The sequence below is a fragment of the Podarcis melisellensis genome (assembly GCF_964234715.1).
Source record: "Podarcis melisellensis genome assembly, chromosome: W".
Classification (NCBI taxonomy): Eukaryota; Metazoa; Chordata; class Lepidosauria; order Squamata; family Lacertidae; genus Podarcis; species Podarcis melisellensis.
In genome coordinates this window covers 38,119,878-38,691,902 of record NC_138535.1, presented here as the reverse complement: position 1 = coordinate 38,691,902, position 572,025 = coordinate 38,119,878, and the positions used below count along the sequence as shown (strand labels likewise).

The window sequence follows — 572,025 nt, the reverse complement described above, 5'->3', positions numbered from 1 at the left end:
TTTGCTAACACATCTGTTGCATGTATAGCTGTGGCTAGCAGCTCAAACCAGGTTTCAGACACTGAGGTCTTGCGTGAGATACATGGTTTGTCCACAGGAAAGACAAAGCCACACCTGAAGGTTGCAAGAGTCAACACTGTTTCCTCAGACCAAGGTAGAGCAAAAACTCTAGTCCCATGGAAGACAGGTAACCAGAGGTTTGAACTGGTCAATCCAGTTGCAGGTAGTTCCAAGAGTGGAACTGGTACAACAGGGGTATACTAAGTGTATGACAACTGTTTGTTTATGTCACTTGATGCTGCACTACCTTACGTAGCTACGGTTACCTAAAAATGGGGGAGTGATGTTAGGATTTTTATCTATCCGAGCTGCTCCAGCGAGTGGTACTATTGTACTATGTTTTGTGTACATCATATGAGTGTCTGAGTGGCCCAAAAACGTGACCCAAAAATGTGGTTGCGAAGCACGGAACCTCATGGATCCTCACGCTTCTTACATTGGGCCACCCCAAATGCACCGTCAAATCACACATCTTAGCCAGGGGCACAGCCTGCACTACAAGAATCATGAGTTGCACTACAAAAATCACAAGAATGCCCTCACCAGCACTGTTAATGTCACTACAGTGGTACCTCTGGTTACGTACTTAATTTGTTCCGGAGGTCCATTCTTAACCTGAAACTTTTTAACCTGAAGCACCACTTTAGCTAATGGGGCCTCCTGCTGTCGCGTTGCCGCCGCACAATTTCTGTTCTCATCCTGAAGCAAAGTTCTTAACCCAAGGTTTTATTTCTGGGTTAGTGGAGTCTGTAACCTGAAGTGTATGTAACCTGAAGCGTATGTAACCCGAGGTACCACTGTACTGGAACATTACTATTAGAGCCAAGAGGAGAATGTATAGAGGAGAAACTATATATTGTACCAAGATATGGTTCATCTTCAAGAAGAGATCAAAAACATGCCGAAGTATTAAAGAGGAGAAAAAATATGAAACTGCTTACATAATGTCAACTAATATCCAGATTCAACAAAGACTGTATGGCAAACAGTTAAATCAGAGAAAAGACAGAATTTGAGTCCATCATAACAGAGGTCTACCTTTTGGGTAAAATTTATAAACTATTACTCAAATATGACACCGAGCCTGAATGAGCAAAACCTTGTATGAGAAAATGGATGCAAAAATTTTAAGAGCAGATTGCAGTGGAACAATGAGAACAATTATGACTAAAGGAATAAAATTCACTGCTAGTTAAACCCTAAAACAAAATTGGTACAAAAATGTTCTTTCGATGGTATATAACTTTGAAAGATATAGAGATGAATAATGAAATGAATGGAAATTGCTGGAAATATGATAGACCTCAAGGCACCTTCTTCCATTTATGATGGATCTGTGAAAAGACCAAAAGGTTTTGGAGGAAAGATCATTTAGCAATGCAAAAAATGTAAAAAAACCCAAAACCCTAAATTTGCCTTGGACCCCCAAACTATGCTGTTGGGAATGACTCCTTCAGCTATTGTGAAATCGTCAGTGGAACTATTTAGTTATATGACCACAGTAGTCAGAGTGTGTTGGCTAACATATGGAAATCTGACATATGTCCTGAAATAGATGCATGGAAAGAGAAACTATCAGAATATGCAGTAATGGCAAAACTCGCCAATTTAGTAAATAATAGACCCATGGAGGAACATCAAAAAAAAATTGAATCTTTATAATTTCTATACAACTTAACAATATGTAACAAAATGAACATCTGTATGGATTTGTATAATAGACCTTAGGTTACAAAAATATTTCCTGTTTAAAAATAGAAGCTTTGTGTGTATATGATAAAGAAATATATAGTAGAAGAAATCTTGTCTGTCTGATCTAGAAATGTAATCATATTTTTAAATAATTTTGCTTTAGATTTTTACAATCATATATGGTATTTCTCCAATAGCAAACTACCTAGAATGGGAAATAATATTTAGTACACTAACCTTCGTTTAACTCTTGATAAATGTCAGCTTGCTGAGTTATTTTGTACCATTGTGATTCAATGTTATATTTGCGCTCAGTACTTTGTAGGATTTGATAATCTGCGAACTGTCATATTTCACAGGTTGGTATAATACAGCAAAATCCAAACACATAGTTTTCATCATCATGGCAGGGATGGTCCTTTTCCATAGAATTCTTATTCATGGAGTTGGTTTTTATATCCTGCTTTTCTCTACTTTAAGGAGTCTCAAAGCGGCTAAAAATCTCCTTTCCCTTCCACCCCCACAACAGACACATTGTAAGGTAGATCAAGCTGAGAGAGTTCAGAGAGAACTGTGATTAGCCCAAGGTCACCCAGCAGCTACATGTGGAGGAGCGGGGAAGTGAACCCGGCTCACCAGATTATGAGTCCACCACTCATAACCACCACACCACACCTGAAGTGCCTTTTCCAGTTGTCAGTAATGCCCTGTTGTTATCATTTTTGAAACATTAGTGTTATGATGGCACCTAAAGCCTGAAATATCTTCCTAAAAGATAGGATGAATGTTTAGGAAAAGTTGTTATGAAAGAAGGAATGATGAATGCAAGTTCAGCATATAATTCTCTGCATTATGCTTTCAGGTCTCCATATGATGAGCATGTGGACAGACAGGAGAAGGCTGCATGAGGCTGATAGTTAATTGCAGAGTGACCTCTGCAAAAGAAAGTTGTGCATATTTGATCTTTGTGACTGTTAAATAAATGTTTAAATTATAGTTTTTTAATATCCAACCCAAGCTCTGACTTTCTCACGTCTCCCTTCACCTGTGTGTATCCTGCTAGTTCTATCCATTTCGCCTTTCTCTAGACACAAATGTATATAAAATTATACAGGAAAATGTTAAATGATCGATTTTAATGCAGTGTCTCTGTCTCTACCTTTCTGTGCAATTGCTCAATAATGTCACTAAGAAAGCTCTATATATTGGAATGGTCTCTTTTATTGGAATAATTTCTCAAAGTTAATTCTAAAGGGGTGCATAATGACCAGTGGGCCAGAATTTTTGTCCCAATAATATTTTTATTTTTTTCCTGTGGCCATCATTAAGTCTTCATGCAGTTAACTCCACAGTTTAATCTCTCATGGAGTAAAGTGGTACTTCCTTTTACTGGGTGCCCCTGAGGTCAGTATTATGGGAGAGGGACAAAAAGTTGCGTGGCTATTCCCTCCCCCCCCCACAGGTGTAAAGAATAAAGACACAGGAGACAAGAATTTAAGTTAATGGGCTAAAATGGCCACAACTTTATTGATTACAGGTAAGAGTGGTATTGGCTTTAGGCATTGGCCCCTAACCGACTATCCGGTCTAACCGGGAAGGGTTAAACACCAACAGGGGGAGCTACCTGAGATGCGTATCCCTAGGCGCTCCCCGAGGGGTTACCGCTCGGGGGCGCGCTTTAGGCCCTAGCCTCCGTAGGTTTCGGACGAGGCGTCGCCCCTCGGAGTCCTTTAACGAACTACCCTTCAATCATTGGGGGAGGTGATGGCGCTCCTCCCCCCCGACCCCATTTGCATGACAATACCTCGGCCAATGCCTACCGCTAAAACCGGGAAAGTTGTGACGAATTTGCTACGAGGTAGGCGAAAAACCAAGTGGCTCACGAACCAGCCAATTAGCCAAATGGGAAAAATTCCTACCTGGCCCCGAACGGCAACCGGCCGAAGCCCATAGCAAGGTCGATGGCAGAACCTAAAGGGTGGGTGGGTGGGAATTCGCGCTCGCTGCCAGGGAGAAAAGGGGCGAGCCGGCGGCTGCCCCGACCTTATGTGGCCTCTAGGAAGCCCGCCCCTGCCGCCAGCCGATTGGCTGGCGCGCGGGGGTGTGACTGGGGAATCCCTGACTCGCGCGAGGCTGACCACAGCCTCGCCGGAAAGTGGGGGATGACTGGGGAAACCCTGAAATCCCGCGAGGCTGACCTCAGCCCCGCGGGAGTGTGGGAGGGGTCGTGAGCCCGCAACTCCACCCCCTCCTGAGGATCGGTAGTGGCATTGCGTGGCTATTCCCTCCCCCCCCCCCACAGGTGTAAAGAATAAAGACACAGGAGACAAGAATTTAAGTTAATGGGCGAAAATGGCCACAACTTTATTGATTACAGGTAAGAGTGGTATTGGCTTTAGGCATTGGCCCCTAACCGACTATCCGGTCTAACCGGGAAGGGTTAAACACCAACAGGGGGAGCTACCTGAGATGCGTATCCCTAGGCGCTCCCCGAGGGGTTACCGCTCGGGGGGGCGCTTTAGGCCCTAGCCTCCGTAGGTTTCGGACGAGGCGTCGCCCCTCGGAGTCCTTTAACGAACTACCCTTCAATCATTGGGGGAGGTGATGGCGCTCCTCCCCCCCGACCCCATTTGCATGACAATACCTCGGCCAATGCCTACCGCCACACGAGCCGCATTGAGCAGGCTCGCCGCCAATACCCTCAGACCTGTAACCAGTCCCTAATTCCCCTAAAAATGTCCGCAAGCCAGATATCGTTGCCGGCATCAGATAAATGCACGCCATCCCAGCGATAAAGCGTATCTTTGCAATATTGAATATCGGGGTGTTTGATAACTCGTCCGCCCAACGCGGCCACCCTGCGCCCGACGTTGCGCTCCACGATTCGCCTGGCTTTATCCACCGCAGCGGGTTTCACCGCATCCCGCCAATGCCGCCTTTCCAGCAAGGAAGACCAAATTAATGTAGTGTTAGCGTGAGACGCCTGTAACCGTTCCAAATCATTTATAATGTTCCACATTAAGTTCACCCCTTTCCTATATGCCAGGTCGTTCTCACCCAGCTGTATGACCAAGGCATCCGGGGCACCTACATCCGCGATTTTTTGGGATATGACTGGGAAGAATTCTTCCCAACGCATACCCCGCCTAGAGATCCATGAAACTTTAACATAGTTAGGAAGCTTGAGGTCAGCGTCCCAACGCCTAAATTCCGCTCGGCGTTTCGCCCAATGAACGATACTGTGACCGATAATCCACAGTTGCACCAAGGCAGCACCTGGAAGAATAGAATAAGAGAGCCGGGTAAGGGGAGAGTAAAGACTAGTGGGGAATTACAAGGGCTTACGAATGTAGCCCTTATATGCGTTGGATTTCCAGCGCCCCATTTCCATAATCCTCTCAGCAGGGAAGCCCATATGCACGGCGGTAGTCGCTGCCCCGATGCGAAAGGAGTGCGCGGCGTACTCCTCTTGTGGAAGACCAATGGCTGCCACTGCCTTACGCATGACTCTCGTGAACTGATGTTTGGACAGAAAGGAGCCATCAGCATGAACGAAGAAAGGGCCATTAAAATTCGGTCTCACGCACAGATATTTTCTAGCATCTTTTACTGGGCAAGGGCCAGCCCTTTGGGTTGCCTGGAGGCGGATCAAGGTTCCCCTACCAAGCTGATCGGTTTTGGAACTGCGGATTTTTAGCAACACGTGCGAGCTGGCAACTGTTACGTCCCCCAACAACAGGCCCCTATTGGCTGCAAGGTGTTCGCAGACCACCTCGCCAATGCGTAACGCCCCGAAAAATGCGAAGGAAAATGCTGCAGAGAATAATCTGGCCTCATACCTAGACCAACAAAGGACCCTAAGCTTCCTGCGTATTTGGGTAAGTATGTCAAGCGTTATGGGCCTTCTACCATCTTGGCCCTGCGGTCTGGCCCTGCGCCAGCCCTCCAGCATTTTGCGAACTACAAAATGCGAACAGGGGTCAACAGAGAATAAAGCTTTAGAAAAGAAAGATATCGCTGCCGAATGGATGTTGAGGGTTTTGGGGGCCCGACCCAGATCGCGAAGCTTAACCATATACTCAATGACTTCTGACTTAGATGGCGGCCTGCCAGGCCTAAACGTCTCCTTCTTCCTGCGGAAAGATGTAAAGTCTAGCCATGCCTTATTGTAAGATTTAAGGGTGGAAGGCGCCAGCGCAGACAATACTCCCTTTATTGCTTCTCGTTTCCAATACTCCAGAGGTGCTCTGGAAACGGTTGCGGCTGCTGCTGCGCATCCGGCGCCAATGAGCGAAAGCGTTCCATCTGGAAACGAGATAGAGCATCCGCAATGTTATTGTCTATACCAGGAACGAATTTGGCGGAAGCGTGGAGGTTCAACCGCAGGCATGAAAGAACGAAATACCGCAAAAGCGAAGCAACTCTTGGGGAATGCGCGGATTGCCTATTTAAGACCGAGACCACCGCCTGGTTGTCCGTCCAGAAACAAACTCTATGGTTTCTAAAATGCTCTTCCCAGATGTGGATTGCGACAACTATTGGGAAGAATTCCAGGAATGTCAAATCGCGCAGTATTGGTTTACCTTGCCACGAGGGAGGCCAGCGCTGGGCGCACCACTGACCCCTGAAGTAAACGCCAAAACCTAGGGACCCGGCTGCATCCGAATGTACCTGAAAGTCCGATTGCAGCACCAAAGTATCCTGCCATAAAGATATGCCATTAAAACCACCTAGGAACTGCAACCAGACTTGCAGGTCAGACTTCACAGCCTTAGAAAGGCGAACCCTATGATGCGGAGACCGTAAACCCGCTGACAGCTTAGCTAGACGGCCGCAAAAGGGGCGGCCAGGGGAAACCACGCGGCAGGCAAAGTTGAGGTGCCCCAAAAGGGATTGAATTTGCCTCAAGGTGACCTTCTTTAAGGGGAGCATTTGGCCAATAAGTTCTTTTAAGGCAGCCAACTTCTCGGATGGTAGCCGCGAAGTTTGGGCCAATGTATCCAGTTCGATCCCCAAATAAGTCATGGTCGTGACTGGGCCCTCTGTTTTTTCGTTCGCTAGGGGGACACCCAATTCGCTGGCTAGGGCTTCAAAAGCATGGAGCAGGGTCCCGCACTCACCGGCGCTCCTTGCCACCAGAATAAAATCATCGAGGTAGTGCCCTACCCCTTCGGAGCCAGTCCTGAACTTCAAAGCCCATTCCAAAAATGAACTAAAGGTCTCAAATGAAGCACAGGCAATAGAACAACCCATAGGCATGGCTTTGTCGATGAAGAAATCACCCTGGAACTTGAATCCCAACCAGCGGTAGTCATCTGGGTGAACTGGGAGAAGGCGAAATGCCGACTCAATGTCGCATTTTGCCATAAAGGCGCCCGTACCAAAACTCCTCACCAACCGCACAGCTTGATCGAAAGATGCATACTTCACCGTGCACATTTCTTGGGGGATGGCGTCATTGACTGAGGCACCCTTAGGATAAGACAAGTTATGTATCATTCAAAATTCGCCGGGAGCCTTCTTAGGGACAATACCGAGGGGAGAAATATGCAAGCCTTCAATGGGAGGGGAAGAAAAGGGACCGGCCACCCTTCCAGCCGCGATCTCTTTTTGGATCTTTTTTGCGGCAATGTCGGGTCGTTCAAGCACAGACTTCTGGTTAGGAGGACAACTAGCGTTAGGGGTGAAGGTAACTGGGATTCTAAACCCCTTAGAGAACCCTTCATCTAACAAGCAGGCCGCTTGTCTATCAGGGTAAAGCTTTAACAGTGCTCTCAGGGGCTGTAGTTTTATCGGGGAGTATGCCAGGCCGAGGGCAACGCTAGTACCGGGCCCCCGATGATCCTTGGGCGGTACCAGCAGGTCCGGCGGGGGCACCTCGATTACCCTGTGTGAGGTGACCCCTGCCTCCACGAAAGGGCTGCTGCCTCCCTTTGTAGCAGTTGATTGCAGGGTGGCTGCCCAAGCACTTGTCACATTCATGTATGTACTTACAAGCTGTGCGCAGGCAGGTACCCTTGTTGAAGTCCCAACACTGTCTACGGCGTTGCGACTCAACCTTACCGGACTTCGGCTGCTCAGAGGATTTCTTTTCGATGTTCGGTCCCACATGCTCCAACCAGCAATTGTTGTCCTTTTGGTCCCAGCGCGTCGAGGAGAGCGTTGAGGCGTTCCTCCGGAATTCCTCATCATACGCCAAGGCGGCCTCATCGCCTGCCAACTCCCGAGCCCGCCTGACGTGCGCGAGATAAGCCGCGAGGTGCATTCCTCGCTTCGGATAACAACCAGCCACTACTGCCATAAAAACTTGATACCCGTTAAGCCAATTCTCGAACGTTCGTTCAACCCGAGGAGCCCTGTACCTCTTTTTACCGTAATACCTTCTTTTCTCACCCTTACCCTTAACTTGAGCTGGGGGTACCAATGAAAACATGTCAACGTAATCGCCATTCAATATCTTATTCCTCTTCCTCTTAGAGAGGAGATTCCCCAGAATAAAGTCGGTTGCTGCATGGGTTGAGACTTTAACGTCCTGGACTAGAGCGCCATCCTTCCAGTCAAGGGTGCCGTTAAAGGCTTTCCTGTGAGAATTGGCCCTCCTTTCATGCATCCACCGTGGAAGACCTGTGTCTTCGCCCTCCCCCCAATATGTCTCCAAGGGAGCATCACTATCCCCTCCCGAAGAAGAAGTACCTGTCTCATCGTCAGAATCTGAAGTATCTTCCTTCCTGCTCTTCTTCGGCCGATGCTTCCTCTTCGACTTCCGTTTACGGTTCCGTGAGACCCCATCACTATCCCCGTCCGGAGAAGAAGTGCCAGTCTCATCGTCAGAATCTGAAGTCTCTCCCTTCCTGCTCTTCTTCGACCGATGCTTCCTCTTCGACTTCCTTTTACGATTCCGTGAGACCCCATCGCTCGGGGCGGGGTCATGGGTGACCTGGGTCGCCTGCTGTGGCAGTATCTCCTCGTCCGATGACAAACCCTCCGAGGAGCTCTGCCGCACTTGGTTGTCCTGGAAAACACTAGGCACATCCATTATCTCCTGACTTGGACCTGCAGAGGTGGCAGCCGGGGGTCTCGGCTTAGCCCTAGGCCTGTGAGCAGGTGCCTTGCCTTTTTGCGGGCCAGACTTAGGCTTTTGAGTACGCGCAGTTTGTTGACGTGTACGAGGCCTGCTGGGGGCCTGCTGGGCCGTGGAAGCTGCGCTGGTAGATGGCCCATCCTGATCCTGCTGACTGGGGAGAGTATCCGGGATAATATCCTGAGTCACCTCAACAATGTTAGGAGAGGGAGTAATGGGTGTCCTACACTGGGCATAAAAGGATTGCAGAGCGGAAAGTAGCTGAGCCATGGCCTGCGGATTACAAGGGCCAGATGGCACCAAAACATTACCAGGCTGAGGTGCTTGGGAGTTACCGCAGCCCTCCATAGTAAAGAACGAAGCCAAAATAGTAACCTGCGCGGGGCACTGGGTTAAATGAATGTAGCTAAAAAGAAAATTAAAAAAGATTTTTTTTTATTTTTTTTTTGTTGTTGTTTTTTTTTTTTTTAATTCTTATTTTATTTTATTTTTCAATTTAATATTTTTATTTTTATTTTTTTATTTTTTTATTATTTTTATTTATTTATTTATTTATTATTATTATTATTATTATTTATTTAGTTTATTTATTTATAAGGGAACTAAAGAAAGAAAGGCTGCAAAATTATTTTACTGCCGCTAGATGGCAGTGTTCCCCAAGGCTCCAGTAAAGCACACTGCAGAAGACAGGAGACTAGAAAAGAGAGGCTGCCAAAATATTTTCAACCGCTAGATGGCAGTGTCCCCAAAGTTCCAGTAAAACACACTGCCGGAGACAGGAGCCTAAGACTGAAATACGCAACAGAAAATATTATTTAAAACGCACCCAACACAATTACAGGCTGCTGGCAAATGCACAAGCGATGTAATATAATTTGTGCACTGGATTGACGTCAGCTAACGCTTAGGAATGAATAAATTAATAAGGCCGCCCAATCCCAAGCAGCCTCGCTGGCAGGGGGCTCCCGGCCGGGGCTATGGGGCGTGCGGCCAAGCAATCACAGTAAATAAACTACAAGTAGCACCAAGAGGAATGTGGTGAAGACCTAAAAACGAAAGGCACGACTATGCAAACACTTAAATGCAGTTGCCAGGCCCCTCTCCCTTATCCAAAATGGCTGCCGCAGCCTCAGCTGTGACCTCCCAAAATGGCGGCTGGCAGAGAAAACCAAGGCAGTGCCCTGCCCTCACTTAAAATGGCCTCCCTGCCTTCAACCACGTGGTTCCACAAGGAGACGCTTCCCTGGAAACCGGCAATGGACGGTAGCCTTCCCCTGAAGCGCGACACCCCCCCCGAAGCACCCGCCAACGCTCCCCCACGCCCGGTTGGAAAAACCTCTCAGAAGATCCTCGGTGAAGTTCCAGTGGGCAGCGGGACGCGGTGAAGGGGTGCCCGTTTGCCGGCCCTAGAGATGTGCGGCCGCGCGTGCCTCCGTCCTCAGGGGACCCAATCCGGTTGCGCCGGCAAAGAAAAGTGGGAGAAGCGCCTGTTAGCGATCCTTGTACCGCGCGCGCAGCCGACGTTCAGGCGCCGCAATTTGGGTGATTCGGGTGGGCTAACAGCCGTGAAGGAGCAGATTACAGCGAAGCAAGGCAGCAGAAGACGCAAGTCCAAAGAAAAAGGCAGCTCCGAGGGCAAGACCAATTCGCGCTCGCTGCCAGGGAGAAAAGGGGCGAGCCGGCGGCTGCCCCGACCTTATGTGGCCTCTAGGAAGCCCGCCCCTGCCGCCAGCCGATTGGCTGGCGCGCGGGGGTGTGACTGGGGAATCCCTGACTCGCGCGAGGCTGACCACAGCCTCGCCGGAAAGTGGGGGATGACTGGGGAAACCCTGAAATCCCGCGAGGCTGACCTCAGCCCCGCGGGAGTGTGGGAGGGGTCGTGAGCCCGCAACTCCACCCCCTCCTGAGGATCGGTAGTGGCATTCTCTCTATCCACTTTATCTTCTTAAATTTTTAAACCTCTATCATGTCTGCTCCCCACTTAGTCACCTTTTATAGACTGAACATTTCCAGGCTCTTCAGCCTTTTCTCAAAGGGTAAGCACTGTTACCCCTTAATCGTTTGGTTGCCCAATTCTAGATGTAAGAGCAATCTGCTTGCCACATCTATCACCCTGTTGATCACCAGGGTTGATTTGGCTGATCAGACTGGCAAGGAATGTGTCTGCCATCTCCATCAGTGTGCATCCCTCCCTATGCCACACACTCCATGGAAGAGAACGACCATCCCACACAGAGCGAGAACACCCTCTTCTGCACTTTTCCCAGCTATGCCAAAACTGTACACGGTATTCCAGATGGGACCACACTATAGAACTGTACAGAGACATTACAATAATGACCATTTCATTTTTAGTTCCTTTGTCAATAGTCTCCAGCACGGAATTTGGTTTGCCAACATAACCACTATACTGCTCAGCACTAATTCCAGATCATGCATGAATAAATGAAATAATAGCGGTTCTGACCCAACTGCTCACTTTCTTTCACTGGGAGAACTGTCCATTTCTTCCAACTTCATGTCGCTTTACCAATTTGTAATCCCCCAGTGGGCCCAATCTTTGGTCCCATGGCTGGTAAGATTACTCTCAGTAGTCTGGTGAGGTTTCTAATCAAAAACTCCTTTGGAAGTCCAAGCATATCATGTCTAACAGCTTGCCCTCATACAGGTGCTTGTAACCCTTCTCAAGGAACTCCAAAATGCTGGTGAGCAAGACTTCCTTTTGGAGGGAAGCTATGGAATGCACATGATATTTCAAACAGTGGCCCACTACGCACTCATCCTTGTGGCGCATGAGTGCGCGTCCTCTGCACCCTCCCAGTGCAGACTGTTAGTTTCTGTTTCCTCACTGAGCAGCTGCTTGCAGTCACAGGACTGTTTACATTCCACAGTCCAGATGCTGTTGGATTCTCACGGGAAAGGGAGACGGGATGTGACGTTACTGGTTTCCTGTTTCCTTTGTTCTTTCATTTTCTTTGTTCAGTTGCTCTCTGCTCTCATACAGAGAACATGTATATTTCTTTGCTCTCTGCATAGCTTAGTAATAAAGTATAGCAATGTAGCCCATACCTGCCTCATCCTTCCGTTGTGGACTTTTTTTTTAAAAAAAAAAATATTTTTTATTAAGGATTTTCTTGTTTTACAGAAGTGTAGTGCCTCGTATTTTTTTTCTTCTTCTTCCACGTAGCGTTTTTACAAATCTGTTTCATTTGTTGAGGCATTAGGGGGAGAAGAAAAAAGAAAGAAAAAAGAAAGGGGGTGGAGAGAGGGAAGATGGATGGGGGTGGGGTCGGGTGGCGGTGTTTCTATTATGTTTAATGTATGTAGAGTTTGGTGTCAGCGTTGCCTGTGTTGTTCACTTGTGTTCCTTTGGTGGTGAGAGAGGTTGGGGTTGGCCTAGGGTGTGATTGTTTGCTTGTGATTGGCTGTGGTGATCTTTGTTTTCGTGTGTGAGTGAGGTGGGTGGGTGTTTTGGATCAGGTTAGCCATATTGATTTGTATGCTGTTGGTGGATTATTGTCATTGTCCTGTTGGGCTGTGTATGTGATAAAGGGGAGCCATACCGGGGTGAAGGCGTCTTCTTCTGTTTGTCCCCGTGTCAGTTTCAGTTTATTAGTTAATTTTTCTAGTAGGGCTGTTTCCCATACTATTTGGAACCATTGGTCCATGCTTACTCCTGACAGGTCTTTCCAGTGTCTGGTTATGATGTTTCTGGCTGCTGAGAGCAGGTGCTTTGCTGGGCTCAAAGGAAGATGAGCCATATCAGCTCGGACGACCGGAGCTGAAATTTTAATATTTTTGGTTATGGACTCCAGAAGAACGGAATCCAGAATGACGGATGGCAGAGGAACAGAGCTTATCTTCTCTGCATGTCAATAAGATTGATGAGAGGTATGTGCTCTTGCCCCGGGAAGGCTGCCAGTCCCTAATTAATGGCATTAACGGGTGGACATTGAACTCTTTACCAAAGCACTAACCGGCAGCGGCAGAAAGAGAAAGCCTTAAGAACTGTGCTCTTTGGAATGCAGCTGGTGGTTGAGAGACGCAGCTTGCTTTAAAGACACAAGGTGCAAGAGTATCAGAGGCTCTTGAAAACACTTTCGGAATTCCAAAGCTCAGTAAAGGGAATTATCAAAACTGGGTGCAGTATGCAGAGGCTCTGCTAAGAAAAGAGGGTCTGTTTAATGTGATATCTTTTTATTATTATTATTTTTATAAGATATTTATTAAGATTTTATAAACAGAAAAGATTACAGAATAAAAAAGAGAGAAAATAAAAAAGAAAGAAAAAATGCAAAAATACAGATTAACAAATACAAAATACATAGAAAAATATATAGATGAAAAATAAAAAACATTAAAAACAAATCAATCTTGTCATATCTTATATCTCATTTACTTATTTTCCTGACCTCCTCACGCCTCCCTTTTTTGTATTCCAATTCACATGGTTAATTCAGCAAATCCTTACCCTCTTTGTTTTTATCTTAATTTTGTATCTTAACATATTAAGCTTCATATTGTCATCTAATTATCAATCCATTTTTACATATTGTGATGGGATAATGAGCTGCTTGTGCGTAAAAGCTTGATCCCTCTGGGGTTTGGCTGGTCAACCAAACCGAGGCACTAACGGAGCCCCCAAAGCATGACTCCGTCAGTCACTGGTAGAATCTGACAGTGGGCGTCTACGGAATTTACTCCAACATAAAAGCTGTTTGACGGACATGCGCCTTCGTGACTCTCTGCGTGACAGTTTCCGGCGAAGGGTGGGAGTTCCTAACGGGGGTCTTGTTACCTCTTCACTATTCTCACTAGAAGTATCCCAGAGCCTCCCCTCCGACTCCCCTTCCGCTGGAACTCCTGCTCTCCCCCTGCTGGTTCCTTCTTCTGCTGCAGAGTCTCTCCTATTCTCCTGGAGCCTTTCCACCACCTGTCCCTCCGATGGCATTTCCTGACATCCACCTCCCCCCCAGGGCCCCCTTCACCCCCCCGCCTCCTCTCCCACTGGCGGTGAGGGCGGAAAGCCCCTGAAGGAACTCTCCTCGTCGTCCGAGGATTCAAACACTTCTAGCCACGGCGTACCGTCTCTCTCCCCGTCTTCCTCTTCTTCATTGGAGTCGGCTTCCTCACCCACCCTGGACTCTGGGAACCCTTCAAACTCTCCTTCCTCATCGGTGGTCCCAAAGTGTTCCCTTCTAAATCGTGCCACGGGTTGCGGTCTTTTTGGGAAACGCTGATGAAATGTTTCTATTAAAACCTCGTCATTGACTACCTCTGCTGGTACCCAAGTGTTTTCCGACTCTACTTCCCCCTCCCATTCTACCAGATATTCCACCTGATTCCCCTTCCACCTGGAATCAATGATTCCTGCCACGTTCATGTCGCGTTCTCTCTCTTCTATCACGGGCGTTTCGGTGACCTCTCTCTCACTCTCCCCCCACTCACGTCCCTCTCGGTACGGCGACAGTAATGACCTGTGAAATACTGGGTGCAATTTCATGTGACTGGGCAGTCTGAGTTTGAATGCTACTGGGTTGACCTGCTGTATGACCTCAAAGGGTCCCAATCTTTTGGGTCTCAATTTCTTACTCCCTCCCTTGAACGGTAGTCCTTGGGTGGATAGCCACACCCGGTTTCCCACCCTTATAGTTTCACCTTCCCTCCTATTTCTGTCTGCTTGCTTCTTATATTCTTCCTTGGCTTTCTCTAAGTTAAGTTGAAGCTGACGGTGGATCGCTTCCATCTCTTCAACAAAATGTTCCGCCGCCGGCACGCTCCACCTCTCCCCTCCTTCTCCTGGGAATGCCCGGGGATGACACCCATAATTTGCCAGAAAAGGACTCATCCCTGTGGACACGTTCTCCGCGTTGTTGTAGGCAAATTCTGCTAGAGGTAACTTATCTACCCAATCATTTTCTCTGTCTTTTACATAACACCTCAGGTATTGTTGTAAAATCCCGTTTGCCCTTTCCGCTTGCCCATTTGTTTCTGGGTGCCGGGCAGTGGAGAAATTGAGTTCCACGTGCAGTAAGCTCATAAGTTTCCTCCAGAACCTGGAAGTAAACTGTTTCCCTCTGTCGCTGACCACCCTCAAGGGGGCGCCATGCAACCTGAAAATATGCTCTACAAACAACTTGGCGGTTTCCTCCGCTGTGACCGCATGTGAACAGGCTATAAAATGACACATCTTAGTTAATAGATCTACCACCACCATGACAGCTGTTTTGCCTTTGGATTTTGGCAGGTCCATCATAAAATCTATGGATACTGCCTCCCATGGCCTTTCTGGTGTGGGTAAGGGTTGTAATAGCCCCGCTGGCACCACCCTCTCCCCTTTCGCTCGCTGGCACCTGTCGCAACCCCTGACATATTCCCGTACGTCCTCCCTCACCTTGGGCCACCAAAACTCCCTGGTAACCAACCACATGGTTTTGTGCTGTCCAAAATGTCCCGCTGTGGGGCTGTCATGCAACTGCTTGAGTACTCTGCCCCTCAGTTCCCCATCGGGTATGTACAGTGCCCCTTTGTAATACAACGCCCCATTCTTTTCTTCAACCCCCCCTGTGTTCTCCTCTGTCCTCCTGAGTTCTCTGAGTTTCTCTTGGGCGTATTCATCGTTCTCAGTACCCTCTATCAGCTCCCTCTGCCCCACCAATGCCGCCCCACACACCCAGCGGTCTTCAGGGATTACATGCCTTGCCTCAGGCGCTCCCTCCCCCTCTAAGTACTCAGGTTTCCTGGAAAGAGCGTCCGCCCTCACGTTCTCGGAGCCTGGCACGTAACGAATCTCAAAGTGGAATTTGGAGAACTCCTGGGCCCATCTCACTTGTCTCTGGTTCAGCACTCGGGCTGTTCTCCAGTATTCCAGATTTTTGTGGTCAGTTCGGACTTGAACCTTGTGCTGCGCCCCAATCAGCAAGTGCTGCCATCTTCGGAATGCTTCATGAATGGCGAGCAGTTCTCGGTCGTATACTGTGTAGTTCCTCTCGGATTTGTTCAACTTCCGCGAGAAGAATGCACACGGTCTCCATTCAGACGTATCTTTTCCCGGCTGGAGAAGCACGGCCCCCACCGCTCGGTCTGACGCGTCAGTCTCCACTCTCATTGGTTGTTGTAAATCTACGTGCAAAAGTTGCTCTTCCGACGCAAACGCCTGCTTTAAGTGTTCGAACGCCCGCTGCGCTTCTTCCGTCCAAACAAATTTTTTCTTGCTGCTAAGACAATCCGTGATGGGCGCTGTTAAATGGGCAAAGTTTTTGATGAACTTCCTATAGAAGTTTCCGAAGCCCAGGAATCTTTGCACGTCCTTCTTGGTCTTTGGTGTTTTCCATTCCAGTACCGCTTGAACCTTGCTGGGATCCATAGCCAATCCCTTGTCAGACAACCGGTACCCCAGGAATTCCACCTCCCTGGTATGAAACTGACACTTCTCCAGTTTCACCCACAGCCGATTTTCTCACAGTTTGCTCAGTACTTCTCTTACATCTCGCACATGCTGCTCCTCATTCTCTGAGTACACCAGGACGTCATCTAAGAACGCTACGCAGTTCTTGTAGAGCAATGGCCCCAGGACGTGATTCATGAATGATTGAAAGCAGGCCGAACCCCCTTGTAATCCGAAAGGCATAACCAAGTACTCAAAGGCCCCCAAGGGGGTGAACATAGTGGTCTTCCACTCATCCCCCTTTCTCACACGTATTAGGTTATATGCCCCTCTAAGGTCCAGCTTGGTAAAAAATTTCCCTTTTCTCACCCGTGTCAGAATGTCATCAATTCTAGGCATAGGGAAAGTCACTGGTTCTGACACTGCATTTAGGGCCCTAAAATCACATACAAGCCTGGGTTTACCCGTGTTTTTTTTGTCCACAAAGAACACTGGGCTGCCCCCCACCGCTCGTGACTCTCTGATGAAACCTCGCTTGAGGTTTTTGTCAATGAACTCCCTTAACTCCTGCATCTCACTGTCTGACATTGCATACAGCTTGCCCACTGGCAATTGTGCTCCTGGGAGTAAGGTAATTTGACAGTCAAAGGGTCTGTGCGGGGGCAGTTTATCTGCTTCTTTTTCGCTAAAGACGTCAATCAAGTCAGCGTATTGCGGTGGCACCTTCCCCTTGTTCATCACTTCCATCCCTGCTAGAGTGGCCCTGGCGCCTGCCTGAGCCTCTCCCTCCTTGCAGTGTTCTAGGCAATGTGCTGATCCAAAGGAAACTACTCTCTGATGCCAGCCTACTAGCGGATCGTGTAGTGCCAACCAGCTCATTCCCAAGATAATAGGAGCTCCTCCCAAGGTGGCTACGTTAAACGCTATCAGTTCTGTGTGTCGTGCCACCCTCATTATCATTGGTACAGTCTGTTGGCTCACTTCTCCTCCCAACAGCTCCCTCCCATCAATCGTGGTAACCTGCAAAGGCTTACTTAATGGGATAGTCTGTATCTGGTGTTCAGCTGCAAACTCCTTACTCATGAAATTACAGGAGCTACCTGAATCCAATAGCGCTTTTATCTTTAGTGGGTGTCCGTTTGACAGTTCCAGCAACACCTCTATCACAAGCGCTGGTCTTGGAGGTTCCGGTGTGGGCACATTCACTACTCCCTGGCCTGGCTGCTGTGCCCTGATGTTGGCAGCCAGGCGTTGGCTTTTACTTGCTCCTTGATTTCTTCTTCCTCCTTCCCACCAACAGTTCCCGCCATCCCTTGCCATTCCTTCCTTTGCGGACAGACTCTGGCAAAGTGACCTGGCTGTTGGCAGAGATAGCATCTCTTGCCGCTCTTTCCCTCCTTCTTCCGCCCTTCACTGGTGTTTGAAACTGCGCGCACGCTGTTCCAAGTTCCATCGGCTCTGCTGGCGGGAAAGGCTGCTCCGGAATCTCTGGAATGCGGAAGTCCTTCCAACGTTCCCCCTTTCCTTCCCGCTTTTCCAAAGCTCTAGCTTCCTGGCGCGCTCCTATGGACAGCGCAGATTTAGTCAGCTGATCCATAGACTCCGCCCTAGGCGCCCGGGAAAGTTCATCTTTCACTGCCGGAGAGAGCCCTTCTTCAAACAGCATTTGAATAGGTTCACTCGCAAGTTCCCACCCCAATCTGTGAATCAGCATGGTGAACTCAGTCCATTACTCACGTACAGATCGGCTCCCCTGTTTACACGCCATTAACTGCCTGCGCACCACCCCCTGCTCGATCTCGCTGGAAAACATCAAGTCCATGGCGCGAAAAAACTTCATTGTGTCCTTTAAGATTTCATTATTGGCTGCCATCAGGGGCCGAACCCAGTCCTTCGCCCCTCCCTCTAGATGGCCAATCACGTACGCCACTCTAGAGTTCTCATCGGGGAAGTCATCAAACAGTAGATTGAGAGCATATTGCATCTCTGTCCTAAAGGCTTGATAGTTCCTGGGATCCCCCCCAAATTTCTGCACCAATCCAGGCACCTTTCTGGCAAGTGGGGTGGTTTTCCCCTTATCCGCATCTTGAGCCCTCCTCTCCTCGAGCCTCGCCCTCCAACGCCCTGTACCTTTCTTCCAGGCTTGGACCTGCTCCAGCTCCAGCTCCTGCTCCTCCGGTTCCGGCTGGTTCGCTCATGCTGGTTCTGCTTGCACAAGCTGCTTTCAAAGACTGTCAGATTGCTGTGATGGGATAATGAGCTGCTTGTGCGTAAAAGCTTGATCCCTCTGGGGTTTGGCTGGTCAACCAAACCGAGGCACTAACGGAGCCCCCAAAGCATGACTCCGTCAGTCGCTGGTAGAATCTGACAGTGGGCGTCTACGGAATTTACTCCAACATAAAAGCTGTTTGACGGACATGCGCCTTCGTGACTCTCTGCGTGACTGTTTCCGGCGAAGGGTGGGAGTTCCTAACGGGGGTCTTGTTACCTCTTCACTATTCTCACTAGAAGTATCCCAGAGCCTCCCCTCCGACTCCCCTTCCGCTGGAACTCCTGCTCTCCCCCTGCTGGTTCCTTCTTCTGCTGCAGAGTCTCTCCTATTCTCCTGGAGCCTTTCCACCACCTGTCCCTCCGATGGCATTTCCCTGACACATATTATTTTAACTTTGTTGCTAAAGCCGTCTCATTTCTTTTTTTATATAATAATTTTTATTAAAGATTTTACATTACAAAAAAAAAACAGAAAAAAGAAAAAATATCCAACAAAAATTGTTAAAAACAATCCTTCTTTCCATCTCCTTAATTTTCATTTACTTGTTTATCGGACCTCCTCATACCCCCCCTTTTTTGTATTCCAAATCAAATTAATAATTCAACAATTTCTTTCCCTCTTTTTGTTACCCAAATCTTATTCTTAAATTATTACAATTTTAGATTTTTACTTATATAAACCCATATTTTCGTATTCTTTTAACCCATCACAGCTAGAAACCACTTAGTTCCAATCCAACATTACTCTAAAATTCCTTAATTTTACAATATCTCTGTAAATAGTCTTTAAATTTCTTCCAATCTTCCTCCACTGACTCTTCTCCCTGGTCTCGAATCCTGCCGGTCATTTCCGCCAATTCCATATAGTCCATTACTTTCATCAGCCATTCTTCCAAAGTGGGTAGATCTTGTGCCTTCCAATATTTTGCGATAAGTATTCTTGCTGCTGTTGTGGCATACATAAAGTTCTATCCTTCTTTAACGCCGATTGGTCAACTATGCCCAGGAGAAAGGCCTCTGGTTTCTTCAAAAGGGTATATTTAAATACCTTCTTCAGTTCATTATATATCATCTCCCAGAAAGCCTTAATCCTTGGGCACGTCCACCAAAGGTGAAAGAATGTGTCTTCATTTTCCTTACATTTCCAACATTTATTATCGGGCAAATGATAGATTTTTGCAAGCTTGACTGGGGTCATGTACCACCTGTAAATCATTTTCATAATATTCTCTCTTAGGGCATTACATGCCGTAAATTTCATACCGGTGTTCCACAACTGTTCCCAGTCTGCGAACATGATATTATGTCCAACGTCTTGTGCCCATTTTATCATAGCAGATTTAACCGTTTCATCCTGAGTGTTCCATTTCAACAGCAAGTTATACATTCTTGACAAATTCTTTGTTTTGGGTTCTAACAATTCTGTTTCTAATTTTGATTTTTCCACCTGGAAGCCAATTTTCTTGTCCAAATTATATGCCTCCATTATCTGATAGTAATGGAGCCAATCTCGCACTTTATTCTTTAATTTCTCAAAACTCTGCAATTTAAGTCTATCTCCATCTTGTTCTAGAATTTCCCAATATTTCGGCCATTTAGCCTCCATATTGAGCTTTTTCTGAGCTTTCGCTTCCATCGGTGACAGCCACCTTGGGGTTTTATTTTCCAGTAAGTCCTTGTATCTTATCCAAACATTAAACAATGCTTTCCTAACAATATGGTTTTTAAATGCTTTGTGCGCTTTGATCTTATCATACCACAAATATGCATGCCATCCAAATACATTGTTAAAGCCTTCCAAATCCAAAATGTCTGTGTTTTCAAGAAGTAGCCAGTCCTTTAGCCAGCAGGAAGCTGCTGATTCATAATAAAGTTTAAAGTCTGGCAAGGCAAGCCCACCTCTTTCCTTTGCATCTGTTAATATTTTTAATTTTTTTCTAGGCTTCTTGCCCTGCCAGACAAATCTTGAAATATCTCTCTGCCACTTCTTGAAACAATCCATCTTGTCCACAATTTGCAATGTCTGGAATAAAAACAACATTCTAGGCAATACATTCATCTTTATAGCAGCAATACGACCCAACAAAGAAAGTTTCAAATTTGACCATATTTCTAGATCTTTTTTCACTTCACCCCAGCATTTTTCATAATTATCTTTAAATAAGTTCCCATTTTTTGCTGTCATATTGATCCCCAAGTATTTAACTTTCTTAACCACTGTTAAACCTGTCATATTCTGAAACCTCTCTCTCAGTTTGTGTCATATTCTGAAACCTCTCTCTCAGTTTGTGTTAAGTTTTTCTCTAAAACCTTGGTTTTGGATTTGTTCAGTTTAAACCCAGCAACCTGACCAAATTCTTGAATCAGTTCTAAAACCCTTTTGGTACTAGATTCTGGCTCCTGTAACGTCAAAACTAAATCATCTGCAAATGCTCTCAATTTGTACTGTCTAGCTCCGACCTGTATGCCTTTAACCAACTGGTCCCTTCTGATCATATTCAGCAAGACCTCCAGAACTGATATAAAAAGCAATGGGGAAATTGGACAACCTTGTCGTGTCCCTTTTTCTATTTTAAATTCTTCCGTCACCACATTATTCACAATTAATTTTGCCTTTTGTTCTGAATATATTGCACTTATACCATTTTCAAAACCTTGGCCTACCCCCATACCCTGTAAATTCTTTTTCATAAAAGTCCAAGAAATGTTGTCAAAGGCTTTCTCCGCATCCACAAATATTAAAACTGCCTTAGTGTTTATATTCTCTTGCAATTTCTCCATAATGTTAATTATGTTTCTCACATTATCAGAAAGGTGTCTTCCTGGGAGAAAACCCGCTTGGTCTTTATGTATCTCTTCCATTAAAACTCTTTTTAGTCTTTTAGCTAAAATGTCTGCAAAAATTTTGTAACCCACATTAAGCAATGATATGGGACGGTAGTTCTTGAGCTGAGTCTTTTCAGTCTCTGTTTTCGGTACAAGTATGATATATGCTTCCTTCCACAACTCTGGTGCCAATTTCCCCTCCATTATCTCGTTACAAACTTCTTTCAAAGGTTGCACTAGCCATTCCTTCAAAGATCTGTAGTATTTGGAAGTCAATCCATCCGGTCCTGGAGATTTACCCAATTGCGTATTCTGGATGGCACCTTCTATCTCCTGTTCAGTTATTTTATCACTCAACATTAATTTGTTTTCTTGAGAGATTTTTTGTAGTCCATTTTTCTTCAAAAATTGGTCTAAATCAATTTCTCTCTGTGGCCCTTGTGTATATAGTTGTTTAAAATACCTCTGGAAACAATTTCTGATCTCAGCTGGGTTCTGTATATTCCTTCCTTCCACTTCTAAGTTTGTGATTGTATTTTGTTTTTGTCTTTTTTTCATTTGCCAAGCCAAGAGTTTCCCACACTTGTTAGCTGACTCAAATGTATTTTGTCTCATTTGTTTGATTTTCCATTCAATCTCTTGATTCATCATTTTCATGAGTTCCACTTGGTATAACTTTATTTCTCTTAGAATCTCCTGCGACTTGGGTTTTGCTCTCAAATTTTTTTCACCTTCCTTTATTTTCTCCAAAAAAATTTCCCTCTTCTCATTCTGGATTCTCTTTTTTAATGCATTCTGTTGTATCAAGAACCCTCTCATAACCGCCTTACTAGCATCCCAGATTACTCTTTTTTCCACATCAGTATTCATATTTATCTCAAAATAGTCTCTCAAGGTTTTTTGGGCCTTCTTTAAAACTTCTTCATCTCTAAACAAGGTGCCATTCATCCTCCATCTGAAGGAGCCAGTTGATATTAATTTCATCTCATCTTGACAGCATTATGGTCGGAACAGGTTTTAGGGCAGATTTCCACTTTTCTAGTCTTTGGTGCCATTCCTCTAGTTACCCATATTTGGTCAATTCTAGTCCATGTCATTTTGGCTTCAGAAAAGAAGGTTCCCTCTTTAGCCAAGGGGTTCTTTATTCTCCAAATGTCCACTAAAACCAAGTTGTCTGTCATCTCAAAAAAAGTTTTCGGTAGTCTACCATGCTTGGTGACTACCTGTTTTTTTGCCTTATCCATATGTGTAGATACTACTCCATTCATGTCTCCCAGCAAAACTACATTGTAATCCATATAGTCCATCAGGGTCTCACACAACTTTTTTAAAAATTCAAACTTCCCCTCATTTGGAGCATAAACACCTACTATCAAGAATTTCTCTCCCTGTATTTGAACTTCAACTGCCACAATTCTTCCTTGGTCATCTTTGAATATAAATTTCGGTTGCAATCTTTCTTTTGCATAAATAACAACTCCTCTTTCTTTCACTTTATCCGATGAAATAAAATCCTGACCAAGTCTTTTGTTAACCAATAATTTCCTGTGTAATCTTGTTATATGAGTTTCTTGTAGACAAATCAAGTCCAATTGCTCCTTTTTTAATAAATGAAACACAGATCTCCTCTTCTTAGGGGAGTTCAGACCATTACAATTCCAACTTAATAGTTGCAGAGCCATGATGTAGGTACTATGCTTCTCCTCCAACTGCACCCAGTGCCTGTTCCTGTTCTGTTGGTGGTATCACCTTCTTCAAACGCTCTTTTAATCCAGGAGGGAGATCTGGTATGTCCAAGGTTTCACTTACAAGTGTTCTTAACTCTCCTTCAGCTTTCTTCTGCAGGTCTTCTCCGTGGTCTCTCCAAAATTTGGTTTTGTCGTCCTCTGATTTTATTCTTAACTTCTTGCCTTTATAGCTGAAAGACAGGCCTTGAGGTAATTCCCACCTAAAGAGAATTCCGTTGCTTCTCAGCAGTGCGGTCAAATCTTTATAATTGGACCTAAGGTCCAAAAGATGTTTCGGAATGTCCTTGAATATTTCCACTCCTGACTGATGTATTACCAGGGTTTTCTGAAAGTGTAGACTCAAAATTTTATCTCTCTCCTTTTTTGTTCGAAGGGTGATCAGACAGTCTCTTACTTTGTTCTTTCTCCCTCCTTTCCCAAGTCTGAAAGCACTCACTATCTTGAAGCTGTCCTTTTTTAAATCTGGATTCCAAAAGTCTGCAAATTCCTTTGTAAGGAATTCAGTCAAATTATCTTTCTCCAATTCAGGGACCGCCCTGATCCTTAGATTTGTCTGTTTCTCTCTCTCAGTTCAATCATAGAAAGAGTTGATTTGTGATCCTGTAGTTGTCTACATATTGGTGGTATCTTCTCTTCTACCACCGTGGCTGTATAGGTTGCAGTTTCTTTTGCCTCATCAGCTGTCTTTCGTATTGAAGATGATTCCTGAACTAATCTCTGGATAGTCTCAGTATTAGTGTTTACTTTCTGACCCAAACTATTGATGCTTGTGGTGTTTTGATTAATACTTATGGTGTTCTGGTCGATTTTATTTGATGCCTCGGCAAGTTGTCTACTTATTTTATCCAAAGACTCATTTATTTTACTCAGAGCCTGAGCCAAGGCATCAGCAGCAGCCATACCTTTAGGCTTAGATTGTGCCAATGGGGTTGTTGTTGGCAAGCCAGAGGAGCTGGGTACCGAACCTCTCCTTTGCAGCCCAATATCTGTACGCAATACTTTCCCAGATCTGGTAGCTTGTTGAGACTCTAATTTGTCTTTCCCATCAGCCATAACCTCCCAAAAAAAACCAAAAAAAAAAAACAAGGTCAGTCACACATCCAAAGTCAGAGTCAGAGTCTGTCAAGGTCAGTCACACTCTCAGAGACTAAATTTGTTTTGAAATGGAAAATTCCCTTAATCCAGCTGCAGTTGCAGCAAATTCAAAGTTCCTCTAGGGGGACACAATGTTAACAACAGTCAATAATGTTTTTAAAGTCACTAACTTTCCATTTCACATCCCCCAGTCTCTAAAGGACAGCGTTTTTTGTTTCAATTTGTTTGTTAAATGATACTTTAAAATCAGGAGAAACCAGTCAGTAAAATTGTATCTTAATTGTATCTTCAAATGCAGAGTTAACTGTTGCAAGGAAGAAGTACTTTCAGCGACAACACACGTCCCAAAGCAATATTATTTACAGTTCACAGCAACCGGTCTCAGGGGTTTGAGCAGTGGATTTAGCTGCTTTTTCTCTCTCTTTTTACAGGAAAAAACTGTTCAAATCTTTCCCCCCTCCTCCCCCTGCATCAGAGGGGGGCTGATACTTGTTTGATGTTCGGATTGTAAACTTTAAGACGTCCTTTAGAATTCCTGCTTACAGATTCATTGCTTTACTTTACAAAAACGGGAGGCAGACTTCCTTTTTATACCTCTCCGCCTTCGGTGCCAAATTCTTCTAATCAGTTCCTTTAATTGCCGAATTAACCTACTCACGGATCGTTGATCTTGGTATCAATTTTCAAGGAAGAAGGCAGTGCTCTCCGGCAACAGCTTAGCGGCTTCGCTCCACGGAACAAGCAGACGACTCACAGCACAGCGCCACTTCCCCGCTCGGCTCCGGGACCCAAAACTGGGCTCCTTTGTCGATGGGGGGGGGGCGCAAAAAGGTGCCCGCCGAGTCCCACGGCCACAGGCTTCACCCGCCTGTGGTTTTTAAGGGTCCCCGCTGCGCCGTAGTGGTAAGAACCCCAGTTTCCGTGGAGCCAGTCCCCTCCGTTTAAGGGGAATCAGCCATTTTCCGATGGCGCCACCCCGGAAGTCCCTAAAGCCGTCTCATTTCAATCCTACATCATTTTAACATTCATTAATTTTACAATGTTTCTGCAAAAAGTCTTTGAATTTCTTCCAATCTTCTTCCACCAACTCTTCTCCCTGGTCTCGGATTCTGCCGGTCATTTCCGCCAGTTCCATATAGTCTATCACTTTCATCTGCGATTCTTCCAAGGTGGGTAGATCTTGTGTCTTCCAATACTTTGCGATGGGTATTCTTGCTGCTGTTGTTGCATACATAAAGAAAGTTCTATCCTTCTTTGGCACCAATTGGCCGACCATGCCCAGGAGAAAGGCCTCTGGTTTCTTCAGGAAGGTATATTTAAATACCTTTTTCATTTCATTATAGATCATCTGCCAGAAAGCCTTAATCCTTGGGCACGTCCACCAAAGGTGAAAGAATGTGTCTTCATTTTCTTTACATTTCCAACACTTATTATTGGGCAAATGATATATTTTTGCAAGCTTGACTGGTGTCATGTACCACCTGTATATCATTTTCATAATATTCTCTCTTAGGGCATTACATGCCGTGAATTTCATACCTGTGGCCCACAACTGTTCCCAGTTATGTTCTCACTTAATGCAAATGCAGAATCTCAGGCATGAGTTGCAACAGTGCGGAATCACCTTTCCAGATGCTGTGTATTTCTTCATGATTCCACATTCTTTGGGTTCAAGTTGGGAAGCGATTGCCAGTCAGCTTGCTGTTTTGCCTACTGCTCAGCTAACGGTAGCGCATGTTACTGCTGTGGTGTTGAATGAAGCGGATCGCCGTAGTGCTAGCTGCATCACTAAGGGGGAGTCCTCACAGACGTCCTCACTGACGTCATGCCAGAATGCAGTGGAACCACTAGATGGCGCCAAAGCTTTGAAGGCAGTGAAATGCTACTCGTGTGGACATCTAGGCCACGTGAAAAGGGAATGTAAATGTGTTGGTCCCGGGGGGGTTACCGTGAGGCATGGTCAAAGTCCAGTCCTGGGCTGAGGGTCTGGAGACTGTCCACCAAGGGGGAAGCTGGGTTCAAAGCAAAAAGCCAGGCGTGGTCGGGAACTCCGGAAAGACAGGTCTGGGTGCTGGCAGAAACAGGTTTCCAATGTCGTTGCTCCCGCAACCTGGGACCGGGCTGACTGGCCTTTATCTTCTCTGAGGCCAGGGGCGGTCCCGGCCCACAGGTGACCCGCCTCTCCTGACCTTAAGGTGAGCACTCCTCCTGAGAGAAACCAGTTCCCTCCGCCTCTCTGCCCTGAGCCTCTGCAGCTCAGGAGAGGCTGGAGGGTTACTGGACCCAGGGGGAGGCTCACCTTCCACTTACAGGGCTGGGAGAGGAGCACCTGTAGGCAACGGGTCCTCAATCACCTCCGGAGCCAGAGTGGATTCTTCTGGTGTCTGCTCCTGAGGATCTGGCACAGGTGCAGGCACTTCAGATTCAAGGCCCTGACCCAGCTCAGCCAGCCCTGGAGGCGGGGATTCCTGTGCAGGCTGGGATTCCTCCGGTTCAGCCTCTGAAACAGATTCCCAGGCCATCACACCATCCCCCCTCCCAGCCCCCCCCCTCAATTGAGGGTCTGGACCCGGCTTGCTGGGGTACGCCGCATGGAAATCACGGAGGCAGGCAGGTGCATGGACATTGGCTGCTGGTTCCCAAGAACAGTCCTCAGATCCATACCCCTTCCAGTCTATGTGATACTGCAGCTTTCCACTGCGGTATCGGGAGTCTAGAATGCGTTCCACCTCGTATTCAGGCTCCCCGGAACCAAAACTGGCTGCGGTCGGGGGCGGTTCGGGTGGAACTCGTCGGGCAGGGCCACCGGACTCAGAAGGGACCTGTGGAATACCGGGTGAACCTTCACGGTTGTGGGCAACCGGAGACGGAAAGCCACAGGCGAGACCTGGTCCACGATGGGAAACGGGCCAGTGAAACGGGCGTCCAGCTTCCGCGAAGGTCGAGAGGGGTGGAGGTGAGGAGTGGAGAGCCATACCAGGTCACCGACGTGGAGTTCCGGCCCCACCTGGCGGTGGCGGTCGGCCTGGGCCTTGTACGCCTCCTTGGCCTGGCGCAGTTGCTCCATCAATAGTTGTTGCTGAGACTGGAGCTCCTGAAGCCACTCCGTCACCGCAGGGACCGCGGATGCCTGCAGCACATCTGGGAACAGCCGCGGGTGATAACCGTAACTGGACTGGAACGGGGTCTGCTGGGTGGACGCGTTCACCACGTTGTTGTAGGCGAACTCCGCCAATGCTAGGTGGTCGACCCAGTCATCCTGCTGGTAGCTGCAGCAACACCGGAGGTACTGCTCCAGCACCGCATTCGCCCATTCCGTCTGGCCATCGGTCTGTGGGTGGTAGGCTGATGATAGACAGACCTCTGTCCCGAGGGTCTGGTGCAATACTCGCCAGAAACGGGATGTGAACTGAACGCCCCGGTTGGACACCACACGCTCAGGTAGGCCATGCAGGCGGAAGACATGCTGAAGGTATAGCTGAGCGGTTTCCTTACCTGTGGGCACAGTGCACCATCTTAGTGAAATGGTCGGAGAAAACTAGGAGGCTGGTACAGCCACGAGACAGGGGTAAGTCCACCAAAAAGTCCAGCGAAACCATGTGCCAAGGACGTGGTGGGACTGGCAATGGCTGAAGTAGGCCGGGGGGTCACCCAGTAGGGCCCTTGGCCCGCCGGTAGCGAGCCACGTCAGCCTTCAAGCGGGACCACCAAAACTCGCAGCTTACCAGATGGGTGGTCTGATACCGCCCAAAGTGTCCTGCTGCTGGGGCATCATGGGTCACCCAGAGAACCTCAGCCTGCAGTGGCCCTGGCGGGATGTACAGGCGACCGTGGTGCAGCAGAAGGCCCTGGTGCAAGACCAGCCCCGGATACTGAGGGCATGACCCTTCGGCCAGTTCGCGGAGTCATTCCTGGGCCCAAGCGTTGACCCGCTGCTGTTCCCGCAGTGGCTCAGCCTCCTGAGTGGCCAGAAACGCGGCCAGTGGAAAAATTGTTGCTGGTACTGCTTGCTGTACCGTGTATGCGATGTCTTCGGGTTTCCGGGACAGGGCATCAGCCTTCTGATTTTGGGAGCTGGGGATGTAGCGGATCCAGAACTGGAACCGGGAGAAGAACAACGCCCACCGAATCTGCCTTTGGTTTAACTTGCAGGTGATCTGGAGGTACTCCAGGTTCCGGTGGTCGGTTCTCACTTCCACTGGGTGTCGTGCCCCCTCAAGATGGTGGCGCCAGACCTCAAAGGCCACCTTGATGGCCAGTAGTTCCCGCTCCCACACGGTATAGTTATGCTCCGCCGGAAGGAGCTGGCGGGAATAGAAGGCGCAGGGTAACAGTGGCGCATCAGGTCCGTGCTGCTGAGACAAGACGGCACCAAGAGCTGTGCTGGAGGCGTCGGTCTCTACCACAAAGGGTCGAAAGGGATCAGGATGTTGCAAGATCGGCGCCCTCTTGAAACAGGCTTTCAACCCCTGAAACGCCTCCTCTGCCTCCTTGTCCCAGGAAAATGGTGTCTTGGGGCACAGCAGCCGGGTCAACGGGGTGGTGCACTGAGCATAATCAGCAATAAAAGTCCAGTAATAGTTGGCGAACCCCAGGAATCGCTGTAGGTCCTTGCGGTTCCGAGGTGCCGCCCATTCCCGAACCGCTGCCACCTTCCCAGGATCCATCTGCACCCCATCTGGAGAGAGTCGGTGACCAAGGAAGTCCACTGACTGCTGATGGAACTCGCACTTGCTGAGCTTCGCATACAGGCGGTGCTCTCGTAAGCGCTGCCGCACGGTCCGGACATGACCCTCGTGGCGAGCCGGGTCACGGGAGAAAATCAGAATGTCATCTAAGTACACCACCACGTACTTGTCTAGTAAGTCCTGGAACACGTGATTGATGTACCGTTGGAACACAGCGGGCGCTGTACAATCCGAAGGGCTGTGATGGCCTGGGATTCCGATTCAGAGGCTGAACCAGAGGAATCCCAGCCTGCACAGGAATCCCTGCCTCCAGGGCCGGCTGAACTGGGGCAAGGCCTAGATTCTGAGGAGCCTGCACCTGTGTCAGATCCTCAGGAGCAGGCACCAAGTGAAACCATTCTGGCCCCAGAGGTGCTTGAGGACTCAGTGCCTACAGGTGAGCCTCCCCCGGGACCCAGTAACCCTTCAGCCTCTCCTGAACTGCAGAGGCTTAGGGCAGAGAGGCGAAGGGAACTGGTTTCTCCCAGGAGGAGTGCTCGCCTTAAGGCCAGGAGAGGCGGGGCTCCTGGGGGTCGGGACCGCCCCTGGCCTTAGAGAAGATAAAGGTCAGTCAGCCCGGTCCCAGGTTGCGGGAGCAACGTCGTCATTGAAGAGCTGTTTCGGCCAGCATCCAGTCCTGTTCCTCCAGTGTTCCTGTTGCCTGCCCGGCTTCCTGCTTCTGATCTTCGAGAGTTCCTGTCCCCGCCCGGCTCCCTGTTTCGGACCTCGCCTCACATCTTGTGAACTCTGACTACGGTAACAGTACCTTCCCCCCGGGACCAGCACAAGGGCATTACCAGGTATTCGAACTGTCCATACCGCGTCCCAAATGCTGTCTTCCACTCATCCCCGGCTCGGATCCGAATTAAATTATAGGCCCCCCGGAGGTCTAGCTTGGTGAACACCTGCGCCCCTTGCACCCGCTCCAGCAACTCCGAAATAAGGGGCAAGGGGTACCGGTCTGGGATAGTAATCTTGTTCAGGGCCCGATAATCATGGCAAAGACGAATCACCCGATTGGCTTGGCTCCCCTTCAGAGGGTTGCCAAACCCAGTCTCCAAGTGGTTACATTACCCCACATAGTCTGTTAGCAAAGGAGAGTCTTGCCAGAGCAGTGGCAAAGCCCACTTGGCCGCCTGGTCCTTTAACAAACTGATCAAGAAGTGCACCTTGGTGCGATCGTCAGGAAAATTCCGGGCTCGCCCCTGAATATACAGCTTGGCCTGGGTGAGGAACATGGGAAAGCTGGCTGGGGACCCATCAAATTTCTCTGGCAGGGCCACTGGGTACTTGCCAGAAGCTGGGGCGACGGCCCCAGGAGCCGGTAAGGCGTCCAACCGCTGCTGAAGTGCCATAACCGCATTGTTAAGCTGCTGCACGGTGTGAGTCAAGGCCTGGTTCTCCTGGGCCAATGCCACCAACGCAGCTGCCTGGTCAGCCATGGCTTCTGGCTCTTCCCGAACACACCCCAACGATGGGGGAGTGTGGGTGTGCCGGGAGAAAACTGTGCTGGTCCCAGGGGGGGGTTACCGTGAGGCGTGGTCAAAGTCCGGTCCTGGGCTGAGGGTCTGGAGACTGTCCACCAAGGGGGCTCAGGAGAGGCTGGAGGGTTACTGGACCCAGGGGGAGGCTCACCTTCCCCTGACAGGGCTGGGAGAGGCGCACCTGTAGGCAATGGGTCCTCAATCACCTCCGGAGCCAGAGTGCATTCATCTGGTGTCTGCTCCTGAGGATCCGGCACAGGTACAAGCGCTTCAGATTCAAGGCCCTGCCCCAGCTCAGCCAGCCCTGGAGGCGGGGATTCCTGTGCAGGCTGGGATTCCTCCGGTTCAGCCTCTGAAACAGATTCCCAGGCCATCACAGGAAATATCCCAAGGCCAAGGCAACAGAGCAGCGCGCGGAAAAGGCAAAGGCAAAGGTCCAAAGTCCAGGACAACGCAACACAGGGCAATGGTCGCACACTACACTCCAAAGGTCCAGAAGATGTCTAGATCTTTCTTCATTGTCAACTCAGGAGCCACCAGGCACGTTTGTCGGGACAAATATCTCTTTGTGTCCTTTACTCCGCAGGAAGGTGCGATTCACCAAGCGGATGACCGCACGATCTCCAGTCAAGGCTATGGAACGGTTGTTCTTCACAGTTTGGATGCATCTATAAACAACATTCTTTTTGTTCCAGATGCTGCACACAATCTACTGAGTGTCTCGCAGCTGACTGAACAGGACATAGACGTTTCCTTCAAGAAAAGGAAGTGCACCATCACCAAGAAAGATGACTTTGTATTGCATGCTGATTATATTGATCGTTTGTTTGTATTGCATTATGATGATTCTGTTGATGTTGTGCAGGATGAAACTTCTTGTATTGCAGATACTAACAAGGTTTTGCATGCAGGATGTATTCATGATTATCACCCGAAATTTGGTCATTCGATCTTCGAGGCAGTTTCCAAAATGCCTGCCTTAGTTGAAGGTATGACGATTAAACCCTGCAGGTACCACATGAAGTGTAAGGCATGCGCAGCAAACAAGGTCAAAATGGCTGCAAAAGGTAAGGTGTCTAGTAGACAAGCTACAGAACCATACCAGGTAGTGCATGCTGATCTCGTTGGTCCACTATCAGCCTCTTTGGGTGGAGCCAGGTACTTCATGGTCCTCATTGATTAATTTTCCAGGTATATTTATGTGTTCAATCTCAAGCAGAAATCAGAAGCATTTCCTAGGTTCAAGGAATTCTGTGCTTGGTTGAAAATGTGCATGGTAAACAGGTGAAGTGTCTATTTACAGATCAAGGGGGAGAATTCACTTCTCAGCAATTTGAAGCTTTTCTGACTGAGAAAGGAATTCAACATGATTTGTCAAGTCCACGATCTCCATGGATGAATGGACTTTGTGAAAGGGCAAGCCAAACATTAATTCAAGGCTTGAAAACCTTGCTGCATGATGCCAATCTTCCAGAGAGTTATTGGGCAGAATCGCTCAGCTGTTTTGTTTACACTTATAATCGCAGATTATCATCTCCGATTGGTTGTACCCCCCATGAAAAGATGTTTGGCAAGAAACCATACATCAAGCACATGAGAATTTTTGGTTCTGACATGTGGGTTCACACACCACAAAGGTCCAAGTTAGGCAAACGTGGTTTTCATGGTATCTTTCTAGGGTATCAGAAATGTTCTTACAGAGTGATGGTGACTGACTCTAAGACAATTAGGCTCACTAGAAGTGTTGAGTACAATGCCAAGTGGGGGGGAGAATGTGGGAATTTTCCAGTGTTATCCTGAGGACAGTGAAGAGTCTGAGGATAATCAGCAGCTACACCCCACATCCACTGACGAAGGTTCTGATTCTGAAACTAAATCGGATGATTCAGAGGATTTCAAGAGTGCTACGGCCTCTATGCGACCCTCTGAAGGCTCTGATCGAGAATTGGAGGAACCATTATTCACTATAGGCCACTTTTCTCCTAAGAAAATTACGGCTAATTTGCAGGTCTGAAAGAGCCACTAAAGGTAAACCTCCAAAGAGATTTGCTGATGAATTTGCTAAGGCAGCAAAAGCTGTAACTGCTGTTAAAAGCTCCAAGAAGGTATTTGAACCTTCAAGTTTCCAAGAGATCCAGGCTTTGGATTCAAAGGATGCTGAGCCATGGTTAACTGACATGAAGGCTGAGCTTGATTCCTTAGAGAGGAACAAAACATGAGAGCTAGATCCAGTAGTTCCAGGAATGAGGCTGGTTAGCAGCAAATGGGTATTCAAAGCAAAGACAGATCAAAATGGTAAGATAGTCAGACACAAAGCCAGATTGGTAGCCAGAGGTTTTTCACAGGTAACAGGAGAAGACTATCACGAAACCTACTCACCCACCATGAGATATGAGAGCATTAGGCTTATGCTCAAATTTGCTGCAGAAGAGAATCTACATGTTTCTCATCATGATGTGAATAAAGCATTTTTGTACGGAACCTTAGGTGAATCACTTTATATGCTTCCACCTGATGGCATACAGGTAAAACAGGGATTTGTTTGTTCTCTTTATTTAAAAATGATTATTTATTAGCATTTTCAAAAAAAGAACAACACATATAACAAAGACAAAAATAAACAAAAAAATACAAAAATACAAAACTTAATAATAAAAACAATTAAAAACACCTGAAAGTTCAAATACTTATTTTCTTTTAACTTGTTTCTCAGACCTCCTCACACCTCCCCTTCTTGTATTCCAATTTAAATTATTGGCTCAGCAAATCCTTAATTTACTTCTCCATTTTAACTTAATTTAATTTATTCTAACATATTATTATTTTATTTTTCTTCTTTCTTCCATTTCCTCAATTTATATTTACAAACCTTATTTTCATTTAATTTAGCCATTTAAAAAAAAGATCAATTTTAACTTAACCAAATTTACACATCAATATTTATACCTCATTATTTTTTCTTAAACATTTAAAACACTTTAAACATTTTTCCTAAAGTCGACCAAAATTTCCCTTCCACGTCTTTCCCAATTTCCATACCAATAGCAAAGCAAAGTAAAAATAAAACAAACTATATTTAAATACCCTTTGGATTCCCAAACTCCACCCACCCTTTTCCCGGTTTCAGTCCTCAACAAAAATCCATCAGTCTCAATATACTGTTTAGCCTGGAGATCTCACGTCCGAGGCTCTCAATTCTCTCTCAGTTCCTCTCTGCCGGTCTTTTTGGTAGTCTTTAATGTTAAACTCCAAATCTCGAAGAAGCTCCAGCCCAACAGGATCCAAATCTCGAAGAAGCTCCGGCCCAACAGGATCCATATTTCTACCAGCCAGACCTCCATTTTTAGGGATAAAGCTTATGGGGTACTTCAAATCTTGTTTTATACTCCTTTCAAGTCCAAATGTCCCCCAGGCTCCAGCTTCCACCTCCAATTCAGGCCAGGCTCTCCACATCAGATTTTTATTTTCCTTTTTTGTCATCATGTCAGGCTTCAAAATGTTGCGCTCCTTTAACTTCTGCAAAGTTTCAGCTCCTCCTTCCTTTTCTTCAGGGACAACATATGTCACCTGCTCCATATTGTCAAAGCTCTCCGTTTTCTCTATTTGTTCAATTGGATAGGCTCCTTGTTTCAAGTCCTTATCAGGTTCAACAATGTTCTTTACTGCTAAGTCCAGAGCTGTAACATTCGTAGCCAAAACATCAGATTGGCCTTGTAACTTCCCCAAGAGAACAAATGCTCTGTCCAATTCAGCCTGGATTTTCCTTCCTCCAGCCATTCCTGTAATGTCACTAAACCCCTCTAGGGGGACTTTAGTTCCTTAATATTCCTTTCAGCTCAAGTCCAAAAGTCAGGTTATTTTGTACCAGCCCTTCCTTATTTTCAACAAATTATTACAAATTAACCAACAGAAGCAACAAAAACTAGGTTCTCCTTTTCCGTCTCGACAGCCAACTTGACAGCTGTCAAACTTTCCAGTCTTTCATCAACAGGCTCTCTCATGCGTGGGACACTCCCGGGTCCGGGAGGCGGGATGTGACGTTACTGGTTTCCTGTTTCCTTTGTTCTTTCATTTTCTTTGTTCAGTTGCTCTCTGCTCTCATACAGAGAACATGTATATTTCTTTGCTCTCTGCATAGCTTAGTAATAAAGTATAGCAATGTAGCCCATACCTGCCTCATCCTTCCGTTGTGGACTTCGTTGTTTTAATGCTCTGCTGGGCTCAAAGGAAGATGAGCCATATCAGCTCGGATGACCAGAGCTGAAATTTTAATACAGACAATCAAAAAGGGACAAGAGCAAGTGCAAGGATTGTTGATGGAAGGGGATCTCTTCTGATTAAGTATATCTCATGGCCTGTGGGAATGGGAATTATCAGATGTTTCTGAGGCATATGACATCACATTAAAAATCAGGTGCAACCACCACTTAATCCTGTTATAAGGCAATTGAGGAAAAGCAATATTCTAGCATTGTATGCCATCAGTTCTAGGGGCAAAACAACACTGCGAAACACAAGATTGCCACAGGGACTTGCAGCAGGGCAGCAGTTGTGACTGTTAGAATTCTGCCCGGTCAGAGGGATGTGCCAGTCTTCCAGGCACCGGCAGATATTCCTTGTGACCTCCCGGCTGCGCCACTCTGCTGATAAGCAGCCGAGGTCTCGGCGATTCTTCTCAGACTGTGAGAAAAACACACCGTTCTTCCTCTCTCCCCTTTGGTGTCCCCAGGGAGGGGAAAGAAGCAGACAGAAATCTATTTACATCTTTTATTCCTGTCTTTTACTTCAGTACAGAGAAAACATGTCTGCACTCATCAGCAGTTAGAATAAACTCCACCCATGTACTTCCAGCACAGGTCATATGACAAACCCACTGAGCTAACATCCGGTGCTCAGTACAGAATGGACTGCCCCTTTGTTCCCATGGCAACAGTCACAAACTTCCTGTTTGGCTTTCCAGCCACAAGCAGCAGACTTGGCTGCTATAGCCTTTGCTTGCTGCAGCATTGCTGCTTTAGAATAACATACTCCCCCTAAAGTATCAATGCGTGCTGCGAGCAAAGCGTCATCCAGAGAAGAAAACAAACAGTTGTTATACTTATAACATTCCCCTGTTGTTTCAGTTCCACCCTTGGAACTACCCGCCACTGGTTTTACCAATGTACCTCTCTGGTTGTGTGACTTCCAAGGAATGAGTGCTTCTGCATTACCTTGGTTAACAACTCTCTGTTGTGCCTTTGTCTCTGACTCAGACACAGCTTCAATCTGACCTTGGTCGTTTACAACAGCAACAGCTAAGTTAGCAAACTCTTGTGAATACCTCTTGGGTGGTACACCCTTCGTTGCTCTCTCAGACCTACGTAAGAGGTGCTGCTCTTCTTTGCTTTCTGGTTCAGCCTTTGAACTCTCTGGAGAACCAGTACTTAGCTTAATCAGTGGTTCATCCTCCTCTTCTGAGGGTCTAGTCATTATGTGAGATTTCCTCTCAATGACTGTGACAACTGAGCTGTCTGAGCTATCGCTGTCATCATCAGTACTACTGAACTCAATAAGATCAAACTCATCATCATCATCATCATCATTAGAATCATCATCACCTGTGGGAAATGTGTGAACAATCACTCTCTCCTGTTCAGGAGCACTCTCTAGAAATTTTGTGAGAATCACCTGACCAGATTCAGACAAAATTACTCTGTAGAGACCTTTTTCATAACCCACAAAAATGCCTCTGGCATTCTTTACTCCACCTGGAGCTTCTGTTCTCACATGAGACCCAAAAACCTTGAAATGGGCAACAGAAGGTTTTCTGTGGAACAGTTTCTCAAAAGGAGAAATTCCCAACTCTGTTGAAAACTTTCTCAACCATGTGTAACAAAATGACATTAGCGACTCAGCCCAGTACTCATGTGGCAGATGTGAACTAAGCAATTGCGCTTCCATTCCCTTTTGCAATTCTTTGTTCACCCTAACACAAACACATTTGTTCCAAGCTTCTTCGGAACTAGCAATTTTGTGTCTTATCCCTTTCTTCTTCAGGAACCTCTGGAAAACCTGTAAAAGAAAAATTGGCTTCTCATCTGTGCAAAGACAATCTATGTCAGCATCATGCATATTTTTAACTTTGTCACAAAACTCTTTAAACCTTTCTAAGGCTTCTTTCGGTCTCTCCAAAAGATAAATCCAGACAAAACCTGTAAAAGAATCAACACATATTAGGTAATACTTTGCATTGCCTCTAGACGGTGCTAAAGGACCAATCACATCAGCATACACCCGCTGAAATGCCTTGTCGACCCTCGAGGTCACCTGCTTGGTGTTCTTCTTGGCTACACCTGTAAAAGAGATCATGTTAGAATCACAAGAATTACATTCCATGTAATCACTTTGATCAAAAGTCAACAAATACAGTCCATCTTTCTCTTTGGCAGAAAGATACAACTCTCCATCTTTGTAGATCTCACAGTTCTCATCATCATAGGACAGTTTTAGTCCCTTCTTGGCAATCTGCAAAACGCTGAGCAGATTAAACTTCAACTCTGGAACCAAGTAAACATTGCTTATAGTCAAGTTCAGACTTTTAAGATACACAGTTCCAATTCCAGTGGCTTCCAGCTCTTGACCGTTGGCTAGTTGCACAGCGAAGCTTTGCTTCTTAAACGTAGAAAATAGTCCTCTGTGTCCTGTCATGTGAACCGTCGCACCCGTGTCTAGGACAAAGAAGTTTCCCACCTCTGGTGTGGCTTTTAGCGACATCAAAGCCTTTGCAGTCTTTGCCTTTGGCTTGGTGTGACCTTTGTCTGACGCCTCAGACTTTGTGGAGCTCGCCTTGGCTCCTCTGTTCTGACGTGGCTTCTTGCAGTTCCGCTGAAGATGCCCAGTTTGTTTACAATTGTAGCATCGGACAACGTTTAAAGCTACAGCGTCTTCTCCAGTAGCTACAGCAGTGGGGGTGTCAGAACTCTGTCCTTGTCTCCCCCTGTCCTTGACTTCGAGTGCGGCAAGTCTGTCATGTTCACAAAGAACCACGGCAAAAACCCTCTCCGACGTGAGATCAGCTGCTGGGAGAGACCCCAGCTGACTGGCAACCGTTTTGTAAGTCTGATTCAGACTGTTGATCACCATGAAGCAAAACACTTCCTCCTGCAGACGGAAGTTACGTTCCACCATCTGTTGACGCAGAAATTTCATTTCCGTCAGGTGCGCTTGAACATCTCCATCAGGCGCAAGCCTCAGGTTGGTCAGCTTCTCAAAATACAGCAACGCTGAAGAACCTGCATCTCTCTGATGTGTCCTTCTCAGCGTGTCCCAAACATCTTTCGCGTGGACTAAAGCCTGTATATGTATCAGCTGCGAATCTGACACGCACAGAATTATAGCCGTTCTGGCCTTCACATCCTGTGACTCCCAAGCACGCGTTGGTGCTGCTGGAATGGGGTTCTCTATCACTGCAAACAGTCTCTGATTCTGCAGCAAGGCCTTCATCTTAATAGACCAAGATGCATAATTGTCACTGGTCAAAAGGGGCGGAGAAGGCAAACCTCCCCCCTTCTTGGCATCCATCTTGAGTCCTTGCATTGACTCTCAAACACAAGCCTCTAAAATCCAATAGCTGGCTTGTTTACACTCTGTGCCACCTGGCAGCTCTCAACGCTGGCTGCGTTGGAAATTTCCAAGAGCTCCTCAGACTCTGTAGTCAAAACATTCCATTTTGACTTTCACTTCTCCTCTCTGAGGCATGGCCTTCACTGAAGGGCGTCGCTTAGCAACAGTGCATTCCATCCCCTTGGACAGGATTAACCACAGGAATGTCTGGAATGCAGTTTCTCTTCTAACCAATCAATCAATCAATTTCTTTATTCGACCGGTAGTCAGAAATAAAAACACAGAAATAAAACACAATACAGAATTATGAACTAAAACATCATAGGGGTACATGAATAAGGTAGGGCCACAGCACTAAACCTCTCACAGATAACCCACATCAAGGCATTCAATTGTACGTTTCCGACGCTTGAGTGCCAGGAAAAGGAATTTAGCCACTGACAAAGATGTTTTCCTAGAAGGCTTATTTAGCAGATATGCTGTCTGCTTTCCTCTTTGTCGGGGACTAAGCTGGGGTAAGTATGGGGTTATAAGATACTGTCTTAAATCATTGTAGAAGGGACAGCTCATTAAAATGTGCTCTGTGGATTCTACCTCACCCAACACACAATGGCATAACCTCTGGTCATATGGGACTCCTCCATATCTTCCCTTCAGAACCGCCGAGTCGAGAACATTCAGCCTTGCCGCGGTAAATAGTCTGCGGTATTCCACGTAGTGGATATCCGCCAGGTAGCGAGCCGGAGCAGCTCGGGACATCTGCTCCCCCAGAAACAGCCCAGGTTTTACACGGGCTATGTCCTCCTGTCTCGCAATATCCCTTAATCTTTGGGCAATCATCGCCTTTGCGTGGCTATACGTCATGGACTCTATATAAAGGGAGGACAACCCGCACTTCTGCACTTCCTCCACTATCTCCCCTTCCCATGGAGATTTAAAGTTATCCCTCAGAATCAAGGGGGCCAAACCCACCGGTCTGAAGCAAAGCTTAAGCCAAAGCCATAACTTCGCTTTCAGGGCCACATACCTAAAGGCTTGGCAACCGGTTTCCAGTCTCATGATCGCACCTGCCACGGAGGGAGGGATCCTGAGTATGGCCCTGAGGAATTGGGTTTGGATAGATTCCAATTTTTCAAAGTCCCTACGTGAGCCCAAGGCAATGCCCACCAGTAGAAGAGGGAGGACTTTCATTTTAAAGAGTCGCAGGGCAACTTTGACAGTTTGTGCCTGTTTCTTAGAGTACAGGGTTCTAATCACCAAGGCTGCTTTCGATGCGTTCGAGGCTATGTATTCTCTGTGCGCCAAGAAGGACCTATTTGATCTAACAACCTGACCCAGGTATTTGAAGCAGCTGACCTGCTCTAAAGGAATACCATTAATTGACCATAAATTAGGTTTCGGTCGAGCGGCAAAGACCATTATTTTGGTCTTGGCATAATTTAGTTGGAGCTCATGTTGGGTAGCATATTCATGAAGAGCTCGAAGCATCCTCCTTAATCCGATGGGGGACGTAGCTAATAGGGCGGCATCGTCCGCATACAGCAGGACATTCAAGGCTCGTCCTGCCAATTTTGGTGGATGGAAATCAGTATTTGCCATATGCACCACTAGCGAATTAATATAGAAATTAAACAGGGCAGGGGCAAGCAAACAGCCCTGTCTTACCCCCCTAGTGGTGGCAACCGGATTGGAGACTAGCCCCTTGCTATCTAGCCTAATCCTCAGGAAGGTATTTGTATGCAAATTAATAATCAGCAGGAGAAGGCGGCGGTCGATAGATGTCGCTGCCAATTTTGCCCATAGCTGGTTCCTGGGAATTAGATCAAAGGCCTGCTTAAAGTCTATAAAGGCGACGTGGAGGGCTTTTAGGCCATTGTCAGCATACTTGGTGGCCAAGTGATTTAGGATCAAGATTTGGTCTGTTGTTGATCTTCCAGGGCGGAAACCCGCCTGTTCCTCTGCGATGATGTTGTTGCTTTCCATCCAGGTCGTTAATTTGTTAAGTAAAAATCTTGAATAGATCTTCCCAATAACATTTAGCAGGCTAATTGGTCTAAAATTGGCCGGGTCTGTGCGTGGCCCTTTCTTGTGGATTAACACAATCAGTGCAGAGTTCCAGCTTGGAGGAAATTGTGCTGTTTTGTTTATATAAGTAAAAAGAGCTGCTAAGGGTGGACACCACCAATCCTTATTGGCTTTAATAACATCTATGGAGATAAGATAGTCTCCGGGTGCCTTGCCCGCCTCAAATTGGCCTATAAGTGTTTCCACTTCAGAGCAGGTAACAGGATCCCACTCAGGCAAGGGGGCCAATTCTATCCTTTCTCCGCTGGCAGCGTGAGCTGCATATAAATCGGAGAAGAAGCTTTCCCAGGTGTCAGCTGAAATTTGGGGTTCTATCCTTGACCACGGTCTACCCAGGTATTGAGAAATTTGGTGCCAAAAGGAGAAGGGATTTCTATTTTCTGCAGCTTTTAGAAGGTTGTTCCAATCATTTCTTTCTGCCGCAAGCTTCTTTTCCTTTAATAGTGCTTTATACCTTCTCTTGAGGTTCATAAGGTGACTGCTAGGTGCGGGGTCATTTGATGCCCTATATGCCAAGAATTCATTATATAGGTTGTTCTTGAAGAGTCTACATTCCTCGTCAAACCACTTTTTATGAGAGAAATGGTTACTATTCATTACCGAGGCCTTAGTCAACGAAGGTTTTAGCAGATCTACTAATTTGTCATACATTGGCAGTGGCTCAACTGCCTGGACAAGGGAGTCCCTTGTCTCTTGCAGTTGGTCAGACCGAAGGAGTTCATTTATCCGTTGAGCCAAATTGTCGGTCCATTTTAAGGCAGTGGGCCTCATCTGAAGCTGGTTATTTGTAATAGGCACACAGGAATAGGTAGCCAATTCTCCATCCAGGGTCAGAGAGAGTTCTAATGGAAAATGGTCACTTTCCAGCCTCGTTACCACCCTAAAGTTAGAAATTTTGGGAATTAGGTCTACTGATGTCCAAATAAAATCTATGGTAGAAGCTCGGGAGCCTGACCAGAAAGTAAATTCGGCAGGGTAGTCAGAACTGAGAGCTCCGTTTAAAAGGTGAAAATTAAGAGACATCAAAGTTTGTCTACATTTAAAACCTGCGTATGTAGCAACACTGTCTTTAAAATTCCTGGGTAAAGGGTCTGAGGTTAAAATGGGTAGTGGGGGATATTTGTTATATTTAGCAAATAATGATTTATCAGAGTGAGACAATCGGCCATTGAAATCTCCTGCAACTAGGAAGGAGGCTTCAGGATATTTCTCTAGGAGAGTTTCAAGAGTCAGTTGAATTCCCCTCCATCTTTGGTCCACCAGGTTTTTCTTGTAGGTTGGGTGCAAATAAACATTAATCACCACGAACACTTCCTCCGCTGTTTGTAGCTTTACACCCAGCATGGATGACGACTGGATGTCGATTTGTTCCACCTGCAGATTTAAGGCCAAAGAAACAAAGGTAGCCAGTCCACCTTGTGGTCTACCAGGTGATAGTGAATTCTGGTGTGCATTCAGGTAAAAGCCCTTATACCCTGATAGGGAGAAGCCCTCACAAGCCCAGGTCTCTTGCAGTAAAAGAATACGACTGCCTTTTATGTAGGCGACAAAGGATGGGTCCATCAGCTTAGGTTTAATGCCAGCTACATTCCAGGATAAGAAAGTAAGTGATCTCCTGGTCACCCCTTCGAGTCATGCCGGGCCTTGCGGAGCCGACGCGGCAGAATCCACCTGGAAATGCGTGCGGCGAGGGGGGGCAGTAGGCTGGAAGAAGGAAGTAATTGTAGCTTGCTTACCCGGCAATTTCCAAACACCACTTACCGCAGCAGCAGCAGCCATGGATTGAGGCTTAATTTTTGGTGGCTGCGGGGATGGGTTCTGGTGCACGGGGGTATCACTTAGCGACAGGTCCATAGACTCTGCATTTAAGGTATGCTCTAAAATTGAGAGGGGTGGGCCTTTTGGGTCAACGGTTGCTGTAGGGAACATGCAGTGTAAGGCAGGTGGAAGACATCCTTTTCGGTTTGCCTCCAAAAGAGCATTCAGTCTTGCCACAGCTTCCGAATTTGACCAGAGGGTTGTTGAATCTTTCACTATATCCTGCCCAGGCTTGACATCCCGAGGCCGTGTACAGCCAGGTTGCCGATCAAAGGTCGTTAAAACGGGTTCCACTTGGGCTTGTGTAGACTGCTCTTCAATTGGTGAGGAAGTCATCTTATTTGCCTGAACATGATCTTCTGAATTACGGAGACAGAGTAGCAATTCATCCAATCTGTCCATTATCTCCGTTCGCTCCAGTTTTGGCAGTTGGGAGAAGGATAGAAGTAACTCACGCTCCGTAGAATTCTCCAGATGTGTAGCCTTTGTCAGTGGAGGCAGGAGGGGGTCAGTCCAGCTAATTAGATCTGCGGCCAGGGGAGTTGGAGTCGTGGCAATTAGCGGACCCTCAGACTTGTCTGCTTCCTTTTTGAGCAGGCAGTTTGGTAAGAGGGGGCAGATCTTGGTATTGGAAAAGACTCTTGTAGCAAAGATTCCATAGTTAATTAGAAGGCTTCTTGAGGACATAATAAGTACAGGGAGCTTTTTAGTTTTAAAGGAGAGCAGCACTCTCTGCCTCTGAGGTCTGCTGCTAATATGGACAGAATGCTTCAGGTCAATAGAGCTAGGGATTACCCCCAGGAGCTCCGCTAGGTGTCTCCTTATATCACTCTTATAATGCCAGTTTATAACCTTGCCTCTAAAGGGGCAAACCGTTAAGCAAATTTTAGTAGCTTGGAGCAGCAGTTTGTAAGGAGGTGCATAGTGTTGTTCCTTCATATTTTGCTCACTTTGCTCACTTTTCTGATTGCCAACAACTTGAGAAATTGTACAGGAGGTGTGAGGTAAAACGGGTGCTCTGGACAATTGTATGGATTTCATCTCAGGTGATACATCAGGGGAACTGTCTTTACCTGTTCGGGATAGAAGCGAGATAATCTTCTCCAAGGATCCTCGGATGTCTTTTATGTATTTGAAGATATAGTCCACCGTTTTTGCAACTAGCTCTAAAGTAGACGAGTGTTCAAATAGTATCTCATCAATGCAGCTTTCACGGGCTCTAGCGCAGTCATTCGAGTGGATACCAGCATTATCCTTGCTTGAAGGTTTAGTAGGCAGGTTATCAAAAGGCTCTCTCACAATGGTCTCCTCGCCATTCATCTCTGCTAGCAGTGTGAAAGAGTTCGAAACTGGAACATTAAAAATATCCTTTGTACCTTCAGATTCACTAATTTTCGTTTGCTTAGCAAGAGGCAGGCATCTCAGTTCCTCTGTGTCGTCTAAATCTCTGGTACGTTTCCCAGTTCCTCTCCCACAAGCAGGGCTGTATAATTGCTTAGTCATTTCTCTCTTCATGCAGCCGCCGCAGTTTCAAGGTCAATGGTTGTCTCCCCGATAGAAAGAGGCGTCCTCCTACTTACTAATTTAAAACTAAAACTAAAAACTAAAAACTAAAGTTAAAAGTTAATAGGTTTCTATACTCATTAAAACTCATTAAAACAGTCTTAAAAGATAAATCAGGGAGCTCACACTCACGCTGACTAAGTGCCGTTCGCCATCTTGGAATTTCTCTTCTAACAGGAGCTGTTTTCCCATACACTGCTCCCCGTGAAGCAGAGAATAACTCAATCTGCTTTCAGTCTTTTAAGCCCAAAATCTCATACCTTGGCTCCGTTGCTTTGGCTGTCAGCTTCTTCTGTTCAGCTTCTGGCTGCAGAGAATCAGCTTTCTCACCTCAGGGCTCCATGGAGCAATGAAAACAGCAGTTCTGCCACTCTTTGATGCAGAGTCCCATGGATCGATGAAACCAGCAAGTCTGCTACCACTGTTAGAATTTTGCCCGGTCAGAGGGATGTGCCAGTCTTCCAGGCACCGGCAGATATTCCTTGTGACCTCCCGGCTGCGCCACTCTGCTGATAAGCAGCCGAGGTCTCGGCGATTCTTCTCAGACTGTGAGAAAAACACACCGTTCTTCCTCTCTCCCCTTTGGTGTCCCCAGGGAGGGGAAAGAAGCAGACAGAAATCTATTTACATCTTTTATTCCTGTCTTTTACTTCAGTACAGAGAAAACATGTCTGCATTCATCAGCAGTTAGAATAAACTCCACCCATGTACTTCCAGCACAGGTCATATGACAAACCCACTGAGCTAACATCCGGTGCTCAGTACAGAATGGACTGCCCCTTTGTTCCCATGGCAACAGTCACAAACTTCCTGTTTGGCTTTCCAGCCACAAGCAGCAGACTTGGCTGCTATAGCCTTTGCTTGCTGCAGCATTGCTGCTTTAGAATAACAGTGACCTCCTTGTGGGAAAAGCACCACGGGGGCCAAATTTGGATTGGCACCACAGTGAAAAGGGAGAATGGGCTTCAGCCTTCATCCTGGCCCTTTTTAAATATAATAATAATAATAATAATAATAATAATAATAATAATAATAATAATAATTTATTATATTTTTCAGTTGCTCTCCTCACCAAAGTGGGCTCAGAGCAGTGTACAACATCAGAAATTCAATAAAACAGATAGATTAAAAGACAATTTGACTCCAATAACTGAGGCACCGTGACTACCAGAAAGGGTAAGGATAAGAGGGGAAGAGGGAAAGGACCAACAGGAAGAGGGAAAGAGTGAGAAGAAAATAAAAAGGGGAGGGGAAGGGAAAGGTAAAAATAAAACCATTGCTGCCCTCAACCTTAGGACTGGTGAAACAACTCGGTCTTACAAGCTCTACAGAACTGAGATCTTCTTCTTCTTCTTCTTTGATCACTCGTAGCCGAGTAAGATTGCCTTCCATAAACATGGTTTTAACAGTAAGTCTGTAAGTGACTGTGGAGGCCAATTCTGGAGCCACATGTCCTTCCACAGTGGGGACATTGGTTCCTGGGCAGTAGTTGATCACGGTGTGGATTTGCCAAGCATGCCTTCCTCTTAGCACGTTTCTCCCTTGTGTCCTGAGTTCGAGTGTCTTCAAAGTCCATGGCACCTTTGATAAAGGCTGTTCTCTAACTGGAGCGCTCGTAGGCCAATGTTTCCCAGTTGTTGGTGTTTATACTACATTTTTTAAGATTCGCCTTGAGACAGTCTTTAAACCTCTTTCGTTGACCACCAGCATTACACTTTCCATTTTTAAGGTTGAAATAGAGTAGTTGCTTTGGAAGATGATCATCAGGCATCTGCACAACATGACCAGTCCAACGAAGTTGATGTTGAAGAATCATTGCTTCAACACTGGTGATCTTTGCTTCATCCAGTACACTGATATTAGTTTGCCTGTATCCCCAAGTGATGTGTAAGATTTTTCAGAGACACCATTGATGGAATCTTTCGAGAAGTTGGAGATGGCATTTGTAAGTGGTCCATGTTTCACAAGCATACAGTAAGGTTGGTAGTACAATAGCTTTGTAAACAAGCATTTTGGTTTCCCTCTGCACTTCAATCAGGAGAAAGCTGCAGTCACAGAGCTCAGGCGATGCTGGATTTCAGCATCAATGTTGACCCTTGTGGAAAGATAACTGCCTAGGTAGGAGAAGTGATTGACATTTTCCAATGTTACACCATTGAGTTGGACTTGTGGCGCTGCAGAGGGGTTATTTTGTACTCATTGGTGACAGAAGCTGATTGATGGCTGGATGGTGTACGCGGATAGAAAATTCTCCGGTTCACTGAGAATCTGCCGTGTTTTTGGATTAGAACAGGCAGAGAGAGAGCCACATTCTTTGCATTCCAGGGGAGAAGATAACTGCCGTTGCTAAGCGACAAGACGTGAGTACTTTTTGAGAATGTTTATGAGCTAGTAAGCTTCCAAGGAGTGAGACAAAAGCAAGCCAAAGCTGAAAGGCTGAAAGGCTGGAAATTGCTGTTGGAATTTCAGCATTTGCTTGCTATCTCACAGACTGAGAAAGGGACTTTCCAAGCTGGGCTAACTACCAGGTGCAAGCAGCTTGTAAACAGCCCAATAGACTTTTGGGTTTTTCAGCTCACTGCTGAAGGCTGAGGCTTGGAATTAAGATGGCTCTGTTCTCTCAGAAACTCCGGAAAGCTTGTGAAGCTGGAGTGAGAAGCAAGAGCCGAAGGTTAACTACCCCAGAAGGGGAGAGCCAAGATGGCGCTGGCCAAATTCTTGAGAGCTCATCGAAAGCTAGGAGGAGCTTTGAGCCCCAAAGGGGGAGTGAAGGAACTGTTGCTGTTCCTGTTCTTGCTGCAATGTATGTTGCTGACAGGGGGCGTGAAGCTCGGAGTTATAGCGCCCCCACTGCTATTGCAAGGGAAGAGCAAGCTGAAGCTCTGAACGTTGTTCGTTGTTACAATTGTGGACAGCCTGGGCATATTCAAAGGAACTGTAAGAAGCCACGTCAACAAAAAGGAGCTAGAGGGAGCTCTGAAAAGCCTGAGGCTTCAAGCAAAGGTCAAGCCAAGTTCCAGGCAAAACCAGCTATGGCTTTGATGTCGCTAAAAGCCACATCATCCGTGGAAAACGCATTTGTTTTGGACACAGGTTGCACCCAGCACATGGCATCACGCCGGGAATTGTTTTCTACGTTTAAGAAGCAACGCTTCACTGTGAAACAGGCCAATGGCCAGGAGTTGGAAGCGACAGGGAGCGGAACTGTGTATCTGGAGAGCCTGAACTTGACTATAAGTAATGTGTATTTTGTTCCTGATTTAAAATTCAATCTGCTGAGTGTTTCGCAGATAACCAAGAAAAGACTGGTGTTGTCCTATGATAAGGAAAGCTGCAAAATCTTCAAAGATGGAGAGCTGTATCTTTCTGCCAGAGAGAAAGATGGACTGTATCTGTTGACATTTGAGGAATCTGATTACAATATGTCTATTGCATGTGATTCTAAAATGATTTCTCTTGCAGGTGTGACGAAAGACGTCAAGGATCAGAAGACAAAGAAGGTTAACAGATACAGATAGGTAGCCATGTTGGTCTGCCATAGTCAAAACAAAAAAATTCCTTCCAGTAGCACCTTAAAGACCAACTAAGTTAGTTCTTGGTATGAGCTTTCGTGTGCATGCACACGAAAGCTCATACCAAGAACTAACTTAGTTGGTCTTTAAGGTGCTACTGGAAGGAATTTTTTTTTGTTAAGGTTAACAGAGTTTTTCAGCGAGTGTATGCTGATGTAATTGGTCCTCTAGCACCATCTAGAGGCAATGCAAAATACTATCTTGTATGTGTTGATCATTTCTCTCATTATGTATGGATTTACATTTTGCAGAGGCCTAAAGAAGCCTTAACAAGGTTTCAGGAGTTTTGTGATAAGGTTAAGAATGTTCGTGATGCTAATGTTGATTGTCTTTTCACAGATGAAAAGCCAGTTTTTCTTTTACAGGATTTTCAGGATTTCCTGGAGAAACAAGGGATAAAGCACAAGGTTGCTGTTTCTCAAGCTGCATGGCACAAAAGTATTTGTGTACAAGTGACTTAGTTGGTCTTTAAGGTGCTACTGGAAGGAATTTTTTTTTTGAAGTGAACAAAGAGTTGCAAAATGGCATGAAGGCACAGTTGCTAAGTTCACATTTGCCAAATGAGTTTTGGGCTGAATCTTTATCTTGTTTTTGTTACACTTGGGTGAGAAAGGTTTCAAAAGGTATGGAAAGTTCTCCTTTTGAGAAGCTGTTCCATAGAAAACCTTCTGTAGCACATTTTAAGGTTTTTGGATCTCATGTGCAAACAGAAGCTCCAGGTGGAGTTAAGAATGCAAAAGGCATTTTTGTGGGTTATGAAAAGGGTCTCTACAGAGTAATTTTGTCTGAATCTGGTCAGGTGATTCTCACAAAGTTTATAGAGAACGCTCCTGGACAAGAGAGAGGGGTTTTTCACACATTTCCCACTGATTACAATTCAGATGATGATTCTGATTTTTCTGATTATTCTGGTACAGACAGTGACACAGACAGCTCAGAGAGTTCTGTTGACACAGTCATTGAGAGACGTTCTCACACAATGTCTAGACCTACACAGGTTAAAGCTGAACTAGAAGTGATTGAACCATTGTTTACTGTTGGGCGTGGTTCTCCAAAAGGTCCTGAGGATGAGCCAGTCAGCAAAGAGGATCAGCACCTCATATGCAGGTCTGAGAGGGTTACAAAGGGCATACCACCCAAGAGGTATTCTCTGTTACGATAATGAAGCAATGCAGCTGCAAAGTCCTAGCTTGAAGTATAAACATGATGGGAATGTTGGGACTGCTGTGGGAACAGAGGGGCAGTCATTTCACAGTGCGCAGCACCGGAATTACCTCACAGGGTAATATGAGCTGTACAGGATGTACAGGAAGCTTTTGTCACAACACTGCTGGAATTTGAAGAGAGCAGTCCTGTTTTTTGTAACGCTGCAAAGACAGAAATAAAAGCACGTAAATACGTTTCTGTCTATCTCTTTCCCCTGCCTGGGGGAGGCAGGAAAGAGGGGTGTGTTCTTCTCACGTTTGAGAAGAATCGCCGATCGAGACCTTGCCTGCGTCTGCTGGGGAATGCAGCCAGGGAGGTCAAAAGGAAATCAAGCCGGGTGCCTGGACTGCTGCCAGCTTCTCATGAGAAGGGCTTGAATTTCCAACATTCTCAAGAGTTTGCTAACTCAGCTGTTGCATGTGTTACTATTGTTGACAACTCTAGACAAGTTAAAGCTATGTCTAAGTCAGAGACAAAGACACAACTGGGAGTTGCTAAGCGTAACACTACATTCCCTAGCCAAGGTAATGCAGATGCACTCATTCCTTGGAAAACAGACAACCAGAGAGTTACATTGGGGAAACCAGAGGCGGGTAGTTCCAAGGGTGGAACTGAAACAACAGGGGATTGTTATATGTATAACAACTGTTTGCTTTCTTCTCTGGACCAAGCTTTGTTCGCAGCTAACGATGATTCATATGGGGGAGGATGTTACAATATGAGAACATCGCAGCTGCAAACAGCCAGCTTGTTGACATCATGTGATATGGCTAGCTGTGGGCAAGTAAATTCCCGGAGGTTCACAGGCTTTGGGAGTCTGTGTCCAGTGTGTAATTTGAAACCTTCCTGTTGCGTGTGTAAAGGAAGTCTTTGTCACTTGCTGGATGGAAACTGAAGTAATCGGACACGTTTTCTGTAGAGCTGAAATGTCAGAAATAAACAATATGTAAATAGATTTCTGACTACTCTTCGTTCCCCTGCGGAGGGGGAGAAGTGGGTGTGCATTTCCCATGCTGGGGAATGTCGCCTATATCAAGATCTCCCTGGTCTGTCTGGGAACGCAGGCAGAGGCAGATCACCGGTAAACCAGCTCCGGGAGCAGGGAGAGGGGACAGCCTCTCCAGATGGGGCTAGTTTTCCAACAATATTATCATGGAGGAGCCGAAAGATGTTTACAAATTTATCTGGGCACCAATTTTCAGAAGGACAGTCCACAGTGCATTACGATTTACAGCGTTGAAAGCCTTATTCAGGTCAAGAAACGCCATATACAGGGGTTGGTTTTGCTCTCTGCATTTTTCCTGAAGTTGTCTAGTGGTGAAAATCATGTCCACTGTCACCCTAGAAGGCCGAAAACCATTTTGGGATTCAGTAAGGGTCACCGCGGATAGTGTTAAGAGATGGTTTGCTAAGATCCTTGCAAGAATTTTGCCGGCCACAGCTAATAGAGAGATGCCTTGATAGTTTCCGCAATCAGTTCTGTCACCTTTTTTAAAGAGATTGATAATTTTGGCATCCCTGAAGTCTTCTGGGATTGCTTCTCTTTCCCATATTTTTTTGATCAGCTTGTGAAGTTGTGTAAGTTCAATTTCACCCACTTTGAAGATTTCAGCAGGTATCTCATCAGGTCCACTGGCTTTGTTGCTTTTCACTTGGTTAATAGCTGTACACAACTCTCCCAGTTTGTGTTCGGTTTCTGTTAATTGATTCTCATGAAAACTTACAGATTCTGGCTTCACACAATTAACTCAAGGCAGTGTCAATTTCTCTTGGCAGAAAGCCAAGGTCTGCTTGACCTAGAAACTACTTACTCTGATTGGTTAATGACCAGCACTCAACTCTGTTATCTAGGAATGCTAGCACAGTTTGTATGGTGTGTTAGGAGTGCTGTGTATGGTTAAGAGAGAGAGAAAGAAAGAAAGGATTTATTTTGCTTTGCTTTGTATGCAGAAACTCTGCTGTTTTATTTTTCCTTTTAATAAATCCTGTAAATAGTTATTCTGAGTCTAGCTGACTAGGCATTTCCACCTCAACTAGCTTCTTCGCTGTGCAGGAAAACTCTGCTACGCTTGGGCTAAAGCCATTAGAGCTATGCCTGGCACTTCAAAGTTCCAAGAGGTTATGGGTATTGTGCTGCCAGCCTGAGTTGTGGTGGTGTCAGCATCAACGGTGTTGGTTCCAGTAGTTCCAGAAGTTGGTGCAGCAGATGGACACTGGCTGGTTCCTGACTGCTGTGAGCTGGTGACGCAGTGGACACAAGGACAACAGTTGCAGCGTGCTAGTGCTGGCTGCTGTGGTTCCTGTTTTCTCTCTCAGTAGTCGTGAGTAGCTGGTTCTGGGTTCCAGGGACATCGCTCTCAAGATGGCCTCACAACCAGTTCAGATGGCTTTTGAACGTCTGAATGACTCCAATTACTTGCTGTGGTCGGAACGCATGCAGGCAATGCTGCAGAGGGATCGTCTCTGGCAAGTGGTGAGTAAGTTTCCTGCGAAGCCTGATGATGAAGACCTCGATAAAGACCAAAAGAAAGAAGGGAGATCCTAAGACCAAACAGTTAGTGTTTGTGGGCTACCAGGAGCTGGGAAAAGGTTTTCGCTTTGCTGAAGGGACAAATGGCATTGTGATCTCCAGGAATGCCAGTTTTTGTGAACATAGTGGCTGGGAGAGACTACATGCCAATACTGAGGTTTGGTTTGAACCTTCCCAGGAGCTTCATGACTCTGAAGGTAAACATAGAGAATCAGAGTCTGAGGGGGAGGAAAGTTCAGATAAGAGGTCTCAAGAAAGTGGAATTAGCCAGAGACCAGTTGCTAAGCAACAAAAGAGAGGTCGTAGTTCTGAGGAGGAAAGTGGGTCAGAAGAAAAATTTTCTCCCAGAAGATCTAAAAGACAAAACAAAGGAGTGCCTCCAGTGCGTTTTTCTCCAGATACTGCAAATGTGTTTAGTGTAATTGCAGAGCCCAAGAGTTTTCAGGAGGTGTTAAAGTTAGCAAAAGAGGAGGCAGAGCTCTGGAAACAGGCAATGGAGGAAGAGATGTCCTCTCTGAATGAGCACAAGGTCTTTACACCAGTAGCAGCGCCTGAGGGGGCAAAGATTGTAGGCTGCAGGTGGGTGTACAAACTTAAACCTCTGGTGACAGGAAAGTACAAATACAAAGCTCGTTTAGTGGCTCAAGGATACTCTCAGAGGCCTGGAAAAGATTATGATGAGACTTTTCCCCCTACTGCTAAGGGGGACAGTGTAAGGCTGATTCTAACGCTTGGAGCAAAGAGAAAACTCCTGTTAAACCATTTTGATATCCAGACTGCATATTTACATGCATCAATATCAGAAGACCTGTATCTAGCCGAACCGCCTGGTTATGAGACAGGTTCCAGTAGAGTGTTGAAATTAAACAAAGCTCTATATGGTCTCAAACAGGCTGCAAGATCTTGGAACAAATGTTTCCATGAGGCCTTAGTGTCATTTGGTTTCAAGCAGAGTACAGCTGACAATTGTGTTTATGTACGTGGTACAGGCAGTGATCAAGAGTTTTGTCTGATTTATGTAGATGATGTATTGTATGCTTGCAAAACAGATAAACAAACTAAAAGGTTTGCCAAGCAATTGTCCAGTAAGTTCAAAATGAAAGACTTAGGCCCGGTGAGGACATATCTAGGGTTGGAAGTGTGCTGGGCCCAAGATGGCAGCTGCCTAATTAGTCAGCAGAACAAAGTTATAATAATAATAATAATAATAATAATAATAATAATAATAATAATAATAATAATAATAAATTTATTTATATCCCGCCCTCCCCAGCCGAAGCCGGGCTCAGGGCGGCTAACAACACCAAAATAGTGCGACATTATAAAAACATTATAAAAATTAATTAAAATCAAGATTGATGGCAGCCATAAAGTTTTGTAAAGGTTGCCAAAGGAGGGAGTCAGGCTGCGCCCTAACCAAAGGCCTGGCGGAACAGCTCTGTCTTGCAGGCCCTACGGAAAGATGTCAAGTCCTGCAGGGCCCTTGTCTCTTGTGACAGAGCATTCCACCAGGTTGGAGCCGCAGCCGAAAAGGCCCTGGCTCTAGTTGAGGCCAGCCTAACCTCTCTGTAGCCTGGGACCTTCAAGGTGTTTTTGTTTGAAGACCGTAGGTTCCTCTGTGGGGCATACCAGGAGAGGCGGTCCCGTAGGTACGAGGGTCCTAAGCCGTATAGGGCTTTGAAGGTTAAAACCAGCACCTTAAACCTGATCCTGTACTCCACCGGGAGCCAGTGCAGCTGGTATAGCACCGGATGAATGTGATCTCGCAGCGAAGACCCCATAAGGAGTCTCGCCGCGGCATTCTGCACCCGCTGGAGTTTTTGGGTCAGTCTCAAGGGCAGCCCCACGTAGAGCGAGTTACAATAATCCAGTCTGGAGGTGACCGTCGCGTGGATCACAGTAGCTAGGTCAGGGCGAGAGAGGTAAGGAGCCAACTGCTTAGCTTGGCGGAGATGAAAAAATGCCGCCTTTGTAATAGCTGCAATCTGCGCCTCCATGGAGAGGGAGGTATCGAAGATTACACCCAAACTCTTAACGGACGGTGCTGGCACTAATTGCACCCCCGCAAGAGATGGGAGCTGCCCCCTCAGTCCCATATCATCCCGTCCCAGCCAGAGGACCTCTGTCTTCGAAGGATTTAACTTCAACCGGCTCCCACGTAACCATCCAGCCACAGCTTCCAAGCATCTGATCAGTGTGTCTGGGGCCGAGTCAGGATGGCCATCCATCAACAGATAGAGTTGGGTGTCATCAGCATACTGATGGCAGCCCAGCCCAAAACTCCGGACAAGCTGGGCGAGGGGGCGCATAAAGATGCTAAAAAGCATCGGGGAGAGAATCGTACCCTGAGGCACTCCACACACCAAGGAGCGGCGCGATGACAATTCCCCCCCAAGCGCCACCCTCTGTCCCCGACCAGAGAGAAACGAGTGCAGCCATTGAAGGACTGTGCCCTGGATCCCCACGTCGGCAAGGCGGTGGTCCAGAAGTTCGTGATCGACCATGTCAAAAGCTGCTGACAAATCTAGAAGAATCAGCAGCCCCGACCCGCCTCAATCCAGCTGTCTACGAAGATCATCTGTTAGGGCAACCAGAGCCGTCTCGGTCCCATGACCAGCGCGGAAGCCGGACTGGAATGGATCCAAAGCCGATGTTTCATCCAGAAACCCACCAAGCTGTTCAGCAACCGCTCTCTCAATCACCTTACCCAGGAACGGAAGATTCGAAACCGGGCGGTAATTGGATAGATCTAAAGGATCTAATGATGTTTTCTTTAAGAGCGGGCGCACCACTGCCTCCTTCAGTTCCCCTGGGAATGTCCCCGTGCCAAGGGACAAATTGATGATATCCCCCAGGAGGACCCGCACCTCGTCTGGACACGCTCTAATCAGCCAAGACGGGCACGGGTCAAGAGGACAGGTGGTGGGCTTTCCAGCTCGGAGGAGTCTGTCCACATCGGCTGGGGATATCCGGTCGAAGTGGTCCAATACTGGACCCGAGGACAGTCGAGGGGCCTCCAGTTCCTTTATTGTATCCAAATTGGCAGGGAGGTCATTGCGGAGCAACAAGACCTTCTCCGCAAAAAAGCTCGCAAATGCCTCACAGCTGTGTGTCAAATTGTTATTTAAATTTGGCTGTCCTTCGAGGGACGTTAAAGACCGAATTATACTAAATAATTGCGCCGGGCGAGAGCTAGCGGATGCAATGGAGGCCGAGAAGTAGGACTTCTTAGCGGCCTTCACAGCCATCTCGTAGGTTTTCATAAAAACCCTATAAGATGTTCTTGAAGCTCCGTCACGGGCACGCCGCCATACTCGCTCTAGCCGTCTGAGGTCCCGCTTCTGCGGGCGAGCCCAAATCGGCTCGCCACCTAAGCAGGGTGGGGGTGGAACGTCAATCCTGGCTTTCAGAGCATAGTGATCAGACCATGGCACCTTCATTGAAGGAAACATGATCACATCTATACCAGCGCCAAAGATCAAATCCAGCGTGTGGCCTGCTTGATGTGTGGGGCCCGAAACAAACTGGGAGAGCCCTAGTGTCGCCATGGAAGACACCAGGTCCAGAGCCTGTGAGGAGGGAGTGGCATCAGCATGGATGTTGAAGTCCCCCAATACCAATAGGTTAGGGAACTCCAAGGCCCAGCCGGCCACCGCCTCCAGCAGGCCTGACAGGGTGGCTGCTGGTGCGCTAGGTGGCCGGTACACCAGCCAGACAGCCAAGCTCACCTCGGAGCCCCACACTAGGCCAACACATTCAATGCCGGGGATCGATGGCGATGGTAGAGCCCTGAAAGAACAATCTTCCCGGATTAATAATGCCACCCCTCCCCCCCGGCCCACAGTCCGCGACTGGTGGAGGACGGAGAAACCTGGGGGCGCCATCTCTCGTAAAGTAACAGTATCCCCTTCGCGCACCCATGTCTCCGTCACACAAGCCAGGTCGACCCCCTGCGAGATGAAGAAATCTCGCAGGGTGGCGGTTTTGTTGCCTATAGACCTGGCCAGTGACGGAGGTGAGTAATCTTTGCTCACCCTACCCTCGTCTCTCGGGATGGGGCGCAGATTGGAAGGGGTACGAGCATATCCGTATCTCGATCCCCTTCGCCTATGACATCTGCCCCCACCGCCATACCTCCCTCGCCCCTCCACAGTAGGAATCCCAAGCCTCATATTCGCCTCCATTTACAGAATATAAAAGCAAAAAATAAAAAATAAAAAAATACACTGAAACAAACCAATCCCCACCCCACTCCACAATCACCCCACCCCAACCCAAGATAAACCAAAACAAAATAAAAATACATAGATAAAAACCACAGCTTATGGTGGTACAACAAATCAAAAAATAAAAACAGTTTAAAACATAAAAACACTTCAAACAACCGCTGCAGCAGCACTAGTGTCCTCAAAAGCTGCGGCAGTGGTGAGCGTGGGCCCCGCCCCCTGGCCTGATGGAGAGTGGGCCTGCAGGGGGAGGAGCCCTCCCCCCAAACGCACGGCAAAGCGGCAGCAGCAATGTTCCGAGGCCTCCTGAGGTGGAGTCTGGGGCCCACCCCCAGGCCCAAGATGGAAAATGGGCTTGCAGGGGGAGCGGTCCTCCCCAAGACTCACCAGCAGAGCGGCAGCAGCAGCAGTGTCCCAGGCCTCCTTGGAGTCTTTTATGGATGCAGCAGCAGCGATGTCCCTGGCCTCAATGAGGCCTCTTAAAGCCGTGGCAAAGGTGAGCCTGGGCCCCGCCCCCTAGGCCAGATGGAATTGGCCTGAGGAGGGAGAGGCCTTACACTCCAGACACTCACGGTGCAGCAGCAGCGATGTCCCTGGCCTCAATGAGGCCTCTTAAAGCCGTGGCGAAGGTGAGCCTGGGCCCCGCCCCCTAGGCCAGATGGAATTGGCCTGAGGAGGGAGAGGCCTTACACTCCAAACACTCACGGTGCAGCAGCAGCGATGTCCCTGGCCTCAATGAGGCCTCTTAAAGCCGTGGCGAAGGTGAGCCTGGGCCCCACCCCCTAGGCCAGATGGAATTGGCCTGAGGAGGGAGAGGCCTTACACTCCAAACACTCACGGTGCAGCAGCAGCGATGTCCCTGGCCTCAATGAGGCCTCTTAAAGCCGTGGCGAAGGTGAGCCTGGGCCCCGCCCCCTAGGCCAGATGGAATTGGCCTGAGGAGGGAGAGGCCTTACACTCCAAACACTCACGGTGCAGCAGCAGCGATGTCCCTGGCCTCAATGAGGCCTCTTAAAGCCGTGGTGAAGGTGAGCCTGGGCCCCGCCCCCTAGGCCGGATGGAATTGGCCTGAGGAGGGAGAGGCCTTAAACAACTACTGACTACATACAGGATGCAGGATTGCAAAGGGGCAGTGGTGCCTATGGATCCAGGTTTCATACAAACACTTCATATAGATGAGAGTCCTGAATTTGAACATCCTGATATATATCATTCTGTAATTGGAAGTTTATTGTATCTAGCACAGTGGTCCAGACCTGATATTAGCTATGCAGTAGGCATATTAAGTAGATTGGTCTCAAAACCCACACTAAATGCCTGGAAAGGGGTAAAACAAGTTCTGAGATACCTCAAACAGACAATTGGCTATATGTTACAATTAAATTCTTCAGAGGATGAAATGTTGAGTTGCTACTGTGATAGTGACTGGGGAAATTAGCCAGATAGAAAATCTGTCACAGGACTAGTCATAATGGTCGGTGGAGCTTTAATCAGCTGGCGGTCACGCAAGCAAGACGTTGTAAGTGTGTCATCAACGGAATCCGAGTATGCCGCATTGAGTGAATTGTGCAAAGAGGTGATTTATTTCAAGCATTTGTTAGCAGATTTAAATGTAAATTGTGGAGAACCAGTACGAGTTTACATTGATAATCAGGCTTGTATAACCTTAAGTAAAACAGAGGGTTTCAAATCACGTTCCAAACATATCTCTGTAAAATACCAAAATGTACGTTGCTGTGTACAAGACAATATAATCACATGTACTTATGTATCAAGTGAAGAAAATGTAGCAGATGTATTAACTAAACCATTGGCAAAGATAAAGAACAAGCAAATGTGCAAGGGTTTAGGTTTGCTGGAAAAATAATCTCCTACATAGGTGTTATTTGATGTTAATTGTCCAGCAGAATCTGTGAGGGGGTGTTCGGTTTCTGTTAATTGATTCTCATGAAAACTTACAGATTCTGGCTTCACACAATTAACTCAAGGCAGTGTCAATTTCTATTGGCAGAAAGCCAAGGTCTGCTTGACCTAGAAACTACTTACTCTGATTGGTTAACGACCAGCACTCAACTCTGTTATCTAGGAATGCTAGCACAGTTTGTATGGTGTGTTAGGAGTGCTGTGTATGGTTAAGAGAGAGAGAGAGAGAGAGAGAAAGAAAGGATTTATTTTGCTTTGCTTTGTATGCAGAAACTCTGCTGTTTTATTTTTCCTTTTAATAAATCCTGTAAATAGTTATTCTGAGTCTAGCTGACTAGGCATTTCCACCTCAACTAGCTTCTTCGCTGTGCAGGAAAACTCTGCTACGCTTGGGCTAAAGCCATTAGAGCTATGCCTGGAACTTCAAAGTTCCAAGAGTTTGGGAGATACTGCAAGCTCATCTCTAATTTGTTTTTGTGGGATTTGTGAGAAGACCTCAGCAGCTATGGGGGAGTTGCGGTTAAGGAGATGTTGGTAGTGTCCTTTGCAGCACAGTACAATAGCTTCTTTATCTTTTAGAAGTGTGGTACCATCTGCTGAGCATAGGGGGCATATGCCATGATTTATTGGTCCATAGATAGTCTTTGTGGCTTTAAAGAAATTCTGTGCATCATGAGTGTCGGCTAAGTACTGGATCTCTTGAGTGTTTTTTTATCCACCAGGTGTTTTTTAGTTCTCTGGTTCTTAGAATGGGGTGGGATGGATGTTTGGTTGGGCTTGGAAATTTGTTTGATTTTTATGTTTTTGTAATTTTTATAGTTTATTGTTTGCATTGTTTTATTGGTTTGTTTTTTAAAAAAAGGTTTTATTTTGTTCTTAAGGGGAGGGGTCAGGGCTGCCGGGGAGTGGGTCCCAGCCAACAAAATGGCTGGGGCATGTTCCACGGGGGGGGTGCACTGGGACAACCGATCTCAGTGATCACGGGTAGGAGGAGGAGTTACGCTAAGACCAGACCATGTCATTACCGAGGAGGCAGGTTTAGTCGTTGTCTGAGGACTATCCCTGCCTCCGGGTCTGGTCCTGACCGGATGGATACTAGAATCAGCAAGGGATACCCACATGACCTGAAGGTGCTGCTGTGCAATACCAGGTCAATGATTCATAAGACCACTGCCATCCATGACTTGATCATGGATGGAGGACTTGACCTGGCATGTGTAACAGAGACTTGGTTGGATGAAGCAGATGGGCCTGTCCTTGCCGCTTCTTGTCCACCAGGTTTCTCTTACGCACAGCAACCCAGGTCATGTGGGCGGGGAGGGGGGGCTGCAGTGATTTTTAGGAAGTCATTAGTTTGCACCAGGCGTCCTATTGGGAAGACCCAGTTTTCTGAGTGCATGTTCTGGAAGTTGGGCAATAGGGGCAGTACAGGATTCCTTTTGGTGTACCGACCTCCCCGCTGCACCAAGGATTCCCTGCCCGAGCTGCTTCAGGTCGTGGCGGATGTTCTCCTGGAGACACCTAGTTTGGTTGTCCTAGGGGATTTTAACATCCATGCTGACAAGGGGCCGCTCGGGACTTCGTGGAAAGCATGGACTCCATGGGGCTGTCCCTGAATAAGTCTGGCTCAACCCATAGCCGCGGACATGCTTTGGACCTGGTGTTTACCTCTATGGATGTTGGTGATCTGACACTAAGTAAAAGCGAAACGAAAGAAGTCCCATGGCCAGATCACTTCCTGGTGCAACTGGACTTCTCTTCTCTGCGACCCATCCCCTCTGCAGGGAGGTGGGACCGATTCGGATGGTCCGCCCCCGCCACTTAATGGATCCAAATGGTTTCCAGAGAGAGGTAGGGGATGCTTTATCCCATGTTGATGGCCTTTCAGCTGATTCCCTGGTGGCCCGCTGGAATGTGGAGTTAACAGGCAGCCCTGTTCAGGGAAGTTTTTAATATGTGACATTTTAGTGTATTTTTCATCTTTGTTGGAAGCCGCCCAGAGTGACTGGTGAAACCCAGCCAGATGGGCGGGGTACAAATAATAAATTATTATTATTATTATTTATTATTTATTATTACCAGGGCTATTGACTCTTTGGCTCCGAAGCGCCCTCTCCGATTGCATGGAGCCCGAAAAGCCCCGTGGTTTTCCATGGATCTGAGGGCAATGAAACAATCGTTGAGACGGCTAGAGCGCCGGTGGTGGATAACTCATTCCAAATCTGACCGGACACAGGTTAGAGCTCAACGTCGAGCCTACCAAGTGGCGATAGCGACGGCGAGGAAGACTTTCTTCACTGCCTCTATTGCATCTGCAGAAAACAGCAGCAGGAGACTTTTTCAGGTGGTTCACAATTTAGCAGAACCACCTGCTACATCAGGGCCCAGTACGGGCCACATGATCTCCTGCAATGATTTTGCAAAGTTTTTTGCAGATAAAATCACTCAGATTCGGGAAGAAGTAGACTCCACCGTGGGAGCAGGGCCGGGGTGGGAGAGTGCTAGAGTCCTGTCTAGTCACGTTGCGTGGGATCAATTCCAATCTGTTACCTCCGAGGATGTGGACAGCCTGCTTGAACAAGTGAAACCAACCACCTGTCTCCTGGATCCTTGCCCATCCTGGCTTATAAAAGCTAGCCGGGAAGGACTGGACGATGGGCTTCGTGGGGTGGTGAATGTTTCCCTCTGGAGGGAGCCTTCCCAGACCCGCTGAAAGAGGTGGTTATTAAACCGCTTCTTAAAAAACTATCTTTAGATGCGGCCACGATGGCCAACTATCGCCCAGTCTCAAATCTTGGGCAAGGTGATTGAGGGAGTGGTTGCTGAACAACTCCAGGCACGCCTGGAAGAAGCGGACCATTTGGATCCCTTCCGGTCGGGATTCAGGCCTCATCATGGGACTGAAACTGCCTTGGTCGCACTGGTTGATGATCTCCGGCGGGCTAGGGACAAAGGTGAGAGCTGTTTCCTAGTTCTGCTGGATCTCTCAGCAGCGTTTGATACCATCGACCATAACATTCTTCTGGACCGTCTTGAGAGGCTGGGAGCTGGGGGCACTGTTATACAGTGGTTCCGCTCCTTCCTCCTGGGTCGTGTTCAGAAAGTGGTGGTGGGGGATGAGTGTTCAGACCCCTGGGCTCTCACTTCTGGGGTGCCTCAGGGTTCTGTCCTCTCCCCCATGCTTTTCAACATTTACATGCAGCCGCTGGGAGAGATCATCAGGAGGTTTGGGCTGGGTGTTCATCAGTATGCGGATGATACCTAGCTCTACCTCTCTTTTAAATCGGAACCAGTGAGGGCAGTGAAGGCCCTGTGTGAGTGTCTGGATGCGGTTGGAGGATGGATGGCGGCTAAGAGATTGAGGTTGAATCCTGACAAGACAGAAGTATTGTTTTGGGGGGACAGGAGGCAGGTGTGGAGGATTCCCTGGTCCTAAATGGGGTAACTGTGCCCCTGAAGGACCAGGTGCACAGCCTGGGAGTCATTTTGGACTCACAGCTGTCCATGGAGGCACAGGTCAAATCTGTGTCCAGGGCAGCTGTTTACCAGCTCCATCTGATACGTAGGCTGAGACCCTATCTGCCTGCGGACTGTCTCGCCAGAGTGGTGCATGCTCTAGTTATCTCCCGCTTGGACTACTGCAATGCTCTCAATGTGGGGCTACCTTTGAAGGTGACCTGGAAACTACAACTAATCCAGAATGCGGCAGCTAGACTGGTGACTGGGAGCGGCCGCTGAGACCATATAACACTGGCCTTGAAAGACCTATATTGGCTCCCAGTACGTTTCCGAGCACAATTCAAAGTGTTGGTGCTGACCTTTAAAACCCTAAATGACCTCGGTCCAGTATAGCTGAAGGAGCGTCTCCACCCCCATCGTTCTACCCAGACACTGAGGTCCAGCGCCAAGGGCCTTCTGGCAGTTCCCTCATTGCGAGAAGTGAGGTTACAGGGAACCAGACAGAGGGCCTTCTCGGTAGTGGCGCCCGCCCTGTGGAATGCCCTCCCTTCAGATGTGAAAGAAAGAAGCAGCTATCTTCTCTTTAAAAGACATCTGAAGGCAGCCCTGTTTAGGGAAGTTTTTAATATTTAATCCTGTATTGTTTTTAACACTCAATTGGAAGCCGCCCAGAGTGGATGGGAAACTCAGCCCTGTTTAGGGAAGCTTTTAATGTTTGATGTATTACAGTATTTTAATTTTTTTGGGGGGAAGCCGCCCAGAGTGGCTGGGGAAGCCCAGCCAGATGGGCGGGTGTAATGGTTATATGGGGTTGCTCGTGCGTAAGTTGCCGCCACTCCTGGCTAGGTAGCCTGGTTAAATCTTTCCTGGCTGGACAGCCCTTCACTTCGTGGCTGTTCAGTCGCTAGCAGAATCCGTCAGTGGGCGTTTCTTGAACTTCTTCCAGCAAAGAAGTTCTTTGACGCCAAGTCTACGCCTACTTTCCCTGTGCGGAAGTCTCCTGCGCAGGGTGGGTGTGGGTAGCGGAGGACCTGTGCTCTCCCCGCTGGTCTCCAGCGAAGAGTCCTGGAGCCCCCTCTCCGATTCCCCCATCCGCCCCCCTTTATCCCTGGTGTTACGCTGATTTCCTTCCCCAGCCGATGAGTCCCCTCTCTCCCTGTTTCGCCCTTCTCCGGCATCGCTTGGGAGCCCTGCCTCCACTTCTGGCTCCGATGTCAGTTCCCTAACATCCACCTCCCCCCCCCCAGGACCCCCTCCACCCCCGGCCCGACCTTTTGACCCAACTTCGTCCCTTTCCTCGGCCGACGATGCGGCGAATCCCCGGAAGGAGCTGTCGCCATCCCCTGAGGATTTTTTTTTTAAAGATATTAACATTTCAAAAATTATACAGAAAAAATAATACACACACAAAAAAAGACATATCAAATATAAAAAATACAAAACTAAAAACAGTTTAAAAACAAGTAAAATTTCATTCCCTTATTTTCTTATAACTTACTTCCCAGACCTCCTCATACCTCCCCTTTTTGTATTCCAATTTCTAAGTATTAATTCAGCAAATCCTCACCCTTAGTTTTCATTTAATTTTCAACCTTCCTTTTCTTTTTACTTAATCATTACAGCTGAAAACCACTTAATTTCTAAACCAACATCATTCTAGCATTCATTAATTTTGCAATATTTCCCAAGATAGTCCTTAAATTTCTTCCAATCTTCTTCCGCCGTCTCTCTTCCCTGGTCTCGGATTCTGCTAGTCATTTCTGCCAGTCCCATATAGTCTATCACCTTCATCTGCCATTCTTCCAAGGTGGGTAGATTTTTTTATATATATATAAATATTTATTAAGATTTTTTAGATACAAATGCACAGATAATAAACAGTATAACTTGTATCATAACACAGTTTCATAGCTTCTTTGGACTCCCTCACATCTCCCGCTCCCACTTTCATCATTGTAAATTTTTACCAGCAATTTATCATCTTGTTTACGTTCTTGTGTCCCGCACATTTAAATGTAGTCTAATAATTCTCCAAAAGGTTTATATTTTCCTCAATCTCACTTATCATCCTGATTCCATCTAGTTTAGTGGTGCTCAATTACTTATGATCTAGCATCCTTCTTAACATTCAACCAAATTACAGTATTTTTGTAAATAAGTCTTAAATTTCTTCCAGTCTTCTTCAACCCTCTCCTCTCCCAGGTCTCGGATTCTGCCGGTCATCTCAGCCAGTTCCATATAGTCTATCAGTTGCATCTGCCATTCTTCCAGTGTGGGTAGATCTTGGGTTTTCCAATGCTTAGCGATGAGTATCCTTGCTGCCGTTGTTGCATACAGGAAAAAAGTTCTGTCCTTCATTATCACCCTCTGGCCGACAATACCCAGGAGGAAGGCCTCTGGTTTCTTAGGGAAGGTATACTTAAATACCTTTTTCAGCTCATTATATATCATTTCCCAGAAAGCCTTCACTCTAGGGCAGGTCCACCAGAGGTGAGAGAGTGTTCCTTCATTTCCTTTACATTTCCAGCATTTGTTATCAGACAAATGGTATATTTTGGCAAGTTTAACTGGAGTCATGTACCATCTATATATCATTTTCATTACATTTTCCTTCAACGCATTACATGCAGTGAAGTTCAACCCAGTGGTCCACAACCTTTCCCAGTCCTCAAACATGATATTATACCCAATATCCTGTGCCCACTTTATCATAGCCGATTTAACCATTTCATCTTGTGTGTTCCATTTTAACAGCAAGTTATACATTCTTGAAAGTACCTTAGTCTTAGGTTCTAGCAGTTCTGTTTCCAATTTCGATTTCTCCACCTGGAACCCTAACTTTTTGTCATTTTTAAAAACTTCTTTAATCTGAGCGTAGTGTAACCAGTCTCGCACTTTATCCTTCATTTTCTCCAAACTCTGCAATTTCCAATTGTCTCCATCTTTTTCTAATATTTCCCAATATTTTGGCCATTTGGCCTCCATATTGGGTTTTTTTCGGACCTTAGCTTCCAGAGGTGAAAGCCACCTTGGAGTTTGGTTTTCCAATAAGTCTTTATATTTTGTCCAGACATTAAACACTGCTTTTCTGACAATATGGTTCTTAAAGGCCTTATTGATCTTAACCTTGTCATACCATAAGTATGCATGCCATCCAAAAGCATTGTTAAAACCTTCCAAATCCAATACGTCAGTGTCTTCGAGAAATAGCCAATCTTTTAGCCAGCAGAAAGCTGCGGCCTCATAGTACAACTTTAGGTCTGGCAGGGCAAAGCCCCCTCTTTCTTTCGCATCAGTTAATATCTTAAACTTAATTCTGGGCTTTTTGCCCTGCCAGACAAACTTAGAGATGTCTCTCTGCCACTTCCTGAAGCACTCCGTCTTGTCCACAATCTGTAGTGTTTGAAACAAGAACAACATTTTTGGCAATACATTCATCTTGATAGCAGCAATTCGGCCTAACAAAGAAAGTTTCAATTTTGTCCAACTATCTAAGTCTCTCTTAATTTCTGACCAACATTTTTCATAGTTATCCTTAAATAGACTCAGATTTTTTGCTGTTATGTTTACCCCTAGGTACTTTACTTTTTTAACCACATTTAGTTCTGTCTCTCTCTGAAACCGTTCTGACTCTGTATCTGTCAAATTTTTTTCCAATACCTTGGTTTTCTGTTTATTTAGTTTAAATCCCGCCACCCGACCAAAGTCTTGAATCAGTTGTAGTACTCTTTTCGTACTAGATTCTGGCTCCTGCAGGGTCAAAACTAGGTCATCTGCAAAAGCTTTAAGTTTATATTGTTTCGCTCCGACCTGAATTCCTTCCACCAACCGGTCCCCTCTAATCATATTCAAGAGCACCTCCAGAACCGAAATAAATAGCAAAGGGGAAATAGGGCAGCCTTGTCGTGTTCCTTTTTCAATTTTAAACTCTTCTGTAACCACATTGTTAACTATCAATTTAGCCTTTTGTTCTGAATATATTGCGTCAATCCCATTCTCAAAACCCCGTCCCACTCCCATTTCTTTTAAATTTCCCTTCATAAATTTCCAGGAGATATTGTCAAAGGCCTTCTCCGCGTCTATAAAGATTAACACTGCTTTTGTGTTTATATCTGTTTGCAAATGTTCCAAGATGTCAATAATGTTCCTTGTGTTAGCAAACAAATGTCTACCTGGGAGAAAGCCTGCCTGGTCCTTGTGAATTACTTCATTTAAAACTTTTTTAAGTCTACTTGCCAAAATGTCTGCAAATATTTTGTAATCCACATTTAAGAGAGAGATGGGACGATAGTTCTTAAGTTGTGTCTTTTCAGCATCCGATTTTGGTATCAATGTGATAAAGGCTTCCTTCCACGATTCCGGCGCCCTCTTCCCCTCCATAATTTCGTTGCTAACCTCCATCAGTGGTTGTATCAAGTAGTCTTTTAATGTCTTATAATACTTGGAGGTCAGCCCATCTGGCCCTGGAGATTTGCCCAATTGCATGTTCTGAATGGCTTGTTCAATCTCTTGTCGTGTTATTTTGCAATTCAAGATTGTTCTATTTTCTTGTGACAATTTTGGTAGTCCATTTTTCCCCAAAAATTGTTTAATCTCAGCCTCGTCTTGCGGCCCTTGAGTGTATAATTTTTTAAAATATCTCTGGAAACACTTTCTAATGTCCACAGGGTTCTGAATATTTCTTCCTTCAATCTCTAAATTTGTAACTGTATTTAGTTTTTGTCTTCTCTTCAACTGCCAAGCTAGCAGTTTTCCACATTTATTCGCCGATTCAAACGTTTTTTGTTTCATTAATTTAACCTTCCACTCTATTTCCTGGTTTATCAATTTAGAATATTGTGCTTGATAGAGTTTGATTTCTCTCAGAGTCGGCTGTGACTTCGGATTTGATCTTAACTTCTTCTCTAATTCTTTAATTTTATCCAAAATCTTGTCTTTTCTCTCATTTTGTGTCCTTTTCTTTACAGCATTCTGTTGTATCAAGAACCCCCTCATCACGGCCTTGCTTACGTCCCAGATGATTCTTTTTTCCACCGTAGTGTTCATGTTTATCTCAAAGTAGTCCTTCAAAGCTTTTTGGGCCTTCTTAATAATCTCCTGATCTCTAAACAAATTGTCATTCATCTTCCATCTAAAGGAGCCGGTTGGTAGTAGTGTCATATCCATCTTTACTGCATTATGGTCGGAGCAGGTCTTTGGGCAGATTTCCACCTTTCTGGCCTTAGGTGCCAGACCTCTAGATATCCATATTTGGTCAATTCTTGTCCAGGTCAGTTGGGCTTCAGAGAAAAATGTTCCCTCTCTTCCCAAGGGGTTCTTTGTCCTCCAGATGTCAATCAGGTCCATATTGTCTGTCATTTCAAAAAAAGTTTTTGGTAGTCTGCCGTCTTTTGTGACATTTTGGCTTTGTGACTTATCCATGTTGGTTGATACGACCCCATTCATATCTCCCATCATAATGATGTTGTTGTAGTCCAGATAATCCAGCATGGTCTCATGCAACTTCTTGTAAAATTCTGATTCCCCCTCATTTGGTGCATAGATTCCTAATATCAAAAGCTTCTCTCCTTGATGTTGTATCTCAATTGCCAAAATTCTTCCATGTTCGTCTTTAAATAAGAATTTAGGTGACAGGCTCTCTTTTGCATATATCACCACACCTCTCTTCTTTACTCTGTCCGAAGATATAAATTCCTGGCCAAGTCTTTTGTTTATTAACACTTTTCTGTGGAGCCTAGTCACATGTGTTTCTTGCAGGCAAATAATGTCCAATTGTTCTTTTTTTAATATGTGGAATATCTTCCTCCTTTTTTCCGGGATGTTGCAGCCATTAATATTCCAACTCAAAAGTTGCAGAGACATCCTGAATAGATCTGGTTATTTTTCTGGGGGTGGTATCTTATCCGCTGGGTCTTCAGGTTCCAAGGGTGCAGGTACCGCCGGTGCTCCAGGCCCAAAGGGTGATTCAGTTCCTTTTTGAAGGTCCTCTCCGTATGTAGTCAGAAATTTGTCTCTATCTTCCAATGTTCTAATTTTAACCTTCTTCCCTCTGAAGGTAAAGGATAGTCCTTGGGGAAATTCCCACCTAAAAATAATTGAGTTGCTCCTCAGCAATCTAACCAATTCAAGATAGGCGGATCTAAGGTCCAACAGTTGTTTAGGAATATCTTTGTAAATTTCAATTCTTCTGTCCAAAATGTCCAGTGACTTTTCGTAGTGTAGGCCCAAAATCTTGTCCCTTTCCTCCTTTGATCTCAATGTTATCAAACAGTCCCTGGGCTTCTCTTTCTTTGCAAGTCTTCCAAGCCTGAAAGCTGACACAATTTTAAAGTCCTTTTCCTCTATATTCCAAAACTTGGAAAATTCTTTAGTCAAAAACTCAGCTAGGTTGCCTTCTTCCGCTTCTGGTATCGACCTTATCCTTAAGTTACTCTCCCGGTTCCGCAGTTCTATCATAGAAAGATAGGTCTGGTGTTCACCTACTTGTTTGCAGAGTGGTCTTACCTCTTGTTCTAAATTTTCAAGTTTTTGGCTAGTATCCTCAGCCAATTTCCGATTTTCTACTGTGGCCTCCGTCAACTGCCCAATTGCTTGTACATTCTGTGATACTTGTCCAGTTAATCTATTTAAGCATTCTGTATTTTGATCAATTTTAGCTGTTTGTTCATCGGCTTTCTTGTCCAGAGATTCCACTCTCTTATCCAAAGATTCCAATTTTTCATAAATTTTCTCTAAAATAGAAGCAGTTGCTCCTGAGGCCATATCTTCCAATTGTAACTGCTCAGTTTCTCCCTCCCCTTCCGGTGGCAGAGTAGAAGCAGCTTCTTCCTCTGAAGGCAGAGTAGGTACAGATGATCTACGTGTCTGCAAGGCTGAGGTTAAAGTTGTTAAAGTTGTTTGCCTAGTTCTCGGTCCCCTTTTTCTTGTGCCACTCATTCCAGAGTTATCTAAAAGTCAAGGTCAAGCTGAGTTGTTCCCATGAGAAAGCAGCGGCCCAGAGGAAAACAGTCAAACAGGAGGTCGGGAAAAGGAAAGTAAAATAATGTCACTGCTGTAAATCCCAAATCCTCTAGGGGGAGCTTAAAATGTCTTTGGGGAAGAATCCGGTTCTAATAAAATTAAAATCAAATTTAATGTCCAAGAACCTTCAATAGCAGGTATTAAGCAGAGTTAGTGTTGACAGCCACATTGTTTCTGCCAGTGCATACTGGTATTTCAAATGATGTTTCAAAGTAACAAGTCCAAACACCCTCAGATTGTTGCAAGTTCTGATACACAATAGCCAAATCTGCAAAACTGACAGCTCAGTCGCTCAGGCAGCTCCAGCACCTGGGTTTCTCATTCAAATTGTAATTCCAATAAAAGAAAGGTAGCACAGTGCAAATAAGAGGCAGGAAATCATATGCTTAAAGTCCTTACTTTGTTTAAAGGAAAGTTCAGTGGGTGCTCAGATCAATTGGGTTAAAAGTTCTTTCTACGCCTCCACTCCTCCAGCTCCTTGCTTTGAAGTTCAGTAGCAGCGGAAGACGGACTTCCTGTTTCACGTCTCTCCGCTTTCAGCCAAATTCAGTATTTTAGTCTCAGATTTTAAATAGTCAGTCTTTACTCACGGGTTGTTGCTTTCTTCCAAATCAGAAATTTACAGGAAAACAGGTCAGCGCTCACCAGCAACAGCAGCGCGGCTTCACTCCGCAGATTGCGAAACGACTCACAGCGCCGCTACCCCCTCCACGTTCCGGAGCCCCTTACGGGGTTCCTTCAGCGTTTTGGGGGTCGCTTCTGGCGCCCACCGAGTCTCAAGACCACAGGCTCTTGCTGCCTGTGGGTTTCCAAAGTGGGTCTCCGCTTCGCCGTAGCGGATGACCCAGTTTCCGCGGAGCTTCCTCCTCACTAGTGGAAGAGGACCGCCATTACCGTTCGCGTCGCCTCGGGAAGTCCCCCCAAGGTGGGTAGATCTTGTGTCTTCCAATACTTTGCGATGAGTATTCTTGCTGCTGTTGTAGCATACATAAAGAATGTTCTGTCCTTCTTTGGCACCAATTGGCCGACCATGCCCAGGAGAAAGGCCTCTGGTTTCTTCAGGAAGGTATATTTATTTATTTATTTTTATAAATATTTATTAAGATTTTTACAGGGGAAAAAAAATCCAATAATAATAAACAGTATTGCTTTGTTTTAACAAAATTTCATATCATCCTTGAGCTTCCTCACGCCTCCCGCTCCCATTTACATCATTAATAAATTTTTGTCAGGCAAATTATCATCTTATTTCCAAATTTTGTGACCGCTTATTTAATTACAATAAAATAGTTCTCCTGCAAATTTGTTTCTCTTAATCTCTCTTATCATCAATTCCTGATCTATTTTAGTGATGGCCAATTATTTATAACCAAGCATCCTTCTTAACATTCCATTAAATCACAATATTTTTGTAAGTAAGTCTTAAATTTCTTCCAATCTTCTTCCATCCTTTCTTCTCCCAGGTCTCGGATTCTGCCAGTCATCTCCGCCAGTTGCATATAGTCCATCAGTTGCATCTGCCATTCTTCCAGTGTAGGTAGATCTTGAGTTTTCCAATTCTTAGCAAGTAATATCCTTGCTGCTGCTGTCGCATACATGAAAAATGTTCTATCTTTCTTTAGCACCTTCTGGTCGACAATGCCCAGGAGGAAGGCCTCTGGTTTCTTGGTGAAGGTATACTTAAATACCTTTTTCAACTCATTATATATCATTTCCCAGAAGGCCTTCACCTTAGGGCAAGTCCACCAGAGGTGGTAGAATGTTCCTTCATTTTCCTTACATTTCCAGCATTTGTTATCTGACGAATGGTATATTTTGGCAAGTTTAACTGGGGTCATGTACCATCTGTATATCATTTTCATTACATTTTCTTTCAAAGCATTACATGCAGTAAAATTCAGCCCAGTGGTCCACAACCTTTCCCAGTCCTCAAACATAATATTATGCCCAATGTCCTGTGCCCATTTTATCATAGCCGACTTAACCATTTCGTCTTGTGTATTCCATTTCAACAGCAAGTTATACATTCTTGAAAGTACCTTAGTCTTAGGTTCTAGCAGTTCTGTTTCCAACTTCGATTTCTCCACCTGGAATCCTAACTTCAGGAAGGTATATTTAAATACCTTTTTCATTTCATTATATATCATTTCCCAGAAAGCCTTAATCCTTGGGCACGTCCAACAAAGGTGAAAGAATGTACCTTCATTTTCTTTACATTTCCAACATTTATTATCAGGCAAATGGTAGATTTTTGCGAGCTTGACTGGGGTCATGTACCACCTGTAAATCATTTTCATAATATTCTCTCTTAGGGCATTACATGCCGTAAATTTCATGCCAGTGGTCCATAACTGTTCCCAGTCAGCAAACACAATGTTATGACCAATATCTTGTGCCCACTTAATCATAGCTGATTTAACCGTTTCATCCTGCATATTCCATTTCAACAGCAAGTTATACATCTTTGACAAGTTCTTAATTTTTGGTTCTAACAATTCTGTTTCCAATTTTGATTTTTCCACCTGGAAGCCAATTTTCCTGTCCAACTTGTAAGCCTCCATTATTTGATAATAATGAAGCCAGTCTCGCACTTTATCTTTTAGTTTCTCAAAACTCTGCAATTTCAGTTTGTCCCCTTCTTGTTCCAAGATTTCCCAATATTTCGGCCATTTGGACTCCATATTGAGTCTTTTCACAGCCTTTGCCTCCATTGGCGACAGCCACCTTGGGGTTTTATTTTCCAACAAGTCTTTATATTTAATCCAGACATTATACAATGCTTTCCTGACAATATGATTTTTAAATGCTTTGTGAGCTTTAACCTTGTCATACCACAAATATGCATGCCACCCAAAAATATTGTTAAAACCTTCTAAATCCAAAATGTCTGTGTTCTCAAGAAGCAGCCAGTCTTTCAACCAGCAGAATGCTGCTGATTCATAGTAAAGTTTAAAGTCTGGCAGGGCAAATCCCCCCCTTTCCTTTGCATCAGTTAAAATCTTAAATTTTATTCTGGGCTTCTTGCCCTGCCAGACAAATCTAGAAATATCTTTCTGCCACTTCTTGAAACAGTCCATCTTGTCCACAATTTGCAATGTTTGAAACAAAAACAACATTCTAGGCAATACATTCATCTTTATAGCCGCAATTCGACCAGACAAGGAAAGCTTCAAATTTGACCAGATTTCTAAATCTTTTTTCACTTCTGTCCAACATTTCTCATAATTATCTTTAAATAAATTCACATTTTTGGCTGTCATGTTAATCCCCAAATATTTCACTTTCTTAACCACAGTCAAACATGTCTCATTCTGAAACCTCTCTTTTTCAATAGCTGTTAAGTTTTTCTCTAAAACCTTAGTTTTTGACTTATTCAGTTTGAATCCTGCTACTTGACCAAACTCTTGGATTAATTCTAAAACCCTTTTAGTACTAGATTCAGGCTCTTGTAATGTTAGTACTAGATCATCTGCAAATGCTCTCAATTTGTACTGTTTAGCTCCGATCTGTATACCTTTAACCAACCGGTCCCTTCTAATCATGTTCAACAAAACCTCCAGGACTGATATAAAAAGTAGTGGGGAAATTGGGCACCCCTGACGTGTCCCTTTTTCTATCTTAAATTCTTCCGTAACCACATTATTTACAATTAGTTTAGCTTTTTGCTCAGAATATATTGCACCTATACCGTTTTGAAACCCTTGGCCTACCCCCATCCCCTGAAGATTCTTCTTCATAAAGCTCCAAGAAATATTGTCAAAGGCTTTCTCCGCGTCCACAAATATCAAAACTGCTTTAGTGTTTATATTCGCTTCTAGTTTTTCCAAAATGTCAATTATATTCCTCACGTTATCTGACAAGTGTCTTCCTGGGCGAAAGCCTGCTTGGTCTCCATGAATCTCCTCCATCAACACTTTTTTCAATCTCTTAGCCAAAATGTCGGCAAAAATTTTGTAATCTACATTTAGTAACGAAATAGGGAGGTAGTTCTTAAGTTGAGTCTTTTCAGTCTCTGTTTTCGGTATAAGTGTAATATAAGCCTCTTTCCACGATTCTGGTGCCCTTTTCCCCTCCAAAATTTCATTGCAGACTTCCTTCAAAGGTTGTAATAACCACTCCTTCAAAGCTTTATAGTATCTGGAAGTCAGCCCATCCGGTCCCGGAGACTTGCCCAATTGCATGTTTTGAATGGCACCTTCTATTTCCTGTTCAGTTATTTTATGATTCAACACTATTTTGCTTTCTTGGGAAATTTTTTGTAATCCATTTATCTCAAGAAATCGGTCTATGTCCATTCCTTTCTGTGGCCCTTGTGAGTATAATTGTTTGAAATACCTCTGGAAGCAATTTCTGATCTCAATTGGGTTATAGATGTTCTTTCCTTCCACTTCTAAATTTGTAACCGTATTTAATTTTTGTCTTTTCCTCATTTGCCAAGCCAATAGTTTACCACATTTATCTGCTGATTCGAATGTCTTTTGTCTCATTTGTTTAATTTTCCATTCTATTTCTTGGTTCATCAGTTCCATATATTGTGTTTGATGTAACTTAATTTCTCTCAAAATCTCTTGAGACTTTGGTTTCGTTCTTAATTTCTTTTCCCCCTCCTTTATCTTCTCCAAGATTTTATCTTTTTTCTCATTTTGGCTTCTCTTCTTTATTGCATTTTGTTGTATCAGAAACCCTCTCATAACAGCTTTGCTTGCGTCCCAGATTACTCTTTTTTCAACATTGGTCTTCATGTTTATTTCAAAGTAATCTCTCAGAGTTTTTTGGGCCTTTTTATACACTTCTTCATCTCTAAATAAGGTGCCATTCATCCTCCATCTGAAGGAACCAGTTGTTTGCTTCTTCTCCATCCTTACAGCATTATGGTCGGAGCAAGTTTTTGAGCAGATTTCCACTTTCTTTATCTTTGGTGCCATTCCTCTAGTAATCCATATTTGGTCAATTCTAGTCCATGTCATCTTGGCTTCAGAGAAAAAGGTTCCCTCTCTCCCAAGGGGATTCTTTGTTCTCCAGATATCAATCAAGTCCATATTGTCAGTCAGTTCAAAGAAAGTTTTTGGTAGTCTTCCATCTTTAGTGACTACCTGTCTTTGTGCCTTGTCCATATTTGTAGATACTACTCCATTCATATCTCCCATCAAAATTAAGTTATAGTCCAAATAGTCCAATAAAGTCTCATGCAACTTCTTAAAGAATTCAGATTTCCCCTCATTCGGTGCATAAATTCCTACAAACAAAAATTTCTCTCCTTGAACTTGAATTTCAATTGCCAAAAATCTTCCTTGTTCGTCTTTAAAAATTAATTTCGGTAGCAATCTCTCCTTTGCATATATCACAACTCCTCTTTTTTTAACCTTGTCAGATGAAATAAATTCTTGTCCCAATCTCTTATTAATAAGTATTTTTCTATGTAACCTCATCACATGTGTTTCTTGTAAGCAAATCAAGTCCAATTGTTCTTTTTTTAATATGTGAAAAACACTTTTTCTCTTCCGGGGTGAGTTCAAACCATTACAATTCTAGCTTAGAAGTTGCAGAGCCATGGTGGAGTTACTTAATTTCCCCTCCTACTGCTCCGAGTAGTTGTTCTTCTTCTGTCGGTGGTTTGTCTTTCCCTGGTCCAGGGAGTCCAAATGATAAGTTTGCTATGTCTAGTATTCCTTTTCCTGGTGGAATTGGCTCCTCTCCAGATTCCGCTTCTTTCTGAAGATCCTCTTCGTGGTCTCTCAAAAACTTGTCTTTATCATTCACTGTCCTTATTCTTATTTTCCTTCCTTTATATTTGAAAGATAGGCCTTGGGGGAATTCCCACCTGAAGAGTATGCTATTTCTTCTCAATAAAACAACCAGATCTCTATAGTAGGTCCTTACATCCAAAATATGTTTCGGTATATCCTTAAAGATCTCCACAAATGAGTCTTCAATTTCCAAAGTTTTTTGGTAGTGCAAATTCAAAATTTTATCTCTTTCTTCTTTTGTTCTTAAAGTAATCAAACAGTCTCTTGCCTTATTCTTTCTTTGTCTTCTACCAAGTCTAAATGCACTCACTATCTTGAATTCTTCCTTTTCCAGGCCCTGTTGCCAAAAATCCAAAAATTCCTTTGTAAGGAAGTCCGCCAGATTATTCTTCTCACTTTCAGGTACTGCTCCAATTCTTAAATTTCTCTCCTTTCCTTGTAGTTTAAACATAGACAGTGTCAAATCGTGGTCCTCTAATTTCTTGTAGACGGGTGGTATCTTCTCCTGGGTAGCAGTTGCAATTTCCTTTGCTTCCTCTGCAATCTTTCGAGTTGTGGCCGATTCCTCTAGGAGTTTTTCGATGGACTGTGTATTAGAATTCACCTTCTTTCCCAGTTCATTAACGCTTGTAGTATTCAAATCAATTTTTGCTGAGGCCTCAGCTACTTGTTTGTTGGTTTCTGCAACTTGTTTATTTTTCTCTGCTACCTGTTTCATTCAGTTTTCCAAAGATTCATTGATTTTGCCAAGTGCCTGTGCCAGAGCATCTTCAGATAACATAGCTTTTGATTTTATTTGCAAGGCGGCAGCTGCTCCTGTGCCTCCAGATGTTGAAGCCCTTCGCTGGTGTGAAACATCAATCTTGTATTGTCTGCCAGACCTGGTAGTTTTTTCCTGTACCAGCTCTATTTTCCCTTTACCATTTGCCATAACACTCTCATGCAAAGCCAAGGTCAGTCTCATGCCTGTAGATTTGTTTTGAAAAGAAATTTTCCAGTGGCTTAGCTGCTTAGTGGCTTAGTTGTTGTTGCAACAAAGTCTCCTCTATTGTTTTTAACACTCAATTGGAAGCCGCCCAGAGTGGATGGGAAACTCAGCCAGATGGGCGGGTGTAATGGTTATATGGGGTTGCTCGTGCGTAAGTTGCCGCCACTCCTGGCTAGGTAGCCTGGTTAAACCTTTCCTGGCTGGACAGCCCTTCACTTCGTGGCTGTTCAGTCGCTAGCAGAATCCGTCAGTGGGTGTTTCTTGAACTTCTTCCAGCAAAGAAGTTCTTTGACGCCAAGTCTACGCCTACTTTCCCTGCGCGGAAGTCTTCTGCGCAGGGTGGGTGTGGGTAGCGGAGGACCTGTGCTCTCCCCGCTGGTCTCCAGCGAAGAGTCCTGGAGCCCCCTCTCCGATTCCCCCATCCGCCCCCCTTTATCCCTGGTGTTACGCTGATTTCCTTCCCCAGCCGATGAGTCCCCTCTCTCCCTGTTTCGCCCTTCTCCGGCATCGCTTGGGAGCCCTGCCTCCACTTCTGGCTCCGATGTCAGTTCCCTAACATCCACCTCCCCCCCAGGACCCCCTCCACCCCCGGCCCGACCTTTTGACCCAACTTCGTCCCTTTCCTCGGCCGACGATGCGGGGAATCCCTGGAAGGAGCTGTCGCCATTCCCTGAGGATTCAAACTCCGCTTCCCACCCGCTCCGATCTCTTCCCGCTGGGTGGGCCTCCCAGTCCGATTCCTCTTCCACCGACGCCTCTCCTCCCTCCTCTTCGGAGGCAGGAAAACCCACAAAATCCTCTTCATCATCTGTGGTACCAAATTGCTCCTCCCAGAATCTCGCTAGTGGTTTAGGTTTATCTGGGAACAGGCTGTGGAACTCCTCCGCAAGATACTCATCATTGATAGCCTCAGCTGGGACCCACGTGTTTTCTGACTCGGGTTCTTTCTCCCTCCCAAGCTACCAAGTACTCCACCTGGCGCCCTCGCCACCTTGAATCGAGTATTTCCGTAGCTTGGTTGTGGTGTTCCCTCTCCTCTACCTGCGGGTGTGTGGTGACTTCTCCCTCTCACCCCGGGAATTCCCACCCCTCCCTGTACGGTGAGAGTAGGGACCTATGGAACACCGGGTGTATTTTCATGCTGTCAGGCAACTTGAGCTTGAATGCCACGGGGTTCACCTGCTGTGTTACCTCAAAAGGTCCCAGCCGCCTTGGCCGCAACTTCTTACACCCTCCCTTAAAAGGTAACCCTTGGGTTGACAACCACACCTGGTCTCCCACCAGTATGGTCTCCCCTTCCCGACGGTGCTTGTCTGCCTGCCTCTTGTAAATTTCCTTGGCCCGTTCCAAGTTCATCTTAAGTTGTTGGTGCAAGGCCTCCATTTCTTCCACAAACTGCTCTGCCGCAGGTACGCTCTACCCTTCCTCCCCCCTCCCCGGGAAGGCCCTGGGGTGACACCCATAATTGGCCATGAACGGGCTCATTCCCGTGGACACATGTTCAGCGTTATTGTACGCAAATTCAGCCAGCGCTAGTTTCTCTACCCAATCGTTCTGTCTTTCGCTGACGTATCAGCGTAGGTATTGCTGGAGTATACTGTTCGCTCTTTCTGCTTGCCCGTTGGTTTCCGGGTGTCTCGCCGTTGAGAAGCCCACCTCGACCTGTAGCAAGCCCATGAGCTTCCTCCAGAACCGGGAAGTAAATTGTTTCCCGCGATCCGAGATGACCCTCGAGGGAGCCCCATGCAGACTGAAGATGTGATCTACAAACAACCTGGCTGTTTCCTCTGCCGTTACCGCATGCGAGCAAGCTATGAAATGGCACATTTTTGTTAGCAGATCGACTACTACCATGACTGCTGTCTTCCCCCTTGATTTGGGCAAATCTGTCATAAAATCCACCTCCCAGGGTCTTCCCGGCATGGGTAAGGCTTCCAGTAACCCTGCGGGTGCAGCCCTCTCCCCCTTTGCCCTCTGGCAGCGGTCGCACCCCCGTACATCTTCCCTTACCCTTGGCCACCAGAACTGCCTGGTGACAAGCAACATGGTTTTGTGTTGACCAAAATGCCCCGCTGTTGGGTTGTCGTGGAGTTGTTTGAGTACCCTTCCCCTCAAGGTCTCCCCCGGTACGTACAGCGCTCCCTTGTAGTACAGTACCCCTTCCTTTTCCTCAAACCCTCCCTGGTTTTCCCTTCCGTTCCGGAGTTCCCTGATTTTTGTTTGAGCGAATTCATCGTTTCTAGTAAGCCCGGCTAGTTCTCGTTTCCCAACCAACACTCCCCCACACACCCATCGGTTCTTGGGGAACACGTGTCTGACTTCCGGCGGTCCCTCTCCTTCCATGTACTCCGGCTTCCGGGAGAGAGCATCTGCTCTTACGTTCTCCTCCCCCGGCACGTACCGGATCTCGAAGAAAAACTTGGAGAACTCCTGTGCCCATCGAATCTGTCTCTGGTTGAGTACTCGGGCTGTCGTCCAGTATTCCAAGTTCTTGTGATCCGTACACAGCTGGATCTTGTGCTGCACCCCTATTAGCAGATGTCTCCATCGTCGAAATGCTGCATAAATTGCAAGCAGTTCGCGGTCATACACTGTGTAGTTTTGCTCCAACTTGCTCAGCTTCCTCGAGAAAAAGGCGGGGTCTTCCATTCCAGCACCACCTGCACCTTGCTGGGGTCCATAGCTAGGCCCTTGTCTGACAACTTGTACCCCAGAAACTCGACTTCTCTGGCGTGAAATTGGCATTTTTCCAGCTTGACCCACAACTGGTGCTTCTGCAGTCTCTTTAGCACTTCCCTGACGTCTCTGACATGTTGCTTCTCATTGTCCGAAAAGATTATGACGTCGTCCAAAAAGGCTACGCAGTTCTTGTACAGTAGGGACCCCAACACATGGTGCATGAAAGCTTGAAAACAGGCGGAGCCCGACTGTAATCCAAATGGCATAACTAAGTACTCAAAGGCCCCCAGGGGGGTGAACATGGTGGTTTTCCATTCGTCCCCCTCCCTCATCCTAATCGGATTGTACGCTCCCCTGAGGTCCAGCTTGGTAAAAAATTTCCCCTGCCTCACCCGTGTTAAAATGTCGCCAATCCTGGGCATTGGGAAGGTCACGGGTTGTGCTTGTCCCGGGGGGAAGGTTACCGTTGGCGTAGTCAAATTCCGGTCCTGGGTCACTAGCCTGGAAACAGTTCACAAGGTCCAAAGTCGGAAACCGGGCGGGGACAGGAACACTGGAGGGTCAGGTCTGGGTCTGGGTCTGGGTCCGGGCAGGAACAGGTACTCAACAACGATGTTGCTCCCGCAACCTGGGACCGGGCTGACGGGCCTTTATCTTCTCTGAGGCCAGGGGCGGTCCCGGCCCCCAGGAGACCCGCCTCTCCTGGCCTTAAGGCGAGCACTCCTCCTTGGAGAAACCAGTTCCCTTCGCCTCTCTGCCCTGAGCCTCTGCAGTTCAGGAGAGGCTGAAGGGTTTCTGGGCCCAGGGGGAGACTCACCTGTAGGCATTGAGTCCTCAACCACCTCTGGAGCCAGAGTGGATTCACCTGGTGCCTGCTCCTGAGGATCCGGCACAGGTGCAGGCACTTCAGAATCAAGGCCCTGCCCCAGTTCAGCCGGCCCTGGAGGCGGGGACTCCTGTGCAGGCTGGGATTCCTCCGGTTCAGCCTCTGAATCGGATTCCCAGGCCATCACACGGGTTCTGATACAAGGTTCAAGGCCCTGAAATCTACGACTAATCTAGGCTGATTAGTATCCTTTTTGTCCACAAAGAACACCGGACTGCCCCCCACCGCCTTTGATTCTCTTATGAAACCTCTTTTCAGGTTCTTGTCAATAAATTCCCGCAACTCCTGCATTTCCCGGTCCGACATGGCATACAGTTTACCCACCGGCAGCTGAGCCCCTGGGAGTAAGTTGATTTGGCAGTTAAAGGGCCTATGGGGGGGTAGTCTATCCTCCTCCTTCTCGCTGAAGACCTCCTTCAGGTCAGCATATTGTGGTGGCACCTCCCCTTTTGGCTCCACAGCCATCCCAGCCACCCTGGCCACTGTCATCCTTGGGTTCTCCCCCCCCCCCCCAGACAGTGTTCCAAGCAGTAAGCTGACCCAAAGGTGACCGACCGCTGATGCCATGACACTACTGGATCATGCAATGCCAGCCAGCTCATCCCCAGTATTATTGGGGGTCCTGCCAGTGTGGCTACGTGAAAGGCAATGGTCTCCGTGTGCCTGGAAACCCTCATCCTCACTGGCGGGGTCTGGTGCGTCACTTCCCCTCCCAGAAGTTCTCTGCCATCGATGGTGGTCACTTGCAAGGGGAAATCTAGGGGCAGCAGGTGGAGTTGGTGCTCCAGAGCGAAGTCCTTGCTGAAGAAATTGCAGGAGCTGCCTGAATCCAGCAGCCCCTTCACCTTGACTGGGTGCCCATTCGGGAGTTCTAGCACCACTTCTATGGCTATAGCTGCCTTGGGGGGGGGGTCTGGCTGGGGCACTTCTATTGGTTGCTGGCCTGGCTGCTGTGCCCGCTGAGTGGCAGCCAAGCGTTGGCGTTTCCCTGCGCCTGCCCCTTTTCCCCCTCCTCCTCACAGCCAGCAGCTCCCACCCTCCCTTGCCATGCCTTTCTTTGAGGGCAGACCCTGGCAAAATGTCCTGGCCGTTGGCAGAGGAAACACTTCTTGGTGGTTTTCCAATCCTTTCCCTCCTTCTTGCGACCTTCACTGGAGTTTGAAACCTTGCACGCGCGCCATCTATTTCCATTGGCTCAGCCGGCTGGGAAGGCTGCCTCGGCATTTCAGGAATGCGGTAGTCATGGCAACGTCCCCCTCTCCCTTCACGCTTCTCCTGAGCCCGCGCTTCCTGTCGTACTCCAAGCGCAAGCACAGCCTTGGTCAGCTGATCCATCGACTGCGGGCGGGGCGCGCGGGAAAGCTCCTCCTTCACCGTTGGGGACAACCCCTCCTCAAACAACATTTGAATGGGCTCAGAGTCCAGATCCCACCCGAGCCGGTGGATCAGCATCGCAAAACGCGACCAGCAGTCTCTAACTGATTGGCTCCCCTGCTTGCACCCCATCAATTCCCGGCGAGTCACATTTTGCTCCACTTCACTGGAATACATTGCATCCATCGCACCAAAAAATTTCCTAAGGTCCTTCAAGGCAGCATTTTGCGTCGCCATTAGGGGCCTGATCCATTCCCGGGCCCCATCCTGTAGATGCCTGACAATATAGGCTACCCTTTCCCCATCATCAGCAAAGTCATTATGCTGCAGTTCCAAAGCGTACTCTATTTCTGTTCGGAACGCGTTATAGTCCTGGGGCTTCCCCCCAAACATGTGTACCAGTACCTTCCTTGCGACGGGGGTGGGTCTGACCTGTGCATCCTGAGTCTGCCTTTCGTCTAGCCGTGCCGTCAGCAGAGCCACATGCTGTTCTAAATCTCGGTTCCTCTCCACCAGATTTTGCACTCCAGCTGCTTGCTCTGTGGCGCCTGCTCCTCCGGTTTGGCTCATGGTGCTGCCTGCCTGTCGCTGTGCACAAGCAACGTCAGGGACTGACAAATTCCTGTAATGGTTATATGGGGTTGCTCGTGCGTAAGTTGCCGCCACTCCTGGCTAGGTAGCCTGGTTAAACCTTTCCTGGCTGGACAGCCCTTCACTTCGTGGCTGTTCAGTCGCTAGCAGAATCTGTCAGTGGGTGTTTCTTGAACTTCTTCCAGCAAATAAGTTCTTTGACGCCAAGTCTACGCCTACTTTCCCTGCGCGGACGTCTTCTGTGCAGGGTGGGTGTGGGTAGCGGAGGACCTGTGCTCTCCCCGCTGGTCTCCAGCGAAGAGTCCTGGAGCCCCCTCTCTGATTCCCCCATCCGCCCCCCTTTATCTCTGGTGTTACGCTGATTTCCTTCCCCAGCCGATGAGTCCCCTCTCTCCCTGCTTGGCCCTTCTCCGGCATCGCTTGGGAGCCCTGCCTCCACTTCTGGCTCCGATGTCAGTTCCCTGACAGCGGGGTATAAATAATAAATTATTATTATTATTATTAGAATTAGAATTAGAATTGGCATAGGTTTTTTTCTTAGTGGCACAGTTTCTATCTCTTTGCCAGATCTGAAATGCCTTCCCTTTCTTGTCAATCATGCGTTCAATCTCACTGTCATTCTCATCAAACCAGTCCTGGTGTTTCTTGGCTTGGTATTCAATAGTTTGTTCACAGGGTGCAATAATGGATGTTTTTAGCTTGGTCCAGTGTTCCTTGGTGTTATCAGGGAATTCTGAAAGCAGATGATCCTTAAGAGTCGTTTGGATGCAATCCAGCTTAATGGGATCTTGAAGGGCTTGAGTGTTCATTTTGCGCCTTGGTTTCCTTCCTTGAAGCCTGAGTTTAGGTATAATCTTGATAGCCATCGTGGAGTGTATTAGTTGGTGATCTGTCCAGCAGTCGTCGGTGCTCGTCAAAGCTCTGGTAAGGAGCACATCACGTCGATCTTTAGCATGGACAATAACATAGTTTAGGAGATGTCAGTGGTTTGACCAAGGATGCCTCCATGAAGTTTTAAATTTATTTTTCTGTCAAAAGAGTGTGTTGGTAATAACAAGGTTGTGCGCTGCACATATCGTCAAAAGTAAGATTCCGTTCTGGTTGCTGTTGCCAACTCCTTCTTTCCCAATAGTCCCAGGTCACAGATCGAAATCTCGTCCAACTCTTGCATTAAAATCACCCAGGAGGGTAATTTTATCTTCCTTAGGCATCTCTGATAGGACGGTATCCAGCTGAGAGTAAAAATTTTCTTTAATGTCTTCATCGGCATCCAGTGTTGGTGCATAAGCACTTAGAATAGTGGCCTGTTGGTTTTTGGCGAGTTTATTCGAAGGGTTGAGAGTCGCTCATTAATGCGGGTAGGGACTTCTGACAGGAGCTTCACAAGATCATTTTTTATAGCGGAGCCTACCCCATGTATTTGATGTTCTTGTTCAGATAGACCTTTCCAGAAGAATGTGAAGCCTCCTTTTTCTTCCTTCAGTTGTCCCTCGCCTGCTCTTCGAGAGTCTTGAAGCGCTGCAATATCAATGTTAAAACGTCACAGCTGTCTTGCAATGATGGCAGTTCTGTGTTTAGGACGTTCACTGTCTGTGTTATCTGACAAAGTCCATATATTCCATGTTCCAAAATTCAATTGTCTTTTACAACCCCTGGGTGGTGACCCCACTGGGCATGGTAATCCAGTCAGGGGAAAAGGGAGGCATACTATGTTTAGTGCACCTTTTCTAGCCCCTCCCCCTTTTTGGGGTGAGCAGATTGGATCTTAAAAAGGGCTGCTCAGTCATGGATACAGCTGCCAAGCTGCTCAACTGCCTTGTTCCTTGAGTCAGAACGACTGAATCTATATCCACCGCCCATGTGCCGGTTCATGACTAGGGGCTTCCAGATTTCATGATCCTGCCCCTGTAACCATTTGCCGATTGCCATGGGTTGGGTTTTTGGAAGACGCCTGTGCATGAATTTGTTTTATGTGTGTAGATCAGTGCACACTGACCAACGCACAGTCTTCGCAGTAGGGCCCTGTTCCAATGGCATGAGTAGTCACAACGAACTGGTAGATCCTATCTGCTGCAGCCTTCATCCGCTTTCACAGCCGTTGTAACATACCGCTTGTTATCATCCGCCTATTCTGCCGTTGAGGACTTCTTGGAGCATTTTTTGTCTAGCTCCTTCCCTGTTATGTACTAAGCTTCAATCCTAGAACAATAGGCAAGTAGGATCCTAGAATGCAACAACTGATTGGCTTGCAGGAAAAGACCAATCAGGCTCCAGGAGGGAAGCAGAATCAGACAGACGGGACTCATTGTGTAAATAATGTATATAGAAGCCAGAGGTTTGAGGGGCAATTCAATCACTGTTTTGCAAGCATCAATAAAGAGCATGAAATCACTACAGGACTCCAAGTATATTTCATTCCCTTTGACGCTACCGCCTTGGGTGACCCTGCTGGGAGTACAAGATTCCCAAAGGCTTCGCTCACAAGGTTCATAGGAATGTGCAAGCCCACTCACCACAACAAGGTGATGATCCAGCGAGTGAAAGAACTGAGATAGATTGCACTGAGCCCTGGTCTCATTAGACCAAGTGTTCCACCAAAAAGGCTTTGGCTCTGGTTGAGGACAGCTGGATATGTTTTGGGCCAGGGACCACCAGTAGGTTGCTGTTAGATGAGCGCCACGCTCTTTGGGGGGTGTATTGGAAGATAATTCCCACAGATAAGAAAGGTCACAGACTGTTTAGAGTTTTAAAGGTTAGCACCAAAACCTTGAACCTGATTCGATACTCCACCTGGAGCCAATCCAGCTGATGAACAACCAACTGAATGTGGGCTCTCCACAAAGTCCCAGTAAGAACTCATGCACCTGCATTTTAGACCATTTGGAGTTTCTGGAGCAGTCTCAAGGGTAGTCCTGCGTATCTATCTACCTACCTACCTACCTACCTACCTATTTATCGCATTTATACCCTGCCCTCACCAGATCAGGTGTAGAGCAAGTTAAAGTAGTCTAGTCTGCAGGTGACTGCTGCATGGATCACCATGGCTAGGTTGGAAAGTGACAGGTATGGTACCAATCGCCTAACCTGGCATAGATTAAAAAATGCCATTTTGGCTACATTTGTGACCAGTGCCTCCATAGAGACAAAAGTGTCCAGGATCACACCGGGACTCCTGATGGCGGTTACAGGTGACTTTTGCGCCCCATCAAGAGCTGAGAGCTGGCAAACCAACTGAAATCATTCCAGCCCAGCCATTGGACCCCCATCTTTAATGGATAGAGATTCAGCCGACTCTGTTTCCTCCATCCCAGCACACCCACCTAAAAATTGGCCAATATATCCAGGGTAGCATCTGGCCAGGGCCATGTAGCAGTAGATCCATGATGTGGTAAGATCTGTGGTTATGTATAAGATATTTGAATAAAGGGTGAATTTGGGGTTCCCCAATGCAAAAACTCTTGAGGATTCATGAGGATCCGTGCTTCGGAACAACGTTTTTGGGCCATGGAGTTTCCAGGAAGCCGTGAATCCTAGATTTTTGTGGTGCAGGCTGTGACGCTGGCTATGATGTGTGATTTGACGGTGAGTTTGGCTTGGCCCAATGCAAAAAGTGTGAGGATCCATGAGGATCTGTGCTTCCAAACCATGTTTTTGGGCCATGGAGTTGCTAGGAAGCCGTGGATCTGAGTTTTTTGTGGTGCAGGCTGTGCCCATGGCCAGGATGTTTGATCTGATGGTGACTTCGGGTTGATCTAGTGCAAAAATTATGAGGATCCGTGTTTTTTAACCATGTTTTTACGCCACTATGGCCCCAGGAAACAGTGGATGCATGATTTTTTTGAATATGCCAGCAAGTTTGGAAAACTCAGCAGTGGCCAGAGGATTGGAGAAGATCAGTATACATCCCAATCCCAAAGAAGGCAGTGCCAAAGAATGCTCCAACTACCGCACAATTGCACTCATTTCACACGCTAGCAAGGTTATGCTTATAATTCTACAAGGCAGGCTCAAGCAGTATGTGGACCGAGAACTCCCAGAAGTGCAAGCTGGATTTAGAAGAGGCAGAGGAACCAGAGATCAAATTCCAAACATGCGCTGGATTATGGAGAAAGCTAGAGAGTTCCAGAAAGACATCTACTTCTGATTCATTGACTATGCAAAAGCCTTTGACTGTGTCGACCACAGCAAACTATGGCAAGTTTTTAAAGAAATGGGAGTGCCTGATCACCTCATCTGTCTCCTGATAAATCTCTATGTGGGACAAGAAGCTACAGTTAGAACTGGATATGGAACAACTGATTGGTTCAAAATTGGGAAAGGAGCATGACAAGGCTGTATATTGTCTCCCTGCTTATTTAGCTTATATGCAGAATTCATCATGCGAAAGGCTGGGCTGGATGAATCCCTAGCCGGAATTAAGATTGCCGGAATAAATATCAACAACCTCAGATATGCAGATGACACAACCTTGATGGCAGAAAGTGAGGAGGAATTAAAGAACCTTTTAATGAGGGTGAAAGAGGAGAGAGCAAAATATGGTCTGAAGCTCAACATCAAAAAAACGAAGATCATGGCCACTGGTCCCATCACCTCCTGGCAAATAGAAGGGGAAGAAATGGAGGCAGTGAGAGATTTTACTTTCTTGGGCTCCATGATCACTGCAGATGGTGACAGCTGTCATGAAATTAAGAGACGCCAAAAGCAATGACAAACCTAGACAGCATCTTAAAAAGCAGAGACATCACCTTGCCAACAAAGGTCTGTATAGTTAAAGCTATGGTTTTCCCAGTAGTGATGTATGGAAGTGAGAGTTGGACCATAAAGAAGGCTCATCGCCAAAGAATTGATGCTTTTGAATTATGGTGCTGGAGGAGACTCTTGAGAGTCCCATGGACTGCAAGATCAAACCTATCCATTCTTAAGGAAATTAGCCCTGAGTGCTCACTGGAAGGACAGATCGTGAAGCTGAGGCTCCAATATTTTGGCCACCTCATAAGAAGAGAAGACTCCCTGGAAAAGACCCTGATGTTGGGAAAGATTGAGGGCACAAGGAGAAGGCGACAACAGAGGACGTGATGGTTGGATAGTGTTCTCGAAGCTACAAACATGAGTCTGACCAAACTGCGGGAGGCAGTGGAAGACAGGAGTGCCTGGCATGCTCTGGTCCATGGAGTCATGAAGAGTCGGACACGACTAAACGACTAAACAACAAGCAAATCCAAGCACCTGTTGTTGTTTTTTAAAAAACTACTACAACAACAAACAGAGTAAGACGTGGTCTACAGTATCATGGTGGTTTAATTTGAATGAAAAAAATCATATGAATTTATGAGGATCCGTTTAATATCAGCTGGATCCGCCTTTTACCCTTTTCCACTTATTCCAAGAAAGCATGCAGTCTCTCTCTCTCTCTCTCTCTGTGTGACACACTCTGTGACACACACAGAAGGGGGTGGGTCAGTCGGGGGTGGGTTCTTCTCCCGGAAGTGGGAGGGGGAGGCTGCTTAGTTTGGCGATCGGATCTCGCTTTTGCAACCTTGTAGGGGCGCCTCCGGAGCCAATAAACGGGGAAATGGGTGGGAGGATTGTTCACTTTTGGCCTTCCAAGTTTTCCTGCTTCCCACTGCAATTAAGCATCCCTCTCCATGCACGAAAGACTATACCGAGATTAGAGCTGGCTAGATAGGAAGCTCCCTGCCGAATGACGCTTTTAGACTCCGAAGAGGCAAGGAGCGGCTGCCTTCGGAGGGAGTCTAGGCAGGATTGGACCCTCAATGGCGCCCTTCTGGAGGCTTCACCCAGGGCAAAAAAACAGGCTTGCTCCCCCCCCCCAATAGCTAAGGTCCTGAAACGCTATAAAAAGCTTTATTCTGAAGCTGGTCCAAATCAAACAAACAAAAACGTGACGTCAACAGATTTAAAATCAGAGTAAAAACAAACCCGACAGGTGTGCTTGCGAGCATGCCACTACTACATACAGTAATGAAATTTACAGGAGGAATACGATCCCTCCACCCCTTCCTTCCGGGCTCCTTTCACTCTGGGCATTCTTGGCGAGCCACGTGGAGCTCGCCCGGCCACGTGACCCTGGCTCCGGAAGGAAGATCCCGCTAGGAGGACTTCTGACGCCTTCCCTTCCCAGGCCTAGTGCTGCTTTGTCTCTCAACCCGCCCCTCCCTCGTTCTACTTCCTATTTCTGGCGGAAACGAATGGTATTTCCTTTTCCGGTACGGGGAGAGAGAGAGAGAGAGAGAGAGAGAGAGAGAGAGAGAGAGAAGCAAAGAAAGAAAGAAAGCCAGCCAGCAAAGCTAACTTGAGTCCCTGGGCGCTGGACGGAGAGGCTGAGGCAGGAGCAAGCCGGGCGGTGAGAGGTCGAGGCGGAAGAGGCCTACACCGTGGCCGAGGCAGTGGCAGCGTGCGCGTGTCATGGCGGAGCTGACTCCGGGGCCGAATGCGGCACCCGCGGGGGCGGGTAAGAGCGAATGCTTCGTAGACGCGTTGCATCGCGTCCGCCAGGTAAGGGGCTCGGGGTGGGTCCCCCACCTCATCAAAGCGACCCGCGCCTCGGTCTTTACAGGAGAGGGGCTGAACCTGGAGGAGGCGTTATGTGAAGAGGTGAGGAACGGTCGCCCCTCACGCCTCCTCCTGGGAGAAGGGAGGGACGCGCCTCAGTTGCGGGGAAGCAGTTTTGGCACCTGACAGGTGTGCGGCCCAAACTATACCACTTAGTAACATGACTTGATATTTGACACAGCTTGCTGAGTTCAGAGTATTGGTTACTGTCTAGCTTAGTTGTCTGCACAGGTAGGCAGTGGCTCTCCAGAGTTTCAGGAAGGGAGCATTCCCCAGTCCTATCCTTAAATGCCACTGGGGATTGAACCTGGAACCTTTTGTGTGCAACTGAGCTGTACCCCTTCCCCATAATATAAGATCATAGGACGTTAACTTATAAGTCAGGTCATTGAGGGGTCTCTCTAGTTCAGTGTTGTCTGCACCGACAGGCGGGGGATAATTCCCAGCCCTACCTGGTGATGCCAAGGATTGAATCTGGGATCTTTGAATCATATGCTAAAAATGAACTTAGATTCTAGTTGTCATGGTTCTAAATTAAAAGCAGATTTCAATAGAGACATAGCCTTATAACGTGGCAGACCATTAGCCCATCTAGCTCAGAAGGCTGGGCTTGACCAGACCTGGAGGAAAAGGCATATGGAAGGTGGGGAAAGCTGTTCACCACACCTCCTGCTGGGAGAAGGGACCAGCATGGATAAAGGTTATTGCTATGAATGCTGTGTCTCAGGTGTGGGGAAGTCTTTTGGCCCTGTTCAGGTGTGTGGCCAAACTACATAGCAATAGGACCATTGTTTTAAAACTAGGAACGTAGGCATATATGCTTTATATTGAGTCAGAGCACTGGAGTCCTTATTGTCTAGCTCAATATTGTCTACACTGACTGGCAGTGGTTCTCTAGGTTTTCCGACAGGGCGTCTCTCCCAACCCTACTTGGAGATACTACTGTGGATTGAACCTGGGACCTTCTGCACGCCAGGCAGATGCTGCGCTATGTAGCTATACCCCCTCACCTTAAATATCTTTCCAATATATCTCTAGGGGCAAGGTATAAATAATAAATTATTATTAAGAAAGACATGAAGGCAATAGCATCATTGATCTTGATTCCTAGCATCAGGGACAGTGTCCTCCTGAAACTGGAGGTCACATACAGTAGAAGTTTTCCTCCTCTAAAAACTAGGTGCGTCTTTTTGTCAGGTTTGCCTTTTTGTCAGGTGCGCCTTATGGAGCGAAAAATACAGTACTTTTATAAACCAAAGAATCTCAAGCATTGTAGCCTTTATGTACTTACAGAAGAGTTGCTTTAACCCAGCAGTAATTTTGGTTTCCCTCAGGGGTTGAAATTAGCATAAGTCACTAAGCTGGTGCTGAGGGGCAGGGAAAAGTGCCTCACATGCTTTTCTGTCTCTTACTGTTGCATGAAGGGGAGTGCGAAATGGGCTGCTTCCGGGTTCGTTCTGTGGCACTTAAGGGGGGCGTCTTGTGATAGGAGAGGGCCGGGCAAAAAAAGAGGGCAAGAGAGGTGGCAGAACATTGTGGGCTGCTGAAGAAAAAGGGGTGTGTGAGCATGTCTCTGTGGCTCAGCTTCGGTTCTCTAGCAGCTATATTAGCGTGAGGTTTTCCCCTTTCACCTCTGCGGAGCTCAGCTGCAGTCTGTAGCTCTTTTCTCTGTGTGTATATACTACCGCACGTGAGTGTGTATCCTGGAAGGAAGAAAACCAAAAGAGGCTTGGACAAACGGGTCAACCTCTTTTCTTTGGCCTTTGCCCCACCCCTGGCCGGCCATCCACTGTCCTCCCTGGCCGAGGGCGGGTAAAAGGCTGGCCCAAGCAGGTGGGAGGCACCCGCCCAGGTTAACCCCCGCTCAGTGCCGCAAACCCTGCCCACCTGTGGGGAAGGGAGGGCGGAAATTCTGGGAGCTGCGATGGGCTGGCTGGAGGCTGCTCTCCCTTGTCTCTGTTCTGTCTGATGAAGGGGCAGCTGTGATTTGTGAGGAGGACAGGCACCTGGCCATTGCCCTTTCAAATGTGCTCCCTCTCTGTCTCCCCCATCTGTCTTGGGGTGTGTGTAGGGAAGCACACTCATTTCAGTGACTGTTCAGTCTGACTACTTTAGATAGATATCCCCCCACCCCTTCCCCTTGCTCTTTGGTCCTAATAATCTTTGCCTATTGATGTAAGTGTACTTATGCAGAAAGCATATTGTTGTTACATTAAGGAATGCAGCAGAGCCCATAAAGACCTGAGAAAAAAAGAAAAAAGTAGTTCACAGGGAAGGTGAGTTCCTTTGCTATCATGCTACTAACTTGGAGGTATGTTTTTTGTGTTGTTATTTATGTAGCACTTTACAGGGTATGAAATGCCTTTAGACACATTCTTAAGGTAATTGAATTTAACTGTTAGGTGTTGCATTCTTAAAAGGCAGTTTTAAGGATATATATGTATAGTTAGGTGATTGAGACCTCTCCCGCAGCTGAAAGTTACGTCATTAAGCACACGTTGCAATCACCAGCTTGAGTAGCAACTTTCACTGACTGGTTTCTATCTTACTGGGAAACAGAGGAAGTGTTGCTTCCAGCCTCCCATGGATCATTAATGAGCAGCTTTCTGGGAGATTGTACATATGCAGTTAGCATGCCCAAAGTGAATGCTTATGAATGTCGAAAGTACCGTATTTTTCCCTCTATAACACGGAGATTTTTTTTCTCCAAAAAAGTAAGGGGAAATGTCTGTGCGTGTTATTGAGCGAATGTGTGGAGCCGTTTGTCCCAAGTGCATGGCAAAAATCAGGCAAAAATCATATTGCGCCGTCATGGAGGAGAGGAGGCTGCTGCTTTCCTGCATTCTGCCTCAGGGTCTTATTGCCCACCCTGTTCTGTTTCGGTTGCTGTTTGCTCAAACGGAACAAAGAGCAGTGAAATCCCCTCCCCTCCAGGCAAGCAGAGAGGAAAGCAGAGGTCCTTCCTTCTAATTCCTCTCTGTGCTCCGTGCTCCGGTGCTGCTGCTGCTGCGTCTGGGGACTCGGCAGACAGCGGAAAACATGCAGATGAGAGAGAGAGAGAGAGAGAGAGAGAGAGAGAGAGAGAGAGAGAGAGAGAGAGGGGGCTGGCTTGGGTGGGTGGGTGGACTTTTGCCTTCCTTCCCCCCCCTTTAAACCCCTCTCCTGCATTCTTAGCCAGCTGCTTCTCCGCACACCCCTCTCGTGCTCCTTGTCCCTTCTATATTTTTCCTTCCCTCCCCACTTAAAACGTGGTTACAAAGCACGGATCCACATGGATCCTCAGGATCTTTGCATTGGGTCACCCCAAATTCACCATCAGATCACATAGCAATGATCTGATGCAAAAACAGGGCTGCAATGGTGCAAAAATGTGGTTACAAAGCACGGATCCACATGGATCCTCAGGATCTTTGCATTGGGTCACCCCAAATTCACCATCAGATCACATAGCAATGATCTGATGCAAAAACAGGGCTGCAATGGTGCAAAAATGTGGTTACAAAGCATGGATCCACATGGATCCTCAGGATCTTTGCATTGGGTCACCTCAAATTCACCATCAGATCACATAGCATGTCCATGGCTACAGCCTGCCCCCCAAAAATCACGTACCCACTGTTGCCTGGGGCTGCAATGGTCAAAAACGTTGTTACAAAGCATGGATCCACATGGATCCTCAGGATCTTTGCATTGGGTCACCCCAAATTCACCACCAGATCACATGTCTGTGGCCACAGCATGAAGCACAAAAATGATACATCCACTGTTTCATTCAGAATGTTTTTTCCCTTGTTTTCCTCCTCTAAAAACGATGTGCGTGTTATGGTCAGGTGCGTGTTATAGAGCGAAAAATACGGTACTTTTATTTATAGCACCTCTCTTAACATTGCAAATTACTTTAAGTGTCCAAAACTGGTGTGAAACTGCTCGTAGTAACACATATATGCCAGCATCTGTAAATATTAATTATTAAAATGTTTTATGCTTTTGACCAATTAAGAATTGCTATTAAAATGTGATATTAACAATGCGTCAGTGATGTGAATTGTATTAATTCATGCATTTTGAAAAATAAAAAGAAAGTGTTGCTGAACTGGGGGGGGGGGTGATTAGCCATTCTGTTTTTGTGCCTGTAACCTAGGTTCCAGGGGTCATGTGGCGAATAGCTTTTCTATCTCAATTTCTAACACTGGTAGCCCTTTACAACACCATCTCCAGCTGTACAATATCCTCCTAGAGATAGAGCAGCTAGAGCTGTAAACAGTACAGTCATCTCCTCACTTATGCAGGGGTTACGCTCTGGGTCCCCACGTGCATAAGTGAAATCACGTAAAGTAGGGTGCACCTTCTAAAAAGCCTCCAAACACCCTCTCTGCCACTCTCTTCAATCCATACTAAAAATACTGTATCCCAAAATATCCTCAACTAGAATTAAAGTTCTGGGACAGGTTGGAGGATGTGTTGGAAAGTTGCTGCTACTGCGCTACCCTACACAGCAGCTGTTAGGCGGAGAGACTGAGCAGCATAAACAAAGTTTACAAGCACGCCCTGGGATCCCTTGTCTGGCACAGTTCTGTAAACTGAAAACTATGGAGAGGCCTGCTCTGAATAGAGATATTGGATTCTTGTCTCATTACACATGCTAAAGCTATTTTTGGTCATCTGCATACTATCCCTTGCTTTTTCCTGTAGGACTAATTGAAGTCGTTAACCGTTGTTAACAGTCATCAACAGGTTTACCATACCCATTAAGCCAATCACCCATCTCCCACTACCCTTCTAAGAAATACCCCACCCCACCCTCCCAGTATATATAAGGGTCTGGTGATTTCTGCTTCAGTGTATCTGAAGAAGTGTGTATGCACACAAAAGCTTATACCAGAACAGACTTAGTTGGTCTATAAGGTGCTACTGGACAATTTTTTATTTAATTTTTATTTTGACTGCGTCAGACCAACAGGGTTACTTACCTGAATCTGGAATCACTGGGGAGCAAGTCATTGTCTTCTTCTTTGGCAATTACTCATAGCTGAGTAAGATTGCCTTACATAAACATGGTTTTAACAGTGAGTCCTGGATCAACTGGCTTTTCCAGCTCCCCTTGATCATACAGAGGCCAAAAGCGGTTGTATGTTTCAACAGCAGAAACAATTACTTGCTCTGTTTGTCTGTTACTGTTAGTAGGTGGTGAGGGAGATTCAAGCTTTGACTGCTTTACTCTTGGAGGTGAACAACCATTCTCAGCAGATCTTGGTCGCTTGCCATGACCCATTTGTCGCTGTCTCACTGACTACGGAGGTTAAAAGTAGAGATAAACGGAGATAAAAAGAGAACTTATCTTTTGTGGACACAACTCCTCTGCTACTCCTCCGCTGCTCAGCATAACCCGGTCTTCAAGGCGGCGTTTCTAATCAGCAGCAGGCTTTCTCAGCAGAAGGTTTGAGTATCCTTGTTAATACGTATATTGGCCACGACTGGCCAGCAGTAGAGATAAAACGGTTAAAAACTTCTAACGGAGGTAAAATAATTAAAAGTCTAATAAAAACAGCTATAAAAACGGCTATAAAAGGCTGTAAAAGGCTATAAAAGGTTTGTAATCCAGGAGGGTTCACGGAGGAGAAGATGTTACAGCCGCCATCTTGGTCATCTTCAACTGTGGAGGCCAATTCTGGACCCACATGTCCTTCCACAGTGGGGACATTGGTTCCTGGGCAGTAGTTGATCACGGTGTGGATTTGCCAAGCATGCCTTCCTCTTAGCACGTTTCTCCCTTGTGTCCTGAGTTCGAGTGTCTTCAAAGCCCCTGACACCTTCGGTAAAGGCTGTTCTTGAATTGGACACTCACAGGCCATTGTTTCCCAGTTGTTGGTGTTTATACTACATTTTTTAAGATTTGCCTTGAGAGAGTCTTTAAACCTCTTTTGTTGACCACTAGCATTACACTTTCCATTTTTAAGTTTGTAATAGAGTATTTGCTTTGGAAGGTGATAGTCAGGCATCCGAACAAAATGGCCAGTCCAACCAAGTCGATGTTGAAGAATCATTGCTCTGACACTGGGGATCTTTGCTTCTTCTAGTACACTGGCATTAGTTTGCCTGTCTTCGCAAGTGATGAGTAATTTTTTTGGGAGATGCCATTGCTGGAATCTTTTGAGGAGCTGGAGATGGCGTTTATAAGTGGTCCATGTTTCACAAGCATACAGTAAGGTTGGTAGTACAATAGCTTTGTAAACAAGCATTTTGGTTTCCCTGAGAATGTCCTCAAACACTCTGCACTTCAATCAGGAGAAAGCTGCACTCACAGAGCTCAGGCGATGCTGGATTTTGGCATCAGTGTCAGCCCTTGTGGAAAGATAACTGCCCAGGTAGGAGAAATGATCAAAATTTTCCAACGTTACACCATTGAGTTGTATTTGTGGTGCTGCAGAGGGGTTGTTTTTTGCTTGTTGGTGGAGCACTTTGGTGGTTTGGATGTCGAGCGATAGGCCAAGCTTTTTGTAAGCTTCTGCAAAGATATTTAGGATGGTTTGAAGGTCATCCTCTGATTGTGCACACACTATGCTGTCATCAGCATACTGAAGCTCAGGAAGTTACGGTAATCTTACTCTTTGCTTTCAGTCTACTCAGATTAAAGAGCTTTCCATCTGTTCGATAAATGATTTCTACCCTGGTGGGGAGTTTCCCTTCGACAGTGTGTAGGATCATGGTGATGATAAATAGAGTTGGGGCAATAACACAACCCTGTTTAACAACTGATTCCACTGTGAATGGTTCACTTTGAGAGCTGTTGTTATCCACGATTGCTCCCGTCATATTATCGTGGAGGAGCTGAATGATGTTCTCAAATTTATCTGGGCAGCCAATTTTCAGGACAGTCAGCGGGGCATTGTGATTTACAGTGTCGAAGGCAGGGTGGATTTGATTTAAATAAAATCAATTTAAATCACTAGCCAGTAAGACTTGATTTAAATCTTTTTTTTTTTTTTACAGAAAGACCCATTCGTGCTGGTATAATCCTAATATTCACAATCAGATGAAAGTTTCATTTTTGGAATAATAAAATTTCAGAGTAGTTTTTACAGTTATATCAAAAATTACTGTTTTGGTTATACCAGGCATAGGCAAATTCGGCCCTCCAGATGTTTTGGGACTACAACTCATCCCTAGCTAACAGGACCAGTGGTCAGGGATGATGGGAACTGTAGTCTCAAAACATCTGGAGGCCGAGTTTGACTATGCCTGGGTTATACTATTAGAAATACATAGACAGTTAACTTAATAAACCTCACAATAATTTCATAATTAACTGTTTATAGGGGCTATTTCTCCCAGCAGCCCTGGCTTGGGAGAGGCTGGTCTTCCTTTTCTAGAGGGGAGGGGGGAGGAGGAGAAATACAGTTGGTAGGCCTAGGCTGGAACAGGCTTGCAGAAAGAACAGGCCGAGGAGAAGCAGGCTGGTGGAAAGCTGGAAAAGGGGAACCAAGAACTGGAGCAGAGAACTTCAGGGATTCCTGATGCAGGACTGAAGTTCCAGGTAGAGACTTTATAGTTTGGACAATGTCAGGCGAGCCCTGGGAAGTAGTGCCTGGAACCAGTGAACTCTTTTATTAGTTGACTGGCAAGCACTTCAAGGTCTCGCCAGGGACTTACAGATCCCAGTTACTGTTTCCACTCGCCCCCCCCCCCTTTGGATTTGCTTCTACACTCAGGTGCACAGTTCTGTACAGTTAAGTTAGCGCAGTTGTTTGAACCCAGTGGGATTGGGAAGATGTTGCCAGACCTGAAGTGCCTTCAGCATTTGCCTCAAGGCTGAGTTGCACAGACACGCAACTGACTTGCACAATTATTATGCAAATATTTCAAACTTGTGGATTATTCTGCTCACAAGGTTGCATTTTCATTTTTTACTGCTTCATGCTTAGCTACTTGTGCAGATCTATTCTACTCCAAACAATCTATTCATTGAACCTCTTGGAACTTAGCATTTGGTAAGGGGTTGATTCTGTGTATATAAATTAGCAAAGGAACAATGGGATTAAGGTTTTTTCCTCAACTCTGTGTGTTTATTTTATAACATTTTTCCTGTGAAGAAAAGGCATGTTCTCTCTGTAGACACAAATTCACACTTTTGAGAACTGCAAAAGCAAGCATCTGTGTTTATATCTTCTCATTAGAAAAACTGTCCCAAATAATCTTACAGAAACTTCTGGAAGATCATGACATTGTGAATGGATTAATGGAATTCATTTACCAAAAAAATTAAACATTGCATATAAAACCTCATGCTACATAATTAAAAACAAATCCTTATTTCCTGATGAATAGCTTTTGAACTATAACGTAACTTAAATAGAAAACTATCTTTAGAAAGATTTTTCCTCCAAAAACATTTTTTTTAAAAATCCAATTTAAATAAAAAAAACCAATTTTAAAAAATAAATCTGATTTTATATTTTTTAAAAAATATCATTGATTTTTATCCACCCTGGTCGAAGGCCTTAGTCAGGTCATGGCATATACAGGGGTTGGTTTTGCTCTCTGCATTTGGAGCTGTCAAGCAGTGAAAATCATGTCCACTGTCCCCCTAGAAGGCCGAAAACCATTTTGGGATTCAGGAAGGTTCACCTCGGATATTGTTAAGAGATTGTTTGCTAAGATCCTTGCAAGAATTTTGCCAACTGCATATAAAAAAGGATGCCTTGATAGGTTCTGCAATCGTGTCTATCACCTTTTTAAAAGAGGTTGATAACTTTGGCATCCCTAAAGTCTGCTGGGATCTCCTCTCTCCCAGATTTTTCCGATGAGCTTGTGAAGTTGTTCTGCAAGTTCAGTTCCACCCACTTTGAAGACCTTGGTAGGTATCCCATCAGGTCGGCTGGCTTTGTTGTTTTTCATTTGGTTAATAGCTGTACACAACTCACCCAAATTTGGAGATACTGCAAGCTCATCTCTAATTGTTTTTTGCAAAATTTGTGAAAGGACCTCAGCAGCTGCGGGTGAGTTGTGGTTAAGGAGATGCTGGTAATGTTCTTTCCAGCATAATGCAATAGCTTCTTTATCTTTTAGAAGTGTGGTACCGTCAGTTGAGCATAGGGGGCATATGCCCATAGATGGTCTTTGTGGCTTTAAAGAAACTGTGCATCATGAGTGTCGGCTAAGTGCTCGATCTCTTGAGCTTTATTTTATCCACCACGTGTTCTTGGGTTCTCTGGTTCTTCTTTGAACCTCAGCCTTAACATTGGCATAGGTTTTTTTCTTAGTGGCACAGTTTCTATCTCTTTGCCAGATCTGAAAGACCTTCCTATTCTTGTCAATAATGCCTTCAAATCTCACTGTATTCTCATCAAACCAGTCCTGGTGTTTCTTGGTTTGGTATCCAATAGTTCGTTCACAGGCTGCAATAATGGATGTTTTTGTTGGCTATTTGCAGTTTAGTAGTGCTGCAGAGTTCAAAATTGGGAAAGGAGTACGGCAAGGCTGTATATTGTCTCCCTGCTTATTTAACTTATATGCAGAATTCATCGTACGAAAGGCTGGGCTGGATGAATCCCAAGCCAGAATTAAGATCGCCGGAATAAATATCAACAACCTCAGATATGCAGATGACACAACCTTGATGGCAGAAAGTGAGGAGGAATTAAAGAACCTTTTAATGAGGGTGAAAGAGGAGAGAGGAAAATATGGTCTGAAGCTCAACATCAAAAAAACGAAGATCATGGCCACTGGGCCCATCACCTCCTGGCAAATAGAAGGGGAAGAAATGGAGGCAGTGAGAGATTTTAATTTCTTGGGCTCCATGATCACTGTAGATGGTGACAACAGTCACGAAATTAAAAGACGCCTGCTTCTTGGGAGAAAGGCGATGGCAAACCTAGACAGCGTCTTAAAAAGCAGAGACATCACCTTGCCAACAAAGGTCTGTATAGTTAAAGCCATGGTTTTCCTAGTAGTGATGTATGGAAGTGAGAGCTGGACCATAAAGAAGGCCGATCGCCGAAGAATTTGCTTTTGAATTATGGTGCTGGAGGAGACTCTTGAAAGTCCCATGGACTACAAGAAGATCAAACCTATCCATTCTTAAGGAAATTAGCCCTGAGTGCTCACTGGAAGGACAGATCGTGAAGCTGAGGCTCCAATACTTTGGCCACCTCATAAGAAGAGAAGACTCCCTGGAAAAGACCCTGATGTTGGGAAAGATTGAGGGCACAAGGAGAAGGAGACAACAGAGGACGTGATGGTTGGATAGTGTTCTCGAAGCTACAAACATGAGTCTGACCAAACTGCGGGAGGCAGTGGAAGACAGGAGTGCCTGGCATGCTCTGGTCCATGGAGTCATGAAGAGTCGGACACGACTAAACGACTAAACAACAAGCAAATCCAAGCACCTGTTGTTGTTTTTTAAAAAACTACTACAACAACAAACAGAGTAAGACGTGGTCTACAGTATCATGGTGGTTTAATTTGAATGAAAAAAATCATATGAATTTATGAGGATCCGTTTAAAATCAGCTGGATCCGCCTTTTACCCTTATTCCACTTATTCCAAGAAAGCATGCAGTCTCTCTCTCTCTCTCGCGCTCTCTCTCTCTCTCTCTCTCTCTCTCTCTCTCTCTGTGTGTGTGTGTGTGCGCCTTCCCCTCTGTTCCCGTACCTGTCCTGAAGGCTTGCGGTGCGGAGAAAAGCCCTTCTCCGCACCGCCAGCCTGGCAAGCGGTCTCCATAGGAACGCATTAATTGATTTTCAATGCATTCCTATGGGAAACCGTGCTTCGCAAGACAAAAAACTTGCAAGAAGAAAAAACTTGCGGAACGAATTAATTTCGTCTTGCGAGGCACCACTGTAGTCCTTAAGAGTTGTTCGGAGGCAATCTTGCTTAATGGGCTCTTGAAGCGCTTGAGTGTTCATTTTGCGGCTTGATTTCCTTCCTTGAAGCCTGTGTTGAGGTATAATCTTCATAGCCATCGTGGAGCATATTAATTGATGATTTGCCCAGCAATCATCAGCACTCGTCATAGCTCTAGTAAGGAGCGATTTTCAGCTCGGACAATTACATAGTCTAAGAGGTGCCAGTGGTTTGACCGAAGGTGCCTCCCAAGATATTTTAAATTTATTTTTCTATTGAGTGTGTTGGTAATAACAACATATCAACAAAAGTAAGATTTTGTTCTGGTTGCTGTTGCCAATTCCTTCTTTCCCAATAGTCCCAGGCCACAGTTCAAAATCTTGTCCAACTCTTGCATTAAAGTCACCCAGGAGGATAATTTTATGCTCCTTAGGTATCTCTGATAGGATGGTATCCAGCTGAGAGTAAATTTTTTCTTTCATGTCTTCATCGGCATCCAGTGTTGGTGCATAAGCACTTAGAATAGTGGCCTGTTGGTTTTTGGCGAGTTTATTCGAAGGGTTGATAGTTGCTCATTAATGCCAGTAGGGACTTCTGACAGGAGCGTCACAATATCATTTTTGATAGCAAAGCCTGCTCCAAGTACTGGAGGTTCTTCTTCAGGTAGAGCTTTCCAGAACAATGTGTAGCCCCCTTTTTCTTCCTTCATTTGTCCCTCTCCTGCTGCAATATCGATGTTAAAATGTCACAACTCTGTTGCAATGATGAGAATTCTGTGTTCAGGACGCTCATTATCTGTGTTATCCAACAAAGTCTGTATGTTCCATTGTCTTTTACGACCACTGTATGTTGACCCCACTGGGCATGGTAATCCAGTCAGGGAAAAAGGGAGGCAGACTATGTTTAGGGCAGCCTTTCTAGCCCCTCCCCCTTTTTCAGGGTGAGCAGAGTGGATCCTAAATAGGGCTGTTCAGTCATGGATTTAGCTGCTGAACTGCTCAACTGCCTCATTCCTTGAGTCAGAGTGACTGAATCTGTATCCACCGCCCATGTGCCTGTTCATGACTAGGGGATTCCAGATTTCATGATCCTGCCCCTGTTACCGTTTGCCTATCGCCATGGGACTTTGAGGGTTTGGGATGGGGATGGGTTTTTGGAAGACGCCTGTGCATGAATTTGTTTTATGTGTGTATATCAGTGCATGCCGATCAACACACAGTCTTCGCAGTAAGGCCCTGTTCCTTTTTTTTGTAATAATTTTTTATTGATTTTCCATTAAACACATATAACCAAATCAAACATTTTCACAAATTTCAACTTTTGGACTTCCGCCAGCTTCTCTGCCAATCGTCCATATTAATATTTTTTATTACGCATTCCCTAAATTTAATATTGCCTTTTAATATGCCCTTCCTATCTTGTTCTCTTTTTTACAATACTCCTCAAACTTTCACAGAGCTTCTTTAAACCCCGCTAGCGTTATTTGATCACCACATATATCTTTCAGATTTCCCCAGTCCTCGATGAACTTGTGATCTCGTTGATATCTAATCTTCCCAGTTAGCTTGTCCAATTCTGCATACTCCATAAGTTTCATTCTCCATTCTTCAAGGGTCGGTAGTTCCTCCTGTTTCCATTTTTGGGCCATTAATATTGTAATGGCTTTAAGGGTTGCTTGTGCGTAAGTTACCGCCTCTCCTGGTTAAGCCGTTTCCCTCTGGACAGCCCTCCACTCCGTGGCTGTTCAGTCGCAGGCAGAATCCGTCAGTGGGCGTTTCTTGAACCTCTTCCAGCAAAGAAGCTCTTTGACGCCAAGTCTCCGCCTACTCTCCCTGCGCGGAAGTCTCCTGCGCAGGGTTGGTGTAGGCAGCGGAGGACTTGTGCTCTCCTCGCTGGTCTCCTGCGAAGAGTCTTGGAGCCTCCTCTCCGCTTCCCCCATCAGCCCCCCTCTATCCCTGGTGTAGCGCTGATTATCTTCCCCAGCCGGGGACCTCCCTCTCTCCCTGCTTGGCCCCTCTCCAGCATCGCTGCTGAGTCTCGCCTCCTCTGCTAGCTGCGATGGCAGTTCCCTGACAAATATTCTCGCCGCTGTTACAGCATATTGGGAAAGTTTACAGTCCCTTCTGTTTATCTCAGTTCCTGTTATTCCTAAAAGAAAGGCTTCTGGTTTCTTTACAAATGTATATTTCAACATCTTTTTCAGCTCATTATATATCATTTCCCATAAACCCTTCACTTTCTTACATTCCCACCACATATGGTAAAATGTCCCTTCTTTTTCTTTACATTTCCAACACTTATTACATGTTTTATACATTTTCGCTAGTTTAGCCGGTGTAATATACCATCTATATACCATTTTCATAACATTTTCTTTTAACACAGTACATGCTGTAAATTTTATATTTTCCTTCCATATCTTTTCCCAATCCTCCAATTGTATATTATATCCAAAGTCCCTGGCTCTGTTCCAATGGCATGAGTATCACGACGACCAGTAGATTCCTATCTGCTGCAGCCTTCATCCGCCTTCACAGCCATTGTAACATACCGCTTGTTATCATCCGCCTGTTATGCCGTTGAGGATTTCTTGGGTCATTCTTTGTCTAGCTCCTCCCCTTTGACCTTAGTGCCTTGGGTGACCCTGCTGGGAGTACAAGACTCTTGATGGCTCCACACACAAGGGTCATAGGAATGTGCAAGCCCACTCAGCACAACAAGGTGATGATCCAGCAAGTGAGCAAGTACAGTCGACTATTGCCTGGTAACTAGAAAGGCTCTTATATCAATTAATTTGTTTAATATTGATAATAGGACAGAAAGTGACCATTTGCCCTTGGTTCTTTCTATTGTACCCCAGGACATAAACTTGCACCCCCCACTCCGGATGCCAAACCATGAACTAGATGGAGGCTTGCCGATCAGAAAGTCGGCAGTTTGAATCCCTGCAATTGGGTGAGCTCCTGTTGCTTGGTCCCTGCTCCTGCCAACCTAGCAGTTCAAAAGCACGCAGCAGAAGTAGATAAATAGGTACCGTTCTGGCGGGAAGGTCATGCCTCGAACAGACCAAAAGCTTTCGGTATTTAGGATTTATCTTTCACCACACAAAGTCTTGGAACACCCATTGGTTGATTACATCCCAAGTAGCAGAGGTAAGCAAACTGGCAATTCTCTGTTTCTTTCATACACAGGGAGGTCAGTATACCTTAAAAGTATTTAATGTGAAATCTGCATCACAACTCTTATATGCTGCCAACATTTTGTACAAGGGCTCTTTTCTCAAGCTTGATACATTTCAGTTAAAGTTTCTGAGGTCCTTTCCTTACTGCAGGTATTAAATTGTGTACCAAATTTGATACTTCTGTTGGAAACAGAAGGTCCATTTTCAATTAAGGCCTGGTGGAGTGCTATGAAATATTGGCTAAGAATCCGTGTGTATGGCCTTGGGAACGGTCTACTCCTTCATTTGATACATCAGCTCCTGATCAAAAACCATGGTGCGTAAGGCCTCCTTGATAGGTCTTTCACCATCTTTTCTTACACACCTGGGGTATGATACTGCTGTCAAAACTGAAACAGAGGTTATGGGAATACTGTCTTTAGTGATTTACAATCTTGCTCACAGGACCTGTGGCCCTGCATGGTTTTTTATTTGACCGTCTCTTAACTATCACCTTCTGTTTTCTAAAGCCAGATTTTTCCCTTCTGAAGTGCTGAAGTGAAGATTGACTGGTGTCCCATGCCAAGATAGGCTGTGCCCATGTTCCCAGGAAGTTGAATGTATAGAACACATTTTATTGTATTGTAGTCTGTATAAACAGGTTAGACAGCATCTAATCGATCCAATACCAACAGAACAACCTGGAATTGCTGAATCCTTTTATGTTAAGCTTCTCCTTGAGGATAAGTTTGATACTATTACATTGGCTGTGGCAAAATTACTCTTGGAGGCAGTAAAAATCAGAAATCAGTATGTACAGGCTAATGCTCCTCTGTTGGCTAGCAAGGCTGATTTTACACCTTAATAACTGTTGATATTTACTATTGTTGTACTGTGTATTTGGGGTCTATGGACTACAATAAAGTTCTGTGTGTGTATGTGCATGCCCGTGCTTTTATGAGCCAGGATGGACAAGGGTCAAGAAGACAGGTGGTTGTTTTTACTCGTCCAAGCAGCCTGTCCACATCCTCTGAGATAACAGGTTAAAACTGATCCCATACAACTTGACTAGAAAGAGCACGGGCACTCTCCCGCCCCAGCCCTGCTACCACAGTGTGTTGATGTGTGCGCAGAATATATTCTTGAGTTTTCTTCTCATAAACTTACAGCAGTTTCTTTTCTATTGAGCTTCTTTATTGTTGACAAAGATTTACATTTTGTCAAATTCAAATAAAATAACATTATCCTTTCCTTCTTCCAGCCATCTGGCTCTGAGACTCAGTGCTGAGTCATGTACAATTCACACACTGACACTTTACATATTCTCTCTCTCTCTCTCTCTCTCTCTCTCTCTCTCTCTCTCTTTTTAATAAAATTTTATTGTTTTCCAAAAATATCAAAATGGAAAAAACAGAAAAGAAAATAATAATAACCAAATTAAACCATAATTTTTTGGTTGACTTCCTTCCACTCCCCCTCTTGGTTCTATTATAATATACTTGTTCATGCACGTCCATAATATCTTATATACTTAACAGTCTAATTTTAAAACCTCCTTCATCTTAGTACAAGTGACTTTTAAAAGTTATACTATATACGCAAAGCTTTAAAAATATGCATTTAACAGTTGCCCTTTTTATAATAATTTGTTCTGCATAGTCCAGTAATTTATTTTACCAGTCTTTTTCTTAATCTTCTTTGGCTGAGTCTTCTTCCTTCCATAGGGGCTGGCTGGTCTTGGCCTGGCATCCAGTCTCGTATATCGGAACAAAGATTTTCCCTCAAACAATCCATCAAGTCCTGTACATCTCAAGATCATAACTTCAATTTTTTAAACAATCATTTCCCACATTTTCTTCAAATTTTTATATGTCTTTCCCCAGGCCTTTTTGATAATTTTACATTGCCACCACATAAGGTAGCCTCTTAAACCTTTTGCCCTCCCTTCTTGTTTCTTCTCTAACATAGTCAATTAGGCGGCCATTTTTGTCACATCTGGGCTGTGTTTTAAGGGCTTCTCTGGGGTTTCTGTAGTTGCCTCAGCGGTGTTGGTGAAGCAGGGGGGCAGACAAGCAGACAAATAGACCAACAGACAAACAGTTGACATAAAAGGGTTAATAGGCAGAGATTCAAGAGACCAATAGGGTGGGGCCAGAGGGAGAGGGAGGGTAATTTGTGGATATCCCTGTGGGCACATACCTACATGCTCATGCACACAATGGGGGGGGGGGTGAGTGGGATCCAGTTAAGGGTGGGAAAAGAGGTTAGGGATTTGTAGTAGAGAGTTAAGAATTTACGACTGGCAAGGTTGTGTTCAGGAGCAGAACAACACAAAACACAACAAAGACAAGGGAGAGAGGAAAAGGAAGAAGAAGGGAAGGAAGGGAAAATGGAGTAAAATATAAAGAAGAAATAGAGGAGAGAGAAATAGATGAGGGGGAAAAATAGTAATAGTAATGATAAATAATTGCAGTGATAGTCCAAGTTATAGTATGAAGTGAGTGGCCACAAAGAGGGTTGGTGGGTTACTATTGAAAGTGGGTGGGGAGATACAGTATATGTGTGTAGGTCTGTGATTTTTATTATTATTTGTTGAGGGGGAAGAAGAGAAAAGAGGGGAGGGAGGGGGTAGGAGATTTAAGAGTTAAGAGGGAAGGAAAGAGAAAGCAAAAAACAAACAAAACCAGAAAGGAAAAAGGAAAAGAAACAACTGAAGATGTTGAAGTGGTAGTACCTGGAAGTAGTATATATCAGGTATGTCCAACTCTGAAGAGACTGTGATCTACTCCCAGTATAAAAAAATCTGGCAGTGATCTACCCATTGTCATTGGAGAGAGGAGGAGTGTGCATGGGGTGTGTGGGTGGGTGGATTGCCAAGAGTTGTTGAGCTCTCCCCCCCCCTGTAACTTTTTGTACACGATAAAGATCCCACAATCTACCAAGATCAGCCAGGGATCTACCAGTAGATCACGATCTACTTGTTGGAAATCCCTGGTATATGTACCAAGTGATAAAAGTATAAAATAAAATATATGTAGAAAACCCCTTTGAGAGGGAAAGAATAAAATAAAATATGTGTGTGTGTGTGTGTGTATTCTCTTTAAAGAGAAAAAGGGGGGGAAGGAGAGAAAAAGGAGGAAAGAAAAAAAGGGAGAGGAAGGGGAAAATAACAGTTGCAATAACAATAGTAGAAAGTTTTGTTTTAAAAGAGGATGGTGATCGTAATGGGGGAGCAGGGGGAGGAAGGACCCCCCCCCCAAAAAAACCACTGACAAACAAAAAGGGGACTCAGATTTTTGTTTTACTCTTTTTTCCCTATTTAATTTTTTAAAAATGAGAAAATTAAAAAATTAAAGAGAATAATAAAATTAAAAAAGAACAGTCAGGGGTGAAGCGGCAATCCCAGGAAGTGGCTGTGAGGAGAATCGGAGCTTACAGGGTTAATAGCTCTGTAGTCCTGTCCTCTGGGGGCGTGTTCACATAATGGAATGTTCTTTGTGTGTGAGCCAAGTTACTTCTGGGTTTTTGCTCTGAGGAGGAGGCAGCCATGCTGGCTCACTCCTGGAATGAGTTATTTTGCTCTGCTGTAAATAAAGCTTCTAGTCCGTACACAGCTTCTTCCTAAATCTGTTATTTCTGCACCCACACAGAGCACACACCGCTATTCGCGATGCTCTGCTGGCAGTTGGGAGAAGTCCAGAGGCGTAGCGGAAGCATGCTGGACATCCAGTTTATTTCACAGTGGCCTATGTTGGCTTAGGGCTCTCTTCTGGGCACCGTCATTTTAATTATTAACGATCAGAAAAAAATGGGGGGAGGGAAAAACCTATTGAGAAATATTTTAAAAAATAAGGAAAGGGAATTAAAAATAAAAATGCAAATACAAAAATAATAGATGGCTGTAGCAGTGGTGGCTCCCCACAAGAAGGAAAAAAGGTTGAGGCCGGCCTAATCTCCCTGAGGCCTAGGATCTCCAAGACGTTATTTTTTGCAGACAGTAAGGTCCTCCGTGGGACATACCAGGAGAGGCGGTCCCGAAACACTCATAAATCTTAGCAGGTTGAGCAGCAAAGCAAAATACCTTCTAAGGTTCAAACAGTGTTCAAAATTAGCCAGGCACATTATGCACCTTGTTATCAATCAAAGAAACACTTAAACATTTCAGTGTAGTATAGGAAAGTACCAAAATATATTTTTTGTTAGCAGAATATGGATACAGATGTTTTCAAAATGAGAGCAAGATCATCAAGTGATTCTGAGGGCAATCCTAGTTGTGATCCAGAATCACCGTTCGAACAGCGTACTGGAGAAAACTGGTTTAATTTGGCACCAGTAGCAGGCCCAAGCAAACCTCCAAAAAAGTTGCTTTGGGGCCAGTCTATGTCATTACCAAGGAGGCTGGGTTAATCATTGTCTGAAGAATATACCTGCCTCCAGATCTAGTCATGGTCAAAAGGATGCAGGTATCAACAAGGGTGCCCCACATTGCCTTTAAGTGGCTCTGTGCAATGCCAGGTCAATGATTTATAAAACCACTGCCATCCATGATTTGATCATAGATGAAGGGATTGACCTGGCATCTATAACAGAGATTTGGTTGGACATGGCAGCTGCAACTGTTGCAGTGATTTTTAGGAAGTCATTAGCTTACATCAGGCATCCTATTGGGAAGACCCACTTTTCGGAATGCATGTTCTGGAAGTACCGGAGTCCTATTGTCATCTTAAAAGAGATTTGTTTTGGTGTAAGGTTTTGTGAACTGGAATTCTTTTAATCAGGCTGCGTACATACCATACATTTGAAACACACCTCGCTCCAAGAATCCTGGTAGCTGTGTAAAGGTAAAGGAACCCCTGACCATTAGGTCCAGTCGCAGACGACTCTGGGGTTGCGGCACTCATCTCGCTTTAATGGCCAAGGGAGCCGGCGTACAGCTTCTGGGTCGTGGCCAGCATGACTAAGCTGCTTCTGGCGAACCAGAGCAGCACACGGAAATGCCATTTACCTTCCTGCTAGAGCGGTACCTATTTATCTACTTGCACTGTGTGCTTTCGAACTACTAGGTTGGCAGGAGCTGGGACCGAGAAATGGGAGCTCACCCCGTTGCAGGGATTCGAACCACCGACCTTCTGATTGGCAAGCCCTAGGCTCTGTGGTTTAACCCACAGCACCACCCGCGTAACTGTTTACCCGTCACATATCTATTAACTTTAACAAGCTACAGTTCTCTGAATTATTTGGGGGAAGCCATATGACTGAATGTGCTCTAAATTAATGATGTGGATTTGACCACATTCTCAATAGGCATATTATCTTCTCAGGCAAATTGCAGCTTTTTTGGTGGGGGAGGCAGATTTTTTTTTGCAACTGTAGCAGGGCAAGGAAGGTTTAAACCTCCCTTTACCCCATGTACTGCCATTTTGATGACTCCATGCCAAATTATTAAGCCCCTCACCTCACATGATGTGGCCAATACTGTATTTAACACGTCTTTGACTTTTGCCACTCCAGACTTCTGAAAGAGCATGAGACACTTCTCTCCCATAGTGTGGATTTCTAAAGCCTTGATGAAACCACAAAGACTCTGCTCTGTATCACCATCCTCTGTGTCTGTTTCATCGAATATTTGTTTGAGATTGGTAGAGCTTTCTTCTACCTGCACAGTCCCAGTGTTAATTGTTTATAATGCTTCACACACCCAAGGAAATAGACTCTAAGGCTGGGGTATCTGTAGCCCTCCAGACATAGTTGGGCTCCAACTCACATTAGTCTCCGCCAACATGACCAATAAGGGAAGGAGGATGGTAGTTTTAGTACTTGACATCTGGGAAGCAAGGACTTCCGGGTTCCCGTGACATAGCGGGTGGACCATGAATCGGACGGCTCCGTTAGATTCAGCTTTGCGGAGCCTTGGGGAAGAGCACCTTCCCCAGAAAACCCCAAAAGGAGTGTATCGGGCACCTTCGGCTCACAGACGGCGCCACGACATTGCCGGTCCCTGCCTCCATCCTGAAAGGCACGGGGGGAGCCGAGAGCGCCGGTGAGCTAGGCACCAACGCAGCTCCGCAAAAGCAAAGCCTCTGATCCAGCCACAAGCTGTTACCTTTCCAGCATATTGTGCCAATTGGAAGGTGAGGAGACAATTAATTGAAATTTGGCTAATCTGGCAAGAGAAATGGGAGCGATAAAAGGAAGTCCACTCCCGTTCTTGGTGCTAAAAGCACAAAATACTTACAAGTGAAGTGTGGATGAAATTCACTTTGGGAAATAAGTTAATTAATGAATAACCAGGATTAAAATATTTCACATAGCTTTTGTCTATACTAATCTCAAGACTTTTTAAAGCAATGACCTTGACTCGAACTTAATTTGAACTTGAACTTACTTTATGACGAGATTGAACTTGACCCAAAATGGAGGATAAATCTGAGGAGGATTACAATGTTATTTAATGGAAGAATACGATAATTTTCTTTTCTGGAAGAAAGACAGGACTGACTCTGGAAATTACTTTACCTCTGGGAAAAAGCTTCTGGATTAATTAAAGTGTCAAAGGTTTATTAAAAGGCACTAGCTGGTTAAAATCAAGATTGTAAAAAGAGGACTAGAATACTCATTGCTAATATTGGACTAAACCAGATTCAAAATAAAACTCAATAATATAGATTTATTGTACTGGATATTAAAATTATTTTGATATGAATGGATGTAAAGATTTGAATATATAATTGCTAAAATTTGTATTTGTCAGTAATGGGGGAGAGGGGGTGGGATTAGGTTGGAAGTACTGGCTTCCTCTACGAGCCTAGTGAAATGTTCTTGACAAAGTACTGATAAAGCTAAAAATAACATTCTTTGTGGTGGGAAAGGACTCTTCGTTTTGAAATCTAATTCTATAGAGGAAGCTGGGGAATGGGGGAACTGACCCCGCCTTACCCTAGATTAGAAATGGCAGAAGAAAAAATCTCAATGTTAAAACAAACCAGCCAGGCCGTAATGCAAGAGAATACAGTGGTACCTCGGGTTACAGACTCCTCAGGTTACAGACTCCGCTAACCCAGAAATAGTACCTCGGGTTAAGAACTTTGCTTCAGGATGAGAACAGAAATCACGCAGCAGCAGTTTAGCGGCAGCAGGAGGCCCCATTAGCTAAAGTGGTGCTTCAGGTTAAGTACAGTTTCAGGTTAAGAACGGACCTCCAGAACAAACTACGGTAAGTTCTTAACCCGAGGTACCACTGTATAAGATTTGAATTGTATGATTTGCTTTTAGATTTTAAAACAGAACTGTTTTAAAGAAAGAAAGGACATTTTTTTAAAAAAAGAAAAAGGAGTGGAAAGGTTTAATGCATGTTTTGTGAGCTTTGTGTATAGGTTTCTACATTAGGTGAACTTCAAACTGCCACTTGTAATAAGATGAATAAGGTTGCAAAATTGGATGTTAAGAATATAAGAGTTTAAGGGTGTGCATACATAAGTATAAAATAATGGAACCAGGAGGGGGAGTGGAGGGAAGTCAATCTAGATTTATGGTTTAAATTTTTGAATGTGATGAATGTTTTTTCTTATTGTAAAATTAATACATTGTGTGTATATATATATATATATTGGGAAGCAAGATACTCTCCATCTCTGTTCTGTAGGAATGAAACCACGACAGACGAGTAGTAGGTGTCATGTGAGAGGCGTCTGCCGGGGGAAGCCCCGGGAACTCTCTTTTATTGATTATTACAAACATTGCCACAGGTGTGCTTGTGGCTGATTGGTTGATACAAACACAAAGCAACTTGTAATTGTTGCTGATTGGTTAACATAAGTACAAGGCGGGAATTACATATGAACATTAATCACCAATAGATTAAAGGCTGGGAAACGGGGCTGGAACTTAGACAGGCATGAAACCTCCTAATTAAATTATAACTAAAGATTGATATAGCATGACTAAAACAATTACTAATGATTGATCATAACATGAAAGAATATAATAATCGAGTTCCGTAGATGTGGTCAGCTATGCATTGAGAACAGGTCATCATGAACTTAAGATGAACTGAGCGATGAGGGAATGTCTTGGTGTTTGGAACAGGTTCGTACAGTGTGTGCAGAAGCAGAGAAAAGATTATAAGTGAGACTTCCCAGAATGCCAGAGAAAAGAAGCAAGAAGCGAGACTTCCCATAATGCCCCAGTTATGTGCAGGAACAGAATTTCCCTTCACCTCCCCCTTTTTTCTTGTTTGCGAGGCATTCTGAGTGAATAAGACAAAAATATTTCGGGATACGTGGTTTGCCAGCGCATGCCCAAAATAAGTTCGCCAGGGAGGATGGGACAAAAAATACTACGAGATACGTGGTTTGCCAACGCATGCTCGAAATAAATCTGCCCATATCTCCCCTTTGGTTTACTGTTGGTGTTGCCATTTCGCAAAGTAGGCAGCAAGGATTTTATTGGGTGGCTGAGGGGGAGAGAGAAGCCGAGAGAAAAGACTTATGAGGCCAGGAATGCATTGGAGGAAGCAACATAGTAAAATTAATATACATATTATGACAATGGCATATTGAAAGAGATTACGAAGCCAAGTAAGATTTGGCAGCCAAGCGGTAAGCCACTGGGTGAAAGAATCCCAGAGGCCAGGAAATCCAACGTCCTGTTTGATGTGATGCGTGATATTTTCCAAATGAGAAATCTGTTTTTGAATAGCCTTAGAATTATCAGTAATATTAAAACAGCTTGTCATCCACTTGTTCGCATCCATAGTGATGAAGCATCAGTAGATAATCGATAGCAGCACGGTTCTGCAGAAGACCATGCTGGAGTTCACTCTGCTCTTTATTCAAAAGGTGAAGGGCTTGTGAGGTAAAGTTCAGAGCTTTTGCTGCAGAGCAAGCTAAAGTATTAATATTCCTGCTATTCCGTACAGCCAGTCCAGGGACTCCTAAGAGAGAGACAGCTAGAGAAATATATTCAGATCTGCTAGGGAGAGAGACAGAATCGTCACAATCATTACTTAATTCTACAGAGCGTCGATATCGAGAGCGGGATAAATGATGCTTCTTGGGTAAAATGATGGACAAACGGCTTAAACAGCAAGGTGTGCCATGGCTGATATTTGCCGGAATATAATTGAATGTATAGCCTGGGCACGACCAGAACCAGCCTTCAGGCAGTTCTGTATATTTATATATATATGAAATATTTACATAATTAGAGCAATTAAAATTGTTATCCTCGCCCATTTTCACACAGTTGGTCTTTGTGCAATTGACCATACGGGCACAAGTGGCATTAGAGGAGGCCACGTATGGGGTTAACAAATCAATTGCCAGAGACGGGCATCGACGCAATTGGTTACCCCAGTGATGGTAACCGGAATAACTAAGGGTGCGAAGAGAATCATTTTGGGGTAGGGATGAATAAAACCAGGTATCATTTTCCATATCAAAAGGGTCATGGCAAACAGGGATAAGGCAAGAGCCAAGGATCTCACCTATAGATACCTGCTGGGTGAGGCAAAAGGAAGAAACATTAAGGGTTTTTGCAAAAGATTCCCACACATTTGTTGGTGTGGAATCACCGCTGTTAGGAGCGGAAGCAGAGAGGGGCAAAAACAGAACACTGAAAATGAGCACTATCATGGAATTTATATTAAGGCATGAAATGAGACACAGAAGCAAATTATCAGGGCTTGCTTCCAACTGCTGTTCCCTTCGGAACTGTTCAGCTTGAAGTGAGAGTGATTTTATTTGGCCCCACGTCACTGGTCCATTACGATTTCCCCGCTTGTGAGTCCTGGGGGGACCGGGCGTCGCATCCTGGGTGATCTGCAGTTGACCGTCGAACTGTGGTATCGGATTCTGCAGAGCCTGTTGCCAAGCCATGATAGAGGCGGACGCAGCGTGCGGGAACCCAGCGAGCACCCTGTGGAGTAGAAACTGCAGCATAACCCTTTCCCCACGTAATCAATTTCACTGGTTCACTCCATTCGTTGGAGGGTAATATTTTATAGCGGACCAGTGGGGCTGGGAGTATCTCTGTCTGCTGAAAATGCTTCTGGAGGCGAGTATAAGATTGATGATCCTGTATGGAAATATTCAAATGGTTGAGAGTAAAGAGAACGCTGGCCAACCAGCCTTCCTTTTCGGAAAGCGAGGCTGGGACTCCGGCCTTCTTTTCCTGCCGGATTAAAGCAGTTTTTAAAGTGCGGTTAGCACGTTCAACAATAGCTTGGCCTTGAGAATTATAAGGGATTCCAAATAAATGGTGAATATTCCAAGTTTCACAAAATTGAGCAAAACTTTTTGCACAATACGCTGGGGCATTGTCAGTTTTTAAAGAATGGGGCTTGCCCATGACTGACATGGTACGAACTAGATGGTTGCAAACATGCTTAACCTGCTCACCCCTTTGAGGGGTGGCCCAAATTAAACCTGAGAATGTATCAATGCAAACATGTATAAACTTCCAAGGTGAAAAGGGGGCAAAGTGAGTTACATCCATTTGCCACAACTGGTTGGCCTCCAGCCCACGGGGATTAACACCAGGGCTGGGGTGGCCAATCTGATTAGAACATTGAGGGCATTGCTGGATAATTGCACGAGCCGCTTCCAACGGAATTTGGAATTGGTGGCTTAGAGCTTTCGCATTTTGATGATGGAAAGCATGACTTTCAATGGGGGAGACAGGCAAAACCCTGAGTAAAGAGTCTGCTTTTGCATTACCATCAGTGAGAAAGCCTGGGAAAGGTTGGCGAGAGCGAATGTGCACCACAAATAGTGGATGGGAGCGATTGGAAAGAAGCAATTGCAAAGACAAAAAAAGGCTCAATAAGTTGTCATCCAATAAAGGACTTACATAACTGCCTTGTAGGCGAGTTATGACATTTGCAACATACAGACTGTCCACAATCAAATTAAAGGGCTGTTTGGAGAAGTGGTGCAAAGCTTTGACAGCAGCTGCTAACTCAGAATGCTGGGCAGACTTTTGTGGAAGAGTGTAGAGGCTGTGCCATTCCCCATTCTGTTGCCATGCAACTACCCCCCTGGAGGGGGCTCCGTCAGTGAAGACAGTAGGGGCATCCAAAGGGACAGGAGATAATATGGAAGAAAAGGACAGGGAAATTTGTTTGCTCATTTGCAGGCGAGGGTCGGCTGGGATATGGCAACCCACTTGGTCGACAAAATCGGCTAAAGCACACTGCAAATCCATACTATTGGAGAGAGCAGTTTCCCATTGTTCTAGGGGCATGGGCACAATAATTTGGTTGCAATCAACGCCAAAGAGGCTTTTGCAGCGACGGCCTCCCTTGCTGATGAGCTGAGCAAGGAGATCCACTAAAGGAGTTACCGTGTTCTAAGGCATATGATGTAAATACAGCCATTCAATTATATGAACTTTCAATGGGCCTAACTGAATAATGGCTGCAAAGGGTTGGACAGAATCTGTCATTATGACTACATCGGGCAAAACATTAAGGATTGCTTGATCAACCCAGTGGAGACGCATAATTTCCTTTAACTGGGCAACAGTCTGCTGTTGAGAAGAGGTCAAGGTGATTTTTGTACCAGGAGAGTGATGGCCTTTTAAGGCTGAAAAAAGCGGCCGTAAAACTTCAAGAGGGATTTTAAAATAGGGTCTTATCCAATTGATATTGCCCAGCAATTGCTGCAGCTGGACATATTTCATTGTTTTTGGGACATGGAGTTCGGGGACTATAGGAATAGAATAGCTAGCTATCATTTTGTGTCCCAAATAATGAAAGGGAGAAGATTCCTGGACTTTCTCTGGAGCAATTTTCAAACCATAAAGTGACAAGCAAGTTATCAAATCATGTTTCCATTGAGGGGGGAGGCTTGGCCCACTAATAAGCACGTCATCCGTATAATGACAAATCAGAAGGTGTGGATACTGAAGACGAAAGGGCTGAAGGGCTTGATTCACATAATATTGGCACATGGTAGGGGAATTCAACATTCCTTGTGGGAGGACCTTCCATTGGAATCTTTCTGTTGGCTGACTATTATTTAATACAGAAACAGTAAAAGCAAAAAATTTACAATCTTTCTCCTGTAGGGGAATGGAGAAGAAGCAATCTTGCAAATCTATTATAGCCAATTGATAAGAATGTGGAATCACATTTGGATTAGGCAGACCACACTGCAAAGGCCCCATGGGTTCAAGGATTTGGTTTATTTTCCTTAAAAATTGGAGAAATCTCCATTTCCCACTCTTCTTTTTAATGACGAAGACAGGGGTATTATAGGGGCTAACTGAAGGCTCTATATGGTCTGCCAATAATTGCTCATTCACCAATTGTTTTAAAGCAAGTAGCTTTCCCCCCGTTATGGGCCAGCTAAGGGGAAGCGCAAGCTTACTCATTAAATTGAATGGTAGCTTGTAATTGTTGCAGCAGGTCTCTGCCCCACAGATTGAGGTGGATTTTCAGCACACAGGGCTGGATATATGCAATGGTTTCAGAGCTATCAGGTAGAGAAACAGGCAGCCACTGTACGCTTTTAGAAGAGGTTTGGGGCCCACCCACACCCCAAACTGCAGAGGCAGACTCAAGGGGCCGTGTGGGGTCCCAGCAACTACTGGAAATTACAGAAACGTCTGCGCCTATGTCAATCAAGCCTTCCAGAACTCTGCCATTAATTTTATACTTACGAAGAATTTTCTGTTCACCGATCCTCTGGATTACAGCTAATAGCTGTGGAGAGAGAGGAGAGAGCTGGTGCAAATTACTATCCATAATAGAAGCAGTAGGAGGAGTAGGAAGCACTACCAAATGTGCCCAAGACTCACCCTTTTTTAACTGCATGGGCATATAGCTCCAAAGTTGAAGCATTATTGTGCCCACATAGTCAGGATCTAAGACTCCTGGAATAACCAGGATTCCTTCTTTGGCTGCAGAGAATTTGGGTAAAATCAAGCCTGCGACCTTAGGAGGTAGTGGGCCTGCCAGTTGGGTGGGCATGAGCACGATTTCACCAGGTAAAACAGCATCTTTGGTTTCCTGATTAATTAAATCAATGGTGAAATCTGAAGGTGTTTCCTTAGGAAAAGCGTCAATGGTGGAAGCTGACGGCAAGGGACTCTCTATTTCTCCTGGCCCGAGAGCGGGGCCAACATGGAGTTTCCCGAACTCCTGCACTGATTTGCCCAATGATAGCCTTTACCGCATTTTGGGCATTTTTTGGAAGGTTTAGCCTTATTGGCATCACCATTCCTGTGCGCCCCACCGCCAGGTGCTCTGCATTCTTTTGCAAAATGTCCTGGGCGCTTGCAATTAAAACAGTTACCAGTTGGCTTATTGCCAGCCTGGATGGCGCCGGCAAGCAAGGACATCGCATGGCTCTGGCTTCCAATTTCTGCACAGGCTTGAATCATATCTGCCAGATCGAATTTAGGACGATTAATGATTGACTGCAAAGCCTTCTTACAGTCGGTGTTTGCATTTTCAAAAGCCAAATTTTTCAACAATTCATTCTGGGCTGTAGTGTTATCAACCTGCCTAGTGACTGATTCTTTCAATCTATCTATAAATTGATGGTAGGGCTCCGAATGTTGTTGCTTAATATTAACAAAGGAGCTCAGCGGTTGCCCTGAGATAGGGACTTTCCAAAAGGCGCGCTGTACACAGGTCACGGTGCGACTAAAATGTACAGGTGTCAGCGTCGCCTGGGCTGTTATATTATCAAACGGACCAGCACCATAAAGTTCATTGGCTGTATGCTGCGGATCAGACAGGGCTACAGCACTATGCTTAAATTCACTTTCAGAAACTACATACTGCACAGGAGATAGAAGCATGCGCATCAAATCTTTCCAATCTTGGGGTAGCATTGTGTAACCAGTTGCTATCCCCTCCAGCATCCCTGTCACATAGGAGGATTTTAGGCCAGAATCAGCAATGGCTCTCCTTAGTTCCCTCATAACAGAATAAGGGAGCATCTCGTACAATACCTGTTGTCGAGCAGTTCCTGGGTTTGTATAAGAGATAGGGAAAGCAGATGGCAATTCCCCAGCCCACTCAGACTCATCCTCTAAGGACAGGAGCCCTTTCTGCCTTGCCTGAGAAAGTGTGGCACGCACAGCTCCTGTAGGAGCAGGCAAAGGAGGGAGGGAAGGGGGGATGGGGGGTGGATGTGGGCTGAGGCACAGCTCCTGTAGGAGCAGACGCAGGAGCTGTGGCAGGCGAAGGAGGGATGGGGGGGGGGGAATGCAGGCTGAGACGGTTGAGATGCAGGGAGGGGTTGGCCGGGCTGCGAAGGAGAAGGAGGCAAAAGCTTTGGATAAGGTGGGGGATTGTCTGCTACAGCTAGAAGAGCAGGGGCCGAAGGAGACGCCTGGGGTCCTAATTTAGCAACGGCGTCTGTACATTTCTGCCAGGTGAGCAGACAACAAATTGGAGCCCTCGGTTCCGCGAAGAGGGTCTTTCCGATCTTTTGCCAAGTCTCAACCTCCAAAGAACCAGTCTCTGGATAGGAAGGGCACTGGCAAGCGATCTCACAAAGCAATTGTTCAGTTTCTTTTAAGGAAATATGAACACCCACCACCCGCTGTCTAACTAGATAAAGCAATTCTTTGGCATGCTCTTTCTGGAATTTAGTCAATTCCCCCCCCCCCCATACTCACGAATTAGCGCGCTGAGACTCTTCCAGTCGAGTGAAGTACAGGGGTTCGGCTGCGTAAGGGATCTGGCACGTCGGGGGTCACCAGCTGTAGGAATGAAACCACGACAGACGAGTAGTAGGTGTCATGTGAGAGGCGTCTGCCGGGGGAAGCCCCGGGAACTCTCTTTTATTGATTATTACAAACATTGCCACAGGTGTGCTTGTGGCTGATTGGTTGATACAAACACAAAGCAACTTGTTGCTGATTGGTTAACATAAGTACAAGGCGGGAATTACATATGAACATTAATCACCAATAGATTAAAGGCTGGGAAACGGGGCTGGAACTTAGACAGGCATGAAACCTCCTAATTAAATTATAACTAAAGATTGATATAGCATGACTAAAACAATTACTAATGATTGATCATAACATGAAAGAATATAATAATCGAGTTCCGTAGATGTGGTCAGCTATGCATTGAGAACAGGTCATCATGAACTTAAGATGAACTGAGCGATGAGGGAATGTCTTGGTGTTTGTAACAGGTTCGTACAGTGTGTGCAGAAGCAGAGAAAAGATTATAAGCGAGACTTCCCAGAATGCCAGAGAAAAGAAGCAAGAAGCGAGACTTCCCGTAATGCCGCAGTTATGTGCAGGAACAGAATTTCCCTTCACTGTTCTAGCCTTTAAAAGGTTATGTCACCATACATCTGTTAGATGTCTGAAGATGTTTCTGCTGTCTGGTTTTATATTGGTTATTGCTTGTGGGGCACAAAACAGCTTGGAAATCTTTGTCAAAACATTCCTATTTTTGGTCTTTGGGAAAGGAAAGTGAAAGCCAGGAAGGCAAAAAGTGGAGGTGGGCAAGGATTGAAGTTCTGGTAAATTATCCTCCCCCTCTTTCTTTGAGCTCCCTGTGTTTTAAATGCTTTATCCTCTGGGGAGGGAGAAGCGATCTGGGAACTGTTTGAGCTCTTGGTCTTCTGGAATGTAAAGGTAAAGGTAAAGGGACCTCAGACCATTAGGTCTAGTCGTGACCGACTCTGGGGTTGAGGCACTCATCTTGCTTTATTGGCCGAGGGAGCCGGCGTACAGCTTCCGGATCATGTGGCCAGCATGACTTAGCCGCTTCTGGCAAACCAGAGCAGCGCACGAAAACGCTGTTTACCTTCCCACTGGAGCGGTACCTATTTATCTACTTGCACTTTGACGTGCTTTGGAACTGCTAGGTTGGCAGGAGCAGGGACCGAGCAACGGGAGCTCACCCCATCGCGGGGATTCAAACCGCCGACCTTCTGATCAGCAAGTCCTAGGCTCTGTGGTTTAACCCACAGTGCCACCCGCGTCCCTCTTCTGGACTATAGGGAGTGTGAAATAAAGGGATTTGGGAAAGTTCACTGCCCACAGTGCTAAATGTTGGAAGGTGAGCCTTGTTCACTTACTGCAAATATTTGCAAAGAACCCCAAGTCTCTCTTTTATATTTTTTATTATTATTTTCCTTATACATACTTTTACAATACATTACAATAAATCACTTAAATACTTTTAGCTCTGCCGAGCTTGCGACTTCCCTCCATCTCTTCAGTGAGTATCCCTTATTTTCTTGTGTCGCGTATTCTATTTTTTTTTAACCCTTATATCTGTCATACATTGTAAGAGCTATTCCAGTCCTGCCAGTGTTTTTAAATTTTTACAATTATCGTTTATATACACCATAAATTTACTCCAACTTTCTTGAAACCTCTGTTCGTCCTGATCCCGAATTCTTCCCATCAGTTTGGCTAACTCCGCGTAGCTCATCATTTTCGTCTGCCACTCTGCAATAGTAGGAATTTCTTGCAGTTTCCAATTTTGGGCAAGCCTATATCCTGCCGCTGCTGAGTCTTTGGTCCACTTTCTTAATTTTCTTCCCCATCAAAACCAACAAGAAGGCTTCTGGTTTTTTGGGAAAGGTGTATTTAAATATTTTCTTAATTTCATTATAAATTAGTTCCCAAAAGTTCTTAATTTGTCACAAGTCCACCACATGTGATAAAAGTCCCCGTCGGCCTCTTTGCATTTCCAACATTTTGTATCCTTTATCTTTTACCGGCGTTAAATGCCACCTATAGATCATTTTCATTAGGTCTTCTTTTAAAGCTGTACAAGCCGTGAATTTCATATTTACATTCCACAACTGATACCATGCATCCATTTCAATATTATGCCCAAAATCTATAGCCCATTTTATCATTGCTTCTTTCACTTCTTCATCTTTTGTAAACCACTCTAATAACAAATCGTACACTTTAAATAATATTTTACATCTGCCTTCTATTAAGTCTATTTGGAATCTTGATTTTTTATTTTCAAACCTAACTTTCCTTTTGTCCTCATTCAAAATATCATTAACCTGATGATATTGCAACCAACCTGTAAGCACACCTTCTATTTGATCATATGGCTTAAGTTTTATCCCTTGTTCCGTTCTTCTAGTGATTTCCTCATAGGTGGCCCTCTTTCCGTCAATATTCATTTTCTTGATGGTCAACACTTCTATTGGTGATATCCACCATGCGGATTTCCTTTCCAATAAATTTTTATTTCTTTCCCACACCTCATAAATGGACCTTCTTATCACATGATTTAAAAAAACCTTTATGGACCTTTACCTTATCATACCACAGGTACGAGTGCCACCTGTCGGGGAACTGCCATCAGAGAGAGAGATGGGGGAAAGGCTCCAGGAGAATAGGAGAGACCCTACAGCAGAAGCAGGAACCAGCAGGGGGAGCGCAGGAGTTCCAGCGGAAGGGGAATCGGAGGGAAGGCTCTGGGATACTTCTAGTGAGAATAGTGCAGAGGTATCAAGACCCCCGTTAGCAACTCCCACCCCTCGCCGGAAACTGTCACGCAGAGAGTCACGAAGGCGCATGTCCGTCAAACAGCTTTTATGTTGGAGTAAATTCCGTAGACGCCCACTGTCAGATTCTACCAGCGACTGACGGAGTCATGCTTTGGGGACTCCGTTAGTGCCTGGGTTTGGTTGACCAGCCAAACCAGAGAGGGATTAAGCTTTTACGCACAAGCAGCTCATTATCCCATCACACCACCCATACCTGTTATCATGCCCTTCTAGATACAAAAGACCTGTGTTTTCCAGTGTTATCCATTCTCTTTACCATACAAGACAGGATACTTCATAATAGGGATTCATGTCTGGCAGATCAAATCCGCCTCTTTCTTTTTTCTCTATCAAAATGTTCATATTAATCCTCGGCTTCTTTCCCTTCCAGACAAATCTCAACAATATTTTTTGCCACTCTCTACATTGTCCTGTCCCCTTAATCACTGGAATTGTTTGAAACAAGAATAGCATTCTAGGTAAAATGTTCCTCTTAATCGCTTTTATTTTAAACTCCTTTACTCCCACCTTAATACCTCTAATTTCTGACCTTTCTCTCAAATTCTTATTTAAAACTTCCAAAACCATAATAAACAGCAAAGGTGACAGGGGACACCCCTATCTGGTCCCCTTGGAAATTTCAAAAGTGTCCGACAATTATTGTTTATAATAAGTTTAGCTTTTTGTTCTGAATATATAGCTTCAATACCTTTCAAAAACCCTTCGCCTTTTCCCATTATTTTTACATTTTCTTTCATAAACCTCCATGAAACATTATCGAATGCTTTCTCGGAGTCGATGAATACCATAGCCGCTTGTTTATCATTTTTAATTTCCAAATACTCAATGATGTCTACTATATTCCTAACTGTCAGGGAACTGCAGGCAGCGAGGGAGGAAAGAATTAGAGGATACAGGGAACGATCTCCACTGCTCAGTACTGAGTCCTCCTCAGAAGACAGAGAAGAGGATAGTGAGTCTGGGGAGGAAGGGGTGCTTCAGAGAGAGGGGGATCCACGTCACAGGGGAAAACGGAAGGGGCTGAGCCATTGGCTCTGTTGGTCTCGAGGGAGACGGAAAAGAGAAAGTAGTTAGAGCAACGCGTCATGAGAGACGGGTCGCTTTGTTTATTCTGCATGTAATCTTGTCAGAAGGAAATAAAGAAAGGAATTTATGGCTGGCTGCCGGGAGTGTTTCTCTGCTAAGTGCAGCAACGCATGCAGCTGGCTAGCTGACACTAACATTATCCTTCAATTGTTGCCCTGGTAGAAAGCCAGCTTGGTCCTTATGAATTTTTTCATTTAAAAGTCTTTTTAGATTTTCCACCGACACATCCGCAAATAATTTATAGTCATTATTCAATAAGGAAATAGGCCTATAAATTTTAACATCCAAACCATCTGTATCCTTCTTTGGGATTAAGGTAATGTATGCCTCTTTCCAGGTGTTAGGAATTTTCCCTTCCTTTAAAATATTACTCATAACCTCACACAGCACCGATGTTACCGTATTTTTCGCACCATAGGACGCACTTTTTCCCTCGTAAAAAGCAAGGGAAAATGTGTGTGCGTCCTATGGAGCGAATGCAGGCTTTCGCTGAAGCCTGGAGAGTGAGAGGGGTCGGTGCGCACCAACCCCTCTCGCTCTCCAGGCTTCAGGCAGCGCTCCGCTAGCCGTGGAAGACCCAGCTCTCCCACGGCTAGCGGAGCGCTGCATTAATCCCGAAGCTTGGGGCGTGCGGAGCTCAGCGCGCCCCAAGCTTCTGGGTGCCGGCAAGGTCTCCGCTAGCCGTCTAGACCTTGCCGGCACCCAGAAGCTTGGGGCGCGCTGAGCTCCGCACGCCCCAAGCTTTGGGATTAGCGCTCCGCTAGCTGTGTCTAGGCTGAGGATATCAGCCTGCTTCCCGGAGCGTCAGGCGCCCTGAAAGCAGAGCGCCCGGCGCTTCAGGAACACATCCGCAGCGTGGGGAGCCTTGCAGGAGTTCCCCGCAGGGCTCCCCACGCTGCGGATAGCAGCCTGCTGCCCGGCGGGTGGGGCGCCCTGAAGCAGAGCGCCCCGCGCGCCAGGCACACATCCGCAGCGTGCGGAGCCCTGCAGGAGTTCCCTGCAGGGCTCCCCACGCTGCGGATAGCAGCCAGCTTCCCTGAGCGTCGGGCGCCCTGAAAGCAGAGCGCCCAGTGCTTCGGGAATACATCCGCAGCGTGGGGAGCCTTGCAGGAGTTTCCCGCAGGGCTCCCCACGCTGCGGATAGCAGCCTGCTTCCCGGAGCGTCGGGCGCCCTGAAAGCAGAGCGCCCGGCGCTTCGGGAACACATCCGCAGCGTGGGGAGTCTTGCAGGAGTTCCCTGCAGGGCTCCCCACGCTGCGGATAGCAGCCTGCTGCCCGGCGGGTGGGGCGCCCTGAAGCAGAGCGCCCCTCGCGCCCGGCACACATCCGCAGCGTGCGGAGCCCTGCAGGAGTTCCCTGCAGGGCTCCCCACGCTGCGGATAGCAGCCTGCTGCCCGGCGGGTGGGGCGCCCTGAAGCAGAGCACCCCTCGCGCCTGGCACACACCCGCAGCGTGGGGAGCCTTGCAGGAGTTCCCCGCAGGGCTCCCCATGCTGCGGATAGCAGCCTGCTTCCTGGAGCGTCGGGCACCCTGAAAGCAGAGCGCCCGGCGCTTCGGGAACACATCCGCAGCGTGCGGAGCCTTGCAGGAGTTCCCTGCAGGGCTCCCCACGCTGCGGATAGCAGCCTGCCGCCCGGCGGGTGGGGCGCGCTGAAGCAGTGCGCCCCTCGCACCGGGCACACATCCGCAGCGTGCGGAGCCTTGCAGGAGTTCCCTGCAGGGCTCCCCACGCTGCGGATAGCAGCCTGCTGCCCGGTGGGTGGGGTGCCCTGAAGCAGAGCGCCCCTCGCGCCCGGCACACATCCGCAGCGTGCGGAGCCCTGCAGGAGTTCCCTGCAGGGCTCCCCACGCTGCGGATAGCAGCCTGCTTCTCGGAGCGTCAGGCGCCCTGAAAGCAGAGCGCCCGGCGCTTCGGGAACACATCCGCAGCGTGGGGAGTCTTGCAGGAGTTCCCTGCAGGGCTCCCCACACTGCGGATAGCAACCTGCCGCCCGGCGTGTGGGGCGCCCTGAAGCAGAGCGCCCCACACGCCAGGCAGACATCCAGAGAGTGGGGAGCCCTGCAGGAGTTCCCCACAGGGCTCCCCACGCTGCGGATAGCAGCCTGCTTCCCGGAGCATCGGGCGCCCTGAAAGCAGAGCGCCCCGCGCTTCGGGAACACATCCGCAGAGTGGGGAGCCTTGCAGGAGTTCCCCGCAGGGATCCCCACGCTGCGGATAGCAGCCTGCTGCCTGGCGGGTGGGGCCCGCTGAAGCAGAGCGCCCCGCGCGCCAGGCAGACATCAGCCAGCCCCACAAGCTCGGGGGACAGCAGGGAGGCGCAGCGCCACTATCCCTCTGTTCCTCGACCTGGTTTGGTTTCCCTGACCTGCTTTTGGGGGGGAAATAAAGGGAAAATTTTTTTCCTTTATTTCCCCCCAAAAAAACTAGCTGCGTCCAATGGTCCGGTGCGTCCAATCGTGCGAAAAATACGGTATTTGACCACTTAATGTCTTATAATATTTATTTATTTATTTTCCAATTTTTTTGTATTGATTTTCCAGAATTTTAAACAAACAAACAAACATAAATCTTAGCTGTAGTTACTCCAATCTTAGTAACATTGCTAAGTGACTTCCTCGCATCCCCCTGGCTGAGTTTCAGTGTATATCAATGTAACAGTTTTCCAAAACCAAATTTCTCATAAAGGTTAACTTAATCACTTAACATCTTTCTTTTCATTTTAACTTTAAACATATTATTTTCTAACATTACATATTTAAATCCTAACCCTATCTGGTATTTGCAGGGTTTTCCAATTAAGTTATCTTAACATATTTAACTAAATAGTCTTTAAATTTTATCCATTACTTTTGGTACTCCTCCTCCTTCTGGTCGCGGACTCTTCCAGTCAGGTCGGCTAGCTCCGAAAAGTCCATCATCTTCATCTGCCATTCCTCCACTGTTGGGACTTCTTGTGTTTTCCAATTCTTAGCTAACAAAATTCTAGTTGCAATTGTGGCATACAAAAACAATCTAACATCTTTTTTGGGCAATTCCAGACCTATTATTCCAAGAAGAAAGGCCTCTGATTTCTTAGTAAATGTATATTTCAACATTTTATTCAATTCATTATAAATCTTCTCCCAGATGTTTTTCACCTTGGGGTAGCTCCACCACATATGATAAAAGGTACCCTCTTTTTCTTTACATTTCCAACATAGATTACACTGGGCAACAATTTTTTATTGATTGAATGTTGTCTAGATTTCTACAACTGATTTAGGGTATTTTTGCACTGCTGAATCAGGAAATGGCATCCGTCTCTCTCCATCAGGTCAGGTTTACTGTAAACTGAATGGTGGGCATTGATAAAGGTAAGTACACGTAAATTGCATGTTGCTTCACCATTTTTCAAACTTCAGGGCTTGAACTTCCGTTTCTTGGAACTCCTGGAATGCTCAGCGGCAGGGAGGTCTCTCTTCAGAGTCCAACAGTAGTCAGCCATCATGACTGCGTCCCAGCGACCCTGAGACCTGGTCTCCATCTCTTTCATGTCCTGATGGAATCTCTCCCCCTGCTCGTCACTCATTGAGCCCAGGTTCTCAGGAAACCGGTCCATATGTGAAAATAGGTAGTGCATCTTGACACTCATGTTGCAGCCCAGGTTTCTGAAAGCAGTCAGCATGTTGTTGACAAGTTCTGCGTAGTTTCTGGCCTTATTGTTGCCAAGAAAGTTCTTCACTACCAGAACAAATGCCTTCCACGCTTCCGGTTCCACTTTGTTCATTGAGTTTCCGAACTCTGGATCTCTGATGAGCTGACGGATCTGAGGACCGTCAAAGATGCCAGCTTTCAACTTCTCCATGGTCAGTCCTGGAAAGGCCTGGCACAAGTAAGTGAAGCAGTCACCATCCTTGTCCAGAGCCTTGGTGAACTGCTTGATTAAGCCGAGCTTGATGTGCAGCGGTGGGAAGAGTATTCTGTCTCTGTCCACCAGAGGGTAGTTGATGACGTTCCTTTTTCTGCAAGGCACCAATTCCTCCCGCACAGGCCAGTCCTTCTTTGTGTAATGCTGAGCATGGTCCCAACCATCCCACATGCACAGAAAACATGGGTACTTGGTGAAGCCAGACTGTTGTCCCAACAAAAAGTTCACCATCTTCAGGTCAACACAAATAAACCACTTATGCTGATCATAACCAATTTTCTCCAGCACATACTTCACCGCTTCATAGTTCTCCTTCAGTGTACTCGAGTGAGCCAAGGGTATAGAGGCAAACTGGTTGTCGTTGTGTAGCAGAATACATTTCAGTGATTGCTTGCTGCTATCAATGAACAGTCTCCAATCTTTGGGTTCGTACTGTAGCACTCCAAACTTGAGCAGAAGCTGCGCAATATCTGCACAGTACACCAAGTCCTTCTCTTCCGAGAAAAAACGGAGGTACTCTTGATGCCTGTTGCGGAAGAAACTGATGCGAGCACTGTCAGAGAGGAGGGTTTTTTCCTTCAATCTGGATGCCAACAGTTCGGCAGAGTCCTTTGACAAGCTGAGGCCGCGAACTAGATCATTCAACTCCTTTTGGGAAAATGGATGTGGAGCATCATCTTCAAGAACCACCACTTCTTCATGTCCTTCAACACTGGAGGCAGCTTCGTCACTAATGTCAGGAAGTTCTCCGAAGATAGGCACTGGAATTTCATCACAATGAGCTACAGGACGATGTGCTGATTGAAGACCAGGATACTTGAGGCTGCTCCGGTTCTTTCTGTTGATCCCAGTCACATCAACAGCGCAGAAGTAGCAGTGAGTGACATGGTTTGTCGGCTCCCTCCAAACCGTGGGAATTCCAAAGTTCAGACTCCTCTTGCCATTGGTCCACCCACATAGAGTCTCGGTGCATGCCTTGCACACCATGTGTGGCGCCCAAGCTATATCCTGGTCACCAGGTTTAATACCAAAATAAGCATGGTAAGCACGCCTTATGAAACTTATGCACCAATTTATGGAAGATTTTGAGGTTTTATGACTTCAAACTGATCCCTTTTCGACATAATCACCCAGAACTATTGGACCTGAATACTTCTTGTCATTAAAATAATCATTTACAATCAAAACAATTATTCGACATGGCATTTTACCCCCCCCCACCTTCTAAAATGCTCCACACAAGCGTACATGTGAACAAAAATGTAAAAAACCCGGCATGTGGCCATAGCTCAAAAACCTGACCTGATTGAGCAAAACCCATGTGATTTTTGGATTCAGCGCATCAGATTCGTCCTAAATCATCTGAAAAAACGCTGTGATTACTGAGACCCAGCATGGGTTCCTCAAAAATAAGTCATGCCAGACCAATCTGATTTCTTTTTTTGATGGAATTGCAAACTTGGTGGATCAGGGAAATGCTGTGGACATTGTGTATCTTGATTTCAGTAAGACTTTTGACCAAGTCCCCCATGATATTCTCGTGAGGAAGCTGGTAAAATGTGGGTTGTACGAGGTTACTGTTAGGTGGAATTGTTAGGTGGTTGACTGACCGAACCCAAAGAGTACTCCTTAATGGTTCCTCGTCATCCTGAAAAGTGATAACTGTGGTGCCACAGGGTTCTTTCCTGGGCCCATTGTTGTTCAATTTCTTTATAAAGGACTTGGACGAGGGAATTGAGGGGATGCTCATCAAATTTGCAGATGACACCAAACTGGGAGGGATAGCTAATGCCGCAGAAGGCAGAATCAGAATTCAAAATGACCTCAACAGATTGGAGAACTGGGCCCAGGCCAACAAAATGAATTTCAATAGGGACAGATGTAAGGTTCTGCATTTAGACAGGAAGAACCAGGTGAACAAATATAGGATGGGAGACACCTGGCTTACTAGCAGTACATGTGAAAAGGATCTAGGGGACTTGGTGGACCACAAGCTTAACATGCGTCAACAGTGTGATGCACCAGCAAAGAAAGCTAATGCTGGTCGGACTTCCGGGTTGGCGCCTACAGGCAATGGCGGAGTTCCTTCGATCGGGAGGAATTTGCTCCGTGGAAATCAGGGTCTGACTGCCACGGCGAAGGCGGAGACCCACTGAAATCACAGGCGGGAGAAGCTTGTGAACCTGGGATTCGGCTGGCACCTTTTGCGCCTCCCCTACTCGCGGGGAAACCCTGATTTGGGGATCCGGAGCGAAGTGGGGTGAGCGGCGCAGTGTTGCCGGAGAGCGCTGACTTTTTCCTGTGGACAATTTGACTTTCAACAACTACCCGTGAGTAGAACGGAAAATTGGATCTTTAAATCCATTAATTTGGCATTGAAACGGGAAGGTTTTAAACAGGAAGTCCGCCTTCCTCTTTTGTAAATAGATTGAAGCAAAGACGTTGCAAGTTAAAGCCTTGGAAAGTCTTTTGTAAAGGATTAAATCTCTATCGGTTAAAACTATTAAACCCCCCTTGGAAGCAGAAGAGGGGGAAAATTTTGGACCTAGCGAGCCTGCAGGAGAGAGTGAAAAATTAAATTACCACTGCTCTGAACCTGGAAACGGGCTGCCAGCAGAATTGACGTTTCGGGAGAGTTCATTGACTGTGAACAGAAAGCATGTTGACAGATGGCTAAATAAGAGAAATATATTGTTTCCATTGTCCTCTTCTGCGTTTAAAAAGGAGGAAAAGTAACTGAAAATTGAAACTAACTTTATAGTTTAAATTGTGCTTGAAAGGATTGATACAAGTGGAGACTGTTTCCCTCTAGAGGGAGCTTTTGAAACTGTTACAAGAGTGGAGCTGGGGTTTTTCCAGCTGCAAGATAAGAGCTGTGAGAATCAGAGATTGACCTTGGATTTTAAGAATGTTGACAGAAGGAGCCTTAGTGACTGTTTTATGTAAGATAAGCTATTCGTTGGAACAGCTTCACAAGAAGACAGATGTTATGAATACCAAACCTGAGAACTTGGAACAAAAAGTGATAAATTTGGGACAAAAAGTGACCATCAATACAGAAATTGTTCAGGATTTGACACAGGAACCTACTTCGACAGGACAAACTGGGGAGAAGACAAAGGAGAAAGTTGTTGTTGTTGAACATAAAGTAATACAAGTGTAAGCCCCAGCCTTACAGAGGCAAATCGAGGACTATAAGTGGAGGCCTTTTATGAATGAATATAGAAAAAGTCAGAATTTGAAGATTGGAGTCCTGCTTGGACTGGAGAAGGAAGGTTGGATAGACTCTTTCATGCAGGGATTTACTGACCTTTGGGTCCTGAATCTGGGTCAGGAGGTGATTGGAGTTGTGGGGGCCTTTGGATCTGGAGGAACCTTGAAACATGATTTGAGATATTGTATGGACCTTAGTTCTAGCTGTGGAGAGTTGGCTGGCCTGTCGAGAGGGAATGGGGGCATGGTTGGGTCCCCCCCCCCGAGACTTGCTCTTCAGCATCTTCAGCATCAAAGAATATGAAGAAGAATTGCAGAAGGGACTTGGAAAAGATTTAAGAGCCTCGGACAGAAGATCTCCAGGTTGACGAACTATATGGAATGGACGGAAATGACTGGCAGAATCCGAGACCAGGGAGAAGAGATTGTGGTAGAAGATTGGGAAAGTTTAAAGTTTGTATATAGAAATATTGTAAAATTAATGAGTGTTTGAAAATTGTTGGAATGAAACTTCATGGCTTTAGCAGAAATGTTATAAGGAGTTAAGTATAAATAAGTACTTTAGTATTAATGGAAAATAAGGTTAAAAATATGTTAAGATATTCATAATGATAAAAATAGAGAAAGATGGAAAGGAATTGCTGAAACAAGTAACAGAAGTGGAATACAGTGGTGCCCCGCAAGACGAACGCCTCGCAAGACGAAAAACCCGCTAGACGAAAGGGTTTTCCGTTTTGGAGGCGCTTCGCAAAACGAATTTCCCTATGGGCTTGCTTCGCAAGAAGCAAGCCCATAGGGAAATCTCCGGGGACCTCTTTTAAATGCTAGCGGTGGGGAGCAAAGCCTTCCCCCCCCCTCCGGCCTTCAGAAGAGGTCCAGGAAGGCCGGCGGGGGCCGAAAGGCTTTGCTCCCCACTGCCAGCATTTTAAAAGCAGTCCGGGATAGCAGGGAAGCGCTTCCCGCTATCCCGGATGGCTTTTGAAGGCAGGCGGGGGGGGGGGGGGGAGCAAAGACTTTTGCCCCCCGCCCGCCTTCAGAAAAGGTCCTGGACCTCTTCTGAAGGCTGGCGGAGGGCAAAAGTCTTTGTCCCCCCTGCCTGCCTTCCCGGGGGCTTTTAAATCGCGCCGGGACAGCGGAGAAATCGCCCGCCAGCATTTTAAGATCGCCCCGGACAGCGGAGAAGTCCTCCGCTGTCCCGGGGGCTTTTAAAATGCTGGGGGACGGCAGCGAAGCTTTCGCTGCCGCCCGCCAGCATTTTAAGATCGCCCTGGACAGCGGAGAAGTCTCCGCTGTCCCAGGAAGGCAGGCGGGGGGGGGGGAAGCAAAGACTTTCGCCCCCCGCCGGCCTTCAGAAGAGGTCGGGGGACAGACTGTCCCCGGACCTGGTCTGAAGGCGGTTTCCATAGGAACGCATTGATTGATTTTCAGTGCATTCCTATGGGAAACCGTGCTTCGCAAGACGAAAAACTCGCAAGACGAAAAGACTTGCGGAACGAATTAATTTCGTCTTGCGAGGCACCACTGTACAAAAAGGGAGGTGAGAGGAGGTCGATGAAATAAGGGAATGAAAGATAGAGTAATGAAATGGCATGCTATATGTTTTTAAATTGTTGTTGTTTTGTTTTGTTCAGTTTAGTGTTAAGGTTGTGTTTTGTATTGTTTATTGTATGTTTTTTTCTTTTTTTTGTCTGCTCTATTTTGTCTTTTTCTCCTGCCTTTTCTTTTCTTTTTTCTTTTCTTTTAAGTTTGAAAAGTAATAAAGATTATTTTTAAAAAGGGGGGGGGGGAAAGCGAATGCTGGTCTAGGCTGCATCAACAGAAGAGTGTCCAGATCAAGGGAAGTAATAGTACCACTCTATTCTGCTTTGGTCAGACCACACCTGGAATACTGTGTCCAATTCTGGGCACCACATTTTAAGAAGCTTGTTGAAAAGCTGGAATATGTGCAGATGCTCTAGCTGAGATTCCTGCATTGCAGGGGGTTGGACTAGATGATCCTTGGGTCGCTTCCAGCTCTAAGATTCTATGATTCTCAGTTCAATTTTACCAGATCTTGTATTTTCACTGTCACTATGCTTTATGTTCTTAACCCACCCAGGGATCACGAACAGATGAAAGGTGGGATAGAAATGGAATAAATAGTTATTTCAATACATTAAAAGGAATATTTTAAAAGTGAAACAAACTTAAAGCACCCTTGGAGGCAGCCCTACCCACACTGCAGGCAGAGAAACTTGGTAGGGATTAGGAGCTTGTGCAGCCTTCATTAATACCACACTGTGATGTGCAGTGAAGGGTGGGCAAGAAAGGTCATTCAGAGGCTGGTAGGAACACAGGAAGCTGCTTGGGCTGAGTGATATCTGGTTTTCAACATTGTGTTACATCAGCAGCTAAACACTGCGATATACTGATATATCACGATGTCTGAAATAAGGATGGAGCTGTGTTGGGGCATTGGTTGGCTTCACAGTTTTCCCCACATCATGTTTTTTGCATAGAACACACACCCCTACACCACGGTTTGCAATATATTGCCAGGTCAAAAAGTATGGAATTGTTATCACAATATGGACTTCAAACCTGTTTGGGGTGAGATATCACCCAGATCTAGAAGCTGCCTGATACTTACTGAATCCATCTAGTTAAGTATTGTCTGCAGTGACTGACAGCAGCTCTCTGGGGTTTTAGACAGAAGGCTTTTCCAAGCCACACTGTGAGATGCCAGCAAGGATTGAAACTGGGACCTTCTGCATACAAAGCTGATCTACAACTGAGCCACAGACCTTCCCCAAAGGATCCATGGTGCAGTGCTAAAGCATTCACCTTCCATGCAGAAAATCCCAAGTTCAATCCCTAGTGTCTCCAGGTCGGGCTGGGAGAGAGTCCCTGCCTGAAACCCTGGAGAGCTGCTGCCAGTCAGAGTACGCAATACTGAGCTAGATGGACCAATGTTCTGATTCAATATAAGGCAGCTTCCTAACACTCCTTTGTACTAATTTTCATGAATCATAGAATTGTAGAGTTGGAAGGTATTAGGGGTTAATTTCATTCCTTCTCAGAACACAGGTGTTCAAGGCAAGATAGTGAGATCACCGGACATACAGACGCCTAGGAAATGAGTGTCGGGTCTATAAAAGCAGCTTTGATTTTGCTGTGCATTGACTCTCCAGGATGGACTCATGACTGTCTGCTGGGATTCAAGTGTATGGACCACAGCCAGGGCTCTGACTGCTGCTAATGGACTCCTGTATATACCGTACTTTTCGGACCATAACACGCAGTCCCCCCCCCCCTAAAAGATAAAGGGAAATGTGTGTGCGTGTTATGGAGCGAATGCAGGCGGGAGGAGCCGCTCTTGCTGGCTTTTCTGCAGCCTCTCCTCTCCTCCTCCGTCGCTGGGAGGGAAGCCGGCAACAGCTGAGCGCAGCCTCTGCCTGCTTGCTGGCTTTTCTGCAGCCTCTCCTCTCCTCCTCCGTCGCTGGGAGGGAAGCCGGCAACAGCTGAGCGCAGCCTCTGCCTGCTTGCTGGCTTTTCTGCAGCCTCTCCTCTCCTCCTACTCTATGGCTTTTCTGCAGCCTCTCCTCTCCTCCTACTCTATGGCTTTTCTGCAGCCTCTCCTCTCTCCTCTCCTCAGTCGCTGGGAGGGAAGCCGGCAACAGCTGAGCGCATTCAGATTCTCAGTGTCTGCCTGCTCTATGGCTCTCCCTTACACACATGTAAGCAGCTCTGCTTTCTTTACAATGAACCGGAAGGAGGGACAAAGAGGGCATCCCTTTCCGTCCATCCCCCAGCACCTCACCGGTAAATTCAAACAAAGCGGCTTACAAGGCTCGTGTCCCTGTATCTCCTCCTCTTTTTGCGTTCGAGGCAAGGCAGCTGCACAAATGTGAGTTCCCCCTCTCTCTTCCTTCCCTCCCTCCCTTCCTCTTCCAACTTCAAACAATATTGGGGGGCAGCCAGGTAAGCCCCACCTCACATACCACAATGGGGGGTGGGGGATGACTCCCTCAAATATTTAATGGGGGGGGTGAAGGCACCTAGGCCCATAGGAGTTGTCTGCTTTGCCTAGGATAAATGTGAGCTCTCCCTCCATCTTCCAACTTCAATAAAATATGGGGGGGCAGGTACAGGTAAGCCCCATCTCACAGACTGCAATGATCTCAAGACAAAGTGCATGCACACTGGTACCTTATATGAATGGCAATGCCCATTGGCATGGGGGGAGGATGACTCCCTCAAATATTAATGGGGGGGAGGCACCTAGGCCCATAGGAGTTGGCTGCTTTGCCTAGGAGAAATGTGAGCTCCCCCCCCTTCCTTCATCACTGTATTGGAGATACCATACATTACTGACAGTTCCTTCATCATTTTCTTGCAGAAAACTGTACCGGTATTTTCTTGCAGAAAACCTCCCCTGTTCTGATAAGGATGATAAAGCAGAGAATATAAGATTCCTTTTAAACTAGAGGTAGTAAAATATGCTAAGGAGCATGGAAACAGAGCAGCAGAGAGACATTTTGGGCCACCTCCAACAGAAAGAATGATAAGAGATTGGAGGAAACAGGAGGGTCAGCTGCAAAAAGCAGATAAAAATAAGCACACTTTTCGTGGACATGTTGCAAAGTGGCCACAGTTGGACATTTGATTCAGAATTTTTTTTTCTTGTTTTCCTCCTCTAAAAACTACGTGCGTGTTATGGTCAGGTGCGTGTTATAGAGTGAAAAATACGGTAACTATAACAGTTTAACATCTTAATTTGCCTGACGGTAGGTCTGTCTGAAGATCAGTTGTCCTGTGATTTATCACTACTCCAACCTGGGTCTCCACATGCTGGAAGCTGTGTGCCGGGCCTGATCAATCAAGTAGCTGTTGTTTTTATGGAAATTGACACACCATAACAATTCCAGCAGAAGGAACCTCAAGGGTCATGTAGTCCAACCCCCTGCAATGTAGGAATCACAACTAAAGCATCCATGACAGATAGCCATCAAAGCTCTGCTTTTAAAAATCTCCAATGAAGAGGAGACCACCTTCTGAGGGCACCAGTTCCACTGCTGAACTGCCCCTACTGTCAGAAAATTCTTCCTTTTAAAAAAAAAATAATAATTAATATTTTTATTAAATACAAATTAGAAAACATACATATTCACAAAATACAAAAGAAAAGGAAAATACATCTAACCAAGGAAAATAAATTAAGAGAATATTTTGTCTCTTTTCATATTTACAGTTATTTATACCTCTATAAAATGCTATTCACAATAAAGCAGTGAAAGATAAAATATCAGAAAAAAGAAAAAAAGAACAAAGAATAAAGAAGTAAGAGAAAAAGATCATAAGTGAAAATTTTTAAAAGTAGATAAGTACTCACAATACATAGCTGTTTCCCATCTATATTTATATTCAATTGTATAATTTCATCTTGTCCTTATCTACCTTAAAAAAAAGAGAGAGACTTCCACCGTTTACCTCACGCGTTTTTAATAATCTGTTCGTCAGAACCTCTGTTCTTCATATTTTTCCTTTGGATTTCCTTAATGTCTCACTTTCTATTTTTTATATTACGCACAAGATTATTCTAAACACAACCAGATTTTTGTAGTTGAGCCCTGGTTTTGTAAATAATCATTTAAGAACTCCCATTGCTTCATAACCATAGTTTTGGATTTTCTCCTTATTATATCTGTCAATTTTGCTAATTCCAGGTACTCGCAAAGTTTCCCCAACCATTCTCTTTTTGTTGGGATGCTGTCTTCTTTCCAGTAGCCAGCAATCAAAATTCTTGCCGCTGTTGTCGCATATAGAAATAAATTAGTTTTATCTTTTGGGATATCTTTATCTAGAATTCCTAATAGATATGCCTCTGCCTTTTTTCTGTGTGATGTCTTTATCATTTTTTTTATTTCATTGTGGATCATGTCCCCAAAGGTTTTAATCTTTGAGCAAGCCCACCACGTGGTATAACTGTTGGGATACTGCCAGGGAGATAAAGCCCATCATGGCCCCCACGCCGCCTCCCAACGATCCATCGATCTCCCGTAGATAAAGTATCAGCAATTAGCGACACGAGCTCCAGAAAATAGCTTGTGACATCCCAGAGCTGATGCACGCTCTATCAGCAGAATTCGCATAGCGAAAGAGGCACACAGGAGAGCATTATTTAGAAGTTTATTCAGCGTTGGTCAGAACAAAGGAAAAAACATGACTGCCTGTTTGCGTGTTCAGGCACAGAGAGAGAGAGAAACGAAAGCAATAGCAAACATAAACATCCTGTGAACAGGAAATACGCAGACTCTGTGACTCACACAGCCTGCTCCCTCTTAAGGTGGAACGGAAATATTCTAACATCCTCCCCCTTTCCGTGTAACCTGTAGTACCTGTGGTTCAACCCAATTGCAACCTCTGTACGTAAACCATAAGTTGTTCTCTGTTAACAATCTTAGACAACAGATCAGCAGGGATTTCATTTCCTGCCATGTAGGACACCTGAATGAGTCCTTTCTGAATACACTCTCTTGCACGATGTAGCTTAATCTGCAAGTACTTGGTTCTTTGCTTGCAACTCACTGAGTTCAGCAAAGCCAAACAGGATCTGTTGTCTTGATACACTTGTATAGGACATTTCACAGAAACTCTTGATGTCCTTAAACAGTTGCATCAACCATTCACAATCCATGAGTGAAAATGACAGAGCATTGAGTTCTATTCCACAGGAACTTAGGCTTACTGTCGTCTGCTTCTTGCACAGCCAGTCAAACAGACAGTGGTTGTACATGTAGCATACTCCAGAAGTGCTTGTACCATCCGTGGTGTCACTTCCAAAACTAGCATCTGCAAAGATTTCAAGACCTCCAGTCTTCTGACTGGTGAACCTCAGCCTGTAGTGCAATTGAATCAAAGCTGGGCAGCAATTGAATCAAAGCTCGCTTCCAAACTATTGATAATCATGAAACAGAAAATATCTTAAGAGTTTCACTCCACTTTTATTAAGTTCTTCCTGGAGAAATTTAAGCTGCATCACATGGGCCTCTATATCACCACCTGGCTGAAGCTGCATCCAGCAAAGCTTCTTAAAATACACTACAGAGGACCCGGCAACAATTCTCAAATGAATGTCTCTGAGAGCATCCCACATCTGTCTTGCACTCTGCTTACCTTGCAGATTAATTAATTGAGCACCAGAAACTGCCAGTGCGATTGTGCCTCTGTCCTTTTGGTCTGCTTCACGGCAAGCATCTGTGACGGGCTGTGGTGTGTTCTCCATAATGACATGCCAAATTTTCTCATGCATTAGTGTCAGGGAACTGACATCGGAGCCGAGTGGAGAGGCAAGGCTCCCTAATTATGCTGGAGAGGGAACCAGCAAGGAGAGAGAGAGCTTCCGCTGGGGAAAGAAACCAAGGTGACACCAGGAAGAAAGGAGAGGCTGAGAGTACTTTGGAGGGGAGGCTCCGAGACTCTTCCAGTAAGGTCAGTGAGGAAAGTGCAGGACCACCCCTTGGCACACCCACTCTGCGCAGAAGGCTTCCGCGCAGAGAAGCGAGGAGGAGATTATCTGTTAAGGAATTCTTATGCTGGAGGAAGTTTAGGAAACGCCCACTGACGGATTCTGCCAGTGATTGAGACAGTCGCGTTTTTAGGGCTGTCAAACCGGGAAAAGGTCCAGCTACGTAGCCAGCCCGGAGCAGTTTGGAATTTACGCACAAGCAACCCCAATTCCCATTACAATTAGTAAACTTTCCATACGAAAGCTCCACATTGCATAATTTGTGGAATCCAGGCGAGGGAATGTAAAAGCGTTGTTTCAGCTCTGCACTCCAGCTATTTCTAGCTCTCACTTTTAGCTAGCAAATGAAGCACATGGTAGCAGAGACTGATGACCTGCAATTCACCCCTCTTCGTGTAATCAGCGAACCACCCGAGAAAGCTTAGCAGCCAAACAGACAGATGCCTCATTAGCAGCTGGACTTGAGCCACATTCCTTTTTTCTCGCCATAAATCACAATTCTGGGCCCATAACCGATGATGGGAGGTGCCTCTTGCCACAGTCTCGTAGAAAGCATCAGCACACATCCAAGAGACATGTGCATGATATGAAGCATATTCGCAGAGTCATCAAAAGCAAAATTATGTAGGAATTGTGGCATCAAGTATTTTATTATTTACAGCAAAAGAAACATGGCATTTTGTGTGAGCTCCTCACACATCCTCTCTAGCTTTCTAGCTGAACAGAGAGCAAAGAGTGGAAATGAAATCATCCGATCACGTGACCCTCTGCAATAGTGGCAGTGGAAAATATTGACACTGTTTGCAAGGTAACAAAATCAACTGGCTATGAAAATGGATTAAAACTAGTAGAAGGTTGAGAAGGGGATCAAAGAAGAAGAATGAAGCGTTAACATTAGGAATTCAATGGACATATTGTTTGCAACAGGAGTGGGAAGCCTAATTATTTTGGAAAAAATGTATTAACTTTAAATAATTTAGATCAATTTGTTAAAATTTTAAAATTAATAAAATTTAATATTAAAAAGAAAGGAGTGGCAGGAGGTGGATTGAACACAGACGAAAGGCATAATCGTAGCTCAGCGACGAGAAGCCTCAATCTCTACACATCAAGCGGTAAAACTTTCCAAATTGTTATAGCAAAATTTAAATAGCGGAACAGCATAAACGTATGGATTAAAATTGGCAATGCAACGGGGTGAAAAAAGGAGATCCACCTTGACGTGGTTTGATTGACTCTGCATGGGAATATTCTGCAAGAGTAAAAATTAAGGAAAAAAGATTTGAATTTTTACATGCTAAAGAAATCGTGTGGGAGAAGGATTGTGTGAGAGGTGAGTGCTGCCAAAGCCAGCATAGATAAAACTCCAGGCTTGCCGCCAGTTTCTGTCTTTTAGATTTATTTACAAAGTTCAAAAAGGTTTCTAGAGCTTCAAAGCATGTCCGTCTCTGTCTGATTAGATGCCTCGAATGGCTTTTTCTTACTCCTCCTTCCCCAGCAGGCTAATCAGCGGAAACCCCGCCTCTTATTTCCTCTGTTCAAAGGATAGCTAGTTCCGGGCTGAGCATCCCCCCTTCCTGCCTCTTCTTCACTGTCAGATGAGAGGCTGCTAATTAGCTCTTTCGGCTCTCTATAAGTGCTGGTCTCCCCCTTGGCTCTTTTGCTGTTTGCACTTCCCTGACAGATCGTATTTTGGATTTGACTTAGTAATCAAGAGGACTTTAAATACAGTGGTTTTATGAGCCCCCCCCTCACTTTGAGTTGGGGACTGAGATCTTCCTGATACTGACTTCGAGTGGAATGTCTCTTTTTAATTCATATTGTTATATGCTGTGATCAGCTAGCTAGTTACAGACTCTGCTGACTTTTATTCATTTTTGCACTCTGAAAAGAGGACACTAAAAAACAAATTTAACCTATTCAAAAAACAAAACAAAAACAATGTTAAGAGCAAGGTGAAACCTGCGTGCTTGGACTTGACATTTTATTTTTGGCGAGTGTGCTATATCCTCTGTCATGAACGCATCTGCCCCAAGTAGAGAAACACAGCATGAGTTAGGAAGCAGTCAGACAGCTAGGAGCAGTCTCCCTTCCCCTCATCTGCACCAGAACGGAATCTAGATAAGGAGTTAGCAGGGAGTGGGAGGGAGAGAAGTCGGGTATCATTCATCACGAAACAGGAAAAAGGTGAAGATAAGGACGTTTTCTATGAGTTCTGGGTGTGGTTTTCCAGGCTAATTAGGCACAGCTGGTGATGTGTATAAAGAGAGAAGTTGGATATTCTGCAGAACCAGGAAGCACTCATCAGAAGGGTCAACTGACTCCTAAGGCATGGACGCTTCGTTAGATATCGAAGGCTAATTGTATTGCAATAAATCTTTTTTTTAAAAAAAGATTTTTATTGAGTTTTTCAAAAGTTATATAAAAACAAAACAGTAATAAAAAAAACACAAAGAAAACAAGACGAAAGAAAAAACAAGTATAATTTCATTCCCTTTTTTTCTTATAACTTACTTTCCCGACTTCCCCATGCCTCCCCTCTCTGTATTCCAATTTCTATTTTATTAATTCAGCAAATCCTTTCCCTTAATTTCGTTTAGTTTTTAACCCTTCTTTTCTTACTACTTATCCAATCCGGCTGGAAACCACACAGTTTCTAAACCAACGTCATTCTAACATTCATTAATTTTGCAATATTTCTTGAGATAGTCCTTAAATTTCTTCCAATCTTCTTCCGCTGTCTCTCTCCCCTGGTCTCGGATTCTGCCAGTCATTTCTGCCAGTCCCATATAGTCTATCACCTTCATCTGCCATTCTTCCAAGGTGGGTAGATCTTGTGTCTTCCAATACTTTGCAATGAGTATTCTTGCTGCTGTTGTAGCATACATAAAGAATGTTCTACCCTTCTTTGGCACCGTTTGGCCGACAATACCCAAGAGAAAGGCCTCTGGTTTCTTCAGAAAGGTATATTTAAATACCTTTTTCAATTCATTATATATCATTTCCCAGAACGCCTTAATCTTAGGGCACGTCCACCAAAGGTGGAAAAAAGTACCTTCATTTTCTTTGCATTTCCAACATTTATTATCAGACAAGTGGTAAATTTTTGCAAGCTTGACTGGGGTCATGTACCACCTGTAAATCATTTTCATAATATTTTCTCTTAGGGCATTACATGCCGTAAATTTCATACTGGTGGTCCACAACTTTTCCCAGTCAGCAAACACAATGTTATGACCAATGTCTTGTGCCCACTTAATCATAGCTGATCTCACTGTTTCATCCTGCGTATTCCATTTCAACAGCAAGTTATACATTTTTGACAAATTTTTAGTATTGGATTCTAACAATTCTGTTTCCAATTTTGATTTTTCCACCTGGAAGCCAATTTTCCTGTCCATCTTATAAACCTCCATTATTTGATAATAATGAAGCCAGTCTCGCACTTTATCTTTTAATTTCTCAAAACTCTGCAATTTCAATTTGTCTCCTTCTTGTTCCAAAATTTCCCAATATTTCGGCCATTTGGACTCCATATTAAGCTTTTTCACAGCTTTTGCCTCCATTGGCGACAACCACCTTGGGGTTTTACTTTCCAACAAATCTTTATATCTAATCCAGACATTATACAATGCTTTCCTAACAATATGATTTTTAAAAGCTTTGTGTGCTTTAACCTTGTCATACCACAAATATGCATGCCACCCAAAAGTATTATTAAAACCTTCTAAATCCAAAATGTCTGTGTTTTCAAGAAGTAGCCAGTCCTTCAACCAGCAAAAAGCTGCCGATTCATAGTATAGTTTAAGGTCTGGCAGGGCAAATCCCCCCCCTTTCCTTTGCATCAGTTAAAATCTTGAATTTAATTCTGGGTTTCTTGCCCTGCCAGACGAATTTCGAAATGTCTTTCTGCCACTTCTTGAAACAGTCCATCTTGTCCACAATTTGCAATGTTTGAAACAAAAACAACATTCTAGGCAATACATTCATCTTTATAACCGCAATTCGACCAGACAAGGAAAGCTTCAAATTTGACCAGATTTCTAAGTCTTTTTTCACTTCTGTTCAAGTTTTCTCATAATTATCTTTAAATAAATTCACATTTTTAGCTGTCATATTGATCCCCAAATATTTCACATTCTTAACCATGGTTAATCCTGTCTCATTCTGAAACCTCTCTTTTTCAAAAGCTGTTAAGTTTTTCTCCAATACCTTAGTTTTTAACTTATTCAATTTAAAACCTGCTACTTGACCAAACTCTTGAATTATTTCTAAGACCCTTTTTGTACTAGATTCAGGCTCTTGTAATGTAAGTACCAAGTCATCAGCAAATGCTCTCAATTTGTACTGTTTGGCTCCGACCTGTACCCCTTTAACCAGCTGATCCCTTCTAATCATGTTCAACAAAACCTCCAGGACTGATATAAAAAGTAATGGAGAGATTGGGCACCCCTGACGTGCCCCTTTCTCTATCTTGAATTCTTCCGTAACCACATTGTTTACAATTAACTTTGCTTTTTGTTCAGAGTATATTGCACCTATACAATTTTCAAACTCTTGGCCTACCCCCATCCCCCGGAGATTCTTCCTCATAAAGCTCCAAGAAATATTGTCAAAGGCTTTCTCCGCATCCACAAATATCCAAACTGCTTTAGTGTTTATATTCACTTCCAGCTTTTCCAAAATGTCAATTCTATTCCTTACGTTATCTGACAAATGTCTTCTTGGGAGAAAGCCCGCTTGGTCTCTGTGAATCTCCTCCATCAAAACTTTTTTCAATCTCTTAGCCAAAATGTCAGCAAAGATTTTGTAATCCACATTTAGTAAAGAAATAGGGCGGTAGTTCTTAAGTTGAGTTTTTTCAGTCTCTGTCTTCGGTATAAGTGTAATAAAAGCTTCTTTCCACGATTCTGGTGCCCCTTTCCCTCCCAAAATTTCATTGCAGACTTCCTTCAAAAGTTGTAATAACCACTCCTTCAAGGCTTTGTAGTATCTGGAAGTCAGCCCATCCGGTCCCGGAGATTTACCCAATTGCATGTTTTGAATGGCACCTTCTATTTCCTGTTCAGTTATTTTCTGGTTCAGTACTAATTTACTTTCATTAGAGATTTTTTGTAATCCATTTATTTCAAGAAATCGGGCTATGTCCGTTTCTTTCTGCGGCCCTTGTGAATATAGTTGTTTGAAATATCTCTGGAAGCATCTTCTGATTTCAGTTTGGTTGTAAATATTCTTTCCTTCCACTTCTAAGTTTGTCACCGTATTCAATTTTTGCCTTTTCCTCATTTGCCAAGCCAAAAGTTTCCCACATTTATCTGCAGATTCAAAAGTCTTTTGTCTCATTTGTTTAATTTTCCATTCTATTTCTTGATTCATCAATTCCATATATTGTATTTGATACAACTTAATTTCTTTCAGAATCTCATGAGACTTTGGTTTTGATCTTAATTTCCTTTCCCCTTCTTTTATCTTTTCCAAAATCTTATTTTTCTTCTCATTTTGGCTTCTCTTCTTTATTGCATTTTGTTGTATCAAGAATCCTCGCATAACGGCTTTACTTGCGTCCCAGATTACTCTTTTTTCAACATTGGTCTTCATATTTATTTCAAAGTAATCTCTCAAAGTCTTTGGGGCCTTTTTGTATACTTCCTCATCTTGAAATAAGGTGTCATTCATCCTCCATCTGAAGGAACCAGCTGTCATTAGCTTCATCTCCATCTTTACGGCGTTATGGTCGGAGCAAGTTTTTGGGCAAATTTCAACTTTCTTTATCTTTGGAGCCATTCCTCTAGTAACCCATATTTGGTCAATTCTAGTCCATGTCATTTTGGCTTCAGAAAAGAAGGTTCCCTCTCTCTCAAGAGGGGTTTTTGTTCTCCAAATGTCAACCAAATCCATATTGTCAGTCATTTCAAAAAAAGTTTTTGGTAGTCTTCCATCTTTAGTAATTACCTGTCTCTGTGCTTTGTCCATATTTGTAGATACTACTCCATTCATGTCTCTGTATTGCAATAAATCTTCAAGCTAATTACGACTTGCGTGCTGTGTTATCAAGACTGCAGCCTGGGCTCCTGTTACCCTCCATCTCATCTGATTTTTTGTTTATTGTATTGGGAACTGATTAAGGGGGGGGGGGACGATCAATCTTGGAAAGTGAAGGGAGCTGCTTGGAAAGATTCTAGGATTAGACTTTGGAAGTAGTCGGAGGATAATCTTTCTTTTGTTTATGGTACTTTTCTTCTTCCAATTTGCGCTCCTCCATTCTCTCCCCCCCCCCACCGCCTTCATGAAACTTCATAAGGAAGCCAAAAGTTACATTATTTATTTCGTATTTTTATTTCCTTTTTTTACTTATGATTGGAATACCCACTGTGAGGGATTAAAAAAGGCTTCAAATTGACAACAAAAATATTATATTGAAGGAAATACTGACGTGACTACTTAAAGAAGTATCTAAGTTCTTGGTCCATATACAGTGGTACCTCGGGTTAAGAACTTAATTCGTTCTGGAGGTCCATTCTTAACCTGAAACTGTTCTTAACCTGAGGTACCACTTTAGCAGAAAGGACTGTAAGCTGTTTTTATATGCAATGATGGCAGCAAGAATATTATTGGCACAAAAATGGAAGCAAGAAGAATTACCGACGAAAGAAGACTGGAGGATGAAATTGATGGGCTATGCAGAATTAGACAAACTAACAGGAAGAATTCAAAACTGGTGGGACCAGAGATTCACAGAAGATTGGTGTAAATTTACGGACTATTTGAAAAGTAGTTGTGATGACCAGATTACATTTGTAGGTTTGCAAGAAGTTTTGTGAGGTGAATAATTTGAATTATTGCATAATTGGATAAAAAGGGAGACATTAGTTAAGATAATTAAAGGCAATATGAATTTAAGAAATGCAGAAGAAATGATAAAAATGGGGGATCATCAGAGCTGTTGATGGAAGTCCAAAAAGATTGTATAAGATGTGAAATTTTGTGGTATGTATGGTAATTAATATGTTTAAAAAATGCCGTGCCACCACCACACAATTTCTGTTCTCATCCTGAAGCAAAGTTCTTAACCCGAGGTACTATTTCTGGGTTAGCGGAGTCTGTAACCGGAAGCGTCTGTAACCCGAGGTACCACTATATATGGGAATTTCCGGAAGGTATTTCACAAAGAAAGGGAAGAAGCACGGATGTAGAGATATAGGTGAGGCAGAAAAATTCTGGAGAAAGTACAAAAAGCAACTAGGAGGGAAAATGCCTATGATAGCAGGAGAAGAGAGCGAGGTGGTGGTAGAGAATAAAGAAGAAAAGCAAGAAAAGGTAAAAGAACAAGACTCGTAAATAGACTTAGCAGAATATTAATGACATTTGAAAAGAATTTCAGGATAGATTTGAAAATTATAACATGGAATGTAAATGGACTAAACAACAAAGTAAAAAGAAAGGAGATAGAACATGTTTTAACATAGAAGAGTCTTGATAAACAAAAGATTGGGAATGGACTTCATTGCATCATATAAAACAAAAAAGGGTAGTAATTTATGCAAAAGCCAAGTATGATCTGAAATTATTATTCCACAATGAGAATGATAGCAATCCAGATAATGTCACAAGGTGAGAAATTAGTAGTAGTTGGAATTTATGTACCAAATGAGAGAAAGTTGGAATTTTATAAAACATTAGAAGCAAAAATGTTTGAACTCATGGACAAGAAGATAATATTACTTGGATATATTAATGGGATAGTCTCCCTAGAAATGGACAGGACAATAAGGAAAACTGAAACTAAGGAAGGGAGACTACCTGTAACTTTTGCTTAAATGGTGGAAATCTTTAACTTGATTGACATTTGGAGATTTAAACACCCACTGGACAAAGAATTCACTTTTTTTCTCAGAACCAAATCAGTCTGCTAGATGAATTGACTCAACATGGATATCCAGTTATTTGTCATTGAGGACGAAGAAAGCAGACATACAGCTTAGGACACTTTCGGACCACAATCCAGTCTTTCTGGAATTGAGGGGAAAAGGGAAGACTCCACAAAGGTGGAAGTTAAATGAAGGAATTTGGGATAATACAAGCACCTCGCAGAAAGCTCAAAAAACTTTAAGAGATTTCTTTGAATTAAATCTAAATCAGGGAACGGATTTGAATGTGGTATGAGATACAAGTAAGGCAGTAATGTGAGGGTTTTTTTTATATATACAACAGAATGCCCTTCAGAAAAAGATTAGAGAAGGGGGGGCAGGAGCTGCTGGATGAATTGATTAAAAATGAAAAAGTACTGTTTAAAAAACCCAGAATCCATAAAAACAAAATATTAAAATGTTACAAACACCATTCTCAATGTTGGTGAATCAAGAAATTGAATGGGAAATAAAGTTGTTAAGATAGAAAATTTTTGAATTTGCTAATATGCTGGGGAAATTTTTGGCATGGCAGCTAAAGAAAAAACAGAGCACAAATTTAATAAATAAACTGAAAGTAGAAGGAAAAGTAGTAGACAATCCAAACGACATAATACTTGTTGGAAATGTAAAGAAAAGGAAGGCACCTTTTACCATATGTGGTGGAATTGTAAAGTAATAAAGGAATTCTGGGAAATAATATACAATGAACTGAAACAAGCTTTAAAATAACGTATGCACACCTTTTTTGGCCAAATTACGTTGCAAAAATTAGGGTGCACAGTAGATTTGATGACTCATTTATATTTGCCAGCAAATACTTTTTTGGTTTCAAGGTTCTGAAAATTGAGGTGTGCATTAGATTCAAAGGTGCAATAGAATCACGTAAATACAGTATATTAAATATATTAATGTTGAAAATATACAAAATGATGACTAGACATTCCATTATGCCTGTAACCTAGGTTTAAGGGGTCATTTGGTGAATAGCTTACATATCTGAGTTTCTAACTGATTTTAACACTGCATTTGTAAAAATGTGTTTAGCTCCTGTTACTTTTTTTTGAGAGAGAGAACGATCTTAATCCCCCACCCCCATGTGTTCTGGTATTAGGAGATGGTCAGGGTTTGTCATCTATTAGCTTGATATTGGGATGGAGCAGTTATGTAATGTGTGATGTAGGCCTGGGCGATGTATTGATACATCGCCCAAGACTGGTATGAGGGCCAGAGCGCGCTGGCAGCTTCACCTGGCGTTAATCAACCAAGTGGCAGAGGGACTGAGGAGCGGTGGCTGCTTCACCGGGTGAAGCTGCCAGCATGCTCTGGCCCTCATACCGCAGAGGAACCGCACAGGCAGGCAGTTTCTTTAAACTGCTCTGCTGAGGGGCATGTAGCTGCTGCACCCCAGCAGTTTAACAAAGGCCCTACTCTGACTTGTGCGAGTTGGAGGCTGGGGATTTGATCAGCTGAGAAACGGGCTTCGTTAAATCCCAGCTTCTCAGATGATCAATCTCTCCCCTTCGGGGTGGGCTACCTCCTTTTCCTGGGTGGTGGCTGCTGAGACGTTTGCGCAAATGGAGTGTTTGTGGGCCTGCCTCCATTGCCTTGATATGGGCAGGCACTGGAGGAGGCGGTGGCTGTGGAAGAGGCAGAAGCTGCTCATGGAACACTAATTGTCTCCGTGGCTGGCAACTGCCTTCTTCCTCCCCGCCTCCTTTCCGACATCGTAATATACCACCATATTGCAATGTTTAGCTGGTGGTGTATTATGATATTGGAAAGCAGATATCACCCAGCCCTAGTGTCATGCCTGTTTTGGTCAGCAGAGACTTCCAGAATGGCGGAAAGCTAGGATTTTACATAAAGTTCATATGGTGTGTGTGGTGGGGTGTTTCCCTACATGGACAAAAAACTGTGACAGGGTTATTAAACAAACAGGAATGTGGTCACTTGCCCTTCTGTGCACCAATCCGGAATCAGCCTTGATAGAAACATATCTGATACAGGGCTCAGGGCCATACTACTCCCATAGCTCCTCCTTTGGACCTTCCCTGCTGCGACACATCCTCTGGGTGGAACCCTGCAGCCCCCACAGCTGCTGTGGCTCGTACACCTGCCATGTGGAGGAGACCTTCAGCTGTCCAAGACTGAGCTGTGTGCTGGACCGTGGTCCTGTGTGCTCCTGAGGCATTTCTGGGACATGGGCCTGGGAAGTTCTCTCAGTCTAATGCTCAACTGTTAACAGAATCCAGTAATGGGCCCCCTCTAAATAAATTGGCCCACAAAATGGGTGTGAGCAGTGGGAGGGTGTGTATGGTGCAAGGACCCCGAAAGGGTGCAACTTGTTGTGTTGTCCTTTTGTAAATATTTTTTATTAATTTTTCATTAATAACACTCAGAATATCAAATCTTGCCACATCATAATCCAAATAAAGCCAATTATACATTCCAAATTTTATATTTTAAAAAGACTTCCCATGTTCTGGCTGGTCAGGAGAAAATGTTTTATTTCTTCTTCCTGCTTTTTCTCTCTTGTTTATTCCCAATATCATAGCTCTGATCATAATCCTTTATCTTAACAGCCACTGGTGTGAGACTTTCAATCGTATTTAGCAAATCTATGTGAAAGAGGAATTTAGTTCTACCTGTTGTTGTCCGTCAATTATTTTTGGCACAGTCCCCCTCAGAGGCCCCTTTTTCATTCCACAGCATAAAACACAGCAATCCTTCAAGTCTTGTAACAAACTGAAGTTTTCCCAATCTGAATAGGGGTCTTCCGTAGGAGGCAGTACCATAAGGTATATTTCACAGTTAGTAATTGTTTGGTTCCTCTACAATCCAAGCTTGGGCCTTGGGGAAAGCTTACAGAGATCAAAGATTCACCTTCACTTTTATATTAATCCATATACGACGAGAGTCCATGCAAGCAGATATAGTTTCCTGTGTGAAATATTCCCTGGTTGTAATCCATTGGTTGTCTTCAGCCCCCATAGAGGGGCCCCTTTTTTCTAATGTGCCATCATTTATGCCATTTTACCATCCCAAGCCAAAAACATATCTAATCATGTCTTTGGACAAAGTCCCTTCATATCTTCTAACAAGCTGATACCTTGTCAGTTCTAAATAGAGCCCTCCACAAAGGACTGTGCCATAAAGCACCAAATTCTCAAAATTTTTGTAAAATTCCTCTTGCATTCTGTTTAATTAATTAAATCTTTCTTAGTGAGGTTTGCCAGATCATGAAATAGCAAGTATAAAAGAGAAACGGACTCTCACCTCACATATACCATAGCAAGACGACGAAAGTCCTTTCCAGATCAAAACCTTGGCACTCAGTGACTGATTTGTTTAACAGGTCGTTTTTTGTCTCCTTTCCAGAACATGCCTGTTTTCAAGTCGGAATTAAAATATTTGATGAAAAACAGGAATACTCCCGCTCATGGCGATGGCATTGGAGAGTTTCCAATTCGTGCAATGCTAAGCACCCAGCGTCCCTGCCCCCTCATTCCATTGCAGCGAGCGGCAGTTATTGGACAACCTCTGGGTGACAGCAAGTCCCGTTCCCCCCCAGCCCTGGGGGTGTTGGCAGGGATAATTACCCCCAAACTACCTGATTAATTGCACAACTGGGGCTCGGTGCCATGGGAAAGCTGCTAAACGCCATGGTGGTCACACCGGAAGTCAACTTGTTGTGTTGGCCTAGTTGGCAAGAGCTGGACTGTCCACTCCCATGGGTTTTCCTCACAGAAATTAGTGGCATCTGCATAATGATGTGGTGGGAAGCAAGCCCACAGAGGTGGGTGCTAAATCTGTACTGTGCCTCCTGGATTCTGTCTCTTGGTTGTGCTGCATAGTGTGTCTCTTGGTCATGCTCTAGTTTGATAAAATATTGACAACTTTTTTGGGGGGGAAATTAGTGCTAGAAAAGCTGTTTCTTGCTATCCAGTTACATAAGCAGTACTAGTTTTGCTAATACTGTTCCAAAATTATTTTATTTTAAATTTTATTTTATTGTCTCTACAGCAAATGGCTGCTAAAATTGCAGAGATTCCTCACTTGAATAATTCCACACCACTTGTGGACCCTTCAGTGTACGGTTATGGAGTAAAACGGCCACTGGATGAGAGAAGTAAGTCCCCTCAGTTTTCTTCTGTTTCCCCACCCCTTTTGTTCCTTATTTGTCAGGTGGGCAGCATGATGTCTGCCATCTTACCAGACCACTGACTGCAAAGAAATAGTGTAGTATTGGAATGCCAAATGTGGTTATGAAAATATTCTCTTACCTAGTGACTGTGTCGGGGCACTCCCTTGTTCTTTTCCTCAGTTTAACTCTACAATTCTATGATTCAAAAATCAAAACCATGGTGGTTGAATAGCACTGATAAAAACTTTGTGCCCCACTGTTTTTGGGGGACGGGGCGGGCAGGTGTGGAGGACTCCCTGGTCCTGAATGGGGTAACTGTGCCCCTGAAGGACCAGGTGTGCAGCCTGGGAGTCATTTTGGGCTCACAGCTGTCCATGGAGGCGTAGGTCAATTCTGTGTCCAGGGCAGCTGTCTACCAGCTCCTTCTGGTATGCTGCGTGAGACCCTATCTGCCCGCAGACTGTCTCGCCAGAGTGGTGCATGCTCTGGTTATCTCTCGCTTGGACTATTGCAATGCTCTCTATGTGGGGCTACCTTTGAAGGTGACCTGGAAACTGCAGTTAATCTAGAATGCGGCAGCTAGACTGGTGACTGGGAGTGCCTGCCGAGACCATATAACACTGGTCCTGAAAGGCCTACATTGGTTCCCAGTATGTTTCCAAGCACAATTCAAAGTGTTGGTGCTGACCTTTAAAGCCCTAAATGGCCTCAGCCCAGTATACCTGAAGGAGCGTCTCCACCCCCATCATTCAGCCCGGACACTGAGGTCCTCCTCTGAGAGTCTTCTGCTGGTTCCATCACTGTGAGAAGCAAAGTTACAGGGAACCAGGCAAAAGGCCTTCTCGGTAGTGGCACCCTCCCTTTGGAACACCATCCCTTCAGATGTCAAGGAGGTAAAGAACTACATAGCTTTTAGAAGACACCTGAAGGTAGCCCTGTATTGGGAAGTTTTTAATGTTTGATATTTTACTATGCTTTATATATGCTGTTATCTGCTCAGAGTGGCTGGGAAAACCCAGCCAGATGGGCGGGGTATAAATAAAATAATAAGAATAATTCTGAATGTCTGTCAGAAAACAAGTAGGTTTTTGTGACACTGATAAGGCCAGATTAAATGGTCCCTTTATTAGAGGAAAGTGAGGGTCAGTTGAAGCCTATCTTTGTCTGGGAAACGAGGGGAGGGGAGAGTCTGCAGGGGCCTGTTGGGCCAAACTTAATGGCTGTAGAGTTAGGTGTGTCTTATTGGCCTATTGGTTTCCATTGGCTGAAGTGCCCCTAACTCAGTGTGGCAGTGACTGCTTTGTGGGACCATGGCTGCTGAACCCATTGAACTGGCTCATGTTAAGCCAAGGGGAGAGAACATAGGAGCCCTGGCCCATCTAGTGCAGCCTCCTGTTCTCACAGTGGCAAACTAGATGCCTCTGGGAAGCCCACAAGCAGAATCTGTGTGCAACAGCAACTAGTATTAGGAAGCCCACCTAGAACTAAATGTGTTTTTTTAAAGATTGTCTACAGTTTTACACTTTTTTTCCCCAAGTAGAGAATCCCATTGGCTGGGTTGTGAAGAGCTGGGTGCGCTGAGATTCTTTTGCATCCTGTGTTTCCCAGAAAGCCCCTCCTGGAGACGAGGGGGCTGCCTGGAGTGGTATCCACTGCAGCCACTTGAGGGGCTGCATCCAGAAACAAGTTGGCAAATAGGGCTGGGCAATATCTGATTTTCAAAATCACAATATACCACCAGCTAAATATCACGATATATATCTACAGCGGTGGGGGGCCTTCCTGGGCCTCTCCACGGCGGCAGAAGTCCCACCATACCTCCCCGTGGTGGTGGAGAGTGCACTTTGGCTCCCCGCAGCAGCAGAGGGCCTTGCCACCTCCCTGCGGTGGCAGAGGAGCCTGCTGTATTCCCCCACGGTGGCAGAGGGTGAACCATGCTTCCCTACAGCAGCAAAGGGCCTTGTCATACCTTCCTGCGGTGGCAGAACATTCACAAGGCTTCCCCGCAGCCGCACAACCTTGTTATTACCAACACACTCTTTTGACAGGAAAATAAATTTAAAACTTCATGGAGGTACCCTTGGTCGAACCATTGGCACCTCTTAAGATCGCCGTGATGTGCTCCTTACCAGAACTATGACAAGTGCCGACGACTGCTGGACAGATCACCGACTAATACACTCCATGATGGCTATCAAGATTATACCTCAACGCAGGCTTCAAGGAAGGAAACCAAGGCGCAAAATGAACACTCAAGCCCTTCAAGATCCCATTAAGCGGGATTGCTTCCAAACGACTCTTAAGGACCACCTGCTTTTGGAATGCCCTGATAACATCAAGGAACACTGGATCAAGCTAAAAACATCCATTATAGCAGCCTGTGAACAAACTATTGGATACCAAACCAAGAAACACCAGGACTGGTTTGATGAGACTACAGTGAGCTTTGAAGGCATTATTGACAAGAAAAGGAAGGCCTTTCAGATTTGGCAAAGAGATAGAAACTGTGCCACTAAGAAAAAAAACCTATGCCGACTTCCGGTTGGCTGCAGGGGCCATTTTGGGCACAGATTTAGCCTCTAGGGGAAAATCAGAGCTCAGCAAGAGATTGGAGCTTCACAAAGGCGCTGTGAGCTCTGGAAAAAAACCTAAAAGGGAGTTTGGGGTACTGGGGACCCAGCGGCACCCCTGGCATATCTCCCCATACAAATGACCCCGTAAAAAGGTTCGGAAGCCCGAGGGGATGGAGGCGTGGGTGCAAAGGGGGTCTACTTGCTACTTCTGCTGAGCGAAACCTCTGGTTCCAATGGCAAAAGGCAGCTGATTTCCCGACACAAAAAAATCAGCTACAAACAGATATAAGTGGATACAAACTGCTAATTTTCCCTAGCCCTTCAGGGAAGGGAGAAAATAGTCACTTAAAGATACTTAAAGACTTGATGTTTGCTTCAGTGTTGCAACTTTTAAAGTTACGAATTGAGAAGCAGCTCAGGAACGCTGGGGAGGAGGACCCTGCTGGCTCTGCTGAAAGCAACTTTGTAACTGGAAAGGGAAAAAGAGATTAACGAGTCAGCAAGTAGTCTCTATAGTTCTATAAGGAGTTTGAACCAGCGACTTGCCCGTGGAGTTTTGCAGCTTTGAACCTTTAATTTTCCTTGTGTTTTATTTTGACTCTAAACTGAGATTTCACTGTGTCATCTTCCTGTATCTATCTATCTATCTATCTATCTATCTATCTATCTATCTATCTATGGGGGGGGGTTATAATCGTTACTGAGGATTAGGTCATTGAAGAGGCCGAAGAGGAGAGTTGTTTAATATTTTTGAAGTTGAGACGTATGAAGATTCGGTGGCTGGGGTTTCCAGAATTGGATTAGGCTGTACAGTGGTACCTCGCAAGATGAATGCCTCGCAAGACGAAAAACGCGCAAGATGAAAGAGTTTTCCGTTTTTTGAGTCGTTCCGCAAGACGAATTTCCCTATGGGCTTGCTTCGCAAGACGAAACGTCTTGCGAGTTCTTGTGAGTTTGTTTCCTTTTTCTTAAAGCCACTAAGTCGTTAATAGCCGCTAAGCCACTAAGCCGTTAATAGCCGCTAAGCCGCTAATAGCCGCTAAGCCGCTATTAGCCGTGCTTCGCAAGAGGAAAAAAACCGCAAGACGAAGAGACTCGCGGAACGGATTAATTTCGTCTTGCGAGGCACCACTGTATTGGCAGCCGAAGAAAGCCTTTGTTTCCCGAGAAGGAACCTGTGCCATTTGCTTTTGTTCTTCCTCTTATTTTGTTTTCCGGGTTTCAGTTCATCTTAGATACATGACACCAAGTGGTTAAAGGAGTTAATTGCAATGAAATTTTTGAAGTTACTCTGGGGGACACCAAGTGGCCAACTATAATATTGCAATTTGAAATTTGATTTGAATAAGTGCCACCTGGAGGTCAAATAAAGAATTGCAGGGAATTTGAAAAAGGGAGAAAATTAGATTAGAAAGGGAAGATGGTGGGGAAGAAAGGACCAACAGCTACACCAACGGATGGGAGAAATTCAAAACAGGAGGAACCTAAAATGGACATTGCAGAGATTTTAGCAGAAATTAGGAAGGATATAAAAGATACTGAAAATTTTTTAGATTGTAAATTTGATAAAATGGAGGAAATAATTGACCAATCAGTGGCAGAGTTAAAAGGCCAATTAGAAGAGGTTAATAGCCCTGGAGGAGACAGTGAAGAAGACACAAAAAGAGGTCAGAGAAAACAAAAGAGAGGAAGAGAAAATAAAATCAGAAGTTGCGGAATTAACAAAAATGCATGAAGAAACTGTGGATGCTCTGGCATTTATGGAGATCAAGCAGAAGGAGTTGAATCTCCGCTTCAGAGGTGTAATAGAACAGGAAGGAGAGAATATAAAGGAAGATTAATTATGGAAATAGCAAATTGGCTTGGATTGGATGAAGAAGTTGGAAAGACAATTGATAAGGCTTCCAGGATTAAATATAAGACAGAAAGAGTTTTAAAAAAAAACTTCCAGGTGACTGCCTTGTCTTTTTAAATTCAAGAGAAATGAAAGATTTGATTCTAAGAACAAACCGGGAAAGGAAGCTGTGTATTAATGAAAAATTTATTATAATTTACAAGGAAACACCCAAAAGATTTCTGAAACGTAGAGAAGAATATAAAGATATTACCCAGATCCTGAGAAAGAATGAAATTCGGTACAAGTGGGAATTCCCGGAAGGGATTTCTTTTTTTTTTTATAAGGACAAGAAATTTAAGATTAAATCTACTCAGGAGATAGTGAAATTTATGAGAAGATATGGTAAAGAGCTGGGGAAGAAGGAAGATGACACACCACTGGAAGAAGAAGAAGAGAAAGAGATTTAAGGAATAAAGACTGTATTTAATTGCTGACAATTATGGGTTTGAAAACAATATCATGGAATGTGAATGGTTTAAATAATAAAGTTAAGCAGAATAAAATTGAACATATATTATTAAAACAGAATTCGGAGATAATTTGTATACAGTGGTACCTCGGGTTACATACGCTTCAGGTTACAGACGCTTCAGGTTACAGACTCCGCTAACCCAGAAATAGTACCTCAGGTTAAGAACTTTGCTTCAGGATGAGAACAGAAATCGCGTGGCGGCGGTGCGGCAGCAGCGGGAGGCCCCATTAGCTAAAGTGGTGCTTCAAGTTAAGAACAGTTTCAGGTTAAGAACAGACCTCCAGAACAAATTAAGTTCTTAACCCGAGGTACCACTGTACAAGACACACATGTTGTGAAAAAGCACAAAAGAATTCTTAAAAATAAAAGATTGGGGTAAGAGTATATCTCTGCAGATGATAGTAAGTAAATAGGTGTGGCTTTGTATATAAAGGAAAAATATGAATTGCGTCAGATTTTCAAAGATGAAAAAGGAAGGATAATAGGAGTTGAAATGGTAGCACAAGGCGAAAATTTTATTATAGTTGGAATTTACACACCAAATGATAAAAAAATGGATTTCTATAAAGAATTAGAGGAGAAATTGTTTGAATTTATGGACCAAAGAATAATATTAATGGGAGACTTCAATGGGGTAGTTTCCTTAGAGATGGATAGAACGGAAAGGGAAAAAAGTAACAAATCAAGGGAAACTGCCCAAAATGTTTTTTACACTGGTGAAAAATAATGATTTGATACACATCTGGAGATTAAAACATCCACTAGAGAAACAATTTAGTTACTTCTCAGAACCAAACCAGAGTGCTGGGTGGATTGATTATATCTGGATTTCTAGAGTTGGCAACGAGAGTAACAAAAACAGAAATTCTTCCTAAAACTATTTCAGATCACAATGCGTTAACAATGGAACTGAAAGGAAAAGAAGAGATTTTATTTAGGTGGAGAATGAATGATGGATTATTGGACAATCAAGTAATATTGGAAAAGGCGCAAAAGGCATTGAAGGACTATTTGGAGCTTAATTTAAATAAAGGCGTGGACATAAATATAGTATGGGATGCCTCTAAGGCAGTAATAAGAGGATTTTGGATACAGCAGAACTCAATTCAAAAAAGACTAAGAGAGAGAAAAAAGGAAGAGATATTAAAGCAAATAACATGTAATGAAAAGAAATTAGCACTCAACCCTAAAGATAGTCAAGCCTAAATATAATATAAAAATGCTACAGACACAATTTTCAATACTGATAAACCAAGAGATTGAATGGAAAATTTAATTCTTAAATCAAAGAAGCTTTGAGTTTGCAAATAAACCAGGCAAATTGTTAGCCTGGCAGTTAAGGAAGAGACCAAAGCAGAATACGATAACAAAACTTATGGTGGAAGGAAAAAACAGTAGACAATCCGGGTGAAATAAGGAAGAACTTTCAAAGATTCTATAAAAAATTATATAAAAAAGAAAAAGAAGGTGAGGAAAAAATAGAAGAATTCCTGGAAATGAACAGGTTGCAGAAAATCCCCAACGATAAAAAGAGCCAGCTCAATACCAATATAACAGTGGAGGAAGTAAAAGCAGTAATAAAACAAACAATAATTGGAAAGGCACCAGGACCAGATGGCTTGACAGCCAAATATTATAAGAAATGTTTGGAGCAACTGTCAGTCCCTTTAATGGAAGTAATGAACAACATCTTACTGGGAAATAAAATTCTGGAGACTTTGAGAGAGGCCCATATCACATTAATTCCTAAATAAGGCACAGACTTAACGCAAGTTAAAAATTATAGACCAATCTCGCTCCTGAGTAATGGCTACAAATTATTTGCTAGTATTTTAGCCAATAGGCTTAAAGAAGTATTGGGAGATTGGAAAGAACCAAACTGGATTTCTACCTGGTAGACAGTTGAAAGACAATGTTAGAAATATAGTCGACATAATTGAATACCTTGATTCCAGGAGGGATAAACAAGCGGTCTTAATGTTTTTGGATGCCGAAAAGGCATTTGACAATGTGTCTTGGTAGTTTATGAAAAGAAATTTAGAAATTATGGATATGGGAATGAAGTTTTTAAATAGCATTAGGGCCATATATTCAGAACATGCTAAATTGAAAATAATAATTTTATGGAAAAAATAGAGATAACAAAAGGGACCAGACAGGGGTGTCCGCTATCACCATTATTATTTATAATAATATTGGAGGTCCTGTTGAAGAAAATAGAAGCAGCAAAAGAAATAAAAGATATTGGGATTGGCTCAAAAGAGTACAAGTTTAAGGCTTTTGCTGATGATGTGGTATTGACATTAGAACAACCAATGTCCAGTGCAGTGGAAGCACTGGACAAGATAGAAGAATATGAGCAACTAGCAGGTTTTAAACTCAATAAAACCATGACAAAATTGCTAACTAAAAATATGGATAGTAAAGAAGTAGGCGAACTACAACAAAAAACAGGAATGATGATAGCAAGAAAAGTAAAATATTTGGGTGTATGGCTCACGTTGAAGAACATAAACCTCTTTAAGGACAATTATGAAAAGGTGTGGAACGAACTGAAGAGAGATCTAGAGATTTGGACCAGAATGAAATTATCATTGATGGGTAGAATCTCAGCTATTAAAATGAATGTGCTTCCAAGACTGTTGGGATACAATATCTAATGAGTTGAAAAAAGGTTTTTAAATATAATTTCAACAACAAGCCAGAGGCATTTCTGTTAGGTTTAATTGGAGAGGATTTTTTTTTAAAAAATGTAAATTTGTTTATGTACGCCACAACGGCTGCAAGGATACTTCTGGCCCAGAAATGGAAGTAGCAGGATCTTCCTACATTGGAAAAATGGCAGATAAAAATGGTGGAATACGTAGAGCTGGCAAAGCTGATGGGGAAGATCCAGAATCGGTGCGGTGAACTGTTTCAAAAGGACTGGAGCAAATTTATATTTTATATGAAAGAAAAATGTAAACATTTGAAAACGTTTGTAGGTTTGAGTTGAAATGTTTTGTAATGCGAAAATAAGGAGCTGATTTACATATAACGAGGTGAAACATTGAGAGAAGATCGAAGGTAAAAAAGTGGGTATAGAAATGCTAAGAATTTACTAAAAGACATTTGGAAGTTAGAGGGAGGGAAGGAGGTCGATGCTCTGTTTGAGCAATGTTTTAGGTTATAGAGTTATGTAATAAAATGTGATTTAATATGGAAAACTCAATAAAATTATTATTAAAAAAAGAAGAAAAAACCTATGCCAGCTCTAAGGCTAAGGTTCAAAGAAGACCAGAGAACTAAAAAACACCTGGTGGATAAAAAAAGCTCAAGAGATCCAGCACTTAGCCAACACTCATGATGCACAGAGTTTCTTTAAAGCCACAAAGACCACCTATGGGCCAATAAATCATGGCATATGCCCCCTATGCTCAACAGACGGCACCACACTTCTGAAAAGAAAGAAAAAACTATTGCACTGAGCTGGGAAGAACATTACCAACATCTCCTCAACTGCAACTCCCCAGTAGCTGCTGAGGTCCTCTCACAAATTCTGCAAAACCAAGTTAAAGATGAGCTTTCAGTATCTCCAAATTTGGGAGAGTTGTGTACAGTGGTACCTCTGGTTACGTACTTAATTCGTTCCGGAGGTCCGTTCTTAACCTGAAGCACCACTTTAGCTAATGGGGCCTCCTGCTGCTGCCGCGCCACCGCCGTGCAATTTCTGTTCTCATCCTGAAGCAAGTTCTTAACCCGAGGTATTATTTCTGGGTTAGCGGAGTCTGTAACCTGAAGCATATGTAACCCGAGATACCACTGTACAGCTATTAACCAAATGAAAAACAACAAAGCCAGCAGACCTGATGGTATACCTGCTGAAGTCTTCAAAGTGGATGGAATTGAACTTACACAACAACTTAAGAAGCTCATCGGAAAAATCTGGGAGAGAGAAGAGATCCCTACAGACTTTAGGGATGCCAAAATTATCAATCTCTTTTAAAAAGGTGACAGAACTGATTGCGGAAACTATCGAGGCATCTCTCTATTTGCAGCTGGCAATTTTTTTGAAGGATCTTAGCAAACCGTCTTTTAACAATATCCGAGGTGACCGTTCCTGAATCCCAAAATGGTTTTTGGCCTTCTAGGGGGACATTGGACATGATTTTCACTGCTCGACATCTTCAAGAAAAATGCAGAGAGCAAAACCAACCCCTGTATATGGCATTTATTGATCTGACTAAGGCTTTTGACACTGTAAATTGCAACACTCTGTGGACTGTGGACTGATCAGGTGTTAAACAGGGTTGTGTTATTATCCCAACTCTATTCATTAGTTTCATTTCCATGATCCTACACTTTGTTAAAGGGAAACTCCCCACCAGAGTAGAAATCATATATTGAGCAGATGGAAAGCTCTTCAATCTGAGTAGGTTGAAAGCAAAGAGTAAAGTTACCGTAACTTCTGTCATAGAGCTTCAGTATGCTGATGACAATGTAGTGTGTGCACGCTCAGAGGATGCCCTCCAAACCATCCTAAATATCTTCGCAGAAGATTACGAAAAGCTTGGCCTATCGCTCAATGCCTGTCGTTAATTCACAGGGAGACGTAAGGCAGGGAGAACAGACACAGCTTTTTGATATGCTCTCAGGGGAAGAGGGAGAAGCTGGACAGTCTGTGCTGGAATCCCATCGCTCTCGTAGATGGGGCAGACTGCAGGCTTGGCATCAAGCCCACAAGAAGAGGAGTCATTGGTGTATTTCCTGCTTACGCAGAGCCCGCTCTTTAGTTGGCTCAACTGGAATCTCAAGTGATGATGATTGAACTGTGTGCTCCGACCGGGCTTCTGTGTAAATACTAATAAATTTGAAAAACCATAAAATTGTCAGCCTGTTGTCTATTGGTGTGCAAGGGAGACCGTAAATCCTGACACTCTGCACCTAAATCATTTTTTAAAAATAGGCAGGCTTCCTCTGCACCTTTCCTATCTCTAGAGTAGAAGAGCGTCTCCACCCCCATCACTCAGCCAGGAGACTGAGGTCCTCCAAAGGTCTTCTGCTGGTTCATTTACTACGAGAAGTGAAGTTAAAGGGAACCAGGCAGAGGGCCTACTCGGTAGTGCGCCCTCCCTGTGGAACACCCTACCTTCAGATGTCAAGGAGATCAAGAACTACACAAATTTTAGAAGACATTCCCTGTATTGGGAAGTTTTTTTATATTTTACGTTTTATGATGTTTTTATATGTCTGGAAGCCACCCAGAGTGGCTGGGGTAGAAAATAATAATAATAATAATAATAATAATAATAATAATAATAATAATAATAATAATAATGGCAACGAGCTCTACATGGGGCTGCCCTTGAAGATGACTTGGAAGCTTCAGTTGGTCCAAAAATTCTGTGGCCAGATTATTGACTGGACTTTCATTTAGAACTTCTATAACCCCTCTTTAAAACAGGTGTATTAGTTGCTAGTTTCTTTCTGTGTCCAATTCAGTGTGTTCGTGTTAGTGTTTAAAGCAGTAAACAATTTGGCCCCCAAATATCTGAAACACATCCTCCTTCCCTATAGACTTTCTCAGATGCTAAGATTGTCACAGGGAGTCCTCTTTGTAGTTTCTTCACCCTCAGAAACTTGCGAGGGTGGCAGCCACAAAGAGGGCCTTCTCTTTGGCAGGCCTTAAGCTGTGGAACTCCCTCCCCCCAGAGGCGTGTCTGGCACCTTCACAGCCTTTCGGAAATGCTTGAAGGTGCACCTCTTTACCCTGACTTTTGACACATAGAATAATAGAAATATAGAATTGGAAGGGACCCTGAGGGTCATCTACACCAACTCACTGCAGTGCAGGAATAAGATGCATATACTTGAGAAATATATTTTATTTTTAGGACCCACATATTGTAATTTTAATAGTTTCTAATATCCTGTAATATTGTGTTTTTATTTTATTTATGATTTTCAGGTTTATACATTTCAATAATTTTACAGTCATTTTAACATTTCAAAACTTGACTTCCTTCCCCCTCTTTCTGCAGTTCCTTAAATTTATTTTTAATATCTTCATATCCAAATTAACTTAATTTGTTCATTTATTCATCTACTTTAAATATATAGGTAGTCTTATGAAACTGCAGGTTATTACAATAATCCTGCCAATGTTCTTATCTGTTTACAATTTATCTGCAAATATATGCCGACTCCCAATAAATAATAATAATAATAATAATAATAATAATAATAATAATAATAATAATAATAATAATAATTTATTATTTATACCCCGCCCATCTGGCTGGGCCTCCCCAGCCACTCTGGGCGGCTTCCATAAAAACCAAAAATACAGTAAAATCACACGTTAAAAACTTCCCTGAACAGGGCTGCCTTAAGATGTCTTCTGAATGTCAGGTCGTTGTTTATTGCTTTGACATCTGCTGGAAGGGCGTTCCACAGGGTGGGCGCCACTACCGAGAAGGCCCTCTGCCTGGTTCCCTGTAGCTTTGCTTCTCGCAATGAGGGAACCGCCAGAAGGCCCTCAGCGCTGGACCTCAGCGTCCGGGCAGAATGATGGGGGTGGAGACGCTCCTTCAGGTATACTGGACCGAGGCCGTTTAGGGCTTTAAAGGTCAGCACCAACACTTTGAATTGTGCTCGGAAACATACTGGGAGCCAATGTAGGTCTTTCAAGACCGGTGTTATATGGTCTCGGCGGCCGCTCCCAGTCACCAGTCTAGCTGCCGCATTCTGGATTAGTTGTAGTTTCCGAGTCACCTTCAAAGGTAGCCCCACGTAGAGTGCATTGCAGTAGTCCAAGCGGGAGATAACCAGAGCATGCACCACTCTGGCGAGACAGTCCGCAGGCAGATAGGGTCTCAGCCTACGTACCAGATGGAGCTGGTAAACAGCTGCCCTGGACACAGATTTGACCTGTGCCTCCATGGACAGCTGTGAGTCCAAAATGACTCCCAGGCTGTGCACCTGGTCCTTCAGGGGCACAGTTACCCCATTCAGGACCAGGGAATCCTCCACACCTGCCCGCCTCCTGTCCCCCAGAAACAGTACTTCTGTCTTGTCAGGATTCAACCTCAATCTGTTAGCCGCCATCCATCCTCCAACCGCCTCCAGACACTCACACAGGACCTTCACTGCCCTCACTGGTTCTGATTTAAAAGAGAGGTAGAGCTGGGTATCATCTGCATACTGATGAACACCCAGCCCAAACCTCCTGATGATCTCTCCCAGTGGCTGCATGTAGATGTTGAAAAGCATGGGGGAGAGGACAGAACCCTGAGGCACCCCACAAGTGAGAGCCCAACCCTAGAGTCGGCCACAACTGGACCTAATGGTCAGGGGTCCCTTTACCTTTACGTTTTTCAATAAACCATTTCCATTCTTTTATAGAAAGTTTGTTATTTTTCTGGTAAGTTTTGCCATTTCTGCATATTCCATAAGTTTTTGTATCCATTCTTTCTTTGCTGGGGCTTATACTTCTTTCCATTTGGGGACAAGTAACATTCTTGCCGCTGTCGTAGCCTACATAAATAAGTTTTTGTACAGTTTGGGTAGTTCTGTCCCTATAATTCCCAAAAGGAAAGCTTCTGGTTTATTTTACAAACGTTGTTTTAAACATCCTTTTCAATTCATTATCTATCGTTTCCCAGTAAGCTTTAACCACCACATATGATAAAAAGAACCTTCATTCTCTTTACATTTCCAACACTTATTTGATTTAGATTTATACATTTTTGCCAATTTACTTGGTGTTAGATACCATTGATATAACATTTTCATATAACTTTCAGCAGCAACAACAAATTTATACTCTGCCCTTCTGGCTGGGTTTCCCCAGCCACTCTGGGCAGCTCCCAACAGAATATTAAAAACACGATAAAACATAAAACATAAAACATTAAAAACTTCCCTAAACAGAGCTGCCTTCAGATATCTTCTAAGCTGCCTTCAGATGTCTTAGACCATAACATGCTGTAAATTTTACATCCATATTCCACAATCGTTCCCATGCTTCCATATCTATATTATGAACAATATCTATTGCCCAATGTATCATTAAGGATTTTACTTGCTCATCCTTTGTCTCCCATTCCAATAAAATTTTATACATTTTAGACGGCACTTTTACATTACATTTCAACAGGTCTCTCTCCAGTTGTGGTATTTGTTCCCCAAACCCTCGTATCCTATCTTTCTTGAATACTTCATTCAAATGATGATATTGTATCCATGTTGTTAATTTTCCTGATAATTCCTTAAATTCTTTTAATTTATACTCTCCTCCCTCTTGTTTTAATAAATTTCTATAAGTTGTCCACCCTTCTATCATACTATTTTTCTTTACCACTATAGCTTCCAACGGCGAGAGCCAAAGTGGTGTTTTAACCTCTAATAGATTTTTGTATTTATCCCATACTATATGCAATTTTTTCCTAATTATATGATTTGTAAATCCTTTATGTACTTTCACCTTTTCATACCATAAATAAATGTGCCAATCAAAAATATTATCATGTGTCAGGGAGGATTCGGAGGAGCAATGGAAAGAAGATGCAGAACAGGGGCTCAGGGATGCTGAAGATCCCTGCAACCACCCAGAGGCTCGGGAAGGAAGCTCAGACTCAGGAAGGGAGGGGGCTTTCAAATCAGCACAGACAAGGAGTGAAATGAAACGTAAAGATCTAAGTCTCGCTCGATTCCCATGCCTACTTTGTTGGTGCGGGAGTCGTAGGAAGCCACTCCCTGAATCTGACTCAACGGGTTCGAACGTGTCATTCTGAACTGTAGTTGTTTCTTGTATATATGTAATAAAGACTGTAAATATCACGTTGCGTGTGCCGGAGTGTTACTTCGAAGGGGAAACACCACCCTTACAGCATGACCTTCAGAGTCTAGAATATGTGGATTCTCTAATGTTGTCCATTCCTCCATCCAACAAAGACAGGATGCTTCATAGTATAGTCTCATATACGGCAGGGGAATCCTCTTTCTTTTGCATCTATCAATATTTTATATTTTATTCTCGGGTTTTCCCCATGCCAAATATATTTAGAAATATCTTTTTGCCATACATTGAAACAATCTGTCTTGCCAATCACTGGGATCAATTGAAACAGAAATAACATTCTAGGTAATACATTCATTTTTTATAGTTGACACTCTATCTAATAGTGAAAGATTCATTCTGTTCCGAATTTGCTAATTTTTAAAATCTCTTACCAGGTTTTTAAATAATTATCTTTATACAAATTTATATTGTTTGCTGTTACCCATACACCTAAATACTTAACCTTCCTTTCAATCTTTAATCCAGACACATCTTGTAATTTATTTTTAGTCTCATCATTCATATTCTTAACCAAGAGTTTGGTTTTATCTTAATCTTAAAACTTGCTACCTCACCTTTTTTTTTTTAATCCCTTGTAATACTTTCAGAATTGACTCTATTGGTTCCTCTACCGATATCACCACGTCGTCTGCAAATGCTTTTAATTTATATTGTCTCTGTCCCACTCTTATTCCTTTAATATCTTGATTACATCTTCTTCTTTGCGCCAATACTTCTAAAACTATTATAAACAACCAAGGTGACAATGGGTAGCCTTGTCTTGTTCCGTTAGTTGTTTTACAATTCTCAGTCAAGACATTATTTACTATCAGTTTAGCTGACTGGATCTGTTCAAGAAAATTGGAGATATGAAAGGAACATTTCGTACAAAGATTACCATAATAAAGGACAAAAGTGGTAAGGACCTAACAGAAGCAGAAGACATCAAGAAGAGGCGGCAAGAATACACAGAGGAATTATACCAGAAAGATATGGATGGCGCATACACCCCAGGTAGTGTGGTTGCTGACCTTGAGCCAGACATCCTGAAGAGTGAAGTCAAATCGGCCTTAGAAAGCACTGCAAATAACAAGGCCAGTGGAAGTGATGGTATTCCAGCTGAACTATTAAAAATTTTAAAAGATGATGCTGTTAAGGTGCTACACTCAATATGCCAGCAAGTTTGGAAAACTCAGCAGTGGCCAGAGGATTGGAGAAGATCAGTCTACATCCCAATCCCAAAGAAGGGCAGTGCCAAAGAATGCTCCAACTACCGCACAATTGCACTCATTTCACACGCTAGCAAGGTTATGCTTAAAATTCTACAAGGCAGGCTCAAGCAGTATGTGGACCGAGAACTCCCAGAAGTGCAAGCTGGATTTAGAAGAGGCAGAGGAACCAGAGGTCAAATTGTAAACATGCGCTGGATTATGGAGAAAGCTAGAGAGTTCCAGAAAGACATCTACTTCTCCTTCATTGCCTATGCAAAAGCCTTTGACTGTGTCAACCACAGCAAACTATGGCAAGTTCTTAAAGAAATGGGAGTGCCTGATCACCTCATCTGTCTCCTGAGAAATCTCTATGTGGGACAAGAAGCTACAGTTAGAACTGGATATGGAACAACTGATTGGTTCAAAATTGGGAAAGGAGTACAACAAGGCTGTATATTGTCTCCCTGCTTATTTAGCTTATATGCAGAATTCATCATGTGAAAGGCTGGGCTGGATGAATCCCTAGCTGGAATTAAGATTGCCGGAATAAATATCAACAACCTCAGATATGCAGATGACACAACCTTGATGGCAGAAAGTGAGGAGGAATTAAAGAACCTTTTATTGAGGGTGAAAGAGGAGAGCGCAAAATATGGCCTGAAGCTCAACATAAAAACCCCCCGAAGATCATGGCCACTGGTCCCATCACCTCCTGGCAAATAGAAGGGGAAGAAATGGAGGCAGTTAGAGATTTTACTGTCTTGGGCTCCATAATCTCTGCAGATGGTGACAGCAGCCACAAAATTAAGAGACGCCTGCTTCTTGGGAGAAAAGCAATGACAAACCTAGGCAGCATCTTTAAAAGCAGAGACATCACCTTGCCAACAAAGGTCCGTATAGTTAAAGCTATGGTTTTCCCAGTAGTGATGTATGGAAGTGAGAGCTGGACCACAAAGAAGGCTGATCGCTGAAGAATTGATGCTTTTGAATTATGGTGCTGGAAGAGACTGAACTGAAACTAGAAATTAGAAGAAACTAGAAGAGTAAACTACTGGAGGACTTTATAATGGAATAAAAACTGTAGCGAAAATAAATGACTAAAAAACAGACCCGCTGAGGAAAAATAACTTGAGAAAACTGACATACCTGTGTGAGAGAGGAGATAGAGAGGTGTGGAGGGCGATTGTTGAGTCACGGGGGCCCTCCACCATTGACGGAGATTACTGAGAACAAAGATAGGAAGAGGAGATAAAGAGGAGATACTAAAGACCTCAGAGAAAGAAACACAGGAAAGGAAGGAAACTGAAGGAGGAAACAGTGACTGCCCCTGGCCTTTTCTTCAGGTCTCTTATAAATTCAGTTTTTTTTCTCATTTGGTGCATATACACCTATTAACATTATTTTTTTCTCCTTGTGACGTTGTCTGCATTATCAATATTCTTCCTTGCTCATCTTTAAATAATTGCTTTGGATCTAATTTGGGTTTTATATGCATTACTGCGCCTTCTTTGCTACATCAGCGGCCGCAAAGTCCTTTCCCAATCTTTTATTGATCAGGATTCTTTTGTGTTTCTTCACAATGTGTTTCCTGAAAGCAGATCACATCCAAATTTTTACCTCATCATATTCCTTTTTGTTTTATTATTGAGTCCATTTACGTTCCAAGTTAAGATTTTCAACTCCATCTTGTCCTTTATTTATTTATCTCTCTTCTCCACCTCTGTTGGTCCTGTCTCCAAACCAAATGTCCTTTCTCCTGCTAATTCTTTTCCATATTTTCTTCAAAATTTATCTGCTTCTGTAGGATCCCTACACCTGTTTCCTCTCTTTAAATGTAAAGGTTTACTCCCTCAGGGTATTCCCAACGAAATGTGATTTTGTTGTATCGCAAAGCATCTGTCAGATATTTATAATTTGCTCTTTTCTTTAACAGTCTCATCGGTATTTTTTTCAGGATTATTACTCTTTGGAGATTTTTAACTCAAAGAGAATTAAAGACAGCCGCCCAGCAGTTTTTGTGCTTTAGCATATCTTAATTTTACACAATTTTTTTGTCCACTGCTGCACTAACCATTTCTTCCTCCATTTCAATCAGATTAGCAAGTTCTATTATTATTTTCTAACCTACCGTATTTTTTGCTCTATAAGGCACGCCCGACCATAAGACGCACCAAGTTTTTAGAGGAAATAAAGAAAAAAAATCTGAATCAAATGTTGTACTAAACTACCGTATTTAATAAACAACCGGTATATCAGAATCATATTACAGCCATGTAAAGTGAACAGCAATCAACAGTGGCATTAAGAACCATCATCACTGTCATTAACAAATGAAGAGAGACTTTAAGGTTTGAGTACTCTTCTAGTCTTCTGTGAACCCCAAGAACTCATCACTGCTAGAGTCAGAATTTATGAAGCTCAGTTGACACAATCACTGACATCACTTTATTCGCTATCTTCATGTAAAATACCATCTTCGTTTCCACCCAAAGCATTGCTAATGCCACATTTTTTGAATGACCAGACAACGATTTCCTCCTTCACTGAGTGCCATGATGTTTTCACCCATTCACAAACTTGAGTGATAGTGGGCCTCTTCATTCGTCCAGTAGATGTCAGATCATGATTATAAACAGCCATCCATTTGTTCCACTCTTCTCGTATAAAGACCTTAAATGGCTTGTTGATGGAAACGTCAAGAGGTTGCAACTGGTTGGTAAGACCTCCAGGAATTACAGCTAGATGAGTCTTCACTTCTTTAAAGCACTTTTTTGTAGTTTTGCTAATATGTCCTTGTAATGGTTCTAGGGGTTGCTCTGGCTAGGTTACCTGGTTGAACCCTTTCTGTCTGGACAGCCTTTCATTTCGTGGCTGTCTCAGTCGCTGGCAGAATCTGTCAGTGGACGTTTCTTGAACTTCCAGCAAAGAAGTTCTTTGACGCCAAGTCTCCTCCTACTCTTCCTGCGCGGAAGTCTTCTGCGCAGGGAGGGTGTGGGCAGCGGAGTACCCATGCTCTCCCCGCTGGTCTCCGGTGAAGAGTCCTGGAGCCTCCTCTCCGATTCCCCCATCTGCCCCCTTCTCCACTGGTGTTACGCTGATTTCCTTCCCCAGCAGATGGGCTGCCTCTCTCCCTACTGGGACCCTCTCCGACATCCCTCTGGAGCCTTCCCTCTGCCTCTAGCTCTGATGGCAGTTCCCTGACATCCACCTCCCCCCCAGGACCCCCTCCACCCCCGGCCAGACCTTCTGATCCAACCTCGTCCCTTTTCTCGGCCAACGATGCGGGGAATCCCCTGAAGGAGCTGTCGCCCTCCTCTGAGGATTCAAAACCTGCTTCCCACCCGCTCCAATCTCTTCCCGCGGGGTGGGCCTCCCAGTCTGATTCTTCTCCCTCTGACACCTCCCCTCCCTCCTCTTTGGAGGCAGGAAAACCCACAAAGTCCTCTTCGTCGTCTGTGGTTCCAAATTCTTCCTCCCAGAATCTCGCTGGTGGTTTTGGTTTATCTGGGAACAGACTGTGGAATTCTTCCACCAGATACCCGTCATTGATCGCCTCAGCGGGGACCCACGTGTTTTCTGACCTGGGTTCTCCCTACCAAGCTACCAAGTACTCCACCTGGCGCCCTCGCCACCTTGAATCGAGTATTTCCGTGGCTTGCTTGTGGTGTTCCCTCTCCTCTACCCACTGGTGGGTTTTGACTCCTCCCTCCTGCCCCGGAAATTCCCGCCCCTCCCTGTACGGTGAGAGTAGGGACCTATGGAACACCGGATGTATCTTCATGCTGTCAGGCAACTTGAGCTTGAATGCCACAGGGTTCACCTGCTGTGTTACCTCAAAAGGTCCCAGCCGCCTTGGCTGCAACTTCTTGCACCCTCCCTTTAGGGGCAACCCTTGGGTTGACAACCACACTCGGTCTCCCACCCGTATGGCCTCCCCCTCCCGACGGTGCTTGTCTGCCTGCCTCTTGTAAACTTCCTTGGCCCGCTCCAAGTTCATCTTGAGTTGCTGGTGCAAGGCCTCCATTTCTTCCACAAACTGCTCTGCCGCAGGTACACTCCACCCTTCCTCCCCCCTCCCCGGGAAGGCCCTGGGGTGACACCCATAATTGGCCATGAACGGGCTCATTCCCGTGGACACATGTTCAGCGTTATTGTACGCAAATTCAGCCAGCGCTAGTTTCTCTACCCAATCGTTCTGTCTCTCGCTGACGTAGCAGCGTAGGTATTACTGGAGTATACTGTTCGCTCTTTCTGCTTGCCCGTTGGTTTCCGGGTGTCTCGCCGTCGAGAAGCCCACCTCGACCTGCAGCAAGCCCAGGAGCTTCCTCCAGAACCGGGAAGTAAATTGTTTCCCGCGATCCGAGATGACCCTCGAGGGAGCCCCATGCAGCCTGAAGATGTGATCCACAAACAACCTGGCTGTCTCCTCTGCCGTCACTGCATGTGAGCAAGCTATGAAATGGCACATCTTCGTCAGTAGATCGACTACTACCATGACTGCTGTCTTCCCCCTTGACTTGGGCAAATCTGTCATAAAATCAATGGACACCACCTCCCAGGGTCTTCCCGGCATGGGTAAGGGTTCCAGTAACCCTGCGGGTGCAGCCCTCTCCCCCTTTGCCCTCTGGCAGCAGTCGCACCCCCGTACATATTCCCGTACATCTTCCCTCACCCTTGGCCACCAGAACTGCCTGGTGACAAGCAGCATGGTTTTGTGCTGTTCAAAGTGCCCAGCTGTTGGGTTGTCGTGGAGTTGTTTGAGTACCTTCCCCCTCAAGGTCTTCATACAGCGCTACCTTATAGTACAGTAGCCCTTCCTTTTCCTCAAACCCTCCATGGTTTTCCCTTCCGTCCCGGAGTTCCCTGACTTTAGTTTGAGCGAACACGTCGTTTCTAGTAAGCCCGGCCAGTTCTCGTTTCCGAACCAAAGCTCCCCCACACACCCATCGGTTCTCGGGGAACACGTGTCGGATCTCCGGCGGTCCCTCTCCTTCCATGTACTCCGGCTTCCGGGAGAGAGCATCTGCTCTTACGTTTTCCTCTCCTGGCATGTATCGGATCTCGAAGGAAAACTTGGAGAACACCTGTGCCCATCGAATCTGTCTCTGGTTGAGTACTCGCGCAGTCCTCCAGTATTCCAAGTTCTTGTGATCCGTACAAACCTGTATCTTGTGCTGCGCCCCTATTAACAGATGTCTCCATCGGCGAAACGCCGCATAGATCGCAAGCAGTTCGCGGTCATACACCGTATAGTTTTGCTCCGACTTGCTCAGCTTCCTCGAGAAAAAGGCACACGGTCTCCAGCCCTGCTTGGCCCCTGGCTGCAAAAGTACCGCTCCAGTGGCTCAATCGGACGCGTGGGTCTCCAGCCTCATGGGCTTCTCCAGATCCACATGCAGGAGCTGCTCTTACGAAGCGAACGCCTTCTTCAGTCTTTCAAAGGATTGCTGGGCCCTTTCTGTCCAGATGAACTTCTTTTTGCTACTGAGACAATCTGTGATGGGCGCTGTCAAGTGGGCGAAGTTCTTGATGAACTTCCTGTAGAAGTTGCTGAACCCTAGGAACCTCTGCACATCCTTCCGGGTTTGGGGGGCCTTCCATTCCAGCACTGCCTGCACCTTGCTTGGGTCCATAGCTAGGCCCTTGTCTGACAACTTGTACCCCAGAAACTCAACCTCTCTGGCGTGAAATTGGCATTTTTCTGGCTTGATCCACAACTGGTGCTTCTGCAGACTCTTTAGCACTTCCCTGACGTCTCTGACATGTTGCTTCTCATTGTCCGAATAGATTAAGACGTCGTCCAAAAAGGCTACGCAGTTCTTGCACAGCGGGGACCCCAACACGTGGTGCATGAATGCTTGAAAGCAGGCGGAGCCTGACTGTAATCCAAATGGCATGACTAAGTACTCAAAAGCCCCCAGGGGGGTGAACATGGTGGTTTTTCATTCGTCCCCCTCCCTTATCCTTTTTTTAAATGAATATTTATTAGCATTTTCTATAATAAAACAAAAACAAAAGTAAACAAAAAAATAAACATACAAAAATACAAAACTTAAAAACAATTAAAAACACATAAAATTTCAATTGCTTATTTTCTTTTAACTTATTTCTCAGACCTCCTCATGCCTTCCTGTCAGGGAACTGACATCAGAGCGAGAAGCGGAGGCAGGGCTCCCGAGCGATGCCGGAGAGGGGACCAGCAGGGGGGAAGGAATTCAGGGTAACACCAATAGAGAAGAGAGGGAGATGGAGGAATTGGAGACAGGGCTCCAAGACCCTTCACCCGAAACTAGTGGAGAGAGCGCTGGCACGCCCCTGCCTTCCCCACAGGGAACATAGGAGGAGACTCGGGGTCAAACAGCATTTATGCTGGAAGAGGTTCAAGAAACGCCCGCTGACGGATACTGCAAGTGACTAACAGGTCACGGAGGGCGAGCTCTGACCCTAAGCATGGTTGGGCAAGCAAACTAACTAAACCGAAGGCAATTTACGCACAAGTAACCCCTCACAACCATTACACTTCCCTTCTTGTATTCCAATTCAAATTATTAACTCAGCAAATCCTTATTACTTATTTCTCAATTTTAACTTAATAATTTATTTTAAACATATTGTTATTTTGCTTTTTCTCTTTCATCCATTTCCTCAATTTATTTTTGCTAACCTTATTTTCATTTAATTTAGTTCATTTTAAAAAACCAATTTTGCCTTATCCAAACTTAAACATCAATACTTATACATCAATACTCATTCTTAAAACATTTTTTCTAAAATCGACCAAAATTCCCTTCCACGAATTTCCCAATTTTCATACAAATAACAAAGCAAAATAAAAACAGAACAAATTATAATTATGTACCCTTTGGATTCCCAAACTCCACCCCCCTTCCCGGTTTCAGTCCCCAACAAATGTCCATCAGTCTTAATCTACTATCAGCCTGGAGATCTCACATCCGAGGTTCTTAATTCTCTCAATTCCTCTCTGCCGGTTTTTTTGATAGTCCTTAATATTGAACACCAAATCTCGGAGAAGCTCCGGCCCAATGGGATCCATGTTTCTTCCAGCCAGACCTCCATACTTAAAAGTGGAGCTTATGGGGCATTCCGAATCTTGTTTCTTACTCCTTTCAAGTCCAAATGTCCCCAAAGCACCAACTTCCACCTTAAGCAAGTTTGTAATCCTTAGGTCTTCAGGTCTCCACATAAGGAGATCTCTCCATTTTTCAATCTCCAATTCAGGCCAGATTTCCCACATCAAGTTTTTATTTTCCTTTGTTGCCATCATGTCAGGCCTCAAGCTCTCCTTTGTCATCTGCAAAATTACAGCTCCTCCTTCCTTTTCTTCAGGGACAACATATATCTCCTTCTCCAAATTCTCAAAGCTCTCAAGTTTCTCTTTCTGTCCAGTTGAATAGACTTCCTGATTCAAATCCTTATCAAATTCAATGATGTTGTTTACTGTTAAGTCCAGAGTTGTAACATTTGTAGCCAAAACATCAATTTGGCCTTGTAACTTTCCCAAGAGAACAAATGCTCTGTCCAATTCCGCCTGGATTTTCCCTCCTCCAGCCATTCTTGTAATGTCCCAGAACCCCCTCTAGAGGGATTTTGGTTCCTTGATATTCCTTCCAGTTCAAATCCAAAAATCAAGTTAGTTTGTATCAGCTCTTCCTTGTTTTCAACAAATTGTAACAAAATTATAACAAATATAACCAGCAGAAGCAACAGAAACAAAGTTCTCTTTTTCCGTCTTGACAGCTAATTTGACAGCTTTCAAACTCTTCAGTACCTCATCAACGGGCTCTCTCGCGGAGCACTCCCGGGTCCGGGGGGGGTGGCACTTCAGCTCCCAAAATTAGCTCTTTATCCTCCAGTAAGATTTCTTATACTGCCAAACCGTGAAATTAAAGTCTTTTACCAAAAAAGGGAAAAAAGGGTTCTCTCGACCTTAGTTAGCAGGTCCTTGCTTTAAATTATTTACAAGGAGGGGAGGCGGACTTCCTGTTTACGCCTTCCCCGATCGTGCCTAATTCATAGAAATTTTCTTTAAAATTCCAATTTCCGTACTACTCACGGGTTGTTACTTTAAAGTCCAATTGCTCACAAGAAGAAGTCAGCGCTCTCCGACAACGGCAGTGCGGCTTCACTCCGCAGGCGAAGCAGTCGACTCTCAGCACCGTGCCGCTCACCCCGTCCCCGATCCGAAGCCTTTAAAAAGGCTCCTTCGCAGCTCGGGGGGGGGGGTTGCAAATGGTGCCCGCCGAGTCACCACGCTCACAGGCTTCACCGCCTGTGATTTTTGAGGATCCCCGCGTCGCCGCAGCGGCAAGACCCGATCCTGTGGAGCCGATTCCCTCCGGAGCTCAGAAGGAATCCGCCATTAGTCGATCGAGCTAACCCGGAAGTCCGTCCCCCTCCCTTATCCTAATCAAATTGTACGCTCCCCTGAGGTCCAGCTTGGTAAAAATTTCCCCCTGCCTCACCCGTGTTAAAATGTCGTCAATCCTGGGCATTGGGAAGGTCACGGGTTCTGACATCAGGTTGACGGCCCGGTAATCCACAACTAGCCTGGGCTGATTCCCCCATCTGCCCCCCTTCTCCACTGGTGTTACGCTGATTTCCTTCCCCAGCAGATGGGCTGCCTCTCTCCCTACTGCGACCCTCTCCGGCATCCCTCTGGAGCCTTCCTTCTGCCTCTGGCTCCGATGGCAGTTCCCTGACAGTGCTCTAAACTGGTCAAGTACTAATAATCTAGTTTAAAAGGAATCTTATATGCTAGCCTTCTCTCCATCCTCTTCCTCCCCTCTCTCGGCGAACAGCCTGCCCGCTGCTCACAAACCTTAAGGACAGATTCTGTTTACAACAAGGGGAAAGCGGAGGCTGCCGGCAGAGCAATGTGGCTCCCCACCCCCAAAGAGCAGCCCAGGAGCGCGGGGCATCTGCGTGCAGCCTGCTCACTGCTCCCAGAGCTTCCCGGGGCTTCCCCCTCCAGCCCCAGTTGCTGGCAGAGCAGCGCGGCTCCCCCCACCACCCCCAAAGAGCAGCTCAGGAGCGTGCCGCACTCCGGCAATTTGGCTCCAGGGACCACACATTCGCTCCATAAGACGCACAGACATTTCCCCTTACTTTTTAAGAGGAAAAAGGTGTGTCTTATGGAGCGAAAAATATGGTAATTCCACTGTTGTGTCATCTGCCATGCCTCTCAGATGAAGAATCCGATCTTTTTGATGTACTTCCAGAACTGCAATCTCATCTAGAACCTGTTCATAAAGAAATTTCATCGCTTCAGTATCCTCCTTCATCCTTTCTTGCTCCCTCTTTGTTTCTCTTACCTGCACTTGCTTTTTCTTAGAAGTTTCCTCTAAGTTGGAGGTTTTAAGCTTTAAGTCCTGTACTGTTTTCTCCAATTCTGAAGTTTTATGTGACAATTCTTTAATTTCTGTTGTTAAGTTTGTGACTGCCACGGTATTGAAATCCACTTTTTGTTCCAGTCTCTGTATTCCTTTCTTCATCTTGTTCTTCATTTCTAATAAAATTGTTGTTAAATCAGACTTTGTGTCTCCTTCTGCAATTGATTCTTTTCTCCGACTTGATGTTGTAGTTGGGCCTGGAGGTGTTTTTTGCCTGTATTAGCCATAGTTTTGTCCACGACAATGGAAACGGACACAAAAAAGCAAAAAAACCCACACACATATATATCTATATGTATATGGAAACCCTCTTCCTTCCTCCCCTCCCCTCCCCCGCCCTTCTCTCCCTTCCCTTGCCTACTTCCTTTCAAATATTCAGAATACAAAGGAACAAATAACTGGAACATGATTTTATTTTATTTTTTATTATTTAAAATATTAACTCAGAATAACTAAACAATTTCCAACAATTAAGTTTCAATTTTTAATTTCTGTATAGAGAAGAAATAAAAAATTAAAGCAAAAGGGAGGAAGGTGAGAAAAGAAATAAAATGTGTGTATTATATATGTATATATATATACACACACACACACACACACACACACAATGTTTGTAATTATATACAAATGTCACTAGATGGGACTCTCTCCTTTATTATAGGGAAATACTTAAAAGATAAATAGAAAAATGGCAATTATTTTTTTCAGCCACACTGTGTCACTATATCACTGTAATTCCGTCCTTAATCTTTCACTCTATTTCCTCAATCTGTACTTTTCCTTTTAATCTCATTTTGATATTTGATTTCCTGTTTTCCCTCTTTCACTAGAACTTACTTGCAAAGCTTGTCAGGCTACAAAAGGAAAGAGTAGGAAAAGAGTAGAAAAATAAAATAAGAAAGCCTTTAAACCCAACTTGTCCCCTTTTTTAAACTCAAACAGAGGTTTTGCAAGTCGCCTTTTTCATTCACAAAAACCATGTCTCTCAGCAGTGTGATTCTTCCTTCAGCCACTTCAAAGGGCCCTGCAATTACCCATTTATTCATGTTAATTCTGGGGTTTTTAAAACCAAATCTCCCTTCCCCTTTCTTCAGCTTTCTTCCAAAAAGCCCACCTCTTAATCCATATATAAATGAAAGTAAAGTAAATTACACCAACTCCAGTTTGTATCTAGCCCCTGTCAGTTCCAAATAAAAAATAAAGAGAAAATCCATTTTAATGACCAAAAAAAGAAAAAAACAAGAAGCAGAAAATAGACCAAGTTAGATTCAACCCCACTATGTTAGTCTCTTTTAAATCATAAAAAGGAACAAAGGCAATAAAAAATAGTCCTTAGGTTATATTTTTTTAAAAGAAACAAAAATCAGATAAATTTATTCAAAATAAATTCAGCCCCACAGTGTCAGTCTCTTTTGAATCATAAAAAGGAAAAATAGTCCTTAGAGTATATATTAAACACACACACACACACACACACACACACACACAGTGTCAATGTCCTGCTTTCATCTCTTTCCCTCCACAATTATTAGGGTTCTTTGCAGTTTGAAAATATTTATAACGTCTAAAAGATTCTGCATCCAGAGCTTTAGGCAAATCACAGGTTAAACACAGTTCATCGCCTGGAATGCTTGTAAAAATTAGCCACTATTATTCTCATTCTTAATTCAGTCCCTGCAGAGTTTTTCCAGCCAGATCAATTCCTGCACCGGAGGGGGGCAGGCTCCTCTTTAACACCCTGTGTTATGGAATTGCTGACACGCTAGCTGAGATAAAACTCCGGGCAGCCAGCCATAGCTGTACAAAGATTTATTGCTTAGCTTCAAAGTCCTTACAAGAGTTCAAAAAGCACACTCCATCACGATGAGTCAGTTGGATCATCTGACATTTTCTTTCGCCGCGCCCAGCAGACCCATTTCTGCAGATCAGCCCTCCTCTTTCCTCTGCTCCGTCAGTGGCTGATACCCGGAACTGGCTCACCCCTCCCCGTTTCACTGTCTCCAAACGTTTATTTCTCTTCCTCCTCTGACGAGGAAGAATAGCTGCTGATTAAAGACTTAGGCTCTCTGTAAGTGCCTCTCTTCTCCCCCCTCATCTCCTTCTCAGCCTCCAATTCCCTGACACCCTGGTGTGGATCTAATTGTTTTATTGCTGCTAATTTAGGTTGTTTTTTATTACCTTGTCAAATTAGTCTGAATTCCTTTGCTTCAATGGAGGCACTAGAGGCAGTTTGCTGAGTCTCGATTGCACCTTGTGTCTGAGCTCAATCTCAGATCTCCCTCAGCTCCCTCCGGAGCTTTGGGAGATCCTAGAGAGTGTCCTTTGACACCGCCAGACCCTTGGGGACCAGAACTTTTCCTTCAGGCTTTTTTGAGAAGCTGATTTGCCTGAGCACACTTCCCAGACCCTCACAGCAATCAGGCTGCGCAGAGCAAGCAGTCTCTGTCGTCCTCCATTATCCGCTCGCAGACCAATATTGTGTTTTAACATTAATGTGTATTATAAGTGTTGTCAGCTGCCCTGGGACCTTAGGGTGAAGAGCAGGTAATAAATTGTACTCAGTGTTAGAATCTCAATTTATAAGCTACCGTATTTTTCGCCCCATAGGACGCACTTTTTCCCCTCCCAAAATGAAGGGGAAATGTGTGTGCGTCCTATGGGGTGAATGCAGGCTTTCGCTGAAGCCTGGAGAGCGAGAGGGGTCGGTGCACACCAACCCCTCTCGCTCTCCAGGCTTCAGGAAGCTATCCGCAAGCCTGCGGAGCCCAGCGGGAACTCCCACAGGCTCCGAAGGCTTGCGGATAGCTGCCTGCAGCCCGAAGCCCAGATATTTTGTGTATTGTGACTTCTTTCCTCCCCCCTTTTAAATGTTGTACCAATCTGCTTCATCTCCTTTATTTTACATCAGTTTTAATTTGGGGAGGTTGGCAGTGGGACAGGCTGTACTTTACTAAGGATTTTGGGATCCCGAGACAGAAACACTCCCCCACCCCGCCTTGCCATTCACAGCATGATGGCAAAACAGATCATTTTCCTATCCTGCATTCAGCTAGACACTTCACTTCTCAGCTTCTGTTGATCAATAAATCACCTGCTTTTCCTCCCATGTAACCCATTCATTTCAGCTATTGAACCCAAGCTGCTGTTCTTTAGTGCTGTTTCTCCTTTATTCCCCCTCCCTCCTGATGAAAATGGTAAGAACGTATCTCTTTTCCTGCTATAAAGATGAAGTTATTTTACCTGTGCTGATGCTTTGATTTTGTTTTTTTCTCTCTCTCTTCTCTGACACAGTAGGTAACCAGTTAGGGGCCCTGGAACATCAAAGGTAAGCAGTGGGCTATGTTTTATCTTTTATTGATCACTTCTAATCATTTATTCATCTGCCATCTATACTGACAGAGTCAGAGGTTGAGAATGTGGCAGAACTGCATAGACTCAATTTCTCATCTTCCCACATGTGTACCCCGCAAACCCCTTCCATGCTGAACTTATTTGCTTGCATTTCTAGATATTGCATGTCTTGGGAAAGGAATGAGGGGCATGTATGGCATGTGTAGCACATAAATGAAGGTCTGCATTTAATTAAACATTGTGTCTTGAGCTAAGATCCACAGAGCTGCTTAGGGTAGCCAAATGGAATTTGGGAAACTCCCACGAAAAACTTGGAATGACAAAATCCTTGTGCCAGCTGAGCACAGTAACAGAAGCGTCTGAATACTTGATAGTGTTTATTGAAAAATAGACTATGTACAAATACAGAATCCTTAACTTTGTTCTTCCCACCACCTTGCTGTTCTCTCACTGCTGATTGCAAGCTCCTGCAATCACCTCCTTGCAAAACGCCTGAATCCCAAATGCCTGAAAACCACACAAAATCTGAGTGCAAATTTCTTTTATAGTAACTCACCTCCAATGTCCTAGACATAAGAACAGGTGCATTGGCCCTGAAGCAAATACTCTAATTAACTGTTGCTGAATGTGCAAATTAATGACAGCTTAGTCTATCTAGCTCAGTATTGCCTTCTGTAACTGGCAGCAGCTTTTGCAGGTTTGAGGCCAAGAGACATCACCTGTCCTCCCTGGAGATGCTTTCAAAGATTAAGCTTGAGGCTCTGCTGTTGGTTTTTGGCATTTTGGTTAAAGGGGAAAATAGAACAAGGTAAAATAAAAGATTTCCTGGATGTCTAGATTGGTGAGAGAGCCCCTGCAGAGATTTAAAATCACGTTGAAATAAAGGCTGTTATACTGTTAAAATATCTCCTTCTAAGTCACTTCCTAAGCTACCCACTTCCCTTAGGCTAGAAAGAGGCCACACGTTTGGTAATTTGAAAATAGTTTACTTATATTCTCCTCAAAGGTCAGATTCATGTGCTTTTAAACACAGCAGCAAGAAAAGACAGACAGTACAACTTAGTTTCAAAAAGTTTCTAAATTATTTGTATAGAAACACAAAAATGGCTTCCTGAAGCCACAGTCTAAGCTTGGAGCATCCAGTACAGACATCCTTACTGTTCAGGTTCACATGGTAAAAAGATAAAAGTGAGAAGAGAACAATGATCAATTCACTCTGTGTTTGAGGGAAAATCTGCAGCTCTCAAGCATTCATTTATATATGTTATTAGTAATTAGGGAATTCCCTCCACACAGAGGCCTGTCTAGTGTTATGATGAAAGAATTGGGAGGGGGTTCGGGGAGCCACTTGATACCCATTTATTAGATTTCCTCTACTCTCAGTCAGCGGTGGACCGTTCCCCACCTGCGTCTGAGGCATATGTGTGCAGGGCACACCGTGGGGGCAAGGCCATGGGTTGGGCTCACAACCGGAGCAACCCCTGCCCACTGCTGCAAAGTGGGAAACACGCATGGCACCCTGCAAGCGCAGCAACACTTTCCAAGACTCATATAAACGAGGCTGGGCTCGCGGGGCATCGCAAGCAGGTGTGTGCCCTGGCTCCTGCGAGCCCAGCACTGCGTTTGCGAGTGGTGCTGGCTTGCAGTGAGGGCGCTGTGAGTTGCTGTGACATTCTTACAGCTGACAAGGATGCAACAGGCATGCTATGGCACTGCTCGCAGGGGTCAGGGCACATGTCTGTTGCATCCTTCTCAGCCACTCCCCCAGTTGGAGGGCATTGTGAGAAGGATTCAACAGTTCACAGCACGCTCACAAAAGCAGTCCTGGGCTTGCAGGGGCCAGGGCGCACAACTGTTGCATCCTTCTTAACTGTCCTCCAACTGGAGGGCACTGAGAAGGAAGCAACAGCTCATGACTGGTTAGGGTGCCATGCTGCATGTCCCCCCCTGTCTTTCATCACTGTGTTTACTGTATCAGTAAGGGTGAAAAAACACACCCAAAATCTCACAAAAGCTGAAACTAAACTGTAGGAAGAACTTTCTGGAGGACTTCCAGAGCAGCACACCAGAGAGACGGGTGGAGATCCGCGCTCCTGCAATCTCAAGGCGGACCTGGTGCCAGAGAGAGAGAAACGAGGGACTAGGCGTAAGTCACCTCGACCTCAGGGGGGGAACCTAAGGACGGAAGCCTAAGCTCAAAAGAAGAGGTTTCCCGATATTATAGAACAAAGAAAATTGATATAGAAAGACGTGGGGAAGACCTTTGCGCAAAGAAGCAAAAACCACTCTCTGGTACAAACGCCCCAATTCCCCGGCACAGCAGCGCTGAACTCTCCTATAAAAAGGAGACTGTTAAAAGCAAATGCCTCCCCGTAAAATAAAATTGAAAGAAAACAATTGAAAAACCTCTGCCTGTTCAGTGGAGGGGGAGGCAGGAAGAAACAGTTTGTGAAAGGAACTACAGAACTGAACAGACAACAGAGAAGGGGCCGTACTCCTCACGTGAAAACCCTCTGTTAATAATTGCACAAGGTGTTTTAAGAAAAGCGTGCCTAGATACACCAGACTGAGCAAAAATAAACGAACTGAAACTAGAAATTAGAAGAAACTAGAAGAGTAAACTACTGGAGGACTTTATAATGGACTAAAAACTGTAGCGAAAATAAATGACTAAAAAACAGACCCGCTGAGGAAAAATAACTTGAGAAAACTGACATACCTGTGTGAGAGAGGAGATAGAGAGGTGTGGAGGGCGATTGCTGAGTCACGGGGGCCCTCCACCATTGACGGAGATTACTGAGAACAAAGATAGGAAGAGGAGATAAAGAGGAGATACTAAAGACCTCAGAGAAAGAAACACAGGAAAGGAAGGAAACTGAAGGAGGAAACAGTGACTGCCCCTGGCCTCAGAGGAAATAAAGGCCAGTTAGCCCAGTCCCAGGTTGCGGGAGCAACGTCGTTGGAAACCTGTTTCTGCCAGCACCCAGACCTGTTCTTCCAAAGTTCCTGACCACACCCGGCTTCTTGCTTTGGACCCCGCTTCGCCCTTGGTGGACAGTCTCCAGACCCTCGACCCAGGACCGGACTCTGACCACGCCTCACGGTAACCTCCCCCCAGGACCAGCACAGTTTGCTCCCGCCACACCCGCACTCCCCCTTCATTGGAGTGCGTTCGTGAAGAGCCAGAAGCCATGGCCGATCAGGCAGCTGCGTTGGTGGCATTGGCCCAGGAGAACCAGGCCTTGACTCACACCGTTCAGCAGCTACGCAATGCGCTTCAACAGCAGTTGGATGCCTTACCGGCTCCTGGGGCTGACGCCCCAGTTTCTGGCAAGTACCCAGTGGCCCTGCCAGAGAAATTTGATGGATCCCCAGCCAGCTTTTCCATGTTCCTCGCCCAGGCCAAGTTGTATATTCAGGGGCGAGCCCAGAATTTTCCTGACGATCGCACCAAGGTGCAATTCTTGATCAGTTTGTTAAAGGACCAGGTGGCCAAGTGGGCCTTGCCACTGCTCCGGCAGACTATGAGGGGTTTTGTAACCACTTGGAGACTGCCTTTGGCAACCCTCTGAAGGGGAGCCAAGCCAATCGGGCGATTCGTCGGTTGAGACAGGGCAAGTCCACAGCCGCCGCCTATGCCACAGAATTTCGGCTGTTGGTGCAGGACTTGTCTTGGAATGACTCTGCACTTCGGGACCAGTATCTTGAGGGACTGTCGGATGAGATACTGGACCAGCTGGCCCCGATGGATCGCCCCACCACTCTGGACACCCTCATTCAGCGGAGCCTGCAGATAGACAATTGGCTGGAGGACAGCCAGCACTCCCGGCTCCTGGCTCCAGGCCTGCCCAGCAGGTCCACGGCCACAGCCAGGTTGCCGGATGAGCCAACGCAGCTCGGGGCAGCACGACCTCGCCTCTCCCCCTCGGAGAAGACGCGGCGTCGGGAGGGGAACCTGTGTCTCTACTGTGGTGGGAGTGGACATTATGCCCGATCCTGTCCCGAGAAGATGCCGGCCGCAGGGAAACCACCAACCCCGGTAGCCGAAGGCCCTGGATACCTGGGGTCCCAAACCATGCAAGAGGGGCCCTCACCGGTGGAATTGTGACACCTCATGGTTCCAGTGCGCCTACACCCCCTGGCGGGCCCTGGATTCTCACCCATACTCTGGTGGATTCAGGGGCAACCCGCTCGTATATGGACTCTGCCTTTGCCGCCCATCATCAGGTGCCACTCCAGGATAAGTCGGAACCGGTACAGGTGGAGGCAATTGACGGGCGGCTCCTGCGCTCGGGCGCCGTTACTCAGGAGACACAGCCCTTGGTTCTGTGTCACCAGCAGCACCGGGAGGTGCAAACTTTGGACATTGCCTCCATGCCCCGGTTCCCCCTGGTGCTCGGGATGGACTGGCTGGAGGCTCACAATGTTCAGATTGACTGGGTCAATCGGACTGTGCACTTCCCAGACCCGTGTCTCCATGCTCGGTCCGATATGCTAGCAGCCGCAACCACTGAGGAGGCTGCGTCAACGCTCCCTGCGGTTTACCGGGACTACCAAGACGTGTTCGAGGAACGGGGGGCAAACCAGCTGCCACCCCATTGGTCTTTTGACTGCGGCATAGACCTCCAGCCCGGGGTGCCCCTGCCTGTGAGTCGCCTATACTCTCTTACGGAGCCGGGGCGCAAAGCTTTACAGTACTTCCTTTGCAAGAACCTGGAGCATGGGTTCATTTGGCCTTCCACCTCGCCCACCACTGCTCCAGTGCTCTTCGTTAAGAAGTGTGGGGCGCTTTGTCTTTGCCATGACTACCGGGCCCTGAACAAGATTACTATCCCAGACCGGTACCCCTTGCCCCTTATCTTGGAGTTGCTGGAGCGGGTGCAAGGGGCACAGGTGTTCACCAAGCTAGACCTCCGGGGGGCCTACAATTTAATTCGGATCCGAGCCAGGGATGAGTGGAAGACAGCATTCGGGACCTGGTATGGGCAGTTCGAATACCTGGTCATGCCTTTTGGATTGTGCAACGCGCCTGCTGTGTTCCAACGGTACATCAACCACGTGTTCCACGACTTGCTAGACAAGTACGTGGTGGTGTACTTAGATGACATTCTGATTTTCTCCCGTGACCTGGCTCGCCACGAGGGTCATGTCCGGACCGTGCTGCAGCGCTTGCGGGAGCACCGCCTGTATGCGAAGCTCAGCAAGTGCTAGTTCCATCAGCGGTCAGTGGACTTCCTTGGTTACCGACTCTCTCCAGACTCTCTCCTGGGAAGGTGGCAGCGGTTTGGGAATGGGCGGCACCTCGGAACTGCAAGGACCTACAGCGATTCCTAGGATTCGCCAAGTATTACCGGACCTTCATTGCAGATTATGCTCATCCCGTTGACCCGGCTGCTGCGCCCCAAGATGCCATTTTCCTGGGACAAGGAGGCAGAGGAGGCGTTTCAGGGGTTGAAAGCCTGTTTCCAGAGGGCGCCGATCTTGCAACATCCTGATCCCTCTCGACACTTTGTGGTAGAGACCGACGCCTCCAGCACGGCTCTCGGTGCCGTCTTGTCCCAGCAGCACAGACCTGATGCGCCACTGTTACCCTGCACCTTCTATTCCTGCCAGCTCCTTCCAGTGGAGCGTAACTACCGTGGGAGCGGGAACTACTGGCCATCAAGGTGGCCTTTGAGGTCTGGCGCCACCAACTTGAGGGGGCACGACACCCGCTGGAGCTGAGAACCGACCACCGGAACCTGGAGTACCTCCAGACCACCCGCAAGTTGAACCAAAGGCAGATCCGCTGGGCGTTGTTCTTTTCCCGTTTCCAGTTCCGGATCCGCTACATCCCTAGCTCCCAAAACCAGAAGGCGGATGCCCTGTCCTGGAAACCCGAAGACATCGCAGACACGGCACAGCAAGCAGTACCAACAACAATTTTACCACCGGCCGCATTTCTGGTCACTCAGGAGGCTGAGCCACTGCTGGCTCGGGTGTGGGAACAGCAGCGGGTCGACGCTTGGGCTCAGGAATGACTCCGGGAACTGGCCGAAGGGTCATGCCCTCAGTATCTGGGGCTGGTCTTGCACCAGGGCCTTCTGCTGCACCACGGTCGCCTGTACATCCTGCCAGGGCCACTGCGGGCTGAAGTTCTCGGGATGACCCATGATGCCCCAGCAGCGGGACGCTTCGGGCGGTATCGGACCACCCATCTGGTAAGCCGTGAGTTTTGGTGGCCCCGCCTGAAGGCTGACGTGGCTCGCTACGTCGCTGGTTGTGATGTCTGCCGGCGGACCAAGGGTCCTGCCGGATGACCCCGCAGCCTACTTCAGCCGTTGCCAGTCCCACCACGTCCTTGGCACACGGTTTTGCTGGACTTTGTGGTGGACTTACCCCCGTCTCGTGGCTGTGCATGCCTCCTAGTTTTCTCCATTTCACTAAGATGGTGCACTGTGCCCCCTGCCCATCTGTACCCACAGCTAAGGAAACCGCTCAGCTGTACCTTCAGCATGTCTTCCGCCTGCATGGCCTACCTGAGCGTGTGGTGTCCGACCGGGGCGTTCAGTTCACATCCCGGTTCTGGCGAGCATTGCCCCAGACCTTCGGGACAGAGGTCTGTCTCTCATCAGCCTACCACCCACAGACCGATGGCCAGACGGAACGGGCGAACGCGGTGCTGGAGCAGTACCTCCGGTGTTGCTGCAGCTACCAGCAGGATGACTGGGTTGACCACCTAGCATTGACGGAGTTCGCCTACAACAACGCGGTGAACGCGTCCACCCAGCAGACCCCATTCCAGGCCAGTTACGGTTACCATCCGTGGTTGTTCCCGGATGTGCTGCCGGCATCCGCAGTCCTTGCGGTGACAGAGTGGCTTCAGGAGCTCCAGTCTCAGCAACAACTATTGATGGAGCAACTGCGCCAGGCCAAGGAGGCGTACAAGACTCAGGCCGACCGCCACCGCCAGGTGGGGCTGGAACTCCACGTCGGTGACCTGGTATGGCTCTCCACTCCTCACATCCACCCCTCTCGGCCTTCACGGAAGCTAGACGCCCGCTTTACCAACCCGCTTCCCATCGTGGACCAGGTCTCGCCTGTGGCAGTCCGTCTCCGGTTGCCCGCAACCCCGAAGGTTCACCCGGTATTCCACAGGTCCCTTCTGAGTCCGGTGGCCCCGCCCGACGAGTTCTACCTGAACAGACCACAACCGCAGCCAGTTTGGGTTCAGGGGGAGCCCGAGTACGAGGTGGAACGCATTCTGCACTCCCGATACCGCAGGGGGAAGCTACAGTATCTCAGACTGGAAGGGGTATGGACCTGAGGACCGTTCCTGGGAACCAGCGGCCAACGTCCACGCGCCTGCCTGCCTCCGTGATTTCCATGCGGCGTACCCCAGCAAGCCGGGTCCAGACCCTCAGTTGAGGGGGGGGGCCTGGGAGGGGGGTTGGTGTGATGGCCTGGGAATCTGATTCAGAATCTGAACCTCCAGGGCCGACTGAGCTGGGGCAGGGGCATGAATCTGAAGGGCCTGCACCTGTGCCCGATCCTCAGTAGCAGACACCAGATGAATCCACTCTGGCTCCGGAGGTGATTGAGGGCCCATTGCCTGCAGGTGCGCCTCTCCCAGCCATGTCAGATGAAGGTGAAGCTGCCTCTGGGTGCAATAATCCTCCAGCCTCTCCTGAGCTGCAGAGGCTCAGGGCAGAAAGGCGGAGGGAACTGGGTTCTCTCAGGAGGTGTGCTCGCCTTAAGGCCAGGAGAGGCGGGTCATCTGTGGCCCGGGACCGCCCGTGGCCTCAGAGGAAATAAAGGCCAGTCAGCCCAGTCCCAGGTTGCAGGAGCAACATCGTTGGAAACCTGTTCTTCCAAAGAACACCCAGACCTGTTCTTCCACAGTTCCCGACCACGGCCGGCTTCTTGCTTTGGACCCCGCTTCGCCCTTGGTGGACAGTCTCTAGCCCCTCGACCCAGGACCACGCCTCACAGTAACCTCCCCCCAGGACCAGCACAAGCAGAAAGTGAAAATAACATGGACATGAAAGAAATATTAGCAGCAATGGAAAGAATGGAGAAAAATCTAGGAGAAAAAAATAACAGCTCTGGACAGAAATATAAGAATGCTTGACGGAAAGAAGTAAAGTAATGGGGCGAAAATAGAAAAGAATTCCAAAGTGATAATGGACCTCTCAACCCAAGTGAACCAACTGACAGTAAAACACCAAAATTTAGATCAAACAGTCCAGGAGAGCAAAATAAAAGTACAGAAGCAGGACAAAAGTATGAAAAAAAGCTTGCAAGAACAAAGAGAAATGAAAAGACACCAAGAAAAAAATAAAGAAGAAATAGATGAACTGAAGAAGATACAGGAAGACACTTGGTATTCCTTGGCCATCTTACAGATGAAACAAAAAGAAATGATTCTTCGCGTGCGCGGTGTCAAGGAAAATCAAGATGAAGACATATTGACAAAATTGACAAAGGCAATAGCAGAATGGCTGGGGGTTCAAGAACAAGAGATGATATTGGACATTGAAAAAATATTTAGAATAAAGGTGGACAAGACCAAAACAAGGAAAGGACCTGGAGACTGTTTGATGTTTTTAAATTCAAGACTGCTTAGAGATAAACTACTATTGAAAGGCAGGACAGACCCACTCTGCATAGAAGGGAGCTATGTAGAATTTATGAGAGAGATCCCAACAGGCTTGTTGAGGAGGAGGAACAATTATAGATTCATGACATCAGCGCTAAAGAAAAACAAAATAAGGTTTAAATGGGAATTCCCAGAGGGACTGTCATTTACATATAAAGACAGGAGGAGGAATGTAGACTATTATTGAATATAGACTATAAAATATTTACTGGAGTTCTTGCAAATAGAATGAAAACTCTGCTAAAAAGGGTAATTAAAAAAGATCAGGCAGGATTTTTGCCAGCCAGAGAAATAAAGGACAACACTAGAATAATTATAGACTTAATAGAATATGCCGAATTGAGAAAATGGATAAAAAGATAGATGAAACAGTTAATGAACTGAAGGGTCAACTAAAAGAGGTATTCAGAAGGACACAGGCAGTGGAGGAGGGTTTGAAAAAGACAAGATCAGAAATGAAAGAAGTGAGACGGGAGGAAGATAAGATAAAAGCTGAGATACTAGAACTGAATAAAAGTCAAGAGGATATGAAAGATCTAATTGCTATGAATGAACTTAGGCAAAGAGAAGTTAATCTTAGGATGAGAGCTATACCTGAAGTTCAAGGAGAAAATATAAAAGAGAAACTAATAACTGAGTTAGCTCTCTGGCTGGAAATCCCAACAGAAGAGATGGAAAAGGCAATACAATCTGCATTCAGATTGAAAGCCAAACCATCCAGAAACAAAAAATTCTTAGGAGACTGTCTAGTCACATTCAAAGAAAGGGAAATGAGGAATATGATTCTACAAAAAAATAGAGGGAAAAGGTTGAACATAGGGGGAAATTACATAATAATTTTCAAAGACCTTCCTATCAGGCTTCTAAAACGTAGGGAACCATATAAAGAATTGGTGCAGACATTGAAAAGGAATAATATTGAGTTTAAGTGGGAGTTCCCTGAAGGAATCTCCTTCACTTATAGGAGTAAGAGGCAAAAATTGACAAACCCAGAAGAAACCAGCAAATTCCTAAGGAAATATAAAGAACTAAAAATACAAAAAGAAGAAAACAAACACGAGGAGGCAGAAGAAGAAAAAGACTCAGAGGGCGAAGTAGAGAGAGCAGAGGGAGAGGTAGAGGAAGAGGAGGAGGAGGCAGCGGGAAGAGCTTAAGGGAAGACAGTAGGTCCACACAAAAGTAAATAATCATGGCGTTAAAAGTCTGGAGCTGGAATGTGAATGGGATGAACGACAAAAGTAAGAGGAATAAAATTGAACATATTCTAAAGAAAGAATGCCTAGATATCATCTGTCTACAGGAAACCCACATAGCAAGGAAGCACAAAAGAGTCCTGATTAGTAAAGGACTAGGGAACGAATTTGTATCGTCTGACCAAAGCAAAAAAAGGGGGGTGGTCATTTACACTAACAAACAAATCGAAGCGCAACAAATCTTTAAAGACGAAGAAGGGAGGGTAGTGGGAGTTCAGATCAATTGGCAAGGAGAAAAGATAATAATAGTGGGGATATACGCACCTAATGACAATAAATCGGAGTTTTATAAGGAGTTGGAAAGAATGTTATCTGACCACTCCGATCAGAAAATCATTTTATTAGGAGATATGAACGGGGTGGTGTCGTTAGAGATGGATAGGTTAAGGGACAGGATAGGCAAAGAAGGAAAGCTACCCAGAACCTTCTTCTCAATGGTACAAAACTGTAACCTGGTAGATATCTGGAGATTTAAACACCCCCTGGAAAAGCAATTTACTTTCCATTCGGAACCTAATGACTCATCTTCGAGACTAGATCAGATCTGGATCTCGGCAGAACTAATCCCAAGATCGGCATGGGTGGGGATTCAGGCAAAAACGATTTCGGACCATAATCCAATAAAAATGGTACTGAAAGGGTTGGAAAGCAGAATATACAGATGGAGAATGAAAGATTACTTGTTAGATGACCAAGAGGTAGTAGAGAAAGCTCAAATAAGGTTTAAGGAATACTTTGAAGACAATTTAGGCAATGACACAAAGCCGAAAGTGGTGTGGGACGCAGGAAAGGCGGTGATGCGGGGTTTTTTTATTCAACAGAGTGCAATTAAGAATAAAAAAAGAGAAAAAGGGAAAAAAGAAATCTTACAGCAAATATGGGAAAATGAACAAAAATTAATTAAAAACCCCAAAAATAAGAGAATAAAAGAGAATATTAAAGTTTTACAATCCCAGTTTGCGATGTTGATAAATAGGGAAATAGAATGGAAAATCAAAAAAATAAGACAGAGAAGCTTTGAATACGCCAACAAATCAGGGAAGCTACTAGCCTGGCAACTCAAAAAAAGGAAAGAACAGAATACAATAAATAAAATAGAGGTGGAAGGTGAAGAAATAACCAAGCCTAAAGAAATAAGGAAGGCATTTCTGGATTTCTACAGAAGACTCTTCAGTAGCACCGAAAGGAATAATCTGAGGAAAATAGAAAGGTTTCTAAAAGGTAAGAACATAAAAAAGATCCCCACAGAGGCAAAAGGGAAACTCAGCGCCCCAATAGAAGAAGAAGAAATCAAAGCAATAATAAGGGACTTAAAAAAAGGGAAAGCCCCAGGCCCAGATGGGTTCACTGGTAGATTCTATAAAGAAATGGAGTCAGTGGTACTGAACCCACTGCAAGAGGTAATGAATAATATTCTCAAAGAGAGAGAAATTCCAGAAACATGGAAGGAGGCATTAATCACACTAATTCCCAAACAAGACTCGGATTTACAACAGATTAAGAACTATAGACCAATTTCCCTATTAAATATAGATTATAAGATCTTTGCGGGAATTCTGGCAAGGAGACTAAAAGAGGTTCTGGTAGAAAGACTAAATAAAGATCAAGCAGGCTTTCTGCCGGGTAGGCAAATAAAAGATAACATAAGAAACATTGTAAACATTATAGAGTACCTAACGGATAGGTGTGACAAACAAGGTCTGCTGTTATTTGTGGACGCTGAAAAAGCGTTCGATAACATAATCTGGGGCTTCTTACTGAAACAATTGGAATACATGGAAGTGGGCACAGAATTCTATAATGGGATAAAGGCAATCTATACAGACCAAAAGGCAAGACTAATCATAAATAATGTGGAGACCGTAGAAATAACAATAACAAAGGGAACAAGACAGGGATGTCCGCTGTCCCCACTGCTATTTATAATGGTGCTAGAAGTGTTATTAAACTCAATAAGAGAAAACAAAGGAATAAAAGGTGTAACAGTCGGGCGGAACGATAAAATCAAGGCATTCGCAGACGACTTGGTCGTAACAATGGAAGATCCAACTGTCTCACTAAAAGAGGTACTTGCAGAATTTGACCAATTTGGAAAGGTGGCCGGCTTCAAACTAAATAAAAGGAAAACAAAAATGATAGTTAAGAATATGAACACGGACAAAGTCGAAGAACTACAAAGAGAAACAGAAATAGAGGTGACTAGAAAGGTGAAATATCTAGGAATATGGGTAACACCAAAAAATATAGATCTATTTAAAAACAACTACGAAACAGTATGGAAGGGAGTCAAGAAAGATATAGAATCATGGGGTAGGCTTAAACTGTCATTTTGGGGCAGAATAGCCACAATTAAGACGTCGGTGCTACCAAGAGTACTGTTTCTATTCCAGAATATCCCCGTGATTAAAGGCATGAAGATATTTAAGGATTGGCAGAGGGTAATTTCAAAATTTGTCTGGCAGGGCAAAAAACCTAGAATAAAATACAAATTGTTAACAGATGTAAAGGAAAGAGGGGGCTTTGCCCTGCCAGACCTGAAATTGTACTACGAGGCGTCATGCCTATGCTGGGTAAAAACATGGATAAAACTGGAAGATAGGGAAATGTTAGATCTAGAGGGACACGACAACCGGTTTGGTTGGCATGCCTACCTATGGCATGGGCGCAGGAAAGTACATAAAGACTTTGGAAATCATATCTTTAAGGGTCCACTGATTGAGGTATGGGAGAGGTACAGAGACATGCTAGAGCCCAAAACACCGCACTGGCTGTCGCCACTAGAAGTTATGGGTGTCAAAAAGATAAATATGAGGGCCAATTGGGCCACCTACGAACAATTGCTAAGAAAAGAAGAAGGAAAGTGGACAATGAAGCCGTATGAGCAGGTTAAAGAACAAGTCTATGACTGGCTGCATTACTTTCAGTTAAATGACATGTTTAGAAAAGACATTAAAGATAAAGGATATATGGATAAAGCCTCCAGATTTCAGACTGAGATACTAAACAATAATTACAAAACCCTATCCAAAATGTACAGTATGTTACTAGATTGGAATTTAATAGACGAAGAAGTTAAGCCGGCAATGATACACTGGGCTAGGGACTTCGGTCATAATATATACTTTGAAGAGTGGGAAAAGATTTGGAAACAACATATTAAATTTACGGCTTGCGTGATACTGAAGGAGAACCTAATGAAAATGTTCTACCGCTGGTACCTAACTCCCGTAAAATTAGCCAAAATGTATGGTTCCTGTAAAAAGTGCTGGAAGTGTAAGAAAGGGGAGGGGTCTTTCTACCATATGTGGTGGGAATGCCAAAAGGTTAAAGGATTCTGGGAGAGCGTCTATAACGAAATGAAGAAAATTTTAAGATATACCTTTGTTAAAAAACCCGAGGCCTTCTTGCTGGGTATGTTAGGAAGGGAGATAAAAAGGAAAGACCATAAGCTGTTCCAGTACGCAACAACGGCGGCAAGAGTATTATTAGCCCAAAGCTGGAAATCAGAGGGTATACCAACAATTGAGGAATGGAGAGCGAAGCTGTTAGAATATGTGGAGATGGACAAAATGACAGGGAAAATCAGATACTTAAGGGATCAGAGGTTTATTAAGGACTGGGAAAGCTTTACGAACTACCTGGAAAATTTAAGTGAGGGACAAATAACATTGGTGGGTTTTAAGGGAGCTGTGTAAAAAAAGCAAAGGGTATTGTCTAAAGAGGAATGGAAGGATCAGATAGATCAACGACATTACAAAATAACAAACGCGAAATTGTATAAAAAAGATTAGTACGGATGATTTGTGGAAAGGTTGAAGGAAGTCACATTCTAGATTGGTGAAAATGAGCATTTAACTTTGTGTATTATGTTCTTGTATTTTTCTTTTATTATGGAAATCAATAAAAAGCATGTTGGAATATGCCGAAATGAACCCAAGTAAAGAAATTTCAATGCTTTTGGTAGACGCTGAAAAGGTATTTGACAGTATCTCTTGGAAATTTATGATCAAAAACTGTGAAAGTTTAAATTTAGGTAAAAGATTTATGAATGGAATTCAAGCTATCTACAAAAAAAAGAGCCAAATTAATCCTAAACAACGAAATTACAGAAGAATTCGACATCGAGAGAGGGACACGACAGGGATTTCCTTTATCCCCACTCCTATTTATAACAATATTAGAAACCCTATTAATAGCTCTGAGAAGGACAAAGAAATAAAGGGCATATGTCTTTGTACACAGTGGTACAAAGTAAGAGCATTTGCAGACGATGTGATCATTACAACCGAAACACCAAAAGAAAGCATTAAAAAAGCATTCGAAAGAATGAAAGAATTTGGCGAAGTAGCAGGATTCAAATTGAACAAAGATAAATCGAAATTGATAACTAAAAATATAGGCGAGAAAGGGAAAAAGAAATTAGAGGAAACAACAGGACTAAAAATAGAAAATAAAGTGAACTACTTAGGGATATGGATTACAAATAAAAATACAAATTTATTTAAGGATAATTATATCAAAAAATGGAAAGAAATTAAAGGAAGTATGGATAAATGGGGGAAACTAAAACTATCATTAGGAGGAAGAATATCTATGATTAAAATGACGATACTCCCCAAAATTCTATTTTTAATCCAAATGATTCCAATTGTAATAGGAACTAAATATTTTATAAGCTGGCAAAGAGATCTTGCAAATTTTATATGGCAGGGGGGAAAGGCAAGGATGAAATTAGAAGTAATGACGGGCCCAATGGAAAGTGGAGGATTCGTAGTGCCAGATTTAAGAAAGTATTTTGAGGCAGCGTGTTGGTGTTGGATAAAAAAATGGATATTATTAAAAGATAATGAAGTCCTAACACTAGAGGGCTGGGACAAAATATACGGCTGGCACGGCTATTTATTCTATTTTTTAAAAATATTTTATTACAGTTTTCCAATTTAATACAAAAAGAAAAAAACAACAACAAACAAACACACAATTAAAACAGGACACAACAAATATAATTCCCATTTCTTATTTCCATTACCTTATGTCCCGGACCTCCTCTCACCTCCCCCTTTTGTATTCCAGTTCAAGTTCTTAATTCAGCAAATCCTTGGTGCGACTTAGTATAACTTATTTTAAATTATTATTCCACCTTTACATTACAGCTGGTAACCATTTAATTTCCATCCAACATCATTCTAGCATTCATTAATTTTACAATATTTCTGTAAGTAATCTTTAAATTTCTTCCAATCTTCCGCCGACTTTTTTCCCTGGTCTCGGATTCTGCCGGTCATTTCTGCCAATCCCATGTACTCGATCATCCTCATGTGCCATTCCTCCAGAGTGGGTAAATCTTGTGTCTTCCAGTATTTTGCGATAAGAATTCTTGCTGCTGTTGTCGCATACATAAAGAAAGTTCTATCCTTCTTTAGTACCAATTGGCCAACCATGCCCAGGAGAAAGGCCTCTGGTTTTTCAAGAAAGTGTACTTAAGTATCTTTTTCAATTCATTATAAATCATTTCCCAGAAGGCCTTAATCCTTGGGCACGTCCACCAAAGGTGAAAGAATGTACCTTCAGTCTCTTTACATTTCCAGCATTTGTTGTCGGGCAAATGATAAATTTTTGCAAGCTTGACTGGAGTCATGTACCACCTATAAATCATTTTCATAATATTCTCTCTTAGGGCATTACATGCTGTGAACTTCAAACCGGTGGTCCACAACTGTTCCCAGTCTACGAACATAATATTATGTCCAACATCTTGTGCCCATTTTATCATAGCAGATTTAACAGTTTCATCCTGAGTATTCCATTTCAACAGCAAGTTATACATTCTTGACAAAATCTTTGTTTTGGGCTCTAACAATTCTGTTTCTAATTTTGATTTTTCCACCTGGAATCCGATTTTTTTATCCGATTTATAAACCTCCATTATCTGATAGTAATGAAGCCAATCTCGTACTTTACTCTTAAATTGAAATTGCAGAGCTTTGAGAAATTAGTCTCCCTCTTGTTCCAAAATCTCACAGTATTTTGGCCATTTGGACTCCATTACGGCTATTTATTCTATGACAAAAAAGAACATCATAAAAAATTTACAAATCACATAGTAAGAAAGGCTCTATTGGATGTCTGGGAAAGAACAAAAGGAAAAATTATTGAGAAAACTCCCCAATGGGTTTCGCCAGTGGAAGCAACCACAACATTAAAGAGTAATGTAAAAGAGACTTGGCCAACATATAGGGAAATATTAGAGGATGCAGGCGGAAATATTAAATTAAAAACTTACGAACAATTACAAACAACTGGAATAAATTGGTTACAATATTATCAATTAAAAGCAACATATGAAAAAGACATAAAAGGGGGGGGTGAAAATAAAACCTCAAAATTAGAAAAGGAAATATTGCAAAGCGATCAAAAAATGCTTGCAAAAATGTATAGATTACATTTTTATATAACTGTTATAGTTATATACAGGAGTCCATTAGCAGCAGTCAGAGCCCTGGCTGTGGTCCATACACTTGAATCCCAGCAGACAGTCATGAGTCCATCCTGGAGAGTCAATGCACAGCAAAATCAAAGCTGCTTTTATAGACCCGACACTCATTTCCTAGGCGTCTGTATGTCCGGTGATCTCACTATCTTGCCTTGAACACCTGTGTTCTGAGAAGGAATAAAATTAACCCCTAATACCTTCCAACTCTACAATTCTATGATTCATGAAAATTAGTACAAAGGAGTGTTAGGAAGCTGCCTTATATTGAATCAGAACATTGGTCCATCTAGCTCAGTATTGCGTACTCTGACTGGCAGCAGCTCTCCAGGGTTTCAGGCAGGGACTCTCTCCCAGCCCGACCTGGAGACACTAGGGATTGAACTTGGGATTTTCTGCATGGAAGGTGAATGCTTTAGCACTGCACCATGGATCCTTTGGGGAAGGTCTGTGGCTCAGTTGTAGATCAGCTTTGTATGCAGAAGGTCCCAGTTTCAATCCTTGCTGGCATCTCACAGTGTGGCTTGGAAAAGCCTTCTGTCTAAAACCCCAGAGAGCTGCTGTCAGTCACTGCAGACAATACTTAACTAGATGGATTCAGTAAGTATCAGGCAGCTTCTAGATCTGGGTGATATCTCACCCCAAACAGGTTTGAAGTCCATATTGTGATAACAATTCCATACTTTTTGACCTGGCAATATATTGCAAACCGTGGTGTAGGGGTGTGTGTTCTATGCAAAAAACATGATGTGGGGAAAACTGTGAAGCCAACCAATGCCCCAACACAGCTCCATCCTTATTTCAGACATCGTGATATATCAGTATATCGCAGTGTTTAGCTGCTGATGTAACACAATGTTGAAAACCAGATATCACTCAGCCCAAGCAGCTTCCTGTGTTCCTACCAGCCTCTGAATGACCTTTCTTGCCCACCCTTCACTGCACATCACAGTGTGGTATTAATGAAGGCTGCACAAGCTCCTAATCCCTACCAAGTTTCTCTGCCTGCAGTGTGGGTAGGGCTGCCTCCAAGGGTGCTTTAAGTTTGTTTCACTTTTAAAATATTCCTTTTAATGTATTGAAATAACTATTTATTCCATTTCTATCCCACCTTTCATCTGTTCGTGATCCCTGGGTGGGTTAAGAACATAAAGCATAGTGACAGTGAAAAATACAAGATCTGGTAAAATTGAACTGAGAATCATAGAATCTTAGAGCTGGAAGCGACCCAAGGATCATCTAGTCCAACCCCCTGCAATGCAGGAATCTCAGCTAGAGCATCTGCACATATTCCAGCTTTTCAACAAGCTTCTTAAAATGTGGTGCCCAGAATTGGACACAGTATTCCAGGTGTGGTCTGACCAAAGCAGAATAGAGTGGTACTATTACTTCCCTTGATCTGGACACTCTTCTGTTGATGCAGCCTAGACCAGCATTCGCTTTCCCCCCCCCCCCTTTTTAAAAATAATCTTTATTACTTTTCAAACTTAAAAGAAAAGAAAAAAGAAAAGAAAAGGCAGGAGAAAAAGACAAAATAGAGCAGACAAAAAAAAGAAAAAAACATACAATAAACAATACAAAACACAACCTTAACACTAAACTGAACAAAACAAAACAACAACAATTTAAAAACATATAGCATGCCATTTCATTACTCTATCTTTCATTCCCTTATTTCATCGACCTCCTCTCACCTCCCTTTTTGTACAGTGGTGCCTCGCAAGACGAAATTAATTCGTTCCGCAAGTCTTTTCGTCTTGCGAGTTTTTCGTCTTGCGAAGCACGGTTTCCCATAGGAATGCACTGAAAATCAATCAATGCGTTCCTATGGAAACCGTCTTCAGACCAGGTCCGGGGACAGTCTGTCCCCCGACCTCTTCTGAAGGCCGGCGGGGGGCGAAAGTCTTTGCTTCCCCCCCCGCCTGCCTTCCTGGGACAGCGGAGACTTCTCCGCTGTCCAGGGCGATCTTAAAATGCTGGCGGGCGGCAGCGAAAGCTTCGCTGCCGTCCCCCAGCATTTTAAAAGCCCCCGGGACAGCGGAGGACTTCTCCGCTGTCCGGGGCGATCTTAAAATGCTGGCGGGCGATTTCTCCGCTGTCCCGGCGCGATTTAAAAGCCCCCGGGAAGGCAGGCAGGGGGGACAAAGACTTTTGCCCTCCGCCAGCCTTCAGAAGAGGTCCAGGACCTTTTCTGAAGGCGGGCGGGGGGCAAAAGTCTTTGCTCCCCCCCCCGCCTGCCTTCAAAAGCCATCCAGGATAGCGGGAAGCGCTTCCCTGCTATCCCGGACTGCTTTTAAAATGCTGGCAGTGGGGAGCAAAGCCTTTCGGCCCCCGCCGGCCTTCCTGGACCTCTTCTGAAGGCCGGAGGGGAGGGGGAAGGCTTTGCTCCCCACCGCTAGCATTTAAAAGAGGTCCCCGGAGATTTCCCTATGGGCTTGCTTCTTGCGAAGCAAGCCCATAGGGAAATTCGTTTTGCGAAGCGCCTCCAAAACGGAAAACCCTTTCGTCTAGCGGGTTTTTCGTCTTGCGAGGCGTTCGTCTTGCGGGGCACCACTGTATTCCACTTCTGTTACTTGTTTCAGCAATTCCTTTCCATCTTTCTCTATTTTTATCATTATGAATATCTTAACATATTTTTAACCTTATTTTCCATTAATACTAAAGTACTTATTTATACTTAACTCCTTATAACATTTCTGCTAAAGCCATGAAGTTTCATTCCAACAATTTTCAAACACTCATTAATTTTACAATATTTCTATATACAAACTTTAAACTTTCCCAATCTTCTACCACAATCTCTTCTCCCTGGTCTCGGATTCTGCCAGTCATTTCCGTCCATTCCATATAGTTCGTCAACCTGGAGATCTTCTGTCCGAGGCTCTTAAATCTTTTCCAAGTCCCTTCTGCAATTCTTCTTCATATTCTTTGATGCTGAAGATGCTGAAGAGCAAGTCTCGGGGGGGGGGGACCCAACCATGCCCCCATTCCCTCTCGACAGGCCAGCCAACTCTCCACAGCTAGAACTAAGGTCCATACAATATCTCAAATCATGTTTCAAGGTTCCTCCAGATCCAAAGGCCCCCACAACTCCAATCACCTCCTGACCCAGATTCAGGACCCAAAGGTCAGTAAATCCCTGCATGAAAGAGTCTATCCAACCTTCCTTCTCCAGTCCAAGCAGGACTCCAATCTTCAAATTCTGACTTTTTCTATATTCATTCATAAAAGGCCTCCACTTATAGTCCTCGATTTGCCTCTGTAAGGCTGGGGCTTACACTTGTATTACTTTATGTTCAACAACAACAACTTTCTCCTTTGTCTTCTCCCCAGTTTGTCCTGTCGAAGTAGGTTCCTGTGTCAAATCCTGAACAATTTCTGTATTGATGGTCACTTTTTGTCCCAAATTTATCACTTTTTGTTCCAAGTTCTCAGGTTTGGTATTCATAACATCTGTCTTCTTGTGAAGCTGTTCCAACGAATAGCTTATCTTACATAAAACAGTCACTAAGGCTCCTTCTGTCAACATTCTTAAAATCCAAGGTCAATCTCTGATTCTCACAGCTCTTATCTTGCAGCTGGAAAAACCCCAGCTCCACTCTTGTAACAGTTTCAAAAACTCCCTCTAGAGGGAAACAGTCTCCACTTGTATCAATCCTTTCAAGCACAATTTAAACTATAAAGTTAGTTTCAATTTTCAGTTACTTTTCCTCCTTTTTAAACGCAGAAGAGGACAATGGAAACAATATATTTCTCTTATTTAGCCATCTGTCAACATGCTTTCTGTTCACAGTCAATGAACTCTCCCGAAACGTCAATTCTGCTGGCAGCCCGTTTCCAGGTTCAGAGCAGTGGTAATTTAATTTTTCACTCTCTCCTGCAGGCTCGCTAGGTCCAAAATTTCCCCCCTCTTCTGCTTCCAAGGGGGGTTTAATAGTTTTAACCGATAGAGATTTAATCCTTTACAAGATCTCCTGCAATGCTTTTGCAAAGTTTTTTGCAGATAAAATCGCTCAGATTCAGAAGGAGGTAGACTCCACCGTGGGAGCAGGGCCAGGGCGGGAGAGTGCTAGAGTTCTGTCTGGTCCTGTTATATGGGATCAATTCCAATCTGTTACCTCCGAGGATGTGGACAGGCTGCTTGGACGAGTGAAACCGACCACCTGTCTCCTTGATCCTTGCCCATCCTGGCTGATAAAAGCGAGCCGGGAAGCGCTGGGCGATGGGCTCTGCGGGGTGGTGAATGCTTCCCTCTGTGAGGGAGCCTTCCCAGACCCGCTGAAAGAGGCGGTCATTAAACCGCTTCTTAAAAAAACATCTTTAGACCCGGCCAATTTGGCCAACTATCGCCCAGTCTCAAATCTGCCATTCTTGGGCAAGGTGATTGAGCGGGTGGTTGCTGAACAACTCCAAGCACGCCTGGAGGAAACGGACCATTTGGATCCCTTCCAATCGGGATTCAGGCCTCACCATGGGACTGAAACTGCCTTGGTCGCGCTGGTTGATGATCTCCGGCGGGCTAGGGACAAAGGTGAGAGCTGTTTCCTAGTTCTGCTGGATCTCTCAGCGGCCTTTGACACCATTGACCATAACATCCTTCTGGACCGTCTAGAGGGGCTGGGAGCTGGGGGCACTGTCATACAGTGGTTCCGCTCCTTCCTCCTGGGCCGTGTCCAGAAAGTGGTGGTGGGGGGTGAGTGTTCAGACCCCTGGGCTCTCACTTGTGGGGTGCCTCAGGGTTCTGTCCTCTCCCCCATGCTTTTTAATATCTATATGAAGCCGCTGGGAGAGATCATCAGGGGGTTTGGACTGGGTGTTCATCAATATGCAGATGACACCCAGCTCTACCTCTCCTTTAAATCAGAACCAGTGAAGGCGGTGAAGGTCCTGTGTGAGTGCCTGGAGGCGGTTGGAGGTTGGATGGCGGCTAACAGATTGAGGTTGAATCCTGACAAGAGAGAAGTACTGTTTTTGGGGGACAGGAGGCGGGCAGGTGTGGAGGATTCCCTGGTCCTGAATGGGGTAACTGTGCCCCTGAAGGACCAGGTGCACAGCCTGGGAGTCATTTTGGACTCACAGCTGTCCATGGAGGCGCAGGTTAACTCTGTGTCCAGGGCAGCTGTCTACCAGCTCCACCTGGTACGCAGGCTAAGACCCTACCTCCCCGCGGACTGTCTCGCCAGAGTGGTGCATGCTCTAGTTATCTCACGCTTGGACTACTGCAATGCGCTCTACGTGGGGCTACCTTTGAAGGTGACCCGGAAACTGCAATTAATCCAGAATGCGGCAGCTAGACTGGTGACTGGGAGTGGCCGCCGGGACCACATAACACCGGTTCTGAGAGATCTGCACTGGCTCCCAGTACGTTTCCGAGCACGATTCAAAGTGTTGGTGCTGACCTTTAAAGCCCTAAACGGCCTCGGTCCTGTATACCTGAAGGAGCATCTCCACCCCCATCGTTCAGCCCGGACACTGAGATCCAGTGCCGAGGGCCTTCTGGCGGTTCCGTCATTGCGAGAAGTGAGGCTACAGGGAACCAGACAGAGGGCCTTCTCGGTAGTGGCGCCCGCCCTGTGGAACGCCCTCCCATCAGATGTCAAAGAGATAAAGAATTACCTGACATTCAGAAAACATCTTAAGGCAGCCCTGCTCAGGGAAGTTTTTAATATGTAATTCTGTACTGTTTTTAACACTGATTGGGAGCCGCCCAGAGTGGCTGGGGAAACTCAGCCAGATGGGCGGGGTATAAATAATAAATTATTATTATTATTATTATTAAAAGACTTTCCAAGGCTTTAACTTGCAACGTCTTTGCTTCAATCTATTTACAAAAGAGGAAGGCGGACTTCCTGTTTAAAACCTTCCCGTTTCAATGCCAAATTAATGAATTTAAAGATCCAATTTTCCGTTCTACTCACGGGTAGTTGTTGAAAGTCAAATTGTCCACAGGAAAAAGTCAGCGCTCTCCGGCAACAGCGATGCGGCTTCACTCCATGAAAGAAGCAGTCAATTCGAAGCACTGCGCCGCTCACCCCACTTCGCTCCGGATCCCCAAATCAGGGTTTCCCCGCGAGTAGGGGAGGCGCAAAAGGTGCCAGCCGAATCCCAGGTTCACAAGCTTCTCCCGCCTGTGATTTCAGTGGGTCTCCGCCTTCGCCGTGGCGGTCAGACCCTGATTTCCACGGAGCAAATTCCTCCCGATCGAAGGAACTCCGCCATTGCCTGTAGGCGCCAACCCGGAAGTCCGACCAGCATTAGCTTTCTTTGCTGGTGCATCACACTGTTGACGCATGTTAAGCTTGTGGTCCACCAAGTCCCCTAGATCCTTTTCACATGTACTGCTAGTAAGCCAGGTGTCTCCCATCCTATATTTGTTCACCTGGTTCTTCCTGTCTAAATGCAGAACCTTACATCTGTCCCTATTGAAATTCATTTTGTTGGCCTGGGCCCAGTTCTCCAATCTGTTGAGGTCATTTTGAATTCTGATTCTGCCTTCTGCGGCATTAGCTACCCCTCCCAGTTTGGTGTCATCTGCAAATTTGATGAGCATCCCCTCAATTCCCTCGTCCAAGTCCTTTATAAAGAAATTGAACAACAATGGGCCCAGGAAAGAACCCTGTGGCACCACAGTTATCACTTTTCAGGATGACGAGGAACCATTAAGGAGTACTCTTTGGGTTCTGTGATGGGACGATGAGCTGCTTGTGCGTAAAATGCAAGTCCCTCAGAGTTTGATCAGGTTTTCAAACCTCTGCCTGTGACGGAGCCCCTCCAGCATGGCTGCGTCAATCACTAGTAGAATCCGAAAGTGGCTGCTTTCGGAAACGTTTCCAACATAAAAGCTCCTTAACGGAAACACGTCGTCTGGCCTCTCGGCGTGACAGTTTCCGTCGAGGTGTGGGTGTCCCTATAGGAGGTCCTGAGACCTCCCCACTGGTTTCGCTTGAAGCGTCTCTGAGCCATCCCTCCGACTCACTTTCCCTTGGAGTTCTTGCTCGCCCTCTACTGGTTCCCTCTTCCGCTGCTACTGCTCTCTCAACCTCAGGGAGCCTTTGCACCTGCGGCGCTTTAGATGTCAGTTCCCTGACATCCACCTCCCCTCCAGGGCCCCCTTCACCCCCTCCCGTCTCCTCTCCTACTGGCGGTGAGGAGGTAAAACCCCTGAAAGAACCTCCCTCATCTTCCGACGTCGCGAACACTTCCTTCCACTTGTTGCTGTTCCTACTCTCTAGGTACTCTTCGTCATCAGAGTCCACTCCATCTTCCAACTCCGACTCCGCGAACCCTTCCATTTCCTCTTCCTCATCGGTGGTGCCGAAATACTCCCTCCTAAACCTTGCTATAGGCTGAGGTTTCCTCGGGAACCTTTGGTGGAACGTTTCTGTTAAAACCTCGTCATTGACTTCCTCTGCACTTACCCAGGTGTTTTCTGACTCCGGTTCCCCTTCCCACGCCACCAAATACTCCACCTGATTACCCTTCCACCTGGAATCGAGGATTTCCGCTACATGGTTGCGGCGTTCCCTCTCTTCCAAGGCTGGTCCCCTGACGTGCTCCCCTTCACGTCCCCCCCTGTATGGTGACAGTAACGACCTGTGGAACACTGGGTGCAATTTCATGTGGTTGGGTAATCGGAGTTTGAAAGCTACCGGGTTGACCTGCTGAATCACCTCAAAGGGTCCCAATCTTCTGGGCCTCAGTTTCTTATAACCCCCTTTGAACGGCAACCCTTGGGTTGACAACCACACTTGATCCCCCACCCTTATGGTTTCACCTTCCCTTCTGTTCTTGTCTGCCTGCTTCTTATATTGTGCCTTGGCCCTTTCTAAGTTGAGCTGGAGCTGCTGATGGATGGCTTCCATCTCTTCTACAAAATGTTCAGCCGCTGGAACGCTCCATCTCTCCCCTCCTTCCCCTGGAAATGCCCTGGGGTGACACCCGTAATTAGCCAAAAAGGGACTCATCCCTGTGGACACATTCTCCGCATTATTGTAGGCAAATTCTGCCAACGCCAACTTTTCGACCCAATCGTTCTCTCTGTCATTGACATAACACCTAAGATATTGTTGAAGAATGCCATTTGCCCTTTCCGCCTGCCCGTTGGTTTCAGGGTGCCGGGCAGTTGAAAAATTAACTTCCACGTGTAGCAAGCTCATGAGCTTCCTCCAGAACCTGGAAGTAAATTGTTTGCCTCGATCTGAGATCACCCTCGAGGGAGCCCCGTGCAACCTAAAGATATGTTCCACAAACAACTTCGCCGTTTCTTCCGCTGTGACTGCATGTGAGCATGCTACAAAATGGCACATCTTAGTTAACAGGTCTACTACTACCATGATGGCTGTTTTCCCCTTGGACCTTGGCAGATCCGTCATAAAATCTATTGATATCGCTTCCCAAGGCCGTTCTGGTGTGGGTAAAGGTTCTAATAACCCTGCCGGCGCCCTTCTTTCCCCTTTGGCTCGCTGACATTGGTCACACCCTCTTACATACTCCCTTACATCTTCCCTCACCTTAGGCCACCAAAATTCCCTGGTAACCAACCACATGGTTTTGTGTTGCCCAAAATGTCCCGCCGTGGGGCTATCATGCAACTGCTTGAGTACTCTCCCCCTCAATTCACCTTCGGGTATATACAGTGCCCCTTTGTAATACAATGCCCCATTTCTTTCCTCAAAACCTCCGGGGCTCTCGCCCTCCCCCCTGAGACCTCTGAGCTTATCCTGGGCATATTCATCATTTTCCGTTTCCTCCACCAGTTCCCGTTGCCCCACCAGCGCCGCCCCACACACCCAGCGGTCCTCCGGGATGACATGTCTCTCTTCGATCACCTCCTCCCCTTCCCAATATTCTGGTTTGCGTGAGAGCGCATCCGCCCTGACGTTTTCTGGGCCTGGCACATAACAAATCTCAAAGTTAAATTTGGAGAATTCCTGTGCCCATCTCACTTGTCGTTGGTTGAGCACTCGAGCTGTTCTCCAATACTCTAAATTTTTGTGGTCGGTGCACACTTGCACCTTGTGTTGTGCCCCAATTAATAAATGTCTCCACCTCCGGAATGCTTCGTGAATGGCAAGTAGTTCCCTGTCATACACCGTGTAATTCCTCTCGGACTTATTCAGTTTCCGCGAGAAGAATGCACACGGTCTCCACTCCGACGCACTCCTCCCCGGTTGAAGAAGGACCGCCCCTATAGCCCGGTCGGATGCATCTGTTTCCACTCTCATGGGTTTTTGTAAATCCACATGCAGAAGTTGTTCTTCCGAGGCGAAAGCCCTTTTCAGTTCTTCAAAGGCTCGATCCGCCTCCACCGTCCAAACAAATTTCTTCTTGCTGCTGAGGCAGTCGGTGATGGGCGCCGTCAAGTGGGCAAAGTTCTTGATGAACTTCCGATAAAAGTTCCCAAACCCCAAGAATCTTTGCACGTCCTTCTTGGTCTTCGGTGTCTTCCATTCCAGTACCGCTTGAACCTTGCCTGGATCCATGGCCAATCCCTTGTCTGACAAGCGGTACCCCAGGAATTCCACCTCCTTGGTATGAAACTGGCACTTCTCCAGTTTCACCCACAGCTGGTTGGCTTGCAGCCTGCCCAACACTTCTCTAACGTCCCTCACATGCTGTTCCTCATCTTCCGAATACACCAACACGTCGTCTAAAAAGGCCACACAGTTCTTGTAGAGCAAAGGTCCCAGAACGTGGTTTATAAAAGCTTGAAAACAGGCGGAGCCCCCTTGTAGACCGAAGGGCATAACGAGGTATTCAAAGGCTCCCAAAGGGGTAAACATGGTGGTCTTCCATTCATCTCCCTTCCTTATGCGTATCAGATTGTACGCCCCCCGCAGGTCCAGTTTTGTAAAAATCTTTCCCTTCCTTACTCTGGTCAAAATGTCGTCAATTCGGGGCATAGGGAAAGCCAGGGGCTCCGACACTGCATTGAGGGCCCTGAAGTCACACACCAGTCTCGGTTTGTCTGTGTTCTTTTTGTCCACAAAAAACACTGGGCTGCCCCCCACCGCTCGGGACTCTCTGATGAAACCTCGCTTCAAGTTTTTGTCAATGAACTCCCTCAGCTCCTGCATCTCCCTGTCTGACATGGCGTACAGCTTGCCTACTGGGAGTTGGGCCCCTGGGAGTAGGTTGATTTGACAGTCAAAGGGTCTATGCGGTGGCAGTTTGTCTGCTTCCCTTTCGCTGAATACGTTGCTCAGATCTGCGTATTGCGGGGGCACCTTCCCTTTGCCCATCACTTCCATCCCCGCTAGGGTGACTCTGTCTCCTCCCGAGACCTTCCCCTCCTTGCAGTGTTCTAGGCAATGCGCTGACCCAAAGGAGACCACCCTCTGATGCCAGCCCACTAGCGGATCGTGTAGCGCCAGCCAGCTCATCCCCAAAATGATGGGCGCTCCTCCCAGGATGGCCACATTAAACGCTATCTGTTCGGTGTGCCTTGCCACTCTCATTATCATCGGGACAGTCTGTTGGCTAACTTCTCCCCCCAACAGCTCTCTGCCGTCAATCGTAGTCACCTGCAAGGGGTTACTTAAAGGGATGGTCTGTATCTGGTGCTCAGCTGCAAACTCATGAAATTACAGGAGCTGCCTGAATCCAAAAGCGCCTTGACCTTTAGTGGGTGTCCGTTTGGCAGTTCTAGTAACACCTCTATCACTAAAGCAGGTCTGGGAGGTTCTGGCATGGGCACTTTCATTGCTCTTTGGCCTGGCTGCTGTGCCCCGACGGTGGCAGCCAGGCGTTGGCTTTTACTTGCTCCTTGCTTTCCTCTTCCTTTCCCCCAACAGCTCCTGCCATCCCTTGCCATTCCTTTCTTTGTGGGCAGACTCTGGCAAAGTGCCCTGGCTGTTGGCAGAGATAACATCTCTTGGCGCTCTTTCCCTCCTTCTTCCGCCCTTCACTGGGATTTGAAACTGCGCGCGCCCGCGCTGTTCCAACTTCCATCGGCTCTGCCGGCGGGAAAGATGGCTCTGGAATGTCTGGAATGCGGAACTCCCTCCAACGGTCTCCTTTCCCTTCCCGCCTTTCCAAAGCCCTCGCCTCCTGGCGCGCTCCTATGGCCAGCGCAGATTTGGTTAATTGGTCCATAGACTCCGCCCTGGGCCCCCGGGAAAGCTCATCTTTGACGGTTGAAGAAAGCCCCTCTTCGAAAAGCATTTGGATGGGCTCCGCCGATAGGTCCCACCCCAATTTATGAATCAGCATAGTAAATTCAGTCCAGTACTCACGGACAGATCTGCTTCCTTGCTGGCAAGCCATTAACTGCCTTCGCACCACCCCCTGCTCAATATCGCTGGAAAACATCAGGTCCATGGCACGAAAAAACTTCCTCGTGTCCTTTAAGATCTCATTATTCGCTGCCATCAGGGGTCTAACCCAATCTTTCGCCCCGGATTCGAGATGGCCAATCACATACGCCACTCGCGATTCCTCGTCGGGGAAGTCATCAAACTGCAAGTTTAGAGCGTATTGCATCTCTGTTCTAAAGGCATGATAGTTCCTGGGATCCCCCCCGAATTTCTGCACCAATCCTGGTACCTTTCTGGCGAGCGGGGTGGTTTTCTCCTTTCCCTTTTCTGCATCCTGAGCCCTCCTCTCCTCAAGCCTCGCCGTTTGCAGCGCCAACTGGATCTCCAACGCTCTGTACCTTTCTTCCAGGCTTGGACCCCCTCCAGCTGCTCCTGCACCCCCGGTTCCGGCTGGGTTGCTCATGATGCTTCTCTCTGCACAAGCTGGCTTTCGGTGACTTTCGGATTGCTGTGATGGGACGATGAGCTGCTTGTGCGTAAAATGCAAGTCCCTCAGAGTTTGATCAGGTTTTCAAACCTCTGCCTGTGACGGAGCCCCTCCAGCATGGCTGCGTCAATCACTAGTAGAATCCGAAAGTGGCTGCTTTCGGAAACGTTTCCAACATAAAAGCTCCTTAACGGAAACACGTCGTCTGGCCTCTCGGCGTGACAGTTTCCGTCGAGGTGTGGGTGTCCCTATAGGAGGTCCTGAGACCTCCCCACTGGTTTCGCTTGAAGCGTCTCTGAGCCATCCCTCCGACTCACTTTCCCTTGGAGTTCTTGCTCGCCCTCTACTGGTTCCCTCTTCCGCTGCTACTGCTCTCTCAACCTCAGGGAGCCTTTGCACCTGCGGCGCTTTAGATGTCAGTTCCCTGACAGGTTCGGTCAGTCAACCACCTAACAATTCCACCTAACAGTAACCTCGTACAACCCACATTTTACCAGCTTCCTCACGAGAATATCATGGGGGACTTGGTCAAAAGTCTTACTGAAATCAAGATACACAATGTCCACAGCATTTCCCTGATCCACCAAGTTTGCAATTCCATCAAAAAAAGAAATCAGATTGGTCTGGCATGACTTATTTTTGAGGAACCCATGCTGGGTCTCAGTAATCACAGCGTTTTTTCAGATGATTTAGGACGAATCTGATGCGCTGAATCCAAAAATCACATTGGTGATCCGAGATTTGGGAGAAGAAACGATGGAAGAGGACTGGAAAAAGTTTAAAGACTATTTACAAAAACAGTTTAAGTTGTATGAATCCTAGGAAATTGTGCGATTTAGAAAAGTATGGTTCCAGTAAATTCATGGTAAAATTAAGTTATAATTAATGGATAATAACTATTATAGGTTAAGAAACTTAACATGTGAGAAGTATAAAATAAGGTATGACACAAGGTAACAATTTGCTGATAACTTTTATTGCTGAGAACGCAGGGTAGGGGAGATGTGAGGAAGTCTAATAAGTTATAAAAAAGTTATGAAAGATTTTTCCCCCCTCTCTTTTATATTTTTTCTTTTATGTATAATCTTGATGTATTTCTGTGCTTAAGGTGTGTTCTATGCTTGAAAATTTAATAAAATATTAAAAAAAAAACAAAACAAAAATCACATTGGTTTTGCTCAATCAGGTCAGGTTTTTGAGCTATGGCCACATGTCGGGTCTTTTACGTTTTTGTTCACATGTACGCTTGTGTGGAGCATTTTAGAAGAAGGTGGGGGGGTGGTAAAATGCCATGTCGAATAACTGTTTTGATTGTAAATGATTATTTTAATGACAAGAAGTATTCAGGTCCAATAGTTCTGGGTGATTATGTCAAAAAGGGATCAGTTTGAAGTCATAAAACCTCAAAATCTTCCATAAATTGGTGCATAAGTTTCATAAGGCGTGCTTACCATGCTTATTTTGGTATTAAACTTGGTGTTTATTTGGTATTAAACTTTGGTATTATTTGGTATTAAACTTGGTGACCAGGATATAGCTTGGGCGCCACACATGGTGTGCAAGGCATGCACCGAGACTCTACGTGGGTGGACCAATGGCAAGAGGAGTCTGAACTTTGGAATTCCCACGGTTTGGAGGGAGCCGACAAACCATGTCACTCACTGCTATTTCTGCGCTGTTGATGTGACTGGGATCAACTTCCTGACATTAGTGACGAAGCTGCCTCCAGTGTTGAAGGACATGAAGAAGAAGTGGTTCTTGAAGATGATGCTCCACATCCATTTTCCCAAAAGGAGTTGAATGATCTAGTTCGCGGCCTCAGCTTGTCAAAGGACTCTGCCGAACTGTTGGCATCCAGATTGAAGGGAAAAAACCTCCTCTCTGACAGTGCTCGCATCAGTTTCTTCCGCAACAGGCATCAAGAGTACCTCCGTTTTTTCTCGGAAGAGAAGGACTTGGTGTACTGTGCAGATATTGCGCAGCTTCTGCTAAAGTTTGGAGTGCCACAATACGAACCCAAAGATTGGAGACTGTTCATTGATAGCAGCAAGCAATCACTGAAATGTGTTCTGCTACACAACGACAACCAGTTTGCCTCTATACCCTTGGCTCACTCGAGTACACTGAAGGAGAACTATGAAGCGGTGAAGTATGTGCTGGAGAAAATTGGTTATGATCAGCATAAGTGGTTTATTTGTGTTGACCTGAAGATGGTGAACTTTTTGTTGGGACAACAGTTTGGCTTCACCAAGTACCCATGTTTTCTGTGCATGTGGGATGGTAGGGACCATGCTCAGCATTACACAAAGAAGGACTGGCCTGTGCGGGAGGAATTGGTGCCTTGCAGAAAAAGGAACGTCATCAACGACCCTCTGGTGGACAGAGACAGAATACTCTTCCCACCGCTGCACATCAAGCTCGGCTTAATCAAGCAGTTCACCAAGGCTCTGGACAAGGATGGTGACTGCTTCACTTACTTGTGCCAGGCCTTTCCAGGACTGACCATGGAGAAGTTGAAAGCTGGCATCTTTGACGGTCCTCAGATCCGTCAGCTCATCAGAGATCCAGAGTTCGGAAACTCAACGAACAAAGTGGAACCGGAAGCGTGGAAGGCATTTGTTCTGGTAGTGAAGAACTTTCTTGGCAGCAATAAGGCCAGAAACTACGCAGAACTTGTCAACAACATGCTGACTGCTTTCAGAAACCTGGGCTGCAACATGAGCGTCAAGATGCACTACCTATTTTCACATAAGGACCGGTTTCCTGAGAACCTGGGCTCAATGAGTGACGAGCAGGGGGAGAGATTCCATCCGGACATGAAAGAGATGGAGACCAGGTCTCAGGGTCGCTGGGACGCAGTCATGATGGCTGACTACTGTTGGACTCTGAAGAGAGACCTCCCTGCCGCTGAGCATTCCAGGAGTTCCAAGAAACGGAAGTTCAAGCCCTGAAGTTTGAAAAATGGTGAAGCAACATGCAATTTACGTGTACTTACCTTTATCAATGCCCACCATTCAGTTTACAGTAATTGATGTTTCTATTAGGTAATCAATATATGTTGTTGGAAAAACATTTTTTCCTCTTAAAAACATATTTAGGATGATATGTGTTGACAAAAATCAGCTGATAATGCCACAAAAATGTAATCAATTTTGTCACAAGATCTGATTTTTTTCAAATCAACATAGCACAAAAACCTGACCTGATGGAGAGAAACGGATGCCATTTCCTGATTCAGCAGTGCAAAAATACCCTAAATCAATTGTAGAAATCTAGACAACGTACAAAAAGTAAAAAATTGTTGCCCAGTGTTATCTGTTCTAGGATGTCAAGCTCACTGGTTGGTAGTTACCTGGGTCTTCCTTTTTGAAGATGGAGATAACATTAGCCCTTTAGTTTGTAGGGACCTCGCCTGTTCTCCAAGACTTCTCAAAGATCATAGACAAAGGCTCTGAAATTACATCCACAAGCCCCTTTAGTATCCTTGGATGCAGTTCATCAGGCCCTGGAGAATTAATTTAAAGTAGCTAGGTGTTTCATTACTACCTCTTTTCCTATCTTGGGCTGCAGCTCCCTCCTTACGTCATTTATTCTGTTATCCACAGGCTGGGCACCGCTTTCCTCTTGGCTGAAGACAGGCAAAGTAGGTGTCGAGCAGTTCCACCTTTTTTCTGTCGCCCAATAGCATTTCTCCATCTTCCCCACACAGAGGACCTACCACTTGCTTGTTCTTCCTCTTACTTCGGACATAGCCAAAGAAACCTTTATTATTTTTAACCTCTCTTGCAAGCCTGAGCTCATCCTGAGCTTTAGCCAGCCTGATTTTCCTCCTGCAACTGTTGGCTACTCATGTATACTCCTCCTTTGTGATTTACCCTTCCATTTCTTATACATGCCCTTTTTAACTCTCAGCTCATCCCTAAGCTCCTTATCACTTTACTTAGATGCCTCCCCACTTTTCTTTCTTAATGGTATTGTCTGCATTTGGGCCTTCAATATTTGTCCTTTTAAATATCAGTATCCTTTATTAGGCATAGCAAACCACACATTATCAAACAGATACCATATGCAAAATGTGCCAAATATGAGCTCAACATAACAAGGTTTGTCCCAGTCAGATCTTTAACTCCAGAGGAAATCAATTTGCATAAATAATACAATACAACACTACCACATACCGATCAATTAAGAACCACTAAATCTCTTTATAATGGCCCAGTCTTTCTACATGGACAGCACTAAAAAATCCAGCCACTATTAAAGTAATTTGATCATTCCTGTCAGAGAGCAGGTCCTGAACCGTTGGTAGCATAGAATTGAGCCTGTTGAGTTGCAAGTCCTCTAGTAATTGTCTTCTGGCATAAATGCCAAAATCACAGGAAAAGAAAATATGCTCCAAAGTATCAGGTTCCTGTTTACTACATTTGCAGAGGCGCTCTGATTCTGGGAGAGCTAAATATCTTCCTCTTACTATCATCGAGGGAAACATATTAAATCTGGCTGACATAAACAGCCTGCACAATTCATGATTCTTCAGATTTGTCATGTATCCCTTTTGAAAATCTCTACACAAAGGGAGATATAAATAGAGAGGAGAGCAAGTGCTGTGCTTTGCAACCTTAAGAGTGGAAACAACACTTTTTTCTGTAAAATTCTTCCTGATAATTTCCCAAGTATATTTGGGGTCAGAATTTTCAAAGTCAGTTAGATTAAGCTCTATCAAGTTCAGTTTTCTCCTACAAATTTTATCCTAGCGCACCAGCAGCCACCCTGTCAGGACTCCTGGAGGCAGTGGCTGGCTGGGCCTTGGAGTTCCCTAACTTATTGGTATTGGGGGACTTCAACATCCATGCTGATGCCACTCCCTCCTCACAGGCTCTGGACCTGGTGTCCTCCATGGCAACACTAGGGCTCTCCCAGTTTGTTTCGGGCCCCACACATCAAGCAGGCCACATGCTGGATTTGATCTTTGGAGTCGGTATAGATGTGATCATGTCTCCTTCGATGAAGGTGCCATGGTCTGATCACTACGCTCTGAAAGCCAGGATTGACTTTCCATCCCCACCCTGCTTAGGTGGCGAGCTGATTTGGGCTCGCCCGCAGAGGCTGATGGACGCTGATAGATTCCGTCAAGCCTTGCGGGACCTTGCTCCCCCTGGCGACTCATTGACTGAGCTTGTTGAGGGCTGGAATATCCAGCTCCTGGCAGCCATCAATGAGATCACACCTAAGCGCCCTCTGCGACCCCGCAGAAACCGTGCTCCCTGGTTTACCGAGGAGCTCCGGAAAATGAAGCGGGACCTCAGACGGCTAGAGCGAGTATGGCGGGGTGCCCGTGACGGAGCTTCAAGAACATCTTACAGGGTTTTTATGAAAACCTACGAGATGACAGTGAAGGCCGCTAAGAAGTCTTACTTCTCGGCCTCCATTGCATCCGCTAGCTCTTGCCTGGTGCAATTATTTAGTATAATTAGGTCTTTAACGTCCCTGGAGGAACAGCCAAATTTAAAGAACAATTTGACATACAGCTGTGAGGCATTTGCGAGCTTTTTTTGCGGAGAACGTCCTGTTGCTCTGCCGTGACCTCCCTGCCAATTTGGATACAATAACGGAACTGGAGGCCCCTCGACTGTCCTCGGGTCCAGTATTGGACCACTTTGACCAGATATCCCCAGCCGATGTGGACAGACTCGTCCGAGCTGGAAAGCCCACCACCTGTACACTTGACCCATGCCCGTCCTGGCTGATTAGAGCATGTCCAGACGAGGTGCGGGTCCCCCTAGTGGATATCATCAATTTGTCCCTTGGCACTGAGACATTCCCAGGGGAAGTGAAGGAGGCAGTGGTGTGCCCGCTCTTAAAGAAAACATCATTAGATCCTTTAGATCTATCCAATTACTGCCTGGTTTCGAATCTTCCGTTCCTGGGTAAGGTGATTGAGAGAGCGGTTGCTGAACAACTTGGTGGGTTTCTGGATGAAACATCGGCTCTGGATCCATTCCAATCCAGCTTTCGCTCTGGTCATGGGACCGAGACGGCTCTGGTCGCCCTAACAGTTGATCTCCGTAGGCAGCTGGATCAAGGCGGGGCGGGGCTGCTGATTCTTTTAGACCTGTCAGCAGCCTTTGACATGGTTGATCAAGAACTCCTGGACCACCACCTCATTGACGTGGGGATCCAAGGCACAGTACTTCAATGGCTGCACTCGTTTCTCTCTGGTCGGGGACAGAGGATGGCACTTGGGGGGGAACTGTCGCACCACTCCTTGGTGTGTGGAGTGCTGCAGGGTGCGATAATCTCCCCGATGCTTTTCAACATCTTTATGCGCCCCCTCGCCCAGCTTGTCCGGAGTTTTTTTTTTTTAAAAAAAATAAATATATTTATTACTTTTAAGGTTTACAAAAAAGGAAAAGAAGAAAAAAAGAAAAGAAAAAGGAAGAAAAGAGAGAAGGGTTTGCAGAGATCTATGATTTACGGATACTAATGGGCAATCCGATAAAGGGTGCTTTTATAAATAAATTGGGACATTTCCGGGTTGGCGCCATCGATTAATGGCGGATTCCCTCCAAGCTCCGGAGGGAATCGGCTCTGTCGAGACTGGGTCTTGCCGCTGCGGCGACGCGGGGACCCGTAAAATCACAGGCGCAGAAGCCTGTGAGCATAGAGACTTGACGGGCACCATTTGTGCCCCCCCAATCCGTAAAGGAGCCTCTTTAGAGGCTTCGGAACGGGGACGGGGGTGCGGCGCGGTGCTGAGAGTACTTCCTTTTTCTACGGAGTGAAGCCGCGAGCCATGATCGGAGAGCGCTGACTTTTTCCTTGGAAAGATTGGACTTTAAAACATCAACCCGTGAGTAATACGGAAATTGGAACTTTAAAGAAAATTTTTTAAGATCAGGAACGAGCGGGGAAGGGTTAAAAAGGAAGTCCACCCCCCTCTTAGTAAACAACCTAAAGCAAAGGACCTGTTAGCTAAGGTCGAGAGAATTTGTTCTTTTTTCAGTAAAAGATTTTAACTTCACGGTTCTGTCATTACAAGAAGTCTTACTGGAGGATAAAAGATTAATTTTTGGGAGTTGAAATCTCACCCCCCTGGACCCGGGAGCGTCCCGTGAGAAAGCCTGCTGATGAAATATTGAAGAGCTTGACAGCTGTCAAGTGAACTGTCAAGAGGGAAAAAGAGACCTTTGTTTCTGTCGCTTCTGCTGGCTATATTTGTTATATACTGTTGAAAATAAGGAAGGTTTGATACAAAATAACTTGACTTTTGGACTTGAGCTGAAAGGTTTATTAAGGAAATAAAATCCCCCTAGAGGGGTTTAGGGACATTACAGGAATGGCTGTAGGAGGGAAAATCCAAGCTGAGCTGGATAGAACATTTGTTCTCTTGGGAAAGTTACAAGGTCAATTCAATGTTTTGGCTATGAATGTTACAGCTTTAGTCTTGACAGTAAATAACAGTGTTGAATCAGAGAAAGATTTGAAACAAGAAGCCCATTCAACTGAACAAATAGAGGTAACTGAAAGTTTTGACAATATGGAGCAGGGGACATATGTTGTTCCTGAAGAAAAGGAAGGAGGAACTGAAATTTTGCAGACGCTAAAGAAGAGCTACAATTTGAGGCCTGACATGATGACAAAAAAGGAAAATAAAAATCTGATATGGAAAGCCTGGCCTAAACTGGAGACTGAAAAATGGAGAGATCTCCTTATGTGGAGATCTGAAGACCTGAGGATTACAAATTTGCTTAAGGTGAAAGTTGGAACTTTGGGGGCATTTGGATCTGAAAGGAGTATGAAACAAGAGATGGAGCACCCCACAGGCTTTGTTTTTAAATATGGAGGTCTGGCTGGAAGAAACATGGATCCTGTTGGGCCGGAGCCTCTTCGAGCTTTGGGGTTTAATATTAAGGACTATCAAAAAGACCAGTAGAGAGGAACTGAAAGAGACTTAAAAGCCTCGGACGTGAGATCTCCAGGCTAAATAGTATAAGATTGATGGATATTCGTTGGGGACTGAAACCGGGAAAAGGGTGGGTGGAGTTTGGGAATCCAAAGGGTATATAAATATAATTTGCTTTGTATTGATTTTGTTTTGCTACTTGTATGGAAATTGGGAAAATCGTGGAAGGGAAATTTTGGTCGACTTTAGGAAAAAGGTTTAAGAATAAGTAATGAAGTATAAGTATTGATATGTAAAATTGGATAAGTTAAAATTGGTTGTCAAATTAAATAAAAATAAGGTTTGCAAAAATAAATTGAGGAAAGGGAAGAAAGAAGGAAAGTAAAATAACAGCATGTTAGAATAAATCATTAAGTTAAAGTGGAGAAATAAGTTAAGGACTTGCTGAACTGATAATCTAAGGTGGAATACAAGAAGGGGAGGTGTGAGGAGGTCTGAGAAATAAGTTAAAAGAAAACAAGTAACTGAAATTTTATGTGTTTTTAATTGTTTTGTCTTAATTTTTAAGTTTTGGATTTTTGTATTTTTTGTTATTTTTTCTGTTGTTTATTTTTGTTTTTGTTCTTATATTTTTTTGAAAATGCCAATAAATATTCATTAAAAAATATATAAATAAACAATTGATATCCTGGGCTCAAAACTGAAAAAAAGTATTTAATAATATCTTAGAAGGGGGGAAAGCCCCAGACACTTGGAAACTAGCGGAAATAGTAGTGATTGAAAAACCACAAAGGACCCTACAGAGGTGGGGTCATACAGACCAATTAGCCTATTAAATCAAGACTATAAGATATTTACAAAGATCCTGGAAAAGGTACTACCTAATATAATTAAGGAAGATCAATATGGATTTGTTAAGGGAAGATACATAGGCCATCCTATAAGAAATGTGTTAAACATATTAACAAGCAGGGTAAAAGGAAAATTGGTGGTCTTAAAATTGGATGTGTATAAGGCCTTCGACACGATTAGACATAAGTTCTTATGGAATATTATGCGGGACGTAGGATTAGGAGAGAACTTTGTGGAAGCAATCCAGGAATTGTATAGAGAAGGGAAGGCTGTGGTCAGAGTGAATGAGGGGGTTTCAGATCAATTCAATATACAAAGAGGAGTTAAACAAGGATGTTCACTCTCACCATTACTATTTGTTTTTGTTTTTTAAAAAAATAATTTTTACTAACAGAACAATGAAATCAAATCACATTAATTCCAAATTACAGAGCCAAATTTTAAATTTTTATTCGGGGCACCCATATTTCAAGTTCCAAAAGGGATCCAATCATCTTGTTGCTGCTGCTTTAATATCCACAATTCTGTCCAAATGATGTTCATGATTCTGTCCAATCCTTTCTTCTTGTTTTCCACATCTCTTCATGTTATTTTCATATATTTTTCCTTTTTCTTTGTGGCCTCTGATAGTCTCTGCAAGCGAGTTGAAGACAAATGTTTTTGTAGTCCTGTGTGGGTTTTTCCATTCATCCAAGAGTCATATTCAGACGGCTGCCGCCTTTCATCACTTCTATAGAGAAAACAATTTTACCGTCCGTTCGTTAATCTTCGCAGGCCTGTCACTCCCTTTCGCGATCTTCCGAGGAGGTTCTGCCAGGAGTCCAATATGATAACAGCCATAGCTTCCTCCTCCTCGATCATCAATCTTTCGACAAAACCTGCCAACATGGTGACTCTCTTTTTATAGCTGTGTCATTCCAAAAGCCCTTATTCTTTTCCAAGTCTCCATAAGCCAAACCTTTGGTTAATAATTCATTTCCACACAGTTTTTTAATCATCCCACTTATAGTCAATTGTGCAACGGTTCTTTCTTGGGGAGGGGTTGTTAGGTAATCACATAGAGAGAAAAAAAGAAAAGTCCCCCCCCTTCCAGTCCCGTTCCGACATACCGACCCTTTGATATATCTTCTTCTTGATTTATTGTCCTGTTGAATCCAACCCGTCACTCTACTTCACAGAGGTCACTTCAGTTAGCAGTCTTAACTCCCGTTCTTCACTTGAAATATGTGCATTTGCTTCTCTAATTGTTTATTTTTAGCTCCTGCAACCAGTTTGCGCGATCAGAGACAGCGTCAGGGAGAGCCGTCTCCCATGGGTGCTGTGCACCTAGTGCCTTCACCCCCTTCTTTCGAACTCGGGGGTGATTTATGGCAACAGCAGGCGAGGCAGTGTTTCCCTGTTCCCTGGGGTAACAAGGGAGGTTGCATACTCCCATATCAGCCTCTTAATTATCCCGTGTGAGACGGAGAGATGGTATTGTCGGCCATCTTCCAATGCGCCCCTGGCGGCCCCCCCCCCACTACTATTTGTATTGGGTATGGAGTACTTGGCAGACAGAATACGAAACTCAGTAAAGGATAAAAGGATGTAAGAAAGGAAAGGAAGAAATCAAGTTAAACATGTATGCAGATGGTATCCTATTATTATTTACAAACCCCTTAGAGGGTGTAAGAGAATTTATGATAATCCTGAAGGACTTTAAAGAGGAGTCGGGATTGGGAGTAAATTTGGAGAAGTCTGAAATTTTATTTTGGGATGTAAATAAAGAGGAGAAGAAGGAATTAGCAAAAATGACAAAGATGGATATCAATTGGAAAAAAATTAAATACTTGGGGGTAAATATTATTAAAAATATTGCTAGGATTCCAGATGTAAATTACAAAGAAGGGTGGAGGAAGATCAAGAAGGATATAAAATCATGGAAAAATAATAATTTATATATTCTAGGTAGGGTTAGAGCAGTTTATAATAATTTTGGTACCAAAATTATTATATTTATTTCAAGTAATTACACTACCCATTAGGAAAATATGGTTTAAAACATGGAATAAGGTATTTAAAAATTGGATTTTTGGAAGGAAAAGAGTTAGAACCCCAGACATAGTAAACTATTCACCTCGAAGAAGAGATGGGATGGGGAATACCGAACTTAGAATTTTACTATGAAACGTTCCAATTGAAAAATCTAATAGATATTGGATATAAGGAAGGGATTAAATGTATAAGGCTGGAGAATGAAATAAATGAAGGAATAGGAAGTTAACGGATATTTAATAGAGATATGAACACGGCTTTTAAGAAGACAATAGGACCAAGGAAAACTGCGTTAGGAATCTGAAAGAACTGGAATATGAAATGGATGCCAACATACTCAAGGTGGATGCCGTTAAAATATATGCAGGAGGGTCAAAGGGAACCTGGTTGGTGGAAGAAATTAGAAGATCAGGGATTTTATAAATTAAAAGATATGTTTGATGAAGAAGGAAATTTAATTACAAAAAAAGGTTTTTTAGAAAAAATAGGAAAACAATATTGGCTGAAAGTGCAAGGACTTTATGATTTAATAAAAACGGAAAGAGCAGAGGAAACGATGAGGACAGAAATGAAAATAGAAATGGTGCTGAACAAAAGACAAATGACTGAGAAAGGGATAGCAGGGATGTTATATAAACTGATGATAAGCGACAAAGAAAGAATGATAAGGATAATCCAGATTAAATGGGAGCAGGAAGGTATGATCCATCCAAACACGGCTCAAGAACTGATGAAGAATATAAACAATATTAAAATAGAAAAATATAAAGAATTAAGTAGAAATTTTTTATTAAAATGGTATAGAACTCCGGCACAAATGGCGTATATAGTGAAAGGGTTTAGTCCCAAATGCTGGCATTGTGTTCAGGAAAAAGTACTATATTCACACATGTGGTGGGAATGTAATCTGGTTAAGGAATATTGGCAAAATATTATAAAGGTAATTTCTGGATTATTTCAAATAAACATAGAAGTTAATAGGGATTTGTTATTTTCGGGAATACTGGGAAATAACAAAGTAGAAAGTAATAAGCAAGAGTTGTACAAGATTATGATTTTAGCTGGAATGGCAGTTATTGCTCTGGGATGGAAAGAAAAGGCCAAATAGAATATGGAAAAATTGAACGATTATGTTTTTGAATACGTACAATCAGAAATATTTGCACAGATAGTGGCAGAGGATAGATGGGAAAATAAATGCCAAAGAATCACAAATAAATGGGCATTTTACAGGAACTGGATAGAAAGAGGGGAAGCCAACCCTAACATACAAGCTCGAATGAACAGACTGTGTACATGGATAAAGATATGAAGAAGGAAGGCCTGACTGGGGGGGGGAGGGTTGGAGTGGGGAGGGAGGGGAAGGAAAAAAAAAGGTAAACCAGATGGTATTTTGAATGGATTTTGTTATGTAAGCCCTTTTTCAAAAACCAGATATATTAATGTTACGTAGTTATGCATTGTAGTATGAATGAATGTTGTTTTGTAGTCTTTGTTTTATAGAATATATATAGTAATGTTATGTTACTAAGCAAATAAAAAAAAATGTGCCAAAAAAAACCACAGTTCAAACAGTCCCCCAGACATTTGCGTAGTTTCTTATCTTGCTTGCTCCTCCTCCATAACTGTGGGCAAAGTCTGTTCTATGGATAGAGGTGAGGATGGATTATCTATAGTGTCATACATGTTGATTCGGCGTATAGTTGGATCCAGTGCCTTGGTCTGCAAACGCCTTTCTTGGTTGGGTGAGTCTCTTACGGGGGATTCCTCCTGTAGAAAGGCCAGTATCTCCTCTTTTCCAGACCTATCATTGTTCGTATTCCTGCTGCCCACGTTAGCAGGTTCATGGGGGTTTGTCCTAGGCTTGTTGAGGTCACACATCGAATCTTGAATACTGTTTGTTATTTCTTCAATTTCCTCTAGTATGGAGTTAACTGGGGTTGTATTTATCATTACTCTTTGCTCAACATTCCTAAGGAGCAGAGATGTCTTTAAAGTCACTCTTTGAGGTCCTCCTGTATTAACTGCAGCTGTGTTAGTGTCAATCAGAGGAACTGGAAATTTTCCACATTGGCTTCATCTTTTTTTTTTTTTTTTTTTTTTTAAAAAGCACATTTACAAGCAGTTTATTCAGCATAGTTCAGGACAAAGAAAACATGTCTGCTCTCTTTCATGTCCAAGAGCAGGAAGCTTAAGGCAAAAGCTATACACAAACGGAAGTTCCCAGCAAACTGTGCTGGAACGTAAACAGACATGTGACATACAGCAATCATGTCTGTTCCTTTTAAGGTGGAATGGAACATCAATATCCAGTGGGTATTTGGCCCACTGTGGACTAGAGGGGCTAGCAGGTTTGTCTTATGTGTGTGAGGACTGTGAGCTCAGTTCAGCTCTAGGGCTCCCACAAACTGCTGGGCTCTCCAAATCCCTTAATTGCAAGTCCGCATCTTGACCGCCTGGCTACATGCAGTGGATCTCGGGATTTTCATACAAAACAAAATAGTTCCTTCCAGCCTGACGTCTGCTGCCCTCCCTGTTTTAGGGGGCATTATCCCTCCCTCCTTCTTGCTCCTCCACAAGAGAGGCCCCCCAACCCATGCTGTGCTCTTTGCCTGCCTTCCTGCCTCACCCCACCCCACCCCACCTCTTGCAGGCTCTGCCACGGTTCTACTTGCCGGTGGCTGCGCCGGGACGGTTTCCTGGGCTTTGGCGACCCCGATGGATGTGGTGAAGGCCTGTTTGCAAATGGACGGGGTGAAGCGAGTGGCGTATCGGGGCGTCCTGGACTGCATCCTCACCAGTGCCCGGCAGGAGGGTCTGCGGGTGTTCCTAAAAGGGCTGGCCCTGAACAGCCTCCGCGCTTTCCCAGTCAATGCCATCACCTTCCTGAGCTATGAGACTCTCCTGAAGGTTCTCTGCTGAACTCCAGTTGCATCCTCAGGAGGGGCTGGCGTTGCCGCCCTTCCTCATCTTATTCAGGGCTTTCGCACCAGCATCCTGCAGCCTAGAGACTCGGGGCAGAGGTGGCGCCTAGCAGGCTGGGTGGGTCCTGGTCCCAAAGAAAGCTCAAAGACACTGACCACCTCTGGGCAAACCATGCAGCAGTTTAGACTCCTGGGGACATCTGGCACATTTTATCAAGTGCTGTGGGCACCGCTCCATCTGTTCACTGCTATTCCCCCTCCTCTGGAAAAACAGAGAGAGAGGAAGTGGGTGCACTTAGAGTCATAGAATTGTAGAGTTGGAAGGGACCCCTGAGGGGCATCTAGTCGCAGCTAAAGAAGGCCATCCCACCTCTGTTTAAAAAACCTCCAGCGAAGGAGAGTCCACCACCTTCTGAGGGAGTCTTTCCCGTTTTCGGGCGGCTCTTCCAGTCAGAAAGTTCTTCGCAATGTTTAGATGGAATCTCCCTTCTTGTTGTTTTGAATCCATTGGTTTGGACCTTACCCTCTGGAGCAGCATAAAACAGTCTTGCTCCATCTTCCATGGGACAGCCCTTTAGATAGTCGAGATGGTTCTCATACCATCTCCCAGTCTCCTTCTGGCTTAGCATCCTCAACTCCCTCAATGTAGGATCCGGTAGCACCACTTTTGAACCTTGAAAAGCACATAGAGCTGAAAGGGGAAGTGGGAAGGAGAGCCACTCTTCCCCACTTCCTCCTTCAACTCCATGTACATTTCAGGGGGGGAAACACCACTTCCAACCCACTTCCCCCTCAAATCTGTCACACTAGGTTATTAATGGGCGGTCTACCTACCTGGATTTTTTTTAAAAGATCACAGCAATCATGTAGCCAGCAGCCTTATCCAGTATGGTGTAGAGGTTCAGACTAAAACCTGGGAGACAAGGGTTTAAATCTCCACTCGGCCACAAAGCTCACTGGGTGGTGACCTTGGGCCAGTCACTGCCTCTTGGCCTAACCTACCTCGCAGGGTGGTGGTTGTTGTTGTTGTTGTTGAGGAGAAGAACCATGTATGTCACCTTGAGCTCCTTGGAGAAACCGGAAGGATATAAATGCAATGAAATAAACAAATAAAATATCCCAGAGTGGCTCGTTCTGCCTTGCTAAAACACAGGAATTCCTTCATCACCGGAAAAGAGGACACAGCTTTGCCATAACATTTGGATAGATGTGAATGAATGAATGAATAAATGAACAAACAAACAAACAAACAAACAAATAACCACTCTAAATTAAGATGGAAAGACAACCCATCTCACCAATAGTGGGCAACAAGACTTGGGGGTCAGGTAACCTGGGGTTGCCTCTGTTTGGTCTGTTTATATTGACTGGCAGTGGCTCTGTAGGATTTTGGACAGCATTTCATAGGAAACAACAGGATGATTAAAGGTTTGGGCTGACGCCACGCGTGCCCCACTTCCCAAACCTGGATGTGGAGAGGGAAGGAGGGTGTGGATGCAGCTAGTGATTATCTGCCACCAGCCGGCTTCCTTTTTTTTTTTTTGGTGGGAAAATGGGTAATTTAATTTTATTTTTTTTAAATATTTTTTATTAAGGATTTTCTTGTTTTACAGAAGTGTAGTGCCTCGTATTTTTTTCCCCCCTTCTTCTTCCACGTAGCGTTTTTACAAATCTGTTTCATTTGTTGAGGCATTAGGGGGAGAAGAAAAAAGAAAGAAAAAAGAAAGGGGGTGGAGAGAGGGAAGATGGATGGGGGTGGGGTCGGGTGGCGGTGTTTCTATTATGTTTAATGTATGTAGAGTTTGGTGTCAGCGTTGCTTGTGTTGTTCACTTGTGTTCCTTTGGTGGTGAGAGAGGTTGGGGTTGGCCTAGGGTGTGATTGTTTGCTTGTGATTGGCTGTGGTGATCTTTGTTTTCGTGTGTGAGTGAGGTGGGTGGGTGTTTTGGATCAGGTTAGCCATATTGATTTGTATGCTGTTGGTGGATTATTGTCATTGTCCTGTTGGGCTGTGTATGTGATAAAGGGGAGCCATACCGGGGTGAAGGCGTCTTCTTCTGTTTGTCCCCGTGTCAGTTTCAGTTTATTAGTTAATTTTTCTAGTAGGGCTGTTTCCCATACTATTTGGAACCATTGGTCCATGCTTACTCCTGACAGGTCTCTCCAGTGTCTGGTTATGGTATTTCTGGCTGCTGAGAGCAGGTGGGTTATGAGTTCTTTGTGGTGTAAATGGGCATTGTTGTCTTGGAAGATGTTTAGTAGGGCCAATTCTGGGGTGATGTCTATTACTTGCTTAGTTATTTTACATATTTCTTGTATGGCTGTTGTCCAGAATAGTTGAATTTTGGGACACTCCCACCACATGTGGAGGTATGTGCCTGTAGAGGTGCACCCTCTCCAGCATTTTGGTGAGGTTCCTGGGTGTATTAGCGCTAGTTTCCTTGGTGTTAGGTACCACCTGTAGGTGAGTTTCAGTGTGAGTTCTTTTCTTTTCGTTGATATGGATTTAAAGGGGGGTTTAGACCACATTCTGGTCCATTGAGTGGGGTTAATCTCATAGCCTATGTCATTCTCCCATTGTTTTTTGATTGCGTCTAGGGGATTTGCGGGATTTTGGAGTAGTATTTTGTATATTGCGGATACCGTCCCTTTACCGTTTCCCTTTGTTGTTAGGAGGAGGTTTTCGAAGGTTGTCAGGGGCCTAGTTGCTGCTGATTTTACTGTTGGGTTGTTTAAGAGGGCATGTAGTTGGTGTTGTGTTAACCAGGTCATTTGGGTGTCTTCTAGTTTGTCTTGTATTTCTTGTGTTGACAAGGGTTTGTTATTTTTGTAAAAGTCTATTAGGCGATATAAGCCTTTGGTTCGCCAGGTTTTTGTCTGGAGGTTTTGTGCTGCATGGTAGAATAATGGGTGGTGCGCCAGGGGGATTAGTGGGGATGGGCTTGGGGATAGTTTGCCTATTTGTGTTTTCCATGCTTTGAGCATGGTCTGTGTGTACCTGTTAAGTGTTGTGGGAATTTTCTTTAGTTTGTTTGGGAGGAGTGGGTATGTTGTGGTGCAGGTGTTTTCAATTGTATCCCTCTCTAGGTGTACCCATTGTTTTGTCTCATCTTCTAGTATATATGGGATTATATGGCGTATTTGGTTGGCATTGTAATATGCTTCTATGTTGGGGATTCCCCATCCTCCTTCTGAGGTGGGGAGGTGCAGGTATTTGGAGCTTATTCTTGGTTTTTTATGTGAGAAGATGAAAGAGTGTAGTTTTCTCTGCCAACTGCGAAGTTGGGTTGAGGGGATCCAGATTGGGAGGGTTTGGAATAGGTAGGTTAGTTTTGGGAGTGTGATCATTTTGATCATGGCTATTTTGTCTGAGAGAGTGAAATTCATGTTATTCCATCTCTTTAGGTCTTTGTTAATTTGTCGCCACAGGGGCTTGTAGTTGTGGAGGTACAATTTATTGAGGTTTCTGGTTATTTGTACCCCTAGGTATCTGAACTTGGTGTGGCAAAGTTTTATTTTGGTGACCTTCGTGAGTTCTTTTTGGGTGTGAGGAGGGGTGTTAAAGCACATAGCTTCTGACTTTGTAAAATTTACCTGTAGGCCCGACACCATTGCAAATGTGTTGAGTTCTCTGATTAGGGAGGTTGCTGTGCTTATGGGGTCTGGTGTTGTGACCATTAGGTCATCTGCAAAGAGCCCTAATTTATAGGTTCTGCCTTTTATTTCCACTCCCTTGATGTCTGTGGCTGCTCGGATGCGGATTGCTAAGGGTTCCAGAGCCAGGATAAATAAGAAGGGAGACAGTGGGCATCCTTGTTTCGTGCCTCTTTGGATAGCTATAGTATTAGAATCCATATTGTTAGTTCTGCATTTTGCTGAGGCTTGGGAGTATATTTGTTTGAGGATTTGTAGGAAGTTGGGGCCAAATTTCATGTTAGTTAGTACTGCTAATATGTATTTCCACTCCAAGCAGTCAAAGGCTTTGAGGATGTCTAGGGAAATAATTGTCAATGGGAGTTTGGTTGCCTTGCTGTGTTCAATCAGGTTCAGTAGTTTCCTGATGGGGTCTGTTATATTGCGGCCAGGGACAAAGCCAGTCTGGTCTGGGGCTATTACCGTATTTTTCGCTCTATAACACGCACCTGACCATAACACGCACGTAGTTTTTAGAGGAGGAAAACAAGAAAAAAATATTCTAAACGAAACAGTGGATGTATGATTTTTGTGGTTCATGCTGTGGCCACAGACATGTGATCTGACGGTGAGTTTGGGGTAGCCCAATGCAAAAATCCTGAGGATCCATGTGGATCCATGCTTTGTAACCACGTTTTTGCACCATTGCGGCCCCATGAAACAGTGGGTGTGGGTGTTTTTTGGTGCAGGCTGTAGCCATGGATATGCTATGTGATCTGATGGTGAATTTGGGGTGACCTAGTGCAAAAATCCTGAGGATCCATGTGGATCCGTGCTTTGTAAACACATTTTAAGTGGGGAGGGAAGGAAAAGAACTCAAGGGACAAGGAGCACGCGTGGGGGGTGTGGAGAAGGATGCTGCTGATAATGCAGGAGAGGCTCCTCTCTGGCGTTGCTCCATTAGAACAAGCAGGCTCTGCGTCTCTCCCTCCTCCCCGGCAAGGAAACCATGATAGTAACCACTCTGAGAGAAATCAAGAAAAATTACGACCAACACTCCCCCCCAACAAGCGCAGTGAGGTCAAAACACACACACACACACACACACAGAGAGAGAGAGAGAGAGAGAGAGAGAGAGAGAGAGAGAGAGAGAACTGGCCCTAAAGTCGCAGGGCGCTGGAAGTCGCAGGGACGCTGAGGGAGTGAACGGGAAGCAAGAGAAGGAGAAGGAGCCCTCTCTCACACACACAGACACACAGAGTGTCAATTCTAAAGTCGGAGGGAGAGCGCAGGGAGAGTGAACGGGAAGCAGGAGGAGGAGAAGGAGCCCCCCCCCCTCTCTCTCTCTCTCTCACACACACACACACACACACACAGAGTGTCAATTCTAAAGTCGGAGGGAGAGCGCAGGGAGAGTGAAAGGGAAGCAGGAGGAGGAGAAGGAGCCCTCTCTCTCTCTCTCTCTCTCTCTCTCTCTCTCTCTCTCTCTCACACACACACACACACACACACACACACACACACACAGAGTGTCAATTCTAAAGTCGGAGGGAGAGCGCAGGGAGAGTGAAAGGGAAGCAGGAGGAGGAGAACGATAGCTCAAGCACACACACACAGCCCCTATAGTGGCTAATCCAACATCGGACAGCAAAAAACTGCAGGCAGGGACAGAGAGCACGGGGTTGTTTTAAAGAAGCTAACCCCGCTCTGCTTCTCTCCCTCCTCCCGGCTAGGCTGGCTGAAAAGCTTTGCAGCTACTTAGCAGCTCAGTGGGGAGGAGAGAGGTTGTTTTAAAGAGGACGGGGTAAAGCAGCCAAGCCCGCTCTGCTTCTCTCCCTCCTCCCCAGCTCAGCTCGCTGACAGGAGCCGCTTACACCCGCTTTGCTGTTTCAAAGCGAGCCACCGACAGCTCACAACTGCAGCAGATTCCCCCGCCATCTCTAGGCATTCGCTCCATAACACGCACAGACATTTCCCCTTACTTTCTAGGAGGAAAAATCTGCGTGTTATGGAGCGAAATTTACGGTAATTTGTGTAGGAAGGTTTTTAGGCGGTTGGCCAAGATTGATGTGAATATCTTGTAGTCTTGGTTTATTAATGAGATTGGGCGGTATGATTCTACTTTGAGGCTATCTTTTAGTGGTTTTGGGATGGAGACTATTTTGGAGTGGGTCCAGGTTTTGGGGATGGGGCCCCCTTTTATGATGTCGTTGAATAGGCGGGTCATGTAGGGCATCAAGGGTTCTTTGAATTTCCTATAGAATTCTGCTGTGAAGCCATCTGGGCCTGGGGCTTTGTGTGGTTTCAGGTTTTTGAGGACCGCATCTATTTCCCTCTGGGGTGATAGGGCTGTCCATGAATTCCTGTTCCTCATCAGTTAGGGTAGGCATGGTCAGTCCTGCTAGAAATGTTCTGATTTCCTTCTCTGGTGGGTTATGGGAGGTGTATAGGTTGGAGTAGAATTCTGCAAATTCTGAGGTTATTTCTTCGGGGGAGAATGTTATGTTGCCATCTTTTTTGGTGATGCAGTGTATTCTTGTTTTGAGTGCTTTTTTCCTACATCTATTTACTAGTAATCTGGAGTTTTTCCCTCCATATTCGTAGAAACGTTGTTTAGCGTATAGAATGTTGATCATTGTTTTGTTAATTTCTAGGGAGTCTAGTTCTCTCCTTTTTTGTTCTATAAGTTTGAGGAGTTTTTTAGATCCTGTTTGTTTATAGCGTGATGAGAGGGCTGTGATGTCTTGTTCTATTTTGCTAATTTTTGAGGATGTTTGTTTTTTAAGGAATGTTTTCTCTTTTATGCAAGCTCCTCTGGTGACCGCTTTCATTGCGTCCCATAGGAGGGGGGTTGTTATATTGTTTACATCGTTTTCCTTGAAGTAGTTTTGGAGGGTTTTTGTGAGACTCTCTCTAATTTGTTTGTTTGTAGTTAGGATGGGACTGAAGGACCATGAAGGGGTGGTTTGTGTTCCTTCTCCTATTTTAACAATGACTTCTACTGGGGCGTGATCTGTGATTTTAATGTTACCTATGTTTGTTGATTCTACTGAGGGGATCAGACCCTGTGTGAGTAGAATGCTGTCCAGTCTGGACACTGTATCATGGCGTCCCGATTGGAATGTATGGCTGATGTCTCCCGGGTTTTGCTCACCCCAAATGTCGTAGAGACCCCTGTTTTTTAGCATTTTTAGTAACTTGTAAGAGTTCCTAGTTGTTGGGGGTTTCCTTCGGAGGAAGGTTGCCCATGGGGTTGTGGGGTGGATATCTTTCAGGGATAAACCTTTCATATTTAGATTGAGGTCCCCTCCTAGGATTGCTTCCCCTTCAGAGAAGGAGAGGAATTTGTTTAGTATCTTCTGGAAGAATTCTAATTGTTTCGTGTTTGGGGCATATATGGAGCCGATTGTCAGTTTGATTTTGCCATCTAGTGTCCCTTTAGCGAAAATGAATCTGCCTTTTTTGTCCTTGAGGACTGTTGTGGCAGTGAAGTTCAGGTCTCTACTGAGTATTATGGCTACACCACGAGCTTTCCCTGAGCCTTGTGCGACCCACTGTTGATTGAAGCGGGGGTCGCTCAGGAGTTTGCTGCCTTTGGGTGGGTTGTGTATTTCTTGTAGGAAGGTGATGTGTGGTTTCATGGTGTTTATGTATGAGGTGATGCGTTTTCTTTTGATGGGGTTTCCCAGCCCCCTCACATTTAATGTAATTGCTTTTAGGTTAGCCATCTTGCTTATCTATTATGTGGGGCGATTCCCTGCCAACCCGTTCGGGTTGTCTTGTGTCTCTCTCTTCGTGTTGTTTAAAGAACCAGTGGGGTTGCGCTGACCTAGGGTGTGGAGGGTGGGGGGCTAGTGGGATTAGAGTGAGATTTGGGTTAAAGAGTAGGGGGTAAGTTGTAGGGAGTTTCCTATATGTAGTCATATAGGCGTTTGTTTGGGGTATTTTGGGCCATCTGGCATTTAGCCGGTTGGTCCTAGGTCTCAGCTGGTGTGGAAGGCCATGTTCAAGGACAGGCCATCCCCCCTGTTGTTTGCGATGGGGGGTGATCAGTGAGACAGTGTGAAGTGACTTTGTAACGTCGCTATCAGGTATAAGGTTCGTAAGCAATGTTGCCAATGTTATGAGCAACATTGTTGGTGTGTTGGGGTGGGGATGTGGGTGTTGGTACGCTCTGGTGCCACCATATTGCTGGTTGGGTATCAGATTTTAGCCTGATTGTGGGTTGTGTTATTAAGGTTGGAGTTGTTTTTCCTTAGTATGGAGTATGAGGATGTTGAAGGTGTGGGTGATGGGGAATGTGGTTGAGGTCATCTGGACTGGTGTTGGGGTGGGGGTTTCTGTGGGGGTGCGGGGCTGGGGGGGATGTTGATGGTGTTAACTAAATCTATGTTTGGGGGGGGAGAGAGGGGGAAAGGGGGGGAGAAATCACCAGTCCTTCGGTTTGTGGTTTTTTCCTGGTTGCTTCATTCAGCTGCGGTTGTTGTTGTTGTAGGGTTGTCCATCTGCGATGAATTGGTTTGGTTAATCTTGGTCTGGTTTCTTGTGTCGTATGGCCGGCGGGATGGTTCTGAGCATGATGCTTGCCTGTATTGGTTTGCGTTGTTCTGCCGCTTCTGTTGTTTCTTTTTCCTCTGTACCGTCGTCCAGTTGTTTGCTGTTGTTTCCTCGTGGTTGGGGCTGTCACTTGGTGGGTTTGTCGGTTGCCATTCTGGTGGGAGGTCGAGTTCAAGGTTCTTTAGTAGTTGCAGGGCCTCAGGTATGTTGGTAGCCATGTGTTGTGTTGTATTGGTTGTTGCAATGAGGCGGAAGGGGAAGCCCCATCGGTATTTGATCCCTGCTTGTTGGAGACGCTGGGTGCATGGGCGCAGGCTTTTCCTCCGGTTTAGGGTATCCTGAGATAGGTCTTGTAGGGCCAGAATGGGGGTTTCTCCATATCGAAGGTTGCTTGAGTTTCTGAGGTGGTGCCATATCTCTTCCTTCTTTTTGTAGCGTGTGAAGCATACAATGATGTCTCTTGGGGGGGCGCTGGGTTTTGGCATAGGTTTTAGGGCTCTGTGTGCCCTCTCCAAGTCATCCGCCTCGAGTTTCAGGCTTGGGATTGTGTTTTTCAGCCAGCGTATAATTAGGTCTGCTGGGCTTTTCTCCTCTGTTTTTTCAGGAAAGTTGCGGAAGCGGATGTTACAACGTCTATTGCGGTCTTCAAGGTCAGCTTGTTTAATTTTCACCTCTCTGTGTTCTGCTTCCATTTGGTTTACCAGTTCGTCCAGTTTCTTGTTCACACGTGCGTTCTCCTCCCGGTATTGCTCTATTATTTTTTCCTGCATTTGGTTTTTGTTCTCTAGAGCTTCCACTTTGGAGGTTAGATTGTTGATTAGTACCTGCATGGGAGCCATTGTGGCCTTCAGTGTTTCTTCTAATCTTGCTTCCATTTCCCTCAGATCTCGTTTCGTTATTGGGTGGTCATCATCTTGAAGGGGAGTTGCCATCTTAGCATTGTTTGCCATCTCCCTGGTTGGTGTCATCTCAGTCTCCCTGATAGTTTTGGTTTGAGGTTGGCTTGGCGTCCACTTGGGGTAGGGCGTGTGGTGGTTAGGAGTTGTGGCAGTGGTGATTCCTGGGTATTGTTGGGTTGTTGAGCTGATCAGGCTTTGTTGGCTGGTGGCTTTTACAGAGCGTTTGGATTAGGTGGTCATTTGTGTCACTTCTAGCCTGTGTTTTAAGAACTTCTCTTGGGTTTTCTGTAGTTGCCTCAGCGATGCCGCCGAGGCTGGGGGGGAGGGCAGGTAAGCAGAGATGGGTAGACTAACGGACAGACAGTTCATATAAAGGGAGGGGGGTTAGCAGGTAGAGATGCAAGAGATTAGAGGGGTGGGGCCAGGGGAAATATGTGTTTAGGAGGGGGTTGTATATATCCAAAAGGGGTACTGGGGTCCAGTTAAGGTGGAAATTGGGGTTGGGAGTGCGCTTAGAAACAGAGACAAATAGGCTATATGTAAAGGGTGGAGGGGGGGACGCGGGTGGCGCTGTGGGTTAAAGCCTCAGCGCCTAGGGCTTGCCGATCAAAAGGTCGGCGGTTTGAATCCCCGCAGCGGGGTGCGCTCCCGTTGTTCGGTCCCAGCGCCTGCCAACCTAGCAGTTCGAAAGCACCCTCAGGTGCAAGTAGATAAATAGGGACCGTTTTCTAGCGGGAAGGTAAACGGCGTTTCCGTGTGCAGCTCTGGCTCGCCAGAGCAGCGATGTCACGCTGGCCACGTGACCCGGAAGTGTCTTCGGACAGCGCTGGCCCCTGGCCTCTTGAGTGAGATGGGCGCACAACCCCAGAGTCTGGCAAGACTGGCCCGTACGGGCAGGGGTACCTTTACCTTTACCTTTAAAGGGTGGAGGGAAGGAAGGGAGGGAGGGAGGGAGGGAGGGAGGGAGGAAGGGAGGAAGGAAGGAAGGAAGGAAGGAAGGAAGGAAGGAAGGAAGGAAGGAAGGAAGGAAGGAAGGAAGGAAGAGTTGAGAGAGAGAGGAGAGATAGTACAGTAATATCAGCGGTATTAGATTGCAGCAGTAGTTTTAGCTATAGAATGAGGGGGCAAATTATGATAGGGTGATATGAATGTGTGTATGTGCTTCCTTTAGGGGAAGGGGGGGATGGAGAGAGGGAGGAGGGAGAGAAAAGGAGAGGAGGAGGGGGAAGGGTGGGAGAGGGAAGGAGAAGAAAAAGAGAGGGGGAGAGGGGAGGAGGGAGGGTGAGCTGCAATGGTATGGGGGAAAGTCTTATTTTAAAAGAGGGGGTGGGGGGAAGGGCTCCCCTCTCTAAAACAGACTGACAGACAGGCTAAAACGGGGGGTTGATTTTTTAAAAAATAAAAGGGATAGAAAACAAAATTGGGGATGGAAAATGAAAGGTGGGATAAAGGGAAAAAATGAGTGGTGAAGAGAGAGAGGGGAGAGAAAAAAGGGAGAGAAAAATAAAAGGGGGAGTTGAGGGGGGGAGTATCAATAACAATAACAGTGATGTAGAGGAAATTTTTGTTTTAAAAGAGAGTGGTGGTTGTAGCTGGGGGCGAAAGATTCCCCCCCTCAAGAACAAGCCAACAAATAGAAAAGAAAGGGCTTTAAAAAGAGAGGGGGGAAAATGTGTGTGTGTGTGTGTGTGTGTGTTAAAAAAAATAAATAATAATATTTCCCCCTAATTAATGTTATTATTTTTTGTTTGTAAAAAAGTAATTAAAGATGTACGGGTAAAAGATAAAAATGAGAATTAAAGGTAAAAAAGAAAGAAAGGGGGGTTGTCTTTAAATAGATAGATAGATAGATAGATAGATAGATAGATAGATAGATAGAGCTTTTTATTTAAAAATAAAAATAAAAATGAGTAAGGTATAGGTAAAAGAGAGTGGAAAGTCTGGGGCGAAGTGGCAGTCCCAGGAAATGGCCTGTGATGGTTCAGGGCTGTTTTCTGGGTACTGCCATTTTAATTCTTAAGAGGGGAGTTTGAGGTGAAAATAAAATGAGGTTTAAATTGAGGGTGTGTGTGTGTGGAAAAGTGTGTCTTTAAATAGTGTGTAGAAAAGATGGAAATGAAAATAAAGATTCAATTAAAGGGTGGCTGCAGCAGCAGTGGCCCCTCTTTTAAAAAGAAAAATGATAAAAGTAGGTATATGGGGGGGAATAAAAAAGTATTTCTTTTTTTTAAAAAAGGGGGGAAGGGGGAGGGGTAGGAAGGGGTAAAAAAAAAAGGATTTTGTTTGTTTGTTTTAGAAAAAAGGAGAGAAAAAAAGGGGGTAGTTTCTTCCTTTCTGCGATCTCCTTTGTCATGCGGCTTTGCATGGAGAGGTAGGCTCCGGTCGGCTCAGCCACGTGTTTTCGCAGCGTCTTTTGCCTTCCCGTGTTCACCTACCTCCCCTCTTCTTTGTCGGCAGAGATGGGGGCATCAGCGGTAAATTTAGGGCTCCTTTTTCTTTCTTTCTTTCTTCTTCTTTCCCTCTTTTCTTTTTCTCCCTCTCTGCGTTAGCTCCACTGTCTTCCTGGGTTTGGAGCTCCTCTCGGCTGTTGGGGGGGTGGTCGGGTGCCTTTCCGGCTCAATCAAGGTCGTGGGGGGGGGGTGTTTTGGCTCCTTTGAAAGACACCCCCGATTCCTCTCCGTTGGCAGTGTGGCAGCAGCAGACCTGGGAGCCCGGGAATCGGCCAAACAGAGCCTTTTACTCTGGCTGGCTTCAGGAGCTCTTTTCTGCTGCTGCAGCCGCCATGCTGCCTAGGCGGAAGTCCACATTGGCTTCATCTTGAAGGTGGGGCAGAGCTTGAGTCGGGGGGGGGGGTAGCTTGGGAGATAACCGACTTGTAGGCCTCTGTATAGCTGGAAGTTAGAGGTACAGCATCCAAGTCTGCAAACACCTTTTTAACTGTAATGTGGAAATAACTCAGGAAGCCACCCATTTTGGGGAGAAGCAGGGGGATGGCATGACTTTGAAATTTGAGAAGTAACTTTGTTACTCTTGAGTGGCTCAGCAGTTTTTCCAGTGTTTTTAAGTCCAGAGAGCCTATATCCAATCTCAGAAGTTCAGATAAGGAGAGGCAGACTCTCGGTCTGGAGATCCAACGCCCTTTGTTCTCCCAGTTGTTTTGGATAATCAGAACTATCTGATCCAGCTGCAAACACCTCTTAGTATGTGGGGGGGACCCTTGGGCTCCTTCCTGGGATTATATATGGACTGTGCAGCTTGGGGGCTCTCCCTGGAAGGATTAGGGATCTCCAGCCTGCCTGGCGGTACCCACTCAGCATTCCTCTCCCAGGGCCCAGGGGACCGCACTGGGCTCTCCGCCCCCCGACCACCAACCGCAAGGTTCTCAATGCTCTCCAACTTTCGAAGAATCAGTACCAATGACCTTCTGGTAAGTAAGCTTTGTTCTCCTAACAAACTTAGCCATTTCCCAGCTCCATACTGTGAAGGTAGCTTTTGAGGAGTTGTCTGGGCAACGGCGTGGGACGATTGGGTTGCTTTAATCTCTGAACTCTTTCCTGTGGTCCCATTGTACTTGGAATTTTTCGGCCTTGGGCCTTTTGGCTGCTTTGGGGGGGGGGGGTCTTCACAACAGCTAGTTGGCTGCTGTTTAGGACTGTGGGGAGACTGTGAGTCGGCATCATGCCCATTGCCCCCCTCCTCCACCTGCTCCCCTGTCCTTGTTTCTAGCCCATCAGGCACCTCTTGTTCAATTTCAGCAATTGCCCAGTCCAAGAGGTCTGTCAGGCTTAATTGTTTAGTTTCTCCTTTTAGAAGCTCCCATCCATCTTGGACTCCCTTCTCTTGGAGTATTCCTGACCATGGGATCTCACCCAGTAGCTCTTTAAGCTTTTTGAAATTGGCCTTCTTAAAGTCCAGAGTGCATGTCTGACTACGCTCAGCTTTCCCTTGCCTCTGTATCCTGAAACCCAGGAGAGCATTATCACTTTCTCCCAAGTTTGCAAGTACTTCCACTTTGTCAACCAGTTCTTCCCTATAGGCGAGGATCAGGTCCAAAATAGATGATCCCCTTGTTGGTTCTTGCACCTTCTGCAAAATGAAATTGCCAGTGAGGCAATGGAGAAATTTGTCAGACCTTATATTCTTGGCAGAGTTTGAGTTCCAACAGATATTGGGGAAGTTGAAGCCCCTCCCCCCCCATTACTATATCTCTTCTTTTTGAATGTTTGGTAATCTGCTCTAGGAATGCATCATCCAAGTCTTCAGTCTGGCTTGGTGGTCTATAGCAGATCCCCATAGTAAGGTCACTGTTGTTTCTCTCTCCTACAATTTCTATGCATATACTCTCAATCTGCTCCCCATGCTCCAGGTCATGGATTTCTGCACAAGTGTATGCATACTTTACATATAATGCTGCTACATCTCCCTTCCCGTTTAGTCTACAGTGGTACTTCAGGTTAAGTACTTAATTCGTTCTGGAGGTCTGTACTTAACCTGAAACTGTTCTTAACCTGAAGCACCACTTTAGCTAATGGGGCCTCCTGCTGCCGCCGGAGCACGATTTCTGTTCTCACCCTGAAGCAAAGTTCTTAACCTGAAGCACTATTTCTGGGTTAGCGGAGTCTGTAACCTGAAGCGTATGTAACCTGAGGTACCACTGTATTCCTTTTGAACAGGTTATACCCCTCATTTCCTATATTCCAGTCATGAGTCTCATCCCACCAGGTTTGAGTAATGCCAACCAGGTCGTATTTGCCATCCTGAACTAAAAGCTCCAGTTCGTCTTGCTTGTTTCCCATACTCTGTGTAGAGACAACAGAAACCAGGATTCGTTCCCTCCAGCTGCTTATTTTCTGTAGTTTCTTGCCCTTTAGCAGGTTTCTGGAGCACCACCTCAGTTTCCTGTGCATCAGTGAAGCTATTATCCTCAGTGCCAGGTGCTCTTCTGTCGTTTGTAATGTTGTCTCCCTCCCCCTTAACATCTACTTTAAAGCTCTCTTGATCAGGTTCTTGATACTCTTATCAAACACATTATTGCCAACCGCTGTGAGTTGCAGCCCATTTCTCACCAGAAGTCCTTTTTCAAGGAAGCCGAGACCATGATCCAAGAAGCCAAATCGTTCCTGATGACACCACCTGCACAGCCAGTGGTTTACCTCACGTATTTTCCTCTCCCTGGGCCACAACCTTCAACAAGAAGGAGTGATGAAAAGACTGTGAAGATAAGATGGCGTCCGGCACGCTTCTGCTGCACCGATCAGACGTCTGTGCCAATAGAAAAACTTGAGCTCCCCTCAGCTCTCTTTGCAAAGTCGTTAGCAGAGTTTGCAGTGGCAGAAACTGTTGCCTTTGTGTGTGGGTAATAAATCAGACTGAATGCAGCTTCTTGCTAATCTCCCACAGTCTTTAATGAGAAGAAAAACATCATAAATCAGCCCGGCGAGAGAGCAGACATCCTTTCCGTCTCTCAGCCAAAAACGAAAGGAATCTCACACAAAGAAAGATTCCCGTATGTGAACATAACCACGCCTCAGAATGTGAGACGTCACACAGAACTGTTTAACCCTGTAAGTTCTGATTCTCCTCACACCCCCTCTCGTCTCGCATCCTGAGGGGAACTGTGAGTACAACTCACCCCAAACAGTTATGGGCTAGTAACAATCCCCACAAATCTCTTTGATCAAACACTGGTAGAACTCCAACTCCCTGCACAAATCTGACAACACACTGAACTCAGCTTCAGTGGAAGAAAGTCCAATAAGACTTTGCTTCCGGGATTCCACCCAACCAGGGATTCCCCAAACTTTACCACCAGCCCAGACACAGACTTCCTGTCTCCAAGAGATGCCCAACCGCTGTCACTCCAGCACGTAAGCCGTGCGTCACCTTCAGCTGACAACGTGAGGCAAACCTCTTTGGTATCCTGCAAATACCTCAACACTCTCTTGATGCCTTGCCAGGCATTCACAATGGGCTTTGTAGCCTCCCTGCTGAGCAGATTCACAGCAAACGCTATGTCTGGCCTGCTCCACTGAGAGAGATACAACAGACTCCCTAGCGCTGACTGAAACACCTCAGGGTTTTGGAACTCAGAACGCTCCCCAAGCTGACTGTCCTTCACGAAGTTGGTCTCCATGGGCGTTCTGACCCCTGCACAGTCAGACATCCAGAACTTCTCAAGCAACTGCTCAATCTTGCCTTTCTGACTGAGCAAGACAGTACCGTTCTCAGACCTGTCTATCCTACCGCCTAGATAAACCTGAACGGGACCAAGGTTTTTGAGCTTAAACTTCTTACCAAGCTCTTTGGCAAAACCTTGCACCTGTCTATCTGTCTGTGCCACGGCCTGCTTGCCCTCTGGCAGCTTCGTGGTCGAGCACACATCTAAAGACCTCATTGAGTCCAACTCCTTTCCCATTGTCTCTTGCCACTTCCTGGATTCTGCTTCAGGCAACTGTTGAACCTCCTCTAAACTCTCAGGTTCGCACTGCGCTAAACCAACCCACACACTGGTGACCTCAAACCTCTCAGGTGGTACCCCCTTTGTGGTGCGTGCGGAACGTCTGAGCACTGTCTCAGGTGCTCCCTCTGACCCACTGGGACCAGCAAGTGTGTCTCTGGCATCAAAAAACTCCCCCTCTGACTTACTGCGTCTTCGGGCCTTTTGCACTTTACTAACGGGAGACGAAGGCTCACTCTTGGGCTCTTTTAACTGTTGGGTTTCAGAACTTACAGGGTTAAGATGTTCTGAGTGACGCCTCACGTTCTGACGTCAAGTTTCGAAGGTGGGAGGAGTTTACCCTGTTCCTTTGTTCCTTTCGAGAGAGAAGGAGGTAGCAGTTATGGCTGCGAGAAGCCCGGGAGTGTTTCTCTGAGATATGTCGCAATAAAGGACTGTTTAATAGACAAACAAGGACTCTTGCGTTTGTCTGGATCTGGGGAGCAGTAGCAGCAACAGTTTTTCCCGCTGTGTTTTACTCTGCAAGGTGTGACGAAAGGAGCAGATGTACACGCAGCTTGAGGAAGCGTGCCGGACCGCTGTAGAGAGCTAATTGGGATCGTAAAGTAATTAGAGACGTCGCGCCTAATTACCCCACATTAACAACCTGTGGAGATGCCCCTCCCTGTTCTTGACCCTGGTCAGAGACCTGGTCCTCATCAACAGGTTCAGCTTCTAACTCTCCCTCCTCATCAGAGTCAAACAGACACTGAGAGAACGTCAGGATTCGCATGGATCCTTGACCAACCACTCTGTTCACAGAACTCAGCACTTCTGCTGACTAGAATCCTGGACTGATCACCTTCTGGATAGGCAAACCTCCACCCCTTTGTCGCAGGCTCATACCCACAAAATATCATTTTCCGGAACCTCGGGTCACCTTTCTTTTGTTGAGCCTTTGCCACAAGCACCCAAGCTTCGCAACCAAACACATGGAAGAAATGCACCTTAGGCTCCTTCCGGTGCTGTAGAAAATACGGTGTGTCTCCTACAACAGAGCTATAGGACCTGTTCAAAGTGAAGTTGGCCGCCTTCCAAGCTTCGGCCCAAAAGCTCTGAGGCAAACCAGAGTCAAACAGTAGAGCATCAGCTGCCTCAGCTACCGTTCTGTTCCTGCGCTTTGCTACGCCATTCTCCTGAGGAGAAGAAGCAACCGTCAACCTGTGACGTATTCCCTTCTGGCGGAAGAAATTCTGCAGAGCAGACCCTGTGAACTCTCCGCCTCAGTCACTCTGAAAACTCTGCACCATGGTGGAAAACTGTAGTTCCACCTCCGCAACCCAGTCTTTGATCAGTTGTGCTGCCTCGCTTTTCCGTTTCAGCGAGAAAACCCAGCCGGTCCTAGAAAAATCACCTGTCAGTGTAAGCACAAACCTAGCCTCGCCCAGACTCGGCACTGGCATGGGACCACAAAGGTCTGTATGCACAAGCTCAAAAGGCCTTGTTGTTACCCTTTCCGATCTGGGATAACTGCACCTTTTTACCTTTGCTCTTTTGCATGCCCTACAATCCAGGAATTTATCACATGCTTTCATCTTACAACCTTCAGTGCATTCGGGCAACTTCTGGATATATTTCCAACAGCTATGCGACATTCTCCTGTGCCACAAGTGAGCACACGAATCATGTGTGGGAATGTTAGCACACTTCGCCTGTGCTGTCTCAGCATCCCCCTTACCCTCCAGAGGTGTCTCCAGAACAAAGAGGTTGTTCTGACATGCAACATTGACCAGTTGTTTCCCACCCCTGGAAATAGAACAAACATCATTAGCAAAGCAAACCTTATAACCCTCCTTTACAAGAGCAGATACAGATAAAAGACAACAATTCATTCCTGGCACAATGTAGACCTCCAGCTCTGCCTGTAAAAAAGAAACAAACACATTGCCAACAGTGGTTAATTGTCTCTGTGAGCCATCAGCAAGAGTGACTGTTTTCCCAGTTGAAACAGCCCTGCAGTTCCACATTTCACCACTAGGTGGCGCTGGCATCAGGTGATGGCTGGCTCCTGAGTCGATGACCCAACGCAGCATGCTGCCCTCACTGGAGTTGTCCCTCAGCGTTGCCATGGAGGCAGCTAGGTGATAAGAACCGTCCTCACTTCCTCTGTCACGTCCTCCCTTCGCATTCCCACGCTGGCCTCCTCTCCTAGACTGGCTGCCATGGGAAGCGACCTTGGAGACATCCTGCCCGGCCTCTCTGGCTCTCCGCGGACAAGATCGACGTAAATGGTCAACAGACCCACAGACAAAACACCGACGAGTGGAAAAAGCCTGAACTGTGCCTTCTGCTGGCCTGCCCCCCCCCCTCTGCAACCGGCAGGGCTCTCTGCGCCAGCTTGGCCCTCTCTGAGACGGCGTTCCTGTTCGTCACAGAAGTGACCAGTCACATACTGGAGCGTAAGATCTGCTGGATTCATCGACTCCAAAGTTAGACCCAAATTGTCATAACTCTTGTCCAAAGAGCTGAGCAAAATATAAACTTTCAGTTCCTCAGAAAAGTTGACTTGCAACAGTCTCAGCTTGTTGAAAACAGAGAGCATCTCAGTCACATGCTGTCTGATGCTATCACCAGGATGCAGCTTCATCTCAAACAAGTGTCTGGTGGTGTGGATCTTTGCCCCAGCTGTGGTCCTGTGGTGCACTCTCTCTAGTGCCTGGTAGGCCTCAAAAGCACTCTCAAGACCCTCCACCAACGTTTGCTGTGAGCCCTCCAAACTGAGTGTGAAGAGAATCAGAACTTACAGGGTTAAACAGTTCTGAGTGACGTCTCACACTCTGAGGCGTGGCTAGGTTTCACAGAGGGGAGTGTTTTCTCTGTGTCTTTGTTCCTTTCGCTTTTGCGGTGAGGCAGCAAGATGAGTGCTCTCTCGCCGGGTGATATATGAGTTGTTTCTACACGATTAAAGACTGGAAAGAGATAAGCAAGAACGCGTGAGTGTGTTTGATTTATTACACACACGCACAGCAACAGTTTCTACGCTGCGGAAACTCTGCTACAGGGAGTCCACGGAGAGCTATCCCTGGGTGCGCAGTGGTGAGCAGAGCCGCAAGGGAAGCGTCTGGACTCCATCCAACAGCCATAGGTTATGGAGAGGTCAGCAAAGCTTTGAAGCTGTTGCCAAGTTGTGCCGGTGTGTGTGGAAGCCAGCTGAGAGGAGACACTGGAGCCAACTGGAGTCCTGCCTAACGTCTAAGGCAGAGGACGCTCGCTGGGAGGAATTGCATCTCCAAGGACCGGGAGCCGGAGGAGCTGTTTATGTGAGTACGCTCAGCCCCGGGGGAGAGATGGCTCAGTCCCAAGAATATGGCTTTGGGCTTAAGCTGCCATGTGAGAAGCTGAGTTGCCAAAGTTGGTTGGAGTGGAGTTTTCAAGTAGAACTTCTCCTGGTCGGGGCACAGCTGTGGGACGTAGTCCAGCCCCCACAGAAGGCAGCTGGGAAAGCAGAGGCTGAAATGGCTGCAGAGCTAAGTGCAGCTGAGAAGCGTGTGCTTGCTTTTTTGGCTGAAAATGTGAATGCTCATCTGAAGCCATTTGTCCTGGATGCTAAAAGGCCTGAGGCTGCTTGGCTGGCACTCCATGAGGCTTGTGAAGCTGGGGTGGGAAGCAAGGGCCAAGATGTGGCTGCATCCGAAGGGGAGAGGCAAGATGGCGCTGGGCACATTCTTGAGAGTCGACACACAGCTGGGAGGAGCTGTGAGCCCCCACGGGGGGACGAAGGGACTGTTGCTGCTGGTGAGCCTGGCAGCTGTATGAATGCTGCAACGTGCCTGTGTGAGGAGCCAGGAGAGAGGCCAAGAGTTGGGGGCCCTCTACCCACCAGAGGGGGTGCAGGAAAACGTCCTGGGAGCCCTGGGAGCAGTGGGGGGGCAGTGAGCGGTGAAAGCTCAGAGAAGCCTCATTTTCCAAAGGCAGCCAAGAGTTGTTTTCGTCGTGAGTCGGAGCCTGGGAAGCTGAAAGGAGCTAGAAGCTTCAAGGCCAGCCACCTGCGAAAAGTACAGATAAGAGCTACAGAGCTGTGTGGGAACGCGGAGACAAGTCCGGTCTCCAAGGCAACTGAGACAGTTGCATCTACGGAAGCTGTGAAGGTCGTGGGCAAGTCTTCCTGCCGGGGGGGGGGGAGTCTGTTGCCATGACAACCAGAGAGGACATCTGCAGAGGCCCCAAGGACGGGGGCAGCGAGACGTTTGTTGCTATGGCAATGCTGAAGGACAACTCCAGTGAGGAGAGAGTGATGCGCTGGGTAATCGACTCTGGAGCCAGCCATCACCTGATAACAGCGACACCTGCTGTCGAGATGTGGAACTGCAGAGCTGTTCCAGCTGGGAATACAGTTGTATTTGCTGATGGGTCACAAAAGCCTCTATCTAACGTGGCAAATGTTTATGTGTCTTTCTTGCAGGCGGAGTTGGAAGTTTACGTTGTGCCTGAGATGAAACAATGCCTTTTGTCTGTTCCTTGTCTCTTAAAGCAGGGGTACAAGGTTTGCTTTGAAAATAATGTCTGTTCTATTTCCAGAGGGGGAAGACAACTTGTCAGTGTTGAATGCCAGAACAATCTCTTCGTTTTAGAGGCACCTCTGGAGGGTGAGGGGAATGCTGAGGGAGCACAAGCAAAGTGTGCAAACGTTCCCACTCATGATTCATGTGCTTGTTTGTGGCACAGGAGAATGTCACATGGCTCTTGGCGAGATATCCAAAGGTTGCCACAGTACACAGTAGGGTGCAGAATAAGACCATGTGGCCAATCCCTAGATTGTAGGGCATGTAGAAAGGCAAAGGTAAAAGGGTGCAGTTATCCCAGGGTGGAGAGGGTAACCACAAAACCCTTTGAGCTTGTGCACACAGACCTTTTTGGGCCCATGCCAAAGCCGAGTCTGGGCGGGGCCAGGTATGTGCTGACACTGACAGATGATTTTAGCCAGAATGGCTGGTCCTTCTCGCTGAGAACGGAAAGCGAGGCAGCACAACTGATCAAAGATTGGGCTGTGGCAGTGGAACTACGGTTCTCCACCAAAGTGCAGGGGTTCAAGAGCGACCGAGGTGCAGGGTTTACTGGGTCTGCTCTGCACAGTTTCTTCCGTCAGAAGGGGATACGTCACAAGGTGACGGCTCCTCAGGAGAGGGGCGTGGCAGAGCTCAGAAGTGAAGCTCTGGCTCAAGCAACAGAGGTTTTACTGTGTGACTCCGGTTTGCCTCAGAGTTTTTGGAGTGAAGCTTGGAGAACGGCCAATTTTACGATGAACAGGTCCTACAATTCAGTGGTAGGTGACACCCCATTTTCCATGCTCCACGGAGAGAAGCCGAAGCTGCATTTTTTCCGTGTGTTCGGGTCACAGGCCTGGGTGCCGGTGCCAAAGGCTCAACGAAAGCAAGGTGGCCCTAGGTTCCAGAAAATGATCTTCTGTGGGTATGAACCTACGACAAAGGGGTGGAGGTTTGCATATCCAGAAGGTGATCAGACCAAGCTTCTGATCAGTAAACGTGCAGAATGGTGTGAGCAGAATGGTTGGTCAAGGATCCATGCTAGTCCTGACGTTCTCTCAGAATGTCTGTGCCGCAAGGGAAGCGTCTGGACTCCATCCAACAGCCATACTGAGCACTATAGCTCCCAGGGCTTTCTGGTTTCTCCTCTGTGAGGCTTGGGCAGCTCCAACAGCTGCTGCTGCAGCTCCGGCTGCAGCTTGCTGTGGGAGCCCTTGGACTGCCTCCCACAGACCCTTGGCTACCAGCCAGGCCTTCAGCTTCCTGGACCACTCCTCCCAATTTTTTCCATTTAATTGTTTGAAAGGGACGGAGTATGACTCCTGGCCGTCTGCCATCTTCTCCCCCGGGGCTGAGCCTACTCACGTAACAGCAGCTCCTTTTGGCACCCAGTCCTGAAGATGAGATCCTCCCCAGCAAGCTTCGCTGCCTCAAACATTAGGCAGGAGCTCCAACTGGTTTCTCCCCCACACACAGGCACAGCGTGGCAACAGCTTCCAAAGCTTGGCTAGCTTCCATAACCTGTGGAGATAAGATGGCGTCCAGCACGCTTCTGCTGCGCCGATCGGACGTCTGTGCCGATAGAAAAACTTGAGCTCCCCTCAGCTCTCTTTGCAAAGTCGTTAGCAGAGTTTGCAGCGGCAGAAACTGTTGCCTTTGTGTGTGGGTAATAAATCAGACTGAACGCAGCTTCTTGCTAATCTCCAACAGTCTTTAATGAGAAGAAAAACATAATAAATCAGCCCGGCGAGAGAGCAGACATCCTTTCCGTCTCTCAGCCAAAAACGAAAGGAAACTCACACAAAGGAAGATTCCCGTATGTGAACATAACCACGCCCTGTAAGTTCTGATTCTCCTCACAAAGACTACCTGTGCCCCAAGTCTCTTCAGCTCCCTCCTCAGGGTCTCACAGTCCCTTGTTATGCATTACAAGCTGTGTGTGGCAGTAATATTAGTACCCACATGAATCAGAAGGAAGGGATAGTGGTCAGTGGGCTTTATAAGACTTGGCAACTTCTCTGTCACATCGTGAATCTTTGGCACACTACTGCCTTGGTTCCCCTCAGTAGGGAGTCACCTATCACCACCACACATCTCTGCTGTTCTTCCACCTGCTGTTCTTGAGTTTTCTCCACTTGTCTATTGGAGCTTATTTTGATATTCTTGAGAAGTTACAAAGGCAGGAACCTTGTGGTTTGAATACTTCCTATTCCTTCCTCTCGCCTTGTCATGTCTCGACTGCAGTTTCTTTTCTCCAGTATCGTCTCCATGGAAGGTAGTAAATGGGTTATCTGCATACTCACCCTCAGTCAGGAACTCTGGATCCAAAGGGGTTGGATCAAGAATGGAGAGAGACACCTTGGTGTCAGTAATTTGCTCATTCAGCAACAGTTAATTGGAGTACTTGGCTCAGGACCAATGCATCTGCTTTTATGTCCAAGGCTCAAGGTCACTGGAGCTGGTTTACAGTAAGTACAATTTACTCAGTTTGGAGCAGGCAGTTGCCTTTGCACTCCAACAGGAGACTTTCAGGCTTTTAGGATACAGCCGTTTTGCAAGGATGTGATTGCAGGAGCTTGCAGTCAGCAGTGAACAGAACAGAGCAGCAAGGTGGTGGGAAGAACAAAGCAACATAATTATGTATTTGTATGTAGTGTTTATTGAAAGATAGACTATCAAGTATTCAACTGCAGACATTTTTGCTACTGTGTGCGACTTGCTCACGGCAACTGCTGTTGTAGCTTCTCTGGCACAGAATTGGTGTCAATGGTCAGAGCATGGAAGCGATTTTGCAACTCCAATGACAAAGCATGGCTCATGAATGTCTTACTTCTGTGCATCACATTCCTCCAAGGGTTCATCTCTTGCAATGGGCAATCTTTCACCTCCCTAGGGGCACCCCATCTGTCTTGCTGCTCCATCACAGTCGATTCAGCTCTATCAAGCAACTCTGCATGTTGTCCTGTTGCTTGAGGTGTGGCTAGGCGGGCCTCAAGTTGCTGGAGCTTCTCTTCCAGCAAGACAACCAGCTTGCACTTGCTACAAGTGTACTGTTGCTTGTTCCCTGGCAGTAAGATAAACATAGCACAGATGTTGCAGGTCACTGCAGCAGCTCCCTCACCCTCCATGTCTCTTGGTCCTATACACACCAAGGGACAGAGTTCTGGGCCTCCCCTTTAAAGTCCCCTTCTAAACGCTCTTGCAAACACCTGTGTGCACTGAGCTAAGTTTGACTGCTGCTGGCTTCTAGCTCCTCCCTCAGCCTGGCTTCCTCTCAACTGTAACTCTTCCCCCTCAAATCCTGTGTTTCCGCAGAATGATCAGGCTCTAAAAGACACAAGCTCACTCTCATCAGTCTACTCCAGCAATCATTGCTCCTGATTGCAAGGTCTCCCTGAAGCTGCAATGAGAATTCAAACCGTTAGAATTCAGGAACTGCCAATATTACAGGTGCCACATGTTCCTTGTTTCGCATCTGTAAGAAATCAATCTTTTAATGTGGCAACACCTACAATTTATAACTCCCTGCCTATTGACATCAGGGAGGCACCTTTACTATATTCTTTTAAGCACATGCTGAAAACATTTTTGTTTAGGCAAGCATATCCAGACATGTAGAATGTTGACATGCATTTTAATCTGGTTTTTAACATATTGCCAATTTAAATTATTCTTTGAATGTTTTAAATAACTTTTTTGCAGTTTTTGCTGATATTTTATTGTTTTATTCTTTTTTGTAAACCACTTACTTAATTGGCAGCCAGCCAAGCTGAATCAAAATTTATTGGTCAACCTAATACAGGTTATAGCCTAAAAACAAATAAGCAAACAGATTTTAACAAGCATAGTTAATAACATAAAACACATACATACACACGTTTCAGGTCACAAGGCGAGACTCATAGGCTTTTCTGAGTTGGGAAGCTTTTATCAAACTTAACTGGATTGAACATAACAGGTTTAGCCCTGCTAGTCAGCATATGTTTCATTTTGTCAATGCCACTATGTTAATGAATATTTTAATTATCCTTAAATCCCCACAATGCACCTGCATAGATCTTATGACTCTTATCTGTGTTACTGGGCAGATTTGGGAAGTAACTCTGTGTATAAAGGGCTCAGGTTACAGCATATCTATTGGACCTGTGGATTTGAGTAAAGACTTTTTGATGAGATCATCTGAGGAAGAAGTTGGAAAATTGCCAGACTTTAGAACCCAATCTTTGCAAGCAACTACTGTAAACTAGGGACTTGTCTGTGGACTTTAACACAGCAAGAACTTTGAAGCAAAGAACCCCCTCTGGACTTAGTGAGAGAAGACTACTTGTACATCTGTTTTTTTAAAAAAGTGTGTGTGTGTGTGTGTGTGTGTGTGTGTGTGTGTGTGTGAGAGAGAGAGAGAGAGAGAGAGAGAGAGAGAGAGAGAGAGAGAGTAGTAGTAGTAGTAGTAGTAGTGTATGTTGGTGGTGGCCTAGTAAAGACAGCTTTGCTAAATGGTCCCAACACTAAGGGTGGTGTTTCACCCTGAGAACGTATTAAAATATTTTGACCCTAGAATTTCATATAACATTATGTATCCTTTATGGGGCCAAGATGGCGTCCGGCACTCTTCTTAGCTGCGCCACTGCTGCTTGTGCCGGTAAAAACCTCCTCCAGCCTCTTTGGCCCTCTTAGCAGAGTTTACACAGCGGTGAAAAACTTGCTTGTGTGGGAATAACTCAGACTGCAAAGCAGGCTTTTCTCTTATCTCCAATAGCCTTTAATCAGTAGAATAACATCGTACATTCAGCCCGGCGAATTGGCTGGCATTCTCTCCGCTTCTCCACAAAAGCGAAAGGAAAAAAAGACACACAGAGAAACACTCCCCTCTGTGAATATAGCCACGCCTCAGAATGTGAGACGTCACTCAGAACTGTTTAACCCTGTCAGTTCTGATTCCCCTCACATCCTTTACTATCTGGCATTCACAGATACAAATCAAATCCCTGCAAGAAACTGGACAACAAAGTGTCTTTTCAGCTGGTACTGTAAACTCAGCATTGGTACCAGGACATTTTTAGAGTTGGTGCCCCACCAAATTGAAAAGCCCTATCCCGTGTTTGTAATGTGCTTCATGTTTAGGGATGGGGCAAGAGCAGACAGGGCCTTCTGCACAGTGCTCAGGACACAGGCTAGCTGGTTTGGGGTCACTCCTCCATATATCCTCTTAGGAAGCTGATGGAGGCCACCAGCTGAAAACTCCATTCTTCATTGCCCAGTTTTCCAGAATGTTTTAACTAGTTACTGACGGACAGTGGTGTCTTGCAATAAAGAAGAATCAAAGAATGACGCAGAGTCAAAAGATTCACAGTAGAGGCAAAAACTTTACTGAGGCAACACATTTCATTACAAGCACTGTACAAGTGAAAGAAAGAGGGAGAGAGCAGCTCGCTGAGCATAGGAATTTATCCTGGCTCAGCGTGACCTTTATGTTGTCAAAACAATATTTGCTTCAGAAGTGAACCTGCTAGAATATTCCAGCACTTTCCTGTTTCTGCTCTCAAAAACTTTAGTCATGACAGTTCCTACTTCACTTTCTGGGAAGTAAAACATAATTTCTGAAATGTTTTGAGCCTGTTGATGCTATTGGAAAAGGCATTAATTTCTCCCTGTCATTTTAAGTCTTCCCCTTTTCTTTTCTCTTCAGGGTAATAACCGAAGAATTCAAAGTGCCTGACAAAATGGTTGGATTCAGTAAGTATTCTAGTTTGAGGCAATTTTTCTCTTGGCTGCATAGGGGGCCTCTATGAACACTCCTTCCATCAGAAGACTAACTTGTATTATGATAGGTAGTGCTCGGCATAGCATTGCAGATTTCTGTTAATCCTTCTGAGAACATGGCAGTTTCAGGGGAAATGCTTGTCATATGAACTTTAAAATAAATTGAGGATGATTTAGTTACTTCCTGACTGCTACATCAGCTTGTAGTTAAAGATCTTGATGACAAACTTTGCTAGTAATGTGCTGTGGGGATAAGCGAAGGGGAAATTGTGTGGGGCATATGTGCGTGGGGAGAGGATATACCACTGAAGAGCCATTTCACAGGGAGAATGCGCAGCTTGATAATGGAGCATGTGCTTTGCCTGCTCAGGGTCCCAGCTTCATAACTGAAGCCCTGCTGGATCTGACTAAAGGGAGCTCATCTAGTCCAGCATTCTGTTCTCACACTGACCAACCCGATGCTTCTGGGAAGCCATCAGGCTTAGTATACTGTCCCTGCTTGTGATTCCCAGCAGCTGATATTCAGAGGCATCCTGCTTCCAACCATGGAAGTAGAACCGAAGGGGAGGCTTATCTAGTTCTCACAGTGGCCAACTAGACACACATTATGAGAAGCCTGCAAGCAGAACATGTGTACAATAGCACTATCCCTACTTGCAAGTCCCAGTAACTGGTAGCCACTGCCTCTGACAGTGGCAGTAGAACATAAGAGCTTGCTGGATGATTGAGTGGGTGGTTGCTGAACAACTCCAAGCACGCCTGGAGGATGCGGACCTTTTGGATCCCTTCCAATCGGGATTCAGGCCTCACCATGGGACTGAAACCGCCTTGGTCACGCTGGTTGATGATCTCCGGCGGGCTAGGGACAAAGGTGAGAGTTGTTTCCTAGTTCTGCTGGATCTCAGTGGCCTTTGATACCATTGACCATAACATCATTCTGGACCGTTGTGGGGGGGGGCTGGGAGTTGGGGGCACTTATACAGTGGTTCTGCTCCTTTCTCCTGGGCCAAAAAGTGGTGTTGGGGGATGAGTGTTTAGACCCCTCGGCACTCACTTGTGGGGTGCCCCAGGGTTCCGTCCTCTCCCCTATGCTTTTTAAAATGAAGCCATTGGGAGAGATCATCAGGGGGTTTGGGCTGGGTGTTCATCAGTATGCGGATGATACCCAGCTCTACCTCTTTCAAATCAGAACCAGTGAGGGCAGTGAAGGCCCTGTGTGAGTGCCTGGAGGCGGTTGGAGGATGGATAGCAGCTAACAGATTGAGGTTGAATCCCGACAAGACAGAAGTACTGTTCTTGGGGGACAGGGGGCAGGCTGGTGTGGAGGACTCCCAGGTCCTGAACAGGATAACTGTGCCCCTGAAGGACCACAGCCTGGGAGTCATTTTGGACTCACAGCTGTACATGGAGGCGCAGGTCAATTCTGGGTCCAGGGCAACTGTCTACCAACTCCATCTAATACGCAGGCTGAGACCCTACCTGCCCATGGACTGTGTCTCCAGAGTGGTGCATGCTCTAGTTATCTCCTGCTTGGACTACTGCAATGTGCTCTATATGAGGCTACCTTTGAAGATGACTGGGAAACAGCAGTTAATCCAGAATGCGGCAGCTAGGCTGGTGACTGGGAATAGCCACTGGAACCATATAACACTGGTCCTGAGAGACCTGCATTGGCTCCCAGTACGTTTCCAAGCACAATTCAAAGTGTTGGTGCTGACCTTTAAAGCCCTAAACGGCCTTGGTCCTGTATACCTGAAGGAGCCTCTCCACCCCCATCATTCAGCCCAGACACTGAGATCCAGCGCCGTGGGCCTTCTGCCTGTTCCCTCACTGCAAGAAGTGAGGTTACAGGGAACCAGGCAGATGGCCTTCTCAGTAGTGGCGCCCACCCTGTGGAACACGCTCCCATCAGATGTTAAGGAAATACACAACCATCTTACTTTTAAAAGACATCTGAAGGCCGCCCTGTTTAGGAAAGTTTTTAATGATTAATGCTGTATTGTGTTTTTAATATTCAGGTTGGGAGCATCCCAGAGTGACTGGAGAAACCCAGCCAGATGGGCGGGGTATAAATAATAACCATCATCATCATCACCACCTAGTCCAGCATCCTGTTCTCACAGTAGTCAACCAGGTGCTGCAATAGGACGCCCACAAGCAGGATAACCTTCCAGCAGAATATGAGAATTAGCAGTGCTGGATGGAAGTGGTCAGCTCTTTGTTGACCCCTCTTCCTCAACTTTTAGGACTGAAGGTGTGTCAACTCAGTTACGCTTAATAACCAAAGCAGGTGGGGGACAGTGAAGAACTTAAACTAAAGATTTGGGAGTGCTGGCATCTCCACCTCCTGTTCTTCAAGACACTTAAGTTTTCAGTTGCTCCCGACACAGATGTGTGCAAAACTTCAGTCCAGGTATTTGCTTGGGTCTTACTCTTGATAAAAAAACAAAACTTCTAGTCTGTGAGCAACAGTTAAATTCTGATCAATTGAAATTTTTGTTTTAGTTATAGGCCGGGGCGGTGAGCAGATTTCCCGGATTCAGGCAGAGTCAGGCTGCAAAATTCAGATTGCACCAGGTAAGACTATTTCTGCCTCACTCTCCACTTTCTAGAAGAACCAAGGCATCATCAAAATAACACAGTTGCTAGTCTTTGAGTGGTATACTAATATAAAACCATCAGACCAACTTAAAAGCTGAGAGAAATGTTCTGTAAAACATCCTCTTAGAGTCCCAAAGTGTTCCTCCACAAGGCTTCTTGCTTGGGTCCATCTCTATACCCTTATTTGTCCCTCTCCTTTAACAAGAGGGATAAGTCCTTACAAAAAACATGCCCCACGTTCCTGTCCCAAAATCAGAACCCTTTTTCTGCCCAGGAAGGGGCTGCATAGAGCCCACTTTAAAAGACTTATGCTGATAGATCAAGCCCTGAACAATTTTGGGGATACAGTGTTGTATCCAGTGTTATCCCTACTCAGAATAGACCCATAGAAAATAGAACATGACTGTTTTAGGTCAAGTCATTTTCAAGATGTCTGCTCTTGAGAAGGGCTAACAGTGGATCCAGCGACTTTGGTCCCAACTTGTTCAGTGCCAGACAAATTTTTTGTGTGGGGGGGGGGGAGTTGCTGCTCAGAATAGCTTCAGGATGAGGCTGGCATCACTCCTTTCCCCAAAACAATATCAAGACTGAAACTTGCAAGCTTAAGGAAATATGTGTGGAATTAGTTCGCTATGGCTAATTTATGCAGGAGATAGAATTCAAAATTCTCTGCCTCCAAAAGCCATTCTCTGTTTTACAGGTAGTCTTGGTTCTAGAACCAGGCATGGTGTATGTCCATGTGCATGCTTAAAAAAAATTATATATTGTTATTCATTAAAAATATCCAAGGTTTACACCAATTGAACATAAAACTAGACAATAAAAGCCATATAAAAGTGTTAAAATCAGAAATAGGGTAACTTGTGGAAAGAGGTATTTCTTAATTGCTTGCATAAACCTGACAGAAAAGTTTTCAGCAGGCATTTATGTCACAGTCTCATGCTGCCAAGCCATGGCAGAGCTCAGTGGAGTACTTGCCTAGAGGCAGAGTTCATATACAAGGTCCAGTCTAGTCCAGTCCTAAGATCAGGAGCATCTCAGTTCACATATAGTCAGGAGGTTCCAGGAGTCAAGAAAGACAAGGGTCCAAGGTCACAAGAAGCAGCAAGATCTGATCAGGAACGACGAATGTTGTTTCCAGCAACTGACTGAGGCTGGAAACCCTGCTTAAGAAAGTTGGAGCCAGGTGGTTCTCATTAGGAGCAAGAAGGCTGATCAGCAGCAGGTGGAGTCACTTTGCCTTCTGCTCCTTCAGAAGCTGACTCCTGGCCCATGAATCTCTATTGGCAAAGCATTCCATGAAACTGAGCCAATGATACTAAAAGCTCGGTTTTCTGTTGTTTTCTGCCTCACCAATCTGGGGAATGACCAACAACACTCCTGCAGCTGCAACACTCCAGGTGGTTCCTGAGGTACTCAGGGCCTAAGTTTTTCAGGGCTTCACAAATTAATGCAAGGACTTTAAACCTGGTTTCGTACAAGGGTATCACATGCTGCCAGCCAGATTTCCCGATCAGCAGTCTGGCTGCTCCATTCTGTACCAGCTGTAGCTTCTGAACCCAGGCCCAAGGGCAGCTACACATAGAGTGCATTACAGTATAATTATAATTAATAATTTATTATTTATACCCCGCCCATCTGGCTGAGTTTCCCCAGCCACTCTGGGCGGCTCCCAATCAATTAAAAAACAACACAGCATTAAATATTAAAAACTTCCCTGAACAGAGCTGCCTTCAGATGTCTTTTAAAGATAGGATAGCTACTTATTTCCTTCACATCTGAAGGGAGGGTGTTCCACAGGGTGGGTGCCACTACTGAGAAGACCCTCTGTCTGGTTCCCTGTAACCTTATTTCTCGCAATGAGGGAACTGCCAGAAGGCCCTCGGCGCTGGATCTCAGTGTCCAGGCTGAACGATGGGGGTGGAGACGCTCCTTCACCAGTATCACCAGTAACCAACCAGCTGGAAGCTGCTAGGCGGTTGAGAATTATGGGACGCTCAGTATGTGTTGATCTTTTATTTATTTATTGCTTTGTCTTTTGTAGACTGTGGTGGGTTGGTGGAGAGACCCTGCGTGCTCACCGGAACTCCAGAGAGCATTGAGTGAGTTGTTTTTTTTAAAAAAATCCACACATACATTTATATAATACTGGTTGCTTCTACCCCTTCCCTTCTGTCCTCTTTCCTCTTTCCTTTTTCCATTACACTTTTTTCTTCTGTTTGTTTGCTTGCTATCATTTTTATAGCTGCCACAGATGATCAAACGGCCAGCCGTAGACTCATCATGCACTAGATCCACCCCCACCTGCCGTCTCTTGGTTAACAGCTCAGCAGTTTGACCTGTTGAAGGCTTCCTTCATATATACACATTTAGCTCCCTTTCCCAATGTAGACAAATCTTCATAGTCCTCTTTTTTTAAAAAAACAACCCTCAAGTGGGTTTGTTTGAACATGGGCACCATTATCGTTCTTCCAGTTGACTGATAATCTTAATTTATTCGATACCTGGAGATTGAAGCATCCCACTGAGAAGGATATTACCTATTTTTCCGAAGATAAAAAATTGGGAGGAAGAATAGACGCAATTTGGGCCTCAAAAAAATTGACATTGAGCTTGGTAAAAGCAGAGATTCTGAATAAATCTCTCTCAGACCATAATCCAGTTACTATACACATAAGATTTAAAAAACATATGAGAGGGAGGTGGAAGATGGATGATGAACTTTGGAGAGATGAGCAAAAGGTGAATAAAATGAGGGAATTGTTGAAGGAATTTTTCGAAATTAATGAGAGACATGGGACAGACAGGAAAATCATTTGGGATACCAGTAAAGCCTATATGAGAGGAATTGGAATACAACAAATGGCAAGAATAAGGAAGGATAAAGCAAAGGATACTACGGAAATAAATAAACACATAAGGGAGAAGGAAAAGAACTGTTGAAAAATCCAAAACAAGAGAGTATAATCCAGAATATTAAAATTTTACAATCCCAATTAAATAATTTAATAAACAAAGAGGTAGAAAATAAGATTAAATGGACAAAACAAAGGTGTTTTGAATCGGCAAATAAACCCGGTAGGATGTTGTCCTGGCTAACAAAGGAGAAACAAGTGGATAGGGTTATAAATGAGATTATTGTACAAGGAAAAGAAATTATAGACTTGGACCAAATAAAAATGATGTTTAGGAATTTTTATAAAAAATTATTTGAGTTGGAAGACAAAGATGATAATAAAATTAAAGAGTATGTAAGAGAAAACAAATTCCCTGAACTAGATGGCAAGGAATTTAGTAATTTAAACTCGTGCATAAGCTCAGAAGAAATAAGAGAGGTGATAAGGAAAATGGAAACTGGGAAATCACCAGGCCCAGACGGAATACCGATTACATATTACAAGAAACTATAAGAAGTAATAATCCCTAGATTTAAAAAGATCATGAATGAGATAATGGAAGAAGGGAAAATTCCTGACTCTTGGCGCGAAGCGTGGATAACCTTATTACCAAAACAAGGAATGGACCCAAATATTATAAAGAACTACAGGCCAATTTCACTATTGAATATTGATTACAAAATTTTCGCAGGTGTGTTAGCAAATAGATTGAAAAAGTGCTTGAACAGAGTAATAGGCAGGGACCAGAATGGCTTCTTACCGGGGAGACAGATAAAAAATAATACAAGAATAGTGATTGATCTTCTAGAATATATTGATATGAAACCTAGCAAGAAGGTGGCAATGCTACTGGTAGATGTGGAGAAAGCCTTCAACAGTGTGGCCTGGAATTTTCTGGTCCACACTGTGGAAAGTTTGAAACTTGGGAACAAAATTTTGAATGGTATTAAAGCGATATATGAAAACCAGAAAGCTAAGCTAATAATTAACAATGAAATAACTGAAGAATTCCAAATTGAAAGAGGCACCAGACAAGGATGCCCTCTATCCCCACTTTTGTTTATTATGACGCTGGAAACACTCCTAATAGCGATAAGAAAGGACCCAAAAATCAAGGGGATTAGTCTAGGTAACAGACAATATAAAGTTAAAGCGTTTGTGGATGATGTAATCATTACTACAGAAAACCCAGAAGAAAGTATACCAGAAGCACTAAAGAAATTGTTTGAATATGGAGGAGTATCAGGCTTTAAGTTAAATAAAGAAAAATCTAAATTACTAACGAAAAATATGGGGGTAAAGGAACAGGAAGAACTGGAAAGAGTAACAGGCCTTAAAATTACCATGAAAGTTAAGTATTTGGGGATCTGGATGACAAATAAAAATACCAATTTGTACAAGGATAACTATGTGAAGAAGTGGAAGGTAATAAAAGGACATCTTAATAAATGGAATAAATTGAACTTGTCCTTATGCGAAAGGATATCCTTGATAAAAATGTCAGTTCTACCAAAAATGCTCTTCCTTTTCCAGACGATGCCAATAATTATCGGGACAAAATGTTTTAAAGGTTGGCAAAGGGATCTTTCTAATTTTATCTGGCAAGGTAAGAAACCAAGAGTAAGGTTCAAAGTTCTGATGGAGCCTAGAGAAAGGGGCGGGTTCGCTGTCCCAAACCTCAAGCTGTATTTTGAGGCTGCATGCATGACATTGCTGAAAGATTTGATGTTACTGACAGATACCAAAATCTTGGACCTGGAGGACTGGGACAAAGTTTTCGGGTGGCATGGCTACCTGGGTCACGATAAAATAAAATCCCATAGAGGATTCACTAACCATTTGGTGAGAAAGGCCCTATTCGAAGTCTGGGAAAGAAATAAAACAATAGTAACAGCCCAAACTCCCTGGTGGCTATCACCTATAGAGTCATCAGCCTTGCATAGAAGCAATATGAAAGATAGCTGGCTAACATATAGGGAACTCGTAGAAGAGATAAAAGATTGCCCAACAGTAAAGAAATTTGAAGAATTAAAAGAGAGGGGAGTGAATTGGTTAGAATATTTCCAATTAAAAACAATATTTGAGAAGGATAGTAAGCTTAAGGGGTTTGATAAAAAAATCTTGGTATGGGAAAAAGAAATTTTATATAACAACCAACAAACTCTCTCAATAATATATAAACTGTTACAAAATGGGAAAGTAGAAAAGGAGGGAAAAGGAGACGCTATTAAAAAATGGGAATAAGATCTGGGCCACCCAATTGAATATAATGAATGGGAAAGACTATGGACAAAAAATATAAATTTTACAGCATGTTACCTAATAAGAGAGAACTATATGAAAATGTATCACAGGTGGTACCTGGCACCAGAAAGGCTTGCAAAAATGAATAAAGCATATAATAATAAGTGCTGGAGATGCAAGATACGAAAAGGAACCTTCTACCATATGTGGTGGACATGCCCCAAAATTGGGAAATTTTGGAGCATGATCCACAAAGAAATAAAGAAAATATTAAGAATATCATATAGTAAAAGGCCAGAGGCATTCCTTTTAGGAATTTTAAATGACGAGGGGGGCCGCTAGGGGCGCCTTGGAAGATGGCGGATATTAACATCTATCCAGCCCGCACGAGGTAATTAGAGGCTGATTATGGGGAGTAAATCAGTCTCCCTTCATCTCTCCAGGGGGGAGAGATGCAGTTTTCACCCGCTGTTGACATAAATCACCCCCAAGTTCGGAAGAAGGCGGGGGTGAGGCACTGGGTGCACAACCCTCGGTGGGCCTCGGAACTCCTCCGAAGCTGCTTCCACGTGCGAAACTAGTTGCGTTACTTAAAAGGAAAAAATTGGTGAAAGATAACGCACATGCTTCAAGAGAGGCAGGAGGTTCTTATCTGCTAATAATTTTACCACTGAAATGAAGAAGACTGAGACGGAAGATTACATCAAAGTACTATAGACATGGTATGTGGAATGGAATGCGACAGAACTGAAAGGGGGGGGGATGACTTTTTATTTTTTTGCTCTATGTGATTAACTAAAAACCCTCCCTCTTTGAAGATCCATCATAGCAACTAATTGCAAATGGGACTAAAAATGAATTGTGTGGGAATAATTTGAACTTAAAGGTTTTACTCTGTGAAGGATTTGGAAAGAAGAAGGGCTCTCTTGTGATGCAGTAAGAATGGAGATTTGATACGAGACCTGTGTTGCAGAGGTTTGGTCTTGGGGAGGGCGAGCCAAAGATTTATTACTTTCAAGGAGATTGCGATCTGGAAGGGGCAGCCCTCCTGGAAAAAGACTAATTTATGATGCAACAGGTCGGGTAAGCTAAAGAGCGAGCTTTTAGACTGTATTTCATCAGAACGACAAAATGGTGATTGCTTGCTCGAGCGGAAACACCTGGATTTAGACTGTTTTTTTCAACCCACTTGCGGAGCAATTCGGAGGTGAATGAAAAGGAAAATGAGTAACGACAAGGATTGAGAAGAGGGGACTGGAAATATCATTCTTAAGATGAAAGCAGCACGGATATTCGAGGATTGGACTCCTGCTGACCGAGAAGCATGGGTACCCCCCACAAAAAAAATTAATTTGGAAAACAATTGGACTACATGATATGTATTGTTATAATTTGGATTAATTGATTTGATGTGTTTAATTTGGTAATATGAAACTTAATAAAAATTATTTTGACGATATTCTAAAATGACAAATGACGATATTCCAAAAGACAAAATTATTTTTTTCTTATACGCAACGTCTGCAGCAAGAATCCTGGTGGCTAAGTACTGGAAAGGGAATCAGTTACCCACTAGGGGAGAGTGGCTATGTAAGCTCTCAGAATACTTAGAATTAGCCAAATTGACAGACATAATAAGACAAAAACCAAAAAGTGAAGTAAAAAAAGAATGGGAGTGCCTAAATGAATACCTCAAAAGTCAAGGTTCGAGGGCAGAAATCTGGCTGAGTCTGGAATAACCTTGTGAAGTGAAAGGATATGAAAGAAGGATTTATATCTAGATGTTAGGATAGAGATGATAAAGAAAACAGGAAAACAGGAAGACACAATGAGAGATAAAGGAGGTGCTGTGGGATTGGTGGAAGTCAATGTCTGGTTGTTGTTTTAGTGTTTATAATATTAACTTGTAACTTGTTTTTGTTTTTTGTTTTCGAATGTTGATTTTTGTGTGTTGTGTATTATTATTTTTTTATATCTTTTGTGGTGTTGTTGTTGTGTGGAAAATACTAATAACATTCATTAAAAAAGAACATAGGCACTTTTTAAGAGCTGAAAAGTTACCCTGCAGTTGTAGATAAGACCCCAAATAAGCATTTGACTGGCCTTCTGACATACAGCTCTTGTTATTCATGGCAGGTGGTGAGCCAAGTCACTTGGAGGAGATAATAATAATAATAATAATAATAAATTTTATTTATATCCCGCCCTCCCCAGCCAAAGCCGGGCTCAGGGCAGCTAACAACAATAAAATAATGCAACATTCTAAAAACATTTCATTATAAAAATTAATTAAAATCAAATTGATGGCAACCATTAAGCAAAGATTCTGTGCAGATTGCCAAAGGAGGGAGTCAGACTGCGCCCTGACCAAAGGCCTGGTGGAACAGCTCTGTCTTGCAGGCCCTGCGGAAAGATGTCAAATCCCGCAGGGTCCTAGTCTCTTGTGACAGAGCGTTCCACCAGATTGGAGCTGCAGCCGAGAAAGCCCTGGCTCTGGTTGAGGCCAGCCTAACCTCTGTGGCCTGGGACCTTCAGGATGTTTTTATTTGAAGACCGTAAGTTCCTCTGTGGGACATACCAGGAGAGGCGGTCCCGTAGGTGCGAGGGTCCTAAGCCGTATAGGGCTTTAAAGGTTAAAACCAGCACCTTAAACCTGATCCTGTACTCGACCGGGAGCCAGTGCAGCTGGTATAGCACCGGGTGAATGTGATCTCGCAGCGAAGACCCTGTAAGGAGTCTCGCCGCGGCATTCTGCACCCGCTGGAGTTTCTGGGTCAGTCTCAAGGGCAGCCCCACGTAGAGCGAGTTACAATAATCCAGTCTAGAGGTGACCGTCGCGTGGATCACAGTGGCTAGGTCAGGGCGAGAGAGATAAGAAGCCAACTGCTTAGCTTGGCGGAGATGAAAAAATGCCGCCTTTGTTATAGCTGTAATCTGCGCCTCCATAGAGAGGGAGATATCGAAGATTACACCCAAACTCTTAACGGATGATGCTGGCACTAATTTCACCTCCGCAAGAGATGGGAGTTGCCCCCTCAATCGTCCTGTCCCATGTTAAAAAGCATCGGGGAGAGTATTGCACCCTGAGGCACTCCACACACCAAGGAGTGGCGCGATGACAATTCCCCCCCAAGTACCACCCTCTGTCCCCGACCAGAGAGAAACGAGCGCAGCCATTGAAGGACTGTGCCCTGGATCCCCACGTCGGCAAGGCAGTGGTCCAGGAGTTCGTGATCGACGATGTCGAAGGTTGCTGATAGGTCTAGAAGAATCAGCAGCCCTGACCCGCCTCGATCCAGCTGTCTGCGGAGATCATCTGTTAGGGCGACCAGAGCCATCTCAGTCCCATGACCAGCGCGGAAGCCGGACTGGAATGGATCCAGAGCCGATGTTTCATTCAGAAACCCGCCAAGCTGTTCAGCAACCGCTCTCTCAATCACCTTACCCAGGAATGGAAGATTCGAAACCGGGCGGTAATTGGATAGATCTAAGGGATCTAATGATGTTTTCTTTAAGAGCGGGCGCACCACTGCCTCCTTCACTTCCCCTGGGAATATCCCGGTGCCAAGGGACAAATTGATGATATCCCCCAGGGGGGCTCGCACCTCGTCTGGAAACGCTCCAGTCAGCCAAGACGGGCACGGGTCGAGAGTACAGGTGCTGGGCTTTCCAGCTCGGAGGAGTCTGTCCACATCGGCTGGGGATATCCAGTCAAAGTGGTCCAATACTGGACCCGAGGACAGTCAAGGGGCCTCCAGTTCCTTTATTGTATCAAAATTGGCAGGGAGGTCATGGCAGAGCAACAGGACGTTCTCCGCAAAAAAGCTCGCAAATGCCTCACAGCTGTGTGTCAAATTGTTATTTAAATTTGGCTGTCCTTCGAGGGATGTTAAAGACCTAATTATACTAAATAATTGCACCGGGCGAGAGCTAACGGATGCAATGGAGGCCGAGAAGTAAGACTTCTTAGCGGCCTTCACTGCCATCTCGTAGGATTTCTTAAAAACCCTGTAAGATGTTCTTGAAGCTCCATCACGGGCACCCCGCCATACTCGCTCTAGCCGTCTGAGGTCCCGCTTCATTTTCCGGAGCTCCTCGGTAAACCAGGGAGCACGGTTTCTGCGGCGTCGCAGAGGGCGCTTAGGTGCGATCTCATTGATGGCTGCCAGGAGCTGGATATTCCAGCCCTCAACAAGCTCAGTCAATGAGTCGCCAGGGGGAGCAAGGTCCCGCAAGGCTTGATGGAATCTATCAGAGTCCATCAGCCTCTGCGGGCAAGCCCAAATAGGCTCGCCACCTAAGCAGGGTGAGGATGGAAAGTCAATCCTGGCTTTCAGAGCGTAGTGATCAGACCATGGCACCTTCATCGAAGGAGACATGATCACATCTATACCGACGCCAAAGATCAAATCCAGCGTGTGGCCTGCTTGATGTGTGGGGCCCAAAACAAACTGGGAAAGCCCTAGTGTCGCCATGGAAGACATCAGGTCCAGAGCCTGTGAGGAGGGAGTGGCATCAGCATGGATGTTGAAGTCCCCTAATACCAATAGGTTAGGGAACTCCAAGGCCCAGCCGGCCACCGCCTCCAGCAGGCCTGACAGGGTGGCTGCTGTTGCGCTAGGTGGCCGGTACACCACCCAGACAGCCAATCTCACCTCGGAGCCCCACACTAGGCCAACACATTCAATGCTGGGTATCAATGGCGATGGTAGAGCCCTGAAAGAACAATCTTCCCGGATTAATAATGCCACCCCTTTCCCCCCGACCCACAGTCTGTGACTGGTGGAGGACGGAGAAACCCGGGGGTGCCATCTCTCGTAAGGTAACAGTTTCCCCTTCGCGCACCCAGGTCTCCGTCACACAAGGCAGGTCAACCCCCTGCGGTTTTGTTGCCTATAGACCTGGCATTGCACAACACCAGTGACGGAGGTGAGTAATCCTTGCTCACCCTACCCTCGTCCCTCGGGATGGGGCGCAGAATGGAAGGGGTACGAGCATATCCGTATCTCGAATCCCGTTCGCCTGTGACATCTGCCCCCACCGCCATACCTCCCTCGCCCCTCCACGGTAGCTATCCCAACCCTCATACTAGCCTCCATTTACGAAATAGAAAAACAAAACAAACCAGAAACAATTATACCAAAACAAAACCAATCCCCACCCCACTCAACATCCAACCCCAAACCAGAACAAAATAAAAATACATGAATAAAAACCACCGTTCACGATGGTACAACAAAGTAAAAAGTAAAAACACCTTTAAAACACTTTAATATATATATATACATACATACATATATATATATATATATATATATATATATATATATATATATATATAAATATATAAATTTAACATTTGCTGCAGCAGCACCAGTGTCCTTAAGCTGTGGTGGTGGTGAGTGTGGGCCCCGCCCCCTAGGCTTGATGGAGTTGGCCTGCAGGAGGGAGCGGCCTTCCCCAACACTCACAGTGGCAGCAGCAGCAGCAGTGTCCCAGGGCCTGAATGAGGCCTCTTAAAGCTGTGGCGGTGGTGAGTTTGGGCCCCGCCCCCTAGGCCTGGTGGAATTAGCCTGAGGCGGGAGCGGCCTTCACCAACACTCACAGTGGCAGCAGCAGCAGCAGTCATAGATAGATGTCAGGGAACTGCCATCTAAAGCGCCGGGGGCGCAAAGGCTCACTGAGGTTGAGAGAGGAGTAGCAGCGGAAGAGGGAACCAGTAGAGGGCGAGCAAGAACTCCAAGGGAAAGTGAGTCGGAGGGATGGCTCAGAGACGCTTCCAGCGAAAACAGTGGGGAGGTCTCAGGACCTCCTATAGGGACACCCACACCTCGCCGGAAACTGTCACGCCGAGAGGCCAGACGACGTGTTTCCGTTAAAGAGCTTTTATGTTGGAAACGATTCCGAAAGCAGCCACTTTCGGATTCTACTAGTGATTGACGCAGCCATGCTGGAGGGGCTCCGTCACAGGCAGAGGTTTGAAAACCTGATCAAACTCTGAGGGACTTGCATTTTACGCACAAGCAGCTCATCGTCCCATCACAGCAATCCGAAAGTCACCGAAAGCCAGCTTGTGCAGGGAGAAGCATCATGAGCAACCCAGCCGGAACCGGAGGAGCAGGAGCAGCTGGAGGGGGTCCAAGCCTGGAAGAAAGGTACAGGGCGTTGGAGATCCAGTTGGCGCTGCAAACGGCGAGGCTTGAGGAGAGGAGGGCTCAGGATGCAGAAAAGGGAAAGGAGAAAACCACCCCGCTCGCCAGAAAGGTGCCAGGATTGGTGCAGAAATTCGGGGGGGATCCCAGGAATTATCATGCCTTTAGAACAGAGATGCAATACGCTCTAAACTTGCAGTTTGAGGACTTCCCCGACGAGGAATCGCGAGTGGCTTTTGTGATTGGCCATCTCGAATCCGGGGCGAAAGATTGGGTTAGACCCCTGATGGCAGCGAATAATGAGATCCTAAAGGACACGAGGAAGTTTTTTCGTGCCATGGACCTGATGTTTTCCAGCGATATTGAGCAGGGGGTGGTGCGAAGGCAGTTAATGGCTTGCCAGCAAGGAAGCAGATCTGTCCGTGAGTACTGGACTGAGTTTACTATGCTGATTCATAAATTGGGGTGGGACCTATCGGCGGAGCCCATCCAAATGCTTTTCGAAGAGGGGCTTTCTTCAACCGTCAAAGATGAGCTTTCCCGGGGGCCCAGGGCAGAGTCTATGGATCAGTTAACCAAATCTGCGCTGTGCATAGGAGCGCGCCAGGAGGCGAGGGCTTTGGAAAAGCGGGAAGGAAAAGGAGACCGTTGGAGGGAGTTCCGCATTCCAGACATTCCAGAGCCACCTTTCCCGCCGGCAGAGCCGATGGAAGTTGGAACAGCGCGGGCGCGCGCAGTTTCAAATCCCAGTGAAGGGCGGAAGAAGGAGGGAAGGAGCGCCAAGAGATGTTATCTCTGCCAACAGCCAGGGCACTTTGCCAGAGTCTGCCCACAAAGAAAGGAATGGCAAGGGATGGCAGGAGCTGTTGGGGGAAAGGAAGAGGAAGGCAAGGAGCAAGTAAAAGCCAACGCCTGGCTGCCACCGTCGGGGCACAGCAGCCAGGCCAAAGAGCAGTGAAAGTGCCCATGCCGGAACCTCCCAGACCCGCTTTAGTGATAGAGGTGTTACTAGAACTGCCAAACGGACACCCACTAAAGATCAAGGCGCTTTTGGATTCAGGCAGCTCCTGTAATTTCATGAGTAAGGAGTTTGCAGCTGAGCACCAGATACAGACCATCCCTTTAAGTAACCCCTTGCAGGTGACTACGATTGACGACAGAGAGCTGTTGGGGGGAGAAGTTAGCCAACAGACTGTCCCGATGATAATGAGGGTGGCAAGGCACACCGAACAGATAGCGTTTAATGTGGCCATCCTGGGAGGAGCGCCCATCATTTTGGGGATGAGCTGGCTGGCGCTACACGATCCGCTAGTGGGCTGGCATCAGAGGGTGGTCTCCTTTGGGTCAGCGCATTGCCTAGAACACTGCAAGGAGGGGAAGGTTTCGGGAGGAGACAGAGTCACCCTAGCCGGGATGGAAGTAATGGACAAAGGGAAGGTGCCCCCGCAATACGCAGATCTGAGCAACGTATTCAGCGAAAGGGAAGCAGACAAACTGCCACCGCATAGACCCTTTGACTGTCAAATCAACCTACTCCCTGGGGCCCAACTCCCAGTAGGCAAGCTGTACGCCATGTCAGACAGGGAGATGCAGGAGCTGAGGGAGTTCATTGACAAAAACCTGAAGCGAGGTTTCATCAGAGAGTCCCGAGCGGTGGGGGGCAGCCCAGTGTTTTTTGTGGACAAAAAGAACACAGACAAACCGAGACTGGTGTGTGACTTTAGGGCACTCAATGCAGTGTCGGAGCCCCTGGCTTTCCCTATGCCCCGAATTGATGACATTTTGACCAGAGTAAGGAAGGGAAAGATTTTTACAAAGCTGGACCTGCGGGGGGCGTACAATCTGATACGCATAAGGAAGGGAGATGAATGGAAGACCACCATGTTTACCCCTTTGGGAGCCTTTGAATACCTCGTTATGCCCTTCGGTCTACAAGGGGGCTCCGCGTGTTTTCAAGCTTTTATAAACCACGTTCTGGGACCTTTGCTCTACAAGAATTGTGTGGCCTTTTTAGACGACGTGTTGGTGTATTCGGAAGATGAGGAACAGCATGTGAGGGACGTTCGAGAAGTGTTGGGCAGGCTGCAAGCCAACCAGCTGTGGGTGAAACTGGAGAAGTGCCAGTTTCATACCAAGGAGGTGGAATTCCTGGGGTACCGCTTGTCAGACAAGGGATTGGCCATGGATCCAGGCAAGGTCCAAGCGGTACTGGAATGGAAGACACCGAAGACCAAGAAGGACGTGCAAAGATTCTTGGGGTTTGGGAACTTTTATCGGAAGTTCATCAAGAACTTTGCCCACTTGACGGCGCCCATCACCGACTGCCTCAGCAGCAAGAAGAAATTTGTTTGGACGGTAGAGGCGGATCGAGCCTTTGAAGAACTAAAAAGGGCTTTCGCCTCGGAAGAACAACTTCTGCATGTGGATTTACGAAAACCCATGAGAGTGGAAACCGATGCATCCGACCGGGCGGTAGGGGCGGTCCTTCTTCAACCGGGGAGGAGTGCGTCGGAGTGGAGACCGTGTGCCTTCTTCTCGCGGAAGCTGAATAAATCCGAGAGGAATTACACGGTGTATGACAGGGAACTACTTGCCATTCACGAAGCATTCCGGAGGTGGAGACATTTATTAATTGGGGCACAACACAAGGTGCAAGTGTGCACCGACCACAAGAATTTAGAGTATTGGAGAACAGCTCGAGTGCTCAACCAACGACAAGTGAGATGGGCACAGGAATTCTCCAAATTCAACTTTGAAATTTGTTATGTGCCAGGCCCAGAAAACGTCAGGGCGGACGCGCTCTCACGCAAACCAGAGTATTGGGAAGGGGAGGGGGTGATCGAAGAGAGACATGTCATCCCTGAGGACCGCTGGGTGTGTGGGGCGGCGCTGGTGGGGCAACGAGAACTGGTAGAGGAAACGGAAAATGATGAATATGCCCAGGATAAGCTCAGAGGTCTCAGGGGGGAGGGCGAGAGCCCCGGAGGTTTTGAGGAAAGAAATGGGGCATTGTATTACAAAGGGGCACTGTATATACCCGAAGGTGAATTGAGGGGGAGAGTACTCAAGCAGTTGCATGATAGCCCCACGGCGGGACATTTTGGACAACACAAGACCATGTGGTTGGTTACCAGGGAATTTTGGTGGCCTAAGGTGAGGGAAGATGTAAGGGAGTATGTAAGAGGGTGTGACCAATGTCAGCGAGCCAAAGGGGAAAGAAGGGCGCCGGCAGGGTTATTAGAACCATTACCCACACCAGAACGGCCTTGGGAAGCGATATCAATAGATTTTATGACGGATCTGCCAAAGTCCAAGGGGAAAACAGCCATCATGGTAGTAGTAGACCTGTTAACTAAGATGTGCCACTTTGTAGCATGCTCACATGCAGTCACAGCGGAAGAAACAGCGAAGTTGTTTGTAGAACACATCTTTAGGTTGCACGGGGCTCCCTTGAGGGTGATCTCAGATCGCGGCAAACAATTTACTTCCAGGTTCTGGAGGAAGCTCATGAGCTTGCTGCACGTGGAAGTCAATTTTTCAACTGCCCGGCACCCTGAAACCAACGGGCAGGCGGAAAGAGCAAATGGCATTCTTCAACAATATCTGAGGTGTTATGTCAATGACAGAGAGAACGATTGGGTCGAAAAGTTGGCGTTGGCAGAATTTGCCTACAATAATGCGGAGAATGTGTCCACAGGGATGAGTCCCTTTTTGGCAAATTACGGGTGTCACCCCAGGGCATTTCCAGGGGAAGGAGGGGAGAGATGGAGCGTCCCAGCGGCTGAACATTTTGTAGAAGAGATGGAAGCGATCCATCATCAGCTCCAGCTCAACTTAGAAAGGGCTAAGGCACAATATAAGAAGCAGGCAGACAAGAACAGAAGGGAAGGTGAAACCATAAGGGTGGGGGATCAAGTGTGGTTGTCAACCCAAGGGTTGCCGTTCAAAGGGGGTTGTAAGAAATTGAGGCCCAGAAGATTGGGACCCTTTGAGGTCATTCAGCAGGTCAACCCGGTAGCTTTCAAACTCCGATTACCCAACCACATGAAATTGCACCCAGTGTTCCACAGGTCGTTACTGTCACCATACAGGGGGGGACGTGAAGGGGAGCACGTCAGGGGACCAGCCTTGGAAGAGAGGGAACGCCGCAACCATGTAGCGGAAATCCTCGATTCCAGGTGGAAGGGAAATCAGGTGGAGTATTTGGTGGCGTGGGAAGGGGAACCGGAGTCAGAAAACACCTGGGTGAATGCAGAGGAAGTCAATGACGAGGTTTTAACAGAAACGTTCCACCAAAGGTTCCCGAGGAAACCTCAGCCGATAGAAAGGTTTAGGAGGGAGTATTTCGGCACCACCGATGAGGAAGAGGAAATGGAAGGGTTCGCGGAGTCGGAGTTGGAAGAGGGAGTGGACTCCGATGACGAAGATTACCGAGAGAGTAGGAACAGCAACAAGTGGAGGGAAGTGTTCGCGACGTCGGAAGACGAAGGAGGTTCTTTCAGGGGTTTTACCTCCTCACCGCCAGTAGGGGAGGAGACGGGAGGGGGTGAAGGGAGCCCTGGAGGGGAGGTGGATGTCAGGGAACTGCCATCTAAAGCGCCGGGGGCGCAAAGGCTCACTGAGGTTGAGAGAGGAGTAGCAGCGGAAGAGGGAACCAGTAGAGGGCGAGCAAGAACTCCAAGGGAAAGTGAGTCGGAGGGATGGCTCAGAGACGCTTCCAGCGAAAACAGTGGGGAGGTCTCAGGACCTCCTATAGGGACACCCACACCTCGCCGGAAACTGTCACGCCGAGAGGCCAGACGACGTGTTTCCGTTAAAGAGCTTTTATGTTGGAAACGATTCCGAAAGCAGCCACTTTCGGATTCTACTAGTGATTGACGCAGCCATGCTGGAGGGGCTCCGTCACAGGCAGAGGTTTGAAAACCTGATCAAACTCTGAGGGACTTGCATTTTACGCACAAGCAGCTCATCGTCCCATCACAATAGATGATAGATGATGATAGATAGATAGATAGATAGATAGATAGATAGATAGATAGATAGATAGATAGAAACTTTTTCCGTGTTAGCCGATGGCCATAGCAACAATAAAACATTACAATATACACAGAAGGAAGGAAATTTAGTATAAAAGCACAGTTTAGGGTCTTGAATCAATGGTCAGATAGTGGCCCTTATTCTAATTGCCCCTGCTAAGAACCTAGCAACCTTTGCTGTTATCTGCTCTGTTTGGTCTGACAGGAGAAAGGACACTGTGGCAGTAGTTGTGCATCCTGGGATGGTCAGTACGATTGGGGTGATGATCTCGTTCCTCAGGTCTTTGTAGAGAGTGCAAGACAGGAGGATGTGTGCCACTGTTTCGGTGCTACCGTCTCCACAGGGGCAAAGGCGTTTCTCATGCGGGATCTTTTGGAATCGGCCCTCAAGTACAGCAGATGGCAAAACATTCAGTCTTGCGAGTGTGAAAGCACATCTGTATTTTGGGATAACTAGTTTGTACAGGTATGGAGCCAGAGAATCAAAATGGGTAGATGGAAATTGACAATACCATGGGCAGAATTTCCTTATAGGGGCCAGGTTGTTCTGATGCTCGATATCTTTTAGATGTTGACAAATTAGAATGTTTGCTTTGGTTAGGCCCATAGTGAGTAGGTGTTGTGGGGATAGGCCGCAAGAGTGGAGTTTTTGGTAGATGGTTTTAAGCCAGACACTTTTGTGGTAGTCTTGAAGTACTAAGGATAATAAACCAGGGGAATTTGAGTTTAGGTGGAGCCAGAAGTTAAAAGTTCTTTGCCAAGTCCGTACTTCTACTGTGGGGAAACTTGCCTCTATTCGCAGTGATGGAGAAAAAATCTGCCTTAAGAACTTTGATTGAACAGCTTCCAAAGTACCAAGGTGGTTACCAGTCCAAATCTGACTCCTGTATAATAGTTGTGCTAGGGGTTTAGCCTGGAAGACTTCTAGGACTGAGAGTATGTGTTTGCCACCCTTTTTATGGAAAAACCGTGTCAGAGTTTTGGCACTTTGGGATGCTTTTTCTTTTGCAAATTTTTGGTGTGCCCCCCATGACCCCATGGACTGGAAGATAAGGCCCAAATGTTTGAAAGCTTTGTCCTGTTCGATTGGCTGATTTTCCATACGCCAGCTGTGGGGCCTATAGCTTCTTGAGAAAACCATAACTTTGGTTTTCTGATAATTCATGGCCAGGTGTTCTCTCTGGCAATACACTGAAAATTCTCTTATCAGTTTTTTAGGCCTACTTTTGTTTGGGATAAGAGGACCGCATCTTCAGCATGTAATAGTATAGAGATTGGTTTTGAGGCCAGCTTAGGGACATGGAACTCTGGAGATGTTAGACACTGAACCATGTTGTTTATGTATAGGTTGAACAGTGCTGGGGCTAGAATGCATCCTTTCTTAACTCCCTTTGTAGCTAGTACAGATCCTGTAAGTTGACTGTTGTAGAGCAGCGTACTTTCAGCACAGTGTCTTTATAAAGGCAGTTGACCAGGTATAATAATCTTTTGTCTGTGCTTGAGGTGTTCCACTTAGCCCATAGTCTTGCTCTTGAAATTGAGTCAAAAGCAGCTTTCAAACCAATGAAATCTGCATACAGCACACCCCGTGATTGCTTGGCATACTTATCTATGAGATGGGCTAGGACAAAGCAATGGTCTATAGTAGATCTGCCTTGCCTGAATCCTGCTTGCTCTTCAGCAAGGACAGCCTCAGCATCAATCCAGTAGGTTAGTTTGTTATGGAGATGCTTTGCATATTGTTGTTGTTTAGTCATTTAGTCGTGTTCGACTCTTCGTGATCCCATGGACCAGAGCACGCCAGGCACTTCTGATAGATCTATAGCTAGTCGGATCTGATGTAGTGCCCTTTTTGAATATTGGGATGATTACCGCAATGGCCCAGATGTCGGGGAGTAGACCAGATGTGTTGGGTTGAAATAAACGACAGACGAATGACAAGTGTCATATGGGAGGCATCTCTTGAGCATGTCTCGGGGAGTCCCTTTTATTGAATATTACAGCATTGCCACATATGTGCTTGTTGCTGATTGGTTAACACAAATACAATGCAAAGATGTGCTGGTCCAGCGGGGAGGTTACCGTGGGGCGAGGTCCAGGACCTGAGATGAGGGTCGGCAGACAGTCCTCCTCGGGTGAAGCGGGGTCCACAGCGGGAAGCCGGGCAAGGACAGGAACTCTGGGGGAAACAGGACTGGATGCTGGCTGAAACAGCTCATCGACGACGTTGCTCCCGCAACCTGGCTGACTGGCCTTTATCTTGTCTGAGGCCAGGGGCGGTCCCGGCCCCCAGGAGACCCGCCTCTCCTGGCCTTAAGGCGAGCACTCCTCCTGGGAGAAACCAGTTCCTTTCGCCTCTGCAGTTCAGGAGAGGCTGAAGGGTTACTGGGCCCAGGGGGAGACTCACCTGTAGGCACTGAGTCCTCAACCACCTCTGGAGCCAGAGTGGATTCACCTGGTGCCTGCTCCTGAGGATCCGGCACAGGTGCAGGCGCTTCAGAATCAAGGCCCTGCCCCAGTTCAGCCGGCCCTGGAGGCGGGGACTCCTGTGCAGGCTGGGATTCCTCCGGTTCAGCCTCTGAATCGGATTCCCAGGCCATCACACCATCCCCCCTGGACTCCCCTAATAGAGGCCCAAGAAAGGATTCACGCACCCCGCCTAGCACTTTATCGCTGCCCCTTGTTACTATATGCGGATGACGCAGTCATTCTTTCTTTTTCTAGAGTAGGTCTCAGGAGGGCCCTAAAATTTTTGGATCATACTGTAACGCAAATTCCCTTACAATTAATTATGGAAAATCCAAGATCCTGATTTTCTCAAAGAGCCGGAAACTCCATAATTGGAGAATTGATGGGAGAGTCATCGAACAAGCCTATAGATTCCAATATTTGGGAGTTTGGTTACAACATAACCTCAGATGGAAGGCCCATGTAGCCTATGTTACAAATAGAGCCAAAGCTATCTCCTTGGCGATCTTGCGATTCTTCTTCACCGATGGGGCCCTTCATATCCCATCGGCGTTGAAAGTCTTCAAGGCCAAGGTGATCCCTACAATTGCTTATGCCATCTCAATTTGGGGGACTTTTGCCAACCTATCTAACCTGGAGGTCATTCAAAATCAGTTTTTAAGAGGGATATTGAAACTGCCCAACTGTGTAAGTAATACAGCGTTACGCATGGAACTTAATATTGTATCCCTGGAAAATGCTCTGTGGAAGCACATACTTTGTCACTGGTTATCTCTATGGCACAATCTCCCAAACTTGTACTTGATAAAATGTATGTGGAGAGATGATTTCCAGAGCCCATGGGTAAAAAATTTACAGCTGAAAATAACGGCAATGGGAATCTCCCCATCCAAATTACTAGAGCAGCACATAGTCCCAGCTAAAAGAACAGTAACCTGTAAGCTAGAGGAGATGGACTTGCAGCAGAAAATGATCTTGGGCAATGGTACCTGCTCACCTCTAAATCTTGGTTTATTACCCCTCTTAAGTCTCCCAAACTATTTGAATTCCTTAACTTCCTCAGCTCATAGATATGCCTTTGTAAAGGCAAGATTCAACACCTTCCCATCGAACGTGCTGAGAAATAGATTCTCCAATGGACAGATATTGCTCTTATGTGATTGTAATTGTGGGGCACCGGAATCGTTGCATCACATAATTTTTGACTGTGCTTTTCACTTACCGGCCAGGAGCAAGTTTCTTGCTCAATATCTTAAGGGAATTGCCGATGATACGATTGAAGCCAAACTGAGATATCTACTAATTGATGATGACCCCCTAAAATCACTCATGGTTGCCAGATTCCTGATCAGCGTCCTATCCCTAAAGAAGAGAAACGGTCTCCTGTGTGATTCGGATTACCCCTTTAAACCATGACCTATGTTTTAGGTGATATCACCATTGTTTTAAACCATGATCTATGTTTTAGGCGATATCACCATTGATATCCTTGATTAATTTATGAGCAGAGGGCGATGTATAGGTTACAAATTTATTGTAATGTATGATGGTGGTTTTTGCTTTTGTTTTGCTTCGGTTACTGTTTGTCTTTTGTAAGTTTTGGCGATTTTAAATTTGGAGGTTTAAGTATAATATGTTGGTATGGGAAACTGTCGTGTAACGGGCCAATGGCCGTAATAAAGATCAATCCAATCCAATCCATCCCCCCTCCCAGCCCCCCCCCCTCAATCGAGGGTCTGGACCCGGCTTGCTGGGGTACGCCGCATGGAAAACTTGGAGGCAGGCAGGCGCGTGGACGTTGGCTGCTGGTTCCCAGGAACGGTCCTCCGGTCCATACCCCTTCCAGTCTATGAGATACTGTAGCTTTCCCCTGCGGTATCAGGAGTCCAGAATGCGTTCCACCTCATACTCAGGCTCCCCCTGAACCAAAACTGGCTGCGGTCGGGGACGGTTTGGGTGGAACACATCGGGTGGGGCCACCGGACTCAGAAGGGACCTGTGGAAGACCGGGTGAACCTTCAGGGTTGCGGGCAACCGGAGACGGAATGCCACAGGCGAGAACTGGTCCACGATAGGAAACGGGCTGGTGAAACGGGTGTCCAGCTTCCGCGAAGGTCGAGAGGGGTGGAGGTGGTGAGTGGAGAGCCATACCAGGTCACCGATGTGGAGTTCCGGCCCCACCTGGCGGTGGCGGTCGGCCTGGGCCTTGTACGCCTCCTTGGCCTGGCGCAGTTGCTCCATCAATAACTGTTGCTGGGACTGGAGCTCCTGAAGCCACTCCGTCACCGCAGGGACCGCGGATGCCGGCAGCACATCCGGAAACAGCCATGGATGATAACCGTAACTGGCCTGGAACGGGGTCTGCTGGGTGGACGCATTCACCACGTTGTTGTAGGCGAACTCCGCCAATGCTAGGTGGTCGACCCAGTCATCCTGCGGGTAGCTGCAGTAACACCGGAGGTACTGCTCCAGCACCGCGTTCGCCCGTTCTGTCTGGCCATCGGTCTGTGGGTGGTAGGCTGATGAGAGACAGACCTCTGTCCCGAGGGTCTGGTGCAATGCTCGCCAGAACCGGGATGTGAACTGAACGCCCCGGTCGGACACCACGCTCAGGTAGGCCATGCAGGTGGAAGACATGCTGAAGGTACAGCTGAGCGGTTTCCTTAGCTGTGTTTACGGATGGGCAGGGGGCACAGTGCACCATCTTAGTGAAATGGTCGGAGAAAACTAGAAGGCAGGTACAGCCACGAGACAGGGGTAAGTCCACCACAAAGTCCAGCGAAACCGTGTGCCAAAGACGTGGTGAGACTGGCAACGGCTGAAGTAGGCCGGGGGGGGGTCGCCCGGTAGGGCCCTTGGCCCGCTGGCAGACATCACAACCAGCGACGTAGCGAGCCACGTCAGCCTTCAGGCGGGGCCACCAAAACTCACGGCTTACCAGATGGGTGGTCCGATACCGCCCAAAGTATCCCAATGCCGGGGCATCATGGGTCATCCGGAGAACCTCAGCCCGCAGTGGCCCTGGCGGGATGTACAGGCGACCGTGGTGCAGCAGAAGGCCCTGATGCAAGACCAGCCCCAGATACTGAGGGCATGACCCTTCGGCCAGTTCCCGGAGTCGTTCCTGGGCCCAAGCGTCGCCCCGCTGCTGTTCCCGCACCCGAGCCTGCAGTGGCTCAGCCTCCTGGGTGGCCAGGAATGCAGCTGGTGGTAGGATCGTGGTGGGTACTGCTTGCTGTACTGTGTCTGCATTGTCTTCAGGTTTCCGGGACAGGGCATCCGCCTTCTGGTTTTGGGAGCTAGGGATGTAGCGGATCCGGAACTGGAAACGGGAAAAGAACAACGCCCACCAGATCTGCCTTTGGTTCAGCTTGCGGGTGGTCTGGGGGTACTCCAGGTTCCGGTGGTCGGTTCTCACCTCCACCGGGTGTCGTGCCCCCTCAAGATGGTGGCGCCAGACCTCAAAGGCCACCTTGATGGCCAGTAGTTCCCACTCCCACACAGTATAGTTACGCTCCGCTGGAAGGAGCTGGCGGGAATAGAAGGTGCAAGGTAAGAGTGGCGCATCAGGTCCGTACTGCTGAGACAAGACGGCTCCGAGAGCCGTACTGGAGGCGTCGGTCTCTACTACAAAGGGTTGAGAGGGATCAGGATGTTTCAAGATCGGCGCTCTCTGGAAACAGGCCTTCAACCCCTGAAACACCTCCTCTGCCTCCTTGTCCCAGGAAAACGGCGTCTTGGGGCGCAGTAGCCGGGTCAACGGGGTGGTGCGATGAAAATAATCTGCAATGAAGGTCCGTAATAGTTGGCAAACCCCAGGAATCGCTGTAGGTCCTTGCGGTTCCGAGGTGCCGCCCATTCCCGAACCGCTGCCACCTTCCCAGGATCCATCTGCACCCCATCTGGAGAGAGTTGGTGACCAAGGAAGTCCACTGACGGAACTCGCACTTGCTGAGCTTCGCATACAGGTGGTGCTCCCGCAAGCGCTGCAGCACGGTCCGGACATCACCCTCGTGGCGAGCCGGGTCACAGGAGAAAACCAGAATGTCATCCAAGTACACCACCACGTACTTGTCTAGCAAGTCCTGGAACACGTGGTTGATGTACTGTTGGAACACAGCAGGCGCGTTGCACAATCCGAAGGGCATAACCAGGTATTCGAACTGCCCGTACCGGGTCCCGAATGCTGTCTTCCACTCATCCCTGGCTCGGATCCGAATTAAATTGTAGGCCACCCTGAGGAGATTTCACCCCTCCCATACCCAAGAATCTCCCGATGATCTCCTGATGGTCTCTGCTGACTCTCCAGAGAGGAGGAGGCGTGTTCTGCTATCTACTTATTCTGCCCAGCACCACATCTGTGTGTGTGTGTGTGAGAGTCAGTCAGTCAGTGTATCGGAGAGAGAGAGAGTGTTAGAGATCGTGTCTAGAGATAAGGTTGCTGCTAAGAGCAGCTGCAGACTCTCAGTGTAGCATTGATTTATGCTTAGAATATTCAGCTCTGTATATAGTTTTGTATCATAGTTGTAGTTACAGAATAAAAGGAAGATATTTTACAGAGCTGCTCTCCGAGTGGTTTATACTCTGCAAAACTCTGCTGTGCAACGACTGTATTATTGAGACAGTGAATCCGGTGCTCTCAGCTCTAAGCTGTGAGTCCACAGCACTGTGACCTATTCCTGTGAGAAAGGAGGTCTCTGGCAGTGCTACCCAGCTCGCCTAGCCCAGTCGGGGTTGAGGTGCATGAGTCCAGTTGGTGCACTGGCTCAAGGGCGATGCTGACACCCCCGGAGGTCTAGCTTGGTGAACACCTGCGCCCCTTGCACCCACTCCAGCAACTCCGAAATAAGGGGCAAGGGGTACCGGTCTGTGATGGTAATTTTAGGGCCCAGTAATCATGGCAAAGGTGAAGCTCCCCACATTTCTTCTTAACGAAGAGCACTGGCGCAGTGGTGGGCGAGGTAGAAGGCCTAATGAAACCACGCTCCAGGTTCTTGCACAGGAAGTCCTGCAAAGCTTCGCGCTCTGGCTCTGTTAGAGAGTATAAGTGACTCACCGGCAGGGGAGCTCCGGGCTGGAGGTCTATGCCGCAGTCAAAAGACCGATGCGGCGGCAGCTGGTCTGCCCCCCGTTCCTCGAACACGTCTTGGTAGTCCCGGTACTCGGCGGGGAGCGTGGATGCAGCCTCCTCAGTGGGTGCGGCTGCTAGCATCTCGGACCGAGCATGGGGACATGGGTCTGGGAAGTGCACAGTCCGATTGACCCAGTCAATCTGAACATTGTGAGCCTCCAGCCAGTCCATCCCGAGCACCATGTCAAATGTTCGCACCTCCCGGTGCTGCTGGAGACACAGGACCAAGGGCTGGGTCTCCCGAGTGACGGCACCCGAACGCAGGAGCTGTCCGTCAATTGCCTCCACCTGTACCGGTTCTGGCTTGTTCTGAAGTGGCACCTGATGATGAGCGGCAAAGGCAGCGTCCATATAGGAGTGGGTTGCCCCCGAATCCGCCAGAGCGTAGGTAAGAATCCAGGGCCCACCTGGAGGGTAGAGACACACTGGAACCATGAGATGTCACAATTCCACTGGTGAGGGCCCTTTTTGCATGGTTTCGGACCCTAGTTTGCTAGGGCCTTCGGCTACCGAGGTTGGCGGTTTTCCTGCGACTGGCATCTTCTCGGGGCAGGATCCAGCGTAATGTCCACTCCCACCGCAGTAAAGACACAGGTTCCCCTCCCGACGCCGCGTCTTCTCCGAGGGGGAGAGGCGAGGTCGCGCAGCCCCGAGCTGCGTTGGCTCGTCCGGCAACTCGGCTGTGGGTGTGGACTTGCTGCGAAGGACTGGAGCCAGGAGCCAGGGAATAGAATAGATAGTTTATTACGGCCATAGGCCCATATTCAATACATCATACAGCAAAACAGGTATAACAAAATAAAATTAATAAATTAAAATACGTTTAAATCAAGTACATCTCAAACCGTGAATTTCTAAATTCCATTAAAATAAGAACAATATAGCGCTTAAAATATCAAATTATCAGTATAAATCAATATTATTTAGGCAAAATCAATAATCATAGAGCAATCCATTTTTCCTCTTATAAGCTAATACTGTTATCAGAAATCTGGCAACAGAAAGGGACCTACTCGGATCAGAATCTTGCAGTACAGTGGTGCCCCGCAATACGAATGCCTCGCAAGACGGAAAACTCACTAGACGAAAGGGTTTTCCGTTTTGGAGGTGCTTCGCAAAACAAATTTCCTATGGGCTTGCTTCGCAAGACGAAAATGTATTGCGAGTTCCTGTGGGGTTTTTTCCCCTCCCCCCCTTTTCCCAAGCCGCTAAGCCGCTTATCAGCTGATCCGCTAAGCCACTAATAGCGCTAAGCCGCTAAGCCACTAATGGGCTTGCTTTGCAAGACGAAAAAACCGCAAGACGAAGAGACTCATGGAACGGATTCTTTTCGTCTTGCGAGGCACCACTGTAAATGTATTAGCTGTGTTTCCAAGGAGTCACCCGAGATTTCCATTAATAAAGGGGACAAAAATCTGATCCGAGAAACTGAATGTAGTGAACAACAGAATAGTATATGTTGTAAGGATTCTATAGATCTATTATCACATACACACACCGCTGAGATCTGACCATTGGAAAATCTATTATTCAAGACATTGGAAGGAAAGGCGTTAAATCTTGCCTTAATAAAGTCATATCTGTGGGCCGCTACAGACAAAGAAGTCAAATAAGATGGTATCTGCTGAGAGGGCACTATGCCAAGATTTAATGGTGAGCAAGTGCCACTACCCAAATTGGTGTTTTGTTGTAGGTCAATCTCCTCAAGTTTTTGAGTGAGGGTTTTTTTTTGCTGTGGCTAGGTCCAGTTCCAATAATTCTGATGGAGACAATCCATAGGTCACTACTTTAGAATGGATCTCTTTTGCCCATAGGACGGGAAAATCATCTCTCCAAAGGCATTGGATCAGATACAGATTCGGGAGCCTATGCCTTAAGGACAACCAGTAACAAAGGCTGTGCCTCCAAAGAGTATTTTCTAAAGATGTAGTTTTTAATTCTAAGCGAATAGCTGCGTTACTAACGCACTGTGGAAGTTTTAGCAGTCGTCTTAGAAATTGATTTTGGATTACCTCCAAGGGCATCATGTTTACTGCGGTCCCCCATAAAGGAACAGCATATGTCAATGTTGCAATTACTTTAGTTTTGAATACTTTCAGGGCAGATGGAACATGAAGAGCCCCGTCCGAAAAGAAAAAGCGCAAAAGCGCAAAGGATAGGGCCTTGGCCTTGTTTAAAATATGTGCAATATGCGCCTTCCAACCCAGATTATATTGGAGAAAAACTCCCAGGTATTGAAATTTATAGACCTGTTCAATAGGTTTTCCATCTAATTTCCACTTATAGGATTTCCGACTTTTTGAGAATATTAGTACTTTTGATTTAGATTGATTTATAGTAAGGGAATTGGTTTTACAGTATGAAACAAAAAATTTTAATGCTCTCCTGAGGCCAATTCTTGAGAAGGATAAAATCACAGCATCATCAGCATAGAGTAATAATGGGCAACAATAGTTTGCGAGACGGGGGGCATGGATGATTTCCTGAGATTCAGCCAATGGTATCCTCATGTCACTAATGAATAAATTGAAAAGAAAAGGAGCTAGGATACATCCTTGCCGGACTCCTCTGTTGATGGGCACAGAATTTGTGAGATCGCCGGCTGGGGTTATTCTCACCCTAGCAGCCGACCCCTCATGCAGCTGGATTATTAACCATAAAAGTCTTCTATCAATTCCCCATCGGGCCAACTTTTCCCAGAGTAACCTTCTGGGGATGCTGTCAAATGCAGCCTTAAGGTCGATAAAAGCCGCACAAAGTTGGCCTCGGTTTGAAGAGGAATATTTTCGGGCTAGATGGTGCAAGACTAAAACATGGTCCGTAGTTGACTGGTTCGGTCTGAATCCTGCTTGCTCGGGGCCTATCAGTTTCTTTTCTTCAGCCCATTGGGTAAGTCTATTCAGCAGAAAACGTGTGTATATCTTTCCAACTATTGACAGTAGACTAATATTCCTATAATTCTCCGGATCGTCTGGGGAGCCTTTTTTATATATTGGAATTATAATAGCGTCCTTCCATATTTTTGGCACCCTTCCAGTTGCATTGATAGCATCGAAAGTAACAGCCAGGATTTTTGCCCACCAGTCAGAATGTAGTTTTATGGCTTCCGCCGGAACCAAATCTGGCCCAGGGGCTTTGCCGATTTTAAGTTTAGAGATTAAATTCAAGATTTCATCGGGGTCAGTAGGAGACCAGATGGGGAGATGATCAAATACATCATCAAGAGCGTTGGTATTGGGTTCTGGTGATGCAAAATATTTCCTTAAAAAGGATTCCCAGACCGGGGCAGGAATTATTGTTAATGGGCATCTCCTTGATCTTCTATTAACCAATTGCCAAAATTGCCATGAGCTACATGAACTAGAGGCGACTATAAGCGCCTGCCAGCGATTTTGTTGCCACTCTTGCTTAGCCATTCTCTGGGCTTGCTTATATGCTGTTTTTGCTTGTTGGTAATTCCTAGGTAATACTAAAGCACCAGAAGATTTATATTCATTGTAAATGGCACAGAGATGTTGTCTAGCTTGTTTGCATTTTAAGTTAAACCAGGGGGCACCGGTCTTAAAATGGGCCCGATTTACTTGGATGGCTGGTACTGTAAAAAAGGACATAAGATCTTCTGTAAGCAGAGAGAATGAATTAATAATTTGTTCATGCCCATACAGATCTAAATATAAAACAACATGAGTTTGAATTATCTCTTGTTGGAAAAATTCCATATATTTTTGGGCTTGAGTTACTGACCATTTTATTCCTCTCACTTGTTCTGCAGTATTTATTCCCATATATATGGGGTGTCTAGACTTGACAGACTGCCAGTCTAGAGAAAGCTTGGCACTCAAGGGGAGATGGTCGCTCATTTGGACGTTTTCTATTTTAAAATAAGAAAAATTTGGGAATAAATCTCTGGAAACAATAAAATAATCGAGAACACTATTTGTAAGTGTGCTCAAATGAGTAAACTCACCCGGAATATCCGGGGGACAATTTCCGTTTAAAATTATCAAATTCATACATAGGATCAGCTGATAAAGAAGGGTTCCCGCTTCGTTGACCCTATTATCTTTCTATTTTCTCTGTATATGGGGGGAGAAATCCAAGTTCTGGTGATCAGGTATGACCCACCATTTGGCCTTGCCTAGCGCTTCCCAGTTTGCAGCTGTACGAGCATTAAAATCACCTCCCATGACTAATGAAATGTTTGGGAATTTAGTGTAACAGAAAGCTAGGTGTTCTTCAAGTGTTTCCCATTTGGAATGGAGGTCCGCTACCTGCCCCCCAGGGGGGAAATAAACATTTGTTACCAGTAATTCAAATTTCCCTCCTGAAATCAACCCTGTAATCGCGGAAGGAGAGGAAGATTTAACAAGTGTAAGTTTTGCTTGCAGTTTGAGGGAAATGGCTATTACCAAACCTCCCCTAGGGCATCCACCTTTAAGAGAGGGGCTAGCTGGAAGCAAAATGGTATCATATCCATTTATGTCAATCACCTCCTCTTCCCAAGTTTCTTGTAGGAGAATTACTTGGAATAAATTAACAAATTTTAAGAAGTCTGGGTCAGATTTCTTCCCCCTCCATCCCGCAATATTCCAGCATAGAAATGACATCAAGGAGTGGCTGGGTTGGTCGTTAGGTAGTCAAATCATGTGGGAATGGGATTCTAAATTTGGGGGAGTTTCAGCTTCAAAAAAATCAGTAATTTTCCTTTGAGAAGGTGGCAATCGTGCTATACATCCCAACTGTTTAGATTTATTGGGGTGGTTTGGCTGTAAAGTCGTGCCACTCGTCTTGCTAAAGGCAGATGTTAGGCCTAAAATAGTCGACTTTTCAGAGCCAGATGGTAGAATTAGGGGGGTATTACTTAGAGAGAGCGAAATTAAGTCAACAGGTATCGTGCCACTAGTTGAATGATCATTTGGGTAGTTTTGTTAATACGACCTGTTGGGTCTTCAACCAGATCACTCTTCGGGGCTGAAAATAAAATGGAGTCGTCTCTCATTTGTTGGGCTGGTTCAGCTGGTTCTGTTACCTGTTCGATGGTATCTATGGATTTATTCAACTTGCACACGTTAGGAGAGAGTGGGTTAATAAAGTTACAAGTAAGTGGACCCATATGGGACACTTTACATGTAGAGCCTAATTCAGATTCGTTAAGTTCCCTCATTTTGTCCCAGGCAGATGTAGCCATATTTGCCTCAGAGATGGGATGCATGATAGATGGGTCTGGTGATGGGGTTTCCGCCTCCAGAATATGGAAGAGTGGATTTATCTCTGCAACAACCTGTTGGCTGGTAGGGGTGGGTGCCTTCCCAACCCACAGGTCCAGTTCTTGGTGGTGTAAGCGTGGGACAGAATCTGAAACACAGTCTCTATCAAGCATATTTTGTTTAGGTAATCTCAGCTGTTCCTCCGTCACTTTTGTCAGGCAGGAGTGAAGGGTATCAATTTTATGAAGTATTTCTTTCTGAACTTCTTGCGGGAGAACGCTATAAGAGTGGAGTAAGTTATTGTCAAAGCTATCAAGGACGATTCCCTGATTCTCCGCATACCTGGGCCCAAGGGAGTCCAACTTTTGAGAGTCCTTGGCAACCAGACCAGTAGGATGTTTGGAGATGTCCTCCGCAGAGTTTATATCAATTAGAACATGTTGGTCAATCTCATGTTGAGTTTTTGGCAAATTTACAATATGGGGGATAAGTGGAATTGGAGGTGCTTCATTTTTAAAGTACCTTGAGATTCTTATACCAGGTGTTCTCTACATTTGTACACTAGTTTTGCCAGTCTCCCATCATAGAATGAGACCACCGCTCTGGCAAGGAATCCGTTGAAGTATAGATATTCCACTTGAGCCAAATCAGTAGGGTTATTAAGGATGCCTGGCATATAGATCTTTAAAAGGTTCAATAGATGGGCTTTACGCTCTTCTTGTGACAGGAGTCCTGGGGGTTTAGGATAATTTGATAAAACGAGCTTATTTCGGTACAGCACCAGATTCCAGTTTTTATTTGTCAGATTTGTCAGGTTTCTCTTCTTAGAGGGATTGGTTTCATCTACAGATAGAATGGGAGACCATGGATCTTGGATCAAAATGTCTTGCTTGGAGTTAGGTGTTGGGGTAGGTGTTAAGGGTTCCAAGCATTCCATCGCAGCGTCAGGACAAGGGTTTATAGAACGTTCTTGCTTAGAAGATTTCCTGATTAGAAGTTTCTCAGTGTTCCCACTGGTCTCGGTTATTGGGGTACTCTTGAGAAGATTAAAGAGTTTTTTAAAATCCATTTTTTTGTAACGCACTGCCTTAAAATTTTTAACATTTCTGCTCTTTTTTACCCTTATAGGCCTCCTTTTCAAGGCAGTAGTCCTACAAGATCTCTTGGCCTTCCTTGGTGATCTGTTTTTGCAGGTGGTAGGAAGGAAGTTGTTATTACTTTCCAATTCTACAGTCACCCCGCTGGGTTCCCCACAGAGAGTTTTGCAAGTGTCCATCATTATAGTGAGGATTTTTGTACAGGTGGCCAGATAAGATTTTATATTTTCAATATCCTCAGTTAAAAGCACAAGCCATTTGATAACTGATAAATCCTCATCATCATTTGTCTCAAGTTGGAAGCAGGAATCTCTTGATGTTTTAGGGTTTCCCAAAGACATCTCTGCAATTTGTTTTAACATTAGTTCCTCCACTTCTCGGACTTGGGATAGTTCAGGAGAAGCTTGGGATTTAAGTCTCTGTTTTGGGAGTACTTCGATGACTGTAACAATTATGTTTGAATTTACTTTGGGCTTTATTGGCCCTTTGTTGTGGCATTCTTCTACACAATCCACTCTCTGCACAGCCGGCCCTTCGGTGCAGGAGGGAGAAGTTTCAGTTTCCTGCTGATTCTCACTCGGTTTGACTTTACCCCTATTCTTATAGGGCCAAGTGCTTTTTGTTTGTGCTCCCTTTAGGGTAGCTCTTTTAGAGAGAGGTCTTAAAACACTCCGAAGAAAGCCTGATGTTCTACAGCCACTCCTGGTCGTCACCATTATTTATCTTGTAAAGGTCAAGTTGGTAAAAGTCTCATCTTGGTTCATTAGCTCCGTCGGGGGTTGCAGCAGGGCTCTCCGCGAGACTACTTCAGATCGTCTTGAGATTGTCAGTTAATTCATTTTAATTGGGATATCATGATCCAGCAAGGGAAGCTCGGCGTCTACCCACAATAGGGCGTCTAATCTCCACTCCTGCTGAGCCGGAGCTAATTAGGGCCTTCTCCGGTGCTTTCCAGACTTTCTGTAACTCAGGCCCTTGACCTAAGCTTTGTAAATTAATAGCTGCCAACTAACAAAGATAATACTGAGGCTGATAAAAGCTAATAAAAACTGATAAAAAGCTAATAAAAACTGATAAAAATAATAAAAACAGCATCAACTGATGCGGAGCTCAAGTCAACGCTACTACTAACGACGACGTCATCTTGGATCCCCAGGAGCCAGGGGTGCTGGCGGTCCCGGGCCTGGCGACGGTCCTCCAACCGATCGTCTATCTGCAGGCTCCGCTGAATAAGGGCGTCCAGTGTGGTGGGACGATCCATCATGGCCAACTGGTCAAGTATCTCGTCCGACAGTCCCTCAAGATACTGGTCCCGAAGTGCAGAGTCATTCCAAGACAAGTCTTGCGCCAACGGCCGAAATTCCATGGTGTAGGCGGCCGCAGTGGACTTGCCCTGTTTCAAACGCCTAATTGCCCGGTTGGCTTGACTCTCCTTCTGGGGGTTGCCGAATGCGGCCTCCAAATGGTTGCAAAACCCCATATAGTCTGTCAGCAAGGGGGAGTCTTGCCTGAGCAGCGGCAATGCCCACTTGGCCGCCTGGTCCTTTAACAAACTGATCAAAAAGTGTACCTTGGTGCGGTCGTCAGGGAAGTTCCGGGCTCGCCCCTGAATATACAACTTGGCCTGGGCGAGGAACATGGGAAAGCTCGCCGGGGCCCCATCAAATTTCTCTGGCAAGGCCACTGGGTACTTGCCTGGAGCTGGGGCGTCGGCCACGGGAGCCGGTAGGGCGTCCAACCGCTGCTGAAGTGCCGTAACCGCATCGCTGAGCTGCTGCACGGTGTGAGTCAAGGCCTGGTTCTTCTGGGCCAATGCCACCAGCACAGCTGGCTGGTCGGCCATGGCTTCTGGCTTTTCCCGAACGCACCCCAACGAAGGGGGAGTGCGGGTGTAGCGGGAGCAAACTGTGCTGGTCCAGGGGGGAGGTTACCGTGGGGCGAGGTCCAGGACCTGAGTTGAGGGTCGGCAGACAGTCCTCCTCAGGTGAAGCGGGGTCCACAGCGGGAAGCCGGGCAAGGACAGGAACTCTGGGGGAAACAGGACTGGATGCTGGCTGAAACAGCTCATCGACGACGTTGCTCCCGCAACCTGGCTGACTGGCCTTTATCTTGTCTGAGGCCAGGGGCGGTCCCGGCCCCCAGGAGACCCGCCTCTCCTGGCCTTAAGGCGAGCACTCCTCCTGGGAGAAACCAGTTCCTTTCGCCTCTGCAGTTCAGGAGAGGCTGAAGGGTTACTGGGCCCAGGGGGAGACTCACCTGTAGGCACTGAGTCCTCAACCACCTCTGGAGCCAGAGTGGATTCACCTGGTGCCTGCTCCTGAGGATCCGGCACAGGTGCAGGCGCTTCAGAATCAAGGCCCTGCCCCAGTTCAACCGGCCTTGGAGGCGGGGACTCCTGTGCAGGCTGGGATTCCTCCGGTTCAGCCTCTGAATTGGATTCCCGGCCATCACAAAAGGTTACATATAGGCATTAATCATCAATAGATTAAAGGTTGGGAAAGGGAACACAGAATTGGACAGGTATGAAAAGCTCCTTATTAAACTATTACTAGTTATTGATATAGCAAAACTTAAAAGAACATAACTATCGCATTCCGTAGATGTGGTCAACCATGCATTAAGAACAGGTCAGGGTACGATGTTTCATGAACTCAATGTGAACTAAACATTCTAGGGTGGGTGAGGAAGGAATGCTTCAGCTTAGAGCGGTTTGCCAGAGTCATGTGCAGAAGCAAAACTTCCCATCATCTCCCCCTTTCTCTTTTTTTTTGCGCGATGTTGCTATGTGATTTCAGGGTGAATGGGACAAAAATACTTTGGGATACGTGGTTTGCCAGCGCATGCCCGAAGTAAGTCTGCCCACATCTCCCCTATTATTTACTGTTGGTGCTGCCACTTCGTAAAGTAGGCAGCAATGATTTTATTGGGTGACTGAGGAGGAGAATAAAACTGAGACTAAAGACGCATGAGACCAGAAATGCATTGGATGAAGCAACATAGCAAAATTAATATACATATTATGACAATAACATATTGAAAAAGATTACGAAGCCAATTCAGATTTGGCAACCAGCCAGTGAGCCACTGGGCGAACGAATCCCAGAGGCCAGAAAATCCAACGTCCTGTTTAATGTGGTGTGTAAGGTTTTGCAAATGAGAGATTTGCTTATGAAAAGCTTTGGAATTATCAGTAATATTGAAACAACACATGTCATTCACTTGTTCACAGCCATAATGATGAAGCATGAGCAAATAGTCAATGGCAGCACGATTTTGTAGAAGTCCATGATGAAGTTCACTCTGTTCTTTATTCAAAAGGTGAAGAGCTTGTAAAGTAAAATTCAGAGCTTTTGCTGCGGAGCAAGCTAAAGAGTTAATATTCATACTATTCCGTACAGCCAATCCAGGGACTGCTAAGAGAGAAACAGCTAAGGAGATATATTCAGATCTACTGGGAAGAGAGACAGAATCGTCACAATCATTAGTCAATTCCACAGAGTGGCGATATCGAGAGCGGGACAAATGATGCTTTTTGGGTAAAATGATGGACAAACGGCTTAAGCAGCAGGGTGTGCCATGGCTGATGTTTGCTTGAATATAATTAAATGTATAGCCTGGGCACGACCAGAACCAGCCTTCAGGCAGCTCTGTATATTTATATACATAGGAAATATTTACATAATTAGAGCAATTAAAATTATCCTTGCCCATTTCCACACAGTTGGTTTTTGTGCAATTGACCATACGGGCGCAAGTGACATTAAAGGAAGCCACGTATGGGGTCAACAAATCAATGGCCAGAGGTGGGCATTGGCGCACTTGGGTACCCCAGTTATGGTAACCGGAATAACCAAGGGTGCGGAGAGAATCATTTTGGGGTAGGGATGAGTAAAACCAGGTATCATTTTGCATATCAAAAGGGTCATGGCAAACAGGGATAAGGCAAGAGCCAAGGATTTCACCTATTGATACCTGCTGGGTTAGGCAAAAGGAAGAAACATTGAGGGTTTTTGCAAAAGATTAATGATAGACTAAGAGGTGTGGATACTGAAGACGGAAAGGCTGGAGGGCTTGATCCACATAATATTGACACATGGTAGGGGAATTCAGCATTCCTTGCGGTAGGACTTTCCATTGATACCGTTCCGTGGGCTGGCTGTTATTTAACACAGGAACAGTGAAAGCAAAGAATTTACGATCCTTCTCCGGTAAGGGGATGGAGAAGAAGCAATCTTGCAAATCTATGATAGCCAATTGGTAAGAATGGGGGATCACATTCGGATTAGGCAGACCACACTGCAAGGGCCCCATGGGTTCAAGGATGTCATTAATCTTCCTTAAATCCTGGAGAAATCTCCATTTCCCACTTTTCTTTTTTATGATGAAGATGCGGGTATTATAGGGGCTAACAAAGAACTCAATATGGTCTGCCAATAATTGTTCATTCACCAATTGTTTTAAAGCAAGTAGCTTTTCCCCCGTTATGGGCCATTGTTCCACCCATACAGGGGTGGTGGATTTCCAGTTGAGGGGGAGTGCAAGCTTACTCATTAAATTGAATGGTAGCTTGTAATTGTTGTAGTAGGTCTCTGCCCCACAGATTGAGGTGGATTTTCAGCACACAGGGCTGGATGTATGCAATGGTTTCAGAGCTATCAGGCAGAGAAACAGGCAGCCACTGTACGCTTTTGGAAGAGGTTTGAGGTCCACCCACACCCCAAACTGCAGAGGCAGACTCAAGGAGCCACATGGGGTCCCAGCAATTACTGGATATGACAGAAATGTCTGCGCCCGTGTCAATCAAGCCTTCCAGAACTTTGCCATTGATTTTATACTTACGAAGAAGTTTCTGTTCACCGATCCTCTGGATTACAGCTAATAGCTGTGGAGAAAGGGGAGAGAGCTGGTGCAAATTACTATCCATAATAGAAGCAGTAGGATGAGAAGAGTGCGCTACCAAATGCGCCCAAGACTCACCCTTTTTTAACTGCATGGGTATATGGCTCCAAAGTGGAACCATGATTGTGCCCACATAGTCAGGATCTAGGACTCCTGGAATAACCAGGATTCCTTCTTTGGCCGCAGAAAATTTGGGTAAAATTAAACCTGCGACCTTAGGTGGTAGTGGGCCCGCCAATTGGGTGGGTATGAGCACAATTTCACCAGGTAAAACAGCGTCTTTGGTTTCCTGATTGATTAAATCAATGGCGAAATCAGAGGGTGTATCCTTAGAAAAGTTATCAATAGTGGAAACTAACGGCGGAGGGCTCTCTATTTGTCCTGGCCCGAGAGCTGGGCCCCTATGGAGTTTCCCAAACTCCTGCACTGATTTGCCCAATGATAGCCTTTTCCGCATTTTGGGCATTTTTTTTGGAAGGTTTAGCCTTATTGGCATCACCATTCCTGTTTGCTCCCCCGCCAGGGGCTCTGCATTGTTTAGTAAAATGACCTGGGCGTTTGCAATTGAAGCAATTGCCCGTGGGCTTATTGCCAGCCTGGATGGCACCGGCAAGCAAAGACATCGCGTGGCTCTGGCTGCCAACGTCTGCACAGGTTTGAATCATATCGGCCAGGTCATATTTGGGGCGATGTATGATTGACTACAAAGCCTTCTTGCAATCGGTGTTTGCATTTTCAAAGGCCAATTTTTTCATCAATTCATTTTGAGCTGTAGGGTCATCAATCTGCCTGGTGATTTATTCTTTCAATCTATCTATAAATTGATGGCAAGGCTCTGAATGTTGTTGCTTAATATTAACGAAGGAATTCAGTGGTTGCCCTGAGACAGGGACTTTCCGAAAGGCGCGTTGTACACAGGTCGCGGTGCGACTGAAATGTAAAGGTGTCAATTGCGCCTGGGCTGGTATATTATCATACACACCAGCGCCAAAGAGTTGGGTGGCTGAATGCTGTGGATCAGCCAGGGCTGCTGCGCTATGCTTAAATTCACTTTCAAAAACCACATACTGAGCAGGAGATAAAAGCATGCACATCAAATCCTTCCGATCTTGAGGTAGCATTGTGTAACCATTTGCGATCCCCTCCAGCACCCCTAGCACATAAGAAGATTTGAGGCCAGAATCAGTAATGGCTTTCCTTAATTCTCTCAGAACAGAATAAGGAAGCACCTCATACATAACCTGCTGTTGTGCAGTGCCGGGGTTCGCACAGGAGATAGGGAAAGCAGATGGCATTTCCCCAGCCCATCCAGCCTCTTCCTCTAAGGAGAGGAGCCCTTGCTGCCTAGCTTGAGAAAGCGCGGCGCGCACAGCTCCTGCGGGAGAATACGCAGGGGCTGAAGCAGGAAAAGGAGGGATGGGGGGTGGATGTGGGCTGAGGCGTAGGGAGGGGTTGGCAAGGTTGCGATGGAGGCAGAAGCTTTGGGTAAGGTGGGGGATTGTCTGCTGCGGCTAAAAGAGCAGGGGCCGACGGAGATGCCTGTGGTCCTAATCTAGCGACGGCATCTGCACATTTTCTGCCAAGTGAGCAGACAATGAATTGGTGCCCTCGGTTCTGTGAAGAGGGTTTTTCCGATCTTTTGCCAAGCTTCTGATCCCAGAAAGCCGGACTCTGGGTACCAGGGGCACTGGCAAGCAATCTCACATAACAATTGTTCAATTTCTTTCAAAGAAATATGAGCGCCTGTCACCCGTTGTCTAACGAGATGAAGGAGCTCCCTGGCATGCTCCTGTTGGAACTTTGTCAGTCGTCCCCCCCCCCCATACTCACGAAGTAGCGTGCTAAGACTTTTCCAGTCGAATGAAGTACAGGGGTGGCTGCGTAAAGGGATCTGGCACGTCGGGGTCACCAGATGTGTTGGGTTGAAATAAACGACAGACGAATGACAAGTGTCATATGGGAGGCATCTCTCGAGCATGTCTCAGGGAGTCCCTTTTAGTGAATATTACAGCATTGCCACATATGTGCTTGTTGCTGATTGGTTAACACAAATACAATGCAAAGGTTACATATAGGCATTAATCATCAATAGATTAAAGGTTGGGAAAGGGAACACAGAATTGGACAGGTATGAAAACCTCCTTATTAAACTATTACTAGTGATTGATATAGCAAAACTTAAAAGAACATAACTATCGCATTCCGTAGATGTGGTCAACCATGCATTAAGAATAGGTCAGGGTACGATGTTTCATGAACTCAATGTGAACTAAACATTCTAGGGTGGGTGAGGAAGGAATGCTTCAACTTAGAGCGGTTTGCCAGAGTCATGTGCAGAAGCAAAACTTCCCATCACAGATGCATCAATATGAGAGAATATTGCTGCAAACAGGTGCCCACCAGTCAATATTGGACTTCAAAAGTTCCGGGGGCAAATGATCAATGCCTGGGGCTTTATTGTTTTTAGCTGCGTAATTAGTTTTTTTTACCTCAGTTATAGATACTGGGGGCCAAGCTGGTAATTTTTCTGGAGATACTGTTTGGTGAGTAGGCTGAGCATCCTGGTCTTGAAAAAGTGAGTGATAGTACTGCATCTATTCTTGGAGTTCGATAGTTCAAATTGGCCCATTGCGCTCATGCTCCAGGAGGCCTGATATGGTATGCCAGAAGCAGGATCTGTCCTTGTCATGCGAGGCCTTTATTAAGCTGTGCCAGGCGTTTCTTTTGGCTTTCTGTCTTTTCTATTTTATTAGTTGTTTATACTTCTATCTAAGAGAGACATATGCAGTAAATAGAAGAAGAGACTTGGAGGTTCTATATGTACAGTAAGCTCTCTTCAGGTGTCTTTGCCTGTTTGCACTCAAAGTCAAACCAGTTGGAAAATTCCGTCAACCTTTTTGTGGCGGTGTTTTTGATCACAGCTCTTAAGTGTAGTTGCAGCCAGTCAGTGTCTTGAATGATTTCATGGCCCCAGCAGCGGAGTTAGCTGATATATAGCTGAGCTAAAGGACATCCATACTGCTATTATAAGTGCTTAGCTAATGAGAAAGCCTCAGTTTTTATTTCTAGAAGCTGGTTTTCAAAATTGTGCATGACATGGAGAAAATGCATAGAGAGTTTTTCTCCCTCTCTCATAACACTGGAACTTGTAGATGCCTTACAAAGGTAAATGTTGGAAGATTCAGGACAAATAAAAGGAAGTCCTTCCATGCAGTGCATAGTTAAGCTATGGAACTCATTTCTGCAGAAGACAGTAATGGCCACCAACTTGGATGGCTTTAAAAGAGGATGTGAAAAATCCACAGAGAAGTCTATTGATGGTTGTCCTCTCTGTCTCAATGGTCTGAGGCAGAAATGCTTCTGAATACCAGTTGCTAGAAACAACAGGAGTGGGGAGTGCTCTTGTGCTTGGGTCCTGCTTGCAGGTTTCCCACTGGGGCATCTGAGTGGTCAAGGTGAGAATGGGATGCTGTATGAGATGGGCCGCTTTTGTTTTGATCCAGCAGGCTCTTCTTATGTTCTCATTTATTTACTTTGCTTGCCACTAACCCCCTCCTCACCCTCCCCAAGGTCCTCTTTCATTTGCACTGGAGCATTGGAAAGGTAAACAATGGAAGAAACACCTAGGGGGCTTGAGGGGGAGACCCAGGGTCTTCACTCACTTACGCAGCAACTTGATCAAGAGAATAAAGAGTTCCAGAACATTCTGGTGTTGCTTACCGTCTTCAAGCTGCAGTATTAATGAGAGAAGACCTCCACATATCTCTTTTGACGGACAGTGTCTTGTAATAAATAAACAAAAGCACGCAGATTCAAAAGTCCAAAAGAAAAACATTTACTAAAAGGCAAAGGCTTGTTACAAAAACTTCAGAAAATAGCTTCAGACATACAGGTACAAATGAAAGTAAAAGAGAGAGAAAGAGAGCAGCTCACTGAGTGCAGGAATTTATCTCTCCTGGCTCAGCGTGACCTTGAGAATAGTCAGAATAATATTTTCATCAGAAAGGATTTGATTGATTTGATTGAATTAGATTTATTGCGGCCATTGGCCCATATCGAAAACAATACATCAAAATTTATCCATAAACAATACAATTTAAACAGTTCCAAGTTAAAATACCCATATAAAACCAATTTTACTTCAGTTAAGTAAACACTATACACAATAAGCTTCCCTCCATGTAAACCACAATTCAAATCCATCAGATTTTGGGGGGTATGCGTCTTAGTTCTGGCACTTATTGATGGTTCTTAAGTTTAGCTAAGCTGTCAGAGTTATACAGTGATCCATTTCTCCTCTTTTGAAATAAAACATTAATCAGGTATCTAGCGACTGCAAGGGATTTACTTGTATCTTCGTCGTTTAATAAGTATATTATTTGGGCTTCCTGAGGTCCGTCAGCAATTCTCGATAAATATGGGACCAGAAACTTGGACCGTGAAGCCGAATGTAATGGACAACAGAAGATTATATGATATAACGATTCTATAGATCCACTTTTACAGTCACAGAGGAGTGAGATCTGTCTGTTGGAGAGTCTGTTACCCAACACGTTTGATGGGAAAACATTGAATCTAGCCTTTATAAAGGCGTACCTGTGCATCACCACAGATAAGGTAGTTAAATAAGATGGAAGTTTCGTTGGTGGTGTTAAGCCAAGGTTTATCGGCAAACAGGTGCCACCACCTGTCGCAATATTAAATTGTAAATCCATCTCCTCTAATTTATGAGTTATAATTCTCTTGGCAGAAATTAAATCCAATTTTAATAGTTCAGATGGAGATAGTCCTAGGGACACAAGTTTCCCATGTATTATTTTTGCCCAGGGGCTAGGGAAGTCATCTCTCCAGAGACACTGTATCAAGTGGAGATTTGGAAGTTTATGCCATAATGCCAACCAGTAACAGAGGATGCATTTCCATAATGTGGTTTCTAGAGATGTAACATTTAGTTCCAGTCGTATAGCAGTATTGCTTACACACCTGGGTAATTTTAGCAATCTTCTTAGAAGCTGGTTTTGGATTACCTCCAAATGGGTTAGATTAACAAAGGACCCCCATATTGGGATTGCATATGCTATTGTTGCAATCACCTTTGCCTTGAAAACTTTTAACACTGATGGAATATGGAAAGCCCCATCTGAAAAGAAAAAATGCAGTAGTGCAAAGGAAAGGGCTTTAGCTCTGTTTAATACATATGCAAGATGGACCTTCCAGCCCATGTTGTGTTGGAGAAGGACTCCCAAGTACTGAAATTTAAAGACTTGGTCAATAGCTTTTCCGTCTATTCTCCAATTATAGGTTTTTCGACTCTTGGTGAAAATTAGGACTTTGGACTTAACATGGTTAATTGTAAGAAAATTTGATTTGCAGTAAACATCGGAAAATTTTAATGCCCTCCTAAGGCCAACTCTTGAGAAGGATAGGATCACTGTGTCGTCTGCGTAGAGTAGAAGGGGGCAACGGGATTGGGCAAGACGGGGGGCGTGGATCGTTTCTTGAGAATCTATCAGAGGCGCCCTCATATCACTTATAAATAGTTTAAAAAGGGTCGGAGCAAGGATACATCCTTGACGAACACTTCTATTGATAGTTACTGAATTTGAGAGGTCACCGGCCGGAGTGATTCTCACCCTAGCGGCCGATCCATCATGCAATTTAGTTATTAGCCACAAAAGTCTTTTGTCTATTCCCCATCGGGCTAATTTCCCCCAAAGTAATCCTCTGGGGATGCTGTCAAAAGCGGCCTTTAAATCAATAAAGGCCGCACAAAGTTGGCCTCTATTTGGGGAGGAATATTTCCGGGCAAGGTGGTATAAAACTAAGACATGATCAACCGCTGACTGATTCGGTCTAAAACCAGCCTGTTCAGGCCCAATCAGGTTGTTCTCTTCGGCCCACTTAGTGAGCTTAGTTAACAAGAACAGTGCATATATTTTCCCAATTTATGGCAATAAACTGATATTCCTGTAATTTCCCGGATCATCTGTCGAGCCCTTTTTATGAATTGGAACAATAATCGCATCCTTCCATATTCTTGGTACCTTCCCACTGTTGTTTACGGCATCAAAAGTAGCGGCCAGGATTTTTGCCCACCAGTCTACATGAAGTTTTATAGCTTCCGCTGGGACTAGGTCTAGGTCAGGACCGGGGGCTTTTCCGATTTTAAGATTAGAAATGAGTCCATGGATTTCTTCTGGGTCAGTGAGTGGCCAAAGAGGGAGCTGCTCATAGAATCCATCGATTGTATTAGTATTAAGGTCTGGTAAGGCAAAATAGTTCCTTAGAAAGGATTCCCAAACTGGGGCAGGAATAACTGTTAGGGGGTATCTTTTAGATTTTCTGTTAACCAACAGCCAGAATTTTCGGGAATTACGGGTACTTGAGGCAGCTATAAGTGCTTGCCAGCGGTTCAGTTGCCATTTCTGTTTGGCCTTTTTTTGCACATATTTGTAAGCTGATTTTGCCTGATAGTACTCCTTGGGAAGCGTAGTCGCCCCTGAGGATTTGTAATCATTATAAATAGCACAGAGATGTTGTTTGGCTTGTTTGCAATTACGGTTAAACCACAGTGCACCTGTCTTGGAGTGGTGGTCACTGAACTGAATATTGCCAATCTTAAAAGAGAGAGCTTTCGAAATCAGGTCACTCGAGGCTAAGAGGTAATCTAGTACACTGTTTGATTTTATGCCTAGGTGGGTATACTCCCCCGGTATATCAGGAGGGCAGCAACCATTCAGGGGTACTAGGTTTAAGCGAATAGCCATTTGGTAAAGAAGTACTCCAGCCCCGTTTACTTTAGAGTCTTTTGAGGCTCTCCCTAAGGCATGTCTCAAATCATAATTGTTAAGGCATGGAGCAGTCCACCATTTAGCTTTAGTTAAATTGACCCAATTTGCTGCTATACGTGCGTTAAAGTCACCACCAATTAAGGATTGGCTATTGGAATATTTGACTCGGCATGATACTAAATGATCTTCTAATATTTCCCATCGATCATGCAGTTCAAGGGACGAACCCCCTGGCGGGAGGTAGACATTGGAGATTAGCAGTGATACTTTTCCCCCCGACATCAACCCGGATAAAGCATAAGGGGGAGCAGTCAAAACTAATGAAAATTTGAAATGCAGCTTCAGTGAGATACCAATTACTAGACCACCTTTCGGCCGTCCTCCTTTCTGGGAGGGGCAAGCTGGAAGGGATAGTAGGTCGAATCCGTTTATGACAATTTCACCCTCCTCCCAAGTTTCTTGCAATAGAATGATATGAAACGAGTTGATATACGACTGGAATTCTGGGTCACATTTTTTCCTACACCAGCCAGCGATGTTCCAACAGAGGATCGATATTGGTGGTTTTTTTGGGTTGTCCGGCTAACCGTCATTTAAATTCTTGTAGGGGGCTCTTATGCGGCAAGGACGCTCCCTTAAAGAAGTCTGTTATTTTCCTTTGCTGAAAGTTGTCGTCCTGGTGTGGTAAGTCTTTTGCTCTAGTGCGAGCCGGTTGTGGCACGATCAAATCACGAGGGCCAGAATTTTTGGGGGGCAGAAGAGAGTTAGCATCCTGGTGAGTAGAGATAATATCGGGCCCAACTAGGCTCTGAAGAGGCTCCTGCCAAGTCCGCTGGAGCCGTCCTCTTTGGGGATCTAACCGATCCACTCGTGATCATTTGATTTATATGTCCTGCTGGGTCCACTCTGTGGTGACTCTCGACACTGTAGTGTCTTCCTCACGTAATTGTTGGATTTTTGGTGGAGAAGCCTGACTTGGAGTGGCCACTACCGTCTCAGGACGTGGATGGTCTTTGATATATGTTGATTCCAAGTCCAGCATGGAGGGGTGAAGGGGCAACGATTTATCCAGGGGGGTGTTATCCTGAGTTCCATTCTTTGATCGGTTAATCACGGAGGGAACAGATAAGTCTATTAAAAGCAGGGATGAGTTACCAGCGTGAAGGGGAGGAGAAGAGTCTGCCTCCAGCAGTGAGACCTTCCCATCCAATGCAGAAGGCACCTTATATGCTGGGTATTGGGGAAAAATAATAATAATAATTTATTATTTGTACCCCGCCCATCTGGCTGGGTTTCCACCTCCATGGGGCATGGCACCGCTAAATTAGAGTGGGTATTATTCGTAGGAACTCCGTTGCAGGCGATACTTAGGAGCTGAAGTTAAATAAGTCCAGCCTATTTATAATTTCTTGTTGTTCCATCGCTGGTAACTCTCCAAAAGAGGCGATAAGCTCTCTTTCCTCCTGGGGTGTCAAATAGTTACTGGCACACTCGTAGTATTTAGTTGTAGGAGTGGAGGTACTATGGGACTGGCCCAGACATGGGGTGTACAGCTCAGCCCTCTTTTGTGGTTCAGGATGGGAAGGTTGTACCGTCTCCTTGATTAATCCCTCCGATAGGAGGGGTCTAATTATGGAATCCATGAAAACTCTCGTTGGAAAAATGCCAAGACTATTCAAAAACACTTTTTGCTTAATAATAAGAGAGGGGATTTTTGCAGAGTGGAAAGCCAGCATCGTTCTCTTATATCTGTTCTGGCGGACTAAGGGAAGCACAGCACAAAGATCTATTTGTGATGTCTCGAGTTTTAGAAGCCATCTGAGGTGCTCTTTAGTCCCATGTAGCGTTGCCCAACTTGGGTCCCTTTCCCGGAAGGTTAGGGAAATCTTCCTTGGATGTAGAGTCAGGGATTGGCGATTCAGTGAGGGGTTGAGATTGTATTTGCAGTTCTTCATACGATCAGTGTTTGGTGGAGCTTTCTGCCGGCACAATGGAACATCTACTGCCCCATCTTGGGCTTTCTGTACCAGCTGGTCATCCAGTTTTTGCTGAAGGCTATGCAGCTGAGAGGATAGGCTGTCAATTCTCTTAAATATACAGTTTAGAGTTCTAATTATTAGATGGAGTTGCTCGCATCCTGTGCAGTCCGATTCGGCTACCAACTCCTCCTTCGGGTAGGGACCATCCCCATTTGTGTTACCATTAGCGTTTCCAATTTGTAGCGTCTCAGGGGCCTCATCTTTTGATGTTGTTTCAAGGGCAGTTAGAGGATCGAAACGATTTTGAGTTGCTATTGAGTAGGTACATTCCTCGGGGCCTCTCCCTCCTTTAGGTGAACCCTTCCTTGATTGCTTAGGCCTCGGAGAGGATAATGCCTCGTCAGAGTCTCTTGGGCGTTTTCCATGGCCCATAAATCAATTTTGCAGGGGAACCGTCGTAGGCACTGTGCTGGGGAGCTCCTTAAATCCTTTAGTCTTCCTCACAAGAATACTACCACTTCCAGGAGAGTGGTGTCATAAAATTACTCACAGTAAGGCAGCCAGTTCAAGCCTCTTCCTTCCCCTCTTCCTTGTTCCTAGGATTTTTGAGACAGCCCGGTTCCAGCAGTCGGGCAAACTTCACTTCGCAATATGCAGTAAGCTAAAAGCTAAAAGGAAAGAGCTGGTCGACAGGGGAGAGGATTTATGCCCAGGAGAACCTTTCACTTATCTCTCCCAGTTAGGGAGGCGGCGGCAGCCGTGGCGGTGAGTCCGGGGCGTCGAAGCAACCCAGATAAAAAACAAAGATAACACAAGTGGAGAGATATTAAAAGACAGCCAGCACAGCCAGCAGATCATTAAAACTCTCAGATAAAAACAAGGGAGGATAAAAACCGCTTAAAACCACTTAAAACTTTGATAAGGGTAAGCGAAATTACTTGGTAACTACCTTCGTCGCCATGTTGGATCTCCTCTCTCTCTTCCATCAGAAAGGAACCTTCTAGAGTCTTCCAGAATCTTCTAGAATTTTTTAGCACTTTCCAGTTTCTGCCCTCAAAGACTTTAGCCATGACATCTTTCTCTCCCTCTCTTTTAAAAATAATTTAAAGTGTATAGGCATAAACGCATACAGAATACAATAAAAATGGTGGATATGGCGAGTAAAAATAAATGTGAAAGTAGAAAAATTAAACACAAATACAGAGGAGGGGTAAAAAAACCAAGAAACTACTGAAAATACAGTGCTGCATCCAATTGTTGCATATGAGAAGAAAAAGCGGGTCAATTCAGTTCTCAATAAAACCTCTCCACATACTTGTCTGTGTAGAGCAGTGGGTTTATTGGGCTGTTAAATTGAGTTAGCATAGGAGAAAAACGTATACCATATCAAGTAAAAAAGATCCATTTTTGATGAACCATTAAGGTCTCTCCATTTATTTGTCAGGTGCTCTGACAATTCAGTGTCCCATACTTTTGTTAGCCACTCTTCCTGGGACGAAGATGATTTGGACTTCCAATGGGCAGCCAGTGTCAATCTGGCTGTGGCAAGAAGCATAAGCACAAGAGATTTATGCATGATAAATGGGTTGATCCCACACTCCAAGGATATGTCAGGTTTGCATTTTTTGGCATAGAAAGTATTGGTTTAAAGTTTTAAGATCTTTCCTATTTTAGTTGTTTCAAGATGGTTTTGGAGGCTTCTCTGTGTGATACAAGCCGGAAGGTTCTAGCTGACAAGTGAGCTTTCTATTATGCCTAGAAACAAGCAGAAGGTTCCTGATGTTTGGGTTATTCCTTCAGAGAAGCTGAACTGGTTCAGACTGGTTGTGTTATCTCTTTTTGTCAAGGTCATTCTGTCTCTTTTTCCTTATGGTGTGGTGTTCTGTACATAGTATGCTTAAGTGCTAAGTTTTAGTCTTATTGTAAGTTTAAGCTTTTTTTAATGCAACTGGATTTTTGCTAAGAGACTATGCGAATCCTGAGTTTATAGATTTGAACTGTTATGCTCATTTACCTTCAGTAAACTTTGCTGAATGAAGCTGATTGCCTCTGGCCTACTTTTTGGGAACCCTTCAATGTGTTTGTTTTTACTCTAATTATACATGGAGTGCAATATGGAGCAAAATCATGACAGGAAAGGAGTGCCAGAGCTGGGTCTGGGGGAAGTATCTGTCAGGTGATGATGGAAATGGTATCTAAAGTTTGGATCCAGAATTGAACTATGCAACAGTTCCACCACATGTGGAGCAATGTTCCAGTGTGTCCACAGCCCCACCAACATAAATTGGAATAGCCTTTTGCCAACTCTGGATAGACAGAGTAGAGTCCAATGCCATCTTAATAGTGTCTTCAATGTGGCTTCCTGTATTCTTACAGAGATAGTTTTAAGTGAGGGTTAGACCATATTGCTTCCTATACTTGTTCCTCTATCCGAAGGCACAGATCACTCTCCCACACTGATCATAGCCCCTGGGAAGAGCCTGAAACTTTACTAAGTAGAATTTTGTATATATTGGAAGCCATGCCTTTATTATTTAAGGTCGCATTAATACCGTATCAAAAGTTGCAATTTCAGCTGAATTTGGGGGAACCACTTGAAGCATCCGTTGTGTTGAGCTATTTCAATTGTTTTTGTTTGATTGTTGGATTTACTCATTGCAAACAGCTGAAAGTCTGTAAATTTTGATAATAAACCTGATTTGCAATGGGGTTTAATAATTTTGATTGCAACTGTAGTTAATAGTTCACAGGTGGCTAACCTGTCCCACAAGGAGTGTAAGCACTAGGGGTTGAACACAGGAAACTGCCTCATACTGAGTCAGACCATTCCTCTATCTAGCTCAGTATTGTCTACTCTACACTGAATGGCAATGGCTCTTTAACCTTTCAGGTAGGACATGTCTCTCAGACGTTCCTGGAGATGCCAGGATTGAACCTGGCACTTTCTGCATGCAAGGTAGATTCTACCACTTGAGCTACAAGCAGGCAAGTTAATGGTTTGTGTCAGGTAGGATAAGCCACTGCAGTGAAAATGAAGTGTTTTGAGAAGTTAGTTGGACTTTGTGACCTCCTTTCCCCCTCTTCCCAACTCCTAAGTCAAAACGGGGTATGTCTGATAGGGGGGTGTCTGATCTAAAACAGAATTGCCATCATGGATGCCTGTTATTTCCTCTCTCCTATTTTCTATCCTTTCTCTTTTCATGCTTACCCCACCCCTCAAACTTCCTGCATTCTCATGGTATTCCACCCTGCCCCCCCAAACGGTTATACCCAGCAAGATGGGAGTGTGTACAGTGTAATAGCTGTTTGCCTTGAGGTGGTTATTATTATCCCCCCCCCCTTTTGTTCTCTCCCTTTCCACCTCTTCCAAAGACAAGCAAAGCGGCTACTGGGGCAGATCGTGGACCGCTGTCGGAATGGTCCTGGCTTCCACAGTGACATGGATGGCAACAGCACGATCCAAGAGATCCTTATCCCAGCGTCCAAAGTGGGCCTCGTCATTGGCAAAGGTGGAGAAACAATCAAGCAGCTACAGGTGGGTGTGATGTGGCTTCAGACAGGTGCATGGAGGAGGAGTCAGTGTTTACTAGTTACAGTGGTCCTGGCAATTGCAAGTGGGGAGAATGTTGCTGTTGCAGTCATGTTGTGCTTATGGGCTTCCCATATTGAACATCTACTTGACCACTGTGAGTACAGGAGGCGGGACTTGATGGGCCCTTGGCCTGATCCAGCAAGGCTCTTCTTATATTCTGCCTCCATGGTTGGAGGCAGCAGGCTTCTGAATACCAGTTGCTGGAAACCACAGGGCAAGAGAGTTGCTGTTGCACTTGGTTTCTTCTTTGAGGCTTCCTGCTGGGGCACCTGGTTGGCCACTGTGAGACAGTATGCTGGACTAGATGGACCCCCTTTGGCACTTATCATTTTCTAGAGTCGTCCTCCCCTGCTCTCCTTGTTTATGAGGAATGTACATATCTCATTTGGGGAGCTTTTGGGTTGCTTTGCTTGTTTTGGCCAACAAAGCCTCAGAAAACTTGAACTCTTAGAACAGAAGGCAAAAGTTTCCACCAGACCATGAAGTGCCCTGAGTCTGGGTTTGGGTGCAAGCAAATACTGCCTTTCTTGTAAAGCTTTAGAGCCCTTCCTTCATTAAGTGAGAGTCTGTTGCCAGTGGCTGGTCTGCATTTCCATGGAATTGCTCCAGAACTGCCTTTGGGTCTCTTTCTTCAGAGGGGTCATCAATATATATTTTATTAAACACAGTATTTTTTTCTTTACAAAAGTAACTCAAAGCCACATAAGTAAGCAAACCCTTTAAAGACAGCATAAAACAAAACAAAATCTAAGACAATCCTATTTTTAAAAGGGCAGGATTAAAACATTCTACCTAGTCCACAGATAATTTAGAAGTCAAGTCCTGACAGAAGAAGAAATGTTTTTGCCTGGCACCTAAAGGTATATAATGATGGTGCTAGGCAAATCTCCTTGGGGAGATCATTTCTACAAGCAGGGAGCCACCACTGAAAAGGCACCATTCTCATACTACCACTCTCTAGACCTCCTGTGAAGGGGGCACATGAAGAAAAGCCTCAGATGACGATTCTGTTGATTTTGCAGAGTCCTTTACACAGCAGAAGAATGAGCAGTACATGCCACATGCTTAATTTCAGTTTATTTACACTTCAATGCTGAGAGTTTACAAGCAGGCATCTTGCCTCTGCTAGAGCAGAGAGACAACTCCTCTCTCCTCGGAAACAAAGAACTCCAAGAGAAACTGTGAAAAACAGGAAACCAGTGTACGTCACATCCAGTCTCCTCTTCCCGTGAGAAAACCAACAGTGCATTTACTGTGGAATGTAAACAACCTGTCTCGTGACAAGCACTTCGCTGCACAGAGAAGAAAGCAGAAACCAACAGATTCTGGGTCAGTTCATATGGGGAGAGGTGATCCTTGAAGTATTAAAGTCCTGAGCCAGATAATGTATTAATTTAAAAAGCACTGAACAACTTAGGTTTATGGAACTTGAGTGGTCGCCTGAACCCTTCTATCCTAGCTTGATCACCGAAATCATCTGTATGAGCATCATTGGTCATTCCCCAAGTTTATGAGGCTCATTTGATGAGAAATCGAGCCTTGAGTGTAATTGGCTCAGTCTTATGGAATGCTTTTCCAACCCAACAGAGATTGGCACCTTCTGTACCAACTTTTAACTGCCTGCTGCAAACCTTTCTATTTTGCCAAGCCTTATGCAGTCAATTAAGAATGCCTCTTTCTGCATTGGTTACTTGATGTCTTTTTCATTTTCTAATATAGTTTTTATTCTATAACATGTTTTATTTCTATAAACTGCATATATAATGACAGCAATGTCTATAATTTTTTTTTATAAAAGCTTTATAGGTTAGTGACAGCACTTTGAATTGGATATGCTTGTGGGTGGCAAAGCTCTCCCCCCCCCCAGCAACCTTCCCTGGAGCCCATAGGTGCCTGCCTCACCAAAGTGATTATCATAGCCAATAGAGGTGTGCACTTGATTGCAGGATGTGTTTGTGTTGGCAAAGTTGTCCCTGCCCCACCCACCAATTTTATCTAATTCCTGCATTATAGGGTGTTGAACTGGATGACTGTTGGGGGTCCCTTCTAATTCTATGAATACTTGATTGAGTGTATTCTGTCCACCTGATAAATTCGGGAGCTGAAGACTCTTCTGGGATGAATTAGAAGTGGCCTTAATATATTGCAAGACAATGTATCCTAAGGCAGTCCTAATTGTGGGTGGTGACTTTAATGCATGGGTAGGCTTGAGCCCAAATGACAAGGAGAACAATCATTGCCTGGATGGCAATGAAGCTTTTTTACCTGAGCACTACTCCATGGATAAAATGATCAGCAAAGAAGGTAAAAAGCTAATTGAACTAATGTCCTGCTTGCAGCTGACATGCTTGCATGGTAGTCCATGGGACAAATAAAATGGTTACTTTACTTTCCTCAATAGCAGAACAAGAAGCGTTATTGACTATATTTTCTGTCTTTCAAAGGTATTGCCATTAGGGCTCAGTTTTAGATTGACCAGAAACTGATCACCTACCTATCTTCCTGTCCATTTCCCTTTCAGTCCCTCAGTTGCCCATTCCATCAAATTATTTGGCAGAGGGAACAGTATCTATGGGCAAACATTTAAAGTGGTCTACCTCAGTTGAACATTCAGTTCAGGCCCATTTGAACAGCTCCCATTGCTAGCATGTTCACCAGAACACGGTTAATGGACATTTAGATCCCGTTGAAGGCATCATGTCTATTTTTTGTAGATTTAAGACCACTTTTATCTAAACCAGGTCACTCATCTAGTAAGGCTTTTGGCAAACCTGGGTGGGTACACTAATGAGTGCAGGCAAGCAAAAAGGAATTTGGCTCAACTAACTAGGAGGGCAAGACAGACACAGACAACAGCTACTGTATTTTTTGCGCCATAGGGTGCACCGGACCATAGGGCGCACCTAGTTTTTAGGGGGGGGATAAAGAAAAAAAAATATTTCCCCCCAACCCCAAGGAGGCTGCAAGCTGCTATCTGCAAGCCTTCGGAGCCTGGCGGGAACTCCCGTCGCGCTCCGAAGGTTTGCGGATAGCTGCCTGAAGCCTGGAGAGCGAGAGGGGTCGGTGCACACCGACCCCTCTCGCTCTCCAGGCTTCAGCGAAAGCCTGCATTCGCTCCATAGGACGCACACACATTTCCCCTTCATTTTTTTTATATAATATTTTTATTCATTTTCAAATACAAGTTTATATAACCAATATCAAAATGTATCACATAACCTTTTTTTTTTTACTTCCCCCCAGCTTCTCTGCCAATCTTCCATTTTGTTTATTTATTCACACATTTTCTAATTTTAATATTGCCTTTAAAATATAACCTCCCCAAGCTTATTCCCTTTTTTACAATATTCCTCATATTTTCACAGAACATCTTGAAAACCTACAAGCGTTGTCTGTTTATCACATATACTTTTCAGATAATCTGTAAATTTTCCCCAGTCCTCGGTGAACTTCTGGTCTCGCAAATATTGAATCTTCCCCGTTAGTTTATCCAGTTCTGCAAAGTCCGTCAATTTCAATCTCCATTCTTTGACCGTCGGTAATTCTTCCTGTTTCCATTTTTGGGCCATGAGTATTCTCACCGCTGTTACTGCGTATTGGAAAAGTTTACAGTCTTTTTTACATATTTCATTTCCTACAATTCCTAAACAATTCCGGTTTCTTAACAAATGTATATTTCAACATCTTTTTCAATTCATTATAAATCATTTCCCAGAAGCCTTTCACCTTTCTACATTCCCACCACATATGGTAAAATGTCCCTTCTTTTTCTTTACACTTCCAACACTTATTACACGTTTTGTACATTTTTGCAAGTTTTACTGGTGTGATATACCATCTATATACCATTTTCATAACATTTTCCTTTAACGCAGTACATGCTGTAAATCTTAATCTTTCATTCCATAATTTTGTCCAGTCATTAAATTGTATATTATATCCAAAATCTCTGGCCCAATGTACAATCACTGATTTAACTTCTTTGTCTTTTGTATACCATTCCAGCAGCATTTTATACATTTTTGATAAAATTTTATAATCATTACTTAGTATTTCTGTTTGGAATTTTGAATATTTTTCCACATACCCACACTCTTTAATATCCTTTTTAAACATTTCATTAACCTGATAATAATGCAACCAATCATATACATACTCTTTTACCTCTTCATATGGTTTTATTTTCCATTTCCCTCCTTCTTTAATTATCAACTCTCCATATGTTAGGGACGCGGGTGGCGCTGTGGGTAAAAGCCTCAGCACCTAGGACTTGCCAATCGAAAGGTTGGCGGTTCGAATCCCCGCTGCGGGGTGCGCTCCCGTCGTTCGGTCCCAGCGCCTGCCAACCTAGCAGTTCAAAAGCACCCTCGGGTGCAAGTAGATAAATAGGGACCGCTTACTAGCGGGAAGGTAAACGGCGTTCCGTGTGCTGCGCTGGCTCGCCAGATGCAGCTTGTCATGCTGGCCACGTGACCCGGAAGTGTCTGCGGACAGCGCTGGCTCCCGGCCTGTAGAGTGAGATGAGCGCACAACCCTAGAGTCTGGCAAGACTGGCCCATACGGGCAGGGGTACCTTTACCTTTACCATATGTTATCCATCTCCCCCTCATATTGATCTTTTTAACACTCATCACCTCTAATGGGGATAGCCAGTGAGGAAGTTTTGGTTCTAATAGGTTTTTATACCTATACGGAAAATGTGGTTTTAAAAACCTTTATGTATTTTCTTCTTTTCACACCATAAATATGCGTGCCAACCAAATCTGTTGTCAAAACCTTCCAAATCTAACAACTCTCCATTTTCTAATTTTATCCACTCTTTTACCCAACAGAGGCATGATGCTTCATAATATAGTTTCAGATCTGGCAGAGTGAAGCCCCCTCTTTCTTTCGCATCCGTTAATAACTTAAATTGAATTCTTGGCTTCTTACCCTGCCAGATATACCTTGAGATTACTCTTTGCCATTCTTTAAATATTGATGCCCCCTTGATTATAGGAATTGTCTGAAACAAAAATAACATCTTTGGCAGCACACTCATCTTTATCGTTGAAATTCTCCCCCAAAATGATAACTCCATCCTTCCCCACACCTCCAGATCTCTTTATATTCCATTCCACACTGGTATATAATTATTCTGAAACAGATCAATACTCTTGGGGGTTAACCATATTCCCAAATATTTGATTTTCTTTACCACTTCTATCTTTATTTGTTGTTGCATTGTTTCTATCATCTCTTGATTCATATTTTTTGTGATTATTTTAGTCTTTTTCTTATTCAGTATAAACCCTGCCACTTGACCGAACTGCTCTATCTCTTCTAATATTTTTTTTTACACTTTTCAGTGGTTCTTCCACTGTTAGTACCAGATCATCGGCAAAAGCTTTAACCTTATATTCATTTTGACCTACTGTCACCCCTTTTATTTCTCCATTTTTCCTTATTGATTTCAGAAAGACCTCCAGTACCAAGATGAATAACAATGGGGAAAGAGGACATCCCTGCCTTGTGCCCTTGGTTATTCTTATATCTTCTGTAGTAATATTATTTACTATCAACTTTGTTCTCTGATCTGTATAGCCTTTATTCCGTTAAAAAATTCTTTTCCCACATCCATCAATTCCAATTTTTTAAACATAAATTGCCATGATATATTATCGAAGGCCTTTTCTGCGTCCACAAATATTAACATAGCTTGTTTCTCATTCCTGGCAGTCAAATATTCTAAAATATCAATTATATTTCTTATATTGTCTTTCATCTGCCTGCCCGGAAGAAAACCCGCTTGATCTTTGTGTATAATTTCTTGTAATACCTTTTTCATCCTCATTGCCAATATACTTGCAAAGATTTTATAGTCTGTATTCAACAATGAAATAGGCCTATAATTTTTAACTTGTGTTAAATCGGAATCTTGTTTTGGAATAAATGTGATAAAGGCTTCTTTCCAGGTTTCCAGGATTTCTCTTTCTTTCATAATGTTATTCATAACTTCTTTCATTGGTACAAGTAGGATGTGTTTCATTTCTTTATAGTAACTTGCCGTAAATCCATCTGGTCCTGGAGCTTTCCCTTTTTTCAATTACCGGTATTTTATTGCCTCTTTTATCTCTTCAATTTCTATTGGGGCGTTCAGTCTGTCTTTTTTTTCTGTCGGGATCTTCTGCACCTCTTTTTCCTTTAAAAATCTTTCTATTTTCCTCATATTATTCTTTTCTCTACTTTTGTATAGATGTCTGTAAAAGTCCAATAATCCCTTTCTAATCCCTTTCGGATCATCTATTTCTGTACCTTCAATGATGATTTTATTAACAGTATTCTGTTCCTTCCTTTTCTTAATCTGCCACGCCAGCCATTTTCCTGATTTATTAGCGAATTCAAAGTTCCTTTGTCTCATTTTTTTATATTCCCTTCCACTTCTTTATTTATTATCATTGCAAATTGTGTTTGCAAAACCTTTATACTCTGTCTTATTTTCAAATTGTTAGGTTTTTTTATTAATTTTTGTTCATTGTCCATTATTTGCTTTAAAATTTCCTTTTTTCCTTTCTCTCTGCTTTTATTTTTCAATGAATTCTGCTGGATAAAAAATCCTCTCATCACAGCTTTGCTGGCATTCCATACTGTCTTAATTTTCGTGCCCTTGTTACAATTATTTACAAAATAGTCTGTCAAATACTTTTGTGCCCCGTTAATGATTTTTTGATCATCTAGAAGGTAATCATTAATTCTCCATCTGAAGGTTCTTTCCTCATATCCTTTTATTTCAAATTTTATTGCACTGTGATCCGAAATTACTCTTGGTTGAATTTCAATATCCAATATTCTCGGAGTTAATTCATTGGATACCCATACTTGATCTATTCTTGACATTGATTGATTTGGCTCAGAGTGAAATGTGAACTCCTTTCCCAACGGGTGTCTAAGTCTCCAAATGTCTATTAGATTACAATTCTTTGTCATCGGAAAAAAAAAAGTCTTAGGTAATTTTCCATCCTTACTCATCCCTGTTGCTCTCAGTCTGTCCATTTCCATTGACACCACTCCATTCATATCTCCCATTATTATAATCTTTTGGTCCATATATTCAAACAAGTTTTCTTCTATTTTTTTATAAAAATCGGTCTTATTACCATTAGGTGCATAGATCCCAACAATTATTAATTTTTCTCCTTGCCATTTGATCTGGACTGCAATAACTCTTCCCCCTTCATCTTTGAAAATTTGCTGAGTTTCAGTTTTGTTTCTTATATACAATACCACTCCTCTCTTTTTGTCTTTGTCAGAAGATATAAATTCATTTCCTAATCTTTTATTAATCAAAACTTTTCTATGTCTTCTTGCCACATGAGTTTCTTGTAAACGTATAATGTCTAAGTTTTTCTTTTTCAAATATTGTTCAATTTTATTCTGTTTTTTTATTGTTAATCCCATTAATATTCCAAGTCCATAATTTCAACGCCATTTTAACCTCTTATTAAAATTTTTAATTTTTATTACAAATTTTATAATCTATCTTCCTCTTCCTCCTCTTCTTCTTCTTCTTCTTCTTCTTCTTCTTCTTCTTCTTCTTCTTCTTCTTCTTTTTCTTCTTTCTTCTTTCTTCTTTCTTCTTTCTTCTTTTTCTGTCTTCTTCCTCCTCCAATTCCGAACCACCTGCTCCTGCTTCTGCACCCCTTACTTCTTCATCTGTTCGTAACTCCTCGTATCTTCTCATAAATTTGTTTGTTTCCTCTGGGCTCGTATATCTGTGTTTCTTGCTTTTATAGAAAAAGGAGATTCCTTCCGGAAATTCCCATCTAAATTCTATCTTGTTTGTCTTGAGAATTTGCACCATTGGTTTATATGGGTCTCTCCGTTTCAACAACCTGATTGGGATGTCTTTAAAGATAATTATGTAATTCCCTTCAATATTCAATCTCTTCTCTCTATTTTTTTGTAATATCATATTTCTCATTTCTCTATCCTTAAATGTAATCAAACAATCACCTGGAAATTTCCTTGCCTTAGTTGTTCTTACCTTCATTCGGAATGCGTTTTGCACTGTTTTTGCCACCTCTTCTGTCTGCAGCTCCAACCATTGTGCTATCCCTTCTATCAGTTTCTCTTTAATATTTTCACCTTGCGTCTCCGGCACAGATCTTAACCTTAGGTTAACTTCTCGTTGCCTGAGTTCATTCATGGCAATCACATCCCACACCTCCTCCTGTGTTTTATTAATTTCCGACATCCCTGTTTTATTTTTTCCCTCCTCTTTTTTCACTTATTTCAATTCCAACTTTGTCCTTTTCATCCCCTCTTCTAAAGATTGTGTTCTCTTAGTTACGTCCTTTAATTGCCCTTTCAATTCATTTACTGCTACATCAACTTTTTTATCCATCTGTCCAATCCTTTTATCCACGTGTTCTAAGTTAGTCTCTATATTATTTTCACTTTGCTTTATATCATTTTAAATTTCGGCAAACATTTTCAATATCTCTCCTTTAAAATCTGGTTCCTGTTTAGAGCCTCTCCTTTCCATCGGTGTTCCTCTCTCACTCACTTTCTTCTGTAAATGAGTCATTTTGATTACATTCCCTTCAAGGCTCTTCCGATTCCTTCCCAAAAATCAAACAATACAATATCAAACAATAGAAAGAGTACCCAAATACAAAGAGAGAGAAGGGGCCCAACACCACCAGAGTCAGTGGGAGCAATCTTCTTACCACTTTCGTGGCTACTGACTTCCAATTCCCAACAATATTCCCAATTTTAAATTATATATTCAATTTACAACCCAAAGGACCCCAAAACAAATCTTCTTGCCTCTTGAATGGCAAACAGTTTCCAATTTTCGACAGTATTTCAGGCAAAATCTTAAATTCTTATTGTTGAAGAAAAATAAAAACTTATCTTCTTGCCACCAATTAGGCTAATCCACCAAGTCAGCAAACCACAAAAATCAAATTATGTCCTTATGAATTTTTAAATCCAAATGTTGAGAGTATTGAAAACGTTGAAAAAGATAAACATATGCAGAAAAAGAATGGCCAAATAATATGGCAATTAAAACATAAAAATAAAAGGTTTGCAGATGTCTGCCTGAAGCCCGGGGAGCGCAGCGGGAGTTGGCAGGCTGCTTCCCGCAAGCCTTCGGGAACTCCCGCAGGGCTCCGAAGGCTTGCGGATAGCTGCCTGAAAGCCAAAAGCCTGCATTCGCTCCATAGGACGCACACACATTTCCCCTTCATTTTTGGAGGGGAAAAAGTGTGTCCTATATAGCGAAAAATATGGTAATTTGGAAACTTTGGCTTTTCATCATTCAAATTATAAGGGACTACTAAGGGGGGAGGAGGTCATTCATGATTATTCAGTGGAAAGAGTTGGGAATGGCCCCCTTGGATAGAAATGATAGACATTTCTGAAATTTGATCTCAGACACAGGTTTTAATCCTATGTTAGATGCTTGCATCTCTGCTAATACCTGGTGTATTTACTTCAGCGATATCTTTGAAAGTGATTGTGACAGCTGTCCTAATGGACCAACTACTACTCAGGACTGGTTAATGATGTTACCAGAATGGCCCCCAGTCTCAGAACAAGTAGTAAGCGATCTTATAGGTGCTTTAGTGAATGATAAAGCTCCTGGAGAGGACATGATCCCATCAGAGGTTTTGAAGAACAACTCTGATTGGTGGTCTCTTCTCCTAGCAAAATTATTTTTGTATATAAACTGTACTAGCACTTTCCCTGAGGGCTGGAAGCAGAGTGTAATCATTCCAATCAACAAGAAAGGTGATAAACATAGCCCCCAGAACTATCGGCCTATTAGCTCATTGGATATCAGCTCTAAGATATATAGCCACTACCTTCTTCACAAACTGACAAGTTGGGTGGAAGAAAACAATATATTGCATCAGGAACAAGCTGGGTTTAGGAAGGGCCACAGTACAATCAAAAAGTCTATTTAGGCAAACTAGTAGCTCAAATGCAGTATGGTATTGAAATTTGGGGGATAAATCACAACAACCTGAAAGACCTGGAAGTGTGCCAGAATGTGTGCTGGCAGTACCTCCAGGTACCCTGGCTGCTTTCCTCAGGACAGAGACAGGCATGGTGTCTGTAAAAGCTAGGGCGGAGATGGCTGCTCTTTCGTAGTATAAAAAGGTCCTGGATATGTCAGAGGACCGTTTGCCTAGACACTGCCTGGAAGACCAATGGCAGAAGGGTGGTTGGGCCAAGCTAGCACAAGATTTGCTAGTCTCAAAAAACCTGACAAGACATTTTTGTATTCCCATGAGTTAAAAGACTGCTCAGGAATTGGATCTATAAGCAGGATAATGAGCAAGATTTATCTTTAATCTATATCTCAAAATTCTCCCATTGGTACCATTTGCTGAAATCTAACCGCACCAGAGCCCAATATTTGCAGACACTTACCTTTGCCTCCCTGATAACTGCTTTTACAGCTCTCCGCTTTCAAACAATGCCCACATCAGTCTTAGATGGAAGATATAGGAAAGCTCCAATACATTTAAGATTCTGTATTTGTGGGGTAGGTGAAGTAGAAGACCTTCCCCATTACATACCCCATTGTCAGCTCTATCAAAATCCCAGAAAGAGATTTTTGGAACAGATGTTGGCTCTGCTACAGGGACAGACCCCTGAAGTGAAAATATGTTGGCTGTTATCTGACTGTGACCCACTTGTTACATATAAAACTGCCTTATTTGCAAAAGCCGCAAAAAGTATTTGTGCTAGTCCCATAAAAGGCAATCCTGTAGATTGTGCAGGGGATTGATTAATTTGATTTATTGTAAATGGTTGTTTATTTCTGGATCTTTCTTAATAGGTTTTATTGGATTTGCAGGTTTTGTAACGGCTTTTAGTCAAAAACAATACGTGATTGATACACAATTATATGAATGCACCATGAGTACAAGCATTTAAATGCAAAGTGAAAGTGGGAGAGGGTGGTAGAGCAAAAATTCCTTGCCTGCTTCTTCCTCTCTCCCCACCCCACCCCCCTTTTCGTTTTACTGTCACTTGCCTTCTGCTTATGGAGTTATCAGGAAAAGCTGGCCAAGCCATGTCACTTACGGTAACTACATGAAAGTCCAAAGCTCCAGGGGAGTTCCTATTGCTTATCCCTGCTTTTTTCCACCCCCACTCCCCACCATTTTCATAGCCTTTCTGTCTGTTTTGGCATTTCCATTTATTTTTTGTGGCATTTTCTCTTTTCTCTCCCCATTGCACTGCCATTGGCACTTTTGCAGGAACGAACAGGCGTGAAAATGATTATGATCCAAGACGGTCCTTTGCCAACTGGAGTAGATAAACCTCTCCGGATTACTGGAGACGTTTTTAAAGTACAGGTATGTATCGAAGAGGATTTGCCATTATGCTGATAGAACATTAGGAGGATTTGCAATAATGGCACAGTTGGACTGCTGTCGGTCTGTCTCTCTCTCACATGTACACAATGATGGTGGCAGGGTGGAGGACCTCAAGCATATGGGCCAAGCAGTCCTTTTTCCCATTTGCATCTGCCACACACCATCTTTACATTGGTAACCCACTCAAATAGAGTTTGGTCAAGGAAAGGAAAGGAAACCAGTGCAAATCCTTGCGCTGCTGGTGAGGAGGGATGTTGTCAGACTGCCAGAAAATCCCTGCCAGCCGTTATCTGAAGCTGTAAATTAGAAGCGGGCAAGTTAATTGGCAGGAATTAAATTGTATTGCTCAACACTCAGCGTGTTGCAGTAGTAGAGCGTGTTGCAGTAGTCCAAGCGGGAGATAAGCAGAGCATGCACCACTCTGGTGAGACAGTCTGCGGGCAGGTAAGGTCTCAGCCTGTGTGCCAAATGGAGCTGGTAGACAGCTGCCCTGGACACAGAATTCACCTGTGCCTCCATGGACAGCTGTGAATCCAAAATGACTCCCAGGCTGCACACCTGCTCCTTCAAGGGCACAGTTGCCCCATTCAGGACCAAGGAGTCCCCCACACCCACCCGCTCCCTGTCCCCCAAGAACAGTACTTCTGTCTTGTCAGGATTCAACCTCAATCTGTTAGCCGCCCTCACCGGTTCTAATTTAAAAGAGAGGTAGAGCTGGGTATCATCCGCATACTGATGAACACCCAGCCCCAACCCTCTCATGATCTCTCCCAGCAACTTCATATAGATATTAAAAAGCATGGGGGAGAGGACGGAACCCTGAGGCACCCCACAAGTGAGAGCCCAGGGGTCTGAACACTCATCCCTCAACACCACTTTCTGGACACGGCCCAGGAGGAAGGAGCGGAACCACTGTATAACAGTGCCCCCAGTTCCCAGCCCCTCTAGACGGTCCAGAAGGATGTTATGGTCGATGGTATCAAAAGCCGCTGAGAGATCCAGCAGAACTAGGAAACAGCTCTCACCTTTGTCCCTAGCCCGCCGGAGATCATCAACCAACACGACCAAGGCAGTTTCAGTCCCATGATGAGGCCTGAATCCCGACTGGAAGGGATCCAAATGGTCCGCTTCTTCCAGGCGTGTCTGGAGTTGTTCAGCAACCACCCGCTCAATCACCTTGCCCAAGAACGGAAGATTTGAGACTGGGCGATAGTTGGCCATATTGGCCAGGTCTAAAGATGTTTTTTTAAGAAGTAGTTTAATGACCGCATCTTTCAGTGGGTCTGGGAAGTCTCCCTCACAGAGGGAAGCATTCAGCACCCCGCAGAGCCCATCGCCCAGCCCTTCGTGGCTTGCCTTTATTAGCCTGGATGGGCAAGGATCAAGGAGACAGGTGGTTGGCTCTTCATGAAATTGCAATACAGTCGAAAGAGACCCAGTGTGGTGTGCTGGATAAAAGTGTTGGGCAAGGAGTTACCAGTTGCTGGCAACAGCAGGAGAGGAGAGTGCTCTTATGCTTGGGTTCTCCTTGCAGGCATCCACAAGCATCTGGTTGGCTACTGTGAGAACAGGATGCTGGACTAGATGGGCCATTGGCCTAATCCAGCACAGCTCTTCATATATTCTTAGGTGAGGGGAGCCCCAGGTTCAAAACACTCCCCACCCCAGCCATGAAGCTTGTTGGAGAACCTTGGGCCTGCCTAACTCCAGCACCTATGTTCTACTTCTGCTGTCAGAGGCAGTATGCTTCTAATACCTGTTGCTGGAGATCGCAGGAGGGGCAAGTAGTATTATGCTCCCTGAAGAGGAAAGGATAATTTTTTTTGTGGGGATCTAACAAAACTAGTCATCAACCTGTTTTCCTCCTTCTGCATTTGAACAGCAAGCAAGAGAGATGGTACTGGAGATCATTCGAGAGAAAGACCAGGCAGACTTCAGGGGCATACGCAACGAATTCACTTCCAGAATGGGCGGAGGCAGCATAGAGGTGTGGATTTATCTTATATGTTATAGACCCAAAGGGACATCTAGTCCAATTCCCTGCAATACAGGAATCTTCTCCCTAGGGGGAAAAGTGAAGTTGAGAGATGGTTTTATATTATTTTATTTATTGATTTATACATGCATACATGCATATTGTGCATATTTGCACAGCTTTAGGAGGCTGAAGTAATTACTCATTTATTTAAAATGATGCTTTCCTGGGCAACCAGCCTGGAGCCGCTGACAGTACCCTGACAGATTGTCCCAAGTCCTCTTTAATTGCCAGTTAAGTCATAAATCATGACAAACGGGGCAGGAGCTGCCAGGGTGCAGCCTGCCAAGACTGATAACTGAAAGTAGCAATTTCAATGCCTTTTACAACAAAATTTAACGCTGAGAGGACACGTAGAACAATTAACAATGGCCGTCAACTCTCAACATGCAGAAATGGCCAGGATGGTGGGAGAAACCCAGAGACGGTCAATGAGACACACACACACCCCAATTCCCCCATTGAACTTCAATGGACAGACCTCTGAGTTGCTTGGGTTGAAAGCGAACATGGAAATGTTTTTGAAGGTGAGGCAAGATGACTTTTTGTGAGACCAGGAGCGTGTGTTTTTACTTATTAATCTTCTGGAAGGAGCCGCCAGATGCTGGGTGATTACCTTACTAATTAATCAATACCCTTTTTGTTGAGGTTGAACAGTTTTATGGCTCATCTCTATTCCATGTCCCAGGACCCGCAGCAGAAACCTGCAGATACATGAAAGCTAATTAAGCTGAAGCAGGGGTCTAACTCAGTAATGGAGTACAGTACATAGTTCAGTTTGCTGTCGAAGGAGCTAGCGTGGGATCATGATTCCTTGATAGCTATTTACCGTGCAGGGCTGAGTGAAAGCCTGCTAATAGATAATTTATTATGGTCAAAAACCAGCTCACACAACACAATAAAAACGGCGTTCATAAAGATAAAATATACAATTAGAGCAGATTGCAGCAATAGCTCATGAGTTAAAATTGAGATATATACGTACATACACCTGTACAACTGAGATTTGGGCTACCATAAAAATTGACCCTGAGGTGCCCTAAAGGGCGACTTCAGCTTTTTCCTAGTAAGCTATTTCATTCTAGAGGATGATCTGTGCCTACAAATCTGGGCGCAGAATCTGATTACCAGCCAGGTCATCTTGTGATCTTTGCCTACCTAAGTGGAGAGAATTAAGTTTAGACTTGTCTGAAAGATTGGCAAGCCTCTTCAGCAAAGGATCAATGGTGTCTCTACGAATCTCAGCATAAAAAGGACATCTAAAAATATATATGTTTGGGGCTTCCTTATTTCCCCTAATGGGCAGGCGCAAAATCTCTGTGAGTACGAGACGCTCTATAGGAGCCTTCCAGAACTGATGAGGGCAAGGCCGAGCTTCTAGGAAGAGTGAAAGCCCTTCTTGCATTTCTGGATGCAAGGAAAAATAGATATGTTGCTGGAGTGGCTACATATCTCCCGTTTTCTTTTTTTTTAAAAAAAAAAATATATTTATTGAAATTTTCAAAAAACAAGAAAAAACAAAAGAAAAATTAAAAACACATAGCATTTACATTCCTTATTTTCAATAACATCTTTCCCTGACTTCCCCACACCTCCCCTTCTTGTATTCCAGTTCCAATTGTTAGCTCAGCAAGTTCTTGTCCCCAAATTTTGCCTTATTATATTTAATTCGTTTTAATTAACCAATTTTAACTTATAAACCTCAATTTGTACGTCAATGCTCATTCTTTAAACCCTTTTCTAAAGTCGACCCAAGTTCCCTTCCATGAATTTCCCACTTTTATACTGATAACGAAACAGAATAAAAAGAAACAAAATGTAATTGTACACCTTTTGGATTCCCAAAATCCCCCCCCCCTTTCCCAGTTTCGATCCCATCAGTCTATCAACTATCAGCCTGGAGACCTCACGCCCGAGGCTCTTAATTCTCTCTCAATTCCTCTCTGCCGGTTTTTTTGATAGTCCTTTGTATTGAACACCAAGTCTCGGAGAAGCTCTGTCCCAATAGGGTCCATGTTTCTTCCAGCCAGACCTCCATATTTAAAAGTGGGGCCCAAATCTTGTTTCTTACTCCTTTTAAGTCCAAATGTCCCAAATGTCCCAAAAGCTCCAGCTTCCACCTTAATCAGATTTGTAATCCATAGGTCTTCAGATCTCCCCATGAGGAGATCTCTCCATTCTTCATTCTCCAATTCAAACCAGATTCTCATCGTCCAAATCTTGTTTTCCTTTGTATCCATCTTAGCAGGCCTCTGGCTCTCCTTTATCATCTGCGGCATTCCAGCTCCTCCTTTCCTCTCCTCCGGAACAACACGTATCTCTTTCTCCACTCTCTCAAAAATCTCAGATTTCTTTTCTTGTTCAGCTGCATGGGCTTCTTGAGTCAAGTCCTTATCAAATTCAGTGAGTTTATTTGCTGTTAAGTTCAAAATTGTAACATTTGTAGCCAAAACTTCACTTTGACCTTGTAACTTTCCCAAGAAAAAAACATTCTGTCCAGTTCAGCCTATATTTTTCCACCTGCAGCCATTCTTGTAGTGTCCCTGAACCCCCTCTAGAGGGATTGTGGTTACTTAGTATTCCTTCCAGCTCCAATCCAAAAGTCAAGTTAACTTGTTTCAGTTCTTCTTTGTTTTCAACAGTTTAAAACCAAGTTGTAACAAATATAGCCAGCAAAGACAACAGAAACAAAGTTCTATTTTTTCAGCTTTGACAGCTAGTTTGACAGCTGTCAAACTCTTCTATGTCTCCTCAACAGGTTCTCTCGTGGATCACTCCCGGGTCCCGGGGGGTTGCACTTCAGCTTTCAAAATCAACTCTTATCCTCCAGCAAAATTACTTATACTGCCAAATCGTAAAATTAATAACTTTTATCCAATAAAGAAAAAGATGTTCTCTCGACCTTAGTTATCTAATCCTTGCTTTAAATTATCTACAGAACGGGGAGACGGACTTCCTTTTTGCGCCTTCCCTGATCGTGCCTAATTCAGAAAAAAAAAAGAATTTTCCCTTTGTAATTCCAATTTCCGTACTACTCACGGGTTGTTACTTTTAGAGTCCAATTGTTCAAAGGAAGAAGTCAGCGCTCTCCGGCCATGGCATGCGGCTTCGCTGCATAGGAGAAGCAATCGACTCTCAGCACCGTGCCTCTCCCCGTCCCCCCATTCCGTAGCCTTTAAAAAGGCTCCTTCGCGGGTCGGGGGGCGCAAATGGTGCCCGCCAAGTCACCAGGTCCACAGGCTGCAGCGCCTGTGGTTTCTGAGGGTCCCCGCGTCGCCGCTGCGGCAAGACCCGTCTTCTACGGAGCCGATTCCCTCCGGAGCTCGGAGGGAATCCGCCATTAGTCGATGACGCTAACCCGGAAGTCCATATCTCCCGTTTTCTATGATTTTATAATTGGGGACCCTTATACAGTCCTGTTGTCTCTCTGTGTCCATGATTCTTTGCCTAACCACGGATCTAGCTTGGCCCAGGCCCATAGTTATGAGGGTTTGGGGAGCAGGGCCCAGTTTCTGAAGAGTGTTTAAGACTGCTGTCTGCCAGCCAGACTGGCTCTGAGGAGTTTGGGTTGCACTCTTTCAAGGGGAGTGAACGAGGAGGGAGGTGGGCCCAGAAAGGATCCGTAAAGGAGCTGTGCCAATGTTTTGGCTTTATATAATTTTAGTGCTGTGGGGACATAAAAGCCCCCTTGAGTTCTAAAAAATTTAAGGATAGCATTTGAAGATCTTTCTCCGGCACACTCATTTGAGTTAATATGAATTTTGTTGGATCCTGATGCCTGGACCACCATTCCTAAATATTTATAGTTCAAGATTTGCTCTAAATTTTGGCCTTGACGTTTCCAGTTTCTGAGCTTTGGTTTTTTCCCAAAAGCAAGAATTTTGGTCTTCTGATAATTTATTTTGAGGCAATCCAACTCACAATAGGCAGCTAATTTTCTTAGTGCTCTCCTAAGCCCTAAGGGGGTTCTGGATAGTATTACCGCATCGTCTGAATAAAGCAGAGCCGTGATATGCCGGTTTCCTAACTTCGGAGGGTGGAAGTCAAGGTTATGGAGAGTGGTTACCAAATTATTTAAATAAAAATTAAATAATAAAGGGGCCAAAAGGCATCCTTGCCTAACACCCTTAAATGTTTTGATGGGATCTGTTAAATGCCCTAGCACCTGACTCTAAGGGCCGTATTTGAATGTACTACCTGAATTAAATATAGTAGCCTTCTATCGATGGTAGTGGGCCAAAGCTTGTCCCAGAGTCTGGTTCTGGGAACTGAGTCAAAGGCTGCTTTTAGATCAACAAAGGCTGCATATAGTGAGGCCTGCCCTCCTGAGTTATATTTTTCTATAAGGTGTTGTAACGTTAGGCAGTGATCTAGCGTGGACCTGCCGGGTCTAAATCCCGCTTGTTCTGCTGCCAGAATGTCTTTATTCTCTAGCCACTCTGTGAATTTTTCCAGCAGGTGCTTTGTGTAGAGTTTGCTAATTACACTTAATAAGGTGATGGATCCCCTCTGTTGCCTTTTTTATAGAATGTGCCCCAGTCCCTTGGAATGCGGCCGGTATTGCCTATATGAGTGAAAATAGTGGCTAGGAATGTGATGATTTCTGGACGTCCGGCACGCTTCCTTGCGCCTCTGGGATACTCTCCCAGAAGCTGCGAATTCCAAACAGCGGTGTGTGCCTTGTGTGGGTGCAGAAATAACAGTCCATATACAGCTTCTTCCTAATCTACGAAGCGTTTTATTTACAGCAGAGAAATAAATCATCTGGGAGAACAAGCTGGCACGATTGACACTCTCAGACCAAAAACGAAAGTCACTTGGCTCACACACAAAGAACAATCCCCAGTGGGCAGGACGACACATAGAGCTATTGTGGTTCTGGACAGTCAAAAGTTAACACTTCAGGAAACATTCTGATTCACTGGGTGCACTGCCCACATGACCTGGGCATTTTCCTTTGATCTGTGCTCTGTGGGGGCAAATCCAAAGCTAAACCCGGAGTATGTATTTAAAGATGAAGAAGGAAGAATGATGGCAATAAGGGTTAAAAAACAACAAAAAAATGATTATAGTGGGAATATATGTGCCAAATGACAAAAAGCCAAATTCTATAAAAAACTGGAGGATAAATTATTAGAATATAGTGATGAAACATCATACTAATGGGGGACCTAAATGGAGTCACTTCTTTGGAGATGGATAGAACAACACATGAGACGGGAGAATAAAGAAGGATGACTACCATTATTTTTTGCAACTAGTAGAAAATCTTGATCTGCAGGACATATGGAAGATTAAACGCCCAAATGAAAAGCAATTCATACACCACTCAGAAGCAAAAAAAACTTGGCGGGGTAGGTATCCAAAGAATTATCAAAATGTAAGAAAGCCAAAATCCACTCAAAAACAATATCCGGCCATAATCCAGTTACGTTGGAAATGATGGGTGGAAGGAAAATATCAAGAAAATGGAGAATTAAAGAATCCATTCTTAATGATGAGAAAATATTAGAAAAGGAGAAGGTAACTTTAAAAGAATACTTTGATAATAACTTGAATAAAGGAACAGATATTAATATTGTATGGGACGAAAGTAAGGCAGTAATGCGAGGCTACTTTATCCAACAAAATATAATTCAAATAAAAGAGGGGGGTGGGATTGGAAAAACTGTTTAAGGAGATAAGGGAAAACAAGAAAGAACTAGCCAAGAATCCAAAAAAGTAGCTACCTTAAAAAAAATAAAGTTTTTACAAACACAGCTTTCCATGATTTAGAACTACGAAATTAAACAAAAAAATTAAAAATTAAGACACTTTTTTTTTTAGTTCGCCAACAAGCCAGGCAGGTTACTTGCATGGCAATTAAAGAAAAAACAAAAAGAGATTAATAGAGAAACTGAAAGAAGATGGGAAAATAGAAGACCCTAAAGTAATTAGTGAAATGCAAATTATTATAGAAAATTACAGTATATAAAGCAGAAGATGAAGATGAAGAAGGGATGGAAAGATGCTTCGCACAGAATAAACTTCTGAGGATAGACATTGGAAAAGTCGAACAACTAAAGCTTCCAATAACTATGATGGAGGTGCAACAAGCAATTTCCAAAGCAAAGACAGGGAAAGCATCAGGTACGGATGGCTTGCCGTTGGCGTATTATAAGAAATTAGAACACATACTAGCAGAACCAATGAAAACAGTATTGAACAGAATCTTAAAAGAAGAAAGAATACCAAAATCGTGGGAAGAAGCATTTATCACATTGATACCTAAGCAAGGAGTGGATCCGACATTAATCAAAAATTACAGGCCTGTATCATTATTGAAAAACAATTATAAAATATTTTCTTATATTCTTGCCAACAGATTAAAAAGATTTTGAATGAAATTATACATAAAGACCAGGCGGGTTTCTTACCAGGTAGAAACATGCACAATAACATGAGGAATATAATAGATATACTAGAATATTTGGAAGAAAGATCCGATAAAAAGGCCATACTGATGCTGATAGATGCGGAGAAGGCCTTTGATAACGTATCATGGAATTTTTTGAAAAATATATAGAAAGAACATGACTCGGTGAAAACTTCAGCAGGGGTATTGAGGCAATATATTGAAAGCAGAGAGCCAAACTGATCCTCAACAATGAGACAACTGAAGAATTCAACATTGATAAGGGGACCAGGCAAGGCTGCACTCTTTCACCCCTTAATGAACACTTAATGATTGCAATAAGGAAAGATCCAAATATAAAAGGTATAACAGTAGGGAAGAAGGCACATAAGATAAAGGCCTTTGGAGATGATTTGATTTTAACCACCAAAAATCCAGAAGAAAGTGTTCCATAAATAATAGAGAGAGTTCTTGAATTTGGTAAAGCGGCAGGATTTAAACTAAACAAAAATAAGAACAATATGTTAGCAAAAAATATGATTACACAGGAAAAAGAAGAATTTAAGAGGATATCAGGATTGGCAATAGTAAACAAAACTAAATACTTTGGAATCTGGCTAACAAATAAAAATAGTAATCTATTTAAGGACAATTACATTAAAATTTGGAAAGAAATCAGAGATTTGGGAATTTGGAATAAGTCAAGATTATCACTCAGCGACAGGATGTCAGTAATAAAAATGAATGTGTTACCCAAAATGATGTTTTTTTTCCAAATGATACCAATTATTGGGGCGGGGGATAGTGTCATGGGCCAGGAGTCAGCTTCACCTGGTGAGCAGCAGCCTGAAGGAGCAGAAAGCGAAGTGACTCCACCTGCTGCTGATCAGCCTTGTTGCTCCTGATGAGAACCAGCTGGCTCCAGCTTTCTTAAGAAGGTTTTCCAGCCTCTGTCAGTTGCTGGCAACAACATTCGTCATTCATGGCCAGATCTTGCTGCTTCTTGTGACATTGGACCCTTGGCTTTCTTGACCCCCAGATTATCAGACGACTTGAACTTATATACTCCTGACATTAGAACTGGATTAGACCTTGTATATGCACTCTGCCTCCAGGCAAGTACCCACTGAGACTTGGGTGGTTGGCTGGCTTCTCCTTCCACTGAGCTCTGCTGTGACTGGCAGCACAGGACTACGGCAGCTGTTCCTGGACCCCTGCACCTCCATAGGCCATTTGTTGTAGAAACGGATGCCTTTGACAGAGTGGTAGGTGCTGTGCTGCTGCAGGAAGACCAAAACTGGACCCTATGCCTGTGCATCTTCCATTATAGAAAATGGAACTGTCAGGGGTTCAGAAGGAGAGACACAGGAGGGGGAGCAAATGGAGAGTGAGGAGGAGGAGTACGAAGGGGGAGCAGGCAGTGACAGCGGCCAGAGTCACTCCACAAGCCTCTCTAGCGAATCGGAGGACTCACAGAAGGGAGCGCCAATGGCCAGAGCGAGGGGGGTTCCAGAGGGGAAGCCCCAGGAGGGAGGGGCCAGCGGGGAGTCCCTGAGCAGCAGTTGGAAATCAGGACCAACTTCCCCACCAGAGCGCAGTGGGGAGGGGGAGTCCCAGGAGTCGGGACCAGTGCTCTCACCACCAGCGGGAGGAGAGGAGTCAGGTTTGGCAACGCCCACATCAGGAAGCGGGGAAACGGTCAGAAGGAAGGTTACCGGCTGGGCGCGCGCGCCGAGTTCAAATGTACAGGCGAGCGGCACAGCAGGGAGTCCTGACAGGGAGCCAGGTCCTAAAGCCCGCCGGAAGGAAGGGCGAGACTCAGGGGGGTCAGCGTCAGAAGAGTCCAGGAAGGAGGAAACCCCAGGGGGCAGAAGGACCCAGCGAAGAAAGGAACAGCGCAGGAGGTGGAGCCGGGCTAGGATCTTAAACTGGTGTGGGGTCAGCAGTGAGTCAGAGGGGACTTAGCCGGTCTAGCGTCAAGACGTGGGTCTGCGCGCCCAGAACTTGGAAATGGAGACTAAACTTCAATAAAGACTTTTGTATATAACATCCACTGGGCGTTGGTCCTCTGTGAGCTGGGACTTAGCGGCAGCCCTGACAGGAACCCTTCAGAACAGATTTTTTTTAAAAATGAATATTTATTAGCATTTTCAAAAAAAGGACAAAACATATAAAAACAAAAACAAAAATAAACAAAAAAATACAAAAATCCAAAACTTAAAAACAATTAAATACACCTAAAAGTTCAAATACTTATTTTCTTTTAACTTATTTCTCAGACCTCCTCACACCTCCCCTTCTTGTATTCCAATTTAAATTATTAGCTCAGCAAATCCTTAACTTACTTCTCCATTTTAACTTAATTTAATTTATTCTAACATATTATTTTCTTCTTTCTTCCATTTCCTCAATTTATATTTACAAACTTTATTTTCGTTTAATTTAGACCATTTTAAAAACCAATTTTAACTTATCCAAATTTACCCATCAATATTTATACCTCATTATTTTTTCTTAAACATTTTTCCTAAAGTCGACCAAAATTTCCCTTCCATGACTTTCCCAATTTCCATACCAATAGCCAAGCAAAGTAAAAACAAAGCAAACTATATTTAAATACCCTTTGGATTCCCAAACTCCACCCACCCTTTTCCCGGTTTCAGTCCTCAACAAAAATCTATCAGTCTCAATATACTGTTTAGCCTGGAGATCTCACGTCCGAGGCTCTCAGTTCTCTCTCAGTTCCTCTCTGCCGGTCTTTTTGATAGTCTTTAATGTTAAACTCCAAATCTCGAAGAAGCTCCGGCCCAACAGGATCCATGTTTCTACCAGCCAGACCTCCATATTTAAGAGTAAAGCTTATGGGGTTCTTCAAATCTTGTTTTATACTCCTTTCAGGTCCAAATGTCCCCCAAGCTCCAACTTCCACCTCCAATTCAGGCCAGGCTCTCCACATCAGATTTTTATTTTCCTTTTTTGTCATCATGTCAGGCCTCAAAATACAGCTCTCCTTTAACTTCTGCAAAGTTTCAGCTCCTCCTTCCTTTTCTTCAGGAGCAACATATGTCACCTGCTCCATATTGTCAAAGCTCTCCGTTTTCTCTATTTGTTCAGTTGGATAGGCTCCTTGTTTCAAGTCCTTATCAGATTCAACAATGTTCTTTACTGCTAAGTCCAGAGTTGTAACATTTGTAGCCAAAACATCAGTTTGGCCTTGTAACTTTCCCAAGAGAACAAATGCTCTGTCCAATTCAGCCTGGATTTTCCTTCCTCCAGCCATTCCTGTAATGTCACTAAACCCCTCTAGGGGGACTTTAGTTCCTTAATATTCCTTTCAGCTCAAGTCCAAAAGTCAGTTTATTTTGTATCAGCCCTTCCTTATTTTCAACAAATTATCACAAATTAACCAACAGAAGCAACAAAAACAAGGTTTTCCTTTTCCGTCTCGACAGCCAACTTGACAGCTGTCAAACTTTTCAGTCTTTCATCCACAGGCTCTCTCACGGGACACTCCCGGGTCCGGTGGGGGGGGGGGTGAAACTTCAGCTCCCAAAATTAATATTATCCTCCAGCAAAAATTCTTATAATGTCAAAACCGTGAAATTAAAGTCTTTTACTAAAAAAAGAAGATTCTCTCGACCTTAGCTAGCAGGTCCTTTGCTTTAAATTGTTTACAAAGACGGGGGGTGGACTTCCTTTTTAACCCTTCCCCGCTCGTTCCTGATCCGCCAATTTTTTCTTTAAAGTTCCAATTTCCGTATTACTCACGGGTTGATGTTTTAGAGTCCAAATGTTCCAAGGAAAAAGTCAGCGCTCTCCGATAATGGCTTGCGGCTTCACTCCGCAGATGAAGGCGTACTCTCAGCACCGCGCCACACCCTCTCCCCGTTCCGAAGCCTTTAAAAAGGCTCCTTCACGGATTGGGGGGCGCAAATGGTGCCCGCCGAGTCACTACGCTCACAGGCTTCTGCGCCTGTGATTTTAAGGGTCCCCGCGTCGCCGCAGCGGTAAGACCCAGTCTCTGCAGAGCCGATTCCCTCCGGAGCTCGGAGGGAATCCGCCATTAAACGATGGCGCCAACCCGGAAGTCAGTCCCTTCAGAACAGAATTACACCATCTGGGGAAACGAGCCTTTAGCTGTCAAAGAAGCCTTCAAAGTGTGGAGGCACTTCCTGGAAGGGCACAGCACCAGGTGGAGGTGTGCACAGACTATCTTAATGTGGAGTATTGGCAGATGACGCATTGCCTGAATCAAAGGTAGATCCACTGGGCACAGTTCTTTGCTCAGCTTGAATTCAGAGTCCAGTATGTGTCAGGTAACTGGAATCAAAAAGCAGATGCTCTCTTTAGGAAGCCAGAATATCAAGACTTTGAGCTGGCCCCAGTGTATAGACATACCTTGGAGTCAGCACAGCTACAGCTAGCAGCTGGGTCAATTGTGGAAGTCAAACTTCCCGTAGCTAACAAGAGGCAAGTTAACAGTGCTGCAGGAAGGCAGCAACGAAGCAGATGGTTTCTTAGAGAAGGATGGCCTATTGTATAGAGGGAGAGGTTCTCTGCATCCCAGCAGGAGACCGCCAAGCCAAGGTCCTACGTCAGTGTCATGACAACCCTACAGTGGGACACTTTGGGCAGTACAAGACGTTATACCATGTGGTGCAGCAGTTCTGATGGCCAAGGATGAGGGAGGAGGTCAAGGAGCATGTGAGAGCCTGTGAGACATGTCAGTGAACAGAGAGACCAAGAGAGGCACCAACAGGCTTGTTACAACTGCTGCCCTCCCTGCAAGGGCCCTGGGAAACCATAGCTATTGACTTCCTCACTGATCCGCCTAAATCATAGCAGCAGACAGTGATCTGGGTAGTGGTAGATCTGTTCAAGATGGTGCACTTCGTGCCCTGTAAGGGACTTCTGACAGCCCAAGAAACAGCTCAGCTCTTTGTAGATCATGTATTCAGGTTGCACAGACTCCCTCAACTGATAGTGTCTGTAGTAATGCTCCGGCCACTCACCCCCTCCCTCTCCTGTCCTACCATCCAGCTGGATCAGGTTTAAAGGAATGGCGGCCGGCAGCATATACTTTTTACAGGACAGAACACATCAAAAAAGGGTAGTTGCTGGAGACTTCTGGGTTGGCGCCTCCGGTAATGGCGGAACTCCTCTGATCGGGAGGAATTTGCCTCGTGAAAATCTGGGTCTGGCAGCCACGGCGAAGGCGGAGACCCACTAAAAATCACAGGCGGGTGAAGCCTGTGAACGTGGGATTCGGCTGGCACCTTTTGCGCCTCCCCTACTCGCGGGGAAACCCGGTTTCGGGGATCCGGAGCGACATGGGGTGAGCGGCGCGGTGCTTCGAATTGACTGCTGCTTCCACAGAGCGAAGCCGCATAGCTGTTGCCGGAGAGCGCTGACTTTTTCCTGTGGACTATTTGATCTTAAAGCAACTACCCGTGAGTAGAGCAGAGAATTGGATTTTAAAAAGTCTTAATTTGGTGTCGAAACGGGAAGGTCCAAAACAGGAAGTCCACCTTCCCCTTTTGTAAATAGACTGAAGCAATGAGGATGCAAGCTGAAGTCTCGGAAAGCCTATTGTAAAGAACTAAATTTCCATCGGTAAAAAATACTAAACCCCCCTTGGTGGCAGGAGAAGAGGGGGAAAAGTTTTGGACTGAATATACCTGCAGGAGAGAGCGAACAGAGTTAAAATACCACCGCTCCGATCCTGGAAACGGGCTGCCAGCAGGACTGACGTGTTTTAGAATGATCATTGGCCATGATTAGAACGTTCACTGACAGCTAGTTAAATAAGAGAAATACATTGTTTCCATTGTCTCCGCCTGCGTTTAAAAAGGAGTAAAAGTAACTGAAAATTGAAACTAACTTTATTGTTTGAACTGTGTCTAAAAGGACCAATACAAATATAAACTGTTTCCCTCTAGAGGAAGCCTTTGAAACTGTCACAAGAGCTGAGCTGGGGGAATTTCCAGTTGCAAGATAAAAAGCTGTGAGATTCTGGGACTGACCTTGAATCGGTTAAGAATGTTGACAGAAGAGGCCTTAGCGGTTGCATTAAGTAAGATAAGTGACTCACTGGAACAGCTTAACAAGAAGGTGGATGTGGTAACTACCAAAAACAATAATTTGGGACAAAAAGTGAACATCAATACAGAAACTATTCAGAAATTGATACAGGAATCTACTTTGACATGGCAAACTGCGGAGAAGGCTAGGGAGAAAGTTGTTGCAGTTGAACCTAAAGTAACACAATTGGAGAGAGAGAGAGAGAGCCCCAGCCTTACAGATGCAACTTGATGACCATAAGTTGATGCCTTCTGTGATTGAATTTAAAGAAATTCAGATTTTGAGGATCAGAGCCCTACTTGAACTGGAGAAGGAAAGTTTGATAGATCCCCTCACACAGGAATTTGCTGATTTTGGGGACCTGTACTTGGGTCAGGTGAAGAAGAGATTAAAATTGTGAGGGCCTTCAGACTTGGAAGAGGAGGGAAAAAAGAGAAGAACAAAATAAGACTGTTGGAACTACCAGAAGAACCTAGAAGAACAACAGTCAAGAGTGGAAATTTTGAAAGACGTCCCGAAATATCTTTTGGATCTTAGTTTTAACTACGGAGATTTGGTTGCCCTGTCGAGAAGGAATAAAATCATCTCCAGGTGGGAGTTTCCCCGAGATCTACTCTTCAGCCTCAAAGGAAGGAAAATAAAAATAAGATCAGTAGAAGACAAAGTAAAGTGCATGTATAAATATGAAGAAGACTTGCAGAAGGGACTTGGAAAAGAGTTAAGAGCATCGGACAGAAGATTACCAGGTTAATAATAATAATAATAATAATAATAATAATAATAATAATAATAAATTTTATTTATATCCCGCCCTCCCCAGCCGAAGCTGGGCTCAGGGCGGCTAACAACAATCAAAATAATGCAACATTCTAAAAACATTCATTATAAAATTAATTAAAATCAAATTAAAATCAAATTGATGGCAACCATTAAGCAAAATTCTGTGCAGATTGCCAGAGGAGGGGGTCAGGCTGCGCCCTGACCAAAGGCCTGGTGGAACAGCTCTGTCTTGCAGGCCCTGCGGAAAGATGTCAGGTCCTGCAAGGCCCTAGTCTCTTGTGACAGAGCGTTCCACCAGATTGGAGCCGCGGCCGAGAAAGCCCTGGCTCTAGTTGAGGCCAGCCTAACCTCTCTGTGGCCTGGGATCTTCAAGATGTTTTTATTTGCAGGCCGTAAATTTCTCTGTGGGACATACCAGGAGAGGCGGTCCCGTAGGTACGAGGGTCCTAGGCCGTATAGGGCTTTAAAGGTTAAAACCAGCACCTTAAACCTGATCCTGTACTCCACCGGGAGCCAGTGCAGCTGGTATAGTACCGGATGAATATGATCTCGCAGCGAAGACCCCATAAGGAGTCTCGCCGCGGCATTCTGCACCCGCTGGAGTTTCTGGGTCAGTCTCAAGGGCAGCCCCACGTAGAGCAAGTTACAATAATCCAGTCTGGAGGTGACCGTCGCGTGGATCACAGTGGCTAGGTCAGGGCGAGAGAGATAAGGAGCCAACTGCTTAGCTTGGCGGAGATGAAAAAATGCCGCCTTTGTTATAGCTGTAATCTGCGCCTCCATAGAGAGGGAGGTATCAAAGATTACACCCAAACTCTTAACGGACGATGCTGGCACTAATTGCACCCTGCAAGAGATGGGAGTTGCCCCCTCAATCCCATATCGCTCCATCCCAGCCAGAGGACCTCTGTCTTCGAAGGATTTAACTTCAACCGGCTCCCACGTAACCATCCAGCCACAGCTTCCAGACATCTGGTCAGTGTGTCTGGGGCAGAGTCAGGTTGATGGACTATATGGAATTGGTGGAAATGACTGGCAGAATCCGAGACCAGGGAGAAGAGATGGTGGAAGAAGATTGGAAAAAGTTTAAAGACTATTTATAGAAATATTGTAAAATTAATGAGTGTTAGAAAAATGTTGGAATGAAGTTATACGGCTTTAGTAGAAATGTTAGAAGGAATTAAGTACAAATAGATTATTGGAGTATTAAAGGGAAAATAAGGTTAAAATATGTTAAGACAATTATATGACAGAAAATAGAGGAAGATGGAAAGGAATTGCTGAAACAATAGAAGTGGAATACAAAAAGGGAGGTGTGAGGAGGTCGTTGAAATAAGTGAATGAAATATGATATTGAAATGGTATGATGTGTGTTTTAAATTGTTTTTGCTTTGTTTTGTTTAGTTTATTGTGTTAATGTTGTGTTGTGTATTGTTTATACATTCTATTGTTTTTTTTTTGTTTTTTTCTCTTCTTTTTCCTTTTTCCTTTTTTGTAATGTTTAAAAGTAATAAATATTATTATTTTTTAAAAAAGGGTAGTTGCTGCCACCACTCCCCTGTACCAGGGCACCAGAAGTCGTAACCCAAGGGAGAAGGTTATGCTTCCTATTTACCGGCTGCCCCACCCTGCAAGTCGCTTCCACAAAATGCAGGCTTTCCTTCAGAATGGCACACAAGACAGGAAAAGTTCTCTTTTTAAAATTTATTTTAAAAAACAAGATTAAACATACTTAAAGCAGGCACATCTCTTATACATTTCAAACAGGTAAAACAAAAACATTGTAGAATATGGCTAGCTAGTATACTCACAATAAAAGAACAAAGGCAAAGTTAGAATGGTTTCAAAGTCCTTAGATGGCTCCGCATCTCCAAGGCAGGAAGAATCTCCACTACAAAGACTCACATGTCAATGCAGCAAGACGACTGTCAGCAAGGTGGCAAGCTGACAGAAGGGCAGATTGCAGAGCACGCTTTCTCAGTCCGTCCTTAGGATCTTTATTTCAAAACCTCACGTGGGAACAGAACTCAGACCCAATCAAAATTCTTGATTATGTTTAAATTCACCAATGGTCAGCTAGTTGGCTAATAATTTTAACTTGTGACAGCTGAGCTCATTAGTTCCCAGGACTTTGGATCAAAGAGATCCTCCCTTCCTCAGATACTCAGCAGATACACATTCCCAGAGTAATTAGGGTTGATAACAACACTGTTTGGGTGTGAATGAGTTAGGTACCAGGTGTCAGAAGACCACTAATCAACCTGGAGAAGTTCCTTCCTGAGATAAGCAACCTCACACATTTGGAGACTGGTAGTCTGCAGTTTTAAAGTAACAAAACACATTCCCCATAAATCCTAACGGCCTTTGGTCTTCCCATAATACTTTGCTTCTTACTTGACCAAAGTTTGGTCTACTGAAATTTCCTAACTTCACTACAGTGTCTGATAGGGGAACACAGTTTGCCTTGCAGTTCTGGAAGAAGCTCATGCAGCTTCTCAAGGTGGAATGGGAATTCAGAAAGAAAAAATGCCACGATGCAGCAGTACCTATTTTGCTATGTGAACTATCTACAAGATGGTTGGGTTTCCAAGCTTCCCTTGGCGGAGTTCGCATACAACAATGCTCTCCATGCTTCTGTGCATCAGACTCCCTTCTTTGCCGGTTATGGATACCATCCTTGTGCCTTCCCAACCCCAACTGACACCCTGTTAGTGCCTGCAGCAAAAGACTTTGTAGAAGAACTTTCAGCAATACAGAGTTTGCTGAAAGAGCAATTGGACTGTGCCAAAGAGGCCTATAAGAGAACGACTGGTGTGCACTGGCAGCCTCGCACTGAGATTAAGGTGGGAGCTCAGGTGTGGCTGTTGACACATGATTTGCCACAGAAGGGCAGATGCAGGAAACTGGACCCACAGAGGGTGGACCCGTTTGAAGTTGTGGACCAGAAGTGGCAATCCCTGATTGTGTGGAAGGGGGTATGGACCTGGAGAAAGTTCATGGGAGTATGCAGAACATGCCCATGCATCAGACTTGCAAAGGGTGTTCCATACATGCCACCCCAACCAATTGAAACCACTGGGTTGGGAGGAGGAGAGCTCTGGAGAGGGGGGTGATGTCAGGGACTGGGAAGAGGAATGGTGGAGACCACCTTCCCAGCCTGACACTCCTGGAGGAGGAAGAGGAGGCAGTATAGATTTACAACAGTGGTTTGCAGGAGGTCACAGCTGAGAGGCAGATGAGGGGAAAAGGTGGGAAATAATGGGAGAGGAGGAGCAGGCAGAACCGGAGCAGCAGCTGAATGACAAGTTGTCACTAGAAAGCATTTCAGACCCACCATCTCCTGGAACCCGGTGAGTCTTAAAAGTAGGAGAGCAAAGAGCTCAAAGTGGCATCTGTAGAGGAGATGATGATGATGACAAATGAGGAAGTGGGAGAGAAGGGGGTGGAGATTCACTTGGGACAATTCCATTATCCAAGAGGCTGGGTTCTATAGCCTCTCTCTGTAGAATTTGAAATAAAAAAAGGACTGTAAGAAACTTTTCCTTGTCCCTCTTACTGCTTTTCTTTCTTCCTGGTAGGTCTCTGTGCCGAGGTTTGCCGTGGGAATCGTCATAGGAAGAAATGGGGAAATGATAAAGAAGATCCAGAATGATGCTGGTGTTAGGATTCAGTTTAAACCAGGTTTGTAGGCTGTTATCAAAAACAACGGTCTGTTTGATTTTGAGCGTACAACTCTCAGCTGGCAACCACTTTTTCTCTCCATCCTAAGAAAGCTGTCTTATATCAAACCTTTGGTATATTTAGCTCAATTAGTGTCTATACATTGACTGGCAACAGCTCCCCAGGGTTTCAGGCAGAGGGCATTCCCAGCCCGACCTGGAAATGCTGAGAATTGAACCTGGGACCTATGGCTTTCCCCCACTCGCTAAAAAGAAAGCAAGATTCTTTCTTTAAAATAATAATAATAATAATAATAATAATAATAATAATAATAATAATAATAATAAATAAATGGTTTTAAGAAAATACAAAGGTTCAGGATAATAGTGCCATGCAGCTTACAAATCTTAGTAGTAGTAATTTATTTGTACCCCACCCATGTGATTGGGTTGCCCCAGCCCCTCTGGGTGGCTTCCAGCATATATAAAAACATAGTAAAACATCCGGTCTTCTGACCTGTGAACCTCAGTCTGTAGTGCAAAGTCCCCTTCAAATAGCGGGCTATGCGCTTCAGAGCTTTCCAATCCTGAACAGTATGATTGTTGGCATGTCTGCTAAGCAGGTTAGTGCTTGCAACTATGTCAGGTCTTGAACATCTAGCAATGAAATTCAGCTTGCCTAGAATGCATCTGTACATTGTGGTGTCAGAAAATGCTTCAGCAGCACAATCTACCTGGTAACCTGTCACCATCGGTGTGTCTGCTGGGTTTGCATCAACCAAATTCAACCTGGTTAATACATCAGCAATTTTCTGTGTTTCGCGTACCAGAAAATTACCTGCTTGGTCTTTCTCTACATGCAAAGAAAGATAGTTGGATACCTCACCAAGATCCTTCATGTCAAAGTGCTCCCTCAGTTGAGCTAGGGTGCTTTGGTACAAAGCCTGATTCTTCCAAAACAAAAGCAAATTATCAACAAAACATAAACAATTCAGTTTGTTTTGCCCCTCTTTGACAAACACACAAGGATCAGCTTTGCCGTGGTGAAAACCTAGAGAAAGCAATGTCTCAGTGAATTTTATGTTCCAACACCTGGCACTCTGCTTGAGATCAGATAGGGATTTCTGTAGTTTACAGACCATTCCCTTCAGTACCTCCACTCCATCAGGTGGAAGCATATACAGTTCCTCCCCAAAAAATCGCATACAAAAAAGCTGTGTTCACATCATGATGAGAAACGTGTAGCTTCTCCTCTGCAGCAATCTTGAGCATTAGCCTAATGCTCTCATACTTGACGGTGGGTGAATAGGTCTTGTGGTAATCCTGTCCTGGTACCTGTGAAAAACCTCTGGCAACTAATCTGGCTTTGTGCCTGACAACCTTGCCAGTCTGGTCTGTCTTGGCCTTAAAGACCCATTTGCTGCCAACTAGCCTCATTCCTTGGAATAATAATAATAATAATAATAATAATAATAATAATAATAATAATAATAATTTATTATTTATACCCCGCCCATCTGGCTGGGCCTCCCCAGCCACTCTGGGCGGCTTCCATAAAAACCAAAAATACAGTAAAATCACACGTTAAAAACTTCCCTGAACAGGGCTGCCTTAAGATGTCTTCTGAATGTCAGATAGTTGTTTATTGCTTTGACATCTGCTGGAAGGGCGTTCCACAGGGTGGGCGCCACTACCGAGAAGGCCCTCTGCCTGGTTCCCTGTAGCTTTGCTTCTCGCAATGAGGGAACCGCCAGAAGGCCCTCGGCGCTGGACCTCAGCGTCCGGGCAGAATGATGGGGGTGGAGACGCTTCTTCAGGTATACTGGACCGAGGCCGTTTAGGGCTTTAAAGGTCAGCACCATCACTTTGAATTGTGCTCGGAAACATACTGGGAGCCAGTACTGCATACTGGCACCATCTCCCAGGTTTGGTTCCTATTCAAGGAATCAACTTCAGCCTTCATGGCATTGAGCCATGGTTCAGCATCCTTCGAGTCTAAAGACTGGATCTGTTGGAAGCTTGATGGTTCCCACACCTTCTCTGAGCTACTAAGAACAGCAGTTGCTGTTTTAGCAAACTCATCAGCAAATCTCTTTGGAGGTTTGCCTTTCGTGGCCCTTTCAGATCTGCGTACTAGACGCAAGTCTTCTGCACTCATTTCCTCTTTTTTAGGAGAAAAGTGGCCAATGGTGAACAGTGGTTCTTCCAGTTCAGTGTCAGACGCATCAGATGGTCTGAGTGAGGCCTTTGCGCTCTTGTAGTCTGCTGTGTCATCACTGTCGCTGATAGCAGCAGCGCCACCCACTGAGCTGGAATCCAAACTCTGATCATCATCCTCAGCTTCCGCTTCTTCCTCAGCCTCTTCATCCTCTTGTGAGTGACTATGGAAAATCCCCCCCCCCCCCACTTAGGATTGTACTCAACACTCTTTGTGAACCTAACGGACTTTGAGTCAGTCATGAATACCCTGTATGCACCTTTTTCGTACCCCATGAACAAATCATGTGCCTCACGCTTCCCAAGCTTGCTGCTCTGTGGGGTGTGTACCCACATGTCAGAACCAAAGATTCTCATGTGCTTGACGTAAGGTTTCTTACCAAACATCTTCTCATAGTACAACCAATAGGTGATGACAGTCTCCTGTTATAGGACTAAACAAAAGTATTCAAAGACTCCGCCCAATATTTCTCAGGGAGATTGGCATCATGCAACAAGGCTTTTAGGCCTGGCAGCAAAGTTTGGCTTGCCCGCTCGCAAAGTCCATTCTCCCACAGAGATCTGGGACCTGAGAGGTCATGCTGGATTCCCTTCTCAGTCAGGAAAGCTTCAAACTTATGAGAAGTGAATTTGCTGCCTCGATCAGAAAATAAACAACCAATGCATGTATTGTGAGCATTTTCCAACCAAACACAGAACGCCTTGAACCTAAGAAACACTTCTGACTTCTGCTTGAGCATAAACACATGAATGTACCTAGAAAAAGAATCAATTAAAACCATGAAGTACCTTGCTGCACCCAAAGAGGGCACAAGTGGACCAACCAGGTCTGCGTGGACTAGCTGATAGGATTTGGAAGCCTGTCGGCTAGACACTTTGCCTTTGGGAGCAACCTTGACTTTGTTTTCTGCACAAGAGACACATTTGTGAAACTTACAGGGCTTTGTGGTTAAACCCTGAACCATCCCAGGCATCTTGGCCAGTGCCTACCATGACATGTGACCAAATTTTCTGTGCTGTTTGTGAATACAACCTGAATGAAGAACTTTGTTAGTTGTGCAACACAAGATTCAACATTAGACACATCAACAGCTTTGTCATCATAAGTTATCAAGAACAAGCCATCTACAAACTTAGCATGCAAAATGTCCTCTTTGCCCTTCTTGATGATGCAAATGCCCTTCTTGAAGGAGATCTCAAAGTCTTGCTCAGTCAGCTGTGGGACACTGAGCAAATTGTCTGCAGAATCTGGAACAAAAAGTACTTTGCTGATGGTGGTATGCAGACTTGCCAGTTTCACTGTCCCGACTCCTGCAATTATCAAAGTCTTACCATCAGCCTGTTGAATTTCCCCATCCTGAGGCGTAAAGGAAATAAACAGGTGTTGATTTCCGCAGACGTGCCTCGTCGCTCCAGAATTGACAATAAATCTGCCTTTGGAGAAGCAGTGCCAGCAAACAAAGCCTTGTTTTTCACCAGCTTGGGATTCCCACCCCCCTTCTGCTTCTGGAGGCTTTTTCTTTTGTTTCCCTCCAGCCTTTGGGCAATGACGCTGAATGTGACCTTGGTTTCCACAGTTCCAGCACTTCACAGCTGTCAACGCCTTGGCTCCCCCTGGAGGCTGGAATGCTATCCCACACTGCTCCCCTTGAAGCACATAAGCTAGTTCAGCTGCATTCCTCCTATCATATTCGTTTTGCAAGGTTGCCAAAACTTTTGTAGCAGTGAGGTCCTGTGCAGGAAGAGTTGCCAGCTGGCTTGCCACAGCATGATAGCTCTCATCCAGGGAGTCCAGGATAAGGATTGCAAACAGAGACTCACGCATATTAAAACCTCTCTGAGTCAATTCCTGTCTGAGATGCTGCAAATGCAAAACGTGGGCTCTAAGGTCTTTCTCTGGCCCCAAATGCTTCTTGTGCAGCTTTCTGAAGTAAAGCAACACAGACCCAGTCTCTTGACAGAGATGACAGGCCTGAAGCCCTTCCCACATCTCATGCAAGCTGGTCTTGCCAACCAGGGTAATGAACTCTCCAGGAGCTACTGAGAGCAAAATTATTCCCATGGCTCTTGAACCTTGTGCCACCCACGCACCCGTCAGAGGCGCTGGGGGGGGGGTCCTCAGAAACAGTGTGCCACACACCAAGCCTTCTCATCTGGCCCTCACAGTACCTCTGATAATTGTGGCCATTAAGCTTTGGGCACAGAACCCCATCTGAGGCTTGTAAAAGCTCCATTCCAGCTCTTTACTTCAGCCATGAGGCTCCTTATCTCTGGCAGGTCGTAAATTAAGAGGCCTGCTTCTCTCCGGCCTAATTACTTGGCTCGGACTTCAAAGACTCTCTGCCGCGGCACAGAAAAGCCTCGCTTTTCTCCATATACCTCTGTCGCTGCCAGGATCTCGCAGGCATCAGCAGCCTTACTCTCCTGTAAGTGCTGTGAATCTGGGCCCAAAACCCTGTTGCTGGGATACTGCTGGGGAGACGGGGGCATCAAGCAGGCCCCCAACTGGCTCCAGATGATCACCGGTCTCCCGTGGAACAGCATCAGTCAGTCAGCGACACGAGCCTCAGATACGTTCCAAGACCCTTGCACACTCTGTCAGCAGAGTGTATAAATCATCCACAATGGAAGAGGCAGACAGAGTTGTGCAAGCATATGTACAGCATATATTCAGCGCGTTCAGGAACAAAGGAAAACATGACTGCTTGCCTTCGTGTCCAGCAAAACAGCCACATAGCAAAAGCAACATGTAACAGAAGTTCCCAGCGAGAGCTGGAAGTAAACAGGCATGTGATACACTAACATCATGCCAGTACCCTTTTAAGGTGGCATGGAACTATATCCTAACATCCCCTGGGTGCCTTTTCTCTGGAGACCTTGTACCCTACCGCCACACGATACATCACCCAGGACCAGTATGAAGGGCAGACCGCGTTGCCCGCTTCACTTGGCAGTATATTGCAAGTGAAACTGTGCTACTCCTGAGTCCCTCTGCCACCTGTGCCCAACGCGCCAAGGGAGAAACAAGCTGCAGCCAGGCTCTGGAGGCAGAGGGACTCGAGAGAGAGTCCAGAGGGAGAAACAAGCTGCATCGGTGAGGCGCTGATACAGCTTGTTTCTCCACTTCTTTAAACTGCTCAGCTGAGGAGTTAATGGCTGTCTTTGCCTCAGCCAAGCAGTTTTACAGAGCCCCCAACCTGCCACCAGCTCATACGAACTGGCAGCGGCAGGGGTGGCTCCGTTAAAGTGCTCCCATCCACCCCCCAGCTGAGGGAGCCCCAATCCTTCTGCTCACGTGCAAGCTGGAGTAGGATGGGGTTGATCAGCTAGGGGTGCAAAGCTGCTTCCTCTTTGGCGCTGCCAGGTGCTGGAGTGAAACCGCCTCAGCAATTTCACCCTAATTCCTTGCAGTGCTGTGGTAGGAAGCAGGGTTTTGAATATCTCAATGTACCGTCGGATTGCGATGTTGGCCTGGCGATACATTACAATGTTGAAAACCTGACATTGTCCAGCAGTATTTGCAGTATAATAGTGATCAAACTATTAAATTGGAGACACATTTTTTCTGTTTATTATTTCTGTTGCACCTTCCAGGGTATAAAATGCTTTTCAACACATATTTATGGTAATTGAATTTTACTGTTAGGTGTCGCATTCTTGAATGACACTTTTAAGGATATGTATAGTTAGGTTTATGGAAACTGAGTGACTACTTGGAACTGTCTCCTTCCTCCTCTTCCTCCTAGCAGAATGTTCAAACACTTTTGCTGGTACACCACCTTGAGCTCCTTGGAAGATGGGAGGTGGTATATAAATGTAAGAAACAAAACAAATAAAGGACTTCTGTTTCTGCAATGGGGCTTTCTACCCCTACTTCACAAGCACCTGAAATTGACGTGGGGAGGCGGTGGGATTGGAGTACCCACCACCTGTAAAGGTAAAGGTAAAGGCACCCCTGCCCGTACGGGCCAGTCTTGACAGACTCTGGGGTTGTGCGCCCATCTCACTTAAGAGGCCAGGGGCCAGCGCTGTCCGGAGACACTTCCGGGTCACGTGGCCAGCGTGACATCGCTGCTCTGGCGAGCCAGAGCCGCACACGGAAACGCCGTTTACCTTCCCGCTGGTAAGCGGTCCCTATTTATCTACTTGCAGCCGGAGGTGCTTTCGAACTGCTAGGTTGGCAAGCGCTGGGACCGAGCAGCGGGAGCGCACCCCGCAGCAGGGATTCGAACCACCGACCTTTCGATCGGCAAGTCCTAGGCGCTGAGGCTTTAACCCACAGCGCCACCTGCGTCCCTACCCACCACCTGTAGGACACCGTAAATCAATCCAAAGAAGCAGGGGCTTTAATTAAAGAATGTGTGTTGCATTTTAAAATAAAAGTATCAAATTACATAGTACAATAAAAACATTAATACAATTACAAAATAAGTGGCTAGTGCTTAGTGAGGCATTCCAGAGACTTTGCACTTGTTGTCAGAACGATGGAATACAGAAACGAATATTTTGCTTTCTGAAAAATTGGGTGTGTTTTTCCTGAGAGAGGAGATTCTAGCTTAGAATATGCCTGGGGCAAGGGCAGACAAAGAGGTATATTTCAAGGTACTGGTTTAATTTTTTCTCCAGTGCCAGTTTGCATAGCCTTGAATTCGTCCTGTGCCTGTCCAGAAATGGTTGGGCAGCCCTTTTCATTGGAAGAATTTGCCCTTTAGAGTTTATTGTTGCCACCATTAAGATACTGCTTCCTCAGCTGTAGTCCTAGAGGCTTGTTGCTGCTGTTTTAATATTATTTTGATTTATTTTGTTTCTTTGTTAACAAAAAAAAATGCAAACATAAACATAAAAAGAAAACAAAGATTAAAAAATGTAAACAATAAAGCCTCACAGCCTGGAAGGACTAACTAACTAACTAATTTATACCCCACCCATCTGGCTGGGTTTCCCCAGACACTCTGGGTGGCTCCCAACATAATAATAATAATAATAATAATAATAATAATAATAATAATAATAAAGCGATAAAAAAACATTAAAAACTTCCCTAGTTAGGGCTGCCTTCAGATACCTTCTACAAGTCAGATAGTTGTTTATTTCCTTGACATCTGATGGGAGGGCGTTCCACAGATTGAGCACCACCAACGAGAAGGCCCTCTGCTTGATTCACTGTAACCTCACATCCCGCAGGGAGGGAACCACCAGAAGGCCCTTGGAGTGTCTGGGCTGAATGATGGGGGTGGAGACGCTCCCTCCAAAAGTGCAAAGATACTTAATTAGTAAACTATTAACACATACAAAGATTCCCTTTACAAATATTAAAGATTTATACAAAATTAAAGTATTTTCTATCTATGAATTCCATCATTATTGAGAATAAGGGTTCTATATACTCTTAAATGATCTATATATTTGCATACACTGATGACGCTAAGTGATCATGTGCTTTGTTATTTTTTTCCCTTTTCATATGAGAGGTTTATACCTCCTGCCTTTCCCCCTCTGTGTTTGTATTTAATTTAGGGTCTGTCTCCTCTTGTTCCACAGATGATGGGATTAGTCCTGAAAGAGTCGCGCAGGTCGTTGGCCTTCCAGATCGGTGTCAGCACGCAGCCCAATTCATCAATGAGCTCATTCTCACAGTGCAGGTGGGTGGGGCAACCTCCATCCAGACTGTATAAAAACATGGGGAACTGCCTGAGTTTCCAGGGGAAGGGAATTAAGTCTTACAGACCTCTCTGCACATAACCCTTTAAGATTGTGGCACATAGATGGTAAATATATAAAGACTGTGCTAGCTGTTCTCTGTCTTCTACATAGCTGTGTTGGGAATAGAGGTGGACAAATCTTCCAATTTCTTTTCTCATTTTTCCAGTCTTCAGCTCATTAGTTTCGATCTTTTTAATGTCCTGATTATAAAATTCTTACTCCAAGGGTCAGGCCAGTTCTCTTTGTCTAAAAAGATAACAGTGGTGTGAGGTTTGGGGGCAGCCGTTTCAGAGTGGTCAAATCATTCTCGCTCCTCTGCATGCCACTGCTTTGGAGACAGACAACCGCCTCAAGCACCCATTGGATTTCCATGATAAACATGGCAGTCTTGACAGATAGTTCAGCCAGCCCCCTCTCTTGTCAAAGCTGCCTTTTAGTTCCATTTGATTAATTGCTTAGCAATTTTGCATCCAGCTGTGGGGGACGCCTCTGCTCAGGTGCTCCTGCCCTCTCCCCCACACCCGCCTGTGGTCAGGTGGAAGAATGGAAGCTCTCCTGTTTTTGCCAATTATTTTTTATTGAGTTTCAAATATTTTTAACAATTTACTGTATTTTTCGCTCTATAAGACGCACCATAAGACGCAGCTAGTTTTTGGCTTCTGGGATAGCTTCGCAGCCTGCATTCGCTCCATAAGATGCACACACATTTCCCCTTACTTTTTAGGAGGGAAAAAGTGAGTCTTATAGAGCAAAAAATATGGTAACTTCAAATTCCATACAAATTAAAAAGAACTTTTATAAGTTGAGTTCCAATCTTTCCTCCCTGGTGTTTCCATTCTCTCCCTTTCTTGCTGCATTATATAGCATACTTTTATCTATTACATTTTTCCTTCAATACAATTAATTATTCAGTTAATTTCCCCTTATTTCAATTCATTATCCATCCACTGCTATTTTGGATCTTGCTCACGCTTCATCCTCTATTGTCCTTGTAAGAAAAGCTTCTGAATTTCTGGGAATAAACACCTCAATCTACCTCTTAAATCCTTTCCTGAAGTCCTTTAACTTTTCCATACAGCAACTCCCACTCCATCCATTTTGATAGCTCAGCTTTAAAATCCACAAATTAAGCCAAATTGTATCTGAGTCAGCATTGTTATGCAGATCATCATCCGCTGATTCAGTCAGATTCAACCATCTCTTGTTTACTCTTAGCCATATTCCCACAGCATAGTAGTCTGTTGTTGGCACCTTTCCAAACTTACTCTTCTCCCACAGAGTGCTTTACTTTTACCATGATAAAGTCAAATACAGTTGTAATTGAAATTTTTAATATAGTTATCTTTATATTTTTATTTGACATATAGTTAGATATTGACTACGGATCTCCTCCCTGTTTAGGTATTAATGTTACTTAGGCTTCCTTCCATGAGTCTGGAATCTTTCCTTTATTAAGAATGTTGTTCATTACTTCAACCAGTAGGGCTGTTAGGATTTCCTCCATTTTTTATAGAATTCTGCTGGGAGACCATCTGAGCCAGGTGTTTTCCCTAATTTAATTTTCTTGATTGCGTTCCTAATTTCTAATGTTATCGAAGAGTCTAGCATTTGTATTTTTTACACCAGACCATAGGACGCACCAGACCATAGGAGGGGGAGAACAGGGGAAAAAAAATTCCCCTTCTTCTCCCCCTCTAAAACAAGGTGCGTTCTGTGCGTTTGAGGTGCATTCACCCGAAGCCTCCGGAGCCCAGCAGGAGTTCCCGCTGGGCTCTGGAGGCTTTGGGTTCCTTTCGACCTGCTCTTTGGGGCTGGCGGGGGGGAGCTGCTTTCCCCCACTGCCAGCCCCAAAGACCAGGTCGGGGAACAGCGGGAAGGCGGCGCTCCGCCTCCCTGCTGTCCCCCGAGCTTGTGGGGCTAGCGGTGGGGAGAAGCACTGCTTTCCCCACCGCCAGCCTCCAAACCAGGTCGGGTTTGGAGGCTGCTATCCGCAAGCCTTCGGAGCACAGCGGGAACTCCCACCCGGCTCCCAAGGCTTGCAGATATCAGGATGCAGGCTGCTATCCGCAAGCCTTTGGAGCGTGGCAGGCACTCCGAAGGCTTGCGGATAGCTTCTTGAAGCCTGGAGAGCGAGAGGGGTCGGTGCGCTCTCCAGGCTTCAGCGAAAGCCTGCATTCGCTCCATAGGACGCACACAGATTTCCCCTTCATTTTCCTCCTTCATTCCTATAGAGCCAAAAATTTTCATAATATTTTTTTAAAAATTGTATTATTACTTTTGGATCATCTATAATTTTCTCTTCTATTTTTATTTTGTTTATCTGTCTTTGATTTTGCCTCTTTTTCAATTGCCACGCCAGATATCTTCCGGGTTTGTTGGCAAACTCAAAATTATTTTGTTTCCACATTTTCATATTCCACTCTATTTCCTGATCTATTTTGGACATATATTCTGTCCGTAATAGCTTAATCTCTTTTTTGATTGTATCATTATTTGGTTGTTTGATTTGCTCTTTTTCTTTTTTCCTTCTTTTTCCCATTAATTCTATTTTTTCCTTTTCGCTTTCCTTTTTTATTCTTGCACCTTGTTGTATAAAGTATCCCCTGATCACTGCTTTATGTTTTTGTTCAATTCACAGTATTCTTCCAATGCATTTTTAGCTCCCTCTAATATTTTTTTTCCTTTTTCAGTAATGATTCATTCAATTTCCATCTATGTATTCCTGATTTCCAGTCTGATTGTAGTTTTAACAGAACTGGATAGTGATCTGAAATTATTTTTGGTAAAATCTGTGATTCTTCAATCTTTCTAAGCAAATCCAATGAAACCCAGATGGCATCTATCCTACTAGTTGTTTTGCTTGGTTCAGAGAAGTACGTGTATTCTCTCTCAAATCTATGTTTGTATCTCCATGAGTCCTTTAGATCTATAATTTCTATCATCTTTGCAAATGTAGAAGGTAATTTTCCATGTCATTTACTTCCTTCCGATCTATCTATCTGTGGATCTGTTGCTCCATTAAGATCTTCAAGCAGTACTATTTTATCTTTTACATATTCCAACAGCTTTTTTTCTAGTTTCTTATAAAATACTGTTTTTTTCCATTCGGTGCATATCCCTAGTATTATGATGTTTTCTCCTTGACTTTTAATCTTTACAATCACTATTCTCCTTTTGGGGTCAGAAAATAAAAACTCTGGCTCTAACACAGGTCTGACATAAATCACTACTCTTTTTTTTTATCTGCAGCAATGAATTCTTTTCCTAATTCGGGGTTGATTAATACTCTTCTATGTTCGCTTATGACATGTTTCCTGCAAACAAGTAACATAATTCATTTGTTTAGTCAGAATATGTGCTATTTTCTTTTTTTATCATTTAAATCCATTAACATTCCAAGACAAAAAAATTAAGTTCATCTTTATTCGTTAAAATGTGTTATAACACGAAGTTTATTTACAATTTTTTTGGGGGGGCAATTCAGTATGTTGTTTCTGTGAGGTATTTACTCACTCTCTGAACCGTGATATGAATTTGTGTTTTTTGGATTCTTTGGGCTGGACTCTTTTTCTGTAAGGTGTATATCGCCCCCTAATTCATTTTTATATGTTCTATAAAAAATTTTCTGCATCTTCCACTGTTTCCAATCTTCTTTTCACTTTAAAGTTGAAGGAGATTCCTTCCGGAAACTCCCATTTAAAAAATATTGATTTCATTTTTAGGGCTCTTGTCAGGAATTGGTATTTCTCTCTCTTTTTCAGCAAACAAGGGGGATCCCTTTCAAAATTATAATTTCCTTTCCTCCAATTTTGAACAGTTTTTTTCCTTCTTTGCAGTAGCATCCTGTTCCTTAGTATATTTGATGTAAACATAATTAGACAGTCCCCTGGCCATTTATTCATCTTTGCTTTCCTAGAATTTACTCTAAATATACTTTCTGTACTTTCTGCAATTTCATTTTCTTTTATTTCTAACCAGTTGGCTAATTATTTTATAACAGTTGTCAGGGAACTGCCATCGGAGCCAGAGGCTGAGGGAAGGCTCCAGAGGGATGCCGGAGAGGGTCCCAGTAGGGAGAGAGGCAGCCCATCTGCTGTGGAAGGAAATCAGCGTAACACCAGTGGAGAAGGGGGGCAGATGGGGGAATCAGAGAGGAGGCTCCAGGACTCCTCGCCGGAGACCAGCGGGGAGAGCACGGGTACTCCGCTGCCCACACCCTCCCTGTGCAGAAGACTTCCGCGCAAGGAGAGTAGGAGGAGACTTGGCGTCAAAGAACTTCTTTGCTGGAAGAAGTTCAAGAAACGCCCACTGACAGATTCTGCCAGCGATTGAGACAGCCACGGGTGAGAGGCTGTCCAGACAGAAAGGGTTCAACCAGGTAACCTAGACAGGAGTGGCGACAACTTACGCACGAGCAACCCCTAGAACCATTACAAATAGTGTTTTGCACATTCTCTTCCAAATTCTCTGGGACACCACGTATCCTCAGAGTTCTTTCTTTAGTTTCCATTTGAAGGATGGATAGTGCATCCCATGTTGCTTCCTGAGTGACTTTAAAGTCATCATTTTCCTTTTAAACCTTATCCCATTCTTTTTTACTTTCTCTTAGATCTTTGGATGATTTCTTAGAAAATTCTTCTAAATGTTGGGTTTTTGCTTTAAGTCCCTGAACAGTTTTTGTTAGATCTTTCTTTTCCCCTGCAAATTCCTTTACTTGTCCTTTTAGTTCCATAATTGATTTAGTGTTCTCATCTCCCCCCCCCCCTCATCTTTTCTAATTTGTCATCTAATCCTTTCACTTTGCTATTCATTTCCAACTTAAGGTCATTAAATTCTTTCTTCATTTCCCCTTTATCGTTCTTCAAACTTAATATAAGATCTCTCAGATCCATTTCTTGTTCAAGTCCAGAATTCCTTCTGCCTTGCTGATTGTAAATAGGACCGATATTATATTTTTTGTTTGATGACATGGGGTCTTCTTATTTTTTTCTTTGGCTCTTGCAGGGTTTTGAATTTAGATTTGATTGACTGGTTATCTATTTTTCTTCTAGATGAGGTATTTTGCCCCAGATGACAATTAACATATGAAGTTACAAATTTACACAACCAATTTCCTCTTCCCCACCAAGTTTTTTACACAACACATCAAAATGTCAATTAACACATAAAAATGCAGAACTACAAGTCAGCCTCCTCACTCCCATCCACTATTCCCCCTGAATTATTGGTTAAATCTATTAATCTGAAAAATAATTCAAAATTCTTTATATACCAATTCTTATCATCGTTTGGGTTCAAGTGCAGGTTTAATATAAAATGCTATGCCACGTCTGTTTGTATTGCCTGCTGAAATGAAATCCACCCCTACTTTTTTATTGATCAGAATTCTTTGGGGTTTTTTTGCTACATGTGTTTCCTGAAGGCAAATTATATCTAAGTTCTGTTTGAGAATTACATGTTCAATCCTATTTCTTTTTACCTTGTTACTCAGCCCTTTCACATTCCAATTTAGGAGTTTAAGATTTGCCATTCTCAATTTTGTTTTCTAAAATCTGTTTCTCCCCCTACTGCCCCCAGCTGTTCCAGTGCCGCCTCTTGCTGTTCTAAGGGGCTTTTCTATTTTGCCCCTTCTCTAAGTTCAAAGTCTCTTCCATGTACTTCCAGAAACTCATGGGCCTGACTCTCAGTTACCAATCTATATCTCTTCTTTCTGTAAGTAAAGGAAACTCCTTCTGGGAATTCCCATTTGTATTTTATGTCCACTTTTCTAAGGGTTGTTGTCAGGGTCCTATGCTTCTGTCTCCTAATTCTTAATTTAAAAGGAATTTCCCTAAATATGTCCACTCTTTTACCTTCAACCTGCAGACCGTCTTCATAATTTTTTTGAAGGATTGCATCCTTCACTCTTTTTGTGACAAATGTCACCAAGACTTCTGCAGGCTGTTTTCTTTCTCTGGATGCTCTTGTCCTAGCTATGTAAGCATTTTCAATTAATTCATCCATCCCAGCTTGCCCTTCCCCTATCCAGTCAGTCAGAATTTTGCTTAAGTATGTGGCCAAGCCTTGCTCTTTTTCAGAATCCAGCAATCCCCTTATTCGAACCGTATTAGCATTCTGTCGTAATTGAAGAAGAATCTGTTCTTCCAGCTCATTTTGTCTATTAGAGAGACCTCCTATAGCCCGTGCCACAGCACCTTGTTCTGCCTTAAGATCCTCCACCTCCCCAGCAGACTTTTCCAATTTCTGAATTTTGGATTCTAAGGAATTCACTTTTTCATCTAATTTATCAAATTTCTGAGAGAGTACCTCAGTACTATTTTCTATGTCCGCTTTTACTTCCCTGGTTAATCTTTCCATTGATTGGTCCATTCTCCTTTTAAATTCTGCAAAACGTAGTGCCATGAGTTCTGAGAAATCTACCTTAGTCATTTTTCATGTTCCTCTTCAGCAGAGGCCCTTATTTTTGCCTCTGCTGTTTTCTATCTTGTTACGACTAATGGTTCCTGCTTACTCTTTTCCGCCATGGCTATTATCAAAACAGTTACTTCAGTCCCCCTGACTTCAAGGTCATAGCTGTTAGCTCTTATCTCTTTCCCATTGGTAAGCTCAGGGTAGGAAAATTCCACTTCTGAGCCCACCAGTTACACACTCCTCTATACCACACAGCAACCTAATACCATACCAAACAATAGACAAATAAATCTGTGACTTTTGTAAATAGAGGTTGAAGAAAATAAAAAGTAACTGCAAACATTAAAAAGTAAAAAGAGTGAAACAATATGTTACAGTCACTTAGGAAGATATAGTTACTTCAAGTTGATTAATGGGAAGTTCTCAATGTGGGTAAGCACAGAATGTTTTTCCTTGGGTTCCAGATTTCTATGTAAAATTGTTTTCCACTTATAATCCAATTATAATCCAAACATCTTTGATATATTTTATAATCCAGAAACGACCATAAAAGAATGGCAGTTGTAATCCATATATTCTTATAATCCCAAGTGAGTGGCAAGGTCAGATATTCAGTATTCCAAATGCTATGCCCTGGTCTTCATCAGATGTCACTATGGAAATGCTGCCTTCCGAATTAAACTCCTGCTATTCCAGGCACTCTGCCTCCCTGAGGTTACCCCCCCCCCAAGTTTGACAGAGTGTTCTCCTGCCAAACTTGGGTTGCAAAAGTGAAGTTCCAGGGTTCTTTAAACTTGTAGCAGTTTAAGTTGCCAGGTCTTTGTGTTTTTAATCCAACACAGAGCTTGCCTGCTGGTTGCCTGCTCACTCATCCATCCATTAACAGGATGCCTCAGTCCAAGTTAAAAGAGAGAGAGAGAGAGAGAAAGGGAAGTCTTTAAACACTTGTAAAAGTGCAACTTAAAATGTTAAGAGTACTCTGAAGGCTGTTTAAAAAAACAACAACTCTCCTCTCCCATTCACAAATCCCTGCTTGCAGAGCCTGTCAGTCAGAAAACGGAAGTTGACTTCCTGTTTAGATTCCAATTACAAAAGAAAAACCAAAGGATTTTAAGCTTGGAAAATCTGCTGCTTTCGGTAGCAGTTGGTAACTGCAGCTGTTGGGTGCGCTGGAGCCGTGAGTGGACTCAAGCTGCTTCCTGCCCCCCACTTGCCGCCAAAAACAGTGATGGGTTTGCCAAGAGGTTACGGTGAGTTTTTCCATGCTCTGCTGGTCCCCTCGAGACCCCACTCTTCCGTGGGAGTTTTTTAGGGGGTTGCCTAGCCCTGGCACAATCTCCTCTAGCCCAAAACAGCTCAAACCAGTTGTTTCTTTAAGCAGATGACACGGAATGTGCCGCTATTCTGCTCCACAGCAGACTGGAAGACCCAGATATTCTATAATATTGATTACCGTATTTTTCGCACCATAGGACGCACTTTTTCCCCTCCAAAAATGAAGGGGAAATGTGTGTGCGTCCTATGGTGCGAATGCAGGCTTTCGCTGAAGCTGGAGAGCGAGAGGGGTCGGTGCGCACCGACCCTCTCGCTCTCCAGGCTTCAGGAGAGCCCCACCACCAGCCCCACAAGCTCGGGGGACAGCGGGGAGGCGGAACGCCGCCATCCCGCTGTCCCCCGACTTGGTTAGAAGGCTGGCGGGGGGAGAAGCCTGCTCCTCCCCGTCGCCAGCCCCGCAAACTCGGGGGACAGCGGGAGAGGCGCAGAGCGCCCTTCCCGCTGTCCCCTGACTTGGCTAGAAGGCTGGCGGGGGGGAGAAGCCTGCTCCTCCCCGTCACCAGCCCCGCAAACTCGGGAGACAGCGGGAGAGGCGCAGCGCGCCCTCCCGCTGTCTCCCGACATGGTTTGGAGGCTGGCGGAGGGCTTCCTCCTCCCCCAGCCCCGAAAGCTCCCAGAGCGATGCCAAAGCTGCGCGCAGCTTCGGCATGGCTCTGGGTCCCGTTCTGGGGGAGGGGGAAGCTCGGGCTTCCCCCGCCCCAGCCCCGCATCTCCAGCCGGGAGACGGTTGCGGGGGGCTGGTTTAGCCCCCCGCGACCCTCTCCCGGCTGGAGAGGTGACGCGCGCCTATGGCAGGAGCCTCCATAGGCGCGTGTCACCTCTCCAGCCGGGAGAGCAGGTACGGGGCTAAAGCAGCCCCCCGCGACCCTCTCCCGGCTGGAGAGGGGATGCGCGCCTATGGCAGGAGCCTCCATAGGCGCGCGTCACCTCTCCAGCCGGGAGAGCACACACGGGACTAAAGCAGCCCCCCGCGACCCTCTCCCGGCTGGAGAGGTGACGCGCGCCTATGGCCGCTGCTCCTTGACCTGCTCTTTGGGGCTGGTGGTGGGCTTCCCCCGCCAGCCCCAAAGAGCAGGTCGAAAGGAACCTGAAGCCTGGAGAGCAAGAGGGGTCGGTGCGCACCGATCCCTCTCGCTCTCCAGGCTTCCAAGGTAGCCGCCTGAACGCACCTTAAACGGCACCTTGTTTTAGAACGGGAAAACAAAAGGGGGAAAATTCTCCCACTCTCTGCGCAGAGCCTCCTGCCGCTTCGCTGAAGGGGCGCTGGGCAGAGAGCAGAAGAATTTTTTTCCCTTGTTCTCCCCCCTCTAAAACAAGGTGCGTCCTATTGTCCGGTGCGTCCTATGGTGCGAAAAATACGGTGCGTCCTATGGTGCGAAAAATACGGTATGTTCCTTATATTATCCTTCATCTGACATCCTGGTAGAAAGCCAGCCTGATCATGATGAATTATGGCTGTTAAGACACCCTTCATTCAATTGGCCAAAATATTGACAAATAATTTATAGTTGTTACTTAATAAAGAAATTGGTCTATAATTTTTAACTAAAAGTCCATATCTTGTTTTGGGATCAGAGTAATATAGGCCTCCTTCCAGGTGTCTGGTACTTTACCTGATTTTAAAATCCCATTCATTACTTTTTTTAAAAAGATATTTATTGAAATTTCAAAGGTTATACAAAAAAAAGTAATAAAAACAAAACACAAAAAATGACAAATATAAAAAACAAAATACAAAACTAAAAACTATTTAAAAACAAGTAAAGTTTCATTCCCTTATTTTCTTATAACTTACTTCCCTGACCTCCTCATACCTCCCCTTTTTGTATTCCAATTTCTAATTATTAATTCAGCAAATCCTCTCCCTTAATTTTCATTTAATTTTCAACCTTTCTTTTCTTTTACAGCTGAAAAACCCCTTAATTTTCTAAACCAAAATCATTCTAACATTCATTAATTTTGCAATATTTCCCAAGATAGTCCTTAAATTTCTTCCAATCTTCTTCCGCCATCTCTCTTCCCTGGTCTCGGATTCTGCTAGTCATTTCTGCCAGTCCCATATAGTCTTATCACCTTCATCTGCCATTCTTCCAAGGTGGGTAGATCTTGTGTCTTCCAATACTTTGCGATGAGTATTCTTGCTGCTGTTGTAGCATACATAAAGAATGTTCTATCCTTCTTTGGCACCAATTGGCCGACCATGCCCCCATTCATTACTTTTTTTAATGGTTTTACCAGAAAATCCTGCAACTTTTTATAATACTTTGCTGAAAATCCATTCGGCCCTGTCGATTTACCTATCTTAGCTTGCTTAATTGCCTCTTGCACCTCAAGCATCATGGGTACAGGGATTGGGGCCACATACGGCATCCTTCGGGGGTCGAGATGCCAGCTGGCTAGCCCCCAGCTGGATCATGCCCTTCCAGCCGTGACAATCCCCCAATCTCTGGTGTGACGTAAATCAGCGACTCAGACTTCAAAAGCCTGAGCATTTTATATTATATTAAAATATAATATTAGCCGAGCATACTGTGCAAACAGAACAGGTGAGAGGCTTGTGGAAACATACTAACAGCTAAAGCTTTATTAAGCGTAAATCATGACAAAGAAAACATGTCATCTTCCTTTCTTCTCAGAGAGACAGAGAAAAGCAAAAGCTATACACACTACGGAAGTTCCCAGCCAGCTGTGCTGGAATGTAAACAGACATGTGACACGTAACAATCCCATGTCTGCTCCTTAAGGTGGAATGGAATTTTCCAACATCCTCCGCCTTTCCATGTAACCTATGGCGCAGTATTTCAACCCAACTGCAACCGCTGTACATATACCTTAAGTTGTTCCCTGTTAACAACTTTAGACAACAGATCAGCAGGAATTTCATTTCCTGGCACGTAGGACACCTGAATGAGTCTTTTCTGAACACACTCCCTTGCACAATGTAACTTTATTTGCAAGTACATGGTTCTTTGCCTGCAACTCTCTGAAGCTAGCAAACCCAAACAGGACCTGTTGTCTTGATAAACCTGTATAGGACATTTCACATTAACCCTGATGTCCTGAAACAGTTGCAACAACCATTCACAATCCACAAGTGAATGACAGTGCATTGAGTTCAGCTTCACAAGAACTTAGGCTCACTGTTGTCTGCTTCTTGCACAGCCTGTCAAACCGACACTGGTTGTACATGTAGCACACCCCAGAAGTGCTTGTGCCATCTGTGGTGTCACTTCCAAAAATTGCATCTGCAAAAATCTCAAGACCTCCAGACTTTTGACTAGTGAATCTCAGTCTGTAGTGCATAGTACCTTTCAGGTAACGAGCTATGCACTTGAGAGCTTTCCAATCCTGAACAGTAGGATTGTTAGCGTGTCTGCTAAGAAGATTAGTGCTCACAGCTATATCAGGTCTTGAACACCTGGCAGTGAAATTCAACTTGCCTAGAATGCATCTGTACAATGTAGTGTCAGAAAATGCTTCACCAGTATCATCTACCTGGAAACTTGTTACCATTGGTGTGTCCACAGGATTTGCACCAACCAAATTCAGCCTGGTTAACACATCAGCAATTTTCTGAGATCGGTGTACCATAAAATCACCTGCCTGGTTTTTCTCTACTTCCAGAGAAAGATAGTTTGATACCTCACCAAGATCCTTCATGTCAAAGTGCTCTCACAGCTGAACTAGGGTGCTTTGGTACAAAGCCTGATGCTTCCAAAAGAAAAGAAGATCACCAACAAAGCATACACAATACAGTTTGTTTTGCCCCACCTCTTTGACAAACACACATGGGTCTGCTTTGCCCTGGTGAAAACCTAGAGAAAGCAATGTGTCTGTTAGTTTTGGCACTCTGTTTGAGACCATATAGGGATTTCTGTAGCTTACAGACCATTCCCTTCTGTACCTGCACTCCATCTGGTGGAAGCATATAAATCTCCTCCCCCAGAACCCCATACAAAAAAGCTGTGTTCACGTTGTGATGCAATCTTGAGCATAAGCCTAATGCACTCATACTTGACAGTGGGTGAGTAGGTCTTGTGGTAGTCCTGTCCTGGTACCTGCGAAAAACCTATTGCGAACAATCTGGCTTTGTGTCTTACTACCTTGCCATTCTGATCAGTCTTGGCCTTAAAGACCCATTTACTGTCAACCAGCTTCAACCCTTCTATTACTGGAACCAGTTCCCAGGTCTCATTCCTTTCTAAGGAATCAAGTTCAGCCTTCATGGCTTTTAGCTATGGCTCTGCATCCTTTGAGGTTAACTCCTGGACCTCTTGGAAGCTTGAAGGTTCCCATACCTTCTCTGAGCTACTAACAACAGCTGTTGCTGTTTTAGCAAACTCATCAGCATACCTCTTTGGAGATTTGCCCTTTGTGTCCCTTTCAGATCTGTGTACTAGACGCAAGTCTTCAGCACTCATCTCCTCTTTCTTAGGAGAATGGTGGCCAGTGGTGAACAGTGGTTCTTCCAATTCAGTGTCAGACCCATCAGATGGTCTGAGCGAGGCCTTCGTGCTCTTGAAGTCTGCTGTGTCACTGCCACTGTCAGCAGCACTAGCACCTCCCACTGAACTGGAATCTGAACCCTGATCATCATCCTCATCTTCCTCTGCTTCCTCAGCAACTGGGTGACTCTGGAAAATCCCTACATTGTACTGAACACTCCTGGGAAACCGTACCGTCTTTGTGTAAGTCATTAGCACTCTGTATGCACCCATTATGTACCCCACAAATATGCCATGCACACCACGCTTCCCGAGCTTGCTGCTCTGTGGAGTATGGACCCACATGTCAGAACCAAAAATTCTCATGTGCTTGATGTATGGCTTCTTACCAAACATCTTTTCATAGGGAGTACAGCCTATTGGTGCAGAATACCTGTGATTATAAGAATAAACAAAACAATTCAGAGATTCAGCCCAATACTCTTCAGGAAGATTGGCATCATGCAACAAGGTTTTAAGGCCTTGTAGCAAAGTTTGATTTTCCCTTTCACAAAGTCCATTCTGCCAAGGAGATCTTGGACTTGCGAGATCATGCTGAATCCCCTTCTCAGTCAGAAAAGCCTCAAACTGCTGAGTAGTGAATTCCCCTCCATCATCAGTAAACACTGCAGTTGCTTCCCATGGACATTTTGCAACCAAGCATAGAATTCCTTGAACCTAGGAAATGCTTCTGATTTCTGCTTGAGCATGAACACATGAATGTACCTGGAAAAAGCATCAATCAATACCATGATGTACTTTGCCCCACCTAGAAAGGGTTCAAGCGGATGAACAAGGTCTGCGTGGACAATCTGGTAGGGTTTAGATGCCTGCCTGCCAGAAACCTTGCCCTTTGGTGCAACCCATACCTTTGCTCTGCACATGACTTACACTTCATGAAAACCTGCAGGGTTTATTGGTCAGGCCTTGAACCATCTCTGGCATCTTGATCAGTGCTTGCCATCCCAAATGACCGAACCACCTGTGGAGGGAATACATGCAATTTAAATGGAGAATTTTGTTAGTATTCATAACACAACAAAATTCATAGAATCATAGAGTTGGAAGAGACCACAAGGGCCATCGAGTCCAACCCCTGCCACATTGACACCGACATAAGTTATTGAGAAAAAACCATTTACATAATCTGCCTGTAAAATGTCTTTGTTGTTCTTCCTTATGAAGCAAACTCCCTTCTTGAAGGAAATGTCAAAGTCTTGCTCTGTCAGCTGAGCAAGTTAACAGTGGAATCAGGAACAAACAGCACTTTGCTGATTGTAGTACTCAGGCTCTGGAGCTTGACCGTCCCTTCGCCAGCAACCTGTAACAATTTACCATCCGCTTGGTGAATCGAACCCTCCTGTGGCATGAAGGAAACAAACAAATGCCGATTTCGGCACACATGGCGAGTCGCTCCCGAGTCGACAACAAAGTGACCCTTGGCCTTTGGGGTAGCAGTGTGTGCAATCAAGGCTTTATTCTGCACTGTGGTCTTCTCACCCCCCTACTTCCTGCTGCCTGTAGAATTGCTGCTTTGTTTACCTTTCGTTTTTGGATGCTGTTTACAGTCCCTGCGTAGGTGATCTTGGTTCCCACAGGAAAAGCCTCTCACAGCTGCCAACACTCTAGCGCCCTCTGGTGCCTGCATCACTGTCTGGGATGACTTAACAACACCTTTGATGCAGTTAAATCCTGCGCTGGCAATGCTGCCAACTGGCTAGCAATGGCACTGTAACTTTCGTCCAAGGAGTCCAGAATAAGAACAAAAAACAAGGCTTCTGGAATCGTAAAGCCTCTATGCACAAGCTCTTGTCTGAGAGATTTTAACTCCAGGACATGTGCCCTTAAATCCCCTCCAGGCTTGAGCTTCATCCTGTGCAATTTTCTGAAGTAGAGCAGCACAGATCCAGCCTCTTCTCTCAGATGAGATGTGCAGTCGTCTTGCCAGCCAGCGTTATCAGTTCCTCCTGAGAGAGAGACAGGAGAATTAAGCCCATAGCCTTAGAATCAGCAGCAGACCATTCTGCTGTCAACGGTGCAGGGGCAGCATCTTGAACCGTGTGCCACACTGCAGCCCTCCTCAACAAGGCTTCACAATAGCCAGCCCAGGTCTGATAATTCTCCCTATGAAGCTTGGGACACTGGGTGCTTCCCAGTGCATCCTGTAAAGGATCCATTTTCGTGCTCTTTGCTTCAGCCAGGAAAACAGTCAATTGCAGTCCTCTTTATCTGACATCTTGTAAATCAGACTCCCCCCCCCCATTTTTCCATTTTTTCCCAGGCCTTCCCATCTCTAGTCGTTATGTTTTTGCGGTCCTGAGCCATTTAAGGCTTTATATGTCAAAACCAGCTTTGAATTGGGCCTGGAAACTAATTGGTAGCCAGTGCAGTCGGACCAGGATCGGTGTAATATGCTCAAACCGTCTTGCTCCGGTGAGCAACCTGGCCGCTGAATTCTGCACCAGCTGAAGTTTCCGAAACGTCTTGAGAGGCAGCCCTACGTATAACGCATTGCAGTAATCTAACCTTGAGGTTACCAGAGCACAGACAACACTAGTTAGGCTATCCCTGTCCAGATAGTGTTGTAGCTGTGCCACCAGCTGATGGAAGGCACTCCAGGCCACTGAGGCCACCTGAGCCTCGAGCGACAGCAAAGGATCCAGGAGTACCCCCAAGCTACGAACCTGCTCCTTCAGGGGAAGTGTAACCCCATCAAGAGCAGGTGACCTCCCACCTATGCAGCCTAGGGAACCACCCACTAACAATGCCTCAGTCTTATCTGGATTGAGCTTCAGTCTGTTGGCTCTCATCCCGTCCATTACTGAGGCAAGACACTGGTCCAGCACTGCCTCACCTGCAGATGTAAAGGAGAAATATTGCTGAGTGCCGTCAGCATACTGCTGACAATGTACTCCGAACCTCCAGATAACCCCTCCCAGCGGTTTTGTGTAGATGTTAAACAACATGAGGGATAGGATTGAGCCCTGTGGAACCCCACATTGAAGGTTCCATGGGGCTGAAAACCATTCCCTAAGTAACACACCCTGGGAACAACCATCCAAGTAGGACTGGAACCACTGGAAAGCAGTGCCACCCACCCCTAGTTTGGAGAGTCGCTCCAGAAGGATACCATGGTCGATGGTATCGAAAGCTGCTGAGAGGTTGGCCTAATGCAGCGAGCAGCCACAGATGCTCAACTAACTGATTTTGTTGGCTCAGATCACCAGACTGCCCTCTGCTTTTCCCTGCCCTCCATACTTTTGCATTGAGTTTTGGTTGTTGGTCATATCTAGGACCATAAGAGAGGTCAAGCATATCTCAACTCACCACCTGCTTTGTCTCTGTCTCCCAAGCTGAGGCTAACCTTCCCTCTTGTGTGAAATACTGACAGAAGAAGACAGTAACCATCAGTGGACGCCTTTGTAAAGCAAATTTCCTTAACAGACCAACCCTTTGGAGTTCTCCTTGCCCATCAAGTCAAGCTGCTACTGTTTCACACGCGCTTAAAAAAAATCTGAGATAGTATTGTTAAGGTTTTCTTGCCAGTCTCTCATAGATGGTCTAGTTGAGATTCTTGTACCGCAAGGGATTGGACTAGATGACCCTCAGGGTCTCTTCCAACTGTACAATTCTATTATTCTGTGATTCTAAATCCCAGGATGTTAATGGGTGTGTCATTTTCTTTCCACTTCAAGGAGCGTGATGGTTTTGGAAGCCTTGTTGTGGCCCGGGGAAGGGGGCACGGACGTGGAGACTGGAGCATTGGCACCCCTGGGGGCATACAGGAAATCACCTACACAGTGCCAGCTGACAAATGTGGCTTGGTCATAGGCAAAGGTAAGCAGCGTGAATCATAGAATTGTAAAGTTGGAAGGGACCCCCAAGAGTAATCTAATCCAACCCCCTGCAATAAATATTTATATGCATGGGAATGTTAACACTTTAACTATGGGAAGGTGGTTCTGCATTGCCTGATCTTTGGAGTTTTTCCTATGTGCTGGTATCAAGTTTCGGTCTTCCATCAATACTAGAGGCACAGTTGATGGTGACACAAGAGATTGCCTTTTTGGTGGGTTTCCCCATATTGTGGAAATCCTTTTTTATTATTCCATCAGCAGACCAAACCCTTCCCATTCAGACGAGCCTTGGGAAACTATGCAGCAGAGGATTCTGCAGTTGCAATCAAAATTATTCAACCCCCATTGCAAATCAAGTTTATTATCAAAAGTTAGACTTTCAGCTGTTTGCAATGAACAAATCAAACAAAAGCAATTGATATAGCTCAACACAACGGATGCAAAGCAGTCCCGGAGCATCACCGAGCCACCACCATGCTTCACTGTAGGCGGAGTGTTCTTTTCAGTGTATGCTTCATTCTTCTTCCTCCAGACACAGCACTGATTCATGGGGCTGAAAAGTTCCAATTTTGTTTCATCACTCCACAGAACAGAATCCCAAAACTTCTGTAGCTTATTTATATGATCTTGAGCATATTGGAATCGACTTTCATTGTGCTTTTTGGTCAGTAGTGGTGTACGTCTTGGAGTTCTGGTGGCATGGAAACCTTATGTGTTTAGTACATGCCTTACTTTGCTCACTGAAACCCCAGTGCCTGCTGCCACCAAGTATTGCTGCAGCTGTTTTGCAGTCACTCAAGGGTTTTCCCCAGCCTGCCTTCTCAGAAATATGGTTGTTGCCACAGAAGGCTTCATTTTTCTTCCTCTTCCAGGTACTATAACCACTGTTCCTTTAACTTTGAACCTGTGAACTATGCTTCCAATGATGTCTTTAGGAACATTCAGTGCCTTTTGCTATCTTTTTGTATCTTGCTTCTTGTCTGTGAAGGGCAATAATCTCTTCTTTTACCTTCTTGGACCATTCTCTTGACTTAGCCATATTTCTAACATGCATTCAGTTTTGACACTCAGCAACCCCATAGCCAGCTTAGGTATTTCATGTGTTCCAGCTCAAGCACACCTGGTGCAACTGACAGAACCCTTGATTAGTTGCATCAAGTGTGCTTGAGACAACACCTGTTGTATTTGTGCTGTTGTGAGGGATTCTATTCAGGGGGTTGAATAATAGTGAGACTAGAGAAGCCAGTATAAGTTGCAATTTCAGCTGAATTTGGGGAGAACACTTGAAGCATCTTGTGCTCTTGTTATCTGTCGCTTGGACTACTGCAGTGCGCTCTATGTGGGGCTACCATTGAAGGTGACCCGGAAACTACAACTAATCCAGAATGTGGCAGCTAGACTGGTGACTGGGAGCGGCCGCTGAGACCACATAACACCAGTCCTGAAAGACCTACGTTGGCTCCCAGTACGTTTCTGGGCACAATTCAAAGTGTTGGTGCTGACCTTTAAAGCCCTAAACAGCCTCAGTCCAATATACCTGAAGGAGCATCTCCACCCCCATCGAGAAGCCAAGTTACAGGGAAACGTACTGTGGAACGCCCTCCCACCAGATGTCCAAGAGAACAACAACTACCAGACTTTTTAGAAGACATCTGAAGGCAGCCCTGTTTAGGGAAGCTTTTAATGTTTGATGTATTACAGTATTTTAATATTTTGTTGGAAGCCGCCCAGAGGGCGGGGTATAAATAAATAAATTATTATTATTATTATTATTATTATTATTATTATTATTATTATTATTATTATTATTATTATTATTATTATTATTACTTTTATTACTTTTATTATTACTATTATTATTTCAATTGCTTTTGTTTGATTTGCTCATTGTAAACAGCTGAAATGTGTTTTAATGTATTTTACTTATTGTTTTTAACTAGTTTGTTTTTATTACATTACATTTTACATAATGATGATTTTAAAAGTTTGAAGTTGAATTCCAACTTGGAGAAAGGATGGATATAAATATATTAAATAAATACACAGTAAATAACTAAGTAGCATCACTTTGCACCATGCAGTCATAAAACCCAGAGCAACCCAGACCCAGCAAAAAGTATTAACTCACTCCCACACCACCCCCGACAATACCAGAAAAGCAGCCCTTGAGGAAACCTGTCCCAAACAGCCTCAGCCCATTTCAACTCATTCAAGCCTTAGAAACCTTCCAGGAAGCTGAAACCTGGCAGAAAGTTTCCCGCCTCCGCTCCTGGCCTCCAGGGGGAGCCTCACTCTCTGCCCTTCTGGCTGCACTGAGACTCTCCCGGTTCCTGCAGAGGGAAGTGGCTTTCCTCCGCAGAGACTTACTGTGCCAAAGCGAGCAGGTAAGGAAGGCGGAGAAGTGCAGGAGTTATTTTTGTCCCCCTCCCTCAGTGATGACACCCAGGGCAGCCCACACCCACACCTTCCTTTGCCATTGGGTGCTGCAGCACTGGCTGGGCCACAGGCCAGCGGTGAGACTGAAGAAGCATAGATACAGTGGCTAATTCAACAGAATTTGGTACTCAGAGGTCATGTAGAAAGTCTGACAAACACAGTAAATCAGCAGCACCTGGCAAGCATGCAATAATTGGTGAGGCGAGCTGCGAGACCCCCATCACCCCAGCTACGTTCAGTGACAAAGTGATGGATTATCCAGGGTTCAAAGCGAATATGATGTTGCTCTTCAGAGTGTGGGAGGGGGGGGGAGATAGAATTCGAAGATGAGTCTGAGCATGTTTTCTTTCTGATTAACCTCTTAGAAGGAGCAGCAAGATGCTGGGTAATACCCCTAATGGTTAATCAGCACCAATGTTTGTCGGATTTGAACAGTTTTATGATGCAGCTGGATTTGATGTTCCAAGACCCTGAATGTCAATCCGCTGCCAACAGGAAAATTCTGATATTGTGTCAAGGGGACTCCTCTGTAATGCTTTACACCACGGAATTCAATTTAATCGCACAAGAATTAAATTGGAATCAGGAGGCTCTAATGGCGGTTTATTGGGCGGGGCTAAATGGGACTCGGCTAGATGAGCTGGCTAGGATGGCCCCTCCCTCTTCCCTGGAGGAGCTTATGCACATGACGTTGAGAATGGATCAAAGGCTGCAAGAGAGGAAAGAGGAATGGAAGCCCCTTTTCTGGATGCCAGTGAAATTGGGGGGGCATGCCTATCCTTCATGTCAGAGAGCCGGGGGGGGGGGAAGGGTTGCCAAGGAGCGAGCCAGAAGAACAGCCGATGCAGCTTGGCACTGCTTGTGGGCGCCACATGTGGCCACAGAGGAGAAAGAGAGGAGGAGAAGGGAGCGGCTCTCCTGTTATTGTGGGAAAACTAACCACACGGCCAGGAATTGCCAGCCAAAACCCCAGTGAGATCTCTTTCTGGAGCTAGTGTGGAGGGAGGGCCACCCTGTGGGACAGCAGGCAGGAAACGGCCGACCCCAGTTCCAGTTAGAGGCCCAGAACTGGGTGGAAGGTCAGCTGCAGACCCTCCATCTCCACGGGCGGTTCCCAGTCTCACAGTGCTTGCTGTGCTACAGTTCCCAAATGGGCGCAGAATGCAGTTGCGAGCTCTCATAGACTCAGGTTCCTCAGCGGATTTTGTGGATGTGGAATTTGCTAAGGAACATGGCATATCCATGCATAAATTATCCACCCCATTGAAAGTACAAACCATAGATGGGAGACCCCTGGTGTCGGGGTGGTCTCTTGTGCAACCGTGCCTTTGAACTTGGAGCTACCTGGCCACCGTGAGCAAACTATTTTCCACGTGGCAAAGCTGGCCACATACCTTCTAGTCTTGGGGATGACCTAGTTGTCCAGACATGATCGTGTTATCGCCTGGGGACAGAGATCCATAATGTTTGCTTCAGTGTATTGTCACCTCAATTTTTTGGGCTACAGACCCTTGGAAGTTGCAGCAGTATTGGGTGCAGGAGTGCTGGGTCCTTAATAGGTAAGGAGAGCCAACTGCCCCAAGAATACCAGTCCTTCCGAGATATCCTTTGTGAAAAAGAAGCAGACAAGTTGCCGCCCCATAAAATAGACCTTGTGCCAGGTGCGAAACTGCCCATAAGTCGCCTCTATTCAATGTCGGAAGTAGAGCTGGCGGTCTTGAGGGAGATTTTAGAGAAGAATCTGGTGAGGGGCTTCATCAGACCCTCCATGGCACCAAGTGGATCCCCTGTACTCTTCATGAAGAAAAAGGACACCACAGAACTTCATTTATGCACCGACTATAGAAAGATTAACCGGATAATGGTGTCCAATCGCTGTCCACTACCACGTATCGGGGATCTATTGGAAAGGTTGTGGTCAGCGAAGAACTACACAAAGCTGGATTTGAGAGGGGCCTACACCTTAATCCACGTGGGAGAGGGAGATGAGTGGAAGACGATGTTCTGCACCAGGTACGGCAGCTTCAAATATCTGATCATGCCTTTTGGACTTCAGTCAGGTACAGCAATGTTCCAAGCCTTCATCAGCTACATCCTCAGCGGTCTAGTAGATATGTTTGTGGTGGTGTATCTCGATGATGTGCTGATTTACTCAGAGAATCCAGAGCAACACGTCCGACGTGACAGGTGCTGCAACGATTGAGAGAACACCAGCTTTATGCAAAGTTGGAAAAGTGCCAATTCCATGTCTCATCTGTAGATTTCCTGGGTTACAGACTCTCGCCTGAGGGGTGTGCATGGATCCGCAAAGGTAGAGAGTGTGGTGTTGTGGCACAAACCCAAAACAAAGAAAGACTTGCAGAGATTCTAGGGGTTCGCAAACTACTACCGCAAGTTTCTGCCAGCCTATTCAAGGCTAACTAAACCTCTCACAGATTGAGGGGCAAAAAGTCTTTCCAGTGGACAGCTGAGGCATAGCGGGCATTTGAACAGCTCAAAACCATGTTCTCTTCAGAGGTATATCTAGCACATGCAGACCTGCACAGGCCACTAATTGTGGAAATGGATGCTTCAGACAGGGTGATGGCTGCGGTGTTGCTGCAGGCTGACCCGGGTGGCAACCTTCATCTGGTCACCTTCCACTCTAGGAAGCTGAATCCTTCTGAGCAGAACTACACCATTTGGGAGAAGGAACTTTTAGCTATCAAGGAAGCTTTTGAAGTGTGGAGACATTTCCTGGAAGGGCTGCGGCACCAGGTAGAGGTGCACACTGACCATCGTAATCTAGAGTATTGGCAGATGGCAAGGTGTTTGAAACAGAGACAGATTCGCTGGGCGCAGGTCTTTGCCAGGTTTGATTTCAGAGTCCAGTATGTGGCTGGGAGTCAGAATCAGGGGGCAGATGCCCTTTTGAGGAAGCCAGAGTACCAGGAGCTTGAACCAGTCTCAGTATATATGCATATCTTGAAGCCAACACACCTGCAGTTGGCTGTAGGATCGGTAGGGGATATCACAGAATTTCTACAGCGGACAAGAGATGATAACTTCGCTGGAGGCAAATTAACTGCGTTGTAAGGAGAGACTAAGAATGCTCCAACTACCACACAATTGCACTCATTTCACACGCTAGCAAGGTTATGCTTAAAATTCTACAAGGAAGGCTCAAGCAGTATATGGACCAAGAACTCCCAGAAGTGCAAGCTGGATTTAGAAGAGGCAGAGGAACCAGAGACCAAATTGCAAACATACGCTGGATTATGGAGAAAGCTAGAGAGTTCCAGAAAGACATCTACTTTTGCTCCATTGACTATGCAAAAGCCTTTGACTGTGTCGACCACAGCAAATTATGGCAAGTTCTTATAGAAACTGGAGTGCCTAATCACCTCATCTGTCTCCTGAGAAATCTCTATGTGGGACAAGAAGCTACAGTTAGGACTGGATATGGAACAACTGATTGGTTAAAAATTGGGAAAGGAGAATGACAAGGCTGTATATTGTCTCCCTGCTTATTTAACTTATATGCAGAATTCATCATGCGAAAGGCTGGGCTGGATGAATCCCAAGCCGGAATTAAGATTGCCGGAAGAAATATCAACAACCTCAGATATGCAGATGACACAACCTTGATGGCAGAAAGTGAGGAGGAATTAAAGAACCTTTTAATGAGGGTGAAAGAGGAGAGCGCAAAATATGGTCTGAAGCTCAACATCAAAAAAACTAAGATCAAGGCCACTGGGCCCATCACCTCCTGGCAAATAGAAGGGGAAGAAATGGAGGCAGTGAGAGATTTTACTTTCTTGGGCTCCATGATCACTGCAGATGGTGACAGCAGTCACGAAATTAAAAGACACCTGCTCCTTGGGAGAAAGGCGATGGCAAACCTAGACAACATCTTAAAAAGCAGAGACATCACCTTGCCAACAAAGGTCCGTATAGTTAAAGCCATGGTTTTCCCAGTAGTGATGTATGGAAGTGAGAGCTGGACCACCAAGAAGGCTGATATATACCAATAGCCAACAATTAATAATATAATATTAGCACTAACAGTAAGAAAAGAAAAAGAAAACTACTTAATACATTCAACAATAAAACAGAAATAAATAACGAAAAAAGGGGGGGAACCAAATGCACGACTTCCGCTCTGTAGGAGACGCAAACGTTCACCCCTTTGAGCTCCTAGGTTCACATATATATATAATAGGAGCTTTTAACTTGGCAGATAAGGAGCCCTTTATATACATAAGAAAACAACATATATTACTTAGTTTGATACTTATTAAATGGCAAATCAATATCTCCACGGACATTCAGCTTTTATAGTAATATTTATTGTACCACCGCCATTATTAAATTGCTAATTTATCTGGGGTTTCATAGCTCTATACTAAGGAAGCTTTGTTCAGAGGGTGAATCAACATGAGTCAGTGGTTCTTCAATCAGGAAAGTCAAGTTGAAAGAGAGCTTCAAAATGGAGGGTAGCTACCCCACCCTTTTCCAAGTCAAGTAGGAGAGGGAGGAAGGAAAAAAATAGCCCCCTTACCCTTCACCTTGGCTCTTTATCCACATTTATTGCTTGTAAATGGGATATCGTATTATCATGATTTTGAAAACTGCACAGTTCATCATTTATCTTTAGGCAGAAAGTAGCTGGGAATATTGTGAAATGCTGTATTTTTAATTCCCTTGCTAGCTTACGAGCAGGGGCAAATAGTCGTCTCTTTTCTGCCACCATTGGAGCATAATCTGGGAAAATATAAATTTTGTTTTTCCTCCATTCAAGGGCTTTAGCATTTGATTTCCCCCGGAAATTTTTAAGAATATCATCTCGCACCCTTGTGCGTGCAAATTGAATTATTGTTATATATGTTTCCCCTCTTGCTTTCTTGGTTTTCAGTGGGGAACTTTTAACACCATTTATCTCCATCCTTGGGACGCGGGTGGCGCTGTGGGTAAAAGCCTCAGCGCCTAGGGCTTGCCGATCGAAAGGTCGGCGGTTCGAATCCCCGCGGCGGGGTGCGCTCCCGTTGCTCGGTCCCAGCGCCTGCCAACCTAGCAGTTCGAAAGCACCCTCGGGTGCAAGTAGATAAATAGGGACCGCTTTCTAGCGGGAAGGTAAACGGCGTTTCCGTGTGTGGCTCTGGCTCGCCAGAGTAGCGATGTCACGCTGGCCACGTGACCCGGAAGTGTCTCCGGACAGCGCTGGCCCCTGGCCTCTTGAGTGAGATGGGCGCACAACCCCAGAGTCTGGCAAGACTGGCCCGTACGGGCAGTGGTACCTTTACCTTTACCTATCTCCATCCTTAAATCCAGTTGTTGTAGCTCCAACAGTTCTGTTAAACAGTTCACAGTATATTCAATTGCCTGAATTCCTTCAGGTGGATGGTTTTTAAAACCTATAGGTTTAAGGTTGTTCCTTCTAAGTTCAGATTGCAGTTGGAGTAAGCGTTTCTTGGTCTGGTTCTGAGCTGCAAATGAAACTTTCTCCAAGACATTAACACACTGTTTAATTGTATCCATGCGCGATGTTAGTACTTGTAAATCAATTATCATTTGTGAAGTGTCTTGTTTAATCGCTGAAATTTCTGTCTTAAGCGCCCCCATGTCTTCTTTTATTTGGTTTTCCTGCTCCAGTTGCAATGCTCTGTTATCAAAGCTTTACTTTCTTTCTGTGGCTTTGGGGGAGTTAGAACTGATGCATCTCACTTCATTTGTTTTGAGACCGTGTTATTATTTGACTTGGTCTTCTAGCCCTACGCAAGCCCACAGCGTCTTTTTGAAATTCGATATTCCCCAGCTGGTAAAGTGCCGATAAGCTCAGTTATAGTTGTTCTGAAGTTCCCTCCACAGCCTTCCTCCAGTCCATAAATCATTAAATAGGTTTTAATCACCTTTAATTTATGCTTCTCCTTGCATTCTTGCTGCGGAGCTTCTCAGCGTGTATGCTCACATCTCCATCTCAAAAACGGAAGTGATGATTAATAGCAAATATTTAAAAAGCTACAATGGGACCAATAATAATATCAGATCATACTATGCTAAAAACCACATTGCAACTCTTACCAGAAGTTAGAGAAAGGCTTACTTGGAGATTAGAATCTGCCCTGTTACACATAAGGGATGTATTTGATAAAATTAAGGCAAGAATAGAATAATTTTATATCCATAATGATCCTGCACAATATGTTTTTTTTCCCCAAAAGATTTTTATTAAGGTTTCAACAGATTTTATCATAACAAACAAAACAAGACAACACAATAACAAACAATAAACAATATAAAACACAAAAATCAAACAAAAATATATAAGTTCAACTCTTAGTTTCATGTAACTTACTTTCCCAACTTCCTCACACCTCCCTTTTCTGTATTCCAATTTCCAATTTAGTCTCAGCAAATTCTTCCTCTATTTGAACTGATTTTAATATTGCTTAATTTCTTTTAAATTAACCATTACCGCTGCTATCCACTTATCTTCTAATCCCCTGTGATGGGACGATGAGCTGCTTGTGCGTAAAATGCAAGTCCCTCAGAGTTTGATCAGGCTTTCAAACCTCTGCCTGTGACGGAGCCCCTCCAGCATGGCTGCGTCAATCACTAGTAGAATCCGAAAGTGGCTGCTTTCGGAAACGTTTCCAACATAAAAGCTCCTTAACGGAAACACGTCGTCTGGCCTCTCGGCGTGACAGTTTCCGTCGAGGTGTGGGTGTCCCTATAGGAGGTCCTGATACCTCCCCACTGGTTTCGCTTGAAGCGTCTCTGAGCCATCCCTCCGACTCACTTTCCCTTGGAGTTCTTGCTCGCCCTCTACTGGTTCCCTCTTCCGCTGCTACTGCTCTCTCACCCTCAGTGAGCCTTTGCGCCTCCGGCGCTTTAGATGTCAGTTCCCTGACATCCACCTCCCCTCCAGGGCCCCCTTCACCCCCTCCCGTCTCCTCTCCTACTGGCGGTGAGGAGGTAAAACCCTTGAAAGAACCTCCCTCATCTTCCGACGTCGCGAACACTTCCTTCCACTTGTTGCTGTTCCTACTCTCTAGGTACTCTTCGTCATCAGAGTCCACTCCCTCTTCCAACTCCGACTCCGCGAACCCTTCCATTTCCTCTTCCTCATCGGTGGTGCCGAAATACTCCCTCCTAAACCTTGCTATCGGCTGAGGTTTCCTCGGGAACCTTTGATGGAACGTTTCTGTTAAAACCTCGTCATTGACTTCCTGCGCACTTACCCAGGTGTTTTCTGACTCCGGTTCCCCTTCCCACGCCACTAAATACTCCACCTGATTTCCCTTCCACCTGGAATCGAGGATTTCCGCTACATGGTTGCGGCGTTCCCTCTCTTCCAAGGCTGGTCCCCTGACGTGCTCCCCTTCACCTCCTCCCCTGTATGGTGACAGTAACGACCTGTGGAACACTGGGTGCAATTTCATGTGATTGGGTAATCGGAGTTTGAAAGCTACCGGGTTGACCTGCTGAATCACCTCAAAGGGTCCCAATCTTCTGGGCCTCAGTTTCTTACAACCCCCTTTGAACGGCAACCCTTGGGTTGACAACCACACTTGATCCCCCACCCTTATGGTTTCACCTTCCCTTCTGTTCTTGTCTGCCTGCTTCTTATATTGTGCCTTAGCCCTTTCTAAGTTGAGCTGGAGCTGCTGATGGATGGCTTCCATCTCTTCTACAAAATGTTCAGCCGCTGGGACGCTCCATCTCTCCCCTCCTTCCCCTGGAAATGCCCTGGGGTGACACCCGTAATTAGCCAAAAAGGGACTCATCCCTGTGGACACATTCTCCGCATTATTGTAGGCAAATTCTGCCAACGCCAACTTTTCGACCCAATCGTTCTCTCTGTCATTGACATAACACCTCAGATATTGTTGAAGAATGCCATTTGCCCTTTCCGCCTGCCCGTTGGTTTCAGGGTGCCGGGCAGTTGAAAAATTGACTTCCACGTGTAACAAGCTCATGAGCTTCCTCCAGAACCTGGAAGTAAATTGTTTGCCTCGATCTGAGATCACCCTCGAGGGAGCCCCGTGCAACCTAAAGATATGTTCCACAAACAACTTCGCCGTTTCTTCCGCTGTGACTGCATGTGAGCATGCTACAAAGTGGCACATCTTAGTTAACAGGTCTACTACTACCATGATGGCTGTTTTCCCCTTGGACCTTGGCAGATCCGTCATAAAATCTATTGATATCGCTTCCCAAGGCCGTTCTGGTGTGGGTAAAGGTTCTAATAACCCTGCCGGCGCCCTTCTTTCCCCTTTGGCTCGCTGACATTGGTCACACCCTCTTACATACTCCCTTACATCTTCCCTCACCTTAGGCCACCAAAATTCCCTGGTAACCAACCACATGGTCTTGTGTTGCCCAAAATGTCCCGCCGTGGGGCTATCATGCAACTGCTTGAGTACTCTCCCCCTCAATTCACCTTCGGGTATATACAGTGCCCCTTTGTAATACAATGCCCCATTTCTTTCCTCAAAACCTCCGGGGCTCTCGCCCTCCCCCCTGAGACCTCTGAGCTTATCCTGGGCATATTCATCATTTTCCGTTTCCTCCACCAGTTCTCGTTGCCCCACCATCGCCGCCCCACACACCCAGCGGTCCTCCGGGATGACATGTCTCTCTTCGATCACCCCCTCCCCGTCCCAATATTCTGGTTTGCGTGAGAGCGCGTCCGCCCTGACGTTTTCTGGGCCTGGCACATAACAAATCTCAAAGTTAAATTTGGAGAATTCCTGTGCCCATCTCACTTGTCGTTGGTTGAGCGCTCGAGCTGTTCTCCAATACTCTAAATTTTTGTGGTCGGTGCACACTTGCACCTTGTGTTGTGCCCCAATTAATAAATGTCTCCACCTCCGGAATGCTTCGTGAATGGCAAGTAGTTCCCTGTCATACACCGTGTAATTCCTCTCGGACTTATTCAGCTTCCGCGAGAAGAAGGCACACGGTCTCCACTCCGACGCACTCCTCCCCGGTTGAAGGAGGACCGCCCCTACCGCCCGGTCGGATGCATCTGTTTCCACTCTCATGGGTTTTCGTAAATCCACATGCAGAAGTTGTTCTTCCGAGGCGAAAGCCCTTTTCAGTTCTTCAAAGGCTCGATCCGCCTCTGCCGTCCAAACAAATTTCTTCTTGCTGCTGAGACAGTCGGTGATGGGCGCCGTCAAGTGGGCAAAGTTCTTGATGAACTTCCGATAAAAGTTCCCAAATCCCAAGAATCTTTGCACGTCCTTCTTGGTCTTCGGTGTCTTCCATTCCAGTACCGCTTGGACCTTGCCTGGATCCATGGCCAATCCCTTGTCTGACAAGCGGTACCCCAGGAATTCCACCTCCTTGGTATGAAACTGGCACTTCTCCAGTTTCACCCACAGCTGGTTGGCTTGCAGCCTGCCCAACACTTCTCGAACGTCCCTCACATGCTGTTCCTCATTTTCCGAATACACCAACACGTCGTCTAAAAAGGCCACACAATTCTTGTAGAGCAAAGGTCCCAGAACGTGGTTTATAAAAGCTTGAAAACACGTGGAGCCCCCTTGTAGACCGAAGGGCATAACGAGGTATTCAAAGGCTCCCAACGGGGTAAACATGGTGGTCTTCCATTCATCTCCCTTCCTTATGCGTATCAGATTGTACGCCCCCCGCAGGTCCAGTTTTGTAAAAATCTTTCCCTTCCTTACTCTGGTCAAAATGTCATCAATTCGGGGCATAGGGAAAGCCAGGGGCTCCGACACTGCATTGAGGGCCCTGAAGTCACACACCAGTCTCGGTTTGTCTGTGTTCTTTTTGTCCACAAAGAACACTGGGCTGCCCCCCACCGCTCGGGACTCTCTGATGAAACCTCGCTTCAAGTTTTTGTCAATGAACTCCCTCAGCTCCTGCATCTCCCTGTCTGACATGGCGTACAGCTTGCCTACTGGGAGTTGGGCCCCTGGGAGTAGGTTGATTTGACAGTCAAAGGGTCTATGCGGTGGCAGTTTGTCTGCTTCCCTTTCGCTGAATACGTTGCTCAGATCTGCGTATTGCGGGGGCACCTTCCCTTTGTCCATCACTTCCATCCCCGCTAGGGTGACTCTGTCTCCTCCCGAAACCTTCCCCTCCTTGCAGTGTTCTAGGCAATGCGCTGACCCAAAGGAGACCACCCTCTGATGCCAGCCCACTAGCGGATCGTGTAGCGCCAGCCAGCTCATCCCCAAAATGATGGGCGCTCCTCCCAGGATGGCCACATTAAACGCTATCTGTTCGGTGTGCCTTGCCACTCTCATTATCATCGGGACAGTCTGTTGGCTAACTTCTCCCCCCAACAGCTCTCTGCCGTCAATCGTAGTCACCTGCAAGGGGTTACTTAAAGGGATAGTCTGTATCTGGTGCTCAGCTGCAAACTCCTTACTCATGAAATTACAGGAGCTGCCTGAATCCAAAAGCGCCTTGACCTTTAGTGGGTGTCCGTTTGGCAGTTCTAGTAACACCTCTATCACTAAAGTGGGTCTGGGGGGTTCTGGCATGGGCACTTTCATTGCTCTTTGGCCTGGCTGCTGTGCCCCAACGGTGGCAGCCAGGCGTTGGCTTTTACTTGCTCCTTGCCTTCCTCTTCCTTTCCCCCAACAGCTCCTGCCATCCCTTGCCATTCCTTTCTTTGTGGGCAAACTCTGGCAAAGTGCCCTGGCTGTTGGCAGAGATAACATCTCTTGGCGCTCTTTCCCTCCTTTTTCCGCCCTTCACTGGGATTTGAAACTGCGCGCGCCCGCGCTGTTCCAACTTCCATCGGCTCTGCCGGCGGGAAAGGTGGCTCTGGAATGTCTGGAATGCGGAACTCCCTCCAACGGTCTCCTTTCCCTTCCCGCTTTTCCATAGCCCTCGCCTCCTGGCGCGCTCCTATGGCCAGCGCAGATTTGGTTAACTGGTCCATTGACTCCGCCCTGGGGCCCCGGGAAAGCTCATCTTTGACGGTTGAAGAAAGCCCCTCTTCGAAAAGCATTTGGATGGGCTCCGCCGATAGGTCCCACCCCAATTTGTGAATCAACATGGTAAATTCAGTCCAGTACTCACGGACAGATCTGCTTCCTTGCTGGCAAGCCATTAACTGCCTTCGCACCACCCCCTGCTCAATATCGCTGGAAAACATCAGGTCCATGGCACGAAAAAACTTCCTCGTGTCCTTTAAGACCTCATTATTCGCTGCCATCAGGGGTCTAACCCAATCTTTCGCCCCGGATTCGAGATGGCCAATCACATACGCCACTCGCGATTCCTCATCGGGGAAGTCATCAAACTGCAAGTTTAGAGCGTATTGCATCTCTGTTCTAAAGGCATGATAGTTCCTGGGATCCCCCCCGAATTTCTGCACCAATCCTGGCACCTTTCTGGCGAGCGGGGTGGTTTTCTCCTTTCCCTTTTCTGCATCCTGAGCCCTCCTCTCCTCAAGCCTCGCCGTTTGCAGCGCCAACTGGATCTCCAACGCCCTGTACCTTTCTTCCAGGCTTGGACCTCCTCCAGCTGCTCCTGCTTCCCCGGTTCCGGCTGGATTGCTCATGATGCTTCTCCCTGCACAAGCTGGCTTTCGGAGACTTTCGGATTGCTGTGATGGGACGATGAGCTGCTTGTGCGTAAAATGCAAGTCCCTCAGAGTTTGATCAGGCTTTCAAACCTCTGCCTGTGACGGAGCCCCTCCAGCATGGCTGCGTCAATCACTAGTAGAATCCGAAAGTGGCTGCTTTCGGAAACGTTTCCAACATAAAAGCTCCTTAACGGAAACACGTCGTCTGGCCTCTCGGCGTGACAGTTTCCGTCGAGGTGTGGGTGTCCCTATAGGAGGTCCTGATACCTCCCCACTGGTTTCGCTTGAAGCGTCTCTGAGCCATCCCTCCGACTCACTTTCCCTTGGAGTTCTTGCTCGCCCTCTACTGGTTCCCTCTTCCGCTGCTACTGCTCTCTCACCCTCAGTGAGCCTTTGCGCCTCCGGCGCTTTAGATGTCAGTTCCCTGACATCCCCCATCATTGATTAATTTTGCTGTATTTCTTTACTTGTTACTTATAAAACATCTTTGCACATTCCTTTCAACTTTGTCACTAATACCGCATTATCTCTATATCCTGCATCACTTTAACATTCAAATAATTTACAATGTTTTTGCAGATAATCTTTAAATTTCATCCAATCTTCTTCTGTTTGTTCTTCTCCCATGTCTCGGATTCTGCCAGTCATTTCTGCCAGTTCCATGTAGTCTATCAGTTGCATCTGCCATTCTTCCAAGGTGGGCAAATCTTGTGTCTTCCAATACTTTGCAATAAGTATTCTTGCTGCTGTTGTTGCATACATAAAAAAGGTTCTATCCTTCTTTAACACCTTCTGGCCAACAATGCCCAAGAGAAAGGCCTCTGGTTTCTTAAGAAAGGTATACTTAAATACCCTTTTCAGTTCATTATATATCATTTCCCAGAAAGCCTTAACCTTTGGGCACGTCCACCAGAGGTGAAAGAATGTTCCCTCAGTTTCCTTACATTTCCAACACTTATTGTCAGGCAAATGATATATCTTTGCAAGCTTGACTGGTGTCATGTACCACCTATAAATCATTTTCATAATATTTTCTTTCAAGGCATTACATGCCTTGAATTTCATACCAGTGGTCCATAACCGTTCCCAGTCAGCAAACATAATGTTATGACCAATGTCTTGTGCCCATTTAATCATAGCTGATTTGACCGTTTCATCCTGAGTATTCCAATTTAACAGCAAGTTGTACATTCTTGACAATACCTTAGTTTTAGGTTCTAACAATTCCGTTTCTAATTTCGATTTTTCCACCTGGAAACCTATTTTTTTATCCATATTAAAGACCTCTCTGATTTGGTAATAGTGTAGCCAATCTCGCACTTTATCTTTTAGTTTCTCAAAACTCTGCAATCTCCATGTGTCTCCATCATGTTCTAGTATCTCCCAATATTTCGGCCATTTGGCCTCCATATTGAGTCTTTTCAGAGCCTTAGCTTCCATAGGTGACAACCACCTTGGGGTCTTGTTTTCTAATAAATCTTTGTACCTTGTCCAGACATTAAAAACTGCTTTCCTGACAATATGGTTCTTGAATGCTTTATGAGCTCTAACTTTGTCATACCACAAATATGCATGCCACCCAAACGCATTGTTAAACCCTTCCAAATCCAAAATGTCAGTGTTTTCAAGAAGTAGCCAGCCCTTCATCCAGCAGAAGGCTGCTGATTCATAATATAACTTCATGTCTGGTAGGGCAAACCCCCCTCTTTCTTTAGCATCAGTCAGTATTTTAAATTTTATTCTGGGCTTTTTGCCCTGCCAGACAAATTTGGAAATATCTCTCTGCCACCTCTTGAAACAGTCCATCCTGTCCACAATCTGCAGGGTCTGAAACAAAAACAACATTGTGATGAGTTAAGGGGCTGCTTGTGCGTAAATGGCTGAGTTCTTAACTTCTGCAATCAGTTTCTAAACTCTCCCCGTCCGCGGAGCCATGGGCGCATGGCTACCTCAATCGCTGGCAGAATCCGTCAGTGGGCGCTTCCGGAATTTGCGCCAACATAGGAGTTCCTTAACGGAAACTCTCCTTTTGGAATCTCTGCGTGACAGTTTCCTGCGCGGAGTGGGCGTCCCCAGCGGAGGTCCTGAAACCTCTCCGCTGTTCTCACTGGAAGTATCTTGGAGCCATCCCTCCGACTGAGTTTCTGCGGGAACTCTCTCTCTCCCCCTGCTGGTTCCTTCCTCAGCATCCGAGGGTCTCCTAACCTCCTTGAGCCCTTCCACCACCTGACTCTCCGATGGCAGTTCCCTGACATCCACCTCCCCTCCAGGACCCCCCTCACCCCCCGTCTCCCCCTCTTCTCTGGGTGGCGAGGCTGGGAACCCCCTGAAAGACTCCTCCTCATCTTCGGATAACTCGAAAACCGCCCTCCACCTACTACTGTCCCTTCTTCCTGAATATTCTTCCCCCTCTGATTCTTGTTCCTCTTCTTGTCCTGATTCTGGGAACCCCTCGAACTCCCCTTCTTCGTCAGTGGTGCCGAAGTGTTCCTCCCAGAACCTAGCCAAGGGCTGAGGCTTCCTTGGGTACCGGAGATGAAACGTTCCTACTAAAATCTCATCATCAATCGTTTCTGCCGGTACCCAGGTATTTTCGGACTCTGGTTCCCCTTCCCATGCCACTAAGTACTCCACCTGTTTACCCTTCCACCGAGAGTCGAGTATTTCTGCTACATGACTACTGCCTTCCCTCTCTTCTACTTCCGGTGCCGCGGGAACCTCACCTTCACGTCCCCAAGATTCCCGCCCCTCCCGGTACGGTGACAGTAATGACCTATGGAATACTGGATGCAATTTCATGTTGTCTGGCAGCCTGAGTTTGAAGGCCACCGGATTGACCTGTTGTATAACTTCGAAGGGTCCCAGTCGTTTCGGTCTCAATTTCTTGCACCCGCCCTTGAATGGCAACCCTTTTGTTGACAATCACACCTGGTCCCCCACCCTTATAGTCTCGCCTTCCCTTCTGCTCCTATCTGCCTGCTTCTTGAATTCTGCCTTGGCCCTATCCAAATTCAATTTTAGCTGTTGATGTATGGCTTCCATTTCTTCCACGAAATGTTCCGCGGCTGGTACACTCCATCTTTCCCCTCCTTCCCCTGGAAAGGCCCTGGGGTGACACCCATAATTGGCCATAAATGGACTCATGCCCGTGGACACATTTTCCGTGTTATTGTAGGCGAATTCGGCCAGGGCCAATTTCTCTACCCAATCATTCTCTCTGTCATTTACATAACACCTCAGATATTGTTGCAGAATACTGTTTGCCCTTTCCGCCTGCCCGTTTGTTTCTGGGTGTCTGGCGGTCGAGAAATTGACCTCTACGTGCAGTAAGCTCATGAGCTTCCTCCAGAACCTGGACGTAAATTGTTTCCCTCTGTCTGAGACCACCCTCAAGGGGGCGCCATGCAACCTAAAAATGTGTTCTATAAACAACCTGGCGGTTTCTTCCGCTGTTACCGCATGTGAGCAGGCTATAAAGTGGCACATCTTGGTTAACTGGTCTACTACTACCATGACAGCCGTTTCCCCCTTGGATTTGGGCAAATCCGTCATAAAATCTATGGAAACTGCTTCCCATGGCCGTTCAGGTGTGGGTAATGGTTCCAGTAAACCCGCCGGTGCCACCCTCTCCCCCTTTGCTCTCTGGCAGCGGTCGCACCTCCTTACATACTCTCTTACATCTTCCCTCACCTTGGGCCACCAGAACTGCCTGGTAACTAACCACATGGTTTTGTGCTGCCCAAAGTGCCCTGCGGTGGGGCTGTCGTGTAGTTGTTTGAGCACTCTACCCCTCAATTCCCCTTCCGGTATGTACAATGCCCCTTTGTAATACAACGCCCCATTCCTTTCTTCAAACCCCCGTGTTCTCCCCGGCTCCCCTGAGCCCTCTGAGTTTATCCTGGGCGTATTCATCATTCTCTGTCCCTTCTACCAGTTCCCTTTGCCCCACCAATGCTGCTCCACAAACCCAGCGGTCCTCTGGGATGATATGTCTTTCTTCGGGCGCTCCCTCCCCCTCCATATACTCGGGCTTTCGGGAGAGAGCGTCCGCCCTGACGTTCTCTGGTCCCGGTACATAGCGAATCTCAAAATGGAATTTGGAGAACTCCTGTGCCCATCTCACTTGTCTCTGGTTCAGTACTCGGGCCGTTCTCCAATATTCCAGATTTTTGTGGTCCGTGCACACCTGCACCTTGTGCTGCGCTCCAATCAGCAGGTGTCGCCACCGTCGAAAAGCTTCATGAATGGCGAGCAGCTCCCGGTCGTACACTGTGTAGTTCCTTTCTGATTTATTCAACTTCCGCGAGAAAAAGGCACACGGTCTCCAGTCCGACTCGTCTTTTCCCGGCTGGAGAAGCACCGCCCCTACCGCGCGATCCGATGCGTCCGTCTCTACCCTCATCGGCTTCCGTAGATCTACGTGCAAGAGCTGCTCCTCCGACGCAAACACTTTCTTTAGCTGTTCAAACACTCGCTGCGCCTCTTCCGTCCAGGCGATTTTCTTCTTACTACTGAGACAATCGGTGATGGGCGCCGTTAAGTGGGCAAAGTTTTTGATGAACTTCCGATAGAAGTTTCCAAACCCCAGGAATCTCTGCACGTCCTTCCTGGTTTTGGGTGTCTTCCATTCCAGTACCGCTTGGACTTTACTGGGATCCATGGCCAACCCCTTGTCTGACAAACGGTACCCCAGGAACTCCACCTCTCTGGTGTGGAACTGGCACTTCTCCAACTTTACCCACAGCTGGTTTGCTTGCAGCCTGCTTAGGACCTCCCGGACATCTCGGACATGCTGCTCTTCGTCCTCTGAGTAGACTAACACATCGTCTAAGAAGGCCACACAGTTCTTATAGAGCAGAGGCCCCAGGACGTGATGCATGAAGGATTGAAAGCAGGCTGAGCCCGCCTGTAGTCCGAAGGGCATAACGAGATACTCAAAGGCCCCCAAGGGGGTGAACATGGTGGTCTTCCATTCATCCCCCTTCCTCATCTGTATCAGGTTATACGCCCCCCTCAGGTCCAGCTTGGTAAAAATCTTTCCCTTCCTCACCCTGGTCAGAATGTCGTCAATCCTGGGCATGGGAAAGGTCACTGGTTCTGACACCGAATTGACGGCCCGGAAGTCCACAACCAATCTGGGTTTTTTGGAGTCCTTTTTGTCCACAAAAAACACTGGGCTGCCCCCCACCGCTCTTGACTCCCTGATGAACCCTCGTTTCAGGTTCTTGTCTATGAACTCCCTTAACTCCTGCATCTCCCTGTCCGACATAGCGTACAGTTTGCCCACTGGTAACTGGGCTCCCGGGAGTAGATTAATTTGACAGTCAAAGGGTCTATGCGGGGGCAGTCTATCTGCTTCCTTCTCGCTGAAAACATCCCTCAGGTCTGCGTATTGTGGTGGTATTTCACTCTTTTCCCCCACCACCATCCCTGCCAGACTTGCTCTAGCCAACCCCTGAGTTTCTCTTCCCTTGCAGTGTTCTAGGCAATGAGCTGATCCAAAAGAGACTGTCCGCTGGTGCCATCCCACTAGCGGGTCATGTAACGCCAGCCAGCTCATCCCTAATATGATGGGCGGCCCCGCCAGAGTGGCTACGTGAAAGGCAATGACTTCCGTGTGCCTTGCCACCCTCATTGTCATGGGGACCGTTTGTTGGCTCACTTCCCCTCCCAGAAGTTCCCTCCCATCAAACGTAGTCACCTGCAAGGAATTACCTAAGGGCAGCGTCTGTATCTGGTGCTCTGATGCAAACTCCCTACTCATGAAATTGCAGGAGCTGCCTGAGTCTAATAGGGCTTTTATCGTGAGTGGATGTCCATTGGGGAGCTCTAGCAGTACTTCTACTACCAGAGCCGCTCTTTGGGGTTCAGGCTTGGGCACGTTCACTGATCCTTGGCCTGGCTGCTGTGCCCTGTCGCTGGCAGCCAGGCGTTGGCTTTTACCTGCTCCTTAAACCCCTCCTCCTCACTCCCAACAGCTCCCACAATTCCTTGCCATCCCTTCCTTTGTGGGCACACTCTAGCAAAATGTCCCGGCTGTTGACAGAGGTAGCATTTTTTGGCGCTCTTCCCCTCCTTCTTCCGCCCTTCGTGGACGTTTGAAACGCCGTGCGCGCGCGCAGTGCCAATCTCCATTGGTTCCGCTGGCGGGGAAGGTTGCCCTGGCATCTCAGGAATGTGGAAATCACTCCAACGCTCTCCTCTCCCTTCCCGCTTCTCCAGAGCCCTTGCCTCTAGGCGTGATCCAATCGCAAGAGCCGATTTAGTCAGCTGATCCATAGACCCCGGCCGGGGCGCGCGGGAAAGTTCGTCTTTCACCTCCAGGGATAGCCCTTCTTCAAACAGCATTTGAATCGGGTCCGAACACAGGTCCCACCCCAATTTATGTATGAACATGGTAAACCGTGTCCAATACTCTCGGACGGACTGATTCCCCTGTTTGCATGCCATTAACTGTCTGCGTACCACGCCCTGTTCAATCTGGCTGGAAAACATCAAATCCATCGCGATAAAGAATTTCCTCAAGTCCTTTAGGGCATCATTATTCGATGCCATCAGGGGCCTCACCCATTCTCTAGCTCCCCCCTCGAGGTGCCCAATCACAAAAGCCACTCTCGATTCCTCATCGGCAAAGTCATCAAACTGCAGATTGAGTGCATATTGCATTTCTGTCTTAAAGGCTTGGTAGTTTCTTGGGTCACCCCCGAATTTCTGTACCAACCCCGGTACCTTCCTTGCGATGGGGGTGGGCTTCCCCTGTGCATCCTGAGCTCTCCTCTCCTCAAGACGCGCCGTTAGCAGTGCCAGCTGGTGTTCCAACGCTCTGTTTCTATCCTCCAGAGTTGGTCCCACCCCAGCTCCTCCCACTGCTCCGTCTCCAGTTGGGTTGCTCATGATGCCTCTGTTTCGCACACGCAGCGTCGAAGACTGACGGATTGCTGTGATGAGTTAAGGGGCTGCTTGTGCGTAAATGGCTGAGTTCTTAACTTCTGCAATCAGTTTCTAAACTCTCCCCGTCCGCGGAGCCATGGGCGCATGGCTACCTCAATCGCTGGCAGAATCCGTCAGTGGGCGCTTCCGGAATTTGCGCCAACATAGGAGTTCCTTAACGGAAACTCTCCTTTTGGAATCTCTGCGTGACAGTTTCCTGCGCGGAGTGGGCGTCCCCAGCGGAGGTCCTGAAACCTCTCCGCTGTTCTCACTGGAAGTATCTTGGAGCCATCCCTCCGACTGAGTTTCTGCGGGAACTCTCTCTCTCCCCCTGCTGGTTCCTTCCTCAGCATCCGAGGGTCTCCTAACCTCCTTGAGCCCTTCCACCACCTGACTCTCCGATGGCAGTTCCCTGACAAACATTTTTGACAATACATTCATCTTTATAGCAGCAATTCGACCCAACAAGGAGAGCTTTAAGTTTGACCAAATTTCTAGATCTTTTTTTACCTCTGACCAACATTTTTCATAATTATCTTTAAATAAGTTCAGGTTTTTGGCTGTCATATTTATCCCTAGGTATTTCACTTTCTTCACCACGTTTAAATCTGTCTCTTTCTGAAGCCTTTCTATTTCCATTAACGTCATATTTTTCTCCAATACTTTAGTTTTCTGCTTGTTTAGTTTAAATCCTGCCACATGACCAAATTCCTGAATCAATTCTAAAACTCTTTTTGTACTAGATTCTGGCTCCTGTAAGGTCAAAGCCAGGTCATCTGCAAAGGCTTTAAGTTTATATTGTTTAGCTCCTGAATTCCTTTAATCAACTGGTCCTTCCTAATCATATTCAAGAGCACTTCCAGGACCGAGATAAATAGCAATGGAGAGATAGGGCAACCCTGTCGTGTTCCTTTTTAAATTTTAATCTCTTCTGACACCACATTATTAACTATCAGTTTTGCTTTTTGTTCCGAATAGATTGCTTCTATACTATTTTCAAACCCTCGTCCCACACCCATTCCCTTAAGGTTTTTTTTCATAAAACTCCAAGAAATATTATCAAAGGCCTTCTCCGCATCAATAAAAATTAACACTGCTTTTGTATTAGTATTCGTCTGCAATAACTCCAATATATCAATAATGTTCCTTGTGTTATCAGACAAATGTCTACCTGGGAGAAAGCCTGCCTGGTCTTTGTGTATTACTTCATTTAACACTCTTTTCAGTCTATTGGCTAAAATATCTGCAAAAATTTTATAATCCACATTTAAAAGGGATATGGGACGGTAGTTTTTAAGTTGTGCCTTTTCAGCTTCGGATTTTGGTATGAGTGTGATGAAAGCTTCTGTCAGGGAACTGACATCTAAAGCGCCGCAGGTGCAAAGGCTCCCTGAGGTTGAGAGAGCAGTAGCAGCGGAAGAGGGAACCAGTAGAGGGCGAGCAAGAACTCCAAGGGAAAGTGAGTCGGAGGGATGGCTCAGAGACGCTTCAAGCGAAACCAGTGGGGAGGTCTCAGGACCTCCTATAGGGACACCCACACCTCGACGGAAACTGTCACGCCGAGAGGCCAGACGACGTGTTTCCGTTAAGGAGCTTTTATGTTGGAAACGTTTCCGAAAGCAGCCACTTTCGGATTCTACTAGTGATTGACGCAGCCATGCTGGAGGGGCTCCGTCACAGGCAGAGGTTTGAAAACCTGATCAAACTCTGAGGGACTTGCATTTTACGCACAAGCAGCTCATCGTCCCATCACAGCAATCCGAAAGTCACCGAAAGCCAGCTTGTGCAGAGAGAAGCATCATGAGCAACCCAGCCGGAACCGGGGGTGCAGGAGCAGCTGGAGGGGGTCCAAGCCTGGAAGAAAGGTACAGAGCGTTGGAGATCCAGTTGGCGCTGCAAACGGCGAGGCTTGAGGAGAGGAGGGCTCAGGATGCAGAAAAGGGAAAGGAGAAAACCACCCCGCTCGCCAGAAAGGTACCAGGATTGGTGCAGAAATTCGGGGGGGATCCCAGGAACTATCATGCCTTTAGAACAGAGATGCAATACGCTCTAAACTTGCAGTTTGATGACTTCCCCGACGAGGAATCGCGAGTGGCGTATGTGATTGGCCATCTCGAATCCGGGGCGAAAGATTGGGTTAGACCCCTGATGGCAGCGAATAATGAGATCTTAAAGGACACGAGGAAGTTTTTTCGTGCCATGGACCTGATGTTTTCCAGCGATATTGAGCAGGGGGTGGTGCGAAGGCAGTTAATGGCTTGCCAGCAAGGAAGCAGATCTGTCCGTGAGTACTGGACTGAATTTACTATGCTGATTCATAAATTGGGGTGGGACCTATCGGCGGAGCCCATCCAAATGCTTTTCGAAGAGGGGCTTTCTTCAACCGTCAAAGATGAGCTTTCCCGGGGGCCCAGGGCGGAGTCTATGGACCAATTAACCAAATCTGCGCTGGCCATAGGAGCGCGCCAGGAGGCGAGGGCTTTGGAAAGGCGGGAAGGGAAAGGAGACCGTTGGAGGGAGTTCCGCATTCCAGACATTCCAGAGCCATCTTTCCCGCCGGCAGAGCCGATGGAAGTTGGAACAGCGCGGGCGCGCGCAGTTTCAAATCCCAGTGAAGGGCGGAAGAAGGAGGGAAAGAGCGCCAAGAGATGTTATCTCTGCCAACAGCCAGGGCACTTTGCCAGAGTCTGCCCACAAAGAAAGGAATGGCAAGGGATGGCAGGAGCTGTTGGGGGAAAGGAAGAGGAAAGCAAGGAGCAAGTAAAAGCCAACGCCTGGCTGCCACCGTCGGGGCACAGCAGCCAGGCCAAAGAGCAATGAAAGTGCCCATGCCAGAACCTCCCGGACCTGCTTTAGTGATAGAGGTGTTACTAGAACTGCCAAACGGACACCCACTAAAGGTCAAGGCGCTTTTGGATTCAGGCAGCTCCTGTAATTTCATGAGTAAGGAGTTTGCAGCTGAGCACCAGATACAGACCATCCCTTTAAGTAACCCCTTGCAGGTGACTACGATTGACGGCAGAGAGCTGTTGGGGGGAGAAGTTAGCCAACAGACTGTCCCGATGATAATGAGAGTGGCAAGGCACACCGAACAGATAGCGTTTAATGTGGCCATCCTGGGAGGAGCGCCCATCATTTTGGGGATGAGCTGGCTGGCGCTACACGATCCGCTAGTGGGCTGGCATCAGAGGGTGGTCTCCTTTGGGTCAGCGCATTGCCTAGAACACTGCAAGGAGGGGAAGGTCTCGGGAGGAGACAGAGTCACCCTAGCGGGGATGGAAGTGATGGGCAAAGGGAAGGTGCCCCCGCAATACGCAGATCTGAGCAACGTATTCAGCGAAAGGGAAGCAGACAAACTGCCACCGCATAGACCCTTTGACTGTCAAATCAACCTACTCCCAGGGGCCCAACTCCCAGTAGGCAAGCTGTACGCCATGTCAGACAGGGAGATGCAGGAGCTGAGGGAGTTCATTGACAAAAACTTGAAGCGAGGTTTCATCAGAGAGTCCCGAGCGGTGGGGGGCAGCCCAGTGTTTTTTGTGGACAAAAAGAACACAGACAAACCGAGACTGGTGTGTGACTTCAGGGGCCTCAATGCAGTGTCGGAGCCCCTGGCTTTCCCTATGCCCCGAATTGACGACATTTTGACCAGAGTAAGGAAGGGAAAGATTTTTACAAAACTGGACCTGCGGGGGGCGTACAATCTGATACGCATAAGGAAGGGAGATGAATGGAAGACCACCATGTTTACCCCTTTGGGAGCCTTTGAATACCTCGTTATGCCCTTCGGTCTACAAGGGGGCTCCGCCTGTTTTCAAGCTTTTATAAACCACGTTCTGGGACCTTTGCTCTACAAGAACTGTGTGGCCTTTTTAGACGACGTGTTGGTGTATTCGGAAGATGAGGAACAGCATGTGAGGGACGTTCGAGAAGTGTTGGGCAGGCTGCAAGCCAACCAGCTGTGGGTGAAACTGGAGAAGTGCCAGTTTCATACCAAGGAGGTGGAATTCCTGGGGTACCGCTTGTCAGACAAGGGATTGGCCATGGATCCAGGCAAGGTTCAAGCGGTACTGGAATGGAAGACACCGAAGACCAAGAAGGACGTGCAAAGATTCTTGGGGTTTGGGAACTTTTATCGGAAGTTCATCAAGAACTTTGCCCACTTGACGGCGCCCATCACCGACTGCCTCAGCAGCAAGAAGAAATTTGTTTGGACGGTGGAGGCGGATCGAGCCTTTGAAGAACTGAAAAGGGCTTTCGCCTCGGAAGAACAACTTCTGCATGTGGATTTACAAAAACCCATGAGAGTGGAAACAGATGCATCCGACCGGGCTATAGGGGCGGTCCTTCTTCAACCGGGGAGGAGTGCGTCGGAGTGGAGACCGTGTGCATTCTTCTCGCGGAAACTGAATAAGTCCGAGAGGAATTACACGGTGTATGACAGGGAACTACTTGCCATTCACGAAGCATTCCGGAGGTGGAGACATTTATTAATTGGGGCACAACACAAGGTGCAAGTGTGCACCGACCACAAAAATTTAGAGTATTGGAGAACAGCTCGAGTGCTCAACCAACGACAAGTGAGATGGGCACAGGAATTCTCCAAATTTAACTTTGAGATTTGTTATGTGCCAGGCCCAGAAAACGTCAGGGCGGATGCGCTCTCACGCAAACCAGAATATTGGGAAGGGGAGGAGGTGATCGAAGAGAGACATGTCATCCCGGAGGACCGCTGGGTGTGTGGGGCGGCGCTGGTGGGGCAACGGGAACTGGCGGAAGAAACGGCGAAGTTGTTTGTGGAACATATCTTTAGGTTGCACGGGGCTCCCTCGAGGGTGATCTCAGATCGAGGCAAACAATTTACTTCCAGGTTCTGGAGGAAGCTCATGAGCTTGCTACACGTGGAAGTTAATTTTTCAACTGCCCGGCACCCTGAAACCAACGGGCAGGCGGAAAGGGCAAATGGCATTCTTCAACAATATCTTAGGTGTTATGTCAATGACAGAGAGAACGATTGGGTCGAAAAGTTGGCGTTGGCAGAATTTGCCTACAATAATGCGGAGAATGTGTCCACAGGGATGAGTCCCTTTTTGGCTAATTACGGGTGTCACCCCAGGGCATTTCCAGGGGAAGGAGGGGAGAGATGGAGCGTTCCAGCGGCTGAACATTTTGTAGAAGAGATGGAAGCCATCCATCAGCAGCTCCAGCTCAACTTAGAAAGGGCCAAGGCACAATATAAGAAGCAGGCAGACAAGAACAGAAGGGAAGGTGAAACCATAAGGGTGGGGGATCAAGTGTGGTTGTCAACCCAAGGGTTGCCGTTCAAAGGGGGTTGTAAGAAACTGAGGCCCAGAAGATTGGGACCCTTTGAGGTGATTCAGCAGGTCAACCCGGTAGCTTTCAAACTCCGATTACCCAACCACATGAAATTGCACCCAGTGTTCCACAGGTCGTTACTGTCACCATACAGGGGGGGACGTGAAGGGGAGCACGTCAGGGGACCAGCCTTGGAAGAGAGGGAACGCCGCAACCATGTAGCGGAAATCCTCGATTCCAGGTGGAAGGGTAATCAGGTGGAGTATTTGGTGGCGTGGGAAGGGGAACCGGAGTCAGAAAACACCTGGGTAAGTGCAGAGGAAGTCAATGACGAGGTTTTAACAGAAACGTTCCACCAAAGGTTCCCGAGGAAACCTCAGCCTATAGCAAGGTTTAGGAGGGAGTATTTCGGCACCACCGATGAGGAAGAGGAAATGGAAGGGTTCGCGGAGTCGGAGTTGGAAGATGGAGTGGACTCTGATGACGAAGAGTACCTAGAGAGTAGGAACAGCAACAAGTGGAAGGAAGTGTTCGCGACGTCGGAAGATGAGGGAGGTTCTTTCAGGGGTTTTACCTCCTCACCGCCAGTAGGAGAGGAGACGGGAGGGGGTGAAGGGGGCCCTGGAGGGGAGGTGGATGTCAGGGAACTGACATCTAAAGCGCCGCAGGTGCAAAGGCTCCCTGAGGTTGAGAGAGCAGTAGCAGCGGAAGAGGGAACCAGTAGAGGGCGAGTAAGAACTCCAAGGGAAAGTGAGTCGGAGGGATGGCTCAGAGACGCTTCAAGCGAAACCAGTGGGGAGGTCTCAGGACCTCCTATAGGGACACCCACACCTCGACGGAAACTGTCACGCCGAGAGGCCAGACGACGTGTTTCCGTTAAGGAGCTTTTATGTTGGAAACGTTTCCGAAAGCAGCCACTTTCGGATTCTACTAGTGATTGACGCAGCCATGCTGGAGGGGCTCCGTCACAGGCAGAGGTTTGAAAACCTGATCAAACTCTGAGGGACTTGCATTTTACGCACAAGCAGCTCATCGTCCCATCACAGCTTCTTTCCACGACTCCGGTGCCTTCTTCCCCTCCATAATCTCATTGCACACCTCCTTTAATGGTTGAATTAAATAGTCTTTCAAAGTCTTATAGTACTTGGAGGTTAACCCGTCCGGCCCTGGAGACTTGCCCAATTGCATGTTCTGGATGGCACCTTTAATCTCCTGTTCCGTTATCTCATAGTTCAATATTGTCTTATTTTCTTGAGATAATTTTTGTAATCCATTAGTTCTTAAAAATTGGTCTATATCAGTCTCTTTCTGCGGCCCCTGTGTATAAAGCTGTTTGAAGTATCTCTGGAAGCACTTTCTAATCTCCACAGGATTCTGGATATTTCTCCCTTCTATCTCAAGGTTAGTGACCGTATTCAACTTCTGTCTTTTTTCAACTGCCATGCCAGCAGTTTTCCACATTTATTTGCCGATTCAAAAGTTTTTTGCCTCATTTGCTTAATTTTCCATTTGACTTCCTTGTTTACTAATTTCATATATTGTACTTGATATAATTTAATTTCTCTCAAGATCTCCTGTGACTTTGGTTTCGATCTTAGCTTTTTCTCTCCTTCTTTTATTTTTTCCAAAATTCTGTCTTTTTTCTCATTTTGAGTTCTCCTTTTTATTGCATTCTGCTGTATCAGAAACACCCCCATAACTGCTTTGCGTGCGTCCCAGATTACCCTTTTTTTCCACTGTAGTTTTCAGATTTACTTCAAAATAGTCCTTCAATTTTTGGGGGGCCTTCTTAACAATCTCTTGATCTCTTAGTAAGGTGTCATTCATCTTCCATCTGAAGGAACCAGTCGTAGTTAGTCTCATTTCCATCTTTACTGCATTATGGTCGGAGCAGGTTTTTGGGCAGATTTCCACTTTTCTAGTCTTCGGAGCCAGTCCTCTAGTTATCCATATTTGGTCAATTCTTGTCCATGACATTTTAGCTTCAGAAAAGAAAGTCCCTTCTCTACCTAGGGGATTTTTTGTTCTCCAAATATCAATCAAATCCATATTGTCAGTTAGTTCAAAAAAGTCTTTGGTAGTCTGCCCTCTTTTGTTATACTTTGGCTTTGCGCTTTGTCCATATTTGTAGATACCACCCCATTCATGTCTCCGATCCTGCACAATATGAAGAGGCCTTACTATGGGATACACTAAAGGCTGTTCTTACAGGTGAATTTATAAGTACAAGCATCTGTATTAAAAAGGAAAGAAACAAAATGAGAGACACTTTAATGACAGAGATCATTAAACTTGAACTGCATAAACAAATTGGGAACAAAAAAATCACATAGCAAATTAAATACAGAAAAGAGCTGAATTACAGACACTAGCAATTGTGAAAATATCTGTCTCTGCAATAGCTAAATCAAAAATTTAATGAATTTGGTGCTAAAAATTATAAATTATTAGCATATTAGTTAAAACAGTGAAATCTCAAAAATAGAATCAGGTCTCTAAAAACAATGGCTCACAAATATTTCATTCTAAATTGTTCAAAAATTAATTCAAAACATTTTATAATAAACTATATACAAAGGAAAACTTGAACTTGGATTCAATCCAACAATACATAGAAACTAGTATGTTAGAGAAAATTACAGATGAACAAAAGCAGTCCTTAGCAGCACCAGTAATGCTGGAAGATATAACTAAAGCAATCAAGAAACTTGAACCACATAAAGCATCAGACATGGGTGGTTTACCTGGAAAATTAAAAACAAACAAACAAAAAACAACTGAGATATTCCCCCATATGCAAAGATTGTTTTACAGTGTATTCCTTGGCAAGACAGTGCCTAAATCATGGAAAGATTCTATAATCGTTGTGATACTGAAACCAGGTAAAGATCCAGAAAATCTAGAACCATGCAGGCCTATCTCCTTAATTGGACAAGATGCAAAAGAATTAACAAGAATATTAGAAGATAGAGTGCAAAATACTACCAAACGTAATCCACATTGTTCAAGCAAGGTTTGTAATAGACACATAGCAGATCCTATACAGAATGCAGCGTACAATGAAAAAGCCTCAGGAATACCCTGTGCAATAGCCTCTCTAGATGCCCACAAGGCTTTTGACAAATTTCATTGAAAATATTCCAGCTGCTATCTAAAGTGAACTTTGGAAATGACCTTATACTAATTTTTAAAAATCTGCACAGCAGTAGCAGAACAGGAATACAGGTAAATGGACAAGACTCAGAATACTTGAGCATGCAAAGAGGCACCAAACAAGGATGCTCTTATTATTTGCAGTGTCAATGGAAGCACTGGCTAGTGTTATCAGAACTAATCAGAAAATAAAAGGAATATTAAGAAATAGACGTAGAATATTATTGAACCTCTTTGTGGATGATATTGCCCTGATGATTTTGGACTCAGAGACATCCTTGTCAGAGGCCACCAGGGAAATTGAATCATTTGGGGAAATAGCTGGACTATTTATCAATAAAACAAAATCAGAACTATTACGCCTGAATGTCCCCTCAGAAATGCAAGCAAAAATACAAATCCATGCTGACATGACATTACAAGGGGCTGCTCAGGATTTTGTGGGAAGCATGGCCTCCATGTGGCTGTCCCTGAATAAGTTTGGCCCAACTCATAGTTGCGGACATTCCTTAGACCTGGTGTTCATCTCTATGGACGTGGGTGATCTGACATTAAGTAAAAGTGAAACAAAAGAAGTGCCATAGTGGATCTCTCATGGATCTCTCAGCAGCTGTTAATACCATCAACCATGACATCCTTCTGGACCGTCTAGAGCAGCTGGGGGCACTGCTATGCAGTGGTTCTGCTCCTTTATCCTGGACCGTGTCCAGAAAGTGGTGTTGGGGGATGAGTGTTCATCCCCCTAGGCTTTCACTTGTGGGGTGCTTCAGGGTTCCATCCTCTCCCCCATGCTTTTTAACATCTACATGAAGCTGCTGGGAGAGATCATCGGGGTTTGGGCTGGGTGTCCACCAGTATGTGCATGATACCCAGTTCTACCTCTCCTTCAAGTCAGAAACAGTGAGGGCAGTCAAGGTCCTGTGTAAGTGCCTGGAGGTTGTTGGAGGATGGATGGCGGCTAACAGATTGAGGTTGAATTCTGACAAGACAGAAGTATTGGTTTTGGGGGACAGGGAGCAGGCGGGTGTGGGGACTGCCTGGTCATGAATGGGGTAACTGTGCCCCTGAAGGACCAGGTGCGCAGCCTGGGAGTCATTTTGGACTCACAGCTGTCCATGGAGGTGCAGGTCAATTCTGTGTCCAGGGCAGCTGTCTACCAGCTTCACCTGGTATGCCGGCTGAGACCCTACCTGCCCAGAATCTGTTTCACTAGAGTGGTGCATGCTCTGGTTATCTCCCGCTAGGACTACTGCAATTCGCTCCATGTGGAGCTACCTTTGAAGGTGACTTGGAAACTACAATTAATCCAGAATGCAGCAGCTAGAGTGGTGACTGGGAGTAGCCACCAGGACCATAGAGCACTGGTCCTAAAAGATGTACATTGGCTCCCAGTGCACTCCTTGAGAGAAAGGGCTGCTTTGGGGAGAGAGAGAGAGGGAGGGAGGGAGGGAGGGAGATGGTGCTGGACATTCCAGGATCCAGCCCTCGAGGAGAGGACTGCATTTCCTCCTCCCTCCCTGCTGTAGACCGATGAGCTCTCTCACCTTCAAGGGAGGGGGGACCCTTCCTAGCTGCTGCCATCCCACCCACGCGGGAAGGTGTGTGCGCTGGCTCCTCCAAGAGAGAAAGGGCTGGTTTAGGTTTACTCGAAAGGAAGCGGTGGGTTGGATCCAGGGGAAAGGGCTTCTAGAGGTTTTGTCCAGTTCTTAAGGTGGTGTTTGAAGGCTGTCAACTCTGCAGTTGAGTTTACCCAATTTCTGCTTCGAACTATGGGGGAAACCGTTGTGGTTGACATGTGCCCCCGACTCATTTGAAAAACAGCAAGAGTCCTGGGGCACTTTAAAGGTTTAACACATTTATTATGGCATGAGCTTTTTGTGAACAACAATCTGTGCATCATGTTCTGATTATATAGGACCCTGTCCTCAATGTTATTTTCTTATGTTATTACAAGTATACAAAGTATGTATTTTAAAAAATATATTAATTTAGGATGAACTTTTCAGGTTTTATGGAAGCAACTGTTAGGATATTTCCGTTCCACCTTAAGAGGGAGCAGGCTGTGTGAGTCAGAGTCTGCGTATTTCCTGTTCACAGGATGTTTATGTTTGCTATTGCTTTCGTTTCTCTCTCTCTCTGTGCCTGAACACGCTAGCAGGCGGTCATGCTTGTTCTTTGTTCTGACCAACGCTGAATAAACTTGTAAATATGCTCTCCTGCTGTGCAACTTTCACTGTGTGAATTCTGCTGATAGAGTGTGCATCAGCAAAGGAATGTGGCAATCTATTTCTGGAGCTCATGTCGCTCGCTACTTGCTGATACTGTATCTACGGGAGGTCGATGGATGTCCGGAGTCCGGAGTCGGCGTGGAGGCAGTGATGGCCTTTGTCTCCCTGGCAGTATCCCAACAACAGGTTATGGGCCCAGATTCACGGCACTTACAGGAGAGTAAGACTGCGACAGACTGCTGAGGTATGTGTGGAAAAGCAAAAAGAAATAAGGCTTTTCTGAATGCCGGCAAAAGTCTCTGATGTCCGGCTGGTCTAATTGGCCTGGGAGCCGAGCCAAGCAGGCAAGTAAAGACCTGGAATGGAGTTTTTACAAGCCTCAGAAGCTGCAGAGTGCCCAAAGTTAAATCGGCACAATTATGACATCTGGGTTGTGTACTGTGAGAGCTTGCTGCGACAATTTGGAGTGTGGCATACTATGTGTGAGGCCCCTCCAGTTCCTCTGACAGAGAGATGGAAGGCTCAGAATTCGACGGCTGTAGACATAATAGTCTTGTCCGTCTCTCTGGAGGAAATTAAAACGCTTGCTGGCAACGTGACTGCACGACAGATGTGGAATGCTTTGAAGAAAGCTCATCTGCCAGTCATCCCAGCTCAGAGTCTGAATGCCCAGAGTGTGAATGCATCGGAGGTCCTGGCTGTTTCCCAGAATGCGAAGGAATGCAGGGATGCTGAGGGCACCGGTTGCAAGCTGCAGGGGGAGCTGACTGTGATGTCAACCCAGGCAGCATTCCAGCCTCCAGGGGGAGCCAAGGAGTCGGCAGCTGAGAGCTCTGTTTCTCGTGGGAACCAAGGTCATCGCCTTTGCAGAGGCCGGAAGGCCAGAGGTAAACAAAGACAGATGCCTGCAGATGGCCTGAAGCAGAGGGAGGGTGAAGAGCCCACGCCAGTGGAAAACAAGGCTTTGTTTGCTGGCACAGCTTCACCAAAGGCTAAAGGCAAGTCTGATGGCCAGGAGCAGGGGGGCAAGCTGCAAAAGCCCACGCCGGTGGAAAACAAGGTTTTGCTTGCCAGAAAAACTGCTCCAAAGGCCAGATTTGTTATTGATTTGGGGTGTACCCGCCATGTTTCAAAAGACAAGCACCTGTTTATCTCCTTCACACCTCAAGACGGAGAGCTCCACCTGGCTGGTGGAAGGACGTTGCAAATTGCAGGAGTCGGGACTGTGAAACTTGCAAGTCTGCACACTACCATCAGAGATGTACTTTTTGTTCCAGGTGCGGCAGACAATTTGCTCAGTGTCCCACAGCTGACTGGGTGTGGCTTTGAGATTTCCTTCAAGAGGAGCGTCTAAGTTGAAGAATGACAATGGGAGAGTGTGGTAGATCACTGCAAGTTTTTGATATTGGATGGTAGATCTCAGGCTACTTGTAGCTGGACCTGCCTGCTGTAAGCCACCCAGAGTGGCTGGGAAAATCCAGCCAGATGGGCGGGGTAGTAGTAGTAGTAGGCTACGAGTGATTGCCGAAGAAGAAAAGGCTTGCAGTGTAAGGCTTCATTTACAATAAATGAATCAACACTCAATGTGTTTCCTAAAAAATGGCTAGCTGCTGAAGTATTGCAATTAAAGAATTTAAAGTGGATTGGTGGCATTTTCCTTCGAAACAATAGCAAGGGCTTCATATGGCAGCTTCACCATTTCCTTCCTTTGGTGCAGGTATTGTATTTTCAGTATAAACAGGACTCCATTTTTGCACCTATACACACAAACACCACTTTTAAATGTTATCCAAGACATGGTGGGAAGGAAAAAGGCCAAGCAGGACATTCTGGAATCAAATCAGAAATCAGCATGGCTTCTGTAATTCCGGAACTCTCCCTGGAAAATAGAGACACCAGGAAGGTGTCAGGCTTTGGGGAATTCTATCCCCCCCCCAGTGGCAGCAAGAGGCACAGAAAAACAAGGGAGTTCTTACTAATGAATTTATTATTTTTTTCAAATTAAAAAAAGGTGGCCCTGAATATAGGAATCAGGCATTTAGTGTTGTGGTCCTTACCTGTCAGGAATGAGCCAGCTCCTAAGTGGAACTTTTCAGCCGGCTGCAGAACAGAGAGGTTTAGATTTGATGCAGGTGGAACAATGGCCAGTGCTGACTCCCCTGGACATTGGAATGCCGGTTGCCAAGGGAACGACTGAGAGTGGGCTGGAACACAGCCAAAGCTCTCAGGAAGCTCAAACAGGCGTGAACAGACACAGAGATAGTCTATCAGAAAAGGAAGAGGCTGGAGCTAATCCAATAAGTCTGAAGAGTTGTTGAATGGGAGGGCTGCTAGACGGGAAGGCAAGCAAGAGATTAAAGGTGCAAAAGTTCAATATCTTCTGTAGGAACCGGAAGAAGTCTTCAGAAGGGTCATCTTCAGTGATAATGTCAGCGGCTTCGTTAGAGCCATCCGGAGCTGTCTGTTTGTTTTTGCAATAAATCCTCCTTTTTAATTACGTACGTTACTGTATTATCAAGCTGGAACCTGGACTCCTGACACTAGCCTTTGAAATTCCCTCCCCCTTTGAATGTTAGATGGGCACAATCTCTGTTGTATTTCCAACACCTATGGAAGAGCTCCCTCATCCCAGTGTGCATCTGTATTGGAATTGTTTTTAGATATTTTGATTGGCTTATTGCTTGCATTTTTTATGTTGACCAGAGCATGATGAGAATTACAGTCCAAAACATCTGAAGGGCATGCCAGGGTGGCAAGGACCGATCTAATCTATGTGATTGGATATTCCTACTTCCACGCATCTTTGATAACTGCTGAAAATATAAAGTGGAAGACTGAGTAGGTTCTACCTCCCTTTTCTTCCTCCTCTCTTGCTTCCTTGCAGGTGGAGAGAATATCAAGAACATAAACCAACAGTCTGGGGCCCATGTAGAGCTCCAGAGAAACCCACCTCCCAGCACAGACCCCAGCATACGGATGTTCACCATTCGGGGTGTCCCCCAGCAGATTGAGCTTGCGAGACACCTCATAGATGAGAAAGTTGGTGTGAGTTGCTGCTCCTTCTCTTCCCTTCTGTTTGCTTCTTCCTTTTTAAAAAATAAAATAATGTTTTGCAGATTACAATACAGTATGATCACATCTTACACACAATTAACTTGTGTGATTTCAACCTTGTGTGGTTGAAAACTAACTGCTTGAAATCCTGCAAATTAATTGCACACAAGCTTGGCACAGAAAGAGCTTTTAAACTCTCTGCCTTGCTTAGAAGGTAAAGATGGTCACGCAGGGACAGATATGCCATTCCCAGAATGTAACCCTTGCACAACACACAATCATACTATACACTAAAGACCAATGATACCAAAACATTTACATAATTTTATTGTGTCATCATTACACCTTTGAGAGAAGAAAATGCTAAGGAGTAAACCTACAAAAATCCAGACTGGAGTCCCTAAAATGGTTGGATGGCGCCTTGTATGCCTACTTCGGGCAACTCCTGCAGCCAAGCTGGTGACAAATATATTGCTCTGCTTTCATTTGGACCACATCTCAAGGCAGAGAAGTGGGTTTTGTTGTCTGGGTGGCCAAGGACCTCCATACACACTGCCCAGGCTTGCACCCTAGAAGAGGTCGATTTGATGCTGCTAACGCAGCGGTTTGACTTCTCGAGACAGATGGATGCCAACAACATTTTTGCTAGGTGCACAGTCCCATTATGTGACGTGGAGCACTGTTGTTCCCACTGTACAGACAGGAAAATTGTTCTGTGGCCCAGAGCCCCATTCAATACTCACTATGTACCTTGCATAAGAATTTTGGAGTCATTTACCAGCAAAATTAGACAGGCACCTAATGTCACAGTGTTCAGATGCCTATTTGAAGGCATTCTTTATTTAAGAAGACTTCCCCCTTTGGGTGACCTGATCACTTATGGAATATTAATTATTTGCAACTACAATTTTATTGTTTCTTTAGGATTTGTAAAACAGGGATTGATTGCTTTTAGAGGTTTGTAGGAATGATTTTATTGCTTTTTTTAGAAAGCAAGTTTTGTTGTGTTTATCCTATTTTATCTTGTACTCTGCTTTGAATAGCCTCTGGCCATGAATCTGTTTATAAATCTGTTAAATGAAATAAAATTATTCATATTGAGAAGCCTTCCACAGCTCCTTAATTCTTAGATGCACTCTCAATTACCTTGTAGCCTGAGTGACAGAAAGGTCAATTAATTACCTGTTTGTTCCTTCTCCAGTGTACTGGTCTGGGTGGCCCTGGGGGTTTCAGCCAGAGCCCCTTCAACCAAGCACCTGCTGCACCTCACCAAAAGTACGTAGCCATCTTGCTTGCATTCCCATCACCGTTAGATCCTCCCCACTCCCCGGCCCACCAAATATAGCTGTAGTTGTGAAGCAGCATCCTGGGTTCATTATGCTTTTACAGAAGAACAAGTCGACTATGCTTTTCCCTGAGAAACCTAAATAAATTTTGTAATTTTGAGGAGCCTGGATTGGGAGGGGGGAGGGGCAGGCAGGGGCTGTGGCCACATGCAGCCTTGGATGGCCAATAAATATAGTTGGGACTTTCCTTCCCATCATAAAGCTCATTGATACCTTCCAGGAAGACTCTTGGATTATTGATTGGGCAGGGAACTTTCTTGCCATTAATTAAAATCAAGTATGGGAAACCTGTGGCCCTCATGTTGCTGAACTACAACTCTCATCATCCCTGAACATTGGCCATGCTTGCTGGGGCTCATGGGAGGTGTAGTCCAGCAACATGGGGGGGGGCAGTAGCAAAATATTCTCTACACCTGATTTTTTTTTTTAAAAAAAAAACTCCACTGGAATCAGTGTTCTTTTTTAATATTGATGAGTTGGTAGTGAAACGAGTCCAGAGCTAATCTTGTGCATACTATGGTCTGTTTCAACCCTTTTTGACAAATTTTAATATGGACACATCATTGTGGATGGACCAGCTCCTTTTCCCTTCAATCACTAATGATCTTGTTCTCCACAGCGGTCCTCAGACCTTCATGACGCAGGGTTGGGGTGGCACTTATCAGACGTGGCAACAGCCTGGGCAGCAGGTTCCAAGTAAGTGTCTTGTAATCGTAGAGCTTCCAAAAATCACCCAGTTTAAGTTGATTGAGTTAAAGAGTGGGGGGACCTCTTGCCCTCTGTATGTTTCTGAGCTACATCTCCCATTGACCATTGGCCATGCTGATGGGAGTCATAGTTTGGCTACATATGGAGGGCCACAGGTTCCCCACCACTGGACTCTTAAAGGAAACGTTTCTTCAAACATGCAATATCTGGAGTTGTATATCATGCAGCACCTCAGTTTGCTACTGCTTAAGCACTGGTTAAACATGAGCATGTGGGCAGGGCAAAAAGCCGAGAATTAAATATAAATTACTAACAGATGTAAAAGAAAGAGGAGGCTTTGCCCTGCCAGACTTGAAGTTATACTATGAGGCATCATGTCTTTGCTGGTTAAAAGAATGGATAAAACTTAAAAATACAAAACTATTGGATTTAGAAAGATTTGATAACAGATTTGGGTGGCATGCGTATCTATGGCAAGAGAAGAAAAAGGGTTATAAATCGTTTGAAAACCATATCTTCCGGAAATCGTTAATTGAAGTATGGGACAGATACAAAAATTTATTAGAAATGGGGGTTCCACATTGGTTATCCCCACTAGAGGTTATAGGAGTCAAGAAAATTAATATGAGGAGTGAATGGATTACTTATGGAGACTTGGTGGTGAAAGAAGGAGAGAAATGGAGATTGAAACCATATGAGCAAATAAAAGAACATGTATTTGACTGGCTGCACTATTATCAGATAAGTGATATGTTCAAAAAGGATGTGAAAGAAAAAGGGTATAAAGAAAAAGATTCGAAATTTCAAACAGAAATTGTTAATAATGATTGTAAAATAATCTCAAAAATGTATAAAATTTTATTGGAATGGCACACGATAGATGAGGAAGTTAAAGCTGTAATGATTCATTGGGCCAGAGATTTAGGGTATAGTATAGATATGGAAGACTGGCAAAAAATATGGAATGAAAATCTGAAGTTTACAGCACGTACTACGTTAAAAGAAAATGTTATGAAAATGGTATACAGATGGTATATGACACCAGTTAAATTGGCAAAAATGTACAAAACCTGTAACAAATGTTGGAAATGTAAAGAGAAAGAGGGTACATTCATTCATATGTGGTGGGAGTGTAAGAAAGTGAAGGGGTTCTGGGAAATGATATATAATGAGTTAAAGAAAATGCTGAAATATAGCTTTGTAAAGAAACCAGAAACCTTCCTACTGGGAATAACTAAAAAGGAAATAAATAAGAGGGACTGTAAACTCTTTCAGTATGCAATAACAGCAGCGAGAATATTGATGGCCCAAAAATGGAAACAAGAAGAACTACCGACTTTGGAAGAATGGAGAACAAAACTAACAGACTATGCAGAACTGGACAAATTAACTGGAAAAATTAGACTTCAAAGAGACCATAAGTTTCTAGAGGACTGGGGGGAAAATCAGAGAATATTTGAAAACTGTATGTGAGGAACATACAATGCTAGTGTGTTTTAAAGAAGCTTTGTGAAAAAAATAAGGAATATTGCAAGAATGTAAATGAGGACAGAAAAATTTTATTTAAAGGCGATACTATAATTAAGGAATGTGAAGATAGAAATTTAACTACGGATGATTGTCAGAGGAGTTGAGGGAGGTTCAATAAGTCAAAATATGTGATGTGGAAATTTGTATGATTGGAGATTTTATGAAAAAAAATTAATAAAAATTTATTATAAAAAAAATAAACATGAGCATGTGAGAACTACTAGCAAGAATAATAGAATCTTAGAGCTGGAATGTACCCAAGGGTCATCTACTCCAATGCCCTGCAATGCAGGAATCTCGGCGAAAGCATTCATGACAAATGGCCATCCAAACTCTATAAACCTCCAAGGAAGGAGAGTCCACCACCTCTCATGGGAGTCTGTTCCACTGTTGAATAGCTCTTACTGTCAGAATGTTTTCCCGAATGTTTAGTTGAAATCTCCTTTCTTGTCACTCGAAGCCATTGGTTCGAGTCCTACCCTCCAGAGCAGATATTTGAAGATGGCTATTTCTTTTCAGTCTCCACTTTTCCAGGCAAAACATACCCAACTCCTTCATGCGCTCCTTGTAAGGCTTAGTTTCCAGACCCTTGATCATCTTGGTTGCCCTCCTCTTCACACGTTCCAGCTTGTCAACATCCTTTTTAAATTGTGGAGCCCAGAATTGGACACAGTATTCTAGGTGGGGTCTGAGCAAGGCAGAATAGAGTGGTACTATTACTTCCCTTGATCTGGACACTATACTTCTGTTGATGCAACCTAAAATAGTGTAACCTTTTTTGCTGCTGCATCACACTGGTGGTTTTTTTTAAAATGTATTTTTATTTTTTAAAAATATTGGTTTTCAAAAGTATGAGCAGTGCCGGTTTCCGGTTTGGCAGGGACATCAGGAAGAAGTGCAGAATAGCCTCTTGGGGAATTCTGAGCAGCGCGGGGGTTTTTTAGAGGTCCGCAAGTACCCTGCGGACCTTGGATCCTCAAGGGGAATACCTTGAGGGACGGAGCACCCAGCGGCGCCCAGACGTGCTCTCCTGCTTCTTGGGTTTAAATAATAATCCGAGGACGGGATAGAGCTGCGGACGCGAAGGGGAAGCACCTCAGACCTCACGCTGTGCAGTCTCAGGCTTCTGATTAAAGTGCCAAGCTTCCACGATAAAATTGAATTCTGAAGAATGGGATATTTTTAAACACTGACAATCGGGAGGAATTCAAAGAATTTGACCAGCCAAGGGATGCAAAAAGGGAGTCCGTCCTGGCTGCAGTGTAAAGATGGTGCAGAGAACAAAGACATAAGAACAAAGGCGGAAGTGAAAGTTCCTGCTGAGTAAGTGTAAAACTGAAAGTCCTCAGAGGCACTGCACTGAGGCAAACGCCATTTTATAACGTTGAAAGAGGGAAAAGAGTTAAAAAGGGACTTTGTTTCTCTTCTTTTCTTGCGAAGACTTTGTGGCTCGGTGGGAGAAACAGTAACGTGCTGAGCTCCAGCCCAGAGACTCAGATACTTTGTATAAAACTTTATATAAAACAGAGGGGAATGCTGGCAACATTGGAAGGGACTGACAAGTGAAAGTGGGACAGAGCAGTAAAAGTTTTAAAGTGTGTTGCAGAGATCCCTAAGCCTCTCATCTCTGATTAAATGGACATAGAAGAGGTTTGAATTGAAACTGATCATTCTCATACCCCCACTGGAATGAGAAGGGAGGAATTTAATTTGGAAAAACGCTTTATACCCAAATATCCTTTGAGGATTAAGCCTGCGAGTGGCTAGAAAAATCACCTCCGTGGTTCCCTGATTGGATTACAACTCCACCTGGATCTATAAGTTGGATTGAGCCGACAAGTGGCAGAAGACCAGAAAAGGACCTTTAAATTGAGACAGTAGTTGGGACAAGGTCTATATATTTCTGACTTGTATTACTTCTTTTTTCCTTTCCTTTTCTTTTGAGACAGTACTTGATGTGCATTTAAATGGGTGATCTCTAAAGTGTGTGGCTAAGACAAAGAAATTGAAAGCTATAGTGAAGAGAAGGGAAAACATCTGAGGGTTATTGCCCAAATTACAATTTGTCATTAACTCGCTTTTCGGCTCTTTGGAGTACATGCTCCCTCTAGTGGTGAAAGTATAATATTGAGTTATATGCTTAAAAATGCCAGGGGAAAATGGGGGGGGGGGGATGGAGGAACGCCAGGGGATAGAAGACAGTCGAAACAGGAAGAAATTAAGGACTTGGACATTTTATGGTTAAAAATAAAGGAAGAATTTAAACAAAATGAACAACATATGGAGAAAAAATTGGCAGAAGTACAAGAAACTCTGGATAAGAAAATAGAGGGGTTAGATCAAAAACAACGGAAGAGCTAGCGAAACGAACTCAGAAGGAAGTTAAGGAAAATAGGAAAGAGACAGATAGAATTAAAGAGGAAATGACAGAGGTTAGTAAAATACAAGAACAGATCTGGGACAACATGGCTCTGATGGAGATGAGGCAGAAGCAAAGAGGGGTAGTATAAGAAGCAAATGAAGATATAAAAGCAAAAATGATTAAAGAATTGGCAAGACGGATGGATATGAAGGAGGAAGAAATTGAATATACAATTGAGAATGTGTTTAGAATTAAAGTGAGATCGGTAAAAGCCAAAGCCAAAAAACTGCCTAGAGATTAATTTTTAATTCATTAGAGATGAGTGATGCAATTCTGAGAATGAGTTATTGTAATGGTTCTAGGGGTTGCTCGTGCGTAAGTTGCCACCACTCCTGGCTAGGTTGCCTGGTTGAACCCTTTCTGTCTGGACAGCCTCTCACCCGTGGCTGTCTCAGTCACTGGCAGAATCCGCCAGTGGGTGTTTCTTGAACTTCTTCCAGCAAAGAAGTTCTTTGACGCCAAGTCTCCTCCTACTCTCCCTGCGCGGAAGTCTTCTGCGCAGGGAGGGTGTGGGCAGTGGAGTACCCATGCTCTCCCCACTGGTCTCCGGTGAAGAGTCCTGGAGCCTCCTCTCCGATTCCCCCATCTGCCCCCCTTCACCACTGGTGTTACGCTGATTTCCTTCCCCAGCAGATGGGCTGCCTCTCTCCCTACTGGGACCCTCTCCAGCATCCCTCTGGAGCCTTCCCTCTGCCTCTGGCTCCGATGGCAATTCCCTGACATCCACCTCCCCCCCAGGACCCCCTCCACCCCCGGCCAGACCTTCTGATCCAACCTCGTCCCTTTCCTCGGCCGACGATGCAGGGAATCCCCTGAAGGAGCTGTCGCCATCCTCTGAGGATTCAAAACCCGCTTCCCACCCGCTCCGATCTCTTTCCGCGGGGTGGGCCTCCCAGTCTGATTCTTCTCCCTCTGATGCCTCCCCTCCCTCCTCTTCGGAGGCAGGAAAATCCACAAAGTCCTCTTCGTCGTCTGTGGTTCCAAATTCTTCCTCCCAGAATCTCGCTAGTGGTTTTGGTTTATCTGGGAACAGGCTGTGGAATTCTTCCACCAGATACCCGTCATTGATCGCCTCCGCGGGAACCCACGTGTTTTCTGACCTGGGTTCTCCCTCCCAAGCTACCAAGTACTCCACCTGGTGCCCTCGCCACCTTGAATCGACTATTTCCGTAGCTTGGTTGTGGTGTTCCCTCTCCTCTACCCGCGGGTGGGTGTTGACTCCTCCCTCCCGCCCGGGAAATTCCCGCCCCTCCCTGTACGGTGAGAGTAGGGACCTATGGAACACCGGATGTATCTTCATGCTGTCAGGCAACTTGAGCTTGAATGCCACAGGGTTCACCTGCTGTGTTACCTCAAAAGGTCCCAGCCGCCTTGGCCGCAACTTCTTGCACCCTCCCTTCAGGGGTAACCCTTGGGTTGACAACCACACCCAGTCTCCCACCCGTATGGCCTCCCCCTCCCGACGGTGCTTGTCTGTCTGCCTCTTGTAAACTTCCTTGGCCCGCTCCATGGTCATCTTGAGTTGCTGGTGCAAGGCCTCCATTTCTTCCACAAACTGCTCTGCCGCAGGTACACTCCATCCTTCCTCCCCCCTCCCCGGGAAGGCCCTGGGGTGACACCCATAATTGGCCATGAACGGGCTCATGCCCGTGGACACATGTTCAGCGTTATTGTACGCAAATTCAGCCAGTGCTAGTTTCTCTACCCAATCGTTCTGTCTCTCGCTGACGTAGCAGCGTATTGCTGGAGTATACTGTTCGCTCTTTCTGCTTGCCCGTTGGTTTCCGGGTGTCTCGCCGTCGAGAAGCCCACCTCGACCTGCAGCAAGCTCATGAGCTTCCTCCAGAACCGGGAAGTAAATTGTTTCCCGCGATCCGAGATGACCCTCGAGGGAGCCCCATGCAGCCTGAAGATGTGATCCACAAACAACCTGGCTGTCTCCTCTGCCGTCACCGCATGTGAGCAAGCTATGAAATGGCACATCTTTGTCAGTAGATCGACTACTACCATGACTGCTGTCTTCCCCCTTGACTTGGGCAAATCTGTCATAAAATCAATGGACACCACCTCCCAGGGTCTTCCCGGCGTGGGTAAAGGTTCCAGTAACCCTGCAGGGGCAGCCCTCTCCCCCTTGGCCCTCTGGCAGCGGTCGCACCCCCGTACATCTTCCCTCACCCTTGACCACCAGAACTGCCTGGTGACAAGCAGCATGGCTTTGAGCTGTCCAAAGTGTCCAGCTGTTGGGTTGTCGTGGAGTTGTTTGAGTACCTTTCCCCTCAATGTCTCCCCTGGTACATACAGCGCCCCCTTATAGTACAGTAGCCCTTCCTTTTCCTCAAACCCTCCATGGTTTTCCCTTCCGTCCTGGAGTTCCATGATTTTCGTTCGAGTGAACACGTCGTTTCTAGTAAGCTTGGCCAGTTCTCGTTTCCCAACCAATGCTCCCCCACACACCCATCAGTTCTCGGGGAACATGTGTCGGATCTCCGGCGGTCCCTCTCCTTCCATGTACTACGGCTTCCAGGAGAGAGCATCTGCTCTTACGTTTTCCTCTCCCGGCACGTATCGGATCTCAAAGGAAAACTTGGAGAACTCCTGTGCCCATTGAATCTGTCTCTGGTTGAGTACTCGCACAGTTCTCCAGTATTCCAAGTTCTTGTGGTCAGTACAAACCTGGATCTTGTGCTGTGCCCCTATCAACAGATGTCTCCATCGGCGAAACGCCGCATAGATCGCAAGCAGTTCGCGGTCATAGACCGTATAGTTTTGCTCTGACTTGCTCAGCTTCCTCGAGAAAAAGGCACACGGCCTCCAGCCCTGCTTGGCCCCTGGCTGCAAAAGTACCGCTCCAATGGCTAGATTGGACGCGTCGGTCTCCAGCCTCATGGGCTTCTCCAGATCCACATGCAGGAGCTGCTCTTACGAAGCGAACGCCTTCTTCAGTCTTTCAAAGGATTGCTGGGCACTTTCTGTCCATGCGAACTTCCTTTTGCTACTGAGACAATCTGTAATGGGCGCTGTCAAGTGGGCGAAGTTCTTGATGAACTTCCTGTAGAAGTTGCTGAACCCTAGGAACCTCTGCACATCCTTCCGGGTTTGGGGGGGCCTTCCATTCCAGCACTGCCTGCACCTTGCTTGGGTCCATAGCTAGGCCCTTGTCTGACAACCTGTACCCCAGAAACTCGACCTCTCTGGCGTGAAATTGGCATTTTTCCAGCTTGACCCACAACTGGTGCTTCTGCAGTCTCTTTAGCACTTCCCTGACGTCTCTGACATGTTGCTTCTCATTGTCCGAATAGATTAAGATGTTGTCCAAAAAGGCTACGCAGTTCTTGTACAGCAGGGGCCCCAACACGTGGTGCATGAATGCTTGAAAGCAGGCGGAGCCCGATTGTAATCCAAATGGCATGACTAAGTACTCAAAAGCCCCCAGGGGGGTGAACATGGTGGTTTTCCATTCGTCCCCCTCCCTTATCCTAATCAAATTGTACGCTCCCCTGAGGTCCAGCTTGGCAAATATTTTCCCCTGTCTCACCCGCGTTAAAATGTCGTCGATCCTGGGCATTGGGAAGGTCACAGGTTCTGATACCAGGTTCACGGCCCGGTAATCTACGACTAATCTGGGCTGATTAGTCTCATTTTTGTCCACAAAGATCACCGGACTGCCCCCCCACCGCCTTTGATTCCCTTATGAACCCTCTCTTCAGGTTCTTGTCAATAAACTGCCGCAACTCCTGCATCTCCCGGTCAGACATGGCATACAGCTTACCCACCGGCAGCTGAGCCTCTGGGAGTAAGTTGATTTGGCAGTCAAAGGGCCTATGGGGGGGTAGTCTATCTGCCTCCTTCTCGCTGAAGACTTCCTTCAGGTCAGCATATTGTGGTGGCACCTCCCCTTTTGTTTCCACCGCCAGCCCAGCCACCCTGGCCACTGTCATTCTTGGGTTCTCCCCCCCCCCCCGACAGTGTTCCAAGCAGTAAGATGACCCAAAGGTGACTCACCGCTGATGCCATGACACTGCTGGATCATGCAGTGCCAGCCAGCTCATCCCCAGTATTATTGGGGGTCCTGCCAGTGTGGCCACATGAAAGGCAATGGTCTCTGTGTGCCTGGAAACCCTCATTCGCATTGGCGGGGTCTGGTGCTTCACTTCCCTTCCCAGAAGTTCCCTGCCATCTATGGTGGTCACTTGCAAGGGAAAATCCAGGGGCAGCAGGTGGAGTTGGTGCTACAGAGCGAAGTCCCTGCTGAAGAAATTGCAGGAGCTCCCCGAATCCAGCAGCCCCTCAACTTTGACTGGATGCCCATTCAGGAGTTCTAGTACCACTTCTATGGCTATAGCTGCCCTGGGAGGGTCAGGCTGGGGCACTTCTATTAGTTGCTGGCCTGGCTGCTGCCCCCGCCGGTTGGCAGCCAGGCGTTGTCGTTTCCCTGTGCCTGCCCTTCCTCCCCCTTTTCCTCACAGCCAGCAGCCCCCACCATCCCTTGCCAGGCCTTTCTTTGAGGGCAGACCCTGGCAAAATGTCCTGGTCGTTGGCAGAGGAAACACTTCTTGGTGTTTTTCCAATCCTTCCCCTCCCTCTTGCGACCTTCACTGGAGTTTGAAACCTCGCACACACACGCGCCATCTATTTCCATTGGCTCAACCGCCTGGGAAATCTGTCTCGGTATTTCAGGAATGCGGTAGTCATGGCAACGTTCCCCTCTCACTTCACGTTTCTCCTGAGCCCGCGCTTCCTGCTGCACTCCAATCGCAAGCACAGCCTTGGTCAGCTGATCCATCGACTGTGGGCGGGGCGCGCAGGACAGTTCGTCCTTCACAGTTGGGGACAACCCCTCCTCAAACAACATTTGAATTGGTTCAGAGTCCAGATCCCACCCGACCCGGTGGATCAACATCGCAAAACGCAACCAGTCGTCTCGATAACTGACTGGCTCCCCTGCTTGCACCCCATCAGTTCCCGCCGAGTCACACTTTGCTCAACTTCACTGGAGTACATCGCATTCATTGCCTGGAAGAATTTCTTAAGGTCCTTCAAGGCATCATTTTGCATCGCCATTAGGGGCCTGATCCATTCGCGTGTCCCATCCTCCAGATGCCCCACAATGTAGGCTACCCTCTCCCCGTCATCAGCAAAGTCATTATGCTGCAGTTCCAAAGCGTACTCTATTTCCGTTCGGAACGCATTGTAGTCCTGGGGTTTCCCCCCAAACTTGTGTACCAGCCCCGGTACCTTCCTTGCGATGGGGGTGGGCCTGACCTGTGCATCCTGAGTCCGTCTTTCGTCCAGCCGCGCCGTCAGGAGAGCCACATGCTGTTCCATGTCTCGGTTCCTGTCTACCAGACTTTGCACTCCAGCTGCTTGCTCTGTCTCTCCGACTGCCCTGGTTTGGCTCATTGTGCTGCCTCTCTGGGGCTGCGCACAAGCAACGTCGGTGACTGACGGATTGCTGTAATGCTTCTAGGGGTTGCTCGTGCGTAAGTTGCTGCCACTCCTGGCTAGGTTGCCTGGTTGAACCCTTTCTGTCTGGACAGCCTCTCACCCGTGGCTGTCTCAGTCGCTGGCAGAATCCGTCAGTGGGCGTTTCTTGAACTTCTTCCAGCAAAGAAGTTCTTTGATGCCAAGTCTCCTACTCTCCCTGCGCGGAAGTCTTCTGCACAGGGAGGGTGTGGGCAGCGGAGTACCCGTGCTCTCCCCGCTGGTCTCCGGTGAAGAGTCCTGGAGCCTCCTCTCCGATTCCCCCATCTGCCCCCCTTCACCACTGGTGTTACGCTGATTTCCTTCCCCAGCAGATGGGCTGCCTCTCTCCCTACTGGGACCCTCTCCGACATCCCTCTGGAGCCTTCCCTCCGCCTCTGGCTCCGATGGCAGTTCCCTGACAGTTATGATAACAAATTATTAATTGATGGAAGACCAATCATCATTTTTAAAGAGATTCCTACCAGATTTTTACAAAAAAGAGACGGATACAAACAACTGGTGACTCTACTGAAGAAAAATGGAATCCAACATAGGTGGGAGTTTCCTGAAGGAATCTTTTTATTACAAAGACAAAAGATTTAGACTAACAGATCTCCGAGAGGTAAAGAAATTCTCTAGAAGATATGAGAAAGAATTAGGCAAGATGGAAGGAAGCCTTGTTGGTCTCACATCCACCGGAGCAGACCTTTATGTCGAAGAAGAGAACAAAAAGAAGAGGAAAGACAGAAACAAAGGAGAAGTAGAGGGAGAAGAAGAGGTAGAAGAGGAAGAGGAGGAAGACAACACTAACAAAACCACCCAAATTTAATTCATCTCTTTGTCTCAAAAGTAGATTAAGGAAATGACGTTGAAATTGATAACCTGGAATATTAATGGGTTTAACAAGAACTCTAAACGAAATAAAGTTGAAAATGTTTTGAAAAAAAGGAATCTTGATGTAATCTGTTTACAAGAAACCCATGTTGCTAAAAAACATAGACACATTTTGATTAATAAGACTGGGTAGAAAGCTCATAACTTCAGATGTTAATAAAAAAAGAGGGGTGGTTTTATATATAAAGGAGAGATTAGATCCTAAACTGATTTCTAAAGATGAGGAAGGAAGAGTGATTGTGGTACAAATAATGCTGCAGGGCGAGAGGTTAATTGTAGTGGGAATATACACACCTAATGGAAACAAAGCGGAATTCTTTAAGAGATTAGAGGAAAGATTGATGGACTTTATGGATCAGAAGATAATTTTGATGGGGGATTGCAGTGGAGTGGTAATGCTGGAAATAGATAGAATGTCAAAGAAAAAAGGTATAAAACAGGGTAAACTTCATAAGACATTCTTTGATTTGGTTGAAAATTTTGGCTTAATAGACATTTGGAGGTTGAAACACCCAATTACAAAACAGTTCACTTTTTTCTCGGAACCCCATCAAAGCTCGAGCAGAATAGCCTATGTATGGGTATCCAAAGAATTGGCCCCAAGAGTAAGTAAAAATGAGATTATTCCACAAACCCAATCTGATCACAATTCAATATATTTGGAATTGAGAGGTAAAGAGCAATCTTCTTTCAGATGGAGGATGAATGATACATTGTTTGAGAACCCAAAAATAGTAGAGAAAGCAAAAGAGGCAATAAAGGAATATTTTGATTGGAATTTACACAAAGAGGCTGGTTCGGATATAGTGTGGGACATGAGTAAAGCAGTTATGAGGGGTTTCCTGATACAGCAAAACAGCTTCAAGAAAGAAAAGAAAAGAAAAGAAAAGAAAAAAGAGGAAATCCTAACTCAACTCATGGATAATGAGAAAAAAATAGTAATAAAACCAAAAGATGAACAAATTAAACAGACTATTAAAATGTTACAAACTCAGTTTTCCATGTTGGTGAACCAAGAAGTGGAATGGAAATTAAAATTAATGAGACAGAAGTATTTTGAATCAGCTAAGAAAACCGGGAAGCTACTGGCATGGCAACTAAGAAAACGTCAAAGTCAAAATACAATTAATAAAATCAAGATAGGAGAACAATTGACAGAAGACCCAAAAGAAATAAGAAGAGCCTTTCAAGGATTTTATAAGGAACTTTACAGGAAAGACAAGGAAGACATAAAAAAAAAAAGAGAGATAGTTGGAAACACATAAAGGAAAACAGATTCCACCAGAACAAAGAACAACTAAACGCCCCAATAACAAAACAGGAACTCCAAAGGACAATAAAGAAGATTAAACAAGGTAAAGCCCCAGGACCGGATGGGCTTACCTCAAAGTATTACAAAACCCTTAGTGAACAGCTGTTACCGGTTCTCTGTGAAGTAATCAACAAGGAGGAAAAATACAAAATTCCTGGAAGGAGGCATATATAAGGTTGATCCCCAAACAAGACACAGACCATTTGAATGTCAAGAATTTCAGACCACTATCATTGTTAAACAATGATTACAAATTATTTGCGGACATTATGGCAAACAGATTAAAAATAATACTAAATGAACTAATTCATAAAGACCAAGGAGGCTTCTTACCAGGCAGGCAATTAAAAGATAATGTAAGACATATTATTAATATATTGGAACACTTGGAGGTAAGAAATGACAAACCAGCTGTATTAATGTTTATTGATGCTGAAAAAGCATTCGATAACACTGGCCAACAACAAATTTGTTGTCTGCATTTTTTCAGTTGATTTAGGACGAATCTGATGCACTGAATCCAAAAATCACATTGGTTTTGCTCAATCAGGTCAAGTTTTTAAGCTATGGCCACATGTCTTTTTTTACGCTTTTGTTCACATGTACGCTTGTGTGGAGCATTTTAGAAGAAGGTGGGGGTAAAATGCCATGTGGAATAATTGTTTTGATTGGAAATGATTATTTTAATGACAGGAAGTATTCAGGTCCGATAGTTCTGGGTGATTATGTCGAAAAGGGATCAGTTTGAAGTCATAAAACCTCGAAATCTTCTATAAATTGGTGCGGCAAAGCATAAAGTTGGGGGATCAAAACTAAGTTAATGGGGCAGCCACCCCACGAAGTGTATAGGAAACTCCACCAACTTATGACTTAATTTGTAACTATTTCTGTTTGGAATTCCCATGGTTTGGAGGGAGCCGACAAACCATGTCACTGACTGCTACTTCTGCGCTGTTGATGTGACTGGGATCAACAGAAAGAACTGGAGCAGCCTCAAGTATCCTGATCTTCAATCAGCACGCCGTCCTGTAACTCATTGTGATGAAATTCCAGTGCCTATCTTCGGAGAACTTCCTAACATTAGTGACGAAGATGCCTCCAGTATTGAAGGACATGAAGAAGAAGAAGTGGTTCTTGAAGATGATGCTCCACATCCATTTTCCCAAAAGGAGTTGAATGATCTAGTTCGCGACCTCAGCTTGTCAAAGGACTCTGCCGAACTGTTGGCATCCAGATTGAAGGGAAAAAAACCTCCTCTCTGACAGTGCTCGCATCAGCTTCTTCGCAACAGGCATCAAGAGTACCTCCGTTTTTTCTCGGAAGAGAAGGACTTGGTGTACTGTGCAGATATTGTGCAGCTTCTGCTCAAGCTTGGAGTGCCACAGTACGAACCCAAAGATTGAAGACTGTTCATTGACAGCAGCAAGCGATCACTGAAATGTGTTCTGCTACACAACGGCAACCAGTTTGCCTCTATACCCCTGGCTCACTCAAGTACACTGAAGGAGAACTATGAAGCGGTGAAATACAGTATGTGCTGGAGAAAATTGGTTATGATCAGCATAAGTGGTTTATTTGTGTTGACCTGAAGATGGTGAACTTTTTGTTGGGACAACAGTCTGGCTTCACCAAGTACCCATGTTTTCTGTGCATGTGGGATAATAGGGACCGTGCTCAGCATTACACGAAGAAGGACTGGCCTGTGCGGGAGGAATTGGTGCCTTGCAGAAAAAGGAACGTCATCAACGACCCTCTGGTGGACAGAGACAGAATACTCTTCCCACCGCTGCACATCAAGCTCGGCTTAATCAAGCAGTTCACCAAGGCTCTGGACAAGGATGGTGACTGCTTCACTTACTTGTGCCAGGCCTTTCCAGGATTGACCATGGAGAAGTTGAAAGCTGGCATCTTTGACGGTCCTCAGATCCGTCAGCTCATCAGAGATCCAGAGTTCGGAAACTCAATGAACAAAGTGGAACTGGAAGCGTGGAAGGCATTTGTTCTGGTAGTGAAGAACTTTCTTGGCAACAATAAAGCCAGAAACTACACAGAACTTGTGAACAACATGCTGACTGCTTTCTGAAACCTGGGCTGCAACATGAGCGTCAAGATGCACTACCTATTTTCACATAAGGACCGGTTTCCTGAGAACCTGGGCTCAATGAGTGACGAGGAGGGGGAGAGATTCCATCCGGACATGAAAGAGATGGAGACCATGTCTCAGGGTCGCTGGGACGCAGTCATGATGGCTGACTACTGTTGGACTCTGAAGAGAGTCCTCCCTGCTGCTGAGCATTCCAGGAGTTCCAAGAAACGGAAGTTCAAGCCCTGAAGTTTGAAAAATGGTGAAGCAACATGCAATTTACGTGTACTTACCTTTATCAATGCCCACCATTCAGTTTACAGAAATCAATGTTTCTATCAGGTAATCAATATATGTTGTTGGAAAAACATTGTTTTCTCCTAAAAACATATTTAGGATGATATGTGTTGACAAAAATCAGCTGATAATGCCACAAAAATGTAATCGATTTTGTCACAAGATCTGATTTTTTTCAAATCAACATAGCACAAAAACCTGACCTGATGGAGAGAAACGGATGCCATTTCCTCATTCAGCAGTGCAAAAATAACCTAAATCAATTGTAGAAATCTAGACAACATTCAAAAAGTAAAAACTTGTTGCCCAGTGTAATATATCTTGGTTATTTATGAAGAAAAGTATGGGGATGATGGGGGTTTTGTGGCTCTTTCCTGAGAGGAATTGAGGCAATTTATTCGGAACAGAGAGCGAAACTAATAGTGAATAACGCTTTGACAAAATCATTCGACATCACAAAGGGTACCAGACAGGGGTGCCCACTGTCTCCGCTATTGTTTATAATGGTATTAGAGGTATTAGCAAATAGTTTGAGAGAAACATCAGAGGTAAAAGGAGTTAAAATAGGTGTTAAAGAATTTAAACTTAAGGCCTATGCAGATAACTTAGTATAAACCTTAGAAGAACCCCAGAAACATGTCAAAAAATCATTGGAAGAAATGGACAAATTTGGACAACTGGCAGGATTTAAACTGAACAAGACAAAGGCGAAAATGGTGGTCAAGAATATGGAAAATAATGAGATAGAAAGGCTGGAACAAGAAAATGAAATTAAGGTGGTTAAGAAAGTAAAATACTTGGGAAATTAGATGACAGCAAAGAATATAAATTTGTTTAATGGCAATTACCAACCAGTGTGGAAAGAGATTAAAAGAGACTTGGAAATATGGGATAGATTAAAGTTGTCAATAAGTGGAAGAATGTCAGCGATCAAAATGAACATATTACCAAGGATGCTATTTTTATTTCAAACTATTCCGATAATCAGAGGCTTAGGACAATTTAGAGAATGGCAGAAGGTTCTCTCGCACTTCATATGGCAAGGGAGAAAACAGAGGATTAAATTTAAAATACTGATGGACAGAAAGGAAAGAGGGGGGGGGTTCTCAGTACCTGATTTGAAACTTTATTACGAAGCAGCCTGCTTATGTTGGATAAAGGATTGGATAACCCTGGAAAACTCAGACCTGTTAGATTTGGAGGGATACAATAACAGATATGGGTGGCACTCCTACCTCTGGTATGGTAAAGTGAAAGTGCACAGAGGTTTTACAAACCATGTGATAAGGAATGCCCTATATTGTCGGGATCTCCGTTCGACCGAGCTGATAAAGTTCATCTTCCTCCGGCCGAGTCCTTCGGAATTGCCTCTGACGTGATTGATGACCTGAGCCTCTGATAAGGCTCCAGGCACATCCCCCATTCAGCAGAGTTTCCAGCACAGGGAAGAGACAAGAGGTTTGGGCTACATTCCTAGGAGTTTTATTATCTAGCTACGCAGACAGAAAAATACATCCTCTCTCTGTGAAAGCAGAGAGCAACTGAACAACAAAGGAACATGAAACCAGTTTGTCACATCCATCTCCTGTCTCCCGTGAGACTTCCAACAGTATGGAATGTGTGGCACAAACACAAACTAACATCCTCCCCCTTTCTGTGAGTACCACTGGGCAGTGTGTCAGTACAATCTCAGTACAAACCCAATTTCTGTACATAGGTACAGTGTTGATCCTTCAGAACAACCTTTCATAATAAATCAGCAGGAATTTCATTACCTGGCATGTAGGACACCGTTACAAATGCTTTCTGAACACATTTTCTAGCATGTTGCAGCTTCACTTGCAAGTGCTTTGTGCTTTGCTTACAACCTTCAGAAGTCAGCAAAGCCAAACATTCAGTTCCGCTTCACAAGAACTCAAGCTTACTGTTGTTTGCTTCTTGCACGACCAATCAAATAGACCCTGGTTGTACATGTAGCAAACTCCAGATGTGCTTTTCCTGTCTGTAGTGTCACTTCCAAAACTCGCATCAGTAAATATCTCAAGACCACCAGACTTCTGATTGTTAAATCTCAGTCTGTAGTGCATATTGCCTTTCAAATAGCGTGCTATGCGTTTCAGAGCTTTCCAATCCTTAACAGTAGGATTGTTGACTTGTCTGCTTAGCAAGTTTGTGCTAATTGCAATGTCAGGTCTTGAACATCTGGCAATGAAGTTTAGTTTGCCTAGTACACTTCTGTACAGTGTAGTGTCAGAAAATGCTTCTTCAGTATCATCTACCTGATAACCTGTTGTAATTGGTGTGTCTACAGGGTTAGCATCCATCAGGTTTAGTTTGGTTAACACATCAGCAATTTTCTGTGATTGGTGTACTAAAATATTACCATCTTGGTCTCTCTCTCTCTTTCCAGAGATAGGTAGTTGGTGTTAGGCTATTTCCGTTCCACCTTAAAAGGGAGCAGGCTTTGTGAGTCACAGAGTCTGCGTATTTCCTGTTCACAGGATGTTTCTGTTTTGATAGAGCTGTTGTTTCTCTCTCTCTGCCTGAGCAGACCGAAGCAGGCAGTCATGTTTTTTCTTTGCTCTGACGAATGCTGAATAAACTTCTAAATAATACTCTCCTGCGTGCATCTTTCGCTGTGCGAATTCTGCTGATAGAGCGTGCATCAGTTCTGGAATGTGGCAAGCTATTTTCTGGAGCTCGTGTCGCTAATTGCTGATACTGTATCTACGGGAGGTTGATGGATCGTCCGGAGGCGACGTGGGGGCCCTGATGAACCATATCTCCCTGGCAGTATCCCAACAACAGGTTTCGGGCCCAGATTCACGGCACTTACAGGAGAGTAAGGCTGCGAAGGACTGCGTTGAGGTGTGTGGGAAAAGCGAAAGCGAATAAGGCTTTTCTGTTTAACGCAGCAAGAGTCTCTGATGTCCGGCTGGCCTAATTGGCCTGGGAGCCAAGCCAAGCAGGCTTCGTGATTAATGGGAGCCAAGATAAGGAGTCTCTGAAGTGAAAAAGACTCACGGCTCACGTAAAGAGCTGGAATGGAGTTTTTCCAAGCCTCTGAAGCTGCTGAGTGCCCAAAGTTAAATCGGCACAATTATGAGACTTGGGCAAGTTGCTGTGAGAGCTTGCTGTGACAGTTTGGAGTGTGGCATACTGTGTGTGAAGCCCCTCCAGTTCCTCTGACAGAGAGATGGAAGGCCCAAGATTCAAAAGCCATAGACGTAATAGTATTGTCCGTCTCTCTGGAGGAAATTGCTACGCTAACTGGCAACACGACTGCACGTCAGATGTGGAATGATTTGAAAGTAGCTCATCTGCCGGTCATCCCAGCCCAGAGTTTGACTGCATAGGAGGTCCTGGCTGTTTCCCAGAATGCAAGTGAATGCAGGGATGCTGAGGGCACCGGTTGCAAGCTGCAGTGGGAGCAGACTGTGATGTCATCCCAGGCAGCATTCCAGCCTCCAGGGGGAGCCAAGGAGTCGGCAGCTGAGAGCTCTGTTTCTCATTGGAGCCAAGGTCAACTTTGCAGAGGCCGGAAGGCCAGAAGTAAACAGAGACAGATGCCTGCAGATGGCCCGAAGCAGAAGGGGGGTGGAAAGCCCAAGCCAGGGAAAAACAAGGCTTTGTTTGCTGGCACTGCTTCACCAAAGGCTAAAGGCAGGTTTGATGGCCAGGAGCAGGGGGGCAAGCAGCAAAAGCCCACACCGGTGGAAAACAAGGTTTTGCTTGCTGGAAAAGCTGCTCCAAAGGCCAAGGCCAGATTTATCGTAGATTCAGGGTGCACCCGCCATCTGACAAAAGATAAGCACCTGCTTATCTCTTTCAAACCTCAAGATGGTGAGATCCACCTGGCTGATGGAAAGACGTTGCGAATTGCAGGAGAAGGGACTGTGAAACTGGCAAGTCTGCACACTACCATCAAAGATGTACTTTATGTTCCAGGTGCTGCAGACAATTTGCTCAGTGTCCGACAGCTGACTGGGCGTGGCTTTGAGCTTTCCTTCAAGAGGAGCGTCTGTGTCATCAGGAAAGGCAAAGAGGACATTTTGCATGCAAAGTTTATGGATGGCTTGTTCTGTATAACTTATGATGACAATGGTGCTGCTATGTCTAATGTTGATTCTTGTTGTGTTGCACAAACTAACAAAGTTCTTCATGCAGGATGCATTCATGAAGCACATCGAAGATTTTGTCACATGTCTTGGCAGGCGCTGGCCAAGATGGTTGGTTGAGGGTTTGAACATCAAACCCTGTAAGTTTCACATGAAATGTGTGTCTTGTGCAGAGAACAAGGTGAAGGTTGCCCCGAAAGGCAAGGAGTCTAGCAGGCAGGCTTCCAAACCCTACCAGCTAGTGCACGCAGATCTGGTTTGTCCACTTGCGCCCTCTTTGGGTGGAGCAAGGTACTTCATGGTTCTAATTGATTCTTTTTCCAGGTACATTCATGTGTTTATGCTCGAGCAGAAATCGCAAGCATTTCCTAGGTTCAAGGCATTCTGTGCTTGGTTGGAGAATGTTCACGGTAAACGTATCGGCTGTCTCTTTACTGACCGGGGCGGGGAATTCACTTCTCAGCAGTTTGAAGCTTTCCTGACTGAGAAGGGAATCCAGCATGACTTGTCAACGCCTAGATCGCCATGGATGAATGGACTTGCGGAGCGAGCAAATCAGACTTTGCTTCAAGGCCTGAAAACCTTGTTGCATGATGCCAATCTCCCTGAGAAGTTTTGGGGGGAGACTCTGCCAACGGTTGTTTATACCTTTAATCACAGACTGTCATTACCTATTGGTTGTACTCCCTATGAGAAGATGTTTGGTAAGAAACCTAGCGTCAAGCACATGATAATCTTTGGTTCTGACATGTGGGTACACACCCCACAGAGCAACAAGCTTGGGAAGCGTGGGGCACATGGTTTGTTCATGGGGTATGAAAAAGGTGCATACAGGGTATGGATGACTAACTCTAAGTCCATTAAGTTCACCAAGAGTGTTGAGTACAATCCTAAGTGTGGGGGGGGGGAGAATGTGGGAATTTTCCAGAGTTACCCAGAGGAAGATGAAGGTGATGTGAAAAAAGCAGATGATGTTGAGGAAGCTGAGGAAGCTGCTGCTGCTGATGATGATCAGAGTTCGGATTCCAGTTCAGTGGGCGGCGCTGCTGCTGGTGTCAGCGACAGTGATGACACAGACTACAAGAGCGCAAAGGTCTCAGTCAGACCATCTGATGCGTCTGACAATGAACTGGAAGAACCACTGTTCACCATTGGTCACTTTTCTCCTAAGAAGGAGGAGATGAGTCCAGAAGACTTGCGTCTAGTTCGCAGGTCTGAAAGGGCGACCAAAGTTAGACCTCCAAAGAGATTTGCTGATGAGTTTGCTAAGACGGCAACTGCTGTTCTTAGTAGCTCAGAGAAGGTGTGAGAACCTTCAAGCTTCAAAGAGCTTCAAGAGTTAACCTCTAAAGATGCTGAGCCTTGGTTTAATGCCATGAAGGCTGAAGTTGATTCCTTGAATAGGAACCAAACTTGGGAGCTGGTACCGGTAGTCCCAGGAATGAGACTGGTTGGCAGCAAATGGGTCTTCAAGGCCAAGACAGATCAGAATGGCAAGGTTGTCAGACACAAAGCCAGATTGGTTGCCAGAGGTTTTTCACAGGTACCAGGACAGGATTACCACGAGACCTACTCACCCACCGTCAAGTATGAGAGGATTCGGCTGATGCTCAAGATTGCTGCAGAGGAGAAACTGCATGTTTCCCATCACGACATTAATACAGCTTTTTTGTACGGGATTTGGGGGGAGGAGCTGTACATGCTTCCACCTGATGGAATGCAGATACAGAAGGGAATGGTCTGTAAACTGCAGAAATCCTTATATGGTCTCAAGCAGAGTGCCAGGTGTTGGAACACAAAACTCACTGAGACACTGCTTTCTCTAGGTTTTCACCAGGGCAAAGCTGATCCATGTGTGTTTGTCAAGGAGGAGGGGCAAAACAAACTGTATTGTTTATGTTTTGTTGATGATCTTCTGATGTTTTGGAAGAATCAGGCTTTTTACCAAAGCACCCTAGCTCAGCTGAAGGAGCACTTTGACATGAAGGATCTTGGTGAGGTATCCAACTACCTTTCTCTGCAGGTGGAGAGGGACCAAGCAGGTAATTTTCTGGTACACCAAACACAGAAAATTGCTGATGTATTAACCAGGTTGAATTTGGTTGATGCAAACCCAGCAGACACACCGATGGTGACAGGTTACCAGGTAGATAGTACTGCTGAAGTGTTTTCTGACACTACGCTGTACAGATGTATTCTAGGCAAGTTGAATTTCACTGCTAGATGTTCAAGACCTGACATAGCTGTAAGCACTAACCTACTTAGCAGACATGCTAACAATCCTACTGTTCAGGATTGGAAAGCTCTGAAGTGCATAGCCCGCTATTTGAAAGGGACTTTGCACTACAGGCTGAGCTTCACCAGTCAGAAGACTGTAGGTCTTGAAATCTTTGCAGATGCTAGTTTTGGAAGTGACACCACGGATGGTACAAGCTCTTCTGGAGTATGCTACATGTACAACCACTGTCTGTTTGACTGGTTGTGCAAAAAGCAGACGACAGTAAGCCTGAGTTCCTGTGAAGCAGAACTCAATGCTCTGTCATTTTCACTCATGGATTGTGAATGGTTGATGCAACTGTTTAAGGACATCGGAGTTTCTGTGAAATGTCCTATACAAGTGTATCAAGACAATAGATCCTGTTTGGCTTTGCTGAACTCAGAGAGTTGCAAGCAAAGAACCAAGTACTTGCAGATTAAGCTACATCGTGCAAGAGAGTGTATTCAGAAAGGACTCATTCAGGTGTCCTACATGGCAGGAAATGAAATTCCTGCTGATCTGTTGTCTAAGGTTGTTAACAGAGAACAATGTAAGGTTTACGTACAGAGGTTGCAATTGGGTTGAACCACAGGTACTACAGGTTACACGGAAAGGGCGAGGATGTTAGGATATTTCCGTTCCACCTTAAGAGGGAGTAGGCTGTGTGAGTCACAGAGCCTGCGTATTTCCTGTTCACAGGATGTTTCTGTTTTGATAGAGCTGTTGTTTCTCTCTCTCTCTCTGCCTGAGCAGACCGAAGCAGGCAGTCATGTTTGTTCTTTGTTCTGACCAATGCTGAATAAACTTCTAAATAATACTCTCCTGCGTGCATCTTTCGCTGTGCGAATTCTGCTGATAGAGCGTGCATCAGTTCTGGAATGTGGCAAGCTATTTTCTGGAGCTCGTGTCGCTAATTGCTGATACTGTATCTACGGGAGGTCGATGGATCGTCCGGAGGCGACGTGGGGGCCATGATGGGCCATATCTCCCTGGCAGTATCCCAACAGTTGGTTACCTCACCAAGATCTTACATGTCAAAGTGCTCCTTCAATTGAGCTAGGGCGGTATTGTACATTTTGACATCCTTCCAAAAGAAAAAAATATCATCAACATAAAATAAGCAATACAGCTTCTTTTGCCCTTCCTCTTTGACAAATACACATGGATCAGCTTTACCTTGCTGAAAACCTAGAGAAAACAACACTTCAGTGAGTTTAGAGTGCCAGCATCGTGCACTTTGGTTGAGACCATATAGGGACCTCTTCAGAGAGCAAACAGATCCCTGTTTTACCTGTACGCCATCAGGTGTAAGCATATAAAGTGATTCACCTAAGGTTCCGTACAAAAATGCTGTATTCACATTGTGGTGAGAAACGTGTAGATTCTCTTCTGCAGCAAGTTTGAGCATAAGCCTAATGCTGTCATATCTCACGGTGGGTGAGTAGGTCTCGTGATAGTCTTCTCCTGGTACCTGTGAAAAACCTCTGGCTACCAATCTGGCTTTGTGTCTGACTACCTTGCTATTTTGATCTGTCTTTGCTTTGAATACCCATTTGCTGTCAAGCAGTTTCATCCCTGGAACTGTTGGAACTAGCTCCCATGTTTTGTTCCTCTCTAAGGAATCAAGCTCAGTGTCAGGATGATATGTGGGTGCTAGCCGAGATAACAACCCAGGACTCCAGCCAGCTTTACAAGCTTTATTAAGTCCAAAAACTATGTACAATCCGGAGCTCTTAAAAGCATGTCTTCCTCAGTAACTATCAGTTGCCGGAAGTGGCTCCTGCCTCTTCCCTTTCCAGCATAGAAACTTCCTGAGCCCCCACCCCCTTTTCCTTCTCTCTCTACGTAAAGACCGAAGCGTTGGAGGCTGTTCCTTTCTGTTTCCGTGTTTCCTGACAGCCCCTCCTCCTCTTCTCTCTCTTATGAAGTGCAGCTTCTCATTAAAGGAGGCGGCTCCCTGTACATTCCGATCTCTCCCCCCTTCTCAGCCAACAGATCCCTGACATCCACCCCCTCCTCAAAACCCTCCTTCCCATCCTCAGGACAGACGGCTACCTCTTCCTCACTGATATCGCGAGGCGAGGAAGAGAATCCTAGAAAGATGTCGTCATCGTCTTCTGTGTCCACAAAACCATCCTTCCAGCCCTCCCCCAACCCCGTTGTTTTGAGGTGATCCTCGGGGTGGTCTTCTGCAGTGCAGTTCCCGCCGACCGCCCCCCCCCCCGGTGCCCACTTGTCACCCTCAGATGGTGTGAACCCTTCGAAGTCCTCCTCGTCCTCCATCGGCCCAAATATCTCCCCAAAGGACCTACCTGGGGGTTTTGGCTTGTCGGGAAATAAGGCGTGGAACCTCCACCAGAAACTCCTCAGTGATACAACTCTCCGGCACCCATGTGTTTTCTGAGCTAGGTGGCCCCTCCCAGGCCACTACATACTCTAGTTGCTTCCTGCACCACCAAGAGTCCAGTATCTGTCACCTCGTTGCATTTCTCCCTCTCCGCCATGTCTGGTGTTGTGGTTGCCCCCTCCCTGGATGGCTGCTCCCCTCCCTGTAGGGCAACAACAGTGACCAGGAAGGTCTCATATTACACAGAGAACAAATCCCTGAGAATTGCCTGGAACATCCTGTCCCATGGTTAGACCCATCATGTGATGTAAACATCAAACTGCTTGTTCGCAGCTGCGTAGTACTCATATCCCAACATCGGCATCCATCGCCTCATAAAACTTCCCCAGATCCCGGAGTGCATCATTATTGGTGGCAATTAGGAGCCGCACCCATTCCCTCGCTGCCCCTGCCAAATGACTGATTACGAAAGCCACCCTCTGCTGATCGTTGGCAAATTCACTCCTCTGGAGATCCAGGGCATATTTCATTTCAGTATTAAAGCTAAAATATTCCTGGGGGTCCCCATCGAACCTACCGACCAATGAAGGCGTTTTCCTTCCCAGCGGGGCACCCCTCAATTCCTGATCTTGCGACCTGCGTTCCTCCAGCCTAATTCGCAATTCCTGCGCATGTTGTTCCAGTTCTACGTGTCGTTGTTTCAAAGCAGCAAATTCTTTCCTCGTCCCCTCCTCCATCGCTGGTTGTCTCTCCCTCCTTGCTAGCTCCCGGCAATGGACTTCCGGGAAACTGTCAGGATGATATGTGGGTGCTAGCCGAGATAACAACTCGGGACTCCAGCCAGCTTTACAAGATTTATTAAGTCCAAAAACTATGTACAGTCCAGAGCTCTTAAAAGCATGTCTTCCTCAGTCACTATCAGTTGCCGGAAGTGGCTCCTGCCTCTTCCCTTTCCAGCATAGAAACTTCCTGAGCCCCCCCCCTTCCTCCTCTCCCTACGTAAAGACTGAAGCATCGAAGGCTGTTCCTTTCTCTCTGCTTCCGTGTTTCCTGACAGCCCCTCCTCCTCTTCTCTCTCTGACGAAGTGCAGCTGCTCATTAAAGGAGGCGGCTCCCTGTACATTCCGATCTCCCCCCCCCCCCTTCTCAGCCAACAGATCCCTGACGCTCAGCCTTCATGGCAGTTAACCATGGCTCAGCATCCTTCGAGTCCAAAGCCTGGATCTCTTGGAAGCTTGAAGGTTCAAATACCTTCTTGGAGCTATTAACAGCAGTTACAGCTTTGGCTGCTTTAGCAAATTCATCAGCAAATCTCTCTGGAGGTCTATCTTTTGTGGCTCTTTCAGACCTGCAAATTAGATGTAAGTCTTCAGCGCTCCCCTCTTCTTTCTTAGGAGAAAAGGGGCCGGTAGTGAACAGTGGTTCCTCCAATTCTCGATCAGAGCCTTCAGTGTCGCAGAGAGGCCTTAGCACTCTTGAAATCCTCTGAATCATCTGATTCAGTTTCAGATTCAGAATCAGAACCTTCATCAGTGGGTGTGGGGTTTTGCTGCTGTTTATCCTCAGACTCTTCACTGTCATCAGGATAACATTGGAAAATTCCCACATTCTCCCCCCATTTGGCATTGTACTCAACACTTCTAGTGAGTCTAATTGTATTAGTGTCAATCATCATTACTCTGTAAGAACCTTCCTGATATCCTAGAAAGATACCATGCAAACCATGTTTGCCTAACTTGGAGCTTTGTGGTGTGTGAACCCACATGTCAGAACCAAAAATTCTCACGTGCTTGATGTATGGTTTCTTGCCAAACATCTTTTCATAGGGGGTACAACCAATCGGTGATGATAATCTGCGATTGTAAGTATAAACAAAATAGCTGAGCGCTTCTACCCAACAACTCTCTGGAAGATTGGCATCATGCAGCAAGGTTTTCAAGCCTTGAAACAAAGTTTGGCTTGCTCTTTCACAAAGTCCATTCATCCAAGGAGACCGTGGACTTGACAAATCATGTTGAATTCCTTTCTCAGTCAGAAAAGCTTCAAACTACTGAGAAATGAATTCTCCCCCTTGATCTGTAAATAAACATTTCACCTGTTTATCATGCACATTTTGCAACCAAGCACAGAATTCCTTGAACCTAGGAAACGCTTCTGATTTCTGCTGGAGATTGAACACATGGAAAATGTGTTCATACCTGGAAAATGAATCAATGAGGACCATGAAGTACCTGGCTCCACCCAAAGAGGGTGCTAGAGGACTAACGAGATCAGCATGCACTACCTGATATGGTTCTGTAGCTTGTCTACTAGATACCTTACCTTTTGCAGCCATTTTAACCTTGTTTGCTGCGCATGCCTTACACTTTATGTGGTACCTGCAGGGTTTAATAGTCATACCTTCAATTAAGGCAGGCATTTTGGAAACTGCCTCGAAGTTTAAGTGACCAAGTTTCCTGTGATAATCATGAATACATCCTGCATGCAAAACCTTGCTAGTATCTTGCACAACATCAACAGAATCATCATAATGCAATACAAACAAATGATCAACATAATCAGCATGCAATAGAAAGTCATCTTTCTTGGTGATGGTGCACTTCCTCTTCTTGAAGGAAACGTCTGTGTCCTGTTCAGTCAGCTGTGACACGCTCAACATGTTCAGTTTCTGTTAATTGATTCTCATGGGAAACTTGCAGATTCTGGCTTCAAACAATTAACTCAAGGCAGTGTCAATTTACTCTTGGCAGAAAGCCCAGGTCAGCTTGACCTAGAAACTGCTTACTCTGATTGGTTAACGACCAGCATTCAACTCTTAACTAGGGATTGCTAGCTCAGTTTGATGTGAGGTGTGTTAGGAGTAGAAGTGCTGTGTATGGTTTTGAGAGAGAGAGAAAGAGAGGATTTACTTTGCTTTTATTTGTATGCAGAAACTCTGCTGGTTTTATTTTCTCCTTTTTAATAAATCCTGTAAATAGTTATTCTGAGTCTAGCTGACTAGTCATTACTGCCGCAACTAGCTTCTTCGCTGTGCAGGAAAACTCTGCTACGTTTGGGCTAAAGCCAATAGGGCTATGCCTGACACTTCAAAGTTCCAAGAGGTTATGGGCATTGTGCTGCCAGCCTGAGTTGCGGTGGTGTCAGCATCAACGGTGTTGGTTCCAGTAGTTCCAGAAGTTGTTGTTCCTGGCTGGTTCCTGACCGTGGTGAGCTGGTGACGCAGCGGACAGAAGGACAACAGCTGCAGCGTGTGAGTGCTGGGTGCTGTGGTTCCTGTTCTCTCTCTCGGTGGTCGTGAGTAGCTGGTTCCGGGTTCCAGGGACATCGCTCTCAAGATGGCCTCACAACCAGTTCAGATGGCTTTTGAGCGTCTGAATGACTCCAATTACTTGCTGTGGTCGGAACGCATGCAGGCAGTGCTGCAGAGGGATCGTCTCTGGCAAGTGGTGAGTAAGTTTCCTGCGAAGCCTGATGATGAAGACCTCGATAAAGACCAAAGAGCAAGGGCCACAATTGTCTTGGGGCTGGAAGATTCCCAGTTGCCGTATGTGAGGGGAATCAAGACAGCTAGAGGTGTGTGGCAAGCACTTAAAGAACTCCATGTGCGTGAGACAGCGGTTTCCAAGCTGTTCATTCGCAAGGCATTGTACAAGGCAATGTTACAGCCTGGGGTTACAATGCAGGAACACCTACACAGTTTACAGTTAAAGTTTACTGCGCTACAGGAAAGAGACTGTGCGTTAGACCAGCAGGAGAAGGTGGCTATTATTTTGAGTTCTCTCCCGGAAAGCTGGGATAATTTAGTTTTGTCTCTAGAAGGCATCCAAGAGCGTGATTTATCAGTCAGTTATGTTACTGGGCGTTTGATTGAAGAATGGCAGAAGAGGCAAGAAAGGTCGTTGGCTGCAGAGGCTTCTACAGGCGGGCGGTTTGGAAGGAGTTCTCATGCCGTGCCAGAGGTGAAGCAAAAGCAGCGTACCGGTGAGGAGTCAGTGTTTGCTGTTAGGCGTTGTTTCCGATGTGGGTCCTCAGCGCATCTAAAACGACAATGTCCGGAGTTGGTCAAGTCTCAGTTGCCGGTGCAGGAGCAGAGACGAGATCAGCAGCAGCAGTGGAAAAAGAAATTCTTCAAACGAAAACAGTCGGCTCAGCTGGTGACCGGCGAGGTCAAGATTGCTGATGAGAAACAAGCGGTCTGGGTGGTCGATTCGGGAGCATCTCGCCACATCGTAAATTCAGATGAATTGTTTGTTTCCAAGAACTCAGCACAGCGCAGCCAGGTGGCTCTAGCAGATGGAAGTACTTCCGAAGTGATTTCAGGGGGTGCAGTTTTTGTTCCTTGTCTTCGTGAATGTCTGCAAAATGTACTTTGTGTGCCTTCATTAAGGAGCAATCTGATGTCTGTAGATTGTTCGCTAAAAGCTGGGTTTAAAGTGTATTTTGAAGGAGACAGTTGCATCATTAAGAAGGCTGGTGAGATTTTAGGCACTGCTAAGTCAGAGGGAGGCTTGTTTTGGCTTAAAGCAGGATCTCAAGTTGCAGCTGTAGTCAGTAAATCTCAGCCTGCAGTGAATAACAAAGCTATACATGACAACTGTGTGCACTTACTGCATAGGAAAATGGGGCATGCTTGCTGGAAAAGTGTACTAAAAATGTCTGAATTGGCTGATGGGGGTAATTTAAAGAGTTGTAACAAGTACCTTGATTGTAATGTTTGTAAAAAGGTTAAAACCCACAGAGTCTCTTACCCCAGAAGTGACAGAGTTAGTGAGTCACCGCTACAGCTGGTTCACATGGACGTAATTGGTCCATTTGCTGTAAGCAGGGGTGGATCGCATTTTTCATTAACAATTGTGGATGACGCCACACGTTACTCTTGGGTTTTTCCCATGAAGAATAAGGGTGACGTGTTCACTAAGTTTAAAGGCTGGGTGGCATCTGTGGAAAGATTTCTGTCCATTAAACTCAGAAGGATTCAGACGGACAGAGGTGGCGAATTTATGTCAAATGCTTTTAGAGATTGGCTACAAAAGCGTGGAATTGGGCATAGAAAAACGAACGCTTTTTCCCCAGAGGAGAATGGCGTTGCAGAGCAAAAAAACAGATCTTTACAGGATATGATGTTTGCCATGCTTGACGATGCTGATTTGCCCATGTCTTATTGGGGGGAGAGCATGCTCACCGCGTGTTATCTCCAAAATAGGCTCTTCCATCAAACAATAGGTACAACTCCGTACTTTAAATTGTTTCAGAAAAAACCCAAAATTGACCATTTGCATGTGTTTGGATCAAAAGCCTGGGTATTGATTCCAAAACAAATGAGAAAGAAGGGAGATCCTAAGACCAAACAGTTAGTGTTTGTGGGTTACCAGGAGCTTGGAAAAGGTTTCCACTTTGCTGAAGGGACAAATGGCATTGTGATCTCCAGGAATGCCAGTTTTTGTGAACATAGTGGCTGGGAGAGACTACATGCCAATACTGAGGTTTGGTTTGAACCTTCCCAGGAGATTCATGACTCTGAAGGTAAACATAGAGAATCAGAGTCTGAGGGGGAGGAAAGTTCAGATAAGAGCTCTCAAGAAAGTGGAGTTAGCTAGAGACCAGTTGCTAAGCAACAAAAGAGAGGTCGTAGTTCTGAAGAGGAAAGTGGGTCAGAAGAAAAAATTTCTCCCAGAAGATCTAAAAGACAAAACAAAGGAGTGCCTCCAGTGCGTTTTTCTCCTGATACTGCAAATGTTTTTAGTGTGATTGCAGAACCCAAGAGTTTTCAGGAGGTGTTAAAGTTACCAAAAGAGGAGGCAGAGCGCTGGAAACAGGCAATGGAGGAAGAGATGTCCTCTCTGAATGAGCACAAGGTTTTTACACCAGTAGCAGCGCCTGAGGGGGCAAAGATTGTAGGCTGCAGGTGGGTGTACAAACTTAAACCTCTGGTGACAGGAGAGTACAAATACAAAGCTCGTTTAGTGGCACAAGGATACTCTCAGAGGCCTGGAAAAGATTATGACGAGACTTTTTCCCCTACTGCTAAAGGGGACAGTGTACGGCTGATTCTAACGCTTGGAGCAAAGAGAAAACTCCTGTTAAACCATTTTGATATCCAGACTGCATATTTACATGCATCAATATCAGAAGACCTGTATCTAGCCGAACCGCCTGGTTATGAGACAGGTTCCAATAGAGTGTTAAAATTAAACAAAGCTCTATATGGTCTCAAACAGGCTGCAAGATCTTGGAACAAATGTTTCCATGAGGCCTTAGTGTCATTTGGTTTCAAGCAGAGTACAGCTGACAATTGTGTTTATGTACGTGGTACAGGCAGTGATCAAGAGTTTTGTCTGATTTATGTAGATGATGTATTGTATGCTTGCAAAACAGATAAACAAACTAAAAGGTTTGCCAAGCAATTGTCCAGTAAGTTCAGAGTGAAAGACTTAGGCCCGGTTAGGACATATCTAGGGTTGGAAGTGTGCTGGGCCCAAGATGGCAGCTGCCTAATTAGTCAGCAGAACAAAGTTAAACAACTACTGACTACATACAGGATGCAGGATTGCAAAGGGGCAGTGGTGCCTATGGATCCAGGTTTCATAAAAACACTTCATACAGATGAGAGTCCTGAATTTGAACATCCTGATGTATATCACTCTGTAATTGGAAGTTTATTGTATCTAGCACAGTGGTCCAGACCTGATATTAGTTATGCAGTAGGCATATTAAGTAGATTGGTCTCAAAACCCACACTAAATGCCTGGAAAGGGGTAAAACAAGTTCTGAGGTATCTCAAACAGACAATTGGCTATATGTTACAATTAAATTCTTCAGAGGATGAAATGTTGAGTTGCTTCTGTGATAGTGACTGGGGAAATTTGCCGGATAGAAAATCTGTCACAGGACTGGTCATAATGGTCGGTGGAGCTTTAATCAGCTGGCGGTCACGCAAGCAGGACGTTGTAAGTGCGTCATCAACGGAATCCGAGTATGCCGCATTGAGTGAATTGTGCAACGAGGTGATTTATTTCAAGCATTTGTTAGCAGATTTAAATGTAAATTGTGGAGAACCAGTACAAGTTTACATTGATAATCAAGCTTGTATAACTTTAAGTAAAACAGAGGGTTTCAAATCACGTTCTAAACATATCTCTGTAAAATACCAAAATGTGCGTTGCTGTGTACAAGACAATATAATCACCTGTACTTATGTATCAAGTGAAGAAAATGTAGCAGATGTATTAACTAAACCATTGGCAAAGATAAAGAACAAGCAAATGTGCAAGGGTTTAGGTTTGCTGGAAAAATGATCTTCTACATAGGTGTATTTGATGTTAATTGTCCAGCAGAATCTGTGAGGGGGTGTTCAGTTTCTGTTAATTGATTCTCATGGGAAACTTGCAGATTCTGGCTTCAAACAATTAACTCAAGGCAGTGTCAATTTACTCTTGGCAGAAAGCCCAGGTCAGCTTGACCTAGAAACTGCTTACTCTGATTGGTTAACGACCAGCATTCAACTCTTAACTAGGGATTGCTAGCTCAGTTTGATGTGAGGTGTGTTAGGAGTAGAAGTGCTGTGTATGGTTTTGAGAGAGAGAGAAAGAGAGGATTTACTTTGCTTTTATTTGTATGCAGAAACTCTGCTGGTTTTATTTTCTCCTTTTTAATAAATCCTGTAAATAGTTATTCTGAGTCTAGCTGACTAGTCATTACTGCCGCAACTAGCTTCTTCGCTGTGCAGGAAAACTCTGCTACGTTTGGGCTAAAGCCAATAGGGCTATGCCTGACACTTCAAAGTTCCAAGACAACAGGTTGTGTGCAGCATCTGGAACAAAAAGAATGTTGCGTATTGAAGCATCCAAGCCTTGACTGGAGATCGTATGGTCATCCGCTTGGTGAATCGCACCTTCCTGTGGAGTAAAGGACACGAACAGGTGTTTGTCTTTGCAGACGTGCTGGGTGGCTCCCGAGTCGACGATGAAGAAAGATCTAGACGTCTTTTAATGAGGGTGAAAGAGGAGAGCGCAAAATATGGTCTGAAGCTCAACATCAAAAAAACGAAGATCATGGCCACTGGTCCCATCACCTCCTGGCAAATAGAAGGGGAAGAAATGGAGGTAGTGAGAGATTTTACTTTCTTGGGCTCCATGATCACTGCAGATGGTGACAGCAGCCACGAAATTAAAAGACGCCTGCTTCTTGGGAGAAGGGCAATGACAGGCCTAGACAGCATCTTGAGAAGTAGAGACATCACCTTGCCAACAAAGGTTCGTATAGTTAAAGCTATGGTTTTCCCAGTAGTGATGTATGGAAGTGAGAGCTGGACCATAAAGAAGGCTGATCGCCGAAGAATTGATGCTTTTGAATTATGGTGCTGGAGGAGACTCTTGAGAGTCCCATGGACTGCAAGAAGATCAAACCTCTCCATACTGAAGGAAATCAACCCTGAGTGCTCACTGGAAGGACAGATTGTGAAGCTGAGGCTCCAGTACTTTGGCCACCTCATGAGAAGAGAAGACTCCCTGGAGAAGACCCTGATGTTGGGAAAGATGGAGGGCACAAGGAGAAGGGGACGGCAGAGGACGAGATGGTTGGATAGTGTTTTCGAGGTTACCAGCATGAGTTTGACCAAACTGCGGGAGGCAGTGGAGGACAGAGGTGCCTGGCGTTCTCTGGTCCATGGGGTCACGAAGAGTCGGACACGACTAAATGACTAAACAACAACAACAACATGAGACCATAGCCTTGTGTTGTGTTGTCATGGACTTCTGACCTTTGCCTTTTCCATGCGTTGAGCTTTAACTGCGCTGCTCTGTTGCTTTGGCATTGGGAGGTTTGCAATCCCTATTCACATGGCCTAGACATCCACACAAGTAGCATTTCACTGCCTTCAAAGCTTTGGCGCCATCTAGTGGTTGCACTGCATTCTGGGATGACGTCTGTGAGGACTCCCCCTTAGTGATACAGCTAGTACTACACCGATCCGCTTCATTTAATACCACAGCTGTGACATGCGCTACCGTTAGCTGAGCAGTAGGCAAAACAACAAGCTGGCTGGCAATCGCTTCCCTACTTGAACCCAAAGAATGTAGAATCATGAAGGAATACACAGCCTCTGGAAAGGTGATTCCACGCTGTTGCAACTCGTGCCTGAGATTCTGCATTTCCATGAGGTGAGCACGTACGTCTGCTCCTTCAACAAGTGCCATATCATGCAACTTGGCATAAAAGAACAAAGAAGCTCCCGCGTCTGTTCTTAAATGTGAGTGTTGGAGACTGTCCTACATCTCTTTGGCTGAGGCCTTGTCACGCAAAAGACATAACTCTTCAGGAGACACGATAAGCATCAGATTTCCCTTGCTTTGGAATCCTTAGCCTCCCATGCTTCGGTAACTGGAGCTGGGGGGGGCATCTGTTATCACATTAAACAGACCCTCTTTTCTTAGCAGAGCTTCTGCATACTTCACCCACTCCTGATAATTCCCCTTTGAGAGCTTAGGAATTGCCATCGCATTTTGAAGGGCCTCCATTATTCTGGCATTGGCCTTCTGTGTCATTGAAGCATGCTGCGTCTGTTTACAAGCAGCTGCGTTTCAAACAGCATACTGCTTGAGGCTTTTGCATGCTCATGAACTTCTGCCACAACCGGTCAGTGCTTTGGCTAGAAGTTTAAAGTCCACCCTAATTGCCAATTAATTAAGGACTGGCAGGCTTCCCGGGGCAATGAGCACATACCTCTCATCAATCTTCTTGACAGGCAGAGAAGATAAGCTGCATTCCGTTCTTCTGGGCCGGAAACCAAAAATGTCAGAACCTGCGTTCAACCGAGCTCCTCCAAGCTCCTCCGGAATCGCCCTCCGATGATAATTAACGATCTGAGCCTCTGATAAGGCTCCAAGCACGTTCCCATTCCGCAGCGTTTCAAAGCGGCAGAAGTGACGAGAAATATGAGCTACATGCTAAGAGTTTTATTGCTAAGCTACGCAGACAGAAAAGAAATACATCCTATCTCTGTGAGAGCAGAGAGCAACTGAACAAACAAAGGAACAGGAAACCAGTAATGTCACATCCGTCTCCCGTCTCCCATCTCCCGTGAGACTTCCAACAGCCTGGAATGTCTCTGGAATTTAAACAGAGTCTTGTGACTCTAAGCAGCTGCACAGTGGCACAAACAGAAACCAGCCATTTTTTCCACATCTATTTGCTAATAGTCTGGAGTTTTCCCCTCTATAGAAGCGTTGTTTAGAGTATAGAATGCTGATCATTGTTTTGTTGATTTCTAGGGAGTCTTCTCTTGTGACTGCTTTCATTGCGTCCCATAGGAGGGGGGTTATTATATTGTCTACATCGTTTTCCTTGAAGTAGTTTTGGAGAGTTTTGGTGAGACTCTCTTAATTTGATTGTTTGAGGTTAGGATGGGACTGAAGGACCATGATGGGGTGGTTTGTGTCTCCTCTCCTATATTAACTGTGACTTCTACTGGGGCATGATCTGTGATTTTAATGTTACCTATGTTTGTTGATTCCACTGAGGGCCTCAGACCCTGTGTGAGCAGGATGCTGTCCAGCCTGGACACTGTATTCTGGCATCTGGATTGGAATGTGTGGCTGGTGTCTCCCGGGTTTTGCTCACTCCAAATGTTGTAGAGACCTCTGCTTTTTTTAAGCATTTTTAGTTTGTTTAACTTTTTCTCATTTTCCATTATCTGATTTAAAATTTCCTTTTTTCCTTTCTCTCTAAATTTTTTCCTGATGCTGTTTTGTTGAATAAAGAAACCTCACATAACCGCTTTACTGGCGTCCCACACCATGTTCATTTTGGTTTCTTTGTTACAATTATTTACAAAATATTCCATTAGCATCTTCTGTGCCTTCTCATCTCTATCCTCTAATAGATTTTAATTTAACCTCCATCGAAAAGTCCTTTCCTTTAATTCTTTTATTTCACACTTAATTGCATTATGATCTGAAAGTATCTTTGGTTGTATTTCAATTTTTGTGACTCTAGGTGTTAATTCACTAGATGTCCACACGTAATCTCTTCTTGAAGCTGATTGATTTGGTTCTGAAAAGTGGGTAAATTGTTTATCTAATGGGTGTCTCAGTCTCCAGACATCTATCAAATTACAGTTCTCTATCATAGAGAAAAAGGTCCTAGGTAATTTCCCTTCCTTCGATTTTTCTTTTCTCCTTGATCTATCCAATGAGACCACTCCATTCATATCTCCCATTATTATAATTTTTTGATCCATAAATTCCAATAATTTTTCTTCCAGAGCTTTATAAAATTCCATCTTATTACCATTTGGTGCATAAATTCCCACAATTATCAGTTTTTCGCCTTGCCAAGTGACTTGTACTGCAATTACCCAGCCCTCTTCATCTTTGAAGATTTGCCGAGCTTCTAGTTTGTTTTTTTATACACATCATCACTCCCCTCTTCTTACTTTTATCTGATGAGATAAATTCATTTCCCAATTTTTTATTAACCAATACTCTTCTATGTTTTCTGGCTGCATGAGTCTCTTGTAAACAAATAATGTCCCAATTATTGTTTAACAAAAAATGCTCAATTTTGTTCCTTTTATTTTTATTATTTATGCCATTCATATTCCAAGTCCATAATTTTAATGCCATTTTGGTTTCTTTTGATAAATAAAACTATAAAAGTTCTAAACCTGTTCTTCTTCCTCCTCTTCTTCCAAATTATCAATATCTTCTCCTTCGGGGGCCACTGGTGCTGCTTCTTCTCCTCTTCCCAACTCTCTATATCTCCTCAAAAATTTATATGTCTCATCCACACTCTTGAATTTGAATTTCTTTTCTTTATAATAGAATGAGATTCCTTCTGGGAACTCCCATTTAAATTCAATTCCATTTTTCCCTCAATATTTGTGTCAAAGTCTTATATTGGTCACATTTTTTCAACAAACGAAGTGGAACGTCTTTAAAAATGATTGTAAATGTTCCCTCAATACATACCGTAATCTCTTCTCTATTTTTCTGCAAAATCAAATTTCTCATTTCTCTATCTTTGAATATAATCTAACAATCTCCTGGATTTTTTTTTGCCTTTGTAGTCTTTGTTTTGATCCTAAATAATAATAATAATAATAATAATAATAAATTTTATTTATATCCCGCCCTCCCCAGCCGGAGCTGGGCTCAGGGCGGCTAACAATCAAATAATCCGACATTCTAAAAACATTCATTATAAAAATTAAGTAAATCAAATTAAAATCAAATTAATGGCAACCATCAAGCAAATTCTGTGTAGATTGCCGATTGCCAGAGGATGCATTTTGTATTGTTTTCGCCACTTCCTCTACCTCCATATTTAACCATTGTGCGATTTCTGTTGTTAGTTTTTCCAAAATATTTTCCCCTTGTGATTCTGGAACTGATCTAAACCTCAAATTCATTTCTTGTTGCCTCAATTCATTCATAGCAATCACGTCCCACAACTCCTCCTGTGTTTTGTTCATTTCTGAGACTTCTCCTTTTTTTCTTCCTCCTTTTTCATATCTCTTACTTCTTGCTTTGTCTGATTCATTCTAAACTTTGTGTTCTTTTAGTTATCTCTTTCATCTGACCTCTCAGTTCAGAAACAGTCATATCAATTTTTTTATGCATTTGCTCAAGCCTTGTCTCAAGATTTTTTTCACTTTGTTTTATATCTGTTTTTATATCATTTTTTATTTCTGCAAACATTTTCAAAATGCCTCCTTTATTTTTACTTTCTTGTTTCAATCTCCTCCTTTCTAATGGTGTTCGTCCTTCTCCTGCCTTTTTCTGTGCTGACAATATGCTTCTATTCTATTATAAATGTTACTTCACTCTTCACCACTAGGTGTCCCCCACCAATGTTAAGCATTCAGAAAGAAAAAAAATGAGAAAAAAGCAATATTTTCCGCCTCTTGTTTGGCTAATCCACCGTGTCAGAACAAAAGGATTAAAATCCCCAAAATGACTCAAATTATTCAAAATCAAAGATAATAAATTTCTTCTGCCACTTGCTTGGCTAATCCACCACACAGCTTTCCCCACACAATAAACACAGGAACAGCGAATCCGTTAATATCAAGGAACAAGAAATCTTCTATTTGCCTTCAAGTGCTTTTATTTTTTTAAAAATCGCCAAATAAAAATCAAACCAATTCTTCAGCCACTTGCTGGCCTAATTCCATTTGAAATCCCACGATCCAAAAAGTAAAGAAGAAGAAGAACAGGTAATATCTATATTTAAAAAAGAAATCCAAATAAAAAACAACCCACCAATCCAATATCAATCTGTAAAGAAGAAGGCGGGGGGGTAATTTATTTATTTATTTATTTATTAAATGAATATTTATTAGCATTTTCAATAACAAACATAACAAAAATAAAACAAAAAAGGAACAAAAATACAAAAAAAACTTAAAAAGAACAATTAAAAAACATATAGGATTTCAAATGCTTATTTTCATATAACTTCTTTCTCAGACCTCCTCACACCTCCCCCTTTTGTATTCCAGTTCCATTGTTATTCCAGCAAATTCTTATACTTATTTCTCAATCTTCAATTAATAAATTTTTACATATTATAATATTACCTTTCCTCTTTCTTCCATTTCCTTAAATTATTTTTGCAATTCTTATTTTCATTTTAATTTAACCATTCTAAAAACCAATTTTCATTTATCTAAACTTAAACATAAATACCTATACATCATTTCTTATACTTAAGCATGTTTCTTAAAGTCGGCCAATTTCCCATCCACGGCTTTCCCACCTTCTATTCAATTCATCAACACATTTCAACAAAGTAAGTTATAATTATATACCCTTTGGATAACTAAACTCCACCCTCCCTTTCCCGGTTTTGGTCCCCAATAGTTCATCATTTACTGTCTAGCCTGGAGATCTCACGTCCGAGGCTCTCAAGTCACCCTCAGTTCCTCTTTGCCGGCCTCTTTGACAGTCCTTGATGTTAAGCCCCAGGGCTCGGAGGGACTCCAACCCCTCAGGGTTCATGTTTTTTCCAGCTAATCCTCCATATTTAAAATTGACGCTTGTGGGGTATTCCAAAGCTAATTTCATCTTCCTCTCAAGTCCAAAAGCTCCCCATGTTCCATCATCCCCTTTGGTCAGATTTGTAATCCTTAGATCTTCATTTTCCATCTCAAGGCAGGTTTTCCATCTCAATTTTTTATTCTCCTTTGTTGTCTTCCTATCTGGCCCCAAATTGTAGCTCTCCTTTGACATCTGCAAAGTTAGAACTCCTCCCTCCTTTTCTTCAATAACAGCATGTATCTCTTTCTCCATATTCTCATGGCTCTCCGCTTTCTCTGGTTGTTCAATTGTGTAAATTTCTTGCTTCCATTCCTTGTCAGTATCAACAATGTTATTTACTGCCAAGGCCAAAGTGTTCACGCTTGTAGTCAAAACATCGGTCTGGTTTTGTAATTTTCCCAGGAGAACAAGTATTCTATTGAGTTCAGTCTGCTTTTCCTTTCCTTCAGCCATTCTTGTAATGTCCCTTGCCCCCCACAAGGGGGATTTTAGTAGTTTAATGTCTTCCGTTTAGACCCAGTAAACAAGTTAGTTTGTATCCACTCTCTCTTATTTTCAAAAAGTTGCAACAAATATAGCCAACAGAGGCGGCAAAACAAAGTTCCCTTTTTCCTTTCCTTTGACAGCTGGTTTGACAGCTGTCAAACTCTTCAGTACTTCATCAACCGGCTTTTTTCACGGGACGCCCCCGGGTTTGGGGGGGTGGAACTTTAACTCCCAAAGTTATTTTTATCCTCCGGTAACACTCTTGTAGTGTCAAACCGTGAAAGTTCAAAGCTTTTTTTTTTAAAAAAAAGAAGATTCTCTCGACCTTAGATAGCAAGTTCTTTGCTTTAAAATATCTACAAAGGGGGGGGGGACTTCCTTTTTGACCCCTCCCCGCTCATTCCTAATTCATCAAAAAAATTTCTTTAAATTCCGAATTCCGTATTTACTCACGGCTTCTTATTTTTAAGTCCAAATGTTCCAAGGAAAAAGTCAGCGCTTCTCCGACAATGGCACGTGGCTTTGCTCCGCAGAAGTAGCAGTCTGCTCACAGCACCACGCCGTACCCCGTCCCCGTTCCGTAGCCTTTAAAAAGGCTCCTTCGCGGTTTGGGGGGGCGCAAATGGTGAAGGCGGGGGGTAATTTAAGGTCTTATTTTCTGCTCCACTCCTCCTCAAAAATATAAATATATACAATCCATAATTCCAAATCAGTTCCTGCTTGGGCTTAGTAGCTTTCCCCCAACACACTGCTGTCTGGCAATAACAAGAACTAAAAGAAATAAAAAATATGAAGCTTTTTAACTTTAACTACGCAGTTCCACAAAAACAAAAGTAAAAGTTTTCCAGGAGGTTCTCCTCCTGCCGTCTCAGAGATCCTAAGATAGACAAACAATATCCACAGTAAGAGGTATTCAACCCTTTTAAATCAATATATAGACAGTTCTCCTTTTCAGCAAATGTGTTTGTGTTGAAGTTTATATTTCCGCTGTAGGTAAGATCATATGTTTGTTGTTCCATAGGACCGTCATGTATCTAAGTTCAAATCCCAGACAGGGCTGACCTCCTTTTTTCCACCCCGCTGCTTCCGAATTATTCTAATTATTAAAGTTTTTAATTTCTCATCAAATTAATCCGAATTTTCTTCTTTTGGAATCGATCGCTGTGCCAGGTAAGCTTAAGGCTGTGCTTCTCAGGAGTAGAAAATGGCGTCCCGCGCTGGTGTCTCGATCTCGCCGATCTTCCCACTCCTAAAAGGAGCGTATTAGGCAGTGGAGAGACCGCTCTTTGGCTTTGCTGGGAACCTGCCCTCAGAATCTTCCTCCTGAGGTTTTTGGGGGCTTGCAGCTCCCATCCAATGCCCCCCTTTCCCCCGAAAAGCTGGATTCTCCCCTAAGAGCTGAATCCCACTTGCTCATGGCTTTGCGATCAACCACAAGTTGTTTGCTGTTGTTTCATCGTGGTCATTGCTGTCACTTGGTGTGTCTGTCAGTTGCCATTCCGGTGGAGGGTTGAGTTCAAGGTTCTTTAGTAGTTGCAGGGCTTCAGGTATTTGATCCCTGCTTGTTGGAGATGCTGGGTGCATGGGCATAGGCTTTTTCTCTGTTTTAGGGTGTCCTGAGATAAATCCTGTAAGGCCAGTATGGGTTTGTCTCCATATCGAAGGTTGATTGAGTTTCTGAGGTTATTCCATGCCTCTTCTTTATTTTTGTAGCATGTGAAGCACACAATTATGTCTCTTGGGGGGGGGGCGCTGGGTTTCGGCATAGGTTTTAGGGCTCTGTGAGCCCTCTCCAGGTCGTCTGCTTCAAGTGACATGTTTGGGATTATATTTTTCAGCCAGCGTACAATTAGGTCTGCTGGGCTTTTCTCCTACACTTTTTCAGGAAAGTTGTGGAAGCAGATGTTGCAGCGTCTACTACGGTCTTCGAGGTCCGCCTGTTTGATTTTCATGACTTTATTTTCCGTTTCTATTATTTCCAGGTGACTTTCCAGTTCAGCCAATTTATTATTCACACGTGTGTTTTCCTCTTGGTACTTCTCTAGTATTCTTTCTTGTATTTGGTTCTTGTTTTCTAGAGTTTCCACTTTAGAGGTTAGGTCACTTAATGCTTTCAGTAGTTCTTTTAGTCTCATTTTCATTTTCTTCAGTTCTCATTTTGTTGCTGGGTCATTGTCATCTTGGGGGGGGGGTGTTCTCAGTGCTGTTTGCCATCGCCCTGGTTGGTGTCATCACAGTCTCACTGATGTTTTTGGTTTGAGATCTGCTTGGTGTTCTCTTGGAGAAGGGTGTGTTGTGATTAGGAGTTGTGGTGGTGGCTTCTGGGTGTTGTTGAGCTGAACAGGCATTGTTGACTGGTGGCTTTTACAGAGTGTCTGGATTAGGCAGCCATTAGTGTTCCGTCTGGGCTGTGCTTTAAGGGCTTCTCTGGGGTTCCTGCATGTCTCCTCAGCGGTGTTGCCAGGGCCGGGGGGGGGGGGGCAGACAAGCAGGCAGATGAGTAAGCCAATAGACAGACAGTTCACATAAAGGGGTTGGTAGGCAGGGGTGTGAGATATTGATGGGGTGGGGCCAGAGGAAGGGTGTGTGTTTGAGGGGGTTATTCGGGGGTGCACCTGTGTGTACATGTCTGTGCAGTCATATGCACCAAGGGGGTATTGGGGTCCAGTTGAGGGTGGAGGGTGGGGTTATGGGTTCATAGAAAAGAATTAAGAATTTAAGGTTGGCAAGGGTGTGTTCAGGAACAGAGCCAAACAAAACAATATAGAGGTTAAAGATGAAAAAGAAGTGGAGGAAAGGGGGAAGAGCAGAGGATTGGAAGAATGGAAGTTAAAGGTAAAGGTAAAGGTACCCCTGCCCGTACGGGCCAGTCTTGCCAGACTCTGGGGTTGTGCGCCCATCTCACTTAAGAGGCCAGGGGCCAGCGCTGTCTGAAGACACTTCCGGGTCACGTGGCCAGTGTGACATCGCTGCTCTGGCGAGCCAGAGCTGCACACGGAAACGCCGTTTACCTTCCCGCTAGAAAGTGGTCCCTATTTATCTACTTGCACCCGGGGGTGCTTTCGAACTGCTAGGTTGGCAGGCGCTGGGACCGAGCAGCGGGAGCGCACCCCGCCGCGGGGATTCGAACCGCCGACCTTTCGATCGGCAAGCCCTAGGCGCTGAGGCTTTAACCCACAGCGCCACCCGGGTAAAATAAAAAGGAGAGAAAGAAAAGGAAGGAAAGAGAAAGAAAAGGAAGAGAAGAGAAGAGAAGAGAAGAGAAGAGAAGAGAAGAGAAGAGAAGAGAAGAGAAGAGAAATGAAGATACTTGGTTGCAAGTGGTGGTTTTAGTTTTAGTAAATAATAACTTTATTAACCTCCTGCACGTTTCCTTACTTTTTAGGAGGGGAAAAGTGCATCTTATAAAGCGAAAAATATGGTAATATTCTTTGAAGTTAGCCAGACGCCCAAGTGTTTTGCTTTTTGGCAGATTTTCAAGCCAAACATTTTTTTCAGTTCTTTTTCTTTTTTAAAAAAATATAATTTTTATTAACAGGTCAATCAAATCACATCAATTCCAAATCACATTAGTTCCAAATTATACAGCCAAATTTTGTTGGGGGTACCCATACTTCAAGCTCCGAAAACTATCCAAACATCACTTTTGCTGCTGCTTTAATTAAACAGTTCTATCCAGTTCTGTCCAGATAGTCTCTTTGTTATTTTCCTCATCTTCTTGTTGTTATCATATATTCCTTTCTTTGTGATATCTGATAATCTTCACAAGCGGGTTGAAAATAAACATGTCCTGTGTGGGTTTTACACTTTCCAAGAGTCCTATCACATAATGACAGACACCATTTCCACACCTCCATAAAAACATTCCCACAGTCTGTCCGTTGATTTCACAGGCTTGCCAATCTATATCTCAGGGGGCTCTGCCAGGTCAAGATCACATTACGATCACCATACATTCACATCCCAATGACCCTGGTCCTCCTCCCCCTCGCCCTCCTATGAGCAAGCCTGTCTTAACGAAGCTCCATTTTTAGCTGCGTCATAAAGCTTTCTTTCCAATCCCCGATGTTTCCACCAGTCCTCTCTTTAATCAATAATTCATTTCCACACAGTTCCTTATTCTCCTGCTTCTGATTAGTAATTTGCAACGATTCTTCTCTCTGGAGGGGAGGGTTCTTGAATACTCACAGAAGACAAAAAAAAAGAAAAGTTTTTTCCTCCCCCCCCCCCTTTCCGGTTCAGTCCAACATACCGATCTTTTAATGATGATTCTTCACTTGATTTATTGTCCAGCCCGTCGCTCCGCTCATAGAGATCCCATTATGTGCATTAGCTTCTTTCCAATTATATATTTCGAGCTAATGTGTCAGGGAACTGACATCGGAGCCAGGAGTGGAGGCAGGGCTCCCAAGCGATGCCGGAGAAGGGACAAGCAGGGAGAGAGGAGGCTCAGCAGCTGGGGAAGGAAATCAGCGTAACACCAGGGATAAAGAGGGGCGGATGGGGGAATCAGAGAGAGGGCTCCAGGACTCTTCGCCGGAGACCAGCGGGGAGAGCACAGGTCCTCCGCTACCCACACCCACCCTGCGCAGAAGACTTCCGTGCAGGGAAAGTAGGCGTAGACTTGGCGTCAAAGAATTTCTTTGCTGGAAGAAATTCAAGAAACGCCCACTGACGGATTCTGCTAGCGACTGAACAGCCACGAAGTCAAGGGCTGTCCAGCCAGGAAAGGTTTAACCAGGCCACATAGCCAGGAGTGGCGGCAACTTACGCACGAGCAACCCCATATAACCATTACATAATGCTAACCACTGCGCAATAGAGACAGCGTCAGGGAGAGCCGACCTCACCCGAGGGCTTCGTGCCTAGTGCCCACACCCCCTTCTTTCGAATCCAGGGGTGAATTATGGGCACAGCTGCCAAGGCAGTCCCCCCCATTCCCTTGGGGGGGCAAGGGGGGCTGCATACTCCCATATCAGCCTCTTAATTACCTCATGTGGGTCAGAGAGATGTTATTGCCGGCCATCTTCCAGTGCGCCCCCTGGTGGCCCTCTCCAGTTCTTTTTCTTGATTTGATGTGTTCTTAACCAGTATTTTTGTTTTTGTTTTATTTCGTTTGAATCCTGCTACTTTGCCAAAATTTTGTATTATTTCCATTATTTCTGATAAGCTCTCTTTTGGGTTTTCTGTCATTATAAGCAAGTCATCAGCGAATGCCTTTATTTTATAAGACCTATCTCCCTTTAATTTGGCTTTCTTCTAGTATTCTTCTATTTAAAATTTCCAAAACCAAAATAAATATTAAGGGATATAAGGGGCAGCCTTGGCATGTACCTTTATTCATTTGGCATTCCTTCGTAATATTACCATTAATAATTATTTTAGTTTGCTGTTCAGCATATATGTCCCTTATTCCTCTACAAAAAAATTCTCCAGACTTCATTTTTACCAGTAGTTCTTTCATAAATTTCCACGAGATGTTATCAAATGCTTTCTCAGTATCTACTAGCATAATCACAGCAGGTTTGTCTATTTTGAGACCCAAATATTCCAACACTTTAATAACATGTCTAATATTTTCCTGCATTTTGAGCCCTTGTAGAAATCCAGTTTGGCTTCTGTGTATCAGTTCTTGTAGAGTTATTTTGAGCCTGGAGTCTAGGACATCTGCGAATATTTTGTAGTCATTATTTAAAAGCACAATTGGCCTGTAGTTGGCTTTGTTTGTTAGGTCAGCTCCTTGCTTTGGATATACTGTTCATCAGTATATCATTCATTAGATCTTTTAGGGGGAGAAATAGAATTTATTCCATTTTTTTGTAATATATTGCTGGGAGCCCATCTGGACCAGGGGTTTCCCCTGTTTTGGATCTTTGTATTGCTTGTTGAACCTCTAAAGGCGTAATTGGTGAGTTCAATAAATTAATTTTATCCTCTGGGATCTACAGTAATTTGTTTTCCTCTAGGTAGTTTTTAATTTTGTCTATTCCTTCTGACCCTTCCTGGTATAGTTCTTTATAATATTTGATAAAGTTATTATTTATTTCATTTTGGTCATCAATCCATTGATCTTCTATTTTGATTTTATTAATTAATTATTCTTTCCTCTCTCTTTCTTTAATTGCCAGGCCAGAAGTTTTCCAGGCTTATTCCCAAATTCAAACTGTTTTAGGTTCAACCATTTAATTTTCCATTCCAGCTCTTCATTTATCAACATTGAGAATGACATTTGAAGAATTTTGATGTTTTGCTTAATGTTTTCATTATCTGGATGTTTGAATAATTCTCTTTCCTTTTGCTTTAGTGCTTCCCATATTTCAATGTTTTTCCTTTCTTTCATTTTTCTTTCATATGCATTTTGTTGAATAAAGAAACCCCTAAGCGGGTGGCGCTGTGGTTTAAACCACAAAGCCTAGGACTTGCCGATCAGAAGGTCGGCGGTTCGAATCCCCGCGACGGGGTGAGCTCCCGTTGCTCGGTCCCTGCTCCTGCCAACCTAGCAGTTCGAAAGCACGTCAAAGTGCAAGTAGATGAATAGGTACCGCTCCGGTGGGAAGGTAAACGGGGTTTCCGTGTGCTGCTCTGGTTCGCCATGCTGGCCACCTGACTCGGAAGCTGTACGCAGGCTCCCTTGGCCAATAAAGCGAGATGAGCGCCACAGCCCCAGAGTCGGTCACAACTGGACCTAATGGTCAGGGGTCCCTTTACCTTTACTTAAGCTTTACTTGACTCCCAGACAGTTTTCATATCTGTTCCTTGATTTGAATTCAATTCAAAATATTATTTTAGTGTTTGTTGGGCTTTTTGTAAGATCTTTTCATCTTTTAATAGATTTTCGTTCATACGGTACCTCTTTTAACTATATTTCCACCAGGTTATGGTCTGAAATTGTGCTGGGGTGAATTTCAGCTTTTTGGAATTCACTCAACATGTCCTTTGTGATCCATATTTCGTTGAGTCTTCCCACTGAATTATTGGGATCAGTAAAGTGGGTAAATTATTTTCCTGTTGGGTGATTAAACTGTTGGGATAATGCTCCGGGCTATGTGCAGCCCCCCCCCCCGGATCTGTGAGCATCCTCTGGTGAGCATAGCTCTGGAAAATGCATCCCCGTCTTCTCCAGGGTGCTCCAACAACATAAACCAACTTGATTTATGCACACTAGCCTTCTCTCCTGACACAGCAAAAGAAAGAGGCATTGTAGTTCTAAACTACAGTGGTACCTCGGGGTAAGAAGTTAATTCGTTCTGGAGGTCCGTTCTTAACCTGAAACTGTTCTTAACCTGAAGCACCACTTTAACTAATGGGGCCTCCCACTGCCACCACGCCGCTGCCACACGATTTCTGTTCTCATCCTGAAGCAAAGTTCTTAACCCGAGGTACTATTTCTGGGTTAGTGGAGTCTGTAACCTGAAGCGTCTGTAACCTGAAGCGTCTGTAACCCGAGGTACCAGTGTACTATTTATTTACACTGTATTACACAGACAAGGAATCATGGTGCTCTCTCTCATCCAGCTCTGAGAGAGAACAGGCAGACAAAAGTGAAAGTACAGTTTCACAGTCTTACAACGGAAGAGTGATAAGACAGACTTCCTTTCTCAGGCTTTACTCAGACAGGCTTGGGAATTATACCAATCATAAAAAAAAGCATTGGGAAACATGAAACCCTAACATAAACCTTCAAGTGTCATTCAAACCCATTAAATCTATCAATTGGATGAACATATTTGGTAGCTTATTTTGTTTGCTGTCTTTTTTATTCTTTGTTCTGACTAAGTAAGGGTGAGTGACTCCATTGAAGTCACCTAAAAAAAAAAATTCCCCTAAAAGTCCACCATAAACAAAAATTCGTTGTAGCTCGTTGTGTGGAGTGAGACAAACCATGAGCTCAGGCTGGTATGTAACTCTTAAGCCAATCCATAGCTCAGGTCCGGGTAATGTGGCAGCAAGGTGACAGGAGAGAAGCAAAGCAGCTACCATTTCTACTAGGAATGCTAGCACATTCATGCTTGGCCATGGTCAACTGAACCAGGCCCCAATGTGATAATAGACACTAGCTCAGATTGGAGGGGGATTGTGTTGGATGGTTTGTGATGATAGGTAAAAGTGTGTCTCCACAATCAGAGGCAGTTTGTCACTGGAAACCAGTTGCTGGGGATAAATGGGACAGCCACTCTCTCCTTTGTGCCCAGACTGTAAACTTCCAGCTGTCTGTTGCCAGAAGCAGAATTATGGTTTAAGAACTGTGGTGGGCATTATGGGAAATGAGGCAGCAAAATTCTGGATTGAGCTGCTTCAACATTGCAAATGTGGTCATTGTTTGCCTTAACTCTTCAATGCTTTCCCACATAAAAATATGGCCTAACTAGTCATTTTAAAATTAACTGCTCATGGATAAAGTACTTCTTCCAAGCATATACCGTATTTTTCGCACCATAGGACGCACTTTTTCCCCTCCAAAAATGAAGGGGAAATGTGTGTGCGTCCTATGGTGCGAATGCAGGCTTTCGCTGAAGCCTGGAGAGTGAGAGGGGTCGGTGCGCACCGACCCCTCACGCTCTCCAGGCTTCGCGGACCTATTCGCAAGGAGCGGGAGCACTCCGGCTCCTTGCGGAGAGTTGCCAGCATGCCGAAGCCTGCGCGCGCTGAGCTCAGCGCGCCCAGGCTTCGCGGACCTCTCCGCAAGGAGCCGGAGCGCTCCGGCTCCTTGCGGAGAGTTGCCAGCATGCCGAAGCCTGCGCGCGCTGAGCTCAGCGCGCCCAGGCTTCGCGGACCTCTCCGCAAGGAGCCGGAGCGCTCCGGCTCCTTGCGGAGAGTTGCCAGCATGCCGAAGCCTGCGCGCGCTGAGCTCAGCGCGCCCAGGCTTCGCGGACCTCTCCACAAGCAGCGGGAGTGCTCCCACGGCTTGCAGAGAGCTGCCTGTTTGCGGGCTGGGGTCGGGGGAAGCTCGAGCTTCCCCCGCCCCAGCCCCGCGCCTGGGGGGGGGAAAATAATTTTTTCCCCTTTATTTCCCCCCCAAAAAATGGGTGCGCCCTATGGTCCGGTGCGCCCTATGGTGCGAAAAATACGGTAATTGTCATGTTTCTGCTCCATATTGATCCAGAGCAGAGCTCAACTTATGTTAGCAGAGTAAAAACTTAAACACAATGCAGGGTTCCCCAAAAAAATGACTCAGAGGGAATCCGCTTCATCCAGCAGAGCTTTTCACTACTGAAAGCAGCTGAGCATAACAGTTACAAATCCATAAACTCAGGATTGGCATAGTCCATAAGAAATCCAATTGCAGCAGACTTACACTTACAATAAGACTAAAACCTTAACACTTAAGCATACTACGTACAGAACACCACACCAGAAGGAGAGACAGAAAGTGAAACCCAGACTCCTTCTGACCTTACTATTATAGTCAGCATGACCTTGCATGAAAGAGATAACAAAACCAGTTTGTGTTTTTGTTTGATAACATTTTTTTGATTTTCCAAAAATAACAAAAAGAAAAAGAAAAAAATCATAACCAAATTAAATCATAATTTTTGGGTTGACTTCACTCCCCCTCTTGGTTCCATTATAATATACTTGTTCATGCACGTCCATAAAATCTTATATACTTAACAATCCCATTTCAAAACCTTCTTCATCTTATTACAAGTGACTTTTAAAAGTTATACTAATGTAAAAATCTATACACAAAGCTTTAAAAATATGCATTAAGCAGTTGCCCTTTTTTGTAATAATTTGTCCTGCATAGTTCAGTAACTTATTTTGCCAATCTTCTTTATCTTCTTTGGCCAAGGCTTCTTCCTTCCATAGGGGCTGGCTGGTCTTGGCCTGGCATCCAGTCTCGCATATCGGAACAAAGTCTTTTGCTCAAACAATCCATCAAGTCCTGTACATTTCAAGATCATAACTTCAATTTTTTTAACTACAATCATTTCCCACAATTTCTTCAAATCTTTATATGTCTTTTCCCAGGCCTTTTTGATAACACTGGGCAGCAATTTTTTACTTTTTGAATGTTGTCTAGATTTCTACAACTGATTTAGGGTATTTTTGCACTGCTGAATCAGGAAATGGCATCCGTTTCTCTCCATCAGGTCAGGTTTTTGTGTTATGTTGATTTGAAAAAAAATCAGATCTTGTGACAAAATTGATTACATTTTTGTCAACACATTGTTGGAATTCTGCTACCCGGTCATCGGTATGTGCCTATCTGTGCAGGCACCGGCTGAATTCCTTAGACCTCCCTCCGGCGACTCCCGGCAGGATAAAGCTCACGAGGTCCGTTCCGGCGATCTTCCTCAAGCTGTGAGGAAAACACACCAACTGCTTCTCCTCCTCTCCTCCTCCCTGCATATCCCCAGGGAGGGGAATCAGACACAGACAGTAACGTATCTACATGTCTTTTATTTGTGTCTTTTAGCAGTCATCCAGAAAACATGTCTGCTCTCTTCAACATACAGAGAGAAACTCCACCCATGTACTTCCTGTACAGGTCATATGACAAACCCACTGAGCTAACATCCGGTACTCAGTACAGAATGGACTGCCCCTTTGTTCCCATGGCAACAGTCACAAACTTCCTGTTTGGCTTTCCAGCCACAAGCAGCAGACTGTGCTGCCTTTGCTTGCTGCAGCTTTGGTGCTTTAGAATAACATCCTCCCCCTAAAGTATCAATGCGTGCTGCGAGCAAAGCGTCATCCAGAGAAGAAAACAAACAGTTGTTATACTTACAACATTCCCCTGTTGTTTCAGTTCCACCCTTGGAACTACCCGCCACTGGTTTTACCAATGTACCTCTCTGGTTGTGTGACTTCCAAGGAATGAGTGCTTCTGCATTACCTTGGTTAACAACTCTCTGTTGTGCCTTTGTCTCTGACTCAGACACAGCTTCAATCTGACCTTGGTCGTTTACAACAGCAACACATAAGTTAGCAAACTCTTGTGAATACCTCTTGGGTGGTACACCCTTCGTTGCTCTCTCAGACCTACGTAAGAGGTGCTGCTCTTCTTTGCTTTCTGGTTCAGCCTTTGAACTCTCTGGAGAACCAGTACTAAGCTTAATCAGTGGTTCATCCTCCTCTTCTGAGGGTCTGGTCATTGTGTGAGACTTCCTCTCAATGACTGTGACAACTGAGCTGTCTGAGCTATCGCTGTCATCATCAGTGCTGCTGAACTCAATAAAATCAACATCATCATCATCATCAGAATCATCATCACCTGTGGGAAATGTGTGAACAACCACTCTCTCCTGTTCAGGAGCACTCTCTAGAAATTTTGTGAGAATCACCTTTCCAGATTCAGACAAAATTACTCTGTAGAGACCCTTTTCATAACCCACAAAAATGCCTCTGGCATTCTTTACTCCACCTGGAGCTTCTGTTCTCACATGAGACCCAAAAACCTTGAAATGGGCAACAGAAGGTTTTCTGTGGAACAGTTTCTCAAAAGGAGAACATCCCAACTCTTTTGAAAACTTTCTCAACCACGTGTAACAATATGACATTAGCGATTCAGCCCAGTACTCATGTGGCAGATGTGAACTAAGCAATTGCGCATGCATTCCCTTTTGCAATTCTTTGTTCACCCTCACACAAACACATCTATTCCAAGCTTCTTCGGAAGCTGCAAGTTTGTGTCTTATCCCTTTCTTCTTCAGGAACCTCTGGAACTCCTGTAAAAGAAAAATTGGCTTCTCATCTGTGCAAAGACAATCTATGTCAGCATCATGCATATTTTTAACCTTGTCACAAAACTCTTTAAACCTTTCTAAGGCTTCTTTCGGTCTCTCCAAAAGATAAATCCAGACAAAACCTGTAAAAGAATCAACACATATTAGGTAATACTTTGCATTGCCTCTAGATGGTGCTAAAGGACCAATCACATCAGCATACACCCGCTGAAATGCTCTTTTGCCCCTCGAGGTGACCTGCTTGGCGTTCTTCTCAGCTACACCTGCAAAAGATATCATGTTAGAATCACAAGAATTACATTTCATGTAATCACTTTGATCAAAAGTCAACAAATACAGTCCATCTTTCTCTTTGGCAGAAAGATACAGCTCTCCATCTTTGTAGATCTCGCAGTGTTGATCATCATAGGACAGTTTTAGTCCCTTCTTGGCAATCTGCGAAGCGCTGAGCAGATTAAACTTCAATTCTGGAACCAAATAAACATTGCTTATAGTCAAGTTCAGACTTTTAAGATACACAGTCCCAATTCCGGTCGCTTCCAGCTCTTGACCGTTGGCTTGTTGCACAGCGAAGCTTTGCTTCTTAAACGTAGAAAATAAATCCCTGCGTCCTGTCATATGCTGAGTACATCCAGTGTCTAGGACAAAGAAATTTCCCGCTTCTGGTGTGGCTTTTAGCGACATCAAAGCCTTTGCAGTCTTTGCCTTTGGCTTGGTGTGACCTTTGTCTGACGCGTCAGACTTTGTGGAGCTCGCCTTAGCTCCTTTCTTCCGACGTGGCTTCTTACAGTTCCGCTGTAGATGCCCAGTCTGGTCACAATTGTAACATCGGACAACGTTCATGGCTACAGCATCTCCTCCAGTAGCTTGAGCAGTGGGGGTGTTAGAACTCCGTTCCTCCCTCCCCTTGTCCTTGACTTCCAGGGCGGCAAGTCTGTCGTGTTCATTCAACACGACGGCAAAGACCCTCTCCGAAGTCAGTTCATTCGCTGGGAGGGACCCCAGCTGACTGGCAACTGTTTTGTAAGTCCGATTCAGGCTGTTGATCACCATGAAGCAAAACACTTCCTCCTGCAAACGGAAATTGCGTTCCACCATCTGTTGACGCAGAAATTTCATTTCCGTCAGGTGCGCTTGAACATCTCCATCAGGCGCTAGCCTCAGGTTGGTCAGCTTCTCAAAATACAGCAACGCTGAAGAACCTGCATCTCTCTGATGTGTCCTTCTTAGCGTGTTCCAAACATCTCTCGCGTGCTCTAAGCCTTGTATGTGGATCAATTGCGAATCTGACACACACAGAATTATAGCAGTTCTAGCCTTCACATCCTGTGACTCCCAAGCACGCGTTGGCGCTGCAGGAATGGGGTTCTCAATCACTGCAAACAGTCTCTGATTCTGCAGCAGGGCCTTCATCTTAATAGACCAAGATGCATAATTGTCACTGGTCAAAAGGGGCGGAGAAGGCAGGGCTCCCCCCTTCTTGGCATCCATTGTGAGTCCTTGCATTGACTCTCAAAACACAAGCCTCTAAAATCCAAAAGCTGGCTTGTTTACACTCTGTGCACCTGGCAGCTCTCAACGCTGGCTGCGTTGGAAATTTCCAGGAGCTCCTCAGCCTTTGTAGTCAAAACATTCTATTGTTGCTTTCACTTCTCCTCTGTGAGGCTCAGCCTTCACTGAAAGGCGTCGCTTAGCAACAGTACATTCCAATCCCTTGGAGAAGAAACCACAGGAATGTTTGGTATGCGGTTTCACTTTTAACCGGAGCCGTTTCCCATACGCTGCTCCCTCGAAGCAGAAAATAACTCAATCTGCTTTCACTCTTCTAAGCCCGAAAATCACATACCTGGGCTCCGTGGCTTTTGCTTCCAGCTTGCTCTGGTCAGCTTCTGGCTGCAGAGAATCAGCTTTCTCACCTCAGGCATCCATGGAAGCCACCTCCTGATGCAGAGGGCGATGAAAACAGGAACCATCCTCTGCTACCAATGTTGGAATTCTGCTACCCGGTCATCGGTATGTGCCTATCTGTGCAGGCACCGGCTGAATTCCTTAGACCTCCCTCCGGCGACTCCCGGCAGGATAAAGCTCACGAGGTCCGTTCCGGCGATCTTCCTCAAGCTGTGAGGAAAACACACCAACTGCTTCTCCTCCTCTCCTCCTCCCTGCATATCCCCAGGGAGGGGAATCAGACACAGACAGTAACGTATCTACATGTCTTTTATTTGTGTCTTTTAGCAGTCATCCAGAAAACATGTCTGCTCTCTTCAACATACAGAGAGAAACTCCACCCATGTACTTCCTGTACAGGTCATATGACAAACCCACTGAGCTAACATCCGGTGCTCAGTACAGAATGGACTGCCCCTTTGTTCCCATGGCAACAGTCACAAACTTCCTGTTTGGCTTTCCAGCCACAAGCAGCAGACTGTGCTGCCTTTGCTTGCTGCAGCTTTGGTGCTTTAGAATAACACACATATCATCCTAAATATGTTTTCAAGAGAAAAAAATGTTTTTCCAACAACATATATTGATTACCTGAAAGAAACATTTATTACTGTAAACTGAATGGTGGGCATTGATAAAGGTAAGTATACGTAAATTGCATGTTGCTTCACCATTTTTCAAACTTCAGGGCCTGAACTTCCATTTCTTGGAACTCCTGGAATGCTCAGCGGCAGGGAAGTCTCTCTTCATAGTCCAACAGTAGTTAGCCATCATGACTGTGTCCCAGAGACCCTGAGACCTGGTCTCCATCTCTTTCATGTCCGGATGGAATCTCTCCCCTTGCTCGTCACTCATTGAACCCAGGTTCTCCGGAAACCGGTCCATATGTGAAAATAGGTAGTGCATCTTGACGCTCATGTTGCAGCCCAGGTTTCTGAAAGCAGTCAGCATGTTGTTGACAAGTTCTGCGTAGTTTCTGGCCTTATTGTTGCCAAGAAAGTTCTTCACTACCAGAACAAATGCCTTCCACACTTCCAGTTCCACTTTGTTCATTGAGTTTCCGAACTCTGGATCTCTGATGAGCTGACGGATCTGAGGACCGTCAAAGATGCCAGCTTTCAACTTCTCCATGGTCAATCCTGGAAACGCCTGGCACAAGTAAGTGAAGCAGTCACCATCCTTGTCCAGAGCCTTGGTGAACTGCTTGATTAAGCCAAGCTTGATGTGCAGCAGTGGGAAGAGTATTCTGTCTCTGTCCACCAGAGGGTCGTTGATGACGTTCCTTTCTTTGCAAGGCACCAATTCCTCCCGCACAGGCCAGTCCTTCTTCATGTAATGCTGAGCACGGTCCCTACTATCCCACATGCACAGAAAACATAGGTACTTGGTGAAGCCAGACTGTTGTCCCAACAAAAAGTTCACCATCTTCAGGTCAACACAAATAAACCACTTATGCTGATCATAACCAATTTTCTCCAGCGCATACTTCACCGCTTCATAGTTCTCCTTCAGTGTACTCGAGTGAAAAAACGAGAAAAAACGGAGGTACTCTTGGTGCCTGTTGCAGAAGAAGCTGATGCGAGCACTGTTAGAGAGGAGGTTTTTTTCCTTCAATCTGGATGCCAACAGTTCGGCAGAGTCCTTTGACAAGCTGAGGTCGCGAATGAGATCATTCAACTCCTTTTGGGAAAATGGATGTGGAGCATCATCTTCAAGAACCACTTCTTCTTCTTCATGTCCTTCAACATTGGAGGCATCTTCGTCACTAATGTCAGGAAGTTCTCCGAAGATAGGCACTGGAATTTCATCACAATGAGCTACAGGACGATGTGCTGATTGAAGATCAGGATACTTGAGGCTGCTCTGGTTCTTTCTGTTGATCCCAGTCACATCAACAGCGCAGAAGTAGCAGTGAGTGACATGGTTTGTCGGCTCCCTCCAAACCATGGGAATTCCAAAATTCAGACTCCTCTTGCCATTGGTCCACCCACGTAGAGTCTCGGTGCATGCCTTGCACACCATGTGTGGCGCCCAAGCTTTATCCTGGTCACCAAGTTTAATACTCAAATAAGCATGGTAAGCACACCTTATGAAATGCCGCACCAATTTATGGAAGATTTCGCGGTTTTATGACTTCAAACTGATCCCTTTTCGACATAATCACCCAGAACTATGGGACCTGAATACTTCTTGTCATTAAAATAATCATTTCCAATTAAAACAATTATTCGACATGGCATTTTACCCCCACCAACTTCTTCTAAAATGCTCCACACAAGCGTACATGTGAACAAAATGGTAAAAAAACGACATGTGGCCATAGCTCAAAAACTTGACCTGATTGAGCAAAACCAATGTAATTTTTGGATTCAGCGCATCAGATTCGTCCTAAATCAACTGAAAAAACGCAGACAACAAATTTGTTGTTGACCAGTGTAATTTTACATTGCCACCACATAAAGTAGCCTCTTAAACCTTTTGCCCTCCCTTCTTGTTTCTTCTCTAGCATAGTCAAAGCCTCCCTAATCATTTCACACAAGGTACCATCTTTATCAGTTAGGTCCTCCCATATCATATCACATTAAATTCCATTTTTGTCTTTGACTATTCTCACTTTCCCTCGTATGTTCTTCAGACCTCGTTTTTCTACCCGTCCCACCTTGGTGGTTTGTGCATTCACTTCTTTTAATTGTCTTGCAGCCTCTGAAAGTACATTAGTATTTTTTTAAAAAGTAGAGGCTGTTTTGTTAACATCTTCCTTTATCTGCTCACATTCTCTTTTAATATCTAAAAGCAAATCAAACCATTTGTGTTTTAAATTCTCTTGCCTTGCGTCTTGACTAGTTAGTTTTAGCATTGAACTTTTTCCTTTTGCCATTTCCGGTTTAGAGTGAGGGGGGTCAATTCTCTCCCCTTTTCCCAACACAGAACCAGTTTGAACTGGCTGTTCAGCTTCTCTGAAGGAATAACCCAAACATCAGGAACCTTCTGCTTGTTTCCAGGCAGAATAGAAGCTTACTTGACAGCTAGAAACTTTCAGCTTGCACTAGCGTGTATCACACAGAGAAGCTTCCAGAACCTTATTGAATTAAATAGAATAGTAAAGATCTCTACACCTTAAACCAATAGTTTCTGTACAAAAAAAATGCAAACCTGACAATAATATCTGGAGTTCTTTGCCACACCATGCCCCAGTAACACTACTCCAAACCATGGCTAAGTGTCCAACTTGGATGGCTTTAAATTAAACAAATTCATGGTGCACGAGACTGTAAAACAAATTAAGACAAATTTAACATTTTTTTCCAAATCTGACTGACTGACTTCCCACATGCTTTCCTGGATGTGTCAATGGTTCTCAATAGTGCTGCATCATATTTCCCACTTATTTCTAGTTTATCTTCAAACATTACACATACCTTACATCACCATACAATATATTTGCTTTTCAACTTAATTTGTTTTCAAACAACTATCCATCAATCAATTCCTGCATGTATATTAAGTTAACATTTCCAACTTCAACAAGTGAGGTTACTTAATCAGATTGTCAATCCCTGCTAAATCATTAATTAATATTAATTAACATGAAATAAACTTCTCCTTCCATCTGTGTGTGTCGAGGCATAACAATCTTCTTGCTGCTCAGCTCCTTTGTCCCATGTCCCATGTAATCTGTAGTCTTCTTTTTTTAAGATAGGAACTCCAAGGTTGACCATCTCACTTGATATATTTTCCCACCAGCAACTTCAAAGCAAACAGCCCATAATGTCAGGGGGCTAACCGCCTTCTCCTAGATATTTCATAATCCTTATTGCAGCCTCTCCCCCTGATTGCTAACCACTCAAGTGGATGTGTCCCCCCAATGGAATTTCCAGTTCTTCTCTATGCAGACAAATCTGCTCCTTTCTGGCCAGTTTGCTTTTAATGTGGTGTAGTGGTTAAGAGCGGTAGTCTCGTAATCTGGGGAACCGGGTTCGCGTCTCCGCTCCTCCACATGCAGCTGCTGGGTGACCTTGGGCCAGTCACACTTCTCTGAAGTCTCTCAGCCCCACTCACCTCACAGAGTGTTTGTTGTGGGGGAGGAAGGGAAAGGAGAATGTTAGCTGCTTTGAGACTCCTTAAAGGGAGTGAAAGGCGGGATATCAAATTCAAACTCTTCTTCTTCTTCTCTTCTTCATCATAGAATATCCAATGATCCAAAAGTCCAAATTTTAATTTGCTTCATTGGTAGTTCATTAATAGTTTTGTCCTCCGTAAGTCTCATCAGTCTAGGAAAGGAAAGGCATTTCTGTATTAGCAAAACATCTTACGGCAGCCTTCGCTTTCTCCATTGTTCCAGCAGTGTCACATTACCCTGAACCACCTCTCCCTCACAAGTTTCCAATCTCTCTCTATCTTGTTTAAAAATCCTCACTTGTACTCTTATATTTCCATCGTCGGGGGGGGGGGGGAGGGATTCTGAACCCTTACTTAATAAAAATAAGTTTTAAACTTTGTTATCATAAATGTTTACAAAAATAATAACAAAAGATGATCTAACCCCCCCCATCTTTAATCTAGTCTATGCAGGAATTGTCATTCAAGCCTCATACCTCATTTTTTGTGGGGATAGCCAAATAGTTTGTAGCTTGTAGTTCACATCCAGTCCTGGGTGCTCCTTTAGATTTATTCCAATGGTCCCAATTGCAAAGGTGCTCGGCTGCTTAGCATGGCGGTCTTGGAGACAGCTTTAGTGATGGAGGACTTTGCACCCAGCACCTCACTCCCCCCTGCTTCAACGGCGGCAGGAACAAGCTCAGGATATGACCATGAGTATCCTTTCCCCTCAAGGGGAAATGGAAGGCAACTCTGCCTCAGGTTACCCCCTTCTCCTACGCCAGAATCTCTCCCACGAGTGAGAGAGGCACCACCATTGCTGCACACTGAAACAGGAAGCTGGTTGCTTATGTTCTTATACTAAGCTAGAAGGACCAATTTAGTATAAGGCAGCCTCTTGCATTCCTGGGGTACTTAGACACCACTTTTCCCAAAGGCTGAAAGAGGGTGACAAAAAAATAAGTATTGTAAACACAAAAGATAAAGTTTTGTTGTAAACCCTTATTGTTTTGAAAGATGCACATTCAAACCTACAGGCACCTGGTGACATCTCCAAAGTTAAGAGTGGGATAAGATTCCCAGTGGCACTTCTCCATGGCTAGGAAAACCAGAATAAAACAAATTAACCATGATGTTATGACTATGCAAAGCTGCCTTTCAATTTCCATGATTGACTCAGTCCATGAAAACGTGGGTTTCCTTAGCAAAGAATGGTGGTTTATCTTGTTCCTTTTGGAGTACAATCCAATCCACACATAACATATGTCATGTTGCTGCATGTGTTTCCTGATACAAAGAGCACACATAACAGAGGGAAAAACCCCATTTCTGTAGCATCCTACAAATTTGGGCTTTCCATTTCCCCCAACCCCATAACAACAATGTTTTAAGATTGAAACTGAATCGTGCTCCAAAATTATATGCTTAGAAGAAGTAGCCAAGTGAAGGTGGTAAATGTCCTGTGTAAGTGTCAGGAGGTGGTTGGCGAATGGATGGTGGTCAATGAATTGAGGCTGAATCCTGATAAGACAGAAGGAATGTTTCTGGGGCACGGGGCAGGTAGGTGTGGGGGACTCCTTGGTCCTGAATGGGGTAAATGTGCCCCTAAAGGACTAGGTGCACAGCCTGCGAGTCATTTTGAACTCTCAGCAGTCCATGGAGGCACAAGTCAATTCTGTGTCCAGGGCAGCTGTCTACCAGCTCCATCTGGTACACTGGCTGAGACCCTACTTGCCTGTGCACTGTCTTGCCAGAGTGGTACATGCTGTAGTTATCTCCCGCTTGGACTACTGCAGTGCACTGTATGTGGGGCTTTTTTTGAAGATGACTCAGAAACTACAACTAATCCAGAATGCGGCAGCTAGAATGGTGACTGGGAGCGGCCGCCAAGACCACATAACACTGGTCCTGAAAGACCTACATTGGCTCCCAGTACGTTTCTGAGCACAATTCAAAGTGTTGGTGCTGACCTTTAAAGCCCTAAATAATAATCATCCCATCCATTCTATTTTTCCCTCTTTTTCTGTCCCACGGTGCCTTGCACAGATCAACAAAGCCAGCAACAGAACAACCAACCAGACTACAGCAAGGCATGGGAGGATTATTACAAGAAACAGAGTGAGTAAAAGTCTGTATGTGTGCATGTGCGTGTTGCATCAGTTAAATGTGTTGGGCTAGGATCTAGGAGAGGCCAGGGTTCAAATCTCCTCTCAGCCATAAAGCTCACTGGGTGACCTTTTAATTTATATATATATATATATATATATATATATATATATATATATATATATATATATAACAATTATTCAATATCATCATTTAACATCCATTTCCTAGTTTTCCCCCTCCCTGTTGACTTCCCCCAACTTCCATTTCTGGTTTGTTACACCAAATGTTACATTCTGCTGTTTATACATAATGTTCTGTTATTACTGATTATATTTCTTGTTCTCTGTAAATAAAGTTGTAAATGTTTATTTAAATCCTGACAACGATTGACAAATAGTAAATTTGTTTTGTTTGTTTATTATGATCTATATTTAGTATATGAAAGGGAATTCGTGGAAGAGAATTTGGGTCGACCTTAGAAAAGAATCTAATAGTTATAAGAAAATTGGATATGTAAGATTTGGCCAAGTAATAAGAATTAATTTTTAAAATAACAATAATAGGTGAAAGATGAGAGATAAGAATTTGCGGAGCTAATTGTTGAAATTGGGATGTATGAAGGGAGGGTGGGGGGAAGTCAAGGAGGGGGATTAAGAAAGTTATGAATTTATATGTGTTTTGTTTTTGGATTATCTTGGCGTGTAAAATGTGAAAACCTAATAAAATTTATTTTTTTAAAAAAAGACAAATAGTAAATTTTGAAGTAGAAAACAATATACGGTGGATGAAACAAAGATCATTCGAGTTTGCAGATAAACCTGGAAACATGTTGGCATGGCAACTGAAGAAAAAACAGAAAGAGATGATAATCGACAGAATAATGGATGAAGGGAAACTCCTAGACAACCCTAAAGAGTTAAACAACAGTTTTATGAGATACTTTTAAAAACTATACAAGAGGGAGACCGAGACTGAAGATGAGATAAAAGAATATCCGAAAGGGAAACAACTACCAGTGATACCAAAAGGAAGAACTGAATCTTTAAATGCCCCAGTGTCTATGATGGAAATACATGAAGCCATAAGAAAAACAAAGAAAGGAAAATCCCCTGGTCCGGACAGAATTACGGCCCTTCACTATAAAAAATTAGAATAATAATTTTTTTTTTAAAAAAAACTATATCCCGCCCTCCCCTGCCGAAGCCGGGGCGGCTAACAACAGTAAAATAATATAGCATTCTAAAATCAATTCATTATAAAATCAGTTCAAATAAAATTAATGGCAACCATTGGGCTAGAGTTCTGTGAGGATTGCCAAAGGCCTGGTGGAACAGCTCTGTCTTGCAGGCCCTGCAGAAAGATGTCAAATCCCGCAGGGCCCTAGTCTCTTGTGACAGAACGTTCCACCAGATTGGAGCCAAAGCCGAAAAAGCCCTGGATCTGGTTGAGGCCAGCCTAACCTCCCTGTGGCCCGGGACCTCCAAGATGTTTTTGTTTGAAGACCGTAAGTTCCTCCGTGGGACATACCAGGAGAGGCGGTCCCATAGGTACGGGGGTCCTAGGCCGTATAGGGCTTTAAAGGTTAAAACCAGCACCTCAAACCTGATCCTGTACTCCACCGGGAGCCAGTGCAGCTGGGATAGCACTGGGTGAATGTGATCCGGCAGCGAGGACCCCATAAGGAGTCTTGCCATGGCATTCTGCACCCGCTGGAGTTTCTGTGAGTTTTTGATCAGCTCCGGCCCATCTGGAGCTGATACAGCCTCGTTTTATCTTGAGCCCAAGCAGAGCGTAGTCTCGCAACGAAAGGATAAGCAGGTAATGTGCTACATGCTGAAGTTTATTTACAAGCTATGCTGAGAGCATACAAGCATGCACCCTGCCTCTGTGAGAGCAGAGAAGCAACTCTTCTCGACACAAAGAAACCGAGAGAACACTGAAAAACAGGAAACCAGTGTACGTCACATCCAGTCTCCCATTCCCGTGGGAACCCAACAGTAACTCTGACTGTGGAATGTAAACAATTGTCTTGTGACAAGCATTTTGCTGCTCAGTGAGGGAAATAGAAACCAACATCCTCCCCCTTTCTGTGAACATCACTGTTCGTACAATATCAGTACAAACCCAACTTCTGCACATAGGTACAGTGTTGATCCCTTGATACAATCTTGGACAATACATCAGCAGGAATTTCATTACCATTACGAGTCCCTTCTGAACACATTCCCTAGCATTTTGCAGTTTCAATTGCAAATGCTTCGTGCTTTGCTTACAGCCTTCAGAATTCAGCAAAGCCAAACATGCTTTGTTGTCCTGGTAAACCTGGATTGGACATTTGACAGGAATTTTCATGTCTTTGCACAATTGTAGCAACCATTCACAATCTTTAAGTGAATAAGACAGTGCATTCAGTTCAGCTTCACAAGTACTTAAGCTAACTGTTGTTTGCATATTGCATGACCAATCAAAAAGACCCTGATTGTACATGTAGCAAACTCCAGACGTGCTTTTCCTGTCTGTAGTGTCACCACCAAAACTTGCATCTGCAAATATTTCAAGACCACCAGACTTCTGACTGTTAAATCTCAGTCTGTAATGCATAGTGCCTTTCAAATAGCGAGCTATGCGTTTCAGAGCTTTCCAATCCTTAAGAGTAGAATTGTTGACTTGTCTGCTTAGCAAATTACAGCTAACAGCAATGTCTGGTCTTGAACATCTGGCAATGAAGTTTAGTTTGCCTAGGACACTTCTGTACAGTGTAGTGTCAGAAAATGCTCCTTCAGTGTCATCTACCTGATAACCTGTTGTCATTGGTGTGTCTACAGGGTTAGCATCCATCAGGTTTAGTTTGCTTAACACATCAGCAATTTTCTGTGACTGGTGTACTAGAATGTTACCATCTTGATCTCTCTCTATTTCTAGAGATAGGTAGTTGTTTACGTCACCAAGATCTTTCATGTCAAAGTGCTCTTTCAGTTGAGCTAGGGCGTTATTGTACATTGTGACATCCTTCCAAAAGAACAAAATATCATCAACATAAAACAAGCAATACAGCTTCTTTTGCCCTTCCTCTTTGACAAATACACATGGATCAGCTTTCCCTTGCTCAAAATCTAGAGAAAACAATACTTCAGTGAGTTTTGTGTGCCAGCACCGTGCACTTTGTTTGAGACCATAAAGAGATTTCTTCAGAGAACAAACAAATCCCTGTTTTACCTGTACGCCATCAGGTGGAAGCATATAAAGTGATTCACCTAGAGATCCGTACAAAAATGCTGTATTCACGTCGTGAGAAACGTGAAGATTCTCTTCTGCAGCAAGCTTGAGCATAAGCCTAATGCTCTCATACCTCACGGTGGGTGAGTAGGTTGTCGTGATAGTCTTCACCTGGTACCTGTGAAAAACCTCTGGCTACCAATCTGGTTTTGTTTCTGACTATCTTGCCATTTTGATCTGTCTTCGCTTTGAAGACCCATTTGCTTCCAAGCATTTTCATTCCTAGAACTACTGGAACTAGCTCCCATGTTTTGTTCCTCTCTAAGGAATCAAGCTCAGCCTTCATGGCATTTAACCATGGCTCAGCATCCTTTCAATCCAAGTCCTGGATTTCTTGGAAGCTTGAAGGTTCAAATACCTTCTTGGAGCTTTTAACAGCTGCCACTGCTGTTTTAGCCAATTCATCAGTCTTTGTGACCTGCGAATTAGCCGTAAGTCGTCAACACTCTTCCTTTTTAGGAGAAAAGTGGCCAATAGTAAACAATGGTTCCTCCAATTCTTGATCAGAGCCTTCAGAGGGTCGCATAGAGGCTTTCGCACTCTTGAAATCCTCTGAATCATCCGATTCAGTCTCTGATTCAGGATCAGGACCTTGATCAGTGAGTGTGGGTGGTTGTGTTAGAATTCAGGCTTGGTCAGAGGTATGTGCCTATCTGTCCAGGCACCGGCTGAATTCCTTTGACCTCCCTCCGGCGACTCCCGGCAGGATAAACACACGAGGTCCGTTCCGGCGATTTTTCTCAGGCTGTGAGAAAAACACACCAACTGCTTCTCCTCCTCCCTGCTCTCTTCATATCCCCAGGGAGGGGAATCAGACACAGACAGAAACGTAACTACATGCTTTTATTCCTGTCTTTATCAGTCATACAGTAAAAGATGTCTGCTCTCTTCAACAAACAGAGAGAAACTCCTAACTCCACCCATGTACATCCTGTACAGGTCATATGACACACACTGAGCTAACATCCGGTGCTCAGTACAGAATGGACTGCCCCTTTGTGTCCATGGCAACAGTCACACACTTCCTGTTTGGCTTTGCAGCCACAAGCAGCAGACTTGGCTGCTTTAGCCTTTGCTTGCTGCAGCATTGCTGCTTTAGAATAACATACTCCCCCTAAAGTATCAATGCGTGCTGCGAGCAAAGCGTCATCCAGAGAAGAAAACAAACAGTTGTTATACTTATAACACTCCCCTGTTGTTTCAGTTCCACCCTTGGAACTACCCGCCATTGGTTTTACCAATGTACCTCTCTGGTTGTGTGACTTCCAAGGAATGAGTGCTTCTGCATTACCTTGGTTAGGAACTCTCTGTTGTGCCTTTGTCTCTGACTCAGACACAGCTTCAATTTGACCTTGGTCGTTTACAACAGCAACACATGCAATAGCTAGGTTTGCAAACTCTTGTGAATACCTCTTTGGTGGTATACCCTTCGTTGCTCTCTCAGACCTACGTAAGAGGTGCTGCTCTCCTTTGCTTTCTGGTTCAGCCTCTGAACTCTCTGGAGAACCAGTACTAAGCTTAATCAGTGGTTCATCCTCCTCTTCTGAGGGTCTAGTCATTATGTGAGATTTCCTCTCAATGACTGTGACAACTGAGCTGTCTGAGCTATCGCTGTCATCATCAGTACTACTGAACTCAATAAGATCAAACTCATCATCATCATCAGAATCATCATCACCTGTGGGAAATGTGTGAACAATCACTCTCTCCTGTTCAGGAGCACTCTCTAGAAATTTTGTGAGAATCACCTTTCCAGATTCAGACAAAATTACTCTGTAGAGACCCGTTTCATAACCCACAAAAATGCCTTTGGCATTCTTTACTCCACCCGGAGCTTCTGTTCTCACATGAGACCCAAAAACCTTGAAATGGGCAACAGAAGGTTTTCTGTGGAACAGTTTCTCAAAAGGAGAACATCCCAACTCTTTTGAAAACTTTCTCAACCACGTATAACAAAATGACATTAGCGATTCAGCCCAGTACTCATGTGGCAGATGTGAACTAAGCAATTGCGCATGCATTCCCTTTTGCAATTCTTTGTTCACCCTTACACAGACACATCTGTTCCAAACTTCTTCTGAACTAGCAATTTTGTGTCTTATCCCTTTCTTCTTCAGGAACCTCTGGAAACCCTGTAAAAGAAAAATTGGCTTCTCATCTGTGCAAAGACAATCTATGTCAGCATCATGCATATTTTTAACCTTGTCACAAAACTCTTTAAACCTTTCTAAGGCTTCTTTCGGTCTCTCCAAAAGATAAAGCCAGACAAAACCTGTGAAAGAATCAACACATATTAGGCAATACTTTGCATTGCCTCTAGAAGGTGTTAGAGGACCAATCACATCAGCATACACCCGCTGAAATGCTCTGTCGACCCTCGAGGTCACCTTCTTGGTGTTCTCCTTGGTCAAACCTGCAAAAGAGATCATGTTAGAATCACAAGAATTACATTCCATGTAATCACTTTGATCAAAAGTCAGCAAATACAGTCCATCTTTCTCTTTGGCAGAAAGATACAGCTCTCCATCTTTGTAGATCTCGCAGTGTTCATCATCATAGGACAGTTTTAGTCCCTTCTTGGCGATCTGCGAAACGCTGAGCAGATTGTACTTCAAATCTGGAACCAAATAAACATTGTTTATAGTCAAGTTCAGACTTTCAAGATACACAGTTCCAATCCCGGTGGCTTCCAGCTCTTGTCCGTTGGCTTGTTGTACAACGAAGCTTTGCTTCTTAAACGACGAAAATAAATCCCTACGTGGTGTCATGTGAAATGTACACCCCGTGTCTAGGGCAAAGAAATTCCCCGCTTCTGGAGTGGCTTTTAGCGACATCAAAGCTTTTGCAGTCTTTGCCTTTGGGATGGTATGACCTTTGTCTGTCACCTCAGACCTTGTGGGGCTCGCCTTGGCTCCTCTGTTCTGACGTGGCTTCTTACAGTACCGCTGAAGATGCCCAGTTTGCCCACAATTGTAGCATCGGACAACGTTCAAAGCTACAGCGTCTCCTCCAGTAGCAACAGCAGTGGGGGTGTCAGAACTCTGTCCTTGTCTCCCCCTGTCCTTGACTTCCAGTGCGGCAAGTCTGTCATGTTCATTCAGAACCACGGCAAAGACCCTCTCCGAAGTCAATTCATTCGCTGGGAGAGACCCCAGCTGACTGGCAACTGTTTTGTAAGTCCGATTCAGACTGTTGATCACCATGAAGCAAAACACTTCCTCATCCAGACGGAAATTGCGTTCCACCATCTGTTGACGCAGAAATTTCATTTCCGTCAGGTGCGCTTGAACATCTCCATCAGGCGCAAGCCTCAGGTTGGTCAGCTTTTCAAAATACAGCAACGCTGAAGAACCTGCATCTCTCTGATGTGTCCTTCTCAGCGTGTCCCAAACATCTTTCGCGTGCTGTAAATCTTGTAAATGTATAAGCTGAGAATCTGACACGCACAGAATTATAGCAGTTCTGGCCTTCACATCCTGCGACTCCCAAGCACGCGTTGGTGCTGCAGGAATGGGGTTCTCTATCACTTCAAACAGTCTCTGATTCTGCAGCAAGGCCTTCATCTTGATAGACCAAGATGCATAATTGTCACTGGTCAAAAGGGGCGGAGAAGGCAGGCCTCCCCCCTTTTTGGCATCCATTTTGAGACCTTTGCCTTTAAAACTCAAACACAAGCCTCTAAAATCCAAAAGCTGGCTTGTTTACACTCTGTGCACCTGGCAGCTATAACACTGGCCGCTTTGAAAAGTCCCTTTCCAACAGTTTGTTTGGGCCTAAGTCAAAACATAGGCTGTTTTTGCCTCTCTGAGGCACAGCCTGACTTCCAGCCCTTATCTTGAAACTGGCCTTCGTTGCTAAGCAACAACATTCTTTTCCTTGGACAGGAAAAACCACAAGAATGTATGGAATGCAGAGCTCTTCTCTCTCGGAGCTGTTTTTCCCAAACCGTTGCTCCCTTGAAGCAGAGAACGAATCAATCTGCATGCACACTTCTAAGCCCGAAAATCTCATACCTGGGCTCCGTAGCTTAGCTCTCAGCTTCTTCTGGACAGCTTCTGGCTGCAGAGGAATTAGCTTCTCACTTCAGGCTTCCATGGAGCAGATGAATACAGTAGCTCTGCCACTCCTTGATTCCCATGGATCGAATAAACAGCAACCGACAGCTGCTACCACTGTTAGAATTCAGGCTTGGTCAGAGGTATGTGCCTATCTGTCCAGGCACCGGCTGAATTCCTTTGACCTCCCTCCGGCGACTCCCGGCAGGATAAACACACGAGGTCCGTTTCCGGCGATTTTCCTCAGGCTGTGAGAAAAACACACCAACTGCTTCTCCTCCTCCCTGCTCTCTTCATATCCCCAGGGAGGGGAATCAGACACAGACAGAAACGTAACTACATGCTTTTATTCCTGTCTTTAGCAGTCATACAGTAAAAGATGTCTGCTCTCTTCAACAAACAGAGAGAAGCTCCTAACTCCACCCATGTACATCCTGTACAGGTCATATGACACACACTGAGCTAACATCCGGTGCTCAGTACAGAATGGACTGCCCCTTTGTGTCCATGGCAACAGTCACACACTTCCTGTTTGGCTTTGCAGCCACAAGCAGCAGACTTGGCTGCTTTAGCCTTTGCTTGCTGCAGCATTGCTGCTTTAGAATAACAGGTTGCACATACAGTCTCCCATTCCTGCGGGAACCCAACAGTAACTCTGACTGTGGAATGCAAACAATGTCTTGTGACATGCAGCTGCTGCTCAGTGAGGGAAATTGAAACCAATAGTTTCTGGGTCAGTCTCAATGAGGGCAGCCCCACGTAGAGTGAGTTACAATAATCCAGTCTGGAGCTGACCGTCGCGTGGATCACAGTGGCTAGGTCAGGGTGAGAGAGGTAAGGAGCCAACTGCTTAGCTTGGCGGAGATGAAAAAATGCCGCCTTTGTTATAGCTGCAATCTACGCCTCCATGGAAAGGGAGGTGTCAAAGATTACACCCAAACTCTTAATGGATGGTACTGGCACTGATTGCGCCCCCACAAGAGATGGGAGTTGCCCCCCAAATCCCATATCGTCCAGACCCAGCCAAAGGACCACTGTCTTTGAAGGATTTATCTTCAACTGGCTCCCACGTAACCATCCAGTCACAGCTTCCAAACATCTGATCAGTGTGTCTGGGGTCGAGTCAGGATGGCCATCCACCAACAGATAGAGTTGGGTGTCATCAGCATACTGATGGTAGCCCAGCCCAGCCCAAAACGCCGGACAAGCTCAGTGAGGGGGCCTATAAAGATGTTGAAAAGCATCGGGGAGAGTATCGCACCCTGCGGCATTCCACACACCAAGGAGTGGTGCGAGGACAGTTTTCCCCAAATGCTACCCTCTGTCCCCGACCAGAGAGAAACGAGCGCAGCCATTGAAGGACTGTGCCCTGGATCCCCACATCGACGAGGCGGTGGTCCAGGAGTTCGTGATCGACCATGTCAAAGACTGCTGACAGGTCTAAAAGAATCAGCAGCCTCAACCCGCCTCAATGCAGCTGCCTACTGAGATCATCTGTTAGGGCGACCAGAGCCGTCTTGGTCCCATGACCAGTTCGGAAGCCGGATTGGAATGGATCCAGAGCCGATGTTTCATCCAGAAACCCACCAAGCTGTTCAGCAACCACTTTCTCAATCACCTTACCCAGGAACAGAAGATTCAAAACCGGGCGGTAATTGGATAGATCTAAAGGATCTAATGATGTTTTCTTTAAGAGCGGGCACACCACTGCCTCCTTCAATTACTCTGGGAATGTCCCAGTGCCAAGGGACAAATGGATTATATCCTGGGGGGGGGGGTGCACCTTGTCTGGACACGCTCTAATCAGCCAGGATGGGCACGGGTCAAGAGGACAGGTGGTGGGCTTTCCAGCTCGGAGGAGTCTGTCCACATTGGCTGGGGATATCCAGTCAAAGTGGTCCAATACTGGACCCGAGGTATGGTTTTCCCAGTAGTGATGTATGGAAGTGAGAGCTGGACCATAAAAAAGGCTGATCGCCGAAGAATGGATGCTTTTGAATTATGGTGCTGGAGGAGACTCTTGAGAGTCCCATGGACTGCAAGAAGATCAAACCTATCCATTCTTAAGGAAATCAACCCTGAGTGCTCACTGGAAGGACAGATCCTGAAGCTGAGGCTCCAATACTTTGGCCACCTCATGAGAAGAGAAGACTCGTTGGAAAAGACCCTGATGTTGGGAAAGATGGAGGGCACAAGGAGAAGGGGATGACAGAGGACGAGATGGTTGGATAGTGTTCTCGAAGCTATCGGCATGAGTTTGACTAAACTGCGGGAGGCAGTGCAAGACAGAAGTGCCTGGCGTGCTCTGGTCCATGGGGTCACAAAGAGTCGGACACGACTAAACAACAACAACACTGGACCCGAGGACAGTCAAGGGGCCTCCAGTTCTGTTATTGTATCCAAATTGGCAGGGAGGTCACGGCGGAGCAACAGGACGTTCTCCGCAAAAAAGCTCGCAAATGCCTCACAGCTGTGTGTCAAATTGTTATTTAAATTTGGCTGTCCCTCCAGGGACGTTAAAGACATAATTATACTAAATAATTGCACCAGGCAAGAGCTAGCGGATGGAATGGAGGGCGAGAAGTAAGACTTCTTAGCGGCCTTCACTGCCATCTCATAGGTTTTCATAAAAACCCTATAAAATGTTATTGAAGCTCTGTCGCAGGCACCCTGCCATACTCGCTCTAGCCGTCTGAGGTCCCGCTTCATTTTCCGGAGCTCCTCGGTAAACCAGGGAGCACGGTTTCTGTGGGGTCGCAGAGGGCGCTTAGGTGCAATCTCATTGATGGCTGCCAGGAGCTGGATATTCCAGCCCTCAACAAGCTCAGTCAATGAGTCGCCAGGGGGAGCAAGGTCCCGCAAGGCTTGACGGAATCTATCAGGGTCCATCAGCCTCTGCAAGCGAGCCCAAATCAGCTCGCCACCTAAGCAGGGTGGGGGTGGAAAGTCAATCCTGGCTTTCAGAGCGTAGTGATCAGACTATGGCACCTTCATCGAAGGAAACATGATCACATCTATGCCTGCACCAAAGATCAAATCCAGTATGTGACTTGCTTGATGTGTGGGGCCCGAAACAAACTGGGAAAGCCCTAGTGTCGCCATGGAAGACACCAGGTCCAGAGCCTGTGAGGAGGGAGTGGCATCAGCATGGATGTTGAAGTCCCCCAATACCAATAGTTTAGGGAACTCCAAGGCCCAGCCGGCCACTGCCTCCAGTGGGCCTTACAGGGTGGCTGCTGGTGTGCTAGATGGCTGGTACACCAGGCAGACAGCCAAGCTCTCCTCGGAACCCCACACTAGGCCAACATATTCAATGCCGGGGATCAATGGCGATGGTAGAGCCCTGAAAGGACAATTTTCCTGGATTAATAATGCCACCCCTCCCCCCCCCCCGGCCCACAGCCCGTGACTGGTGGAGGACAGAGAAACCCAGGGGTGCCATCTCTTGTAAGGTAACTGTTTCCTCTTCGCGCACCCAGGTCTCCGTCGCAAAAGCCAGGTTGACCCCCTGTGAGGAAAAGCAATCTCACAGGGTGGCAGTTTTGCTGCCTATAGAGCTGGCATTGCACAACACCAGTGACGGAGGTGAGTAATCCTTGCTCACCCTACCGTCGTCCCTCGAGATGGGGCACAGATTGGAAGGGGTATGAGCATATCCGTATCTCAATCCCCTTCACCTATAAAATCTGCCCCCACCGCCATACCTCCCTCACCCCTCCACGGTAGCAATCCCAAGCCTCATACTATCCTCCATTGATGGCATTGATGTTACTCTTTCCCAGCCTAGTTATTCTGCTTATAATAGCAACAACTCGATAAACTCTAATAGTCAAGTAGGACAAACCAGCTAATCATCAGCTACCTCTCTGATTATATGAAACTATTATATTATTTGTCAACCTTCTATTATAATATTAGACTAACCGATTAATTAAATCGGAAAATAAACCACAAAACATTCCACAGCTAAACAGAACTACCATATAACATACATTCAGGGAAGAAAAACCACCTAAATAGCAGGAGAACAACAATCAAGCATCTAACAGTAAACAAGCAAAACTTAAATATAATCATGAAACAATGGACTATAAAGAACTAAAACAGATGGCAAAGGAAGGGGGGGGGGAGAAAGAAAAAAGAAAAAAGTTTCTTGTAGCAGAGGAAGTTCTTGTAGCATCACATGCCAGCTCGAGAAGATTCATTAGCACTACCGATGAAGACACTAATAAACAAGATAATGGATGAAGGAAAAACACCAGATACTTGGCAACAAGCGCACATTGTAGTGATACCTAAACAAGGACAAAACAAAGAGAACATCAATAATTATCGACCGATTTCACTACTTAATATTGATTATAAAATCTACGCAGACATACTGGTTTTAAAAGACTACATTAATGAAGAGCAAGCGGGGTTTTTACCAGAGAGGAAAATCAGCAATAACATAAGAATAGTAATAAATGTAATAGAATATCTGGAGCTGAGACCGAATAAAAAAGTGGCCTTTATATTTATAGATGCTGAAAAAGCATTTGACAATGTATCGTGGAAATTCATAGAAAAAGTTATAGAAAAAAATGGGCATGGGAGAACAATTTATAAAAGGGTTAAAAGCGATATATAAGGGGCAAACAGCAAATTTAATAATTAATGGGGAAATGACCGAATATTTTGATATTGAAAAGGGGACCAGGCAGGGATGCCCTCTTTCCCCATTACTTTTCATATTAGTACTGGAAGTGCTAAATCAAGAGATAAAACTGGATCAGGATATAAAAGGAATAAATTTGTGTAACAGATCATACAAACTACGGGCATTTGTGGATGATTTGATATTAATGGTAGAGAATCCAAAGGAAAGTATTGCAAAACTATTGGGTAAAATGAGACTTTGGCAAGGTCTCGGGCTACAAGCTGAATAAAGAAAAAACAAAATTAATGGTAAAAAACATAAGTGATCGGGAGGAAAACGAACTTGAGGACAAGACTGGGATACAAATAGCAAAGAAAGTAAAATACCTAGGAATACAAATGATGATGGAAAACATAAGCTTATTCGAAGATAATTATAATAAAACCTGGTGAGAGGTGAAAAAATATGGAAATTTGGTCAAGATTAAATTTATCTCTGTGGGGCAGAATATCAGCCATAAAAATGAGTATATTACCAAAATCATTGTTTCTTTTCCAAACGATACCAGTAATAAGCAAAATGGACTGTTTCAACATATGGAGGAAAGACATAGTAAAATTCTTATGGCAAGGGAAAAAACCTCGTATCAAGTATAAATTATTAACTGAGAAAAAGAAAGAGGGGGCTTTGGTCTTCCTGATCTGAAGATTTATTATGAGGCAGCATGCCTCAACTGGTTAAAAGACTGGATAACATTGAAAAAGGCAGACATTCTAGACCTAGAAGGCTGGAATACGAGGTTTGGCTGGCATGCCTACTTAATTACAACAAAGTGGCATTGCGTAAGGATTCTTTAAATCATATAGTTAGAAACTCATTATATAAGGTCTGGGACAGGTATCACAGATTATTAGAGCCTAAGATATCCTGGTGGGTATCCCCAGTGGAGACGATATCGGTAAAAAAGAAGAATATGGATACAAATTGGGTAACCTACCAGCAACTGATAAAAATAGAACAGGGCCAATTAAAGATAAAACCATATGAATAAATCAAACAGTTCTGTAACAGTTGGATTCAATATCACCAAATAGTGCATATATTCAATCAAGATAAGAAGATTGGTTTTGGAGAAAAGGAGTCATTATTACAAAAGGAATTACTACAAATTAATAAAAGACCCTATCTAGGATGTATGACCTACTTTTGGAATGGGAACTCAAGGATGAGATGGTAAAGGATGTTATGATAAAGGGGGCTCAGGACCTTGGACATAACATAATGTTAGAACAATGGGAACAGCTGTGGAAAATTGACATTAAATTCACAGCATGTTACACAATAAGGGAGAACTTAATGAAAATGATCTACCGCTGGTATCTAACCCCCGAGAAATTAGCAAAAATTTATAAGCAAAAAACCAATGTGTGCTGGAGATGCTACAGCGAAACAGGAACAATGTATCATATGTGGTGAGGGTGTAGCGTGATAAAAAAACCTTTTGGAATAAAGTTCATGAAGAGATAATAAAGATTTTTAAAAAATCATTCAACAAGAAACCAGAAGCGTATCTTCTGGGATTAATAACAAATGACATCCCCATAAATAAGAAAAGGATATTCTTATATGCATCTGCTGCTGCAAGAGTTCTTATAGCAAAGAACCAGAAGGGAGACAAAATACCCACAATAATAGATTGGCAAATCAAACTTACTGAATTTCTTGAATTGGCCAAAATGATGGCAGCTATCAAGGTCAAACAAATCAAAATTTAATAAAAGAATGGAGTTGCATGAATGAATATATGAAAAAACACTGCTCCGGTACAGAAATATTGATATGTAAAGAACAAAGTTTGTAAGGGGGAAAGCTTACAAATGCAAGTAAAATCAGAATATTTGTCAAATACAATATAACATCACAACTGTAAATATAAGCTATAGAATTAAGGTTAAGCAACGATGGAAGGAAGTCAGATTTTAACTCACATTTTGAGTTATGTTGAACCAAGGGGGGTGAGGTGGGGGGATGCTTTGTGTTACTAACATGTACATATGTGTAAACCTTTCTGTTATTTTGTAGAGATGAAAGCTACAATAAAAATTACCGTATTTTTCGTTCTATAAGACGCACCAGACCACAAGACGCACCTAGTTTTTGGAGGAGGAAAACAAGAAAAAAAATATTCTGAATCTCAGAAGCCAGAACAGCAAGAGGGATCACTGCGCAGTGAAAGCAGCAATCCCTCTTGCTGTTCTGGCTTCTGGGATAGCTGCGCAGCCTGCATTCGCTCCATAAGACGCACACACATTTCCCCTTACTTTTTAGGAGGGGAAAAGTGAGTCTTATAGAGCAAAAAATACAGTAATTAAAATAAATAAATAAATCCTGGCAACGAGTCCATGTTTTTGTTGTTGTTTGTTGTAAAGGGTTCCCATTCTTTTCCAAAGTCACTATTGTCCTTCTCACGCAGTTTGTCCATTAACTTTGCCAGTTCTGCATAGTTCATCAATTTTTCTTGCCATTGTTCTGTAGATGGTGTTTCTCCAGTCTTCCAATTTTGTGCTATTAGAATTCTTGCTGCCATAGTAGCGTTCATGAATAATGTCCCATTTTTCTTTGGCATTTCTTGTCCTAGAATACCTAACAAAAAGGCTTCTGGTTTTTTCACAAAGGTTATTTTGAACATTTTTTTTCAATTCATTCTATATCATTTCTCATTTTTTTAGAATAATCTTACAATCCCACCACATGTGATAAAATGTACCTTCTTCTTTAAATCTCCAACAGTTCTTCTGTTCTGTTTTATACATTTTGGCCAGTTTTAATGGTGTAATGTACCACCTGTACATCATTTTCATATAATTCTCTTTCAACAATATACAATCCGTAAATTTCAAGTTCACTTTCCAAAGCCTTATTCAATCCTCAAATTGTATGTTATGACCTATGTCCTGTGCCCACTTGATCATTACTGCTTTAACTTCCTCATCTTTAGGTTCCCATTCCAACAGAATATTATACGCCTTCTTTAACAATTTAGAATTATCATCAATTATATCCTTTTGGAATTTGGAAACTGTGTAAGTGAATCCTCTCTTATTATCTTCGTCGAAGATTTCATTTAATTGCCTATAATGCAAGCAACTCTGAAGGTGTTCCTTTATCTCATCATAATCTTTCAATTTCCACTTTCCTTCTTGTTCTACTAATAAATCTCTATATGTTGGCCATATCCCTTTCATTGTTAACGCTTTAAGTGATAATGCTTCGATAGGTGACAACCACCACAGAGTTTTGGATTCCAGTAATTCTTTGTATTTTCCCCATACCCTTATCAGGGACTTTCTAATTATGTAATTGTGGAATCCTTTGTGTACTTTTACTTTTCCATACCACGGGTATGAATCTGTCAGGGAACTGCCATCAGCTCAGAGGCGAGAGGTGGAAGGGCAGTTGTGTTATAGGGAACCTCCGAAGATCTTGCGAAGCAGTTCCTCCTCCAGTGGGGAGGAGGTGCAGGGACCAGGAGATGCTAGGGAGAGCCTTAACACCGAGCCTGAGCAAAGCGGAGGGGAGGGAAGTACCCCTTTGCCAGCGCCCATTCTGCACAGAAGGTTTCAGTGCAGAGAGGGGAGGAGAAGGCTGGGGGACACGCGACTGTTATGCTGGGGGAGTTACAAGGACCGGCCACTCCCAGATTCTGCTAGCGACTGAGCCAGACATGAACTTGCGACACTCTTCACTGTAAATAGTTTGCACTAAGAATAAAGCTTGGAAAAGACAGGTCAGAGTCTTGCCTGTTTGCTCTCGAGCAACCACACCACCACCTGACAGAATGCCAATCAAATCTGTTATCGTGTCCTTCTAACTATTGCCTCCTCTTTTTCCAATTTAATCCAATCCCGAATCCAAGTAAGGCATGCTGCTTCATAGTAAATTTTAAAATCTGGAAGAGAAAAGCCTGCTCTCTCTTTTAAATCTGTAAGTATTTTATACTTTATTCTTGGCCTTTTCCCATTCCAGATAAATTTTGAAATATATTGCTGCCATTTTTTGAAGCAAGCATTATTTTTATTTTTATTTGTATTGTCTGAAAAACGAACAGCATTTTTGGCAATACATTCATTTTTATTGCAACAATTCGTCCTAAAAAACAGAGATTCATCATATTCCCAAATTCCTTTTTATTTCATTCCAATTTTTTTTCATAATTGTCTTTATAAATATTAAGATTCTTTGTCAGTAATAACCAAATCGTCCGCGAAAGCTTTCAATTTATGTTCATTTTTCTTTATTCTTATTCCTGCTACTTCTTTATCCATTCTAATATTCCTTGCCAGAACCTCCAGGACCAGAATGAACAAAAGCGGTGATAATGGACATCCTTGTCTAGTTCCTTTTTGTATTTTACATTGATTTGGTTAATAATCAACTTTGCATTCTGTTCTGAATAAATAGCTTGTATTCCCCTATTCAATTTTACTCCAAATTCCATTTCTTCAAGAACTTTTTTCATGAAGTCCCAAGAAACATTATCAAATGCTTTTTCTGCATCTATAAACATCAATGCTGCTTGTTTTTTCTCATTTTGCACTTCCAGGTTATGTTTATGTTTAAGATGTTTCTGATATTATCTTTCATTTGTCTAGCTATTTCAGTTTTTTTTTTTACTTTTGATTCTAATTCTTTTGAAATCCAAACTGCATCCAGTCAGGCACTACTGCCATGTACATGTGAAAAAAAGGTGAACTCTTTATGAAACACATGTTTTACCCTCCAGATATTTATTAAATTCAATGTCTCTGTCATATCAAAAAAGGTTTTGGGTAGTCTACCTTCTTTGGTGTCTTTTTTGCTAATTGTTCTGTCGATCTCTAATGATGGTACCCCATTCAAATCTCCCATTAGTATTACCTTCTCATCTGCAAACTCCAAAAGGTTTGTTTCCAATTTTGGAGAGAATTTTGATTTATTTTCATTTGGTGCATATATTCCCACCAATACTATCTTTTCTCCTTGAACTTTAATTTATACCACTAGAATTCTCCCTTTATCATCTTTTTGGATTAGCTTGGGTTCAAGTGCAGGTTTAATGTAAAATACTACACCACGTCTTTTAGCATTGTCTGCTGAAACAAAATCCATCCCTACTTTTTTATTAATCAGAATTCTTTTGTGTTTGTTTGCTATGTGTGTTTCCTGAAGACAAATTATATCTACATTTTGTTTAATAATTACATGTTCAATCCTTTTTTTAAAACAAAAATAATTTTTATTAAATTTTCCATTTTAACAATCCAATCAAATCACATTAAATATTCCAAATTATACAAATACATATCATATAGTCCAAATATTCCGCCAAATTATAAATTTTTATTGGGACTTCCCATGCTTCAAGTTTGGTGGGGCTCTGATCATCTTATATCTCTACTGCCTTGAGTTTCCAATAGTTCCTTTAAATCTTCCTGTTGTTACCCTTCCTTCTTTCATGGCCTCTGAGTTGTTTCCACAAGCGAGTTGAAGTAAATAATGATATGCCTCTGTGTGAAATTAGTATGCTTGACTCTCCCACTATTGCAGCTGGTAAGCCTATTGTTTGCACTATCTCCTCACACGCTGGTGTTTATGCCGAATCAATGCAAAAGTTCATTTCGCCGCTGGCAGACGCCATCTTCTCTCAGTTCTGATGAAATCAAATCTTAGGCATTTACTCATTAATTTTCCCAGACCGGTTGCATCAAACATTAGCCTTTCCAGGGGAGATTTGCCAAGTTGGACTTGAAGTGCAGATATATTAACAAATTAAGAGCTCACCTTCCCCTATGACTATTTATCTCTGCAGCCCAGTCTTTCCAAAGTTTTTTGAAGTCTCTCCAGCAGCTAGCGAGATCCTGCTCCTTTCTAATATCCATATTTGGAGAGTCTTTTATCTTCTTCCAAGCATTTCAAAAAACAAAAGCTTTAGTTATATAGTATTGTTATTTTCACACAGCTAATTTCCCCCCCCCCATCTCACTTGCTATAAATAATGTAAACGGTTCTTCGGGGGGGGGGGTGTGTGTCAAGTATTGTAATAAATCGTGGTAAAAAACATACCGGCTTAGATGTTATTCTTAGATGTTATTCTTTCTTCCTCTCCATCACTCTTGGCACCTCAGTGGCTGGCTTAATTGGCAGATTAATTTCCCCCTCTTCGCTTGAAGCATGTCCAAAACTTATATCCAATTTTTCATCTTAAGAAATGGAACTTGGTGCGCTTGCGGGGACAGCGTCCAGGAGATCCGAACTCCCTCGGGGGCTTTCCAGCCAGTGCCCCCACCCCCTCCTTCTTTATGAACTTGGGGGTGGTTTATTGGGCATCCGCAGATGAGACTGCATCTTCCCTTACACCGGGAAGAATTTGGGAGGCTGATTACTCCCATCTCAGCCTCTAAATTGCCTCGTGGGAGCTGGAGAGATGGTATTGTCGGCCATCTTCCGTGGCACCTCAAGAGGAAGAATTACATGTTCAATCCTGATACTCTTTCCTTTGTTATTCAATCCATTCACATTCCAACTTAATACTTTAAGATTTGCCATTGTCATGTTTGTTTAAAGAATTTGTTTTTCCACCCACTGCTCCCTCCAAGTGTTCCAGTGCCTCCTTTTGCTGTTCCAGGGGGCTTTTCAGTTCTTTTGTCCCATCTCTAAATTCAGGATCCCTGCCATGTTTTTGCAGAAACTAATGGAGCTGACTCTCCATCACCAGCCTGTATCTTTTCTTTCTATAGGTTCAGAAAATTCCCATTTGTATCTTATGTCAATTTTTCTAAGGGCTGTTCTCAAGATCTTCTACCTCTATCTCCTAACTCTTAATTTCAAGGGAATTTCCCAGAAAATGTCCACTTTTTTACCCTCAACCTGCAGACCCTCTTCATAATTTTTTTGAAGAGGGTCTGCATCCTTAACTCTTTGTGACAAAAGTTACCAAGACGTCTGCAGGCTGCTTTCTTTCTCTGGGTGCTCTTGTCCTGACTCGGTAAATGTTTTCAATTAATTTGTGCATCCCTGCTTGCCCCTCCCCCATCCGACCTGCTAGAATCTTACTCAAATACGTGGTAAGGCCTTGCTCTTTTTCTTTTTTAAAAAATGAATTTTATTAGTATTTTCCACACAACATACACAACACACAAAAACAAAACAAACAAAACAAATCCATATCTTACAAGTTAACATTATAAACACTAAAACAACAACCAGACATTGACTTCCACCAATCCCACAGCACCTCCTTTATCTCTCATTGTGTCTTCCTGTTTTCCTGTTTTCTTTATCATCTCTATCCTAACATCTAGATATAAATCCTTCTTTCATATCCTTTCACTTCACAAGGTTATTCCAGACTCAGCCAGATTTCTGCCCTCGAACCTTGACTTTTGAGGTATTCATTTAGGCTCTCCCATTCTTTTTTTATTTCACTTTTTGGTTTTTGTCTTATTATGTCTGTCAATTTGGCTAATTCTGAGAGCTTACATAGCCACTCTCCCCTAGTGGGTAACTGATTCCCTTTCCAGTACTTAGCCACCAGGATTCTTGCTGCAGACGTTGCGTATAAGAAAAAATTAATTTTGTCTTTTGGCCTTTTACTGTATGATATTCTTAATATTTTCTTTATTTCTTTGTGGATCATGCTCCAAAATTTCCCAATTTCGGGGCATGTCCACCACATATGGTAGAAGGTTCCTTTTTGTATCTTGCATCTCCAGCACTGTTGACCTTTGAAGTGCTTTCACCTGCTGCACAGCTTAGCAGAGTATTGCAGCATTTCTTAGGCAACTCTCAAGATTGTCCAGTCAGGACGACGATCAGGAACAAAGACTTGACGACTAGTAACTTGATTATTGTGGTCATGCTGCCTATATGAGAGACCTCAGCCAATCACCAAGCTGTTACTGTGTCCTCTTATCTCTAGGCAGATTCTTTCTGTGCTCCTCCTCCCCAGCATGTAGCAGAGACGCTAATTGCTCACTTGCCAAGCTGCACTTAGAGACTATGAATTCCAACAGTTTCTCCCCAAGATCAACAGAGTGTTCTCCTGCCAAGCTTAGGTTGTTCATGCAATGTTCCAGGGTCCTTTTAGCTTAATTCCAAGATTGTTTGTCCAGGTCTGTGTTTTAATCCATCTCCAAACTTGTCTGCTAATTACTTGCTCACCCAGCCTTCCATTCACAAAAATCTTCAATCCAAATTCAAAAGGACAATAGTTCATCCAATTTAGTTGATTCCAAGAGAAGAGGAATCTTTAACTACTTGCCAAAGTGCAGCTTAATAGTGTAAAAGATGCTCAAAAGGCTGTAGAAAGGCTCCCGTCTCCCATTCACAAATCCCTGCTTATAGAGCCTGTCAGTCAGAAAATGGAAGTTGACTTCCTGTTTGGTTTCCGTCTTCACCAAATTACTTTAAAAGTCCAAATTTATTAAATAAGATTCTAAAACATTTTGGCATTAATTACCTTGTTTGGAAAGTCTGCTGCTTTTGGTGGCGACTTGTGGCTTCAGCTACTGGACTGCGATATCACCGTGAATGGACTCAAGCCGCTTGCTGCCCCCCCCCCCCCACTCGCTGCTGACGCAGTGGCAAGAAGAAAGAGAAGCTGTGGCGAGTTACCCCTGTTTCAGCTGGTCCCCTCAAGACCCCACTCTTCTGTGGGGCTTTTTCAGGGGAGCCCGTAGCCTTGGCGCTTCCCCTACGGGTCCGAAGTAGCAGACTGGAAGTCTCTCACTGGGTGACCTTGAGCCAGTCACTGCCTCTCAACTGGGCCTCCCTCACAGGGTTGTTGTGGGGATTGAAGGGGGAGAACCATCTGTGGCAACATGGGCTCCTTCAAGGATTGGTGGTGTGATATTATTATTATTATTTTGCCCACCTTTACCTTAAGGTCCCAGGTAGGGCTGGGCGATATCAGGTTTTCAACATCACAATATATCACCAGCTAAATATCTCTATCTCTATCTCTATCTCTATCTCTATCTCTATCTCTATCTCTATCTCTATCTCTATCTCTATCTCTATCTCTATCTCTATCTCTATCTATCTATCTATCTAGCTAGCTATCTAGCTAGCTATCTATGGTGGTGGAGGGCTTCACTGAGCATCCCCGTGGTGTCAGAGGGTCCTGCCATACTTCCCCATGGTGGCGGAGGGTGTGCTGCACTTTCCTGCAGCAGCCGAGGGCTTTAACGAGGCTCCCTGTGGCAGTGGAGGGCCTTAATATGTAAGGAAGTAGTAGATTTAATAAAAATATTAAATAAACTTCCATATATTATATTTAATATATTTTCAACTAATTTAAGAATAGTTCAAGTGATTTACTAGTCAAGCTGCATCTGCTTCCCCACTCAGAGATCTAAGTACAATCTATGCACTGAGTTCAACTAAACCTACTTCTACTTTCCTGGGAGTAAGCCCCATTGAATTCAGTAGGGCTTGCTTGTGAGTAGACATACATTTGCTTGCACCCTCCCCATCATTCTCACACATTATCCAACCACCTATTTCAGCATAAAGTAGCCTGCTAAATCTTCTCCCTTCCATCCCCCTCAGGGCCCCCCAAAAGCCCTCATTCCGCCAATCTCTCCCTTTTTATCAAAGGGAGGGAGGGCAAGCAAGCAAAAAGATAAGTCTCCTTTAACTTACTTACTTACTAACTAACTAACTAACTAACTAACTAACTAACTAACTAATTAACTAACTAGCCCTTCCTTTTTAATATGGAGGAGAGCAATTTAGGAGAAACCAACAACATAAACACCACCAGAAAATAAAAATAAAAACTCTTCCCCCTCTTTTTTTCCACCTGTGGGAGTGAGTGTGAGGGAAGAAAGAAGAGCTTTCCAGTTCTTTGTTTACATTCTTTGTTTACTCCCCCCCCCCCGCTGGATTTTTGTCTAGCTATGGGACGTTCCTCCTGGATTGGTAGCAGGCTCTGCATAATTAACTGAGCTCTAAGTGGAAATATACAAGTGAAGCTGAAAGAGTTTGCTGGTTTGTGTGAGGGCTTATCTTCATTTATTTTCAGGGAGGAGGGAGAGAGCAAGCAAAGCTGGAGTATTGTACAGCTGAGCTACACCCTGGGAAGCTGTTAAGTCTCCAACTTTTGTTCATTGGTATATTGCCTTGTTGAAACACTTATCACAATGTTATTTCAGTACAATGGTATGGTGATTTATTGCATAGTACTAGTCCCAGGGCAGGTTACAGCAATATAAAAGCAATATTAAGAACATTTTAAAACAACTTACCATCAAAGGAATAATGTGGCTCCCCAAAATATACACCTTAAGTTGTCAAAAGCCAGAATAAAGAGGCACATCTTTAATATTCACCTCTGTGGGGAAGGAGTTCCACAGCTTAGAGACTGCCACAGATAATGCCCTCTCCTAGCCCACTTCTCCCACCTCCCAAACTTCTGAGGGTGGTGGATCAACTAAGAGCCCCCCCCCCCCCCGCTGATCTTAACAGACAAGAGGGTCTGTAGGAAAGGAGGCAATCTTTCTTCTTCTAGACCTGTCAGCAGCCTTCGACATGGTCGATCACGAACTCCTGGCCTTGCCAACGTGGGGATCCAGGGCACAGTCCTTCAATGGCTGCGCTCGTTTCTCTCTGGTCGGGGACAGAGGGTGTCGCTTGGGGGGAATTGTCATCGCGCCACTCCTTGGTGTGTGGAGTGCCTCAGGGTGCGATACTCTCCCCGATGCTTTTTAACATCTTTATGCGCCCCCTCGCCCAGCTTGTCCAGAGTTTTGGGGTGGGCTGCCATCAGTATGCTGATGACACCCAACTCTATCTGTTGATGGATGGCCATCCTGACTCGGCCCCAGACACACTGATCAGATGTTTGGAAGCTGTGGCTGGATGGTTACGTGGGAGCCGGTTGAAGTTAAATCCTTCGAAGACAGAGGTCCTCTGGCTGGGACGGGACGATATGGGATTGAGGGGGCAACTCCCATCTCTTGCGGGGATGCAATTAGTGCCAGCACCGTCCGTTAAGAGTTTGGGTGTAATCTTCGCTACCTCCCTCTCCATGGAGGCACAGATTACAGCTATAACAAAGGCGGCATTTTTTCATCTCCGCCAAGCTAAGCAGTTGGCTCCTTACCTCTCTCGCCCTGACCTAGCCACTGTGATCCACGCGACGGTCACCTCCAGACTGGATCATTGTATCTCGCTCTACGTGGGGCTGCCCTTGAGACTGACCCAGAAACTCCAGCGGGTGCAGAATGCCGCGGCGAGACTCCTTACAGGGTCTTCGCTGCGAGATCACATTCACCCGGTGCTATACCAGCTGCACTGGTTCCCGGTGGAGTACAGGATCAGGTTTAAGGTGCTGGTTTTAACCTTTAAAGCCCTATACGGCTTAGGACCCTCGTACCTACGGGACTGCCTCTCCTGGTATGTCCCACAGAGGAACTTACGGTCTTCAAATGAAAACATCCTGAAGATCCCAGGCCACAGAGGTTAGGCTGGCCTCAACTAGAGCCAGGGCTTTCTTGGCTGTGGCTCCAATCTGGTTGAACGCTCTGTCACAAGAGACTAGGGCCCTGCGGGATTTGACATATTTCTGCAGGGCCTGCAAGACAGAGCTGTTCCACCAGGCCTTTGGTCAGGGCGCAGTCTGACTCCCTCCTTTGGCAATCTTTACAGAACTTAAGCTTAATGGTTGCCATCAATTGGATTTTAATTAATTTTTATAATGAAATGTTTTTAGAATGTTGCACTATTTTATTGTTGTTAGCCGCCCTGAGCCCGGCTTCGGCTGGGGAGGGCGGTATATAAATAAAATATTACTATTATTATTATTATTATTATTATTATTATTATTATTATTATTAAGGTATTTGGTGCCTGAGTCATTGGAATATGAACCTGGGACCTTCTGCATGCAAAGCATGCACTCTGCCACTGAGCTATGGCCCTTTCCCTAAAAATAAAGATTTCTATTCCTTGTGAGAATGATTTAAAAAGCTGCCTTAGAATGAGTCAGATGCTCTCCAGGGTTTCAGACAGTGGACATTCTCAGTGTGAATGTCTGTGATCTTAACCAGGGGTTGCGGGCAACTAATCACAATTAAGCACGGTCTGCCCTGGGGTCCTGTATTTGGAAAGGGGCAGGGGGGATCTGGGTTTGTTGACTGCATTTGGAAATTTTCTTACTTGATTCCTCTGACAATTGGCTTTCTCTGAGTGCGTTGTTCTTTTTCCCCTCCAGGTCATGCTGCCACTGCTGTGTCTCAAGCCAGCTCCCAGCCTGACTACACAATGGCCTGGGCAGAGTATTACAGACAGCAGGCTGCTTATTATGGCCAGACATTAGGACAAGCTCAGACTCACAGCCAGGTGGGTCTCACTTCTCTGCCGTATCTGCATCCCCCTTACTGACAACTGCTCCTTGTTCAGTTCAGCCTTGAAAACAATTAAACAGAAGCACCTAGCCCTGTGTACAGTGGTACCTTGGGTTAAGAACTTAATTCATTCTGGAGGTCTGTTCTTAACCTAAAACTGTTCTTAACCTGAGGTACCATTTTAGCTAATGGGGCCTGCCGCGCTGCCGCCGCACGATTTCTGTTCTCATCCTGAAGCAAAGTTATTAACCCGAGGTACTATTTCTGGGTTAGCAGAGTCTGTAACTTGAAGCGTATGTAACCTGAAGCGTGTGTAACCCGAGGTACCATTGTATCTTATTATGTTGCTTGTGGCCACTCCCACCCCCCTAAAAAAAGAGAACCAAGTCAAAGTTTTTGCAACATTTTCTACCTTGGTTGCTTGGAAGGGATTCTGAAGTCTCACCGGGCGACTGTATTCCAAACTTAGTTTAACTTAATTTAAACTTAAAACTTAAGTTTTTCTCCTCTCTCATAACATTAGGACTCATGGACAAACAGTGCAGCTGAATGTTGGAATGTTGTCAGATTCAAGGCATATAAAAGAAAATGACTTATTCACGCAGTGCATAGTTTAACTATGGGACTAGCTCCCACGGGAGGAAGTGATGACCACTAAGCTGGATGGTTTTAAAATAATATTGGACAAGTTCATGGAAGAGAGGGTTATCAATGGCTACTAGCCATGATAACTATGCTCTGCCTCCACAGTTGGAGGCAGCAGTGCTTTCAAATACCAGTTGCTGAAAACCACAGAGGGGCGAGTGCTCTTGTGGTGAAACCCTGTTTTCTGGTTTCCCACAGGCATCCAGGTGGCCACTGTGAGAACAGGAGGCTGGACTAGATGGGCCATTGTTCTTAGGTTATGATTCCCAAACTTAGTTTAGCCTCTTCCGGATCTGGTGAAAGCAAAGTCAAAACTGTAACAGTGTAACGTACATTTCCAAGTAATGAGCTGCATACTGGCAAGCAGCAGATTCTGCATTTCTCAGATTTATGAGAGCTCAGGTTCATTTGCGCTCACATTTTCTGAATTAAAATTGGAGTCAATGCTTTGCTCTTACTCTTTGCCTTTTAAGGTGGTGTGAGATAGCATGAAATACTGATAATTACCAGCTCCTTACATTTCTGTGGAGAAGCCAATGGTCTCTGCTAACAAAAGCGTAGGGGATGATTTTTGCCCATTCTCCACCTCTTTGTGGCCCCTAGAGAGAGGGGTCATAGCTCAGTGGTACAACATCTGCTTTGCATGCAGAAGGCCCCATGTTTGATCCCCGTTGGCATCTCCAGGTAGGGCTGCAAATGTCTCCTGCCGGGAGAGCTGCTGCCAGTCAGGGCAGACAGTATTGAACTAGATGGACCCAATAATCTGATTTAGTAGAAGGCTACCCCTTTTAATGAGGAGGACACCACTCAGTGTTTATAGCATCTTTCTTGCATGCAGAATATTCCAAGTTCAATCCTCGGCATTTCTAGATAGAGTAGAGAGAGACTCCCTGCCTGTGTAAACCCTGGAGAGTTGCTGCTGGTTAGGGTAGACTATATTGAGCTAGATGGGCCACCTTTCACTCTTTTATGGAGGGTCCCCCAACTCCTTTTCCATTAGCAGACACCTCTTCCAAGATCCAAAAGCTGCCTGTGATTGTAAGGCACAGAAGCCACAACCTTGCTCCACTGTTAGCTAGCCCACTCATGCAAATGGTGCTCAGGGAACAATGCTTCTCAACATGAGGGCTTTGCCTCTGAACACCAGTTGCTGGGAGCACACAGTTGGAGTAGGGGAATTAGAGGCATCTGGCAGGCCACTATGGTAAACTGGGGTAGAGTGGAGAGAACCTGTGGCTTTCCAGATGTTGCTGGACTACAACACCCACCATCCCTGGACCATTGGTTGGGAACCTGATCTAAGAAGAGGCATTCCCCCACCCCCACCATCTTGTGGGAATGCCTCTTTAATCTCTTGCATGCAGCAGGTAATGTTGCTTCTCAGATCAGGGAATGGTGACCCTGTAGCCTTCTAGTTGCTGCTAGACTACAGCTCCCATCATCCCTGACCACTGGCTATGCTCGCTCGAGGTTGATGGGAATTGTAGTTCAACATCACAGTTTAGCTACTTCTAATTCAAATTAGCCCCTTTGGTTTGATCCAGCCACAAGTTATTTTGTTTTAATTATTTCCTGAAAGTTCTCTTTCCTTCTTAACACAGATTTTTCATTTTGTCTTTTTCTACTCTTTGCAGGAACAGTAGAACTACATCCTTGACTCGTCTTCATTTCCCTCACCAACCATTTTCTCTCTTTCTTTCTCATAATCATTGTGGAAATTAACCTTTTTGTAACAGAGGGTTTCTAGATTTGCAACATTTTGATGAAGAACTCTTGGGTTTTTGTGTGTGAAACACTAGTTGTTAGGATAATCTATACTGAACTTTTTTCTAAGAATCAGGAACAAATAGTAATGTACTAAACTTTATGAACTTTGCTGGGTAATCTTTTATTTTTCGGGGGGGTGGTTGGGGGGGCTTTTTTGATTTTCCAAATTTATAAGGAGAGAGAGAGAGAGAGAGAGAAAGCAAGCAAAACTCTTGGATCTGTATTTTGGGGTGGGAGGAGAGAAGAATAACTGTCATCTAATCTTACCCCAGAGCTGTGAGATTTCAACAAGTGGTTTTTCTTTCTTTCTTTTCTGTTGTAGCAGAAAAAGGCTTGGAAGTCTTAGGTGATATGTAACAAATTTTAAAAATAAAAAATGGGAAATTATAAAAAAACAGTCTTTAAAAAATCTTAAATATGTAAATTTATTAAATATTCTACTACTAATTTCTTGTACCTTTGCTTTCTTTTTGATTATATTGCATTTTTTTAAAAAAGAAAAAGAAAAACTGAACTATAGTATATTATTATAATTAATTGTGTGAATTCTTATCAGGATGGTTACTGTTTACTGTCAAGCTGGTTATCAGCGGGCAAATTTTTGTAATAACGGCTGTATAATTTCTAGAAATCTAAAGGGATAATATAAAAAATGATGTGTTTAATTTTTTTAGCAATTCTGGTTTGCTTTCCACATTTTCCATTTTCTGGTTGCATCTGTGTATCTAAGACCTCCAAGCTTTGTCTAAAAAAATAAAAAATAAAAACAAAATACCCTTTGTCTATTTCAGAAATAAATACTGTTATTTTTAATATTAAGATGAAACTGCTATTATTAGTACCTTTAACAAAAACTGTGGAACATTAAGTCATATAAAATAGTAGTAACTATTTTTGAATTCCAGGGTTGGTGTGTGTTGCTTCTCCCTCCCCATTTTTATTTGTTTTTAAGTATTTTGTTATCTTAATAGTTGTCAAAAAAATTACCTAGAGAAATAAAATAAAAGTGACATCTAGTATTAACCCCAGGTATGCCAATAAATAATGTTTTGATTTAATAAAGGGGATAATATGATTTCCAGTGTTTACTTGTAGTACTTTCTTGTACAAGTAAGTGTATTTTTAAAGGAGAAAAAAATAATAATAAAGAAAGTAAAGCTAATTTTCTTGACATTTTTGATTGACCTGCAGGACATTTCATTTTGAACTGTACTAAAGTTATTGATCTAGGTTATTTCCCCCTCCCCCTGATTTCTTTATAATACTTGAAATGTCTAACTATACGGAAACACAATTAGAGAATGTTGAGCATGATGTGTTTTAAACAAACAAAAATTGTTCATTTTATTTGACTGACAGTTGCATTTCACAATCTCTATAATAATAAAAACCAATCCACAAGGCAATTTGTGGGTTAAGTAGTAAGACTGTTTGATCACTGCTCCATTTCCTGAAGAGTAACCCCCATCTTCCGTTTTAGTTTTCCGGAGGAAGTGGGACATGTTTTGTTTGTGTGTGTGACTTGCTGGTGAGAGTCTTTTATAAGACATCTGAAGGCAGCCCTGTTTAGGGAAGCTTTTAATGTTTGATGTATTATAGTATTTTAATATTTTTTTGGAAGCCGCCCAGAGTGGCTGGGGAAGCCCAGCCAGATGGGCGGGGTATAAATAATAAATTATTATTATATTATTATTATTATTATACATCTATACTGTAGTGGCTGATAGTTCCCAACCAGTCCTTTTCATCCCTTGTGAACTCTGTTTCAATGTTACACCAATGTTTTTTCCTTTTCCTCCATGCTCCCCCCCCCCCAATGTGCTGTGGTGGTTATGGAATGCCCCAGGCCCAGGGCAAAGAAACAGCTCCTCAAAGGAAGCATTTTATAAGCAGAAAACTCTTCTGATTTCCTGCTGCTCTTCACAAGTCAAGCTTGAGGGTGGATGGGGTGGCATTTTCTCTGTCTACGACTCTCACTCTCCTCCATCCCAACTGTTGCTCTTCTAACTTCAAGGCTGCAATCCTGGTCCCACTTACTTGTGAGTAAGCCCTATTGAACATAATAGGCATGTTCCATGAGTTGATTGTGGTTTGGATTACGTTGCAAAATATTGCTGTGTTTCCCCAAATCCTTGGCAGCATAAAATTTCTTCCTGGAGATTAGTTCTTCTTTGACACTCTTGTTAGCATTTCGCTCCTTTGTTGCTGGATGTGTGATTGTTACATCACATGTCTGTGTTTACTTTCTAGGCTTGGAAAGTCTGAGAACGGAAGTCAGTCTTATCTCTTCCGCTGTACTGTACTTTTGTACTGTTTCTTTTTTTCTCTCAGAGAAGAGAGAGGATGCCATGGTTACTTTGTCCTGTATATATTGCTTAATAAATCAGTTACAATGCTACACTCACGCTCCACGATAGTTTCTGCTATACTCTGCTGATAGAGTGTGCACGTCTTTAGGTATGTCTTTAGATATGTGTCGCTGGTGCACACCAGGACTGATTTGTGAACGTCCCGGGCTGCACTTCATCAGGAAGACGCCCGGAGAGGTCTGTCTCATTCCGGGGGCTGCGTGTGCCACCCAGGCGTGTTCTGACAATGGTTTGTGAGATTTTGACCAGCTTCGGCCCATCTGAAGCTGATACAGGGTCGTCTTATCTTGAGCCCAAGCAGAGTAGTCCACACAGCAGAAGGATAAGCAGTATGTGCCACATTCTTAACTTTATTTCCACTCTATGCTGAGAGCATACAAACATGCATCTTCCCTCTGTGAGAGCAGAGAAGCAACCTCATCTCTAGTTATCTCCCGCTTGGACTACTGCAATGTGCTCTACGTGGGCTACCTTTGAAGGTGACTCGGAAACTACAGCTAATCCAGAATGCGGCAGCTAGACTGGTGACTGGGGGCGGCCGCCGAGACCACATAACACCGGTCTTGAAAGACCTACATTGGCTCCCAGTACGTTTTCGAGCACAATTCAAAGTGTTGATGTTGACCTTTAAAGCCCTAAACGGCCTCGGCCCAGTATACCTGAAGGAGCGTCTCCACCCCCATTGTTCTGCCCGGACGCTGAGGTCCAGCGCCGAGGGCCTTCTGGCGGTTCCCTCATTGCGAGAAGCAAAGCTACAGGGAACCAGGCAGAGGGCCTTTTCGGTAGTGGCGCCCGCCCTGTGGAACGCCCTCCCATCAGATGTCAAAACGATAAACAACTACCTGACATTCAGAAGACATCTTAAGGCAGCCCTGTTCAGGGAAGTTTTTAATGTATGATATTTTAGTGTTTTCTGGTTTCTATGGAAGCCGCCCAGAGTGGCTGGGGAAACCCAACCAGATGGGCGGGGTACAAATAATAAATTATTATTATTATTATTATTATTATTATTATTATTATTATTATTATCTCGGAAACAAAGAACACCGAGAGAACAGTGAAAAACAGGAAACCAGTGTACGTCACATCCAGTCTCCCATTCCCATGGGAATCCAACAGTAACTCTGACTGTGGAATGTAAACAATTGTCTTGTGACAAGCATTTTGCTGCTCAGTGAGGGAAATAGAAACCAACATCCTCCCCCTTTCTGTGAACATCACTGGGCAGCATGTTCGTACAGTATCAGTACAAACCCAACTTCTGCACAGAGGTACAGTGTTGATCCCTTGATACAATCATGGACAATACATCAGCAGGAATTTCATTACCTGGCATATAGGACACCGTTACGAGTCCCTTCTGAACACATTCCCTAGCATGTTGCAGTTTGAATTGCAAATGCTTTGTGCTTTGCTTACAACCTTCAGAATTCAGCAAAGCCAAACATGCTTTGTTGTCCTGATAAACCTGGATTGGACATTTGACAGGAATTTTCATGTCTTTGCACAATTGTAACAACCATTCACAATCCTTAAGTGAATAAGACAGTGCATTCAGTTCAGCTTCACAAGTACTTAAGCTAACTGTTGTTTGCTTCTTGCATGACCAATCAAAAAGACCCTGATTGTACATATAGCAAACTCCAGACGTGCTTTTCCTGTCTGTAGTGTCACTACCAAAACTTGCATCTGCGAATATCTCAAGACCACCAGATTGTTAAATCTCAGTCAGTAATGCATAGTGCCTTTCAAATAGCGAGCTATGCGTTTCAGAGCTTTCCAATCCTTAACAGTAGGATTGTTGACTTGTCTGCTTAGCAAATTACAGCTAACAGCAATGTCAGGTCTTGAACATCTGGCAATGAAGTTCAGTTTACCTAGCACACTTCTGTACAGTGTAGTGTCAGAAAATGCTTCTTCAGTGTCATCTACCTGATAACCTGTTGTCATCGGTGTGTCTACAGGGTTAGCATCCATCAGGTTTAGTTTGCTTAACACATCAGCAATTTTCCGTGACTGGTGTACTAGAATGTTACCATCTTGATCTCTCTCTATTTCCAGAGATAGGTAGTTGTTTACCTCACCAAGATCTTTCATGTCAAAATGCTCTTTCAGTTGAGCTAGGGCGTTAATGTACATTGTGACATCCTTCCAAAAGAACAGAATATCATCAATATAAAACAAGCAATACAGCTTCTTTTGCCCTTCCTCTTTGACAAATACAAATACAAATACACATGGATCAGCTTTCCCTTGCTGAAAACCTAGAGAAAACAATACTTCAGTGAGTTTTGTGTGCCAACACCGTGCACTTTGTTTGAGACCATAAAGGGACTTCTTCAGAGCACAAACAAATCCCTGTTTTACCTGTACGCCATCAGGTGGAAGTATATAAAGAGATTCACCTAGAGATCCGTACAAAAGTGCTGTATTCACGTCGTGGTGACTAACGTGAAGATTCTCTTTTGCAGCAAGCTTGAGCATAAGCCTAATGCTCTCATACCTCACGGTGGGTGAGTAGGTCTCGTGATAGTCTTCACCTGGTACCTGTGAAAAACCTCTGGCTACCAATCTGGCTTTGTGTCTGACTTACCATTTTGATCAGTCTTCGCTTTGAAGACCCATTTGCTTCCAAGCAGTTTCATTCCTGGAACTACTGGAACTAGCTCCCATGTTTTGTTCCTCTCTAAGGAATCAAGCTCAGCCTTTGTGGCATTTAGCCATGGCTCAGCATCCTTTGAATCCAAATCCTGGACTTCTTGGAAACTTGAAGGTTCAAATACCTTCTTGGAGCTTTTAACAGCTGCTACTGCTGTCTTAGCAAACTCATCAGCAAATCTCTTTGGCGGTCTGCCTTTAGTGGCTCTTTCAGACCTGCGACTTAGCCTTAAGTCTTCAACACTCTCCTCTTCCTTCTTAGGAGAAAAGTGGCCTATAGTGAACAATGGTTCCTCCAATTCTTGATCAGAGCTTTCAGAGGGTCACATAGAGGCTTTTGCACTCTTGAAATCCTCTGAATCACCCAATTCAGTCTCAGACTCAGAATCAGGACCTTCATCAGTGGGTGTGGGTGGTTGCGGCAGCTGTGGCTGCTGCTGTGGCTGTGGCTGTTGCCTATCCTCAGTCTCATCACTGTCATCAGGATAACATTGGAAAATTCCCACATTCTCCCCCCACTTGGCATTGTACTCAACACTTCTTGTGAGCCTAATTGTCTTAGAGTCAGTCATCATTATTCTGTAAGAACCTTTCTGATAACCTAGAATGATGTCATGCAATCCACGCTTGCCTAACTTGGAGCTTTGTGGTGTGTGAACCCACATGTCAGAACCAAAAATTCTCCTGTGTTTGATGTATGGTTTCTTGCCAAACATCTTTTCATAGGGGGTACAACCAATCGCTGAAGATAACTTGCGATTATAACTGTAAACAAAACAGGCCAAAGATTCGGCCCAATAACTCTCTGGAAGATTGGCATCATGCAGCAAGGTTTTCAACCCTTGAAGCAATGTCTGATTTGCTCTCTCACAAAGTCCGTTCTGCCATGGCGAGCGAGGACTAGACAAATCGTGCTTAATTCCTTTCTCATTCAGTAAAGCTTCAAACTGCTGAGAAGTGAATTCCCCCCCGCGATCAGTGAAAAGAGTCTTTATCTTCTTACCATGCACATTTTCCAACCAAGCACAGAATTCTTTGAACCTTGGAAAAGCCTCTGATTTCTGCTCGAGATTGTACACATAAATATACCTGGAAAATGCATCAATGAGAACCATGAAGTACCTGTTTCCACCCAAAGAGGGAGACAGTGGACCAACCAAATCAGCATGCACTACCTGGTATGGTTCTGTAGCTTGCCTACTATACACCTTACCTTTCGCAGCCGCATGCCTTACACTTCATGTGGTACCTGCAGGGTTTAATAGTCATACCTTCAACCAAGGCAGGCATTTTAGATACTGCCTCAAAATGCAAATGACCAAATTTCCTGTGAAAATCATGAATACATCCTGCATGCAAACTTTTGTTAGAACCTGCAATGCAACAAGTTTCATCCTGCACATCATCATCAGAATACAAAGCAAACAAACGATCAACATATTCAGCATGCAATACATAATCGTTTTTCTTTGTGATGGTGCACTTCTTGTTCTTGAAGGAAACGTCAATTTTCCATTCATTCAGCTGCGCAACACTGAGTAGATTGTGTGCAGCATCTGGAACGTAGAGAACATCTTGTATTGATAAGTCCAAACTGTGAAGAACAACAGTTCCGTAGCCTTGACTGGGGATCGTGTGGTCATCCGCCTGGTGAATCGCACCTTCCTGCGATGTAAAAGACACGAACAGTCGCTTATCATTGCATTAGTGGTGCGTTGTGCCCGAATCCACCACGAAGAAAGATCTAGACGTCTTCTGGACCTTTGCAACCTTTGGAGTGAAGCGTGAGACCATTGCCTTGTGCTGCGTTGTCCTGGACACCAGACCTTTGCCTTTGCCTTTTCCACGTGATGAGCTTTCGCTGCGCTGCTCTGTCTTGGCCAGAGAAATCTGCATTCCCTCTTCATATGGCCTAGACGTCCACACGAGTAGCATTTCACTGCCTTCAAAGCTTTGGCGCTATCTGGTGGTTCCACTGCATTCTGGGATGACGTCTGTGAAGACTCCCCCTTACCCATGCAGCTAGCACCTCGCCTGTCCGCTTCATTCAGAACAACGGCAGTAACATGGGCTATCGTGAGCTGAGCAGTTGGCTGAACAGCAATATGAGTGGCAACAGACTCCCAACTTGAACCCAAAGAATGTAGTATCATGAAGGAATACACAGCCTCTGGAAAGGTGAGTCCTCTCTGTTGCAGCTCATGTCTCAGATTCTGCATCTCCAGCAGATGTGTTCACACATCTGCACCTTCAGCAAGTGCCATATCATGCAGCTTGGCATAGTAGAACAAAGAAGCACCAGCTTCTGTCCTCAAATGAGCATCTCTCAAAGTGTCCCAAATCTCTCTGGCTGAGGTCTTATCACGCAACAGACAGAGCTCTTCTGGGGAGACTATCAATGTAAGCGTTCCCCTTGCTTTGGAATCCTTAGCTGCCCATTCATCTGTTATTGGAGCTGGGGGGGTGTCTGTAATAACATTAAACAGACCTTCTTTTCGCAGAAGAGCCTCTGCGTACAGTACCCACTCTGCATAATTTTTCTTATTGAGCTTAGGAATCCCACAAGCATCAGCCAGTCTTGCATTAGCCATCATTGCTGCTTTATTAATCAAGCTGTGTCTGAGTACAGCTGCTTCCAAAAGCACTTGTAAAAGCACTTTCGGTTTTCAAGCCTCTCAAGCCTTTGAGCCTGTGCCGTGGCAAACGGCTTTAAAAGTTCAAAGTCCAGCCATAAAGCCATTAATTAGGAGTTGGCAGGCTTCCCGGGGCAATGAGCACATACCTCTCATCAATCATCTTGACGCGCAGAGCAGATAACGTCCGATCCGTTCCTCTGCCAGCAGCCATTCTTCAGTCCGATTCCGTTTTCCTGGGCCCGGAACCAAAAATGTGAGATTTTGACCAGCTTCGGCCCATCTGAAGCTGATACAGGCTTGTCTTATCTTGATCACAAGCAGAGTAGTCCACACAGCAGAAGGATAAGCAGTATGTGCCACATTCATAACTTTATTTCCACTCTATGCTGAGAGCATACAAACATGCATCTTGCCTCTGTGAGAGCAAAGAAGCAACCTCATTTCGGAAACAAAGAACACCGAGAGAACAGTGAAAAACAGGAAACCAGTGTACGTCACATCCAGTCTCCCATTCCCGTGGGAATCCAACAGTAACTCTGACTGTGGAATGTAAACAATTGTCTTGTGACAAGCATTTTGCTGCACAGTGAGGGAAATAGAAACCAACATGGTTATGGGTGCCAGAGTGGAGCTGCGACATCGGTACCAAAGCCCAGAGTGGAGCAGCGTATCGGTTCCGAGTCTGGAGTGTGCTGCAGAGTGTCCTGAGTCCTGTCTCAGTGATTTAATGAGGTATGTAACCTCTCAGTTCAGCAAGTGGGGCTTGGTAAGCCGCTTGCAAGATTTATGACTGTTTGCTGTGGAATTTCCCCGACTGAAGTAAAAGAGCCAGAGAGGGCTCTATTACAAGGATTGGGAATTTCCTCATGTCCTCTTTTAACAAAGGATAATTATGCTACCTGGAATCTCAAGGTTGAGGCTTTGCTGCTGAAACAGGGTGTTTGGCACACGGTTGACCTTTGGCACACAGGTGTCTGCCAGCCCAGCCCTCCCAAAGGTGGAGGAAGGCAGATCAACAGGCCAGAGCTATGCTCACACTGGCTGTATGTGATCAGCAGCTGATCCATCTTCAGGTGAAGAGGTCAGCTCAAGATGTGTCGATTGCTCTTTGAGAGGCACATTTGAGAGTAGCTGCGGGATCAGCGTTGCTTCATTTCCAGAGGCTGTCCAAGATGGCATTACAGCCTGGGGGAGAGCTCCAAAGGCATCTGACGCAGATGAAATACCTAAGGGAGCATCTGGTGCAGAGGGAAGTCGCACTTCCAGAGTCTTTATTTTGCTTTATGATCTTGAATTCCCTGGACGACAGTTACTCAGCTGTCACATCTCAGCTGGCTGTTCTGCCAACTGCTGATTTATCTGTTTCATGTGTTTGTTCTGTCCTGCTCAATGAGTCTGACCGCAGGAAGGCTATTGCTAATGATCAGGGGGAAGCTGTTGCTTCTAAAGCACCCCAGTCGGTGGCACAGAGTGCAGAAAGTGCCACAGCTTTGAAAGCACAGCAGTGCTACAATTGCGGTGAGAAGGGGCATCTGCAAAAGGATTGTAGAAAGCGCCCAAAAGCCAAGGAAGCTACCAAGAGCTTCAAGGACAGAGGGGCCAAAGGCAAGGGTCAAGCCCAGCCCAGTTCTACCCAGGCAAAGGCTTTGATCATGCAAAGCACCAACCCAAAAGCCCAGAATGTGTTCATAATAGACTTTGGGGCATCAAGACACCTATGCTGTGACCGACACCTGTTTGTCACCTTTAAGGCGCAACAAGGGACTGTACTTCAGGCAGATGGTCATCGCTTGCAGAGTGAAGGTGTTGGTACTATTAACTTTCAGAGCATCGGGGCAACTGTGCAAAATGTACTTTTTGTTCCTGGTTTGGCTGATAATCTACTCAGCATTTCCCAGCTTACTTCGCAAGACTTTACTGTTGCCTTCAGTAAAGAGAAGTGCATCATTAGCAAGAACAATGAGAATATATTGTACGGCTATAATGTAAATGGATTGTATTTACTATCATATGGTGGTGGTGGTGGTGATGTGGTGAAAAATGAAACATGTTGTGTTATGTCTGAAAATAAGGATCACATGAAGTGCAAGTCATGTGCAGAAACAAAGGTTGAGATAGCTCCCAGAGGGAAATTGTCTGGGGGGAAAGCTATAAAACCTTATCAGCAGGTGCACGCTGATTTAGTTGGTCCTCTATCTCCCTCTAGAAGCAATGCTAAGTATTTTCTGGTTTTGGTTTATTCTTTTTCCAGATTTACTTGGGTGTATATGCTGCAACAAAAGGATCAAGCCCTAACCAAGTTTAAGGAATTTTGTGCATGGTTGAAAAGTGTTCATAATGTGCAAATTGATTCTCTTTTCCAAGATTGGGGAGGAATCTTTTGTTCAACAGGTTTTGAGAGTTTCCTGGCTAAGGCATTCAGCATGATGTTGGTACCCCAATATCACCATGGCAGAATGGTTTGTGTGAAGGGGTGAACCAGATCTTGCTACAGGGCATGAAATCATAGTTGCATGATGCAAATTTGCCAAATTCATTTTGGGCTGAAGGACTGAATTGTTTTCTGTATGTTTCTAGCAGGAGATACTCCTCAGTTGTAAACAGCACACCCTATGAGAAATTGCGCCAGAAGAAGCCTTTTCTCAAGCACCTGATATAACAACAACAACAACAACAACAACAACAACAACAACAACAACAACAACAACAACAACAACAATAGTTATTGTGGAGTATGGTGGTTATAGGGTTAACCTTCTTGGTGTTCTGTATCTGGGGGGGGGGGAGCGTCTACGCGACGCTATGCTATCGTCACAGTCTTTGTTCTGTGAGTTGGTTTCAGTTTTAGACTGAGAGTGCTCCGGCACGGAACAGAGAGGAAATGTCTGAAAGTTCTGGTGGTGATTTACTGCTGTAAATAAACGCTTATAGATAGAAGAAGCTGTCTCTGGACTGTATCACTCCCTCTTCTCTCACACGGAAGGCAAAATGCTGCATCTCTGCAATTTTTTCCTACCTAGGTCGTTTTTCTCAGAGTGTGCGCAAGGGGAAATGGCTGGACGGTGGAATCATATTTCCTCAGTTATAATTATAATTATAATTAATTATTTATACCCCACCCATGTGGCTGAGTTTCCCCAGCCACTCTGGGCAGCTCCCAATTGAGTGTTAAAAACTTGATTTAGTTTTAAATATTAAAACCTCCCTAAACAGGGCTGCCTTCAGATTTCTTTTAAAGATAGGATAGCTGCTTATTTCCTTCACATCTGAAGGGAGGGTGTTCCACAGGGTGGGCGCAACTACTGAGAACTCCCTCTGTCTGGTTCCCTGTAATCTCACTTCTCGCAATGAGGGAACTGCCAGAAGGCCCTCAGCACTGGATCTCAGTGTCCGGGCTGAATGATGGGGGTGGAGATGCTCCTTCAGGTATACAGGACCGAGGCCGGTTTAGGGCTTTAAAGGTCAGCACCAACACTTTGAATTGTGCTCTGAAACGTATTGGGGAGCCAATGCAGATCTCTCAGGACCGGTGTTATGTGGTCCCGGCGGCCACTCCCAGTCACCAGTCTAGCTGCCGCATTCTGGATAGTTGGCCATATTGACCGGGTCTAAAGATGTTTTTTTAAGAAGTGGTTTAATGACCGCCTCTTTCAGCAAGTCTGGGAAGGCTCCCTCACAGAGGGAAGCATTCACCACCCCGCAGAGCCCATCGCCCAGCCCTTCCCGGCTCGCTTTTATTAGCCAGGATGGGCAAGGATCAAGGAGACAGGTGGTCGGTTAGAATTTTTGGTTTTGATATGTGGGTTCAGACACCACAGAGCAACAAGCTCCGCAAACATGGTTTGCATGGTATTTCCCCAGGGTACGAAAAGGGTTGTATAGAGTACTAATATCTGATACCAAGAATGTAAGACTAACCAGAAGTGTTGAGTACAATGCAAAATGGGGAGATAATGTGGGCATTTTCCAAAGCTATCCCATTTCTGCCGGTTCAGATACTGAATCTGATGATGACAGTGACAGTGATAGCGGAGATGTGAGTTATACTGATACAGTGGACTACAAAAGCGCACAAGTATCTTTCAGACCATCTGAACAGTCTGATCGAGAATTGGAGGAACCACTGTTCACAATAGGTCACTATTCTCCTAAAGAGGAAAAGCCTAGTCTGGAAGATTTGCGTCTCATACGCAGATCTGAAAGAGCTACTAAGGGTAAGCCACCCACCAGGTATGCTCAGGAGTTTGCTAAAACAGCTACTGCAAATATAGCTGTTGCTAGTGGCTCAGAACAAGTTTTGAACATAAAAGCTTCCAAGAGGTACAGAGTGTGTCCTTAAAGGATGCTGAGCCATGGCTAAAGGCCAGGAAGGCTGAACTTGATTCCTTAGAAAGGAACAAGACTTGGGAACTAGTCCCGATAAACCCAGGTATGAAGCTTCTTGATAGTCGTTGGGTCTATAAAACTGACTGAGCAGAAGCGCAAGATGGCCAGGCACAAGGCCAGACCAGTTGCAAGTGGTCCCACATACGGGAAAAGAACTACAGGAGTCTGTTATGGGTATGACAACTGTATGTTTGATCGTGTTAGCAAATGCAGCAGCGTGGTTTGCGTGGTATTTTCCTAGGTTACGAAAAAGTCTCCTACAGAGTACTAATGTCTGATACCAAAGAGGTAAGGCTAACCAGGAGTGTCGTGTACAATGAAAAATGGGGAGACAATGTGGGCATTTTCTAAAGCTACCTGTCAGGGAACTGACATCGGAGCCAGAGGTGGAGGCAAGGCTCCCAAGCGATGCCGGAGAAGGGCCCAGCAGGGAGAGAGGGAGCTCATCGGCTGGGGAAGGAAATCAGCGTAACACCAGGGATAAAGGGGGGCAGATGGGGGAATCGGCGAGGGGGCTCCAGGACTCTTCGCCGGAGACCAGCGGGGAGAGCACGGGTCCTCCGCTACCCACACCCACCCTGCGCAGAAGACTTCCGCGCAGGGAAAGTAGGCGTAGACTTGGCGTCAAAGAACTTCTTTGCTGGATGAAATTCAAGAAACGCCCACTGACGGATTCTGCTAGCGACTGAAACAGCCACGAAGTGAAGGGCTGTCCAGCCAGGAAAAGGTTTAACCAGGCAACCTAGCCAGGAGTGGCGGCAACTTACGCACGAGCAACCCCATATAACCATTACACTACCCCATTTCTGCTAATGGCTCAGATACTGAGTCTGCTGACAGCAGTGACAGTGACAGTGCAGATGTGAGTTCTACTGATATAAAAAGGTAAAGGTAAAGGACCCCTGACAGTTAAGTCCAGTTGCGAACGACTCAGGGGTTGCAGCGCTCACCTCGCTTTACTGGCCAAGGGAGCCAACGTTTGTCCGCAGACAGTTTTTCCGGGTCATGTGGCCAGCATGACTAAGCCGCTTCTGACGAAACCAGAGCAGTGCATGGAAACGCCGTTTACCTTCCCGCCGGAGCGGTACCTATTTATCTACTTGAACTTTGACGTGCTTTCAAACTGCTAGGTTGGCAGGAGCTGGGACTGAACAACGGGAGCTCACCCCGTCACAGGGATTCGAACCGCCGACCTTCTGATTGGCAAGCCCTAGGCTCAGTGGTTTAGACCACAGCGCCACCCGTGTCCCAAAAGTGCACAAGCATCTCTCAGACCATCTGAACAGTCTGAGCGAGAATTGGAGGAACCACAGTTCACAATAGGTCACTATTCTCCTAAAGAGGAGATGCCCAGTCTGGAAGACTTGCTTTTCATACACAGAAGTGAAAGGGCCACATAGGCCAAACAACCTAAGAGGTTTGCTCACGTGTTTGCCAAAACAGCTACTGCAAATATAGCTGTTGTTAGTAGCTCAGAACAGATTTTTGAACCTAAAAGCTTCCAAGAGGTACAGAGTGTGTCCTCAAAGGATGCTGAGGCATGGCTAAAGGCCATGAAGGGCAAGATGGTCAGGCACAAGGCCAGACCAGTTGCAAGTGGTCCCACAGGTTGGGGGGGGGAGCACTGCAGGAGTCTGTTATGTGTACGACAACTCTATGTTTGATTGTGTATGGCTGCGTTAGCAAATGCAGCAACGGTTACCTGAAAAGGGGGAGGATATTAGCATTTCACTCCTCCGTTGCTGGATGTGTGATTGTTACATCACATATCTGTAACAATTATTGTTACTTTCTAGGATTGTTACAAATACAAAATCAATCAATATCTGAGTATATCATTTTATTACCGTCTTTGGGAGTAGAGAAACTTTTCAACTACCGTATTTTTCGCTCTATAAGACGCACTTTTCCCCTCCTAAAAAGTAAGGGAAAATGTGTGCGCATCTTATGGAGCGAATGCAGGCTGTGCGGCTAAGCCAGAAGCCAGAACAGGGAGAGGGAGCGCTGCGCAGCGCTCCGTCTCGCTGTTCTAGCTTCGGGCTTAAATGCGCAAAGCCTGCACAGGGCAGTGGGGTGCCTTCATCCCACCGCCCTGCAGAGGCTTCATGGGCTGCCCCAGAAGCCAGAACAGCGAGACGGAGCGCTGCACAGCGCTCCGTCTCGCTGTTCAAGCTTCGGGCTTTGCTGCGCATCCCGCTGTCCTGCGGAGGCTTTGCAGAGTATCCCAGAAGCCTCCGCAGGACACAGGGATGAAGGCTCCCTGTGCCCTGCGGAGGCTTCGCACGAAGCTAGAACAGCTAGAGGGAGCGCTGTGCAGCACTCCCTCTAGCTATTCTGGCTTTTGGATAGCCCCTGCGAAGCCTCTGTAGGGCAGCGAGACGAAAGCTTTCCGCTGCCCTGGGAGGCTTCACGCAGCTCTTGTGGGAAGTGGGGGGGCTCTGTCCCTTCCCCCACCACCCAGAAAAGCCCCCAAGAACCGCGTTCCCTTTAAAGAACGTACAGTTCTTGCTGGAGATGGGGGAAGGTACAGAGGGCAGCTTACCCGCGCGCAGCCTCTTCCAGGCAGGGGGAGCCTTCATCCTGCTGCCCGGGAGAGGCATCAGTGGCTATCCCAGAAGCCAGAACAGCAAGGGGCTATCCCAGAACCCAGATCCCTCTTGCTGTTCTGGCTTCTGGGATTCAGAATTTTTTTTTCTTGTTTCCACCCCCCCCCAAAAAAAAACCTAGGTGCGTCTTATCGTCTGGTGCGTCCTATAGAGCGAAAAATACGGTAGTTTCCCAAATATCACTTAGCAGAAGAAGGAACAGTTGGATGTTATCCCGGAGTGAATACTTTGAATAATCTTTTTATATGTAACTGACAGATGGAGAATCATAAGTCCTTTTAATTTTTCTCTTTTTATCTTCTCTTTCTTCTTTTTCCCTTTGCTTTTTGTGTGTGTGTTTGTGTCCTCTACTCTGGCCACTGTTGGGATTTTATGCACATGAACGTGTGATGGATTCAACCTGTTTTGTGTCACAAGAGCAGTACCTTTCAAAATATGGGGTTTTCGAGGACCTACCTTGCAAAACTGCAGAGGGCAAAACATTGAATCTTGCAAGGTAAAGAGCTCTGCGTAGATGGGGATCCTAAAGGTGATTTAAATATAGAGTATCCTGGCCAAACGAAGGTGGAATTCCCAATCCCAATGGGGAACAGGGTTTTTTGGCTGCACTGCTAGTGGTTTGGAATTCAATCTCTAGAATTCTATGCTTGATTGTCTGGAATGCTTCCAATTGTGGGAGCATCAGCAGTGACTTGAGTGATAGGCCACAGGTTTTGATTTTGCTCTCAATGTGAGCTAACCATTTGGAGTGGTGGGATTCTGCCAGCATATAGAAAGTTAAAGAAGTTGGGTTGGACTTGAAATATAGGCGGAGCCAGAATTTTATAGTGATGAGTCATGCTTTGTTTTCCAAAAGCCCTTGGCCAGTTTCCAGATACATGGCTGCATATGGCACACAATTTGGAAGCCCTAGGATCACCTCCAGAAAATCAAGAGGCACATATTGATAGATGGGGATGGTAAGAAGAGAATAATGGGCAGAAGAGAATAAAAGCCCAAGGGGATGGACATGAGGGGTATACAACAGAAAAGAGGAGTTATAAATTTCCCAGGGAGCAATTGTGTGATAATAAACCCAAAGGTGTATTTTAATTGAAGACAGGAGAATTGCGACTCATCTGATCCAAGACCTGTCAATTGTCCAGGAGAGAGGAGTTGGAGGATCCATTTTCTTAAATGTATCTGTAAGTACAGATGAGATAGCAGCTCCCTAGTGGAAATGTTCATAATATAAATTATGGAAACTAGTTTTCAGGCAGTCCTATTCCTCCTCCCACCCCCTCCTTTTTAATATCAAGTGGGTGGGGCAACCAACTTTTGCTTGACCCTCATTATGAATGATGCCTCACAAAGGCATGCTTTTCATAAGCAGTCTGGTGTCTACTTGAAATCTTTAAGTGCTTGAAACATTACCAAATCAAGCAATTGATTTTTTTATCTGTTTATCTATGGCACTCATTAAGTACTGCAGGAAAGTCAATGGTGAAAGGAGCACTTGGCATTCAGAACCAATGCTGAACAATTTTGTATTTGCAGAACCATATCTTTCAGCATCTGGTGACATGCCTTTTCCTTACCAGAATTGTTCTGAGCTACCACTACCACTGCCTCCACTTTTTATAGGCCACTCTATACTTTCTCTGTATGTACTGGAAATTACAACTATATTTAGCCCTATATTTAAACTTCCTGTGTCTTTCGCTGTGAAATTATTCCAGTATCAGTGTGTGGAATTTATTTATTTCATACAATATATACACCACTCAGTTGTAAAAAAATACCTCAAAGTGGTTCAAAAAAGATAATAACAGTAAAACAAAAAAATACAACCCTACTTTAAAACATACAAAAATTAAAACACTAAAACACATTAAAATTACCCAAACTTTCTAAGCATCTGGGTAGGATTGTTTAAAAAGGAATGTTTTTAGCAGGCGCCAAAAAGAGTGCATTGAAAGTGCCTGCTTGATCTCAATAGGCAGGGAGTTTCAAAGTGTAGGCGCTGCCACACAAAACAATTGAATTCTTACAAATGCAGAATGGGTATTATGTGACACCTGTAGTAGTGCCAATTCTGCCAATCTAAACAGTCAACTGAGCACATGTAAGGTAAGGTGAGCTCGTAAATAAACTGGTCCTTAGTTGTTAAGGGCTTTATATACTAATAGTAACACCTTGAACCTATCCCAATAGCAAAATGGCAACCAGTGCAGATCTCTGAGCACGGGTGTTATATGCTGACAAGGCCTTACTCCTGTCAATCGGGCTGCAGCATTTTGCACTAACTGCAGCGTCTGGATCAAGCACGAGGGAAGCCCCACATAGAGCACATTGCAGCAATACAGTCTTGAAGTAGCCAATACATGAACTACTGTGGCCTTTCCCTGTCCATGAATGGTCATAGCTGTCAAACCAGTCACAGCTGGTACTGTCAGAGGCAGTAAACCCAATACAATATTGTGAGATATTGTGTCTGTACTGTGGAGGAGGGAGCCATTTTGCTTGCAGTTGTCCGGCGAAAAGCTCTTCCAGCACTCTCTGTGTTGCCATGGAGAGGAGAAGACCAGACCAGGAGGATCAGCAGCAGGAAAACTCCAAATTCTATCTCTGGTAAAGGTCAAGCTCTTCTTCACAGGGCTGGGAAGAAGACAGAACACAGGGCCTCATCCTTCGATACCTCTTCCTCCCCCACTGGCCTTACTCTGAGAGCAGTGCTACAATTCCATGATGGGTGCAAAGTGCAGCTGTGTGCTCCTTTGGACTGGTGCTTCCAACAATTTTCTGGACTGTGACTTTGCCCGGCAGCAAGGGGTGGGAACACAGGAGCTGGAGTCCCTGTTATTGGTCACAACATCTGTCTGTCCCACTGCTTTCAGGTTCTATCTCCAACACTACTGTGCCATTGCCCCTTGAGCTGCCGGGACACCAAGAGCAGGCTGTATTTTACCTAGCCAAGCTAGCCACGTTTCCCCTGGTGTTGGGGATGTCTTGGTTCACATGCCATGATCCTTATGAGGCCTCTCCCTCCAGTAACAGGATTGCGTGGCAAGTCCCCTCCCCCCATGTGAAATAAAGACACGGACAATTTAATTAAGGTTAATGGGCGTAAAAGGCCACAACTTTATTGATTAAAGAATTGAAGGTATTGGCCTTAGGCATTGGCTCCTATTGACTACCCGGCATGGTGACCGGGAAGGGTTGCACACAAGCCATGGGGGTCCTGTTGAAGTACGCCAACTAGGATCCCACGGGTGTCACCGCTCGGGGGCGTGCCGGAGGCCCTACCTTCCAGGTTGCGGACAAGGCCACGCCCCCCGGAGTCCTCTAATGGACTACCCCTTCCATTGGGGGAAGGTGATGGCAGTTCCTTTCCCCCCGTCCATTTGCATAACAATTAACCCCTGCCAATGCCTAACCGCCACTCGAGCAGAGCTCGTCGCCAATACCTTCAACCCTGTAACCAACTCCTAATCCCTGCTACAATGTCCCCCAACCACATATCATTACCAGCATCTGACAGATGCACGCCATCCCATCTGTAGAGGGCCTCGTTGCTGTACTGGATGCCTGGGTGATCTATGATGCACCCCCCCAGAGCCGCCACTCTACGTTCCACTGCCCGCTCCAAGACCTTTCTTGCCTTATTGATCCCCACCGGGCTCACACAATCTCTCCATGTCCTCCTCTCAAGCAACGAGGACCACAAGATAGTAATGTTAGGGTAAACCGCCAACAAATCCGCGAAGTCGTCAAAAATATTCCATCTTAGATCAATAGCTTTGCGGTACGCCAGGTCATTTCCCCCCAATTGTACAACCAGGGCGTCGGGTGGCCCCTGAGCGGCAGCTCTCGTCATCACTACTGGCTTGAATTCGCTCCAACGCATCCCTCTACGCGCTATCCAGGCCAGTTCCACATTTCAGGGCAGGTTCAGATTTTGCCCCAACCCAGAGCTCTTGGCACGCATCCTAGCCCAATGCACTATGCTGTGGCCCACCAACCAAACGCGCACTTTCTTGCATTCTGTAAGGCAAATAGATAAAGAAACCAAGGTCAGGCATACCCATGCTAGTCAAAGATTCTTCCTGACGTAAACTCTGTACGCATTAGATTTCCACCTCCCCAAATCTTTTATCCTTTCAGTGGAGAGCCCCAGGTGCACCGCGGTGGTGGCCGCACCAATCCGAAAGGAGTGGGCCGTGAATTCGGCCGTTGAAATCAGGCCTGCTCAGAGGAATGTGCCACTCTTCAGGCACCCGGCTGATTTCCTTGTTGACCTCCCCATCTGCGACTCCCGGCAGGAAACAGGCGAGGTCTGTAATCGGCGATCCTTCTCAAACGTGAGAAGAACACACCACTCCTCCCTTCTCCTCCCTGCTATCCCCAGGGAGGGGAAAGAGACAGACAGAAATGTATTTACATGCCTTTATTTCTGTCTTTTGCAGCAGTACAGAGAAACATGTCTGCACTCTCTTGACATCAACAGCAGAGAGAATAGACTCCTCCCATGTACTTCCAGTACAGGTCAGATGACACACTGAGCTAACATCCGGTGCTCAGTACAGTGAATGGTCTGCCTCTTTCTTCCCACGGTAACAGTCACAAACATCAACATCCTGTTTGGCTTTCCAGCCAGCTGCTGAAGCTTCTGCTCGCTGCTGCATTGCTCCTTTTTGGTAACATACTCCCCCAAAAGAATCAATGCGTGCTGCGAGCAAAGCGTCATCCAGAGAAGAAAACAAACAGTTGTTATACATATAACATTCCCCTGTTGTTTCAGTTCCACCCTCGGAACTACCCGCCACTGGTTTCCCCAGTGTACCTCTCTGGTTGTGTGACTTCCAAGGAATGAGTGCATCTGCATTACCTTGGCTAGCAACTCTCTGTTGTGTCTTTGTCTCTGACTTAGACACAGCTTCAACCTGTCCTCGGTTGTTTACAACAGCAACACATGCAACAGCTAAGTTGGCAAACTCTTTTGAATACCTCTTGGGTGGTACACCCTTCGTGACTCTCTCAGACCTACGTATGAGGTGTTGATCTTCTCTGCTCACTGGTTCAGTCTCCGGACTCTTTGGAGAACCAGTACCAATTGTAAACAGTGGTTCGTCCTCCACCTGTGAGGGTCTAGCCATTATGTGAGATTTCCTCTCAATGACTGTGTCAACTGAGCTCTTTGAGCTACTACTGTCGTCATTAGTACCACTGTAATCAATAAAATCATCATCATCATCCGAATCGTTCCCTGTGGGAAATGTGTGAACAATTACTCTCTCCTGTTCAGGAGCACTCTCTAGAAATTTTGTGAGAATCACCTGACCAGACTCAGACAAAATTACCCTGTAGAGACCCTTTTCATATCCCACAAAAATGCCTCTGGCATTCTTTACCCCACCTGGAGCTTCTGTCCTCACATGAGACCCAAAAACCTTGAAATGGGCAACAGAAGGTTTTCTATGGAACAGTTTCTCAAAAGGAGAACTTCCCAACTCTTTTGAAAACTTTCTCAACCACATATAAGAATATGACATTAGCGACTCCGCCCAGTACTCATGTGGCAGATGTGAACTAAGCAATTGCGCCTGCATCCCCTTTTGCAATTCTTTGCTCACCCGTACACAGACACCCCTGTTCCACGCTTCCGCTGAAGCAGCAATCTTGTGTCTTATCCTTTTCTTCTGCAGGAACTCCTGAAAATCCTGTAAAAGAAAAATTGGCTTCTCATCTGTGAAAAGACAATCAATGTTAGCATCATGCATATTTTTAACCTTGTCACAAAACTCTTTAAACCTTTCTAAGGCTTCTTGTGGCTTCCCTAAAACATATATCCAAACAAAATTTGAGAAACAATCCACACACACACAAGGTAAAATCTTGCATTGCCTCTAGAAGGTGCTAGAGGACCAATCACATCAGCATACACCCGCTGAAATGCCTTGTCGACCCTTGTGGTCACCCGCTTGGCATCCTTCTTGGTCACACCTGCAAGAGAGATCATGTTAGAATCAGAAGAATTACATTTCATGTAATCACTTTGATCAAAAGTCAACAAATACAGTCCATCTTTCTCTCTGGCAGAAAGATACAACTCTCCATCTTTGTAGATCTTGCAGCTCTCAGCATCATAGGACAGTTTTAGTCCTTTCTTAGCAATCTGCGAAACGCTCAGCAGATTGAACTTCAACTCTGGAACCAAGTACACATTGTTTATAGTCAAGTTCAAACTCTCAAGATACACAGTCCCAATCCCGGTCGCTTCCAGCTCCTGGCCGTTGGCCTGCTGCACAGCGAAGCTTTGCTTCTTAAACGTTGAAAACAGTCCCCTGTGTGGAGACATATGGACCGTGGCTCCAGTGTCCAGAACAAAAGAGTTCCCCACTTCTGGTGTGGCTTTTAGCGACATCAAAGCCTTGGCAGGCTTCACCTGAGATTTGGTATGACTTTTGCCCGACGCCTGAGACTTCGCAGAGCTCCCCTTGGCTCTTGGCTTTGTGCTGACGTGGCTTCTTACAGTTCCGCTGAAGATACCCAGTCTGTCCACAATTGTAACATCGGACAACGTTCAAAGCTACAGCATTCTCTCCAGTAGCAACAGCATTGGGGGCGTTAGAACTCTGTTCCTCCCTCCCCCTGTCCTTTACTTCCAGTGCAGCAAGTCGGTCGTGTTCATTCAGGACCACGGCACACACCCTCTCAGCGGTCAAATCCTGGGCCGGAAGGGAACCAAGCTGACTGGCAACCGTTTTATAAGTCCGATTTAGGCTCTTTATCATCATGACAGTACAACAAGTTTATTAAATTTGTGAGGTCCATGCCTTTACACAAAATACCATAAAACATTATTAAAAGATAAACAATAAAATTATAAAATAAGCTAAAATTCAAGCCATGCTGTCCCAGCAAGGAAACTACCCAAAAAAACCCCACCATTCAGGAAAGAAGATACAGCAACAGTTTAGGAGAGCAATGGGAGGGACCTCACCATTTCATCCAGGAACCATACCCTAGTTTTCATAGCCTTCACCACAAAGACCGCTACCACGTGAGAAATCCGTGGATCAGCATCCACCAGTAAAAACTTTACTTGGTCCTCAGAGTTGACTATTGATTTGGGAATAGTTTGTAACATCGCATCCCTGAAGGCCGAATAGATGGGACAATACAACATGTAATGTGTGAGATCCTCTTTGGTTCTCATATGACAAGGACATATACGCTGCTCTACTGGGATTTTTGCATATCTGCCTGACAGATAGGCCGTAGGAATGGTTTGAAAACGGGCCATGGTGAAGGCTCTCCGAAGGGTGGGATTGGTGATATTCACCAAGTAATTGGCGCAGGTTTTGACTGTTTTCAGTCGGGGAAACCAGTGGGAGGACCCTGGGTTCTGTATTTTTGTGATATCTAACAGAGCGTCTCTCTCCAGGATCCATTCCTGAACTTTGTCCAGGCTCCACAGTTTGAGGATATTAAACTCCGGTAGGGTGTATCTAACCAGGATCTCTTTCCCAACAAAAGCTCTTAATGCCGGGATCACCAATTGTCCTCCCCGGGTATGGAAGAAACTAAGCAGGACACCAATTGTTCTTCGTGTTAGGATGGTTACAGCCTTAAAGTGGGCTAGCCAACTAGATGTAGCCTGGAATGTAACACCCAGATATTTTAAAAAAGGGCACTGTTCAATCACATGTTCATCTAAAGACCATCTAAAGGTGTGGCGAGCTCTAGTGAACACCACAATTTTTGTTTTGTCATAGTTTATCTTTAGTGAGTTATGGGAACAGTAGGCTGCGATCCCCTCCAGCATGCTGCGTGAGCCTCTTCGGGTGAGTGCCATTAAAGCCATGTCATCGGCATATAGCAATATATTCAGACGTTTACCTTCAAGGGCTGGAGCCGATGCCTTGTACTTTGCCATGTACTGAACAATGTCGTTTATATAAAAGTTAAAAAGAAATGGGGCTAGCAGGCATCCCTGTTTGACCCCTTTCCCCAATGGCAGCCGGTCCGTAAGAGTTCCCGATGGCCCAGTTCTGATTTTGACTGTAATATCAGTGTGTAACTCTCTGAGAATTTTTAAAAGTCGTCTATCAATGTCCGTTTCATGTAATTTTTTCCATAGTCTATCTCTACAGATTGAGTCAAAGGCAGATGTCAAGTCAACGAAGGCCACAAAGAGTCTGATCTTATACGCTTTTGCATATTTAGCTACCAGGGTCTGTAGTACCATACAGTGACCTATCGTATTGTGGCCCTTTCTAAATCCTGCCTGTTCCTGGTTGAACAGGTTAGAATGGTCCGCCCAGTCTACCAACTTGTTTAATAAGTACCGGGTATAAAGTTTGTATGCGATGTCCAGAAGGCTTACAGGGCGGTAGTTTGCTGGATCTTGAATATCTCCCTTCTTGTAGATAGGGGCTACCACACTTAGTTTCCAGTTTGCTGGGATTTTACATGTGTTGTTTATTGCCGTAAAAAGTTTGGCCAAAAAGATGGCCCACCATTGGGCATTTGATTTAAAAACCTCAGGGGGGGGATCATATCCTCACCAGGAGCTTTGCCATTTTTTAAAGTTTTAATTAGCTGTAGGCACTCTGATTCCGTAACAGGATCCCAACTAGCTAGATGATCATTCTTCAATGGGAGGGACGGACTCGAATTAGCAGTATTTGAGGGTGTGTATAGCTTGAAAAAGTGTTGATACCACACATTTGATGGAATACTGCTGTTTACAATTTTTCCTTTGGATGAGACTCCCTGTGCTACTATTGCCCAAAATTTTCTATTGTGTCGCGATTTAATCGCCTTATCAAGTGCCTCCCATTGTTCCTTCCTATAAAGGGATTTCTTGAGTTTTAAGGTGTTTTTATAGTAAGAGCGCCATCTGTGGAAATTTACCATAGATGACAGAGTCCTCTCCTGTTTTACCTTGTTTTGTCGTTTCCTAAGCAGGGATCTTAGCTTCCGGCAGTCTTTGTCAAACCAGATCCCCGATTTGTTATGTTGTTTGGGAGGCCTGGTGTTTATAAGAAATGGGAAAAGAGACTCTGAGACCCGCTGATATAGTAAAAAAGGATCAAAGTTAGGTAAAACAGTGTTTCCCAACCTTTTTTGGGCAAAGGCACACTTCTTTCATGAAAAAAATCTCGAGGCACACCACCATTAGAAAATGTTAAAAAATTTAACTCTGTGCCTATATTGACTATATAAAAAGTACAGTGGTGCCTCGCAAGACGAAATTAATTCGTTCCGCAAGTCTCTTCGTCTTGCGAGTTTTTCGTCTTGCAATGCACGGTTTCCCATAGGAATGCATTGAAAATCAATTAATGCGTTCCTAGGGAAACCGCCTTCAGACCAGGTCCGGGGACAGTCTGTCCCCCGACCTCTTCTGAAGGCTGGGGGGGACGGGGACAAGGGCTTTTCTTCCCACTGCCAGCCTTCAGAAGGCTGTTCTGAAGGCTGGCGGTGGGAAGAAAAGCCCTTCTTCCCACCTCCCGCCCCGCAAGCTCCGGGGACAGGAGGGCTTTGCTGCCGACCGCCAGCATTTTAAAAGCCCCTGCTGTCCCGGGGCGATTTTAAAATGCTGGCGGGCGGGAGCGAAGTCTCCGCTGCCCCGAGGAGATTTTAAAATGCTGGGGGTCGGCAGCGAACGCTTCGCTCCCGCCCGCCAGCATTTTAAGATCGCCCGGGGCAGCGGAGAAGTCTCCGCTGTCCCGGGAAGGCAGGCGGGGGGAGCAAAGACTTTTGCCCCCCGCCTGCCTTCAGAAGAGGTCCAGGACCTCGTTCCGATGCCTGGCGGCGGGGGGAGAGGTTCCCGCCCCACCGCCCGGCATCGGGGCATCGTTCCGATGCCCGGCGGCGGGGTGCGAGGTTCCCGCCCCACCGCCCGGCATCGGGGCATCGTTCCGATGCCCGGCGGCGGGGCGAGAGGTTCCCGCCCCACCGCCCGGCATCGGGGCATCGTTCCGATGCCCGGCGGCGGGGCGAGAGGTTCCCGCCCCACCGCCCGGCATCGGGGCATCGTTCCGATGCCCGGCGGCGGGGGGAGAGGTTCCCGCCCCACCGCCCGGCATCGGGGCATCGTTCCGATGCCGGGCGGCGGGGGGAGAGGTTCCCGCCCCACCGCCCGGCATCGGGGCATCGTTCCGATGCCGGGCGGCGGGGGGAGAGGTTCCCGCCCCACCGCCCGGCATCGGGGCATCGTTCCGATGCCGGGCGGCGGGGGGAGAGGTTCCCGCCCCCCCGCCCCGCTTCGGAGCACCGGGAGAAGCGATCTCCCCGCAGCCCCTTGCTTCAAAAGAGGTCCGGGGGCAGCGGGGAAGAAGTGCTGCGCTTCCCGCTGCCTCCGGACCTCTTTTGAAGCAAGGGGCTGCGGGGAGATCGCTTCTCCCCGCAAAGCCTTGCTTCAAAAGAGGTCCGGGGGCAGCGCTTCCCGCTGTCCCCGGACCTCTTTTGAAGCAAGGGGCGGTGGGGAGAAGCGATCTCGGGCGCCGCGGCGTGCAGGCGCACTGCTCGCTGCTCTTTCCGCGCAGGCGCCTTCTCTCGCTCTTCCCACGGCACACCAGGCAAGGTCTCACGGCACACCAGTGTGCCGCGGAACACCGGTTGGGAAACACTGAGGTAAAAGACACTGGTCTCTCGGAGCCAATAAATCTGGAGAGTGCAGGTGTTGTTTAATTTTAAGCTCCAGCTCACTGTTCCATTTACGCCTGCATGGGGCCGGTGCTTGAGGAGGGACTGCACAATGTAGATGTTGTAATCCTCCTGATTCGAGGGGAGTTAGTGAGATTGCTCTAGGGAGATGGTCGCTCTCAGTTCTGTTAAAAGTGCTGAGACCCTGTGCCCTCTCCAAGATTGTTGGAGAGACCAGGATATGGTCAATCACACTTGCACCACGAGGGCCGATAAAAGAAAAAAAAACTCCTGACCTATCCATGTAAGTACCATGCAGGTTGTACAAGTTATGCTTAAAGGCAATCTCCAGTAATGTATTACCTGCCTTATTCAGGACCTTTTCATCAGAACTCCAAGGGATAAACCAGTCTGCCTCTGGTAAAAACTGGGTTTTGGAGCCATACGAATTGATGTCGCTGCCTATCCTAGCATTAAAGTCACCTGCCAGCAGGATGTTCCAGTCAGGAAATTCTATTTTGGCCTTCTCCAAGCATGACTCCAAATCTTCCCAGATTTGTATTGTCTGAGAGGAAGTACACACGGGGGGAATATAAACGTTGAAACATAGAAAATCTCCTCCTGTGTTATTGGAGATAAGTAAAATCTGAAAATTGTTGCTATTCATCCACTGCAGTTGTCGCACCCTGTACCCTTGCTCTATAGGAATAAAAGTGACCAAACCACCGCTAGGTCGGCCACGGTTATTTAGTTTTTTCGCAGGGGTAGCAAAAGCCACATAGCCCTGTAAGTAAGGGGGATGAGAGTCTAGGCACCAGGTCTCTTGTAAACAAATAATCTGGAATTTTGAGAGGAAATCCAGAAAATCAGCATCGCCCTGCTTAGACAGCCAGCCCGCCACATTCCACGATAAGATGTGGAAATATGGTGGTGAGGGGAACAAAGGTAGACTCCTCTGTTTGTTCTTTAGGATGATGGAATGAATGTTTTTGTAGAGGTGGAGTGAGCTGTTAAGATCATTTGTGGTAGGTACTAACCTAGTGAGTTTTGTTTCCCTGTCATGGTGTCCCCTCGCTGTATCTGTCTTTCAATCCTCCACCTGAATGTCATCTAAGGATCCTGAGGCGTCCACAAAGATTGAACCGTTCCTACTCATCGGCATGGCAAGATCTACCTGGTGTATTGTTGTTTGAGGTATTAAGGGGTGTGTGGGAGAACCCACTTCTTCGGGGGACAGGAACCGGCACTGCGTCCAGTCTTCGTTGGATAAGGGCTTTGTTGTGTTAGTAGCAAAATTAAATTCCAAAGGAGCAGAAAAGCGTTGGAGGAGTAAGGATTTTTTTATGGTTTGTAACCTAGCTATTAACGCATCCTGGGACTGTTGAATCTGCTCAAGGGAGGCTAAAAAGAGCAACTCCTTTTTGTTTAAGATATCTTTTTTGGGTTCAGTGGAAGGGAGTAAAATTTTTTGGAGCTCAGCCTTCTGTTTGGAAATCTTGACTGCCTCCGGTTGGACTTGTTTGTAGTTTTCAGAAGCCATTTCCAATTCTGTGCGCAGAGTAGTAGGCTTGCGTGTTCCTAAGAGGGATGGTGGAACGCGGGTGTCAGAGCTGCCCAAGGTCCCAGCTCACAGAGGACCAACGCCAGTTCTTGTTATATACAAAAGTCTTTATTAAGGTTCAGTTTTGATTCCAAAGCTGCGGCGCGCAGCTCTACGTCTCAACCCTAGACCGCTGAAGCTCCGTCTGAATCTCCTCCCCCCAGACACCAGTTCAAGACCCTAGCCTTGCTCCACCTCCTCCTTTGCTCCTTTCTCCTCTGGGTCCATCTGCCCGCCGGGGTGTTGCCCTTTCTGGACTCTTCTGATGCTGAAGAGTCCCCGGATTCTTCCCCCTGCCTCCGGCGTGCTTTAGGACCTGGCTCCCAATCCTCGCTCCCAGCTGTCCCGCGCGCCTGTGCATTTGAACTTGGCGCGCGCGCCCAGCCGGCAACCTTCCTCCTGACCGTTATGCTGCTTCTGTCACTGCTTCCCCCTTCGGGGGGGCTCGCTGGATCTGACTTCCCCTCTGTTCCCTCACTCAGCGATAGGGGTGTGGTCAGCCCTGACTCATCCTCTCTTTCCCCTGGAGGGGAAGCCGGTCCTGACACATGGGACTCTTACCCCCCGCTACGCTCTGGTGGGGAAACTGGTCCCGATCTCCAGCTGCTGCTTTGGGAGTCACCGCTGGTCCCTTGCTTCTGGTGCGTCCCTCCCAGGACCCCCCTTGCTCTGGCTATCGGTGCTCCCTTCTGGGAATCTTCCGAATCACTGGACAGGCTCATGGAATCTCTTCCCCCACTGTCATCCTCACCTACGCTGCCCTCGGATTGTTCTCCTTCGCTCTCCGCTTCCTCCTTCCCCTGTGCCTCTGCTCCTGAACCCCTGACAGCGGGACTCTTCGAATAGGCGGGTCACCAACAGGCCAGCCCTCTGGAGCCTGTCCCTCTTGTCCAAGATTTGTTTAGTTACCGACCAGTCCTTAAAGGTCACCACAACTCTGTTTTGGGCCTTATCAAAAGGAAGAAATTTCACGCTGACAAGATTTTCTGCTGGAATAAGGCCTCTGATGACTAAGTCAATTTTCTTAAGTATATAAATTCTCTGTTGTGCAGGCGTGGAAAGGCCTCCATGCTTGAAGAGAGGGAGGAGGACTAATTTATGTTTAATTAAAATTAAGTTCTGGCTCTTTTGTACTCCCTTCTGGGGAGTTTCTTGCTTTGGGTCTGGAGTTTTCTTTAGTTTTCCACTAGAGGACAGTGATTGTTTTACTAGCCTTGGAGGGCTAGCCACCTGATGTTTATTTAAAATGTTTGGGCTTTGGCTCTTATTTGGCGTTGCTATGCTGGGGTTCTTTATGCTTGAGTTCTCCAGAATCTTGAATAACTTTGAGAAATTATCATCATGAAGCAAAACACTTCCTCCTGCAGACGGAAATTGCGTTCCACCATCTGTTGGCGCAGATATTTCATTTCCGTCAGGTGCGCTTGAACATCTCCATCAGGCGCAAGCCTCAAATTGGTCAGCTTTTCAAAATACAGCAACGCTGAAGAACCAGCATCTCTCTGATGTGTCCTACGCAGCGTGTCCCAAATCTCTCGCGCGTATTCTAAATGTTGAATATGCACAAGTTGGGAATCTGAGATACACAGAATTATAGCCGTCCTGGCCTTCACATTCTGTGACTCCCAAGCTCGCGTTGGTGCTGCAGGGATGGGGTTCTCAATCACCTCAAAGACCCTCTGATTCTGCAGCAGGGCCTTCATCTTGATAGACCAAGATGAGTAATTGTCATTAGTTGGGGGGGTGGATAAGGCAGGGCTCCCCCCTTCTTGGCATCCATTTTTGAATCCTTGCCTCAGCTCTCACTCTTAAGCCTGCTAAAATCCAATAGCTGGTTGTTTACGCTCTTGGCACCTGGCAGCTCTAACGCTGGCTGCTTTGGAAAGTCCCTTCCAAGAGCTCGTGAGATTCTAGCCAAAACAAACCGTTGTTTTTCGCCTCTCTCAGGCCCAGCCTCACAGTCCAGCCCCTTTGAGTAGTTTTCAACTACACTGACGGTTGTTGCTTAGCAACTGTGCATTCCATTCTTTGAACAGGAAACCTTATCAACCACAAAAAATTCCTGGAATGCAAGCCTTCTCACTCGGAGCTGTTTTTTTCCAAACGCAGCTCCCGTGAACCAGAGAATAAATCAATCTGCGTTCACACTTTTAGCCCGAAATTTTTCATACCTTGGGGCTCAGTTGCCTGGCAGTTCACCTCGTCTGTTCAGCTTCTGGCTGCACGCAGACGTTATCTTCTTGCCTTAGATGCAGAGGATGACAAACGATCCATCAACCTCTTATTGCAGACTTCCATGGAGCGAAAAAAAACCATCGGCTCTGCTACCATTTGTTGAAATCAGGCCTGCTCAGAGGAATGTGCCACTCTTCAGGCACCCGGCTGATTTCCTTGTTGACCTCCCCGTCTGCGACTCCCGGCAGGAAACAGGCGAGGTCTGTAATCGGCGATCCTTCTCAAACGTGAGAAGAACACACCACTCCTTCCCTCTCCTCCCTGCTATCCCCAGGGAGGGGAAAGAGACAGACAGAAATGTATTTACATGCCTTTATTTCTGTCTTTTGCAGCAGTACAGAGAAACATGTCTGCACTCTCTTGACATCAACAGCAGAGAGAATAGACTCCTCCCATGTACTTCCAGTACAGGTCAGATGACACACTGAGCTAACATCCGGCGCTCAGTACAGCGAATGGACTACCCCTTTCTTCCCACAGTAACAGTCACAAACATCAACATCCTGTTTGGCTTTCCAGCCAGCTGCTGAAGCTTCTGCTCGCTGCTGCATTGCTCCTTTTTGGTAACAGTCCGCAAGCTGTTAATGCCATGCGCATCACACGCGTGAATTGGTGTCTGGCTAGAAGGGATCTATCCGCATGTATAAGTAGGGGGCCAGGGCCATTGGGTCTTAAATAGAGGAAACGCCTCGTGTCCCTAACCGGACAGGACCCCTTGCCCTGCGCTGCTGGTAATCGGAGGAGAGCCCCCTTTCCTTGTTGATCTGTCTTGGAGCTGCGCACCTGAACGAAGAGGTCAGACTCGGAGAGGGTCAGATCGCTTAACATAATGCCCCTTTGGGAATGGGCGACTCCCCCCTCGCAAACTACCTCACCCACTCGTAAGGCACCAAAAAAGGCGATGGAGTAAGCGGCCGAGAATAGGCAAGCTTCATATTTTGACCAGCATATAGCTCACAAAGTTTTGTGAATCTGGGTCAGGATATCATAAGTTATGGGCCTCCTCTTATCTGATCTGGGAGGTTGCTGCTGGCGCCAACCTTCCAAAGACTTACGCACGATAAATGCCGCGCAAGGGACGGTGGCGAAAAAGGCTTTACAAAAATATGATATGCCCGCGGATTGGATATTGAGCGTCTTTGGTGCCCTGCCAAGCTGTTTCAGGTGAGCTAAGTAACGGAGCACCTCCTTAGTTGTAGGAATGGAATTTCAACTTGTGCTGGCTATCACACTGCGAAACTTTAAAAAATCGGCCCAAGCCTTTTTATAAGATCTCATTGTGGAAGGGGCCACTGCTCCGAATACTCCCTTGATCACTTCATGCTCCCAAGACTCCAGAGATGCTCCGGGAAAGGCATTGATGATGGCTTCGCGTCCGGCGCTAATGAGCGGAAGCGCTCCATCTGAAAACGAGACAGAGCGTCAGCGATGTCATTATTAACGCCAGGTACGAATTTGGCCGAGAAATATATATTTCGTTCCAGGCACAGAAGGACGAAGGATCGTAAAAGGTTTCCTACCCTGGTGGAGCGCGCGGACTGTCTAACAAGAACCGATACTACCGACTGGTTGTCCGTATTGAAACAAACCCTGTGGTTGCGAAACTGCTCAGCCCAAAGGTGTACCGCCACTACAATAGGGAAAAACTCCAGGAATGTGAGGTCCCGGGTGATGGGACGGCCCTGCCAGTCGGGAGGCCACTTTTGTGCACACCACTGGCCCCTGAAATATACCCCGAAGCCCAATGACCCTGCGGCATCTGACTGGACCTGGAAGTCCGCCTCGAGTGCCATGGAATCTTGCCATAAGGATATACTGTTATAACTGTTGAGGAATCGCAGCCATACACCCAGATCCGCTTTAACTTCTTTGGAAAGACGTACCCTATGCTGCGGTGCCCTGAGTCCCGCTGCCAATTTGGCCAAGCAGCCACAGAAGGGGCGGCCTGGTGCCACCACCCTACAAGCGAAGTTTAAGTGACCCAGAAGGGATTGAATTTGCCTCAGGGTAATCTTCCTTAGTGGCAGTAGTTGTTCAATCAGCGCCTTAAGGGCAGCCAGTTTTTCGTTGGGCAGCCTAGATGTTTGGGCCACCGTGTCTAACTCGATGCCTAGATAGACCAAAGTAGTTGCTGCCCCCTCCGTTTTTTCCGCGACCAGGGGCACCCCCAGTTCCCCTGCCAGTGTTGTGAAAGCCTCCAAAAGGGCAGCGCACCGTTGGGTACTATTTGCTACCAAAATAAAATCATCCAGGTAGTGAGAAACGCCCGACGACCCTGTCCTGTGGTGCAAGGCCCAATCGAGGAATGTACTGAACGTCTCAAAGGCTGAGCAGGCGACGGAGCAGCCCATCGGCATTGCTTTGTCAATGAAATACGCCCCCTCAAATCTAAATCCTAACCAACGGAAGTCATCAGGATGAACGGGGAGAAGGCGGAACGCCGACTCAATGTCGCACCCTCCACTTGAGGAAGTTGAATCCCTTGGAGTGGAATTATACTATCTGGGAAAAGGAACTGCTGGTCATCAAGGAAGCCTTTAAAGCAGGCATGGGCAAACTCGGCCCTCCAGATGTTTTGGGACTACAACTCCCATTATCCCTAGCCAACAGGACCAGTGGTCAGGGATTGTGGGAATTGTAGTCTAAAACATATGGAGGGCCGAATTTGCCCATGCCTGCTTTACAGGCTGGAGACATTTCCTGGAAGGTGCCCAGCACTAGGTGAAGGTACGCACCGACCATCGGAACCTCGAGTACTGGCAGACAGCACACCATCTCAATCAGAGGCTGATCCATTGGGATCAATTCTTCGCAAGGCTTGATTTCAGAGTCGTATATGTACCAAGCAAGCAGAATGAGGGAGTGGATGTTCTATCCTGGAAGCCCAAGTTGGGGGGGGGGGTTGGCCCTACTCTAGAGCTGCGAAACATTGAGCCTGGGACAGCTACAGCTAGCAGCAGAGTCAGCCATGGTGGTCTCTGATTTCCAACAACATGGTGGCTGCCACCTTCACCAAAGACAAGCTGGCAGCGCTGAGGGAAGGCAGCACAGAGGTGGAACTGTTTTCTAAGAAAAATGGCCTGCTTTACCATGGAGAGGTGCTCTACGTAACCACCAGAGAAATCCGAGTGAAAGTTCTGCATCACTGCCATGACAGCCTGGTGACGGGCCGCTTCAGACAGCTCAAGATTTTGTATTATTTGACGTAGGAGTTTTGATAGCCTTGAGTATGCGAGGGCATCAAAGAGTATGTCCTTCTCCTGTAGGGAGGGAAATATGATCCTTTGTGGGTTGTCACTGTCCATCTCACCACTGGCAGGAAGTTACTGAGAGAGAGAGAGAGAATGTATACCTAGGTAAACCAAGAGGAAGAAGAATTTAAGATAACAGCTGCCTTCAGATTGGGTAGGAGACAAAACAGGAAGAATCCAAGGGATTGCCTGATAACCTTAAGATCCAAAGAGGAAAGAGACAAAATATTTAATTTACATTATCAAAGAACTCTTGAGATTGAAGACGCTTTTGTTCAAATTTACAAGGACATCCCTAAATACATCTTGGAGGCAAGAACTCATTATAAGGACCTGGTTTACCTGCTGAAAAAGAACAAGTTACCCTTCAGGTGGGAGTTTCCACAAGGTTTGTCTTTCAACTACAAAGGGAAGAAAGTAAAAATAAGAACAGTGCAAGATAAAGAACAATTCCTGGAAGGAAACGAGGAGGACCTTCATAAGGAAGTGGTGGAATCGACTCCAGAAGCAGATATTTTGAATCTAACATTTGGACTTAAACCACCGACTGAGGAAGAATAGCCGCAGGGAGCAGCTGGAGAGTAATCAACTAAACAACAAGATGTCTCTGCAATTTCTAAGTTGGAACTGTAATGGTTTGAACCTTCCCAGAAAAAGGCGTGAAGTATTTCATATCTTAAAAAGAGAACATTTGGACTTAATTTGTTTACAAGAAACCCATGTGACTAGGGCACATAGAAAATTACTTATAAACAAAAGATTAGGACAGGAATTTATTTCGTCAGATAAAGTCAAGAAAAGAGGAGTGGTGATCTATGCGAAGGAGAAGTTGGCCCCAAAGTTGATCTTTAAAGATGAACAAGGAAGATTTTTGGTAATTGAAATACATGTCCAAGGAGAAAAATTTTTGACAGTTGGAATTTATGCACCAAATGAAGGGAAGGCAGAATTTTTTAAGAAGTTGCATGAGATATTAATGGACTATCTGGATCGTAATGTAATCTTGATGGGAGATATGAATGGCGTGGTCTCCACAAACATGGACAAAGCACAAAGACAGGTGGTCTCTAAGGATGGGAGATTACCAAAGACTTTCTTCGAAATGACTGAAAATATGGACTTGATTGATATTTGGAGAACGAGGAACCCTCTTGAGAGAGAGGGAACCTTTTTCTCTGAAGCAAAAATGACATGGACAAGAATTGACCAAATCTGGATTACTAGTGGGATGGCTTCAAAGATAAAAAAAGTAGAAATCTGCCCAAAAACTTGCTCCGACCATAATGCTGTAAAGATGGAGATGAAACTAACAACAGCTGGTTCCTTTAGATGGAGAATGAATGACACCCTATTTAGAGATGATGAGATCTACAAAAAGGCCCAAAAAACTTTAAAAGATTACTTTGAGATAAACCTGAAGACAGATGTTGAAAAAAGAATAATTTGGGACGCAAGTAAAGCCGTGATGCGAGGTTTCCTAATACAACAGAACTCTTTAAAGAGGAAGAAACAAAATGAAAAGAAGGACAAGATACTGGAAAAGATGAAAGAAGGAGAAAGGAAATTGAGGTCAAAACCAAAGTCTCATGAGATTTTGAGAGAAATTAAGTTCTACCAGATGCAATATATGGAACTGATGAATCAAGAGATTGAATGGAAAATTAAGCAAATGAGACAAAGGACATTTGAATCAGCAGACAAATGTGGGAAACTTGTAGCAGGGCAATTGAAGAAGAGACAGAAATTGAACACAGTTACAAGTTTGGAGGTGGAAGGAAGGAACATCCATAAACCAAATGAGATCAGTAATTGTTTTCAGAGTTATTTCAGAAGATTATACACAAGAGGGCCGGAGAATGAAGCAGAAATAGACAATTTCCTTAAGAAATATGGATTACAAAAAAATTTGCAACAAAGTATAATGATTTTGAATGAGAAAATAACTGAACAAGAAATAGAGGGTGCCATTCAAAATATGCAATTAGGGAAATCTCCAGGACCAGATGGATTGACCTCCAGATACTACAAAGCTTTGAAAGAATGGTTAGTACAACCACTGAAGGAGGTCTGCAATGAAATTTTAGAGGGGAAAAAGGCGCCTGAATCGTGGAAAGAAGCATTCATTACACTTATACCAAAAACTGAGACTGAAAAGAATCAGATTAAGAACTACTGCCCTATATCATTACTTAATGTGGATTACAAAATATTTGCTGACATTTTGGCAAAAAGACTAAAGAAGGTGTTGGTGGAGGAGATTCATAAGGACCAGGCTGGCTTTCTCCCAGGGAGACATATGTCAGATAACGTAAGAAACATAATTGACATTATAGAATTGTTAGAAGTTAATATTAATACAAAGGCGGTACTTATATTTGTGGATGCGGAGAAAGCCTTTGATAATATTTCTTGGAGTTTTATGAAGAAGAATCTCCATGGGATGGGGGTAGGCCAAAGGTTTGAAAATGGTATAGGTGCAATATATTCTGAACAAAAAGCAAAGTTAATTGTAAATAATGTGGTTACTGAAGAATTTCCCATAGAAAAAGGGACACGACAGGGGTGCCCAATATCCCCACTACTTTTTATATCTGTCTTGGAGGTATTGTTAAATATGATTAGGGGGGACCAGCTGGTTGAAGGAATTCAGGTCGGAGCCAAACAATATAAACTGAGGGCCTTTGCAGATGACCTAGTATTGACTTTACAACAGCCAGACACTAGTACGAAAAGAGTTTTAGAACTAATTCAAGTTTTTGGTCAGGTAGCAGGATTCAAGTTGAATAAGCAAAAAACTAAAGTCTTGGAGAAGAACTTAACAAATGATGAAAAAGAGAGGTTTCAAAGTGAAACTGGATTAATGGTGGCAAAAAAAGTGAAATATTTGGGGATTAATATGACATCTAAGAATGTGAATTTATTTAAAGATAACTATGACAAATGTTGGACAGAGGTAAAGAAAGATCTAGAAATATGGTCAAATTTGAAACTTTCCTTGTTAGGTCGAATTGCTGTAATTAAGATGAATGTATTGCCTAGAATGCTATTTTTGTTTCAGACATTACAGATTGTGGACAAAGTGGACTGTTTCAAGAAGTGGCAGAAAGATATATCTAAATTTGTCTGGCAGGGCAAAAAGCCCAGAATAAAATTTAAGATATTAACTGATGCAAAAGATAGAGGGGGGTTTGCCCTGCCGGACTTAAGATTGTACTATGAATCGGCAGCTTTCTGCTGGTTGAAAGACTGGCTACTTCTTGAGAATACAGACATTTTGGATTTGGAAGGATTTGATAATAGATTCGGTTGGCATGCATATATATGGTATGACAAGGTAAAAAATCACAAAGGATTTAAAAACCATATTGTCAGGAAAGCATTATATAATGTTTGGATTCGATATAAGGATTTGTTGGAAAATAAAACCCGTAGGTGGTTGTCACCAATAGAAGCCAAGGAAGTGAAAAAACCTAATATGGAATCCAAATGGCCAAAATACTGTGAAATCCTAGAGCAAGAGAGTGGAAAAATTAAATTACAGAGTTTTGAGAAAGTAAAGTCTAAAGTACGAGATTGGCTTCATTATCATCAAATAATGGAGGTGTTCAAACAAGACAGGAAAATTGGCTTCCAGATGGAGAGATCAAAACTAGAAACAGAGCTGTTAGAACCCAATACTAAGAACTTATCAAGAATGTACGACTTGCTGTTGAAATGGAATACATTGGATGAGACAGTTAAATCAGCCATGATTAAGTGGGCACAAGACATTGGTCATGACATTATGTTTGCGGATTGGGAACAGTTATGGACCACCGGTATAAAATTTACGGCATGTAACGCCTTAAGAGAAAATATTATGAAAATGATTTACAGGTGGTACATGACCCCAACCAAGCTCGCAAAAATCTATCATTTGCCCAATAATAAATGCTGGAAATGTAATGAAACTGAAGGAACCTTTTACCACCTTTGGTGGACCTGCCCGAAGATTAAAGCCTTCTGGGAAATGATTTATAATGAAATTAAGAAGGTACTTAAATGTACTTTTCATAAGAAACCAGAGGCATTTCTCCTGGGCATGGTCGGCCAATTGGTGTCAAAGAAGGATAGGACGTTTTTTATGTATGCTACCACAGCAGCAAGGATCCTCTTAGCAAAGTATTGGAAGACACAAGAACTACCCACACTGGAAGAATGGCAGACAAAGGTGATCGACTACATGGGACTAGCGGAGATGACCGGCAGAATCCGTGACCAAGAAAAAGAGACGGTGGAAGAAGATTGGAAGAAATTTAAAGTATATCTTAAAAATTGTTGTAAAATTGAAGAATGCTAAAATGTCAGTGGAAAGGAAAATATAGAATTACAGCTGTAACTGATTAAGTGTTAGAAGAAGTTTAAAAAGAAAATAAGTAATTAATTAATTGGTCTGAAGAGTTGCTGAAAAATTTTTTAAAACAAGGATGCAGAAAAGGGGAGGTAAGGGGAAGTCCGAGAAGTAAGGTTATGAAAAAAAGGTTTTTGAAATTATACATGTTTATATGTTTTCGTTTGTTTATGTGAGTGTGTTGTTTTGTTTTTTATTTGTGTTGGAAAACCAATAAAAAATTATTATAAAAAAAGAGAATGTATACCTAGGGCAGGGATAACCCCTTTATCTATAGTTCCAACTTCCTGCCAGCCACTGGTAGGATGTTCTGTTGGCTTCTCTAGGTATGACAAAAGAGAAGAGGCAGGAAGGCCATCTTGGAAGGGATTAATCCTTTGTTTACTCCTTGATCCTCCTTCTGCTCCCTTCTGCTACTTACAGCCTGGGAGGCCATCTGGGTGTTCAGGGGAGGGGGGAAGAGACTTGGGAAGAGCTTAAACAGGCGAAAAGGACTTTGCTCAGGAGGAGAGTTGCTTTTGGAGATGGATCTTTCTGCAGACTCATCAGAGGAGTCACTGGGCACCTGTGTAAGGGGCCATGTGATTGTTAGTTTCTGTTTCTCACTGTGCAGCTGCTTGGAGTCACAGGACTGTGTTTACATTCCAGACACAATCCAGGCTGTTGGCAGTCTCACGGGAAAGGGAGACGGGATGTGACGTTAGTGGTTTCCTGTTTCCTTTGTTCCTTTGTTTCAGTTGCTCTCTGCTTTCATAGAGAGAGGATGTCTTTTCTGTTCTGCGTAGTTTAGAAATAAAACTCTTTAAAATGTAGCCATAAATCTCATCACTTCCGCATGCTGTTTTGATGCTCTGCTGGGAGGACGTGCCTGAGGCCTTATCAAAGGTTCAGGTCGTCAATTAACCGTCGGGAGGCGATTCTGAAGGCTCGGGAAGAAAATGAGCTTTATCAGCTTGGCCGAGCAGAGATCATGATATTTTTGGTTATGGTCCCAGACAAACGGCAGAAGAACGGAACGCAGCTTATCTTCTCTGCGTGTCAAGAAGATTGATGAGAGGTATGTGCTCGAGCCCCGGAAAGCCTGCCAGTCCCTAATTAATGGCATTAAGGGGTGGACTTTGGACTTCAAGCCAAAGCTTTGATCGGCTGCGGCAGAAGGCCTCAGGAAGTGTGCTTTTGGAATGCAACTGTTAAATAGACGCAGCTTGCTTTAAAAGACACTGAGATGGCCAGTCCAAGAGTAACAGAGGCTCTTGAGAACGTGTTTGGTTTTCCAAAGTTCGGGAAAGGGAATTATCAAAACTGGGTGCAGTATGCAGAGGCTCTGCTATGAAAAGAGGGTCTGTTTAATGTGATATCAGACACCCCCCCCCCCAGCTCCAATGACTGATGAATGGAAGGCTAAGGATTCCAAAGCAAGGGGAACTCTGACGCTTATTGTGTCACCTGAAGAGCTATGTCTTTTGCATGACAAGGCCTCAGAGAAAGAAATGTGGGACAGTTTGCAAGAGTCACATTTGAGAACAGAAGCAGGAGCTTCTTTGTTCTTTTATGCCAAGTTGCATGATATGGCACTTGTTGAAGGAGCAGACGTACATGCTCACCTCATGGAAATGCAGAATCTCGAACATGAGTTGCAACAGCGTGGAATCACCTTTCCAGAGGCTGTGTATTCCTTCATGATTCTACATTATTTGGGTTCAAGTTGGGAAGCGATTGCCAGCCAGCTTGCTCTTTTGCCTACTGCTCAGCTAACGGTAGCGCATGTTACTGCTGTGGTGTTGAATGAAGCGGATCGGCGCAGTGCTAGCTGCATCACTAAGGGGGAGTCCTCATAGACGTCATCCCAGTATGCAGTGGAACCACTAGATGGTGCCAAAGCTTTGAAGGCAGTGAAATGCTGCTTGTGTGGACGTCTAGGCCATGTGAAGAGGGAGTGCAAACATACCAAGGCCAAGGCAACAGAGCAGCGCAGCGAAAGCTCAATGCGTGGAAAAGGCAAAGGCAAAGGTCCGATGTCCAGGACAATGCAACACAAGGCAATGGTCTCACGCTTCACTCCAAAGGTCCAGAAGACGTCTAGATCTTTCTTCGCCGTCGACTCGGGAGCGACCAGACACATTTGTCGGGACAAACACCTGTTCATGTCTTTTACTCCGCAGGAAGGTGTGATTCACCAAGCGGATGACCAAACGATCTCCAGTCAAGGCTATGGAACAGTTGTTCTTCACAGCTTGGCTGCATCGATACGCAACGTTTTTTGTTCCAGATGCTGCACGCAACCTACTGAGTGTCTCGCAGCTGACTGAACAGGAAATAGATGTTTCCTTCAAGAAGAGGAAGTGCACCATCACCAAGAAAGATGACTTTGTATTGCATGCTGATTATATTGATCGTTTCTTTGTATTGCATTATGATGATTCTGTTGATGTTGTGCAGGATGAAACTTCTTGTGTTGCAGATACTAACAATGTTTTGCATGCAGGATGTATTCATGATTATCATAGGAAGTTTGGTCATTTAAACTTCAAGGCAGTTTCCGAAAGGCCTGCTTTAGTTGAAGGTATGACTATTAAACCCTGCAGGTACCACATGAAGTGTAAGGCATGCGCAGCAAACAAGGACAAAATGGCTGCAAAAGGTAAGGTGTCTAGTAGACAAGCTACAGAACCATACCAGGTAGTGCATGCTGAAATGATTCAGCAGAGGACTTCCGGGGTGGCGCCACCGGCAATGGCATACTCCCTCTGAACTGAGGGAATAGCTCCGCGGGAAACGGGTCTTCTCCGCTACGGCGAAGCGGGGACCCTTTCAAAAATCACAAGCGGATGAAGCCTGTGACCATGGGACTCGGCGGGCACCTTTAGCGCCCCCCCCAACCCGCTAAGGAACCCACTAATGGGCTCCGAAGTGAAAAGGGGGAAGTGGCGCGGTGCTGAGAGTCATCGGCTATTTCCGTGGAGCGAAGCCGCATAGCTGTTGCCGGAGAGCGCTGCCTCTTTCCTGGGACAATTTGGACTCTAAAACAACAACCCGTGAGTAGTACGGAAATTGGATTTTTAAAATACTTTTAAATTCGGCACTGATCGGGGAAGGTCCAAACAGGAAGTATGCCTCACCTTTCTGTAAATAATCTAAAGCAAAGAACCTCCAACTAAGGTCATGGAGAGCCTTATTTTTTGTAAAAGATTTTAATTCTACTGATTGAGATTACAAGAAAATTTATTTGGAAGCAGGGGAACCTGCGGGAGCAGAACTAAATTTAAAAATTGATGTGCCACCCCCCCGGACCTGGGAGTGGTCCGTGAGAGCCGGTTGATGAGCGATTGAACAATTTGACAGCTGTCAAGTTAGCTGTCAAGATACAAAAAGAGGACTTTGTCTCTCATGTCTATATTTGTTACAAGTTTATGTTTTAAAAGAAGGAAGGACTGTTACAATTTAACGTATGGAACTTTTGGTTTTGTGTTGAAAGGAGTAAAAAGAAACTTGAATCCCCCTAGAGGGAGCCTTGGGACATTGCATTAAGAACCAGCTGAGAAATTGTTTTTTGACCTTGATATGCTTAAGAATGGCAGTTGGTAAGGAAATCCAGTCTGAACTGAACAGGACTTTCTTTCTCTTGGGAAAGCTGCAAGGTCAAATAGGTGTTTTGACTACAAATGTCACAACTTTGGGCACAAGAGTTAGTACCAGCAATGAACTTGATAAGAATTTGGTACAGGAATTCTACTTAACTGAACAAACAGAGAAAGTTGCGAAGGAGAATAATGTTGCCTTTGAAGAGAAAAAAGGGGGAGCCGTAACCCTGCAGATGCAAAAAGCGAGCCGCAACTTGAGGCCTGACATGATGGTAACAAGGAGAAACAAATCTCTGAAGATGGAAGCCTGGCCTGAATTGGAAAATGAAAGATGGAGAGACCTCCTTATGTGGAGATCACATGACCCTTGGATTATAAATTTGATTCAGCTGGAAGTTGGAGCTATGGGGACATTTGGAACTGAAAGGAGAATGAAACATGATGTGGAATACCCTATAGGCCTTATCTTTAAGTACGTAGGCCTGGCTGGAAGAAACGTGGATGCTGTGGGGCGGGAGTCTCCCCGAGATTTGGTCTTTAATATCAAAGACTATCAAAAAGACTGGCAGAGGAGTTATGAGAGAGATTTAAGAGCCTCGGATATAAGATCTCCGGGTTGATGGTCTTTTTTTTTTTAGATTTATTGGGGACTGAAACCGGGAAGGGGGTATGGGTGGAATGAAAAATGGGAATTTAAAGTGTATATAATATAAGTTGCTTTTTTGTTTTACCTTTTTGTTTTACTTTTAGGAGAATTGGGAAATTTGTGGAAGGGAATTTTCTTTCTACCTTAGGGACATGTATTAAGAACAAGTATTGCTATATAGGTTTGGATGAGAGTTAAGTTTGGATAAAATAAAAGTAAAAGTGGTTTCTAGAAATATGGTAAAATCAAGGATTTTGTTGATAAGATGTTTGAGAAAGGAATTAATGTGGCTTTGGTAAAAAGACATTAAAGGATTAAGTAAAAATGAATTGATGAAAGAGAGAATGTAAAGATGCAGTATGTTAAAATAAATTATTAAGATAAAAATTAGGTTAGAAGGATTTGCTGAAACAACAATTTAAATTAGAATACAAAAATGGGAGGTGCGAGGAGGTTCAAGGAAATAAGTAAAGGAAGATAGTTATGTAAAGGTTTGATTTGTTTCTTTTTTCTTTTTTTCTTTTTTTTTAATGATTGTATGTGTAATGGGAAAAGGGGGCTGCTCGTACGTAAGTGTTTAAGTCCTCCAAGCTTTACCATCAGTTCCTAAACTTTCCCAGTCCGAGGAGCCATGGGTGCGTGGCTACCTCAATCGCTGGCAGAATCCGTCAGTGGGCGTTTCCGGAATTTACGCCAACATAAGAGTTCCTTGACGGAAACACTTCTTCTGGATTCTCTGCGTGACAGTTTCCTCCGCGGAGTGGGTGTCCCCAGCGGAGGTCCTGAGCCCTCCCCACTGTTCTCACTGGAAACATCTTGGAGCCCTTCCGATTGAGTTTCTGCAGGAACTCTCCCTCTCCCCCTACTGGTTCCTTCCTCCGCATCCGAAGCTCTCCTAGCCTCCTTGAGCCCTTCCACCACATGACTCTCCGATGGCAGTTCCCTGACAGTATGTTTTCTATGTTTTTTTTTTTTAAAAAAAATTCTGTTTCCCCCTTTTTTATTGTAATCTTTAAAATTTTGAATAAATATTATTTGAAAAAAAATATATGAAATGATTCAGCAGAGGAAACACAGCCCAGAATAACTAAGGAGATAGTACAAGAATATTTGGCTAGTTTAGATGTATTCAAGTCTCCAGGGCCAGATGAACTGCATCCAAGAGTATTAAAAGAATTGGCAGATGTGATCTCAGAACCACTGGCAGTCATCTTTGAGAATTCCTGGAGAACAGGCGAAGTCCCGGCAGACTGGAGGAGGGCAAATGTTGTCCCTATTTTCAAAAAGGGGGAAAGAGAGGACCCAAATAATTACCGCCCAGTCAGTCTGACATCAATACCAGGGAAGATTCTGGAGCAGATAATTAAGCAAACATTCTGTGAGCACATAGAAAGGAATGCTGTGATCACCAATAGTCAGCATGGATTTCTGAAAAATAAGTCATGTCAGACTAACCTGATCTCGTTTTTTGACAGAATTACAAGCCTGGTAGATGAAGGGAACACAGTGGATGTAGCCTACCTTGATCTCAGCAAGGCATTTGACAAGGTGCCCCATGATATTCTTGTAAAGAAGCTGGTAAAATGCGGTCTTGACTATGCTACCACTCAGTGGATTTGTAACTGGCTGACTGACCGAACCCAAAGGGTGCTCATCAATGGTTCCTCTTCATCCTGGAGAAGAGTGGGGGAAATGTAAAGTATTGCACTTGCGCAAAAAAAATGAGAGGCACAAATACAAGATGGGTGACACCTGGCTTGAGAGCAGTACATGTGAAAAGGATCTAGGAATCTTGGTTGACCACAAACTTGACATGAGCCAACAGTGTGACGCGGCAGCTAAAAAAGCCAATGCAATTCTGGGCTGCATCAATAGGAGTATAGCATCTAGGCCAAGGGAAGTAATAGTGCCACTGTATTCTGCTCTGGTCAGACGTCACCTGGAATACTGTGTCCAGTTCTGGGCACCACAGTTCAAGAAGGACACTGACAAACTGGAACGTGTCCAGAGGAGGGCAACCAAAATGGTCAAAGGTCTGGAAACGATGCCTTATGAGGAACGGCTTCAGGAGCTGGCCATGTTTAGCCTGGAGAAGAGGAGGTTAAGGGGTGATATGATAGCCATGTTCAAATATATAAAAGGATGTCACATAGAGGAGGGAGAAAGGTTGTTTTCTGCTGCTCCACAGAAGCGGACACGGAGCAATGGATCCAAACTACAAGAAAGAAGATTCCACCTAAACATTAGGAAGAACTTCCTGACAGTAAGAGCTGTTCGACAGTGGAATTTGCTGCCAAGGAGTGTGGTGGAGTCTCCTTTGGAGGTCTTTAAGCAGAGGCTTGACAACCATATGTCAGCAGTGCTCGGATGGTGTTTCCTGCTTGGCAGGGGGTTGGACTCGTTGGCCCTTGTGGTCTCTTCCAACTCTATGATTCTATGATTCTATGGTCCACTAACACCCTCTTTGGGTGGAGCCAGGTACTTCATGGTCCTCATTGATTCATTTTCCAGGTATAGTTACGTGTTCAATCTCCAGCAGAAATCAGAAGCGTTTCCTAGGTTCAAGGAATTCTGTGCTTGGTTGATAAACAGATGAAATGTTTGTTTACAGATCGAGGGGGAGAATTCACTTCTCAGCAGTTTTTTTAAAAATAATATTTATTAAAGTTTTAAAGGTTACAGAAAGAAAAAAGAGAAAACACCAAATTACACAAAAACAAGACAATACATCACAATAAAAAAAAGAAAAAACAGAAAAATAGAAACAATTAGAAACAAAAAAACCCCAACAACAAACCTTCCCATAACTTATCTTTCATTTGCTTGTTTCCTTGACTTCCTCACACTTCTCTTTTTTGTATTCTAGTTCGGTTAGCTATTTCAGCAAATCCTTTCCATCTTTCCCAATTTTTGTCCTATAATTTATCTTAAACTAATGTAACTTTACTTTCCCTCCTTTCACCAATTAACAATCTATTTTTTCTTAATCCTTTATAACATTTCTGCTAAAACCACATAACTTCATTCCAACATCCTTCTAACATTCCTTAATTTTACAATGTTTCTGTAAGTAAACTTTAAATTTCTTCCAATCTTCTTCCACCGACTCTTCTCCCTGGTCTCGGATTCTGCCAGTCATTTCCGCCAGTTCCATGTAGTCCATCACCTTCATCTGCCATTCTTCCCTGGTGGGTAGATCTTGTGTCTTCCAGTACTTTGCAATAAGAATTCTTGCTGCTGTTGTAGCATACATAAAGAAAGTTCTATCCTTCTTTAGCACCTTTTTCATAATACATTTTTCATTTCATTATAGATCATCTCCCAGAAAGCCTTAATCCTTGGGCACGTCCACCAAAGATGAAAGAATGTACCTTCAGTCTCTTTACATTTCCAACATTTATTATCGGGCAAATGATAAACTTTTGCGAGCTTGACTGGTGTCATGTACCACCTGTAAATCATTTTCATTATATTCTCTCTTAGGGCATTACATGCCATGAACTTCATACCTGTGGTCCATAACTGTTCCCAGTCAGCCATCATAATATTATGTCCAACATCTTGTGCCCATTTAATCACAGCTGATTTCACCGTTTCATCCTGAGTGTTCCATTTCAACAGCAAGTTATACATTCTTGACAAGTTCTTAGTTTTGGGATCTAACAGTTCTGTTTCCAATTTTGATTTTTCCACCTGGAAGCCATTTTTTTTGTCCAAATTATATGCCTCCATTATTTGGTAATAATGGAGCCAGTCTCGCAATTTGTTTTTTAATTTTTCAAAACTCTGCAGTTTTAATCTATCTCCCTCTTGTTCCAAAATTTCCCAATATTTCGGCCATTTGGCCTCCATATTGAGCTTTTTCTGAGCCTTCGCTTCCATTGGTGACAACCACCTTGGAGTTTTATTTTCAAGCAAGTCCTTATATCTTAACCACTCTCTGAGCTTTCTGTGTCACTTTCAGTATCACTATAATCAGAATAATCAAATTCATCATCTGAATCATCAGCAGTGGGAAATGTGTGAAAAATAACTCTCTCCTGTCCAGGAGCACTTTCTAGAAATTTTGTGAGAATCACCTGACCAGATTCAGACAAAATTACTCTGTAGAGACCCTTTTCATAACCCACAAAAATGCCTCTGGCATTCTTCACCCCATCTGGAGTTTCAGTCCTGATTTGAGATCCAAAAACCTTAAAATGCGAGACAGAAGGTTTTTTGTGGAACAGCCTCTCAAAAGGAGAACATTCCATACCTTTCGAAACCTTTCTCTGTTAGAGGACATTCGGCACAGAAACATGTGTGTATACCTTTAAGAAGTTTCTGGGATTAATTGGCTGCAGGTGACCGTTGCTATAAAGGGAAAAAAGCTGAGTTTTGTTGCTTGCCTGCAGGAATAACATCCACCAGAGTTTGTGTTTATTTGCTTAGTAATAAAGTCTTCGTTTTAGTTTGGGTTTTTACACCTATGTCTCCTGGAGTCACTCTGTCCTCTGCCACCGGCTGGAAATCCCCCTCCAACATTCTCGCCCAAGAGTAACAAAAACAAGATAAAGATTCAGCCCAAAACTCATGTGGCAAGTGTGAACTCAGCAATTGTGCCTTCATGCCATTTTGCAATTCTCTGTTCACTTTTACACACACAGTTTTGTTCCATGCAGCCTCTGAGACAGCAACCTTGTGCTCTATCCCTTGCTTCTCAAGGAAATCCTGAAAATCCTGTGAAAGAAAAATTGGCTTTTCATCTGTGAAAAGAAAATCAATGTTAGCATCATGAACACTCTTAACCTTATCACAAAACTCCTTAAACCTTTCTAAGGTTTCTCTGGGAGATCTCAATGTGTAAATCCATACATATTGAGAAAAATGATCAACAAATACAAGATAGTATTTTGCATTGCCTCTAGAAGGTGCTAAAGCAGTGTTTCCCAACCTTGTGCCTCCAGATGTTTTTGGCCTACAACTCCCATCATCCCTAGCTAGCAAGACCAGTGGTCAGGGATGATGGGAATTGTAGTTCAAAAACAGCTGGAGGCACAAGGTTGGGAAACACTGTGCTAAAGGACCAATCACATCAGCATACACTCGCTGAAAAACTCTGTTAATCTTTGTTGCCTTTCCTCTCATGTCTTCTTTCGAGATACCTGCAAGAGAAAGCATTTTACATTCACATGCTGTACACATTTTATAGTCCGATTCCTCAAATGTCAACAGATATAGTCTGTCTTTCTCTCTGGCAGAAAGATACAGCTCTCCATCTTTGTAGATTTTGCAGCTTTCCTCATCATACGACAACACCAGTTTCTTCTTAGTTATTTGAGAAACACTCAGCAAATTGTACTTTAAACCTGGAACAAAATAAACATTGTTTATAGTCAAGTTCAGGCTTTCTAGATACACAGTTCTGATCCCGGTTGCTTCCATTTCCTGACCATTGGCCAGTTTCACAGTGAAGCATTGCTTCTCAAACGTAGAAAACAGTTCCCGACGTGATGTTATGTGTTGCGTGCATCCTGTGTTTATAATAAATGAGTTCTCCACAGATGATGTGGCCTTTAGGGACATCAAAGCCATATCTGGTTTTGCCTGGGACTGGGTACGACCTTTGCTTGAAGTCTGAGGCTTTACAGAGCTCCCTCTAGCTCCTTTCTCCTGATGTGGTGTGTCCTGACGAACAGTGTTCTGAGCTACAGCTTTCTCCTCTGTAGCAATAGTAGTGGGTGTGCTTGATTTCTGAGCTTCACTCCCCCCATCAGCAACAGTCATTGCATAATAATAATAATAATAATAATAATAATAATAATAATAATTTATTATTTATACCCCGCCCATCTGGCTGAGTTTCCGCAGCCACTCTGGGCGGCTCCCAATCAGTGTTAAAAACAGTACAGCATTACATATTAAAAACTTCCCAGAACAGGGCTGCCTTAAGATGTTTTCTGAATGTCAGGTAATTCTTTATCTCTTTGACATCTGATGGGAGGGCGTTCCACAGGGCGGGCGCCACTACCGAGAAGGCCCTCTGTCTGGTTCCCTGTAGCCTCACTTCTCGCAATGAGGGAACCGCCAGAAGGCCCTCGGCGCTGGATCTCAGTGTCCGGGCTGAACGATGGAGGTGGAGACGCTCCTTCAGGTATACAGTTACCCCATTCAGGACCAGGGAATCCTCCACACCTGCCCGCCTCCTGTCCCCCAAAAACAGTACTTCTGTCTTGTCAGGATTCAACCTCAATCTGTTAGCCGCCATCCAACCTCCAACCGCCTCCAGGCACTCACACAGGACCTTCACCGCCTTCACTGGTTCTGATTTAAAGGAGAGGTAGAGCTGGGTGTCATCTGCATACTGATGAACACCCAGTCCAAACCCCCTGATGATCTCTCCCAGCGGCTTCATATAGATATTAAAAAGCATGGGGGAGAGGACAGAACCCTGAGGCACCCCACAAGTGAGAGCCCAGGGGTCTGAACACTCACCCCCCCCACCACCACTTTCTGGACACGGCCCAGGAGGAAGGAGCGGAACCACTGTATGACAGTGCCCCCAGCTCCCAGCCCCTCTAGACGGTCCAGAAGGATGTTATGGTCGATGGTGTCAAAGGCCGCTGAGAGATCCAGCAGAACTAGGAAACAGCTCTCACCTTTGTCCCTAGCCTGCCGGAGATCATCTACCAGCGCGACCAAGGCAGTTTCAGTCCCATGGTGAGGCCTGAATCCTGATTGGAAGGGATCCAAATGGTCCGTTTCCTCCAGGCGTGCTTGGAGTTGTTCAGCAACCACCCGCTCAATCACCTTGCCCAAGAATGGCAGATTTGAGACTGGGCGATAGTTGGCCAAATTGGCCGGGTCTAAAGATGTTTTTTTAAGAAGCGGTTTAATGACCGCCTCTTTCAGCGGGTCTGGGAAGGCTCCCTCACAGAGGGAAGCATTCACCACCCCGCAGAGCCCATCGCCCAGCGCTTCCCGGCTCGCTTTTATCAGCCAGGATGGGCAAGGATCAAGGAGACAGGTGGTCGGTTTCACTCGTCCAAGCAGCCTGTCCACATCCTCGGAGGTAACAGATTGGAATTGATCCCATATAACAGGACCAGACAGAACTCTAGCACTCTCCCGCCCTGGCCCTGCTCCCACGGTGGAGTCTACCTCCTTCTGAATCTGAGCGATTTTATCTGCAAAAAACTTTGCAAAAGCATTGCAGGAGATCTTGGGGTCCCTACCAGGCCCCGGTGGTCCAGGTGGTTCCGATAAACTGCGAACCACCTGAAAAAGTCTCCTGCTGCTGTTTTCTGCAGATGCAATGGAGGCGGCGAAGAAGGCCCTCTTCGCCGTCGCCATTGCCACTTGGTAGGCTCGACGTTGAGCTCTAACCCGTGTCCGGTCTGATTCAGAATGAGTTTTCCGCCACCGGCGCTCTAGCCGTCTCAACGATTGTTTCATCACCCTCAGCTCCGGGGAAAACCACGGGGCTGTCCGGGCTCCATGCAATCGGAGAGGGCGCTTCGGAGCCAAACAGTCAATTGCCCTGGTTAGCTCCGCATTCCAGCGTGCCACCAGGGAATCAGCTGAAAGGCCATCAACTTGGGATAAAGCATCCCCTACCACTCTCTAGAAGCCAATTGGATCCATTAAGTGGCGAGGGCGGACCATCCGAATCGGTCCCACCTCCCTGCGGAGGGGAAGGGTTGCGGAGAAGTCCAGTTGCACCAGTGCTAGGATCATCAACAGCAACAGCAGCAACCGTCCCTTCACTTCCTTGTTGTGGCTCAAAGCTCCTCCCAGCTTTCTTTTTTTATATATATAAAATATTTATTCAAAGTTTAAAGATTACAAAAAAAGAAAAAAGAAATACAAAAGACAGAAAAAATGCAAAAGAGAAAAATACACTCATTTAAAAATAGAGAGGAAAAAAACCAGATTAAACCTTTACATAACTCTCTTCCTTTACTTATTTCCTTGACCTCCTCACACCTCCCGTTTTTGTATTCTAGTTCAAATTTTTATTTCAGCAAATCCTTCCAACCTTGTTTTTAACTTAACTTAATAATAATTTGAATTCATTTTTACTTAATCTTTTATATCGTTTCTACCAAAACCACATAGTTTTCTTTTTCCAACATCTTTCTAACAATCCTTAATTTTACAATACTTTTGAAGATATGCTTTAAATTTTTTCCAATCTTCTTCCACCGACTCTTCTCCTTGGTCCCGGATTCTGCCAGTCATCTCAGCCAATTCCATATATTCCATCACCTTCATCTGCCATTCTTCCCGGGTGGGTAAATCTTGTGTCTTCCAATACTTTGCGATAAGTATTCTTGCTGCTGTTGTTGCATAAGGATTGACGACATTTTAACACGGGTGAGGCAGGGGAAATTCTTGCTGTTGTGGCATACATAAAAAATGTTCTATCCTCTCTTCGCACCAATTGGCCGACCATGCCCAGGAGAAAGGCCTCTGGTTTCTTCTGAAAGGTATATTTAAATACCTTTTTCATTTCATTATATATCATCTCCCAGAAGACCTTAATCTTAGGGCATGTCCACCAAAGGTGAAAAAATGTACCCTCAATCTCTTTACATTTCCAACATTTATTATTGGGCACATGATAAATTTTTGCCAGCTTGACTGGGGTTAAGTACCACCTGTAAATCATTTTCATTATATTCTCTCTTAAGGCATTACATGCCATAAACGTAATGCCTGTGGTCCATAACCTTTCCCAGTCAGCCATCATAATGTTGTGTCCGACATCTTGCGCCCATTTAATCATAGCAGATTTCACCATTTCATCTTGTGTGTTCCATTTCAACAGCAAGTTATACATTCTTGATAAATTCTTGGTTTTAGGATCTAACAATTCTGTTTCCAATTTTGATTTTTCCACCTGAAAACCAATTTTCTTTTTTTTATAGGATATTTATTAAGATTTTTTAAAGTATTACAATAAAAATGAAAAAATAACAAAAATACAAAATAAAAGTAGTTAAAAACACACAGATTTTCTATTGCTAGTTTTCCTTTAGCTTGTTTCCCGTGTTGGGATGTTTCCGTTCCACCTTAAAAGGGAGCAGGCTTTGTGAGTCACAGCCTGCGTATTTCCTGTTCACAGGATGTTTGTGTTTGCTATTGCTTTCGTTTTTCTCTCTGTTGCCTGAGCAGACCGAAGCAGGCAGTCATGTTTTTTTCTTTGTTCGGACCAACGCTGAATAAACTTTCTAAATAATGCTCTCCTGAGTGCAACTTTCGCTGTGCATTATCTGCTGATAGAGCATGCATGAGTTCTGGAATGTGGAAAGGTATTTTCTGGAGCTCATGTCGCTAATTGCTGATACTGTATCTACGGGAGGTCGATGGACGTCCGGAGTCCGGAGTCGGCGTGGAGGCAGTGATGGCCTATGTCTCCCTGGCAGTATCCCAAAATCCCGGACCTCCTCATACTTCCCTTTTTTGTATTCCACTTCAAATTGTTGGTACAGCAAATCCTTACCATTAGATTTTTACCTGTTTATAACCCTTTTTTCATATTCTCTTAAAGCATTACAGCTGGAAACCACTTAATTTCTATCCAACCTCAATCTAACATTCATTAATTTTACAATATTTCTGTAGATAGTCTTTAAATTTCTTCCAATCTTCTTCCACCGACTCTTCTCCCTGGTCTCGGATTCTGCCAGTCATTTCTGCCAATCCCATATAGTCCATCACCTTCGTCTGCCATTCTTCCAAAGTGGGTAGATCTTGTGTCTTCCAATACTTTGCAATAAGTATTCTTGCTGCTGTTGTTGCATACATAAAAAAATTTCTGTCCTTCTTTGACACCAATTAGCCGACAATGCCCAGAAGGAAGGCCTCTGGTTTCTTCAGAAAGGTATATTTAAATACCTTTTTCATTTCATTATAGATCATTTCCCAGAAAGCCTTGATCCTTGGGCACGTCCACCAAAGGTAAAAGAATGTACCTTCAGTTTCTTTACATTTCCAACATTTATTATCGGGCAAATGTTAGATTTTTGCAAGCTTGACTGGGGTCATGTACCACCTGTATATCATCTTCATAATATTCTCTCTTAAGGCATTGCATGCCGTAAACTTCATACCTGTGGTCCATAACTGTTCCCAGTCAGCAAACATAATGTTATGTCCAACATCTTGTGCCCATTTAATCATAGCAGATTTCACCGTTTCATCCTGAGTGTTCCATTTCAACAGCAAGTTATACATCTTTGACAAAATCTTAGTTTTGGGTTCTAACAGTTCTGTTTCTAATTTTGATTTTTCCACCTGGAAGCCAATTTTCTTGTCCAAATTATATGCCTCCATTATCTGATAATAATGAAGCCAATCTTGCACTTTGTTCTTTAGTTTCTCAAAACTCTGCAGTTTCAGTCTATCTCCCTCTTGTTCCAAAATTTCCCAATATTTCGGCCATTTGGCCTCCATATTGAGCTTTTTCTGGGCTTTTGCTTCCATTGGTGACAGCCACCTTGGGGTTTTATTTTCCAATAAGTCCTTATATCTTATCCAGACATTGAACAATGCTTTCCTGACAATATGGTTTTTAAATGCTTTATGTGCTTTAACCTTGTCATACCACAAATATGCATGCCACCCAAAAACATTATTAAAACCTTCTAAATCCAAAATATCTGTGTTCTCAAGAAGCAGCCAGTCTTTCAACCAGCAGAATGCCGCTGATTCATAGTAAAGTTTAAAGTCTGGCAGGGCAAATCCACCCCTTTCCTTTGCATCAGTTAATATCTTAAATTTTATTCTGGGCTTCTTGCCCTGCCAGACAAATCTAGAAATATCTTTCTGCCACTTCTTGAAACAGTCCATCGTGTCCACAATTTGCAGTGTTTGAAACAAAAACAGCATTCTAGGCAATACATTCATTTTTATCACATCAATACGACCCAACAGTGAAAGCTTCAAATTCGACCAAATTTCTAAGTCTTTTTTCACTTCCATCCAACATTTTTCATAATTATCTTTAAATAAGTTCCCATTTTTAGCTGTCATATTAATCCCGAGGTATTTCACTTTCTTAACCACAGTCAGGCCTGTCTCATTCTGAAACCTCTCTCTTTCAATCGGTGTTAAATTTTTCTCTAAAACCTTAGTTTTTAACTTGTGCAGTTTAAATGCTGCCACTTGACCAAATTCTTGAATTAGTTCTAAAACCCTTTTAGTACTAGATTCTGGCTCCTGTAACGTCAATACTAAGTCATCTGCAAATGCTCTCAGTTTGTACTGTTTGGCTCCGACCTGTATACCTTTAACCAACCGGTCCCTCCTAATCATATTCAGCAGAACCTCCAGGACCGATATGAAAAGCAATGGGGAAATTGGGCACCCCTGTCGTGTCCCTTTTTCTATCTTAAATTCTTCCGTCACCACATTGTTTACAATTAATTTAGCCTTTTGTTCAGAGTATATTGCACCTATACCATTTTCATTTTTATTTTTTTTAATAATATTTTATTAAGTTTTAAGGGTAACAACAAACAAAAACAAGGGGAAAAAACACAAAAAAGACATAAAGGCACAAAAGTACAAAGTTACAAATTACAAAAAACACAAACATTTAACCTAGGGGAAAAAACACACACACACACACACAAAAAACAAAAATCCCTCTTTTTAATTTCTCATCTTTGATTCACTTATTTTCCTGACTTCCTCACGCCTCCCTTTTTTGTATCCCTTTTAAAAATTTGTTCAGCAAATTCATATCCAATTAATTTATCTATTATCAATCCAATCTTATTTTTTACCTTGTTGCTAGAACCTCTTCAGTTCATTTCAATGTCATCAACATTCAAAAATTTTACAATATTTCTGTAAATAAATTTAAAATTTCCTCCAATCTTCCTCCACCAACTCTTCTCCCTGATCTCGGATTCTGCCAGTCATTTCAACCATTTTGCTCAGAGTATATTGCACCTATACCATTTTCAAAACCTTGGCCTACCCCCATCCCCTGTAGGTTCTTTTTCATAAAACTCCAAGAGATGTTGTCAAAAGCTTTCTCCGCGTCCACAAATATCAGAACTGCTTTAGTGTTTCTATTCACTTCTAGTTTTTCCAGTATGTTCCTCAAATTATCAGACAAGTGTCTTCCCGGGAGAAAGCCCGCTTGGTCTTTATGAATCTCTTCCATCAATACTTTTTCTCTTGGCCAAAATGTCAGCAAAAATTTTGTAATCCACATTAAGTAACGATATAGGGCAGTAGTTCTTAAGTTGAGTCTTTTCAGTCTCTGTTTTCGGTATAAGTGTAATATACGCCTCTTTCCACGACTCTGGTGCCCCTTTCCCTTCCAGAATTTCATTGCAGACTTCCTTCAAAGGTTGTAATAACCACTCTTTCAAAGATCTATAATATCTAGAAGTCAGCCCATCCGGTCCTAGAGATTTGCCCAATTGCATATTTTGGATGGCACCTTCTACTTCCTGTTCAGATATTTTATAATTCAACATTAATTTGCTTTCTTGGGAGATTTTTTTGTAGTCCATATGTCTTCAAAAATCGGTCTATGTCCATTTCTTTCTGTGGCCCTTGTGAGTATAATTGTTTAAAATACTTCTGGAAACAATTTCTAATCTCAATTGGGTTATATATGTTCTTTCCTTCCACTTCTAAATTTGTAATAGTATTTAATTTTTGTCTTTTTTTCATTTGCCAAGCCAGCAATTTCCCACATTTATTAGCTGATTCAAATGTTTTTTGTCTCATTTGTTTAATTTTCCATTCTATTTCCTGATTCATCATTTCCATATATTGTACTTGATATAATTTTATTTCTCTCAAAATCTCCTGCGATTTTGGTTTTGCTCTCAATTTCTTCTCACTTTCTTTTATTTTCTCCAAAATTTTATCTTTCTTCTCATTTTGACTTCTCTTCTTTATTGCATTCTGTTGTATCAAAAACCCTCTCATAACAGCTTTGCTTGCGTCCCAGATTACTCTTTTTTTCTACATTAGTATTCATATTTATTTCAAAATAATCTCTCAAAGTTTTTTGGGCCTTTTTATACACTTCTTCATCTCTAAATAAGGTGTCATTCATCCTCCATCTGAAGGAGCCAGTTGATATTTGCTTCATGTCCATCCTTACAGCGTTATGGTCGGAGCAAGTTTTTGGGCAGATTTCCACTTTCTTTATCTTTGGTGCCATTCCTCTAGTTACCCATATTTGGTCAATTCTAGTCCATGTCATCTTGGCTTCAGAAAAGAAGGTTCCCTCTCTTCCCAAGGGGTTCTTTATTCTCCAAATGTCCACTAAGTCCATATTGTCTGTCATCTCAAAAAAAGTTTTTGGTAGTCTACCATCCTTGGTAACTACCTGTATTTGTGCCTTGTCCATGTTTGTAGATACTACTCCATTCATGTCCCCCATCAAAATCAGATTGTAATCCAAATAGTCCAATAATGTCTCATGCAACTTTTTTAAAAAATCAGATTTCCCCTCATTCGTTGCATAAATTCCGACAATCAGAAATTTCTCTCCTTGAACTTGAATTTCAATTGCCAGGAATCTTCCTTGTTCATCTTTAAAAATTAATTTCGGTAATAATCTCTCCTTTGCATATATCACAACTCCTCTTTTTTTAACTTTGTCAGATGAGATAAACTCCTGTCCCAATCTCTTATTGATAAGTAGTTTCCTGTGTAACCTTGTTACATGTGTTTCTTGTAGACAAATCAAGTCCAATTGTTCCTTTTTTAGTAAATGAAAAACACTTTTTCTCTTCCGAGGAGAGTTAAGACCGTTACAATTCCAACTTAAAAGTTGCAGAGCCATGATGGGGTTACTTCGCTTTGCCTCTGACTGCACCAAGTGTCTGTTCTTGTTCTGTCAATGGTGTCTCTTTCTCTGGACCGTGCAATCCAAAGGATAAGTTTGCTATGTCTAGTATTCCTTTTTCCAGTGCTCTTGGCTCTTCTCCGGATTCCGCTTCTTTCTGTAGATCTTCTTCGTGGTCTTTCAGAAACCTGTCTTTGTCGTTAACTGATCTTATTTTTATCTTTCTTCCTTTGTATTTAAAGGATAGGCCTTGGGGAAATTCCCACCTAAAGAGAATTCTATTTCTTCTCAACAGGGCAACTAGGTCTCCGTAGTTAAGCCTTAAGTCCAGAAGATGTTTTGGAATGTCCTTAAATATCTCCACACTTGAGTCGTCAATTTCCAAAGTCCTTTGATAGTGCAGGTTCAAGATTTTGTCTCTCTCCTCTTTTGTTCAAAGAGTAATCAAGCAGTCCCTCACCTTGTTCCTCCTTTGTCCTCTTCCAAGTCTAAATGCACTCACTATCTTAAATTCTTCCTTCCCCAAGTCCTGTTGCCAAAAATCTGTAAATTCCTGTGTAAGAAAGTCAGCCAGATTATCTTTCTCACGTTCTGGTACAGCCCTGATTCTTAAATTTCTTTGTTTCTCTTTCAATTCAACCATAGACAATGTCAAACCGTGGTCCTCCAATTGCTTATATACTCGTGGTATCTTCTCTTGAGTAGCAGTTGCAATATCTTTTGCTTCTTCAGCTATCTTTCGGGTCGAAGCAGATTCCTGTAATAATTTTTCAATAGACTCTGTATTGGTATTCACCTTCTGTCCCAAATTATTAATGCTTGTAGCATTCAGGTCAATTTTAACTGATGCTTCAGCTGCTTGTTTATTTGTCTCAGCTACCTGCTTAGCTAAATTTTCCAAAGATTCATTAATTTTTCCAAGTGCATGTGCCAAAACGTCTTCGGACGACATAACTTTTGGTTTGACCTGTGGAGGAGCAGCCCCTGATGTTCCAGATGCTCCAGATGTTGAAGCCCTTTGCTGCTGCGCAGTGTCTGTCCGATAGTGTCTGCCAGACCTAGTCGTTTTTTCCTGCGCCAGCTCTAACTTTCCTCTCCCATCTGCCATAACACTCTCATAAGAATTCAAGGTCAATCCCACAGTTGAAAGTTTGTTTTGAAATGGAATTTTCCTCTAACCCAGTTGTTATTGTAACAATGTCAATCCTCCTCTAGGGGGACACAGTAACAGCCGAAGCTTGCAACTTTTAAAAACAAAGATAGTCCTTATGAGTCCCCCAATTCACTTAAAACAACAGTTTCAGTGCACTTAGACAGTTACTTTAAAACCAGGAGAAGTCCAGAAACACTGTATCTCTTTTGCAGAGCTAAGTCAAAAGTCCTCTGCTTACCGATAGGCTTTCCACTGAGTGGCTTTCTTTGTCTAGGGGCAGTCCGTTCCCAGGTTTTAGGCAGCGGATTTTAGCTTCCTTTCCCCCCCTTTTTTACAGGTAAATACAACTCAAACCTTCCCCCCTCCTCTCCTGTAATCTGGAGGGGAGACCGCTTTCCTGATGTTAAGATTTAAGTCTTTTTCCAAACGTCTTTCCAAGTTTCCGCTTTACAGTCTCTTTGCTTTAATCTGTTTACAAGAAAGGAAGGCAGACTTCCTTCCCGCTTCTGTGTCGTATTAACTTGTTCTTACTCCTTTTAAATCCAATTTAATCCTACTCACGGGTAGTTGCTTTCAAAGTCCAATTGTCCCAGGAAAATGTCAGCACTCTCTGATAACGGCTGTGCGGCTTCACTCCGCGGAAGAGGCAGTCGACTCTCAGCACCGTGCCACTCACCTCGTCCCGCTCCGGAGCCCTTAAAAGGGTCCCTTCTCAAATTGGGGGGGGCGCAAGTGGTGCCCGCCGAGTCCCCACGTTCACAGGCTTCCCCCGCCTGTGATTTTTAAAGGGCCCCCGCTTTGCCGCAGCAGTAAGACCCGATCCCGCAGAGCTGGTCCCTCTGAAACTCAGAGGGAATCCGCCATTAACGATGGCGCTGACCCGGAAGTCCCTGAAAACCAATTTTCTTGTCCAAATTATAAACCTCCCTTATTTGATAATAATGAAGCCAGTCTCGTACTTTAGTTCTTAAACTGTCAAAGTTCTGCAGTTTTAATCTATCTCCATCCTGTTCCAAAATTTCCCAATATTTCGGCCAATTTGTCTCCATATTAAGTTTTTTCAGAGCCTTAGCCTCCATTGGTGACAGCCACCTTGGCGTTTTACTTTCAAGCAAGTCCTTATATCTCATCCAGAAATTAAACAGTGCTTTCCTGACAATATGGTTTTTAAAGGCTTTATGTGCTTTGACCTTGTCATACCACAAGTATGCATGCCATCCAAAAACATTATTAAAACCTTCTAGATCCAAAATGTCCGTGTTTTCAAGAAGCAGCCAATCTTTCAGCCAGCAAAATGCGGCTGATTCATAATAAAGTTTGAGGTCTGGCAGGGCAAATCCACCTCTTTCTTTGACATCAGTTAGAATCTTAAATTTTATTCGAGGTTTCTTGCCCTGCCAGACAAATCTAGAGATATCTCTCTGCCATTTCTTGAAACAGTCCATCTTGTCCAAAATTTGTAATGTTTGAAAGAAAAACAACATCCTAGGCAATACATTCATCTTTATCGCAGCGATTCGGCCCAGCAGTGATAACTTCAATTTTGACCATATTTCTAAATCCTTTTTCACTTCCGTCCAACATTTTTCATAATTATCTTTAAATAAATTCACATTTTTAGCCGTCATATGAACCCCTAGATATTTCACTTTCTTAACCAATATTAATCCTGTCTCCTTGTGAAACCTCTCTTTCTCAATCACTGTTAAATTTTTCTCTAACACCTTAGTTTTGAGCTTGTTCAACTTAAATCCCGCAACTTGACCAAATTCTTGAATTAATTGCAATACTCTTCTAGTACTGGATTCTGGCTCCTGCAATGTCAAAACTAAATCATCAGCAAAAGCTTTCAATTTATACTGTTTAGCTCCGAGTTGTATACCTTTAACCAATTGGTCCTTTCTAATCATATTGAGCAAAACCTCCAGGACCGATATAAAAAGCAATGGAGAGATTGGGCAACCCTGTCGTGTTCCTTTCTCAATCTTAAACTCTTCTGTAACTACGTTATTCACAATTAACTTAGCTTTTTGTTCTGAATAAATTGCACCTATACCGTTTTCAAAACCTTGGCCTACCCCCATTCCCTGTAAATTTTTCTTCATAAAACTCCAAGAAATATTATCAAAGGCTTTCTCCGCGTCCACTAATATCAGAACTGCTTTAGTGTTAATATTCACTTGTAGTTTTTCTAAAATGTTAATTATGTTCCTTGTGTTATCTGACAAATGTCTCCCCGGGAGAAAGCCCGCTTGATCTTTATTAATTTCTTCTACCAGTACCTTTTTAAATCTTTTAGCCATAATTTCAGCAAAAATTTTGTAATCCACGTTAAGTAAAGATATGGGGCGGTAGTTCTTAAGCTGTGTCTTCTCCGATTCTGTTTTCGGTATAAGTGTGATGTAAGCTTCTTTCCACGACTCAGGTGCCTTTTTTCCCTCCAGTATTTCATTGCAAACTTCCTTCAGAGGCTGTACTAACCATTCTTTCAAAGATCTATAATATCTTGCAGTCAAGCCATCCGGCCCTGGAGATTTGCCCAATTTCATGTTCTGAATGGCTCCTTCCACCTCTTGGTCAGTTATTTTATAATTTAGCATTAATTTATTCTCTTGAGAGATTTTTTTGTAGTCCATTTCTTCTCAAAAATCGGTCAATGTCCATTTCTTTCTGAATCTCCTGTGTATATAGCTGTTTAAAATACTTCTGGAAACACTTTCTGATCTCCGCAGGATTCTGTATGTTCTTTCCCTCCACTACCAAATTCGTAATAGTGTTAAGTTTTTGTCTTTTTTTCATTTGCCAAGCCAGCAGTTTCCCACACTTATTAGCTGATTCAAATGTCTTTTGTCTCATCTGTTTAATCTTCCATTCTATTTCCTGATTCATCAATTTCATATATTGTACTTGGTATAGCTTTATCTCTCTCAGGATCGCCTGTGATTTCGGTTTTGCCTTCAGTCTCTTTTCTCCACCCTTTATTTTCTCCAGAATTTTTTTCCTTTTTTTCATTTTGGGCTCTCTTCTTAATTGCATTTTGTTGTATCAAAAACCCTCTCATAACTGCTTTGCTTGCATCCCAAATCACTCTTTTTTCAGTAGTGGTGTTCATATTTATCTCAAAATAACCTCTCAAGTTTTTTTGGGCCTTTTTAGTCATTTCCTCATTCCTAAACAAAGAGTCATTCATCCTCCATCTAAAGGAGCCAATTGGTGTTAATGTCATTTCCATCTTCACAGCATTATGATCGGAGCAAGTTTTAGGACAAATTTCCCCTTTTTTTATCTTCGGGGCCAGTCCCCTAGTTACCCAAATTTGGTCAATTCTTGTCCATGTCATTTTGGCTTCAGAGAAGAAAGTTCCTTCTCTTCCCAAGGGGTTCTTGGTTCTCCAAATATCAGCAAGGTCCATATTGTCAGTCATTTCAAAGAACGTCTTTGGTAATCTACCATCATTCGTCACTGTCTGTCTCTGGGCTTTATGCATATTTGTAGACACCACTCCATTCATATCTCCCATCAGAATCATATTGTAATCTAAATAGTCCAATAAAGTTTCATGCAGTTTCTTATAAAAATCTGGTTTCCCCTCGTTCGGTGCGTGGATACCTACTATCAAAAACTTCTCTCCTTGTAATTGGATTTCAATTGCAACAAATCTTCCTTGGTCATCTTTAAATAAGAATTTCGGTAACAGGCTTTCCTTTGCATAAAGTACTACTCCTCTTTTTTTGACTTTGTCTGATGAAATAAATTCCTCTCCCAGTCTTTTATTACTCAAAATTTTCTGATGTAGCCTTGTCACATGCGTTTCTTGTAGGCAAATCAGGTCCAAATGTTCTTTTTTTAATATATGAAATACTCTCCCCCTCTTTTCTGGGGAGTTCAGTCCATTAACATTCCAACTTAATACTTGCAGTGTCATGATGTAATTACACTCCTTCTCCTCCTTCAGCACCCAGTAGTTTGTCTATATCAGTCGGTGGCGTTGGTTTCCCTTTTTTTTGGTGAACTCTTGTCCAATGCTTCTGGCTCTTTTCCAAGTCCTTTCTGTAGATCTTCTTCGTGGGTTTTCAGGAACTTGTCTTTTTCCTCCACTGATCATATTTTTTTCTTTCTTCCTTTGTAGCTAAAAAGCTCCTCCCAGCTTTCGATGAGCTCTCAAGAATTTGGCTAGCTTCATCTTGGCTCTCCCCCTTTGGCGCAACCAATTCTTGGTCCTTGAGGAGATTTCACCCCTCCCATACCCAAGAATCTCCTGATCATCTCCTGAGGTCTCTGCTGACTCTACAGAGAGGAGGAGCAATGTACTGCTCTCTACTTAATTAGTCAAGTGAGTGAGTCTCTCTGTGTGTGAGAGAGAGTCAGTCAGTGTGTCGGAGAGTGAGTGCAAGAGATAGTATTTGGAGATAAGATTGCTGCTAAGAGCAGCTGCAGGCACTCAGAGTAGCATTGATGTATGCTCAGAATATTTAGCTCTGTATATAGTTTGTATTATAGCTGTAGTTATAGAATAAAGGAAGATACTTTACAGAGCTGCTCTCCGAGTGGTTTATACTCTGCAAGACTCTGCAAAACGCTGCTGTGCAATGACTGCATTATTGAGACAGTGAATCCGGTGCTCTCAGCTCCAAGCTGTGAGTCCATAGCACTGTGACCAGTTCCTGTGGGAAAGGAGGTCTCCGGCAGTGCTACCCAGCTCGCCTAGCCCAGTCGGGGCTGTAGTGCATGAGTCCAGTTGGTACACTGGCTCAAGGGCGATGCTGACATCGGTTATGGGCCCAGTCGTCTGATCAGTCGTTGTTCCAGTCATCCCAGTCGTCCCAGTCGCCAGAGGTGTCTGTTGCTGATCGCTGGACGGCGGAACGGAGGCTGCATGCTGGACTGATTTGTGGTGCCTAGAAGCAGAGCTGTGTTGGAGCAGAGTGCTCAAGCTATTGCTGTTGCTGCTGCTTGAGGTATGTTGCTGACTGCCAAAGAAAGAAGATAGCATCCCTGTTTGCCTGTTAATTGCGCTTTGAGTTGGGGAGAGAGTGGCTGAAGAAGTCCAAGGCTTTATCTGTGTTTGCACGAGGGAAGTGCCTTGCTCTAAGTAATAGCAGACATGGCCTGTGCACATTCTGGCCAGATGGCTATGTCCTTTCCCCTCCTCACGCCTGAAAACTATGCAGTTTGGCAAGTTAAGATGAAAGCACTTTTACAGAGGGAAAAGCTATTTCACACCATAGAAGATGACCCTCCAGATAAAGATGATGATGATTGGGCTGAGTGGCATGCTGCAGATATGAAAGCCCGAGGGACAATTGTTTTGAGTGTTTCAGACCACTTGCTGGTAAACTTAGAGGGTCAAGAGACTGCACAAGCTGTTTGGCATAAGTTGAGAGATATGCATCTGAGACAAAATGCTGGTTCCAGTGTGATTTTCTTCAAGAAGCTGTGCAGGTTACAGTTGCAGAAAGGTGGTGATTTGCCTAGCCATCTATCTCAGTTAAAGCGTCTCAGACAGGACCTTGTTCAGCGAGACCTGGCTATTTCAGAGGCTGTGTTTGCAATGCTGATGATAAACAGCCTAGATGAGTCTTATGATGGAGTAGCTGCCCAGATTTCTACACTGCCTTCTGACCGGCTAACAGAAGATTATGTGTCTAGCGTGCTCTTGAATGAGTGGGATCGCAGACAGGCTGTTAGAGAAAGCCGGGACAATGGTGCTGTTAAAAATGTGCCTGAAAATGTGCCTGAGTCTTCAGCAGGGGAAAGTGAAAGTGAAACTGCTGCTGTTAAAGCACTAAAGTTGAAGCGGTGCTTTTCATGTGGAGCACAAGGCCATTTGAGTTTTCAGTGCTGCAAGAAATCTTCAAAGAAGAAGGGAAACTTCAGAGGCAGAGGGGGAGGAGGACGAAATCCCCAAGCACCTGCTACTTCAAAGGTTTTGCTCTCTCGCTGCTGCAGCCAACGTGGGTGGAGTTTCTTCGTGATCGACTCTGGCCTGTACCAACCACGTAGCCAAAGATAAGGATCTCTTTGTTCAGCTTGAGAAGCAAGAGAAAGAAATTCATCAAGCAGATGGGACAGTTCTCACGAGTGAGGCTAAGGGAACTGTGTTCTTAAAGAGCCTGAATGCAACAATTCAGAATGTCCTGTATGCGCCTGATATTCAGGACAATTTGTTGAGTGTTTCCCAGCTTGATCATCAGGGTTTTAAGGTGGTGTTTGCTAAATCTCGCTGTGAAATTCGTCGAGATGGCAAGCTCATTCTATATGCAAAATGTGTAAATGGTCTGTATCAATTGCCTTTTGTTTCAGGTACAGGTACTGCAGAAGCAACTGAGAAAGAGTGTTGCAATTTGTCTGTTGATAAGAATGAGAAGATGCATGAGCAATGTATTCATTATTACTACCGTGTTTATGGTCATTTGAATTTCCAGGCTGTGGCAAAAATGCCTGATATGGTTCAGGGTATGAAGCTGAAAGAATGCCCCTACTACATGAAATGTGTTTCTTGTGCTGAGAGTAAGGCAAGGCAAGCTCCCAAAGGTACAGAGTCTGGGAGAGAGGCCAAGAAACCATACGAAGTCATTCATGCAGACTTAGTGGGGCCTCTAGCGCTCTCTAGAGGCAATTCAAGGTTTTTCATGGTTTTGATAGACTCCTACTCTAAATATGCATGGGTCTATGTGCTGCAGAAAAAGTCTGAAGCCTTTACTAAGTTTCATCAATTTTGCAAATGGCTCAGGAATGTACATAATGAGAATGTACATTGTCTTTTCACTGACAGGGGTGGAGAGTTTTGTTCAGAAGAGTTTGAGGCTTTTCTTTCTGAACAGGGCATTGACTTCTCCGCAACCCTTCCCCTCCGCAGGGAGGTGGGACCGATTCGGATGGTCCGCCCCCGCCACTTAATGGATCCAATTGGCTTCCAGAGAGTGGTAGGGGATGCTTTATCCCAAGTTGATGGCCTTTCAGCTGATTCCCTGGTGGCACGCTGGAATGCGGAGCTAACCAGGGCAATTGACTGTCTGGCTCCGAAGCGCCCTCTCCGATTGCATGGAGCCCGGACAGCCCCGTGGTTTTCCCCGGAGCTGAGGGTGATGAAACAATCGTTGAGACGGCTAGAGCGCCGGTGGCGGAAAACTCATTCTGAATCAGACCGGACACGGGTTAGAGCTCAACGTCGAGCCTACCAAGTGGCAATGGCGACGGCGAAGAGGGCCTTCTTCGCCGCCTCCATTGCATCTGCAGAAAACAGCAGCAGGAGACTTTTTCAGGTGGTTCGCAGTTTATCGGAACCACCTGTACCACCGGGGCCTGGTAGGGACCCCAAGATCTCCTGCAATGCTTTTGCAAAGTTTTTTGCAGATAAAATCGCTCAGATTCAGGAGGAGGTAGACTCCACCGTGGGAGCAGGGCCAGGGCGGGAGAGTGCTAGAGTTCTGTCTGGTCCTGTTATATGGGATCAATTCCAATCTGTTACCTCCGAGGATGTGGACAGGCTGCTTGGACGAGTGAAACCGACCACCTGTCTCCTTGATCCTTGCCCATCCTGGCTGATAAAAGCGAGCCGGGAAGCGCTGGGCGATGGGCTCTGCGGGGTGGTGAATGCTTCCCTCTGTGAGGGAGCCTTCCCAGACCCGCTGAAAGAGGCGGTCATTAAACCGCTTCTTAAAAAAACATCTTTAGACCCGGCCAATTTGGCCAACTATCGCCCAGTCTCAAATCTGCCATTCTTGGGCAAGGTGATTGAGCGGGTGGTTGCTGAACAACTCCAAGCACGCCTGGAGGAAACGGACCATTTGGATCCCTTCCAATCGGGATTCAGGCCTCACCATGGGACTGAAACTGCCTTGGTCGCGCTGGTTGATGATCTCCGGCGGGCTAGGGACAAAGGTGAGAGCTGTTTCCTAGTTCTGCTGGATCTCTCAGCGGCCTTTGACACCATTGACCATAACATCCTTCTGGACCGTCTAGAGGGGCTGGGAGCTGGGGGCACTGTCATACAGTGGTTCCGCTCCTTCCTCCTGGGCCGTGTCCAGAAAGTGGTGGTGGGGGGTGAGTGTTCAGACCCCTGGGCTCTCACTTGTGGGGTGCCTCAGGGTTCTGTCCTCTCCCCCATGCTTTTTAATATCTATATGAAGCCGCTGGGAGAGATCATCAGGGGGTTTGGACTGGGTGTTCATCAGTATGCAGATGACACCCAGCTCTACCTCTCCTTTAAATCAGAACCAGTGAAGGCGGTGAAGGTCCTGTGTGAGTGCCTGGAGGCGGTTGGAGGTTGGATGGTGGCTAACAGATTGAGGTTGAATCCTGACAAGACAGAAGTACTGTTTTTGGGGGACAGGAGGCGGGCAGGTGTGGAGGATTCCCTGGTCCTGAATGGGGTAACTGTGCCCCTGAAGGACCAGGTGCGCAGCCTGGGAGTCATTTTGGACTCACAGCTGTCCATGGAGGCGCAGGTTAACTCTGTGTCCAGGGCAGCTGTCTACCAGCTCCACCTGGTACGCAAGCTAAGACCCTACCTCCCCGCGGACTGTCTCGCCAGAGTGGTGCATGCTCTAGTTATCTCACGCTTGGACTACTGCAACGCGCTCTACGTGGGGCTACCTTTGAAGGTGACCCGGAAACTGCAATTAATCCAGAATGCGGCAGCTAGACTGGTGACTGGGAGTGGCCGCCGGGACCACATAACACCGGTTCTGAGAGATCTGCACTGGCTCCCAGTACGTTTCCGAGCACGATTCAAAGTGTTGGTGCTGACCTTTAAAGCCCTAAACGGCCTCGGTCCTGTATACCTGAAGGAGCGTCTCCACCCCCATCGTTCAGCCCGGACACTGAGATCCAGCGCCGAGGGCCTTCTGGCGGTTCCCTCATTGCGAGAAGTGAGGCTACAGGGAACCAGACAGAGGGCCTTCTCGGTAGTGGCGCCCGCCCTGTGGAACGCCCTCCCATCAGATGTCAAAGAGATAAAGAATTACCTGACATTCAGAAAACATCTTAAGGCAGCCCTGTTCAGGGAAGTTTTTAATATGTAATGCTGTACTGTTTTTAACACTTATTGGGAGCCGCCCAGAGTGGCTGGGGAAACTCAGCCAGATGGGCGGGGTATAAATAATAAATTATTATTATTATTATTATTATTGAGCATAGGACCGCCACGCCCAGATCGCCCTGGCAGAATGGTTTATGTGAGAGATTGAACCAGACCCTGCAGCAAGGAATCAGAACACTGTTACATGATTCGGGGCTGCCCAATCCTTTTTGGGCCGAAGCTCTTTCGTTTTTCTGTTACGTGTATAACAGGAGGTACCAGTCTAGTGTAAATTACACCCCATATGAGATGCTTCACGGAAGAAAGCCATGTGTGAAGCACTTTAAAATTTTTGGTTCGGAGGCTTGGGTGCACACCTCGCAGGGTGACAAACTGAGTAAGCGTGGAGAACATGGTATTTTCCTAGGATATGAGAAAGGGTCTTATCGTGTCCTGCTCACAGACACGAAAACCATAAGGCTGACCAGGAGCATTGACGACAATCCACAATGGGACAAAGTTGGCGTTTTTCAGTGCCATCCCATTTGTGATGATGGTGCAAAAGGGGCAAAGAAAGTTAAGAGGGAGGCAAGTTCTGATGTGATTGATAATTCTGATGCCAATGTAGATCCAGATGATGGCACAGATTATCAGAGCCCAAAAGCCTCAGGTGAGTCTGACGCTGACTCAGACTTAGCAGCTTCATATACTTTAGCTCCCCATTCTCCCGAAGAGGAGGAAGCACCAGAACAAGAGGATCAAAGAGTTTTGCGCAGATCCGAGAGAACAACCAAGGGGGTACCGCCGAAAAGGTTTTCTGAAGAGTTTGCAAAGGCTGCGGTCACATGCAACTCTGGTGGGGGTTTTTTTAAACCTAGCATGAAGTGTGCTGAGAGTAGTGGCACAAAACGCTGCATTTATTTCCTTACCTGACATTTGAAGGATCAGGATTGAAGGAGCAAGCATGTGTTTAAAGTGGTTTGTTCAAATCTGCCTAATTAGAAATGTCAATTTGTATTTGAGAGGAAGAAATGTGTGTGAAGATTTTTCAGAAGCTGCTTATTCATTTGTGTATTCACAATGTGTATTTTGTGTAAACTACAGGTTGAGGTTTATGTTTTAACTCTTTCCTAATAGACACAGAAAGGTTGAAGTAACTGTTTAATGATGTGATAAAGTGTCTTAGATAAGGGGGAAGAGAGATACCTGCAAGTATGTTACCAAGGTTGTAAGCAGAAAACAACTTTTGGAGTGTGTGTGCAAATTGCAGTTATGTTAAAGATTCTTGAATGGTCGGATGAAATGGGGGAGGATGAGGAGATTTCACCCCTCCCATACCCAAGAATCTCCTGATCATCTCCTGAGGTCTCTGCTGACTCTACAGAGAGGAGGAGCAATGTACTGCTCTCTACTTAATTAGTCAAGTGAGTGAGTCTCTGTGTGTGTGAGAGAGAGTCAATCAGTGTGTCGGAGAGTGAGTGCAAGAGATAGTATTTGGAGATAAGATTGCTGCTAAGAGCAGCTGCAGGCACTCAGAGTAGCATTGATGTATGCTCAGAATATTTAGCTCTGTATATAGTTTGTATTATAGCTGTAGTTATAGAATAAAAGAAGATACTTTACAGAGCTGCTCTCCGAGTGGTTTATACTCTGCAAGACTCTGCAAAACGCTGCTGCGCAACGACTGCATTATTGAGACAGTGAATCCGGTGCTCTCAGCTCCAAGCTGTGAGTCCATAGCACTGTGACCAGTTCCTGTGGGAAAGGAGGTCTCCGGCAGTGCTACCCAGCTCGCCTAGCCCAGTCGGGGCTGTAGTGCATGAGTCCAGTTGGTACACTGGCTCAAGGGCGATGCTGACAGCTTCCCACCCTTCTTTACAAGCTTTGCGGAGTGATTCCCAAGCGACCCTTGGTTCTTCTGCACCCTTTAGGACTGGCGCAAGATGAGCGTCCACATTTTCCGCCAAAATTATCAGGACATGCTGCTTCAATTCACTTTGAATTGCAGCCTTCTCCCCCTGTGCTTGTACAGCAACAGGTTGTGGAGTTTGTACTAAGTCCCATAATTGCTCTCCCACCAGCAAAAATTCCATTTCAAATGACCATTCTAGCCAGTTTTGGCTATTCAGTTTCTGAGAGAACAAAGCCATCTTTAATCCCAAGCTGCAGTTTCAGCTACAAGCTGGAAAACCCAATAGTCTATTGGGCTGTTTACAAGCTGCTTGCACTTGGCAGTCAGCCCATCTGCCTGGAATTTTCCCTTCCACAGAGTCTGTAAACAATAAGCCTTCGCTGCAATCCAATAGCAATCAGCAAGCTGCGCTCTTCTTGGAAAGTCCCCTTTCCAACAGTTTGTTTACAACAAGCGTCGCTGAAAAACACAGCCTTGCTTTCGCTTTTGAAGCATCTTTTCTCTCTATGCTCTTTAAGCTAACCAGCTCATAAATTTAGCTCAAAAAGTACTCACGACCTTGTTGCTTAGCAACGGAACTTCTTATCAGCTCTGGAATGCGAAGTATGCGGCTGCTCTCCGCTCTGTTTTATCCAAAACAGGAGCCTTTTTCTCAGGGAACCGAAGACTTTTCAATTCGCGTTCACCATCCAGCCATAAATCAGCATTGCAGAGGTCCGTGGATCGCTGCTTATCAGCAAAAAAACCCCAAACAACACAAAAAACAACAACCGTCTCCCACCTGGTGCTCAGCCGTCTTGTTGTTGCAACCATCGAGGCTCTGCTACCATTTGTTGGTTTGCAAGCCCCCTCCATAGAGGCTGGCCTCTCTCACTGTCCTCGGAGCTTGCTTACCGATAACCTCCTCTGGCTGATATCTCGGACAGACCAGGGAGATTTTGATAGGCGACATTTTCCCAAGCATTGGCAAAATGCACAACCCCTCCCTCCTCCTGCTTCCGCAGAGGAAAGAAAATAAGTCAGAAATCTATTTACATAATGTTTATTTCTGACATTACAGCACTAGAGAAAAACACGTCCTTTCAGTTCAGTTCTTCCAGCAAGTCTGACAAACTTCCTGAACCTGCGCAGTCAGAAGGTTTCAAGTTACACTCTTCACAAAGACTTATCCAGCCTGTGAACGTCCTGGGAAACTCTTCTTTCCCACAGATAAGCGCATCGTGTGATGTCAACAAACTGGCTGTCTGCAGCGGTGATGTTTCCATATACTGACAAAGGCCTCTATGCGACTCTCTGAAGGCTCTGATCGAGAATTGGAGGAACCACTGTTTACTATAGGCCACTTTTCTCCTAAGAAAGAAGAGGAGAGTGTTGAAGACTTACGTCTAATTTGCAGGTCTGAAAGAGCCACAAAAGGTAGACCTCCAAAGAGATTTGCTGATGAATTTGCTAAAGCAGCAAAAGCTGTAACTGCTGTTAATAGCTCCAAGAAGGTATTTGAACCTTCAAGGTTCCAAGAGATCCAGGCTTTGGATTTGAAGGATGCTGAGCCATGGTTAACCGCCATGAACGCTGAGCTTGATTCCTTAGAGAGGAACAAAACATGGGAGCTAGTTCCAACAGTTCCAGGGATGAAACTGCTTGACAGCAAATGGGTATTCAAAGCAAAGACAGATCAGAATGGCAAGATAGACACAAAGCCAGAATGGTAACCAGAGGTTTTACACAGGTACCAGGAGAAGACTATCACGAGACCTACTCACCCACCGTGAAGTATGAGAACATTAGGCTTATACTCAAGCTTGCTGCAGAGGAGAAACTGCAGGTTTCCCATCATGATGTGAACACAGCATTTTTGTATGGGACCCTGGGTGAATCAATTTACATGCTCCCACCTGATGGAGTACAGGTAAAGCAGGGATTAGTTTGTTCTCTCAAGAAATCCCTATATGGTCTCAAACAGAGCGCCCAATGCTGGCACTCTAAACTCACAGAAACGATGTTTTCTCTAGGTTTTCAGCAAGGCGAAGCTGATCCATGTGTGTTTGTCAAAAAGGAGGAGCATAACAAACTGTTTTGTTTATTTAATGTTGATGACATCCTTTTTTTAAAAAAAAGATGCTGCTTTGTACAAAAGCACCCTAGCTCAACTGCAGGAGCACTTTGACATGAAGGATCTTGGTGAGGTAACAAACTATCTTTCTCTGGAAATAGAAAGAAACCAGGAAGGTGATTTTTTTGGTACACCAATCACAGAAAATTGCTGATGTATTAATCAAACTGAACTTAGTTGATGCAAACCCTGTGAGATCAAACGTCCAGCGCGTTTCCCTGTGCCTCTGGACTTCTCACTAAGCGGTGTGTGCCCTGTGTGTAGCAATCTGAAGCATGCAGAAATAACAGACTGTACACAGCTTCTTCCTAATCTAGAAGCTTTATTTACAGCCAGTGAAATAAATCAGTCCAGGAGAAAGCGGAGACATTGCTTCCTCTCTCGGAGCAAAAATGAAAGTAACTGTCTCACATAACAAAGCCCCATATGTGAACACAGTCCCAGAGGACAGGACATCACACAGAGCTATTAACCCTGTAAGCTCTGATTCTCCTCACACCCCCTCTCATCCTGTACACTGGGGGAACTGTAAGTATAACCACTTACCCCAAACACAACCCTTCACAGAACTCCCCATGACGCTGGAAGCTCAAAGGTTAAGTGAACCCATCTGCCAGATTTTTCTGGCTTGGACAGTACTTCAGCTTCACCAAGCCTGTCTGGACACTCTGACACACATTCTGGAAACTTATGTCCAAATGTTTGGTTCTGGACTTAAACTGTCCAGACTCCGCCAACTTCAAACAGGGTTGATTTTCCTCCCAAACGGTGATGGGCAAGCAACAATCCCCACAAATCTCTTGGACCAAACACTTGTAGAACTCTAGTTCTCTACATAGCTATGACAATGCACTGAACTCAGCTTCAGTAGAGAAAAGTGCAGTAAGACTTTGCTTTCGGGACTTCCACCCAACTAGAGATTCCCCAAACTTCACTACCATCCCAGACACTGATTTCCTGTCCCCTAGATTTGCCCAATCACTGTCAGTGCAGCATGTGAGCTGTGCTTCACCCTCAGCTGACAGTTTGAAGCAAAAATCTTTGGTATCCTGCAAGTACCTGAGCACTCTCCTGATACCATTCCGGGCACTCACACTAGGTTTTGTAGCCTCCCTGCTGAGCAGATTTGTAGCAAACGCTATGTCTGGTCTGCTCCACTGGGAAAGATATAACAAACTCCCTAGAGAGGACTGAAAAACCTCAGGGTTTGAGAACTCAGAATGGTCCCCAAGCTGACTGTCTTTCACATAGCTCGTCTCCATGCACATTCTGACCCCTGCACACTCAGCCATCCTGAACTTATCAAGCAACTCATCAACTCATCTAGCTTAAGAGCCTCTGGAGATGCCCTCTCCTGCTCCTGGTCAGGGACCTGATCCTCAGCAGCAGGTTCAGTTACTAACTCTCCCTCCTCAGCAGAGTCAAACAGACTCTCTGAGAGAACATCAGGATTCCCATGAATGCGTGTCCACCCATGCTGCTCACAGAACTCAGCACTCCTGCTGACTAGAACCCTTGACTGATTGCCCTCTGGATAGGCAAATCTCCACCCCTTTGTCCCTGGCTCATACCCACAAAAGATCATTTTCTGGGACCTGGAGCCACCCTTCCTGCGTTGGGCTTTTGGCACAAGAACCCAAGCCTCGCACCCAAACACATGGAATAAATGTACCTTTGGTTTCTTACCATGCAACAGAGAATAGGGAGTGTGCCCCACAACAGAATTGTATGAATGATTTAGCATGAAGCTTGCAGTTTTCCAAGCTTCTGCCCAGAAACGCTGTGTTAAGCCTGCGTCAAAAAGCATTGCTTCCACTGCTTCCTGAAGTGTCCGATTCTGCCGTTCTGCCACCCCATTCTTCTGTGGTGAGTTTGGAACCGTCAGCCTGTGATGTACCCCTTTCTGGCAAAAGAAACCCTGCAAAGCAGACCCAGTAAATTCCCCACCGCAATCTGACTGGGAACTGCAAACTCTCAGTGAGAATTGTAATTCCACTGCAGTGACCCACTCTTTTACCATGTTGCCAGCCTCACTCTTGTCCTTAAGAGGTATAACCCAACCATTTCTACAGAAATAATCTGTCAGGGTCAAAACATATTTAGCCCCATTAGGCTTATGCTCAAACTTGCTGCAGAAGAGAATCGACACGTTTCTCATCACGATGTGAATACAGCATTTTTGTACGGAACCTTAGGTGAATCACTTTATATGCTTCCACCTGATGGCGTACAGGTAGAACAGGGATTTGTTTGTTCTCTGAAGAAGTCCCTATATGGTCTCAAGCAAAGTGCACAATGCTGGCACTCTAAACTCACTGAAGTGTTATTTTCTCTGGGTTTTCAGCAAGGTAATGCTGATCCATGTGTATTTGTATTTGTATTTGTATTTGTCAAAGAGGAAGGGCAAAAGAAGCTGTATTGCTTGTTTTATGTTGATGATATTTTTTCTTTTGGAAGGATGTCAAAATGTACAACAGGGCCCTAGCTCAACTGAAAGAGCACTTTTACATGAAAGATCTTGGTGAGGTAACCAACTACCTATCTCTGGAAACAGAGAGAGTTACCAAGATGGTAATATTCTTGTACACCAGTTACAGAAAATTGCTGATGTGTTAAGCAAACGAAACCTGATGGATGCTAACCCTGTAGACACACCGATGATAACAGGTTATCAGGTAGATGACACTGAAGGAACATTTTCTGACGCTACCCTGTACAGAAGTGTGCTAGGCAAACTAAACTTCATTGCCAGATGTTCAAGAACTTACATTGCAATTAGCACGAACTTGCTAAGCAGACAAGTCAACAATCCTACTGTTAAGGATTGGAAAGCTCTGAAACGCATAGCAAACTATTTGAAAGGCACTATGCACTACAGTCGACAAAAGCCTTTGACTGTGTCGACCATGGCAAACTATGGCAAGTTCTTAAAGAAATGGGAGTGCCTGATCACCTCATCTGTCTCCTGAGAAATCTCTATGTGGGACAAGAAGCTACAGTTAGAACTGGATATGGAACAACTGATTGGTTCAAAATTGGGAAAGGAGTACGACAAGGCTGTATTTTGTCTCCCTGCTTATTTAACTTATATGCAGAATTCATCATGCGAAAGGCTGGGCTGGATGAATCCCTAGCCGGAATTAAGATTGCCGGAAGAAATATCAACAACCTCAGATATGCAGATGACACAACCTTGATGGCAGAAAGTGAGGAGGAATTAAAGAACCTTTTAATGAGGGTGAAAGAGGAGAGCGGAAAATATGGTCTGAAGCTCAACATCAAAAAAACGAAGATCATGGCCACTGGTCCCATCACCTCCTGGCAAATAGAAGGGGAAGAAATGGAGGTAGTGAGAGATTTTACTTTCTTGGGCTCAATGATCACTGCAGATGGTGACAGCAGCCACGAAATTAAAAGACGCCTGCTTCTTGGGAGAAGGGCAATGACAGGCTTAGACAGCATCTTGAGAAGTAGAGACATCACCTTGCCAACAAAGGTTCGTATAGTTAAAGCTATGGTTTTCCCAGTAGTGATGTATGGAAGTGAGAGCTGGACCATAAAGAAGGCTGATCGCCGAAGAATTGATGCTTTTGAATTATGGTGCTGGAGGAGACTCTTGAGAGTCCCATGGACTGCAAGAAGATCAAACCTCTCCATACTGAAGGAAATCAACCCTGAGTGCTCACTGGAAGGACAGATTGTGAAGCTGAGGCTCCAGTACTTTGGCCACCTCATGAGAAGAGAAGACTCCCTGGAGAAGACCCTGATGTTGGGAAAGATGGAGGGCACAAGGAGAAGGGGGCGACAGAGGATGAGATGGTTGGATAGTGTTTTCGAGGTTACCAGCATGAGTCTGACCAAACTGCGGGAGGCAGTGGAGGACAGAGGTGCCTGGCGTTCTCTGGTCCACGGGGTCACGAAGAGTCGGACACGACTAAACGACTAAACAACAACAACAACAATGCACTACAGACTGAGATTTAACAATCAGAAGCCTGGTGGTCTTGAGATATTTGCATATGCGAGTTTGGAAGTGACACTACAGACAGGAAAAGCATGTCTTGAGTTTGCTACATGTACAACCAGGGTCTTTTTGATTGGTCGTGCAAGAATCAAACAACAGTAGGCTTAATTTCTTGTCAAGCTGAACTGAATGCACTGTCTTGTTCACTTGTGGATTGTGAATGGTTGTTACAATTGTGCAAAGACATGAAAATTCCTGTCAAATGTCCAATCCAGGTTTATCAGGACAACAAAGCATGTTTGGCTTTGCTGACTTCTGAAGGTTGTAAGCAAAGCACAAAGCACTTGCAATTGAAGCTGCAACATGCTAGAGAATGTGTTCAGAGAGGACTTGTAACGGTGTCCTACATGCCAGGTAATGAAATTCCTGATGATTTATTGTCCAAGGTTGTTCCGAAGGATCAACACTGTACCTATGTACAGAAATTGGGTTTGTACTGAGATTGTACTGACACACTGCCCAGTGGTGTTCACAGAAAAGGGGAGGACTCCAGTAGCAGCAAGTCTCTCAGCCATGCAGGTATAGGGAACCTGAAAAGCCTCCTTCAGCACTCCCAGAGGTTCTGATAAGCCGGGAAAAGGTGGTAGGGGACTGCTCATACCTACCCACCCCTTGCAGGATGCCCCCTTTTGCTTTTGAAAGGCTGGTCTGTCCGGGACATGCTCTGGGCCTCCCTGCAGCCCCTTAGCTTCCCTCAGCCTGCCACAGGCCCATCAGGACCCCTTCACCAGGGTCAGCAGTGGGGGAAGGGCCTCAGGAAAGCAGCCATGGCTTCAGCAGGGCTGGAAACCATCCAGATGCACAGGAGGAGGAGGAAGAGGGCTGATCCCTCTCCTTTCCCCTCAGACTCCTCATTCATCATCCGCCCCTCAGCGGGGCAGGGGCAGGGGGTACAGGGGGGAAAGAGCTCAGCAGAAGACATTGGCGTAGCGTGGGGGTGCAGGGGGGCCGGCCGCACCGGGCGCAACATCTGGGGGGGCTCTCACACTCGCAGCTCTCTGCCCCTACCTAGCTCACTCACTCTCTCTCAGTTAGGGGGCGCAAATTACTTGCCTTGCCCTGGGTGCTGACAACCCATGCTACGCCACTGGCAGAAGAGCCTCCAGGGGAGATGTGACCCCCCCACTATGATTGCTAGAGATGGGCATGATTACCCCAGGAATCCTGAGGACAAGAGAGCAGAGGTTTGTTGAGCAGATAACGTGATACTTCAGAATTCGCCATTAGGCAGCAGCCTCCTTTATGATCAGGGCAGCCACATCTGGTCCAGGCCCATATGTTTGAGGCCCCACCAGAGCCCATGCATATCCACCAGAGAATAGCAAGCTGGCTAAGGTTTCCGCCTACGTGGCTGAGGCTAATCAGAGGACTTACAATTCTCAGCAAGAGCCTGATCAGGGGATGTGGTAGTGCTCAGGCAGCTCTGACCTAACCAATGACCTACCAATGCCAAAGCCAAAGCCAGCATGTCTAGCAATCCCTTCAAGGGGGAATGCTGCTTGGGAAGGGGCTGGAAGATGTCCTGATAGAAACCAGGGACAAAAGAAGGTGCTTCCTCACAGGACAGAGAGAAAGGCTCAGAAGGAAAATTACTATTCCATTGGTCCCGACAAGGGTTTTGTTAATAGCAGAGAGACCAGGCCACCCTCACAAGCCCTCCTGTGGGGGTGGCATGGTTTCCCAAAACAGAAACCCACATAGCCAGTTACTGTCCTTGAGCAGCCTCAGGGCAGTAACTACAGGGGAAGCAAAAGGCAGCCCCAGCAACAACAGGCCTGATTCAGACCAGTCCAGGTGCAGGGGCAAGGCTGCAGCAATTCCTCAGCTGCTAGGAAACCTCGACCACAGATTAGTGGATGCTCAGCATCATCTGGGAAGGTTTTACAGAAGAAAGTTTGACCATTTCCTCCACATGCTCCAAAAAGAAGAAAAAGGAAATCAGATGCCTTTTCTGATGCTTCAGACAGTTCAGCACTTAGTGGAGATCAGGGCAATAAACCTGTACCAGAACCGCAGCAGGGATCTGGCTGTTGGAATTCTGCCTGGGTCAGAGGAATGTGCCACAGCGTAGGCACCGGCAGATATTCCTTGTCGACCTCCCTGATGCGCCACTCCGCTGATAAGCAGGCGAGGTCTCGGCGATTCTTCCCAGATGTGAGAAGAACACACCGTTCTTCCTCTCTCCCCTTTGGTGTCCCCCAGGGAGGGGAAAGAAGCAGACAGAAATCTATTTACATCTTTTATTTCTGTCTCTTACATCAGTACAGAGAAAACATGTCTGCACTCCACAGCAGTAAGAATAAACTCCACCCATGTACTTCCAGTACGGGTCATATAACACACACACTGAGCTAACATCCGGTGCTCAGTACAGAATGGACTGCCCCTTTGTTCCCATGGCAACAGTCACAAACATCCTGTCTGGCTTTCCAGCCACAAGCAGCTGACTTGGCTGCTAGAGCCTTTGCTTGCTGCAGCATTGCTGCTTTATGATAACATACTCCCCCTAAAGTATCAATGCGTGCTGCGAGCAAAGCGTCATCCAGAGAAGAAAACAAACAGTTGTTATACTTATAACATTCCCCTGTTGTTTCAGTTCCACCCTTGGAACTACCCGCCACTGGTTTTACCAATGTACCTCTCTGGTTGTGTGACTTCCAAGGAATGAGTGCTTCTGCATTACCTTGGTTAACAATTCTCTGTTGTGCCTTTGTCTCTGACTTAGACACAGCTTCAATCTGTCCTTGGTCGTTTACTACAGCAACACATGCAATAGCTAGGTTAGCAAACTCTTGTGAATACCTCTTGGGTGGTACACCCTTCGTTGCTCTCTCAGAACTACGTAAGAGGTGCTGCTCTTCTTTGCTTTCTGGTTCAGCCTCTGAACTCTCTGGAGAACCAGTACTAAGCTTAATCAGTGGTTCATCCTCCTCTTCTGAGGGTCTAGTCATTATGTGAGACTTCCTCTCAATGACTGTGTCAACTGAGCTCCCTGAGCTATCGCTGTCATCATCAGTACTACTGAACTCAATAAGATCAAACTCATCATCATCATTAGAATCATCTCCAGTGGGAAATGTGTGAACAATCACTCTCTCCTGTTCAGGAGCACTCTCTAGAAATTTTGTGAGAATCACCTGACCAGATTCAGACAAAATTACTCTGTAGAGACCCTTTTCATAACCCACAAAAATGCCTCTGGCATTCTTTACCCCACCTGGAGTTTCTGTTCTCACATGAGACCAAAAAACCTTGAAATGGGCAACTGAAGGTTTTCTCTGGCACAGTTTCTCAAAAGGAGAACATCCCAACTCTTTTGAAACCTTTCTCAACCACGTATAAGTGAATGACATCAGGGACTCCGCCCAGAATTCATTTGGCAGATGCGAACTAAGCAATTGCGCATGCATTCCCTTTTGCAATTCTTTGTTCACCCTAACACAGACACATCTCTTTCATGCTTCTTCGGAAGTAGCAATTTTGTGTCTTATCCCTTTCTTCTGCAGGAACCTCTGGAAATCCTGTGAAAGAAATAGTGGCATCTCATCTGTACAAAGACAAGCAATGTTAGCATCATGCATATTTTTAACCTTGTCACAAAACTCTTTAAACCTTTCTAAGGCTTCTTTTGGTTTCTCCAAAAGATAAATCCAGACATAATTTGTGAAAGAATCCACACACACAAGGTAATATTTTGCATTGCCTCTAGATGGTGCTAGAGGACCAATCACATCAGCATACACCCGCTGAAATGCTCTGTTGACCCTCGAGGTCACCTTCTTGGTGTTCTTCTTGGTCAGACCTGCAAAAGAGATTATGTTAGAATCACAAGTATTACATTTCATGTAATCACTTTGATCAAATGTCAACAAATACAGTCCATCCTTCTCTTTGGCAGAAAGATACAACTCTCCATCTTTGTAGATCTCGCAGTTCTCATCATCATAGGACAGTTTTAGTCCCTTCTTGGCAATCTGTGAAACGCTCAGCAGATTGAACTTCAACTCTGGAACCAAGTAAACATCGTTGATAGTCAGGTTCAGACTTTCAAGGTACACAGTTCCAATCCCGGTCGCTTCCAACTTCTGACCGTTGGCTTGTTGCACAGCGAAGCTTTGCTTCTTAAACGTAGAAAATAAATCCCTGCGTCCTGTCATGTGAACTGTGGCTCCAGTGTCTAGGACGAAGAAGTTTCCCGCTTCTGGTGTGGCTTTTAGCAACATCAAAGCCTTTGCAGTCTTTGCCTTTGGGATGGTATGACTTTTGCCTGACGCCTCAGACTTTGTGGAGCTCGCCTTGGCTCCTTTGTGCTGACGTGGCTTCTTACAGCACCGCTGAAGATGCCCAGTCTGGCCACAATTGTAACATCGGACAACGTTTAACGCTACTGCATTTTCTCCAGTAGCAACAGCAGTGGGGGCGTTAGAACTCCGTTCTTGTCTCCCCCTGTCCTTGACCTCCAGGGCGGCAGGTCTATCATGTTCATTAAGCACAACTGCATAGACCCTCTCCGAAGTTAACTGAGCCGCCGGTAGCGAACCAAGCTGACTGGCAACGGATTTGTAAGTCCGATTCAGGCTATTTATCACCATGAAGCGAAACACTTCCTCCTGCAAATGGAAATTGCGTTCCACCATCTGTTGCCGCAGATATTTCATTTCCGTCAGGTGCGCTTGAACATCTCCATCAGGCGCAAGCCTCGGGTTGGTCAGCTTCTCAAAATACAGCAACGCTGAAGAACCTGCATCTCTCTGATGTGTCCTTCTCAGCGTGTCCCAGACCTCTTTCGCGTGCTGTAAATCCTGAATATGCACAAGCTGCGAGTCTGACACACACAGAATTATAGCCGTTCTGGCCTTCACATTCTGTGACTCCCAAGCACGTGTTGGTGCTGCAGGAATGGGATTCTCAATCACCTGAAACAGTCTCTGATTCATCTTAATTGACCAAGATGAATAATTATCATTAGTTAAAAAGGGTGGAGAAGGCAGCGCTCCCCCTTTTTTGGCATCCATTTTGAGTCCTTTCATTAACTCTCAAACACAAGTGTCAGAGCCACCCGTCTGGTCCCAGCTCACAAGAGACCCAACTCCAATCCGGTTTATTTACAGAAAGTCTTTATTGAAGATCATGGTTGCGTTTACATTCCATCTTTGTGACTCTACGTCTGTAACGTTAGACCGCTGAAGTCCCCTCTGAATCCGTACCGCCTCGGCACCAATTTAAGAGGCTTGTGCTGGACCACCTCTTCCTCTCCTTCCTTTTCCGCAGGGTCTTTCTGCCCTCGCCGGGACTCGCCCGAGGCTGAATCCTCTGATGCCTCTGCCCCCCTCCTTCTCGCTTTGGGGCCGGGCTCCTCCCCAGGGCTCTCCTCACTTCCGCGCGCCTCTACATTTGAACTTGGCGCGCGTACGTTGCTTCTGACCTTTCTCTCGACCGCTACACTGCTCCCGGTGCTACTCTCCACTCCCTCCGGCTGAGCGTCCTGCTCCGATCTCCTTCCCCTGTCTCCTTCTTGCTCTGCTCCCTCTGACACACTGGTAACTCCACCCCCTTCACTCCGTTCCGGCTGAGAAGCCGGCTCCGGTGTCCAACTCCCACTGGGGCTTCTCCCTTCGCTCCCCTGCTCCTCACTGCTTCCCCCTTGGCCTCCCTTTGGTCTGACCAGGGGGGCTCCCTTTTGGGAGTCCTCTGACTCACTGGACAGACTCATGGACGACCTTTGGTCATCGTCATCCTCCTCCTCATCTCTCTGGGATTCTTCCCCCTCGCTCTCTGTCTCCTCCCCCATCTGCTCTTCTCTCCCTGATACCCTGACATCCATCCCCCCCTCGAAGCCCCCCCTTCCCCCCTCCCGCTCGGCGGGTGCCGGTTGTGGAAACTGCGGCTCTTCGGGGGTAGGCTCAGGATACAGGTCGTCTACGTCAATGTTCTCTGCTGGCAGTTCTGTGTATGTGTGTTCGAACTCGGGTTCTTCACCCAAAGCCATCTCAGTCTCTTCTTCCATTGCTACTTCCTCTGGTGCTGCCCGCCAAGGACCCATCATCCACCTCTTACGCCATTCCTCCTCTGGTTGCTCCTCCCACCAATAAGGGGTTTCCGTGTCCACCCCCGAGCACGATCCCCTGGGCGGGCTTGATTCTGGTGTTCTTTCCTCGGAGGAAGAGAAACCCCTGAACGTGCTATCTGACAATGTGGGTGTGAAAAGCCAGTCATCAAAGTACTCAGCTGGCATGGGTCTATGTGGGAAAAGTGCATGGAACTCTTCCTTCAAAAGGGGTTCGTCTAACGCGTAGCCCGGCACCCAACTATTGGCAGTGGCTGGGGTGCCCTCTCTGGCGAGAAAGTATTCAACCCCCTCTTCCGCCCATCTCGAGTCCAGTATCTCTGTGACCTCGTTGAGGGGTTCGGCCCTAGGCGATCCCCCCCTCTTGGGTGACCCTTTGCGTGGGTCTGGTACTGTTTCTGACTCTTGAAACCTGTGCGGGGCCTTGTAGGGAGTGAGCACCGACCTATGAAAGACCGGGTGCACTCTGGAGCCTTCTGGAAGGGCCAGGCGAAATGCTACAGGATTGATCCTAGCCTCAACTTGGTATGGTCCTAGCTGCCTGTGTCCTAGCTTCTTCTTGGCTAACGATCTGGCTGGCATCGCTTGGGCCGCTAACCATACCCAGTCCCCCACCTGGATGTCTTCTCCCGCCCTTCTGTGTTTGTCCGCCTGCACCTTATAGGCTTGTTTGGCCAGCTCCAAATGTCTCCTCAGCTCCTCGTGCACCTCTTGCAACTCTGCTGCGAACTGGTCGGCCTCTTGCGGCACTCCCTCTCCTGGTGCTACAAGCCTCGGAAAGGTTCTGGGATGACGGCCATTGTTCGCGAAGAACGGCGTCACCCCCGTCGATGCGTGCTTCGTGTTGTTGTAGGCAAACTCAGCCATCGGCAGGTAGTCCACCCACGCTGCGGGTCGCTGATTGGCGTAACACCTCAGGTACTGCTGCATGATCGCGTTGACCCTCTCTGCTTGGCCGTTGGTCTGTGGATGTCTCGCCGACGCTAGGTCGATCTTGACGTGCAGGATACCCAGAAGCTTCTGCCAGAAGTTGGAAACAAATTGGCGCCCCCTGTCGGACAGGACGGACTGCGGTAGTCCATGCACTCTGAACACGTGGTCGATGAAGAGTTTGGCGGTCTGTTCTGCCGTCGCCACCTTGGCACAAGGAATGAAGTGCGCCATCTTGGTGAACAAGTCCACAACCACCAGCACCGCCGTCTTGCCCCTGGAGCTGGGCAGGTCAGTAACAAAGTCCAGTGTTACCCTCTCCCACGGCTGCTGCGGCGTTTCCAGCGGTTCCAGCAATCCCGCCGGCTTCTGGTGTACTGGTTTGGACCTCTGACAGGTGTCACACCTGGCGACGTAATCCGCCACCTCTCCCCGCATCTGGGGCCACCAAAAGTCCCTGGCCACTAATTCTATTGTCTTCTCCTTGCCGAAGTGGCCCGCACTGGGAGCGTCGTGCAATTGCTGCAGAACCTTTGCGCGAAGTTCGTCGTTTGGCACGTAGAGGGCACCCTTGCGAGTTAAGAGCCCGTCCCGCAACTGGAACTCATCGTCTCTTTGCGACCCGCTGCGCAGCTCCTCCATCTTGGACTGTGCAAATTGATCCGCTTGCAACGCGCGTCGCACCGCGTCCAGGTCGACTGCGATGGCAGCGCACGCCCACGCCTGCGGTGCGAAAATGTGCTTCGCTGCAATTGGTGTCGTCTCCTCAAGGTATTGCGGTTTCCTGGAGAGTGCGTCTGCTATAACATTGGAGTCCCCTGGGATGTATTCTATTTTGAAGTCGAAATCCGCAAAGAATTCTGCCCAGCGCATGTGTCTTTGGGTCTGCAGCTTTGCCGTTCGCCAATACTCTAAGTTCTTGTGATCCGTGCGGACCTGCACTGCGTGCTTGGCTCCTATGAGGAAGTGTCGCCACGCTTTGAAAGCTGCATGAATGGCCAACAGCTCCCTGTCCCATATGGTGTAGTTCCGCTCCGTCTTGCTGAGCTTCCGGGAGTAGAAGGCGCCCGGCCTCCAATTGCCTTGCGGATCCTCCTGCAGAAGGACGGCTCCAACCGCTCTGTCTGACGCGTCGGTTTCCACCCGCATGGGCCTGCCGGGATTCACGTGCAGTAGCTGCTCCTCGGAGGCGAAGAGGCTTTTAAGCTTCCGAAAAGAGCGCTCTGCCTGTTCCGTCCAAGCGAACTTCTTCTTCTTGGAACTGAGGGTGTCCGTGATTGCTGCCGTCTCATTTGCAAAACCTTTGATGAATTTGCGATAAAAATTGGCAAATCCGATGAATCTCTGGACTTCCTTCCGATTGCGTGGGCTCTTCCAGTCCAACACCGCTTGGACCTTGACTCTGTCCATGGCCAGCCCCTCGTCGGACAGCTTGTAGCCAAGGAAATCCACCTCCGTCACATCAGCCCAACGCAGTTAGTAATGCAAAGAATTTGGAATGATATTGACGTACAGTGGCTTTGCCTTGCCACAGTCCGTGCATCTGCCTACGAGCAATATCCACATCCACAGAGGACTGGAAACAAGCATCCATCGCTTTAATAAATTCATCAGAATTGCGGCGGGCAGGGCCATCTTCGCGCCACAAATTGCGCAACCAAGCTCTGGCCTCCCCATGCAGATGCGAAATTATGAACCCCACTCTCTCCTCCTCATCTTTAAAATCATGACGGAGCAAATGCAGTGCATACACGACGTCTGCCCTGAAGTTAGGGTAGTCTTGCAGGTTGCCATTAAAGTGCGTAACTAGGGCGCCCACCCGCCGTCCAAGTGCAACTCCCTCCGATCTGGAGCCCGGGACCCCTGCCCTGCTTGCCTGCTCCCACCTTGTTCGCAGGTCCTGGCAAGCCTTGTCCAGTTCGTCATTCTTCTTCTGCGATGCAATGACTGCAGCTGTGAGTTCGGTAACCTGACTCCTCAGCGTAAGCAGCTGTTCCTCCGCGCTCATGGCTGCTCCCGGTGGTGAGCTTTGCAAAAAAAAAAATTTTTGCGTTCTGGGGAGGGGACTTACTGTCAGAGCCACCCGTCTGGTCCCAGCTCACAAGAGACCCAACTCCAATCCGGTTTATTTACAGAAAGTCTTTATTGAAGATCATGGTTGCGTTTACATTCCATCTTTGTGACTCTACGTCTGTAACGTTAGACCGCTGAAGTCCCCTCTGAATCCGTACCGCCTCGGCACCAATTTAAGAGGCTTGTGCTGGACCACCTCTTCCTCTCCTTCCTTTTCCGCAGGGTCTTTCTGCCCCCCTGGGTTCCCCCTCGCCAGGACTCGCCCGAGGCTGAATCCTCTGATGCCTCTGCCCCCCTCCTTCTCGCTTTGGGGCCGGGCTCCTCCCCAGGGCTCTCCTCACTTCCGCGCGCCTCTACATTTGAACTTGGCGCGCGTACGTTGCTTCTGACCTTTCTCTCGACCGCTACACTGCTCCCGGTGCTACTCTCCACTCCCTCCGGCTGAGCGTCCTGCTCCGATCTCCTTCCCCTGTCTCCTTCTTGCTCTGCTCCCTCTGACACACTGGTAACTCCACCCCCTTCACTCCGTTCCGGCTGAGAAGCCGGCTCCGGTGTCCAACTCCCACTGGGGCTTCTCCCTTCGCTCCCCTGCTCCTCACTGCTTCCCCCTTGGCCTCCCTTTGGTCTGACCAGGGGGGCTCCCTTTTGGGAGTCCTCTGACTCACTGGACAGACTCATGGACGACCTTTGGTCATCGTCATCCTCCTCCTCATCTCTCTGGGATTCTTCCCCCTCGCTCTCTGTCTCCTCCCCCATCTGCTCTTCTCTCCCTGAAACCCTGACAACAAGCCTCTAAAATCCAAAAGCTTGTTTGTTTACGCTCTTGCCACCTGGCAGCTCTTAACGCTAGCTGCTTTGGAAAGTCCCTTTCAAGAGTTCGTGAGAGCCTAGTCACAACAAACTTTGTTTTTGCCTCTCTGAGGCATAGCCTGACTGTCCAGCCCTCTCGAGTAACTTTCCACTTCACTGGCGGGCGTTGCTTAGCAACAGTGCATTCCTTCCCAGGAGAAGGCCTTTGACAACATCTCTTGGAAATTTATGAAGGGAAATTTAAAAGAAATGGGAGTGGGGCGGGGTTTTCAAAATGGGATTGATGCAATATATTCAGAACAAAAAGCTAAATTGATAGTTAACAATGTGGTAACGGAAGAATTTAAAATTGAAAAAGGAACACGACAAGGCTGCCCGATTTCCCCTCTGTTATTTATTTCAGTTCTGGAGGTGCTCTTGAACTTGATTAGAGGTGACCGGCTGGTGCAGGGGATTCAGGTCGGAGCGAAACAATATAAACTTAAAGCTTTTGCAGATGACCTAGTTTTGACATTGCAGGAGCCAGAATCTAGTACAAAAAGAGTATTACAATTGATACATGATTTTGGACAGGTTGCAGGATTTAAGCTAAATAAACAAAAAACGAAGGTGTTGGGGAAAAATATGACAGATACAGAGTCAGAACGGTTTCAGAGAGAAACAGAACTATCATTGGTGAAAAAGGTAAAGTACCTAGGGGTTAATATAACAGCTAAAAATCTGAGTCTATTTAAGGATAATTATGAAAAATGTTGGTCTGAAATTAAGAGAGACTTGGAAAGTTGGGCAAAACTGAAGCTTTCTTTGTTAGGCCGAATTGCTGCGATTAAGATGAATGTGCTGCCAAAGATGTTGTTCTTGTTTCAAACATTGCAAATTGTGGATAAAATGGAGTGTTTCCGGAAGTGGCAGAGAGATATTTCTAAATTTGTCTGGCAGGGCAAAAAGCCCAGAATCAAGTTTAAGATATTAACAGATGCAAAGGAAAGAGGGGGCTTCGCCCTGCCAGACTTAAGGTTGTATTATGAAGCCGCAGCTTTCTGTTGGCTAAAAGACTGGCTACTTCTCGAAGACACTGATGTGTTAGATTTGGAAGGTTATAACAATGCTTTTGGCTGGCATGCATATTTGTGGTACGACAAAGCTAAGATTAATAAGGCCTTTAAGAACCATATTGTCAGAAAAGCAGTATTTAATGTCTGGACAAAATACAAAGACTTATTGGAAAATAAAACTCCAAGGTGGCTTTCACCCTTGGGGGCTGGGGCTTGGAGGGGACCCGGTGTGGAGGCCTGCTGGCCAGGGTGTTGGGAGTTGTTGGAGGGGGGTGGAGGTGGCTGGAGGTTGCGGAGTGTGGGGGGTGGGGTGCGGGACTGGTTGCACTGCGCTCGGATTGGGGAGGTTTTTGGAGGTGACGGGGGGTTGGGGTTCCGGGTGGAGGGGTCGGGGTTGGGGGCAGGGCTGCTGGAGCCTGGGACTGGGGTGCTTTCGGGAGTGTGTGGCTTGCTGTTGGGGTGGAGTGCACGGGACGGGGTGGTTGGGTCGGCTGTGGTGGGGTGGGCGCAGGGTGTTGGGCGTGGCATTGTGTTTGGGGACTGGGGGGGGGTTGTGGACCGCTGGGTTGGGCTTTGCTGCGTGTGGTGCTTTGAGAGAGGATGTGGTGAAGGTGATGTGCGGATGGTGCATGGCCCCGGTTGGACTTGCCGGGGTGTATCATTCGTCTGGCGGCGGGTGCTGGAGGTGTGGGGGGGTGGGGGGGCATTCTTTCGCCTCTGGTGGGCCTGCCCTGGGGTGGGGGCCTTCTGGGAAATGGTGTATGGTGAGCTGAGGAAGGTGTTTGGGTGTGCCTTCGCCGGGGGGCCGGGGGCCTTTCTTCTGGGCGTTGTCGACCGGGGGGTGTTGGAGAGGGGTGGAGCATTGTTTGTGTGTGCGGCGGCAGCGGCGGGGGTGCTGCTCGCCGGGAGCTGGGGGGCCCGGGGTCTGCCCGCGCTGGGGGGGTGGCGGATGCGGCTGATGGACTGTGTGCGGCTGGCGGGGGTGACTGGCGGAGTCCGAGACCTGGGAGAAGAAAGGATTGAAGAAGATTGGAAGAAATTCAAGATTTATCTACAGAAATATTGTGATTTAATGGAATGTTAAGAAGGATGCTTGGTTATAAATAATTGGCCATCACTAAAATAGATTAGGAATTGGTGATAAGAGAGATTAAGAAAAACAAATTCGCAGGAGAATTATTTTATTGTATTTAAGCAAGTGGTTATAGATTTGGAAATAAGATGATAATTTGCTGGACAAAAATTTATTAATGATGTAAATGGGAGCGGGAGACGTGAGGAAGTTCAAGGATATTATGGAATTTTGTTAAAACATGTTTATTATTATTGTATTCCCTTATTCAAAAACCCTAATAAATATTTATATATATATAAAAAAAAAACAGTGCATTCCTTCCCTTGGACAGGAAACCACAAGAATGTCTGGAATGCAGGCCTCTTCTCAGTTGGAGCTGTTTTCCCAAACGCTGCTCCCCGTGAAGCAGAGAATAACTCAATCTGCATTCACACTTTTAAGCCCGAAAATCTCATACCTTGGGCTCCGTGGCTTGGCTGTCAGCTTCGTCTGGTCAGCTTCTGGCTGCAGAGGATCAGCCTCTCACCTCAGGCTTCCATGGAGCGATGAAAACAGTAGCCCTGCTACTCTTTTTGCAGACTTCCATGGATCGAAGAAACCAGCAACCGGCATCTGCTACCACTGTTGGATTTCTGCCTGGGTCAGAGGAATGTGCCACAGCGTAGGCACCGGCAGATATTCCTTGTCGACCTCCCCGCTGCACCACTCCGCTGATAAGCAGGCGCGGTCTCGGCGATTCTTCCCAGATGTGAGAAGAACACACCGTTCTTCCTCTCTCCCCTTTGGTGTCCCCCTGGGAGGGGAAAGAAGCAGACAGAAATCTATTTACATCTTTTATTTCTGTCTCTTACATCAGTACAGAGAAAACATGTCTGCACTCCACAGCAGTAAGAATAAACTCCACCCATGTACTTCCAGTACGGGTCATATAACACACACACTGAGCTAACATCCGGTGCTCAGTACATAATGGACTGCCCCTTTGTTCCCATGGCAACAGTCACAAACATCCTGTCTGGCTTTCCAGCCACAAGCAGCTGACTTGGCTGCTAGAGCCTTTGCTTGCTGCAGCATTGCTGCTTTATGATAACACTGGCTGCTACTTTATCTTTTTACAATTCTGTAATGGTTATAGGGGTTGCTCGTGCGTAAGTTGCTGCCACTCCTGGCTAGGTTGCCTGGTTAAACCTTTTCTGTCTGGACAGCTCTTCACTTCGTGGCTGTTTCAGACGCTAGCAGAATCCGTCAGTGGGCGTTTCTTGAACCTCTTCCAGCAAAGAAGTTCTTTGACGCCAAGTCTCCGCCTACTCTCCCTGCGCGGAAGTCTTCTGTGCAGGGTGGGTGTGGGCAGCGGAGGACCCGTGCTCTCCCCGCTGGTCTCCGGCGAGGAGTCCTGGAGCCCCCTCGCCGATTCCCTCATCTGCCCCCCTTTATCCCTGGTGTTACGCTGATTTCCTTCCCCAGCCGATGAGCTCCCTCTCTCCCTGCTGGGCCCTTCTCCAGCATCGCTTGGGAGCCTTGCCTCCGCCTCTGGCTCCGATGGCAGTTCCCTGACATTCACCTCCCCCCCAGGACCCCCTCCACACCCGGCCCGACCTTTTGATCCAACTTCGTCCCTTTCCTCGGCCGACGATGCGGGGAATCCCCGGAAGGAGCTGTCACCATCCTCTTCGGATTCAAAACCCGCTTCTCCCTCTGACGCCTCTCCTCCCTCCTCTTCGGATTCAGGAAAACCCACAAAATCCTATTCATCGTCTGTGGTTCCAAATTGCTCCTCCCAGAATCTCGCTAGTGGTTTTGGTTTATCTGGGAACAGGCTGTGGAACTCCTCCACAAGATATCCATCATTGATTGCCTCCGCGGGAACCCACGTGTTTTCTGACCTGGGTTCTCCCTCCCAAGCTACCAAGTACTCCACCTGGCGCCCTCGCCACCTTGAATTGAGTATTTCCGTGGCTTGGTTGTGGTGTTCCCTCTCCTCGACCTGCGGATGTGTGGTGACTTCTCCCTCCCGCCCCGGGAATTCCCGCCCCTCCCTGTACGGTGAGAGTAGGGACCTATGGAACACCAGGTGTATCGTCATGCTGTCAGGCAACTTGAGCTTGAATGCCACGGGGTTCACCTGCTGTGTTACCTCAAAAGGTCCCAGCCGCCTTGGCTGCAACTTCTTGCACCCTCCCTTAAAGGGGAACCCTTGGGTTGACAACCACACCCGGTCTCCCACCCGTATGGTCTTTCCTTCCCGACGGTGCTTGTCTGCCTGCCTCTTGTAAATTTCCTTGGCCCGTTCCAAGTTCATCTTAAGTTGCTGGTGCAAGGCCTCCATTTCTTCCACAAACTGCTCTGCCGCAGGTATGCTCCACCCTTCCTCCCCCCTCCCCGGGAAGGCCCTGGGGTGACACCCATAATTGGCCATGAACAGGCTCATTCCCGTGGACACATGTTCAGCGCTATTGTACGCAAATTCAGCCAGCGCTAGTTTCTCTACCCAATCGTTCTGTCTCTCGCTGACGTAGCAGCGTAGGTATTGCTGGAGTATACTGTTCACTCTTTCTGCTTGCCCGTTGGTTTCTGGGTGTCTCGCCGTCGAGAAGCCCACCTCGACTTGCAGCAAGCTCATGAGCTTCCTCCAGAACCGGGAAGTAAATTGTTTCCCGCGATCCGATATGACCCTCGAGGGAGCCCCATGCAGCCTGAAGATGTGATCCACAAACAACCTGGCTGTTTCCTCTGCAGTCACCGCATGTGAGCAAGCTATGAAATGGCACATTTTTGTTAGCAGATCGACTACTACCATGACTGCTGTCTTCCCCCTTGACTTGGGCAAATCTGTCATGAAATCGATGGACACCACCTCCCAGGGTCTTCCCGGCGTGGGTAAGGGTTCCAGTAACCCTGCGGGGGCAGCCCTCTTCTCCTTTGCCCTCTGGTAGCGGTCGCACCCCCGTACATATTCCCGTACATCTTCCCTTTCCCTTGGCCACCAGAACTGCCTGGTGACAAGCAACATGGGTTTGTGTTGACCAAAGTGCCCCGCTGTTGGGTTGTCGTGGAGTTGTTTGAGTACCCTTCCCCTCAAGGTCTTCCCCGGTACGTACAGCACCCCCTTAAAGTACAGTAGCCCTTCCTTTTCCTCAAACCCTCCATGGTTTTCCCTTCCGTCCCGGAGTTCCCTGATTTTAGTTTGAGCGAATTCGTCGTTTCTAGTCAAGTCAAGTCAAGTTTTATTGCGGCAAAAGCCAGTGACACAGAACACCACAAGATCAAACAAAAGGAAATCAACAACAGCATCAAGAAAAAAAGAAAAGAAAATTATTACACAAGGGGGCTTCGCAGTGTGCCATTCAACAAAAGAGATTTACGCTTCCTGATTGCTAAAGTGCAAAATTTGGCCACCTCATATGATATTGTGCTTGAGGAATCTTCCAGAAGGTATTTTCGTAGAATTTCGGGGGAGGATTCCAAATAATGTTGAAGGGGTATAAATTTTGATAAAAGCGGCAAAATAAGTTGAACTCGTTCTTCACTATAGAATTCGCAAAATAGAAGGATGTGAGTGACAGATTCTACCTTATTAGACATACAGGGGCAGAGACGCACATGCATTGGTACCCGCGTAAATTTGCCGTACAGCACTGCTGAGGGCATTGTCTCAAAGCGGGCTCTGGAGAAAGCCCATCTATAAGCTTCGTTAGTGATGTTAGTTAAGTAAGGGGCAGCTGCAAAATTAGACCAAGCTTTTAAACATCTATACGTCTCCGGGAGTAGGGCGTCTTCTTGTTGTAATTCGACATCGTAGAGTCTCTGAGTGATAATTACTTTAGCCTTGTTCAGAGTTCCAATAAGAAGATTTTCAGGGTTTAGGCCAATTTGTTTGATCTTGTTAGTTATTTGCATAAGCCAAGGAGGATAGGGAACTGCGGCCAGGAAGTAAGGTAACAGTCCCTTAGGATTGTAATGGATTTTCAACCAGAGGGATATTGCTTGCTCCCAGACTTTTAATTCCACTCTGGGCAGTCCTGCCTCTTGCCTTAAGACTGCATTAGGTGTACACTTTGGGGTAGCAAATAATGATCTTAAGAATTTTGATTGTACTGTTTCAAGGGTCTTAAGGTTGGTAGAAGGGCTAATTTGAGAGCCATACAGGAGTTGGGCTAATGATTTTGCCTGGAAAACTTTAAGGGCCATCGGGAGGAAGCCAGCTCCTTTCCTTCTGAATAATCTAAGGATGGCATTTGCACTTCTTCCTGCTGATATAGCTGATGTGGTCAGGTGTGTTGACAATTTGGCATTATAAGAGAAAGTAATGCCTAGGTATTGGAAGATCTTAGTCTGTTCAATGGCGTTTCCCTTTACGCTCCAATTATCTTTCCTGAAGGAGCGGTTAAAATGTACAATTTTGGTTTTGGCAAAGTTAATTGTTAACAGCTCAGTGTTACATTGGTCACTAAACTTTCCTAAGGCATGTTTCAAGCCCACTTTGGTTTGAGAGAGAAGAACAGCGTCATCCGCATACATTAAAACTGGTACTTTTCTGCCGTTAGAGAACACGGGGGGATGGGTTTCGATTTCACGGCAACATGTGACCAGGGAGTTAACATAGATGTTAAATAAAAATGGGGCTAATAGGCATCCTTGTCTGACTCCTCTTTGGACTGGGATTTCTCTAGAGAGTCTGCCATCCTGTGTGACTCTTATCTGGAGGGTATTGTTCTCATGAAGCTTGATCATCAGAAGTAATAACCTTCTGTTAATACCCATATTGGCCAATTTGGCCCAGAGCCTACCCCTGGATACAGAATCAAATGCTGCCTTTAGGTCCACAAAGGCCGCATACAATGACTTTTTCCAATGTTTCACATACTTATAAACAAAATAATCTAACACTAAGCAGTGATCAATGGTGGAACGTCCAGATGTAAATCCTGCTTGTTCAATTTCTAGCAAATCATTATGGTCTAACCATTCACACAATTTTAGGCATAGGTGTTTTGTATAAAGTTCGCAGATCACATTCAGAAGACTAATTGGTCTATAATTAGATGGATCAGAGGGGTTGCCCTTTTTAAATATAGGAACAATTATAGCCAGTCCCCAATCTTTAGGGATTTCGGTTGTCTTATCTATATATGAGAATAGATTTGCAAGAACCGGGGCCCACCAGTTTATTTGCGCTTTCAGAAGTTCAGCAACAATGAAATCACTTCCTGGGGCTTTGCCAGATTTCATTTGTAGAATTAGCGAAGTGATTTCAGTTTCAGATGTTGGGGGCCATGGTGTATCATTATCTAAAGGGATGTTAAGTAGCGCAGGAGGTCGATGTTCCCTAAACAGCACTTTATAGTGCTCTTCCCATGAATTTGCAGGGATTATTGTGCCCTCGTTAGGAGCTTTGGTTTGACTGGAGATAATTTTCCAGAAGCTGGTATTGTCTTTTTCTATTGATGCTTTTATGAGGGCCTGCCAGATGAGAGAGTCTGCGGTTCTTTTTTTGGTTTTTAGTAACTCTTTGTAGTTCTTTTTTTTAAGTTGTAACTCTAATTTAGTAGTAGGGTTAGGATTTTGCTGGAAGACCTTAAAGCATTCCCTGAGTATAAGTTTTGTCTGGATGCATTCGCGGTCAAACCATTTCTTGTTGGTAGGGAATTCATTGTGGCTAGATCTCCTGAGTCTTGACAATAACGGTTGGAGTTTTCGGATTAGTGTATTATAATGGTCAATTGGGGAGGTCTCTTCAGTATCGTTGGAGGTCAGATCAGCCCAGAGGAGTTGACCATCCATTGATTGTGTCCAAATGCTAAAGTTGTTATTAACATGAGGGGACCATTTAATTCTGGATCTGCCTATTTGTTGTAAAACATTAGGAACAGGTGTCTGTGGGGCGAGCCCACATCTAGAGGGTTCCCAAAATTCAGTCCTTTTAAGATTTAGGGGTAAATGGTCACTTTCGGTTCTTATATCTACAGTAAATTCAATATGTTCATCAAAGAGTTCTTGGGAGACAAGAATGTAGTCAATAACAGAATGCCTTAAGCCTGACCAATAAGTAAATTGGCCAGGGCAGTCTCCCGAGGAGAGGCCGTTTAAAATAACAAGGTTTAATCTAAGTGCCATTAGAAAAAGACATGTACCAGCAAAGTTGGTGACTGGGTCAAGTGAATGGCGTCTAAATAGGGGCCAATGTTCATCATTAGCATTTAGGGGACCCATTCCACTTTCGTTGATTAGCTGTTCGTCTGAATGGCCTAACCTTGCATTAAAGTCCCCACCAATAATCAAGGAGGCAGAGGGAAACTTATTTGAGACAAGGAGAATGCAGTCTTCCAGTTCGTTCCAGATGTTTTTAAGATCAGTTTGTTTCATAAGTGGGTGGATATAAACATTGATGCATATGATCTTAAAGTGGGTAGAGAATATTTTGACAGCCAAAATCCATTTTTTATCGATTTTCAATTGGGTAGGGGAGGTTCCTAGGTCTGTCAATACGAAGGTGCTCAGACCACCCGCCGGTCTTCCGCCTTTTGTGCCGATTGAGGCACAGGAGTGGAAAGCAAAATAATTGTGTAGTTCAAAAGGATTTTGCATCCAGGTTTCTTGGAGCAGGATGATCTTAAACTGTGATACGTAGGTTAGAACGTCTTTGTCCATTGTTTTCGATTGCCATCCAGCAACGTTCCAGGATAGTAATAGAGGTGAGAGTCATTTTGTCTCTTCAATAGCATCAAGGACTTTCCCGGAGTCGTGGAAGATGCATCCATTGGATGGTAAAGTCTCCGGTAGTGTGATTAGGGGCGCCACAGAGATTTCAGCATGGATTTCAGTTGGGCAGAGTAGGGGTGTGTGCTCCGACGTGACCTGAGGAGTTTCATATCCCGTTTTTTGCTCCAAGTTAGGTGGAGTATTTGCCTCATTTGTGGGCGCTAGGTCTTCAGAGTTGCGAAGATAGAGTAGTAACTCATCTAGTCTGTCCATTATCTCTGTTTGTTCAGCTTTTGGCAGATGGGAGAAGGAAATAAGTAACTCCTGCTCCATCGAATTCTCTAGATGAGTAGCCTTTGATAGGAGGGGAGTGGGGGTCTCTGTCCAACTAATTAAGTCTGAGGGTGGAGATGTAGAGCTTGTAGTAGGTGGGGAGCCCTCATTTTTAATTGCTTTCCTTTTAGCTGGAGAGTAGGGTAGAAGAGGGCAAATCTTAGTGTTGATAAAGACTCTTGTAGTAAAAATTCCATAGTTAGTCAGAGAGCTTCGTAGGGACATCATATAGGTTGGAAACTTTTTAGATTCGAAGGTGAGCAGTATCCTCTGCATGTGTGGCTTGCTGTAAATGTGGACAGTGGATTTCAGATCGATGGAAAGAGGATTTACGCCCAAAAGTTCAGCTAGATGTCTTCTTGCGACATGTGTGGATGACCAGTTAACAACCTGACCTTTGAAGGGGAGGATAATTAAACAGAGTCTAGTGGCTTGCAGTGAAAGATTATAGGAAGATATGGTGTGTAGTTCTTCCATAGTTTGTTCATTTTCAAATTTGGAGCCAGTCTGCGAAGGTGAGCGCAGTAGGACAGGTGCTCTGAGTGTTGGTTCGGCCCTATCCTCCGGTGAAGCATCTACGGGTCTGACATTAGCTTTTGGGGATACAAAGGATACAATCTTCTCTAGGGAGCCTTTGATTTCTCTTATATATTTAAAGATATAGTCCACGGTTTTAGCCACTAGGTCTAATGTTGTAGAGTGTTCAAGTAGTAATTCAGAGAGATGGTTTTCTTGTTCTCTGATGCAGTCTTCCGCCTGAGTGGGCATAGTTGGAACCCTTTTAGGACCCTTTGGTCTCGTGATGGTGTTGCTTAAGGGGTTAGTGGGTTGTCTAGCGGAAAGTTCCTTCGGTGTAGTTTCCTTATCAATTATCTCTGCTAGTGGAGAGAAGCTATTCGAAGTCGGTATATTATAAATGTCCTTTGTTTTTCCATAAAAGAATTCGCTGATTTTAGTTTGCTTAGTGAGGGGCAAACATGCCATTTCCTCTAAGTCCTCAGATTCTCTGCAGCGTTTTCCAACCCCCCTCCCCGCAACAGCGGGGCTGTCGAATTGCTGAGTCATCTCTCTCTTTACCTCACTCTTCTATCTTCCCTAGGTATTTCAAAGAGTCGAGGGAGTGTTTTCCTTGAAAGTATCCTATTCAAGGGGGAGTAATGTGCCAAGGATTACTGGCATAACACTAAATTATGCTCCGTCTGTGCCTCCAAACTTGTGGTGGAAACAGCCCAAGAATCTTCCTGTAAACTCTTCGCAATGCAATAAGATAGTCAATTCAGCTTTTAACTTCCAAGAAGAGTCAGGAGTACAGAAAGTGAGATAGAATGCGGTGGGATGCTTAGATTTATCTGAGCTCAATGTTCATTAAAATAGTCTTTAAAAGAAGTAAGAAAGAATAAAAGATAAAATCGACGAGCTCACGTTAGTAGAGTGCTGGACGCCATCATACCGGAATTGCAGCTCTGTACTCCACGAAAGATTTTTTTCTCTCACCGGGTTCTCCTTGTTGCTCCCAGACTTTGGTTTATGGTCTAGATTTCTTTAACTTGAGAGCGAGGTGCTTTCTCTGCGAACCTGGGGCTTCGCTATTCGGAGGTAGAAAGTGGCTTCGCTCAACCCACTGCTCCGCCCCGCTGTTCTCCAGTAAAACAATAAAACAATAAAACAATAAACTAAAAACAGAGAGAAGTGAGGAGGTAGTAAAACAGCTAAAAACTACTTAAAAACTACTTAAAAGCTTAACTAAAAGCAGAGGAGCCTGACTAGGCTGCTGTCTCTGTTGCCATCTGTCGTTTCTAGTAAGCCTGGCCAGTTCTCGTTTCCCAACCAACACTCCCCCACACACCCATCGGTTCTCGGGGAACACGTGTCTGACTTCCGGCGGTCCCTCTCCTTCCATGTACTCCGGCTTCCAGGAGAGAGCATCTGCTCTTACGTTTTCCTCTCCCGGCACGTACCGGATCTCGAAGGAAAACTTGGAGAACTCCTGTGCCCATCGAATGTGTCTCTGGTTTCAGTACTCGTGCAGTCCTCCAGTATTCCAAGTTCTTGTGATCCGTACACACCTGGATCTTGTGCTGTGCCCCTATTAGCAGATGTCTCCATCGTCGAAATGCTGCATAAATTGCAAGCAGTTCGCGGTCATACACCGTGTAGTTTTGCTCCGACTTGCTCAGCTTCCTCGAGAAAAAGGCGCACGGCCACCAGCTCTGCTGGGCCCCTGGCTACAACAGTACCGCTCCGATGGCCCGGTCTGACGCGTCGGTCTCCAGCCTCATGGGCTTCTGCAGATCAACGTGCAGGAGCTGCTCTTCCGAAGCGAACGCCTTCTTCAGTCTCTCAATGGATTGCTGGGCCCTTTCTGTCCAGGCGAACTTCTTTTTGCTACTGAGACAATCTGTGATGGGCGCTGTCAAGTGGGCGAAGTTCTTGATGAACTTCCTGTAGAAGCTGCTGAACCCTAGGAACCTCTGCACGTCCTTCCAGGTTTTGGGGGCCTTCCATTCCAGCACCACCTGCACCTTGCTGGGGTCCATAGCTAGGCCCTTGTCTGACAACTTGTACCCCAGAAACTCAACCTCTCTTGCGTGAAATTGGCATTTTTCCAGCTTGACCCACAACTGGTGCTTCTGCAGTCTCTTTAGCACTTCTCTGACGTCTCTGACATGTTGCTTCTCATTGTCAGAATAGATTAAGACGTCGTCCAAAAAGGCTATGCAGTTCTTCTACAGCAAGGACCCCAACACGTGGTGCATGAATGCTTGAAAGGAGGCGGAGCCCGACTGTAATCCAAATGGCATAACTAAGTACTCAAAGGCCCCCAGGGGGGTGAACATGGTGGTTTTCCATTCGTCCCTCTTCCTCATCCTAATCAAATTGTACTCTCCCCGGAGGTCCAGCTTAGTAAAGATTTTCCCCTGCCTCACCCATGTTAAAATGTCGTCAATCCTTATGCAACAACAGCAGCAAGAATACTTATCGCAAAGTATTGGAAGACACAAGATTTACCCACCCTGGAAGAGTGGCAGATGAAGGTGATGGACTATATGGAATTGGCGGAAATGACTGGCAGAATTCGAGACCTGGGAGAAGAGCTGGTGGAAGAAGATTGGAAGAAATTTAAAGACTATCTGCAGAAATATTGTAAAATTAATGAATGTTAAAATGATGTTGGATCGAAAATAAGTGGCATTAGCAACAAAGTTAATAAGAATATGCAAAAATGGATTGATAATATATGAAAATATATAGTTATAATATGTTAAGATTTAGAGCTAAGATAAATGAAAGAGGGTAAGGATTTGCTGATTTGATTATGTAAATGGGAATACAAAAAGGGGAGGTGTGAGAAGGTCAACGAAACAAGCAAATGAGTTTAAAGATACTAAAAATGGATTTGTTTTTAATTTTTCTTTTTATTTTGTAATCTTAATTTTTTATTTTTATTTTTTTATTTTTCCTTTTTATGTATTTTTGTAATTTTTGTATTTTTTCTTATTTTTTCTTTCTTACATGCTTTTTTTCTTTCATTCTGTAAACTTTTGTTTTTTGTAAAATCTCAATAAATATTTTTTAAAATGTCGTCAATCCTGGGAATTGGGAAGGTCACGGGTTCTGACACCAGGTTGACGGCCCGGTAGTCCACAACGAGCCTGGGCTGATTAGTATCCTTTTTGTCCACAAAGAACACCGGACTGCCCCCCACCGCCTTTGATTCTCTTATGAAACCTCTTTTCAGGTTCTTGTCAATAAATTCCCGCAACTCCTGCATTTCCCGGTCAGACATGGCATACAGTTTACCCACCGGCAGCTGAGCCCCTGGGAGTAAGTTGATTTGGCAGTCAAAGGGCCTATGGGGGGGGTAGTTTATCCGCCTCCTTCTCGCTGAAGACCTCCTGCAGGTCAGCATATTGTGGTGGCACCTCCCCTTTTGGCTCCACAGCCATCCCAGCCACCCTGGCCACGGTCATCCTTGGGTTCCCCCCCCCCCGACAGTGTTCCAAGCAGTAAGCTGACCCAAAGGTGACCGACCGCTGGTGCCATGCCACTACTGGATTATGTAGTGCCAGCCAGCTCATCCCTAATATTATAGGGGGTCCTGCCAGTGTGGCTACGTGAAAGGCAATGGTCTCCGTGTGCCTGGAAACCCTCATTCTCATTGGTGGGGTCTGGTGCGTCACTTCCCCTCCCAGAAGTTCCCTGCCATCGATGGTGGTCACTTGCAAGGGAAAATCCAGGGGCAGCAGGTGGAGTTGGTGCTCTAGAGCGAAGTCCTTGCTGAAGAAATTGCAGGAGCTGCCTGAATCCAGCAGCCCCTCCACCTTGACTGGGCGCCCATTTGGGAGTTCTAGCACCACTTCTATGGCTATAGCTGCTCTGGGAGGGTCTGGCTGGGGCACTTCTGTGAAGTTAAGATGGCGTCCGGCACGTTTCCGCTGCGCCACTGTGCTTCTGTGCCGATAGAAAAACTCATTAGCTCTCTTAGCATAGTCCCAGCAGAGTTTAGGCAGCAGGAGAAACTGTTGCCGTGTGTGGATAATAAATCGGACTGCAAGCTTCTCGCTTATCTCCAACAGTCTTTTATTGCATAGAAAAACATTGTAAATCAGCCCGGCGAAAGAGCAGGCATCCCTTTCGCCTCTTCAGTCAAAACCGAAAGAGAACTCACACAAAGGAGGATTCCCGTATGTGAACAAAACCACGCCTCAGAATGTGAGACGTCACTCAGAACTGTTTAACCCTGTAAGTTCTGATTCTCCTCACACCCCCTCTCATCTCGCATCCTGAGGGAAACTGTGAGTATAACTCTCCCCAAACACAACCCTTCACAGTGTTGGACTCCATGTGCGTTCTGACCCCTGCACAGTCAGACATCCGGAACTTCTTGCCAAGCTCTTCGGCAAAACCTTGCACCTGTCTATCTGTCTGTGCGCAGCTCTCGGCCTGCCTGCCCTCTGGCAGCTTCGTGGTCGAGCACACATTTAAAGACCTCATTGAGTTCAACTCCTTTCCCATTGCCTCTTGCCCCTTCCTGGCTTCTGTCTCAGGCAACTGTTGAACCTCCTCAAAACTCCCAGGTTCGCACTGTGCGAAACCAACCCATGCTCTGGTGACCTGAAACCTCTCAGGTGGTACCCCCTTTGTGGTGCGTGTGGAACGTCTGAGCACTGTCTCAGGTGCCCCCTCTGACCCACTGGGGCCGGCAAGTGTGTCACTGGTACCAGAAGACTCCCCCTCTGACTTACTGCGTCTTCGGGCCTTCTGCACTTTGCTAACGGGAGACGAAGGCTCACTCTTGGGCTCTCTTTTAACAACCTGTGGAGATGCCCAACCCTGTTCTTGATCCTGTTCAGTGTTAGGATATTTCCGTTCCACCTTAAAAGGGAGCAGGCTTGTGAGTCACAGAGTCTGCGTATTTCCTGTTCATAGGATGTTTATGTTTGCTATTGCTTTCGTTTTCTCTCTCTGCGCCAGAACACGCTAGCAGGCAGTCATGTTTGTTCTTTGTTCTGACCAACGCTGAATAAACATTCCAAATGATACCCTCCTGAGTGCAACTTTTGCTGTGTGTGAATTCTGCTGATAGAGTGTGCATCAGCACAGAAATGTGGCAATCTATTTCTGGAGCTCGTGTCGCTAATCGCTGATACTGTATCTACGGGAGATCGATGGATGTCCGGAGTCGACGTGGAGGCAGTGGTGGCCTTTGTCTCCCTGGCAGTATCCCAACAACAGGTTTCGGGCCCAGATTCATGGCACTTACAGGAGAGTAAGACTGTGACAGACTGCTGAGGTATGTGGAAAAGCGAAAGAGGAGGCTTTTCTGTTGGGCCGCGACAAAGAGTCTTTGATGTCCGGCAGGGCTTAATTGGCCTGGGAGCCGAGCCAGAGGCTTCGTGATTAATGAGCTGCCAAGATAAGGAGTCTTTCAGGTAAAGAAAGAGACTCGGGCTCACGTAAAGACCTGGAATGGAGTTTTTCCAAGCGTCTGAAGCTGCTGAGTGCCCTAAGTTAAATCGGCACAATTATGAGACCTGGGCAAAATGGTGTGAGAGTTTGCTGCGTCAGTATGGAGTCTGGCATACTGTGAGTGAAGCCCCTCCAGTTCCTCTGACAGAGAAATGGGAGGCCCAGAATTTAAGGGCCATAGTCCTAATCGTCTTGTCCGTCTCTCTGGAGGAAATAAAAACGCTAGCTGGAAATACGACTGCACGTAAGATGTGGAATGCTTTGAAGAAAGCTCATCTGCCAGTCATCCCAGCTCAGAGTCTGAATGCCCAGAGTGTGAATGCATCGGAGGTCCTGGCTGTTTCCCAGAATGCGAGTGAATGCAGGGATGCTGAGGGCACCGGTTGCAAGCTGCAGGGGGAGCTGACTGTGATGTCAGCCCAGGCAGCATTCCAGCCTCCAGGGGGAGCCAAGGAGTCGGCAGCTGAGAGCTCTGTTTCTCGTGGGAACCAAGGTCATCGCCTTTGCAGAGGCCGGAAGGCTGGAAGTAAACAGAGCAAGATGCCTGCAGATGGCCCGAAGCAGAGGGAGGGTGAAGAGCCCACGCCAGTGGAAAACAAGGCTTTGTTAGCTGGCACTGCTTCACCAAAGGCTAAAGGCAAGTTTGATGGCCAGGAGCAGGGGGGCAAGCTGCAAAAGCCCACGCCGGTGGAAAGCAAGGTTTTGCTTGCCAGAAAAACTGCTCCAAAGGCCAAGGCCAGGTTTGTTGTGGACTCTGGTGCAAGCCGCCATTTATCAAAGGATAATGTCAGGGAACTGGCATCGGAGCCAAGAGGAGAGGTAAGGCTCCCCAATGATGCCGGAGAGGGAACTAGCAAGGAGAGAGGGAGAGCTTCCGCTGGGGAAGGAAATCAAGGTCACAACAGGAAGAAAGGGGAGGCTGAGAGTACTTCGGAGGGAGGGCTTTAAGGGCTGTCAAGCCAGGGAAAGGTTTAGCCATACAACCAGCGTGGAGCAGTTGGTGGCTTACGCACAAGCAACCCCAATTCCCATTACAGATAAGCACCTGTTTATCTCCTTCACACCTCAAGACGGAGAGATCCACCTGGCTGATGGAAGGACGTTGCAAATTGCAGGAGAAGGGACTGTTAAACTTTGTTAAACAAGTTTGCATGCAACCATCAGTAATGTACTTTATGTTCCAGGAGCAGCGGACAATTTGCTCAGTGTCCCACAGCTGACTGGGCATGGCTTAGAGATTTCCTTCCAGAGGAGCGTCTGTGTCATCAGGAAAGGCAAAGAGGACACTTTGCATGCAAAGTTTATGGATGGCTTATTCTGTATAACTTATGATGACGATGCTGTTGTGTCTAGTGTTGATTCTTGTTGTGTTGCACAAACTAACAAGGTTCTTCATGCAGGATGTATTCATGAAGCACATCGAAGATTTTGTCACATGTCTTGGCAAGCGCTAGCCAAGATGCCAGAGTTGGTTGAAGGTTTGAACATCAAACCTTGTAAGTATCACATGAACAAGAGAGACACATGTGCAGAGAACAAGGTGAAGGTTGCTCCAAAAGGCAAGGAGTCTAGCAGGCAGGCTTCCAAACCCTACCAGCTAGTGCACGCAGACCTGGTTGGGCCTCTTGCTCCCTCTTTGGGAGGAGCAAGATATTCATGGTTCTAATTGATTCTTTTTCTAGTTACATTCATGTGTTTATGCTTGAGCAGAAATCGCAAGCATTCCCTAAGTTCAAGGCATTCTGTGCTTGGTTGGAGAATGTTCACGGTAAACATATCGGCTGTCTCTTTACCGATCGGGGCGGGGAGTTCACTTCTCAGCAGTTTGAAGCTTTCCTGACTGAGAAGGGAATCCAGCATGACTTGTCAACGCCTAGATCGCCATGGATGAATGGACTTGCGGAGCAAGCAAATCAGACTTTGCTTCAAGGCCTAAAAACCTTGTTGCATGATGCCAACCTCCCTGAGAAGTTTTGGGGGGAAGCTCTGTCGACGTTCACTTATTCCTATAATCGGAGACTGTCATCACCTATAGGTTGCACTCCGTATGAGAAGATGTTTGGTAAGAAACCAAACATCAAGCACATGAGAATCTTTGGTTCTGACATGTGGGTACACACCCCACAAAGCAACAATCTTGGGAAGCGTGGGGCACATGGTTTCTTCATGGGGTACGAGAAAGGTGCATACAGGGTATGGATGACTAACTCTAAGTCCATTAAGTTCACCAAGAGTGTTGAGTACAATCCTAAGTGGGGGGGAAAATGTGGGAATTTTCCAGAGTTACCCAGAGGAGGATGAAGGTGGTGTGAAAAAAGCAGATAATGTTGAGAAAGATGAGGATGATGATGATGATCAGAGTTCGGATTCCAGTTCAGTTGGTGGCGCTGCTGCTGGTGTCAGCGATAGTGATGACACAGCAGACTACAAGAGCGCAAAGGCCTCAGTCAGACCACCTGATGCGTCTGACAATGAACTGGAAGAACCACTGTTCACCATTGGTCACTTTTCTCCTAAGCGGGAGGAGATGAGTCCAGAAGACTTGCGTCTAGTACGCAGGTCTGAAAGGGCGACCAAAGGCAGACCTCCGAAGAGATTTGCTGATGAGTTTGCTAAGACGGCAACTGCTGTTCTTAGTAGCTCAGAGAAGGTGTGGGAACCTTCAAGCTTCAAAGAGGTTCAGGGGTTAACCTCTAAAGATGCTGAGCCTTGGCTTAATGCCATGAAGGCTGAAGTTGATTCCTTGAACAGGAACCAAACTTGGGAATTGGTACCGGTAGTCCCAGGAATGAGACTGGTTGGCAGCAAATGGGTCTTCAAGGCCAAGACAGACCAGAATGGCAAGGTTGTCAGACACAAAGCCAGATTGGTTGCCAGAGGTTTTTCACAGGTACCAGGACAGGATTACCACGAGACCTACTCACCCACCGTCAAATATGAGAGCATTCGACTGATGCTCAAGATCGCTGCAGAGGAGAAACTGCATGTTTCCCATCATGACATTAATACAGCTTTTTTGTACGGGATTTTGGGGGAGGAGCTGTACATGCTTCCACCTGATGGAATGCAGATACAGAAGGGAATGGTCTGTAAACTGTGGAAATCCTTATATGGTCTCAAGCAGAGTGCCAGGTGTTGGAACACAAAACTCACTGAGACATTGCTTTCTCTAGGTTTTCACCAGGGCAAAGCTGATCCGTGTGTGTTTGTCAAGGAGGAGGGGCAAAACAAACTGCATTGTTTATGTTTTGTTGATGATCTTCTGATGTTTTGGAAGAATCAGGCTTTTTACCAAAGCAACTGAAGGAGCACTTTGACATGAAGGATCTTGGTGAGGTATCCAACTATCTTTCTCTGCAGGTGGAGAGGGACCAAGCAGGTAATTTTCTGGTACACCAAACACAGAAAATTGCTGATGTATTAACCAGGTTGAATTTGGTTGATGCAAACCCAGCAGACACACCGATGGTGACAGGTTACCAGGTAGATAGTACTGCTGGAGCGTTTTCTGACACTACGCTGTACAGGTGCATTCTAGGCAAGTTGAATTTCATTGCTAGATGCTCAAGACCTGACATAGCTGTAAGCACTAACCTGCTTAGCAGACATGCTAACAATCCTACTATTCAGGATTGGAAAGCTCTGAAGCGCATAGCCCGCTATTTGAAAGGGACTATGCACTACAGGCTGAGGTTCACCAGTCAGAAGACTGGAGGTCTTGAAATCTTTGCAGATGCTAGTTTTGGAAGTGACACCACAGATGGTACAAGCACTTCTGGAGTATGCTACATGTACAACCAATGTCTGTTTGACTGGCTGTGCAAAAAGCAGACGACTGTGAGCCTAAGTTCCTGTGAAGCAGAACTCAATGCTCTGTCATTTTCACTCATGGATTGTGAATGGTTGATGCAACTGTTTAAGGACATCGGGGTTTCTGTGAAATGTCCTATACAAGTGTATCAAGACAATAGATCCTGTTTGGCTTTGCTGAACTCAGAGAGTTGCAAGCAAAGAACCAAGTACTTGCAGATTAAGCTACATCGTGCAAGAGAGTGTATTCAAAAAGGACTGATTCAGGTGTCCTACATGGCAGGAAATGAAATTCCTGCTGATCTGTTGTCTAAGGTTGTTAACAGAGAACAACTAAAGGTTTACGTACAGAGGTTTACGTACAGAGGTTGCAATTGGGTTGAACCACAGGTACTACAGGTTACACGGAAAGGGGGAGGATGTTAGGATATTTCCGTTCCACCTTAAAAGGGAGCAGGCTTGTGAGTCACAGAGTCTGCGTATTTCCTGTTCACAGGATGTTTATGTTTGCTATTGCTTTTGTTTTCTCTCTCTGCGCCAGAACACACTAGCAGGCAGTCATGTTTGTTCTTTGTTCTGACCAACGCTGAATAAACATTCTAAATGATACCCTCCTGAGTGCAACTTTTGCTGTGTGAATTCTGCTGATAGAGTGTGCATCAGCCCAGGAATGTGGCAATCTATTTCTGGAGCTCGTGTCGCTAATCGCTGATACTGTATCTACGGGAGATCGATGGACGTCCGGAGTCAACGTGGAGGCAGTGGTGGCCTTTGTCTCCCTGGCAGTATCCCAACAGTCAGAGACCTGGTCCTCATCAACAGGTTCAGCTTCTGCCTCTCCCTCCTCCTCAGAATCAGACAGACATTCTGAGAGAACGTCAGGATTCACATGGATCCTGGACCACCCATTCTGCTCACAGAAGTCAGCATTTCTGCTGATTAGAAGCCTGGACTGATCACCTTCTGGATAGGCAAACCTCCACCCCTTTGTTGCAGGCTCGTACCCACAAAATATCATTTTCTGGGACCTCGGGTCACCTTTCTTTCGTTGAGCCTTTGGCACAAGCACCCAGGCTTCGCAACCAAACACACGGAAGAAATGCACCTTCGGTTTCTTCCCGTGCAGCAAGAAATACGGTGTGTCACCTACAACAGAGCTATAGGACCTGTTCATCGTGAAGTTGGCCGTCCTCCAGGCTTCCGCCCAAAAGCTCTGAGGCAAACCAGAGTCAAACAATAAAGCGTCAGCTGCTTCAGCCAGTGCCCTGCTCCTGCGCTCCGCCACGGCACTCTCCTGAGAAGAAGTAGCAAGCGTCAACCTGTGACGTATTCCCTTCTGGCGGAAGAAACTCTGCAGAGCAGACACAGTGAACTCTGTGCCTCGGTCACTCTGAAAGCTCTGCACTTTGGTGGGAAACTGTAGTTCCACCGCCGCAACCCAGTCTTTGATCAGTTGCGCTGCCTCACTTTGCTCTTTCAGCGAGAAGAACCACCCATTCTGGCTAAAATCATCTGTCAGCGTCAGCACATACCTGGCCCTGCCCAGACTCGGCTTTGGCATGGGACCACTAAGGTCTGTGTGCGCAAGCTCAAAAGGCTTTGTGGTTACCCTCTCTGTTCTGGGATAACTGCACCTTTTTACCTTTGCCCTTCTGCATGCCCTACAATCTAGGGATTTACCACATGCTTTCATTTTGCAACGTTCAGTGAATGGGGCAACTTCCGGATATCTTCCCAACAGCCATGCGACATTCTCCTGTGCCACAAGTGAGCACAAGAATCATGAATGGGAACATTTGCACACTTCGCCTGTGCTGTCTCAGCGTCCCCCTTACCCTCCAGAGGTGTCTCCAGAACAAAGAGGTTGTTCTGACATGCAACATTGACCAGTTGTCTCCCACCCCTGGAAATTGAACAGACATCATTTTCAAAGCAAACCTTATAACCGTCCTGTAAAAGAGAAGATACAGATAAAAGACAACATTATAATATAAGAATTATAATATAAGAATTGAAACAAGGTGATAAATTGCTGGGTAAAGCTCGAAAATTTGGAACGCAGGAACGAGAGATGTGAGGAAGTCCAAAGAAGTGAAGAAAGTATGGTTATTGTAAAATTATATGTTATTTTGTTTGTTTTTTCTATTGTATTAAGAAAATCTTTAATAAATATTTTAAAAAAAGGACAACATTTCATCCCAGGCACAATGTAGACCTCCAGCTCCGCCTGTAAAAAAGAAACAAACACATTTCCCACAGTAGTTAAATGTCTCTGTGACACATCAGCAAAAACAACTGTTTTCCCAGTTGAAACAGCCCTGCAGTTCCACATTTCACCACCAGGTGGCGCTGGCATCAGGTGGTGGCTGGCTCCTGAGTCGATGACCCAACGCAGCATTCTGCCCTCACTGGAGTTGTCCCGTAGCGTTGCCATGGAGGCAGCTAGGTGATAAGAACCGTCCTCACTTCCTGTGTCACGTCCTCCCTTCGCATTCCCACGCTGGCCTCCTCTCCTGGACTGGCTGCCATGGAAACCTGGCTGACTGCCATGGGAAGCGACCTTGGAGACATCCTGCCCGGCCTCTCTGGCTCTCCGCGGGCAGGAACGACACAGATGGTCAACCGACCCACAGATAAAGCAGCGATGAATGGAATAAGCCTGAACTGTGCCTTCTGCTGGCCTGCCCCCCCCCCTCTGCAACTGGCAGGGCTCTCTGTGCCAGCTCGGCCCTCTCTGAGACGGCGTTCCTGTTCGTCACACAAGCGACCAGTCACATACTGGAGCGTAAGATCTGCAGGATTCATCGATTCCAAAGTTAGACACAAATTGTCATAACTTTTGTCCAAAGAGCTGAGCAAAATATAAACTTTCAGTTCCTCAGTAAAGTTGACTTGCAACAGTCTCAACTGGTTGAAAACAGAGAGCATCTCAGTCACATGCTGTCTGATGCCATCACCAGGACGCAGCTTCATCTCAAACAAGCGTCTGGTGCTGTGGATTTTTGCCCCAGCTGTGGTCCTGTGGTGCACTCTCTCTAGTGCCTGGTAGGCCTCATGAGCAGTCTCAAGCCCCTCTACCAAAGGTAGCTGGGAGCCCTCCAAACTGAGAACTATAGCTCCCAAGGCTTTCTGGTTCCTCCTCTGCGAAGCATGGGCAGCTGCAACAGCTGCTGCTGCTGCTCCAGCTGCAGCTTGCTGTGGGAGCTCTTGGACTGCCTCGCACAGACCCTTGGCTACCAGCCAGGCCTTCAGCTTCCTGCTCCACTCCTCCCAATTTTTGTCATTTAATTTTTCAAAAGGGACGGAGTATGACTCCTGGCCGCCTGCCATCTTCTCCCCTGGGGCTGAGCTTACTCACGTAACAGCAGCTCCTCCTGGCACCCGGTCCTGAAGATGAGATCCTCCCCAGTGAGCTTTGCTGCCTCAAAACGTTAGGCAAAGGCTCCAGCTGGCTCTAGCTTCTCCCACACACAGGCACGACGTGGCAACAGCTTCCAAAGCTTGGCTGACTTCCCATGACCTGTGAAGTTAAGATGGCGTCCGGCACGTTTCCGCTGCGCCACTGTGCTTCTGTGCCGATAGAAAAACTCATTAGCTCTCTTAGCATAGTCCCAGCAGAGTTTAGGCAGCGGGAGAAACTGTTGCCGTGTGTGGATAATAAATCAGACTGCAAGCTTCTCGCTTATCTCCAACAGTCTTTTATTGTGTAGAAAAACATTGTAAATCAGCCCGGCGAAAGAGCAGGCATCCCTTTCGCCTCTTCAGTCAAAACCGAAAGAGAACTCACACAAAGGAAGATTCCCGTATGTGAACAAAACCACGCCTCAGAATGTGAGACGTCACTCAGAACTGTTTAACCCTGTAAGTTCTGATTCTCCTCACACTTCTATTGGTTGCTGGCTTGGCTGCTGCCCCCTCTGATTGGCAGCCAAGCGTTGGCGTTTCCCTGTGCCTGCCCCTTCCCCCCCCCCTCACAGCCAGCAGCTCCCACCATCCCTTGCCAGGCCTTTCTTTGAGGGCAGACCCTGGCAAAATGTCCTGGCCGTTTTCCAATCCTTTCCCTTCCTCTTGCGACCTTCACTGGAGTTTGAAACCTATCGCGCGCGCGCGCCATCTATTTCCATTGGCTCAGCCGGCTGGGAAGGTCGCCTTGGTATTTCAGGAATGCGGTAGCCATGGCAACGTTCCCCTCTCCCTTCGCGCTTCTCCTGAGCCCGCGCTTCCTGTCTTACTCCAATCGCAAGCACAGCCTTGGTCAGCTGATCCATCGACTGTGGGC

General features: G+C 45.2%; 1 protein-coding gene and 1 long non-coding RNA gene across 8 annotated transcripts; both read left to right on the top strand.

Annotated features, from left to right (window-relative positions):
• The first annotated feature begins 50,793 nt into the window (after positions 1–50,793).
• On the top strand, positions 50,794–51,825 carry LOC309361293. The gene is made up of 2 exons (XR_014164405.1): positions 50,794–51,351; positions 51,590–51,825. It is a non-coding gene; the product is annotated as an uncharacterized lncRNA (long non-coding RNA).
• A 34,049-nt stretch (positions 51,826–85,874) lies between these two features.
• Positions 85,875–476,261, top strand: LOC309361292 (far upstream element-binding protein 3-like). Of its 7 annotated transcripts, none has more exons than XM_081896183.1 (18): positions 85,875–86,156; positions 145,383–145,488; positions 173,182–173,212; positions 240,828–240,874; positions 243,407–243,478; positions 245,547–245,604; positions 290,777–290,939; positions 302,255–302,353; positions 304,257–304,361; positions 321,243–321,345; positions 329,082–329,182; positions 345,169–345,310; positions 379,829–379,989; positions 381,200–381,273; positions 381,964–382,040; positions 439,076–439,147; positions 463,362–463,489; positions 476,150–476,261. In XM_081896183.1, the coding sequence occupies exons 1-18, from the start codon at positions 86,067–86,069 to the stop codon at positions 476,183–476,185; spliced, it is 1,665 nt and encodes a 554-aa protein (XP_081752309.1). In that variant the 5' UTR covers positions 85,875–86,066; the 3' UTR covers positions 476,186–476,261. The 7 variants fall into 7 exon arrangements, with proteins under 7 accessions (XP_081752309.1, XP_081752313.1, XP_081752312.1 ...); XM_081896182.1 differs by having other exon boundaries at positions 85,876–86,156; positions 173,179–173,212; XM_081896184.1 differs by lacking the exon at positions 476,150–476,261 and adding an exon at positions 464,338–464,797 and having other exon boundaries at positions 85,876–86,156; positions 173,179–173,212.
• Positions 476,262–572,025: the final 95,764 nt, after the last annotated feature.

Coding starts and splice junctions, on each gene's coding strand:
- LOC309361292 (XM_081896182.1), top strand. CDS start 86,067: ATGGCGGAGCTGACTCCGGGGCCGAATGCGGCACCCGCGGGGGCGGGT. Junction 86,157..145,382: donor CGTTGCATCGCGTCCGCCAG/GTAAGGGGCTCG, acceptor TTGTCTCTACAG/CAAATGGCTGCTAAAATTGC. Junction 329,183..345,168: donor AGCTCATTCTCACAGTGCAG/GTGGGTGGGGCA, acceptor TTCCACTTCAAG/GAGCGTGATGGTTTTGGAAG.